Source organism: Mustelus asterias, chromosome 20 (genome assembly GCF_964213995.1).
Source record: "Mustelus asterias chromosome 20, sMusAst1.hap1.1, whole genome shotgun sequence".
In the NCBI taxonomy this organism is placed as follows: Eukaryota; Metazoa; Chordata; class Chondrichthyes; order Carcharhiniformes; family Triakidae; genus Mustelus; species Mustelus asterias.
In genome coordinates, this window is record NC_135820.1 from 58,969,070 (window position 1) to 59,523,765 (window position 554,696).

The 554,696-nt window shown below is 43.0% G+C and overlaps 5 protein-coding genes across 9 annotated transcripts; 3 read left to right on the plus strand and 2 right to left on the minus strand.

Annotated features, from left to right (window-relative positions):
• Positions 1 to 1,201: 1,201 nt before the first annotated feature.
• On the minus strand, positions 1,202 to 19,108 carry commd7 (COMM domain containing 7). The gene is made up of 9 exons (XM_078236628.1): positions 18,953 to 19,108; positions 15,909 to 15,962; positions 14,717 to 14,819; positions 13,454 to 13,510; positions 13,328 to 13,365; positions 11,397 to 11,487; positions 8,378 to 8,427; positions 1,571 to 1,619; positions 1,202 to 1,476 (listed from the first exon to the last, which is right to left on the minus strand). Exons 1-9 carry the CDS (start codon positions 19,034 to 19,036, stop codon positions 1,400 to 1,402), a joined length of 603 nt encoding a protein of 200 aa, XP_078092754.1. The 5' UTR covers positions 19,037 to 19,108; the 3' UTR covers positions 1,202 to 1,399.
• Positions 19,109 to 19,445: 337 nt separating this feature from the next.
• dnmt3bb.1 (DNA (cytosine-5-)-methyltransferase 3 beta, duplicate b.1) lies at positions 19,446 to 252,872 on the plus strand. The gene is made up of 22 exons (XM_078236641.1): positions 19,446 to 19,457; positions 49,661 to 49,742; positions 79,104 to 79,218; positions 87,381 to 87,448; positions 97,967 to 98,116; positions 130,831 to 130,998; positions 140,763 to 140,921; positions 146,112 to 146,219; positions 151,175 to 151,316; positions 156,917 to 157,042; positions 157,130 to 157,174; positions 170,586 to 170,665; positions 177,706 to 177,818; positions 184,744 to 184,927; positions 191,082 to 191,166; positions 196,556 to 196,701; positions 197,005 to 197,095; positions 213,711 to 213,859; positions 217,208 to 217,293; positions 229,124 to 229,193; positions 237,615 to 237,733; positions 250,708 to 252,872. The coding sequence occupies exons 2-22, from the start codon at positions 49,689 to 49,691 to the stop codon at positions 250,847 to 250,849; spliced, it is 2,400 nt and encodes a 799-aa protein (XP_078092767.1). The 5' UTR covers positions 19,446 to 19,457; positions 49,661 to 49,688; the 3' UTR covers positions 250,850 to 252,872.
• A 21,077-nt stretch (positions 252,873 to 273,949) lies between these two features.
• On the plus strand, positions 273,950 to 334,879 carry LOC144508565 (microtubule-associated protein RP/EB family member 1-like). Of its 2 annotated transcripts, XM_078236629.1 has the most exons (8): positions 273,955 to 274,082; positions 308,907 to 309,039; positions 310,028 to 310,173; positions 311,362 to 311,569; positions 316,617 to 316,700; positions 317,896 to 318,014; positions 322,402 to 322,554; positions 333,688 to 334,879. In XM_078236629.1, the coding sequence occupies exons 2-8, from the start codon at positions 308,919 to 308,921 to the stop codon at positions 333,745 to 333,747; spliced, it is 891 nt and encodes a 296-aa protein (XP_078092755.1). In that variant the 5' UTR covers positions 273,955 to 274,082; positions 308,907 to 308,918; the 3' UTR covers positions 333,748 to 334,879. The 2 variants fall into 2 exon arrangements, with proteins under 2 accessions (XP_078092756.1, XP_078092755.1); XM_078236630.1 differs by lacking the exon at positions 316,617 to 316,700 and having other exon boundaries at positions 273,950 to 274,082.
• Positions 334,880 to 354,810: 19,931 nt separating this feature from the next.
• acss2 (acyl-CoA synthetase short chain family member 2) lies at positions 354,811 to 433,120 on the plus strand. Of its 2 annotated transcripts, XM_078236642.1 has the most exons (19): positions 354,811 to 355,145; positions 355,888 to 356,083; positions 384,318 to 384,409; positions 387,284 to 387,387; positions 389,412 to 389,484; positions 392,205 to 392,280; positions 392,481 to 392,622; positions 393,108 to 393,152; positions 397,490 to 397,627; positions 401,969 to 402,139; positions 402,595 to 402,728; positions 403,869 to 404,001; positions 404,546 to 404,602; positions 406,163 to 406,243; positions 414,602 to 414,710; positions 418,655 to 418,723; positions 423,950 to 424,126; positions 431,914 to 431,988; positions 432,073 to 433,120. In XM_078236642.1, exons 1-19 carry the CDS (start codon positions 355,016 to 355,018, stop codon positions 432,195 to 432,197), a joined length of 2,127 nt encoding a protein of 708 aa, XP_078092768.1. In that variant the 5' UTR covers positions 354,811 to 355,015; the 3' UTR covers positions 432,198 to 433,120. The 2 variants fall into 2 exon arrangements, with proteins under 2 accessions (XP_078092768.1, XP_078092769.1); XM_078236643.1 differs by lacking the exon at positions 393,108 to 393,152 and having other exon boundaries at positions 354,833 to 355,145.
• On the minus strand, positions 390,412 to 443,940 carry LOC144508572 (uncharacterized). 3 transcript variants are annotated; one of them, XM_078236645.1, is made up of 4 exons: positions 443,656 to 443,940; positions 438,815 to 439,083; positions 436,977 to 437,061; positions 390,412 to 390,578 (listed from the first exon to the last, which is right to left on the minus strand). In XM_078236645.1, the coding sequence occupies exons 1-4, from the start codon at positions 443,820 to 443,822 to the stop codon at positions 390,449 to 390,451; spliced, it is 651 nt and encodes a 216-aa protein (XP_078092771.1). In that variant the 5' UTR covers positions 443,823 to 443,940; the 3' UTR covers positions 390,412 to 390,448. The 3 variants fall into 3 exon arrangements, with proteins under 3 accessions (XP_078092771.1, XP_078092773.1, XP_078092770.1); XM_078236647.1 differs by lacking the exon at positions 390,412 to 390,578 and adding an exon at positions 424,336 to 424,853 and having other exon boundaries at positions 443,656 to 443,937; XM_078236644.1 differs by lacking the exons at positions 390,412 to 390,578; positions 436,977 to 437,061 and having other exon boundaries at positions 437,091 to 439,083.
• Positions 443,941 to 554,696: the final 110,756 nt, after the last annotated feature.

Sequence of the window (554,696 nt, forward strand, 5' to 3'; positions counted from 1 at the left end):
TCTTTATTAAGTTCATGTGACATTGTTTTGTCCATTGATTCTGTAATTTGAGCTCTGATTCCACTGCTTCTTCATTTGTTTATCATTTGCAAATTTAACCACTTTACATTGAGTTCAATTTCAGTCATGTATTTAAATGAGAAACATCAGTGATCCCAACAGTGAGTTCTGGGGAACCTCATGTGATACTCCCCTGGTAGAGATAGTCTCACTCCACTTCCCTTACTACTCATTTTGGGCTACGTTGCCCAACACAAACTTCAAATTTAGTTTCAATGAGATGTATTTTCAGTTTCAATTGCAAAGGATAATGGTGTAAAACAGCCTCTCGATTCTCCGGCAGACTTTTTTTTACTCAACGGCATTGAAAATACTACAAACTTGTCAGCTTGGCTAAATCAATCGCATTCTCAACTCTTAAGTCAGAGATTGTGGGTTCAAGCCCTACTTTAGGATTTGAACACATAATCTAGATGGTCATCGGGCAGCACAGTAACACAGTGGTTAGCACAGCTGCCTCACAGCGCCAGGAACCCGGGTTCGATTCCCGACTTGGGTCACTGTCTGTGTGGAGTTTGCACATTCTCCCTGTGTCTGCGTGGGTTTCCTCCTGGTGCTCCGGTTTCCTCCCACCTTCTGAAAGACGTGCTGGTTAGGCGCATTGACCCAAAACAGGTCCCGGACTGTGGCGACTAGCGGAATTTCACAGTAACTTCATAGCAGTGTAAGCCTTACTTGTGAATAATAAATAAACTTTATTTTAACTTTACATTTTAACGTAAAAGACCCCAAAATACTAAAGGCCTTAGCTAACCTTCAATTAAAAGCAAACAAGTTGCTTATTCATTTCATTTGCTGTATGGTAACTGACTACTACTCTGCCTACACAGCAGCGATCACACTTGATGAAGTTAATACAGCTATTCAGTATGTGTCAGAGGACAGCAGGATGCAGACTTATGTTGAGGATCGCTCTCATCGGAGATTCTAATCTCAGCTCAACCATCAAATAGAGGTGCTGAGTAGAGGCAAGCTGCTTCTTCACAGGGAGGTAAAGCTGCTAAGTTAGCTTTTCGAAGCGTTTTGCTGGCAGAGGGTATAAAGCAGCACCATATCCTTTACTCACACAGTTGGCGAATTATGTGTTACGTGGGAAGATCTAGAAAGGAAGGTAACTTTTACAAAGCAGGAAAGGAATGACTTAGTATATGTAATAGATACAGCATGATTTTATTTACACTTATAACTGATGGGAACAACAGAAGTTTCCCTGGATACCAACTAGAAGTTTGAGAGATAGTAAATAATAAAGTTTGTTTTAGTTCAATGTACAGGTGCACTTTCTGGACAAGTAGAAGTGATTTTGGTGAAACAATTTGATGAAAAATGATGCAGCAATTTAACTAAAACATTCGAGGCTAGTCTTGGCTTGTTCCATTTCATGCAAGAAGTTATAGAATTGTGGCAACGTCAACTCTAAACAAATACAAATAAAATATATTAGTGAATATCATGTACGAATTTAAGGAATAAAAATAACTGAGAAATCAATTAGAATGCATATACTAACCCATGTAAATATTTTCACTTTTGTTCCCTTTCTTTATAACTAATATTAACTGAAATAAAAATAAAATTTGTTAGAAACAAGGCTATAAGCTACACAACAAAGCCAAAGAAAATACTGAGTAATTCTAGTTCAATTCAGGGTTGATTAAGTTCATATGGTAAATAATACAGCAGGCTGATTAATGAGCATTTATGAAATGTGAATCACAAGATAAAGAAGCTTACTTGATTTGCAGCAGTGAAGCAACAGTTTATTTATGGCCTTAAAATGATGAAATGCTAACCGGTGTCTACAAACGAAGTAGTTTTTGTTGTGTTTTAATTGTCTTCAGGTAATGTTTTAAGAAAATATTCTACTCTTTTTTTCCAAATCTCTCCTTGCAGGCTACCCAACTTGCAGTGGAGAGCAAGATATTTACTTTCAACTCTTTGCAAATCTTCCAGTGACCTGCAGGAAATTCTGGAGATTAATATCCTCAATTTTTCCCTTCCTACAGAGAAGCACCCGTTCCTAACATCTAGGTTGAGGCTGAAATCTGAACATGCTGAGAATTAAACACTACCATGCCCTTTCATTGTGCATTAGAACTCCCTCTGCTATCATCTGATATGCATGTTTGTGTTTTTGGTATTTATTTTCTATCCTAATAGGGTCCTTATACCAAGCACCATCCTCTTGCTTGAGTGTAATTATTTTCACTGAATAATCTACTGTTGATTGTCCGATTTACAAATATTTCTTCATATACATCAAAAAAAAGTGGAACTAATTACTTATGATAGATGTTCTCATCTATAACAATTCAGTATAAAGAAACGGGGGTGAACTTCTAAACACTGTTCCCTACCAATTCCATCCCTCTTGCTAGCAATAACCTGAGATTAAACCAGTCTGTTTGCATCCGTGTTGTCATGTTTGATCTTGAGATGAGGTTCCGACTGTATATTCATACCATAACTAATATAGTTTATTTCCACCTCTGTAATATTGCCCAATCTCATTGCTGTCTTAGCTCATGATGTTGAAACCCTCATTCATTCATTTCTACCTCTAGAATTGACTGTTCCAATGCATTCCTGGCTGGTTTCCCACATTCTAACCTCTGTTGCTCGTGTTTAAATCTCAGCAGGTCCCAATTCCTTATAATCCTGTACTTACTAACAAAGCAACATCTTGATTGTAAAATTCCCAACCTTGGTTTCAAATCCCTCCATGATCCCACCCTTCCTATTTCTGTAATCTCCTCCAGCCCCACAACCCTTCGAGAATCTGCTCTCCATTCTAGCCTTGTGCGCTACCCTGATTTCACTCGCTCCACTGTTGGTAGCTGTGCTTTCAGTTGTCTAGGCCATAAGCTCTGGAGTACCCTCCCAACACCCGATTTCCTCTCTAGCTCAATTTCCTCCTTTAAGACATTTCTTAAAACATACCTCTTTGGCCAAGTTATTGCCCACCTGATTAAATATCTTCTCATGTGGCTTGATCTCAAATTTTGTTTCACAATGTTCTTGTGAAGCACACTTGCACACGATTATTTAAAGGAGCTATATAAATCTAAGTTTATGTTGTGGTGTCCCTCTGTCCTTGTAAACTACCACCCAATCTCATCCTCCCGTTCCTCTCCAAGTTTCTTAAACATGCCGTTGCCTCCCAAATCCATGCCTGTCTTTCCCTGGACTTGATGAATTTCCCAATCGGCTTTGCACCTCTACCACTGTATAAAAACACCTCTATCAAAGCCACAATTATGTTGAATGTGACTGGCCTGGATAAGCTAGACCTCCTCAGCCTTCTCAACTTGCTTGCTGCCTTTGACACTGTTGAATACTCTCAATGCCTCATCTTCTTTGTCCAGTTGGGTGGGACAACACTTACCTGGTTCCATTTTTATCTATTCAGTCATAGCCAGAGAATCACTTTTCTATTCCCACACTTTTAACTTCTGGTGGCCCCGATGGATCTGTCTTTCTTCTCCCCATTTCCCAGTGATATGTCATCCTTTCATAGCATTATTCAAAAACAAATAAACTGACGACACCAAGCTCTATCACACCACCACCTCTCTCGAACCTTCCATTGTCTCTAAATTGCCACACAGCTTGTCTGACATCCAGTAATGACTGAGCAGAAATTTCCTCCAATTGAATATTGGGAAGACCAAAATCCTTGCCATCAGTCCCCTAACTACTGACTCCAGTGCTCTCAGGCAACTATCTGAACCAGACTAGTTGCAATCCTGGTGTCGCACTCAGCTCCGAGATGACCTCTGATCGTTTGTCTGTGACTTCATTAAGGCCGCCTACTTCCACCTCTGCAACACCGCCCAATTCCATGGTTCAGTTCAAGTGCTGCTGAAACCCTCATTCATGCCCAAGTTACCTGTAGATTTGATTATTCCAATATACACCTGGCTGGCCTCCCATCTTCCATTAACTTGTCATCCAAAGCCCTGCTGCCTATATCCCAGTTTGCATCAAGTACCATTGATCTACCTCCCCTATGCTGAGCTACATTGTCTCCCAGTTAAGCAATGCCTCAAGACTAAAATTCTCATCCTTTTTTTTCCAAATCCCTCCATATTTCTGTAACTTCCTCCAGCCTATAACCTTAAATTGAAGGCAACAACTTCGGAATATTCAATATTCCATTGGAAGAAATTTCTGCTCATCTAGCTGTTAGGAAATAGAGACCGTTTTAAGTAAGTTATAATGGATGTATGTGTGGGTCTTAGGAATAAGGTTATGGCTTTATGATTTAAATTTAATTTATATTTCTGTAGTTGTGTGTTAAGGAAACTGGAGTTTCAGTTTCACTTTAAAGATTGCCTGTGAGTCTACGGTTGTTTGTATATATACATTTTTAATGAGGCTTTACGGCTCTTAAAGTAGGAAAAACACTATGTTGTTCCCTAGGAACAAGGTGCCCAAGGAAAAGCAGTTTGGTCAGTTGGTCAGGTGACCTACATATCAGTTCACTGCTGTAGCAGGCAAAACATACAAAAGGGACAGAACAAAACCAGGGAACGTGAGAGGAAATAAGTTCCATGATGACAGTGAAGTCAGGGAACAAGGACTGGGATTGAAAACAGGTCCTGTTCAGTTAAAAGTACAGAGCAGACAATGAGACTCTGAATTAAGGAGACAAAACTGCAGGAAGCAGACTTAAAGCAAAGGGGAGGCATTGGTCCAGTGGTATTATTGTTAGACTATTAATACAGAAACTCAGCTAATGTTCTGGGGAGCTGAGTTCGATTCCCACCCGGCAGTTGGTGGAATTTGAATTCAATTAAAAAAATCTGGAATTAAGAATCTGCTAATAGCCATGAAACCATTGTCAATTGTCGGAAAAACCCATCTGGTTCACTATTGTCTGTTAGGGGAGGAAATCTGCCGTCCTTGCCTAGTCTGATCTACATGTGACTTCAGAGCCACAGCAATGTGGTTGACTCTCAACTGCCCTCCAAGGGCAACTAGGAACGGGCAATAAATGTTGGTCAGGCAGCGACATCCCTGTCCCACAAATTAATTTTTTTAAAATGTTTTTGAGAAGCCAGAAGATCTGAGGGGAGACCCAAAGATTGGTGACTCCTTACTACGGGCCCATGAAGCAGTGGTGTTCTGTTGGCACAGCTGAGTATCCGAGAGATTAAGTGGAAGGTGGAGCTTGCATGCTGATGGTGCTCCAGGGCAAAGGAACATCGGAAGGAAAGTTTGAAACCCTGGAGGTTGATCTTTGGTGAAGATCAAAGAGAAAGCATCGTTTGGGAGAAGATTCCAAAGCATCTTCTTTGAGAATGGAGTTTGGAAAACCTTGTGTGAAAGGCAGAGTTCAGTGAGACCAGTTAGCTCACGATGTGACAAGCACCTGGGAGGAGATGATGGGAGATCCATAGCATCTTTGATGGCATTTGTCACTCAGGGCCCGATTTTACCATTTTGATTCTAAGTGCCGGATCCGGGCGTAATACAGATCTGAGCCCGGAATCCTCTTTGCAACGTGCCCATACACTTTTTGCCGGCTCTGGTCCGATCCATGCAGTGGGCGGGGCTTAGCACTGCCGGAACGATCGGAGCTCTGAACTGCGCGTGCGCAGTTCGAAATAAAATCTGAAGCAGCGCGCCCGGGCGGGAAAGAAAAAAAAGCAGAGAGAGCGGCTCTCTGACACATGGAAGAGTTGGCAATAATTATACCTGCTCTTGTTAGAGAAAATATTGTTCTAACAATCTGATAACGCTATTAAACTCAAAGCTTTTGTCGAAAGATTACACTTGCATCTATTTCAACTGTCTCAGTAATGAATGTGAGCTGCTTGGGTTATTTTGGGCTGATTGTGTCTACTTGCAGGGCTCAAGTGAAAAATAAAATGTGCATTTCTGAGAATCTTCGACCACACAGAACAAAGTACATTCGTATTATTTTGAGTGTCTGTTCATTCCTGTTGTCACAGAGACGTCTCCCCATCAACATATTGTAAAATAAATATATAACAAACCCAGTACTTGTTGCATATATCCTGAAGCAACAGTTCTTTAGAAGAAATTTCCAGTCCCAGGAACATTAGGATATACTTAAACAGTGTCAGAAGTTTAATATTTGAGATCAAATGAATGTAATGGTAGTTTATGCAGAAAAATTAGTTTATTAACTTTCTAAAGTGTAACAATATTTTGAAAAGAGATGCTTTTAACTATTAAAGGATAGGAATTAAAACATTCAAATGTTTCAATTCCTATCCTTTAACAGTAAAGATAATGAATGGTTTACGTGCCTGGAATGGTTTACGTACTCGCCCCCCTCAACCAGAGATCCATCCTCCCCCCCTGCCACAATCAGAGATCCATCCTCCCCCCCTCCCCCCCCAACCAGAGATCCATCCTCTCCCCCTCCTTCCCCCCCCAACCAGAGATCCATCCTCCCCCCCTCCCCCCCCCAACCAGAGATCCATCCTCTCCCCCTCCAACCAGAGATCCATCCTCCCCCTCCTCCCTCCCCAACCAGAGATCCATCCTCCCCCCTTCCTCCCCCCAACCAGAGATCCATCCTTCCCCCTTCCTCCCCCCAACCAGAGATCCATCCTCCCCCCCTCCCCCGACACACTCGCAGAGCTGCCACCGACCTGGGACGGCGGAATGGCTGCGACTACAAGACACCCGTAAGTACCGGAGAGCTTTCGGACACCATGCACCTACCTCCTTGCCAACCCTCACCGAGGAAGCGCCGGCTTTCGACTTTTATTTAGCAGGTCGCTAAAAGTGCGGATCCGGATCGGGCCGCGTGGTGGTAAAATGGGATTTGGCGGTAGAGTTGGGCAGGCAGTTCATTAAATCGATTTAAATGCATGCTAATGCGATTTCGCGCCCGTTTCTGAGTATGTGTGTGTGACCACAATTCACCTATTGGTTTAAATGACTGTGTACTTATTGTGAACATTAGAAACAGGATAGAACCTCACATAGTTGGGGCGGCACGGTAGCACAGTGGTTAGCACTGCTGCTTCACAGCTCCAGGGTCCCGGGTTCGATTCCCGGCTCGGGTCACTGTCTGTGTGGAGTTTGCACATTCTCCTCGTGTCTGCGTGGGTTTCCTCCGGGTGCTCCGGTTTCCTCCCACAGTCCAAAGATGTGCGGGTTAGGTTGATTGGCCAGGTTAAAAATTGCCCCTTAGAGTACTGTGATGCGTGGGTTAGTGGGATTAGCGGGTAAATATGTGGGGGTGGGGCCTGGGTGGGATTGTGGTCAGTGCAGACTCGATGGGCCGAATGGCCTCCTTCTGCACTGTAGGGTTTCTATGACTTTCTATGACTTCTAGTTACCTGCTAATTTCCCTAACCTATAAATCTTGGGCTACTGAGGGACAAATTTAGCACGGCCATCCACCAAACCTGCACATCTTTGGACAAGATAGATTTTCTAATTTATGTTGTCCTTATGAATCTGTATGTCTGTAAAGGTATAGTTGTGCGTGAAGGAGTAGTGTATTATAGGTCATAGTTTCTTGTTTAATGAATGTTTTATTCTTTCGTTAAAAGTACACCAGCGGTCTCTGTGACTCTGTTCAGTAGCTGCCCTCCAAGCTTCTAAACCAAAAATAAAAATGAGGATCTATCAAGCTGAGTTATACCCTAGGATCTGACTTGTCCAGTAGTAACATCAGCTGGGATCGAAACAAAGCACTGGATGTTGGACATGCAGGCCGACAAATAAGGGGCATTGGAGGGGTCCAGAGAGGTGGTGACGAGTTCAAGATTGGTGTTGTCAGCCTACACTAGAAACAGACAATGCAATTTCAGATGATGTTGCCGAGGGGGAGACATGTTGATCAGAAATAGGAGGAGCAAAGGATGGATCCTTGTGGGACACCAACGTTTAAGCATGATCAGGAGTCAGTGTTTCTCTGGCTATGACTGTACAGATCAGAATGGAACCAAGCAATGCAGTTCCACCCAGCTAAACTATGATAAAGAAACTGATGCTGAAGCAACACCCTCTAAGCTACATTATCCAAAGCCAAGAGAAGCAGTATGGTGATCAAAGATGATATTGATTTTATTTTTAAAAAATCACAAGGTTAAGTAAGCTTTTCAAATTAAAATAAAATACACTGCCTAGACTTGCTTAAAATAAATATGCTATTCTTCCACCTGGTGTTCATTCTCAGTTTCAACAGAAGTGATAAAGAGTGGGAAGTATTCAAAACTTGGTGTTTAATAATAACGCAGAAAGGGGTGGAGGTACTTCTATTTAATATAAAATGTACATTATGTTGATATAAGATTATTCATCAGTGCAAAAATAACAGAAGGATTACCTGCAAAAATATGCTGCCAACCTTTTGTAACTCACTGCTCCCTGCCGTTACTGCAAATAACAAAGAGAGTGTACATGAAGCAACACTTTTCTTTTTTTTCCTTTGACCTTTAGATTCCTGCCTTAGGAAAAACTCACAATGAAACTTTGAATATTTCTGTATTAAATTAAAATGGCAGCAATGTTTTTTTTAATTCCCAGAATACAGACTTCTCAATGAACACAAAGACAAGCATAAATGGAGCCCTGGAGTGGTTCCAGAATCTCTATCCCATTCATCCTTCTTTTGTCCGCAAGCATAGACATCAAAAGGTACTCACTGCAGAACACCATATTTACAGTAAAATTAAACCCATCCCACACCTTTCTGTCACAGAAAGATGCATTTCTTAAATGAAGCAGATTGGAGGATAATCAGAGTAAGTTGCTGAATCCAGAACTTGTCCCAATACAAGAGACATACACTTAATTTCAAAAGCGTACTATCATACCTTACTTTACGTATCAACGGTGCTATAATTAATTACTGGGGAGCAAAGTTACTTCAGTATGAGGGTTCTGTTACATATGCCAATGTTGGAACAATGGATACTGTGTACACTCATGTAAAAGTTGCATTTTTGGTATCAATATTTTAGACAAAAGGCGTCGACTTTAGCCCAGTTTAGCTCAACTGAAACACATTTGCTTGGCACACTTAACATGGCTCTCAAAATAATCCACAAGGTGACTGGGGAAGCAGTGTCCCTACCAGCTGTTTATTTTCTCTCTGTGTTTCTATGAAGGAGCCTCCCCTGACACATCAGGAGTGGAAACGGTAGATTGCTGGGCCTGCGGTTTCATGCAAAACCAAGAGAAACTATACTCAGCAGTCACAGTTTCCATATTTCTGCTGAGGAAAGCCAGACATACTGTTGACCCCATTATAAAATCTATGCCAACAAACTGCCTCCTTGATATCAGGACATAAATGGACCAAAATGTCTTTTAGATAAACATTGGGAAGAACGATGCCTTGATTTTAGGCCCCTTCCATAAACAACTCCCATGCCACTGATGACATCCTCTTCCTGCCCACACACAGACTGAATCAGAATGAAGAAAGTTTATTCCCCTAATCAACCTAAACCTGTGATTCCAATCTCAGTTTATAAGACTATTTCCTTTCACCTCTACACCTGTGCTACAGTTATAGCATAAATCCCAGAATCAGGTCTCAATGTGACAGCAGAGCATAGAATCCCTGAAGGCAGAAAGTGTCACTCCACTTCACCCTGGAGTCAGATTGGGTCACAATTTCGAAATTACCATACATGTATGAAATGATATGCCTGTAGTTTAAGTGGACCCTAACTGCACTGGTTAAGTGTTTTTCTTCAATAATGATATTATGGAATTGCATACACCAGTAAATACAAAGTGAAGGAAGAAAATTACAGCACAGGAACAGGCCCTTCGGCCCTCCAAGTCTGCACCAACCATGCTGCCCGACTGAACTAAAACCCCCTACTCTTCCAGGGATCATATCCCTCTATTCCCATCCTATTTACGTATTTGTCAGGACCCCCCCTTAAAAGTCACTATCGTATCGGCTTCCATTACCTCCCCCGGCAGCGGGTTCCAGGCACCCACCACTCTCTGTGTAAAAAACTTGCCTCGTACATCTCCTTTAAACCTTGCCCCTCGCACCTTAAACCTATGCCCCCTGGTAATTGACTCTTCCACCCAAGGAAAAAGCTTCTGACTATCCGCTCTGCTCATGCTCCTCATAATCTTGTAGACTTCTATCAGTTTGCCCTTCAACCTCCTTCAACCGGGCGGCACGGTAGCACAGTGGTTAGCACTGCTGCTTCACAGCTCCAGGGACCTGGGTTCGATTCCCGGCTTGGGTCACTGTCTGTGTGGCGTTTGCACATTCTCCTCGTGTCTGCGTGGGTTTCCTCCGGTGCTCCGGTTTCCTCCCACAGTCCAAAGATGTGCGGGTTAGGTTGATTGGCCATGCTAAAATTGCCCCTTAGTGTCCAGAGATGCGTAGGTTAGAGGGATTAGTGGGTAAAATATGTAGGGATATGGGGGTAGGGCCTGGGTGGGATTGTGGTCGGTGCAGACTCGATGGGCTGAATGGCCTCTTTCTGTACTGTAGGGATTCTATGATTCTCTGTCATTCCAGTGTGAACAAACCAAGTTTCTCCAACCTCTCTTCATAGCCAATGCCCTCTATACCAGACAACATCCTGGTAAATCTTTTCCGTCCCCTCTCCAAAGCCTCCACATCCTTCTGGTAGTGTGGCGACTAGAATTGAACACTGTATTCCAAGTGCGGCCTAACTAAGATTCTATAAAGCTGCAACATGACTTGCCAATTTTTAAACTCAATGCCCCGGCCGATGAAGACAAGCATGCCGTATGCCTTCTTAACTACCTTCTCCACCTGTGTTGCCACTTGCAGTGACCTGTGTACCTGTACACCCAGATCCCTCTGCCTAGCAAATAGATTTTGTGGAAATGACTGGCTGAAACTTTGCAGCCAATCACACTGGCAGGACCCTCTGGTCCTGCTGATGGTAACCATCCCCACCCCCCTTTCCCTGGCGGTGAAGGGTACGAGCCACAGAAAAAAATGTTGAAATTGGCGGGTCCAAAGATACTGCCGCTGGCCAATGGTGGGTCACCTTTGCCATTGCAAAACATGCCGCAGATTATGTGGAAAATGTCATCCACTATGTCAGTTTGTGGGCTAGAGCTGAGGAAATTACATCATGAGTCTATTAACAGCGCACTATATATCACTTAGTTTTTAAATTCTTTCAAGCGATGTGGGCGTCAGTGGCTCGGCTAGTATTTATTTCCCATCTCTAATTGCCCCTGAGAAAGTGGTGGAGAGCTGCCTCTTGAACCACTGCAGTCCATCTGATGTGGGTACACCCACATCATGTTGTTGGGGAGAGAGTTAGTTTTGGTGATATGTGTATTTTTTACATCAACAGATCCAAAATCTACAGAATGAATTTGAAAATTACCTCCAAATTTCCACTCCATATCGACCAACTGATTGACAGTCAATGTTTGTTCTACTGCCAGTCTTAACAGCACTGCAGAATTCAATTTCCACTGAAAATACAACTCAAGATTAAACAATGCTCATAAAGACTATTGTCCACCACATCCCTTTGTGCTTATCGTCAAGTGCTCTGGTGCATCTTTTTACATATGAAAAGCACCAAATAAATGCACATTTTAGTTGTAGCAATTGTATTGAACAGAACAACTTATTTTTGATACATTGGTGGTTAAATAAGTACTTTTAGCTTATACTTCAATGTTAGTTTAATATATTTAAAAATTTAGCTAATAAATGAGGATTTAATGCAGACCTAAAGTATAATGTTTAGTTAGAAACAACATTTTGTTGACAGTGCCTTTCTCAACACCACCCATTATGCTCCAATATATTGCCCCATGGAGTGAAAGTAAGTAATAGGAGCAGGAGTAGGCTATATGGTACTTCAAGTCTCCTCTGTCATTCAATAAGATCACGGCTGAACTCCTTCAAAGATTTCACTCTCTTGCCCTATCCTTGCACCTCTTGATTTCTTATTGGCCAAAAATCTATCAATCTCAGTCTAGAATATACTAAGATGGAACAACAATCTATGCCTACAATTCTGCAAAACGTGAGCTCCTGATCTGCTAAGTTGTTCCAAGATTTGCTCAGTGAATGCTGGGGTATTTTGTTTTGTTACGACTTTCTTTTGCTCTCCTCCCACTGAAGGAAAAGGGGCAAAGGGATGGAAATATTTTAAAGTACGAATGTGAACCACATGAAGCCACAGGCCACAAGCAATGGCCTTTGATCCAAGAATTCATCCTCATACCATCCTAAGCATTGGATTGGTACTGTTTCAGCAGATAGTCTGACAAGATTTCAGACGGCAGACTTGTGCAGGTCCACTTCTGTGGACACCAAATGTTTAGAAAGTGTAACTGTGTTCCTTTAGAGTGTGTCCACACAACAGTATTAAGCACAATCCTTTTTTAAGATTCCTTCCATGTTTCTTTCTTACTGAGTATTTGATAGGCTTTTGGTAGGGCTGCTTTCTTAAACCATTGTGTTTCCTGTGCCTTGGTTAACTGTCTATCCATTAATGGTTCACATTTCTTCCCAATACTCTTGACACTGCTACAAATAGAATTTAATGACCCTGTACGAATAGTACCTCTTTTACTTGCTTTATAGAGGCTGGGAGAACTCCAGCACCTGATAACATTTCCTTGCTTTCAAGCATTGCAAAAGGGAGTTGTAGCTATGCTGAATCCCAGCACCAAAATCTCACAACCAGGGAGTCCATGAAATAGATAAATATGTAGATAGTTAATGTGATAATAGAAACACACAATGTCAGGCAAGTGTTTTGAATATCCAATGTTCTTCCAAACACTACGTGGGGTCAAAAATGTGTAGGTACTAGTAATAATGAGCCCTGGCATTGGGTCACACTACCATTGCATTGAACTACGATCAAGCTGACACACATTAGTTTCAATTATCAAAACAATTTTTTGTTTTGAATATTGCAGAAGACTTTCATTTCAATCCATGATAATTGTATCTACCCTAACTAGCATTGAAAAGAAGCAGATTAAGAAACAGATAGATGGAAATGTCCTGAAAGAAACGCATGGCCTACTCTAGTTCTAATGAGGTGCAAATATCAAAATAAATCCCTAAATTTGATTATTAAAACGATACTGTATTCCGACATATTTGTGTGTCCACTTGCTATTGGATCTGAACTTTTCCCATGACCGATGATAAAGTATAAAATAAATGCACAAGTGAAGTCTTTTGGAGTTGCATGCTTTGAGGATTCATATTCTCATTTTAGGTTAAATCTAAGGCAGTCCTGGTTAGATTTTTAAAAACATTGTGTGGTAGAATAAAATAAGTTACCTGCTCTGCGAAGCATCCAGCTTTCTCCTCACTTAGTCCTTTATAATTAAGCAAAAAAAAAACATTTTTAACATTTAAGGGGAAAATTTTCTTGGAGGCGTTTAATGACATTAGAATGCTACCTACCCAGAGTGACGAAATCAGTCTTGACATGGTCAGCTGTCAAATTCCGCTTCAAGGCACCTGTAGGAAAAATGAATGTATCTGAATTATGATTATAAAAGCATATCCCTGTTAAAATTTTAAAACAAAGTTTTCTATAATTATAGAATTTCTTCTTGCGATAAACTACTCAAAATATTTTGCACACTGCTTCCTCTGCTGTTAGCCAGTTTAGCTAATTGGCTAAGGCAAGTTATTTGTCACTGTGCCAATAAATGCATACCACTGCGCTTCATGGACCAGACTAGATTTAAATGCACATCCCAAATTTAGGCTTTGATGTTGCAATTAGATTTATCCACCAACGAGTTAAAAATGTTAAGAACATGCCTTTCTACATCTCCAGCACATAACACTCAAGTAGGGCAGAGCAGCAAAAAGAAATATGAACAAATTCAAGCACATGAGTGTTGTGGCTGAAATGCCACAGCCTGGATTCTAAAACAATAGTTTTCTAGTTAAGGGATTTATGGAGACATGCTCGAAGAATATCATATCATTTGTAAACCTGATTGCAGCTGTCTTGAGGTGAAACTTAAAAAAAATATATAATTTTCTCCCCTCTCCTTTCTGTTGTCTTTACTTATTCAAAGGTGTCAAAAATATTACATGGATCAGGCATTTTGCTCTAATGATTTTCAATTGGCCACATCTCGTCAAATTGTTAATCAGTAGTTCAAAAGATTAAAAAAGCACAGGTGGTCACAAAGGTGAGTTTATGGTATCTGATGATGACAGCACCCATCCATCTTAGGAGAGGATGGACTGCGCCCGGGGTGTCTTGTCACTTTTGTACTGAACAAAGTCCTTTGTGGCTGTTGAGGCCGATTAGTGAGTGGCAGTCCTTCCACAGTTGGCACAGATGAATTGGTTCCTCTGGCAGGCTCTCTTTTTGGCCATCTGGTCATTTATTTTGCCCTCTGCTTTTTCCTATGCCCTTTCTGACTGCTTGGTCTAGTTCATGCAATACAGACGTTCATTTTTATGGTTCCAGATCATGCTGTTGTATGACCAGACATTAAGAGAGTAAGGTTAACTCTTAATCATGAGGGACATGGGATAAATTTGTGGGCGAGAACCCAACAGAATATTGAGGGCAGAAACAACATTTTTAATACACTGTGATGTGTCTTATTTTATATCAGTGACACATAAATCTTCTCCTGGCACCAGAAAGGATTAGAAAGCTCACAACACGTGCTCAATATAAATCAAATCACCCCTCACCATTAGGAACCAACAGGACACTTTTCACAATGTTTTTCAATGGGCCAGGGCTCATTCCATTCTGTGAGGCAAACTCACCGAGTTGGCTTAACAATCGTTCTGACTGAAAATAAGGAAAAATACAAAGTATGTTTAGTTCGACATCGCAATTTAGAAACAGAAGCTTTAAACAACATTGTGTCAGAGAAACAAACTTAGCAACTTTCAGAAGCTGGTTGCAATGACAAATTAGACAACACAATGATCTTGTTGCATTACAGTTTCAGATGAAGCTGGCAAACTTAAAAGTGTGCTGCTTTACTGAAGCCAAGAACAGAGGGTTGCACTTGGCAGCAGGGGGAAATAAAACTTATTTAGAAAGATAATCCTGGGCTGTTCTTTCACACACCTTAGTGCTGGATTCTTAGCAAAGTGACAACGGGCCTGGAGTGGGCTCCTGTGGATATCCATTTGGCTGAGGATGGTCTATACCACAGGGTTACAGGTTGGATAGCTGGAAGCAGCTTTAACTTAAAAAACAAAGCAGTATTGTGAAAAGCATTTGGATTGTACAGGATGAGGATGTCAACTCTTGCCTACAGTCCACCTCAAAGCAAGGTTAAATTGCCAATTTCAGACATTTTGCGAAGGAGAACCACTAAATGGGTTTCCTGGCAGAAACGGGGGAGTAACCGATAGGCTGTGCTTGCACACATTCCAGCTGCTGTCTCGTAAGCAACACAAGCAAAGGCCTGGGAACCAACCGCCTAACTATTAATTTGATTGTCCTTGATGCGTGGCCTTGGGGGGCCTCAAAAAAGGTGCGGGAGAAAATGTGAATGAATAGGGACATACAAACCTTCAGTGACAATGAAAGAACTGCAGTGCAAACGTTCATAGTGCAGAAGATATGGTGCTAAAAATCATTCTTGTTGGTACTAGCAAAAGAATGTTTCAACACTTTGTTTTATCTGGGCTATTAAATTAACAAATACAAGAATTCCATATAAACACAAGTGTCCAACTGCCAACATCACATCTATGCTGTTTTTAACTGCACTTTTTCAGGTAACAAACACGGTAACACTCCAGTTCAGTTTGTGAGATTAACCTTGCCTGGAACTGTGCCAGCTAGAAATTTCTAAGACAAAATACCAACTCTTAAATAAAATGTACACTTAATAAAACCGCTACATTTCACAACATTTCTTACCTCTGTGGGTTCTGTAATAAAGCGGAAGATTATCTCCGTCAATGCTGAGAATTGCTGCAAACAAGATACATGAAATGTAAAGAATATAAACTAAATCACAAATAAAATACAACATAGCCATATAAATTCTAAAAGTGATGACAGATCTAAACTTATTTTTATTTTTAATTACGCTTAAATCAGACCAGCTCAAAAACATAGTTGTCTCTACCCCAAGTGCCTTCAATCTTTCAACGAAAGCTTGTATTTTTCCCCTTTACTCCATCTTTTTCATTGCTCCTACAACTGCAGTTTAGTTTAAAATAAAACTAAATAGGAAGAGGACATACACACACCCAAGGACAAATATCAACTTCTTCCCACGTAGGGTCATCCAGACTCGAAAGGTTGGCTCTATTCTCTCTCCACAGATGCTGTCAGACCTCCAGAGATTTTCCAGCATTTTCTGTTTTTGTTCCAGCCTAACCAACCTCTCTTCATAGATGAAATACTCCAGTCCAGGCAACACCCTGATGAATCTCCTTTGCACCCTTTCTAGTGCAATCACATCCTCCCTTTAGTGTGGCGACCAGAACAGTACACGTACTCTAGTTGTGGCTCAACGAGCATTTTTATGCAGATCCATCGAAACCTCCCTTCTCTTATTTTCTATGCCTCAGCTAATAAAGGCAAGTATCCCATATATCTTCTTAACTGTCTTATCTACCTGTCCTGCTGCCTTTGGGGATCTTTGGGCATGCACTTCAAGATCCCTCTGGTCCTCTGTACTTTCTTTCATCCTATCATTCATTTTATATTCCTTTGCCTTGTTAGTCATCCCAAAATGTATCACCTCACATTTTTCAGAGTTAAATTCCATTCGCCACTGTTCTGCCCATCTATATCGTCTGTATCCTAAGGCTCCTCACTATTTATCACTGCACCAATTTTCGTGTAAGTTGTGAACTTACTGATCATACCCCTCACATTCACATCTAGGTCATTAATGTACACTACAAACAGCCAGGGACGCAGCACTGATCCCTGTGGTACACCATTGGACACAGGCTTTGAATCACATAAACAATTTTTGACCATCACCTGGTCTCCTGCCACAATGCCAATTTTCCAAACTGCCCTGGATCCCATGGACTCTTACCTTCCTGATCAGTCTCCCACATGGGACCTTGTCAAAAGTCTTGCTAAAGTCTATGCAGACTACATCAACCACACTGCCCTCATCTACACACCTAGTCAACTCCTCGAAAAATTCAATCAAATTTGTTACACATGATCTCTCCCCGACAGAGCTATGCTAACTACCTTGATTAATCCTTGCATCTCCCAAGTGGAGATTAATTCTTCCCCTCAGAATTTTTTTCCCAATAATTTCCCTACCACTGATGTTTCTTGCTTTTTCCCCCTACTTCTCCTTCTTGTATATTGCTACATTAGCTATCCTCCAGCACCTCTCCTGTGACCAGAGAGCATTTGAAAATTAGCATCATACAATGCCTCATACATTCCCTAAATCAATGACTAAACTATAAGATTAGTAAAAAGAGTTAGATCACTTATGTCCTTAAAACAGGTTAGTAACAGCTACAAAGATATGCCTCTTGTATCATTAGTGTGCCAGAACAGATTTGAGAGAATTTTATTGTTCTAATAGGTGTTTGCAAATGCACCGTCATCTTAAATACGAATGCTTATATATACACATCAGACATTTGATAGCTTTCTAAGTGAAACTCCTGTGCCAGGCTAGCTGGACTTGCTTGTTTTACATTGTAACAATGGGGAAAAGATCCAAATGCCCCCATTATGGATTTCCCCTTACAGAATAAATTTTCAAATCCAGTTGCCTGCATCCTAGATTTGCAAGAATCCCCAAGATCATCAGACAAAGACATCCTACAAAAAATGTTATCTCAGTCGCAGTTTCCAAACATTTTCTACAATTCTAAAATTGTTTTCCTGTCAGATTTTCACAGTAACTTCATTGCAGTGTTAATGTAAGCCCACTTGTGACACTAATAAATAAACCTTACTTTAAAACTTTAGATGACACTGATTTTTGCAAGTTAGGATGTGTGTGTGTTTGGAGAGGGGGCTGGGGGCAGTCACCCAATATTTGCAGGAATCCCCATAAAGAAAGTCACTTACTGTAATATCTAGGACTGAAAATGTTGTCAAACTCAAAAATTGATGAGAAAGCATCTCACAAGTTAAACATTTGTTTTTTTAAAGAAAGGCTTGGATTGGTCCTAGAAATTTTCAAACTGATGACAATTGTTAGGATAATTACGGTACAAGCAACTTATTTGATGGAACTATATTGATTTTGGTTCTACCGATGTGATTTTTATCAGCTCCTATGAATTGTCACTGTACAGATGATGTCTGGCCTACTGTATTTTTTCCAGTATTTTAAGTTTCAGATTTCCAGTTTCATCTCCGACTATTTCCATGTGTTTAAATGAATTGATAATATGTATCGCTGTGGCTGATCATCATCATAGAAATCATAGAAACCCTACAGTGCAGAAGGAGGCCATTCGGCCCATCGAGTCTGCACCGACCACAATCCCACCCAGGCCCTACCCCCACATGTTTACCTACTAATCCCTCTAACCTACGCATCTCAGGACTCTAAGGGGCAATTTTTAACCTGGCCCGCACATCTTTGGACTGTGGGAGGAAACCGGAGCACCCGGAGGAAACCCACACAGACACGAGGAGAATGTGCAAACTCCACACAGACAGTGACCCGAGCTGGGAATCGAACCCGGGACCCTGGAGCTGTGAAGCAGCAGTGCTAACCACTGTGCTACCATATATATCAGTCCTGTTGTTTTCCTAATGTTTACTGTCCTATGTGTGTTGTGATGTGGAGATGCCGGCGTTGGACTGGGGTAAGCACAGGAAGAAGTCTCACAACTTTGATGGACTTTAACCTGGTGTTGTGAGACTTCCTATGTATGTTCCCAGGAAGATCCGAAGCCTGTTCCCCTGTCCGTTCATTAAACAACGTTAACAAATGACCTCCCATTCACAGCAATTACCTGGCTGGAGAGCTTATTAAGGGTCTGGATGTCGGTGGACACAAAGTCAGGCACGGGCTCCCCGCTGAAGTGCAATTTGTGCATCTTCTTGTCCAAGGCTGCTTTCTCTGTCCTCTTCCTCCCAGCAAAGGGGGCGGGGAGAGAGGGGGAATCGGACAACCTGCCCAGCCCGCACATTCGACACAACCAGTGGAGGGGGGGAAGATCTGCACAGAAAGAGAAAGCAAAAGCGGAACTGGCGACTGGCCCGAATTAATTCACAGCTATTTTTTTGTTAAGGACGGAGCTGGGTTTCCCCTCTTATCTTGCTCGGTGGGGGCCGTTGCATTGGGCTGGCTGGTAAATGCAGCCGCAGTTTCGGTGGGAGGGTTTCGAGTCCCGCGAAAAGTCACGCCTGGCGTGTGGAGCGGCGAATGATCAGAATCCGAGTCCCTTCAGGCGGATCGACAGCGGACAGCGGGCTGGGAGCAGCGGGCAGCCACTCACACACACACAGCCGCAGCCAGTAAGTCTAAATACCACACAAATCCTCGCATTATTAGTTGTTTGTGTGTACTGCATTTTGATTTCTGCTGACTCGGATTTTTTTTAAATGCCAGGGGCGTGATTGTTTTTTTTAAAACAAAAAACTTTTTTTTTCATGCATTTTCCCTGATCGTTCCTTCTGAAATGCAACAAAATATCCCGCTTTTAAACAACCCCCACGCTTTCAATGGCGAGTGACACTTTATAGCAAGGCTTCATTCTATAGTTTTTGACACTTCAGTTTGCCAGCAGTTAAGTCCTTTGTTACAAAACCATTTCCGTGCTGCTACTTGGATGAGTTTGAATTGTATCGCAGAGAATTGGTTACAGTCAGACGGTCACTGTCGGTGTGTGTGTGTGACACATTGTACAACAATAAAGCCAGTTTGCCTGGGTGTGCAGTTACAGAGTATTATTCCCCCTTTGTCTACAACTGATTTCTTTCTCTCCGGTGAGTACCATTCAGGAGCTGAACCGCTGGCTTGCTTCGTTTTGTTTGATTTTTCTGAATGATCTTACTTTATTTTCGTTTTGGTACTTGCATTTGGAACAACACAAGCTAAATGATCATAAATTGACCTGATCTTTCTTTTGCTTGTGTGTAGCCTTTAGAGGATTTTTGCGCTCTGGGATGGTGCTGGTTGTAGCGTTCAAGCATGGATTAGTCAAAGGCTCAGTTAGGTGGCAGTAGCATATTGTGGCATAAATAATAGCTCCAGTAGGAGGGTCTCGGAGGGAAGTCAGAAGACCAGGCAATCCATACTAATTACAATATATTTCGTGTTTAAAAACTGAGATTTGAATCTAGCTCATCGTGGACGTTTGGACTCTCCTATTTCATTGAGTTGCAAAGTAGTAGCCACTTTGTGAAGAATCTTTGCTAGGTTTCCATACATCCGTCCAAGGCAGCAAAATGACGTTTCGGAGGAGATCTTACCAGATGAATGAATGCAAAATGAAATTTGACTTCCATCAACTTTTAAAACGTTCGTTTTACAGCAGCCGATTAATGTATTCTTGGCATTTTAAAATGCCATCGTCCTGAAGCGTTCAAGCCTTCCCTGTCATCATTTAATCCTCTAGCTTGAAAACTACGATTTAAAACTTTGATTTAATCCATTGTTCCAACCAAAATGTACTTTCGGGATTCGACAGAGAATAGGCGACTGAACTTTTTGACGCAGCAGAATTGTTCGTGATTAATAAGAGAAGCCAGAATAATGGCAAAATCCTTCTTTTGGACTAAGCAATTGTATTTTTTATGTGGGATGTTGAATATTGTGAGATTGAGGAGGCAAACAGTTATCATAAAGCTAATTGTTTAGGCATTATTATTTTGTACATATTTAAAGATTGGATAATTAATTCCTTGTGCAAGCCAATAAGAGTTTTTAGCCTGATACAGTTAACTTGGGAGAAACATTTGGCTGAGGTATTACATCACCAATCTGGTGTATCCATTCCAAACAACTCTGCAAAACAATCTTGAAGAGTCAGGAAACATATAAATTTGATTTAAATCTGAATTAATTGTGCAGTCAATTGTTTGTTCTGATCTGTAAAATATTGACAGTTAGCCTTAATGTTGCAGTTTTTATTTTGTGCACCAAACATTGTGCCTGGTTGATTCCATTTTCTAAGTTTCTGACCTTTTCTCCCTTTTGAAAACTGACTGATCCTTTTTAAATACAGCTTGTGGTTAATTATCCTTTGCCAACAGTAAATGAAACTACTGTATCTCTTATATAGCTTCAAAAGAAAAGAATAGCTGTAAAAAGAGAGATCCCTTTTTTGAGAAAGAAACACCCTCAACTTTGTTTCATCTATTTAGTATTTAACATATTTATTCTGTTGAATATAATTTTGTAATATTAGCTGAACATGAGAATTCTTAAGTGACCTAGTACAAAACATGAGAGAAACCAGGGCAACTGCAAAAACAGTATAAAATATTACATGGGATCATACAGCGCAGAAGAGACCCTTTGGCCCTCAAGTCCACACCAACACATTAGAAACCCCTGAACTCCCACCTAATCCCATCTGCCAGCACTTGGCCCTGAATGTTATGATGTGCCAAGTGCTCATCCAGCTACTTTTTGAAGGATGTGAGGCAACCCGTCTCTACCACTCTCCCAGGCAGCACATTCCAGACCGTCACCACCCTCTGGGTAAAAAGGGTTTTCCTCACATCCCCCTGCCCCTCATCTTGAACCTATGTCTCCTCGTGACTGACCCTTCAACTAAGGGGAACAGCGGCTCCTTATCCACTCTGTCCATGTCTCCCATAATCTTATACACCTCGATCAGGTCACCCCCTCAGTCTTCTCTGCTCCAACGAAAACAAACCAAGCTTACGTGACCTCTCTTCATAACTTAAATGTTCCATCCCAGGCAACATCCTGGTGAATCTCCTCTGCAGCCCCTCCAGTGCAATCACATCCTTCCAATAATGTGGTGACCAGAACTGCACACAGTACTCCAGCTGTGGCCTCACCAAAGTTCTATACAACTCCAACATGACTTCCCTGCTTTTGTAATCTATGCCTTGATTGATAAAGGCAAGTGTCCCATATGCCCTTTTCACCACCCTACTGACATGCCCTTCCACTTTCATAGATCTGTGGACAAACACTCCAAGATCCCTTTGTTCCACAGAACTTCCCAGTGTCCAACCATTCATGGAGTACTTCCTTGTCAAATTACTCCTTCCAAAGTGTCTCACCTCACACTTTTCAGGATTAAATTCCATCTGCTGTTCCGTCTATATCTTCTTGTAGCACAAGACTCCGCCTCACTGTTAACAACCCATCCAATCTTTGTGTCATCCGCAAACTTAATCCCCCACATAGTCATCAGTAACGAATAATAGGGGGTCCAACACAGATCTCTGTGGTACGCCACTGGATGCTGGCTTCCAGCCACTAAAGAAGCCTTCTGTCATCACCCTCTGTCTCCTACAACTGAGCCAATTTTGAATCCACTTTATCAAATTGCCCTGTATCCCATGTGAATTTACCTTCTTTACAAGTCTTCCATGTGGGACTTTGTCAAAGGATTTGCTGAAATCCACATAAACTACATTGACTGCACTACCTTCATCTACACACCTGGTCACCTCCTCAAAAAAATCAAATTTGCTAGGCATGACCTCCCTCTGATGAGGCCATGGTGACTACCCCTGATCAAGCTTTGCCTCTCCAAGTGGAGATAGATGTTCTGATTCAAAACTTTATCTCATAATTTCCCTACCACTGATGTGAGACTCCCTGGTCTGCAGTTTCCTCGTTTATCTCTACAACCCTTCTTAAATAGCGGAACCACATTAGCTGTTCTCCAGTCATCTGGCACCTTCCCGTGGCTGGAGGGGAATTGAAAATTTGGGTCAGAGCCCATGCTATCTCCTCCCTTGCCTCCCACAGCAGCTTAGGGCACAATTCATCTGGACCTGGAAATTTATCCACTTTTAAGTTTGCCAGCACCTCCAATAGCTTGTCCTTCCCTATGCCAATTTCCTCAAGAACCTCATAATCTCTCCCTGAATTCCATACCATTGTTCTCATTCTTTTGGGTGAAGATGGATGTGAAGTATTCATGCAGCACTCTACCAATGTCCTCTGGCTTCACCCACAGATTGTGCCCTTGGTCTATAATGGGCCCTATTCTTTCCTTAGTTAACTTCTTCTCATTGATATACTTGTAGAATATCTTGGTATTTTCCCTATTTTTACCAGCTAGAGCTTTCTCATATCCCCTATTTGCATTCCTAATTACTTTCCTAAGCTCCACCCTGCACTTTCTATACCTCACTAAGATCTCCACTGATTTGCTCCCCTTGTAGTTTTTAAAAGCCTTTCTTTTCCTTCTCATTGTATCCTGAATATCTCTGGTTATCCATGATCCTCTGGGCTTGTTATTCCTACCTATCACCATAGAGAGAACATACTGGGCTTGCAATCTCCTCATTTCCTTTTTGAATGCCCCCCACTGCTCTTCTGTAGATTTTCCCATTAGCAGCTGTTCCTAGTCTACTTTGGCCAGATCCTGTCTTAGTTTATTAAAATACATTCTCCCCCAATCCAAAAATTGTTTTTGCAGTCTGTCTATTTCCTTGTCCATAACAAGCTTAAATTGTACCATGTTGTGATCGCTATCACTAAAATGCTCCCCCACCACCACCTCAACCACCTGTCCAGCTTCATTCCCCAGAATCAGGTCCAGCACAACTCCCTCTCTGTTGGATCCTCCACATATTGATTTAAAAAGTTCTCCTGTACATATTTCAAGAAATATACTTCTTCCAAGCCCTTAACACCCTTTTTCCCAGTTAATGTTGGGAAAGTTGAAATCACCTAATATAATAAACCTATTGTTATTGTTTTTACACACCTCCACAAACTGAGCACATATTTGCTCCTCAATATCCCTCTGACTATCTGGGGGTCTATAATAAACATCTAACAATGTGACTTTTTTATTCCTAAATTCTAATCACAAAGCTCCATTTGATGCCCACTCCAAGATATCATCTCTCCTTACTGCAGTAACTGACTCCTGGACTAATTATTTATAATATTTGAGGGATTATTTAAATCCACTTTAAATATTCTGAGATTGACATAAAAGCATTTTAGAGTCACAATGCTAATAATTTGGATGCTTTTATTTATGATACATATTGAGTGAAAATAATGGAGTATTATTAATTGGGATATTGGTGGAGAGGATACATGCTGTAGCGAAGACTGATGTACACAAAAAATAAATTCAGAGTCAATGTGGTTGGAAATAAAAGATTTAAAGAGTCTTTTAAATTATTGAAGTTGTACCATAGTCTCTTCAATTGTGGGAGAAATGGAAGATCGGAGTAGGAATAACAGTTGAGAAAATGTTGGAAAATCTCAGCAGGTCTGGCAGCATCTGTAAGGAGAGAAAAGAGCTGACGTTTCGAGTCCAGATGACCCTTTGTCAAAGCTTTGTGCTTTGACAAAGGGTCATCTGGACTCGAAACGTCAGCTTTTTTCTCTCCTTACAGATGCTGCCACACCTGCTGAGATTTTCCAACATTTTCTCTTTTGGTTTCAGATGCCAGCATCCGCAATAATTTGCTTTTATTAGGAATAACAGTTATTATTCTAGAATTTTAATTACCCTGTCATTGATTGGGGAGAAATCATAGATCATAGAAATCCTACAGTGCAGAAGGAGGCCATTCAGCCCATCGCGTCTGCACCGACCACAATCCCACCCAGGCCCTACCCCCACATATTTACCCGCTAAACCCTCTAACCTGCGCATCTCAGGATTCTAAGGGGCAATTTTTAACCTGGCCAATCAACCTAACCCGCACATCTTTGGACTGTGGGAGGAAACCGGAGCACCCGGAGGAAACCCACGCAGACACGAGGAGAATGTGCAAACTCCACACAGACAGTGACCCGAGCCGGGAATCGATCCCGGGACCCTGGAGCTGTGAAGCAGCAGTGCTAACCACTGCGCTACCGTGCCGTGAAATAGAGGGACTAAACAGAGAAAAATGAATTAAATTCCTAAAATGTGTCCAGGATTCCTTCCTCAAATAGCACGCTTTTATACTGGAACGTAACATGTTAATAAAAGTGAATTGTTACCTGAGGTTAGACTCCTGAAAAGAATGGTTGATGAGCTGCAGGGAATAAAAATAAATTGCTAGGAAGTCACAAAAGGTACTTTGCACTGGTGTTTACAAAAGAGATGTATGTTGGGGAGTGGATATATTGCAAAACAGTTAAAAGCAAGGTGAGTGATGTTATAATAAAAGGAAAAGTGTTGGAAAAGTTAGTTAGGCTTAAGGATGCAGATTCCTTGAACTTATTGAACTACATCTTGAGGAAAAGATGGTGGATTCTCTGGGAAAGTTCTATTAAGAGTGAATGTGTGGTGAACCACTGGAGAACTGGACTGGGCAATGTAAAACTATTTTCAAAAAGGGAAATGGAGCCAATCCAGATAATTACATGCCTTTTAGTTTACCAATTGTGGAAAAATTGGAATCTTTAATTAAAACCAAAGTTGCTAAATCGTTAAGTGAATAGGTAGAATCAACCAAAATAGATTTCCGAAGGAAAAATCCTGCTTGACAACTCTGTTGAGGAGGTGATACATGTTTGCATGAAGAACACATGGTTTTTAACAAGATCACATGGGAGACAATTAGGAAATACTAAGTGCCATGGAATTAAAGGGAGGATCGAACATCGGATTAAAAACTGCTTAGAAGACATGAAACCTAAAGTTCCAGTTAAGGCATTTCGCCGAGAAGTTGGAAGTGGATAATGGGTGTGTTCCACAGAGATGTGTTTTGGGAATGCTCGAAGACTGGAAAGAGTGATTTACAGCTTCTTTCTCTCTTCCCCCCCCCCCTCCCCCCTCCGATAAATATTCAAAATTTAGAATACTTAGTTCACAGTTTTGTACAAGTTAACATTTTGGGAGTGATTTTTCTGACGATGAAATGTTATTATTGGGCTTTTGCTTGTGCGAAAGAGCAGCTTAACTGAGATTTGGAATTGGAACACCTGCTCTGTCTGCTTGATCATAGAGCTATGAGATTATACAGAACAATAAAGTACCTGCATAAAAGAACGATTAAAGCAAAACATTAAAACATCAATCCTGATCTGAACATCTGTTTGTAATGTCCAGCGTGTGAGTTGTAATCTGTTTAAATATAACTTGTACTTAAGAATATGCAACACAAAGAAAGAAGAAGAAAACTGCAAATGCTTAAGTTCTGTCGGAAAAAACGCTATAAATACGCAGTATTTTCTGGTAGGGATCTCTCCATTTTCTACTAAAATTAGAATAATTGCCTGGAGCTTCACTTACCAGAGGATGTTTCAGTTATTGAGGGGGGGAAAAAAATTGTGTTTTCAAACAAAACCTTTGTTCTTGTAACCAGGTGGAAGGGACCATCTATTGTAGCAAAAGGACACATTCGGTTAGATAAAAAGACAATTGTGGTTTCAAACTAAAAATATTGTTGACAAAGCCTGTTTACACATAACGTTTTACTGCCGTTATGGTAACCTGTTTATTGATAGTAAAACAAGTGCACTGCGCTTTTACAATTAAGATAATTTTGACCGCTCTCTGTAGTAGCCATGTATTTAGAAGAAAAAGCTGTGACTTCATTAAAAACACACAGTTTCATTGTAAAATTGCCACAGACTTCAGGCAGCTGCATACTTTGCAGGCTCAGAAATCCCTTACAGCAAAATGTTTGTAGGAAAACCAACAGATTGAGGACCGAGTGAGATGAATTAACTTTTAGTTTTTAAAGTAAACCAGTTACACTTTGTCATTGAACGCAAGTAGAACATGGCTGTGTTTGTGAGCACCATCATCTTTATAACTGCAAAACATGCTGCTATGTTATGAGTATTGTGATATTTTTTTTGCTGAAATCTTGAAAGAAAATGAATGACATTAGGGTTAATTTAAGGCACTGACCCTGCTGCCCAAGGGGACTGCTTTGCCTTGACTAGACTTGAAAGAATTTTGATGTATGTTCGTCATGTAATGAAGTTTGACATATTCAGAAGAAAGTAACTCGCTTTGTTTTAAACTGTGGGATTGAGGTTAGGAAAGCATTAGCTTGGAACTTGTAGTCAGGTTCTTGCAAAATGCATAATGAAATTGTTCTGTGATCGTCATCTGCCTTGTGCTTATATTTATCAGTACCCATTCGATTTTTTTTTTCCCCAAATAAGATGGGGAGGAGGGGATGGCAGGGGGAGCTACATGGAAGAGGGCCTGGGTGGGATGGAATGGGGGATAGGAATGCAGTGGCATAGGAGGGATGGAATGGGAGATTGGGATGACATAGGAAGAAGGGATGGGAGGGGGATGATCTGAGAGAGATGAATGAAATAGGATGAGTATGAAATGGGAAGGATGAACTCGCATGGCATGGGGATATAAAAAAAGTACTGTTATCCTAATTTAACTGCATGTGTTTTGTGGCTAGTTTTCCCAATATAGACCGCATTTTCTGAACACATTAAATATTTCCAATATTTAGATTGCAGGCTTATTTCACAAAATGAAATGGATGACCTTAGCTGTTATGAGAAGTTAAAAATTAGTTTCACATTTACCTGCAATTAAAAGCAATAGTACTGCAGATGGTGAAAATCTGAAATAAAAACTGAAAATGCAGCATTTATAAAGAGAAAAACAGAGTTAATGCTCCAGTTTGACCTTTCATCAGAATTGTCAGATTACCCTGCTTTTAAACAGGTGTGAAGTCAGGGAAAAGGTGGGGGAAGAGTGTGATGGGTGTGGGAGGCAGGGTAGGAGCAGAAAAATGACTAAACTTTAAAAGAATAACATGGGCAACCTTCAAGAATATGAAAGCTTAATAATAAGAAAAATAGTGTTGAATTATTTCCAATGCTGATGACGGAAAGATAGGTAGGAAAGGAAGTTGTGAAGAGGACATAAGGAGGCTACAGAAGGATATAGATAGGTTAAGTGAGTGGGCAAAGATCTGGCAGATGGAGTATAATGTGGGAAATTGTCCATTTTGGCTGGAAGAATAAAAAGGCATCTTATCTAAATGGCGAGAGATTGCAGAGTTCTGAGGTGTAGAGGGATCTGGGTGTCCCAGTGCATGAATCACAAAAGGCTAGTATGCAGGTACAACAAGTAATTAGCAAATGCTGATAGAATGTTATCGTTTATTATGAGGGAATTGAATTAAAAATCAGGGAGGTTATGCTTCAGTTAAACAGAGCATTAGTGACACCACATCTGGAGTACTGATTTGATTTGATTTATTATTGTCACATGTATTAGCATACAGTGAAAAGTATTGTTTCTTGCACGCTATGCAGACAAAGCATACTGTTCATAAAGAAGGAAACTAGACAGTGCAGAATATAGTGTTACTACCATAGCTAGGGTGTAGAGAAAGATCAACCTAATACAAGGTAAGTCCATTCAAAAATCTGACAGCAGCAGGGAAGAAGCTGTTCTTGAGTCGGTTGGTTCGTGACCTCAGACTTCTGTATCTTTTTCCCAAAGGAAGAAGATGGAAGAGAGAATGTCCGGGGTGTGTGGGGTCCTCAATTATGCTGGCTGCTTTGCCGAGGCAGCGGGAAGTGTATACAGAGTCAATGGATGGGAGGCTGGTTTGCGTGATGGATTGGGCTACATTCGCGACCTTTTGTAGTTCCCTGCAGAGCAGGAGCCATACTAAGCTGTGATACAACCAGAAAGAATGCTTTCTATGGTGCATCTATAAAAGTTGGTGAGAGTCGTAGCTGACAAGCCAAATTTTCTTCGTTTTCTGAGAAAGTAGAGGCATTGGTGGGCTTTCTTAACTATAGTGTCGGCATGGTGGGACCAGGACAGTGTACCTTTATTTAAGGAAAGATGTCAATGTGTTGGAAGCGGCTCAGAGAAGGTTTGCCAGACTAATACCTGAAATGGGCTGGTTGTCTTACGAGGAAAGGTTGGACAGGCTAGACTTGTATCTGAATAGAGTTTAGAAGAGTAACAGGTGATTTGATTGAAAAGTGTAAGATCTTGAGGCATTGTTACAGGGCAGATGCGGAGAGGTTGTTTCCTCTTGTTGGAGAATCTAAAACTAGGAATCACTGTTTTAAAAATGAGTCACCCATTTAAAACAGAGATGAGGTGAAATTCTTTCTTTTGGAGGGTCGCGAGTCTTTGGAACTCTCTTACTGCAAAGGTGATGGAAACAGTGTCTTTGGGTGGAATTTTCTCAAAAATAGACAGAGTACCACAGCGTGTGGGAACAGTGGTGAGGAAGCTGCCATCCTCAAAGGCTCCCCCCACCGTATCATTCAGCTCATTGCTGAAATAAAACGTAGGGGCGGGTCCCACAACATCACGCTGGTGGCGCTCCACCACCCACTTTAGTTTTTCAAGATTGGGGTCGGGGGTGGGGGGGGGGGGGGGCGGGAATTGAGGGGGAGGGAAAGTTGCTCCTATACAAGAAATTAAAAATAAAAACCTTCATGCCATTGTGAAAGTATGAATGAACAATCTAACCTGGGGGAGAGGGGGGTGGGGGGGGGGGGGGGGGTGGGTAGAGGCCTGATAATTATATTTAAACTTATTCAAATTGGCAACCTGACATTCATTGTCAATGGCCAATGCACCTAACCAGAACGTCTTTAGGACTGTGGGAAGAAACCGGAGCACCCGGAGGAAACCCACACTGACTCGGAGAGAACGTGCAGACTCCACACAGATAGTGACCCAAGCCAGGAATCGAACCCAGGTCCCTGGCACAGTGAGGCTAACCACTGTTCCACCGTGCCGCCTGTTCGTGAGTTTTGTGGAAATAGAGACTGGAAGATGTGCCTAGCTTGGAGCTAGGGGAAGAAATCTACAGTAATGTGCAGTGAAAACAAACAGCTAGTTTGGAGAATGCACTGAAGTTTATGTTGAGAAGTCTGTAGTCATGAAGTTTTGAAGAAAATTGAAAGATTCGCTTAGCCAAACGCTACTGAAATTATCGCCATGAAATTTCATATCTCAGAACATGCAGTAGCTGGAACACTGAAAAATCAAAATGAATTCCAGAGGGCTGGGCCCAAGAAAAGTGACTGAACCTTCAAGATTTTTATAAAATAAGTGAACTGTTGGGGATGAGGGGGAGGGGGGGGTGGTTAGTGGAAGTGAATAACATAATTTCTTTCAGTTAATCATGAGGTGTTTGAATTTCTCTTTAAGCATTAACGGTCTCTACAGGAATCATAGGTTCAATCACTTGACTCCTCCACCTTTCTCCTGCGTCTGCTTATGTATCACAGTGTCCTGCCAGTGAGAGGGAAGCGTGTTAGTGGGTGTGTTGCAATCTGTTTGGCTGATGTAGCTGCCATGGTTGAATAGCTGGCAGTGTGTACAAGCTGCAAGATGTGGGTATGAGGCTTGCAGCAGTGTTAAACTTGGGAGTTGGCGGTGAACCAAATGAATGACAGGTATGAGTCCTGATTAATGGAGGTTGGGTGAGTGATGGGGATGTAATGATTTCAGCAGTGTGTATGAGGCTAATGATGCAGTTGGTAGGATATGGTATCAGAAGATGCATTTGTTGAACTTGACCACGTGAGTTAGGCCATTGAACTTTTTATGGCACTGCATCCAAGTCCTTGGGCATGACTCCTGGTATTGATCTCCCATTGCCTTTTGAGCGTGTGTCTGTAGGGTCCTCTACGGTTACAAGACATTTCTCCTACTTTTGCTTCTCTACCAAGGCTTCCAATGTAGCAGCTGAATACTTTGGAGCCTACTCACACTCATATTCTTCTTTGCTTCCCAGACTGATTCACTTCTGTGTTTACCTGCTTTAGCCACAATGCACCGCCCCTTTAAATGGTTTTACAATATTGGGTTCCCTGCTGTGCAATCAATGAACAGTGCCATTAGCACTGTCTGCAATAGTTCATTGAGGTAGGCAGCATAAAGTTGGGGTGTTGCCTGCAAAATTGGGCTGGCAGGTTAACTGCAATCCAATCTTTGTATTTGGAAGCTATCCAATTTAGCCCCTGGGTTGTGCAAAGGTGAACTCTGATCCCCTCAGGTAGAATGATGTATAATGATTAATGGATTGTAAATGTTGCCTCCATTCTATTTTCAGTTAGTCAAGTTGAGCAATGTACCATGTGCAATTCATATCATAGAATCCTACAGGGCAGAAGGAGACCATTCAGCCCATCGAGTCTGCATCGGCCACAATCCCACCCAGGCCCTATTCCCATAACCCCCCCATGCATTTACACTAGCTTGTTCCCCTGACACTGAGGGGCAATTTAACATGGCCAATCCACCTAACTTGCACATCTTTGGACTGTGGGAGGAAACCCACGCAGACACGGGGGGAATGTGCAAACTCCACACAGACAGTGACCCAAGCCAGGAATTGAACCCGGGTCCCTGGTGCTGTGAGGCAGCAGTGCTGACCACTGCCATCCAAATCTGTGCTGAACTTATAAATGATTTAAGATTATGATAGAAATTCTAATATTTCCTGCTGATGCAGAACTTTAAGGTGGTGAATGTATTCTTTTTTTCTTCATGATATAAAAGAAGAAAGTCTAACTCTATTGTCTTGACATTCAATGGGATTAGCATTGCCGGAGCCCACACCATCAGTATCCTGGGAGCTGCCAGAGACCAGAAACGTAACTGGACCAGTCAAATAAATACAAGGGCATGTCAGAGGCTGGGTATTTTGCCGTGAGCAATTCATCGTCTGACTCCCCCCAAGCCTATCCATCATCTAAAGTCAGCAGTGTAATGGAATATCTAATCTTGCCTAGATGACTGCTGCTGCAATAACAATCAAGAGGTTTGACATCACCCAGGACAAAGCAGCCCACTTGATTGGCATCCCATCCACCACCTCAAGTATTTCTCGCATTAGCAGGGCCCACTGCCAGTTGGGGTGACTGCTGGGTGAACCTTGATTTATATCCGAGCTAGTTTCTGGTTAGGGATCAGGGGTTCCCCTTCATGGCTGATTCCTTGGCTAAGGAAATGCCGTTGGAAACCCCCAGACCTTAGCCTGCCCAGCAAATCTTTCTTGTCTTTGATGGCATCTTGGTTTTGAGGTCCCCACTGCTTCAAACTGCAGCCTCACCATTCATTATGACCATTGCTGATACTTGATCTCAATGCCATATTCCTGCTTTCTCTCCATACCCCTTGATGCCACTTAAACCTATAAAGTCATCTATCTCTTTCCTGAATACATTCAGTGACTTGGCCTCCACAGCCTTCTGTGGTAGAGAATTCTACAGGTTCACTCCCTTTAAGTGAAGAATCTTTCCCTCATCTCAGTCCTAAATGGTCTACACCATATTCTGAGACCCTGTCCCCTCGTTCAAGATTTCCCAATCGGGGAAAACATTCTCGCTACATCTAGTCTGTCCAGCCCTATTAGAATTTTATGTGTTTCCATCAGATCTCCTCTCACCTTTCTACCTAATGAATAGAGGCCCAGATGAACCAATCTCTCCTCATAGGACAGTCCCAGTATCAGCCTAGTAACCTCTGCTGTACTTCCTCTATGGCAAATATATCCTTTCTTAGGTAGAAAAAAGTATTAAAGGAAAAACAAATGAACAAAAACTGTTTAGAAATGCAATACTAAGCTCCACAAATTGAGCTTGTTAAAATAAATTACACTATTTAAATTCTTAAGTGTAACATAGAGCCTGGAGGCATAAAATAGTGACATTTGGAATTTTATGGAACATCAGAATCAAAACATAACAGAAGGAGGCCAATTGGCTCATCGAGACTGCACCGGCTCTCCCAATGAGCAATTCACTTAGAACCATTACCCTGCCTTCTCCCTGTAAACACAGTAAGAGTTTTAACAACAAACAGAGCATATAAAGACACAGACTCAATAGTAGCTGTTGGAATGGATAGACCATTGCACTATAGATAAGATTTCATTCTGGCTTTATTTTTCCCCAAAGTTTGTTGGAATGCGAAAGGGGGGTAATTTTACAAATAGTTAAAATTTTAGATCCTAATTAGAAATATATTTCTTCCTGGGGTAGAAATGTCAATTACTAGGTGACGTAGGTGTCTTTATATGCTCTGTTTGTGAACAGAATTGCCACTCACCTGAAGAAGGGGCCTAGAGCTCCGAAAGCTTGTGTGGCTTTTGCTACCAAATAAACCTGTTGGACTTTAACCTGGTGTTGTTAAACTTCTTACTGTGTTCACCCCAGTCCAACGCCGGCATCTCCACATCATAATGTCACTCAGCCAAATTCATACCCATGTTATTAATGTCTCTGTTATGAGATGAACTGTAGCTTTGCTCACAAGCTGTTGTGTGGCACTATATCAAATGTCTTTTGGAAATCCATGTATACCACATCAACAGCATTTCCCTCATCAACCCTCTCTGTTACCTCTTCCAAAAACCTCAGCAAATTAGCTGAACACAGTTTTCCCTTTAAAAATCCTGATGTTCCTTCACTAACCTGCATTTGTCTGTGTTACTATTTTGTCCCATGTTGGTAGCTGTTGGAATGGATAGACCATTGCACTATAGATAAGATTTCATTCTGACTTTATTTTTCCCCAAAGTTTGTTGGAATGTGAAAGGGGGGTAATTTTACAAATAGTTTAAATTTTTAGATCCTAATTAGAAATATATTTCTTCCTGGGGTAGAAATGTCAATTACTAGGTGACGTAGGTTTAAGGTAAAAAGGGGAAAGTTTAAAGGCAATTTGAGAGGCACGTGTTTTACACAGAGGGTGGTAAGTGCCTGGAGTGCGCTGCCAGAGGAGGTGGTAGAAGCAGATACAATAGCAATATTTAGGAGGCATCTTGACGGATACATGAATGGGCAGGGAATAGAGGGATACTGACTGCATAGAGGCAAAAGGTCTTTAGTTTAGAAAGGCATCATATGTCGGCACAGGTTTGGAGGGCTGAAGGGCTTGTTCCTGTGCTGTACTGTTCTTTGTTTCTTTGTTCTGTCCGCAGCACATGCGTAAATTCTGTTAGGTGTTTTGAGTAACCCAATTTTACTGGTTATTCATTTTGTTAAACATTTTACTGGAATTGCTCTAATAAACCTCTGAACCAGTGGATCTAACCTGCTGCCAAAACAGCTGGAGTGACAGATTGCAGTTGCCCCAAGAGCAGCCTGTGCATCACCAGCATACTGCAGGTGGACAGGAGCATGTAGTTGTGCTCTGCTTAACTCGCCCACATTGCAGCATTGTCAGGTTTCTATTATTGGCATTCTTGTTAGTGATGACATTGAATGATGAACATCATGCCACTTAAATTTACTTTGCAAACATCTGGATGAAGGTGTGAATCTGCCCCTCTGGATTGTAGAGTAACTTGTGCTCTAAATGACACTTCTCCACACTATGACCTGTGCAGGTATTTCCTCTCAGCTACAGAAAGCAATTTACAAATACAATTCAGATTGAAGTCTTGTAAGCATAAGATGTAAGAAATAGGAAAAGACTTGTAAAAGTCTTTTTTTTTGAAGGATCAAAATCCAAAAGTTTCAGAAGCAAAGTACAATCTCTACAATCACATCAAAAACCACTTAACTTTTTGTCTGAAAAATTAGTCTCAGAATTTTGACTTTTACACAAATATATACAATATTTTGTTTTAACTTCCCTTTTTCATTACTTTTAAATCTCCCTAGATTTAACACACAGCCACATGATTTGCCTATTCAACCCTTTGCACCCCCCCGCCCACCCCCATGAAAGAATTTGCTCATGTTTTGTACATTAAGACATGTTTCCTGCAGACAGCCACAGTTCTTCCCTCCTGCTATATACATAAACAACCCTTTTATGTATAGCCCTTTACATTGATTTTGGGGCAGTGTACTTAACGCAGGTTGCGCACTGTGTTCCTAAATAGGTCATCTGCCAGAAGATCCACAATTTAACTGAAAACTCCCTGTAGTTCTCCTGTGTCAACATTAGAAAGTTGCGGTTTTGTAAATGCTCGAATGCAGGGAACCTGCGCATTTTTAGCTGGACGTACTCTGGTACAGGTTCACACTTGCAAAAAAAAAAAATCAGCTGTATTGATGTGGATACCTGGCAAGCAGAGACCGGCTGCTTTTCTTGACAGGAAGTGAGAATTAACGAGAGAGGGGATAAATCTGGGTCACACTTACACTGGATCTACATGATGGTTTCATAGCAAAGTTAACAAAAGTCTCCTAACAGGTCATATGCCCTCCATTTCAGCTCAAAATGCCTTAAAGTGCAAAGCTAATCCATATCCGACAAAAAAGATTGCAGGCTAGTTTCCATAAATAAAAATCTTAAATTATGTTGCCTTTAAGTGTTGCCTTTATGATATTATTCCGTCGCCCATGTACTAACCAAGTCCTGTTCAACCATTACTCTGACCAGTATTGCCTCAAAATTAGATTTTTAATTCCTATCTTTATTTTCAAATCCTTCCATGGTTTTGCCCCTCTGTATCTCTCTCTGTGACTTCCTCCTGTCCCACAACCTCAAATCTCTGTACTCCTCCAGTTCTGGTTTCTTATGCATCCCCCATTTAATTAATTACACTATTGATGAGCATGCCTTCAGCTGCCAGAGCCTTAAGCTCCGTAACCCCTGAACCCTCCATCCCTCTACCTAATTTTTCTCATTAAGATGCTCCGTAAAGCAAGTATTTTGCTGAGTCCAGAGGCAGCCCCAGCACCGTTCAGGTGAGTCTTGACATTGGCAAGCCACATTGTTCTGAATGTGTTACATACTGGTATGTTTCCCTGCCAGTGGAGAATCTGAGTCAGGTCTTCGTGGGCATGCCCGAAACGGGATGCAAATGAAGTTCATGCTGGCCTCTGGCATGTTTGCCGGCCCCCTATTGTGGGCACCAGTGGAAGATTCCACTGTAAATAAACAGTGGGGTTAAACCAATTCCTGGGCCTCCTGCCACATTCTCCTCCCATGCCCCCCATCGAATCAGCAGGCAGGGAGGATTCCACCCAGAGTCTGCAGATTTTTTAACACTAAGTCAACCAATTTCAGTGAAGCTTTGGCTCCCTCACAATGGGTTCCCATCTTCAGCATGGTGGCACAGTGGTTAGCACCGCTGCCTCACAGCGCCAGGGACTCGGGCTCGACTCCCGGCTTGGGTTACTGTCTGTGTGGAGTCTGCACGTTCTCCCTGTGTCTGCGTGGGTTTCCTCCGGCTGCTCCGGTTTCCTCCCATAGTCCAAAGATGTGCGGGTTAGGTGGATTGGCCATGCTAAGTTACCCCTTAGTGTCAGGGGGGACTAGCAGGGTAAATACATGGGGTTATGGGGATAGGGTCTGGGTGGGATTGTGGTCAGTGCAGACCCGATGGGCCGAATGGCCTCCTTCTGCACTGTAGGATTCTATAATCTTCACTTTCGAAGTCTTCAAATTCTCTGGACATGTTGCGCTAACTCGGACAGCCCACCTTGCAGAGTTTCAGTCTCATCTCCTGAGATTCCTTTCCCTGGACTACTAAATCTGCACTCAAACACCAACTCACAAGCCCAGCTTCAGCTCTTCAGCCACACCGAGCAGAACCTTAGCCCCAGCAGTCCACAGCACAGAGTCACCAACCTTTTGCTGCCCTCTTCGATTGCCAGGGCTTCTCCTGAGCTCTGTCACTTAAAGTTTGCTAACTGCAGTTCTTTTCCTGTTTTTTTAACTTAACTGGGATCTATTCTTGTCCCATGTCTGGGAATTTTCTTCTTTTGGGATCTTACCATTTTGGGATTTCTCCCTGTTCCCTGCCTGGTACTTTTCTCTTCAATGACGCTCAGCTGCTAGTCACATGGACCAGGAGATGAACACCTTTCTGTACAGGTGTGCTGGGCCTGTCCTCAGTCCCGGTTTGCGCATGTGTGGCATCTCTGAGCTCTGTTGGGATTCGAGCTTCTCGACCTCAGCTCTCAACTAGAAGGTAAGTCTTGCTTCCACAATAGAAGCTCACAACAACTGAAGACCACTAGCCACGGCCATGTGAGAGGTTAGTGCTCACAGCAATTCATCTGAGAATGTGCTTTCATTGATTGCCAGGCGATTGCCTAATTCTTTGAAGTCAGTTCACCTGTCTTGTACTTTACTCATCTTCAGCTATATTTCCTGCTGTTAACCTTCACCACAACATGGGAGCAATTTCTGTAGCTCAAACCTTGTACCTCTAATGAGGAACAAGAGGAGCAACACTAGTAGCAGCTTGTCGTCTCTTTAGCGACATGTAGGTAACCGCAGATATCCCATTCAAAGGAGGTAGAATACCAAACGTCTGCTGCAATTTTCTGCCTGCATTTTCCGCAAGCCTTCCAAAGTCTCCTCCTTTTCCTGTGGTTGCTGCAGCCTCCGCTGTGCCTTTCTGACCCGTGCCGGGGTCCCTTTTAAGCAGAATTTGTCACCCCGCCTGCCCTTCCTGATTGCTTGGGAAAAGCAGGGAAACAGGATGCTAATGCTTTAGCTCAGTTAAAGAGCCAGGGGAAAACCTGCTCGAGAAGCAATTGGGTTCCTGACTCACTACAGGTCCTGCTTCCCCACCAGGGAGACTGAGACTTGAAAGTTTTGTCCCATCTTTCAGCTGTTTTAATCCATATAAAAGTAATGAGGTTATTCCTCTGCTGAAATAACAAACTAAGAGTTTTAACAACGCCAGGTTAAAGTCCAACAGGTTTATTTGGTAGCAAATGCCATTAGCTTTCGGAGCGCTGCTCCTTCGCCAGGTGGAGTGGATATCTGCAGATATCCACTCCACCTGGCGAAGGAGCAGCGCTCCGAAAGCTAATGGCATTTGCTACCAAATAAACCTGTTGGACTTTAACCTGGCGTTGTTAAAACTCTTACTGTGTTTACCCCAGTCCAACGCCGGCAACTCCACATCAGAAATAACAAACATCATAGATGTCAGTGTATAATTCGATCTTTGAAGCCTTGAAGAATCCCTCCAAAAGCAGGGGTCGACTAACAGGCCGGGTATAAAAGTGAACTACTGGTTTGGGGAGGTTTCCTCTTTTTGAAATGTTATCAGCATCCAACTCACAGTATGGGCATGTCATAAACTACCATGCATCTTCACAACATAACCTGTACCGCCTGCTTGATCCCTTGCTCCCAGTTATGAGGCACTGGTGAGTAAAACAGCCGCTTGGGAGGTAAAAATTTGAGACTAACTCCTAATGTGAGCATAGCATGTTGAGGCTGAAAATGGGGGTTGCCAAGTATGTGCCAAAGCATGATTTCTGAGGCTGATAAAAGGGGGCTGTCTTCTATGCTGTGATGACTTATGCTGCAAATTATAGTAGATAAATTTCAACCTTAAGCTAGAAGACAGTGATTGATTAAAATTACTAGACTGGTCTTGTTGTTTTCTGGAACAATCTTGATTCTTATATTTGGTCGACAAAGCTAGAAGGAAGCATCAGGACCAAATGTACCAAAATAGAGTTTTTGGGGCAGCACAGTGGTTAGCACTGTTGCCTCACAGTGCCAGGGACCTGGATTCAATTCCGGTCTTGGGTCACTGTCTGTGTGGCGTTTGCACATTCTCCCCATGTCTGCGTGGGTTTCCTCCAGGTGCTTCGGTTTCCTCCCACAGTCCAAAGATGTGCAGGTTAGGTTGATTTGGCCATGCTACATTGACCCTTAGTGTCAGGGGAATTAGCAGGCTAAATATGTGGGGTTACGGGGATAGGGCCTAGGTGGGATTGTGGTCGGCGCAGACTTGATTGGCCGAATGGCTTCCTTCTGCACTGTATGAAAAGATGCCACCAGCAAAACCTGAAACAAAAAATGAACAAAACCAGAAGAACATGCAGAAAAGAAAGATAAGGGAATAAAATGGCATAATCCATGGGTGTCTGAATTGTGACCTACGGGTAAGTGTGATCCCTGAGCCCTAGGTATCAGCACTCAAGACAATTCCACTTTGGTTATCCACTTTGGAAGGAATAATAGTAAAATGGACTATTATTTAAACAGTGAAAAATTACAACATGCTACTGTGCAGAGGGACCTGGGGGTCCTTGTGCATGAATCACAAAAACTCAGTTTGCAGGTGCAGCAGGTAATCAAGAAGGCAAATGGAATGTTGGCCTTTATCGCGAGAGGGATGGAGTATAAAAGCAGGGAGGTCATGCTGCAACTGTACAGGGTACTGGTGAGGCCGCACCTAGAGTACTGTGTACAATTTTGGTCCCCTTATTTAAGAAAGGATATATTAGCTTTGGAGGGGGTACAGAGAAGGTTCACCAGGTTGATTCTGGAGATGAGGGGGTTAGCTTATGAGGAGAGATTGAGTAGACTGGGCCTGTACTCATTGGAGTTTAGAAGGTTGAGGGGAGATCTTATAGAGACATATAAGATAATGAAGGGGCTAGACAGGGTAGAAGCAGCGAGGTTATTTCCACTTACAATGGAAACAAGAACTAGGGGGCATAGCCTCAAAATACGGGGGAGTCAATTTAGAACAGAGTTGAGGAGGAAATTCTTCTCCCAGAGGGTAGTGAATCTTTGGAATTCTCTGCCCAATGAAGCAGTAGAGGCTACCTCGTTAAATGTGTTTAAGTCACAGATAGATAGATTTTTAACCATTAAGGGTTATGGGGAGCGGGCGGGTAAGTGGAACTGAACTGAACCCACTATCAGATCAGCCATGATCTTATTGAATGGTGGAGCAGGCTTGAGGGGCTAGATGGCCTACTCCTGCTCCTATTTCTTATGTTCTTATGTTCATTCCTATCTGTTTAAGCTTGTGTTACACAATTAATTGGCCTGTTTGAACTGTGCAAGCCTTGACGTTTGAAAAAGGTTTGGCACTGTTGTTTCAGTGGGAGATAAATCTTGAATCTGAACATCCACAGGTTAAGATTTATGGTGATTGATGGGATAATGCATTTACATTCTGAGGTTCAATGGTGCACATCTCTGTGGGCTACAAAGGTCAAACCTTCCTAAGGAAGAAAGTGGAGAAATAAAACGACAATGAAAAAAAGGCAAATTAAATCATATTATCTAAAGAGATCCCTGATCATGATATTGTCTCCTTCCTAGATATCAGGGAAGGTGATGGCCTAGTGGTATTATTGCTAGACTATTAATCCAGAAACTCAGCTAATGATCTGGGGACCCAGGTTCGAATCCCAACCACAGCAGATGGTGGAATTTGAATTCAATAAAAATAAATCGGGAATTAAGAATCTACTGACGACCATGAAACTGTTGTCGATTGTTGGAAACACCCACCTGGTTCACTAATGTCCTTTAGGGAGGGAAATCTGCTGCCCTTACCCGGTGTGGCCTACATGTGACTCCAGACTCACAGCAATATAGAGTCATAGAGGTTTACAGCATGGAATCAGGCCTTTCAGCCCAACTTGTCCATGCCGCCCTTTTTTTTAAACCCCTAAGCTAATCATTAACCAGTTAACCATTGTGCCACCAGGCAGCATTGTGGCAGAGTGGTTAGCACTGCTGCCTCAGTGCCAGGGACCTAGTTCCGATTCCAGCCTTGGGTTACTGCCTATGTGGAGTTTGCAAGTTCTGCCAGTGTCTGCTCTGGTTTCCTTTCACAATCCAAAGATTTGCAAGTTAGGGGAATTGCCCATGCTAAGTTGCCCCTTAGTGTCCAAAAGATGTGTAAGTTAGGTGGATTAGCCATGGTAAATGTGCAGGGTATGGAGCTAAGACAACACTAAAATAGGTGGGAAAGCAGTTGCAATGAGGAAATAAGAAATTTACAAATGGGTATCCATGTCTAAGTGTGAGATCATCCCTTATCTAAATGAAGAGAAACTTCAAAATGCTTTGGTGCAGAGGAATTTGGGTGTCCTTGTCCACGAATCGAAGAGAGCTAGTATGCGGTGCAGCAAGTAATAAGGAAGGCAAATAAAATTTTGGCTTCATTGCTGATGGAATAGAATATTGAAGTAGGGAGGTGCTGTTGCAACTGTGTACACAGTAAGATGTTTAACAACACCAGGTTAAAGTCCAACAGGTTTATTTGGTAGCAAAAGCCACAAGCTTTCGGATCCTTAAGCCCCTTCTTCAGGTGAGTGGGAATTCTGTTCACAAACTGAGCATATAAAGACACAAACTCAATTTACAGAATAATGGTTGGAATGTGAATACTTACAGCTAATCAAGTCTTTAAGATACAAACAATGTGAGTGGAGAGAGCATTAAGACAGGTTAAAGAGATGTGTATTGTCTCCAGACAGGACAGCCAGTGAGACTCTGCAGGTCCAGGCAACCTGTGGGGATTACAGATAGTGTGACATGAACCCAATATCCCAGTTGAGGCCGTCCTCATGTGTGCGGAACTTGGCTATCAGTTTCTGCTCAGCGACTCTGCGCCGTCGTGTGTCGCGAAGGCCGCCTTGGAGAACGCTTACCCGAATATCAGAGGCCGAATGCCCGTGACCGCTGAAGTGCTCCCCAACAGGAAGAGAACAGCCTTGCCTGGTGATTGTCGAGCGGTGTTCATTCATCCGTTGTCGCAGCGGCTGCATGGTTTCCCCAATGTACCATGCCTCGGGACATCCTTTCCTGTAGCGTATCAGGTAGACAACGTTGGCCGAGTTGCAAGAGTATGTACCGTGCACCTGGTGGATGGTGTTCTCACGTGAGATGATGGCATCTGTGTCGATGATCCGGCACGTCTTGCAGAGGTTCTGTGGCAGGGTTGTGTGGTGTCGTGGTCACTGTTCTCCTGGAGGCTGAGTAGTTTGCTGTGCAAACTGTGTAGGCCATTGGTGAGATCACATTCAGAGTACTGTACAGTTTTGGTCCCCTTACTTGAGGAAGGATGCAAATGCATTAGAGACAGTTCAGAGAAGGCTCACTAGATTGATTCCAGGATGAAGGACTTGGAGAGGTTGAGCTGTTGAGGCCTATACTTGCTGGAGTTTAGAAGAATGAAAGGAAAGTATATAAGATCCTAAAAGGGATTGACAGGATAGATATAGAGCAGATGTATCCCCTTGTTGGACATTCTAGAACGAGACGTCATAAGAGGAGGCAGATTTAAAACAGAAATGAGGAGGAATTACTAATCTGTGGAATTCTCTACCTCAAAGTGCAGTGGACACCAGAACACTAAACAAATTTGAGGAGCTAGATAGGTTTTTAATTAGTAGAGGGATGAAGGGTTATGGGGAGCTGGCAGGAAGGTGGAGATGAGGCTAAGACGAGATCAGCCATGATCGTACTGAATGGTGAAGCAGGTTTGAAGGACTGAATTGCCTACTCTGGCTTCTTGTTCTTATGTTATGTAACTCTGGCCACAGCCAAGCAGCAAGACCAACTATAGTCATAGTAAGAGGTCTCACAACACCAGGTTAGAATCCAACAGGTTTATTTGGAATCACAAGCTTTCGGAGCGCTGCTCCTTCATCAGGTGAGCTGGTCTTGAGAGTCTTCTTACTGTGCCCACTCCAGTCCACATCATAACTATAGTATGGTTGACTCTCAACTGCCCTCTGAAATGGCCACTCAATTTTAAGGGCAACTAGGGATGGGCAATAAATGCTGGCCCATCCAGCGATGCCCATGTCCCACGAATGAATTAAAAAAATCAGTGCTGCTTTTAAAATAAGAAGGAGATGCGGAGGAGCTGATTTTGATTGCTTTTGCAGTACATTAAAGGAGCAGCAACCTTGCCACACCATGAGCACTGGTGATGTGCCCAGCTGCATTTTGGAAGCGGTCTATGGCTGACTGTCCAAAGCAGCTGTTTCAGGTGACTGGACCTTTTTTAATATGAAAATTGGACTCGAATGATGTTAGAAGAACCCTAATTAACATTAGAACCTGCACAGATCCACTGCTGAAGAGTCCTGCGAAAATTTAAGTGGTTAAATTGTTTTGCTGGCCTATGAGTATTCTTCAGGACCTACAAAACATGAATCCATGTCACTGTGCCTTGAGACACAATCTTCGTGATCACGAGCCCTTGTCCTTCCCCACCTTACAATTTACCTTTTGGCCACCCATTTTTGGAGGACTCAATCTGATGGCTTCCACACAGACATCTGTTTGATATTCTGTAGCTCAGCTACCAGATTTAAATGAAACTGATTCTTAAAAGAATGGGGGCAACTTTGGTGCTGGAATGAGTGGTTGAACAGCCTGCTCTGTGATTTGGTCACAGTGAAAATATACCCCAGAGACTGACAGATGATGTACAGTATGTTAATGTACAAATGGGTCCTTGGTATCTTATCGTATTGAAAAGAGAGAAACTTTGCATGGAAGGTCAAATTCAGATGATTGAAGGAACTTTTGAACTCTTTACATGTCACCCCAACCCATTCAGCACCGGGTAATTTCCTTCATCGAACTAGATTTGAGGCATAGCGATATATCTGGAAGTTGATAACACAGGAAAATGGGTGGGGCCCTATGTCTGGGTTAGGTCAGCCACTGGAAGGCCCTTCATGGGCTTCTTAAGGAAAATCGTCCAAGAGGTTTAATTTGAGGAAAAAGAAGCAATGCATGGCGAGGCACATGTCGCAGGTCATGTTATGGCACTGTTGCTGGTGGTTGGTGGGCAATCCAGACTGTCACTGGGCCCAGCAGAGCCAATTTCTGTTGCGGCCTTTTGGAATCTTCTTGCAATTTGTGTATTATGTACTATCTTGTGCAAGAATCAATTGTTCATATGGGCAGTAGATTGTAAATAGTTCAGGTTAGCGAGTAGGTGTCCAACATCTGCTTTGCGTCTGCTGTAACAGAGTAAGGCTACGCAATGAATTTTGCCATTGACACAAGGTGATGGCCTGAATTTTCATGCTGACGCTTTCTATCTGTGCGGAGATCTGAGTCTGGAAGTTCTGTTCTCCGAACCTGGCCTCTGGAATTTTTCCATGGAGGAATGGGGTGAGTTCTAAATTGCAGGTTCCTGAAGGCAGCTGCCCACTGGGTTTCTGACATCTACCCCACCAAAAATCATACCAAAGTGTGCAGAATAGACCTGGTAAGAGCTTGTCTAAATCTTGTGGATTCATTTAGATAGTCAGAGTACCCTTTTGGAGAGGTAATGCTTTCCTTTAGATATAGTCCTGGGACACCTTTGGGAGAGGTCAGGTGTCTTTTGGGATTGTTAAAAGTGGAGATGAATGTATGCAAAAAGTGCATAAACTCATTGGAGCTGTTAAAGACCTGTCAAAACTCATTGGAGCTGTCAGAATTCCATTGGAACTGTCAAAGGATATAACTTTGCTGCACTTTAAATAAATAACAAGTGTGTGGGCTTAAAAAATATTTCACTCTATCTGTTGACATAAGCTAGTATTTGTTCTGCATGACTATTTTACAACCTATCATTATCACAATGGGGTGCCTGTTAAGTGAGTACTTTGACAGCTTCAAGTGGCTATAGAATAGAGGTATTTGTTTTCTTGAGAGATTGGTGAAGGGAATTTCAATGTATTGAATGTTCTTTTAACATTGAGTGTTTTTTGAAATACCTTGTTATTTCAGTGTCGCTCCTGGGGGTCTGCCATGGTGGATATTAGGTGAGTTAAGAGGGCATGAGCAAGGGGTGTGGGTGAGGGGCATGAGTTGGCACTAAATTGGCATAGGGGCTATAAAGGGCCATGGGGATGAGTGGAGGGCATTGGCATGGGGGTATGAGGTACTATGTGGGTGGGTACAAAGGCATAGGTTGGTATGGAGGGTACGAGGGGCCATGGGAGGTGGGTGGGCAGTGTTGAATTATGACATGCTAACGCCCTAAGCTTTGTCAGACTTAAGAGGCCCCATACAATATAAATAATTCTTTATTATTCTCACAGAAAGGACACTGAATGTATAGATATGAAACCTTTATATTTGTCTGTATACAAAGGCGAAGGCACAAAGAAAAAATATAATCAAACTAAAACACTTTTTACAAAATGCATGTTTGAATTATATGACACTTTGAAATTTAAGTATGTTCACAATTTCTTAATTATTAAAGATGAAAATGCTTTATCAACATTGACAGAAGCTGTTACACAAATTAGTAGCATATGAAATGGAAACCGTAATAAAACCTTTGCTGTTCCTGTTTGCACGTCATCTGAAGTTAAAAATTTAAAATGTTTTCTTCTGTGATTTTTGAAGACTAAAGTTATCGATGATGTCATCAAATGATAAGCTACCGTGTTTATTGCTTGTGATGCACATGATGCTTAGTGTAGATAGCTTTCCTTGCAGCAAGCTTTAGATTCTTTGGGCCCAGTCCTGTAGAACTGAGCAGAATTCCTCACATAGGGTTTTTACACACCTGTGGCACTCTTTTACAAAGATTTATTCCTTTTAAAGCTCTAAACACATATGAAGTGCTGGATTCGCACATACGTGTGTTCAATAATGTCGATATTTACCATGTGTCGAAGAGAGATGAGATCCTTGTGCGACTCGGACAGAGGAACAACTGTTGCTGCCTTGCAGCAGGAGCCAGCAGGCTGCCGGGGATTATACACATACGATTGGCGGCACAGTGGTTAGCACTGCTGCCTCACAGCGCCAGGGACCTGGGTTCGATTCCCGGCTTGGGTCACCGTCTGTGTGGAGTTTGCACGTTCTCCCCATGTCTGCGTGGGCTTCCTCCGGATGCTCCGGTTTCCTTCCACAGTCCAAAGATGTGCGGGTTAGGTGGATTGGTCATGCAAAATTGCCCCTTAGTGTCAGGGAGACGAGCTAGGGTAAATGCATGGGGTTATGGGAATAGAGCCTGGGTGGGATTGTGGTTGTTGCAGACTCGATGGGCCAAATGGCCTCCTTCTGCACTGTAGGATTCTATCAATGATACAAGTTAAAACTTCAACGTGGGACACGTTTAACATAGAAGGTGGGAATATCCGGCCCACCCGGGGCGTGTTTTCCAGTGGCGGAGGCGGCTTGCCTTTGCGCGCTGTCTGAATCTTTTGGTCCTGCCGATTGTTTACAGCATTTTGCGTGGCTTGCCTGTCCCGCGACCTGGCATCCTGCCATGGTCCCACCTTGCAGCGCACCCCCATCCGTATTTACCCCTTCTTTATTTAACAACTGATTATGATAAAATTAGATATCAAGTCAATTTTTTTTCTTATTCAGAGGCCCCTCATTTTGTGAGGCCGGAAGCTGTATAAGCCTAAATCCGGCACTGTGGGTGGGGTGGGGGGTGGGGGTGTGGGCATGAGTTGGCATGGATGGGGCATGGGGAGTGCGGAGGGGGTTGTGAGGGATGGATGTCTTTGATCTTAACATTTTTAAAAAACCTCTCACGTAGGCAGGCCTTCCAGCCAGCATGTCTCTGCAGCCAGCAGCCTTCGCTGTTGTTCCGGGACCGGTAGAACTGGCTTCTGATCCAGCCTGCACTGCACCCCCCAGGCCTGCCAAGCAGCAGAGTTACCTACTTCATTGTGGGACCATCAGATTGAAGTAGTGTCCAGACAGAATAGATGAGAGAAACTATTCCCATTGGTAGAAGGCTGGAAAACCAGAAGAGACCAATTTAAGGTGATTGGCAAAAAAAATCAAAGGCAATACATACGTTCATAAGATATAGGAACAGAATTAGGCCATTGAGTCCATTCCGCCATTCGATCATGGCTGATATGCTCCTGATCCCCATTTTCCTGTCTTCTCCCCATAACCTTTCAACGAGGAAAAAGATTTCACACAGCAAGTGGAATGAACTGCCTGAGAGGATGGTGGAGGCAAGTTCAGTCGTGACTTTCAGGAAAAACAATTTGGCTGACACCGGATAGAAAATGATTTACCAAGCCACGGAGAAAGGCAGGGCAGTGTGATTAACTAAATTGCTTTTGCAGAAAGCTGACAAGGACTTGCCCAGCCAAATGGCCTCCTCCTGTGCTGTTGCCATTCTGTATTTGTATATGGTCCCCGGAAGGGTAGGGGGTTTTAGTTCAGTCGGGCAGCATGGTCTGTGCAGGCTTGAAGGGCCTGTTCCTGTGCTGTAATTTTCTTTGTTTGTTGTTCTTTGACCATGTGACATTGGTGGATTTATCGATTGGCAGTAAGATGCCACTTTGTCCTGCCACCTTGAAAGATTTATGTTGTGTGAACTCCCGGGTCTGTCTGTTTCTCTCCCTCCATTTGAAATGGTACAATTTAATTTATATTGACACTTACCTTTCTGACCAAAATATAAAACAGAAAATTGGGGATAAACAAAAACAGAAAAAGCTGGAAAATCCCAGCAGTTCTAACAGCATCTGTGGAGAGTGAATAGAGCCAACATTTTGAGTCTAGATGACCCTTCGTCAGAGCTGTTAGAACTGCTGAGATTTTCCAGCATTTTCTGTTTTTGTTTCAGATTCCAGCATCCGCAGTATTTAGCTTTTATACAAAACTGGAAGTATTCCATAGTCTTAATGGAGGGTTTGCTGAAATATCCCAAAGTTAAATTACAATAACTATGTCTTTCTACTGGCTTTGATTAACCAAATGATAATATTGCACATACCCCTTCATTCGTGGGAGATTGTTCTTTTTTGTCTTCATTGAATAACAAAACTAATGGTTTTCGTTGCTTCAAAATTCTGGGATGGTGCAATGTTGAGGGCAGAAGATGATATGTATTGTGCTAGTATGTTGGACAAACACCTGAGACTCCCCATCCCTCCTCCTTTTTGTACTGGTTGTTATATCCATAGAGGATGTTCCAGAGAGTCTGAAGTAAAATTGACCATTATATTGCCAATCAGGGAGTATTTAACGATATGACAAGCTGGATTTCCAATTGCTTTGGGGGATAATGCTTTGAAAATAGTGCTCTTGGATGTTGGGTTGTCTTCCAACACCTCGGTGACGTGCTGCAATTTTCAAAGGGTGGACAGGAAGGATGGGGGAAAGCTGGTAACCTGCTCACCTTTGGAGAGGGACAGAATGAAATTCTCAAAGATCAAATTCAGAAGAGTAAATGGCCTGGGGCACTTTGATGCACAGCTGTCAGGAGGACAGGAGGGAACCACTATTTATTGTTGTTTTTGTTGATTTAAAGTCTTGAAACAAAAATGAAAGTCAAACTGAAGTGTTCAAGCAGCAGCACAAAGTTGCTGTCATTTGAACAGAGCAGATTGAGTATCTGATGAGTGAGTGTTTGGTCACTTGTTTGGACTGAGGTTACTGACCCTCTGCTCTCCTGCCTGCCCCATTGCACAAGGCAACAGCAATCCCAATCATGGCTACAGTCTGCCTTTTGAGAACTGTGCCCCCTACCAGAGGTCAGTTTCCTCCCCCAGGCAGGACCGGCACCACTAATAATCTATCAGATTCATCTCTGGCCCAATTAGGGCCTTTGTATATCAGAATATCGTTGTGTCAGTCTGGCTGAAGTGATCAGAGTCTGGACTCGGAAATGATCCATGCACCAGGTTCCCCATCCCAGACTGAAAATCCAGCCCGACAGATTCGAATGTCATGAATTCAAACCCCATTCTAGAGACGTAAATACATAATCCAAACTGACACTTCAATGTAGGAATTGGCAAAAAATCCTGTCCTAGCCAGCGATGACCACATTCCGTGAAAGAATAAAAATAGCTGAGAAAGTGCTGCATGTTGGAGGTGACATGTTCTAAATAGGATTTTAAACCAAGGCCCCATCTATTTGTTCAAGCTGGATGTAAAGGATTCCACAACACTATCTGAATGAGTGCAATGGAATTCTCCTGGTCTCTTATTACTGAAATAAATATATTTATATTTACCCCATTGCTGTATGTGGGAATTTGCTTTGCATAAATTGGCTGCTGCGTTTGCCTCCATTACAACAGTGGTTACTCTTCAGAAAAGTACATGATCAATTATGAATCGCTTTTTGACATCCTGAGGAAGTGAAAGACACTGTATTGATGTAAGTTCTGCCTTTCGTTCTGATTGATGGCAAGAATTTCTTTACATGAATAATGATTAAAAATTCTGGATATCTCCGTTGAAGTAACAACCTTTATGTAATTTGAGAGAGAGCTGGATGTTGAGATAAGGTAGACTGTAGATTTCCCTAAATGGTATGGAATCATCCTTGCATTTTTAGAATATTCTTTTTGGGAATATGAGCATTGCTCGCATGGGTGATGTTTATTGCCTGTCCTTAGTTACCGTCAACCTGCCGGTGAGTCTTTCTGAACCTTTGCAGTCCATGTGGTGAAGATACTGTAATTGAACCATGAGGTGTAGGGAGTTCCAGGAATTTGGTCCAGTGTTCATGAGTAAATGTTAATATTTGTCTGAGGGAAGGGAACTTGGAGGCGATGGTGTTCACCTGCTCTTCTTGCCCATTTAGATTGTGGAGGTTTCGGAAGTTCTTATTTATTTGGTGTTATATGAATGGATTAAATTCAGCATCATGGATAAGACCATCTCTTAATTGGTATCACTTCCACTGTCGATGAGAAAAACACAGGTTGGAAGCTCTGCAGTCCTGTCCTCCATTGAGCAAGTTTTGCCCCTTCTCAGAGCTCTGGCAGTCATCCCTAATGTGGCCAAAATGTTTGAAAATTGGTAGCTTGCTGCTTCTGCTGGTGTTAAAAGCTGTCTTGGTTTTTACTCAGCAATAAATTCCAACTGTAGACATATCAATTTATTTATGTTATATTAATTATCCTATACATAAACTGTGCTAGCTAATTTTAATCTTTGTGGTTTAAGTACAGATTCTGAACAAGAGAGGCTGACAATGAAATCAAATGACTGCAACTCAGAAACTATTGGTAACATCAGCAAGCTACAGGTAATGGCAATCTTTTATCTATCAATGAGTTGTCACTGAAAATGTTCAACAAAAAGGTTAAAGTTTTAACTTGCTGTTGTTGGAGAGCTGGTGAAAGCAAATCTAGCCATGATTGTGAAGAATAAAATACTTCCTGTGCTATCTGCAAGTTGCAAATGTTTTTAGGGGAAGCAAAATCAAGCAGATAATTTTAAAGCAAATTTAGCAAGACTGCACTCTCAGCACAGAGATTAACTGGATAGAAGAATGTGTTAGAGATAGTTTACAACAGCAGTTCTGATGCTCCAACTTTGCACTCTCATCTAGCAAGGTATGCACTAGGAGCACAGGCTTGGTAAATGTTATTTTTAATTTTGTTCTCAGTAAACTATACTCCTTTCAGTAAAAACCTGAATTGAATTGCTGCTGTGGAGTCGGAACTGAAGTACATCCAGTCCCATAGATGCCAGTGGATGGTGATTTGAGTTGATAGTTATTGTATTTAGCATACACAGCAGGTTCTGACCTGCCATGGTTAGCCTTGAAAGTTGCGGAATGTGCACAAGTTTCAGTCGCCAAAATGTGTGACGATGTATTTCACTGAAAGCAGTGGCCTTGCATGTAAGGACGTGTTTAATGTAATACAATAATTGAGTCAGACAGCTGCAGTGACAGGACAGTTGCATATTAAACAGAAGGCTCTCTGTCTTCATCACCTGTACTTGTGGTGTAGTGTCTCCCCTTGCAATTTATTTTAGATATCTTTCTTTACTAAAACACCAAAGTATGTTCTGTCTGTATTTTCTTTGGATGTGCATACTGTTCCATACTTCCGCTTTGTGCTTACCTTTATTTTTGAATGTGTAAGGGAAAAAAGAGGTCAAGAGGGAATGAGGAGGGAGACGTTGAGCAAGGTGAAGAGTGTGGAATAATTACATATAAACCAATTATAAAATGGAATACTGAATTGGGTACTGGGTTAGAAAATGAACCATGTCACACACACAGCTGGAAGAATTATAGACATTATTAAAGATAGAAATATAGTGGAAATGCAACATTACAGGATTGAAACTAATTGCACTGCATGACAAGGTGCCAAGACCTTTAATTTTATCTCTTGATAATGTTGCTAAAAGGGCAAATCCTGCGCATGAGAACTAAAAAATGCCCACCTTTCCATTTCTAATGTGCTCAATTCATTGACTGCCAACACATTTCTGTTCCCCTCCATTTTCATAATTACATTTGATGACTCTTCTCTGTGTCCTAATTCTCTAAAGGTTCCTACCAAGTAGGTTTAGCGGTGAGATCTAATTTTTTAAAAAATCCTTGAGAAAGAAAGCACCTACATCTCTTTTTCACATTCTCAGGAGCATTTTGGTCCAATGAATTATAACCGAAATGCTGTGTAGGAAATTCAGCAATCAGTTTCACACAGTTTCCTCAAACAGCAATTCATCTGATGATGAAGGTGGTGTCCCCGAAGATGTTAGTGAGAGGCCAAAGCTAAATTCAGCATGAGGCCTCATTGTATGTAATGCTGAATTGTGTTGGCTGGTCAGGTGGCATGATGCAGCTTGTTGGTCAAGACTTTAGGCTTTTCATCTGGTTTCAGCATTGGACTTGCTGAGGGGGTGGGCAGGGCTTGGAGGTGAGCCCAGACTGATAGTGGTCCGCAGTAGTTTTGTGGAGCCAGATGAACTATTAAAACATTTTCTGGTCGTTTTCAGGAGCCTTGTGGAGTCCCACTTAAGATTCAGAACTGGACAGAGCATGTATGGTGTATGGTCAACCTATTTGAAGACTAATTTTGGTATTCTACAACTAGCATTAGGATACTGATTTGCATAAGGAGCCCACTGTCTATTTGCCTTTATTCCTAAAAGCCAAGTGCAATGACAAATTTCTTGTATAATATCTCCAACAATACAGCACTATATTGAAGTCTCACCCTATATGTGGTCCAAGTGCTGGGAAATGGGATTAGTATAGATTGGTATTTGATGGTTGGCATAGACATGGTGGGCTGAAGGGCCTGTTTCTGTGCTTTAGGACTCTATGATTCTATGTTATTTTCTCAGGTATTGATGCAGCGCTTGAATCCATAACCTTCTAACTTCAAGTGCTATCACTGAAGCAAGCTAGCACATGGAAAGAAAAATGAGGCAAAAAAATAAAACTAATTGCATCATGGTAAAGAAATTGTAATAAAATAATTTTAAACCTTTACCAGTGCTCTTTGGATTCCCACGAGGTTGCTATTGAACAGTATTAGTCTTTGAGCTCAGACATTTGTATCTTTTAACATACCTTTTCTATCCCAGATTATCGATGCATCAATTTTTTTGAGATATATGTCAAACTAGATGGTGTAAAAGATCCCATTGGCAGTATTCTAAGAGGAGCAGGTAGTTCTCCTGATGTCCTGGTAGACATATCGTCCTTGGTCAACACTTAGCAAAAACAAGTCATTAGGTGCTTCACTTATTTGTTGTTGTTGGGATCTTGTTTGCACCAACTGGTTATAATTTGCAAACATTACATGAGAGGCTCCATTTTAAAAGATAATCCATTCAAAGTGTTTGTAACGTCTTGAGGACATAATAATTGCTGGTTGACATTAAAAATGGAAAGTGTGAAATGGACAGGTTGCTACCTGCATAGCCCATGCAGCTAGAACTACGCAAATCAACTTATCATTCAAAATTTGCTAATTTGTTTCATGTTAAGTACGGGCACCAACTGACTGACTAAATCGGGGCTTTCAAACAACTTAAGATGGCTCCATGTCACAAAATGTCAACGCTTTTTTGAATTAGTAAGCTTTTGAAAAAAACACAATGTGGTGAAGCAAGTGGTATAAATTGTTTTTTTAAAAAATGATATCCCTAGTGCACGGTTTTTTTCTTTTGTCTTTAACCTTGTATCTGCTGATGAAGGTGTGGTTTGATCTCAGTCACTCGTGAAAGGAATAAAAGTCTATTCTGACTTTGAAGAATTTGGCTAGAAAGTAGAACATCTGTCCCTTTATGATATTTGACAATGGCATTTCAAAGAAAGTTAATTCTTAAAAATACTTTTGAATGTATTAAAACTTGAAAGCTTGCATCAAAAAGAAGCTGTCATGATACAGGGGAGTTGATGGCGTAGCAGTATTGTTGCTGGATTAGTAATTCAGAGACCCAGGTAATGCCCTGGGGACTGGGGTTCGAATCCCACCTAGGCAGACGGTGAAATTTGAATTCGATAATTCAACAATGCTCACATCCAATATATAAATAAAAAGAGGCACCACACTGTAACAAATAAACTAAAGAACTCACTTAGTTTCTGGGTGGTGTATTGGTGCCAGGCAATTAGTGGTAGGTTGACAGTAATAGTTGAGTCAGGCTCACAGAACAAGTCGATGCAGGATTATCTTGATGTGAAAAACTGAATTTAATCAGACTAGATCCAAATTGGAGTTGGAAATGAGATAATCTTTCTAAGATGTTCAAACACAAATGGCCCAATTTTGACCCTGCCTATCTGGCACAGCTGGGGCAGGTGGTTGATTAAAATGATGTTCAGACACTTAGTCAACCTGTTGCTATTTTAAAAATGTTTTTGGCATCCCACCATGAGTAGGCAGAGACATCATTAATATTTACATGTTGCAATCTCATTACATCATTCGTACCCCAACTCAATCAGCCAAATGATAGAATGGGCACTTTCCGTCTAACCCAGTCCTTGCAGGCCACCTTCACAATCGGAGTTAAAATGAGTCTTCCACATTGCATAGTTGAACAATTTATCACAATTTATCATTTTGCTACGTTAATAGTAACAGGTAAAGTATTAGAGGCAAGTTCTGATCGACTCAGTTCAGACTCAACACAAGTGGATTGGAAAAATATTATGTATGTAGAAAATGGCACATTTACACCATCCTTCTGCTAAAAATATGGGATGCATGGGCCATTTAATTCATCTTTGCATAAAGATGAATGTCTGAGAGTGTATGGAATTTTCAACTCTAGGACATGATTATTGTTTTTGATTGGAATCTCTTCCAGTGCTACACCATCAAAATATTAAATTTCTTTGGTATGCTACATGACTGACAAGTTTTTCAAACTATGCAGAGGTTTCATTTTTCAGTAGCTAAAATATATGTCCTTAGGGTGCAGATGTCAGGATTCAGCAGTTAACTTGCTTAAATGCATTCGCTGTGTTAAGTATCGAATAATCTATAGCCTCTGCTGCGAGTACAATATGGACTTCTGTTAAGTAACCAAATATATTTAATAGTTTGATAATCTTTGAGGAAAAGCTATTTATATCCTATGTTCCAGTTTCTAAATATGACTTTCAATTTTTTGGAGGGGGAAATGTAAGGTTGTAAACTGTTTAATTTATCAGTGTATTTATTCACTGATGTCAGGTAGCGAAGGATAGGACTAGTGCCTAATATTTACCCACTTTTGTATCGCCTTTCATTTCAGAGATGCACAATACAAACGTGCACCTCCTAATCTCACAGCTTCAGCCTATTTATAAGAGCACAAATGAATCCCCAGTTAATGTATACGACCACAATTAAAACACACAATTAGCAGGCCAGCACCCATCCCCCAACTCCCATCTCGTGCTCTGGCATTGCTCCATTCATCCCCCTGAAAAAAAATCTATTTGAGTGGCTTTTTAAAAATTTATTCTTCGGAGATTCAGACCGATTGCCTGTACTGAATTCTCTTTGAATGATGGAACCTACCTGTGACCATAGTGCATTTACTTCATTAGTTGAGCGAGCTGTCCCATTACCTCTAATATTGACTATTCTAACACTCTCCTGACCGGCCTCCCATCTTTCCCCACCGACGTGAATTTAGCTCTTCCAAAAATCAAAAACAATAATCATGTCCTAGAGTTGGAAATTCCATACACTGCTTCTATCCTGATTTGCATGTGGTCCAAATCATCGATCACGTTAGTGTTTGCTGACCTAAGTAGCTAATGATCTGTCAAGATTTTAAAATTCTCATCCTTGTTTCGAAATCCCTCCGTGGTCACACCGTCCCTATCTGTCACTGCCTGCAGCCCCACAACCCTCTTCCCATTCTGGCTTTTTGCATCTTCATGATTGTAATCATTTCATCATTATTGGCTGTGTCTTCATCTACGCAGAGCCTAAGCTTTGAATTCCTTCCTCAAGCTCTCTCCTTCTCTTTTTTAAGGTGTTCTGCAAAACCTATCTCTTTAATCATACCTTTAGTTATCTGTCCTATTGTCTCCTTATGTGGCTCTGGGTGGAATTTCAGACGATGGATCAGGATCCTGGCATCGTGAACAGAGTAAGAAGTCTCACAACACCAGGTTAAAGTCGGTGGTGTTGTGAGACTTCTTACTGTGTTCACCCCAGTCCAACGCCGGCATCTCCACATCGTGAACAGAGGCAGATTTACATTGAAACACACAGTGCCTGGGCACAGGGCACGTACCAATGGGGGCAGGGGTGGGTGGGTGGGTCGGGAGGCTGGTGTCTGTGGGCACCAGTCAGAGCCTGATGGACTCAAAAATGAACCTATCACTAGGCAATGCAGAACAACATCAGACTCCGATTGGTGGTGTCTCCTTAGAGCGGGAAAACACTGGTCTGAATGTTGTTTGAGGTGACTAGGAGGGAGAGAGGCAGCAGAGGTGAAGATCCTGTGTTTTACTTAACTTAGTTTTGAGAAAAACACAGCCAACGGGTTTCTCAATCTCGACCCAGGGCTGAGGAGGGCAGACCAGCCAGTGAGCCAGACAGCCAGCAAGGTGAAGTGAGGTGCTGCCAGGGCCGGGCGAGGTGGTGAACCTGTTGGTCGGGACTCGGTAGCCATCAAGTAACGAGGGGAGCTTCATTGACTCAACCCCCAGGGCTCAGGAGGGCAAAAGCCTGCTGTTTCAGAGAATTAATTTCAATCAGTATCAGTTAATGTGAAGTGACACTACAAATCTGGCAGTCAAAAATGCAGAAAATTGAAGGTGAGGCAAGAGAATAAAGCTAGGCAAGAAGACAGTTTGTCATTTTACTTTAAATACTTTGAAAGTATTGAACAGTGCACAAACTGCACATTTATCCTCATCCATCAAAAGTGTGGGTGAATTATCTCATAGAATCCACAGTGCAGAAGGAGGCCATTTGGCCCATCGAGCCTGCACCGACAACAATCCCACCCAGGTCCTCTCCTATCCCCGTAACCCCACATATTTACCCTCCTAATCCCCTTGACATTAAGGGACAATTTATCATGGCCAATCCTCCCGCACACCTTTGGACTGTGGGGGAAAACCGGAGCACCCGGAGGAAACTCGCGCAGAAACAGGGAGAACATGCAGACATGCAGGCCGGAATTGAACCTGGGTCCCTGGCACTGAGGCAGCAGTGCTAACCACTGTGCCACCGTACCGCTCCGGCGATTTCCAGAGAAACCACATCACCTGCAAAAGTTGAACAAGAAATAGAATCTGAAATAGCAATAGAACTACAAGATATTTCTTCTGTTGAAATGAGGGAAGAAACCTACCCTGAAGACATTGCCTTATGGCCAAAATCTGTTCTATGGGGTATGATAGAATATTTCATACTAAATAGGAAATATGGAACATTTGTGAAAAAGCATTTGAGCTTGGAAGCCGAAAGCAAGTTAGAAGACTTCACAAGTCCCCATTTTCTCAAGGTGAAGAGAAATGGGATGACAAAAATTAGAAATTGGTTGGATTTTTTTCGGCAGCCTCTAGGGCAGTCTGCTGTTTTATTTGCAATTATTCCCTAACCTGAGTCAAGAGAAACAAGGATTTGTCAAAGGTACTCTTTCTTACGTGGAGAAATGTTGGATGAAATATTGGCGATCATGAAACTTTCAAAGTTTATATTAAAGCTATGTGTGCATTCTTTCTAAGATGTAAATTATCTGGAAGAGTTGATTTTGTGTTATTGGCTCAATTTGAAAAGGAATGTTCTTATTGGAGGGAAGTACTGGGATGTGTTGTTTCCACAGTCAAACTGCTGTTTGGGACGATCACTCCGAGGACATGATGAGTCATCATTGTTAACTCAAAGAAGTAATTCTTTAAATCATAGAAATCATAGAAACCCTACAGTGCAGAAGGAGGCCATTCGACCCATCGAGTCTGCACCGACCACACTCCCACCCAGGCCCTACCTCCACATATTTTACCCGCTAATCCCTCTAACCTACGCATCCCAGGTCTCTAAGGGGCAATTTTTTTAACCTGGCCAATCAACCTAACCCGCACATCTTTGGATTGTGGGAGGAAACCGGAGCACCCGGAGGAAACCCACGCAGACACGAGGAGAATGTGCAAACTCCACACAGACAGTGACCCGAGCCGGGAATCGAACCCGGGACCCTGGAGCTGTGAAGCAGCAGTGCTAACCACTGTGCTACCGTGCCGCCCCCACTGTGCTAACCTGCCTTAAATATCTCAGTGAATTTGATGAGCTTCTCAAAGAGCATTTTAAAAGTTATCAATGTTATGGCTCAAGGAAGACCAACATTTTAACACACAAAACCTACGATGACTTCATCAATGTACTGGCAAAGCGGCTCAGAAACAAATTCACGAATGAAGTAAAAGATGTAAATACTATTCCATAATAGTTGATTCAACACCAGATGTGAGTCACGTGGACCAATTAACATTAATTGTAAGATATGTGACCGGCGATGGTCAAGTTGTAGAGCAGTTTCTTTGTTTTGTCCAGCTACAATCCCATACTTCTTAGTGCCTGGAGACAACTGTTTTGGAAATCATTGGAAATTTAGGTTTGGGCATCAAAAATTGTTGTGGGCAGAGCTTTGATAAAGCTGCCAATATGACAGAAAATATTCAGCTCTACAAGCAAGACTGGACAATGCATGCCCCTGTACATTATTCATCCCATGTTCCAGTCACTCCTTCAACTTAATTTGCAGTGCTGCAGCTGTACATTTTTCTGACTTTGTTCAAAACGTGTATGCCTTTTTGCTTTGTTTCCACACATTGGTGGAATATGTTGCAATCACATGTGGAGAAAACATATGGAAAATATTTGGCGGTCAGAAAAATTTGTGACACCAGGTGATCCACTCATGTAAATGCTGTTTTGACATTGAAAATTAACTTTGTTGATATAAAGGAAACTCTGTTAGACGTAGCTGCAACAAATTCAGAAAAACCACATATGAAAGCTGAAACAAAATCCATAGCAGAGAAGTTTGAAAATTACAACATTGCTGCTTTTACTTTTTTTGTGGAGCAGTTTACTTCAAAGAATTAATGACATCAGCAAATCACTGCAAAATATTGGTGCAACTTTATTGAATGCTGCATGATTGTTAGCTTCAATTAAAAGTTTTGTCATGGAGGTTTGAAATAACTATATCTTGGTGGAAGCAGAAGCCCTAATATTAACAAAAAATACACATCCCTCTGACGATGAGAAGAGAACAAGGTGCCGAAAGTTATTTTTTTCAATGAAAGTAGAGACAATTAAAGCATTTTAAAAAGGAAAGAGAAGGTCATCATTGAGACTGTCAGTGCTACATGTGACACAATAATTGTGCAATTGCAGAGTAGAAGTGCATCTCTGAAGAAAGCGGCTGTGCTTTTCGATAGAAATTTGGATGAAGATACTTAAAAGCTCTGCAATAAGAAATTAAGTAAATTCTACCAAGAGGACATAGACATAAATCTTTTTGAAATAAAGTGAAACAATTCATTCATTTCATCAATAATGATGAGCTCTGTGCTTCAAGATCACCAGCTGATTTGTACAGAATTCTACGTGATGGTTTGTAGGCAACTTTTCCAAATGTGGAAACCATTCTGAAAATATTTTTAACAATATCTGTCACAAATGCTTCCAGTGAATGTTCTGTTTCCATATTGAAAAGAGTTAAACATTATTTGTGAAGTATGATGAGACAAGAACTGGGATTCGCGTCCCCATTCATAAAGACCATAAGATACAGGAGCAGAATTAGGCCATTTGGCTCATCAAGTCTGTTCCATCATTTGATCCTGGCTGATACGTTATATAAAAGAGAGCCCTCGGGGATTGCTCAGCAGCCAGGGGGAATGCGCTGTACACCAGCCAGCCTCGAGCTCTGCAACCTCCACCTCTAAGCTCTGCACCCCACACCCCCATCACCGTGCTCTGTGCCCCCCAGACTGCAGCTCCTCCCTCCCCACCCCTCCTTCCACTGCTGGCTCCAGCCAGTGCCAAACCGCAAGGAACACATCCCTGGTCTGCTGCTGCTTCCTCCCCCCACCTGCCTTGCGCTGGGCCCCAAGCTCGGCAGTCTCATGACGGGCACCCCGTGCAACATGGCCACTTCTGTGACTACTTGTTTGAATACTTTGGCAGATTATTATTGAGTGACAGTCTAGTCGCAAAAGTTTTCTTTCCAGAGGTTATTGGTAAGCTGTTGTCTTATTTAAATTTTAATCCTGTAGACACCACATTTAATGCGAGACAAAATGATATGGTAGGAATGCACTCCCCAGGGGTTTACTCTGAGGAGCTTCCTTAATTGATTAATGTTCTTGGAGGTATTGAATGACCTGTCAGAGACATGCACTGAATGATTTACAGCTGAACTCCAGAGGAGACTTGTACTGGGCATTTATACCAAGCTAATGAATTATTCTGCTTTACAGCCCCAGACAAAACCGATAGAGCAGAAAGTGTGTCTTTGCTATCGGTCTTTATAAGAGTTGTTTTCTAAAGACTCTGTTTTTATAAGAACCATCTCTAACTCTCAAACCTACAATGTGCTTTTATTCAAAATTCTACCATTGAAATGGGTTTTTTACAAGCACAGATAAAGGGGAAGCCAGATATTGAAACACAATTTTATACTTAAGTTAAGGTTGAAAATTAGTCATGACCTTTAATCCTACACCTCCATTTTAAAAAGCATCTTTCAAATAGGAGGATTTTTCACAAAACAAGTCTTCTGCTGAAAACAAAGCTTCTAACTAATTGTTTTGGTCTTCAGAGATAGCCCTCAATGCTGATTTTCTTTCCTTAATCATTCAGAATTTTGAACAATTATTTTGTGATGGTGAGCATTAAATAGAAGCACAATTTGATCTTGTATTTAATCTTTAAACCATGGGTCAGTTGAAGCTGGAAACACAATGGGGGCGATCTTACTGGCTCGTCACTCCGGTTGACTGGCGTGGTGAGCCGGTAAGATTGCGAGAGAGGCGGAAAACCGGGTTCGTGCCTGGTTTCTTGCCTCTCGGGATCTTGCCGACCTCGATCTGCCACCGTAATCAGCCTCGTGCCCGGGCTGCTTTTAATATTTAAATTCTGATTTTAATATTATTAGTGAAACCCTGACGCAATCGTCCCGGGCTCTGTTGTCTTAACGGCCTTGCCGGTGGAGGGCCTCACCAACGAGGATCACTTATGGTCCCCAGCAACGGTGAGCAGATGCGGTGGCCTCACTGATAGAATCCTAGGCCTATGAGGCCCCCCCCCACCTCCCTCCAGGCAGTCAGGGGAGGGGGTGGCGGTGCCAGCCTGGCACTGGCCACCGGGCATCCTGGCACTTCCCACTGGGCACCGGGAAGTGTCAAGGGGCAGGGTCAAAGGGGTGGGGGCGGGGCCTAAGGGGAGGCAGCATGTGGGAATGGGAGATCGCTGGGACGTTGGTCATGGTGGGAGTGTGCTGTGGGGGTGGAATGAGATATCTCCCAGTGCAGTATTGGGAGATCAGATGTATGCACAATAGCGCCCTCTAGCATTCAGCAGCTGGCTTCCCTGCATAGAATCATGAATAGACTCCGTCCACTTCCGTCTACTGGTGAGAATCACACTTTGCCTCATTTATTTCCCGAAGTGGCATAAGATTTGAATTTTTCTCTCACCGAAAAAATAGGTCTAAATCTCTCCCGTTTTCACGCACGGTCGGCACCAGACCAGATTTTGTTGTCGGCTGCCACTTCAACCCCCACTCTTCCCGCTTTGACCTTTCCACTTTTGGCCATATACAACCAAGATTAAGACAAATTTCAGAACGTGGGATAAGTTTTACAATATGGAACTTGTGCTGCAAAGTTCAGCACAATGACATTTTAAGGTATGAGAAATCTTGCAGGCATACTGACCATTGCACCCTCTCCTGATATACATATACACAGGTATTCCTGATATACACAGTTATTGCAACATTTATCTCTTCCTCTGGATAATGTTGCAACTCTCTTGTTTTCTGAAGAAAAGGGATTAAAGAAGCGTGGGAATAGAGTGGGTTAGAATTATTTTCTTGAAAATAGTTTTCTTTGTATTTCTATGTTCTGAGCATTGAATTTGGACTTCATCCTTTCTTCTCAACCACTTCATTCTCTGATCTTGAGTTTTCATTTTGTTTGTGCAGTCTTTTTATTAAGTGCCTTTCCTTAACTCATTTAGGTGATCTTCATACATCAGTAATTGGCTCCCACTCTTTACAGCTTTCAAAGTCATAGAAGATGCTGAAAATAAACAGCAGGTGTGGCATGATTAGAGAAAGACAGGTGAACACTTTGACGTAGGGCCAACAACGTAAAGCATCTGTCCAGAGACCAATATACCAAACGCAAGTCTCTCAATATCACAGGCTAGCACAATTAACTCAATTCTACCTGTGTTTTCTTCTCTACCTGTTCAGTCCTAAAAGAGTCTAAACTCTTTTCCCAGGCTGGCTTTAACAGGGCACCAGAATCTCTCCTCGGCTGAAAAATCAGGAGAGAGCCCATTCAGTAGAGGATTGATTGGTCGTTGATAGACTGGAGGTAGGACTTCCTCCCCACAGGAACAGGAAGTCCCGCTTCATTGAGCTGTTGTCAATTTAGAGGTGGGCAGCTCTCCTTTACCGGCAAAGGGCATCGGGAGTGGTGGCCACTGCCAGAATTGCACTCGGGCCTTCACCGGGAATCATTGCTGGATCTCTGGAGAGAGTAAGAAGTCTCACAACACCAGGTTAAAGTCCAACAGGTTTATTTGGTAGCAAAAGCCACTAGTTTTTGGAGCGCGCGCTCCGAAAGCTAGTGGCTTTTGTTACCAAATAAACCCGCTGGACTTTAGCCTGGTGTTGTGAGAAGTCTTACTGTGTTTACCCCAGTCCAACGCCGGCATCTCCACATCTCTGGAGAGAGCCAGATATAGGCAGGATGGGATAATAGAGAAAGAGGTGCCGGTGAGATTTGGGCCTTGATGACCGGGGACTCGGAAGGTATATCTGGAGAGGAGAGGGTGGTGGTGGGGGGAGGTGAGGCTGTTACACCTTGGGAGGGCCCACCAATTGGATTAAGGGACAAACCCCTTTCAGCACATGCATGGAAGCTCGCTGGGCTGGGCAATTGGCATGGGCTTCTCCTGCTGCTGGTTAAATCCCAGCAGTATTGGGATGAGGCCCTTAATTGGGAATTAATTGCTCAAGGGCTTCATGTAGGCCACTGGGGGTGGGCCATCTACCCCGCCTACCTCCCTGCCCCCAATCCCTGCCTGATCGTCACTTGTTATAATTCAGGGTAGGTAGCGGTGGCAAGCTACCGGATTTAATGCTTTCTGCCTTTCAAATCTGCTGGAAGTGGTGGCACATTTAAATAGACAAAGTAGCCCAGTTTGCTAATTATTACAGAAGATAATGGACTAAAGCTATGGGTGGCACAGTGGTTAGCACTGTTGCCGCACAGCGCCAGGGATCCGGGTTCGATTCCTGACTCGGATCACTGTCTCTGTGGAGTCCGCACATTCTCCCTGTGTCTGTGTGGGTTTCCTCCGGGTGCTTCAGTTTCCAACCACAGTCTGAAAGACGTGCTGGTTTGGTGCATTGGCCATGCTATTCTCCCTCCGTGTACCCGAACAGGCGCCCGAGTGTGGCGACTAGGGGATTTTCACAGTAACTTCATTGCAATGTTAATGTAAGCTTACTTGTGACACTAATTAAAAGAAAACATAAAATAGATAAAAACCTGTTCTGTAGTTCCAGCATTTCCTACTTTTTTTTCAGATTTCCAGCATTTGAAGTTGATTGGATTAGCAGTCTGGCCTGCCACCACCGGAGCCAGTGTGGAGGCTGCCGGGTGTGGAGGTGGGCTGGGCAGAAAGTCTACCTCTACTCCAGCTCTTTGGTGAATTCAGTATCAAAATGATTTAAACAAAAAAAAAACAGCCCTCACTCTTCACACCCACACATTCCCCCAGGCCCTATCCAAACCAACCTATGTCATTTCACACTCCCACCCCCCATGGCTCCTCATACTCCCTAGGCCAACGTATGACCTTTTACCCACCCACCATGGTCCCTCACATTCCCTGTGCCAATCCATGTTCACCTACTATCAAACCCCCTATTCCAACTCATGACCCTGTACCCATCCTCATGGCCCCTCATATGACTTATTCCCCCACATCCCCATGGCTCTTTATTGCCCCAATCCAATTCATGCCAACTCATGCGTCTCGCCTGCCACCTTTTGCCCTTGCTAACTCACCTAATATGCACCACAGGCAAACCTAGTGGCGGAACTTTACCAGAATGATTCTAAGTGTCCAGCTAGCATGAAAATGGGAGAGTTGAAGATCCATTTGTTGGGTGAGTTTTTATACCTAATCTTCATAGAATAGAATAGAATAGAATAGAATCGTCGAATCTCTACAGTGCAGGAGGAGGCCATGTGGCCCATCGAGCTTGCACTGACGATAATCCCACCCAGACCCTATCCCTGTATCCCCACACATTTACCCTGCCAATCCCCTCGACACTAATGGACAATTTAGCATGGCCAATCCACCTAACACGCACATCTTTGGACTGTGGGAGGAAACCGGAGCACTCGGAGGAAACCCACGTAGACGCAGGGGAGAATGTGCAAACTCCACACAGACAGTGACCCAAGCCAGGAATTGAACCCAGGTCCTTAGCGCTGTGAGGCAGCAGTGCTAACCACTGTGCCGCCATGCCAGACAAATTCAAATTGAATCATAGAATCCCTACAGTGTAGAAGAAGACCACTTAGCCCATCGAGTCTGCACTGAGTCTCTGACAGAGTGTTTTTCCCAGGCCATCCTCCTGCCCTATCCCCGTAACCCTGCACATTCACTATAGCTAATCTATTCAACCTACACATCTTTGGACACTAAGGGACAATTTTAGCATATCCAATCCACCTAACCTGCACGTTTGGACTGTGGCAGGAAACCGGAGCACCCGGAGGAAAATGGGGAGAATGTCGCCTAAGGCTGAATTCAACCTGTCTCTGGTACTGTGAGGCAGCAGTGCTAACCATTGTCTCACCGCACTGCCCTTGTGCAGATAGTGCATGAAAAACTGAGCTTGACCATTTCTAGCTGCTACAGGCAGTGGGCGGGGCTTAATTCACCAGCCAGCAGCAGAGGGAGCTATTGCGCATGCACAGACCTCTATGTCTGCATATGTGCAATAGTAACAGCAGAGGCCTGAGAGAGCAGTCAGGCCTCTGCTGTTGCAGCCAGCCTCAACCGCCCTCAATTCTGTCCCAGGAGTCTTGTTGACATAAAGTTGTGTCTATTAATGACATCGCTATTTTAAACGAGAAACACTTTCATCGACAAACAAGCTATTCAATCCATAAACATTCTTTCAACTAATCTCTTATGAAAACAAACCTGTCTATTCTCTAACCACTTGGAGCTGTCAATCATACTGCTCACTTAACAGACATCCCACTATGATAATGTTACTTTGTAAATTCAGTCATTGCAACACATCCGAAAATTATAGCCTATAATTTAAAGCCAAGTGTAGCATGGTGAAATCCAATATCACCTTTGACAAGTCCAAATAGTTTTGTCAGTTCTTTGACAGTTTTGGCAGTTCTTCATTAGGTTGACAGTTCCAAACAATTGCAATGTGTAAATGCACTTTTTACACGCAACCGTGATTACTTTGAACGTTCGCAAAGGGTACCTTACCTCTCTCAAAGGGTGTGTCTTACCTACCACAAAGGGTGCACTTCCACTTCCAAAGGTGGCCTGGGACTATATCCAAAGAAGAATCCTGGCTATCCAAACAAAAGTACAAAAGTTCAGGCTGGCTCTTGCTTGGCCTAATCTTCACATGCTGTGTTTCACACTTCTGGACTATCAAAATCCCATTTTAGTGGAGGCAGCTGGTGATTTAAATGGCTAGCTGCTTCTGTAAAGTGCACATGCATGTCTCTAGCCCCACTCCTGCAAAAATAGGAAATGCTTTTCCGTCGTGGTGAAAACCTGGGCCTAGGTAGATTCTCTTGTGCAGTACTGAAGGAATATTGTATCGTCAGAAGTATTGTTCTTCAATTAGGGCATTAAACTGCCTGTTTGTATAAACGTTAAAATATTTATGAATCTTTCCAGAGAAGAGCCTTAAATTCTACCAGTGTCTTGCTCAATCAATTCTCCCCAAAAAAAGATTAACTGGTCATTTACTTTCATCTCATTGCTATTCATGGGACATTGCAGACATAGGATAAAGCATTTTTATATTGGTGCTGTTTTATTTGGAGCAGGGGAGATCTTCCGTATCCTGGTACCATAATAGCACGCGCATATAAATATTTTTACGAATGTAAAATTTTTGCTGTTTGGTTAAGGGAGATGGTTTTAGTTATATAAAGTGCCTAAAGGCAAGTATGTGCAATGACTCTAATCACTGTACAACACTCTGAATAAAGTAAGGTAATATTTGGAATTCCCAGATATCTAAAAGTATAAGGTTTTAGCAGCACGGGTGAAAGCCATATGTTACATCTTGGGCAACTATGATTGAGCTTTTACAACCTCTTTGTCACCTTTGACACTGTTGATCAAAGCATTGTAGACCACTTCACTCTCCAGCAATTCACCTTGAGAGCACCGCCCTCTCAAGGTTGCACTCAAACCTGTTTCACTAGTGGGACTGAATTGCCTCCAATGGGTTTCTTCACTTAGTCAGCACCAATGTACCCAGATCCTTGGTCTTATCTCTTCACCAATTATCTGCTTCCTCTTGGTGATATCAACCAGGGAACTGGATAAATGCCTGAAGAGAAGAAAATCTACAGGACAAAGGAGGAAAATTGGCGGAGTGGGATTAGATGAGTTCTTACAGCCAGCCAAATGGCTTCTTTCTGTGCTGTACTGAATCTATGATTGGAATAATAGGGCCACATGCATGCTGGTGATGCTTAGCCTCTTGCCTCTTTCATCAAACCACGTCATACACTCCAACAACCTGTTTGACATCAAGAAGAGGGTGAGCCAGATTTTCTCCAGTTTATTGTCAACAATACTGAAGCTAACCTCTGCAGGTTGGACTAGAAAGCTTCCCTCATCTGTGTCTCTTTAAATTTTTTCTCTGAAACTTAAATTAGGTGGCACAGTGGTTAGCACTTCTGCCCTGCAGCGCCAGGCACCCGGGTTTGATTCGCGGCTTGGGTGACTGTCTGTGTGGAGTCTGCACATTCTCCCCGTGTCTGCGTGGGTTTCCTCCAGGTACTCCGGTTTCCTCCCACAGCCCGAAAGACGTGCTGGTTAGGTGCAGTGGCCATGCCAAATTCTCCCTCCGTGTACCCGAACAGGCGCCGGAGTGTGGCAACTACGGGATTTTTCACAGTAATTTCATTGCAGTGTTAATGTAAGCCTACTTGTGACACTAATAAAATAAATAAAATAGTGGGAAAAGAGAAATACTTTTAATCCTAGCACAGATGTAATGCTTCTCTGTTTCCTTTGTGCTGGGTTTCCATTAGGTATTTCAGCAGAAACGTTTGTTCAGTGTGATGTTAAAAACATAAGGGAGGCAAGACCTGATACTTACTTTGTGGGAAGAATTGATTTTTGTAAATGACTGGTGCATCAGAACCCATAATTTCATCAGACAAGGGGTCAGACAAGTGCATGCAATAAATAGATGAAGAATTACAGCATGTAATGAGCTGTAAATGAGGATTAAGAAACATCAATGTCTGTGATTATGCTTCACTGTTGTGAGTAGGAGGAGGGATTTGAGTAATCAGATCTGCATGAAGGTGCACAAAGTCGAGGGAATGTCTTAAAAATAGCTATGATGTGGAGATGCCTAGTGTTCTGAGACTACTTAAAATTAGCTGTATAACACTGATTGCAATTATCCCAACAAGAGTATACAATGCACTGAAGGATCTGTATGTTTGGATATTTGCCACCAAAGACAATAATCCAGGTGTTCAATGTAGTGAATAGATTTCCTGGGATCACTTGGCGTTAGATGAGGTATGTGTACTTTTATGTTTGAGCTAGAGATTCTGAGAAATCAACATGGAGACATGCAATTTCTTTGCTCCATTATCCTCCACCTCAAATCTAGAAGGAAATGAAACCCAATTATCATCATTTTGAATATCATTATAATTTTTGTTTTAAGTTCATAGGACATTAAACATCTGTTTGTTCTAATTGAAGAACAACACTTCTGACAATAATACACTCTTTCAGTATGATTTATGGATAGAAGATCCTAAGATCTATCTCCACATATTTCATAGAAGAATCATAGATTCATCACAGCACAGAAAGATGTCGTTTGGGTTCGTCGTGTCTGTGTTGGCTATCTGTAAGAACAACTCAGCTAATCCTACTGCTCCCCCGTTGTCCTGCTACTTTTTTTTTCCAGATATTTATCCATTTCGTTTTTGAAAGCATGATCGAATCTGCCCCCACCAGACTTGGGCAATATATTCCTGATCCTAACCTCTCGCTGTGTAAAAACTTACTTCATCGCGTTGCCTCTGGTTCTCTTGTCTTTTGGCTTAAATAGGTGTTCTCTGGTTCTCAACACAGTGAGAACAGTTTCACCCTACCTACTCTGTCCCAATCCCTTATGGTTTTGAACATCTCTATCATGCCCCAGCTTCATCAATCTACCCATGTAACTGAGTTCCCTCATTCCTGGAACCATGCTCAGAAATCTTTTCTGCATCCTCTCCAATGCCTTTGCATTCTTTCAAGATGTCCAGAATTGGACAGGATACTCTCACTGAGGATGAGCCAGTATTGTATCAAGATTCAGTATAACTTCCTTGCTTTTGTCTTCTATGACTCTGAAGCCCATGACCCCATATGCTTTTTGAAGCACTTTCTCAACCTGCCCAACCGCCTTCAACGATTTGTGCACATGCTACGAGAGGACACAGGTTTAAGGTGCTGGGGGGTAGGTACAGGGGGGATGTCAGGGGTAAGTTTTTCACTCAGAGGGTGGTGGGTGAGTGGAATCGGCTGACGTCGGTGGTGGTGGAGGCAAACTCGTTGGGGTCTTTTAAGAGACTTCTGGATGAGTACATGGGATTTAATGGGATTGAGGGCTATAGATAGGCCTAGAGGTGGGAATGTGATCGGCGCAACTTGTGGGCCGAAGGGCCTGTTTGTGCTGTGGCTTTCTATGTTCTATGTTCTATGTATCCCCCGCCCCCTAGGTTGTACTGTTCCTGCACTCACTTAGAATTGTATCCTTTACTTCATATTGTCCTTCCTCATACTTCCTTCAAAAATGTAGCACTCACACTTCCTCGCATTAAATTTCATCTGTCACATGTCCACCCACTCCAGCATGGAATTCCCCTCTGCGATGGCTCCCTCCCCTCACACCCCATCACGATCACGGGACATGCCCCCCCCCCCCCCCCCCCCCCCCCCCCCATTCTCAAAAACCTGTTGTGAACCATCACATCATCGGACCAGGGTGGTGTTATCTAGGTGGGGGGGATGTTATAGCAGGGAGGCCTGGTAATTATATTCAAATGTGTAAATTGGGTTCCTGTCATTGCATGGTGGGAACCTCGTTATGTCACTGATGGGAGAAGTGGGGACATTTGGGCAGGGAAATCCCACCGGCATAAAAGTTATTTTGGGACTCCCGCTCAATTCTCTGCCATTCCTGCCTGCCAAAAATAGGGGTGGAAAGCCACCCTTCCTTATTACATTCCTTCTTACTCTGACCCCACCTTAGTTTTTCCTACTCTGATGTGATCTATTTGCCCTAATTCTGCGTACACCCTGCTTTTCCTTTCAAATGTTGCCCTCTGATTCCCATACCTATATCAAGTTGTTCAAAACCTCTCCAATAGCACTAGCAAACTGCCCACAAGGTAGTTGGTCTTGGATCTATTCAGGTTCAACTCGCCTGACCTGTTCAGTTCCCTTCTCCCCCAGAACCAGTCCCAATGTCCCATGAATCTGAAGTCCTCCTCCGGCACCATCTCTTAGCCACACATTTACCTGCTGTATTCTCTCCCTTCCTCCTCAACAGAGCATGGTATTCGAAATAATTAGGATATAACTACCATTGTGGCCCTGCTTACTAGTTTTTCTCCTAGATCCACCAGCAGGACCTTAGGAGTCTTTCTATCTATGTGTTCGTGGCTACCAATATAAACCAGGACTGTTGGCTGTTGAGTCTCCTCCCTCAAAGTGCTCTGTAGTTGCTCAATGATGTCCTTATCTCTGGCACCAGGGAGACAGGTGGCACGGTGTCAGCAGGAGCACTTGTTGGGAGGGCATGGTGGCACAGTCATTAGCACTGCTGCCTCACAGCGCCAGGGACCCGGGTTCGATTCCCAGCTTGGGTCACTGTCTGTGCGGAGTCTGTACGTTCTCCCCATGTCTGCATGGGTTTCCTCCGGGTGCTCCAGTTTCCTCCCACAGTCCGAAAGATGTTCTGGTTAGGTGCATTGGCCGTGCTAAATTCTCCCTCAGTGTACCCGAACAAGCGCCGGAATGTGGTGACTAGGGGATTTTCACAGCGACTTCATTGCAGTGTTAATGTAAGCCTACTTGTGATGCTAATAAATAAATTTTAAAACAACAAACTCATCTGGATTTATGTCTGCAACCACTGAAATGTTTCTCTGTTTTCCTAACTATAGAATCCTTTATCTCTATTGCCTGTCCCCGCTGTACTGCTGAGCTTGCCAGGATTCTATGGACTTTGTTCTGGCTACATTCTCACCAGTATTCAGAACCAGTTGGGCAGCGAGATGAACTCAGAGACTCCTGCACTAGCTGCTTGGTTTTCCTTGACTGCCTGGCACTCACCCATTTGCTCTCTGCCTGCAAACCCTTAAGCTATGAGGTGACCATACCTAGAAAAATGCTCTCTAATAACCAATCAACCTTGTGTATATATTGCAGTGATGCCAGCTTTGGCACAAGCTTTGAAATCCACAGCTCGAGCTGTTCCAGCAAACAGCACTTTCTGCACATGTAGTTGTCCAGGACACAATCAAGTGTCTTGATGTTCACTCATCAAACAGGATGTGCACTCCAGGGGAGCGAGATGGCCTGCTATGCCTCTTTTAATCGGACATTCAACTAACAACAGAAATAAACTTGAAACTTAAATAAATAAAGTCTCTAATTATCCAATTTGGGCGGCATGGTGGCACAGTGGTTAGCACTGCTGCCTCACAGCGCCAGGGACCCGGGTTCGATTCCCGGCTTGGGTCACTGTCTGTGTGGAGTTTGCACATTCTCCCCGTGTCTGTGTGGGTTTCCTCCGGGTGCTCTGGATTCCTCCCACAGTCCAAAAATGTGTGGGTTAGGTTGATTGACTGTGCTAAATTGACCGTTCGTGTCAGGGGAACCAGCTAGGGTAAATACATGGGGTTATGGGGTAGGGCCTGGGTGGGATTGTGGTCGGTGCAGACTCGATGGGCCGAATGGCCTCCTTCTGCACTGTAGGATTCTATGATTCTATAAACCAATCAGCTACTCCCCTTGCGCTGACAATACTACATAACGAGTTATCTTAAATCCTTTACTTAAAATCTGAGGTACCTAGATAATAAGAGTTAATTTATTTGGGGATTTTATGATGGAACATCATTCGCTTTGTTTAAAATCAAAGTGCCATTAATTGTACACCTGCCTTTGACTTTTCCAACTTAAAAATGTATTTTATTAGGCTAAATATGCTTCTGAATTGTCAGAATTAAAGTTAGTTTAGAACATCACTTCACAGTACCTTGAAATCCTACAGAAATGTAAGAGGCCCCCAATAGAAGATTTTTCATATACATTTATACTACAGTTAAATTCAAAGTCAGTCTGGTTAATTGTAACGTATGGAAGATTTTCTAGTCTTGTGGTTTGTCCGCTTTTACTCTCCACATAGTTTTCATTAATGATTGGAATTGGATTGCATACTTTATATTTGCATGACTGGAGACTATTGGCTGCATAATTAGTTTGTTTGAATATTTTGCTGAACAAGACAAAGGAAATTCGTCTGGTTGAGCACATTTTCGGAACAAAATAGCAATAGATGAAGAAAGCAATTCCATGGTACAGCAGTAATTGATCTTTTCAGAATATAAATGATAGAATATGATTATTAATAGAGAATAAATTATAGCAATATCAGTAGCTCTTGTGTGGTGTTGCTTGTGGTGGCTCAGAAGATATGCAAGCTCATTAGGACAAAAGTATTATATTACGTAATATTGCAATGCATTATTCTGCTACTGAGTGAAATTGTCTGTAAACTCGTATGGCCCTTTAAGTACATCTCTGTAATCTTTGAGACTGCTGCATAAAGTGAGAAGAAACTCACATGAAATGAGTTGCTTTCTTTCTCTTAAGGTTTGAAATGTGACAGATTTTAAGTGTGACATTTAAAGTATAATGTGAAGTGTGGCAGGTTAATCTCAAAAGGGTTATATAGGAATAAGTGAATCATACAGGTTTATTCCTCCTAAGTGATTTTATAGCTCAGTAATTAGGGTCGTTCTCTTGCATCTTGTGAGAAACTGTGATTGTTTAGTGACGAGAGAATTGTTCCTTTAACCACCTGCGTCAAATGCAGCAGCAAAAATAATTATTTCAGCTCTTAGAAACGCCATTCACTGGTTGTGTTGGGGAAGTTTTTAATGTCGGTTTCATACCTAGATGAAGCTCTAGGAATGTAATGTAGGAGTTATTTTGACTAAGATAACCTTGCTCTGGTTTAGACAGGGATCTCAAGGTAAGATAGGGTGCAATTTTGTTAGTCGGCAGCAAGAGCAGGAGGCTGGTTCTCAGCAGGCCCCTCCCTTCCCGATGCCAGGTTTCTCAATCACTGAGTGCCTTTGAATGAGGGATGCCCCCCCCCCCCCCAACCCAAATCCTCCTATGCCCCCAAGAAGCCCACAAGTAATCCCATCTTGGTTTGCTATTCAGGCTCCTCACATGATGAGTGAGCGCCTATCGCTGGGTAGTGGCAGGATGAGGGCATTAAGTTGACAGATGGCAAGAAGGCTATCTGCCGCAGACATAATTGGGGGAAAAGGTGGGAGCATAGCAGGAACCCCACCTGCCAACCCTCCTGCTCAATTAATTGGCCCCCTCCACCATCAAATCCCTCATGGGCAAGGGCATTAAATCCTGCTGATTGTTCCTGTCATGGCTCAACAGGCTGTTCCACGTAAAACGGCTGCGAAGCGCATCATCGTTAATTGTCACTAAAGCAGATAGCAACATGGTAGAGAGAGATTGTGGGGGAACAATATCAGAATCATCTTTGCCCCACAATGCTGCTGCACCATACAGTAGACATGAGTCAGCACAGGGTTAAATCATTGGATACTAGCCTAAAATGGAAGAGTATGGATTTATAATTTTGAAGTATTAGTGCGGTTGGCAATGAGTCTGTAGGCTGACGACAGCATACAACCTGCCCTTTCAAATCAACCATTTATCTGAAAATAACCAGACAAAAATTCAGCAACAAGTCTTACGTCAGAATCAGAAATAATGTCACTAAAACTGAGATTAGAGGTGGACACAATTGGAATGGTCTGCTTAGAATTGTGATTTGGGATGATGAAAGACACGGGACCAGCTACATAATTAATATTATGTAATATTACTAGGTATTTCAATATATTCCTTTAACTTGCGATTTGGAAAGAAAATCTATTGAAAATACCAAATCAGCTGCCTCGACATATAAGATCACTGTGTACAATATTTTCTTGAGAGATTGTTGGTAGCTGAGAGAAGGGTGTGTAATGCACTGAGCCATCTATGAGGCCAGTGGTGCAATTGGTGGGATTTGAAGATGGATTCCCTAAAGTTGGTCAGTCGTGTAAGGTCATTGAACTTTTCTTGGCACTACATCCAGGTCCTTGGGTCTACATCAGTGGCATACAGCTGTATCTTCTTAGTTTATCTGAGGGCTTCCTGGTGCCCTCTGGATAAAGGACCTCTCACTTCCTGGTGTATAGTGTACTAATTAATTAGAATACAGACAAACACAGTTTTATTGCGTTTTGGGTAAACTTGGTTTGGTGGCTGTTAGCTGATAGCAGGCTCGTACTCGAATGATAATTCAACATGGATTGATTTAACTGGATGATGCAGACAAATATTATTTCTGTATGATTTGTATTGATAAAAAAAATGATATAAATGCTAACAGCTGCTGCTAGTTGATGATTTACCTCAAAACAAACTAGAACTACTAAAAGCTAGAAAGATAATACAAAAATTATTTTGTTTTATTACCGTTCATTTGCATTACATACTGTACTGGCAGTTGAGTTTTGCTACAGTGAAACAGCAGCTGTTGGCATTTATACAAGTTTTATCAATAAGGAACAATGTGAAGTAATGATATTTGTCTTTCAACTGAGCACCTTTTTACCCTCTCGGGTAGATATAAAAGATCCTAGAACATAGAACTGTACAGCACAGAACAGGCCCTTCGGCCCACGATGTTGTGCCGAGCTTTATCTGAAACCAAGATCAAGCTATCCCACTCCCTATCATCCTGGTGTGCTCCATGTGCCTATCCAATACCCGCTTAAATGTTCCTAAAGTGTCTTGACTCCACTATCACTGCAGGCAGTCCATTCCACACCCCAACCACTCTCTGCGTAAAGAACCTACCTCTGATATCCTTCCTGTATCTCCCACCACGAACCCTATAGTTATGCCCCCTTGTAATAGCTCCATCCACCCGAGGAAATAGTCTTTGAACGTTCACTCTATCTATCCCCTTCATCATTTTATAAACCTCTATTAAGTCTCCCCTCAGCCTCCTCCGCTCCAGAGAGAACAGCCCTAACTCCCTCAACCTTTCCTCATAAGACCTACCCTCCAAACTAGGCAGCATCCTGGTAAATCTCCTCTGCACTCTTTCCAGCGCTTCCACATCCTTCTTATAGTGAGGTGACCAGAACTGCACACAATATTCCAAATGTGGTCTTACCAAGGTCCTGTACAGTTGCAGCATAACCCCACAGCTCTTGAACTCCAACCCCCTGTTAATAAAGGCTAACACACTATAGGCCTTCTTCACAGCTCTATCCACTTGAGTGGCAACCTTTAGAGATCTGTGGATATGGACCCCAAGATCTCTCTGTTCCTCCACAGTCTTCAGAACCCTGCCTTTGACCCTGTAATCCACATTTAAATTAGTCCTACCAAAATGAATCACCTCACATTATCCTGCTGCACTATTTCAAAGAAAAACAGGAGAGTTATCTCTGGTGTCCTGGTCAATGTTACCCTCAATCAACATCGCAAAAACAGATTGTGTGATCATTATTGCAGTATTGTTCGTTGGAGCTTGCTGTGTACAAATTCACCATCACACATCCTACATTGCAACAAGACCATGTAGGGAATTCTCCAGCCGTTCGCGCCCCGTCGCCACTGCCAGCAAGAATGGGGAATTTGGCTCACAGCCAAATTTCCGTTCACTGCAGCGGGACTGGAGAATCCCAGCTGCTGGTGAGGTCAAGGAATCTGGTCCTACATTCCAAAAAAAGTACTTGATTGCCCGTAAAGCATTTTGGGACATCCTGTGGTTGTGTACATTTTAAAAATCAAGGCTTTCTTGTTCCCGGTTTGCTTTCCTGGCATAGAAACATAGAAGATAAGAGCAGGAGGAGGCCATTTGGCCCTTCGAGCACAGTCCATCTTTACCAATAATGGCACATTTTTCAGCTATTACAACCTTTCCCTCTGGAATGCTTTTCCAAAACCCCTTAATCTCTCTCTCAATCTTCAGGTGCATAGCAACCTACTTCAACCACATTCCTTTTATCCCTACCTGGCATGCAATCTTTCTTAAATCTAAGATGTTATTTTATTAAAGGAACAATATTTTTGATTTGATTTATTATTGTCACATGTATTAGTATACAATGAAAAGTATTTTTTCTTGTGCGCTATACAGACAAAGCATACCGTACATAGAGAAGGAAAGGAGAGAGTGCAGAATGTGGTGTTAGTCATAGCTAGGGTGTAGAGAAAAATCAACGAGGTAAGTCTATTCAAAAGTCTGATGGCAGCAGGAAAGAAGCTATTCTTGAGTCGGTTGGTTTGGGTCCTCAGACTTTTGTATCTGGAAGAGAGTATATCCAGGGTGCGTGGGGTCCTTAATTATGCTGGCTGCTTTTCCGAGACCACTATAACGTTGGCATGGAGGGACCAGGACAGGTTGTTTGTTGGTTATTTGGACACCTAAAAACTTGAAGCTCTTGACCATTTCTATTTCATCCCCATTGATATAGACAGGGGCGTGTTTCTGATGTTGATGACTATCTCCTTCATTTTGTTGACATCGAAGGAGAGATTATTGGCGTTGCACCAGTTCACCAGATTCTCTATCTTTTTCCTATACTCCATCTCGTCATTGTTTGAGATCCGACCCACTATGGTGGTGTCATCAGCAAACTTGAAAATTGAGTTGGTGGGGAATTTGGCCAGAGGTGTATGGTAAGGGGCTGAGGACACAGCCTTGTGGGACACTGGTGTTGAGGATGGTCGTTGAGGATCGTGTTGTTGCCTATCCTCACTGATTGCAGTCTGTGGGTTAGGAAGTTCAGGATCCAGTCACAGAGGGAGGAGCCGAGCTGCAGGCCATGGAGTTTGGAGATGAATTTCGTAGGAATAATGGTCACCTAAACATGAGGGCTGGGATTCTTCCAAAACAATTCAAATTGCCGAATCCGCATAAAAACTGGAGAAACTCCCGCTGGTTTTTTTTTTAAGCAGGATTTTCAAAATGAATCTCCCACACTCTGCACTGTAGAGTGCCTCAGGAAGATTCACTCTGAAAATCCGGGGCTGGGGCTTATTCCTGCTAGAGAGGCTGGTAGCTTAGCGCTGAGTGGGCCACTGCGCATGCGCCACTCTGTCATAGCAGAGATCAGCACATGCACTGCCGGCCTCTCGATCGCTGGCCAGCCCCGTGACCCCGCAATGCTGGCCGTGCGACTCCTCCCCGCAATCGCTGGCCTCCTAATGTATCCCCCCCACCCCACCCCAATGGCCAAGCCTGATCAGCCTCTTCCCTCCCTCTTGCCACAGATCCCTATGCAGAGTGGCAGCGGGACACCCCCACTGATCTCCCCAGAGTGCACCCCTCCTTTTCCCTGACCTCCTTGGGGGGGGCCTCCACGGCCTCCCTTCACTCCAGCAGGGTCGGGCTGCCAGCTCCCTGTTAGTGGGGGGGTTAGTGGCTAGCGGGCCTGGAGATTTAAGTCCCGGGCCCACTAATACAGATTTAAATATTTAAATCAGCTCCGCACCGATTTCTGGCGTGGAGCTGATGACGCTGGAAATCCGGGTCCTGGAAACATGCCGAAGTTGTGGCGCTCAGCAGGGAGCCTGCTAAACGGCCTCCGTTGATGTCTCCAGGCCCACTCCACTGGCTGGGGGAATCGCCTCCAACATTGTTATACTACTGAATTGCACACTCGACACTTTGAAATGTCACACTTTGTCACAGATGTACAGTTATTATTTTAAAGCAGATATCTCATGTTGTCTCTATGCCCTTTATCTTGAGCCCTCAAATTGACCTAATTTGTCCAGTTACAATGGCTTAAGTTTATTATTTAGACCATTTTCTCTTGATATGTAATACAGGGGTTTTCAGTAGAATGAGGGTTAATGTGGGACTGGGGAAACAGTGGGTAAAGTTGCCATAGTCCCTGATGACCATAGGCTGCTCTCCCTTTTGAGGGGGAGTATTGACAGGTGGTGATTTAACCTGAGGATCACCACACTTCAGGCAAGCGGCAAGTTTGAGAAGGCGGGGCCTTTATGAATAACTTTCATGAATAACCACCTGCATAGTGATATAGAGAGTCATGTGATAGTACTGTGCGTAGTGGAGTCTGGAAGAGGCCACCAAGGACAGTAACCTTGCAGGGTTGCACCTTTTGAGATATACATAATTATGGGTTACCAATAAACAATTTAGGTTCAACCGTACAAGCCTCCAGATCTCTTTGTGAGAAACCAAACAACCTTACGACAGAACAGGCTTTAAAGGGAGAATCTGGTTAAACATATCTCCATTTTAGCAGCTGCAGGTTACAACTGTGCTGCGGACTCTGGACTTGGACTATCAGTGAGAAATGGCACAAGAAATCTTCTCTTTATATTTAAAAGCATTGTGGAAACTAAAAGATTGCCTCCCCTTTCAATACTTCATTTTCAATCACAAGCGATGGTGGAAATTCAGTGCTAAAACCAGTAATACCTTTTGCAGGTGAATATATAGATAAAATATATTTTAATTTAAATATTTATGTAGGGTATATTTTTCAGACCTTGCTTCCCTGTGGCCACTTGTTTTGTCACAGGCTCTTTCCCATTATAGATTCTTATAACCACAAATCTCCAGGAACCAATTACCAAACATAATTTTTTACAAAGTTTGTTCGATGACATGCATTAGTGCTGTCAGATATGGAATCTCCCACCTCCCTACCCATTGATGTCAGGCCCAACATGTGTGCTGCTGCCTTGCCTTTATCAATGAAGACACCAAGGGCTGGATCGTGACAGGAGTAGGCTGCATTGACGGGACCATGGAGTTTCTGTTGGGAAGCCTGGAATTTCAGATTTCTCCACATGATGTTTGGGTGTGACGGATTCCATGCTTGGAAGTCAACTTGATTGACAGTCTTGGCTTCCACTTGGGACATGGCCAGAGTAGACTGCAGGTGTAGGTATGTCATCTACTTCTGCTAGTGTGGGGGGTATTGAGGGGGATGAGGATGGGGGCGGGGGGAGAGGGGCTGGGGTGGTCATGGTCAGATCTTCGATCCTGGAGTTGAGGGGGGGGGGGGGGGGGGGGGGGGTGGCGGGGGGTGTGGATTCAATCCCTTATCTGGCAGGGGAGGTTGGGTTAAGTACTTAATCTCTCCCCAAAGCTGGCCACTGTTTACTTAGCGATCACTGGCCTCGTTAAAATATTTTAAGTAGTCAACCCCCCTTCTGGGACTAGATTGGCTGCCCACCCCTTGTCCCACCCTCATTAAACCTGGATATGGGTGATTTGGGGGGAGGGGGGGGGGTTGAGTCAGATTAGAGATTTCTGAAGTTTTCACATCTCACCCGGCTTCAACCCACTCGTTTTTGGAAGTTAAGATTCAGCCCTGAGGATGCAGTGTTGAGCCAACCCCTAAATGTATTGTACCTTATGTTTGCCTTGCACTGCCCTCACAAACCGCAGATTCCCCTTTTCCAGTACCCCTGAAGAAGGGACCCTCTTTTCTGCCAAACTCCTGTCTTTCCACTGCAGTGCGATTAAACTGCAAGACCCCCCACACTAATTCAGACAAATCCTGGGACCATTTTCCGGTGTAAAGTGCAGAACTGCCTGAAAAGCAAGCTAATCTCCAGTCTCTTTAATCAGTGTTATTTTAACTCTTACTGGTACACATTTCAGACCACGTTGCTGTGTATTTTCAGTTTTAAAACCCTAAAGGCTTATAAATTAAATACACTGCCAAAAGAATATAGATATAATGTCTGGAATCAAGTCCACATGTTTGTAGTTTTCATAGAATGACAGAGTTGTGGAATTCAATCCCTAAAACAACAAGACAAACCCTGCGCCACCATTTCTAGAAACTTTGGACTGTTTATTGATTGCCTAAACTGGCTGAAGAGGAATTTCCCGGATAATATTTCTCAAATTGGACTGGATCTTTGCCTTTGTTTTGGAACTCCCCTGCGATTACATGGTTCTGGGTGGGTGAGAGAGTGAGTAATGTATAATTATGCATCATAATTGTATGGGACAGGCTGGACAGACCCGGGGAGGTTCTTTTCCTGTGTGTCATTGTTCACATTCAATCAAAATGCAATTTGACTGATTCAGTCAATGCAAATTAGTGGCCCCCAGTGTTCCCTCCGACATGAACCAAGAGTTCATTGCTTGAATTATACCACAAATGGGAGGTAATTATTTGTACCCAGCTTTGAATTCTCGAGTTTCCTAAACTGGTCCCATGTGTCAAATAACAGAGGTAATTAAGAAAATGCACACATTAAATGAGAAATTATCTCATTTTCCTTACCTGATTTTATCTTTACAGCCTGTAGTGAATGGAGAAAAAACCTACCAACTGGATCAATGGGAACAAGCGACGCCACCCACTTCACAAAGTCCCAGCCCAAGTCCAAATCAGAGCGGAACAGACAGTACTGCAGGTAAGAATTGTAGAAATACATCGATGTTATATTCCAGCATTTTCACACTGCATTGATTGCAGTAACATTCCTCTGTGATGAAATGCTAATTGATGATGCATAACCTTTGCATCCAGTTTCACTGAGCATTGTTACAGGCTATTGGCCTGAGATTTACCGGTTGATGGTTTAAAGCTTTGTCTGAATTCATGTTCATTGTTACTCATTCCAAAGTAGTGCTGGTGCAAAACAAAAACAGAAATTCCTGGAAATGCTCAAATCGGCCAACATCTGTGGGGAGAAAAACAGATTTAATAGCTGGATTTATTCATCACAGGTGGATTCCTGCCAGCAGGCCCGTGAGCCACTTTGATGGTCTTCAGGACCCAAGGCCGCAACTTGCCATTGGGGAACTGTCCCTATTGAGAAGTGATAGGGCTGCTGGCCAACTGGAGGGTGGCAGTTCTGCAATGCACCCAGGAGCATTGGGGTAGTCAGGCAGACCAATGGCAAGGGGAGAGGCGGGCAAGCGATGATGAGGGGAAAGCAGCGGCATTGCTGTGGGGCGGCCATTGAGTTGGGAGTCCCCTCCATAGGCCAAAGAACATTCAAATAGGAGGTGTCACCAAGCCTCCTGGGAGACATACAGGGTTCACTCGAGGTTTCCCCACGTGGCCAGCCCCCCCCCCCCCCCCCCCCCCCCCCCCATTGAAACTGGTAAATGCCAGTGGCATTTGCAGAAGCACTTAAATGCTCCCATTGGCCTCTGGGAGGGCCATGCACCACTTACCCCACCACTGGCAAGGAGACGTGGTGACATGAAGAAGACAGGCATGCCATCACTCCCTTTTCCATGCCATCTTATAGGCTCCTCCTGGTCCATTCCCAGAGGGCTGATAAAATCCAACCCAATGTTTCAGGCCTGTGATTTTCATCAAAACTGAGAAAAGTAACGTTGACGCATCTCCCATTGAGGAATACTTTGGATTAATGCAGTTGGCTGTTTTTTGTGACTAATGTGCGAAGGGTGATGCTTTGTTTCCTTCAATTATTTTTTCATCTTATTTACATAAAATAAATTCTCTTTTTTCCTCAGCAAACTTTCATTTGGTTCTTTTTTGATATTTTAATGCTGTGAGGTGTGGTGATCTTTATGTTTGAAGTCTGTCTGTGACATGGGCGGCACGGTGGCACAGTGGTTAGCACTGCTGCCTCACCATGCGAGGGACACTGGTTCGATTCCTAGCTTGGGTCACTGTCTGTGTGGAGTTTGCACGTTCTCCCCGTGGCAGCGTGGGTTTCCTCCAGGTGCTTCAGTTTCCTCCCATAGTCTGAAAGACATGCTAGTTAGGTGCAATAACCATGCTAAATTCTCCCTCCAGTGTACCTGAACAGGTGCCGGAGTGTGGCGACTAGGGGATTTTCACAGTGACTTCATTGCAGTGTTGATGTAAGCCTACTTGTGACGCTAATAAATAAATTTAATCTTAAATTTAATATACTTCCATTCTCTGAGACACACCATTTCTTTTCCTTCTATTTGTTCCATTTCAAATATAGATTGTATTCAATTGTTTTTTTTGCTGTTATTTTTCCTTTGTTCCAAATTTCCCTACACTCTGTTGGCACAATGTTGTTAGTTTTGTTTGTGGATTTCTGATATTGTAAGTGTAAAACATGCCTATCATCTGTCAAATCTCCTCCCTTGGAGTTACTTTTGTTGAGGTGGTATTTATTGTGTGTTCCGAGCAGGGATCTTTCAATGTATCCTTGATTCAAGCATTTTATTGGTTCATTCACCAGATCACATAGAACAGTAAAGATTCCTACTGTATATTAGATGAAAAATGTCAAGCTGTATTTCACTAATTCAGAACAGATCAGCAATTTAACATCTTGGTAAATTTGTTGACAAACTGGCAATGTTTTCAGAGCTAGAATTTCCATTTCTGAATTTTGAACTTCATGTTTCTAAATGTTGCAAGACAAAGATATCAGGTGGAATTTTCCATTTTTTTGCACAGTGCTGGCTGAGCTGAGAACACTGCTGTGCAGCTCACTGGCAGCACTGCCGGCATTTCTCATCACATTATTCGGCACTCTGTGCAAAAGAAAATCACCACCAAGCTGGCAGGGATAGGGCTAGAATAAGTCAGCAACGGCGGGAATCATGAGATAGGGCCTTCCTTTTCAATGGGTGTCCTGATTTCTCTGCTAAGAAATGACAAACCACATGAAATCCCAACCCCCACATAGACAAGGGAACCCTCCACTGACACAGGGAATCTCTCTCCCCCCCGCCCCCACCCCATGAATCAGGGAACCCTTATTCCCAATGAGGGTTCCCCCACCAATGGAGCTCCCCAGAGGGGTCCATCTTGGCACTGCCCCTTGAAGGGTAGTGTCAGGGACAATGCCAGTCTATTACCCAGTCTATTACCCAGCTAGGGTATTGCCCTCAGAGCTATAATTACCTGTGCGTCCCTGGCAGGTTGCTTTCGCCTGCTTTGCATTTTGCAAAATCTGTCGTAAACCTCGTTGGCATGACATCATGAGGGCGAAAGTGGGTGGTATTTCCTAATAGTGGGGGGGATGATATGGTGGGAAAGCCTGCAATGAGATGTTAATTTATTGAAATTAGATTCCTGATCTTTCTGTGTGGGAACCTCATGTCACCCGTGCGGGACAGGGAAAATCAGACAGTGAGATCTTGCCAGCGAGATTCTCACCCGCACAATATTTTGCGCCCAAGTCATCTTTTGCACTCTCAGAAAATGCAGGCACGAAATCATGGCCATTGAATTTGAGGAGATGTGAGGTTGAACGATGAATGAAATTTTGAAGTCTCCCTTACATAATAGGCTATTGTTCCACTATTATGGATTAACTATGGAGACAGTAAAAAATATTTCATCAAATAGTAATAACGGCAAAATAAACCCATGAGCTCTAACTTCGCTCATTTCTGAATGAAGAATGGTTGGCAGTAGAAATAGGTGGACCCTTCCCTTGTAAACTGAAAGCAAGTAATGTAGTCTAGAATTGCTATTGAAAACAATCATGAGGTTAAGCAGCATTTGTGGAGAGATCTGGTGAGTTAACATTTCGGCTTTGTGAGTTTCCTGGAATTTACGACATAATAGATCTATATGATTCAGCTTTGGGTGTTGAAAAGTCTTGGGTGCAGTTTCATTAAGGTTATAAATCCTAAGGAATTTAGCTATCACAGAACAATAAAATCAAGGATAAAGCTCTTCAACAAACCCCTTACAGAGATATTGCATTAGATTAGAACTGTTTCTAAGGTGAGGATTTAATTGAGTAATTTTATCTCTTCCATCATTGTAATTCATGGGATTGAAACTGAAATAATCTGAGAAAAGACATCCCTTGGGCGCACATTTCCACAGGATCAAAATCCTGTACCGCCCATCAAAATCAAAAATATTCTGAAATCCACATCAATGGCAACATACAAAATTGTGCAGCCAAACATGCATGAAAAGTAAACGTACAGAAATATTGGGTTGTACACAGGGGAAGAAAAGGCACAAAATAACAAAGATAATAAAAATACAGGCCATTTAATATACCATAAGACATAGGAGCAGAATTAGGCCACTCGGCCCATCGAGTCTGCTCCGCCATTCAATCATGACTGATATTTTTCTCATCCCCATTCTTCTGCCTTTTTCCCCCTGATCCCCTTATTAGTCAAAAACCTATCTATCTCTGTCTTAAAGACACTCAATGAGCTGGCCTCCACAGCCTTCTGCGGCAAAGAGTTCCACAGATTCTCCACTCTCTGGCTGAAGAAATTCCTCCTCATCTCTGTTTTAAAGGATCGTCCCTTTAGCCTGAGGTTGCGCCCTCTGGTTCTAGTTTTTCCTACTAGTGGAAACATCCTCTCCACGTCCACTCTATCCAGGCCTCACAGTATCCTGTAAGTTTCAATAAGATCCCCCCTCATCCTTCTAAACTCCAACGAGTACAGTCCCAGTGTCCTCAACCATCTTCATCCATTTGACACATTAATCTGTGTAGGTGTTTAAATACACACACATCTCTTCCAATTCTATCTACCTTATTGCACAGCTTCAGTATATGTTTCTAATCCTTTTACTCTTTTATACTTTTGCAAGTATCTGAATTATTTTTGCCTTATCACTTCTTATGGAAGTTTCACATTCTAATCACTCTTTGAGTAAAGAAATTCATCCATATTTCTTATATTTGGGATTTATTATGATGACCCAAGTTTTGGAATGTAACATAGACCTGGTTTAACAGCTACCTCTGATTGGCAAAGAAGATCAACAAAGTTTCTTCCCAAAGCTACATTATATATTCTACCCCTTGTCCTCTAACACTACATTCTCTGACCTTATTCATCAGTATGGGAACCTTATTGTAAGCCTGGTGTTACCTCTTCTCTGTTAGCTCCCCAAAAACACACAAGGTTTGGTCAATCAAGTATTTCCCTTTTGAATTTCTGTGCTGTCTCGTCATTATTATATTTTTCTAGATGTTGTTCTGTTTTTTTCCTTGAATAGGGATTCCATTATTTTTTTTCCTGGTTTATAATTTCCCGATAAACCTTTATCACATGCAAGGATATTATCTGCAGAAACTAAATGAAATAGATTTCTACTCTAGCTTGTAAAGTGTCCATCCTCTGGAGAACCATACTGGTTCTATCACATAATTGTCACTAAGTTATGGGGACATCAAAATGCTGTTGTGAGGCAACAAAAATCATGAGCCCACGAAAAATGGGGAGGAAACTTACCAGTTAGAAATCAGGAGTATTGGGGGAGTTGAATCCAACACGTTTGTGTTGGGAAAATTCATGCTGTGCCATTGAACAAGCTGAGAATGTTGGGTTTCATTTTTCACCAAGTCAATTTTGTTGCATGCTTGGAAACCTGCAATGATCTCAGCAATACAGACTAATAAAGATATAAAAGGACACAGTGAACTGAATTCATGGGAGAAGATACACCAGTATCAAAAAGCAAACAATATTTGCTCCTTACACTGAGGATGATGCGAGGCTTTGTAAGTCAGGGAGAGAGTGGGGCAGTGGAAATGGTTTTGGACTGCTCAAGTCAAAGGCCTAGCACAGACCTATGACCAACTGGATGGCTTTATGCTGTAAGCATCTATGCTTTTCAAATTGCGACTAGGGTACTTATTGTAAGATCCTGGTATAAAAGGGTGGCACTGCTGCCTCATGGCGCCAGGGACCCGAGTTCAATTCCGGCCTCGGGTCACTGACTGTGTGGAGTTTGCACATTCTCCCTGTATCTGCGTGGGTTTCCTCCGGGTGCTCCGCTTTTCTCCTACAATCCAAAGATGTGTGGGTTAGGTTGACTTGACCATGTGAAACTAACCCTAGTGTTAGAAGGATTAGCAGGGTAAATATGAGGGGTTTACGGAATAGAGCCTGGGTGGGATTTTGGTTGGAGCAGACTCGATGGGCTGAATGGCCGCCTCCTGCACTGCAGGGATTTTATGATTCTGGGATTCTAAATACATCCTGTTCCCTAGTGGAAATAAGATAAAAACAAAAGTACTGTTGTTTCGATAATATAACTAGTAGTGATTAGATTTCAAGGTCCATTTTTCACAAAGGGCCTTAAGACCAAAATTATCTTTTAGATAAAGTAGCCAGGTGATTTTACATTTTTACCACTACAATTTTCAGGGACTTGGTGCTGTATTACATGTTGTTCAATGAAGAAAAAATAGGTGATAGATTAAAAGTGAAAAATGTCATTTCAGCAATGGAAAAGAACAGTATCCCAAGTGGTGAAATTCAAACCTGGGCTGTAAATACATTGATTTTTAAAAGATGGGAATGCAAGTAGAAAATACCATCTTTTTTTTTAAAAAGCCAATGGTGATTTGATTTTTACACATTGGTACACTGAGCATAAAAACAAAGAAATTATTCTTGAATTTATACAAGATATTGGTTCGGTCACATTGGAGTATTGTGTGCAATTGGCAGCCCTTTGTGAGAAGGATATTAAAGCTGTGGAAAGTATATAGTGGCCATTTACTAGAATGATACCAAGAATAAAAGGCTCTAATTATAGGCAAAGGCTTGATTAATTGAGACCTTTTTGCTGGAATAGGTTAAAGGGGGGTGGGGTATCTGAGATTTCCTGAATTGTGGAAGGTTTTGAATAGGTTCATAGTGAGAGAGTGTTGGTGAATTGGTAATGAGGGAGCTTACCCTGGGGATTTCCATTAGAATAATGAAAAGGAGTGTTTGGAGAACGTTTATTTTTTGCACATGGAGTTATTAGGATTTTCAGGGCTTTCATAGAAGCAGCTGTTCTGGCAATGTCTTGCGGGCAGGATTTTGCTGACCCTAGGGTGGTGGGCTGAGAAGAGGGATGGTCAGCAAAATAGCAGCAAGCCTTTCATGATGGTTCTCCGATGTCAAAGGGTAGTCTATTTAAATAATTAAATGCCCAATAAGGGCAATTTCCCCAGGCCAGCAGTAGTTTGTCAGCAATGGAGTGATTCACTGTCACATTGGTGGGGGGATCATCAGTGCTTGAAGATCCAGGGCTCAAAGGGGGGCTGCGGTCAAGGATGGCAAGACCATAGCTCCATTAGGCCATCTGGTGGGGCTTACCTGCTTAACTTCTTGAAATTTTAAATTAAAACTTACCACTCCAACCTTTCGAGCTCTGGGATAAAGTCAGCAGCACCCAACTCTCCATGGACTGCTGAAGCTCTAATCCTGCTGGCCTTCTAATTGGGTCTCCATCATCTGCATCCCGCCTGCTATCCTTAATTGGATACTGAGCCAGGAAGCAGCTAATTAGGAAGCCACCCATGGGAAAATAGCCAAGCTGACACTTGTGCCGGCATTTGCATGACCCCCATTTCGTCCCGACCCAGGATCCTAACGTCCCTGGTGAAAGCCTGGCCTATAGCATAATTTCTATAGAGAGTTGGTAAGGCTTTAAAAATAGAAAAGGGTACATGGAAAAGGGAAAGGAATTAGAGTTGTAGACCATTCCAGTTGAAACACCTACTTGGTCAGTCACAATGCACTTACAGGCCTCCCTCAGTGATGTAATTCCTATGAGTCTGTGTCACATTAAATCGTGTACTCATTACAAGAAATCAATATAAAGCTTTGGATGAAGTTTGTACCTACCATTTCCAAACAGCACATAAATGTGATTGCAGCTGTGGTGCCACGGTTTACATTTTAGAGATAAGTTTAAACTAGATCAACAAAATATTCAGCAGCTGGAACGAAAAAGAATATACAAAGATACCACTTTAGAATGATGAAGGGCTTCAGTACTTGTTTTTTCTTACTTATCTGTGCATTGTAATAGAATAAATAGGTGTTCACGAAATTCATCATTTATGAGTAAGGCTGTAATTAATGGATCTGTGGTGGCACTGGAGAGACAAAGAATTATTCCTGAATGCTTTAATTAGCTTGAGGCCCCTTTTTCACTAAAGGACCTACTAGATCATTCATTATGTCCATTAGAAGGTTGAACCTGCAACAGAGCACCATGCTAGAAATTTAACAGAATTAAATAAGCAACACTCACAAATCTCATTGTGTCTGCTGATTAATTGATGTACTCATTTATTTTTTAATGCCTGTTATCTTAGCATTGAACAAAATGATAGTTTGTTAGTTTAAAGCAGTGTTCGGGGAGCAAGGATTGTTTTAGCTTATTTCAATTCAGACTTGAAGGAAAGAAATACGCTTATTAAGAGAGGCTGAAGCATGTTTTAAAGCTAATTAGTCCATTTTCATTTATTAATTTGTGAATTTCTCAACTGATGTCAGTGAGTGAATTTCCTGCACCCCAGCTGTTTTTGAGGTGAAAAGATCATTATTTAAATTCTGGAGCCTGTCTCGGGGGACTCTCTTAATGCTGAATTTATATTGCAGTGCCACAGTAGAGAGCACGGGGGTAATTCTTGCCACAACTACCTCACTTATACTGCAGTGAAGCCGTACTGAAATGGAGGAAGGTATGGAGGTAACGGCAAAAAAGAAATGACTTGCAGCAGTCCAGTTTCTCTCCTGACGCAATTCAGGAAGCTGCGGGAAGATTATGCCTTGTTACTCAAGTTTTAACTCGCTTCATTTTTTTTTCCCCTTTTTTAAGAAGGCTGTTTATCTTTCACAGATTCTGACATGGAGATTGCAGATGGAAGACCAAAGGGAAAACTCAGGTGTCAAGCTGGCTGTGAAGAGGTGAGATTCCTTTGAGCATTACATCGACCCCAAATATTTCCAGTAATAGCTGTACGTGTTCGACAGAGTCTGAATGAATACAGCAAAGTACACTGGACTTTATTTATATCTTAAACTTTTCAGATTATCCTTCAAAAGATGTATCATTCAACATATTTTTTAGGAAGAAAATAATTTTCTGCTTACAACTGTGGAAGAAAAATACAGAGTGCTCAGCAGTGTGTCTACCGATAATATGTTTTGAATAGTTTTGGAGTTGTGAACTAGATTGCAGAATTAAAGTTATCGGGGTAGGGGTGGATTTTCGGCCCCCATTTTTGATAGGCGGGGGTAGAGAATTGAGGGTGAGTCCCAAAACGGCTTTCACACCGTTGGGATTTCCCTGCCCGATTCTCCCCACCAGCGGTGATGTGTTCAATGAGGGTGGGCCAGATGTTCCGTGGTATGGGGGAGGATGGGCACCCTGATCTTTTGAGGGCTGCTGTTGCTGTGTGTAGTTGTGGGACCCTCTCCCTGATTATTCTTTGGCAAAGTGTTTGAAAATATGGCGGGAAAAGCCAGCAGTGCTGCCGGCAGGCTACACATCGCTTTTCTTGCCTGAGTTCACACTTTGCCAAAAAAAAGACAAGATTCCACCCATCGTCTTTAATCTGGAATTTATGCCGTGAGCATTTTGCATCTGTACTAGTAGGATAGCTTGCATCTCAACAAACCTGGGACTGTATCCTTGCAAGGGGTTGACTAGAGCTATTGGAAGAGCATTTAAACCAATATTGCACAAGAGATTAAAGAAAGTGAGTCGACTAGTTTAAAAGCAAAATACTGCAGATGCTGGAATCTGAAATAAAAACAGAAAATGCTGGAGAAACTCAGCAGGCCTGACAGTGTTCCCAAATGATTATGATCAACTCCAAGTTAGTCAAAGCTCAGAATCCAGAAATGCTACATCACATCAATTTTGTCATATATTAGCAAGTGCTGCCTAGTTATGGTTTCTGAGGTGAATAATTAATATATCTTGGACAAGTCACACTGTCAATGAAGAGGTGCTCGTTAAATCCACGACCAAAAGAACTCAGCTGACCAGGATCAGGAAGAAACAGTTGGAACTTCTTGGGCATATAATAAGAAGCAATGATTTAGAAAGTCTGATGGGGAAGATCGTTGGTAAAATAGATCGAAGTACATAAAGAACAATCATCTTACAGAACCTGGTAAACGGAATAAATGTACCATCAATGAAGATGCTCCACACCTTTGGAGCAAGATTAACAGAGAGGGCCATGATTGCCAATGCCTTCTGAGGGCATGGTACCTGAAGAGAGAGAGAGTGAGTGCTCCTATGCAGCAGTGACTGTAGCATGGTTGGTAGCAGGCTGCTGACTTTCAGTGAGGAAGGCTGCAGATGGTCAGGCAAGACAACCATGAGCAACTTTGGCCATAGAAAGCTCGACTGAGGACAGTACCATCTCTACATGGGCAGCAAAGTAAGGGCCGGTTGGCTGACGGGGAAAAACACTGGTAGAGTGGTAGGGCGAACTCTGAGTGAGGACATCAAGTTTATGTACCACGGAGCCACAGCCAATCCCCCGAGGTAGCATCTCAGTTATGTGTTGGAGGACAGATTGCTGACCGGCTATAAGAGCCTGCAAACCCCTTTTCACACTGTTATCTGAAGCCGTGATGCCCACAGTCTGATCCTCCACGGCGGCAACCTGAGTTTGTGTGACTTCAGTCTGCAGCCTTGAGAAGTAGGATGGCTTCTGCTTGTGCTGCAATGGAACCTGAGACATTGGCCAACAGATGCTACATCACAATTGGGCCCACAAGTGTAGTCATAGAGTTGACCACCATTTCCATGCTGGAAAGGACTGGCTCCAAGCTCTGTGCCAAGATGCTGGACTCCTCCATTTTTGTTGGCAGGTCTCCCAATGGAATTATTTCAGTGAGTATATTCATCAGCCTTTTTCTGTAGGCCGCTCCATCAAAGTCTTCACCTGAGTCCTCCGCAGTGGGGCTCTTGTATGACTTTGCTCTCCAGGGAGCTGACACCTGTGTTATCCTGGTCCTCTGCCCTGGCTGCAGGCCAGACTGGCCTGGTGTTTCCAGCCTCTAAGCCACTATTTAAAATACATGCAATATTAGTACCAGAACTGGTGGCTGCAAGCTTGAGTGTGTGGTGGCATTTCTACATTGTTAGGGACCAGACCAGAAACGCCAAGGTATTCTATGAAGTTAGCCGAGACTCTAACTTTTACATTTGATTTTGGCATTAGGGTGAACATAAGGTGTTTCACTTCAGGATATGATTCAAGTGATGCACTAGGAAGCTTTTATCAAAACAAACTTTACCTAAGAATACAGTTAGAATATAACAAAAACAATTAACATAACTTTTACCAATTAAAAGATTTAAATATGACAAAACATTCTTAACATCTAGCTATCTCTATTGTTCCAGTTCAGCAGTATCCGCCCATAGACAGAAATCCCTTCTGTAGAACCAGTTAGCCACAGAAAGCAAAGATGTTTATATGATGCTAGATTTCCAGCTTTTTAACACTTCTGAATAGAGATCCAGACAGCAGTTTTCAGAGAGGGCTATATCCTCAAAACAGTAAACCTTCAGTGAAGTAAACCTAGCCTCTGGCAGGACCCAGTCACTGGCCTTCACAGACAGAAAAGAAAGACACACACATACAGTCTCTCTCTCTCAACTCAAAAAGCAGCATCTAAGCTTGAATATTCTGTGTGAACCTATCTTCACCCTGTCACATGACCCACACCTGTCACTCATTCCAATCAAGCCCCACTCTGTAAAATCCCTGGGGAATACCAAGTGCAGTAGAACAGCATTAGTTCAGATTAAGCAATTACGTTGCTGCAGCAACAATACAGGATGGCGGTTGTAGATAGAACAGCATCAATAAAATGGAAGGGTCTGCTAGAAACATCCTTCACAGAACATGATTGAAATACATTTCTTTAAGGTCCAACATCACTTTCTTCCTGTTCTCCCACCTTTTGTTCTCCACAATGGTCTAGCACATGATAGTTTTTGAGTATGTGAGATGAAAAAGGCACAAGGGTTGGATTATGATGGAGAGTGGGAGGGAAACAAGAGGTGCATACGTACACCATGTGGAACTTGTAAATTAGATGAGGTGGGAAGTGGATGTGGGAAAGAGGATTTGATATGAGCATGCTGTCATCTTGGATAGCTTCTGCCCCTCCACTGGCCAGATCCTCAGTCATGGTTGCTCCAGTGATAGAGAGCACCATATGCTTTATGGCAGTTACAATGGCAGCATGCTTGTCCCCCACTGGCTAAATGCCGTTACCTTGTTGTTGGGCTGGGATAGTTTCAGTTACTCTGGAACACTCTTAGCTGCAAACACCAAGTTTATTGTAATCTATTTGAAGTTATGAGAACACTCCCATACACCAGCTTCTTTCCATGTTGCTTTCTCCTGGACTCTGATCAGATGAGCATATGTCATTTCCTTCAATGACATCACAGCTAACCGTTTAGGGGACTTAGTCTGACAGACGCCATTATATTACATCTAGTTTTTGCACCATCTTGTTCTGCAAGAGAGGGAAGTATGTCTGTGAGTGTGGTGCAATCATTTTGACTAATGTGACTTTCATGGTTGAATTGTTGGCCTTGTGTGCAAACTACGAGATGTAGGTGGGAGCCTTGCAACACTGCTGAGTGTGTGAGGCTGAGTTACTGGTTCAGTTGTAAGGAGGTGCAATTTGAGGACAAATTCACGAACCTTGACCATTGGTGAGTGGTCATTGAATCTCTTACACTGCTGAATCCAGGTCTTCAGAGATGCACTGCTTTCATTGAGCGCAACAACTATCTGGTCCCATTGCCTTCTCAGACTGTGTGTGGGGGATGCCACAGGTCTCCTGTGGACAGAGGCCAGGCAGGATTTTACGGCCTCACTCAACTCGAGACTGGAAAATCCCGCTCAACCTCAATGAACATTTCCACTGTCCACCTCTTGCCCACTCCGATTCCATGGCGGGTGGAGCGGTAGAATTCCAGCAGACATCTCTTCCCTTCTGCACTGTGGCCTCCAGTGCCGTGCCTGAGAACCTTGGACATGCTTTCTACCCTGTTGCACCATCAGTCAGCCTTTCTCCAGTTGAGACTCTCTTCCTAGCCACTTCCAGCATCTGCTCCGTTCAGAATGCACCTCCCCTTAAAGGGGTGCAAGACTGGCTTTAAGTAATGCTGGTCTTGCATGATAATGGACCCCCTGCTGAGGCGCCCAGCCACTCAACAGCATACTTAAAGCTGGGCAGCACACTACAATGATGTAAATTATTAGGCAGCAAGAAGTTTGCAGGTTGCTTGCATCAGGACGAATTTTCATAGATCCATTGCGAAGCCCGCACATGTTTGCGAATTTTGCTTCCTGGATTTTTAGTTGTACTCTAGAATCAGTTACATGTTTTAGAAAATTAATAGTTCATATTTTTAGTTGCTGTATCTAATCTACCATGCTTCTTTGTGGTCAAAGCTCAGTATTTCCTGTTGTAAAATACTGTAACTTACCGTATTCAGAGGTTTTCTAATAGTCTTAAGAGCACATGCTAAATTAAATTAGAGGTGAATTGCTCTGGGCCATTTCTGTAGACTGGTGTTGGTATCTGTTCCTAGATCCCCGCCAGAGACCAGCTTCTAAAAGTTTGGAAAGCTAGCAGGAAATCATTAGTTTTATCTCAAATTTTATACTTTTTTAAGATTGTTCAGCTGAACTGTGAGGCTTGAGGTGTGGCAGACAGAAACCCTTTTAGTTGTTTCGATGAACTGTAATAGACATTTAATAGAAGGTGAGATTGTGATTTTCTGTCAAGGGTCCAAAATGTAGCTAAGATGGAATAGCTTAATGCAAAAGTGCTTTTCAGTTGCAACCAAATAGTCTATCATCTGATTGTATTTCTCCATACATTGCCAACAAGACCAAGCAAATGAACTGAGCATGTAACAGTTACCTTGTTTAAAAAACAAGTTTTTCAAGATGCTATCCCAAGGCTTGTACTGGTTTATTGTATTACTGATTGACGCTTATGTACTACTTTGGCACTGACTATTTTTGGTATGATAAAATAAAAATCTAGCAAACCACGTTATTATAAGCTTTTGCAGACGAGCAAAACATCTCTTATCAATTATTTATATCAAGGGTTGAGCTTTTCTATTGAACAATTAGGGAAAAGGAGCCTAATTTACATAAAATATAATTATGCAGTCTTGGGACGGCACGGAACCAGGAACCCAGGTTCGATTCCCGGCTTGGGTCACGGAGCCTGCACACTCTCCCCATGTCTGCATGGGTTTCCTCCGGATGCTCCGGTTTCTTCCCACAGTCGGAAAGATGTGCTGGTTAGGTGCATTGGCCATGCTAAATTCTCCCTCGGTGTACCCAAACAGGCGCCGGAGTGTTCTGACTGGGGGATTCTCACAGTAACTTCATTGCAGTATTAATGCAAGCCTACCTGTGACAACAATAAATAAACTGATAAATAAATAAACTCCAACCTTTGTATAGGGCATGTCTTTATCATAATTTCAGTTTTGCCATGGACTGGATTTTCAATCCAGGGTTGGGAACAGGATGCTTGGATCATTTCTGGGTCCTGACCCCAGATTAAAAATGTTTGGCCTGGATGCCAGCTACGTCCTAGACAATGGCCTCATCCAGCATGTGAAAGGGCTGAGACAGTTGAAAAGACTGATCAAGGGTCCACCCGGCAGAGGGCATTGGTGTTACCCTCGCTTCTTTGGCCCCTCCGACTATGGAAACATCCATGCTGGCAGGACAGTGGTTAGCACTGCTGCTTCACAGTGTCAGGGACCTAGGTTCGATTTCCGGCTTGGGTCACTGTGCGGAGTTTGCACGTTCTCCCCGTGTCTGTGTGCGTTTCTTCCGGGTGCTCCGATTTCCTCCCACAGTCCGAAAGACATGCTGACTAGGTGCCATGCTAAATTCTCCTTCAGTGTACCCGAACAGGCGCTGGAGTGTGGCGACTAGGGGATTTTCACGGTAACTTCATTGCTGTGTTAATGTAAGCCTACTTGTGACACTAACAAATGAAAATGTTGCAAGGACCTGCAGCGACCTAGGTGCAGCAGTCTCAAAGTCTCCATGCCAAGAAAGGAAGCCATGATGTGGAGATGCCGGCATTGGACTGGGGTAAACACAGTAAAAAGTCTCACAACACCAGGTTAAAGTCCAACAGGTTTATTTGGTAGCAAAAGCCACTAGCTTTCGGAGCGCTGCCCCTTCATCAGGTAAGTGGGAGTTCTGTTCACAAACAGGGTATATAAAGACTCAAACTCAATTTACAAAATAATGGTTGGAATGCGAGTCTTTACAGGTAATCAAGTCTTAAAGGTACAGACAATGTGAGTGGAGAGAGGGTTAAGCACAGGTTAAAGAGGTGTGTATTGTCTCCAGCCAGGACAGTTGGTGAGATTTTGCAAGCCCAGGCAAGTTGTGGGGGTTACCGATAGTAACCACACTAATGGGTCACCTTGTTTGTTTTCTCTTTGTTCCTTTAATAATAATTCCTTATGCCTAGAATGAAACTTGTGCCATTTTTCTTGATGTCAAAAGGGACATTGAGTCTTATTCAATACAGGGATGAGGAGGAATTTCTTCCTAGAGGGTAGTGAATCTGTGGAATTCTTTACCGCAGGGGGCTGAAGAAGCTGGGTCACTAAGTACGTTCAAGGTTGAGATAGACAGATTTTTTAATCGTAAAGGAATCCAGGGCTATGGGGGATAAGGCGGGAAAGTGGAGTTGAATATTATCATGTCAGATCAGTCATGATCTCATTGAATGGCGGAGAAGACTTGATGGAACAAATAGCCTACTTCTGCTCCTATATCTTATGGGCAGGTGGGGTGGTTGGCTGGGTTTTCCACGATGCCATGGTGTGTGTTGTGGGATATCCCATTTTCAACCTTCTTCCTCCCTGCCCTCCTCCGAGGAAGAGCTGATTCCGGGGATGGCGGGACTGATGTATGAGGGGAGATTGACTAGGTTAGGATTGTTTTCGCTGGAGTTCAGACAAATGAGGGGAGGATCTCGTAGAGACTTATTTAGTTCTAACAGGATAGATGCAGAGAGGATGTTTCTGATGATGGGGGAGTCCAGAACCGAATCTGAGGATTTGGGGTAGACCATTTAGGATGGAGATGAGGGGACATTTCTTCACCACCCAAAGAGTGGTGAGCCTGTGGAATTCATTGCCGCAGGAAGTAGTTGGTGCCAAAACATTGAACGTCTTCAAGTAGCGGCCAGATATAGCACTTGGGGCGAATGGGATTAAAGGTTATGGGGAGAAAACAGAATTAGGATATTAAGTTGGATAATCAGCCATGATCCTGATGAAGGGCGGAGCAGGCTCGAAGGGCCAAATGGCCTCCTCCTGCTCCTATCTTTTTTCTATGTTCCAGCACCTCCCTTTGATCCAGCCCCAAGTGCAGTTAATGACCACAACATGTGACTCTCCGGTTCAAACTGAAGGGAACCACATGAAGTGGTGAAGGCAATGGATGTGTATCTTCAATATGCCAATGGTCTGTTCAGTGCAGGTTCTTGTTAGTAGATGGTTTAGATTGTAGTGCCTCTCAACATTGTGTCTGCATCTTGGAAGGGCATTAGGAACCACATCTACAGAGGATATAACTAATCCCCCAGCAGCCACCCACGGAGTCCAGATGATTGCTTGATGAAGTGTAGCACCTGGGACCCTCGAGGGATGAAAGCATCATGACAGCTGCTTGGCAACTAAGCGCAGTCCTTCAAAATGAGCAGACCAGCTGAAAATTCATTGGTAGTCTTTTCTGTTCTGGAATCTGACTGATTAATTCATTGGTGACTTGACAGTGTTATGTGGTGCAGTCGAAGACCCTGAACATGTGGGAATCCATTGATAGTGGCAAATGCCAATTCCCTCTGTGCCCGTCTCAAAATGGATGTAGTTCTCTGCCCTTTGGAACAGGACATCCATGACTTGCCAGATTGTGTGATGAGCTCCAACTATGAGATGCCACCCAGGTCTTTGGCTGATCACTGAAAATAGCTGGATGCATAAAAACGCAAGCAGACAGTGACCTTGACGGCTGTACGTGGGGGTTATTGGGGGCCATGCAGCTTTGGGACATAATGGACAGGAGTATAAATGTCCGAAACTTGGACAAGCACAGCCTCTTACAGCACTACCGCTCTGTCATTTGCAGCTCACTGATTCTTGGACTGTACAGCTGATGTCTTGGGTAACACCTTCACCCCCTTGCAGCCCTTTACTGTACTCATCTAGTTTCGTCCTGACTGGGAAGATGCATCTACTGAAGTTCCTTTTTGCTACTTTGTCCAGTGTGGATGTAACCTGCTCTCAGCTCACCAGGACTTCCTGCACCCACTTCTGATACTCAAGTGATGTCAACAGCTTCACAGTCCTCCCAACAACTCGCTGTTCCCAAATGCTAGCGTCCCTTCAGCAGTGAAGGCAACTCTGTGCAACTGACTGAGCAGCTGTTTGCTAAATTTGTTGACCAGTGCATCCATTAGCACCCATGACTCCCTGCCATGTACATGGCAGTTGCACCCTGATGTGTCCCAGAGCCTCTGTTTGTTCTGATTGAAAATCTAAACTTGCTGCTCCTAAGCTTGTTAATGAGCTTCACAACGAACCAACAACCAGTTAGTTGGAGACATGCAGGTTGTTGACTATCTACCCCTCCCTTCCAACCCTCCTTTTGAAAATTACGTCACGTTCCAGAGACTTTGGGACCCAGTGACACTGTCGGAGAATGCTAGTTTCCATGCATGTCCGCATCACAAAAATTCCAAACACTATCTAGCCCTCCACATCGAAACAGATAAATATTTTGTCACAAACTTTATGCATATCCAACAGTATAAGCAAACACTATTTGAGTTATTGCTTTGCATCTCTCACACTGAACATTGATTCAAGATTAGTTACTCAGTTTCAGAGACAATTGAAGCAAAAATGAAATAGGTTGGAAATAGTCTGTAGGTCAGGAAGACTATGTGGAGAGAACTGGCCAGTAAGCATGTGAGACATAGACCTTTCTTCACTGCAAGAGGAGGTTACACTTCACTGCAAGCCTCTGCAGCTTCCTGCAAGAGGATTTGCTGTCTAATGGCCAAGCAAAAAGGTGAATATTTTAAATTGGAGATGGTGAGGGACCAAAAGCCAGTGTAGGGGACACAGGGTTGTTGGATGAAGAGGGCTTAGTGTGGTTTAAGAAACAGGTCACTGAATTTTGAAGGAGTTGAAATATATGGAAGGAAAAAGATAGGAAGCTGTTGGATTAGTTGTGTTTGGAAGTGACAAAGGTATTTGGCAGCAGATAATACAATACAGGGCTGGAAATGGGTGATGCTACAAAGATGAAAGTAGGTGGTCTTTATGATCGGGTGGATATTCTTACTATAAAAGGTCCAGCTTATTGAACATCATTCAAATATTTTCATTTTGGGTAACAAATGATTAATTAAGACATAACATTATAGTAGAAATAACACTGGTTCATTTAAAATGCTGCCTTAAAGGAAAACAGATTTCATATTATGGTATACTAACTGGATTTGACTTCACATATCAGATATATTAATGCTTCTTGTAAATCTAACCAGCATCTACTTCCTCTTACAATTGATGGCTTTGCCCATGGTCCTTCTGTGCCTGTTGACATTCTTAGCCTCAATATCTCTTTTGGCTTCAAAGGGAACTCCCATCTTTTCCTTTGCTGCAATTGTCTACAGGAATCTTGGTTTTCTTTTACGTGAGTTTTTCCTCTCAACCACTCTTAACTTTCTGTAAAGCCTAAATCCATCCAGGACTTGAATATTGCTCCTATATTTTGGGAGGCTCTTCTAACATCTCTCTAACATGCTTACGTGTGATGCCAGGAAAACCTAAATGTCTATTAGGTAATCCTTCTCTCAGCTGTGGCTCTAACCTGTCTCTCATTGCGATCTTGTTTTTATTTTGTCGATATTACTTGGCCTGTGCTTCTCTGAAGTTCTCTTTCAGATTCTTGCAAATATGCCATTTTGCAGGCTCTGTCGCTCCTCTTCAAACTTAATGTTGATATCAAGACTTATTGCACAGTTTCCAACTCTACCATATTCTCTCCCAGGACATCCTAACTGTGGAACTCCTGTCTTCCCTGGGTCTTTACTTCTTTCTGCAATTTTAGGCTTTTAAAGCAAAACTTTATCATCTGCTCTCTATTCAAAATTACCTTGTCTTCTCTTTTGATGTCCTGCACAACACACCTTGGCCCTTCATCTTGGTTACCAATAAAAAAGAGAAACAGATCTGTTATAGTCCTGTTGCTGTGTCTTTTGTTTTTTCCATTTTGGGCACTAGAATACATGGTTGTCCTTGTTTAGCGCAAAGAAGCTAACCAGAGTCAACTTGAAACCTGTATTTTAATAGCTGTGTGTTGCCCATAGGCAAAACGACGAGGAGTATCAGGTTGGGAAAGCAGTCTCAGACAAAGGCCAGCACCACGTATAATTTTCCAGGCAGGAATTTCCTTTCGCCACAAAAAAAAGAAAGAAGATAATAATATGAAACCCAAAAAGGACATGAACAGTTCATTGGTATGTACATAAACTGTATGTAAGGTATGTCCATTGAAAAAATATGTTTTTATTAAATTATTTCTATTATTAGTTGTGACAGTGGATTTTGTCCTCAAAATAGGGATGATATTTATTATCAGTTATAAGCAGACCAGCTGTTATTAGGTTCTGTCCAAGCAAAGCAAAACCTGCAATTAGAAGTGAACTATTAAAACTGAAACTATTTCTATATACTGTAGATAAGTTTGGACGGTGCATATTTGGCACTAGAGATAGTAGTCTGGTGTTGCATAAAATGCACATTATTATCACAATATGTAATTCTGCTGTTAAAGGTTTTAGCACCTTAGCTTTCTTAGTTAGTGTTATTGCCTGCTGATATCAGTTTTCTTATTTACCCTAGAGTTCCTGGGTTGAAAGAAAACATAAGTTACCAGTCGAACTAGGCTACCAATAATCATTTGCAAGGCTAGGAGCATCTGATGGGGTTCCATAGAAGAAACTCCCCATTTTCTCCTATGGAACCCCATCAGATGCTCCTAGTCTTGTTTGTTTCATGTGAAGCAACAGTTGCCTTGACTATGATGGCAACGTACAAATGACATTTAACACACAGGAAGGAATCGTTCTCTGTAAAATCTTGTGATTTCCACTTTCCTACCCAACCTTGAGAATGTGCACCACTATTTAAAAGGTGGAGTTTACCAGGACATGTTCCTCAAGATGTAAGTGCTTGATTAAAGAGACACTGTTTAATTATGATTGCTTGTGGAAACGTGTGGCAATATCTTATTCACTGCATGTATTGCAAAAGATATCTACTGTCCTACTCAGGGAGCCTTTATCTATATTTTCCATTACCTTTGGGGAGTATTCCAATTCAAGAAAATTACTAAGCTTGAAACTGAAGTCTACACCTTGTGTTTTCTACTGGGAATCTCACTCTACAGGACTTACTTAAAGGCTGGAGGAAGAGGGGCTCCAAAAGAAGTTATAATTTGCAGGTTGCACCAGAGGAGAGTCAACTCATCTCATCGCTGACCTTCCAGAAGGATGGATAGATCCTTTATAACAATTTCCAAAATTTTCCCAGGAAAGAAAGAATTTGCATTTATGGCAGGATGTCACAAAGAAACATTTTTTGATGACTAGTCGCTGTTATAATGAGGAGGAAAAAAATGGCAGAAATGTAGAAAAACGCAGAACTGAGATAAATGACCAGATGTTCTGTTTTAATGATGCTTGTGATGGATAATTATTGACCAGGACATCCAGTGAACTATTCTGTTATTCTTGGAATTGTGACATGTGATATTTTATGTCCATCTGAAAGGACGGTTAGGACCTTAGTTCAACGCGTTATTTGAAAGGCAGAAACTCAGACAGTGCGGCACTTTCTCGATTATGCAGAATTGTCAGCTTAGATTTTGTGACACAGTGGCACAGTGGTTAGCACTGCTGCCTCACTGCGTCAGGGACCCGTGTTCGATTCCGGCCTTGGGTCATTATCTGTGTGGAGTTTGCATGTTCTCCCCGTGTCTCTGAGGGTTTCCTCCCACAGTCCAAAGGTGTGCAGGTTAGGTGCATTGGCCATGCTAAATTGCTCCTTAGCATCCAAATATGTTGTAGGTTAGGTGGGTTAGCCAGCCATGGGGCCTTGGTTGATGCTCTTTCAAAGCGCCGGCACAGACTCAATGGGTCGAATGGCCTCCTTCTTGCACTGTAGGAATTCTATGGTACATAGGTCTCTGAAGTTTGTACTCGTGACCATCTGTCTCAGAAGTGAGAGTGCTACCATTGAGGTAAACCTGCTACCTAAGAAACTCTGTGGCAGGAGGTTGCACTTTAGTCGTGAAACTTTGAAGAGCTAGATTTCTTGCTGTAGATAGAGTTGTATTCAAGGTGCCATGTGCGGAACCCAGATAGTGGCAGAAAAAAGTCTCACGTTGTATGCCATGTTCTTATTTCAGGGATCCTAAGGGAAATTTTGTTAGGTTAGCCAATTGTCAGCCAATATAGCCAATTCTATATGGCAAGTCATCAATAACAACATTACTAGGGAAGCTCAGATTATACAATTTGACCATGCTCCCACACAAGGGACTGAGAGGTTCAACAATTTATCATAATTGCTGAATGTCCTGGGTTGTCAGGTCTACTGATTGCATTGTGTGCCTCAAATGTAATTCCCCATATTTAGGAGAACTGCAAAGGCTACCATTCCCTGAAGGTGCAGGTAATTTACAATGACAGGCATAGCCTCTTGCATGTGAATTCCGAACTTACTGGGAGCTGTCATGATGCTTTAATATTTAATCAATCTAAGATTATAGCTGCATTTTAACTAGGGGGTTAAGAGGCTGCTTAACATCTGTATCCTCTGGCTTCCTCAAGCTCTGTCTGTCACCATGTGTCATTTCCTGATTTAACATTATCCGCATCCCCTCAAGTGAATTATCTCTATGCTGCTGAGTGCAAGACAGACAGTGAGTGATGAGGTGCACAAGTGGCTGCCAGTGTAGCCAGAGGAAAAGGAGATTGTGAGTTCTAGTTCCTCAGGAATTATCTTTGCTATCTCCTGGCTTGTAGCTTCTGGAGGAAAAGACAATGGACCATAACTTCCCCTCTTTTCCACTTATGCAGCAGCACTTTTCTTGCCCAACCTTTCGACTCAAGCTGGTGAGCAAAGTGCAGTGCCGCGTGTTCCTGAGGCCTTAGGTTGAATATAGGAGAACTGGAGAGAACGGAAGATGCACTCCCCCTTTTTTTCACAGCACTAGCTGCCATAAATCAGCTGCGTTTAAAGTTCTAGTTACTTTGAGAAGCCAGGCAAAAGGTAAGTGACTAGGAGGGAAATGGGAGAGGGAGGAAGTGTAGATGGGTTGGGTGACGCAATCGCCTGGGCTCGCTTGCCTTAACGGCCTTGCCGGTGGAGGTGTCCACTGGTGAGGTTGGCTCCCCCACCAACAGGGAGCAAACGTGATGGCCTCACTGGTGGGACTAGAGGTCATTGAGGCCCCCCAGGTAGTTGGGGAAAGTGGGGGGAGTGCCCTTTGGGCAGTCCCAGCCTGCCACTGCCAGCCTGGCACCCTGACAGTGCCCATTAGGCACAGAGTGGTGTCAAAGGGGAGGGTCGGAACCTAAAGGGGAGGCAGAGTACGGGGGCTGTGCACTCTGTAATCAGAGATCGCCAACCGACCAGTCGAGGAGGGGGGGGGGGGGGGGTGCGGTGAACAGGGGCAGTGATTGACTGCGGCGGGGAGGGGGGTGGGGGGATGGATGGGGGCAGTGATCAATCAGGGGCAGCGGCGATCTGGACGGAGGGAGTACGACCAGTGGGTGAGGGAGGCAATGTCCGGGGAAATAACAATCTCCCAGTGTACTATGTACTCTTGTTCCTAGTGCAGTGGAAGATCACGGCACATGTGCAATGGTGCCCTCTAGCAGTCAGCAGCTGGCTTCCTGGTGTGAACTCCTCCAGTGGCAAGCGTCACACTTTGTCTTTCTTTTCTCTGTGATAAGATTACCTTCAGATGGTCATCCAGGCTCAAAACGTTGGCTCTATTCTCTTTCCACAGATGCTGTCAGACCTGCTGAGATTTTCCAGCATTTTCTGTTTTTGTTTCAGGTTCTACCATCCACAGTATTTTGCTTTTATCTTTGACATACTCAACAAATCCTCTAACAGGAGCTACCCTGGAGAAGAGTATGAATCAAGAAATAATGCAGGCTTGAAAGAAAGTTACTGCAACAATCATGAGTGACTTTAATCTTCAGATAGATTGGGCAAATTGAATTGGTAAAAATAGCTGTGTAGAATGGTTGAAAATGTCAGAATGGTGCATTGTGGAACCAGCTGTGGAACAGGCTCTTTTAGACTTGGTAATATGTAATGAGATGGGATGAATTAATGAGCTCACAATAAAGGATCCTCAGAGGGAAAATAATCACAACATGATGGAACTTCACATTCAGCTTGAGGGTGGGAAACTTGGGTTTGAAACTAGTGTCTTAAACTTCAATAAAGGCTGATGGTAGATAAGCATTGACTGACATTTAAGGAAATTCCATTGAGAAAGAAAGACCCTATGAGCAGGATGAATCATTTGTGGCTAACTGCTGTTAAGGATGGTGTTATGTTGAAAGAAAAGGCGTACAATTTTTGAATATTAGTAGTGGTCGGCCATAAGAGTGGGAAATTTTCGAATTCAAAGAGAGGAGGCCAGGTGGTCGCAGGCATCACCTCAGAGCAGAGGCGCAAGTACCAGGGTGCCAGCAGGAGGGCAAGGCAGACATCCCCATTGAAGTCGCCACTACCCAGCTGCCAAGGTTTATAGATAACGATCCAATTACCTTGACATGATCGAGGTCTAGTGCCGCAGAAGGCTTTCAAAATCATCTATCAGATGATTGGGTTGGAGGTAGCTTCCAGTTCTGTGGGTGGACACCCAATGTCCATTGCTCTCAAGGCCACTGTGGCACTTAACCTCTGGACCCTTCCAGGGTGCTATGGGTGATCTTTGCAGAGTCTCCCGGTCAGCTGCAAACAGCTGTGCCAAGCTGGTGACTGATACTACGTTCTGGTGGGTGAGAACATTCATACATCCTATCAATTAATAAAAAATTATCCTGCGCATGATGTATAAGATTTGGCTGAATCCACTGACGTAGGAACCCGAATAAACTTGTTGATGATGCAGTTGAGAATCATCAGTTTGTCTCGTTCTAGAGTTTATTTCAAAATTATTCCACGTAGTCCAAACTATCTGCCCCAACAACTAACAGCAGAAGGTGTCAGAGATTCAGCCTTTTCTTGGATCCCTATGCCATCTTCCAAATAATGCTAGCTTCAATTCTTATTTTATCAGGTCTTATAATGCACTGGGTAAAAATGGTATTAGAAATATTTGCTATCCAAAATGATAGCCCTTGTTAATTTTTCTGGATGCTACATTCAGGAAGTTATGGATGAATTCCCTGCCACTCCCATTCAAGTCATCCTTGAATAAAGAACAAAGAAAATTACAGTGCAGGAACAGGCTCTTCGGCCCTCCAAACCTGCACCGACCATGCTGCCCGACCGAACTAAAACCCCCTACCCTTCCAGGGGCCATATCCCTCTATCCCATCCTATTCATGTATTTGTCCAGATGCCCCTTAAAAGTCACTATCGTATCTGCTTCCACTACCTCCACCGGCAGCGAGTTCCAGGTACCCACTACCCTCTGTGTAAAAAAAAAAACTTGCCTCATACATCTCCTTTAAACCTTGCCCCTCGGACTTTAAACTTATGCCCCCTAGTAATTGACTCTTCCAACCTGGGAAAAAGCTTCTGACTATCCACTCTGTCCAGTCCCTCATAATCTTGCAGACTTCTATCAGGTCGCCCCTCAACCTCCATCGATCCAGTGAGAACAAATTAAGTTTCTCAATGTTCATAGTGCAGAACTAAGACTTGAGCAATTGTACAAAATCATGTTTTTGATTTTAAAGAAGGAAAATATATTTGAGCTTCTAAGAAAATATTCATCAAACTATATAAACTTAATTGCATTTTGATCAATTTTGATTCTGAAACGACTATTCCATGGACTGTAGGTGACATTTGGGTGACTTGGGTTAAATAGACTACTTTGTACCTAATTTTCCAAAATATTTATTTTGAAGCAAATTTAGAAATTGTTTCATGTAAAACTGCTCAAATTTCCCCCAATCTTGTATTTTGCTTCATGGATCTGCCAAATTCACTGCAAATGAAAGAGAAGCTACAAAACTGTTCTCTCGCGTTACAGGAAAGACTGGTGAAGATCGAACCACATAGCCTTGTAGGAGGCAACTGAGAGTTATTCTTATAATGGTATATTAGATAGTAAAAGTATCAAATCATAGAATGGTTACAGCACAGAAGGAGGCCATTTGGCTGTCATGTCCCTGCCAGCTCTGTGGGAGTTACTCAGATAGATCCCCACTGCACTGCTCTTTCCAAGTAGTGATGTGGAGATGCCGGCGTTGGACTGGGGTAAACACAATAAGAGTTTTAACAACACCAGGTTAAAGTCCAACAGGTTTATTTGGTAGCAAATGCCATTAGCTTTCGGAGCCCTGCTCCTTCGTCAGATGGAGTGGATATCTGTTCCCAAACAAGGCACAGAGACACAAAATCAATTTACAGAATACTGATTAGAATGCGACCAAGGCGGCCTTCGCGACACACGAGAGCGCAGAAACTGATAGCCAAGTTCCGCACACATGAGGACGGCCTAAACCAGGATCTTGGGCTCATGTCACACTATCGGTAACCCCCACAGCTTGCCTCCTGGACTTGCAGAATCTCACTGGCTGTCCTGTCTGGAGACAATACACATTTCTTTAACCTGTGCCTAATGCTCCCTCTGCTCACATTGTCTGTATCTTTAAGACTTGATTAACTGTAAAGATTCACATTCTAATCAGTATTCTGTAAATTGATTTTGTGTCTCTGTGTGCCTTGTTTGGGAGCAGATATCCACTCCATCTGACGAAGGAGCAGGGCTCCGAAAGCTAATGGCATTTGCTACCAAATAAACCTGTTGGACTTTAACCTGGTGTTGTTAAAACTCTTACTGTCTTTCCAAGTAGCCCAGCAATTTTCTTTTGTTCAAGTGCTTATTCAATTCCCTTTTGAAAGTCATAGTTGTATCTGCTTCTACTGGACTCTCAGGCAGTGCACTCCATATCCTAAGCACTCGCTGAATAAAAATATTTTTTCCTCATGTCACTGTTAGCTCTTGTGGAGACATGATCCCACAATGGCATTATTAGGTGGAAAATTCTAGGATTTTGCACGAACAGTGATAAAGGTAGTACATGTTCTAACCAGAATGGTCTATGACTTGGGGGAAAAACTGGAGATGGCGATGTCCTTTGTTGCTCTATCCATTCTGGAGATATCACAGGTGAATGTTCCATCGCAAAATGCACACTCACCCCAACCAAGGTCAGGTTCCCATTTTAAATGGGGTTGTAAATTGCCTTTTCTCCTGCACATAATTTTCACCTGGAGGTGTGAGGTTTTGGAAACCCATTAAAAGCATATCAGGTTTGAGAGTTTGTGAAGAATTGGGAAATCTGTTGAGGAGTTGGGAACATTCTGAAAGGCAACTGTAAAATGTTTCACACCTTCAAATGTCCCTATTAGGTGCTGTATTGTAATGTAGATATGCTTTTAATGCAGTAATTCATAATAGGATCTGTCCTATAAAAGTAAGTTCCAAAGTAATTGATACCTTATGTATTTGTTCACATGCATTACAGTGCTTTTTCAATAGAGAAACCACCATAATGCAGTGAAATATATTACAAAATGGCCCATCAGTCTGTGCTCTCATCATTATTATTGTGATTTAGATGGTTGTTTTATTTTTTTAAATCTTTTTGACATGTTGGGGGGAAAAATCTACACTTGAAAAATTCCCTTATATTGATTGACAGGCTCTCTGCTTTAAAATTGAAATGATCACTTGCTGTCTTTCCTTTTCAGCAATTAGTCTATTGTTTGGACAGCTGTGGCCATTAAGAATGCTTGGCTGGGTTTCAAATGCTTATGGGTTTCAGCATAGTCAGTGTTCCATTCATCTGAGAATGACTGGCAGTTGCAAGAAGTTGCAAAACAGATAGTCCCTTTGATGTGGCTCTTGGTTTGCTGACACAAGTTAATAGGATTACCAAGTATTGCAAGCATTTTTTCATCTGACATGAGGAATTTTCCTCAAAATCAATGGTATGGGAGGATTTTATTAGATGGTGAGGTCTTTTTTGCAAGGAATATAAAATATTTTCCATTGAATTTGCATGGAATCTGAGGACTGCACACATTGCATGCCAGATGAGTAACTATAGAGGATATTTGGGGGAATATAGAGGTGACATGGGGGGGTAGAGATGACATGGAAGATACATGGGGGCATTGAGATGGCATGGGCAATCTGTGCAGCATGGGCTGGCATTAGGTGAATGGGGTATAAGGGGGGTGAGGTTTTAAGGGGCCTTTAAACAAAATTGGGAGCTGGGATACTGTGTTTGAGAAGCAGGGTAGATGTTCTAACTGGCCCGACTCCACGCCCACAGTCTTCACACACTGGGGTGCAGCTCACTGCAAACTCGACCCCAATGTGAACAGACAGAAATACTGTGCATGATCACACTATTGGTTTGGTGTGCAGTTTGTGAGCCATGAAAGTGCGCAGGTCAGGTTTTCCTGAGCCAGAGAAAGATTTGCCCCTGTTATCGTGGGATAAAGTTTAAAGACTCCGTCAAAGTGCCCAAACCCCTCAATTCCACCAAGGTGAGTTGACAAAGGGAGATTACATGTTTTCTCCTTTGGCTCTAAGTTAGCCAGACTACATTAAAGACACAAAACCAGAAAAGTTGAGGGCGATTCTCCCAAAAAAAATCCTAAGTGTTGAATTTGGGTAAAAACTGGAGTAAATCCTGCTGTTTTTTCCAGCGGGTGTTTCCAGATGAATCTCCCACACTCAGTGCACTGCAGAGTGCAGTAGCGTGATTCACGTGAAGAAGCTGGGGGCGGGGCCTATTCCCGCTGGAGAGGCCGCAGCACAGCGCTGAGCGGCCACTGCGCACGCGCCCATCTGTCAACGCTGAGATTGGCGCATGCACAGTAAATCCGGACGTGTCCGGGCCTACCTCCCCTCTCCCCACCCCCACCAATGCCCTGTGGGCAGTCCAATGTGTCCCCGGGCATTGCCACTTTGCCCCTTGGGCAGTGCCAGGGGCTGCTGGAAATGCCCACGGGGCACATTCCCCTTATCCCCGACCTCCTGGCCCCCCCTTCACTCCAGCGGGGTCGCTCTGCCAGCATGAAAATTATATTTAAATAAGCATTTACCTAATTTATACAGCTCTGCGTGGAGCTGACGGCGGAGACTTGCGGAAACCGTGGCATCCAGTGGGGAGCCCGCTAAATGGCCTCCGCTCGAGTCTCCTGGCCTAATCGTCCCTGTTGTCTTCATAGAGTCACTGATTGAAAGACACTGCTCTTGCAAATGAGCCTAGCAGGGTCTAGGTGGGCAGATACCAAGAAAGGCCAAATTATTGAAGAAATTTGGTAGAAGTGAATTCAAGGTGCACTGATGGGAGAAATCGTTTCATTTGAGTTTCTTAATTCTAGGCATCTCCAGCAGCATAGATATACCAGAAAACTCAAGGAATTCATCCTCTTGGTTTCTTTGTTTAATTGAAACCTTAACCTTGAATTTAACTTTTTTCAGTAGCACAGCATTACATTTGACATTGTGTATTTTGAATGGAAAAGGTAAAAGATTTAACTTTGACTGAAAGTTGTCTTACGTTCACATTGATGACGCATTTCCTGCCCTGTGGTATACCACTGTGGTTATTGTGACCTATTCTCACTAAAATTAGATCTCACCTCTGAGTTTCAGTCGGAGTGGTGATAGGTGAGAGATTTAATCAACAGCTTCATATACTTTCTCACATAGTACTGCTAATTTACATAAAGCAGAGTGACTCTTTCATTATTTACAGTAAGACTTTATAATTAGGCACGGAGGTAATAAAATCCAATTAAGTTATCATCATCAGTAAGTTATTTCTGACTATAAAATACTGATTCTAAAATCCTGCATCTCGAGCACTTGACTAGAGTGTGAATTGGAGAATCAGGGTTACACTATTATCATTTGTGTCCTTTCAAATGCAGCTCCTCACTGCATGAAAACCCCTTGAGTTCCATGCTGCATTGTTGCACTGATGCACTGTTCCTAATCCACAAACTGAGAAAGTCAACCTTTTAGATTGCATGCCAGATATAACACACAACCATTGGAGAAATCTAATGAAATAAAGTGGAAGTGCTTGATGGGTGGCACAGTAGCACAATGGTTAGCATTGCTGCTTCACCGCTCCAGGGACCTGGGTTCGATTCCCGTCTTGGGTCACTGTCTGTGTGGAGTTTGCACATTCTCCTCATGTCTGTGTGGGTTTCCTCCCACAGTCCAAAGATGTGTGGGTTAGGTTGATTGGCCATGCTAAAATTGCCCATTAGTGTCCTGGGATGTGTAGATTAGAGGGATTAGCGGGTAAAATATGTGGGGATATCGGGGTAGGGCCTGGGTGGGATTGTGGTCGGTGCAGACTCGATGGGCTGAATGGCCTATTTCTGTACTGTAGGGTTTCTATGATTCTAATTTTGAAATTTAAAATTTGGTGGCACAGTGGTTAGCACTGCTGTCTTACAATTCCAGGGACCCGGGTTCGATTCCCGGCTTGGGCCACCGTCTGTGCAGAGTCTGCACATTCTCCCCATGTCTGCGTGGGTTTCCTCTGTAAGAAGTCTGTCAACACCAGGTTAAAGTCCAACAGGTTTATTTTGGTAGCAAAAGCCACTAGCTTTCGGAGCGCTGCTCCTTCATCAGTGAGTGGGATTTCAGTTCACAGCAGGGCATATAAAGACACAAACTCAACTTACAAAATAATGGTTGGAATGCAAGTCTTTACAGGTAATCAAGTCTTAAAGGTACAGACAATGTGAGTGGAGAGAGGGTTAAGCACAGGTTAAAGAGTTGTGTATTGTCTCCAGCCAGGACAGTTAGTAGTCTTGAAACTTGATGTCTGTGTCGATATGCGTGATCTTCTTGGAGATCCTCTCCACTTGGAGCTGGCAGTTTGCGGTGTCGATGGTAGCCATTATGTGGAGATGCCGGCATTGGACTGGGGTAAACACAGTAAGAAGTCTCGCAACACCAGGTTAAAGTCCAACAGAGGAGCAACGAGGAACACTACAGACAGTTACCCGCAGATCTGACCAAAGAACACACCCGTCAACTCAACAGACTGATCAAGACATTTGATCTGGACTTTCAGAGCACCCTCCGTGCTTTCATCCCACGTACTCCCCGCGTTGGAGATCTCTACTGTCTCCCAAAGATACACAAGGCAAACACACCCGGCCGTCCCATCGTATCGGGCAATGGGACCCTGTGCGAGAACCTCTCCGGCTACGTCGAGGGCATCCTGAAACCCATTGTACAAAGAACCCCCAGCTTTTGTCATGACACTACGGACTTCCTACAGAAACTCAGCACACATGGAGCAGTTGAACCAGGAGCACTCCTCATCACAATGGATGTCTCAGCACTCTACACCAGCATCCCCCACGATGATGGCATTGCTGCAATTGCCTCAGTACACAATGCCGACAACTGCCAATCTCCAGATGCAATTTTACAACTCATCTGCTTTATTCTGGACCACAATGTCTTCACCTTCAACAACCAGTTCTTCATCCAGTCACACGGAACAGCCATGGGGACCAAATTCGCACCTCAATATGTCAACATTTTCATGCACAGGTTCGAACAAGACCTCTTCACCGTACAAGACCTTCAACCGATGCTATACACTAGATGCATCGATGACATTTTCTTCCTTTGGACTCATGGTGAAGAATCACTGAAATAACTGTATGATGACATCAAGTTCCATCCCACTATCAGACACACCATGGACTACTCTCCGGAATCAGTTGCATTCTTGGACACACGCATCTCTATCAAGGACGGTCACTTCAGCACTTCACTGTATTGCAAGCCCACGGATAACCTCATGATGCTCCACTTCTCCAGCTTCCACCCTAAACACATTATAGAAGCCATCCCCTACGGACAAGCCCTCCGTATACACAGGATCTGCTCGGATGAGGAGGATCACAACAGACACCTCCAAATGCTGAAAGCTGCCCTCATAAGAACAGGATATGGCGCTCGACTCATCGATTGACAGTTCCGACGCGCCACAGCAAAAATCCGCACCGACCTCCACAGAAGACAAACACGGGACACGGCGGACGGAGTGGAGAAGCTACAACATCTTCTCCGGAGCCTTCAACATGTCATTGATGAAGACGAACATCTCGCCAAGGCCATCCCCACACCCCCACTTCTTGTCTTCAAACAACCGCACAACCTCAAGCAGACCATTGTCTACAGCAAACTACCCAGCCTTCAGGAGAAGGGTGACCATGACACCACAGCAACCTCTGCAAGACGTGCCGGATCATCGACACGGATGCCATCATCTCATGTGCGAACACCATCCACCAGGTACACAGTACATACACTTGCAACCTGACCAACGTTGTCTACCTGATATGCTGCAGGAAAGGATGTCCCGAGACATGGTACATTGGGGAGACCATGCAGATGCTACGACAACGGATGAATGAACACCGCTCGACAATCACGAGGCAAGAGTGTTCTCTTCCTGTTGGGGAGCACTTCAACGGTCACGGGCATTCGGCCTCTGATCTTCAGATAAGCGTACTCCAAGGCGGCCTTCGCAACACACGACAGCACAGAGTCGCTGAGCAGAGACTGATAGCCAAGTTCCGCACACATGAGGACGGCCTGAACCGGGATCTTGGGTTCATGTCACACTAGCTGTAACCCCCCACGACTTGCCTGGGCTTGCAAAATCTCACTAACTGTCCTGGCTGGAGACAATACACATCGGGCTGCACGGTAGAACAGTGGTTAGCACTGCTGCTTCACAGCTCCAGGGTCCCGGGTTCGATTCCCGGCTCGGGTCACTGTCTGTGTGGAGTTTGCACATTCTCCTCGTGTCTGCGTGGGTTTCCTCCGGGTGCTCCGGTTTCCTCCCACAATCCAAAGATGTGCGGGTTAGGTTGATTGGCCAGGTTAAAAATTGCCCCTTAGAGTCCTGAGATGTGTAGGTTAGAGGGATTAGTGGGTAAATATGTGGGGGTAGGGCCTGGGTGGGATTGTGGTCGGTGCAGACTCGATGGGCCGAATGGCCTCCTTCTGCACTGTAGGGTTTCTATGATTCTATGATCTCTTTAACCTGTGCTTAACCCTCTCTCCACTCACATTGTCTGTACCTTTAAGACTTGATTAGCTGTAAAGACTCGCATTCCAACCATTATTTTGTAAATTGAGTTTGTGTCTTTATATGCCCTGTTTATAAACTGAAATCCCACTCACCTGATAAAGGAGCAGCGCTCCGAAAGCTAGTGGCTTTTGCTACCAAATAAACCTGTTGGACTTTAACCTGGTGTTGTGAGACTCCTTACTGTGTTTACCCCAGTCCAACGCCGGCACCCCTATATCATGGGTTTCCTCCCACAGTCCAAAGATGTGCTGGTTAGGTGCTAAATTCTCCCTCAGTGTACCCGAGTGTGGTGACTAGGAGATTTTCAAAGTAACTCAATTGTAGTGTTAGTGTAAGCCTACTTGTGACACTAATAAATAAATAAACTTTAACTTTAAAAGGGGCTGTTCATGCTAACATTTTGTTCTGGATTCTGCACTGGATGCTAGTGCTGGTGATATACAACGTACCTTGCGTATGGCACCTTTACTATAGAGAAACATCCTGATAAATGTAATCAGATTTTTTTTAAAAGACATCAAGCCAAAGAAGGAGATATTACATGGAGATGTGACTGAAAGCTTTGTCAAAGAGGGTCTTGAAAGGTGGGCCATTTATAAATAAATACATAATGATTCGGTGAAAACAGATGAAATAGTCCTCTTTTCCCAGTTCAGGTTTGACTGCTATAAGGGTTTTTGTTAAAGGGTATGCCCATTAATTATTTATGTGCTGTGACTGTAAAAGACCCACACAGACAAGTTTTCTTGTAAGTTTTTAAAGAAAGCAGAGTATTTTCAAACAATCTAAATAAACATAATAAAAATGCTTAGGCTCTCTCACACACATGCATTCAAGTGTTCACACATGCACTCACAAGAAAATTACAAAGTGGGGCGGGTTAAACAATTTAAAAGTCAGTGGTTTATGGATTGATGACTTGGATGGTTTCAGACTAGGCGCGATGGTCTTTCCGGATCCTGCATCGAGACAATATCAATATATTGATGGAGGATTTATCTTTTTTCTTCTGGAGCCAGCAGCCGCTGGGTTGACTCTTAAAATACTGCCTATAGTGTGTGAGTAGTTAAATGACAAACAGGTGCAAGCTTGCAGGATAGATGGAAAGAGGAAAAGTACCCACGCACAATGGCACTGAAATTCATTTACCGCAATGCTCATTTATGTGATGGTAGAGCAGCTTTTTGCTTGACGGTAGCATCCTGTCAGTGGTGAATACCACTTATTGCTACTGCATAGTAGCGACGTGAAACTCCTAGCTTCACCTGTTGCTCCTCAAATTTTTGAGATACATTGCCACACTTTTGAGGGTTTAAGGTGAAGGTCTTTGACCAGTGCATGAGTTTGTGCGATATACAGCATGAAATGATCTGATCAAGATAGCCAATTTCCTGCACTAACAAGGTGCTACTGTCAAGCCATTATATGTTCTGCCGATATGTCTCAAAGACTGGCAGATCGCAGAACATATTTTGTCCCAGCCGCAGTTTGCAATGGGCAAAATACAGATCGTATCCAACCAACCTGCGCATGCAAACACAAAACACAGTGTCCAAGTTCAGATGTGATTCACTAAATAAACTTCAGTGTGCTAAGAATTATATTGACAACCAATTTAAGATTGTCAATCAGTCTCACAGTGTGGTGTATTTGCGTGTACTAGAAGCTGCATATATTAATACACAGGACTCTGTTTTTTGCAGACAGAAAGAATATACTCACATTGCGCTTGTTTCAGCTGAACAAAATAAGTGACAGCCATCGCTGACACATTTCTCCGGGTAATGCCTTGACCAATCAGATTCATGCTGCCTAGTTTAAATTTCAAACAATAGTTGGCAATTAACTGTCAGTCACCTAGTGCAGTCTCCATGGCAACAACTCTACCAATCAGAGTCCACTTGCTAACCAATCAGCATTCTCTTCTCATACAGCCTAAATTGTTGTTTCCCCTTATATCAGTTTACTTGCAAATGTTCTGATGAGTGCAAGATGAGAAGCTTTGACGTGTCTCTTTTTTCAGCAACACTCAAGTTCTATACAACCAAATTACTCTAATCAATAAATGAAGTTATTTTCGATGTAAAGAAAAACTTTGCAACAGTATCACAATGTCATTATTGGTCGTAGTTGCATAAAAATGAAAATAATACAAAAAAATACTGTACTTACAAGGGACAAAATCAAACTCAAAGTAAGAAGACTTTTGTAGAGGAAGAAGGCCACTAGCCGCACCCCGAACATTCTCTATTCCACCTTCTTCCCATGGAAAAAGATACGAAAGTCTGACAAACGCGTACCAACCAATTCAAGAACAGTTTCTTCCCTGCTGCCATCAGACTTTTGAATGTACCTAGCTTTATATTAAGCTGATCTTTCTCTACACCTTATCTGTAGCTGCAACACTGCATTCTGCACCTTCTCTATGTACTCTATGAACGGTACGTTTTGTATAGCATGCAAGAAACAATACTTGTCACTGTATCCCAATGCATGTAACAATAATAAATCAAATCTAATATAAAAACAGCTGATCTTAGAGCTAGCAGGCTCCATTGTAGGCTGAAAACTCCATGATTTTTGGGAGTCAACAATATGGTAATTCTGGCACGGAAGGTAGGAATTTCAGGCTATGCCTGTTTTAACCTAAAATAGATATTGGAAATGTTTGTTAGCAGAAGTTGCAACCATCCTCAAAATGGTGCATGGTAGGAATTCTTGTGCAGCGGCCTCTGGGCCAGAAGCTCCAGATTCAAGTTTCACTCCAGGACTTGATGGCCATGCATGGTGCATTCATAACATGGCCAAACAGGTAATCATCATCCTGCAAATCCTTCCAATACACTTGATGGCAATCGGTAAGGGTGGCCAGCCATACCTCAGAAGGCAACAGCAAGCCACTGCACCAGTCTAAGGAGGTCCTGGTCGCCAATGCCCTCTTAGAGAATGGTATCTGAAAGAGTGCACCCCGTCACCTCCCTTTTTCTTGCAGGTACCAGCTCAGAAACTTCGATGCACATGGTGTAGTGGGTCACCTAGAAGTTAGACGGATCTGAACAGTGAGACTTACTAAACAGAAGCATGCAGGAGCAAAAGCAAGGGGAATGGTGTGGCATAGGGGCAGCTTCTTCCAAATCTGTCCAGGCTGCATAACTTGTGTATTAGAATGCCATTGGTTTGCTCTGAGAGCTCCGATTGAGGCACCATTTTGATTCTATTGTTTCTCAGCTTCTGTAGTTGGTTGTTGTGAGCTCTTATTCCCAAACAGTCGGCCTGACATCCAGTGGTCTGGGTGGAGATGAAGGGGATTAGAACTGACACAGGACAAAGGCTTTATGATTGCTGATAGGAAACCAAGTTGAGACCTGCATGACCTGTTTTCTCTGGACACACAAGCTGCATAAAGTGGTAGCACTTCTCATTCATGGCTACAGAGGCTACAGAAGGATATAGATAGGCTGGAAATTTGGGCAAGGAAATGGCAGATGGAGTTCAATCCTGATAAATGCGAAGTGATGCATTTTGGTGGGAATAATGTAGGGAGGAGCTACACGATAAATGGAAGAACAATAAAGGGTGTAGAGACGCAGAGGGACCTGGGTGTGCAAGTCCACAGATCTTTGAAGGTGACGTCACAGGTGGAGAAGGTGGTGAAGAAGGCATATGGCATGCTTGCCTTTATAGGACGGGGCATAGAGTATAAAAGTTGGGGTCTGATGTTGCAGATGTATAGAACGTTGGTTCGGCCGCATTTGGAATACTGCGTCCAGTTCTGGTCGCCACACTACTAGAAGGTCGTGGAGGCTTTGGAGAGAGTACAGAAGAGGTTTACTAGGATGTTGCCTGGTATGGAGGGGCTTGGTTATAAGGAGAGATTGGGGAAACTGGGGTTGTTCTCCTTGGAAAGACGGAGGATGAGGGGAGACTTAATAGAGGTGTATAAAATTATGAAAGGCATAGATAGGGTGAACAGTGGGAAGCTTTTCCCCGGGTCGGTGGTGACGTTCACGAGGGGTCATAGGTTCAAGGTGAAGGGGGGGAGGTTTAACACAGATATCAGAAGGACATATTTTACACAGAGGGTGGTGGGGGCCTGGAATGTGTTGCCGGGCAAGGTGGTGGAGGCGGACACACTGGGAACGTTTAAGACTTATCTAGACAGCTATATGAACGGAGTGGGAATGGAGGGATACAAAAGAGTGGTCTAGTTTGGACCAGGGAGCGGCGCGGGCTAATTGTTCTTTGTTTCAAGGCTTCATTCTATGATCATCTTGCTGGTGCCAGTACAGAGCGAGACTGCGGATAGTTGGGAACCTGTCTCGGGGGCAGGGAATTCAGATGGTGTTCGTAAAGCAGAAGTGGAAATGAATAGGGTTGGGAAGCATTTTCTGATCAGGGCCAGTGTGATCTCCTGGACTCGTTTCGATCACCTCAGGGGGTCGGAGAGGAATTTCCCAGATTTTTTTTCCCCATATTGGCCCTGGGGTTTTCACTCTGGGTTTTCGCCTCTCCCTGGAGATCACATGGTCTGGAATGGGGGGGTGGGGGTGAGTTAATAGGTTGTGATGAACAAAGCATCGTAGCTGTGAGGGACAGCTCGGTGGATAGGATATTGGTATGTAGATAGGCTGGAAAATTGGGCGGGGATCCTGGATTCAGGATTCAATCCTGGACCGGGGAGCGGCGCGGGCTTGGAGGGCCGAAGGGCCCATTCCTGTGCTGTATTGTTCTTTGTTCTTGTTCTTGTTATGAATACTTCAGTGTCTTCATACAAATCACACAGGCAAAATTTGTGTACAATCAGTGATTCTCTGGACCTGTGGGAAACCAGAAGCTTGGTTGAAGCCCAGAGCTCTCTTCCACCAAAGGAAAAATGGGGAAATGATTCTGGAACCAGTAGATGTAATATTCTTGGATTTCCAAAAAACATTTTAATTAAGGCACCGTGCATAACATAAGAACCCATGGTGTTGGTGTAGTGTATTAGCAATTTTTAGAGGACTGGCTAACTAATAGAATAAGAGTTTTAACAAAAACTCGGGTTTTTGTCGGGTTAAAGTCCAACAGGTTTATTTGGTAGCAAATACCATTAGCTTTCGGAGCACTGCTCCTTCGTCAGATGGAGTGGAAATTGCTACCAAATAAACCTGTTGGACTTTAACCTGGTGTTGTTAAAACTCTTACTGTGTTCACCCCAGTCCAACGCCGGCATCTCCACATCATAACTAATAGAAGGCAGGGAGTTGGGATAAGAGGAGCATTTTCAGGATGACAACCTGCAGCTAGTGCATTGCCACAGGGATCAGTGCTGGGTCCACAATTATTTACAATATATATTAATGACTTGGACGAAGGGAGTGAATGTACTATTGCCAGCTTTGCAGATGATGCCATGAAGTGGGAAGTCAAGTGGTGAGGATGACACAGTGGCCGGAATTTTACCGCCACGTCCTGGGTGGGTGCGGCTTGCAGAACAGAATTCTCCAGGCCTTGGGTGGGATTTTACAAGCCTCGCCCGAATGAGGTTGTAAAATACTGGCCAAAGAGTCTACAGAGGGATATAGATAGGTTAAGTGAGTGGGCAAAAACTTGGCAGATGGAATATAATGGAGGGGAATGTGAAATTATACACATTGATAGAAAGAATAAAGGAGCTGAATATTATCTAAATGGAGAAAGACTGCAGGAAACTGCTGCACAGAAGAATTTGGGAGTCCTCGTGCATAAATCACAAAAAGCTTGCATGCAAGTTCAACAGGTAATAGGGAAGGCAAATGGAATCTTGGCCTTTATTTCAAAGACAATGGAGTTTAAAAACTGGGAAGACTTGCTAAAACTATACAAGGCACTAGTTAGACCACACCTGGAATACTGTGAACAGTTTTGGTCCCCTTATCTAAGGAAATACATCCTGGCATTGGAGGCAGTCCAGAGAAGATTCACTGGATTGATCCCAGGTATGGAGGGATTTTCTTAGGTTGGGCCTGTCCTCATTGGAGTTTGAAAGAATGAGATGCAATCATATTGAGACATATAGGATTCTTAGGGGACTTGACAGAGTAGATGCTGAGAGGATGTTTCTCCTTGTGGGAAAGGTTAGGACCAGAGGCCAAAATCTCAGAGTAAGGGGTCGCCCATTTAAAACAGATATAAGGAGGAATTTCTTCTCTTTACCACAGAGGACTGTAGAAATTAGGTTGTTAAATATGTTCAAAGCTGAGATAGACATTTTTAATCAGTAAGGAAATCAAGGGTTATGGGGATAAAGCAGGAAAGTGGAATTGAGGATTATCGTATCAGATCAATCGGGATCCCAATGAATGGCGGAGCAAACTCAATGGGCCGAATGGCTTACTCCTGCTCCTATATCTTATGGTATTTGTGGGAAGAGTGCATTTGTGCCCTTCTTTCTGAAACAGTGCACTGCAGATGGCGCTAAGGTCACCTGTTGCAGCCTGGAATCATTTTGAGGCCTTGAAATTAAGGACCACAGTGACCTTCTCAGCAATAGGTAGTAAATGCATTTGATGCTGTTGAGTGGGCTGCAGTTATTGATACAGCAAGTGACATAGCTCAAACGCAGCCTTCCTGGTGAAGTGGAGCTGTTAAATACAATGCGCCTCACCAAAGTTGTGATGCAACATATTGTTTCAGAAGATCTACAGGGTCTAAGTAACTGGCTTTTTTTTTCACCTTTATGTGCCAGTAGGCCTGCTACTATTCTTTCTCCCTCCAGCCCCAGTGGCAGATCTAGGAACAGTTCAATTCCTCAACAATAAATAACTCAATTCTTTGACACACAAAGCTGCTGTTGAAAATCACACCCATAATTCGTACAAGCTGCTATTTCAGCCAAAACATCTAGAAGGCCCACCAGGAGCTACATTAGGTAAACTCATCAGAAATATACCAAAATGTAGCTGAGGATTCTATCAGATATTCCTAATACAAGCCAATTGCCAACTGTTGGCGCCAAGAATCACTGGTCACAGTTAAGCATCAAGGGATCTAACGTTCCAACAGATTAATTTGGGAAAGGAGTCTATCAACTGTTAAAGAACTTTTTTTGGAATATTCTACTCGGTATAGCAGCCTTACAACTGACCGCCTAGGAACAGTAACAGTTTCCCAAACAAGTATGGTTGCCGGTGAACTTTCAGAGATGATCAGGCACAGAATATCATAACGCACACCTTGTATCTCAAAGAATTGACATGTCTGCGCCCAATTTCTCCCCCCATGTGTCCTGAATGGAAAAATATCCCATTCTCTTTTTGTTGCTCATCTTAGCAAGATCAAAACAACGTTAAAAATGGTTGGTTTAAAAGGAATGTAACAACTCTATTTCCGAGCACGTTTTAGATCTTTAACAGCTAAAGGGGTACACTTGCACTGCGTGGTAAAGTTACGAGTCCATACTTTTCAGCAGGCACCTTGTTCACTGGGAGCGCATATCAGAAGCATGGTGTCTATGATTTACCAACATGTATTGTAAATTTGTGTAGTGTAAATCCAGAATTGGTACCTGATATTTTCCTGCAAGGAATCTCATTCCATGTTACCATGGTGTCAGATTGCACCCTGCCTCGAGGTTGCATTTACATTAGGAACAGAAGTACCTCAATGTCACTTTCCTGCACTATTTCTGTAGGCCTCAATGTCATTGGTCTCCAGAAACTTATTGATTTCTGTCTTGAACATACTCAATGATTAAGCTTCCACAGCCTTCTGGGATAGAAAAATTCCACAGATTCACCACTTCCTGAGTGAAGAAATTCTTCCTAATCTCAGTTTTAAATGGCCTACTCCTTAACCTAAGATTACGTTTCCTGGTTTTAGACTCACCAGCTAAGGAAAACAGCTTATTTCCATCCACCCTATCACACCCTGCAAAAAATGTTATAAGTTTCAATGAGATCACCCGTTGTTCTTCAAAACTCTCGGGAATGCAGACCCAGTCTCCTCAATCTCTCCTCATCAAACAATCCTGCCATCTCAGGGATTAATCTGAGGAACCTCCATTGCAATTCCTCTATGCAGGTATATCCTTCCTTAGATAAGGGGACAAAAACTATGCACAACACTTCAGGGTAGGTCTCACTCAGGCTGCATATAACTGCAGCAAGACACCATTACGTCTGTGCTCAAATCCCCTTGCGATGAAAGCCAACATGCACTTGCCTTTCTAATTGCTTGATGGCTTTTAGTGACTCATTAGCAAGAACACCCAGGTCCCCATGGACACCTGCACTTCCCAACTTCTCACCATTTAAGAAAGGCTCTGCCTTCTTATTTTTTCTACCAAAGTGAACAACTTCACATTTATTTACATTATTCTCCTGCCATGTTCTAACCCATTCACTTAGCCTGTCCAAGTCCTCACGAAGCCTCCTTGCATTCTCATCACAACTCATATCCCATCCAGTTGGTGCCATCAGTAAATTTGGAAATATTGCGATAGGTCCCCATATCCAAATCATTATATAAGTTGTGAACAGTTGTGGACCTAGCATAGATCCTTGCGGTACCCCACTAGTAACAGCCTGTCACCCTGAGAATAATCCATTTATTCCCACTCTCTGCTTTCTAACACTTGCAGTGCAGAGTTTTATTTGTTTGGACTATGTTAGAAATTTATTCATGTGCTCAATTAGCAATCATTTAATTTTCAGTCCTTGTGAAGGCCATAAATCAGGCACATCCATTCATTTTAACGAATGGGAAATCATGGAGCTGTGAATTGGGCATGTGGCCAAATTCTTGTTTTGTTTCCAGTGTGAAGCCCTATGTACTGAATCCAGAGATTTATCCTGATAACTACAGCATCAGTATGAAATAAAGCTGTTTCACGCTGATATCACAGTTGTAGTGTTAATGTACTGTAAAGTGTTTATTATAACACTTTCAACTTGCAGTGAGCATTCCTGCTTGAAATTAACAGGAAAAAAAACACATTATTAGGTGGCAGCCAGTTGTATCAGGAGGCCATACGAGAGAGGAAATTAACCCATAGCTACTGTAGCGAAGCAGTGCGAAAATTGTGTGATCTGGAAGGAAGACTATATAGTGAGCTGTCTGAGACGGAAGTAAGAAAAGATTGAGCAATGCAGTAAACCATCACATCAATAGCCCCGGCGTCATTATGATTAAACTAACAGATTTTATATTGATTGAAAACATGTACACGCCAAGAATTCATAGCAAGAAGGCATGTGAAAGGACCTGTTGCATTTGGAGTTGCTTTTCCACAGTAAAGTACTTACTTTCGCCCATTAAGTACAACTGTGGCACCACCTTCACCGTTGAACCCAAAGGTTGCAGGTTCCGGTTCCATTCCAGAAACCTGAGTACAAAGAAAAAGCTCGGCTGACAGTCCAGTACAGTATTAAGAAAATACTTTAAAGCTATGTCACATCAGCTCTGTAAGGTGGATATGAAGAGTGACTACATTTCAAAAGTACTTAATTGTGCTTTTTATACTTTCACAGGATGTGGGTATTACCAGCTTGGACAGCATTTTTATTGCCCATTCCTAACTGACCTTGAGAATGTGGTGGTGAGCTGTCTTAAGACCTTAAGAACATAAGAGATAGGAGGAGGAGTAGACCATTATGCCCCTTAAGCCTGCTCCACTATTCAGTAGGATCATCGCCAATCCGACATTCCTCACGTCCACTTTCTCGCACTTGCCCCGTAACTCTACTGATCAAAAATCTATCTCAACCGTAAACATACACAAGGAATCTGCTCCCACAGCTCTCTGTGGCCTCTCTCCCCCACTGATCGCAATCAGAGTGGCAGTAGGCCCCCTCCACCCATTGGCCCGCCTCTCCCATTGGCCTGTCCCCATTGGGCCCACCCATTGGCCCCGCTCCTGGCCAGTCCCCATTGGCCCTTCCCCGGCCCTGCTCCTATGTGCACTGCCCCTGGCACTGCCTGTTGGGCTTTGCCCAGGTGTCAGTCTGGCACTATCCAAGGGGCACCCCCGCCTGGCACTCGGCTTCCCCGGGATGGCCTCAATTGCCTCCGGTTCCACTGGCGAGGCCAACACGACTGCTCCCCATTCGTGGGGAGCACGTTTATTCTTCGCCGGCGAGAACCTCTCCCGGCGAGGCCATAAAGGCAAGCGAGCCCGGATGATTGAGCGCCGGGCTCGCGAAGCACATGTAAAGCACCATTTAAATAAATTAACCAGCCTGTCACCCATTTCCGGCGAGAGGCTGACCACGCTGGCAATCCAAATCTTGTAAAATCGCGAGAGCCGAGAAATCGGGAATGATCCTGGTTTCCTGGCTCTTGCTCGATTCTACCGGCTCGTTCCACACATCAAATGGGCGGGATGAGCCGGTAGAATTCTGCCCAACGTCTCTGTTCCTCAGTTCTATTCTGTTTGCCAATGAGCTTTGAGGTGCTGTGGTAGCCATTTTCACCACGTCACACATTTTTTTCTGTACAGGCCATTATCCACCGCTCCAAATGAATCTGTGGAATTCATTACTACAGAAGGCTGTGGAGGTCAGGTCATTGAGTGTATTTAAGACCAAGATAGACAGGTTCTTGATTGGTAAGGCGATCAAAGGTTATGGGCAAAAGGCAGGAGAATGGGTTGAGAAACATATCAGGCGTAATTGAACGCCGAAGCAGACTTGATGGGCCGAATGGCCTAATTCTGCTCCTAAATCCTATGGTCTTATGTAGGTCTGTGCTTGGGTCTCAATCTTTTCCAATTATTATCAATGGCCCAGGTGAGGGGAGAAAAGGCATGGGAGCTAAATTTGCAGATGACAGAATGATAGTTGGGAAAGTATATTGTGAAAAGGACATAAGGAACTTGCAGATGGATAGAGATAGGTTGATTGAATGGTCAACAATCTGGCAGATGGGAAAAAGTGAAGTTGTTCGCTTTGACAGAAAGAACAAAAAGACAGAGGATTTCTTCAGTGGAGAACGGCTGCAGAATTCCAAGGTGCAAGGGGATCCAGGGATTCCAGTGCATGAGACACAAAAAGTTAGTATGCAAGTGCAGTAAGTAATTAAGAAGGCTAAAGGAATGTTATTATGAGAGGAATTGAACATAAAAGTAGGGATGTTATGCTTCAGTTATACAGGACATTATTGAGACCATAGCTGGGATTTTCCACTCCGATTCTATGGCCTTGCCGGGAGAGGTTCTCTCTGGCGAGGAAAGTAGCTGCTCCCCATGAACGGGGAACAGTCATAATGGCCTCGCCGGTGGAACCAGAGGCCACTGAGGCCCCCCTGGGGAAGCCGAGTGCAAGGCGGAGGTGCAGCTGGCAGTGCCACCCAGGTTCAGTGACAGGAATTGAAAATATCATGAAAAGTGCAAAGTTGCGTTTTACATCAGCATAAACGCCTGATGCGATTGTCCCCTTCCCCCTTCAGTGACGGAAGGCTTTTACTGAGGTTCAACATCGAGAACCTTATTTGAATACGTTAGCATGTGATTATCAGGCCACTAACAGGAATCTTGCAACCACCCCCCACCCCCGACCTTGTGAGAAGAGGTTGGCCAGATTAGGCTTGTTTCCACTGGAGTTTAGAAGAGGGAGGGGTGCATGTTCCCTGTGTAAACCATCATTCTCAATTGCTAGGTGAATATTCATAGCTTGTTTGTCTGATACAAACACTCCTGAATGAAGAAACCATAGTTCTGTATGCTGTTTAAAGGTTTTGAATTTGGATAGCAGGTCAGCTGCACCCCAGTTCACACTGGAGAATTTTGTGGACATTTGGACAATATTCCTTTGACTTTTCTTCTATAGGTTTACCAATCACCTTGCCTATCGCATGTCCAGTTCTTCCTCTTGAGTTAAAATCAGGACTGTTGTATTGTGAGCCCATTTGAAAGTGAACATGGGTAGATTTTGTCTTCATTCCCTGTGATGAGTGTCACTGTAGCCACTTTTGTGTGCTTTTCTGAAGCTCGGCCTGTTATAATCACAGCCTCCTCAGGCCTGAATTTTTAAATAACATTTTGGGTTTATTTTGTTTGACACGCCCTTTGCTCACATCCTGGTTACTTGCCTTTCCCCACTGAGCTAACCCAGTGTTGTTCCTCTTGACTCACTGTCCTACTCATGGAACTAACCAGGCTATGTGCTGCAATCTCACCACAAAAGATCCATCTGCTTGCCAACTCTTTATTTGAGCACTTCCCTAACTTGTGAGATAGTGTGCGGCATGGTGACTTAGTGATTAGCACTGTTGCTTCACAGTCCCAGGGACCTGGGGTTTGATTCCGGCCTTGGGTCACTGCCTGTGTCGAGTTTGCATGTTCTCCCCATGTTTGAGTGGGTTTCCTCCAGATGCTCTGGTTTCCTCCCACAGTCCAAAGATCATAGAATCCCTGCAGTGCAGAAGGAGGCCATCCAGCCCATCGAGCTTGCACCAACCACAATCCCACCCAGGCCCTATTCCCGTAACCCCTCACATTTACCCTACCAATCCCCCGACACCAGTGTTAATTTATCATGGCCAATCAACTTAACCCACACATCTTTGGACTGTGGGAGGAAACTGGAGCACCCGGAGGAAACCCACTCAGACATGGGGAGAATGTGCAAACTCCATACAGTGACCCAAGGCCGGAATTGAACCTGGGACCCTGGTGTCGTGAGACAGCAGTGCTAACCACTGTGCCACCGCACCGCCCTATATGCAGGTTAGGTGGACTGGCCATGTTAAATTGCTCCTTGGTGTCCCAGATGTCTGGCTTAGTTGGATTAGCCATGGTAAATGCAGGGGGTTATGGGGATAGGGCAGGGGAGTGGGCCTAGGTAGAGTATTCTTTCTGAGGGTGGGTGCAGACTCGATGGACCAAATGGCTTCCTTCTGCACTGTAGGAATTCTATGTAGAAACTCTATGAAAAGCTATCTATGTAGTCAGCAAGCTATATTCTCAACGCTCTCCGATACTTCAAATTTGTTTCCGTCTGACCAAAATATTGAGGGTTGTCGCAAGCCATGTAGCATAATCTAAGGTTATTTACCATGTCATTCATGCCTGTACTTAATCCTGCTGCCAGTTTGACCACTGCTGAACGTCTATTTTTTATAATTATATGAAGGCACCAATAACTCACAACAGATGGTGTAAATACATTGTGGATTCATTTATTAAGACTAGGCACATATATACATGGATAGGAATCTTGTAGATCTCGCAGCAGAATTGTGTATACTATGTTCTGCTTTCAGGCCAAAGTGAAACTGAGGCTGGATATCATAACACACTTCCCTTCTAGTGATGCCATGCTGCTCTCCCTTAAAGACACATGATGACCAAAATATTCCCCTTACAATTGAATCCCCTATAAGTATTGCATTCCCACATTCCTCCCCTCAGCAGCAGAACCAACCGAGGTGCAACGGATTTGGCAGTTGCTGTTTTCCCCTGAAAGGCCATTCCCCTCAACGGTATCCAAAATGGTATACCTGCTCCAGCTCCAGCTCTGAAACATCTCCTATAACTCTTCTTTATCCCCCACAGAAATGTTTATTCATTCATATAGAGCAGCTTAATGACTGGGTGAACATACAGAACGACACTTATAGTCAGATTTATTTAGTTCAAACAGTACAGTTTGTCCCTGGCAGGAATGCTGCAATCTTTTTGATTTAAGGTAGTCTTGTCAACCACTCCCCCCTCCAGCACTGTCCTTTGAATAATCTCTGGTAGCCAGAGTCCAGCTCTTATGTCCCACATTCTTTGGTGTTTGCTTGTAACTTGAAACTTCTTGGATAATGAATCATTGTTCGCTGTCTCCCCAGACATAGCATGATATTATTCAATAAATGAAACAGCTGACACATCAACATAATATTTTGAACCAATACTTGTAACTAAGCTCAAGATCCAAGGGTCAGCCTTGCTTACTCAGTTAAGCTTCATATATATGAAAACTAAATGTATTACATTCATTTTCTATAAACTATAATAGCTGATAAACAACTCCATACTTGTGTATCCTTTAAACCACATCCACTCCTGTCAATATCATTTAAAACTGTATGAATTGGTTTCTCCACTTTAGAACGAACAAGGTATGAGCTTGTGAGCAGGTAATCCAATTCTCAGCTGTAGTTAATCATAGAAATCATAGAAACCCTACAGTGCAGAAGGAGGCCATTCGGCCCATCGAGTCTGCACCGACCACAATCCCACCCAGGCCCTACCCGCTAATCCCTTTTTTTTATCATAGAAATCATAATAAAATATTAAACCAGCTAAGCATTCAGATGATGTGCTTGTACCTCTTCATTAGCGATTTATGGGATCTTGATGATATTGCTGTCTCACACAAATTTCTGTCATCAGTTTATCAAAATGTTATTGTTGTTTTGATCTTGTAAGAAATTAAGAGATAAAATTTGAGGCACGTTCTTTGGTTAATAAAAGCATATGGCATTTCTGGAACTTTTTCAATATGAAGGACGTAAATTCATTGCCACCTTGCAATCTGTGATCACCAAGACCATTGCCGTTGTAGTTTCTTTATTTATAGAGTTCCACCTTCGGTCCATGTGGTAGCAGTTCTTCTGCAAAATAGTCATTCTTGAGATGAGTTTCTGTATAGAGAAACAAAACTGCACAGCAATGTATAAAATCACTAAACGTAGTAAAATTAAATATTAATAGTGAGTAATTGTGTTTAATCAGTTCTACTTATGCATTAAAATAGTTAATAAATTGCCTTTTTAGCTGCGTTAAGGATATGGCTGATGATAAATGCTGAGTTGTTCAAATTCCAGAAGGGAAACTTTGAAACAACTACCTTCAACCGTGTTTGCAATTTGTATAATATGAGGAGAGGTTTGAAAATCCAAAAGATTATGTCCCCAACTCTTTTGTGATGATTTCAATGAAGTAAATGTTTATTAAGAAATGGAAGAAAAAACAATAAAGTGAACTGGAAGTACACTTAACTAACGCAATGGCTTTACACAGTATCACTAGTTTCAAACAATTTTATCTTAACCTTCACAGCTAACTCCCCAAATCTGATCCACAACACCTTATAGATATTAAGATCAATAAAAATCCAGTAACCTTTACTGGTGTGTTTAAGTCTCTTCATGTTACTTCCGAGGTAACCCAGCAGCTTGCTTTTCAAATCAGGCTTCCTTCACACACTGATGGCTGGGTTCTTAAAAAAAGCTCCTCTGCATAGGTTTCAGTTTCTCCTTAAATATGTTTTCTCCACTGAAATCCCCATTTCCTGACTTAATTTTGATAGAACTGCACTCTCACAGCCTTAATTACCTTCATCTCTTTATTTTAGCTTTTAGAGTTTAAAAGAAAAGTAAATTCCTTTCATCTATCTTCCCCATGACACCTTTCTTTTTCACCTTGCATCTCTTTCTTTGAATCCTTGACAACCTATTCAAATCTGTTCATGTTCTGTACCCATTGTTATAAAATTGCCATAGGTAAACATTTATTTGCAGTGTTGATTAGCTCATTAATGTATCAAATGCAATAGTTAAATTCACACTGTTCCTGCGTTAATTATCTTAATCACATATTCTCACAACTTAAAATATATAACCAGAACATTACCAGCTGAAAATATTCCAATTTCTTGGATTTTGCTGAGATGTTTTCATGACAGCTGACAATTGGCATACCCTCACTTTGTAGCCTATTGTAATACTTTTGACATATTGTATCGTACTTGATTAAAACTTACTGGATAAATTTGTGTCAACAGTAATTATCTGTAAAGTTGTTCGTGCAAACCTTTTCTACTAATTTAATTGCAACCAATTGCAGACATGTAAAGCAATTAAGTCAGGTCCATACATAGTTCGATAATGGTTTTCAATGTGCATACCCTGACACTTTTTCAATTATAGACGCCATCTTTCATCATTTTTTCCAGGTGCAGCAAATTGTGGATAGGATACACTTACTGGACCAACAGTTTAATAGTAGTCTACCATTTGATATGTAGCATATATTTTGCAGTTTTTTCGTATGATCTGCAATGATACACAGGGCTTCATCTATTTCACATTTCTTTTTTAGATCTGCTTTTTCACTCCACTTCACAGCTGAAATCATGTGCTAATTGTTCTTAATAAAGTTAAAGTTTATTTATTAGTCACAAGTAGGCTTACATTCATATTGTAATGAAGTTATTGTGAAAATCCCCTAGTCGCCACACTCCAGTGCCTGCTTGGGTACACTGAGGGAAAATTTAGCATGGCCAATGCACCTAACCAGCACGTCTTTCGGACTGTGGGAGGAAACCGGAGCACCCAGAGGAAACCTACATAAACACGGGGAGACCGTGCAAACTCCACACAGACAGTGACCCAAGTCAGGAATCGAACCTAGGTCCCTGGCGCTGTGAGGCAGCGGTGCTAACCACTGTGCCACCGTGCCACCCATACCATGTGCATGCTCATTAAAAGAACAAACAGCAGCATTACTGTGAGCACATTCTTATAGCTGCTCAGTTGTGTGTTACTTATTACATACCTGAAGTCCAAGAAAGTATACTGAGTGAACGTCCTCTCAATGTGTGACAAAGTGGGTAATACTGACTTAGGTTGATTTTTCTGTCACCTTTTTACACGATCACAGTAGTGAATCAGCCACCTGTTTTACATCCCTCTTGACTTTCATTTCTAATGATTTCCATCGGAAGAGATGCCCATTTTGCACTATTACCCAAAGTCAAAATTTTGATTTGATTTATTATTGTCACATGTATTAACATATAGTGAAAAGTATTGTTTCTTTGAGCATCCTGTTCCTAGAGACGGAAACAAGAGAGTGCAGAATGTAGTGTTACAGTCATAGCCAGGGTGCAGAGAAAGATCAACTTAGTTCGAGGCAGGTCCATTCAAAAGTCTGATGGCAGCAGGGAAGAAGCTGTTCTTGAGTGGGTTGGTACGTGACCTCAGACTTTCGTATCTTTTTCCCGATGGAAGAATGTGGAAGAGAGACTGTCCGGGGTGTGCGGGTTCTTTAATTATGCTGGCTGCTTTGCTGGGGCAGCTGGAAATGTAGACGGAGTCAGTGGATGGGAGGCTTGTTTGCATGATGGATTGGGCTACATTCACGACCTTTTGTAGTTTCTTGCGGTCTTGGGCAGAGCAGGGGCCATACCAAGCTGCGATACAACCAGAAAGAATGCTTTCTATGGTGCATCTGTAAAAGTTGGTGAGAATCGTAGCTGACATGTCAAATTTCCTTAGTCTTCTGTGAAAGTAGAGGTGTTGGTGGGCTTTCTTAACCATAGTGTCGGCTTGGGGGACACACCTAAAAACGTGAAGCTCTCGACCCTTTCTACTTTGTCCCTGTTGATGTAGACAGGGGCATGTTCTCCTTTCCGCTTCCTGAAGTCGATGACAGTCTCTTTCATTTTGTTGACATTGAGGGAGAAATTATTGTCACCGCACCAGTTCACCAGATTCTCTATCTCATTCCTGTACTCTATCTCGTCAGTGTTTGAGATCCAACGGTGGTGTTGTCAGCAAACTTGAAAATCGAATTGGAGGGGAATTTGGCCACACAGTCATAGGTGTATAAGGAGTTATAGTAGGAGGCTGAGAACACAGCCTCGTGGGGCACCGGTGTTGAGGATGATCATGGAGGAGCTGTTGTTGCCTGTCCTTACTGATTATGGTCTGTGAGTTGGGAAGTTCAGGATCCAGTTGGAGAGGGAGGAGCCGAGGCCCAAGCCGTGGAGTTTGGAGATGAGTTTTGTGGGAATAATGGTGTTGAAGGCTGAGCTGTAGTCAATAGATAGGAGTCTGACATAGGTGTCTTTGTTATCTAGGTGTTCCAGGGTTGAGTGCAATGCCAGGGAGATGGCATCTGCTGTGGACCTGTTGTGGCAAACTGTAGTGGATCCAGGTAGTCCGGGAGGCTGGAATTGATTCGTGCCATGACTAGCCTTTCGAAACACTTCATAATGATAGATGTCAGAGCCACGGCCGATAGTCATTAAGGCACGCTGCTTGGTTTTTCTTAGGTACCAGGATGATGGTCGTCTTCTGAAAGCAGATAGGGACCTCAGATTGTTGCAAAGAGAGGTTGAAGATGTCTGCGAATACCCCCGCCAGCTGATCCGTGCAGGATCTGAGGGCTCGTCCGGGTACCCCATCCGGGCCAGTCACTTTCCGTGGGTTGACCTTCGAGAAAGCTGCTCTAATATCTGCAATGGTTGCTCCAATTAGTTAATCTGAATCTAATAATTAATTAGTTTGGCAAAAATCTGTTATCCAGACTAAAGTATCTTGCAGTTTTTATTGTTCAGCTTCACTTGAATATCCACAATAACTTTCCCATGTTATTGTGGTTTCCTGACCTTACACAAAAATGCAAAAATACTGCATTGCTCTTAAAGACGTTAAAGGTGAGACGGTAAAGATAAGGTTTTAGGTAAATATTTTTGTGGCTGAGCAGATGTTTGTACTCAAGTGCTCGTTCATGCCAGGTATTTTGTGATTTGGTCTAAGAATGCTCGGTGACTGGACAATCCTTCTATGAGATGTGAATATATGTGAGCTTTGTAGACTGGTGGAAGGGGTGGGAGAATTAGATGAAATTTAATATCTGTAATGGAGGGATCATTTGGTACCAAGGAGTCAGATTTAAAAGTATTGATAAGCACGTGAGAACTGGAGAAGGTGTGATTTTAATTTTTGTCATGTGCCAAAGGCAAACAGATCGTCAGATGACCAGATCGATGCTGTTGACACCTTATTTATGTAAATGCTCAATATTGTTAAATAATTCCACCACCATTGACAAAAATTTGTTTGAACATCAAATGAGGCCACTCATGCCCTGCCTCCCTTGAAAGCGAGGTTGGAGAATTTGGCGTGCAGCTAAATCTCCATTCACTGCAGCGGGACCAGAAAATCCTGCCGGCGTGAACTGCCACAGAATTCCGGCCCAGATTTCCTGAAGATCAAAGGAAATGAACGTAACATTAAATCGAGCAACAGTCCCACATTCCTCAGTTCCTTGCCTCATGTGCTATGGATTTATCTAACATTCCATCAGAAGATATGCAAAGGATTTGACTCTTTTTCTTCTTAAATCTATTATGCCTGGCAGTCGAGCAGTGTGATTTTTGCTGCCTTTCAGAGTAGACTGGGGTATGTGGTGGGCATCCTATGTTGTGTGTATTGTGACGTAGCATACATAATGAGTATTGGCTAGTCCCATGGCATGCTATCCATTTCATACTGTGTATGAAGCCTTTCTTATTGCCGACTTGGGGCTCAAATTTAGCTCTGTGCAATAGCATGCATTTTGAAAGGCTTAAAAATCTTGTCCTTGGTCTACTTAGGTAAAGTGCCTTTTTTGCTGTGGACACATTTTCAAAGCACTGAAGAAAACCCAAACAGTTAAAACATTAACCTGTTTTCCTTTTTTAGATGCAGTGTAACCTAATGTGCATTTCTAATATTCAAATTTTATGAAACACAAGGCTAGAAATTCTTGGTTACATTCTCAAAACTTTCCACTTTAAGTTAATATAAAACCAAGAATAGGAGAATTTTTTTACAGGCTCTTGAAACTGATCTAAGTTGTTTGATATGGTCAACCTCCAATTCCATTAAAAAAGTACAATTTATTTTTAAAACACTGATTTTTTTTCATAAACAGAAGCAAGCTGATACATGATTTGAAATACTGATAGGGAGCTAAAAACATTATGGTTGACAGACATGATTTTTCATTGACGCGTAACATCAAACATTTTGTACAAGAATGTTGTTATACTATGTGATTGTTAGTTGTTTCTTGATATTTTTCTTTCCAGCTTCAGAAGACCAGGAGAACCCCTTCTGAGGATTTTGTAACAGAAAGTCCTGTCATTGACCTCACTACGGAGCCTCTGGAGAGTAATAAGATACCTTCAAATCAGGCAGAGGAATTTGTTTGTGAAAATAGTATTGTGAAGGCTACAGAAGAAACCCCTCAGTACCAGGTAAAATTCTGTTTGAATACTCAGATATGTATTCTGGTCACCACACTACCAATAGGATTTGGAAGCTTTGGAGAGAGTACAAAGAAGGTTCACCAGGATGTTCTCTGGTCTCGAGGACATTGGCTATGAGGAGAGGTTGAATAAACTAGGATTGTTTTCACTGGAAAGATGGAGGCTGTGGGGAGACCTGATAGAGGTCTACAAAATTATAAGAGGCATAGACAGGGTTGATAGTCAGAGGCTTTTTCCCAGGGTGGAAGTGTCAATTACAAGGAGGCCCAGGTAATTTGCCCCCTTGTAATGAGAGGGGGAAAGTTTAAGGGAGATGGGCGGGGGACGTTTTTCATGCAGAGAGTGGTGAATGCCTGGAACGCGCTGCCAGAGGAAGTGGTGGAAGTAAGCACATTGGCAACATTTATGAAACGTCTAGATGGGTACATGAATATAGAGGGATACGGACTGTGTAAGGGTAGAAGGTTCTTTTTTAGTTTAGTTAGGGTATCATGATCAGTACCGGCTTGGAGGGCCAAAGGGCCTGTTCCAGTGCTCTCCTTTTATTTGTTTCTTTGTTCTATAAAGATTACATGAATTTGGCTGGGCAATCAAGGTTGACCAATCAGAATCTGCCTGGTTTGAATTGAAACAAAAGTTTGGCAGTTAACTGGTGCATTCTCCAAGGGAACATCTCAACCTCTTAGAGTCCACTTCCCAACCAATCAGCACTTTCTTCTCGTGTATTGTAAATGGTTTTTCCCTTTATAATTGGCATTCTTGCAAATCTGTCCTAGTGAGTGCAAGGGAAAAAGCATCACCAGCTTTTTTTCAGCAATACTCAAGTTCTGTATTACCACATGAATTAAAAGAGAACTTCATTTGAATGACCTATGTAAAGATCATACAGTACAGGTTTTATGTTTTAAGACTTGTACTATCGCAAACCAATTAAAATCAACATTGACTTAGCAATTTTAGTCGGCAACTAATACATCAAACTAACTTCTTAACACAATAGAAAATCCCACACTACATTTGTGCATTGTCCACCACTCTTTTTAGACATGTGGGGGTGATTCTCCCAAAATAATTCTAAGTGTCAAATTTGCTAATCTGGTTTTTTCAGCGGAATTTTCAAAATGAATCTCTCACATTCCGTATGCTGCAGAGTGCTCACGCGTGATTCATGGAAAACATCAGGGGGCAGGGCCTATTCCCGCTGGAGAGACCAGCAGCAAAGCGCTGAGCGAGCCACTGCGCATATGCTGATCTGTCAGCGCCGAGATCAGCACATGTGCAGTAGTTCCGCACTGCCAGTCTCCCGATTGTTGGCCAGTCCAGTGGACCCCCATCACTGGCCATGCGACCCACCCTCCCACCACAGCCCCACCGCTGGACCCCGGATGTGTCTGACCTCCCCCGCCCCCCCGCCCCTCCCCGCCTCGATCCTGCACCTCCCCGCCCCCAGCAGTCCTGATCTCCCAATTTCCTCACCACCCTTAACCACTGGCAGTCCCGATTCTTCCCCCCCAACCCCCTGCAGCCCTGGTCCCCTTGCGGCAGGCTAAACACCCCCCCCCCCCCCCGCCCCCACCACCACCACCATCCCGATGCCCAGCCTGATCGCTGGCCTCCCTCCCTCTGTCACCAACCCGAGTGCAGAGTAGCAATGGGATCCCCCCCACCAATCTTCCTCTCCGAGGCCCTGCCCACCATTAGGGCCCACCCCTTTGGCACCACCCGATGCCCCTTGGAAAGTGCCAGGTGGCCTGGCTGGCACTGCCAAGCTGGCAATGCACGGGGCAACCCCCTTATCCCCGAACCTCTGGGGGGCCTCGATGGCCCCACTTAACTCCAGTGGGATCGGGCGCCGTTCCTCAGAAGTGGGGAGCTATTGTAAACCCTGCTGGAGTGAAACGCTCCTGGCAGTGGGGGGAGAGAGTTAGCGGACTTCAGTCCCGGGCCCACTAATGAAATGCAACTTGTATTATAATGCTGATTTAAATAAATTATACAGCTCTGCGCCGATTTCTGACGAGGAGCTGACAGCGCCGGAAATCCGGCGGCTGGAGACTCACGGAGGCCGTGGCACCCAGCAAAAGCAGTGCAGTGGGCTAAGAGAATCACTCCCGTCGTCTTAAGTTTAAAATTCACCTCCACCTGTGTTAACAGGATTCTTTTTCCCTGCTTCACCAGGGTGAATCTTTCAGTGTTCTTTTATACACAATCCTCATCACTCAACCCTTTGAGAATAATTGAATGGACTCACCAGTTGTAAATCTCCCTCTGATTATTCACAGTAGCACAGTGGTTAGCACTGCTGCTTCACAGCGCCAGGGACCCGGGTTCGATTCCCGGCTTGGGTCACTGTCTGTGTGGAGTCTGCACATTCTCCCCATGTCTGTATGGGTTTCCTCTGGGTGCTCCGGTTTCCTCCCACATTCTGAAAGACGTGCTGGTTAGGTGCATTGACCCGAACAAGCGCCGGCCGGACTGTGGAGACTAGCGGAATTTCACAGTAACTTCATTGCAGTGTTAATGAAAGCCTTACTTGTGACTAATAAATAAACTTTAAAAAAACTTTATAGTCTCTAACTATTCACAGTCCTCCTTTCCTCGACCATGGATTCGCTTCTCACCAGCCCTTCACTTGATGATTAGCACAAAAGCAGGTTTTCTCTTCTATGTGGCGGGTTTACTTTCCCTAACAGTATTTTTTGTTAGGCAAGATCATCAAGAGTTATGGATCAATGTGATATGGAGTTGGGATATGCAGCAACCATGATCTAATTGAATGCAATCAAATTATCATGCACTTTCTCCTTGAGTCCATCCCTTCCCACCGGCAGAATCTTCTGGTCTCGCCGAAGGTGGACACTATGGCAGATTTCCCGGCGGTGGGATGGGAGTGCAACGCAGAACACCCTGGACGTTGGCCGGAGGGACCAGAAGACCATGGTGGCCAGTGGCGAGCTGCCTCGGCCGACGGAAACATGGGGGTGGGTTAGGGCAGAAAACCCGCTCTCAGAGTCTGCGAGCTGGATTCTCTGAATTCGCCTGCGGCTGGAATTCTCCAGTCCCGCTGCAGTGGATGGAGATTTGGCTGAGTGCCAGATTCTCTATTCTCGCTGGCAGCAGCTGCAGAATTCCAGCCTGTAAGTTTACAGCAGCAAGACCGCTGTCTTTTCCTTTATGCCCTTGGAATATGTTTTGACCTGCCCCCCACCCGCCACATCCCCATGGCTACCAGATCACATGGGCTTATCACTGGGCAGAGTACAGCACAAGTTCACTTATCTTCCCCCCTCACATGGGCTTATCACTGGGCAGAGTACAGCACAAGTTCACTTATCATCCCCCCACACCCCACCCCCCTCCCCAATTCCAGGGCATTCTGTTTTACCTTAAAGAAAAAGAGACAGTTTAAAATATAACCATCTTATAAAGTCCAGCGGTCATATCACCAGTAATTCCAGAACAACACAATGCGCTAATGCTGAAGATTTGCTGGTGAACATCCTTAAATGTTTATATCCATTAGATATTATCAAGGTCAATACTGAAAATATTTCTATACCAAGTATCCTTACCTTGCACCACTCTGAGGTTTTGATGAAGGAGAAAGTTGTGACATAAGCCTTGAAATAACACTGCATTTTAACAAATTTAACTTGTGAAATTCCTTCCTATTTGCAGAGCAACGAAACCATTTATTTTAAAAGGGGTATTACCTCAGTTGAAATAGAATAAAAATGACACACAATGTTGCTGGGTAGGCCAGCGTTTATTGCCTATCCTTAATTGCCCTTGAGAAAGTGCTGCCTTCTTGAACTGCTGCGGTCTCTGTTCAAATGGAATGTTTATATCGGTAAGTTTTGACAGATTAACTTCAAGGCTGGGGTTTCTTGAATCCAGCACAATTTGGCCAAGCATACAACTGGACCTAGTGTCCACTGAAAACAAGCACATCTCTTCTACCATCAACAATTTTACAGTATTATTGACACATATTTCAGTATTAAAGTGTATTATGAGCACTATTCAGAAGATAAATGTTTGGACCCATAATAGGGAAAAAATGATGGAGCTGAAAAACCTTTCTTAAAAGTTTGGTATTGATCCATTGTGTGATAAGGTGCCATATTGGGGGTGGGGGGGGCGGGGTTTAGGGCAGAACATTGGTGGGTTATATTTATGTATCTCTTAGATGCTGGCTCACAGCAACATAAAAGTTAGAAATTTTCAACAATTCTTTTTATTAAGCAGTGTCAACAGGGGTTATGGATCAATGGCGTTAAAACACAGAGCAACCATGATCTAATTGAAGGTGTAAGGACTGAATAGGAAGTAATGAAAGGTTTGCAGTTACATCGGAATAAATCAGTGACAAAGGATGTTGTGGGCTGTACAATAAGCTATGCACAGACAATATACTGTAATGTTTTCACTTCATCTGATTTCCTGGTAATTGTATTGGAAACAATGTGTCACCTTTTTACAATATGGCATAAGTGATTAAATTGGCATCTATATTTGCATTTGATTATGAAAATCCTATGTTGTTTAAATGCTACATTTAGTAATGTTAATTTTACAGTGATATGCAATATTATATCACCTATTAATTTCCTTCTGATAGGAACAGACAGGCTTTTCTGCAGCTGCAGGCATGACTCTAGGATGGTATGTTACCACCATTGTGAGGCTCAAGGATGTCACTCAGTGGCTGAGCTAGGAAAGAAGTTAAAGAGTAGGACCTCAAAGGTAGTAGTAATCTCTGTTTCACTCCTGTTCCCTTGCACTGGTGAGTACAGAAATAGGTGATTAGTGTAGATGAATGCATGGTTGGAGAGATGTTGAAGGAAGGAGAGCTTTGTTTCACAGGACATTGGAATCACTTCTGGGGGGGATGAGCCTGCACAAGCCCAACAGGCTACACCTCAACAAAGCCAGGAACAATATTGTGGCAGGGAGGTTTGCTAATACAGTAAGGGAGTGTTTAAACTAGCTTGTCAAGGGGCTGAGAACCTGAGCATAGGTTCAGAAGAGAGAGAAGCAACGCTGGAAATGGAAGGGAAATCAATAAGGGAACCGCCTGGCACGGTCTCCGGATGCCGTTGGGCAGCACAGTGGTTAGCACTGCTGCCTCACAGTGCCAGGGACCTGGGTTCGATTCCCGGCTTGGGTCACTGTCTGTGCAGAGTCTGCACATTCTCTCTCTGTCCATACGGGCTTCCTCCGGGTGCTCCGGTTTCCTCCCACAGTCTTAAAGACGTGCTGGTTAGATGCATTGGCTGTGTTAAATTCTATCTCTGTGTACCCGAACAAGCACCGGAGTGTGGCAACTAGGGGATTTTCACAGTAACTTCATTGTAGTGTTAATGTAAGCCTACTTGTGACACTAATAAATAAATAAATTTTAAACTTAAACGTTAGATGATATATTGCAGACATGATGGAGAGCACAAGAACTAAGAAAGGTAATCTGATGTTTGGAAAATCAAAGCAGCTCCCTGAGGCTGTTGAACTACAATCGTCAGCCAACAGGGAGCTCCACTTAAACCCCATGTCCTGGGGTCCATTCGGTTCCTGTCCCCACTGGCAGTGCTGAGCTTGTCTCAGCGCCTGTTTCATGCTGACCAGCAGTTAATTGGCCAGCCAGTGTGGAATTGCTGTCTGGAGCCGATTGCAGGCGGGAGTCGATTTCTCATCCACTTCCGGTCCTGCTGCTTGCACACACACTCACACATACATACACACACACACACACACACACCCCACCACCACCACCACTGCCAAGCCATAAAATTCAGGCAACTGAACAGAAAATGCTGGAAAATCTCAGCAGGTCTGACAGCATCTGTGGGGAGAGAATAGAGCCAACATTTCAAGTCTGGATGACCCTTTGTCAGAAGTTCAGGCCTGGTCTACTTGAAAAAGGATATAATGGCTTTAGGAGCACTTCAGAGAAGTTTCACATTCACATAACTCATTCCTGGGATGAAGGACTTAATCTATAAACAAAGATTGAACAGGCTAAGCCTATACCCTTTGGAGTTCAGAATAATGAGAGGTAAGCTTACTGAAACATATAAGATTCTGAGGGGACTTGATAGGGTGGACACTGGGAGGATGTTTCCTCTTGACGGGAAAACTAGAACTCAGGACAAAGTTTAAAAACAAGAGATCTTTTTAATACAGAGGTGAGGAGAATTTTTTTTCTCTCAGAGGATCATTAAGAGTTTAGAATTCTCTTTCCTGAAAGTAGTGAAGACTGAGAAAGGCAAACCTGAGAAGGGTGCTTAGGAAATGTAATGTTTACCTGTTCAAAGTAGAGGTGGCACATTGAAATGTTTTTGGCAGCCTATTTATTTACGTGTACAAACCTTTAAATCTTTTGAGCAGTTGCACACACATGGTAACTTCAGAGGGGCCAACTGATGCTTGACTTGTGTGGGAACCTCTAAGTTGATGCATGGACACACAGGTTAGGGGAACATTGATTGTGTGCCTTTGGACTGGCTCCACTATTTGTTCCTTCAAAGCTGTTGCAAAATCTTACAGTCTTCCGAGTGCTTAGCATGACAAATATATGGGATACGAGTGAATCGTAGAACAGTTGTCTCAGTGAAATCTTAGTAATGCTTCATAGCAAATCCTGCCAACACAGCCAAATTGAAAGCATGGAAGGTAGGATGGCCATATGGACCCATCAGTTATCCCTGTGTGAAATACAGTAGTGTAGTGAATTCCCTTCAGCAGCTGTTCATGTCGCTGAAAGTAGATAAAAATGCTGGTCAGATTCAATTATCATCGGTCACATGTTTGGCCATCTTGAACCTGGTAATTTTGCATAAGATCTTTTTGTTCAGTTTGAAGGGGGCAAAGACAGAAGAATTGAGGGTAGAGTCAGCCTGGACTGCCTCTGGCAATAGTAGTTTTATGGTGGAAGCTGGCTGCGGATGTTCTTCCAGCTGGCAGCACATGCCTTTCAATTGCTTCCATGCACATACACATCTTTCCCACCAATGTTCACTTGAAGCTGTGCGGTCCCACACCACCCCAAAAATCCTTGCGTAGGTCGCCCACAAGTTGGTCGCTTTAAATCACCGCACATTCGCAACCATGCAAAAGAATCGAAAGGGTCTGCGCATTTAAAGAATTTGTCTGTGCTTCGGGGGAATAAAAAAGCTAGATGTAACATTGTTCTCCATCCAGCTTTTCTGAATTTCCAAGTGACCATTCCCTCCACACGCCCTGGTCCACTTCTCAGTTGTCACCAACTCCTTTTTCCTTTCTAGTGGCTCTTTCTTATACATGTGGGAGTTGCAACTCCTGCCATTTAACCTCTTTCCCATTGTTCAGGATATCAAACATTCCTTCCAAATGAAGCTGTGATTTTCTTGGTATTTCTTTGTATTTGTTGGTGATGGGGCCTCCACTACATTGGGGAGACAAAATACAGATTGGCTGACTGCCCTGCAGAACCTCCCATTCAGTATGTAAATGTGATCTCGAGATTTTGGTCACATGTTATTTAATTTCTTGTATCACTCTCGTCCTAACTTCTCTCTTAGCATCTGACACTTCCAGTGAATCTCAAATTAAGATCCAGAAACAGCAACTCATCTTTCAATTGGGCACCTTTACAATTTTCTGAACTCAATACTGAGTTCAACAATTTGAGATCATGATGGCTACCCCCATTTTTCTGAAGGAAACTATTGGTAATGATTCTGCCACTCCTGTTTATACCTCCTCTAGACCCATCATTTGTTTCTTTACTTGCCCCATTATCATCTCCTTTGCCTTGCAGCATCAGTCTTTTAGTTATTTAATCTCCTCTGCCTTCCACTCCATCACAGATCTTCTCATGGAATAGAATCATAGAATTCCTACAGTGCAGGAAGAGGCCATTCGGCTCATCGAGGCGGCACCGACAACAATCCCACCCAGGCCCTATCCCCGTAACCCCTAGTATTTTACTCACTAATGCCCTGACACTAAGGGGCAATTTAGCATGGCCAATCAAGCTAACCTGCACATCTTTGGACTGTGGGAGGAAATCGGAACGCGCGGAGGAAAGCCACGCAGACACAGGGAGAACATGCAAACTCTACACAGACAGTCGCCCTAGGTCAGAATTGAACCCGGGACCCTGGCGCTGTGAGGCAGCTGTGCTAACCATTGTGCCTTTCTCTCTTCCCATTTTCTTTGTATCTGTACTTGTTTAAAGCCTGTTATATATCTAACTTTTCCAAGTTCCAATGAAATACCCTCGACCTGAAGGGTGACTCTTTCTTCCTTTACAAATGCTGTCTGACCTGCTCTGAGCCTGTGGAGGCAGTTCCTTTCTTCATTGCCAATTAAGTATGCTGCTGCCTGTTGGCACAGTTAATGGCATAATGACATGTGAAACTCGTCTGGCTCTGGTGATAGTTGAACTCCCTTGCTTAATGTATTTGATCTTCAGCTAGACAAGAGGTTAGAAATCTGTGTTTGGGAGCATTTTAAAAGGAAACCCAATATATGCCAAAAATTGCCAATTGAATCGGCTATCTTCTGCCTTACAGGTTGTGATTTACCTGTATGTAATGCCTTCATTGTGTATGAGAGTGAAGAATTTAATTACTCTTCCGTTGTCGGGTTTGGTGGCAGGAGGCATTTCATCGATGTGGTGGGTGGTAGATGGGGACTCTGCCATCTTCCTGCCTCTTCTTCGATTAAGTCCATGGTGAGAATGCTTGTGGACATGCGCAAGGGCTTCATCCCGCCACCCCTAGTGATGAGGAGGGAGCACGCTATGTGGGAAGCCCAAAAAACATACCCTGTATGGGTTGCTTGCGAGCTTCTAGATACTCCCTCATTCAAAGGCACTAAGTGCCTGCTTGAGGGACTTGCATTGGGAAGGGTGAAAACCTGCTGAGAACGAGCCCACTACCCATGCTTCCAACGTGCTTTCTTGTGACCCCCATCCCTCTCCAGCCATTATTCAGCTGTGGCTCAAGTCCCTCAGTGTGCATTACCAGCAGCATCCTCCCGAGTGACGCTCTGCTGAGCAATAAAGAGCTACTGCTCTCTTATTAGCTGACAGCTCTCAGCAGTCCTTAATCCAGGGGCAGCACTGTTGCTGCCTAATTGGCACTTAATGAGGCATGCCTTCCTGAAAAGAGGTGATGTAGAGCTTTTACCAGCTCCCTAGCTGGCAGCGAGACCCGGGACTCCTACATTAGATTCCAATCTGTGGGCAATGCAAAGTAGAATCCAGTGCAATAATCATTAAAGTAAAGTAAAAGTAAAGTTTATTTATTAGTCACAAGTAAGGCTTACATTAACACTGCAATGAAGTTACTGTGAAATTCCCCTAGCCGCCACACTCCGGCACCTATTTGGGTCAATGCACCTAACCAGCATGTCTTTCAGACTGTGGGAGGAAACCGGAGCACCCGGAGGAAACCCACGCAGACATGGGGAGAACGTGCAAACTCCACACACACAGTGACCCAAGCCTGGAATCAAACCCAGGTCTCTGGCGCTGTGAGGCAGCAGTGCTAATCACTGTGCCACCGTGCCTCCCCCATTACAAGTGGGAGATCCAGCAAAATCTTTTAATTCTCAGTTTTATGGACAGCCTCTCCTCCTTATCAAACATGTGAAAGCAACCTGTTTATTGTTTCAAATGCTTCTATGTAATTGGTTAATTCTAGAAAATTATTGGAATATCTAGTGGGCTAATAATTAAATAAAAAATAAAAAAATTCTGTCTTCAGGATGGCAAAGGTTATGGCATTGGAGAGCTTGTCTGGGGGAAGATCAAAGGATTCTCGTGGTGGCCAGCAATAGTAGTTTCCTGGCGTACACCTGGCAGAAGGCAAGCTGCATCAGGAATGAGATGGCTTCAGTGGTTTGGAGATGGCAAGTTTTCAGAGGTAAGTGCAAAATAAGAGATAAAGATGAAGGAAAATTTCAGAATAAGTTAACATGTTTACATCATTTTCCCAAACATCATACAGTAGAATTTCTGGGTTTGGTGAAGTTCACATACAAATAGTTGAAACAATTGTAATAGTTCTTGTGTGCGGTATTTTTATGCAAATGTTAACATGCTAAAGAAAAATAAGTTAATGCCTGCATGAAATGATAAATGTGGGAATATTACATGTGCATATGTGAATTTTGCCAAGTGAATGGTCTACCTGAATGTCCTTGATTTATTTGAACTTGGTTGCGTTTTCATCTTCTGCCTTGGGACAGTTCATCACACTTTCAAATGATTTTGGCCATTATAAATTAAATTTTATTCATGTTGCTTTCGATTGCTTTTTGAATCAAGCATACAGTACATTTTTGAAGAATTAGTCCCATTTTATGAGCAATGCAGTGACTGAAAATTATTAATTGCTAATACAGAACATGGAATATATTTAACATATTAACTATTCCAATTTTGAATATAAATTCCTCACCAAATTCACACATGACTGACTATATGGTTGAGCTCAACAAGTGAAAACTAGGCTTCTCAGGAGTAAAATTTGTAGGTGATAAGAATTGTTTTAGTAGCTGGTTAGGGAAATATGTATTTATCTCTTGCATCTGTCATATTCTATACATCATGTCGAAATGTCAAAGCTATTTTAAAAAGGACTTATCAACTCTTGCCTTTATTTTACTAATCTTGGGAACTGCCTAATTACCTTCTGATTGATCTTACGATATGTTTAACCTCCAGTTGACCTCAGCTTTGCCATTTTACTGCAAATAAATCTCGTGGTCTTTGAGGGATATTGTACAAAGCTCAATTTTAGCCAGCTATGTATATCATATTCTGATCTTTAAAAAGTAGTATATCTTTTTTCTTCATTCATTCATGTAATGTGGGTGTCATTGGCGAGCCTAGTATTTATTGCCCTTCCCTAATTGCCCTTGAGAAGGTGATGATGTACTGCCTCCTTAACCACTGCAGTCTGTGTTAAAAATACTTCCATTGTGCTGTTATGTAAGGAGTTCCAGGATTTTGATCCAATGACAATGAAGGAACAGTGATATATTTTCAAGTTGCAATCATGTATTATCTGATGGGTACGTTGGTCTTTCCATTTGAGCTACCATGGCAAATCAGAGACCGAAAAAGAAAATGCTGGAAAATCTCAGCAGGTCTGGCAGCATCTGTATGAGAGAAAAGAGCTGACGTTTCGAGTCCAGATTGCCCTTTGTCAAAGCTCCAAAGCAGGTCTGGCAGCACGTTACAGATGCTGCCAGACCTGCTGAGATTTTCCAGCATTTTCTCTTTTGGTTTCAGATTCCAGCATCTGCAGTGATTTGCTTTTATTATGGCAAATCAGAGAATGGGGACCGGTTGGAAGGGTTGATTAAATGGCTTGCAATCAAAGCAGATGTGTGCAACATGCATACGATGAAAGCTGTGTGGTCATACAGAAAGTGATGATGGAGCTAGCTACTGATTCTATGTTGGAAATAATGAGCTTCAAGCTCTGTTCAAAGCCTTTTCTAAGTTGATGCTGGACGCCGCCACCTTCTTGACATTGATTGCAGACTTTCTGATGCACCAAGACCTTAGTTGTGCACATAAATAGGAGGGGGTAATTCTCCCAAAAAAATTCCAAGTGTCAAATTTGCCTGAAAACTGGAGTAAATCCCACTGGTTTTTTCAGTGGGAGTTCAGACTGGCATTGGGCACCCCCTCCACCCCCGCTGTCTGACCCTCTGGGGGGCCCCTGATGGTTCCCTTTCACTCCAATGGGGTCAGGCTGGACACCCAGCGCAGATTGTGTTAATCAGGCCCCGCTTAAATCTCCCGGCCCACTGCGCTAAAAAATAAGTGCAGTGGGATGGGAGAATGAAGGCAACTCCATCAAAGTGCATGGTGGCATGGGAGGCATGGTCCTACAGGAGGCATGGTTAGTAAGTTTGCAGATGACACCAAGGTTGGTGGCATAGTGGACAGTGAAGAAGGTTATCTCGGATTGCAACGGGATCTTGATGAATTCTGCCAGTGGGCTGATGAATGGCAGATGGAGTTTAATTTAGATAAATGCGAGGTGATGCATTTGGTCGATCGAACCAGGACAGGATTTACTCAGTTAATGGTAGGGCGTTGGGGAGAGTTACAAAACAAAGAGATCTAGAGGTACAGGTTCATAGCTCCTTGAAAGTGGAGTCGCAGGTGGACAGAGTGGTGAAGAAGGCATTCAGCATGTTTGGTTTCAATGACCAGCACATGAACATTGAATACAGGAGTTGGGACATTTTGTTGAAGTTGTACAAGACATTGGTAAGGCCACACTTGGAATACTGTGTACAGTTCTATTATAGAAAGGATATTATTAAACTAGAAAGAGTGCAGAAAAGATTTACTAGGATGCTACCGGGACTTGATGGTTTGAGTTATAAGGAGAGGCTGGATAGACTGGGACTTTTTTCTCTGAAGCGTAGAAGGCTGAGGGGTGATCTTATAGAAGTCTATAAAATATTGAGGGGCATAGATCAGCTAGATAGTCAATATATTTTCCCAAAGGTAGGGGAGTCTAAAACTAGAGGGCATAGGTTTAAGGTGAGAGGGGAGAGATACAAAAGGGTCCAGAGGGGCAATTTTTTCACACAAAGGGTGGTGAGTGTCTGGAACAAGCTGCCTGGGGTAGTAGTAGAGGCAGGTACAATTTTGCCTTTTAAGAAGAGTTTGGACAGTTACATGGGTAAGATGGGTATAGAGGGATATGAGCCAAATGCGAGCAATTGGGACTAGCTTAGGGGTTTAAGAAAAAAAGGGCGGCATGGACAAGTTGGGCCAAAGGGCTTGTTTCCATGCCGTAAACCTCTATGACTCTATAAGTCCTCACCTGAGTCTCTGTAGTAGAACCTGTAGGTGACCTAGCCTCCTGGTGGGCTTGTGTTTGCACTCGCATTATTATCCTTGCCCCCCGCCCCTGTCTTGATTAGTCCTGTCTATAGGCAATTTGTCTCATTCCACCTCTATTCTATCCTCTATGTGGGTATGAGTATCTGAGCTGGTGGCTGAAAGTGTGAAATTGACTAATGGTGCTTCATTATCACCACTGCCTTTTTGTTGTTCCTCCAGTGCAACCTGGCCTGGTTGCACTTTGAGTGTCTGAGAGAGGGAAAGCACATGCGTACGGTTGCGGTGTGGACTGAGGATGAGTAACAGGTGCATTCTTATACTATCTGCAGTTCGTAACTCAGAAATGTATGCAAGATGAGAGAGAGCTGATATAAAGGAACATTAAGAATGGGGATAGCATCACCTTTGATGGCTTTAGACACTTCATTGACTAAAGTCTCAGCAATGGGTGTCCCAATAATTAATGGTCACCATTGTTCCTCCAAGGAGGTCAGGATTTGCAGGTGAGCCGATTGTTAGGTTCTGCTGTCTCGAGTTGTGTTTCACTTCCAACTGCAAGAGAGAGAAGTGTGTCAATGAGTTATCTGTTTGGCTGATGTAGGCAGCTGTGGTTGAATAGTTGACAGTATGTGCAAGTTGGTATGAGGCTTGCAGCAGTGCTAATGTGTAAGGGTACAATGCAGAACATGGATTTTAAGTATGAAACCTGATATAAATAGTTGGGAAGTGAGTGATGGTGGTGTGATCAATTGAGCAGTGTGTGAAACTCCTATGTAGATGATAACATAAGGCATTTGGAGATGCATTCCCTGACCTTGACAACTTGTGTGAGGTTATTGAAATTCTTGTGGGATTACATCCAAGTCCTTGGGGCTTGCCTCCTGGCATTTGCATACATGGCTATCTGCTCCCATTGCCTTCTATGCATCTATCTGAAGGGCCTTCTGGTCCCACGAGTCCATCTCCTCCGCCAAGCCTCCAGTACAGCATTTGAAAACTTTGAAGCCCGCGCTTTCCCACATTATGCCATTGTTCAGTGTTTCCAAAGTCAGATTCACTTCTTTGCATCAGATTCTTGTCTCTAATAGACTGGAAACATATCTGTTTTTCTCTCCACAGATGCTGCCAGACATGCTGAGTTTTTCCAGAATTATCTGTTTTTATTTCAGATTTCTAGCATCCACAGTATTGTGCTTTTATTAATTTTTTTGCATAACTGCCAGCAGATGCTGCAGCCAGAATGTGCCCATACCCTCTTCTCCCCACCCCCAGCCCACCACTTCAAAGGCTAAATTTAAGCATTGCCAGCTAGCTTTTAATGTGTTAGCCAGTTGCAATACTTGCCCCTACTTAGTGGTCCAGCCTCCCAACAGCATGGATAGTCGTAGCTGGATGTGAAATCATTTAAAATAGTTGGTAGCAGGAAGCTGGTATTCTGTTTGTATTGCAGTTAACTGGAACAGGTTAATTGTGTATTGCAATCCAGGTACCTATTCTTAAGGGCTACTAAATTTAGTGCTCATGGATTCATAGAACAGTGGAACACCGAAGCTGGCCTTTCAACAGGTTGAGTCAGCGCGGTTCTTTCGAAGAGCAATCTAATTAGTCCAACTCTTAGCCCTGCTCTTTGTCTATAACCCTGAAATTTATTTCTCCTTCAATGATTTATCCAATTCAATGTTGAAGGTTGCCATTGAATTGGTGTCCACTGTCTTACCAGGCAGTGTATTTTGAACACTAACTATCATTGCTTGAAAAACATTTTTCACATAGTGCCTCTGATTCTTTTGCCAAACACCTTGAATCTGTGCCGTCCAGTTATTGATTGACCCTTTGGCCATTGGAAATGGTTTCTCTTTAGTTGCTCTATCTGAACCTTTCAAGATTTTAAATACCCCTATCAAATCCTCTGCTCCATCACAATATTTCAGCTGGCAGTTTGGGTTAGGTGATGCTGATGCACCTTTACTGCCATAATGCACTCTGCTATTAACTCCCTCTTCAGTTTGTCATCATTCACACCTAACTCTAGCTCACCAGAGTCAGTGGAATGTCAACCCCTATTTGGCAGTATTTGGTGGATGCAAGACCTTATTTTGGAAGGCACTATTCCAAAATGGATGCCATTTTGCACTTGGATTATGGGCTAAAAATGTAGGACTGTCCTAAAAACCTGCAGGTATAGACTTTTTCTGAATGGTTTGAGTTATTAACATTTTCATATTTTCTTGTTTTCAAGGTTTCTGCCGACAAACTTGTGCCTTTAACTGCTATTGGTCAGTATTTCCACAGTTCGGCGTTTAACAAGCTGATCTCTTACAAAAGGGCTGTGTTCCAGGCTTTGGAGGTAATTGATTTGATTTGATTTATTATTGTCACTTGTATTGGTATACAGTGAAAAGTATTGTTTCTTGCGCACTATACAAACAAAACATACCGTTCATAGAGAAAGAAAGGAGAGAGTGCAGAATGTAGTGCTACAGTCAAAGCTAGGGTATAGAGAAAGATCACCTTAATGCAGGGTAGGTCCATTCCAAAGTCTGATGGCAGCAGGGAAGAAGCTGTTCTTGAGTCGGTTGGTACGTGTCCTCAGACTTTTGTATCTTTTTCCTGACGGAAGAGAGAATGTCCGGGGTGCGTGGGGTCCGTCATTATGCTGGCTGCTTTTCTGAGGCAGCAGGAAGTATAGACAGTGTCAATGGGTGGGAGGCTGGTTTGAGTGATGGACTGGGCTTCGTTCACGACCCTTTGTAGTTTCTTGTGGTCTTGGATAGTTAAAATGAGGACAACAGTTTTTGTATTTGAAGTCACTGGGCTAATTCTGAAATCCTTTTCTTCCCTAAATAGTTGGTTTGATCCCCCAGTTGACTGACCCTAGTGTGGAGCAGAACCTTCAGACGATGCTGATTGGAAAATCACTGGTCCCTACCCCATTCTTCCCCATACATTTCAGTTAGAAATTCAGGAACTGTGGGCACAATTTCTTGTTGTTGGTGCTCAATTGGGAATAAGCTCTGGTAAAAAAGATTAAGGGTTGATTCAGAGGCTCTGCATCCCTAATTTCTAAAGAGTTTTTTTTTACAAAATAGTCGTATTGAAATGATTTATTTAAATGGCTGTTAATTTTCACTTCCTCCTTTTAAAGAGACACTTTGCCTCTGTCATCCTCTCCGACAGTCTGGCAAAGATCAGAACTTGTCGTGTGCAAATGCACTTCCCAACATAAAAGCCTGCTTATCAGTTTTTGTTCAAATGAAATAGTGACTGCTTGTCAATAGGCTAACCTCAATTCTCTGCAGAAGAGACCAATTATAAATGTGTATGTCACATCATCATGGTCCCCTTTCTCCACAAGATCAATAGATCATTTGAATGCTCTGGAAGTCTTTTGAGAGTTGGAACATTAAGGAGACATAGTGAAGAGAAGAACCTGTCTTTATATTCTACCCTTCACATCTCTAAGCCTTTCACTGCTAAAGAATTATTTTGAAGTGTAGTGTAGATTCCCGTGTAGGAAAATGCAGCATCCAATTTAAGCACAGCAAAATCACACAAACTCCAATAGGCTAATGTCCAACTAACTGTTATAAAAACAAGAATTTACATTTATACTGTATCTTTAATATAATTAAACATCTCAATGTGCTTCACAGGCATATTATGGAACACAATTTGACACCAAGCCACCCAAAGATATAGTGGGCCATATGGACCAAAGATTTGATCAAAAAAGTAGGATTTAAGAAGTGATTTCATGGAAGAGAGATGTAGAGCTGAGGGCTAGGCAGCTGAGGCATGGCTGTCAATAGAAGAGCAATTAAAATCAGAGTGAGCTCTCCAGAGATTAAAGTTTCAAGTTTATTTATTAGTGTCACAAGTAGGCTTACATTAACACTGTAATGAAGTTACTGTGAAAACCCCCTAGTCGCCACACTCCAGTGCCTGTTCGGGTACACTGAGGGAGAATTTAGCATGGCCAATGCACCTAACCACCACTTTCGGATTGTGGGAGGAAACCGGAGCAGACAGGGGGAGAACATGCAGACTCCACACAGACAGTGACCCAAGCCGGGTCCCTGGCGCTATGAGGCTGCAGTGCTAATCGTGTCACTGTGCCACCATGCCGCCCCAAGGAATGAAGGAGATGACTGACAAAGGGAGGTTCAAAGTTACAAAACAGTTTGAAAACAAGGCTGAGAATTTTTAAATCAAGGTTTTTCCTGACCGGGAGTCCCTGCAGATCAGTGAGTATGAGGGTATTTGGTGAGTGGGGCTTGGTACAGGTTAGGACAGAGGCAGCAGAGATTTAAATGATCTCAATATGCAGAAAGTAGCACATGACTGACCACCAGTAGTGCACTGGAATAATTTAGACTAGATGTGACGAAGATATGGATGAGGGTTTCAGCAGCATGTGAACAAAGGCAAGGTAGAGTCCAGGCAATGTTACAGAGGTGAAAATAGGCATTCTTAGTAATGGTGTAAATGTGTGGTTGGGCTGATCTTTGGGTCAAAACAAAACATCAAGATTAGGAGCAGTCAATAGTCAACCTCAGAAGGTTGCAAAGAAGGGGAATAGTGAAGGAATGAAGTTTGTGATGGGAGCATGAACAGTGGCACTGTTTTGCCAATATGTAATCGACGGAAATTTCTCCATATCCAATACTGGATGTCAGACAACCAGTCACACAATCAAGAGATTATGGAGGGGGCAAGAGAGATGGAGGAGAGATAGAACTGGTACTGTCATTGTACATATGGAAACTTTCATCATGGGCAATGTAGTATTAAGGTGTTCAAGACTGTAAGGGTTAATGTGGGACTGGGGAAACAGTGCCACCCACATTATAATATACTGTCAAATGGGAACAGTAGAGTGTAGTGATGAGTCTGGTAGAAATCAGCTGATTATAGCACCTAATCAGGATTGTATCTGCTTATATGTATTTAGTTATGTGTCATTGATAAACACAGTAGCTATATACTAGTCTGCCGGCCTCCCAATTGCTGGCCAGCGCTGCGACTCCCGCATCGCTGGCTCTCCGATCTTGCCCCGCCCGATCACTGCCCCCAGGACGTGCCTGGGCCCAACCCAACCACCCCGCCACCCCTCACTCACCGTGTCACTCAGCCCAAAGTGTAGAGTGGCAGCGGGACCCCCCTTCCCCACCCCCACAGATGTTCCCCCCCCCCCCCAAGAAACCCTGCCCCATCAGGCCCTGCTCCCTTGGCACAGCCTATGCCCAGTGGGCAGAGCCAAGGTGCCTCCTGGGCATTGGCTTTTGGGACCCAGGCTGGCACTGCCAAGGTGGCAATGCCCAGGCCCCCCCCCCCCCCCCCCCCCCCCCCCCCCAGTGCCCGACCCTCTGGGGACCTCGATTGCAGCCCCCACCACCCCCCCCCCACCCCCCTGGCCCTTTCACTCCAGCAGCATTAGGCCGCCAGCTCCCCACAAATAGTGAGCTATACTGAACCCCGCTGGAGTGAACCACTCCTGGTTGGTGGGCAGAGGGGAGGCAAGAGAGGCTAGAAGGCCCAGAGACTTCAGTCCCGGGCCTGTTAATGGCATTTAAATTGTATGCAAATTAGATTGTGAATAGAATAGGCAGCTCTGCGCCGATTTTTGGCGCAGAGCTGACGGTGCAGGAAATCCGGTGCTGGGAGACGCGCGGAGGCCGTGGCGCCCAGTGGGGAGCCCGTGAAGCGGCCTTCGCTCGAGTCTTCCGGCCCATTGGGCTACAAAAGCAGCGCAGAGGGATAGGAGAATTGCCTCCATAGACTGTTGGTTCTTTCCCCCGATGTCTACTGACCTGCTGTAAACTTAAGGCTGTTTTCTGTTTTTGTTTCAGAGTACATTTGATAGTTTTCACCGTAGTTCATATTATATACAAAGTTTCTGCTAGTGTAGCTCAAATGAAAATCTCATTATAGGAAAATTTATAGCAAGAGCCTGCTAGCATTCTTTTAAAGTTCCACATGTGGCTTTGATTTTCCTTTTGGAGAGACAGTAGTGAGAGTTTACAGCTGAAGTGGAAATTTGACTATCCAGAGTTTCCACATAAATCAATTTCTTGCTCGAAATATGTGAGTTTATGTTTATTTTGCAGTTTGTATTCGGCGGCAATAGTTTGGCTGCCAAAAATACCATAATATAGAACAACTGTGCAAGCTTAGAGTGTGCCTCGTAAAGATTTTAACATTTGTTATTTTCTATTGCTGCCTAAATTGAAATTAAACTTGCACAAGAAATGGGAGGAATAAAATGGAAGGTTGTCTTTCAGATTTTTCTCAATATTTAAGAATTGATTGTGTCAGATTAAAGAAAATTACAGTGGTCTACTGCTAATCTTGCAGTTACACCTTACAAGCAAGCAGGGGAAGAGTGACATTGCTGAATTTCTGAGAAAAGGTGGTCATTGTGCTATCCAGACCCCGGTGGTAATTGTTTAGGAAAATCTGGAAAAGAAAAAGGAGTATGTTTAGATTTTACACCTTATGGAATGACCTATATGTACATTCCATAGAATTGACTCCCTACAGTGCAGAGGGAGGCCATTTGGCCCATCGAGCCTGCACTGACAACAATCCCACCCAGGCCCTAACCCCGCAGCCCCACGCATTTAGCCTTCTAATCCGCCTGACACTAAGGGGGCAATTTACCACGGTCAATCCACCTAACCCGCACATCTTTGGACTGTGGGAGGAAACTGGAGCACCCGGAGGAAACCCACGGGGGCATGAGAAGAACATGCAAACTCCACACAGACGGAATTGAACCCGGGCCCCTGGCACTGTGAGGCAGCAGTGCTAACCACTGTGCCACCATGCCGCCCAGTTGAAGGCTGTTAGGAAGATATATTACTAGTCTTGCTTTGTTCTTGTGCAACAAACAGGAATATTACAGATAAGAGATGGCCAGAGTTTTGAGTAGAGGTATTTAATTGGCCTGATGATGAGGTTCAGACTAATAGCACCCCAGGACGGTAGCAATAAGCAATAATGTAGTGATGTAGTCAACAAATGCAAGGATTGACAGTCGTCCTTGTAAACTAGCTAAATCAACATTGAAAACTCACAAATGTTGCCGAAGAAAGTAAGGGTATGAGAAATGCATCCATATCCCATTGTTATTGCATTGCAGGTCAGTTTTGTAATGTGGCTTCTGTCTTGGTTGGGATTTATTAGTGACAGCAGAAAATAGAATAGGTATTCATAGTTTTGCAATACTCTTAAGATAAATCTAAACAGCTCCAAAGTATGATGACTTATTCCATATCTAATACAAAATACCAACTCTTACAGATTGCTAGTAGCAGATCTGGAATACCATTCCCCTCCAATGACCGGGGCACCTTGGAGGAACAAATTAAGCCAATGCTTGACTGGGCATTTGGTGGTTTTCAACCAAAAGGTTACGAAGGAATTAAGCCCAAACAAAACACAGGTAATCGACAACAAAAAGAGAGGTTTGCTGGTTCATTATGATTTTAGCAGTAGTCAATACAGGTACAAGAACAGAAAATGCTGGAAAATCTCAGCAGGTCTGACAGCCTCTGTGGGGAGAGAATAGAGCCAACGTTTCAAGCCTAGATGACTCTCCGTCAGAGTGTTTTTTCAGATTCCACCATCCGCAGCATTTTGCTTTTATGTCAATACAGGGAGCCCACTTTATACTTAAAATGGGATACATTTTTCTTATTTAATTAAATTTTTCAGTGAAAAAAAAGAGATGAATACATATTAAATTGTCCTTATTGTTTTTGACTCTGAGCTGCTTTAAAAACCAAAGCACACAATTTATTCAAAATAATTGAACCAAGATGAAAATGTAAAATTTAAAAAGTAGCCATAATCAAAAGTGCAATTATGAAACTTGAGGTGAATGATTTAGTTCGAGTCAGTGAACAATTCAAGCCATCTCAAGCGACTCAAGTATGGAATTTTAATTATCCGAATCCCTTGGAGCAATAAAGAGCTACATGAACCAAATAGCCTTTCATTTCATAAGTGTGCAGCTGACTAACAACATCAGATCATTTAGGTCAATGCTCCCTTCACACACAGCAGCCAGAATACTTTATTTTTAAGACGGTCCATTGGGCTGTATTTTGGCAGGGTGGTGGTGGCCCTGAAAGCTGGAGGCAACCGTGCTTCAGTTTGTCTCATGGAGTCATGACTGAATTCTGTGGCAATCAGGCAGCAAATGAACTGCTGTCGGGTTCCTGTCCCAGCAGTGCCACTAGAAGCTGTGGCTACTGTTGAGACGGTATCTAGCTGAGAGAAGCAAAGTGGACATCACCTCGGAAGTAATAGAACATAGAACATAGAACATTACAGCGCAGAACAGGCCCTTCGGCCCACGATGTTGCACTGACCAGTTAAAAAAAAAAACTGTGACCCTCCAACCTAAACCAATTTCTTTTCGTCCATGAACCTATCTACGGATCTCTTAAACGCCCCCAAACTAGGCGCATTTACTACTGATGCTGGCAGGGCATTCCAATCCCTCACCACCCTCTGGGTAAAGAACCTACCCCTGACATCGGTTCTATAACTACCCCCCCTCAATTTAAAGCCATGCCCCCTCGTGCTGGATTTCTCCATCAGAGGAAAAAGGCTATCACTATCCACCCTATCTAAACCTCTAATCATCTTATATGTTTCAATAAGATCCCCTCTTAGCCGCCGCCTTTCCAGCGAAAACAATCCCAAATCCCTCAGCCTCTCCTCATAGGATCTCCCCTCCATACCAGGCAACATCCTGGTAAACCTCCTCTGCACCCTCTCCAAAGCCTCCACATCCTTCCTGTAATGTGGGGACCAGAACTGCACACAGTACTCCAAGTGCGGCCGCACCAGAGTTGTGTACAGTTGCAACATAACGCTACGACTCCTAAATTCAATCCCCCTACCAATAAACGCCAAGACACCATATGCCTTCTTAACAACCTTATCTACTTGATTCCCAACTTTCAGGGATCTATGCACACATACACCTAGATCCCTCTGCTCCTCCACACTATTCAAAGTCCTCCCGTTAGCCCTATACTCAACACATCTGTTATTCCTACCAAAGTGAATTACCTCACACTTCTCCGCATTAAACTCCATCCGCCACCTCTCGGCCCAACTTTGCAACCTGTCTAAGTCTTCCTGCAAACTACGACACCCTTCCTCACTGTCTACCACACCACCGACTTTGGTGTCATCAGCAAATTTGCTAATCCACCCAACTATACCCTCATCCAGATCATTAATAAATATTACAAACAGCAGTGGCCCCAAAACAGATCCCTGAGGTACACCACTTGTAACCGCACTCCATGATGAATATTTACTATCAACCACCACCCTCTGTTTCCTATCCGCTAGCCAATTCCTGATCCAATTTCCTAGATCACCCCCAATCCCATACATCTGCATTTTCTGCAGAAGCCTACCATGGTGAACCTTATCAAACGCCTTACTAAAATCCATATATACCACGTCCACTGCCTTGCCCCCATCCACCTCCTTGGTCACTTTCTCAAAAAACTCAATAAGGTTAGTAAGGCACGACCTACCTGCCACAAAACCATGCTGACTATCACCTATCAATTCATTACTCTCCAAATAACTATAAATCCTATCCCTTATAATTTTTTCCAACATCTTGCCGACAACAGAAGTGAGACTCACCGGTCTATAATTCCCGGGGAAGTCTCTGTTCCCCTTCTTAAACAATGGGACAACATTCGCTAACCTCCAATCTTCTGGTACTATACCAGAGGCCAACGACGACCTGAAGATCAGAGCCAGAGGCTCTGCAATCACTTCTCTTGCCTCCCAGAGAATCCTTGGATAAATCCCATCCGGACCAGGGGATTTATCTATTTTCAGACCCTCCAGAATATCCTGCACATCCTCCTTATCAACTGTAATACTGTCTATTCTACTCCCTTGCAACCCAGTGTCCTCCTCAGCTATATTCATGTCCCCTTGCGTGAACACCGAAGAGAAATATTGGTTCAATGCTTCACCAATCTCCTCCGGTTCCACACATAACTTCCCTCTGCCATCTATAACTGGCCCTAAACTTGCCCTAACCAACCTTCTGTTCTTGACATACCTATAGAACGCCTTAGGATTCTCTTTAACCCTATCCGCCAAAGTCTTCTCATGTCCCCTTTTAGCCCTTCTAAGCTCGCTCTTCAACTCCCTCTTAGCCAATCTAAAGCTTTCTAGTGCACTACCCGAGTGCTCACGTCTCATCCGAACATAAGCCTCCTTTTTCTTTTTAACCAACAAAGAAACTTTTTTGGTGCACCACGGTTCCCTAGCCCTACCAATTCCTCCTTGCCTGACAGGGACATACCTATCACAGACTCGCAGTAGCTGCTCCTTGAAAAAACTCCACATGTCGGACGTTCCCAGTCCCTGTAATCTCCTAGTCCAACCTATGTTTCCTAATTCTCTCCTAATAGCCTCATAATTACCCTTCCCCCAGCTAAAACCACTGGCCCGAGGTTCATGCCTATCCCTTTCCATCACTAAGGTGAACGTAACCGAATTGTGGTCACTATCACCAAAATGCACACCAACTTCCAAGTCTAGCACCTGGTCTGGCTCATTTCCCAGCACCAGATCCAATATAGCCTCACCTCTAGTTGGCCTGTCTACATACTGAGTCAAAAAACCTTCCTGCACGCTTTGAACAAAAACTGACCCCTCTAACGAGCTAGAGCTATAACAATTCCAGTCAATATTAGTCAAGTTAAAATCCCCCATAACAATTGCCCTATTACTTTCACTCCTAAGCAGGATTGACTCCGCAATCCTTTCCTCAACCTCTCTAGAACTTTTAGGAGGTCTATAAAAGACTCCCAACAGGGTGACCTCTCCTCTCCTATTTCTAATCTCCGCCCATACTACCTCAACAGATAAGTCCTCATCAAACCTCCTCTCTGACACTGTGATACAATCTCTGACCAATAATGCTACCCCTCCCCCTCTTCTACCTCCTTCCCTACTTCGACTAAAACATTTGAACCCCGGGACCTGCAGCATCCATTCCTGCCCCTGCTCTATCCATGTCTCTGAAATAGCCACAACATCGAAGTCCCAGGTACTGATCCACGCTGCAAGTTCACCCACTTTATTGCGAATACTCCTGGCATTGAAGTATACACATTTCAAACCCTGCTCCACCCCACCTCTGCAATGCTGTGCATTGCAGTCCCCATCCATGCATCCCTCACTTTCAGCCCCACTACTCAGGATCCCTCCCCCCCCCCGAATCAGTTTAAACCTCCCTGCATGGCCTTAGCAAATTTACCCCCCAGGATATTGGTCCCCTTCTGATTAAGGTGTAGACCATCCTTCTCATAGAGGTCACACCTTCCCCAGTACGAGCCCCAATTGCTTAAGTACCTGAACCCCTCCCTCCTGCACCATCCCCTCAGCCATGAATTCAAACCTTCCCTCTCCCTATTCCTCTCTAAACTATCCCGTGGTACAGGCAAGAGTCCAGAGATAACCACTCTGTCAGTCTTGGCCTTTAGTTTCCACCCCAACTCCATAAATCCCTGCCTAATATCCCCTTCCCCTATCCTCCCTATGTCGTGTGTCCCCACATGTACAATAACTTGTGGTTTATCTCCCTCCCCCCTAAGAGTCCTGAATACCCTGTCAGACACATCCCGGACCCCAGCCCCTGGTAGGCAACACACCAACCCTGAGTCCCTACCTTTAGTTCCGACCCTCCTATCTGTCTCCTTAATTGTGGAGTCCCCAATCACAAGGCCCAGTCTTTTACAGCCCCTAACCACCTGAGCTTTCTCACTCGGCTCACCCCCAGAGATCTGCTCTCTATGCTCAGTTGATTCCTCCTCAACTGTAGCCTCCAGCACCGAAAACCTATTATGGAGGGGAACCGCCCCAGGGGATTGTCTTCCCGATTGCTTCTTACCCCTCCTCCTGGCATTGACCCAAGCCTCATTTCTAGGAGTTACTATTTCTCTATAACTCCTATCAACTTCCACCTCCGCCTCCCGAATTATGCGGAGTTCCTCTACCTCCCCCTCCAGCTCCTTTACACGCTCCTCCAGAAGCTGCAATCTAATGCACTTCTTACAACTAAAATCTCCTGAAACACTACTGGATTTCCTCACCACATACATCCCACAGGAGATGCAGCATACTGCCTGAACTGCCATCCCTGAAGCCATTACCAGCAAGAAAAAAAGAAAACAAAAAACTTCCCCACACTTCCCCAACTGTCACTCTCCACTGCAGCCCGAGCAACACTCCCTCAGTGAGACACCAACTGTCACTCTCCACTGCAGCCCGAGCAACACTCCCTCACTGAGACACCAACTGTCACACTCTCTAATGATATGGGGTCATGATTTCTGGGACCTGTGTGATTGGCCCCAATGAAGTAGTCGGGAGGGTGAGTCTCCTGATGAAGGAGCAGCACTCCGAAAGCTCGTGATTCCAAATAAACCTGTTGGACTTTAACCTGGTGTTGTGAGACTTATCACCATCTAGGATCTGGAGCAAAGCAACAACACCTGAAAGCTGACAAAACTGACCACAAAATTACACCCTCCTGAATAATTCCCCAGATTTAAAAAAATACATTGTATCTACCCTGTGTAGGTGCAAGAAGACAGATTGGACTTCTGAACAATTAGGTGTGCAACTTGGTTGTGGTCCTCCTGATTTTCTGAATCATTAAGAAACTGGGAGTTGCAGCCGAGTAACGACTTCTGCAGTCAACTATTTGATCCGCTCAGCGAACTCTTGTGAATGCTAACTCACAAAATACATTCCACTATATCACAAATTGCAATCAGTACCAGGGAGTGGTTCAAATTATGAATTAGGATTCAGATGATGAATGTAATATAGATTTTTACAATGTAATTTATTTTAGTTACTCATTGTTTTCCGTGTAACAGATCTATGTAACAGAAAGCAGCAACCGGTTATTCATTGAGCTTGGTTTTGTACAATGTATGTTTGCATATACTTTTCACATCAATTCTTCCATCTGTTGGATAGAAAATGACACTGCAGGTGAAAACCCCGTAGAAGTCTATGTGCCTGAGTACTATCCTCCCACAAAAAAGCAGAAAACAAGCTTATATAAAAGCAAAGAAGGAACAGAAGAGGAACACCGGGGGAGAGGTAAGTAACGTTTTCAATGAAGGTAGACTGCTGAGTGTATTATTAGTGGGTCAAAAAACTCATAGTTTTTTTTCATTTTTTCTGCAGAAAAAATTTTCTTTCAAGTTACCAGCAGCAATAAAAGTATTGAAGGTAACATTTTTCTTACTTTTATTACATTTGACTGCTCTTAAATGCAATGCCTTCCAGTTTGTTCAAATGACAGCTTGGGTACCACACTGGTAGATTGACAATTTCGCAAATAGTATTGTAAAGCGAATGTGCTATCCTTTAAACATTTGCAGTTGATTGCAATGGTAAATATAGTACAGACATATTCCTGCATTAAAGCTCACAAGAGTAACTCAAGTAATATGATAAAACTGCTAAATTGGTATGTTTCTGTGTTGTTCTATTTGAAGGTGCGCTACTAGTTTTGAGTTTAAATTCAGTAAAGTACTTGCGTAGTATCCAAATTGCTTCATTAAAACTTTGTGGAACTCAATTGGGGGCACAGATTTTGTAGTCTTAGCATAGAAATGCCATATCTGTAGAGTACCAGGTGTAGCTCTTGCACTGGGGTCACCCCATAACACAACTATATAACCACAGGATCTCTACAGTGCAAAAGGAAGTTATTCAGCCCTTCGGGTCTGCAGTGACTCTGCAAAAGAGCATCTTACCCAGGCCCACCCTATCCCCCTAACCCTGTGTATATACGATGGCTAATCCACGTAACCTACACATTTTGGGACACTAAGGGGCAATTTAGCATGGGCAATCCACCTAACCTGCACATCTTTGGACTTGGGAGGAAAACAGAGCACACAGGGGAAACCTACACAGACATGGGCAGAATGTACAAACACTACATTGACAGTCATGCAAGGCTGGAATCAAACCCAGCTCCCTGGTGCTGTGAGGCAGCAGTGCTAACCACTGTGCCGCTGTGCCGACAAGGGGTGGAAAATTTTCCAATTGTTTTGCTAAATGTCAACTTGGGCAGGAAAAGTGAGTGTAGCAGGCTGGCTGCACTGCCACATTTCCTGCCATATCTGTTCACACTTAGTCAAAAAAAGAAAGGGGTGGGTCCCACGATATCATGTTGGCAGAGCCAGCAACGTAAGCTCCTGAAAGATCAGGGGCACCCTACAACAATCTTGCTTAAATCATGGAGAGCATGGCTCAGCTGAGTGTCGGACTTGAAGGTCTCATGCACGCTGAATGAACTTGGCTCATTTTCTAATGGTTCACTTTCAGCTGACAATCCATTAAGTTTATGTGTTGCACTGCATATGTTCTTACTCTTCATCGTATCCTTAAAGAGGCATGTAAGAATGGATGCAGGCTCCAAGAGGGGGACCATGGGCTCTGCAAGCCTCCATCTTCCTAATAAGTTTGCTGTGGCATTCAAGGTATCATCTTTGCAGGCAAGAAATAAGTGCAAGGAGTGGGTATCCATAGTTATTGTAAAGGCCACTGGAGGACAACCAACAGAAGACTGACTGTGGCTACTAGGACTTGGGTCTTTTGATCCTAATGAACACCCTCGTTGTGATTGATGAGAAAGATCAGACATCTGTTGTCCTCCAGGATGATATCACCCTGCAAGGGGTGGCCTTGGTATGTGAGGTGAAAGTCAAGGGCTGGAGAGTACATAGCTGTGTTGTATATAGAGGAAGACAAATCAATGGGAACTAACATTGATTACTCAATTTTATCAGTTCAGGCTGTTTTCTTGATAGCTGCGATGCAAATGAGGAAAAGAGCCTCTTGCCATTTGGCGCAGCTCAGAGAGGACCGCTACCCTGAGGAACAAGAGCCTTTGAGGCCTCAGGAAGACATCGATGCTGACGGGGAGGGACCAAATCCACAAAGATGTTTGGTGCAGACAAATGTTTACAGTAGACACAGTTCATATATGGAGATGTAGTAGCTCATATTTTTCATTTACCGTGCGCAAACTTGGAGGGCATTGGTCATAAGGTAGCTCTCAACTCTTTTGCCAACAGATCCTTCCAGGGCTCCACGGGGGACCTCTGTGGAATCTCGCAATCAACAACACATAAATGCATCAGGAAGGTGACTGATGCCCTTTTCAATAAAGCTCCCGTTACATGCAGTTCAGCATGGGTAAAGCTAGCTAGGCTGCCAGGGCTGTGGGCTTTGCTGTGATCTCAGGCTTTCTGCAAGTGCAGAGTGCTATCAGCTGCACACAAGTTGAGAGCTTCTAGGCAGCATCTTCTGAGATTCATTAATGGGAAATGATTGCACGCTCTAAATGTACAGCTAATCTGTGTTCAGAGAAAACAGATCAAGCATATTTGTGCCACGGACCCAGAGAACTCTCAAGACTCTTAATCTTGAGTCACTCACAGTGCCATAGATCTTTGATGGCCCCAGGAACTTAGACGATTGGCTCCTCGGTGATATGGGGTACCCGCTGAAGACATGGTTAAAGATACCCAACACGTCCAAAGAGTGCATCTGAGAAGAGATACAATGCTGCTGCACATTCAGCCAGAAGGTCTTTTAAAGATGCATTTCAGATGTTTGGATCAATCAGGCGGTGCTCTCCACTGCTCATCACCGAGGGTATCCTGCACCATCATTGTTTGCTCCTCAATCGAGGAGGACATTGAAGGGGATGAATTTGAAGAGAGCGAGGATTCATACAAGCAATATAAGGATGTCATTGCCTAAGCACAATGCAGATGACACGCCTGTGACAACCTCATAGCTGCAAGATTAAGGAATAAGGTGAAGACAAGTTGATATGAGCGCAGTCCTCTTCACAACTCAATGCAGGGAAGACAACAACACCTTCAATACCATCACTAAAGTCTGATGAAAGGTTATCGATCTCAAAATGAGAACAGAGGAAGCAGAAGCCACAATTAAGTCTAATGACGAGGTCATCCTTGGAAGGCACAGTAGCTTAGTGAACTCGTGGCTGCTGTGTAATCCACTAGCGCACTTTCTGAAGCAACTACGCATAGTACAATCCTTTCAACTGTGGCACAATTAAGTCAGTGGGCATGGCAGCCTTCAAGAAGTAGAAACGCAATTGCACACATAGATACAGTCAAGCCATTCTTAACAAAGTGGTTCAAAGACCAAAAGCATCTGTCAATGTTTATCGCTTGACCATCTAAAGACGATGCTACATCCGGACAGTACCATCTCTCCAAATGCCAACTTTCATGCATGATTAATACAGAGGCCGCATCTTGATACTGAGCCCCAATATGCCCTCAGGATGCAGTGATCTATCACATGACAGCATGGACGCAAAGCTGCGAGTTATGTTAGCATTATACTCAGGACTCAGCAGGACCATTGTGTGATTATTGACAAACACACGTTACCCTACATTCACCGGAAGCTTGCCAAATTTATGCTCACTTTGGTATCTGGGAGAGATGTAGTCCCGTAATTGACACAGCAGTCAGTGATAACTTTGTGCCTTCATATATACTGATGAGTACTTAGGAGGTGTGCTGGAGCATTGCTTTCATACCATTACAGTTCTCGTTATTATCCATTTTGCATAGGGCTAGCCATGGTGTGAACCCTCAGGTTGAGGTTTTCTTGCTTCACCCACCACTGGATTTTCTGGTCTTGCCGAAAGTCAGTGGATGGTTGGCTAATCTGCTGTATTCCCCCACAGTGGATACCACCACCGCAGCGCTGGAAAATCCTGCCCTAAGCACTGAGTGCACAGTCATGCAATGAATTCCATATCGATTGGCGTTCTGTGACCTCACAGAGAGATTCCATCAAGCAACACTAAACAACCATTCAGGAGCTAAAACAACATCCTCACAGGTAATTGGAGGGCTTTATCAGGGTGACTGTACACCTCTGACAGCTCACACTGCCGTCTAGTAGACATTTCAAATATCGCCATGTGGAAGCAACTTCATCGTTTAGCATCATGCATAGGGAGAATGGGAACTAATAAAGGATTACTTTTTAGCCTTAAAAGCAGAGACAAAATAACACTGCAGGATGGCCTGAAAGGTTATGGCATTGGAGGTGATGGTGCTGACTAACCCTCAGCTAGAGAGTGGTGTATCTGTGGAACTCATTGCAACAGAGGGCTATGGAGGCCAGGTTATTGAGTGTCTTTAAGACAGAGCTAGATAGGTTCTTGATCAATAAGGGGATCAAGAGTTATGGAGAGAAGGCAGGAGAATGGGGAAGAAAATCATATCAACCATGATTGAATGGCGGAGCAGACTCGATTGGCCGAATGGCCTAATTCTGCTCCTATATCTTATGGTCTTATGGAAGATGAATAAGACTTCTAACAAAACAAAATCCATTGCAAAATGCACTTTGGTTAAAAGACTCCAATGTGGATTATGATAAATACTTGTAACATCCACATCATGTCACACATAACCAGCAGATGGACAGTGTCTGCGAGCCACTTTAACATCCCCTCTCATGTTAGATCCTCCACAAACTGCGCCCTCATCTCTGACTAGGGAGAGAAAGCTTAGCACACACAGCAGGTATGCATGCTTCTCTCCCTTGCCGATAATGGGTGAACGGATGAAAGAGCAGTTCAGAAGCATGCGTGCCTGTTGTGTGTGCTGGGCTCTCCCCAGTAAGGGAAGAAGATGCTGTTTGTGGAGGATCTAACATGTGAGGGGGCATTAAAGTGGCTGGTAGCCATTCAGTGCTGTTGTCCATCTGGTCCTGTGTGACATCCCTGTGAACTCTAACCCTTAGCCTGATGCCCTAAAGAGAGAATGAGGACACACAGCAGGCATGTATGCTTCCGAACTGCTCTTTCACCCGTACTGCTCACAGTCAATTGGCAAGGGAGAGAAGCATGCATACATGCTGTGTGTGCTGAGATGATTCGTCCTTTTCTTAACCTGCAGGTTGGTCCCTTTTTAGTGGCCACTGGCACTGATCTCCGTGGTGACCTCCCAGACTGGTGGGTGGACCTGCTGCTCCCGTCCCTTCGAAAGAGGACCTCCTATCTATCCTGTATGCCCGGAGGAGAATTACAAGGGAGATCTCGCTGAACTGTGGTGCAAAGGATTTGTTTCATTTGGGTGTCATTGACAACCTGAATTACACAATCCACCTGGCCTGCAGTGAGAATCCATTGCTGAAAAAAATGTCACAATTCTGCATATTTCACGTTAAAGTCTGTTTTAGAGATGAATTTACTGATAAAACTATAGTAAAAAGAAGTCAAAAAACACAATAATTCAGAGATACGTCTTTTAATTTTGGTTTGATTCTCTGTTGATACATAAATTCAAAACGTTTTATTTATTATACCAGAGAAACTTGGCAATTTGCCAAAGATTTGGTTTAGAAATGCTGAATTTTTATTTTGTGGTTCCAAATAGTTTTTATTTTAGGCATTATTTTTTAAAAAAGCTCTTCAAGCAAAAACTATTGCCAACCCTAGCTCTAGAAGTGCGCAAGAATGATTCCCCTCTGTGGGGAAGTACTTTGCTGCCACCTGGCATCTCCCAGAATTCTACAACTGAGATCATAAACTCGGCAGTTTAGAATCTTTGGAATATCGTGCAATTTCATTACAAGATGCCTTGTGTTGATGCTGTGTGCTCAAACATGCCATACCACAATGTTGCATTTGAATACTTTGGTTTCAAGTTCATCATTAAGGCTAGGATCTGGAGTCACTGGACCGACAGGTACAAAATCTTAACAGACACTATGCACTGTTTTTCAGCAAGACATTCCCTCTTCCTTTTGGTACCATGTCCTGACAGGGCATTGGTGACCATGGACCTCGATATTAATCTTGCTCTGGAAGTGTGGATTATCTTTGTTGGTAGCACATTCATCCAGTTTGCGAGGCTCTGTAAGATGATTGTTCTTTGTCCGCCTTGATCTCTTTTACCATCGATCTTTCCCGTCAGCATCAAACTTTCTAAATCATGGTTAGTGCCTGCAGGACAACAATCATCAGAAGAATGCACTACAAGCACACTAAGTGTCCCGATCTTCAAATTTCTGTAGCGGGCTTTGGAAAATTTCACCTGTTGTGTGGTAGCAGAATATTTGTGACTGATACAGAAATCACACTCCTATTTGGATTTAAAACCTACACTTCCCTATTTCTCTACTGAATTTCATTATCTCATTCTGAATGATCTGTGAAATTCCCTTTGGTGTGAATTTCTTATATACTATATAAAAAATCAAATTACGTCCCAAGCCAGATCTACAGGGTGAAAGCTGTATTTTTTTCTCTGTTTATGCTGAGTGGTGTCATTTTGTGATGGATCAGAATGGTGTCTCAAGCAGTGTTGCATGAAAATGTCTCAGAAGTGACAGCCGAGGCCCTCTTTATATGGAAGGCTTTGTGTGAAAATTCGCTCTTATCTCACTACAGACTACTGCTTATGTAGGTGTTATAAATCCTGGCCTCGTTCTACAATTTCAGAGCACTGCTGTGATCCAGAGTTTGAAATACTGAAAGCTGTTTGGATTAGAATGCCAGTTCAATTTGCAAAGCAAGCATTGTGTGGGAGCAGGGCTGAGTGATCAGCTTTTTAGAATGCAACCTTTCATTGTCCGATGAGAGGCTGTCTCGATGTAAGTCTGCATTATGACAGCCTAAGAATAATTTGTGATATATTTTAATGGCATGGATCAGAAGAATACTATTGCCCACCTTCACAAGATGAAGAGCAATTGTAATACACTTCTCAAAAGAAGTAATATGTTTTTTTAAAAAACTATTAATGTTTGTTTTGTTTAATATAATCTTTCAAAAACCTAGTTTGATGTGCTTTCCAAAAGTCTGTTACTTTCCATGTAGAGGGGGGTCAGTGAACCATGAATGACCACTCAGGGATAGGGAATATCCTAATCAACCAATTTTAAGCTAACACAGTTGGTATGTGGGTAGGATAACCCCTTACCCACTCTTAGCGTCTTACTTGGACTTATTTTGTCTGCGAGGTTTTCTGAGTTCTCCTATGCAATGTAATCTGTGATTCAATGGTCCCTTTCTTGTTTGAAGAGCTCTTCTTTGTTGGTCTGCAGGGCTGATCGTCACCTTTAGAGCTGTATTAACTGCTGGGCTTGGAGCTGCTTTGTTGAAATATGTATATCCTTTCCATGGGTAGCTTTAGTTCTCAAGAAGCTTCCAGTAGGTTTCATGTTGGATTTAGCATAATGTTTTAACATCAGAATTAATTATTTTTTTATAGCACATCAAATGATTAAAGGCTTTCATGACACCAGTTATGAAGAGTGCCATGTTAAAAATGGAAGAGATCCCTATTCTTCAGCTGTTGGATGCAGTAGAGGAATAATCTGTGAGGCAATTTTTTTTCAGAATTGTTGTGGTTTTAATGTCATGAGAATTAATAGACTGACAAACCAACATAGTTTCCATCTTTTGCCTCAAAACTCGATTTGATTTGCAGTTTTCCCATCAGAACATGACCAGGTTTAATGGTGTGCTTCTGCGGACTCGTAATGGTGTGTAAAAATCAACAAAATAATTTGTAGGTAACAGAAAATGAAAATTTTATACAAAACAATATTGGACTAAGTTGATATCTGTTATTGCAGGATCATCGTAGTGCACAAATGTACACCTAAAAATAGCCTTCATTTAAACTACACTGTACATTAGCGAGCTAATGTTCATACTGAAGTGTGATGAATGTTTAGTTTGGCCACAGTTGTTACCATGAAAAGAATGTGCACTGAAAGTGGGTTAATGTTTTTATTAAGTACAGATCAAAAGGACAAAAGAAAACCTTGTCAATTAAGGTCCCATTGTTTCAATGGCCACACTCCTGTCTTGATAGACACAGTATCCCCTAATTTATGGGCGGCATGGTGGCACAGTGATTAGCACTGCTGCCTCACAGCCCCAGGGACACAGGTTTGATTCCCGGCTTGGGTCACTGTCTGTGCGGACTTTGCACGTTCTCCCTGTGTCTGCGTGGGTTTCCTCCACTAGAACAAGTGCTCTAGTTTCCTCCTACAGTCAGAAAGACATGCTGGTTTGGTGCATTGGCCATGTCAAATTCTCCCTCAGTGTACCCGAACAGGTACTTGAGTGTGGTGACTTGGGGATTTTCACAGTAACTTCATTGCAGTGTTAATGTAAGCCTACTTGCAACACTAATAAATAAATTTTAAACCTGTTCCTTTTCAAAAAATCTCACCTTGTTTCCAGTGCATACAATTTGAACCTGAATTCTCCCAGATCTGCACTGCATTTATTGGATGATCATATGTAATAGAGAAGATGAATGTAGAGTGCAGAAGAACTGTAAATTAATTAAATACATATTCACATTCCTTATGGATTGTTTCTAAATGGCTCAGAAATCCTGGCTGTACATAGAAGTTGATTGCAAAAGAATATAGTAAATATTATCCAGGACTCTATCAAATGAAATTCTCTACAAATCGGAACTCCTGATGTTCTCATATGATTCATCACTTTACTTTACCAACCGGAAGCACCCTGGAAACTTTACCTGTACACTATATTGTTTTATACTTTAACCTGTGTTTTAATGTACTGTTGATGATCAGAAGTAAAAAGAATACTGTTCTTTACTTCCTAAGTACTTGCAAATTAGTTCATGCTGGAAGTATTGTGCTGTATTCCATTTGTAAATGGAACTCTCAGTTAACTGGCACCACCCATTCCTAGCTCATGCTGGATAATAAAGATATTACTGGAGACGGAAATGCAGGTGCCTATGGGAAAATTGTGGTTTTGCAAATGGCCATTTTTATGCAGAGTCAAATGGTTCTCAATTCAAGCTATTGTTTTAAGTCGTTCATGAAAAAGGAAACAATAGAAAAGACATGAAAGAGTTTTGCCTTAATCCTACCTGGAAAACCAAAAGGTAATTTATGGGCAATTAGTGAGTCACTAGATCTTGACAGTGTGGTTTGGCTGCAGATCACATTACCACTTAACCCCTTCCAATTGTCCAAAGAAAAAACTCACAATTTGCTGAATCTTTTTTTTCTAATAGATAGATAACAAATTTGAAGAACTAATAGATGGATAACAAATTTGAACAAAGATCTTTAGTGCAGAGACCTTAGGATTATATATACTACTTCCTATTAGATGTAATTTTCTAAAATATAGGTATACCTATGTAGTTTAGCTGCTGTTTTCTACCAAACTGACGTGACAATCTGAGCTGTCAAACAGCATCCTTTCCAGTGAAAAATAATCATAGAATCATAGAATCATAATCATAGAATCCCTACAGTGCAGAAGGAGGCCATTCGGCCCATCGAGTCTGCACCGACCACAATCCCACCCAGACCCTATTCCCATATCCCTACATATTTACCCTGCTAATCCCCTGACACTAGAGGCAATAATAATTATTATAAATAATAATAATCCAATAATAATGAAGTATTGCAGAGCAACAGATCCCACATCAGAAAATTTTTGAAAAGTAGAAAGTTTTATATTAGTTATGAAACAAAATAGTATTAAATCTAATAAAAGCGAAATGCGGATGCTGGAAATGTAAAATAAAACCAGATAAACTCAGCAGATCTGGCAGGATCTGTGGAGAGAGAAACACAGTTAACATTTCGAGCCCATGTGACCCTTTCACAGAACCGAAGAGGAATAGAAGTGTGGTGAATTATGTACTTGGAGAGGAGCCTGGGGCAGAATGGAAAGTTAGTAATAGGTCAGAGTTAAGGAGAGGTTGACAAATTTGTCACGGGCATGAGACAAAGGGATTATTGATGGTGCCATTGGGGACTGAAGAGAGTTAATAGTTGCAAAGGTAGAATAACAGAATGTGTTAGTAGGAGAAGAGGTCAGTGCTCAATGGGAACAAAACTGAACAACAACAGACAGTGGTCACATGTAGGAAAGGGATGGGGTAGTATTGGAACAAGCCAGTGGAACTGAATAACAGAAAAAAAAGTCAAGATGGAGGGGAAAATTCAGAGTCTAAATTTGTTGAACTCAGTGTTGAGTCCAAGAAGGCTGTAATCTGACAATTTGGAAAATGAGGGGGAGGGGTTTTCCGGCCGCCCCCTCCCTGAAACCGGAAAATCCGGCCTGAGGTCAACCGACCTTTCCATGGCCCGCCCTAACCCATTATGATTCCCATGGTGGGTGCAATGGGAAAATTCACCCTGAGATGTTGTTCTTCCAGCTTGCGTTGGGCTTCACTGGAGCATTCCAACAGGCCGAGGATAAACCTGCCGGCATGAAATCCAGGTGCTGAGTTGAAATGGCATGCGACCAGAGATTGTTGCCATGCATGCAGACAGAGCGAAGGTATTCTGCAAAACAGTCATCCAGTCTGCATTTAGTCTCCCCAGTGTAGAGGAGAACGCATTGGGAGCATCGAATACAGTAGAATAAATTGGAGGAGGTACAAGGGAAATGTTGCATCACCTGAAAAGAGTGTTTGGGTCCTTCAGTATTGAGGAGGGAGGAGCTAAAGGGGCAGATGTTCTGCGATCGCATGGACAGATGTCGTGGGAAGTATGATGTCTATTTGTTCAGTTTAATTGGGGTTTGATTCAGTCAGATGCTTTTTAAGAATATATTCATGCTGCAGATACTAGTCTAAGATTGGTAGTTGCATTTCTGGTTACAGTCCACTAAATACATTCACATGGCCTGTCTCCTACTTGGAGGCGAGAATCACAGAATTGTTATGGCACAGAAGTAGGCTATTTGGCCCATCATATCTGCATCGGCTCTCCAAACAAGCATTGTGACTTGGTGCCATTCTCCTGCCTTTTTTCTGTATCTTTGCATATTGTTTCTATTCAAGTATTCATCTAATACCCTCTTGAATGCCTCAAATGAACCTGCCTCCACCACACTTCCAAGCAGTGCATTCCAGACCCGAACCACTCGCTGTGTGAAAATGTTTCTTCTCACATTGCATTTACCTCTTTTGCAAATTACTTTAAATCTGTGAATAAGCACTTTTGAAACCAATTTGACACTGAAATGAAAGTTCATTGCTGTTGTTAGTTGGTGATATCAGTACATTTCAAGTCATGAAGTTCTGCATCCTGTTTATCTTAGCGACACACAGCTGTTACTGGAATATTAGTCATTTAATTTGCTGTTGATAAGCCTGTTCATAAAGTTCAATGGCTGTAGTGTGTTTTTGCAGATTGCCTTGCAATAAGTACAATGAAAGGTTAAGTCAAAGTGTAATTTTAACCTTCAATGGAAAGTCAGTTTGGGTGAGGTTAAAATGGCATCCACTCAAATCCCATTAGTTTCCCACTAGTGGTTAGCACTGCTGCCTCTCAGCGCCAGGGACCCTGATTCGATTCCCGGCTTGGGTCACTGTGCGGAGTCTGCATGTTCTCCCCATGTCTGCATGGGTTTTCTCTGGGTGCTCCGGTTTCCTTCCACAGTCTGAAAGATACGCTGGTAAGGTTAATTGGCCATGCTAAATTCTCCTTCAGTGTACCCGAACAGGCGCCAGATTGTGGTGACAAGGGGATTTTCACAGTAACTTCATTGCAGTGTTACTGTAAGCCTACATGTCACTAATAAATAAACTTTTAAGTGAAACAGTTTAAAATGACTTCCCCTGTGTTTTGATTGAATGTTGATATCACCAGAATGGTGCGGTTATCCTGGAGACAGTGAGAATTGTTGTCTTTTGTATTACGGGATCTTTATTAGCCTTTAGCAATGTTTAAGAGGTATCTTGACAGATACATAAATCGGCAGGGAACTGAGGGATACAGATCGCGTAGAGCCAAAAGGTCTTTAGGTTAGAAAGGCATCATGGGCCCGATTTTACCATTTGGAGTCTAAGGGCATAATACAGATCCGAGCCCGGAATCCTCTTTGCAGCGCGCCCATACGCTTTTTGCCGGCTCCGGTCCGATCCGCAGTGGGCGGGGCTTAGCGCTGCCAGAACGATCGGAGCTCTGAACTGCGCATGCGCAATTCGAAAAGAAATCTGAAGCAGTGCGCCCGGGTGGGGAAGAAACAAAAGCAGAGAGAGCGGCTCTCTGACATATGGAAGAGTTGGCAATAATTATACCTGCTCTTGTTCGAGAAAATATTGTTCTAACAATCTGATAACGCTATTAAACTCAAAGCTTTTGTCGAAAGATTACACTTGCATCTATTTCAACTGTCTACTTTTGTCTCAGTAATGAATGTGAGCTGCTTGGGTTATTTTGGGCTGATTGTGTCTACTTACAGGGCTCAAGTCAAAAATAAAATGTGCATTTCTGAGAATCTTCGACCACACAGAACAAAGTACATTCATATTATTTTCAGTGTCTGTTCATTCCTGTTGTCACAGAGACGTCTCCCCATCAACATATTGTAAAATAAATATATAACAAACCCAGTACTTGTAGCATACATCCTGAAGCAACAGTTCTTTAGAAGAAATTTCCAGTCCCAGGAACATTTAGGATATACTTTAACAGTGTCAGAAGTTTACTATTTGAGATCAAATGAATGTAATGATAGTTTATGCAGAAAAATTAGTTTATTAACTTTCTAAAGTGTAACAATATTTTGAAAAGAGATGTTTTTTACTGTTAAAAAGGATAGGAATTAAAACATTCAAATGTTTCAATGCCTATCCTTTAACAGTAAAGACAATGAAAGGTTTACGTGCCTGGAATGGTTTACGTCCTCCCACCCCCCCCCCACCAGAGAGCCATCCTCCCCCCTCCCCCCCCCCCAACCAGAGATCCATCCTCCCCCCTCCTCCACCCCCAACCAGAGATCCATCCTCCCCCCTCCTCCCCCCCCCCCCAACCAGAGATCCATCCTCCCCCCTTCCTCCCCCGCAACCAGAGATCCATCCTCCCCCTCCTCCCCCCCAACCAGAGATCCATCCTCCCCCCCCTCCAACCAGGGATCCATCCTCCCCCCTCCTCCCCCCCCAACCAGAGATCCATCCTCTCCCCTTCCTCCCCCCAAACCAGAGATCCATCCTCCCCCCTCCTTCCCCCCAACCAGAGATCCATCCTCCCCCCTCCTCCCCCCCCCCCCCCCCTCAACCAGAGATCCATCCTTCCCCCCCACACACTCGCAGAGCCGCCACCGACCCGGGACGGCGGAATGGCTGCGACTACAAGACACCTGTAAGTACCGGAGAGCTTTCAGACGCTACCTCCTCGCTAACCCTCACTGAGGAAGCGCTGGCTTCTGACTTTTATTTAGCAGGTCGCTAAAAGCGCGGGTCCGGATCGTGCCGCGCGGTTGTAAAGTGGGATTTGGCAGTAGAGTTGGGTGGGCAGTTCATTAAATCGATTTAAATGCATTGGATTCGCGCCCGAATTGGGTGTCGGTAAAGCCGCGATCTGCTCGGATTTAGGTGCAGATCGCATTAAAGGCCCGACGCCCGAATTTACCGCGATTTCGCGCCCGAAAACGGTCGTGAATCTTTGGTAAAATCGGGCCCCATGTGTCAGCGCAGGCTTGGTGGGCCTAAGGCCTATTGCTGTGCTGTACTGTTCTTCGTTCTTTAGTTAAAACTTATTATGACACTATCATTGATGCATTGTTCTAATGCACAACCTTTCTTTTTCACATTAGAATTTTGTCTTGCCTGTGGCAGCACAAGAGTCAGCACTTTCCATCCACTGTTTGAAGGCGGTCTATGCCCGATCTGTAAGGTGAGTATGTGTAACCTCGGTAATCTCATGAACAGTGATCACTACATTCGTTCATCTAAAGCTTTATGCGTGAACATTGTCAGGCATATGGCAGATAGTTCGAAAGCATTCTCAATATGTTTTTCCTTTAACTGTTCTCTTAGTATCCCTGCTGAAAGTATTCCTACACGTGTAAGGGCCAAGGACTGTTTTTTGTGTGAGCTGTACTATGTGATATATAGTAGTTAAGCTCAATTCTTTCATTTTCATTGAATATTCACAACATGCACATCTCCAGCAGGATCTTCTTCCCATTAACCCCAGGATTCTGAGATGAGGTGTGACAATCTCCCCTCTTGTACTGCTGCCTGGGTTGAAATCCACCAATAGCACTGACATATCTAGAACACTACTACTTTGTATAACTCATTCAAGACTCAATGGGGTCAATTTTGGCCTTCACCACCTGAGCAGCAATCCAGCAGTATGGATCAGCCACTGTTTATTGAACTCGTGATTTGAAATCAAAGGAATGAATTCAGGTCCTTTAGATAGCCAAGTTCAATAGATTACAGCTCAGCCAGTCAAGCCAAATAGTCAACCCCAATTCACCCATTGAATTATTATTGAAACCATACTGAAATAATACTTTGGCAAAACAAATTGCTGGAAAGAAGCAGCTTCATGTTTAAAGAAATTATCTGATATAAATAACTTCAGATGCTTACAAGTACATGTTTTATCTGAAGCTGTTGGTGAGGAATTCATCCCCACTAGCAACTCTGTAGTCCTTTGGCTGGAGATGGGACTTCCACCCCTCAGTCAGGTAGAACATAGGAATTAGGAGCTGGTGTATGCATTCAGACATTTGAACCTGCTCCACTATTCAATAAGACCATGGATGAACTTGTTGTGGTCTCAATCCACTTTACCAACTGAATTCCATAACCCTTGACTCCCTTATCCATCAAAAATCTGTCTTGAACAAATTCAATGATCCAGCCTCCACTGCTTCCTGGGAAGAGATGTTCATATTTTAATGACACATTGAGAGAAAAAAATTCTCCTCATCTTCATCATTAGACCTCTTATTCTTAAACTATCTCCCCTGGTTCTAGTCTCTCCCACAGTGGAAATATCCTGTTGGCATCTATCCTATTAAATCCCCTTAGGGTCTTGTAGGTGGAATTTTATGGCCTCGCTCGTCCGGAAAGTGTAAAATCCCACCCGAGGTCAGTGGACCTTCCCATGCTTCGCCCCTCACGCACTCTGATTCTCCTCATGGCGGGCAGGCTGGTAAAATTCCAGTCTATATGTTTCAATAAGATCACCTTACATTCTTTTGAACTACATTGGGTATAGGGCACACCTTTTCAATCTTCACCCCTTCATCCCAGGAATGAGCCAACTGAACATTCTCTGTACAGCTTTTAACACATTTATATCATTTTTTTAAATAAAGAGACCAAAATTCTACCTAGTATTCCAGATGTGGTCTCACCAAAGCCTTGTACAGCAGCAGTAAAACTTCCTAGTTTTATATTCCATCCACCTTGCAATAAATGCCAACATTCAATTTGCCATCCTAATCACTTGCTGTACCTGCATACTAACTTTTTGTGATCTGTGCTCTAGGACACCCAGATCCCTCTCTACCAATGAGTTCAGCAATCTTTTTCCATTTAAATAGTATACTGCTTTTCCATTCTTCCTACCAAAGTGGACAAGTTTACATTTTTCCATGTTGTACTCTATCTGCCAAATGTTTGCCCACTCACTTAATCTATCTATATCCCTTTGCAGATTCTCTAACACCTTTTGACAACTTAATTTCCTATCTCTCTTGGTGTCATCAGCAAATTTAGCTATCATATATTCGGCCCTATCATCCAAATCATTGATACAGATTGTAAATAGTTGATGCACCTTATCAAATGCCTTCTGGCAATCCAAGTGCACCACATTACAGGTTCCTCTTTAGCTACCTTGTTGTTAGTTCTTCAAACAAAACTCTAACAAATTAATTAAACATGATTTCCCTTTCACAAACCCATGTTGACTCTGCGTGATCAAGTTATGATTTTCTAAGTATCCTGCCATAACCTGTTTGATAATGCAATTCAGCAATGATGTTAGATGCAGAATCATAGAATCCCTACAGTACAGAAGGAGGCCATTCGGCCCAATGAGTCCACACTGACTTTCTGATAGAGCATCTCACCCAGGCCCTCCTCATATAGACATGAGGAGAACAAGCAAACTCCTCACAGACAGTCATCCAAGGCTGGAATCAAACCTGGGTATGAGTTCACTTGCTAACCATGGTGCCATCGTGCTGCCCCTCAAGTCCCACCTCAAAGGGCTGCCAGCTAATCTGATTGACTGACAGTTCCGTATTCCCAGCAGGGGCAACAGTGCCCAGGACTGGGACTACAAGCAATCCTCAGATTTTAAGTCCTGGATTCCTGCATCAGGTGAACACAGGGGGTGGGTTGTGGGGCACGGTGGGGTGTGTGTGCCCATGGGGGGGGAGAGAATGTGAGGCCTGGGGATTGGGGAGTCGAGGTCTTGATGGAGAAACCAGGGGAGGGGTGTGGATCTGGGGGTAGAGGAGAATGGGTGAGGTGGGAGATGGCATATCCAAAGTAGAAAGGAAGCCCATGAGGGACCTCAATACCCTACCAGAGGACTAAGCAGGGTGACCTGCTGGGCATGCCCCTGAACTCCTCCCGCCAGCCTCAAAATTGAGGCCAGAAACAACAATTGGGCACTTAAGGGCCTCAACTATGGGCAGGCCAAGGGCAAATGGGCAGACAATGGGAGACCTGGGGAATTTTACAGCCCTCCACCCACCTGTAAATCCACTGCTGAAAGAGCATAAAATTCTGCTCAATATTTTTTAATCTTTACTGTGGTAATAGTGAAAGAACCTTTGGTTTCTAAGACTACATTTAGAAATCTACCCATAACTAATAGTACTTGCCAATGCTAGCTGCATTTCTTTTTACTTTGGATACTATCAGTGCTCATTATGCAACTCCCCAGCATCATACTGCAATGATCAAAGTGACAGTGATAATCACAGTGTTGTATAGCAAACCTGATCTTGCTATTGGGTTTTTCTGCAGGGAAAACAATGGTGCAACACAAATCCCTCTTCAGGTTATGAAATGGGACAAATAATGGCTGAAGTTTTGAGCCATAATTTCCTCGTGTTGCAAAGCAAGCCATGTGACATATATAAGCCATTAAAATGGATCGACTCGCAACAAAATTCTAGGTAATTGTGTCGCAAGACCTGGTCCCCGACTGGCAGACCATGCATTGTGGCGGGCACAAAAGCACAATGGTGCAGGATTTGAGGCTTATGGTTAAACCACCTGAGATGATTGCTAAATGTGTGAAGTTGCCAGAAGGGATTTCTGAAACAAAATATCATTTTTCATCTTCCTCCTTTTGTCACAAGCTTTCTCACCACTTCTCTTTCTGCTGAAACTTCTGTGGGCACTAAGCACGCACTAATACTTCATTCAAGCAGCAATTTGTCATTGTGAGCTAGGTTGTGAGTGTAGCAAACTATTCATCTGTTTGGGGCAGTAGTAGGATGTCAAGGGTGCACCACAACTGCACCTAACATTGACGTGTAATTTCAGCAGGGCTTGCTGCATAGCAATCAGGACAAGATACTCTGATCAGTTTCCTCCTCAACACAAGGGCACTGAGACCAACCATAGCCCTTTTAACACCGTCTGCTCAAAATGACGGTTAGAGATTTAATCTGAAACTTTTGATCTGTAAAGGATTCAATATAATTAAGAGTTGTGGTGAGCGGGCAGGTAAGTGGAGCTGAATCCACGAAAAGACCAGCCATGATCTTATTGATTGGCGGAGCAGGCTCGAGGGTCAGATGGCCTACTCCTGCTCCTAGTTCTTATGTGCTTATTGTGTTCTTATGTTCCCTCTCATAACCTTCTGAATAATCTGAAAAAAAACTAAACTTGAAAATAATACATTGCAGGGAGGAAGTGGGAACAAAAATTAATGTATTTCTTTTTCTCGGCTGTTAGAGATGCGGTGATGGTGTGTTATAGTTCACTCAAGGAATCAAATAATAACATGTACTTTTACATGCAAGTGTCATCTGGACCTGTTCATAGTGTTGGTGGAGGTTAAAATAGTACTCATTTAAAAATAAGCCTCAAGAGCTTTGTGTTAAAATCAGAAAATACAATGACAGAAATTAGGCCCTTTGTTCTTAGTTATCAAAAACAGATTGTTTTGTTAACATGTATATTTTCATGTCTAATTTGCTTATCAGAATTTATTCTAAAGTAGGTAAGTACTGTCAAATATTTTAGAAAATATAATGGTCTACTCACTGTCTGCAGGCAGTTAATGTTAATGTTGAACTTAAAGTTTATAATTAACTTGTTAAAAGAGTTGAATCATTATTAATGAGTAACTAGCTCAACTCAAACACTCTGAGCATAGACGAAGATTATACTTGGATCTACAAGGAAGAAGCAAAATACTGCAGATGCTGGAAATCTGAAACAAAAAGCACAAAATGCTAGAAATACATTAATGTTAGTCAGCATTAGTGCAGAAAACCGATAATTTACATTTCAAGTTCTTTCTGGAATGCGTTAACTTGTCTGTTCTATCCACAGATGTGCGTTGTTCGAATTTTATGCATATAAGTTATTTTTTGGCCCCAATTTGAACTATGGGGTAGACAGGCAAATCTTAACATTAGGTGAAAACTCATCCACTTTGGGATAGAAGAGACTGGCAGTGTTTTAACATTTGAGCCCTACTTAAATGCCCCCCACCAGATTCGCATCCATTCCAAGGGGTAGGTCAGCTGGAAGTTGCGTAAATTCACACAGCCTGGGGGCCAGCTGCAAAGCAAGTAAATCGGTGAGGTCAGCTGCCAGGCCAATGGGGATTAGGGGGATGGTGTCATATGCTCCACAGAGATCTAATATATGTGAGGCCCAGAGGAACATGCCTGCTACTCCTGGTCTCACAAGCAAGTTTTTAAAATATTTGGAAGTTAAACTTTTGGACCTATTCTGTCCTCATCCAGTTTTGGGCTGGACAGCCTGGTAAGAAGCTGACTGAGGTTTCCCACTTGGACCTCCCAGCAAAAATTGCAGTTGGGTCCCAACGTCGTCACTGCATATGTTAAAAGGGGACCCATTGGCTTGGGGCAGGTGTCATTTCCAACTATGCAGTAGAGCAGATAAGTGAGCTAGGGATGTTGACTTCCCACCTGCCAGGTTTCCACTGAGTTAAAATTATCCCGTTGTTTATAAATTATTTAATTAAATTACTTGTAATGCATTTGAGTTCTTGCAAGCATTACAGATGGTGATGAGCCAAGAATGCAAGTAAACTTGGAAAGTAAGAGTCAGAATTATGTGCTATGTATGTTTCACTTAATTAGTGTACTGGAGGACAACAGCACAATATCAGATTTTTAAAATACGTTTTACTGGGGTTTTCCCCAACAGCGACAAATGTTGCCAATATTGTGATCTTTCTGTGAACGTGATTGCAATTTCCAATTAGTTTGTCAATACAAAATGCTAAAAAGTTCTTCAGTTTCTTCCAAAAGTACTACATTTTCTCTTAAATTTCGTCTCTTGACCTCATTTTCATCTTTGATGTCGTCAATCACACCATCTCCACCAATGCCTTTCTTCTGTTAACCCGTTTAGTAGATTGCTCTTACATGGCTGTACTCCTAACTATCCAATGCTTTACTACCTTTTTTGTTGGAAAGCTCAAAGAGACAAGATTGTTTTGAGCATGTGCCATTTGTTGCTTTGGTAAAATCTCAAGTTTACTTAACATCACCATTTAAGCTCAACATACATAATCCGGGACAAAGCAGCATGCTTGATTGCTACCCCTTCCACAAACATTCAGTCCCTCCACCAATGACAATCAGTGTCTATGCACTGCAAGCTCTTGGGCAGCACTTTCCAAACCACAAGCTCTATTATCTAAAAGAACAAGAGCAGCAGATGCCTGGGAGCACCACCATGTGGGGGTTCCTCTCCAAGCCACTCATCATCCTGACTTGGAAATATATCACCGTTCCTTCACTGTCGCTGAGTCAAATACAGGATTCTCTCCCCAACAGCACTGTGCATGTACCTACTCCTCAGGGACTGTAGCTATTTAAGAAGGCAATTCCTCACCTTCTGAAGAGCAACTAAGGATGGGCAATAAATGCTGGTCTAGCCAACGATGCCCACATCCTATAAAATGATTTTAAAAAATTATGGCCCATCCTTTAAGGGACAAAAACATCTGATGTATCTGTTGTAACAAATGTTCCACAATATAGAATGATGAATTCAGATTCAAAATGCTTTATAGATGATTTGATAAAGTTCCTAAGCTCTCCTATCGAGCTTTTGTCTCTACCACAGCACTGAAACAGAGCTAACCAAAGTCACAGGTGACATCCTGTGTGACTGTGGTACATTACCTTTTTTCATCCTATTCAACACTTCAGTAGTCTTTTAGTTGATCGATCACACCATTTTCCACCAATATCTTTCCTCTGATACCCAGCTCAGTGGGATTAACCTAGCTTGACTATCCTCTTAGCTATCTAACTGTAGCCAGGGCATCTAAAGAAATTGTTTCCTTTCATGCATCCTCACACCTACATCGAGAGTTTCTCAAGGATCTGACCGTCTGGTCTCCTTCCTTTTCCTCTTGACAACATCATCTGCATGCATGGGATAAGTTTACACATGTATGTCGACAACACCCAGCTCTAGCTTTGTCGATCTATCCACTGCAGGTATTGTCTGACTGCTTGTCCAATATCTCAGGTAACACCGCTTCTCCGACGTACAGGCAATATCATTGGTTCCTATGGGCATTAGTTAAATGTTATAAATGTTCCTTACAATAGTTAAATATGTTTTTGAGTACAGATGATTACAGTTGGCAACTTAAACTCTACATTCACCATGAAAGTAGTTGCCATTTTATCTGTGTAGTTCTTTGTGAGATAATCATTTGTTGGTATGTTACAGGACATATACCTCGAGACGTCATACATGTACGATGATGATGGATACCAGTCATACTGTACTGTGTGCTGTGGTGGGCGAGAGGTGCTGCTATGTGGGAATGCAAACTGCTGCAGGTACGGTGACTGTATGAACTCTGGAATTGTGGTTTATAAAATATTGGCAGCATCACAATACTTGAGTTTTTACACTAGATCTTATCTTAGGGTCAGTATCACTGGTCTCTTTGGTTACACGCTGGAATGCACTTTTTTCAGCCCAATTAAAATGATAGTGCAACCCAGAAATCATGACAAAAACTCCTTTAGCCAGCACAATGGCTACTGAAATATATTCCATGCAGCCACATAAATTCTGCTCTTCTTACAGAAGCAGAGTCAGTATCTACTCTAACAAGGTGTTATGTAGGTTTCATACTAATAACAGGATTATTTACATAAAACACATGAATGAATGGTATCCAATTTGTTATGATCTCAGTTGGTGTAATAACTGGATGGAAAGATCCCAGAATGGAACCCTGGCTCAAAAGACCTTAACATTTACTTTACTTTTAGAAAATGTGGAGGAACAGAATCACAGGACATCTGCTTCTCCCAGCAATGCTGGAAAGACACTTAACTGCTGAATCTAGCAATTCTTGTCTCCCTTTAGTGGACAGCTTTTTGGGAAACCAAGTCAGCGAGAGTTTAACCTAAAATGGAGAACAAATGTGAGGCACTAAAATATTTAAATGAGCCACCTGACTCCTGGCAACCAGTTGGTCGTCCATTCTCATCCTACTTTTGTTAAAACTGGATATGGGCACCAGGGCAGGTTAGGTTTAGACTTGAAAGTTCTAACATTTTAGCATTCCATCCATCCTAAATTGACCTTCTTTTACTAGTTAAAATTCTCTTCAGTGTCTTTGTGAACCACCACTCCATAAATTTGTGAAATGAAGGGATACATTTTTTCCACCATATGGTCTGAAATTCGTAGGATAGCAATAGAAAGTGAGGAAAAATTGTGGACGACCAACTCAAACTGAGTTTTCCACTCCTACCAGAATTTCTGACAAATCCTCCCCACGCTCTGCCGACAAATGCCTATGTGGGGCTGGGATAGGGTAAGCAAGTTCTCAGCTGTTTCCCACCAGTCCAGCTCTGTTCCTGCTGCACCCTGGGATCATCAGATGAATCATAGTGGTGGATTTTAATCTAAAAAAACAAATGGGTTAGGGTTGGGTTAATGTGTTAAAAGTTTGAATGCTGGCTCTAACCCGCCACCAAGCTGCCTACTTCAGTTTTTAATGGACACGGAATGGGCAAGCAACCAACCCAATACATGGAGGTGGGCTGATGCTTTAACTAGTCTGAACCCATAAGCATCAATGCTATTCAAATTTTGAATTAATAGTGGATGGCTGCATTTCCCAAACCTCAATCTCTGTTGTCAAGCCCGAATGTTCCAATGAATCAGGTGTGAAAATCCTGCTCAGTGTTTGACATGGAATAGCCTAAGGCCTTTCTCACAGTCAGTTCGCTGACATTTAGCCAAGATGAGCTAAATGTCCTCTTTCATCTCTCTCTCTGTATTGCCAAATGCTCAAAGTTCATTCCACACTTTCTTTTTTGCCAGTGTTTTTGGATTAATTTTCTAGCTTCCAGTGTTCACCAGATACTGGCAGCAATTCTCCCAAAAACTTTCTAAGTGTGGCCTTTGGAAGGAAAGGCGGTGCGATTCCCATCAGGTAGGTTGGCGCGATCCTGATCACAATCCACCCACAATTAGACATTTGTTTGGCACTTGGGGTGATTTGTGCCATGAATGAAATGTGCAGGACCTAAAGACACCGGCAAGGCGAACTCCTCAGAGATTAGGGCGCCTTTTTAAAGATCACCTGGATCACAGAATAACACTACAGAACCCCCACACCCTTCTCATCAGCAAAGAACCCCCTCAATCCCTGGAAAGAGGATGGTCCGAATCTTCTGTGGAATGGCAATCACAATCGAATTGCCATTCCACTTTCTTTCCGTAGGCTGGAGCTCCACATTTCTCGCTCAGACTTCTGACTTGGGCCTGATGAGAAATGTGAAGCACACTGATCCTGGGGCCCTTCCCTCAGCGTGTAGGTGCACTGGGGGAAGCAAAGCCATGTTGCCTTTTTATGACTAGTTACCGTATTCTGAAAAATATAGATTTCCCAGCCATTTTGACAACAATGGAGAGAAGGCAAGTGTGTAACGTGAGTGGGTAGGGTGGATTAGCTCGTTTGGGGGGTGGGTCGGGTGGTTGGGGGGTTAGTTGGGTGGCCATGGGGGTTCAGGGCTTAGTCAGGTAGGTGGAAGTAGTCAGGTGAGGGATGGTTGGTTAGTAGTCAGGGGAGGGAGGTTTAGATTTATGGTCAGTTGTATAGTTACCTGGGAGTTAGAACTGGTTTTAATTCTTCTAACCTTTCCCGGGTAACTGTTCTGGCAAGTAAGTCAGAACAATCCAAAGTCTCCAACTTTAATTCAGAGTTTTGGAGTGTTTCAGATGCAGGATGATTGCCCAACAGAAGTTGATACTTCCCTGGCATTCCCATGTATTTAGTGTGGATTTCTGAGAGGTCTCCCATTGAACCTCCTGAGGTACCTCTGGGTATGACCATCCAGAGATCTGGACCAACATCTTTGCCATGGGGCTCTTTTAGGATGTATCATTATCTACCTTTTTTATTTTGTGCGTTTTTAACAGTTCTCCTCTAATAATTTTAAGAAATAGATATATTACATCAGCACAACTGGAAGGATTTATTTAACTAAGAAGAATAAATATATTGTAAGAAATTTACCATCTGATGTTCTACCTGGTTCTCCACGACATGGAATGTAGTTGAATTGACATCAATGAGCTTATCTTTGTGTTTGCAATTAATGAAGTAAAGGTGTGGTTAGTTTGTGATCTCTCATGATCTAAGCTAATTAAATAAAAACACCTTTGATTTTATTTAGCTGTCAGCATTTATTCTGTAAGAAGTTTAACAACACCAGGTTAAAGTCCAACAGGTTTATTTGGTAGCAAAAGCCACACAAGCTTTCGAGGCTCTGAGCCCCTTCTTCAGGTGAGAGTACTCACCTGAAGAAGGGGCTCAGAGCCTCGAAAGCTTGTGTGGCTTTTGCTACCAAATAAACCTGTTGGACTTTAACCTGGTGTTGTTAAACTTCTTACTGTGTTTACCCCAGTCCAACGCCGGCATCTCCACAGCATTTATTCTGTCAGCTCAACCATTCCACCCTCTCAATTCCACTCTTTGCACACTCCATAGAGGAAATTAACCTTTTTTGTCCTGTTTCTTATAATTCAGGCTTTTAAAAAAACCTCAGACTTAGTGCATGATTGTTATGTTTTGTGTCAAATGTGTGAAGTTACTCAAAATTCCAATTTGCATACCAGCACATACAATATAGTAGACACTTTAAATTATTATATTAAACTTGAAATCGTAACTTACACTAAATTCCATTCACCCAGCACCCCTGTGCTTGCTGACTTGTGTTGGCTTCTGGTCTGGCAACACTTTGATAGTAAAATTCTAAACTTTGTTTTGAAATTGCTCCATGGCCTTTCCCCTTCCTAATTCTGTAACATCCTACAGCTCTACAACTCTGAGTTCCTTGCACTCCTCCAATTCTGGGTTATTGCACACCCTAATTTTATTTGCTTCACCATTGGCAGTTCTGCCTTCAGTTATCTAGGTCCTAAACTCTGGAATTCCCTCCCTAGACTTCTCCACCTCTCTAACTCTTTCTCCTCCTAAAGATGCTCTTTAAAACAGTCCTACTTTTGGTCATCTGTCTTTATATTATCCAGCTCTCTAGTTGGCAAGACCCCCGCATCACCTCTTTTTGAGAAGGTCTGCCACATCTTGTGCCACTCAGGCACTTGAAAGACCCTGCACGTTGAGAGCTGGTTGCCAGTCAGAGGCTGACAGTTCTGTATTCGGCAGTGTCACCAGGGAGGCAGCAGCATCTCAGCAGGTCTGGCAGCATCTGTAAGGAGAGAAAAGAGTTCTTTCTCTCCTTACAGATGCTGCCAGACCAGCTGAGATTTTCCAGCATTGTCTGTTTTGGTGTATTTAGAATTCCTGTCTTTTTGACATGTATGAAGAACATTCTTAACTCTTTATGACTCTGTCACTCACTGACATATTTTCTTGCAGCCCTGTATATTCCCACAAACCTTCAAAACCTCACCCAGTTTGGATAGAAATACACACAGTAACATTATGTGACTCATCCTTTAGTTCTCACTCCCTACACAGGAGAGTGACTCACCTTCACTTGCCCAGCCTTGACTAATTTATTGTGTGCATAATTACTCAGCTTAATACTTTTACTTTACTACTGATGTCAATGGAATGGATTTGCTGAAAGACCAGTACTCTTGAAGTACACATATTAAATTGACTGACTTTCTTTGTCATGACTGATGAGGAAAAGGTTCAATACAGGAGGATTGCTTCGTCCTACATCGTTCATTGTTAAGTACTTACCATTTCTAGAGCAGCGATCTCTTGTAGCAAATAGTTGTGAATTACATGCAAATGAAAATAATGTATATTTTCATTAAAAGAGTAATCAAAAACTCGAAACTAGAATGTCCCAGGTAAACAAAGTCCCCAGCAAAAATCTGGTATTGAGTTTTGTCCTAGTATGGATACTGTGTCTTTAAGAAATGTATTTATATTATGTTTCTTGTGAGGTGTATGTTTAAAATTCAGCTCTGGTTTTCCTGGTACCAATCTGTCTGCAAACCAGGCAGCTCCATGCTGGGAATGCAGGTGAATAATTGATCCTGGATATTAGAGTGTTTATTTTAAATTGAGATGCTACATTCCTGTTTATTTTAGGGTTTTCCCCTTGGGGTTTCAGAGTAACATTTGATTCGGTTAATTGACAAGAGGTAGAGTTGTGTGAAGGGGAGGAGCTAAACTTACTGGGAAAAATGGGGGGGTGTAATTCTCCTGGCCTACTGCGCTGCTTTTGTAATACAGTGGGCCGGGAGACTCAAGCAGAGGCCATTTAGCGGGCTTCCCACTGGGCGTCACGGCCTCCACAAGACTCCGGCAGTCAGATTTCTGGCGCCATCAGCTCCGCTGCATAAATAGGAGTGAAGTTGCATACTTCATGCTAATAGGCATTTACATCTACTTTACATTTGATTAGCGAGCCCAGGACTGAAATTTCCAGGCCCGCAAGTGTTTCCCCCCCCAGGAGTGGTTCACTCCAGTGGGGTTTACTAAGGCTCCCTACTTGCAGGAAGCTGGTGGCCCGACCCCACTGGAGTGAAGGGGGGGGAAATCGAGGCCTCCCCCAGAGGATCGAGCGCTGGGGGTATCCCCTGGGTATCGGCAACCTGGCAATGTGAGCTGGGGCCGCCTGGCACTGCCCAAGGAGGCGGGGCCTAATGGGTGGCAGGACCTATTGGAGGGTGGGGCCTCTGGGGAATGATCGGTGGGGGTAGAGGGTCCCACTGCCATTCTATACTCAGGATGAGTGACAGAGGAAGGGAGACCAGCAATCGGGGCTGGGCATGGGGTGGGGGGGCGGTGTGGGCCGGTCAGCCTGCAGGGGAGGTCAGGACTGGGTGGGGGAGTGGGGTTGGGGCTGCCGGCGGAGGGGGGATCAGGGATGGGGGAAGATTAAGACAGGCCCGGGGGGGGGGGGGGGAGGGGGGAGGCTGGCCTGGAAACATCTGGGGAGGGGGGGTCACAATCGCGCCTCGGGGGGGTCGCATGGCGATGCGGGGATTGCAGGGCTGGTCAGTGATCGGGAGATCGGCAGTGCGGGCTACTGCGCATGCACTGATCCCGGCCCTGATAGATCCGCTCAATTGCCTGCTCATCACTATGCTGTGGTCTCTCCAGCCTCACCACTGATTTTCAACAGGATTCGCTGAGGCATTCTGTAGTCCACAGAGTGTGGGAGATTCATTTTGAAACTCCTGCTGAAAAAACCAGCCTGATTTACTCCAGTCTTTATGCAAATTCGACAGTTAAAATTTTTTGGGGAGGATCGCCACCGGGGTGTTTATGCCTGATTCTGAAAGAAGCCAGAGGTGTCTTTCTCTCTCTCTCTGTAGGCTGCTATTTGGGGCTATCAGAAAACAAGTATCTCTCTCTCTCTCTCTCTTTCCCCTCAGGGGTGTTTAAAGGCTCTCGGACTGTTAACAAGTAAAAAAACACATAAGCCTGTGTTGTTTGCTAACTGGCGTGGAAGAGGAGTTTAAGTCTATGTGGGATATTGGTTAAATTGGAACTAATAGAGATAGATTAGCAGTTAAAAATTGTATCTTGTCATGTTTAAGTATTTTAATTGGTAAAAGTTAAGCTAATTCATTCATTGTTAAACCGTATTGTTAAAATAAAGTTTGTTTTGATAAAAGTTCCCTAATGTGCCAAAAGAATCACACCTGGAGTAAAACACCTTATTCTCACACTAATGCCAAAATCAAAAAATAGATGGAATCTAGTCTAACTTCATAATATACCTTGGGGTTTCTGATCTGGTCCCTAACACTAGTCACCAGAAACTACCAAGTATTGGTTTTTAAAAATTGGAGTCAAGTTACATGCCTATGTCATCATAACTTATCTTTTCAGTGGAATAAAGTGGGTACAAAGACTATTTTAATAGAGGTTTCTAACAGGGTTCAGTACTTGCCAGGGTTTTTCTTGCCAGAACTTTTTTCTTTCCTAGCTCTTCACACCTACATGGCTCACTTGTTCAGGAGTTTGCAATGGGAGAGCTTGATGGAAGGTGTTGGTTGCCCTTTAGTCAATGTGCTAGGAGATGTTCTTGAGCAACTCAGGAAAGGTCCCAAGTCACTAAACTCCAGGTCAAAAATCATACATTGGGAAAGTTTGAGTTAAATTCAGTTTTCTTCACTGAGCATTCAGTGATGTACATTTTCACATATCAGGTAATCTCAGGTATGGTACCAGGATTTTAAAAAAAATAATATTGTCAAAATATCATTGTAACATTGCTTAAAAAAATGCTGCTCTGTTTGCAGATGTTTTTGTGTGGACTGCATAGATATTCTAGTGGGCCCAGGTGCATCTGAAGAAGCCAAGGTACAAGACCCTTGGAGATGTTATATGTGCCTTCCATACGAAAGCTATGGAGTGCTGCGAAGGCGCAAAGACTGGACCATGAAACTCCAAGAGTTTTTTGCCAGTGACAATGGTCAGGAATATGTAAGTATTACATTTTTAAAATTCATTTATGGAATGTAGGTATCACTGGCAAGACTAGCAATATTGCTCATTCCTTATTATCCTTGAGAAGATGGTGATGGGCTGCCTTCTTGAACCACTGTAGTAATGTGGTGAAGGTATTCACACTATGCTGTTGGTTAAAGGTTCCTGGACTTAGACCCAATGACAATAAAGGAAAGACCCAAGGGTGGTATTTTTCATGCAACTCGCCGCGTGTTTCGTGGAGGCAGCCCAACATTGGCCTGTGGTGGGATCTTCTGGTCCCGCCATTGTCAGTGGGATTTACCGTTGGAGGCACCCCTCGCCATCCAGAAACCCGTGATGGAAGTGTGTCGTCGGTGGGACCAGAAGATCCCATTAGTGTGAATGGCTGAAAAGTCTTGCCAATGTGTCTCCAAGTCAGGATGGTTTGCAACTTGGAGGAATGTCTGGAGATAGTGGATTTCCCATGCGCCTGTTGCCCTTCTAGGTGTTAGAGGTTGCATGTTGTGGAGGTCCTGTTGAAGAAATCTTGGAGAATTTCTCCAATGCACTTGTAGATGGTACTCACTGCAGCCAGTGTACTGGTGGTGGGGGAATTAATGTTTAGGGTGATGGATGAGAGCCAATCAAGAAGGCTATTTTGTTCTAGATGGTGTAGAACTTCTTACATTTTGCTGGAGTGTATTCATTCAAGCAAACAGAGAGTATTTCATCCTGATCTGTGCTTTGTAGATGGTGGAAAGGCTTTGAGAAGTCAGGATGCGAGTCACACTGCAAGACACCAGTCTCTGACCTGCACTTGTATCCACAATCTTTATGTGGTTGGTCCAGTTAATTTTCTGGTCAATGTTAACCCCTCAGAATTTTAATAAGTTGGGGACTCAGCAATGTTGTTGAATGTCAAGGGGAGATGGTTAGGCTCTCTTGTTTGAGATGAGCCATTCTCTAACACTTGTGTGGTGTGAACGTTACTTGCCATTTATCAGCCCAAGCCTGAACGTGTCCACTTGTTGCTGCATGTGTCCATGGACTGATTCATTAGCTAAGGAGTTGAGAATGGAACCGGACACTGCATTCATCCGTAAAAATCCCCATCCTTCTGATGCAGGGTAGATCATTGATGAAGCAGATGAAGATGATTGGGCCTGGGACAATACACTGAGGAACTCCTGCAGTGATGTCCTGGGTTGGAGATGATTGGCTTCCAACATTAATGTTCGATATGAGTCCAACCTTCCACCCCTTCCCGAATCCCATTGACATCAGTTTAGTTTTGTAAGGCAGTAGTTTTCCACAGCATGCGCTTAATTTACATTGGGCAAATGGTTGCCTTCTTTAATGGGTAATAATTGACATTAACTGATGAACAGTTTTTGTTTGAACTAATCCAGTAGCTAGCCATGTGGCACTGGGACCGAAGTGGTCTAGACAAATTGTGTCAAAGCCTAAGAATAACATTTTTCACCAACAAAGGACTGTCCTAACATTAAGCAGATAAGTGTCTCTTCGAGGTGGCTTTATGGATAAAAGGATACAAAAAACAAAAACAGGCCATTCAGCCTTTACAGTCTATGTTGTACTCCATTCAAGTTTCCTCCCATCTTTTCTCAATAGAATCTACAATTGTAACAATCTATTTGCATCTCCCTCAAATGCTTGTCCAAGTTTCCATTTGAATGCATCTGCATCAACCAGTCCCTGTGGTAGCAAGTTCCGTGTTCTACCACTCTGAATAAAGTTGTTTCTTCTGAATTCTGTGTTGCATTTCTAAGTGACTATCTTATATTGATTGTCTCTATTCTGTTTTTCCTCAGAAGAGGCAACCCGCTCTCTGTATCCACCCTACCAAAATCTTTCCTGATGTATATATTCACACATTTCTGATATCACTCTTGTAAATGTTCTGTGCTTTTGAGCAGAGTTTTCCATTCCGGAGACGTGTGGTGGCAAGTGGGTTTCATGGGCGTTTCCCACTTGGCAGCATAGTGGGAAATTGAGCCTGATTTAATGCTCAAAGCTCATCAATTATGCATCGGCAAGTAATTCTCCATATCACATTGGGTCGAAGGTCCAGGTGTCATATTTAAATGCCATACAGAAAGGCACATTACTCTCAGCAGACCAGCTGGGTGCAGGAAACTTCTTATCATGGTGCTGCACCAAAGAAAAAGGTGACTCCCAGGTTCAGTAATGGCTCTTTGAAGCCCTCATCTGTGGAATCACATTCTGGGGAACACCTCACTGACATGTCACTGCAACAGTCGGAGGCAGTGATAGCCCAGGTCTCTGGCATTCTGCTGGAGAATAGACATCTATTGAGTCTGAGTCTGACAGTGAGCCTCTGGAAGTGACCGTCTCTACATGCTGGAAGTCCAAATACAGGCGGCAGTGAAAAATTAGATAGAGTTACAAGAGGCAGTCAACAGACTGAAGCGAATGATGGAGGATTCTGTCTGCATTCTGACTGATTTCATGGCTCCATATCCAAACATCTTGAGGTCTCCATGGGAAGAGTGGCAGCCAGCTTGAATATCTTGGTCCATCAGATCCTTCTGATTTGCACTCGGACCTGTGCTTTATCCTTAATAGTCATTGGTAGGATCAATCAGTGGCTAAACAAGAGGGGTTTGGGGACCTTGACCCCTCTAAGAGCATCTTTTCCTCAGGGAGTCAGGCAGGTGCCCTCGGGGACCAGCAGCTGGAGACCTCAGTGCCATTCACCCATGTAATTCTGAGAGTGCCAAGCCAATCCCAGTCCCTTCTGCCTGTAATACCATCACCTCTAGCTGCACAGGCCAAGCAGGACACCCACAGCAGGTTTTCCAGGTCTTGGCCCTCAAGAGGACGCCTGCCAAAGCCATCAAAGGAAACGGGGTGTAGCAATTAACAGGCTGCCTCCACCTCTGCTGCCGATGTCAGGGATGTCACTTCTGGGTCACGGGTGTTCAGTCACTGTATATATTATGCACCTTTGTAAATACATTTGCTGTTCATGAGACTGGTTTTGTTATTTGAAAACCTCGAACAGACGCATCAATTTGCTCACTTATTGTAAGGGTGAGCCACGCTCCCACTCAGTCATCGCCTCCTTTTATGAGTCTCACATTCATGTGATGTGTAGCTGAGTCATGATAGTTACTCAACCCTTGTGCTATGTCAGGGAGATGTGTCAAACTCTTTACTGCAAGTGTTTGCAAAATGCGTAAACTCTACTCTTTACAAGACAACATGGAGTTAGGCATGCTCACTGGTGTTGGATAGTTAGCTGCAATTGCTTCCCAAATGAGATGACTGTCTTCATTGGTAATCCCAAGCACAAGACCTCAGCCATGATGGTCTCTCCAAACATGTGGGCATTTCATTATCTGCTAAAGGTTTGTGATTAGGGTGGCAGTGACTGTATCAAGTCCTTTGATGCAGGAGTTGCACTGTTGTGCTGACTTTCACTTCCCAGCTTACATGGATACAGGGTTTGCTGCCGAACTTGGTGGATCATGAGAGTTGAAGGTGCAAGGTCAAATCCTGAACTTATTCTTGATGTTACTGGTTGTAAAGACCTTTCAGTGCACTGGCATGGCACTAAGGGACAGAAGGAATGTGCTGTGTCCTGTTGCCTGCACCTCACTCCCCCTGGAATCTTGTGGCTATCAATGTAACATGACACATCTTCCACATTGTACTTTTTTGGTGGCATCCTTATATGGCTGCTGACCCTTTTACTCTTTTCAGCTTCCCACTGTTGCAGGTAGGCTCTAAATGCTGCACTCACCTCAAAGTCACAAGTGAAGTGAGGGCAGATAGTTGCACACCACTTATATCTGACTGATTTAGACTGGTCTAATTTCCCCGCTGGGAAATTACATAATTGGGAGGGGAATGTGAGTCCACCGAGTAGCATCTTTAATGAGTGTTCGTGACATGGGAATGCATGAAAATGGAGTTCCTGACATGAATCAGCTGAAATCTCAACCTGCCATGAGTCCTCCATGAAAGTGGTAAGGAGAAAACTTTGAATTGATTTCTCACCTGTGAGATTCAAATTTTTCACCTCAGAATTTTCTGCTTCCAGCCAGCACGAATTCTGCCTAAGGCGGGACTGGAAAATGCTGCCCTCTATATTCTTTTAATAATATGGTAACAATAACTGGGCACTGTATAGTATTCCAAGTTTGGTCTAAGTATTCAGTACATGTTTGGCAAGACTTCACTACTTTTCAATTCTAACCCGCCAGAAATCTATCCTCAAGTCTAGTGCATGGTTTGCTTTTTTATGGCCTTATTATGGAAGGCAGCTAGCAATCTAGTTTGCAACTTGCCCCTGAGTCCACATTCTCTGACCTTACTTATTACTCAATTATAGGTCACTTTATTGAAGGCCCTTTGAAAATCCAGATAATTTACATCTACTGCATTACCATTGTCTACTCTCTATATTACCTGCTCAAAAGATTGGTCAAGCAAGATTTTCCATTATGAAATCCATGCTGACTAGTCATTTCTCATATCTAGGTGTTTTTTTTAATTCTCTCCTTTCGTGAGGATTCCATTATTTTTCCTACCACTGACATTAAGCTGACTGGTCTATAATTCTCTGGACATGTTAGCTATCTGCCAGTCATCTGGCACTACACCTTTCTCTAATGAAATATTAAATACAAGTAGTATTGCCTCTGCTATCTCTTCCATAGATTATTTTAAAATCCATCTGGTTCAGGGGCTTTGTTCTCATGGGTTTGTTAATTTTGCTCAAAATATCCCTTTTTTTATTTTAAATGCACTGATCCCATTACTCATATCATTCAATATCCTATCCACTCGTCCTATCTCCCTGGTAAGTACTGAAGTGAAAATAATAATTAATATTTCTGTTACCTCTCTAACATTACCTGTGGTTTTATCCTGTCTGTTCTTTAATAGTTCCATTCCCATTTAAGTCTTTCTTTTTTATTGATGTGCCTGTAAAATATTTTATTTTTCTTGATGTTCTTTGATAATTTAATTTCATAGCTCTTCCTAGCCATCATAATCTTTTAGACTTATTTCCTAATCTTTTTGTATTTTCTCTTATCATACACTCTTCTGCTGTCTATGTGCTTAATGAATGCCTCTTCTTAACACTCAGTTAATCCAGCTAGTCTCGTTAGTGTTTAGTTTGTTCTTTCCTTTTAGTCAAATATATTTCACCTGCACTCTGTTGAATACCATTTTAAATGTTTCCCATTGTTGTTCTACATTGATGTTTGCCAATATAGTTGCCCATTTTATTTTCCCAAGTTCTATTCTCAGCCCCTCAAAATGAGCTTTTCTCCAATCTGCTAACTTTGTTTTTGTCATACTTACGTTCATCTCTATCATCAATTTAACAAGTGTGTTATAATACGATGACTATTGCCCTGACGTTCCCGTACTTTTACTTTTTTTAATCTGCTCCAGTTCATTCCCCACTACAAGATCCAATATTGAATTTTCCCTTGTTGGGCTTTTTACGGCCGGAATTCTCCGATGCCATCGCTGCCAATGAGAACAGAGAGTTTGACACTCAGTGAAATCTGTACAGCGGCACAGTAGGGCAGCACGATGGCACAGCGGTTAGCACTGCTACCTCACAGCACCAGGGACACGGGTTCGATTCCCAGCTTGGGTCACTGTCTGTGTGGAGTCTGCATATTCTCCCTGTGTCTGCGTGGGTTTCCTCCGGGTGCTCCAGTTTCCTCCCACAGTCTGAAAGATGTGCTGGTTAGGTGCATTGGCCATGCTAAATTCTCCCTCACTGCACCTGAACAGGTGCCAGAGTGTGGTGACTAGGGGATTTTCACAGTAACTTTTAAAAAGGTTTGAAAGGAGTCCTGTACACATTGTAGAAACTCAATTCCCTTATCCTCTTTACCCACTCTTCTATCCAATAAATATCAGTGCTGTTGAAATTCCCCGTGATTATTATTCCATGTTTTTTCCTCAACTCCCTAATCTGTCAGCATCCATCTTCCTTCACCTTAATTTCACTATAAGGTGGTCTGGTGCCTAAACCTAATAGTGTAACTAATGTTTAGATTTGCATTTCTAACAGATTAAGTTTATTTATTATTAGTCTATGGCATCCACACAACCATAAATTACTGTTTTCAACTGTTCATTTTTTTTTAAATTCCAGGATCCACCTAAAATTTACCCAGCAGTACCTGCAGAGCACAGAAGACCCATCAAAGTTCTGTCACTCTTTGATGGGATAGCGACAGGTAAACCTCTGAAAATATTGCTTTGTAATAACGAGAATCATACCAAGCTTCTGTAATTGTATGTATATATTGAATTTTACAATTATCAACTCTTATTTATTAATGAACATGTGTTAGGAATTTTCTCAGGACTTTTCCCAATTGACTGCCATAGCTGTAATAGAAGATTAACAGAAACCTTGGAGAGATGTATAAACAGGATTTCCATGCAATATGCATCAAGCTTTGATGATAGTCTCATGAGTGAGGTTTTAAAATTTTAACCTATAAAGTTAGAGCCACGGTCAGCCTCCATATTGACAACTACTGTAAACATGGAGGGACCAAAGTTGAACAGCACAGTCCTTCATATATCCTAAACTTTAACAGGATTCAGGAAAATAACTTAAAACCTGCAAAATAAGCTTGAGGTTCAGTTGATAGTTGAAAACCAATTGAATCTTGTGTTCTACAATATGACCTCGACTCATGATTAGGTTATGGAAAGAATTTCCAATATCCAATATTCTTTAGATTAACTAACTGGTGGTGGATTTTTACATTTATTTCAAATTCATCCACTTGAGTTTTAGAATGTTTGGTTATGGCCCTGACAATATTCCGACAATAGTCCTGAAGACGTATGCTCCAGAGCTTGCCGCACCCCTAGCCAAGTTGTTCTAGTACAGTTACAACACTGGCATCTACCCGGCAATTTGGAAAATTGCCCAGGTTTGTCCTGCACACAAGAAACAGCACAGATCCAACACAGCCAATTACAACCCCATCAATCTACTCTTGATCATCAGCAAAGTGACAGAAAGAGTTATCAACAGTGCTAGCAAGTGTCACTTACTCAGGGACCTGCTCACGGACGCTCAGTTGTGTTCCACCAGGGTCACTCAGCTCCTCACCTCATTACAGCCTTGGTTCAAACATGGACAAAAGACCTAATTGCCAGAGGTGAGGTGAAAGTGACTGCCCTTGACATCATGGCAGCATTTGACTGAGCATGGCATCAAGGAGCCCTGGCAAAACTGGAGTTAATGGAGCATCCTAAATCAATTTTATCTTGGCTGTCCACCTTTAAAAATACACTACTAAATTAACGTTGCTAAAAAGAAGTGTTCTTTTCTAGTGCCTCAAGCAGATGCTCCTCGAGTTCCCGTCAAACTGTTCTCTCATAATTTCCCATAATACTCCTTTCTACCCTTCTTCTAGTCTAGTTGTTAGCCCTGCTAAAGAAATACACCTGTCATGGTTGACTTTTCTTCTTTGGGGCAGGACAGTGGCTCAGTGGTTAGCACTGCTACCTCACAGCTCCAGGGACCCCCAGGTTCGATTCCTGGCTTGGCTCACTGTCTGTACGGAGTCTGCACGTTCTCCCCGTGTCTGCGTGGGTTTCCTCCAGGTGCTCGGGTTTCCTCCCACAGTCCTCAGTGTACCCAAAAAGGCACCGAAGTGTGGCGACTAGGGGATTTTCACAGTAACTTCATTGCAGTGTTAATGTAAGCCTACTTGTAACCTTTAATGCCAATCTCAGTGTTCTCCATCTATTCTACCGTTGTGAGCAACTTCACATTTTGTCCCAGCCTGGTCTCATGAATCCTTTTATTCCACTCGTCTGGTTCTCTGATCAAATTCCTTCACTCATCCTTCATTATAATTCCTTCATTCCCATTATACTCTGTACAGTGATTATTTTGAATTTCTCTTTCTCCCATATGTTACTTCACATCCTTCTTCACCCAAGAGAATGAGGATGAAGGTATGGAACTCAGGGAAGAGACTGCAAGCTTCTTGGTCAAATTGACAAAGGGAGTGACAAGGCATTGGAGGTGTTGGCAGGCTTAGAAGTGGACAAATCTCCAGGCCTGGATGAATTGTGTCCCAGGCTGGGAGACAAGAGAGGAAACTGCAGGGGCTCTGATCCAAATTTTTAATTCCACTCTGGCCACGGGAGAGGTGTCAGAGGACTGGCAAACAACTAATGTGGTTCCGCTATTTAAGAAGGGTTGTAGAGATAAGCCAGGAACTGCAGACCAGTGAGTCTCATGTCAATGGTAGGGAAATTATTGGAGAAAATTCTGAGGAAAGAATCTATCTCCACTTGGAGAGGCAAATTTTGATCAGGGATAGTCAGCATGGCTTTGTCAGAGGGAGGTCATGCCTAACAAATTTGATTGAATGTTTTGAGGAGGTGGCCAGGTGTGTAGATGAGTGTAGTACAGTTGATGTAGTTTATAAGGATTTCAGCAAAGCCTTTGACAAGGTCACTCGTGGGAGACTTATAAAGAAGGCAAATGTACTTGGGATACAGGGTAATTTGATAAGGTGGATTCAAAATTGGTTCAGTTGTAGGAGACAGTGGGTGATGGCAGAAGGCGCTTTAGTGACTGGAAGCCAATGTCCAGTGGCGTCCAGTACCACAGGGATCTGTACTGGGTCCCCTATTATTCATCATTTATATAAACAACATAGATAACTATGAGGAGGGTAGGACTAGTAAGTTTGCGGATGACACAAAAATTGGACAGGTTGTTAACAGTGAGATTGAATGATTGGGGCTACAGAAAGTTATAGGCAGGATGGTCAAATGGGCAGGTAAGTGGCAGATAGAATTTAACCCTGAAAAGTGGAAGGAGTAATTTTGAAAAGGAAGTATTCAATGAACGGCATGACACTAGGAAGTCTGAGAAACAAAGGGACCTTGGTATGTTTGTCCATAGATCTCTGAAGGTGGAAGGGAGTATTAATGGGATGGTGAAAAAGGCATATGGGACACTTGTCTTTATCAATCGAGGCATAGATTACAAAAGTAGGGAGGTCATGTTGGACTTGCATAGAACTTTGGTGAGACCACAGCTGGTCACCACATTATAGGAAGGGTGTGCTTGCACTGGAGGGGGTGCAGAGTAGATTCACCAGGATGTTAGCTGGGATGGAGCATTTAAGTTATGAAGAGAGATTAGATAAAATTGGGTTGTTTTTGTTGGAACAGAGAAGACTGAGGGGTGACCTGATCGAGGTGTACAAGATTATGAGGGGCATGGGCAGGGTGGATAGGGAGCAGCTGTTCCCCTTAGTTGAAGGGTCAGTCATAAGGGGACACAAGTTCAAGGTGAGGGGCAGCAGGATTAGGGAGGATGTGAGGAAAATCTTTTTTACCCAGAGGGTGGTGATGGTCTGGAATGCGCTGCCTGGGAGGGTGGTGGAGGCGGGTTCCCTCACATCCTTTAAAAAGTACCTGGATGAGCACTTGGCCAGCCATAACATTCAAGGCTATGGGCCAAATGTTGGTAAATGGGATTAGATAGGTAGGTCAGATAGTCTCACATGTCAGTACAGACTCGATGGACCGAAGTGCTTCTTCTGCACTCTGCAATTCCATCATTCAGTCCAAATTGTTTTCTCGTTGGAAATGTTCTCTTGTTCCCCATGTCCCTTATCCTTCCAACTACAACCGTTAGTCTTTATTCATTTGTTAGCGTTCTTAGCCTTGCTATCTCATCTGATGTCACGAGCTCTCACATCTCCTTCATTGTTAAGGCTGTCCACAAGATGTTTGGAAGGAAATTTTCACTTTCAGCACGGGCAGTAAACTGGCAGTTGACCTCAATACAGTGAATATAATAACAGCTGATCTACAGTCAACAGTGTACTTGCATTGAGAATGAAAACTGAGCTTTTGGTTCCCAGCTTAATGACCAGGTTTTCCTTCCCCTTCAATACTCTCATCTCCCTGAAGCACTGGTCTGTCTTTGGCTTGGATGATGCTCCCAAATTGTGGACGTCTCTTAATTAACAGCTCTGTCATAAAAGTCCTGAGTAAGATACAAAGAGAATCTTGCATGAAGGATGAAAATGTTCCATTCATCTCATTTCCACTTTCTCTCTCTATTAGATTATTTCTCCAGTATTTATAAACTACCAATACCACTGTGGTCATTGCCCATCTGAATTTTCTTCCCTTCATGAGTACCAAATTCTATCCCTAACTTCCCCCCTCCCCCTTTTATTGAAAATAAGACTTACTGCTCTGTTTTCTACTAATATTCACTTGTTTCCATCACTTCAAAACTTTTAAATTCCTCACCTTCCTCAATTCTTAACTCAATGGCCACTGTTTAACTTATTGAAAATTTTTACTCTTTGCAGCGATCACAATGTCCTGCATAATCTAGATCCATATGTTGATTTTCATCTTATTTTAAATTCTGAAACATATGTTCCTATGTTGGGAGAGAGGGATAATACCTTTAGAATGCCATGCACGTTTTTGCCCAATCCTTTAATACTTCATAGAGTCATAGAATCCCTGCAGTGCAGAAGGAGACCACTCAGCTCATCAAGTCTGCACCAACTCATACGCTGGCTTACCCCGTAACCCGACATATTTACTTCGATAATCCCTCTAACCCATATATCTTGGGACACTACGGGGCAATTTAGCATGGCCAATCAACCTAACTTGCATGTCTTTGGAATGTGGGAAGATACTGGAGCACCCAGAGGAAACCCACGCAGACATGGTGAGAATGTGCAAACTCCACGCAGTCACCCAAGGCCAAAATTGAACCTGGGTCCCTGGCGCTGTGAGGCAGCAGTGTTAACCACTGTGCCACCGTGCCATCCTCATCTGCCAGAAAGTGAGAGTAGACAAGGGAAAATAGTTTCTAATTTTCCTTCTTTCCAGAAATGCCAGTCTGACCCCTTATTAATTGAGCGAAAGCTGGGAAACTGAGGGCTTGATCCGCCTCCCTAAAAATCCACTCTGCACCAACAAAGTGCCAGAGCTGCAGTACAATTTATCTACAGGATGGACTGCAGCGACTCATCAAACCTCTTCGACAGCACCTCCCAAACCTGCACATAGAAAGACAAGTGCAGCATGCACATAGGAATATCAGCACTTCCGACATCCCACCAAGTCACCTGCCATCCTGCCTCTGGTAGTTACTGTCAATACTTCCACATTGTTGGGTCAAAGCCCTTGAACTCCATTTCCATCAGCATTGTGAGTATACCTGGACCTGCATGGACTGCAGCAGTTCAGAAAAGGTGACCTATCACTTTTTCAGGCAGCTAAGGATGGGCAGTGAATACAGATTTTACCAACATATCTCAAGAATGAATTTTTTAAAAGATCGAGGCTGAAATTTTCCAGTCCTTCCTGCCGGAGGACAGGAAATTCCCACTCAAAGTCAACGGACCTTTGGCTGATTTGTCAAATTTTCCGTCCCACCCACGACAATTGCTGCCATGGGCAGGACAGGAAAATCTCAGCCCTAATATCTTATCCTGCTGTTTAATTTATGAATTATGGTAGCCAATAACTTCACCCTTCTTAGTGGTATCCTAAATTGCTGGCCCTAAAATAAGCTAATAGGTGTTTCTCTTTTTTCTACAGGGTACTTGGTTTTAAGGGACCTGGGATTTAAAGTAGAAAGATATGTTGCATCAGAAATATGTGAAGACTCAATTGCAGTAGGAACTGTCCGGCATGAAGGAAAAATCACATATGTGCATGACGTCAGGAACATCAGCAGGCAAAACGTAAGAGAATTAAATGGCATTGTTGGGAGACCAGGAGATGGAATAGCAGAGCTGATAATGCAGTTGCAAAGTCAGAAACTTTTATCTGCCTCTGTTGGGGTATCATTTTATAGTTGTACATAAATGTCATGTGTAATTGTGGAGGGGTGGAGGAGGGGTGCGGTCACAGCACAAACTATAACTGCATACAGTAATGGTAGATAATGAATGATGCTGAATTTACCATTTCCATATTTTAAGGAGAAAGTTAAAGTTAATTTGACAGGTATCTTATATGGAATCGACTGTGCCTTTTCATTTCAGATTCATGAGTGGGGTCCGTTTGATATGGTGATTGGAGGAAGCCCATGCAATGATCTTTCTATTGTAAACCCTGCAAGAAAGGGTTTATATGGTAGGAATTATTTATTTGTCTTCAAGTAAGGCCAAACCATAAAATTTATAATTCTGAAAGTCCTACCGATCAAAGATTTGATGACATTTATTTTGTGTTTATCCCTTTTTCCTTTCTTCCCTTCCCACGAATGTTAATTCCATTTATTCACACAATCCTCCATTGTCCCAAGAATTGGGATTGTCTACTCCATGTCACAAACCCTTCACTGGTCCCATCAGTACCACTGATGGCCAGACAGCACAGTTGACCAAACAAGATTGAAAATTAATCTCAGTCAAGAAAGGAGCTTGTTTCAGATCTCCAAGTTGAGGTCTAAAGTTCCTGAATTTGTAGCTTTTTGTAGATGATTTTCATTTTATTTTTCACGTTATTTCTGCACATAAACCGCTGTTGAATGACTGCTGACAGGGTCACTGCATCATTAACCACCAGCATGTGTATTTATAATGTGCTGACCATTTCCCACCTCCATCCAATGGATTATTTCATTATGCTGAAACATATCATCAAGAAACCTGTCTGTGTATTGATACAAAGAAAAGCAGAAATACAATAGACTTAGAACTATAAGAAGCAACAAAGGGCTACAAAAAAGTAATGAAGTGTAAGAAAACATCAAAATAAAAAGTGAAAGTTTTTATAAATATACTAAGAGAGAGAGATGCAGCAGGATGTGAATCAAACAAAGGAGATATAGGTGATATATTGATGGATAATCAGAAAATGGCAGATTTGTAAAACTTTGGGCCAGGTTTTTGCAGGATTGGGTTAACTCTGGAGGCCTTTAAAAATGGTGAGTGGAACCCATATACGGAAGTCCTGCCCCCAGGTAACATTTTGCCGGCAGGGGGATGAGGGAAGGACATGAATCACACTGTCTGAAAATCCAAGATCAGCAGGGCCTTTTGAAATTAGTACTGAATTAAAATAGATCCATTTATGCTATCCAAGATGCCTAAAGCCCACAGCACGGGAGTCATAGATTTATGGAGAAGTTCTAAATGTTTGTGAAGGGCAGATAAAGTATGCTTAAGTGTCATGATTTGAAGTTATTTAAATTCCAAGCCCCATAATAATGGGGTAAAAACTGGCTGCAGATGCCAATTAGAGTAAACAAAAGCTGGAATATATCGATTAACAGGCCATCTGGTGTTGCTTAGAAAACTTCATTAGACTGCAGTTGTTCTGCAATTTCAATAGGCTTTACTGTTGATGTTTCCCAAGGACTGTTGTTATAGCAGAGCCTGTTGTGAATGCTTGCTCACGTATCAAAGCTCAACAACCATTATGGGATGGTGTAGGTGCGTGGATTGTTGGGGGTGAGTTCGCATTTTATTAAGAGTTTTAGGAGACTATTAAAGGGATAGCTGTCTTTGATATGGTTAGTGAATAGAAATGTGTTTGTTTTTGCACCAGATTGACCACTTGAGATGGATTTAAAAATTTGAATGCTTTCATGAATGAGAGTTATTTCAGTATCAAGTGACTGTGAGTAAGAACTCTCTTAGATTGTTAAATGTTCATTTCTATCCCTCTCCACATGGCTCCTGAGGTCTGCCCATGATAGACACTAGGAGAGTGGTTATGGAGATGGAATGGGGGTTTGAGGGGGCATATAGTGGCATGGGGATATGAGGGGGCATGGAGGTGATATGGTGGTATGAGGTGGAATGGAGGAGGCATGGAGGTATGAGAGAGCAAGGAGGTGGCGTGGGTGTTGAGTACCAGAGGGCCTTAACAGTATTTTATACATTGGGTTGAAGTCACAGAGTACTGAAGCTTCAAACCAGCCCACTTCTGTATTTGCCTGCCTAATTGGCCACTTCTGGAGGTAATAGCCCCAACTTGATCAGTTACCAGCCCTCCCACCCACCTCCCCACTCCCTGCTTCCAGAAGCAAACATTTTGCATGCTTAGAATTACCAAGGAGACTGGTCTGCTGAGTCAGGAAATATCCTGACTAGAGCACCACCCCCCCCGCCCCCCCGGCCAATGATGAAAATTCGACCTTCGACCTTACATATCTGTAGAGGAAGAGGACAAATTACCATCATTACAAGGGAACTTAAAAATAATTCAAAGGGAGAAACTTACTGGATTCAATATTAGTAATAAAATGGGAGTGGTGAAATAATTTAGGATCGACATACTCCAGGGCATAATAGTTTCTATCTAGGGTATTAAACAGGTGAGGAAATTGAAGATCATTTTCAAAGTTAACGTTTCAGATCTAAATGATTCCTCTATTGTTCTGTAGAAGGATCATTTAGATCTGAAATGTTAACTCTGTTTCTCTCCATGGATGCTGCCAGACCTGTTGAATTTGTCCATCATTTTCTGTTTTTAATTTTAGGATTCCAGCGTTCACAGTATTTTACATTTATCATTTTCAGAGCTCCGTAGGTTCAAGAATTGAGCCTTTGACTTGGAAAATAGAAAATGCCTTTCCACTTTTTAAGAAGATCAGGAAGGTGAAACTAGTAAACTACGCCATGTCAGTTTCACTTCAGCTGTGGAAAGATTTTCCCTTCTGGAGACTAAGTGTGGGGGTGGACAAATTTTGCGGCATGTTTCCCGCTGGGCGGCCAGGTGGGAAATCACACCCGATTTCACTCTCAGAAAATCATTAACAATTCATTGGCGAGTAGCTCTCCAGATCATATGGTGCGGTGGGAAGTGATTTGTCCATCCTGTCGTTACCCTAATGGAGTTAAAGATCTGGGCATCATATTTAAACACCATGCGAACATACACATTACTCTTAGCAGGCCAGTTGTATGCAGGAAATTTCTTGTTATGGCGCCACTGTAGACAAAGGCTGTTCCCAGGTTCAGCAATGACTCCTTGAAGCCCTCATCCGCCAGCATCGTGGTGTCCTGAGGGATGGCTCCAGGCCGCCCACCACCTCATCTTGCCAGCCAGGGAGACAGTTGCAACGGAGGCCAGCCAGTGCAGGGAGAGGATGAATTATCTCACCTGCTCCGTAGGGTAAGTCAGTCTTCACTTCACGCCAATCTTACACCCTAATAATGCCATCATGCATTCACAGGGTTACACTGCTCAGGGATCTCATACAATATTAGCGGGGAAGGCATCAGCACTGAATGTCTCTCGGACAGTTTAATATCATCAGCATCTCATCTGTCATGCTGCATAAACTCTAATCTCAGTTCATACCGGGGAGGCTCAGCATCCATGGTTCCCAATCTCTCCTCCATCTCTATTTACCACATTCCATTCCATTTATCTTCAGACAGCCCAAGCTTGCCCACAATCAAAGGGTGATATCATAGAATCATAGAAACCCTACAGTGCAGAAGGAGGCCATTCGGCCCATCGAGTCTGCACCGACCACAATCCCACCCAGGCCCTACCCGCTAATCCCTTTTTTTTACCCGCTAATTTACCCGCTAATCCCTCTAACCTACGCATCCCAGGACTCTAAGGGGCAATTTTTTAACCTGGCAAATCAACCTAACCTGCACATCTTTGGACTGTGGGAGGAAACCGGAGCACCCGGAGGAAACCCACGCAGACACGAGGAGAATGCGCGAACTCCACACAGACAGTGACCCGAGCCGGGAATCGAACCCGGGACCCTGGAGCTGTGAAGCAGCAGTGCTAACCACTGTGCTACCGTGCCGCCCAGATATCCCAGATGGCGGAGGGATGGCAGATATCCAAGAGCTGTCTCCACTTTGAGATGGATTTCGCCATGCTGGTAAGTGAAGATAAAGATCAGTCCATGGGGAAGATGAGATTAGCCTCTCCCAGGAAGGGGGTACAGATGAGCCCTCCATGAGCTCTCATATCCTGATAATCACAGTGAATGAAAAGCAATGTTTTATTTTGCTTGCTAATGACCTAAATCTATCTTCTCTCTCTTACAGCCACCAGTAGACCCACACAGATACCCAGAACTACCATAAACCCCAGTCCCCAGGCCACCTCATTGGAGAATACTGAGGATGCATCAGATGAAGATCCATTACTGCATTCACCTGCACCCTGCACCGGTACAGAGATACGCACCCCACAGGGTCATGGATCTAGATTAAGCTCACGGTCACTGACATGTCTTCATAGCAGTTGGAGGCACTGGCAGCTCGGGTCTCTGGCACTTAGAGGACTGCTGGAGAACAGGCACCTACTGAATCCAAGTCAAATGATAAGTCTCTGGAAACAGCTACCTCTAACATGCTGGAAATGCAACAATGGACAGCAGAAAATCAGGTAGAATTGCAAGAGGCAGTCAACAGGCCAGAGTGAAGGTTGGAGGAGTTCATCCCGCTCCGACTAATGTTGTGACTCTGACATGTGAGTGTCTTGAGGTCTCCATGGGAAAGGTGGCAGTTACCTTAAAGACCTTGCTCCATCAGATCCTGCCAGATTTGTGCTCGGCTCTGCACTCTATTGCTATAGGCATTGCTGGGATCCAACAGTAGCTAGGCGAGATGGGAGGGATAGGGCTCCTTGACCTCCGTTCTGGAACAAATTTTTCTCAGGGAGTCAGGCAGGGGCACTCAGGCACTCATACGGCAGAGAGCTAGCAGCTGGAGACCTCAGAGCCATCCACCAAAGCTAGATTGGCCACAAACATTGGGGAGCACCAGTTACACATGAGCAACAGATAATCCAACTCCCCCTAATAGTGGTGCAAGGACCTGGGCCCAGCCTTTTGGGAAGGGACTGGCTACAGAAAATCCACCTGGATTGGCAACAGACCTTTCAAATGGGTACTGGCAATTTATAAAAAATCATTGGGAAGTAACTCGAAGGGTTCCGAAAAGGGCCCAGGAAGATGAGAAGTGCTAGGGCCAAGATTTACATGGACACAGAGACCTAAATACTTCAAGGCACGACTGGTTCCCTATTCCCTATGTGCCAAAGTAGAGGCCAAATTGGAACATCCAGAGGAACTTACAACCAGTATAATTTGCTGAATGGGCCATGCCAGTAGTCCCAGTTTTAAAACCTGACGATTCTATTCATCTCTGTGGGGATTATAAGTTATGATGTGGAGATGTCGGAGTGGGGTAAACACAGTAAGAAGTCTCACAACACCAGGTTAAAGTCCAGCAGGTTTATTTGGTGGCTTCTGCTACCAAATAAACCTGTTGGACTTTAACCTTGTGTTGTGAGACTTCTTACTGGGATTATAAATTGACAGTCAACTCGCTGAGACAGATACCCTAAAAGAGTGGTATGTGAAGCTGGCTTGGGGGGAGGGGGGGTCACATATTTTCCAAATTAGACATGAGCCACACCTACCTCCAACTGGAGCTTGAGATGTCATCTAAGAAACACACCACTATAAATACTCACAAAGGATTATATGAGTATACTCGCTTGCCTTTTGGAGTGACTTTGGCTTGCGCTATTTTTCAAAAGAAATGAAGAAAATCCTTCAAGGGCTGCCCGAAGTGGCAGTCTATCTGGATGACGTTTTAACCTCAGGAGCTACTGGAGAGTTTAGAGGCGGTCTTATGGCTTTTTCCTGATGCTGGCGATTGATTTATAACGGGAAAATGTGTGTTCCGGGCCAGCGAGGTAATGTACCTCGGGTACAGAGTTGACAAGGATGGGTTATACCCTGTTGAAAAGAAGATGAAAGCCATAAAAGGGGCTCCGACTCCAAGGAACAGAACAGAGTTGAAGCTTTTTCTAGATCTCAATTACTTTAGAAATTGTGGAAATTTTCTGACTTGAGCTGCATGTTTTGGCAGCCAAAATCCAACTCAACATTTAAGATGTCTCATCATTTTATCAGAGCAAATATTGAACTATATAAATAAAACAATAGGGGACAAGTTTAAACTTGTGCATGCTCTGTTCAGTTCATTCTTTGAGTACTCTGTCAAGGAAGAAGGATTAAAGAGCTAGGAAACTGATTTTGAGTATCAGAAGATTGAATTATGGCTTCTAACCTTGAAAGGAGATCGTGGAATCATAGAATCTACGGCACGGAGACAGGTCCTTCAGCCCAAACTGGTCCATGCCGACCAAAATGCCCATCCAAGCTAACACCATTTGCCTGCATTTTGCCCATATCCCTCTAAACCTTTCCTATCCATGTATCTGTCCAAATAGCTTTTAAATGTTGTCAATGTCCCTGCCTCAACCACCTCCTCTGGCAGCTTATTCCACATACGTATTACCCTCTGTGTAAAAAAGGGGTTCCTCAGGTTCCCATTAATTATTTACCCTCTTAATTTAAACCTATGCCCTCTAGTTCTTGATTCCCCAACCCTGGGAAAAAGACTGAGTGCATTCATCCGTCAGTCTCCTGTGCTCCAAAGAAAAAAGTCCCAGCCTGTCCAATCTCCCCCTATAACTCAGTCCCTTGAGTCCTGGCAACATCTTTGTAAATCTCTTCTGCACTCTCTCTAGTTTAATAACATCTTTCCTATAGCAAGGTGACTAAAACTGAACACAATACTCCAGGTGCAGCCTCACCACCATCCTGTACAACTGCAGCATAACTTCCCAACTTCTATACTCAATGCCTTAACTGATGAAGGCCAGCATGTCAGAAGCCTTCTTCACTGCCCTATCTACCTGTAACTCCACCTTTAGAGAATCATGCACCTGAACTCCAAGGTCCCTCTGTTCCACGATACTCCCTAAAGTCCTACCATTCACCGTGAAAATTCTACCTTGATTTGACTTTCCAAAATGCAATAACTCACACTTATCTGTATTGAACTCCATTTGCCACTTCTCGGCCCACTTCCCCAGCTGATCAAGATCCTGTTGCAATTTTTGATCATCTTTCTCACTGTTAACAATACCACCTATTGTAGTGTCATCTGCAAACTTACTGATCATGCCTTGTACATTCTCATCCAAATCGTTGATATAGATAACAAACAGCAATGGGCCCAGCACTAAAAGAAAGTGCAAGGACATAAAGCAGTAAATGTTATATTAATTGTTAATATACAAGGTTATTACAAATTAATCTGTGACACTAGGACGGGGAGAAGTTGAAGTTGGTTGAATATGCAAGATGATGTTTGTGAAGTTTAGAAGTGACAGTTCAAAGAAGTCAAAGTTCAGGGGAATACTGCCCATAGTAGTAATGCAGAGACAAAATGTAAAACCGTGAATCTTAGAAAGTTGAATTTAAATAAGCTGATACGCTGGATAAAAGCAGTTCTTCTGTCAGCACCTAAAAAGAGACAATGATCCTTCAACAGAACTGATAGCAGTAAAGGGCATTATTTCATAAAGGTGGAACTAATTGTTTAGTTGTCTATTCAGCTACTAGATTTCGAATTTATACTGTACTAATTCAAATGTGAATAACATACAAGTTTGCCAGTATAGTTTTCTTGTGCAGTATTGTGGACTGATGAAATTAATGTCCTGATGATGATGCTGCTGTGAGCAGTAACTAAGTAGGTCACCAGCTCAAAGGTAATGTAATTTAATTCTATTTTTTTTTTTAAAAATGAAATTTAATAGCTTCACAAATTAGGACAGGGATTTAAAACCTCTGAACATTCTGTATGAATAAGGTGTTCATATTCAATTTTAAGAACACCAGTGATGTGCATTTTTATGGCATATTTCAAATAAAAAGGATGATCCCTAGACACTTATAGATTAGTACATATTAAAAGGATGTTAAGACTGAAAAGGTGAGATGAAGAGGGTGGTCAAAAGCTTTCTCAAAGGGGTGGATTCTGAAAAGATTTAAAGGTAGAGAAAATGGTGGAGACATGGAAGGGGTTAAAGAGAACATCCAAGAGAGGATGACTCAGGCAGCTGAAATTTCTGTTTTCAGTATAATTTATCAAAGAGAAGGTACAATACACAAAGTCAACAGAATGAGAAGTAGGAAATGGGCTGAAGGTGATTGCAGAGATAGGGTTGGAGAGATTGAAAGATAAAGATTTGGATTTTAAATGCAAGGTATTGAGAAATGGAGACCTATTGTAGACTAGCAAGACTAGAATGATTAGTGTATGTGATTTAGTGTGAGACAGGATAAATGCACCAGAGCTTTAAGCAAGGAGTTCTGGGAAATTGTGGATAGGAAGAGCTTGGCTACATCAAAGTACATATAGATGTTGACCCCATGATTCTGGGTTGTGTTAATGAAAAACAACATATTTATGAAGAAGAGGAGCAGGCCAAGAATAGTTCCTTGGAGGATTCTGGAACCGATGGTACGGTGTTGGGATGAGAAGCCATTGCTGGAGATAACTGCAAAGATGCAAGGGCAATCCCAAGGAGCTGAACTACAAAATACGGATGTTGGAAATGATAGATTCATCAACTGTGAAGAGGCTAAGAAGGAATAAAGTAACACTGTCATTGTAATGGATGATGTTGACTATGAGTTCTGTTAGGCCCATTTTGGTGCTTTGAGAAGAGTGGAAGCTGGACTGCTATGATTCAAGCAATTAGTTATTGAAGAAATTAACATTGATCTTGGTGGTGATAACCTGTTCAATTTGGGTTTAACTTAAAAATAGGAGTAGGCCATTCAGTGTCTTAGATTGTTCTGTCTTTAAATTAGAATATGGCTGACCATGGTTGATATGTCAGCAGATTATGGTAAGATGTAAAAACAACAGGGTTGTTGTGATAGGCGATTTTAACTTCCCCGATATAGACTGGGATTTCTTTATTGCTAGGGGCTTGGACAGGGCATAGTTTGTTCAGTGTGTCCAAGAGTGCTTCTTGAGGCAATATGTAAATAGTCCAAGTTGGGAAGGGGCTACCTTAGACCTGGTTCTGGGAAACGAGGCCGGACAGGTGATTGATGTCTCAGTGGGGGACCATTTTGGGAACAGTGATCACAATTCTATAAGTTTCAAGATACTTGTAGAAAAGGATAGAAGTAGGCCCAGAGTGAAAGTACTAAACTGGGGGAAGACTAGCTATGACAGCAGTAGGCAGGAGCTAGGGAATGTAAACTTGGAGTGGCTATTTGAGGATAAATCCACATCCAATATCTGCGAGTCTTTTAAAAGTCAGTTGTTACCATTTCAGGACAAGTATGTCCCTGTAAAAATGAAGCATAAAGATAGCAGGTTTCAGGAACCCTGGATGACAAGAGAGATTGTGAGCATTGTGAAAAAAAGGAGGCATACATAAATTTCAGGAAATTGAAAACAGACAAGGCTCTTGAGGAATACAAGACAGCAGGAAAGAGTTTAAACAGGGAGTTAGGAGGGCTAAAAAGGACCATGAAATGTCTTTGGCAGGCAGGATTAAGGAGAATCCCAAGGCTTTTTATGTGTATATAAGGAGGAAGAGGGTAGCTAAGGAAAGGATGGGTCCACTCAATGACAGTGGAGGGAATTTGTGTGTGGAGCCAGATGAGGTGGGTGAGGTTCTTAATGAGTACTTTGCATCAGTATTCACAAAGGAGAAGGATGTGGTGGATGGTGAGTGTAGAAAGGAGGATGTTGACATTTTAGGACATGTTGAGATAAAAAGGGAGGAGGTATTGAAGGTTTTGAAAAACATTAAGGTGGACAAGTCCCCAGGGTCAGATAGGACCTATCCCAGAATACTGAGAGAGGAGAGAAAAAATTGCTGAAGCCTTGGCCAAAATCCTTGTATCCTCTTTAGCCATGGGCAAGGGACCAGAGGATTGGAGAATAGCTAACATCCGTTAAAGTTCTGTTTAAGAAGGGCAGAAGAGACAGTCCGGGAAATTACAGGCCTGTGAGCCTTGCACCAGTGGTGGGGAAATTATTGGAGAAGATTCTTAGGGACAGGATGTACTCACATCTGGAAGAGAATAGGCTTATTAGCGATAGGCAGTATGGTTTTGTGAAAGGGAGATCGTGTCTCACAACTGGATTGAGTTCTTTGAGGAAGTGACAAAAAAAATTGACCAGGGCAGGGCAGTGGATATTGTATACATGGACTTTACTAAAGCCTTCGATAAGGTTCCTCATGGCAGGCTGATACAGAAGGTGAAGTCATATGGGATCTGAGGTGGGCTCGTAAGATGGATAAAAAACTGGCTTGGGCATAGAAAGCGGAGAGTAGTAGTGGAAGGGTACTTTTCTAACTGGAGGTCTATGACAAGTAGTGTTCCACAAGGTTCAGTGCTGGGGCCTCTGTTGTTTGTAACATATATAAATGATTTGGAGGAAAATGTAGGTGTCTGATTAGTAAGTTTGCAGATGATACAAAAATTGGAGGAGTAATGGATGGTGAGGAGGATTGTCAGAGGATACAGCAGGATATAAATCGGCTGGAGACCTGGGCCGAAATACGGCAGATTGGAATGTGAGGTGCTGAGATTTGAAAGTCTACTGCAGAAGGAAATGGTAGAGCCCTTAGAAATATTAGCATACAGAGGGATCTATGTGTGCAGATCCACAGTTCCTGAAGTGGCAACTCAGATGAACAAGGTGGTCAAGAAGGCGTAATGCATGCTGACCTTCACTGGTTGGGGCATTGAGTATAGGAATTGGAAAATCATGTTGCAGCTGTATAAGACTTTAGTTAGGCTGCATTTGGAGTATTGTGTATAATACTCAGGGAGTATTATACTAGCAGAAGAGTACTCACTACCAATACTCACACTACTGAAAGAATATTGATGCATTGGAAAGGGTACAGAAGAGATATACCAGGATGTTGCCTGGTTTGGAGGATATGGACTATGAAGAAATGTTGAACAAACTTGGATTGTTTCCTTTGGAGTGTCAGAGGATGAGGGGGGACCTGATGGAGGTTTACAAGATTACGACAGGCTTGGACAGAGCGGATGGTCAGAGTCTTTTTCCCAGGGTCGAAGGATCAATTACTCGGAGGCATAGGTTGAAAGTGAGAGGGGGAAGTTTAAAAGAGATGTAAGGGACAGGTTTTTCCATACAGAGGGTGGTGAATGCTTGGAACGCGCTGCCAGAGGAGGTGGTGAAAACAGATTCTATAACAACATTCAAGAGGCATCTGGATAGATACATGAATAGGCAGGGAATAGATGGATATGGGCCATGTACAGGCAAGAAAATATTAGATAGCAAGGCATCTGTGTCGGCAGAGACTTGGTGGGTCGAAGGGCTTGTTCCTGTGCTCTACTGTTCTTTGCTCTTTTGGTAGTTGCGCACTCCTGTGGCCACCTAGGATTTACTTCTGGAGTCAACAGCCAGAACTAACCTGCATCTGTCCCCCCAGAACAAAAACTGTCTGTGACCAAGTACTTTAAATTAAGGCAAGTCTGCTGAGTTGGAAAATTTCCCGAACCACCCGCCTTGGTAGCGAAAAACCAGCCCTTAGTCTTTTGGGGTCATATATTGGTTTTGTATCGTACCAAATACATATTTACATACTTTAGATAGTTTTTCTGTAGATTTCCCCATTTAGAGTTTAGTGAAAGATGCACAGTCTGCTTTCCATCACTAAATGCGGGTGGTTCATTTCAAAAATGGCATCTATTGAACGTTTAAAGTGTGGAAGGAGATCCCCCGAGTAATGAAGGGCAATGCACTGAAAATAGGGTTTGGATAGCTTGACATTAGACTGCTATTTTTGATAGTTTCATTGTTCACCTTAAGTGTTATGCAGCATAAAATTTGCTGATTATGAGAACATATTTTTCTTATGATCTCTATGTGGAGACTGCCTTGTTCTAAAAGAACTCCCAGCCAACTCCACCTCATGCATAGTATCATTATCTTTTAAAGACATGTGCAACTGCAGAAAGCTTGTTCATTCAATCATTTGACTAATGTAGTTCTATAATAGTAGAGAAAGGATCATGAGAATTTGACATTTAGTGGACAAGGATTTAGTCTAAGGCTTTTGCTATAAAATAAGAATTTTTCAAATGCTCCTGTATAGCTCTGCTTGACTCCTGTGATGAATGTAAATGGGTTTTGCCCCCATTTAAATGTATCTGCAGTGGGTTCCACATCATTATTTGTTTCTCTGCTTTGTGCATGGAATGTATGTCTGTAGCACATCCATGACTTTTTTTACGCATCAGTTTCCCTTCCATTGGTAGGAGGGCATTTCTGTGCTGACTAGAATTGTGAGTGTTAAGTGTGTGAAGGTGTCGTCCAAAATTGACAACATTTCACAGAGAATAACAAGTACTTTATCTTTTACCCTCTCCCCTTCTAAGAGTGATCTTTCTTGTAAAAGAAAATAATATAAAAGTGAATTCCAAGTAGAATACAATAAAGTTGTATATTGAATGTGTTATAGAATGCTTGTAGTTGCTGATGATTCCTTGCTCTCTCCTTTATTTGCGAGCTGAATCTTAGTTCTTTTGAGTTCTAATTTATCTTATTCAATTTTCTCTATGATGCCTGCACCTGCTGTTTTGTGTCTCTCTTTGGCCTGCAATCCTTCAATCTTCATGCTCAAAAGATCTCTGCTTCAGATAATATTTGACCTATCTCGACTCATCCTTGAAGCCTGCCTTTATTATTCTCTCCCTTTATCTCTTTTTCTAGATGGCTCTCTTTCTTTGTGTCTGTTTATCTCCATTTTCTGATGTCTCCCTTTCTTTCTCACTCGTATGTATTGGAAGACTTAACTTCCTCAGCTACACCATACTGTATCACCAGAGAGATGGTACTGAGAGCCTGCACTTCTTCCAAGGTTTTCAGCAATCAGTACTATTTCAGTATCTCCCAAGACTTTACTGCCTGTTTTGCAGATTCTGGATCAGTCGGGTAAGTACCAATTCACATTTCGTCTTCCAAGCTATTTTCTATAATTTCCTTTCCTCTCTTTCTGTCACTTTTCAGTCAAAAGTGCCCATAAACATCAGGCATTAACCAATGCTGCTTGAAGGAGCTGCATGAGAACTTCTCAGTGATGATTCTCCTAGTAGCTTTCTGTTTGCTCTGTAGGTAGCTTCTGCCTGTATTTTGGTAGTGTGGATACAATAAACAATTTGGTATACAAGATATAATATCCTGTGTCACGATGTCAGCACAGCCCCTGTTCATGCTCCAGTGCAATGTTCATCATACTATTCTTCATTAATTAATTTTGTATATAAGATCATTCACCAAAGATTCCTCACTAGCTGACAATGTATATACTGCTGAAGTTATTATTTTAAATATTTAATAATACAATGTTAATGTTCTGGAACTAGACATCTCTGAAACACTGGAAAGAATAGGAATTCCTAATGATTCCAGGTTGGAAAGTGTTCATTCAAAATTCTTCCTGTATTGAATGGTTTTTCATGTTCATAGTTTCCTTTTTTTGGTATTAACAATGACTGTATTTTTTAAAGTTTGAAGTTTACTTATTAGTGTCACAAGTAGGTTTACATTAACGCTGCAATGAAGTTACTGTGAAAATCCCCTAGTTGTCACATTCCGGTGCCTGTTCGGGGACACTGAGGGAGAATTTAGCATGGCCAATGCACCTGACCAGCACGTTTTTCCTCCCAATTCTGTGGGAGGAAACCGGAGCATTCGGACATGGCATGCAGACACGGGGAGAATGTAGGTTGTGAGACGCAAGCGTGAGTTCAGTATAAAGTCCAGTGCTCAGTTTTACTATTTACTGTAATGTACAGGCTTGAACCCACAAACTTTTTAATCAGGCAAAAGCACTGTCACCAACATCAAGCTGACAAATCTGTGAACTATGTCAACAGGAATGAACCAGAGCATAGGCCTAGACCAGATAATTAGGATTGTGAAATATTCCAGCTGTCTAAAGCAAGCTACATTGCAGGCAAGTTTGGAAAGTAATTTTGGCTCTTCGACAGACGATTCTGGGTTCATGTACAAGTTCAGAACTTGAGCACACTACGTATGTGACACTTGAGTGGAGCGCACATGAGACTACATCAATGTCTCTGAGCCACACCCTTCCAATTCTTAATCAGCTATCTCTGAGGTAATTGTCCATTACCACAATATTGGTATATATGATAAAATTGGGTTGATTCAATATAAGACCATAAGACATAGGAACAGAAGCGGGCCATTTGGCACATTGAGTCTTCTCCACCAATATGTTTATAATCAGAAAATCTGTTAGTTGAATAGAATTTGACGTCAGTTATTTGTTTAATAAGTCCGTTGGCTCAGCAGACATTCAATCTTCATGCTTACCCAGAATGGGTTGACAGATGTAGCCAGTTTCCAAACATCTCTACCAGCATTCCATTGGAATCCAGTATGGGAACAGGTGTGGCTTGGAGAGTGTATTACAAACTGTGAAGGTTGTCGAATGATCTTATATAGTAGAACACAAAATTCATTGTTCCGTCATTGGTGTGGTCTTCCTCAGATTCTGAACTGAAGTGATGATTTTGTTTTAATTAAAATCTCAGTTCCTAATTGGTCACAAATCACACATTTCCAGCACAATATCACCAAGAACACCACAGGCTGACAGCTAACAAGTACTCCCAATGCCACAGAACCTCAATAAACTCTGTCTGAAATCCTGTTAACTCTATTGAAACACACTCCACACCCTATGAACTGACAACAGCACCACTTCTCAATGATGCACCTCTTGGTTGACTGCAAACATCACCAAACACAACCTGTTAACTAACCCAAGTGCTAAAGTCCCCGTTTCAACCTTCCCAGGAAAATCTCTACAATTCTCAACCGCTTGAGGACGGGCCGGGGACGATGTGGCCACTTGCCTCAAAAGTGGAGCGTGAGGAACAGCTTAAATTGTGACCGTGACCATCTATGTCAGACCGTTACCCATATTCTGGACCTCTGCACTGAGAGGTCCATTCCTGATGGCGTCACAGCCATTCACACTGTTTCAGCTAAAGCCGTTGAATGGATTGTTAACCTCAGCATTGAGCTGTGACTGCATACCCAGCAATATAAAAGAAAATGCACAATACCGGTTTATTTTCCTGTGACATTTTACTTTGCAGCCATGTGACTACAAAGCACTTAATTTTATCTTTCAAAAGGCAACATTGTTTCTTTAAATAGATCACTAAAGATTGTCCCAGCTGCCAGTTTGCAAGTGTGTTCATTGAGAGAAAGAAAGTTAGTCATTTCCTTCTGATGTTTCTGTCCTTCCAATATTCTGGCCTCCATTGTCAATATAGAGCAACATCCCTCAATAACTGACTTATAATTAACGTCAGGATATGTATACCCCTTTCAACAACTTCCTCATGAACAACAGCTGAGCAGTGAAAAAGGCAAGCCTGGTTAGCAGCTAAACATCATGACAAGGGAAACAAGAAACTAAAAGAAAGGGTAATTGTGTGAGCAGATATATTCATTCCATTTTGTTTTTAAAATATATATAGTTCACTTATAATTACCAAAATATTTTTCGCAACATTTTGTTAATGATACATTGAAAGCAGTAATTCTAACCACTTAGTAGGAATATATAATAGCCTTGGGAATGTATTGGAAATGTACAGCAAAACTTAATTCAATTATTTGATTGCAGTTGAATTTTCCCAACCTTTTAAGTGATCGCTTTGGAAATAAACAAGTTTTCTGTTAAAATGTTTCAAAAAAAGTAAACAAATTCCTGAAGATTTTTTAGAATAGGCACTTTTTAACTCCAGGATCTTTGCTTTTGTTGCTCTAATAGTAAAGCATCTGTACACTACATTGAAATGAACAGCACTGTCAAAGTTTACTTTGTTATAGCAGATAGTTGACTTAACCACGCATGTTTGGTTCAAAGTTTTCTTTCACCAGTAACCACTTTCCACTTTAAAAAAAAAAGTGATCTGGCATCATAGTGCAAGTATATAAATTATTTTAGTGATGTTATTATATGAATACAATGCAACAATATCAGTTTTTCTATTTGTGAAGGAGCATAAACACATTTATTTTAAACCAGGAAAGAATAATTTGACATACATATGTCAAGAGATAAATAATTGCCAAATATTTAATCTAATAGGGCAAGAAGTCTCTAATTCATTGAGATTTTGCTCAAAGCCAGCTTTCTGTAATTTGTCTATGGATGTTTGTTTGCAAAATCATTGTTTAAAATCAACAACTTGCAGACAAATGGCAGAAAACAGTATCAGCAAATCTACTGAAGCTTTGGTACTTGGTTTTCAATAGTCATCATTTGAATAAAAGTACCATGACTGATGACTGTAAATGGCTTCAAACAGTGTGGAAGTTAGTCCAATAGTTGGTATTTTTGTACCAAAAACTATATTAAAAATGGCATATTTTCTGTCTCTTCTTCTCCCCCTGCCCCCCTGCCCTACTGAAGGCTCAGGACAGGGTTGCATGGTGTCCTCCATGTGGCCATCATTTATGTGTGAGCTTGACAGGTGTGTCAGCAGGCACATCATCTGTGGAGAGAAGCTAAGCCTGATTGTGTTCACCCAGTATCTACATATAGATACTACTGGCAGGAATTACTGGATAGCAGTCAGCAACTAGAACACTGCTTTGAATTTCTCTTCCTTCACTCATTTTGAACAGCCTGCTGACATGAAGAATGCATGTAACCAGGTTCGTGAAAATCCCAGCCCTTGAACTGCTATGTAAGAATCTCTGCTCAAATCCAAATTGGTGTAAGCATAAATGTTATTGTGGCCATAGATTGGCGCTAATGAAGAGTGGAAAGTTGTAAGCTGATTAAAACAGTCTCGTGAATATGTTATTCATCAGTGTGTCTTTGCTGTGCTTTGTTGCAGAGGGCACAGGAAGACTCTTCTTTGAATTCTACCGACTGCTTCATGATACCAAACCAAAGGAGTGGGAAGACAGGCCTTTCTTCTGGTTATTTGAAAATGTTGTTGCCATGGGTGTCAATGATAAAAGGGACATTTCACGTTTCTTGGAGGTAGTATTCAAAAGCTGTCCAACTATATTGTTTCTCACCTGGTCTCATTTTTAAATTATGTAATTTTGACTATAGCATTGCAGTATGTCATGTTGTTTGTGACTCTTACTAATGAAGAATGTATTTAAAAAGCCCATTGAATGAATTGGCCCATGTGTCCGTTGGCAAAGATAAATGAAAGTGGGTGCAATTGGCTATGATTTGCTTTTATGGGTTCATTTACAATTTTCACTACATGTGTAAAAGGGGAAAGCTGCATTGTTTGAATATACAGCAAAATCCAGTGTTAATGTTCCAATTGCGATACACTGGGCAGCAAAACCCTATGGTCAGACACACTCAGTTATACATTGAATGCTTGGCTTGGGGATAACAAAAGCCTATTTGTGTGATGTAGTCGAGAGTAGGCAAATGGCCTGGAGCCATAAATGGCCATATTTAAGAGAGACGTTACTCTACTAGCTTTACTTTTGAAAGAAAAAACTGACTTGATTATGTATAAAATATATAGATGGAAACAGGAATTTGTTTCTTCTTAAAAAAAATACTACTCTTGCAGTTCATGCATAGGGCTATTGACATGTGTCCTATCAGTGACACTCATACTTTGATGAAATCTGTCAGTGGGAAAAAGCCCTCTGCTCTCACTATTGTTTATTCTTGCCCAAGGGAAAAGTGATGGAATCAGTTTCTCTATTAAACAAGACATTGACCTCCTGTTTTATGCAGCAAAGCACAAGACTGATTGATGCTAATAATGGTCTTACTGGCTTCTGAAAGAGCCTGAGGCAATAAAATTCAAGTGGCTATCATCATCATAGCTATTAGCAGCATTGTACCTTTTGTGCAATTTGACTGCAATTCTTCTTCCTCATCCTTTTTCTCTTTCATAAATAAAACAAATACAGTGGAGGACTGAGAGGAACAATACTGTGCAAAATGGAATGGCAGAAGCTGACAGTGGGCCTTTGAAAAGACTCTTCCAGATCCACTGCTTGGACACTGTGCAGCCCTGCTGCCTAAAATAACATACCTTGGGATTCTCTGATCTCGTTAGCCCCACCACCATTGCCAGCAAGGAGGGAGAATTTGGCACTCAGCCAAAACTCCATTCACTGCAGCGGGCCCAGACAATCCCGCCCGAACGAGGTCAGAAAATTCTGGCCATAGTTACTAATTTTTTTCATTTTCTTTACTAAACATTTGCAACAGAAATGATGGCCAGAATTTAAGGTCCTCCCACTGAGGCGAGTTTGGTGGCAGAGGAGCATTTAATCTGGCAGGAGGGTGGTGGGTGGGGCCCCCTTTGTCTTACCGCCTCTGCACTGATTAAGTCTGGGGCACGAAGGCTTGTGGACAGCCTTCCCTCCTGGTTTCCATTAGAGGTCCTTAAATGAACAATTAATGCCCACTTAAGGGGCTTATCCTGCCATAGCTAATATTCGTTCTTCCTGTCGAGGTTTGTTTAGGTTTCCTTGAGAGTCCTTCATTGTCAAGCACTCATTGCCAGGAAGGGAGGACCATACACTGCTGAGAGCCACCCCTCTGTCCTGATTGCCAACTCCCTTCCTCCACGATCCCATCGTTGCAGCACCTCTGCTGGTATTACTTAACCTGTGTCCCTTGGTAATCCCTTGGCCTTGGGTGGGTGCATTGTCAGCCTCTGGCTTCTGATTGGCTAGCAACTCTTATTGGGTGGCAGTGTTTCCTGGGGAGGGACCCTCTGGTACCCAATTAATTGCTTGATTGGCACTTAATTCAGTGGGCCTTCCGAAAAGTAGGTAACACAGGGCTCTTGCTGGCTTTCTACCTAGTAGGCAAGGCCCCCCACTGCCTACATTAAATTCCACCCTATATTTCTTCCTCACCCATCACTTGGGTTCCATCCCACATGTAGCCTTGTAAATGCTAATACCAAGTTAAGTGGAGCCTTAAACTCGTCATTCCTCTGATCAACATTAATGATGAATGATATGAAAGAAACTGTTTCTGTGTCATTGATCAATGAAAGTTAAAGTGCCTCTTTTAGGTGTGATCTTCCTGCTCCTGATGAGGTTCCATCCCAGAAATGCACAGAGTGTAAAGAACATAAAAGACAGGAGCAGACCATATGACTCCTTGAACCTGCTCCATCATTCAATATGTTGATGGCTGATTTTCTACCTCAACTCCACTTTCACGCCTATTGTCAATATCCATTGATTCCCTAAGTGAGCAGAAATCTGTCTACCTCAGCCTTGAATATGCTGAACAATAAAACGTCCACAACCCACTAGGGTAGGAGATTCACAACCGTAAATGAAGAAATTTCCTCCTACCTTTGTCTCAAATGATTTATTCCTTATCCTGTGACTGTACCCATGTTCTGGATTCTCTAGCCAAGGAAATAACCTCTCAATGTTGACTCTGTCAGGCTCCTTCAAATTCTTGTATGTTTCAATAAGGTCACTCCCCATTCTTCTAACTTCCAGATGTAGAGGTCCAAATTACTCAACCTCTCATCATAGGACAACACTGTCATCATAGGAACCAATCTACTGAACCTTCAGTGTTCCACCACCAAGGCAACTATATCCATCCTTAGAGATTGTGAGACCACAACTGGAATACTGTGCACATTGTAGCATGATTTCCTTATTCTTGTACTCTAATCTCCTCACAATAAAGGACAATGTACCATTTGCTTTCTCAATTGCCTGCTGTAGCTGCATGTTAATTTTCTGTGTTCGCTGTATGAGTGAACCAAGTCTGTCTGAACATCAACATTTAAAAGTTTCATACCTTTTAAAAATATTCTGCTTTTCTATTATTACCAAAGTGAATAATTTCCGATTTCTCCACATTGTACTCTATCTAGCACCTTGTTGCCACACACTTAATCTCTTTGTGTCCTCCTCACAGCAAACTTAGATACATTACACTTGATGTCCTTGTTGAAATCATTAATATAGATTGTAATATATAGATGAATATATATATATATGTTAATATAAATATAGATTGTAAATAACTGAGGTCCCAGCACAGATTCTTGCAACACTCCATTAGTTACAGCCTACCAGTGGCAAAAGCCTCGTTTATCTCTGCTCGCTGCTTTCTGTCCATTAACCACACTAGTATAACTCCATGAGCCCTTAGCTTGTCACATTTTATGTGACATCTTATTGAATGCCTTTTGGAAATCTAAGCATACTACATGAAGTGTAGCATAATTACTCTTCCAACCATTTTTTCTCATCAGACTATCACAGAAAAGAGCTTTATGAGGAAAATTAGTACTTGTAAACCATTTGTTCCTGCATGTAGCTGCTCTAACAAAAACATGTTTCCTCTTTTACTGTATTGCAGTGTAACCCAGTTATGATTGATGCAATAGACGTATCAGCAGCGCACAGAGCTCGCTATTTTTGGGGAAACTTACCAGGAATGAACAGGTTAGACAGGTTTCTATTCTTGTAAAGTATTTTGAAATTTGTATTGAAATTAATTCAGTTACTTACTATCAAATACTTTGCATATATAGTAAAAAGTAAAATAGTATACTCATAACTTTGTACTATATTGGTTGTATTAAGCTGTAATATTATTATGGTTTCCTGTAGGTGGAACTGTTGTTCAAACTAAAGGCTAGAAAATACAATTTGTAGTATTCCTAGTAGATGAATGCTTAATGTGATATTCTCTGACTACTATTTTAATGGAAGGGTTAACTTTCTTAAAATATGTGGCTTGTGCCTACATTGAGGTATTGGCGAGAAGAATTCCATACAAACGAGTGAACTATCAAATAATATTGTTAACAGAATGCTTTAGCCTTAAATGTATGCTGATTACTTTTTCCAAAAAAATTGTTACCCTATGATATATAGTCAACAGTATTCTTTCACCTCTGGGACCTGAGTTTGAATTCAGTTCTAATTTGTGAGAGGAATGTCGCTTAATATCTGTGACCTATAAAGATCATTATATGAGATGGCAGAGAAGTCATAAAGTGATGGGTCTGTGTGGGAAATTAAACTGCTCAATGCAATGCTGTACTGTTTCTCTCAGAGGGTAGTGAATCTGTGGAATTCTTAACATAACATAGAGGACTGTAGAGGCTGGGTCATTAAGTATGTTCAAGGCTGAGATACACAGATCTTTGATCAATAAGGAAATCAAGGGTTATGGAAATATGACAGGAAAGTGGAATTAAGGATTATCATTATCAAATCAATCATGATCTAATTGAGCAGCGGAGCAGACGCGATGGGCTGAATGACCTACTTCTGCTCCTATAATTTATGGTCTTATTAACTTTATTACTGAGGCCAGGATTAAGGTACGTTGTTCAGGTAGAGTACAGGGAGCTTTTGTTTGCATCTTGTTCATGTAGACCCTGAGCTGGAGGTGCTTGATCCAACCAGGGTGTGCAAAGTTGCAATCTTTTTCACATCCTATCATTGGCCCCCATCAAACAAAAAATTCTGACTATGGAATTTACTAATAAGCAACTTCAAATTATATCTTAAATGTGCAATATTAATATCTCAATCAATAACCCTCCAATGTGAACATCATTAAGATCAGTGACTGGAGCAGACTGGCTGTCCAGGGCATGGATTGCAAACAATGTTGACAAGAAAGCAGCCTTAAATCTCAATTACCCTCACCAAACTTCAAAATATACATATGAGCATACAGATCAGGTATAATTGATTAGGACATTGTTAACACATAGCTATGTCAATCACAGGAAATCCTAAAATAACACAAGAGGCTAATGTCATATCATAAAACCGCACTCCTGTCTGAAGAACCTGTACGTGTCCTGGTATAATCAGCTTTTCTGATAATTACGATTTGCCTTAATTTGTGAAAGATTTTTTAATACTTGTAATTCACATAGGAAATTGAAACAGACTGTATGTGATATTTTTGAATTTTATCTTGTTAGGATAGCGTATATATATCTTTAAGAAATGTTTATCCTGGCTCTAGGCGAATTTTACTTGCCTTATTAAAAAGTGAAATAATTTAGAGATTATTGCCCTATCTCATAAGCAGGAATTCTTTGATTCAGAATTAATTAAGATAATGGTCAGCTTTGATGTCTAAAATGGCTGTATTAAAACCAGCAGGTTCTTCAGACAGGAGTGCGGTTTTTTGATATGACATTAGCCTCTTGTATTAATTTAGGATTTCCTGTGATCGACATAGCTATGTGTTAACTCAGTAAACAACGTCCTAATCAATTATACCTGATCTGTATGCTCATCGGAGTTGGCTGTTAAGACCAAATGTTTATATTTCAAATTAGTTACCGGCATAAGACACAAAATAATCTTTCAGTGTTCCACTGTTCCAATATAGTGCAGTATTAACAGATTCATTAAAGTATAACTTAGAGGCTTGTTTAATGCAAGAGAGTGTGCCATTCTAAGAGCTTGTCAGAAAGAGTTGTGAGAACATGGACTATTTTATGTTTGCAATATATAATTTACAACACATGCCCTATATAATATCCATTTATAACATTTGTTTCTTTAAATCAGCTAATTGTAAATACAACTGATAGTTTTAACTTGCATCAAAATGATGAAAATCCTGCATAAGTTCCTGTATATTACTCAATAAGACAATTGTTAGCTCGTGGTAATATTGACTCAGTGACTTCATGAAGGGAAACTCTTGTCAGTCCTTTAAAGGAGAATGATGTTGGAATAGTCCAGCCATAACTATATTCTTAAATCTCCCATGTGAATCATGAGCACTTGGGGGGGGGTGTGTAGCAAATTACTTGTATTGCAAAACTGGATCATTTCAAGGTTATTTTAAACTCAGGCTGAGATAATCAGGGTATCTACCACATTTTGTGCTGCCCCTATTTAATATGATATATTTCCAAGAGCCCAATTTATGAAGCCTTTTCTCCATTGAGCTGTCTAGGGACCCTACGGTACCTGCAGCTGCCTTTTTAAGTGATACTGAGGCCAGAGGCCCAGGATTAGGTGTGCCTTGGCCCTATTTGTTCATGATGTGGAGATGCCGGTGTTGTACTTGGGTAAGCACAGTAAGAAGTCTCACAACATCAGGTTAAAGTCCAACAGGATTATTTGGTAGCACAAGCTTTCGGAGTGTTGCTCCTTCTTCAGGTTCTTCACCTGAAGAAGGAGCGGCGCTCCGAAGGCTTGAGCGACCAAATAAACCTGTTGGACTTTAACCTGATGTTGTGAGACTTCCTATTCGTTCAAGCAGAGATATTGTTCCCTGTATTCCAGGTGTGCCTGTTTTTGAATTTTCCCCACAGAGTCTTCCAGAAGGTTGCTGTTGAACTCCAAGTTTACTGATCAAAAAAAGACAGTAAAATTTTCTAATGCCTGGTACTTTCATTGGCTTCCTTTCTTTATCAAGTAAAAGTAGTGTTAATCCTAAAGAGATGATCAATTGTTATGCTGATTAGTTAAGACTTTTTTGAACATTTCATGGAATTGGCCTTGGTTTTGATTTCAATTATCATGGTACAATGCTAAAAACATCTCAGCTAATTCATACAGATCACATACAGCAATTTGGGCTGTTCCCTCATTACTTGCTATAGCACTGTTTGCAGTGTGTCATTTACAGCACAGTCCAGCAAGTGAGAAGCCTATATGTAAATAATTTATATTTCTCATATTATTCCAGTAACAAAACTCTGAAGTGGGAATATGGAAAACTGAAAGGTTTATTTGCTTGTTTTGATCTACGAGGGGTGAATATATTTGGGAACAGGGAATCAAATTAGTCTCACTGCATCTGGTCTAATCCAGTAAACAACAACAGGAAGAAACAAGAGTGATTCTAAATGAAAATTTAATTTATTAGAAAAGACTGAGGAGATTGAATTTGTTAACTTTGAAGAACTGGAGAATTTGTGAAAGGAATTGACAAAACTACCAGGGATCATGGGGTGAAAATTGATCTAAGCCAGGAGCCCGAAATAGGCTTGCAGCGAATAAACAGCCAATTCTGTGCTGTGCCTTTGACTTGGAAAATATTGCCAAGACTTTTAATTTCAAAGCAAAAAAAGTAACAGTGAGACTAGAAAACATGTCTCAAAGGGAGATGAAACCATTCTTCTTTGAACATCAATGGAACTAAAAGCAGGCGTGGTGAAAAATCAACTGCCGATTCATTATGAACCATCTAGCAATGCTGGTATAGATCAATTTCATCCCGCATAAATTTAAGAATGAAGAAATTGAAGGGAAGTCAGGCAATAATTTCATCCCAAGGTTGTGGAATAAATTCTCAGATAAAACCACTGGAGTGAACAATATAATTGCATTCAAGAAGCAATTCTAGAGCTGCTGGAGTAAGGTCTGAGAAATGTACCATTGAAGGAGCTGAGGTTAATTAAAATGCCCTGGCCTCCTTTAAGCTCAATAGCCTCTTTTGATCTGAAACTTCTGTATTTTGTACAGAGTGAAAAGAATATAACTGACTAATAGACTTTTGAGTTTGATTGGTATGCAATACATGTTTTCAAAATTTTAATTATCTATTAAATGTATTGGCAGCATTGTGACAGGGCACAATTAAATACAGTAGGTTATAACTTCAGCCAGTTTAGGCAAGTTTTAGCAGTGCCAGTCAGGTGAAATTTACTGACTGTGTAAATTGAGGTTGTACAATTTTATACACTGGTTTAAAAATAAATTTGACCAAAACTGGCTCTGCACACAAACTTGACCATATCTTAAATTGAAGTTATGGTGATGGCCAATGGTGACTTTTTGAGATTGGTCTTCAAATTGACTTTTCTTGGACACACAAGCACTCATAAACACAATTTTAAAGTTTTTACATTCATAAAGTATTTAATTTTCAAAGAAACTGCCCAGTATACATCTATGAAACTTGCAAATAGTTTGATATAACTTGTTACATCATTTTCAGTAAAATAAGGCACACTTAGTATATTTCTTAATGTTTATTGATAAACAAACTTTCAGATATTTTAATAAAACTGTACCAGGTTTCCATTACATATACATTGAATATCAAAAGATATGGCCGGAATGTTACTACCATTCATGCCAGCAGGATTTTCCCATCCCACTGTAGTGAACGGAGATTTGACTGGGCTCCAAACTCTCTGACTTCACTGCAGCAGGAGTGTGGTGTGAGCGGCCAGTAAGATCACGCCCCAAGTCTGTGATTATACAAATCAATTTTAGCACATATTTTAACTGTTACCTAATAAGCACGATTTACAATTTTCCAAGTCGAAACTCTAAATCCATTGTTTTCGTGACCACCATCATCATTCAGGAAAAAAGTATAAATGTAAAGGTATTTGCCGAAAATTTCTTAGGTTATTTCTCCAATTGGCTGCCATAACTACAACAGAAACCTCAAGTAGATGCATGAACTGAGTTTAAACTGATCTACTGCTAAAGTTACAGCAGCACACCAGGAGAACCCCAGAGGAAATTGCCAACTATTGTTATCTTCTTGTAAACTCAAGTCGGATGAATGTATTCACAGTTCCCTTGAGTCGGATGTTACTAAATCTCTAGTAGGGTTCACATTGTCACTCATTTCAGATGAGATCAATTTGAAGAATACTATTAATACTCATTTCAAAGATACGGCAAAAGAAGTGTCTTCATTTAGTTTGTCACTTGCTAAATAGTGATGTGCACAATGTATACATAGGGAAATTTGCTTATTGTAACTTTCATTGTCACACTTCATGCTTCACAGCTCTGTTTGGTAGAGTCATAATCAATAAGGGCCTTATCGTTGTAATTTTGCACTCACTGTCATCATTTTACTACAAAATGACCATCTATTTAAAGACCTTCAAATTACTTTATTGTAAATGCTAAACAGATGAATATGCTCACACCTCTCTACACAGATGTGGTGTGAAAATCTCTGCCAGTACCACTGAAATAAATAGTAATACTGCCTTTATGTTTGTGTTACAAAATGGATCTCATTGTTATATTGAAAAATGGGCTTGGACATATTTTCCTGAAGAAAGTACCTGCATCTTGGAATGAGGCTTTGTTATCACTTTTTGTTCATTCTCCCATCTCTGACTAAAAGTGACAAGATTGGAATTCATTGTATGATTATATCGTTGTAAATAGATATGTGACTTTGATTACTATTGCATTTAATTTCTCAGATAAAGCCACAGGAGTAACAATATAATTGGGTTCAAGAAGCAACTCTTTAGCTGCTGGAGTAAGATCTAAGAGGTATACCATGAAGGAGCTGAGGTTAAAGTTAAAAGTTTATTTATTAGTCGCAAGTAAGGCTTACATTAACACTGCAATGAAGTCACTGTGAAATTCCCCCAGCCGCCACACTCTGGCGCCTGTTTGGGTCAATGCACCTAACTAGCACATCTTTCAAACTGTGGGAGGAAACCAGAGCACCCAGAGGAAACCCACGCGGACACAGGGAGAACGTGCACACAGACATTGACCCAAGCTGGGAATTGAACTCGGGTCCCTGGCGCTGTGAGGCAGCAGTGCTTGCCACTGTGCCACCCCACCAGCAATGCTAACCATTGTGCCACCGTGCCGCCCCATCAATTAAAATATTTTGACTTTTAATCTTAATAGCCTCTTTTGATTCTGAAAGTTCTGTATTTTGTATGGAAAAGAATATAATTGGCTAATAGCTCTGTGACTTTTGAGTCTGATTGGTATGCAATCTCTACCGTGAGCTTGCGAATTAAATTCCTTCTGGCTACATGCATGAACTGTCTATGGCATGCAGATACGTTTTAAGATGTTTGGCAGATGCATGAATTTAGAGATTGTCTGTTGGTTGATGTATGAATGTAAATTACTTAAGGCCATGTGGACAGTGAATGCAGTCAGATAGGACAAATATAATTCAATTAAATAATGTTAAGGATAGATTGGATAGAGAGACAGGATTCTTCCATTCATAAAAAGTCACTTGTAGAAAATATGAATCCAATGGATTCAGAGAACTTAATGAATTTTAGTGTTATTGTATAAATGCTTAAATGCTCATATCAAAGGTAAATGCAGTGAAACTGAGAAACTAAGAGCCCTATTTTACCAACGGGCGCGAAATCGCGGTAAATTTGGGCGTCGGGTCTTTAACCCGAATCTGAGCAGATCGTGGCTTTACCAACACCCAATTCGGGCGTGGATCCGGTCCACGCCCGAATTGGGCGGCCCGACGATTTAAATGCATTAGCATGCATTTAAATCGACTTAATGAACCGCGCGCCCAACTCTACTGCCAAATCCCACTTTACCGTCTTCTGGTCCGTTCCGGATCTGCGCTGTAAGTGACCTGCAGAATAAAAATCCGAAGCAGATTTCTATTCTGCAGGTGAACCTCCGAAGCCCATCCTCCTCGACCATCCTTCGCAGACCCCCCACCGGATCAGACCCCCCCTCGGAGGCAGGCCCCCCCACCCCGGGATCAGACCCCCCTGGGAGGCAGGCCCCCCTCGGCAGTGCACACCCCCAACCTACCTCGATCGCTGGTCTCCCTCCACCATCCTTCCAACCTGCAGTCCTTCGAGAGCCTGCAGCACCTTCCTGGCCTTCCGCTGGCATCTGCTGGAGGAGGGGGACGGCCTCAGATGGATCTCTGGTTGGGGGGGACGGGGGGAGATGGACTTGGGAGAATCTTGCAAACTGAAAATAATGTAGCATCTTCTTTGTGCTGCCTAATTATCTATGGGAAAGGTAATTAAATTACAGTGTCCTAGTGAGCAATTACTGACCTGTATAATACGTTTGTGATCTGTAACTGGATTGTTGATGTCCCTGTAGCCATGAGCCAGGTGCTCAAATGTTCAGAGTCATGTGGTGAACTTGGAAGAATTGTCCCCGTGGTGGAACTTGGTTGAAAATAAGATTCAATGAGATTACTAAATCTGGGAAATCAACCATAGTGAAAAGAAGTTTGTATTGGCAACTCTTCTCTCACATTCCATGGCAGATGTGCCCCTACTTATGAATGTGATTTGCATGGGCAATGTCGGGTGCAGCTAATCTGCCTCTGGAGCAGCCTTGGATCCTTTCTTTCATCTTGTTTTCATCTGAACATTGTCAGAATTAGAGGAATTCCTTTAGAAGATAATGTCAAAATTATAATCGCAGGAACTAAAAACCTGACAGTCAAAAATTTGGGAAAATATTTCAAAATATATATCTCCCCATCCATATTTTGAAATATTTTCCCAAATTTTTGACTGTCAGGTTTTTAGTTCCTGCGATTATAATTTTGACATTATCTTCCAAAGGGAATTCCTCTAATTCTGTGCAATGTTCAGATGAAAACAAGATGAAAGAAAGGATCCAAGGCTGCTCCAGAGGCAGATTAGCTGCACCCAACGTTGCCCATGCAAATCACATTCATAAGTAGGGGCACATCTGCCATGGAATGTGAGAGAAGAGTTGCCAATACAAACTTCTTTTCACTATGGTTGATTTCCCAGATTTAGTAATCTCCTTGAATCTTATTTCCAACCAAGTTCCACCACGGGGACAATTCTTCCAAGTTCACCACATGACACTGAACATTTGAGCACCTGGCTCATGGCTACAGGGACATCAACAATCCAGTTACAGATCATAAACATATTATACAGGTCAGTAATTGCTCACGAGGACACTAGTTTAATTACCTTTCCCATAGATAATTAGGCAGCACAAAGGAGATGCTACATTATTTTCAGTTTGCAAGATTCTCCCAAGTCCATCCTCTCTCTCTCTCTGCTGTTTTTTTTTCTTTCACGCCCGGGCACGCTGGTTCAGATTTTTTTCGAACTGCGCATGCGCAGTTCAGAGCTCCGATCGTTCTGGCAGCACTAAGCCCCGCCCACTGCGCGGATCAGACTGGAGCCGGCAAAAAGTGTATGGGCACGTTGCAAAGAGGATTCCGGGCTCGGATCTGCATTACGCCCGGATCCGCCCCTTAGACTCCAAATGGTAAAATAGGGCCCTAAGTGTATGGTGGCTGAGGGAGTTGAAAGTGTTAATCTTGTTCATATAAAATCTAGTTTGGCCTGTAATCAACAATAACTGGAAAGTACTGTTCTTTCTTTCTTGAAGCCTTAGACACGCAGACACAGGTTAACTGGTTGAATTTGGTTTCTCTAGCCTCCATTCAATTTTACTTTAAATTCATGGTTCTTTAGTGCAGCTAAGGCAAACAGAGTGCAGCTGAGGAATGGAGCTGAGTGTTTGCCTGAGAGTTTGGTGAGTGGGGGAGTTCAGTGAGGAGGGGAAGGAGATGTTTATTTTCCTTTGCTTTTTTGAAATTTCTCACCATGTTAGGAATTAGTTATTACTCTACTACAGGGAGAGGAGTTGGCTGTTCAGTGACAATCTGGTAAGTGGTTAAGATCTGTTCCATTCCAATGGTTTAATATAGAATACAAACTGTTGGTAAAAGTTAATAAGTTATATTAAAAAGTAAAATAAATAAGTGAATAATAGAATTAAGTAATTAATTAAAACACATTAATGATGGTAGGGCAGGTGATATGCCAAGGCTGCGGCATGTGAGAGCTCCTGGATGCCAGTGTGATCCAGGGCAAACATGTCTACAGTAAGTGTTTGTGGCTTGTGCAGCTTTGGCGCAGAACCATTGAGCTAGAGGTTGAGCTGCAGACACTGCGGCACATAAGGGAGGGGAAAGTTACCTGGATGTTTTGTACCAGGAGGCAGTTATACCACTTATGATAGGGTCTTCTGGTTTGGTCAGGGACAGGAAGGTGTGGCTGCAAGTGAAGCAGGTAAGGGGACCCAAAGGGCAAGAGTGTCAACATCTGCAACATTTGCAATTGTCTAATAGGTTTGAGGTTTTCCCAGCTTGTTTGGATGAGAGTGGAGGCTGCAAGGTGGATGAACAAACTGATCATAACAATGTGGTACAGGGAACCATTCAAAAGATGTTTGAAACAGTCTTTAAATATCTTGAAGGCAGAATTGGATAGACTCTTGTTAAGCAAGGGGGTGAACAATTATCAAGGCTAGGCAGGAATGTGAAGTTGAGGCTAAAATTAGATCTGCCCTGATCTTATTGAATGGCGGAGCAGGCTCAAGTGGGCAAGTGGCCTTGCCACTAGCAAAACCACTACTCTTGATGCTATTTTTTACATTTGTATTCCCCTCCCTGCTAAATTACTGAGGGTATTAACGTGTTTATTATAATTTGGTTAACGCCATTATTAAATAACAGGGAGTAAGTAATTTGATATGAGTGCATTGAAATCATTCCACGATTAGATTAAAATATAGTGGGGCCAATTCTCCCAAAAAATTTCAAAACTGGAGTAACTCCCACTGGTTTTTTTAGCAGGATTTTCAAAATGAATCTCCCACACTCTGAGCACTGCAGAGTACCCTAGCGAGATTCACATTGAAAAGTTAGGGGGCCGGCTTATTCTTGCTGGAGAGGCCAGCAGCATAGTGCTGAGCGGGTCACTGCCCATGCACCCATCTGTCAGCGCCAGGATCTGCGCATACACACTGGCTCTGCACTGTGAGTCTCCTAATCGCTGGCCAGCTCTGGACCCTGTATCGCTGTCCCTCTGCCTCTTCCCCCAATTTCCCCCCTTCCCCTCCACCCCTGGCAGTCCCGATCTCCCCTCCCCCCTCCCTCTCCCACCCAGATGGCCAACCCCATCCCTCCCTCAGCTACTGATTCCAACTGCGGAATGGCAGCAGGAACCCCCAGACCCACCAATCGGCCTCCCCCCCCCATTAGGCCTGCCACCTGCAATACGCCCACCCTCGACCTTGCCCCCTTGGCACTGCCAAGGTGCCCCTTGGGCATTGCCACTTTCACCCTTGGGCAGTGCCAGGGGCCAGGCTGGCAATGCCCAGGGGGCATCCCCTTACCTCCAACCTCCCTTGTGGGGGGGGCTCCATGGCCTCCCTTCACTCCAGTGGGTTTGGGCCGCCATCTCCCCATTAGTAGGAAGCTGTTGTAAACCCCGCTGGAATGAACCACACCTAGCTGGGGGGAGAGGCTAGCGGGCCCAGAGACTTCAGTCCCGGGCCTGCTAATAGGATTCAAATCAGCATTTAAATATTGAAATCAGCTCCGTGCCGAGCTGATGACTCCAGAAAACCTGGAGTCAGAGACATGCGGAGGCTGTGGTGCCCAGCGGGGAGCCCGCTAAACGGCCTCCGCTGATGATTCCCGGCCCAATGCGCTTCTGGAGCATCGCAGTGGGCAGGGAGAATTGCCCCCATGCCTTTTGTTCTAAAAAATATTTTCGGCTTAGTATTGTAAGCTGGCAAACAAATAGTAATATTTTTAATAAACCTGAATTACTGCCCAACAATAACAAACACTTGGCAAGAAACTTGCAAGGCTGTGGAAAAGAACAGGGTGGTATGACTAATTGAATAGTTCTTTCAAAAAGCTGGAACAGGCACTATGGGCTCGACCCGAGACTGGAAAATCCTGCCCGAGGTCAATGGACATTTCCATTGTCTGCTCCAATTCCAGCTGCCACCAGACTTTTGAATGGACCTACCTTGCATTAAGTTGATCTTTCTCCACACCCTAGCTATAACCGTAACACTACACTCTGCACTGTCTTGTTTCATTCTCTGTGAACGGTATGCTTTGTCTGTATAGCGCGTAAGAAACAATACTTTTCACTGTATACCAATACGTGTGACAATAATAAATCAAATCAAAATTCCATGGCAGTTGGGGCAGTAGAATTCCAGCGAATTAGTTGAAATATAATGGGCCGAGTGGCCTCCATCTGTGCTGTTTGATCCTATTTTGTTTTGATCAAGGAAACATGCTTAACCGTAGTTCATACTGAGCACTAAAATTTCAGTTCAGAGCATTTGAAATGTACTGCTTCAGTAACATGTTCCTAAAATAAATGCAGTGGAATCTTGTTGAGCACAAATTTATCATTAAAATCATATTTTTCTAGCAAAGGCTCCATTATAGATACTAAGTACTTAGGAATTCCTCACATATTTATATTAGACATTGTATCGATCACTGTATGTTTACACGTTTGCCTTCCATTTGTTGACATGATGTTGGTAAAAACTGTTCTGAAAACTTTGGTTACATTTCTTCATAGTGAATAGTGTTGTTCCTGATTGGCCAGCATCAATAAATATTTCAGCTATTGCTGTTACTGTGGTTAGTCTTCTTATTACATGAAGAAATGCCTCTGCAATACTTGAAAATGCATGATACAGAAAATACATGGAATATTTGGCACTGAAGTCAGATTTTCCACATTCTCAGGCCCCTGGTTGCTTCTTCAGCAGATAAACTGGAACTCCAGGACTGCCTTGAGCATGGTAGGATAGCAAAGGTAAGCTTTACATGACATGGATCTAATAAATGTTATCATTTTTAGGTGAATGTCTACTTAACATTTCCCATATTTTAGAACTTCCTATATATTTCAGACTAAAGAAATGTGTAAGCATGAAAAATATTACGGGCTGTTTTTAAGGACCACTGTGTTAAAGTCTCTTCTCTCTGACAGCTGCAAAAATTCTACAGAAATGTTTGGGATTCTCAACATAAATACTAATTAGCACAAGTCTACTGCAATGCTCCTCTTACCCTCGCCACTGAAGGTAGAGTATTATTGGGGTAACTCACTAGTCACAACATTTCACAATTAAGTTCCAGAGAGGTTCCGGAAGCTCTGTAAATAAATCTATAAAGCACCCAGTCTTGCTATTCTAACACACATGCAATCCTTCTAGGATCAAGATTATCACACTCCTTATAATGGTTGCAAAAAGGATTCGACAATAGTATTATTATTGTCTCAAAAAAAGGAAATGAAAATGTCAGAGTTTTGTTTTCATTCATATTGGTAAAAAGTTTGACAAGACAAACATTGAAGCACTTTGTCGCTGATGGAGAGAAATCTTTTGAACATAAAACTTGCAACTGTGGAAGGGTTATGAAATTATATTTTCAGCTTCTTGGGTTGCAGTCTACCTAATCTCTGACAATGGCAAGAATTCTACTGAAACCAGTTGGCACAAGGCTAATGTTTTGCCCATTTTACCCTTTTGAGAAAGTATTGGCTATTGCTAGAGTCTGGTTCCATGGCTCATTTTTTCAAGGACTTATGAGCATGCAGCTAAAGTTCACTTGAATTATGATATGTTTTTACGAAAACATAGAGCATAAAAAACTGGCAATGCTCCTGACCAATGCCAAAGCAGCCATTTTCATGAGAACTTTGGCGGTCAGTGGGCTATTTGGAGCCAAGTGTCTTCACTCAAAGGGTTATAGATCTTTGGAATTCTCTACTCCAGAAGGCTGTGGATGCTCAGTTGCTGAACCTGTTCAAGACAGTGATCAATAAGTATTTGGAAACTAGTTTTTTATTGGAAAAAGGGACAATGCCGACACTATAGTTAAGAAAGCCCACCAACGCCTTTACTTTCTCATAAGACTAAGGAAATTTGGCATGTCAGCTACGACTCTCACCAACTTTTATACCATAGAAAGCATTCTGTCTGGTTGTATCACAGCTTGGTATGTCTCTCTGCCCAAGACTGCAAGGAACTACAAAAGGTCGTGAATGTAGCCCAATCCATCACGCAAACCAGCCTCCCATCCATTGACTCTGTTTACACTTCCCGCTACCTTGGCAAAGCAGCCAGCATAATTAAGGACCCCACGCACCCCGGACATTCCCTCTTCCACCTTCTTCCATTGGGAAAAAGATCTAAAAGTCTGAGGTCACGGACCAACCGACTCAAGAACAGCTTCTTCCCTGCTGCCATCAGATTTTTGAATGGACCTACCTTGCATTAAGTTGATCTTTCTCTACACCCTAGCTATGACTGTAACACTACATTCTGCATTCTCCCGTTTCCTTCTGTATGGACGGAATGCTTTGTCTGTTTAGAGCGCAAGAAACAATACTTTTCACTGTATGCTAATACATGTGACAATAATAAATCAAATCAAACCAAACCAAAAATCAAAATCAATGTGCATAGGTGGAATTAAGGTAGACCAGCAGCCATAATGATATGATTGCAATGCAGGCACTTGGCAGAAAGGTCTACTCTTGCTTCTACTTCTGATGTTCTTAAACAAATTGTAGGCATGCCTGACTATGTCCCCGTTCATCTTCCAATAGAGAGTTTTACTTGATACCAATCTGGAATAAAAAGCCTAGATGGCAAGGGTTACTTGATACCAATCTGGAATAAAAAGCCTAGATGCCTTTTCCCCATATATTGTTCATAGTTGCAGAATCAATTAGAAGGAACACAAGGCTGGCTTTAGTGAAAAACTGAAATGTAATTGGGGCACAGTAGAGAATTATCTTCTCAGGTTAGAGATAGAGATATCTCTATGTAATGTAAAAGGAATATCAGCTTGACTCAGGATAACACTCTTGCTACTGAATCAGAAAGTTGTGCTTTCAAGCTGCACTCCATGATTTGAACACATAACATAAGCTGTCACTTCAGTTTTTTGCTGAGACCATATTGTGTTGTTGGTGGATGTCATCTTTTACATGGAAGGTTGAACTGAAGTCTTTTCTGCCTGGACAATGGATGAAAGTGAATGCAGAGTTCTCCAATTGATTTGTCTACACTTCCCGCTGCCTCGGAAAGCAGCCAGCATAATCGAGGACCCCACACACCCCGGACATACTGTCTTCCATCTTCTTCCATCGGGAAAAAGGCACAAAAGTCTGAGGTCAAGTACCAACGGACTCAAGAACAGCTTCTTCCTGCTGCCCTCAGAACTACCATATATTAAGCTGATCTTTCTCTACACCCTAGCTGTGACTTTAACACTACATTTTGCACACTTTCCTTTCTTTCTCCCCTATGTACTCTATGAACGGTATGCTTTTTCTGTATAGCGCGCAAGAAACAATACATTTCACTGTATACCAATAATGTGACAATAAATCAAAACAAAAGTGTTTTGGCCAAATACAACCCTCAACCCTAAACAAATTAATTAGACACTTATATTGTTGATATTTGCGGCGTGTTGCTGTTTGCAAGTTTCTGCAATATTTGACATACAACAAAATAATTACACCACAAAAATTAACTACTTTTTGGAGTTCTTTGGGATAGCCTGTCTGAGAAATGAATAAATAAATGCAAGCCTCTATCATTTTAATTAGGGTCCAATCTCAGGTCAGTATGATCTAGGAGAGCTTGATACTGATCTATAAGACTTCAGGAGCAGGGGTTTCCTCAGATACTACTACTCCAAATTTGAAAGTTTGTTAAAAGTGCAGCAGAAACACGATGGCTTGAACTTTTGCTAACGGGTTAGGTGAACAGAATTGGGAGAATTTTGGGACAATTCCCTGCCCTGCAAACCCGACCCTGGAGAAAATGCCTCAAAAGGTTAGATTTTTGATCTGGGGTTGAGTGGAGTTGGGCAGCAGGGTGCAGCTGAAAATGAGAGTCGTGGCGGGCAACCCCAGAAAGAGTGCAAAAGCTGAGCAGTGCAGAGGTGGGCTGCATGGAAGGTCTGCCTCGGTGGACCAGCACTGTGCAGAAGTTTAAAAAAACAATAAATCAAAACAGCCCTCATCATTCACAGCCTCTCATCCATGCCAACCCAGGGCAATGCATGGGCCCACCCTCCCTTAGAGTCCCTCAAACCTTCTATGGCAACCTATGCCCCCATCCAACCCATAGTCCTTCATACTGTCCATGCTAAGCTGTGCCCCATACCCATCTCCCATGGCCCTTCATAGCCCTCATGCCAACCCATTGCCCCCAATCACCCCAGGTTCCTTACACCTACCATGTCAATTCATCTAGTAGCCACCATGAGCAGACCTCAAAATTCATGCTGAGATAAGATAAAGTTCTTGAGTATCTATTGCAAACTTTAGTAAAAACCCTCATTCGTAAAATTTACATTCCTTAAACCAAATAATCCCTTCTAAAAACAAACATATATCAAGTGCTTAATCCCTTTCATTTCATTCAAGTGTTTAGTCCCTTATGAAACAAACATTGGAATTTACAGTCCCACTTTGTTGATAAGCACTTGTAGTTATCAATTAATTTCAAATGGCAGGCACTCCACTGTGATAATGGAACATTCTGTAATCAGTCTTCCAACACTAATCCAGTACATAGAATATAACAGCGCAGTACAGGCCCTTCGGCCCTCGATGTTGCGCCGACCTGTGAAACCAATCTAAAGCCCATCTAACCTACACTATTCCAATATCATCCATATGTTTATCCAATGACCATTTAAATGCCCTTAATGTTGGCGAGTCCACTACTGTTGCAGGCAGGGCATTCCACCTCCTTACTACTCTCTGAGTAAAGAACCTACCTCTGACATCTGTCCTACATCTATCACCCTTCAATTTAACCCTATGTCTCGCTCTCAGGCTTATGTCAACACATATAGTGAAATAGAAAGAAATTATTTTGTTTAACACTCCACCCAGTTTTTTCAAAGATTTAAAGGGCAGGAATTTTAAATGCCTTTAAAGTTGCTTTTGACAGTTCCGTTTGACAGCTCCGGTGAGTTTATACACTTTTAACATGCATTCATGTCCACTTTTAATAACCCAAAGAGTACCTTATCTCCTGCAAAGGGCATTTGACCGACCCAAAAGTGTACCTGACCTCCCCCAAAGGGTGCCCTTGAACAATATCCAAAGGGATACCCTACCTCTTCAGAGTTCTGTGCAAAGTTTAAGCCTGTTCCTCCAAAGTCTAATCTGCACACATCATGGCCAGAATTCTCCAATCGTTCATGCCAGCGGGATTCTCCGATCCCAGCAGCAATGCACCCCTGCCCGCGGATTTCCTGGCAGCGTGGGGTGACATCAGTGAGAATTCCCATCGACAGTGGCGGCACCAGAGAATCCCACCGCTAGCAAACAATGCGCCATCTCCCACCGGCGGCAGACATGCGGCTGGGAGGCCAGATAATCTCACCTGAATGAAATTCAGAAATGACTGGAGGCAGCTGCTGTGACGTATGGGCAGTTGCCTGCACAAAATGTACATGTACAAACCCGTGACCAAATTCCGTCCCCCCCCCAACCCACCCCACTGTCGCCACAAAAATTGTAGGAACTATGTTCCAGAAAATACTTCCACATTTCAGCCTCCTCTGCTATTTTTGCAATGACAGAGAGGCTCTGTGAAAATCCAAACCTACGACTTCACTTACATTGAAGAGATAACAGAAGAGTAGAATTAGCTCTGAAGAAATTCCAGAAATGACAGGTGTGAGCATTTGATTATCTGCAGTCAGAGATTTTTAAAAATTCACTATCAAAGAATTGCACTTTAGTTTTTTACTTGGAGCCTGATGTAAGCATCCATCATAATTTCTGCCAGCTGTAAAATTTTATAGTTTAAATAAATGGGTTATTTCACCCAGCACAAAACAATACCGATAAAGAGGCAGACCTATTTTCAGGATAGCAATGTTATCAATCTGTTAATTGGACTCTTCAGTTTTCATATTTTTTCATCTATTCCTAATTTGCCAGGAATGATAAAAAAAATCTTTTGAATAATATTACCAGAGTACCGTCAATGCTTCTGTTATTATGAAAATGATTATTTCTACAAATTATTGCGGTTAAATGAGGCAGCAGATAATGATGTGCCATAAATGGAAATATGCTAAACAACATTTTCTAATTTTACGTTGGCTAGATATTTTCAATTATGTAAAATAGTGGAATCCAAGCAAAAGACTTGAAACTAAGCTTTGACTAATTCAGGTTTTGTAACTAAATATAAATAGTTTAAATGGAATTAAAATACCAAATTAACTGACATTTTATTTTTTAATTTTCCATCTAACATGAGATGAAGGGCCGGATGATCTGACCTCACTCGCAGCTGGAATTCTCCCATTCACTGCAGTGAACAGAGATTTGGCTGAGTGCCAAATTCTCCGACCTCGCTGGCAGCAGCGGTGGGGAGTGAATGGCTGGAGAATTCCGGCTAAAAAGTCTAATTTTAACACTGCCCACCAGCAGGAATGGAGCAGACAGCTGCTTAAATTATTAGCCGCACATTTAGTGCTATCATTCCCAATGCTGCCATCTATCGCCACACAATTCTTTGATCCAGGACAGACAAGACCCAAATAAATATATTAAAATCAGGGCCCCAAGATGCAATTAGGAGACCAGTGCCATTTTAGCTAAAAATTGAAGATGCTTGCGCACTACCTGAGCCATCAATACAGCATGACAGAATTGGTGTCTCGTGGCCACTGAAGTTTTATTGCTGTCTGGATTTCTAAGAGCTTCCAGCTTTCAGATCATTTATTTCGCACTGTTTTGCCTCATCACTTTCTGTCTATTATGTGTGTGGATAATTGCTGTTTAATTTCAATGGGGGAACATTTGGAGCAGGAGGAGGAGATGCAGCAATCTTAGCAACCAACATCAGACTTGAAAGATAGGTATGAGGAGCTGCTCTTAGAAGGCTATAGCCAGCACATAGAGTGTAGTGGGCAAGTCACTTTTGTGAATCTATTTGAAGAACAGTGCCTCAAGAAACCGCTGTTCTCCAGTCGGACCTCTGCAGCCTCCTGCTGTAGGATGTGTTACTGATTGGATCATGTGGCATCTCTTTAAATGCCCACAAACTTTAATGGATTCCTTTCAGTCTACTACCGATGACATCATTCACATTTCCCAGGCTACAGTATAGCTCCAGATCATCAATGTCCTTTTCACAGTAGCTCAGATGTGCGTCATCTTTCCTGTTGATCTCAACAGAAGAGAGCCTGAGGATTTGAAGTAGTGTCTGGCTCTCCTTGCGCCCAGGGAGTCACTGACTACGTGCACATTGCGATCAGTGCACAAGGACACCAGTCAGCAACAGCCAACAATAGAAAAGGCAACCACTCCATTAATGTCCATTCAGTGTCCTATCACAGAAATAGGATCACACATGTCTCTGCAAGCTACCCAGTCAATTACCTCAATGCATTTATTCTGTGGCATCCCTCCATCGGTCAGCCCTCTGAGTAGTTCAACAGGATGACTACTAGGGGAGCAAGAGTTTCAGAGGTGGCTTTTTGTATCATCCCACAACCTTGCCATACCAAAGCAATGATTGAATAATTAAAGCCAGAGACCATTAGGATCATTATTGAGCACCTGAAGCATTCCAGGTGCTGACTAATCAGGGGATGTTCTACAATATGAGCTTCCCACATTAGAAAGGTACACTGCATATTGCATAACCCCGACGTAAAGAAATGTCTGCATTTAGAAAAAGTGCAGTAGCGATATACATCAGACAAGGAAGAACATAGGGAAGGTGTCGAAACAACCGAAGAAGGCGGTTCTTCTTAACAATTTACATCAAGATTGACAAAGAATTAGCTGCTTATTCAGTGAATTTGGCGTCTTCACCCTTTCTGTAGTCTATCAGAGCTTGTTGTATCCTTCACCATTCTCTTTATAATACATTAAATGACATTCAACCCATTCAGACAACTCAATATCAATGGCATACCCACAATAGGGACTTAAAGCAGGAATAGGCCATTCAACCTCTCATGCCTGTTTTACCATTTAATTAGATTGCGGTTGATCTGTATCTCAACTCCATTTGCCTGTCTCGGTTCCATATTCCTTAATATCCTTAATAAAAAATCTTGTCACTTTCAGTTTTAACATTTTCAACTGACCCAACCCTGAGTTGCTTTTTGAGAAACTTTGGTGACATAGAATTTGCTGTTAAATTACAATGCAAATTAAAGAGCTGAATGTGACCAAAGTGACTGGCCTGGTGGTGAGACAAGTGCTCTGGGCTCTCAAAGCCATAAAAAAAAATCCAGTTTAACCATCATGATCAGGCAATTAATAGGATAGTGGCTGGAGTTGTAGAGGGCCTGGGAAAACTCACTCACCTGCACAAACAGACACTAGAGTTTCTATCACACATTAAGAAGTGGGCACTGGAAATGCACCTGAAGTGGTTGTTTGCAACTACCTGACCCCGTGTAAATTAAACCTGACCCATGTAAATTAAATTCCCTCCCTCTGATCCTGCAGGCCTCAGCAGGGACATTGTTTGAGGGTACCATTGGACATGATCTCAGTAACTGGAATTAAGGGTTATGGTGAGCGGGCGGGTAAGTGGAGCTGAGTCCACGAAAAGATCAGCCACGATCTTATTGAATGGCGGAGCAAAATCGAGGGGCCAGATGGCCTACTCCTGCTCCTAATTCTTATGTTCTTATTTAACTGCCAAATTGCGATCTAGTAACTTCAAATTTGGTCAAAGAAGTGGTCTGAGGATGAAATTGGCTGATGGTTTTTCTTGTTCCAAACTACTTAAATATATTTAACTTTTTGCACTTTGAGTTGAACTTTTAGTTTTGGCAGGATGGAGCAGTAAAGGGAGGGCGAACTTCAATTTGGCAGTTTTACATTTATATTTTATTTTGGTTCATCATAATTAATTCATAACAAAAAAACAAATTTCACTATATTCAGCTAAAAGTTGATCTCACAGCGAGTCAGAGAATTGAGACTACAGTGTTAGCCCTATCTCAGTTCCATGTTCCCATCAAGTCCACTTTCCCACTGAAAGCACGCAGATTATTCTGATAACTAAAAAAAATTCAGAATTGTGGAGATATATAACTAATATTACTCTGTTGTGAAATAAAGTTAATTCATTTATATTGTGTTGAAATTGAGTTTTTAGTTGTATATCTCATGAAATGGATGGACTCTGACCTTTTGTATTACAATGTTCTACAGTTTAGCAAAGTTAGGACCATAACGACCAGGTCGAACTCCATCAAGCAGGGCAAGGATCAGCATTTCCCAGTTATCATGAATGGGAAGGAGGATATTCTGTGGTGCACAGAACTGGAGAGGTGAGCCTTGCCAGCATTTCTTTCAAATGCGTCTTTCACCCCCCATTTTTAAATTTATTTTTCCTCCCCCATTTCAGATTTGCTAAACCTATTTCTAACCCTCCTTGTGGCCAGGTATTTGGCCTCCACCCAGTGTCCGACAGTATAACTTAAGTCATGGACGTGCTGTGGATGAACCCAGATTCGATTATTATCTGACACAGAGTGCCATTTTTGATATGGATCTCTGTGAAACAATTCACAACAAAGTAAAGTCAGATACAATGGAATGCTGTAATGAACATCAGCTATCTGCAAGTCTTCTGTATCTAGGCTGTCTTTGAAATTTGAAACCAGAAACGTGTATAAACTTTGTTCTAAAAATAAATGTGTTCACGGCAATGCAAAAGTTCTTTTCAGTCACAGTAGGTACACTTAACTGGTTTAAAACTGCCTGTGAAAAAATAGTATGGTTGCACAAAATTTATTTAATTCAATACAATAATGATAGGATATAGTCTAATCCCAGAATATCACTACGGGAGTTCTTCGGGGTTGAGTTCAAGGCCCAGCCATCTTCAGCTGCTTCATCAATGACTTTTCCTCCATCTTAAAGTCAGAAGTGGAGATGTTTGCTGATGATTGCACAATGTTCAGCATCATTTGCAACTCCTCAAGTACTGAAGTCATCTTTGTCCATATGCAGCAAGACCTGGACAACATTCCGCCTTGGGCTGATAAGTGGCAGTGGTTTGCATCACACAAGTGCCAGGCGATGGCCATCTCCGCCGAGAGAGAATCTAATTCTCTCCCCATTACATTCAAGGACATTATCATTCCTGAATCCTCCACCATCAGCATATTGGGAGTTACCACTGACTAAAAACTGAACTGGACCAGCCATACAAATACTGTGGCTAAAACAGCAGGTCAGTGGCTGGGAATTCTGGGGAGAGTAACTCACCTGCTGACTCCCCAAAGCCTGTCACCATCTACAAGGCACAAGTCAACAGTGTGATGGAATACACTCTACTTACCTGAATGAGAGCACCTCCAACAACACTCAAGAAGGTTGATACCATACAGGACAAAGCAGCCCGCTTGACCAGCACACAACCCATCATCTTAAACATTCACACCCTCCATCATCAATGCACAGTGGCAGCAGTGTGTATGATCGACAAGATGCACTGCAGCAACTCAGCAAGGCTCCTTCGAAAGCACCTTCCATACCCCCTACTACCTAGGAAGACAAGGGCAGCAGACAAATGGGAACACCACCACCTCCAAGTTCCCCCTCAAGCCACTCACCATCTTGTCTTGGAACTATATAGCTGTTCCTTCACTGTCACTGGATCAAAATTCTGGAGCTCCCTTCCTAACAGTGCTCGAGGTGTATCTGCACCAGATAGACTACAATAGTTAAAGCAAAGGGCTTACCACTTCCTTTTCAAGGGCAATTAGGGATGAGCAACAAATGCTGGCCTAGTGAGTGATGCTGCCAGCCCATGAAAGAATTTTTAAAATCAATTCCTTCAATGGAAATGTTTTCTTTGTTGACGGATCTGTTACCTTTTTGATTCCATCATACATGCCCCCAGCATTCTCTGTGTCACAGGACATCTGGATATTCTGGCAAAGTAGTCAATGATGCAGACCCTAGCAGTCTATTGGAATTTACTCTAAGCAGCTCTTAGTGCATTCAGAGTCTTCTCACCGATCTCTCCTATAATTAATAAGAGCAGATCGTTGACTTCAATTTTGAATTCCATTACAGTAATGCTAGCCTCAAAACAATCAAATTTTTCTGCTATTGCTTCCCATATGTTGACAGTGTGGTATTGGAAATGGTTCCTCAAAGTATGTTTCATTTTGCTTCTGCACTCTGCTAATACTGATGAGCACATGTTCAATTGAGTTGGGAAACTGTTGGTTCTTATCTGGGTAGGCAAAATAACTGACATTGATTAAAGGATAGTTTTTCTACTTTGAATGAAAAATCTTCAAGGGTTGCATCCTAACCCTGGTACACCAGCGTGGAGTGGTCTGTACCACAGTTAATATTGTGTGTGTTGAGAATGTTGTTGAGAGAGTCATGTCTGATTATGATCAAGTCCAGTTGGTGTCAATGTCCTGATCTTAGATGTCTTAAGGACAACTTGTGGCAAGATTTGTTCTGAAAGAAAGTGTTAGTTACGCAACATTTATGGTCACAGCAAAGCTCAGGTATTCTCTGTTCTCAGTTCTCTTTCCTTAGCCATGATGCCCGAGACAGGAGGTCCACGTCAACTCTTGCATTGAAATCTCCCAGTAAGTAAAGATGTTCCGACTCAAGGATTCCACTGGTGGCAATGCCAAGCAGTTAGAACTGCTGCCTCACAGCCTCAGGGACCTGGGTTCGATTCCCGGCTTACTTCACTGTCTGTGCGGAGTCTGTACGTCCTCCCCATGTCTGCGTGGGTTTCCTCTGGGTGCTCCGGTTTCCTCCCACAGTCCAAAATATGTGCTGGTTAGGTGGATTGGCCATGCTAAATTCTTCCTCAGTGTACCCAAACAGGCACCGGAGTGTGGCGACTAGGGGATTTTCAGTGACTTCATTGCACTGTTAATGTAAGCCTACTTGTGATACTAGTAAATAAACTTTAAAAACTCTAAACAAGCTCCTCGTTTAACTCATCTTTTGCCCCTGTAGTGGGGCACAGCGTTTGACCGTGGACGCAAATGAAGTTAACTGACCACGTTGAAGTTGAGAGTTGCTTGGAAAGAACACATTCTTAACCACTTCTGGGGATTCTCTGATCGAGAAAAAAATAGCAAAAGTTAAGTTGCAGATACTGGGATCTGAGACAAAAAACAAAAAGTTGGAAAAACTCAGCAGATCCGGCAGCATCTATAGGGAGAGAAACAGAGTTAACATTTTGAGCCCATATAAAGAAGGGCTGAGTTTTTCTATCTTTCTCTGACCTTTCGGGTACCTAAGTGCACAGATGGAGTGGCAGGGGTGCAAGGATGAATGCTGCCATCCTGAAAGAGAACAGCAGGTTAATGCTCCACAGTGCCACTGCCATTCCCCCGGGAAAGTGACTAAATTAATCTGAATAACCTCTGAAGAAGAGTCCTATAATCTCTCTTAACTCTATTCCTCTCTCCACAGATGCTGCCAGACCTGCTGAGTTTTTCCAGCATTACCTGTTTTTATTTCAGATTTCCTGCATCCACAGTATTTTGTTTTTATCCTAGTAACCTGATGGAGGAAAGATTGCTGTACCCTCTTCCTAGTCCCTTTGAACACTTATCCACAACCATGATTGCAGCAAGCTGAGCTTGCATGGCAAATGGCTGAACTTCTACTGCAGCACCCAGACGTTGCTTATGCTGAAATGGAGGCTGAGACATTGGTCATCAGACTCTGCATTATGGTTGGTTTGACAGGTGTACTAATGGATTTGGCCACCATCTGATTTGGAATGTTTATTTGTGGTGGCCAAGTGGGCAATGTCATGGCCAGCAACAGAGGGAAACAGTAAAGTGGTGGAAAGGAGGAGCTCCAAGCTCTGCACAAAGCCCGATGTAAAGTTGATGCCAGACTTCTCCATGTTGACTTTGAATGTAAGTGCCGATGCACTTATGATTTCTGTGTATGTACCATTCAGCCTTTATCTGTAGCCTGCCCTAGCAAATTGCTTATCTGAGTCCACGGTAACAGAATTCATGTGCAATCTCACACTGTGGGGACTATGCTACCCTTGCTTCCTGCTGGTCACTTGTTCCTGGTGTCTCAGCATGTACACATTGTACCTCTAAATTGTTCTTGTAAGTTGCGCAGTGTCAGCATCTCTGAATGGCTGCAAGTGTCATATTGAGTGATTGTGTTCTGAGTGATCGTATTTCTTCATCATCGTCTTCTTGCTTTTCCACCATTGCTTGGCCAGGTGGCAGTTTTATCTGAAAGGAGAAAGACACAACATAGTAGAGCAAAGTAAGAGTTGCAGGCTCAGACACCTGCAGTTTCTAAATCAGAATAGATTGTAGAATGACGGAAAAGTGGGATGTGAGGAGGATTAGGTGTGGGGATGCAATTAGCTTCAGTTCAGGATTCCAATTTTCTTGTTGGCCTCAGCAATGGGCACTCCAATGATGGTAAAGTGCCATCTCCTTCATGAGGGTAAGGACATGCAGCCACGCCATTTCCCTGCTGGTTAGCTCCTGTTGTTTCTGGCTGTGTGCTATCATGTATGACAAGAGAGGGAAATGTGTTAGTACATGTGGTGCATGGTTATGCATTTTGGATGATGAGGCTGTCATGATTGAATAGCTGGCAATGTGTGCAAACCCCAAAAATTATTTATGTGAGTCTTGCACTACTGAAGCAATTAATATGAGGCATAGTTTAAAGTTTATTTATTAGTGTCACAAGTAGGCTTACATTAACAGTACAATGAAGTTACTGTGAAAATCCCCTAGTCGCCACACTCTGGCACCTGTTTGGGTACACTGAGGAAGAATTTAGCATGGCCAATGCACCTAGCCAGCACATTTTTCGGACTGTGTGAGGAAACCGGAGCACCAGGAGGAAACTCACACAGACACAGGGAAAACGTGCAGACTCTGCACAGACCGTGACCCAAGCCGGGCCCCAGGCATTGTTGATTCTTAGAGACCGGTGGTAAGTAAGTGATAAGCGACTGCTGCATTGAGCAATGAATCTGCCTATTGTACAGTTGGTGGGATACGGCAATTGAAGATGCATTCACTGACCTTGACCACTCATATGAGGTCATTGAACTTTTTGCAGCACTGCACCATGTTCACGAGTCCTGACTCCTGGCATTGAGTGCCACAACTATCTGGGCCCACTGGCTTTTGAAAGTTTTTTTGAAGGGTCTCTTGGCTAACTTAAGGCCTTAACAGGGGCAATGGTGGGCTTCCCATCCGAGACTCTGCCCGCCTAGCGTGAAGTTGCTTCTGGGTTGGGGCAGGTGGGAAACAGAGGGAACCCTCCTGTTCATGCAGTTTTATGGACCTTCTCTCTGCACCACAACACCTGTCGGCGGAGCATAAAATTCAGGTCATGGTGATTTTTTGGGGCATCTTTGATCTTTATCTGTGGAAAATGTAGGCAAATTTTATATTTGCTAGGCTTCATTGCTCATTTGTGAAGTAATGTCATGTAGAATTTTATGAGTAAAACTAGCTGACTTTAGTGTTCATGTGCAACGTAATCGGTGTACATTTACATTAATGAGTGTTGGATGGTTGTTGTAAAGGGTGTAAGAATGGCTCGATCAAATGGATAATTTTTCAATTTGTGCATGACTGGCTCTCATGGTCACATTCCATTTCTGTATTAAGTAGAGATTATTTTATGTTTGAGTTGGAATGCTTTGTCGATTTAAGATTTGTAACATAAAGTCTTGTTTTGTGACTTTTGCCGGTCCAACTAAGAAATGTCATTTCAGTTCATTTTGAATTTAACGCACTCAATCCATATTTAAAGATTTAGGCCTAGCGTATATCTTATTACATTGCACTGGTTGAAGAAAGTAGAACACCTGAATGTGTCACACCTGGGTATGTCAGAAGTCGAGGTATTGCAGTTTAGAAACTGGCTAATGCCAACAGAGCACAGGAAACAATCTCAAGGCTGAAACGGATAATCCCAAAGTCCACTTGATATTGGGCTCTGGGACTCATTTACATCAAACCAGCAAGATGTAAATATATTCGTGACTTCCCCAGGTAGCTTACCAGTAAAGACCAGATGAATTTCAGGCCACTGAATCACTGATAGCAACTCTCAGATCCCTGTCAGAACAGCTGGTTAGACTGTATGCAGACTTTTTTTCCCTGAATGCTGCTGCCCCAACACCAACTGCATTCATCGTAAACCAAAATCAAAGTAAAATACTGTGGATGTTGGAGATCTGAAATAAAAACAGAAAGTTTTGGAAAAACTCAGCAGGTCTGGCAGCATCTGTGGAAAGGTGCAGGTGTTGAATGCTTCTTTCAACACCTATAATATATGCCTGGTAGTGTACTTTCAGCCCAAAATGCGGGCTGCACATGCCAGATTGAATGCTTTCACTATCTTGTTACACCTGCAAAGTGGGACACTGCATCATTGAATTCCAAGACCCACTTGTCCATCAACAAAACTTGGAGAATAACTGAATAGATCTCTGATTGACTAAATGTAAATATACCAAAAGCTTTTTGATTCAGTGAGTTACTGAAAGCAAATAAACAGCAATATTAAACTGAGCAGTCAAACCACATCATTTCTTTATGATGCCTATCATTATTGAACTGACAGATAGCATGCACCTTGCATATAATCTTTGGGACACAGATATACCACTCATCCCAACTGGTCTATCCTGGTGTTTATACTTCACGCTAGCCTCCTTCCACTGCAATTGTCTCTTCCCACCCTGCCCTCATATCTCTATGGCCTGCTCTCCAAGTATGCATCAGGCTTTCTCTAAAGTTGTCAGTGCTATTTGCTTCAACCACTCCATGTGGCAGCAAATTCCCCCTTCCATCTATACTTCGAGTAAATAAATTTATTCTAAATTCTTTGTGATCTGTAAGTTGCTATCTTATATTGGTCACTCTTTTTCAGGATTCTCCCATGAGTATGCTTTTTCCATGTCAAACCAATATAATTGTAAAGACAACTGTAAAGTCTGCTCTTCATTGTCCCTTTTCCAAAGAAACGAGCCTTAGTCTGCGCAGTCTTCCCTGTTGGGTTCGCATGCTGCTAATTCTGGTGTCTTAATTGTAAATCTTTTATGTATCATTCATTATTCTAATGCTCTGGGTGAGCTTAGGAAAGAAGTATAAAAGACAGTTCGGAAGGTAAAGTGAAGATAAAATAAATAATGAAAATATCCAATAGGCCCGTAAGTAACAAAAGGAGAATTAAGATAGCGATAGGATTATTAAGGGATGGCCAAGATAAACTCACGGGAGATATCACTAAAGTAAGAAGCAAGAAAGACATTAAGACTTTCATTTATATAGCATATTTCATGACTTCAGGATATCCCAAAACACTTTGCAACCAATGAATACTTTTGAAGTATAGTCACAGTTGTGCTGTAGTGATGTTGATTGAGAGATGAATATTGGCCAAGTCATCAGGGATAACTCCTCTGCTCTTCTTCAAGGAAGTGCCCTTGAATCTTTCATATCTAACTAAGAGGACAGACCAAATCTTTGATGGCTCATCTTCAAGGCAGCACCTATTAGTAGCACAGTACTGACACTGGAATGTTACTCTAGATTTTTGTGCCAGGGCACTAAAGTGGGACTCAAACCAACAACATTCTGATTCCCAAGTGAAAGTTTGACTCATTCAGCCACCGTTGACACTAAATGGCACAGATACAGAATAGCAGGAGGTAACCAGTCAAATCACTCAGGTAATTTTGGGAAGTTTCTTTCAGCCGTGATCTTTAATTTTTCATCTACTTGAAATTTCACTGGTCAAAGTAATAGTTTTATTTTCAGGAACCCAGAGACATTAAACTAAACAATAAAATGTTTTTCTTACTTAGATTTGCATATACAATGTAATAAATCTCACGGAAAATGTTTCTCTTCTGTTTTTGAGGGTTTCAATTACTGGGTTGGCATTGTTGCCCATTTCTTCTGTAAATACCTTTGTTCCTCCAAATTGGCTGCTATCCATGCCAGTCATGATAAATCTCCTCAATTTGCTAATTGCAAGTAAACATGCTAAAGTTACAACAGTGCAATCAGTTCCACTCTGCAGGAGCCCAACCCGAGTAAGAGTCATTCCAAATGTGTCTTAAATCATCTGCCAATTCCTCATTGTCTGGCCTATTTTAACCCCATCCAGAGTTATTCCTGGTCTATTCTGAAAGGTTGCTAGTCTGCACTGATCTGCCTCAAGTTATTTCTGGCCTGTTCAATATCATTTTGTCTTTCATGGAGGCCTCTGCAGGTCTGCCCGCAGTCAATCTGCCTGGAGCTGTAACCAAATCCTCCCCCTTACATTCCCGACCCACTCCTGCAAACCTAACTTCTTCATGCAGTTTTCTCACCATCTATTGCTCTTTTCAATTCCATATTGTTATTGCCAACTATACTATCATAGCTACTGTTGGCATGTGCAGTGGGAAATGTCAAAATAGCTGATGAGAAAGACACAGGTGAAGAAAATGCAGGTGAAAATGGTTTACAGCCAACCTGTTGAAACAGGCTAGAATTAACTCCACAGAGTGTGGACAGCATTGTAAAATGTTAATCCACTCAGCTGAAGTGGTTTACTTGCAACTTCAGGTGCTTCCGTTCCAAGTCTCTGATGACCTATCTGTTTGCTTCAACAGTCCACAGCTAAAAGCCTGCCTATCTCTAGTACCTCCCGCCTGTCCTTCTGCTCTGCCCATTCAGCCTAAGTGATTCCCAGCTCACCTGTCCAACCATCCATTCAAGGCACTTTTCAGCATACTAGTTTGTCTTAAGTGATCAGCATTCCACCTATTTATTCATTCCTGTGCCGTGAAAGATTCCGTACCTGTTTTCCTTAACTCATCATGAAAATCCTACATGAAATTTACTTGCATAGCCTATTCAAAATACAGTTATAAAACTTTTTACTCTTTTTACTCAGTGTTTGAATTCTAACAAAGTTATTTTATATTCTATTAATAAAGCCTGTAAGTCATCATATGTCTGTCCTCAAGAAAATCTAAAATTATGATTGAACGATGCACGAGTTGCACCAATTACCGAGAGCTATACTATAACATTTATAGAATGGATACACTGCAATCAAAGTATTGATTATCGCAGTAATACTTAATTTGTATAAAACAGTGGTTAGCATTGCTGCCTCAAAGTGCCAGGGACCCGGGTTCAATTCCAACCTTGGGTGACTGTGTGGGGTTTGCACGTTCTCCCTGTGTCTGCATGGGTTTCCTCCAGGTGCTCTGGTTTCATCCCATATTCCGAAAGGCGTGCTGGTTAGGCACATTGACCATGCTAAATTCGGTGTACCTAAACAAGTGCCGGAGTGTGGCAACTAGGGGATTTTCACACTAACTTAATTGCAATGTTAATGTAAGCCTACTTGTGACAATAATAAATAAACAAAAAAGTAACTGGAATTACGGGGATGGGGTGGGTGTGGAGTAAGATGCTCTTACGGAGAGTCGGTGCAGACTTGATGGGTCAGATGGCCCCCTTCTGCACTGTAGGGATTCTATTCTATGATAAAAAGAAAAAATATTTCACAAGTATAAGTCCTGTTGATACAAAGGAAGTTTAGGCCTGAATTTTCTGGGTCCTTTAGGAGCGGACTAGGAGGAGGGAAGCTATTGGTTTGGGGGGGCAGTGCCTGATGTTCCCTGTTGCCATGTTACTTTGCCATCGGCAGGAAAGGTAACAGATCAGTCACTTGCCAGGAGCCTAACTGAACTACTTAAGTGGTACCACCTCCATGGGCATTTAACCTGAGTCAGGGGAGCTGGCCACCAGGTAGCGAGATAGCCTTCTGGCTAATCCTCCTTTATGGGCACTCCATGCCCAATGACCTTAACTCCCCAACCCTTCCCTGATTGGCCCTGCACCCTCCAACCCAACTCATCTGTCTTCAAGGGCATGCTGTCATTGAGGGGCCCTCTCCCTGAACTGCTGGCTCAGCACTGGCCTTCTGAGCTTCAGGCCCTCTGAGTCAGCAGCCCTTGGCAGCAGGATTGTACAGCGACCCAGCAGTGACTTGTTAATTGCCCCCCCCCCCCCCCCCCACCCCCAATATGCCACCCCTGGTCCTGCCACCAGCAGAAGCAAGATCAACTCCTACTTTCGGTCCTGGGATATTTCAAAATCAGCCACAAAATTCAGCCCTAAATGTCCAAACTACAGAATGCTAGCATACGTTTTGAATAAATTTAATCTTATTTTCAAAATAATAAAACAGTTCTATTAACTTTTAAGTTCCATGTCAAAGAGTTATAAATTGAGACTACAAGTAAATTATTTTATTTGCAATCTACACCACCTAATAATTCCTCATCATAATGTGTTCTGTGAGTAGGCTATCATTGTATAGACAGTTATTCTTCTGAAAGATTTAGAGCCAGAATTTCTTTATTACTTTTTAATTGAACCTTTCCCCTTGAATACTAAATATCCCTTGAAATCTTCCACCAGGATTACAAACAAGTGGGTCTAGATCTAGAATCCCCATGTAACTGTGATCAGTTACTTATGGTTCAGACAGGAAACTGTTTTATTTCCTAACAGCCTTGCCTTTGACCAGCAATCCAGGCAACAGAGAAGAATGAAACTGTCACAATTAAGGAAAGCTCTGGCAAATGGCGGTTTTGAAGCTCAGTCACTTTCGTAACTAAGGCACTAGGGGTGGGAACCTGAGTATAGATTCAGAAGGAAGAGAAGGTAATAGAAGACAGAAAATTAATAAGAGAGTACAGAAAGTTGAGAAAGAAAGCCTAGAAATTAGATAAAAGAGCTGTTCCCTGGTCAGTGGTAAGTATTCAATGTAAGGAGTCTAGTGAATAAGGCAGATGAGCTGAGGGCATAGAAAGACATAGCTATTACTGAAACATGGTTTAAGAAGGAGCAGGAATGGGAGCTCAACACTCCTGGTTATATAGTTTTCAGATGGGATTAAGAGGGGGTTAAATGGAGGGGGGAGGGTTGTAATATCGGCTAATGAAACAATCACAGCTGTGAGAAGGGATGATATACTGGAAGGAGCATCATATTAAGCCATGTTGATTGAACTGAGGAACAAAAGAGGGACAATCACACTGCTTGGACTAAATTATAGATTCCAGCCAGTTAAGAAGGAGATAGCAGAGCAGAGCAGGAACAAAGGGGCAGTAATAATTGGGGACTTTATTATCTGGGATAATGAAGCCCCCAAGATTACCTGGGATAATTCAGTGTAAAAGGCACAGAATTATCAAAAGATGATCAAGAGAACCTTTTTAGCCGGTTTGTACCATGCCCAGCAAGACAGTTCTGGATTCTGTGTGTAGGGGGAAGAGGTGCCAGGAGAAGAACATTTTACTGTTAGTGATCATAATTCTGTTTGATTTAACATTGTAATGGAAAAGGATAAAGACAGACCATGAGTAAAAATTTGAAACTGGGAGAAGGCCAATTTGCCTCAGCTGAGATGTGATTTGGCAAAAGTGGACCTGACGGCATCAGAGCAGTGTGAGGCATTCAAGACGGAGCTAAATGTTCAGAACAAACATTTTCTCACAAAGAGAAAAGGTAGAACTCATAAATTTAGTCCCTCCACCACCATCCTTCTTTCCATGCAACTATGCTTTATCAACACTTAAAAATCAAGAGAGTAACTCAGGAAAGAGTAAGACCAGTTAGAGACCACAAAAATAACTTGTGTGGAGGTGGAAGATGTAGGCGTGGTTTTAATAAATATCTTGCAATATCTAACCTCACAAAAGAAAGGGACAAGATGGTTAAGGAGCAGGAATGTGAAATATTGGATGACCTAAACATAGTAAGAAAGGGAATATTAAGGGATTTAGCAACTTTGAAAAAAGTGGATAAATAACAAAGCCCAAATGAAATATATTCCAGGCAGCTGTAAGAAAGGGAACAAATAGTGGAGGTTCTCACCATGATTTTCCAATAATCTCTGCAAACGGACGTGGTGCCGGGGGACTGAAGAGATGCTGATGTTCTACCATTGTTTAAAAAGGGAGGAAGGAATATCCTGATATGACTCCAGGACTGTCAGCTGAACTGAGGTTGTAGGCAAATTATTGGAAAAAATTCTGAGACAGTATAAATTATAATTTAGAGATTAATCAAGGGCAGTCAGTTTATATAGTTTAAGGGGTGTTCATGCCTTACTAATTAGCCTGATTTTTTTGAGGGCATAACAAGAAGGGTCAATGAGTGTAGTGCATTTGATGTCGTCTGCATCAATTTTAACATGGCTATTGAGAAGATTCCACATGGCAGACTGACCAGAGAATTAAACACTCATGGGATAGAAGATAATGTGGCATGCTGGATAGAAATCTTTTAATTTGTTCATGAAATGTGGGCATTGCTGGCTAGGCCAACATTTATTGTCCATCCCTCATTGCCCTTGAGAGGGCTGCCTTTTTGAACCATTGCAGTCCAGGTGTTGAAGGTACACTCAGTTCTGTGAGGAAGTGGGTTTCCAGAATTTTGACCCAGCAACAGGGAACGAGTGCCAATATAGTTCCAAGTCAGGAAAGTGACTTGGAGGGGAACTTGCAAGTGATGGTGTTCCCATGCATCCTCTGCCCTTGTCTTTCTAGGTGGTAGAGGTCACGGGTTTGGAACATGATGTCGAAGGAGCCTTAATGAGTTGCTATAGTACATCTTGTAGATTGTACACATTGCTGCCAATTAGCATAAGTGGTGGAGGGAGTGAATGTTTAAAGTGATGTCAATCAAACAGGCTGCTTTGTCTTGGATGGTGTCAAACGTCTTGAGTGTTTCTGGAGCTGCATTCAGCCAGGCAAGTGAAGAGTATTCCATCATACTCCTGACTTGTGCCTTGTAGATGGTGGACAGGCTTTGGGGAGTCAGGAGGTGAGTTACTCCCCACAGAATTCCCAGCTTCTGATGCTACACAATGCCTCATGGATGCTCAGTTTTGAATTGTTGGTGCTGTTTGAAATCTCTTTCATTTAGCATGGTGGTCATGCAACTTAAATGTGAAGGTGGGACTTTGTCTCCACAAGGACTGTGCAGTGGTCACCCCTACCAATATTGTCATGGACAGATGCATCGGTGATAGGCAGATTTGTGAGGACACGGTTAAGTAGTTTGTTGAACTAATGGAGCAGTTTTGATAAACTGAGTAATCTTTTTATTCCATATTTATTTCTGTAAAATAAATATGTCCTGGAAAAAAATGCAAATAAAATTTTAGTTGTAATGAATGATGTGCTTTCGACAGAATTTTTTAATGCTGTTTGATTCTCTCCCTGCAGGATTTTTGGCTTTCCGGTGCATTACACAGATGTGTCAAATATGGGACGAGGAGCCCGACAAAAACTTCTTGGAAGGTCATGGAGTGTGCCTGTCATTCGCCACCTGTTTGCACCACTGAAAGATTACTTTGCCTGTGAATAACACAGTACAATCTGTGCCTTTCAGGAATATAAAGGTGCTTTCTTAGAGGATGATCAGTGGGAAAACAAATTCAGACTAGTTTTAACATATTAGTATACTGTGATACAAGAAATTTGAATGGCATTATTGTGAAGGTTGCATGCTGTACATTTATAATACTGTGGCCATTATTCACAGTCACAACTCAGGACAGGGTAGGTAGCAAACAAACCTACCATAGTTGTTTTAGCTTTTGTAATCTCATCTTTTATATGAAAGAAAAACAAAATTCCTACTTTTAGCTGTAGTTTTATTACTGTAGTGTGAAGTTTATACTTCACAGTTTTCTAGTGTACTTTTTAGACACTCATTTTATGGGATTTTAAGGGCTTTTAACTCTTAATGGTGCTATTGTCCACCTTTTAGATTTTCAACTTTCTAAAACCTAAAATAGTATTTTATTGTTATATGTATCTGTAGCTGGATTTTGGTAGATGAATAGTAAATCATAAAACTATTGATAGAAAAATAAACATAGTGCAGTTTAAAACCTATTGTTCAAAAATGTTGAAGTTGATGTTCTGTTTAAACAGTATTCCCGTATATAGTTACTTATAATGTGTATTTTCTTTCTGTAACCTGTTTATAAGTGTAGTCAGTAAATGATCATGACATGTTTTATTTGTTTATGTTTTGTACTTTAGCAAGGAGTGCAAATGTGTAAATGAGCAAAAAATATAAGATGGAAAACTGTATAAGTTTAAATCAAGGCAGTTTCTACTGGCAGCATATGCAGGACGCCTGCCGAAGCTAGGCGATCATTTTTCATCACAACTATTCTTACTCAGTCAAATTTACAATTGGAGAGATAGTTCATGTTTTATTGATAAAGTGATATTCTTGTTGCTGCTCCAAGTGCATCTTTAAAAATGTTTGTGCTGAAAAAGCACTGTGATTATACTAAGGTTGTAGCAAGCTAGTGCTTAGGAATTGTTTTAAAGATTCAATGAGAGAAAGTAAAATACAACTTTACTGTTAAAATGTAGATTTTATATTTTAGCACCATTCCTATAAGATTTTCCTACCTATTCTTTTACTGTGTTCAGAGTTGTTCAAGAGATTTGCTCCCTAGCCTCAAACATAGCTGCTGTTGAGCTATTTGCAAAGGGATATTTTCATTCTCCGGTTTCTTTTCTCCTCTGGTTGAGAAGCACTAGGGCTTTGCTCCACACCTACATGCACGGTAAACAACTCACAATGTGAAGTATCACAGCTGATAATGTGAATCTTGTCACTCTAGTTCAGTACATTAGTACATCAATTGACTGCAAAGGTATGCCAGTTTAGTATTTTCTTTAGCAATATATTGTATTGATCTTGTACATGACTACACTAGGAACTTTGTTCTATACAATTTCTTTCCCGTTTTATGTATTTCTAGTGAAATACATTGGGGTCAATATTGTATCAGTGTGGGGACTGGAGTGGATATTTTTATCAACTTAGAAACCCAGGATCAATTTGGAGCATTTCCAGGATTGGTTACAGATTTGAGGCACTCCCAGGTTAAGTAAAGGATGATATTCAGGAAAAAGATCCTTTCACTCTGATCCCACAATCTTTATTGACCCCAATATTAAAAACAAACTCCTGGCAGCACCAGTGTAAATTTTTCACTTCCCAACCTCTGTGTGTAAGGCTTGAAGTTTAATACCAATTTGTGTTTAATTGTGGGCAACTTTGTGCTGTGGGTTCTACTATAGTCACCATAGAATCCATACAGTGCAGAAGAGGCCATTTGCTCCAAGTCTGCACTGGCTCTCCAAATGAGCATCCCACCCATGCAATTTAATTCAGATTGCAAAATAATTACATTACTTTTTATTCTGTCAAACATCTGACAAGTGCCGTAACATTTAGTAAATGAAAATCCAGCATATTAGAAGAGAATTCAATCCAAATAATTATTTTACCGTAAATTCTCCCTCCTAAATTTGTAACTAATTGAGGAGTAGAGAAATAACCAATTCCTCTCAAGCATTACAAAAAATAGAAAACTGTACTCTCTATGGTCACTTACAGGAACCACAAATAGGCACTGGAAGAACTCTAAAGCTCCCTGACCTTTTCAGTGAATTTATCCAGGTAGTACCTTAGCCATGCAGTCCTGGAAGGTCTCAAATTAAATCTTTGGTACTGAATTAGTTTGTGTGAATTATACTAAGCAACTGGACCGCTGGTTTAGTGGTGGAAAAATTGGCCAGCATTCCTATTCTTGATTACAGTGAACCAATTCCTCCATGTCTGCACAAGTTGAGTGAGGACAGGATCAGGTTCTGCTGTGATTCCCACCTCTATTCATAGCCAAATAGCCTGCCAACACTCGTTGCTAAGCCTCACTTAGACAAGGTACTACGGAACCATACCTCAGAAAGGAGTCAACCATACATATAAATCAGGGAGAAAATTGCCAAGGCAAAAAAGCTACCAAAAAAAATTACTGGCCACAATTCTCCGGTCTCGCATGCCCCTCCGCTGCCAGTGAAAACAGAGAATTTGCTGTTTAGCCAAAACTCCATTCACAGCAATGGGACCGGAGAATTCCAGCTACAAGTGAGGTCAGAGAATTCTGGCCACTTTGTGTCCAGATGCTTATGTTTACCCTTTGAGTACTGGATTCTAACCTTTGAAAACAATTACAAGATATTATTATTGCTCTTGTGGAAAATGATTACATTTGTGTAGGTGAGAGGTACACATTGGGATTTTTGCCTCCAATTACATCCATTGAAATTTTCTCTCCTACCATCAGCAGATTCTTTGAAGCACTAAAGTTGGGTTGAACCAAAACAAAGTGGTGCAATGAGCAGCTAAATTATGGTACCAGTGATAATTGCAAATAAGACCATTGTCTTGCCTGAACAGTGTTCAAACAACAGTATTGAGTTAGTTTATCTTAGCTTGGATGCCTGCAAGACATTACAATTAGTCACAAGATCCCAGGGTTACAGAGATGAAAATCAGCCAGAGTTTCTGTCCCTGACTCATTTTAAAAAGTACGTGAGGACAGGACTGGGCTCAGATGTGTTGCAAAAGAGCTCCCTGGCCACTTGAGCAAAATTTTAAACATCACATTCCTAACTCCATTGGGATGATGAATGTGCTTCTTTAAATTAAAGGATTTTTTAACAATGTAATAAATGCAGCACCTGTTTTTACAGCATTCATGCATCATAAGATTCAGAGAAACTCAAAATTGAATATATTATATTTTAAAAATATATTATTGGTAAGGATCTGCATTTTACCTTTTTTAAATCCAATTTGAAAAGTATTAATATATTGCTCAAACAACTGCTCAGATGGTGGAAAACTTTCTAGTCTTGTATTTATCCTGTGACAATTTGGATTACGTTGTTCCACTGAGTTAAAAGGCCATGAGCAGTATTCATAATGTGCAAGCCATACATTGCAAAATCTCCATAAAAATTCACAGAAATAACTTTGTTACATGAATAGAATACTAGCTGAAACTTGCAATAAAAGCCTGTGGGACAAGCTATGTTTACGATCAAACAGCATCAAACTGGACATTTTGGAACTTTATCAGCAAGGCATTTATATCTCAGTCAGAAGGCAGAATTTCAAGGCTTTGTTTTTTTCTTTATATGTGGTTAACAAAAATTCTTTTCTTTATATGTGGTTAACAAAAATCAATCACAAAATTGGTAAGCAGGTTAAGCAAGAATGAACACACAACATTGGCCTGTGATGAGCTGTCATCACTAATTTTTTCCCCAATTCTGAAAACTCTTTTGAGTTATCCCTTCATGGAACTCAGAGCACTTTTCCATTGTTACAAACAGTTTATTGTTACCATGACATTTTTAAGTCATTAACATTAGCATCTACAAAAATCAGATTTTTAAAATGTAAACACATACAGATTTAGAGTATGTTCTGTTTAGAGATATTGCAGAATGTGACTATATTAAAACAGCACACCATAGTTTTCTTAGTAGATGAAACTAAGAATCACCTATTGTTGCAACTCCTAAAATGGTGACATTAGTGTGTGCATTTTAATGCATAAGCTACACAAAAAGATAAATGGAACTGATTCCACAGTACTTGAACTTATCTCTCCACACTTTGTTGATTTCAAGTCAACACTGTTTACAATATATAGCATTTATAATATGGTGCAGCTACTGTACATGGAATCATTTCTATCTCATGGTTTCTTTCAAATGAGCCATCCTACAAAAATATAGTGATGACCCACAAGAAAACACTTCAAAATTGTGATTACTTTATACAAATATCTCCATGGGTTTTTGTTTTAAACATATACAAAAAAATTCCATTGTGAAATGTGTGAGTATGAAAATGTTGTTTTGGCATGTATCACTATCATTTCAATGTATGGCAAAGGGGATTTAACTGTATCTCTTGTATGTGAGCTTAAAGAGGTACAATTGTAGCACTGCTTGTTTACAATAAATGATTTTCCCCTTTTGTTATGTCTGCTTTTAACATCCACTAAGTTGTTTGCAATAGTTCACATCAAGATTTGAGAAAATCAAAGAGCGCACAAACTGCAGCATCACATTCAGTGAGTTAGTTATGTTAAAACAAAAATTTAACTTTTTTTGCACCATGTGAACAAATAGAACCAAACTGAAGCTCAGAGTTGACATTTTCACAGCGATCTGGAACATCTGATTTGAGCAAGGAAAGTGTTGAATGATAGTTTGCAAGCACAACATGCTGCCATTAAATCCTTCTTTTTGCTAGGGCTGCTAACCTTTTCAGAATAAATCGATCCATATTATAGCACCTTAATTCAAATTTGGAAAAGAAAATGTATGGACAACTTTGTTCATAGTAATATCTGGCTATAATTTTCTTTGAGTCAGAGCCATTTATGGCACAGAGGGAGGCCATTCGGCCCATTGAGTCCATGCTGTTCCCTGAACAATTCAGCCAGTCCCACTCTCGATCCTCGTAGTCCTACAAGTTTATTTCCTTCAGATGCCCATCCAACTTCTTTTTCATCTCATTGATTACTTCTGCTTCAACCACAATGAGTTCTAGGTCACCATTCACTGCATAAAATAATTCTTCCTCACATTCCCTCTTAATTCCAAAATCCTAAATTTGTGTCCTTGTACCAACAGAGTTTTTCCTTGTCTACCTTCTCGAAGCCTATGTACATCTCTAACAAATCTTCCCTGAATCTCCATTGTTTGGAGAAGAATCCCTGCCTTTGCAACCTCTCCGTGTAACTAAAACCTCTTCATCTCCAAAACTATTCTGGTAAACCTACTCTGCACCCTCTCAATGACCTTCACATCTTTCCTAAAGTGTCGTGACCAGAACAGTATGTATATCTCTAGTTGGGGTCTAACCAAAGCTTTTTAAATGCTCAGCATAATTTGCCTGCTTTTGTACTCAAAACTTCTCTTTATGAACCCTAGGATCCCATATGCTTTGCTAACCACTTTCGTATCTGTACTTGCACCCACAAAGATTTAGGCATCTACATTCCCAGCTCCCTATGTCCCTCAACACTCTTTAGAATTGTGCCACTAAGGTTTTATTGCCTGTCCCTATCCCTTCTGCTAAAATGCATCACCTGCACACCTTTGTATTGAAATCCAACTATCACGCACCTGCCCATTCTACAAGCCCATCTATGTCCTGTTGCAAGTGACTCATATCATCCTCACTGTAGAAGTACTGGGTTGCAATGATGGGCCATTCTTTCTCATATTTTGTTCAGTTGTCCACGATGTTTTCGATGAACACGAATGGATCAATGCAATAAAGTCCCTGTGCTATTCTGCTATCTCCTGACACTATGTAGAAGTACTGGGTTGCAATGACTGGCGACCAAGGAATAGAACAATAAAGGATTATTGAGTACTCTGAGCATGCTGTGTCAGCCTGTGCTCCAGGGAGTGCTCCTGACATGTAACTCCTTTTATACCTGTGTCATCCCAGGATCCACATCGTCCGCATTTAAGTTGGGAAAACTGGTAATACTAAGGTGTAACAGTCTATGAGAACAATCATTGGATGCAAATTATTTACAAGATATACAAAATTTAACAGGTAACAACACATAATTGTTTACACTGTGCAAAACTCTGATTGGGCTGTTGCAGCTGATGCATAGCCTATCGCGTCTCCTCATCCCCCTTGTCCCTTTTATTTAAAAAAATGGAGGTCAGTTGTATACAAGTTCATGACATAGTCCTGGAACCTTGTATTTGGCTTACTCATGTACCCTGAGTATATTATTGTGCCAGTTGGCTGTGCTGGAAATGCTCCCGGGTAGGTGCCCTCAGTGTGGATGGCATCAGGTGTCCCTGCAGTGTGCCCAGTGGCTGCAGGGTACATCCTCCCAACATTTACCCTGTTTCAATCATTTCACCTCTCATTCTTCTGGACTCCAAGAAATACAAACCCAACCTGTTTAATCTTTCCTTGTATAGCAGCACCTCTGTACCTGGGCTCATTCTAGTAAACCTCCTTTGTACTGCCTCCAATCATAACATATCTTTCCTTAAATAAGAGGACTAAAACTGTACACTATTTTAAATGTGGCCTCACTAGTACCTTGTACAGTTGCAGCAACACCTTCTATATCCCAGCCACTTTGAAATAAAAACCAACATTCAATTTGCCTTCCCTATTTGCTTCTGCACCTGTATGCTAGCTTTCTAGGTTTCATGAATTAGGACCCCCAAGTCCCTTTTTTTCCAGTTTTCTGTTGCCTTTCTCTATTTAAATAATAATTCCCTTTCTCACTCTTTCTTCTAAAGTCAACAATCTCATATTTCTCACATTGAATTCCATTTGCCAATTTTCTGCCCACTCAATTAATCTGTTCTCCTTACAACCTGCAGAACAGGGGGTGTGCGGGGGAAGATGTGCTTGGTGGTGGCATCATGCTGGAGTTGGCAGAAATTGCAGAGGATGATCCTTTCAATGAAGAAGAAGGTGGGATGAAAACTGAGAACAAGAGGGTCTCTGTCATTGTTCTTGGAGGGGCAGGGTGAGTGTAGAGGTGCAGGAGCTGGGTCAGACATGGTTTAGTCAACCGCAATGGAAATCTCAGGACCACATACTCAGTGCAATCTCTCGCAATCTTCTTGGTGAGGGTGCCAAACGCACATTTTTTTTGCTAGGATTTTTAGAGTCATGTTTTGGGGAGCTCAGTTGGTTGGACAGCTGGTTTGTGATTCAGAGCGATGCTAGTAGCTCAGGTTCAATTCCCCTACTGGCTGAGGTTATTCATGAAGGCCTTGCCTTCGCAACCTTGTCCCTTGCCTGACACGTGGTGATCCTCAGGTTAAATTACCACCAGTCAGCTCTTTGAGGGCAGCCTATGGTCATCTGAGACTATGGTGACTTTACCTTTAGGACTGAGTAGATTCACCAAAATATTTTTGTCCGTAGTATTAAATGCGTGTCTATCCAATATGATGTTCTTTACTGATATGCATATATGCTTGAACATTTTTCGCAATATCCCGGGTCCTCCTCCTCTTCCTCCGATTGAAAAAAATTTCAAATTTCTCACTGGCCTCAGAGCCTGCTAAGTTTAATGAAGTGTACATCTGTACCATCTTGAATTTGTCTGATAGACTAGCACTGCTGTAGATATTTTTGGAGGCACGGTGGCACAGTGATTAGCACTGCTGCCTTACAGTGCCAGGGACCCAGGTTCGATTCTCGGCTAGGGTCACTTGTGTAGAGTTTGCACATTCTCCCTTGTCTGTGTGGATTTCCTTCAGGTGCTCCGGTTTCCTCCCACAGTCCAAAGATGTGCGGGTTAGGTGGATTGACAATGCTAAATTGCCCCTTAGTGTCAGGGGGACTAGCTAAGATAAATGCATGGGATTATGAGGATAGGGCTTGGGTGGGATTGTGATCGGTGTAGACTCAATGGACTGAATGGCCTCCTTCTAAATGTAGAATTCTATGATTCTTGCGCAAATTTTGTCCAACTGCACACGATGTTTTCATCGAACATAAGTGGGTTGATGCAGCAAGGTCCCTGTCCATTCTGCCAACTCCTGAGACAATCTAGAAGAACTGGGTTGCAATTAAGGTTTATTGAATATTCTGAGCAGCTCTTGTATGCTATGTGACTGCCGGGAAGAACTCCCATGCTCCAGCCAGATGATCCCTTTTGTACCCATGTTATCTCAGTGTCCACATGACCACCCAATCTGCACTCACTGTTTGCCATTCCTCCAAGGTTGGCATCATCAGAAAATTTTGAAATTCTACTCCATACTCCAAGATCCAAGCCATTTATGTACAGCAAAAAAAAACAATGCTCATAGCACCGACCCTTGGGGAACATCACTGTCTGCCACCCTCTCATCCAAAAACAACTATCTACCAAAACTTGCCACTTTCTTTCTTTAAACCAATTTTCAAATCCAGTTGCATACTGACCATCCTACTCCAAGTAGCCTAAATCCTGTTAACCTTATGTGGTTTTTAAGCTCAGGGACAATAGATATTAGAAGTTTGCAAACATATTATTTAACACCACAATACTATTGAGGTTTAGGAATGTTACTTTTTTAAATAATGTATAGTATTTTTCTGTAGTTACAATCCAAACATTTGTTTTTTTCATCACATGGCTGATCAGCAATCTCTCCCACTTTTATTGCCTGCCATTGTTAGGATTTACAAGTTGATATTCAATCTTTGTGGCTATGTTATGAACACACCTTCCTTGGCCATCAAGTCCTGGAGTAGGACTTGAACCTGGAGCTTCTGGCTCAAAGGCAGGGACACTACTCACTGCATCACAAGACCTCCCAAATGCAGTTAGGAATTAATAATAAATGCTGGCTGTCAGTGATGCCTACATCATGTAAATAAATAAAAGGAACTGATTCTTGTTTCTCTCTTTCTGAACCTTCCAATCACCTCTACCCGCAACTTCCCCCTCCCCCAATTAATTTAACTTCCTCTGGCCTTTTGCATATCCCTGTTTTATTTGCTTTCAGATGCTGAAGTCCTATGTTCCAGGATCCCTAAACTCTTCTATCTTCCCACCTCACTCGCCTCTTTGTTAAGAATCTCTTTAAAATTCACCTTTTTAACCATGTTTTGGTTACCCCTCTTATTATTTCCTTCTTTACTTTGTATGTATTTTTGATTACACCTCTGAAATATTTTGGGGAGTTTTACCGCTTTAATTGGTCTACATAAATACAAATTGTTGCTGTTATAGGTTGCAAAAGTTTGAGCAGGGACCAAAACAGGGTGGCTTCAATCTTGGCTGCAGGAGCACAGTTTCAGCTACAGGGTATAAATCAAGCCTTTTTGGCCACAATTCAATTCTGTGGCTACCAAACTCAGATTGATAGCACAGTATATTTACAGCTATACAAGTCGATAAAACATTACTTTTAAAAATGTGTTCAGCTAGGAATTCATCTGTAAGTGGTACTAATGTTTTGTTGAATGGATTTATCGAGCAACATATGCTGCAAAAGGATAAGATTGGCATATGTCTTTAATATCAAATACTGTTCAAATAATATATTTGAAAAATATTTTCATCCTATTTATTACTGTTTTTGTCTCTTTCAAAGGAAAAACATTTTAGCTTCTGGCAATCGACAACACAATGAGATTTGACACCATTGTCTAGTGTTATTGGATGTTTGCTGATAACTAGGGATGCCAATGCTGCCAGAGCTGTGGAATTATTTATTCCAGGTCATTGCAACTCAGTAGCTTGAGTATTATAAAGGACAAATTCCCTTAACAGAGTAATTAAAATAAATGCAAACCACTCACAAACTACTATGGTGTTGTTTCTCTATGTTAGGTTTAGACCTGAAAAGTTGGCATCCACAATTTTGACTGAAGTTAAAAGCGCTGAATAATTCAGATGTGTCACCATTTATCAGAAGTCTACAAAGCTTGTTTCTCAGTTCTTCCTAAATTAATCTGGAACTTACCATGGTGACTCTGTACTGCCTGAAACAGATCTCAGTAAGCTACATACAAATTAGGAACAGGATTTGGTCAATCAGCCCTTTGAGCCCGCTCCGCCATTTAACAGGATCAAGATTGATCAGACTGTAACCTCCCACCTACTTCCGAACCTTTCAGTCCCTTATTTTATCGTGAACCCTCCCATTTCTGCATGGAACACATTCAAGACCCTGCTTCGACTGCCTTTTCAGGAAGAGAGTTCTAACAAATTACTACCCTCTCAGAGAACAAACTTTCTTCTCATCTGTTTTAAATAGAAAATCTCTTATATTTAAACAGTGACCCCTATTTCTCGATTGTCCCAAAACAGGAAGCATCCTCCTCACATTCACCCTGTCAAGCTCTCTCAGAATCTTGGTCAAAAGATTGCAGCACTCTGAAAGCTCGTGCTACCAAATAAACCTGTTGGACTTTAACCTGGTGTTGTGAGATTTCTTACTGTGCCTATCCCAGTCCAATAACGGCATCTCCACATCAGATTTATTCTGAGGCTGCTAGCTTTTTACCTCTGGATTGCTGGCATCCTGCATGGTCTGGAGACTGTGATATGAGTGTGCTGGACTGGTGTTTAAGACATTTGAACCTAACAACTGACGGCAGGTGGACAAATCTGTTGCCAGGTGACTTGAAAGAGAACCCATTTGTGCATAATGAGGATGCATTAATTCTGCAATAATTGGATGTAATAATTTTGCACAACTATTCATTGATTGTTTGCTGCTATGAGCTCTGGAAGCTGGCTCTTGCTCGTTCTGTTTCTCCTTGGCTTCTTAACATCCCCTTTGACTTGCTTCTCTATTTCTTCCTTCTAATATTGTTCCCTTTGCAGGACAATGTTGTGGAAAATTCACAATATCATGATAAATCTGGTTGGTCCTCTTAGAGATATACTAAAGGAATCCTCTGGATCTATCCAGGCAGCAAGATCTCTGCTTTCAAAGGACATTAATGTGTTCCCCAAACTATTTCCCATTGCGATGGCATTTTAATACCTGAAAATGCCCCATCAATCTACTCTTGATTATTAACAGAATGATGGAAGGGGTTGTTGACAGTGCTATCAAGTTGCACTCACTGATGAAACACTCTATACTTTCTTGGATGAATGTAGTTCCAACAACACTCAAAAAGCTCAACACCATCCTGGACAAAGCAGCCCATTTGATTGGCACTCCATACACCACCTTAAATATTCACTCCCTCAACCACCGATGCATAGTGGCAGCAGTGTGTAACATGTACAAGATGCACTACACAACTCACCAAGCCGCCTTCCAAACCTGCAAACTTCACCACCTAGAAGGACTAGAGCAACAGAGGTATGGGAACACCACCAGCGACAAGCCACACACCATCCTGATTTGGACAAAATCACATCCCTTTAATATCACTAGATCAAAATCCTGGAACTCCCTTCCTAACACTAATACCAACATTGTACCTAAAGCACATGGGCTGCAGTGGCTCAAGAAGGCAACTCACCACCCCCCTTCTCTAAGGCAATTAAGGATGGGCTATACTTATCTAATCAGTGATGCCACATCCCATGAAAGAATAAAAAAATGAAAACCTGTGTTTTAAAGCACTGTGTAAAAGTTTTATTATTTTATGAGCTCATGTAGGTTTTAGCTAAGCTTGCATATTCCCCGATGACAGAAGACTCCCATTGACACATTGTAATAGTTCCTCTCCACACACACACATCTTCCAAACACCTCCACCCTCCACACATGCCCTCTTCCCAACAGCCCTCATCCCAACCCCCATTCCCTCAGTCATAGCATCCCCTCTCCCTAAACACCCCACCCCCGACTCGCTCATTCTCCCCTTCACCCCCTTAATTCTAATTGCCAGTGTTTGTGAACCAGGGTCGCCACAGGCAGACAGAAAGGGAGACATAATAAAGCTTGAAGCCACAATTTACCTTCCCAGTTCAGACACTAGACTATCCATTTTTCCTGCAGGCAAGGAGTGATTGCGTTACTCATGCTGTCTCTGTCTGCGCCAAGTCACATACAAACATCCTGTGCCCATTTAAACTCACCACCGAAAATGTTTTTTGATGTTAGAAGATGCTTGGGTCCACGGACCTCCCTATGCTGCTTGACAACATAACCCACTAGGTCCAAGGCTGTCCTGCCAGAGTTTCTAGACTGGACAGTCTCCTCGCCATTGCTACCTTGGAGGAGGGTAAAATGATGCATCATGACGAATGTTGAGAAACCCGACACAGACATGTACATGACATATGGTCACACATCAGCTACACATTCAAGGAGCAGAATCCCTTCCTGTTGAGTGTGTGCAATCAATGATGTCCTGGATAAGTGAAAAGCCTGAAATTCGAGCAAATCCCACAGTTATTTTCTCTTGTTTTGCTGCATCTATTGGAAATGTGATAAATTGGTTGCACTTTTTGAAGAGGGCATCTGTGACCTTTCCATGTGATATTGCAGAGTAAATTACCTGTTGGAATCTGGACTGTCCTGGAGATGAAGAAATTGAGGGCTCCAGCTATAGACAGTGATGTACATGACCTGCTTCCCTGCAGTTGGTATTGCAGCAGATGATGTGGTTCCATGACAGTTTCCTTGGACTTACTTAAGCTGAGGTAGGAAAATATATTGCAGATCCTATCCTGCTCTGTCCTCTTCTCCCAATGTGTACGCATCTTTGCTTTCTTCTTTCTTGCTTCTGTCTTTTCTTCATCCTAAAGCTCAGGAGGTAGCCTATTTTTCATCAGCAGTGGGCTATAGCCCCTGCACAGTCTAAAGTCAGTTGTCCTCATGTTTTGCAAGCAGTAATAAGGCCACAATCGTCAGAATGGCCTACAAACTCATTAGAACATAGAACATAGAACAGTACAGCACAGAACAGGCCCTTCGGCCCACGATGTTGTGCCGACCTTCATCTGAAACCAAGATCAAGCTATCCCACTCCCTACCATCCTGGTGTGCTCCATGTGCCTATCCAATAACCGCTTAAATGTTCCTAAAATGTCTGACTCCACTATCACTGCAGGCAGTCCATTCCACACCCCAACCACTCTCTGCGTGAAGAACCTACCTCTGATATCCTTCCTATATCTCCCACCATGAACCCTATAGTTATGCCCCCTCGTAATAGCTCCATCCACCCGAGGAAATAGTCTTTGAACGTTCACTCGATCTATACCCCCTTCATCATTTTATAAACCTCTATTAAGTCTCCCCTCAATCTCCTCCGCTCCAGAGAGAACAGCCCCAGCTCCCTCAACCTTTCCTCATAAGACCGACACTCCAAACCAGGCAGCATCCTGGTATATCTCCTCTGCACTCTTTCCAGCGCTTCCACATCCTTCTTATAGTGAGGTGACCAGAACTGCACGCAATATTCCAAATGCGGTCTCACCAAGGTCCTGTACAGTTGCAGCATAACCCCACGGCTCTTAAACTCCAACCCCCTGTTAATAAAAGCGAACACACTATATGCCTTCTTCACAGCTCTATCCACTTGAGTGGCAACCTTTAGAGATCTGTGGATATGGACCCCAAGATCTCTCTGTTCCTCCACAGTCTTCAGAACCCTACCTTTGACCCTGTAATCCACATTTAAATTAGTCCTACCAAAATGAATCACCTCACATTTATCAGGGTTAAACTCCATTTGCCATTTTTCAGCCCAGCTTTGCATCCTATCTATGTCTCTTTGCAGCCTACAACACCCCTCCACCTCATCCACTACTCCACCAATCTTGGTGTCATCAGCAAATTTACTGATCCACCCTTCAGCCCCCTCCTCTAAGTCATTAATAAAAATCACAAAGAGCAGAGGACCAAGCACCGATCCCTGCGGCACTCCGCTAGCAACCTGCCTCCAGTCCGAAAATTTTCCATCCACCACCACCCTCTGTCTTCGATCAGACAGCCAGTTACCTATCCAATCGGCCAACTTTCCCTCTATCCCACACCTCTTTACTTTCATCATAAGCCGACCATGGGGGACCTTATCAAACGCCTTACTAAAATCCATGTATATGACATCAACCGCCCTACCTTCATCAACACACCTAGTTACCTCCTCAAAAAATTCTATCAAATTTGTGAGGCACGATTTGCCCTTCACAAATCCGTGCTGACTATCCCGGATTAATCCGCATCTTTCTAAATGGTCGTAAATCCCATCCCTAAGGACCTTTTCCATCAATTTACCAACCACCGAAGTCAGACTAACCGGTCTATAATTACCAGGGTCATTTCTATTCCCTTTCTTAAACAGAGGAACAACATTTGCCACTCTCCAGTCCTCTGGCACCATCCCCGTGGACAGCGAGGACCCAAAGATCAAAGCCAAAGGCTCTGCAATCTCATCCCTCGCCTCCCAAAGAATCCTAGGATACATTTCATCAGGCCCAGGGGACTTATCGACCTTCAGTTTATTCAAAACTGCCAATACATCCTCCCTCCGAACATCTATTTCCTCCAGCCTATTAGCCTGTAACACCTTCTCTTCCTGAAAAACATGGCCCCTCTCCTTGGTGAACACTGAAGAAAAGTATTCATTCATCACCTCGCCTATCTCTACTGATTCCATACACAAGTTCCCACCACTGTCCTTGACCGGCCCTAACCTCACCCTGGTCATTCTTTTATTCCTCACATAAGAGTAAAAAGCCTTGGGGTTTTCCTTGATCCGACCCGCCAAGGACTTCTCATGTCCCCTCCTAGCTCTCCTCAGCCCCTTTTTCAGCTCGTTCCTTGCTAACTTGTAACCCTCAGTCGAGCCATCTGAACCTTGTTTCCTCATCCCTACATAAGCTTCCCTCTTCCTTTTCACAAGACATTCCACCTCTTTTGTGAACCACGGTTCCCTCACTCGGCCATTTCCTCCCTGCCTGACAGGGACATACCTATCAAGGACACCCAGTATTTGTTCCTTGAAAAAGTTCCACTTTTCATCAGTGCCTTTCCCTGACAGTTTCTGTTCCCATCTTATGCCCCCTAATTCTTGCCTAATCGCATCATAATTACCTCTCCCCCAATTGTAAGCCTTGCCCTGCCGTCCGGCCCTATCCCTCTCCATTGCAATAACAAAAGACACCGAATTGTGGTCACTATCTTCAAAGTTCTCTCCCACAACCAAATCTAACACTTGGCCCGGTTCATTTCCCAGTACCAAATCCAATGTGGCCTCACCTCTTGTCGGCCTATCCACATATTGTGTCAGGAAACCCTCCTGCACACACTGCACAAAAAGTGCCCCATCCAAACTATTTGACCTACAAAGGTTCCAATCAATATTTGGAAAGTTAAAGTCCCCCATGACAACTACCCTGTGACCCCCACACGTATCCATAATCTGCTTAGCAATTTCTTCCTCCACATCTCTATTACTATTTGGGGGCCTATAGTAAACTCCTAGCAACGTGACCGCTCCTTTCCTGTTTCTAACTGCAGCCCATATTACCTCAGTGTGCATATCCCCCTCAAAGTGCTTTTCCGCAGCCGTTAAACTATCCTTGATTAACAATGCTACTCCTCCACCTCTTTTACCAGCTTCCCTACACTTACTGAAACATCTATACCCCGGAACGTCCAACAACCATTCCTGTCCTTGTTCTACCCACGTCTCCGTAATGGCCACAACATCGTAGTCCCAAGTAGCAATCCACGCCCCAAGTTCATCCACCTTGTTCCGGATGCTCATTGCATTGAAGTAGACACACTTCAACCCATCTTCCTGTCTACCGGTACCCACCCTTGACCTTGATACCTTCCCCAATACCTCACCACCCTCAACACTGACTTCTGGACTACAACTCCTTTTCCCACTCCCCTGACAAATTAGTTTAAATCCCCCTGAAGAGCCGTAGCAAATTTCCCTCCCAGGATATTGGTGCCCCTCTGGTTCGGGTGCACCCCGTCCTGTTTGTAGAGGTCCCACCTTCCCCAGAACGTGTTCCAATTATCCACGTATCAGAAACCCTCCCTCCTGCACCATCCCTGCAACCACATGTTTAAGTGCACTCTCTCCCTGTTCCTCAACTCGCTATCACGTGGCACCGGTAGCGTACCAGAGATGACCACATGTTTTGTCTTTGCTCTCAGCTTCCAGCCGAGCTCCCGAAATTCCTGTTTTAAATCCCCGTCCCTTCTCTTACCTATGTCGTTGGTACCAATGTGTACCACGACTTGTGACTGTTTCCCCTCCCCCTTAAGAATCTGGAAAACACGGTCCGAGACGTCACGGACCCTGGCATCCGGTAGGCAACAAACCATCCTCGAGTCTCTTTTGCTGCCACAGAACCTCCTATCTATCCCTCTAACTAACGAGTCCCCAATAACTATTGCCCTCCCGCTCTCCTCCTTACCCTCCTGAGCCACAGGGACGGACTCAGTGCCGGAGATCCTCTCACTGCGGCTCACCACTGGTATGTCGTCCCCCTCAACCGTATCCAAAGCGGAATACTTATTGCTAAGGGGAACGACCACAGGGGATCCCTGCACCGACTGCTTCTTCCCAGCCCCTCTCACCGTCACCCATCTATTTTCATTCCGCGGAGTAACTGTATCCCTGAAGCTTCTGTCTATGGCCATCTCTGCATCCCTAATGATCCTAAGTTCCTCCAACTCCAGCTCCAGTTCCCTTACACGGTTTTGGAGGAGCTGCAGATGGATGCACTTCTCACAGGTATAATCAGCAGGGACACTGACGTCGTCCCTCACCTCGAACATAGTGCAAGAGGAACATTGCACTGCCTTCACACCCATCCCCTCTAGATACCTTGCCAGTACCAGGTAGAAACAGCAAAAAATGAATTAACTCACCCCTGCTCGCCCAAGCCCTGTGAGCCAAAGCCCTACAGCTTTCACTCTGCCTCCTGCTCACTCTGCTGCCCGCTAACGACGCTTAATAGCTTAAGAAGATTAACCAGGAACTTTTCTCAGTACAACTGGGGATCTTTTTGAATATTGCTGACAAAACTTGCTTACTGAATTTTGCTATCAACAATTACTGGGAGAGATGAAGATTCTGCAAATTTGCTGCTCTCACAGTTCAGTTTAGGAAAACAGGTGAAGAAGGATCCCTATTTTAAAATTTTGTTGAGACTCACCCATTAATAGTCACCTGACGTAACATGGTGGCTGGCAAACTTTACAACACAGGTTAAGCAAGGGAGAAATTTTGGTCTTCCAGTGTTCATTTAGGGTCAAGAAACAGATACAATTATTTAAATTTCTCCTCCATATTTTACCCATAACTGTGACTGAGTTTCTATTTGGTTGCATTGGTTTTTCTGTTGCAATTTTCCCAACTTCAGTGTAAACTCTGCAAATGATTGTGGAATTTTAATTTTAAGCACAAATTGCAGCACCATTTGAAAAGTACTTATCAAAGTTTGCATCAATTGTTCTATGGGTGAATGGCGGGGGGGGGGGTGAATTCCTTGGGGCAAATTGGGCAGTACACTGGGGGTGGGTGGTGTGGAGGGGTGTTGTGGGTTCAATTTTTATTCTTCTACATTCCCAAGGGAACACTAAAACAACAGAACGCTGCATTCAGGTTAAAACAAGCATGGTATCAATAGAGGATACCGGTTGTAGGCAAAAGGGCTCCGTTAAAATGCCAGGACTGTTAGAAACATCCTGCAGAGAAACATGAATAAAATACATTTTCTTAAAAGGCCCAATATCTTCACACCTCCCCCCTTAAGAAAAAATGAACCATCAATATTCAAAGATGGCTTCATTTTTCAAAATCTTTCCATTTCACACTACTAGTACTCTACAATAGATATATATACATTTTATAAAATCAAAACATGCAAACATGACAGTAGTATAGTCCATTTCAATTCTTGTCTTCCACCATCGGACATTCCTTCCTCTTTCCTCGACACGCTGCTGTTGTTCAGCTGCTTCCTCGTTCCTCTCTAAAATTCTCCTTCAGTCTTTAATCCTGCTTTGATTCCAAATCCGAGTTCAGTTTTGTAGTTATGATTATGAATTAGCTCTGGCAATGTCCTCAGAGAGCTAGGCAGAATCAGGAGTATAAAACTTTACCTGTGTTTAGTCAGGGCCATTCGGAAAGGTCACTTTAGCTCAGTCCCCTTTTTTTGTCAATTGGTCTTAGCTCCTCTGTCAGGCAGTCCAACTTCTTTATTTGCTCTGGATCTTCACCATCACTTTCTGCACACTCCTTGGCAAAACACATAGTAGATTGTCTCCCATGAAAACCAGCGTAATTTACTTGAACACCAGCTGTGTACAGTACTGTTTCACTGGGTATCCACATAAGTGCAAACTGTACAGATTAATTATTCCAGTAGTTCATTTTGAATGATAGTAGTTTTGGCAGTCTTATTTCATGTCTGCAGTAGTATGATACTTCTGCTCCTCAATCTACTTTTTGAGATCACCCGTAACTATTGACTGATCTACATTTTTACTTTGCATAAATGGTGAGCTGCTTTTGACAATCTTGCAATTTATGTTCATGTAATTGAACAACTCAGGAACAAGTTCCAAAACAATCAACTTGTCTTGTATCTGTCTCCGCACCTGCTCTATTCACTCTTTCCCTAAAATCTGACACATAGCCCAATAATGCGATCTCAGAACACTGACTCACCCACCCATTTTCCTTTAATCAATTTAAGTGGTCCTCATATCTCACTCTGTTTCCTGTCAATTAGCCAATTCTCTATGCATGCCACTAACACCATTGGCTCTTATCTTATGACTTAATATTTTATGAGGTACCTTGTCTAACACCTTCTGGAAGTCCAAATACAACACATCTACTAACCCTCTAACCACTCTGGTTCAGACTTTCTCTCTTTATTATCTTTTTAGTCCTCCTTTGCTGGATTCTGAATTTATCCCAGTCTTCGGGCTATCACTGGCTTTTGCCTCTTTATATACATTTTCTTCCAAATTAATACTCCCCTTAACTTCATTGGCTAACCATTGTTGGTTTATCCCTCTCTTAGAATCTTTCCTCCTTACGAGGATATATTTTTGCTGAGTCAATAATTACCTCCTTAAATGCCTGCTTCTGCTTGTTTACTGTTGTTTCTGCTAATCTATCCACCCAATCTACTTTAGCTAACTCAATCCTCATTTCATTGTAATTTCCTTTATTTAAGTAAAACACAGTTGTTTCTGACCCAAGTTTCTCACTCTCAAACTGAATATTAAATTCTATCATGTTATAATCACCAATTCCTAGGGGATCTTTTATTCTATTAATTCTGCCTCATTATCAGATCCAAGATAGCCTGTTCCTTGGCTGGCTCCATGACATATTGCTCAAGGAAAATATCCCTAATACACTCTATGAATTTGTTGTCGTACCTATCCTTTCCAACTTGATTAACCCAATCAATGGAAAGATGAAAGTCACGCATAATTATTGGTCTATTCCTTTTACATGCTCCTATTATTTGTTGATTTATACCCTTTCCTCTAGTGTAGCTACTGTTTGGAGGTCTATACACTACTCCTACCCAATGTCTTTTTTCACTTGTTGTTTATTACCTCCATCCAAATGCATTCTGCATCATTCGAGCCTAGATCATCGCTCACATCTTATTTCATTTCATTTCTTATTACCCCACCACTTTTTCCTTCCTTCCTGTATTTCTGAAAGTTCAAATCACTCCGTACATTAAGTTCTCAGTTTTGTTCTCCTTTTACATATGTCTCAGGAATGGTTATGAGATCATATCCATTTACCTCAATTTGTGCCTTCAGTTCGTTTACATTAGTCCTAATGCTTTGTGCATTAAGATACAAAGCCTTCAGGCTTGCCTTTTTTGCCATTCTTAATAATCCTAACTTTTCTTTGTACTATTCTCCCTATTTGCCTCATTCTTGATTACCCTGCCTACAGTTTTTGAATTTTACTGTTCTTTTATTACTGTCCTTCAGGTTCCCATCCCCCTGCTATTCTAGTTTAAACCCTCTCCAACCACACTAGCAAATACTCAGTCCCAGAAGTGCCCAGGTGTAACCTATCCAGTTTGTACTGGTCCTACCTCCCCAGAATTGGTCGCAATGTCCCAGGAAACTGAAACCCTCCCCTTTGTACCATCTTTCCAGCCACATATTCATTGGATATATACTGGTATATTTAACTCTGAGAAGCACATTGCACTGGTAGTTATCCTGAAATCACTACCTTTGAGGTCCTACTTTTCAACTTCCTTCCTAATTCCCTATATTCGGCTTTTAAGACCCATCTTTTTTTCCCCTATGCCGTTGGTACAGATGTGTACCATGATTTGATTTGATTTATTATTGTCACATGTATTAGTATACAGTGGAAAGCATTGTTTCTTGCATGCTATACAGAGAAAGCATACCGTTCATAAAGAAGGAAAGAAGAGAGTGCAGAATGTAGTGTTACAGTCATTGCTAGGGTGTAAAAAAAGATCAACTTAGTGCGAGGTAGGTCCTTTCAAAAGTCTGATGGCAGCAGGGAAGAAGCTGTTCTTGAGTTGGTTGGTACGTGACCTCAAACTTTTGTATCTTTTTCCTGACGGAATAAGGTTGAAGAGAATATGTCCAGGCTGCGTGGGGTCCTTAACTATGCTGGGTGCTTTGCCGAGGCAGCAGGAAGTGTCGACAGAGTCAATGGATGAGAGGATGGTTTGCATGATGGACTGGGCTTCATTCACGACCCTTTGTAGTTTCTTGTGGTCTTGGACTGAACAGGAGCCATACCACGCTGTGATATAACCAGAATGAATGGTTTCTATGGTGCATCTGTAAAAGTTGGTGAGTCGTAGCTGACATGCCAAATTTCCTTAGTCTTCTGAGAAAGTAGAGGTATTGGTTGGCTTTCTTAACTATAGTGTCAGCATGGGTGAACCAGGACAGGTTGTTGGTGATCTGGACACATAAAAACATGAAGCTCTCAACCATTTCGACTTCATCCCCATTGATGTAGACAGGGGTACGTACTCTGCCACGTTTCCTGAAGTCGATGACTATCTCCTTCGTTTTGTAGACATTGAGGGAGAGATTATTGTCGTCACACCAATTCACCAGATTCTCTATTGCTTTTGTGTACTCTGTCTCATCAATGTTTGAGATCCGAACCACTACGGTAGTGTCATCAGCAAACCTGAAAATCAAGTTGGAGGGGAATTTGGCCACAGTCAGAGGTGTATAAGGAGTATAGAAAGGGGCTGAAGACACAGCCTATGGGGCACCAGTGTTTAGGATGTTTAGTACTGCATACAATCTGATTACTGCATTATGGAAGGGTGTAATCACACCAAAGAAGGTACAGAGGAATCTTATGAAGATATTTCCAGGAATGGAGAGTTTTAGCTATGAGCAAAGATTGGATAGCCTTCTGTCACCTGGAAGGTCATTGACCTGAAAAGTTAACACTTTCTCTCTCCACAGATGCTTCAAGACCAGCTGAGCATTTCCAACATTTTGTATTTTTAGTTTAGATAGGTGGAGTTCTTTCTTTGCTGAGGGGAGACTTAATTGAGATGCATAAAATTGTGAGGGGCTGAGATATGTCCTTCCTACCCATTCTATTTCCATTATAGTAGAAAGACAAATAACCAAGCGGCATTGATTTAAAGTAAATGGATGAACGATTAGCGGGGAGGCGAGGATAATTTTTTCATCCGGAGAAGGTGATGAGGAAACTCACAGCCTGAAAGTGGAGTAGAAGCAGAATTTTAAAAAGAACTTGAATTTAAAAATGGGAAATAATCTTGAAAGGGCACAGGGTCTATCCAGATCAAATGCTGGTAAATATGATTAGGCTGAATCCAAAGAGTCATATTGGAATGGAAACGTTGACGCTGTTTCTCTCTCCACAGGTGCTACCAGACCTGTTGTGTCTCTTCTTTTTAAATTTAGGCTAGCTGGTTCTACTTCTAGCTAGCCACAGACAAAACAGTTGGTAATGGCCTAGTGGTGTTATCACTAGACTATTAGTCCAGAAACTAGGGGATTTTCACAGTAACTTCATTGCAGTGTTAATGTAAACCTACAACAACTACAGAAAAATGCTGGAAAATCTCAGCAAGTCTGACAGCATCTGTGGATAGAGAGTAGACATGATGTGGAGATGCCGGCGTTGGACTGGGGTGAACACAGTAAGAGTTTTAACAACACCAGGTTAAAGTCCAACAGGTTTATAAGCTAATGGTATTTGCTACCAAATAAACCTGTTGGACTTTAACCTGGTGTTGTTAAAACTCTTACGATAGAGAGTAGAGCCAACGTTTCGAGTCTAGATGACCCTTTGTCAGAGCCGATGCTGTCAGACCTGCTGAGATTTTCCAACATTTTTCTGTTTCAGATTCCAGCATACACACTATTTTGCATTTATCTTAATGTAAGCCTACTTGTGACACTAAAAAAAAACTTAAACTTAATGTTCTGGGGGTCCCGGATTCGAATCCCACAATGGCAGTTGGTGGAATTTGAATTCAATAAAAAATATCTGGAATTAAGAATCTACTGATGACCATGAAACCATTGTCCGAAAAACCCATCCAGTTCATGAATGTTCTTTCGGGAAGGAAACCTGCCGTCCCTTACCTGGTCTGGCCTACATATGACTCCAGAGCCACAACAATGCGGCTGACTCTCGAACTGCTCTCTGAATAAGGGCAACTAGAGATGGGTAATAAATGCTGGCCAGCCAGCCAACGTCCATGTCCCACGAATAAATAAACAAGTCAGACCAAACGGCCTTTTTCGCTGCTGCCGTACGATGTCTGTGTGTTGCCCTATTGGTAAGGCAGGGGGATGGAGGGGGTTTGGTGAAAGAAAAGAGGCTCCTTCCCCGCCAGGCGCCGCGATGGGAGCGAGCAACCACCTTAGCAACGGGCAGCTCACCCGGCGTCTGACGTCGTGAGGAATGCGCGTGATGTCACGCGGGGGACGCGTACGGAATGCGTGTGACGTCACGCGGGGGCCGCGTACGGAATGCGTGTGACGTCACGCGGGGGGACGTGTACGGAATGCGTCCGACGTGGTGACGGATCTCGTACGGAATGAGGAGGAGGAGGTCTTTTGACCAATCCGTACGGCGTGCCGTACGTCGGGCGGTCCGCCGCTGCGCGGCTTTGAATTAGCGGCTTTCACGTTCGAAGGAGTCTGAGCGTCGGATCCGGTCGGTGCGAAAAGGAAGGAAGAGAGAGAGAGGGAGGAGGGAGAGAGAGCGCGGTGCGAACGATCTCGAGGAGGAGCGGCCGGCAAGTGAACATTTTTTTTTTGGTGTCCCCTTTCTTCAATATTTGTTGACTGGCCGGTTAATAAGATGTTATTTAGGGTGAGATGGGGGGGGGGGGGGGAAGAAAAATGCTTTTGGCCGCCACTCGGCTGGGAAGGGGAGGAGGAGGGGGAAGGCGATCTGCCTCCTCTGTGAACGGCGGAGCGCATTGGCGATGGACTGAAATTTTTTCTTGATGGGTTGGGTTTGTCCGGCGTCGGGTGTGAGCGTTTATCTTGGCACTGACTGAGGTGGTCGGGCCCTTCTTTCTTTTGTCTTTTAGTCTGATTTTCAGTGTTGGGGAGATAAAAGCTTGTCGGGTCTTTTTTCTCTTTTTGGAAAAAAAAGAAACAACTCCTTTAAAACTAATTTCTTCAGTAAATGTACTCCTTTTTTTGTCAGAATTTTATTCACCTTTATTGCTTCAGGGTTTTTTTTTAAGATGGAAATCTTGTCGCAAAATCAAGCTTCACATCTTTCCCCAGGTGTTAACTCCTTGCTGTTTAAGGTTAAATAGTTTGGGGACTCGACGGCATTTTAGGGTCAAGCGATTTTTTAAAAATCTAATGTCTTCGCGTACTTTCCTTCCCTTTTTGTGTGTGTGTGTGTGGTGACCTGTCAGATAGGGCGCCGCTTGTGTTACCAGACGGCTGGATCCGTCTGCTCAATACTGTCCCCGCTGTGCCCTTCCCCGCCTGCGCCCCGGGCGCCGCGGCTCCCATTGGCCGCCCGGGACGTCAATCACCGCCCCTGGTTTGGTTCCCGCCCCCCCTCCTCCTCCCCTTTCCCCCTGGAGCTGCGAATGTTGCAATGTCCTGATGCACATGGCTAACATGGCGCTCCCTTAAACCCTCTCTGCTCTGGCCATCCTAGGTTTCTTTGTACTTTTTTTTTAAAAAACACCTTTTTTATTAAGCAAATTTTCCCAGCCTTTTATTTGATTCGTGCGAACGACTTGTAAGCAATGTGCTGGCCCTTATTGCTCATGGTAACCTGTGGCCGAAGCCGGATTTAAATTTCGATCTTGCTCTATGTCAAAATACAAATCTAGAAATTGAGAACCAAATAAAGTATGTTTGAAATACTGAAAGTGGCAACAAATTTAGAAATTCAGCCCCAAATAAAATACGTTTGAAATGCTGACAGACTGCATTAAAATGTATTGTATTTTTGTACCATCAATGTTGTGGAGTAAGGGCTAGTTAGGTAAAACCCGGTGGCACAGTGGTTAGCACGAGACTGCCTCACAGCGCCAGGGACCCGGGTTCGATCCCCGGCTTGGGTTGTCAGGAATGGGTTAACAGACCTTCCAATTAAGTCCTAATTTGATGTCAATTATTCAAAATAGTGAAAAATTACAGGCTGCATGTATGCAGAGATGTTAGATAGCATGCTAAGATTTTTATTTCCCATGTATCAAAATTGTGTGACTTGAGAGATAGGAGTATAAAATATGTATTTGGCTTGACATTTTATTGGATTAAAGACTATACAAATGCCAAGTTGTCGCATCAAAAGGATGTTAAGATGCTTGATTTATTTCAACTTGAAGATACATTTCCTCATGCATTTTGGGATGTAATTTATTGTAACATGAAAGTTGCCATTTAATTTGAGACTAATTTTACAAAATGGTATTATAGGATACAGGGCGGCACAGTGGGTAGCACTGCTGCCTCATAGCATCAGTGACCTGGGTTCAATTCCTGACTTGGGTCACTGTCTGCAAGTTTTCCCCGTGTCTGCTTGGGTTCCCTCCGGTTTCCTCCCACGGTTCAAAGATGTGAGGTTAGGTGCATTGGCCATGCTAAATTGCCCCTTAATGTCCTGGGATGCATAGATTAGGGGGATTAATAGGGTAAATATGTGGAGTTATGGGGCTTGGTTGCAGGCTCTGGGCTGAATGGCCTTCTTCTGCACTGTAGGGATTCTATGATAAATTTTCATTAAAAACTGCCTTTTAATGAAAAAATTCTGAGGTTATAATTTTCAGTGTCAGGTGTTTTTGCTTTCAGATCATTATGCCAGAATATCATGTGCATGCCCTTAAACTATTTATTTCACTGATGGTCGATACTGCATAGCTGCCTGCTCCATCCCTTATCAAACAATGCCAGTATTTCTGCTAGTGACAGTGCCAGGCTTTGAGCACCCTTCAGCTAGTTGAATGCCACCTAGCCCAGTTATATTGTTCATATAGATGATATTCAAGTTATTTACTGTTTCCAGCAACTCCAGAGTAATTCTAGTTTTATTTCCCTGATTAGGACTATCGTGGAGAATAACTTTGCCACAAATCCTACAGTCAACGACATCTTGTTATTGTGGCCAATTTTTTTCCTTTGTAAGAGAGAGTTATTTTATACTCTATCTAAAAGTTGGTAGGAGCAGATTCAGTAACTTCCAAAGTGAATTGCTTATATAATTCAGCAGGAAAATATTTGTAGGACTTGGCGGAATATGGAGGGATATGTGACCGATCACCTCCTTCGGTGCTGTGTGTTTGACATTCCTCCAACTGTTCCGCAGCCGTGACTCAGTTGTCTATACAATCCTCCATTGCTAGTTGTGACGGAATAGCCTTGCTAGGTTTCATTGTTACTAATTCAGTTACGGTTAGAACATCTCTAGCAATGAGTTTCTACATCTTTTGGAATCCTAAAGGATCCATCCTGGATTCCCGTCCCCATTCTGTTCATGTCCATGTCTACGTGGATGATGCACAGCTCTACCTCTTCACTACCTCCCTTTTGTTTTTAGCTGTTTGTCTTAACATCTAGTCTAGTAGGGGAATTAAGCTTGGTCTAGAAAGAGAAAATCAATGCATGGACTGGGTGATCTGAGTGGCCTTTTTTTCTAATCTGTTTGCATTACAAGGAACTTCTGGTAACAGTTCCCCAGTCTTCTGGAGTGGCAGGTTTTTTTTTATTCGTTCAAGGGATGTGCGCTTTGCCGGCAAAGTCAAACTCATTGCCCATCCCTAATTGGCCTTGAGAATGTGGTAGTGAGCTGCCTTCTTGAACCACTGCAGTTCTTGTGGTGTAGGTACATCCGTGGTGCTGTTAGGGAGGGAGTTCTGGAATTTTGACCCAGCGGCAATGAAGGAATGGTGATATAGTTTCAAGTCACGACGGTGAATGACTTGGAGGGAAACGTGCAGGTGATGGTGTTCCCATGCATCTGCTGCACTTGTCCTTCTAATGGTAGTGGTTGTGTATTTGGAAGGTGCTGTTTAAGGAGCTTTGGTATGTCCTTACAATGCATCTTGTAAATCTGCAACTGTGCATTGGTGATGGAGGGAGTAAATGTTTATGGAAGGAGTGCCTATCCTGGATGGTGTCAAGCTTTGTTAGTTTAGTTGGTGCGGCACTCATCCAGGAAAGTGGAGAGTATTCCATCACATTTCTGACTTGTGCCTTGTAAAATGTGGACAGGCTTTGTGGAGTCAGGAGGTGAGTTATTCGCAGCAGAATTCCTACCCTCTGACCTGCTCTTGTAACTACGGTATATTTAGCTAGTTCAACTGAGTTGCTAATCAGTGGTAACACGCAGTATGTTGATAGTGGGGGAATTTCGTGACAGTAATGCCATGTGAATTACATGGTAAACATAGAAAATAGGAGTGGGCTATTCGGCCTTTGAGCCTGCTCTGCCATTTATTATGATCATGGCTGATCATCAAGTTTAATACTCTGATCCAGCCTTCCCTCCTATATCCCTTTAGTCCCAAGAGCTATATCTAATACTTTCTTGAAATCACACAATGTTTTGTCCTCAACTACTTTGTGGTCATGAATTCCACAGATTCACCACTCTGGGTGAAGAAATGTCTTCTCACCTCAGCCCTAAAAGGTTTACCCCTTATCCTCAAACTGTGCCCCCTACTTGTGTACTCCTCCACCATCGGTTACATACTTTCTGAATCTAACCTAGCTAATCCTGTTAGAATTTTATAAGTTTCTTTGAGATCCCCTCTTATTCTTCTAAACTCCAATGAATCCTAACTGACTTAGTCTCTCTTCAGATGACAGCCCTGCCATTTCAGGAATCAGTGTGGTAAACCTTTGCACTCCCTCTATAGCAAGAACATCCTTCCTCAGATGAGGACCACAAAACTGCACACAATAATCTAGGTGTTGCCTCACCGACACCCTGTACAATTGCAATAAGAAGTTTAACAATACCAGGTTAAAGTCCAACAGGTTTATTTGGTAGCAAAAGCCACACAAGCTTAAACATCCCTATTCCTAAACTCGTCTCTCACTATGAAGACCAACATACCATTTACCTCCTTTACTGTCTACTGTACCTGCATGCTCAGATGTAAAGTTGGGTTCCTAACAGATCTCTGGGGTACTCCACTAGTCCCTGCCTGCCAATTGGAAAAAGACCCATTTATTGCAGTTCTTTGTTTCCTGTCTCCTAACTAGCTTTCTATATAACTCAAGACACTACCCGCAATTTCATGCGCTTTAACTTAGTAATCTGCAATGTGGGACCTTGTTGAAAGCCTTCTGAAAGTCTAAATAAACCACATCCAGTTCTCCCTGGTCAACTTTATTAGCTGCACCCTCAATGAATTCCAGTAGATTTGTAAAGCATGATTCCCTTTCGTAAGTCCATTTGACTTTGTCTGATTATACCACAGCTTTCCAACTGCTGTGCAATGAAATCTTTGATAATAGATGCTAGCAACTTCCCTACTACTGACAGGCTCAATGGTCCATAGTTCCCCTGTTTTCTCTCTACCTCCCTTTTTGTATAGCAGGCATAAATTAGTTACCGTCCAATCTGTAGGAACTATTCCAGAATCCAAAGAATTTTAGAAAATGACCACCAATGGATCTATTATTTCTAGGGCCACTTCCTTAAGTGATCTGGGATGAAGATTATCAGGCCCTGGAGATTTATCGCCTTGAATCCCATTAATTTCCCAGAACCATTTCTCTACTACTGATTTCCTTCAGCTCCTCACTAAAACTTGTGTTTCTCAGAACTCCCAGTACATTATTCATGTCGTCTTTTGTGAAGACAAGCAAAATACAAATTTAGTTCCTCAACTATTTCTTTGTTCCCCATTAAGAATTCTCCAGTTTCTGACTGAAAGGGGCCTACATTTGTCTTTGTCAATCTCTTTTACATACTTGTAAAAACTTTTAACAGTCAGTTTTAATGTTCCCCACTAGCTTATCATGCTCTATTTCCCCTTTTTAATTCGTCCCTTGGTCCATCTTTGCTGAATTTTAAACTACTCCCAATCCCCAGATCTATTGCTTCTTCATGCCGTTTGTATGCTTCTTGGCAGCACGCTGGCACAGTGGTCAGCACTGCTGCCACACAGCACGAGGGACCTTGGTTCAATTCCAGCCTTGGGTGACAGTGTGGAGTTTGCATGTTCTCCTTGAGTCTGCACAGGTTTCCTCCAGGTGCTCCCATTTCCTCCCAAAATGTGCAGGTTAGGTGGATTGGCTGTGCTGAGTTGCCCCTTAAGTGTCTTAAGATGCTCGGTTGGAGGGTCGATGCAGACTTGATGGGCCGAATGGCCTCCTTCTGCACTGTAGGGATTTTATGATTCTTCTTTTACTATCTCTAATTTCCCTTGGAAGCTATGGTTTGGCTACAGTTCCCTTTCCACTCTTGTGCCAAAGAGGAATAAACAACTTTTGATCACCCATTCATTTCTTGAATGCCTGCCATTGCCAATCAGTCCCATTCCTGCCCAGGTGTCACCTGTCTAGTTTGTACAGGTCCCACCTCCCACAGAACTGGTCCCGATGCTCCAGAAATCTGAAACCCAGCGCCTCGCACCATATTTTCAATCACGTATCCATCCTAGATAATTTGCTGTTTCTACTCTGACGTGGCACTGGTAGTAATCCTGAGATAACTACCTTTGAGGTCCTACTTTTCGAACATGCTTCCTAGCTCCCCATATTCTGATTTTAGGACCTCATACTTTTTTTTAAACCTGTGCCATTTGTACCAATGTGTACTGTAACAACTGGCTATTCACCCTCCCCCTTTAGAATGTTCTGCAACCGCTCTAAGATATCCGAACCTAGCACCAAGGAGGCAACATACCATCCTGGAGTCTCTTTTGCAGACATAAAAACTTCTATCTGTTCCCCTCACAATTTTCAATTCCCCTCTGCCATGGAGGAGGTGCGAGACGACTGGAGAACAGCTAATGTGGTTCTGCTATTTAAGGGTTTAGTTTATATGGATTTCAGCAAAGCCTTTGACAAGGTCCCACATAGGAGACTTGTAAAGAAGGTAAATTCACATGGGATACAGGGTAATTTGGTAAAGTGGATTCAAACTTGGTTCAGTTGTAGGAGAGTGATGACAGGAGGCTGCTTTAGCGACTGGAAGCCAGTGTCCAGTGGCATACCACAGGGATCTGTGTTGGGCCCCCTATTATTCGTCAATTACATCAATGACATTGATGACTATGTAGGGGGTAAGATTAATAAGTTTGCGGATGACAGTTAACAGTGAGGCGGAGTGTCTTGGACTACAAGAAGATATAGATGGAATGGGCAGATAAGTGGCAGATGGAATTTAACCCTGAAAAGTGTGAGGTGATGCACTTTGGAAGGAATGATTTGACAAGAAAGTAGTACTCAATGAATGGCAGGACACTAGGGGGACCTTAGCGTGTTTGTCCACAGATCTCTGAAAGTGGAAGGGCATGTCAGTAGGGTGGTGAAAAGGGCATATGGGACACTTGCCTTTATCAATCAAGGCATAGAGTACAAAAGCAGGGGATTCATGTTGGAGTTGTATAGAACTTTGGTGAGGCCACAGATAAAGTACTGTGTGCAGTTCTGGTCACCACATTATCAGAAGGATGTGATTGCACTGGAGGGGGTGCAGAGGATATTCATCAGGATGTTGCCTTGTGTGGAACATTAAATTTACGAAGAGTGGTGTAGGCTTGGGTTGTTTTCGTTGGAGCAGAGAAGGCTGAGGGGCAACCTGATCGAGGTGGACAAGATTGAGGGACTTGGACAGACTGGATAGCGAACAGTTGTTCCCCTTAGTTGAAGGATCAGTCACGAGGTAACATAGATTCAAGGTGGGGGGATGGGAGGGAAAAACATTTTTACCCAGAGGGTGGCGATGGTCTGGAATGTGCTGCCTGGGAGAGTCGTAGAGGCAGGTTGCCTCACGTCCTTTAAAAAGTACCTGGATGAGCACTTGGCACATCATATTCAGTACTATGGGTCAAGTGCTGGCAGATGGGCGTAAGTGGGAGTTCAGGTGTTTAGAACATAGAACAGTACAGCACAGAACAGGCCCTTCGGCCCACGATGTTGTGCCGAGCTTTATCTGAAACCAAGATCAAGCTATCCCACTCCCTATCATCCTGGTGTGCTCCATGTGCCTATCCAATAACCGCTTAAATGTTCCTAAAGTGTCTGACTCCACTATCACTGCAGGCAGTCCATTCCACACCCCAACCACTCTCTGCGTAAAGAACCTACCTCTGATATCCTTCCTATATCTCCCACCATGAACCCTATAGTTATGCCCCCTTGCAATAGCTCCATCCACCCGAGGAAATAGTCTTTGAACGTTCACTCTATCTATCCCCTTCATCATTTTATAAACCTCTATTCAGTCTCCCCTCAGCCTCCTCCGCTCCAGAGAGAACAGCCCTAGCACCCTCAACCTTTCCTCATAAGACCTACCCTCCAAACCAGGCAGCATCCTGGTAAATCTCCTCTGCATTCTTTCCAGCGCTTCCACATCCTCCTTATAGTGAGGTGACCAGAACTGCACACAATATTCCAAATGTGGTCTCACCAAGGTCCTGTACAGTTGCAGCATAACCCCACGGCTCTTGAACTCCAACCCCCTGTTAATAAAAGCTAACATACTATAGGCCTTCTTCACAGCTCTATCCACTTGAGTGGCAACCTTTAGAGATCTGTGGATATGGACCCCAAGATCTCTCTGTTCCTCTGCAGTCTTCAGAACCCTACCTTTGACCGTGTAATCCACATTTAAATTAGACCTACCAAAATGAATCACCTCACATTTATCAGGGTTAAACTCCATTTGCCATTTTTCAGCCCAGCTTTGCATCCTATCTCTGTCTCTTTGCAGCCTACAACAGCCCTCCACCTCATCCACTACTCCACCAATCTTGGTGTCATCAGCAAATTTTGCTGATTCAACCTTCAGCCCCCTCCTCTAAGTCATTAATAAAAATCACAAAGAGCAGAGGACCAAGCACTGATCCCTGTGGCACTCTGCTAGTAACCTGCCTCCAGTCCGAAAATTTTCCATCCACCACCACCCTCTGTCTTCGATCAGATAGCCAGTTACCTATCCAATCGGCCAACTTTCCCTCTATCCCACACCTCCTTACTTTCATCATAAGTTTCTAATGTGTCGGTGCGAACTCGATGGGCCGAAGGGTCTCTTCGCTGTTTGATTCTATGACAATTGAACCCCCTGTGCCTTTCTACTCCTTTTGCTCCTTTCCTGTGCAGCAGAGCCAACCATGGTAATACAAATTTGGCTGTTGCTGTTATCTCCTAAGAGGCCATTCCCCTCAACAGTATCCAAAAAGATGTATCTGTTTTGCAAGGGAATAGCCACAGGAGATTCCTGCGCTGCCTGCCTAATCCTAGACCTAGGGCGATGGTTAGATACTCTCTTGCTAGGGATGGTCATTGTCTGGCACAGTCACCCAAAGCTGGAATCAATCCACGGCCTTCTTCAATATCTGAGGTGTTGTGAATGGTGTTGGACGTTCTTCAATTTTCGGCAAACATCCCCACTCCTGACCGTACGATGGAAGCAAGGTCATTCATGAAGCAATTGAAGATGGATGGGCCTAGGACACTCCCCGAGGGACTCCTGCACGGATGTTCTGAAGCGATTGAAAAAACTGCAGTTGGATGCCTGTATGCAAAGTGTTTGTTCACTTTGGTCTGTTCACATTTTCTCTTCACCCAGATCTCCTATTTATTACATGTCAAATTGTTCTCGCCTCTCGCTAGAAGCACGGCTTATTCTTGACAGTAAACTGCCTGATCCTGCCAATTGTTGCCTGTCACCACCAATTATCCAATCATTGCTCAATCTCTGCTTTCATTGCATTCAGTGGTATTAACAATTGTCTCAATATTTTATTTTTTCATTTTTTGTCACTGCCAAGAAAGAGTTTTATTGTATTCTGTACTTGTTTCCAACTGATTGGATAAATATCTCAAATCTACATACCTTGAACTTAAGTTCAGGACATTTAACAGCTAAATTAATCTGTCTAAATACTAAACATAAACTTTAAATGCACATATTTTATGATTTCCATTAACATCTGTAACAACCCTCAAAAGGGCTGAGAATCCACCTCCGATTAAGCATTCTGCAGTTTGTAACGAGCATTTCACTGTTGACTTCTCCAAGTGAGTCTCGATACCTACGCTGAAAGTAATCCCATGTGAATAAATTTTAAGGTTTTTGTGCCATATGTAAATTATAAAGGATGTGATCTCAAAGGAAAATGACAATTTGTTAGTCCTTATTCTGGAACTGATTCTGTGGCAGTTAATGGTAATGTACAAGGGATACAGTTTTGATTGCTGCAATGTTCCATGCAGGGTGAGTTGATTACTCATTTGTTCACTGAGCTCTATGGCTCATTCTTGTGTTGTTGAAGTCATTAAGCCTTGAAGATGATACACTTGTAGATATTTCCTGAGAGAAAGTTTGTAATTGGAACAAGGGATTCAAATGATTTTGAAAAATGCATAAATTATTGCGTATTATAGGGTGCCTCAGGGATCAGTTGCTGCAAATCAGCAATGCCTTAGAGTTGACATCTATTTTTGGAATAGTTTGTTGAATTGCATGTGGCTCTCAAGATAACACTTGACCACAGCTAGTTTATATGGTGTTACAAGCATGAAGGTTATACAATTCCCATGTAGCTTTCAATGAAAGAACATTTCAAATCATAATGGTCATGCCTCAACTGCTTTTTGACTGTGGCATCTATTTATTAAATGGTCCTGAGCTTCATCTGTATGTAATATTGAGACTAACTGCTCCATGATTAGGAGTTTTACAACCCTTTCTAATATTGCAGTATCTTTAGAATCTCATCATTTTTGGTGGTCATTTTTGAGATCAAAAGGAAAATGTATTGAATTGCTGTAACACTAAATTGTTTCATAGTCCTAAATGTTATTGGGAGATGACCATTCTTGCCAGTGTCTTGTCATCATTCATTACCATATAGCAATCTACCGTATAACTTGCTTCAAACCACATATATCCATTACCCACTTACTCGCCCATCTACGTTGGTTCCTGGTCCACAAAGCCTCAAAATTTAAAATTCTCACCGTTGTATTCACCTGTGGTCTATTTCTGAAAGCTCCTCCAACCTAACAATTGTGAGAATGTGTGTTCCAATTCCGACCTTGTATGCCTCCTACTTGTTTTGTTTCACCGTTTGGTGGCTGTGCCTTAAACTGTGCTGCCGCCACTTTTTAAAATCATTGTATGATGCTCCTTAAAATTTAAATACAACTGTAACATAGATTTTGGCCATTCCTTCGGCTCAATTCAGTTTTTGTTTGATTGAAATTCCCATGATGTTCTACTATAAAGTACTATATTAATACAATTTGTTGTGAACACACATCGAACTCTGTATAAATACAATTAAATAAGTTCCTCCTCCTTCTGTTCCTTAATTTGAGATTAGAAACGAGCTGGGGCAGATTCACTTTAAATGGAAATTCTGACCAGATGGCAATTAAGGTGCAGAGTTGTAAATTTGTGATAATTGTGTATTTTAGCATTCTATTACTCCAAATGGGCTCTGCAAGTGTTAATGAATTAGTTTTATTCTGACATCTGTTACAACCAGGTGAAACTGCCTCGGTTGTTCACAACAAAGGTTTAAGTTTCTTTTATTTTTACAAAGACGTGCCTTTTCCAAATCAAACTGTATTGAATTATTTAAGCTGTGAGCAATAAGGAGCCAATCAATCAAGATTTTTGAGTCAAAGAGCAAATTTATTAACAACTAAATCAGAGGGGAGTAAAATAATAAAAATGCAACACCAAGCATTTGGCCCTCATGCACTAGGGCACATAGGAAAAAAGGGAGTTAAAGTTCGATTGAAAAAAGGGTATATGATTAAGTGTCCTTTGATTGTCCTTAAGGTGTAGGGATAGCTTTTTTTGGATGCGGTGTTGCAATTAAAGTGAAATCTCGGTTCGTTGGTAGGTTCCTGATAGATCTGGCTTCCTGGACCAAAAGAGCAAGGGGGCGAGAGAGCCCTTTTTCCTCTGCTGAAGACTTTTGGATACTACCTGTGCCACTTGCAATCTCGTGGCTGGGCGGCCTTTCTTTGAAATACTTCACCTGTGTTGTATTATGTCTGTCAGTGGCAATCATTGTTTCAATCATAGAAATCATAGAAACCCTACAGTGCAGAAAGAGGCCATTCGGCCCATCGAGTCTGCACCGACCACAATCCCACCCAGGCCCTACCCCCATATCCCCACATTTTTACCCGCTAATCCCTCTAACCTACGCATCCTGGGACACTAAGGGGCAATTTAGCATGGCCAATTAACCTAACCCGCACATCTTTGGACTGTGGGAGGAAACCGGAGCACCCGGGGGGAAACCCACGCAGACACAGGAAGAATGTGCAAACTCCACACAGACAGTGACCCAAGCCGGGAATCGAACCCAGGTCCCTAGAACTGTGAAGCAGCAATGCTAACCACTGTGCTACTGTGCCACCTCCAAATGTCCAGAATTTCCATTCCTTAGATAGTTATGAATTTTGATGGGTGATTTAGATTAAAGGGAATGTCTCTCTACGCTCCCTAGAGGGTGATGCGTCTGTTTCTCCCCTTCACCTTGGAATGTGACCGTGCTTTTTAAGAGAAGTTCGCTCTGTCCTCATTCAAATTGCAAAAGCTCCAGTTAGTTGAAAGTTGAAAAAAATAATAGTTGAAAAAATAAAGGGGCATAGCCTTGTAACACCTCATCACGTTAAATGAAATGAGATTCACTCACATTTCATTGCAAGTTATAAAAACACATTCACTTTCATTTATGCCTTATCCTTGGTCTGCATTGTCCTTTCAATTCTAACTGAGTCTCTCAGTTCTAGGCAGGGTGTTCGTAATCACATTTAACTTGCCTGCATTTGTGTGATTTTTTAGATGGTATGTTTGGAAAAGCAAACTTCAATGACATAACCTTGCATTCTGATTTCTGAATTTCTCCACAAAGATTTAAAGGTTGTGGTCAGTATAGACTGTGGTCTCTCTGTATTCATTTCAGCCTTGTATCTCCCACCAAAAGTTTTTGAGAGCCACTATAAACCTAGAGTCTTTTTTTACTGTGGAATACCATTTTGATCTTTGTTCAAAGTTTTGGAGAAGTACCTGATTGGTGTGTCTATTCCTGATTTGTCCTCTGGAGGAGGACAGCTCCTAGCCTGAGGTCACTAGCATCGGTGGCCACTTTAAATGTTTGGCAGAAGTCTGGAGCTGCTAGCACTGGTCATTTGTTAAAAGGGCTTGCAACTTCTCAAAAGTTGATTGGCATTTCTTGGTCCATATTAATTTTGCTGCTTTTCTGTAGCAGAACTGTCAGTGGGGCAGTCACATAGAAAAATAGGAGCTGGGGTAGGCTCTTCGAGCCTGCTCCACCATTCATTATGATCATGGCTGATCATCCAGCCTGTCCCACCTTCCCCTTCATGTCCTTGACTCCCTTCGCCCCAAGAGCTATATTTAACTCCTCCTTGAAAGCCTACATTGTTTTGGCCTCAACTGCTTTCTGTGATAGCAAATTCCATAAGCTTACCACTCTCTTGATGAAGAAATTTCTCCTCATCTAATCCTAAAAGGTTTACCCTCTAACCTTAGACTATGACTCCTCGTGCTGAAATTTGGGACAAGCTTGTGGGAAGGGCCTGTACTGCGCTGTAATGTTCTATGTTAACCCACACATCCCAAAAAGATCTCCTGCTTTCCTTTCTTTGTGAGAATGAGAAGCTGTGTAATGGCTTGTACCTTGCAACTCTGAGCAGTATTTTTCCCTGGCTACTACTTGTCCTAGGTAGGTCACCTGAGCCTTGGATTGAACACTAAGTCAGCTGAGTGTAATTTCTGGAAGAAGGCTTCTAGTTGCTCTGAGTGTTTTCCAGGTGTTACTGTAAACTAGGAAGTTGTCTAGGCATACTAAATTGGATAAGTCCGCCACTACCCGGTTCATCAGTCTTTAAAAGATGACTGGTGTGTTTCTGGGTCCAAATGGCATGACTCAACACCGGTATAACTCATTCGCAGTCATGAATGTGAAAATTTCCTTTGCAGAGATGGTTTAGGTAACCTGCCAGTATCTTTTGTGTAAATCGTATCTTTGTAATGTAGGCTGTATTATTTACCCTGTCTACATAGTCTTTCAGGTGGGGGATTGGCTAGAGGTTAGCTGTAGTCATTGCATTAACCTTTTGGTTGTCAGTGCAGAACCTTGTGGAGCCATCAAGCTTGCGTGCAAGCGCAACTGGGGGCTCCAGCTGCTGCTGCCAGATTCTATTAGTTGGTGCTCCAGCATGTAATTAGCTTCCTCCTGAACCTGGGCCAGCTTTTATGGACGTACACGGTTGAGAGGTGGGGCGCCTCCCACATCCTTATCATGTAGAGCTAAAGTGGTGCAGCCTGGCTTGTCTCTACAAATGCTTTTAAATGCAGTGAGCAGCCTTTTCTAGTCTCCTCACTGTTTTGCATTTAAGCGGATGAATGTGGTGTCTAATTTTGCCAGTAGGGAGTTCAGTGTGGGTCTAACTCGCATTTCCCTCCAGTTCATCCTCACTGTTTTGTTCTCAGGTCTTTTGTTATTGGTGGGATCATTACCACCGTGTCCCCTTCTTGACTGTGATATTGTTTTGTTGTGTTGACATGACATAACCTTTTTTTCTGTGATCTGGTATGTCAACTAGACAGTTTACCTCCGCAAGCTGTTTTGCTACTTAGTACAGGCCACTGAACCTGTCTTTTAGGGGTTCATCTGGTATTGGTAGGAACACTAATATGTAATCTTTTGGTTGAAAGATTGGGACCCTTGTACGTTCATCTGTCTAAGTGTTCTCAACCACATCAAGGGCTCTCACGAGTCACTCACAGAACATGGTCTAACATGGGGCCTTCCTCCTTGATTAGTTTCAGAGGAGCTCTCACTTCTGTAAACCAATTCAGATGGAGCGAAACCAGTGGACTCATTGGGCAAGTCTCTGGTAGCAAATGGAGGAAAATCTAGTCCTTTATCCCAGTCATGGGGCACTCATGGCAGTATGCCTGATTTGTTTCTAGGGTCTGGTGTACCATTCTACTGTCCCCTGTGACTGCAGATGATACACCGAGGACTTCATGTGGGTCATGCCCAGGACTTCCTGAAATATTCAGGACATGAATTTTGAGCTCTGATAAAGAATTGTATTAATGTTCCTGTAACTATTTGGACAGATATGGTTCTCGGGTGGGAGCAAATCATAGGTTTTATTGCAGGTTGGGGTTTTCACTCAACACCTTACTGCATCCTTGTGGAGGTGTTGCCAGCAAAATATCCAGCTCGAGTTATTCATATAGCAACATGCCCAGCCATCTAGGCTTAATATTTCCCCACAGTACCTTGTCAGCAACACTACCTGCTGGATCACTATCCACTCCTCGTTTCCAGGTCCACTTACTCGTCAGCACCTCAATTTTAATGTATTAGCATTCAGCAATTACTTTTGCCTCGACTTTAGTTGGGGTGGCCTAAGGTAACTTTTTTTAACAACCTGCAACTAGAAAAGACCTACGTCCTTGGAGTCCTCTGGACTCTTGAAAAAGTTTTCGGGTAACCAGTAGGGTCAGCTGTCTAGAGTGCCATTTGGTTTTCTGGAGTTTGTCTGGTCATAGATCAGGTTACCATGCAGTCAGGGAAAATGATAGTTACTTTCTCTTGCAGCTGTTCTGTATCCCTGACCTTGAATGGCTTCTCTAAGACTACTGAGGATGCTATCACTTTTGATACTGCCAAGGAGCAGGTCGACCCCATTCACAGGCAAACTTGGAGTGACTCCCGCAATCACTGGTTCTATAATAGAATCCCGACAGTGCAGAAGGAGGTCATTCAGCCCATCGAGCCTGCAATGACAACAGTCCTAACCCGGCCTCATCCCCATAACCCCATGTATTTACCCTGCTAGTCCCCCTGACACGAAGGGGCAATTTAGCACGGCCAATCAACCTAACCCGCACATCTTTGGACTGTGGGAGGGAACCAGAGCATCCGGAGGAAACCCACGCAGATACAAAGAGAACGTGCAAACTCCACACAGACAGTGACCCGAGGCCGGAATCGAACCCGTGTCCCTGGTGCTGTGAAGCCATAGTGTTACCATGCCACTCTGATGTAAGTTACACTCCAGGTGCATCTGGCATTAAGGGATGGGCATGTACCCTCCTTCAATACACCTTACTTTGGCATTGACTGCACTCTTTGGTGGGAAGGTCATGCTTTTTCCCAGTAGTAGAATTTGGTTGGCCCCTGTATCTCTGTGTAACCATAGGCTTGCACTCCTTGTTCTGGGAAAATGTGACCTCAAGAAAACTATGGAATTTATGAATTGCTCAAGGAGAATTATTTCACAAATGTTTTCATAGGAGCCCTCAATTTTAAATGCCCATACTCACCAATCAAAAGTGAACTCCTTAAGCTGTTCAAATTCAAGGTATTACTGATTGTTCCCTGGGGGTATGGAATTTCTGACGGTATCCCTTTGGCATGAACTGGTATGCGTGAGCTCTTTTTGCTGCCTCATAGCTTGTTGAACATTCCTTAGGTTGGGGCCAGTGTTGGGCTGACCACTTTAACTGCTATACTAGCCTTTCAAAAGAGATCCAAGCCCTCCTCGTTATACTTGGAGATTAAATGAGGAAACTTGAATACCTTGGTCCTCAAGACTGAGTTAGGAGTGGTGCCCTCACTAGGGATGTCTTCAGTGGGCACAGTGGGAAACTCCTCTCTCAGCTTGAGCTGTTTTAATTTTTTAAAAAATTTCCCCTGTCTCTTTCCTGGAATTCTCTTTCCTTCTCCTGTTCCTGACCCGACCCACCCCTCTCGCCATCCGGCTGCACCCCACCCACTCTCCTGCTAAAAGAAATAAAATAAAAATTCAACGTAAAGTATTCTGCCCTCATGCAGTCATTAGGGCACGTGCACACATACAAACACACACACCCACACACGTCTTGAAGTGTAACTTGTGATCATTGTGGCTGTTGTAGGTTAACTGGTTTCTTGAATGTGGTCATTTTTCCTTTATTTTTGGATTGTGAGCATCACCAACACTTACTGCCCAACTGCAACCCTTGTAGTGTCGATACAAACAGCTCCTGGATTTTGATCCCTCGAGAGGGAAGAAACGGCGATATGTTTTCCAGTCAGAATGGCGAGTGACTTGGAAGGGAACTTCCAGGTGGTAGTGTTCCCATGTGTCTGCTGCCCTTATCCTTCTGGATGGTAGTGGTTATGGGTTTTTGGAAGGTGATGTCTAAGGAACTTTTGAGTTTTGCAGTGCATCTTGTAGATGGTGCACACTGCTGCTACTGTGTCGATGGTGGAGGGAATGAATGTTTGTGGATGGGTGCCAATCAAGCGGCTGCTTTATTCTGGATGGTGTCGAGCTTCTTGAGAGCTGCACTCCTCATCCAGGCTGGTGGAGAGTATTCCATCACACTCCTGATGATGATGACCAGGCTTTGGGAAGTCAGGAGATGAGTTACTCACTGTAAAATCCCTAGTCTCTGACCTGCTTTTGTAGCCAAAGTATTTATATGGCTAGTCCAGTTCAGTTTCTGGTCAACAGTAAACCCCAGGATGTTGATAGTTGGGAATAAAGCGATGGTAATGCTGTTGAATGTCAAGGGGTGATGATTAGATTTTCTCTTCTTGGGGATTAACATTGCCTGGTATTTGTGTGGTATGAATGTTACTTGCTACTTGTTGCCCAAATCTGGATATTGTCCATGTTTTGCTGTACTTGGACATGGATAGCTTCAGATGAAGATTTTGCAATTATTAAGAGATCTTGGTTTGCGGGTAGGTTCTTGTTTGAGTTGGCATCCCAAACCAGGCAGTGTGCTTATTCCAAAAGAAAAGGGGGAGAGAGAGAACTCAACTCATTTCCTTTACTGAAGACTTTTTGGACACCGTCTGTGTCACCTTCAATCTCTCTCTAGTGGCTGGGCAGCCGTGTCTTGAAATACTTCACCCATTGTGTATTTCCAAGAGGTTTTGGATGTGCCTGCTGATAGCACTCTTGTGTTTCAATATCCAGTACTTTGCATTTTTAATCATAGAAATCATAGAATCATAGAAACCCTACAGTGCAGAAGGGGGCCATTCGGCCCATCGAGTCTGCACCGACCACAATCCCACCCAGGCCCTACCCCCACATATTTACCCACTAATCCCTCTAACCTACGCATCCCAGGACTCTAAGGGGCAATTTTTAACCTGGCCAATCAACCTAACCCGCACATCTTTGGACTGTGGGAGGAAACCAGAGCACCCGGAGGAAACCCACGCAGACACGAGGAGAATGTGCAAACTCCACACAGACAGTGACCCGAGCCGGGAATCGAACCCAGGACCCTGGAGCTGTGAAGCAGCAGTGCTAACCACTGTGCTACCGTGCCGCCCTATTGTCTCTTCCTTCAGTAGTAATGAATTTTGGTGGGTGGCTGGATTATAGGAAATGTCTCTCTCTACGCTCCCCAGAGAGTAATTTGTCTGTTTCTCACCTTCACCTTGGAATGTGACCTTGCATGTTTGCTCTGTCTCTGTTCAAATTATAAAGATTCCAGTCAGTTGAAATTGAAACATCACATTTTGAAAAAAATATGGAGCATTGCCTTACGACACATCAAAGATTTATTGAGTATAAAGTATAAAATTTGAACTTTAAAGCAAAGAATCCAAAATTACTTGGTGAAAAGTTGCTAGTTTTGCCTGCTGTGATCTCTACCAGCTAACACAGCAGTCACCATTTCTCAAAGATTTTGGTATATTAGATCCAACCTGAGAGCAAGCTAGAAGTGGTTGTGATCCAGACACGATTCAATTACGATGAGTAAGGAAAAGAGCTTCTTTGTGTGCAACTTTTAATGATGCACAAGCCTGTTTTTTCTTATTTTTCCATTGTGCTATATGTTTAAAGCTGGGAATCATGCCTGAGTAGTCTGTAAGCTCTGAAGCTAGCTGTAGGATGAGTGTTTAACAAAGGGATGAAGGATCAAGAAAACTATATCAATCCTTCTTGTAACAGTGAAAATGTGGGTTATGTAATATGGGATGAGTATTCAGCATGACTCTTCTTGAAAGTTCAAATTATTCCTTCATACCTATTTATAAATTTATTTGCATTTAATGGAATTACAAAATAATTACAAACATTCAGAAGGAATGCTTCTCTACAGTAATGGAAGACCACATTCCAGTCTGAATGGCCTTAGTATAATCACGCTACTTTTGAAATGTACTGATGTAATCCGAATCCAAGTCATGCCGACCATTCTTTGTGGACAATTTTGGCAGCTCATAATTGGTTGTGATAGAATCCTTGAATATGTGTCAGAATTATTATTTTAAATTTGTTAAATTGCAGCTAAACACCAAAACTGTAGTCTTCAGTTTTGTTGAAACTGGCACTGAACTTCCTAATTCACTTGACTTTCAATAACAGTTGAGTGATGCACAGGTGCTTAACTGTACACATTGTTCTTTTGTGGCAGTTTTAGGTGCACTGCAGTGTAGGCAATGGTTTAAGTGTGATTGCGGTTGATAAGCATTCAGTCATGTGCCTTTTGAACTAGCTTCATTGCCACTGGTCATTGTTTTGCTGTGTAAGCTCCAGAAGTCCTCCAGTGTGGAGATTTTGCTCATGGATGTATAGAGAATCAGCGATCAAAAAGTGAGAAATAGACCATTAAGTCATGTATGTAGGAAGGGGATAGTGACTGTGAGAAATCAAACAGCTAGGTTTGAAGCACAAATTCATCTTAAAGGACCATTATAGTGACCTGGGTATAATTGGGAGTTAAATATTCCGGGTTGTAGGGAATTCACAGAGGGAAAGCAGGAAAGGAATAACAATGTTGACCAGACCGAATCACGATGTGGAGATGCCAGCATTGGACTGGGATGGGCACAGTAAGAAGTCTCACAACACCTGAGGACTAGATAGGGTACACTCACCTGAGGAAGGAGCAGCGCTCCGAAAGCTCGTGATTCCAAATAAATCTGTTGAACTGAATCACGATGTGGAGATGCCAGCGTTGGACTGGGCTAAGCACAGTAAGAAGTCTCACAACACCAGGTTAAAGTCCAACAAGTTTATTTGGTAGCACAAGCCACGTTTTTGGAGCACTACTACTCCATCAGGTGACTGGGAGTTCTGTTCACAAACAGGGCATATAAAGACACAAACTCAATTTACAAAATAATGGTTGGAATGCGAGTCTTTACAGCTAATCAAGTCTTAAAGATACAGACAATGTGAGGTGGAGAGAGGGTTAAGCACAGGTTAAAGAGATGTGTATTGTCTCCAGCCAGGACAGTTGGTGAGATTTTACAAGTCCAGGCAAGTCGTGGGGGTTACAGATAGTGTGACATGAACCCAAGATCCCGGTTGAGGCCGTCCTCGTGTGCAGAACTTGGCTATCAGTTGCTGCTCAGCAACTCTGCGTTGTCGTGAAGGCCGCCTTGGAGAACGCTTACCCGAAGATCAGAGGCCGAATGGCCATGATCGCTGAAGTGTTCCCCAACAGGAAGAGAACACTCTTGCCTGGTGATTATCGAGCGGTGTTCATTCATCCGTTGTCATAGCGTCTGCATGGTCTCCCCAATGTACCATGCCTTGGGACATCCTTTCCTGCAGCGTATCAGGAAGACAACATTGGCCGAGTTGCAAGTGTATGTACCATGTACCTGGTGGATGGTGTTCTCACGTGAGATGATGGCATCCGTGTCGATGATCCGGCACGTCTTGCAGAGGTTGCAGTGGCATGGTTGTGTGGTGTCGTGGTCACTGTTCTCCTGGAGGCTGGGTAGTTTGCTGCGGACAATGGTCTGTTTGAGGTTGTGCGGTTGTTTGAAGGCAAGAAGTGGGGGTGTGGGGATGGCCTTGGCGAGATGTTCGTCTTCATCAATGACATGTTGAAGGCTCCAGAGAAGATGTTGTAGCTTCTCTGCTCCAGGGAAGTATTGGATGACGAAAGGTACTCTGTCCGTCATGTCCCGTGTTTGTCTTCTGACGATGAAAAATGCCCTCATAAGAATAGGATATGGCGCTCGACTCTTCGATCGACATTTCCGACGCGCCACAGCGAAAAACCGCACCACCTCAAGACAAACACAGGACACGGCGGACAGAGTACCCTTCGTTGTCCAGTACTTCCCCGGAGCGGAGAAGCTACGACATCTTCTCCGGAGCCTTTAATGTGTCATTGATGAAGACGAACATCTCACCAAGGCCATCCCCACACCCCCACTTCTTGCCTTCAAACAACCGCACAACCTCAAACAGACCATTGTCCGCAGCAAACTACCCAGCCTCCAGGAGAACAGTGACCACGACACCACACAACCCTGCCACAGCACCTCTGCAAGACGTGCCAGATCATCGACACGGATGCCATCATCTCACGTGAGAACACCATCCACCAGGTACACGGTACATCCTCTTGCAACTCGGTCAACGTTGTAGACATAGACATAGAACAGTACAGCACAGAACAGGCCCTTCGGCCCACGATATTGTGCCGAGCTTTATCTGAAACCAAGATCAAACTATCCCACTCCCTATCATCCTGGTGTGCTCCATGTGCCTATCCAATAACCGCTTAAATGTTCCTAAAGTGTCTGACTCCACTATCACTGCAGGCAGTCCATTCCACACCCCAACCACTCTCTGCTTAAAGAACCTACCTCTGATATCCTTCCTGTATCTCCCACCACGAACCCTATAGTTATGCCCCCTTGCAATAGCTCCATCCACCCGAGGAAATAGTCTTTGAATGTTCACTCGTATCTATCCCCTTCATCATTTTATAAACCTCTATTAAGTCTCCCCTCAGCCTCCTCCGCTCCAGAGAGAACAGCCCTAGCTCCCGCAACCTTTCCTCATAAGACCTACCCTCCAAACCAGGCAGCATCCTGGTAAATCTGCTCTGCACTCTTTTCAGCGCTTCCACATCCTTCTTATAGTGAGGTGACCAGAACTGCACACAATATTCCAAATGTGGTCTCACCAAGGTCCTGTACAGTTGCAGCATAACCCCACGGCTCTTAAACTCCAACCCCCTGTTAATAAAAGCGAACACACTATAGGCCTTCTTCACAGCTCTATCCACTTGAGTGGCAACCTTTAGAGATCTGTGGATATGGACCCCAAGATCTCTCTGTTCCTCCACAGTCTTCAGAACCCTACCTTTGACCCTGTAATCCACATTTAAATTAGTCCTACCAAAATGAATCAACTCACATTTATCAGGGTTAAACTCCATTTGCCATTTTTCAGCCCAGCTTTGCATCCTATCTATGTCTCTTTGCAGCCTACAACAGCCCTCCACATCATCCACTACTCCACCAATCTTGGTGTCATCAGCAAATGTACTGATCCACCATTCAGCCCCCTCCTCTAAGTCGTTAATAAAAATCACAAAGAGCAGAGGACCAAGCACTGATCCCTGCGGCACTCCGCTAGCAACCTGCCTCCAATCCGAAAATTTTCCCATCGACCACCACCCTCTGTCTTCGATCAGACAGCCAGTTACCTATCCAATCGGCCAACTTTCCCTCTGTCCCACACCTCCTCACTTTCATCATAAGCCGACCATGAGGGACCTTATCAAACGCCTTACTAAAATCCATGTATATGACATCAACTGCCCTACCTTCATCAACACACTTAGTTACCTCCAAAAAATTCTATCAAATTTGTGAGGCACGACTTGCCCTTCACGAATCCGTGCTGGCTATCCCGGATTAATCAGCATCTTTCTAAATGGTCGTAAATCCCATCTCTAAGGACCTTTTCCATCAATTTACCAACCACCGAAGTAAGATTAACCGGTCTATAATTACCAGGGTCATTTCTATTCCCTTTCTTAAACAGAGGAACAACATTCGCCATTCTCCAGTCCTCTGGCACCATCCCCGTGGACAGCGAGGACCCAAAGATCAAAGCCAAAGGCTCTGCAATCTCATCCCTTGCCTCCCAAAGAATCCTAGGATACATTTCATCAGGCCCAGGGGACTTATCGACCTTCAGTTTATTCAAAACTGCCAGGACATCCTCCCTCCGAACATCTATTTCCTCCAGCTATTAGCCTGTAACCCCTTCTCTTCCTCAAAAACATGGCCCTCTCCTTGGTGAACACTGAAGAAAAGTATTCATTCATCACCTCGCCTATCTCTACTGACTCCATACACAAGTTCCCACTACTGTCCTTGACCGGCCCTAACCTCACCCTGGTCATTCTTTTATTCCTCACATAAGAGTAAAAAGCCTTGGGGTTTTCCTTGATCCGACCCGCCAAGGACTTCTCGTGTCCCCACCTAGCTCTCCTAAGCCCCTTTTTCAGCTCATTCCTTGCTAACTTGTAACCCTCAATCGAGCCATCTGAACCTTGTTTCCTCATCCCTACATAAGCTTCCCTCTTCCTTTTCATAAGACATTCCACCTCTTTCGTGAACCATGGTTCCCTCACTCGGCCATTTCCTCCCTGCCTGACAGGGACATACCTATCAAGGACATCCAGTATTTGTTCCTTGAAAAAGTTCCACTTTTCATTAGTTCCTTTCCCTGACAGTTTCTGTTCCCAACTTATGCCCCCTAATTCTTGCCTAATCGCATCATAATTACCTCTCCCCCAATTGTAAACCTTGCCCTGCCATACGGCCCTATCCCTCTCCATTGCAATAACAAAAGACACCGAATTGTGGTCACTATCTCCAAAGTGCTCTCCCACAACCAAATCTAACACTTGGCCCGGTTCATTTCCCAGTACCAAATCCAATGTGGCCTCACCTCTTGTCGGCCTATCCACATATTGTGTCAGGAAACCCTCCTGCACACACTGCACAAAAACTGCCCCATCCGAACTATTTGACCTACAAAGGTTCCAATCAATATTTGGAAAGTTAAAGTCCCCCATGACAACTACCCTGTGACCCCTACACATATCCATAATCTGCTTAGCAATTTCTTCCTCCACATCTCTATTACTATTTGGGGGCCTATAGTAAACTCCTAACAACGTGACCGCTCCTTTCCTATTTCTAACCTCAGCCCATATTACCTCAGTGTGCAGATCCCCCTCGAAGTGCCTTTCCGCAGCCGTTAAACTATCCTTGACTAACAATGCCACTCCTCCACCTCTTTTACCAGCTTCCCTACACTTAGTGAAACATCTATACCCCGGAATGTCCAACAACCATTCCTGTCCTTATTCTACCCATGTCTCCGTAATGGCCACAACATCGTAGTCCCATCGTTGTCTACCTGATACGCTGCAGGAAAGGATGTCCCGAGGCATGGTACATTGGGGAGGCCGTGCAGACGCTACGACAACGGATGAATGAACACCGCTCAACAATCACCAGGCAAGAGTGTTCTCTTCCTGTTGGGGAACACTTCAGCAGTCACGGGCATTCGGCCTCTGATCTTCAGGTAAGCGTTCTCCAAGGCGGCCTTCACGACACACGGCAACGCAGAGTTGCTGAGCAGAGACTGATAGCCAAGTTCCGCACACATGAGGACGGCCTCAACCGGGATCTTGGGTTCATGTCACACTATCTGTAACCCCCACAACTTGCCTGGGCTTGCAAAATCTCACTAACTTTCCTGACTGGAGACAATAGACATCTCTTTAACCTGTGCTTAATGCTCTCTCCACTCATATTGTCTGTACCTTTAAGACTTGGTTAGCTGTAAAGCCTCGCATTCCAACCATTATTTTGTAAATTGAGTTTGTGTCTTTATATGCCCTGTTTGTGAACAGAACTCCCACTCACCTGGTGAAGGGGCAGTGCTCCGAAAGCTTGTGGCTTGTGCTACCAAATAAACCCGTTGGACTTTAACCATGTGTTGTGAGAATTCTGACTGAATTGCAGCAATGGGAAGGATTAACATCAATAAGGGGAAATCAGGCAGTGGAAACAGTATAGGGAGAACTCAAACAGTAAAGAATGCAGGAATTCAGTGATAATGCATTGTGCAATTGTGTTACTATGGAGAGCAGGAAAGCATGTATTTAAAATTCTTTCATGGGATATGGGCATCTCTGGTTAGGCCAGCATTTGTTGCTCATTCTTAATAGAGAGAGGAATAAGCATCTTGCAGAACCAGGATTTTCAAGGGATGAGCAATAAATAAATGAGTGAACTGGGGTGAGCTGATCCATATTACTACATCATATCCTTACGATGAATTTATGCTTCAAATTTATTTGTTTAATTTCTCAATCAGGCATTTGAGAGGTGAGTACAAACTGAGGTATTTAAAATAGTGTTTGATTTTAAATACAAAACTGGTACACTCCATGGGTCCACAAACAAGGTAAGAGATAGTATTAAGTTAAGAAAGGCGTGTGTGAATTTTTTAAAATGGAAATCTAACAGACTAAGATAACTAAAGAGAATAAATGATACAAAGACAGTATTAAGATGAATAATTGAACATGAGCAAAAACTTGAGGTATTTTAAAACCAGCTGTAAATGTTTTATTAAATTGAAGAGGTGTGCGGTCGGACGGAGGTAATGTAGAACTGTTGAAGTATTTTGGAAACTGCAGACTTGTTAAATTAATACTCGGTTTTGTTTTCAAAGGAATTTTTAAAAAATGGTATTGGAGAAAATAATATCTTAGGATTGATAAATTCCAAGCTCCTGAAAATTTACACACTATTGTATTGAAAGAAACATGGGAAAATTGCAGGTGTATTTCTGATAACCTTTTTCTCTAGATTCAGGGATAGTGGTTATTGGATTGGAAATTGCAAATGTCATTCCATTGTTTAAAACTGGAGGGAGAAACATGGAAAATAGGCATAGAAAATAGGAGTGGGCCATTCGACCCTTTGAGCCTGCTCCGCCACTCAGTATGGTCGTGGCTGGTCATCCAACTTGATAGCCAGATCCTGCATTCCCCCAAATCTTTGGTCCCTTTTGCCCCAAGAGCTCTATCTAACTCCTTGAAAAACATTCGTACGTCAGCTCAGCCATCTCGGGAATCAATCTGGTTCACCTTTGCTGCACTCCCTCTGTATCAAGAACATCCTTCCTCAGATGAGACACAAACTGCACACAATCCAGGTGTGGCCTCACCAAGGTGCTATATAATTGCACCAAGACATCCCTGTGCCTGTACGTGAATCCTCTCGTTATGAAGGCCAACATACAATTTGCGCCTTTATTGCCTGCTGCACCTGTATGCTTACCTTCTGGCGTACACCCAGGTCTTGTTGAACGTCTCTCTCTCCCCTCCCCCTGTCCCCTCAATTTATAGCCATTCAGATAATCTACCTTCCTGTTTTTGCCACCAAAACGGATAACCTCTTTTTTTTTCCACTACATTAGCCATGCATTTGTCCACTCGCTCAGCTTGTCCAAATTGTACCGATCAGGGACACAGTGAAAACAATTTGAACAAGTATAAGCTGATCAGTGATTTTGCGTAGATTTATGATGTTTGGTCATGCACGACTAATCCAACTAAATTTCTTAGTGCATTAACTGGGGTTGATGCCATGTGTCTGAAAATGTTTTCTATATAAACTTCCAGAAGGTATGGGATAAGTTCTGCATGTGGAGATGGTGGCGTTGGACTGGGGTAAACACAGTAAGAAGCCTCACAACACCAGGTTAAAGTCCAACAGGTTTATTTGTAGCAAACACCACTAGCTTTCGGAACTGGCTGTTCCTTCTTCAGGTGGGTGGGAGTTCTGATCACAAACAGGACATACAAAGACACAAACTCAATTTACATGAATAATTGGAACGAGAGTCTTTACAGCTAATCAAGTCTTAAAGGTACAGACAATGTGAGTGGAGAGAGCGTTAAGCACAGGTTAAAGAGATGTGTATTGTTTCCAGACAAGAAAGTTAGTGAGATTTTGCAAGTCCAGGCAAGTTGTGGGGGTTACAGATAGTGTGACATGAACCCAAGATCCCAGTTGAGGCCGTCCTCGTGTGCGGAACTTGGCTATCAGTCTCTGCTCAGCGACTCTGTGCTGTCGTGTGTCATGAAGGCCGCCTTGGAGAACGTTTACCCGAAGATCAGAGGCCGAATGCCCGTGACCGCTGAAGTGTTCCCCAACAGGAAGAGAATACTCTTGCCTGGTGATTGTTGAGCGGTGTTCATTCATCTGTTGTCGTAGCGTCTGCATGATCTCCCCAATGTACCATGCCTCGGGACATCCTTTCCTGCAGCATATCAGATAGACAACGTTGGCCGAGTTGCAAGAGTATGTACCGTGTACCTGATGGATGGTGTTCTCACGTGTGATGATGGCATCCGTTTCGATGATCCGGCACGTCTTGCAGAGCTTGCTGTGGCAGGGTTGTGTGGTGCCGTGGTCACTGTTCTCCTGAAGGCTGGGTAGTTTGCTGCGGACAACTTCTTGCCTTCAAACAACCGCACAACCTCAAACAGACCATTGTCTGCAGCAAACTACCCAGCCTTCAGGAGAACAGTGACCACAGCACCACACAAGTGGCGTTTGCTACAAATAAACCTGTTGGACTTTAACCTGGTGTTGTGAGGCTTCTTAAGTTCTGCACAAAGTGAGATGGCGTGTTCAGTAAAGTGCCTAATTGGCATATGGGGTGCTGTTCCTCCAGCTTACGTTGGGCTTCACTGGAACGTTGCAAAAGGCCAAGGACAGACGTGAAAAGGAGAGCAGGGTGAAGTGTTTAAATGGCTGTCCTTGGCCTTTTGCAATGTAAGAAGTTTAACAACACCAGGTTAAAGTCCAACAGGTTTATTTGGTAGCAAAAGCCACACAAGCTTTCGGAGCTCCAAGCCCCTTCTTCAGGTGAGTGGGAATTCTGTCACTTTTGCAATGTTTCAGTGAAGCTCAGCGTACACTGGAAGAGCAGCACCTCATCTTCCGATCGAGCACTTTACAGCCTTCCGGATTGAACGTTAAGTTCAACAACTTCAGAACATGAACTCTCTCTTCTATCTCCATCTATTTTATTTAATTTCTTTCTTTAATCTTATTCATCTATCTTTGTTACAGCATATTTTTGTTTTTCCACTACTAAAAGCTCGCTTTCTGTCACATTCCTACACTCTACACCTTTGCTCTGCCATTTACACATTCCGATCTCTTAATGGCTGCTATATATTCAGATCTCTTAATGGACGCTCTTTGCACTATTCTCAGCCTTTATCTTCACTATTTGCATTCCCTTTGTCTGCCTGTCTATGCCATTGCTATCAATTACAGCCCCCCTCATCCTCGCATATAAATATTGTCCAATTTTCCTTGTCTTCAGCTCCGGCAAAGGGTCATCCTGACTCAAAACATTGGCTCTGTTCTCTCTCCAACGATGCTGTCAGCCCTGCTGAGATTTTCCAACATTTTCTGTTTTTGTTTCAGATCCTGGTATCCACAGTATTTTGCTTTTATCTTAAAATCGGAGCTAGGCCATTTATAAGGATTATGAAATATGAAATTTTTCCCCTCTAGTACACTGGATACAGAGTCAGTTGAAATTGTCATACTGTGAGATCAGCAGATTTTTCTTGGGTAAAGTTATCGAGAGATATGGGATGAGGTACAGATGAATTTAAATGGTAGAACAGACTTGAATGGTAGAACTGGTTGAAGGATCCACTCTGTTCAGGTTTCCAAAAATAATTTTTCTTAACATTCTTTAGGCCAAGTTTGTCAGGTTGCACTTGATGGGTGTCTTGTTTGGCTTTCTCTCATTGGTATGAAAGTTTTCTATGTGACTTGTCCACCTTGTTGCCCCTGCGCACTTGCAGCATTACAAAATAATGGCCTATTGCAGGAGCAGAGTATTTATAGAAGTAATTGACTGCCATAGAAAAGTTTATATTTGATTACTATTGGCAGAAGAGTGGTCAGAACTAATTTCAAAGTTCAGAATAGCAATTTGGTAAGAATGATGACATAAGTTATAACTTATGACTTTAATAGATGTTCTGAATTTTTCTATTGAGTATGAAGAAGTAGTTTGCACAAGATGTGCACTTCTCTTTAATTCTTCCAACGTTCCCTTTTTCATAGAATCATAGAATCTACAGTGCAGAAGGAGGCCATTTGGCCCATCGAGTCTGCACTGACAACACTCCCCATAGCCCCACATATTTACACTCCTAATCCCCCTAACACTAAGGGGCAATTTATCATAACCAATCAGTCTAACCCACACTTCTTTGAAGTGTGGGAGGAGACCGGAGCACCCGGAGGAAACCCACACAGACACAGGGAGAACATGCAAACTTCACACACACTGATCCGAGGTCAGAATCTAACCTGGGTCCCTGGCGCTGTGAGGCAGTGGTGCTAACCACTCTGCCACCGTGCCATCCTCTTTGTGCATTGTAAAATGTCTTTCATTAGTGTTGAATTCACTCATGTTGGAGGAATGTGTGACGAGAGTGTTTGTTCAATAATACTCTATGTGCAGCAATATAAGTGGCATCTGTCACTATGTGATGGTTAAATTATATGATAAACCAATTATGTGTAGTCAATATCTGCAGCCAGACCGCTGGAAAATAAGTGAGAATGTTATCCTACGTTTTCTTTTGTATCCTGCTGATCATAACATGAAAATATTGACCCAGAGCTGGATGTCAATTCATTGCATCTGTTCAAATAGTTTGAATTCCATAGTTTAAAATCCTATTCAGTTGAATAGGCTTTAATTTCAATACTAATCATTGTTGGGACAGCTGTATGCACATTTAGGAAGATTTATAATTAATATGTGATACTATTGCGACAATTGCTGGAAATTTTAAAGCTTTTTTTATTCCCTGTAAACTTAAGAGTTAAAGGCCCCTTCCAGTGTACCAATATACATAACTGTCCATTAATAATGACTTATCAACACTGACTCCCCTACCATCAAGATGATCCTGAGGGTCACTATTGATCAGATATGTACCTGGATCAGCTATATGAATACTGTGGCTGGAAGAGCAGGTCAAGTGGTGACTACCTCACCGCCTACCACCATCTACAAACACAGGTCAAAAATATGCAATGCCTCCCCGCGTGTCTGGATGAGTGCGTCAACAAAAATGCCTGAGGCTTGGCCCCATTTGATTAACTCAATAGAAGCACTGTGCACCTTCCAACATCTCCCAAACCCACAGCCGCTACTGGCTAGAAGAAGCAGAGCAGCAGATGCATGGGAGCACCACCACCTGCAATTTCCTCACCAAGCCATATATCATCCTGACTTGAACAACATCATAGTCCCTTTATTCTCACTAGGTTAAAATCCTGAACCCTCTCCCTAACTGCACTGTGGGTGTATTTAGGATTGCAGTGGTTCAAGAAAGTGGCGCACCGCTACATTCTCGAGGGCAATTAGGAACAGCGGCAAATGCTGGTGTTATCATTGACACCCACATACCAGGAAACAATTTAAAAGGTAAACTTTTCTCTTGTATATGCAGTTCTTATCTCTACAGAATGTAGTATACATTTGCGAACCTATGCTATAGAGCTCAATTTACAGTGGCAGCCATCAAAACAACATTGGTCCACTTAAACAACATGGTGACAAATCATGCATTAGCATTGCTGCCTCACAACACAGAAGATCTGGATTTAATTCTGGCCTTGGGTGACAGTGTGGAGTTTGCATGTTCCCCCCTTGCCTGTGTGGGTTTCTACTAGTTGCTCTTGTTGCCTTCCACAGTCCAAAGATGTACAGGTTACAAAAAACAGAAAATGCAGGAAAATCTCAGCAGGTCTGACAGCATCTATGGAGAGAGAATAGAGCCAATGTTTCAAGCCTGGATAACCCTTTGTCAGAACTGGTCATCCAGACTCAATGTTGCCTCTATTCTCTCTCCACAGATGCTGTCAGACCTGCTGAGATTTTCCAGCATTTTCTGTTTCCAGCATCCAGTGTTTTGCCTTTACCTTGATGTACAGGTTAGGTTGGCCATGCTAAATTGTCCCTTAGTGTCCTAAGATGTGTAGGTTAGAGAGATTAGCAAGATAAATACATGGGGTTATGGGATAGGACCTGGGTGGGATGCTCTGTTGGCAAGTCGGTGCAGTGCTTTTGGGCTGAATGGCCTCCTTCTGCACTGTAGGGATTCTCTGAAATCTCAATTTTGAGATTGAGATCTGCAGTTGGCCCGTTCCTCATCTACATACCTTGTATTCAAAATGACAAAACCTTTTGGGACTGATAGTGATTTGTTGTATGCACTGTATGGGCATGGAGTCATTCTTTGGAGCTAGATCTCATTGCCAAAGCCTTAACACAGCATTTCCAAAAGGCGTTTGATAATTTCCAAAAGGCGTTTGATAAGGTGCCCCATAAAAGGCTGCTGAAGAAGATTAGGGCACACGGAGTTGGGGGTAGTGTGTTAAAGTGGATTGGGGACTGGCTATCCGACAGGAAGCAAAGAGTCGGAATAAATGGGTGTTTTTCCGGTTGGAGGAAGGTAACTAGTGGCGTGCCGCAGGGATCGGTACTCGGGCCGCAACTATTTACCATTTATATAGATGATCTGGAGGAGGGGACGGAGTGTAGGGTAACGAAGTTTGCAGACGACACAAAGATAAGTGGAAAAGTGAATCGTGTGGAGGACGGAGAAGATCTGCAGAGAGATTTGGACAGGCTGAGTGAGTGGGCGAGGATATGGCAAATGGAGTATAACGTTGAGAAATGCGAGGTTATACACTTTGGAGGAAATAATAACAAATGGGATTACTATCTCAATGGAAACAAATTAAAACATGCTACCGTGCAAAGGGACCTGGGGGTCCTTGTGCATGAGACGCAAAAGCCCAGTCTGCAGGTACAACAGGTGATCAAGAAGGCAAATGGGATGTTGGCCTATATCGCGAGGGGGATAGAATATAAAAACAGGGATGTCTTGATGCACCTGTACAGGGCATTGGTGAGGCCGCAGCTGGAATACTGTGTGCAGTATTGGTCCCCTTATATGAGGAAGGATATATTGGCATTGGAGGGAGTGCAGAGAAGGTTCACCAGGTTGATACCGGAGATGAGGGGTTTGGATTATGAGGAGAGGCTGAGGAGATTGGGTTTGTACTCGTTGGAGTTTAGAAGGATGAGGGGGGACCTTATGGAGACTTATAAGATAATGCGGGGGCTGGATAGGGTGGAGGCGGAGAGATTCTTTCCACTTAGTAAGGAAGTTAAAACTAGAGAACACAGCCTCAAAATAAAGGGGGGTCGGTTTAAGACAGAGTTGAGGAGGAACTTCTTCTCCCAGAGGGTGGTGAATCTCTGGAATTCTCTGCCCACTGAGGTGGTGGAGGCTACCTCGCTGAATATGTTTAAAGCACGGATGGATGGATTCCTGATCGGTAAGGGAATTAAGGGTTATGGGGATCAGGCGGGTAAGTGGTACTGATCCACGTCAGATCAGCCATGATCTTATTGAATGGCGGGGCAGGCTCGAGGGCCTAGATGGCCTACTCCTGCTCCTATTTCTTATGTTCTTATGTTCTTAACATTTGTCATCACGGTAGACTCCTCGTTGGTGTATGCCCAAGCTGAAAATTATTATTCCTCCTCCTTCTGTGGATCCTATTCTGAGGAATCCGATGATTTGTGAACATCCAGGAGCTGACAGCTCTTAATGTCATTGGTACTTGGTGGAACTTATGTAGCTGCACTATTTCATAGAATCATAGAATCCCTACAGTGCAAAAGGACTCCATTTGGCCCATTGAGTCTGCACCAACAACAATCCCACCTCGGCCCTATCCCTGTAAGCCCACGTATTTACCCCGCTAATCCCTCTAACCTACGCATCCTGGGACATTAAGGGGCAATTTAGCATGGCCAATGCACCTAACCAGCACATCTTTGGACTGTGGGAGGAAACTGGAGCACCCGGAGGAAACCCACGCAGACACGATGATCCATGAAAACAGATTGCTAAAATTTAGTTTATCAGTACAAAAGGTATTCAGTCAATCAGGCTAATAGAATGTAGAGCTAGAATATAAATATAATTTTTTGTTGCAACTATGCAAAGTACTGTTTAGATCATTTTTGGAGGGCCGGACACTATATCCTAAAAAGGCCATTGGCCTTGGCAGGAGTGTTGTGCAGTTTAGCCACAATATTCCTAGGGCTCCATTTATGAGGAGAGTTTATAAATACAACTTGACTTGGTTTAAGGGATGAATTTGTTTTTAATGCCTTTAAATTGATAGGATAAAGAGAGAAAAACATTTTCTGGTGTGGAGTTGTTTTGGCAAGGAAATATATATCTTCAAAATCAGAGTCAGGCCATTCAGGAGAGAAGTTAGGAAACAGTCATATAAAGGTGGTCTCGTACGAAGATGTAGATGCTCACTCAATTAACAATTTAACATCAGAGATTGATAAAATTTTGTCACAAGGGTATAAATGGAAATGGAGCCAAGGTTGGTTGATGGAATTCAATACAGATATTAGCTATGATCTCGAGTGGCGGAACAGGCTCGAGGAGCTGAATGATTTACCGCTACCATCCTGTGTTCTTAATAGAAGTGTTCAAAATTATGATGGGTGTAGATTTAAGAGAGTTCGCATAAGAACCAGGGAGAGATTACGGATGATCTGATATGTACTTCCAGAGAGTGGTGAAAGCAGATTCAATCGCAACATTCAAACAAAAATTGGAGATTTCCATTTGCAGGGCAAAGGAAAGGAGCAGGGGAGTGGGATTAACTGATTAGGTCTTTCAGAGAATTACCACCTTTTGTGTTGTATAATTCTATGAAAATAACTAAAAAGACTTATTATCTTTGGCCTGTTGGCCCTTATTCTAGTGTGTCATTATTCCTAGTTTAGCTCAATTTACTGTGTAACTGTTTATTATTGTTTCTTATTACAAATCATTTATAAAATTTGGAATTAAAAACAGTCAGTAGATCAGGCAGCATTGTGGTTTAGCGTCACTGAACTAAGATCTCCAGGCATAGAGTGCTAACAAAATGTTCTGTGTTAACATTCACATGACTTGTTGATGTTGAAAATTCACTTGCACTAAACTAAAGTCTAAAAGAAAGCAGAACATTTTTCCGTTAGTCCTCCCAGCTGTTGCAACTTTTATATACCAGATTTTTATGTTGGAGAAGTGGGTTCTAGTTCGTGGGGCACTGGTGAAAGTGGGAACTGTACCATTGGGATGTTCTACACACAAACCATGCCATGGCCAATGTTCTTGCAAACAGCAAAACGAGGGAAGTAGGAAAGGTTTGTTGGCAGAAGGGATCAAATGAAGATGTGGTAAATCAAGGAACAGACAAGGTGAAAGAGAAAGGTATTACGGGAAATGAAAAACAGACCATGACAGGAAAGGTTTGAGAGTACAAATCTAACAGTAGATCAGTGGATGAGACTAGAGGTTATAAAAACAGTAAGGATAAAACTAAAAGCTCTAGCGGAGTGCACATAGCATTCAAAACAAAGCAAATGAACTGAGAGCGCACACAGAAATAAGCAAGTACAATTTGGTAGCCATTACGGAGACATGACTGCAGGATTGGGATCTGAATATTGAAGGGTACAGGATACTTAGGGATGAATGTGGAAAGGATGTTTCCTCATGTGGGAGAACCTAGAACTAGAGGTCCCTGTTTAAACATAAGTTTTTAAAAAAGCGATGAGGCAAAATCTTTCCACTGAGGATCATGAGCCTTTGGAACTCTCTTCCTGAAAAGGTTGTGGAAGCAGAACCTCTGAATATTTTGAATGCAGAAGTGGATAGTTTCTTGATCAGCAAGGGGTGATAGGTTATCGGGGGTAGGTGGGAGGTTACTGTCAGATCAACTATGATCTTATTAAATGGCGCAGTGGGCTCGAAGGTCTGAATGGCCGAGTCCTCCTTGTTCTTGTGTATGAGTACTACTGAACACAGGAACCCACACCTCAATGTCCCAAATTTGGATATAAAGGCAATCTGAAAGCTAACCTCGGAGTTTGCAAACTGGGTCCCACCAATATATGGAGGAAAATCTACCAAATGCAGATATCTCTGTCATGAAGTGATTTTTTGACATTTGTAGAAGAGAGTCGAGAACAAGTGTGCACACTGAAAAGTCAATCCTTCTATCCATCCCACACTGATAGTTATGCAAATCTTGTCACGTGAGACAAGATCAACCTAGACTCAAAACCATTTTTTTGACTGAACCCTCATCCATCGAAGCAGTGGGAGAATCCATCAACCATCATCGCAGAATCTTATAATCTGCAGTACTTAAAGTGAGAATCATAGGCTACATGGTGGAAGTTGCAAGTGCTTTTGTTTTTGTTTCATGTTGCCAATTTGAGGAGGAAACATCTTTAATTTCAAACCCTATTAACATGTGGTGTTCAAATATTCGACAGGGCAGCTCTTGTCTCTTTAGTCCACAACACTGATGTATGTTACACTTTTTGTAAGGCTGAATAATGCTTTTTGCCATAGTTTTCCTGTGCATTGTTTAAAACTTCAATTACTTTTCCAGGATTAAAAGAAAATGGCAGTGAACGTTTATTCTACATCTGTGACCAGCGACAATCTAAGTCGGCATGAGATGCTAGCATGGATTAACGATTCTCTTCAATTGAGTTATACAAAAATTGAACAGCTGTGTTCAGGTAACTATAATATGATATTGGAGTAATGGATATATTGTATATTTTATGTGCCATGAAAGGATATACATATATTCATGAAAGGATCCAAATTTGGAGTATGGGTACGAGGAAAACATCCAGCAACAAAATAATTGTCCTCTACAATTGATCTTTCTGCATTTGTTCCCACTCTCCTGCCTCGCTTGCTGGCCAAATTTGAGAACTGCCATGCTTTCACGATTTGAAGGCTGGGTGTTTTGAGTTCAGTGGCTCCTGTATACGAGAGTGTACACTGTCACACCACATCTTGTACCGATGGTGGTATCCTGGTGTTCCCCTTTTTCTGGGGAATCCTTTCACTGCTCTGAGGTCTTGGGTTGCTGCGTTAGGTCCTGATTGGTTGTATTTTACCCCATAAGGGATCCCCTATATTGTGTAACTCTTTGTTACCCTGTGGTGGAGGGCATACACCATGGTGCCATATGCTCAAGCTTTTATCCTGTTATCCTGAGATCCCCCACTGTTTCTGATGCCCTTTCATTATCCATACTTGGTGTTGCTAATTGAGGTAATGAAGCTATTACATCTGAATGGGAAACATGATTCTTGTTCATCAGTGCATATAAATTGAGATTGTTTGGTTATCTTTCATAAAACTTCCACATTAATTGGAATCTTTAATGCAGATAATTGCGAAAGGGAGAAGGGGTAGAAATCACCTCAGTTCGAGGTTACTCATTCCGAGCAAAGAATTAATTGTGTATTTCAGAACATGGTACAGCTGAGCAATTGTGTTTACCCAATTAAAATGTTAAAAGGATGAAAATTCCTCCAAGCTAGTGGTTTCAGGCAGCTTATTTTCCCCCTTCTCTGCAGCCCTGGTAGATGACCAAATGGTAATCGCACCATTAAATGGTTTTTAAAGAAGTATGATAACAGATAATTTAACCCTGGGACACCTAAGGGATGTACCGCAACCTAAATTGTAAAATGAATTTCTGTTTTAAAGGTACAGCATATTGTCAGTTCATGGACATGCTTTTCCCTGGTTGCGTTGGACTGAAGAAGGTGAAATTTCAAGCCAAACTGGAACATGAATATATTCATAATTTCAAGCTTTTACAAGCAGCCTTCAAGAGAATGGGAGTCGACAAAGTAAGTTATCGACTATAAACTGTTTGCTCTCCCAGTTGTGTGGTCATCTTGCAATATGTTATATTGCCATCATAAAGGTAGTGCATGATCTCTGCCCTACTGGATTTCCATAAATGGGTTCAATATTTTGTTGCAATATTTAATAAATTTTCATATGTCTTCCTTGAATAGACTTAATTGAAAATTGGTGTTCCAAAAGTTAGTTGATTTTCCTTACATAGCTAACAAACTGCAAAACAACATTCAAATGCAAATTTAGTATTTTCTTTCCACTTGTTTCTCAACTAAGCTTTACCTCTTTTCCTATCTCAAACCCTTCCACTGTCACTTCACTGCCTGTAAGTCTTTGATTAGCTGTACTTTCACCCAGATAACAATTGGGAAGATTGAAGGCCATCATTTTTTTTGCCCTTCTGTAGCTTTGTTATTGATTTGAAGTCCCACCCTGGCCTTGAACTGAATTAACTTGCGTATAACCTCAGCATACTATTGGATTCGGAGTTGAACTTCCCGTGTCCAGTTCTAACAAACATGAGAACTGGCTACTTCCATCTCTAACATTCCTGCTCTACATCCGCCCCAACCCTTTCTATTTGACTTCTTCACTCAGCTTTAACTCATCCAAAACTCTGCTCCAAGTATCCTTTCCAGCGCTAAGCCCTGCTCACTTAACACTTTTTTGTTTTGGGTTTTTTTTTGGTTTTTCCTGACCCACCAATTTAAAATTGATCTTTTTTGTTTAAATCCCTTTCTTGGTTTGCATCTGTGTAATTTATTCGGTCGCTACAATTTCCTTCTAAATTCTCCGGTCCTCTAACTCGGGCCAATGGTCAATTCCTCTCTCCCTTCATAGCAGCATTGGCAGTTGTGCTTTTCACTGCCTAAGTTCTATGCTCTGAAGTTATCACCCCTAAACTTTTCAAACTCCCTCTTCTTTAAAATCCTTCTCAAATTCACTGTTGTTGGTCACCTCTCCGAATAGCTCCTTCCTGAATGTTTTTGTGTTCAGTGTGTTTATATGAATTCAAGTTGTTTAATTGCTTTGTCTTATAAATGGAAATAGAAGCTAGATTTATTCAAAGACTAGGCATTAGTGAATTTTGCTCATTCCCGTGATTAGCTGATCCCATTCTGTCTAAGGGAAGAAAGTTAGTAAAAAGTCAAAGTCTAATTTTCTTTATTTTTCAGATAATCCCTGTTGATAAACTAGTAAAAGGAAAATTTCAAGACAATTTTGAGTTTGTTCAATGGTTCAAGAAATTCTTTGATGCAAACTACGATGGTAAAGATTATGATCCCATACTTGCCCGGCAAGGACAGGATGCAGGTCCACCACCCAATCATGGTGACCAAAGTTTTAATAAACCTAAGAAAGCACTCGGTACAGGAACCACAGGTATTGCATTTTATTTAGTTAATTCATTTATTCAATATTTTTAATAACTGGCAGTGTATTGCATATTTATTAAAAATTGATTTAGGTATGAAAGTGGTTGATTTTGGTTGACAAAGGTACTAAAAGATGTAATAATGAAGCTTTAGGGGTAATTTGAATGAGTACGTGTTTTATGTTTTCTGTGCCTAACTTCATGTTGTATTAGTAAAAGTGTAAACTGTCTTTCCTTGCAACCAATTGAGTGGGATTGTCCACATCAGGTAATTTCCTTGTTCCATAGCATTTAAATGTTGAGTTCTGATTTTCTAAAGCTAAGGTTTCTTTTGGTTACAATAACTCTTAGAAAGGGAAGACTCAAAATGATATTCATTTGTTGTCTATAACTATTTTTGCCTCTGGTTAGCATGCGTTGTCTTGTTTGCTTATTCAACTTGTGTACAGAGGGGAAAATAGGTGATAATATAATCTCCGTGCCTTCTAGTTCTCCAGTTGCAATGATACCTGGAGGTTGTTCAAATTCACTAATATATCTTTGCATCACCGAAACATTTGTTGCCAATGCACAATATGTGACACAGTGGAATTTAATGCCCCTCGCCACACGATGCCTGGGGCAAGTTTGGAAGTGGGGGGGGGGGGCAGTGCCAGCTGGAGACCCTGCTCACTTCATCCAATTAAGTCCGCAAGGCTCATGGACAGTCTGTCCACCAAGATACTAATCAAGGCCTTTAAGTGGGCAATTAATGCCCACTTAAAGGCCTTGATTAATTAAGGGCCCCCGCCTGCCACCACCTTGTTCAACCAGCGGCATGCGATGGAGTCTCCATCCGAGCCTGAACAGCAAACTCTTGTTGTGCTATTGGAGAGAAACAGGGTGATGACGTTGGCCCTCTGTTCAAAGGCATTCCATGCCTCATTGAGGTACCTGGCATCAGAAAGAGAGAGGACCAATGAAAACCACCACTGCGCCCATGCCTCTGATCCCATCCCTGCGATCCCATCCGTGCCCTGCCCTCACTCACCTTTGGCCTGAGTATCCTCATCCATGCTGGGCCTCTGGTGTGTGTATTATTGGCAGCTACCACTGCTCTCAATGGTGCTGCCTGCACCAGCATCTCTTTGGTGTGGGGGTAGGATTTCTGACCCCTGGGTTCCTTAATCTCGGGGAAGGCCTGAAAGTGACCACTCGCGTGCCTGAATTGAACTTAATATATGTACCTTGCCCAGTGGAGGCAATGAAGATGTGTCTCCAGTTGGTACGAGACCTGCATTGTCTTCATTAAATTCCCTCAGTGTTTATCTGCGGCACAAAGTATGAGATTGTGTGCAGCCTGAATTAGGTGGATTTCATTTTGCTGCAGCTCAAGTATGTCAGACCCCTTGAAGCAACATATGCCCTTTTTTTGTGAAGTTTAAGATCTTGATAAAATATTAGGCCATTGGTTCACTTCCTCGATATTCCAGTGTTTAGGCTTAACCATGCCATCTAGGTGGTGCTGAACAGACTATAAATGCTTTCCCAATAAAAATTATGTTAGCAGATGGATACCTTTTAAGCCATGCATATGTATTGCCAATCAGCAATATTTTTAAATTAACCTACTTCCCTCTGATTCTGACGTTGTGCTTCGAGTATTTAAGAAGATAGTTGAGAGTACTGAACAGACTTTCTTTATAAAGCATAGGTGATCAATTCATACAGTGCAGAAGGTAACAATTCGGATTTCTCTCTCTCCTGCTACCTGGTTTAGCTTAATCTTCATTATATTTATAAACAGGGTGTTTATCAGTTGGTCAGATTTTTTTCCCATATTTCATTAGACACTTTGCTGATTTATTTGCCATATTATTCCTATTTCAGTTAAACGCATAGTTATGGTACTCTTTTCCTTGAGATAATTAAGTGATTTTTTTAGAAGTTGGAACAGTGAGAATTGATACATTCAAGAGGTGTGTTGCACAAAGAACCAGAGAAGAATAAGAGGTGATCCTGTTGAAACATATAGATTCTCAAGGGGCTTAACAGGGTAAATGCTGAGAGGATGTTTCTCCTTATGGTAGAGTCTAGGAATAAAAGGCATAGTCTCAGAATGAAGGGGTGCCAATTTAAGACTGATGAGATAAAAGATGTGCGGGTTAGGTTGATTGGCCAGGTTAAAAATTGCCCCTTAGAATCCTAAGATGCGTAGGTTAGAGGGATTAGCGGGTAAATATGTGGGGGTAGGTCCTGGGTGGGATTCTGGTCGGTGCAGACTCGATGGGCCGAATGGCCTCCTGCACTGTAGGGTTTCTATGATTTCTATGATAAGGAGGAAATTCTTCTGAGGGTTGAGTATTTTGGGAATTCCTTGCCACAGAGAGCTGTGGGGGCAGAATCCTTGTGTATGTTTAAGGCTGAGATGGGTAGATTTTTGATCAGTAAGGGAATCGAGGGTTACGGGGAAAGGCAGGAAGGTGGATGTGAGGAACGTTGGACCAGCTATGATCCTATTGAATGGTGGAGCAGGCTCGAGAGACCGAATGGCCTACTTGTGGTCCTATTTCTGGTCTCATGGTCTTATTTCTGTGAGGTTCTTGTCATTTTTTTTAAAAAGCCTCACATTTATATAGTACCTTTCATAGCCCCAGGATGTCCTAAAATGCTTTGCAGCCAAATAAATACTTTTCAAGTGTTAATCACTGGTGACATTGGAAATGTGGCAGCCAATTAACATGCAGCAATATGACAATGACTAGAAAGTCTGTTGTAGTGATGTTGGTGGAGGGATTAAATTTTAACCAGAACATGAGGGAAGAAACTACCATTCTCTTCGCAATAATATCATGGGATCCACCCAAAAGGCAGCTAGGACAGGACTTTCAGCACTACACTGGAGCATCAGCCTAAACTTCTAGAGTGGGAAAGAGGGATTTATGTAACGCTTTTCATGACCACCTCTGATGTCTCAAAGCACTTTATAATGAACAAAATACTTTTGAAGTGCAGTCACTTTTGTAAAGCAGAAAACGCACAAACAAATGACACACAGCAAACTCCCCAAACAGCAATATGATGATAACCAGACCATCTGTTTTTATGATGTTGATTGAAGGATAAATATTGACCAGGCTCCTCAAAATAGTGCAATGAGATCTTTGACATTCATCCGTCCAAGCAGGAAGATGGAAGCTCAGTTTAACATTTCATCCAAAAGATGACTCCTTCAACAGTGCAGCACTTTCTTACAATTGCACGGAGTGACAGTCTTGATATTCATGCTCAAACGCTGGCATTGTGCTACAGTATATAAAATAGTTTATATTTAGTGTTATCACTGCTAACTAGATGTCTAGCCTAGGATTACTGACTGTTCCGCAAGTAAAAGTTGGAAAGAAAGAAAATAAATTGCAGAATTTTATTTTACACTGGTGGTTATATTGAACTACTAAGCATTAGAAGTCAATGACTTGGTGTTAGGACAAATAATTTAAACTTGAACAACACATCCACGTAAATGGTTGAAACTTTTAAAGGCGTGACTGATATTTCTATTCTACAGTCTTGATCACATGCATGATTTAACTGGTATCCAATTTATCCCTCAACCAAAGTCGCTAACATTAAAAAGAATTAATTCATCCAAACCTCTTGCTACCTGTATCCTAGCTCACACTAAGTTCTGTCCACCCACCACCCCTATGCTTGCTGACCTACTTGGTGCAGAACCATCTCAATTTTTAAAATTCTCATCTTTTTCATTTTTCTCAGTGGTCTGGCACCCCCTCTGTCACCTCCTCCAGTCCTGGCCACTCTGCTTCAATTCTGGAATGTTGAACATGCCCAACTTTCATTGCTCTATATTGGCCATGTTCTTGAATTTCCTTTTTTTTCAACCTTTCTACCTCTCTCTCTCTCGCTCTTTTTTAAAGACATTTCTCAAGTCTAGTTCGTTGACCAAGTTTGTCACCTATCCAGAACCTCTATAATGTAGTTAAGTGTTTAGTTTTGTAGGTGACGCACCTGTGAAGTGTCCTGGGATATCTTGACTTTGTTAATGGTGCAAGTTGTAAGTTGCACTCTGAGCCTGTCATCTTGAACTCTACAAACTTTCAAATGTTAGTATATTTAAAACTCGTAGTTCAACTTAAATTGCAAGTTGCCATGATCTTTAAAATGTATAGAATACATCAGTGTTGATTACAATTTGTTGAAGGTTCTATTCTTTTAGTTCAGTTAATTTAGTCTATAATTGTCGTCTTAACTTGCTGAAAGTTGTGTGCATTGCCACTAGGTGTCACATGACCTCTACATGCGAATAGAATTTATCCTTGTGCTTTTATGAGTTGATTTTGTTGCTGGTTCCAAAATCTTAATCGGAGTGAAAACCATTTACGATCGAAAATATCTGTTTATGACATTTATGGCATGAAATAATAGATTTTAAATGTATATTAAATCATAATTATAATTTCTCATGCTCTTGTATGAGATCTCTGCTTATATTGTTAGGAGGTATAAGTTGCATAATAAGGGAAAAAGAGGTGTATAGGAGTAATTTCAAATATAAATGACGATGTACCTCCCTCTGAAGTTAAATATTTCAGTTGTCTGAGGATTTCTGATTCTTTAAAGAAAAACATTGAGTATTGAGATGAACTTTCCTTTAAACATCCTGTTCAAATCCATTGTATTTCTAGCCTTTTTATTAATGTAATTCCTGTAAAAATTATAAATTTTAACCCATGTCTGTTTTCACATATTGCAATTTTCATGCACACCATTTAGATTTTTCAAGATTTAAAAATGAGTAACTCTTAAATGCGATTAAACTTAAATGAGTCTTATTGCAAAGTATTCATCTTGAAAATGTTTCATTGCATGGGAGCAAACTCCTATTGTTTGTGCTTAGTGCCAGCTTTTGGCCGGCATATTTCAAAACTGGATTCCCATTCTCTTGTGCCAATAAATTGAGAAGCTTGACATTTGCTGGCATATTTTAAATGTGCCGCAGATTTGTGGGCCTCTTTGTTATTCGTATTGGATAATTATCTGCTCTATAAATTACAGATGACAGTCTAAATACTGCAGCGCCAGAGAGGAAGAATCTGAAATCACCATTCTCTGTAGCAAATGTAACAAGATCAAATATTGGTACAATCTTTTAGTACTTATAGAAAAAAAAATTGCATTATGTATGTATGCCCTGTGGTGTTGAAAGTAAGCATGGAATTCAGCACATGTCTTGTGTTTAGGGAAATGTTCCTGGCAAGTTATTTAATGCAGCAGGTGGAAGTTTATTTGCACTATTTTCTTTGGGGAGGGGGGGGGGCGGAGGAGTTCAGGACAAAATCAAAACACTGCACCAATTATCCAGGCTCAACACTAAAGCAGAATTATAGTGGAACCCCAATTAACCATCGAATCAAGGGAATTTCCCCCCCCCCCCCCCCCCAAACTTACAATGAAAATTGGTAGACCCCAAATTGTCAACAATTTGAGGAATTTAAAAATTATGATTGGACTCGTTTTAATTGGAAAGGACTGTTGGGACAAGTATTTCACTGTGTAGTGATGATATAATAGGGAAGTGAATTTATTTAACTGAGAATAATTATTGACATAAATGAGGAGAGAAGGCAGACTGGCCAAGAAAAGGCTGGCTACTACAGAGCCTGAATTGCAGGTGTATCTTGTTGCTATCTAAACTCAACTCCTATTCACCGGTTGCACATTTTTTGGTTTATTAGTTGGAGGTAAGGTTATTTTTGTGCACTGTTTCTCCACTTATTAACACTTAATATTTGCCTTTTATTATGTTCACCACTCCTCACCAAAATTGTTTTGTCAATAAAAAGTGGGGTTTCTTGTCTGTTTCTATTAACTGCAGAAGTGGGTTGTCCAGGTTCTAGTCTTTAAATGATGGCCACTAAAATGAGGAACTAAATCTTACAGCTCAGCTAAAATGACTTCTCCTAGGTCTAGACCATGAAGCAATTGATGGACTAGTGATGGTGGAGAGGAAATCTCACAACTTCGTGGACATTCAATGTGTGAGATCTATCTGAGACGTGTACTTTGCAGAAAAAGTCTCTAGAAATAACACCATTTCACATGCATTTTATGTCCATATAAGCACCAACGCAAGAACAAGTAATCTAAGCTGCAAACTTCTAAAGAAAAAAATGATAGTGGCACTTCATTTATTAACCTGACTAAGACCAAACATAACCCACTATTTGGTAACTGGGCTTAAACTTCTCAGGTACTAGGAAGCAAGAAATTTTGTGTATTGTCTGCAGTTTTAGTAACAATGTAGTAATTGTAATTGTGGATATTAATATTGCAGTTACTCAAAAAGTTCATCCAACGCAAAAAGTTGCGACTCCAAAACCTGTGTCTGGTGCACCCAAGAGACCTGCATTAGTGGGAAATGGAGATGCACAAGTTGCAGAGCTAGCTCAACAGGTAATTGCACACTGTCTTTCAGTGTACTTAAATGTTTGCTATAGTTTTGGTGTTAAGCTTATTGAATCTACATGTGTTTGACTGCTCCTAAATTTTAAGACTGTATTAAATTTGGTTTAAATAGAAACTGTATTGGATATCCCATTTTTCTTGAATCTAAGCTCATAAACTTCAGGATTATCCTTGGAAGCAGATCTTATTGGAGTTATTAGAATATGGGATGTTTTACCAAAATGGTAAAGGCAGATGCTTAAGTATATTTATTCATTCCCCTTTGTTACGTTAAATAATATAAAAGATGTAGGAATTGGGCAAGGAAAAATGTTAGTGTGGATAGCTCTGGTAAAGATGCACCAACTGACTTGTGAGGTGGAGTTTCTAGATTCCATATGAACTTGTACAATGTCGGTTCTCATTCATTTAGATCTTGAATCCTGTCAAGATATTTGCTTTAGAAAAACTTGCCTCTTTGCTTAGCTGTTTTGAAAAGGTGATATTTTACTGCACGTGTTTTATGCTGCCCGTGGCGTATGCGAAGCTTAGGTCTGAACCTCACCCTGATTTTGTCCTCCCATTTTAGGCAGCAATTTCCAATGTAGCCTTAACATGGGTTTCTATTAGATTTTGAGCACTTTATGTTCTGAACTTTACTGAAACTAACTTTCTCTGGTTTTGCATAGTGATATGTCAGCATTCTTTTTCATGTAGTGAATATCTAACAGTCAGCTAGCTACCTGAGAAGTAAATTCACTGGATGTAATTACTTCCATTAATGTCTCCAGGTGTGATTCCTAGTCCATGTTAAAATCTGATCTTGACATAATTAATGTGGAGTAACTATTATCCCCAGGTATGATAGAGAAATTACTCCTGATCTACCATATTGGGGTCTTTTTTAAATTTTTTAATAGTCTAGGGTTCACTCTGATTTAACTTTTGTTAGGCTAAGGTAATTATACCATGGCTACTTTAATCTTTTCTAGGCCCCTACGGTTTTGTGCTAAGAAAATTTATGGAAATGCACCGATTCCGACAGAAAAGCAGATGTGGTATAAAATTAGGGCAACAGATTTATAGTCTCACTTCTGCTTGTAAAGTCATTGGGCCTGAGAGACCATAGAATAGGCTGGTGTAAACTGTCCAGATTAAAGTACAGTAAGAAGTTTAACAACACCAGGTTAAAGTCCAACAGGTTTATTTGGTAGCAAAAGCCACACAAGCTTTCGGAGCTGCAAGCCCCTTCTTCAGGTGAGTGGGAATTCTGTTCACAAACAGAGCATATAAAGACACAAACTCAATTTACATGAATAATGGTTGGAATGCGAATACTTACAACTAATCAAGTCTTTAAGAAACAAAACAACATGAGTGGAGAGAGCATCAAGACAGGCTAAAAAGATGTGTATTGTCTCCAGACAAGACAGCCAGTGAAACTCTGTGGGAGTTACAAATAGTGGGACATGAACCCAATATCCCGGTTGAGGCCGTCCTCGTGTGTGCGGAACTTGGATGAATGAACACCGCTCGACAATCACCAGGCAAGACTGTTCTCTTCCTGTTGGGGAGCACTTCAGCGGTCACGGGCATTCGGCCTCTGATATTCGGGTAAGCGTTCTCCAAGGCGGCCTTCGCGACACACGACGGCGCAGAGTCGCTGAGCAGAAACTGATAGCCAAGTTCCGCACACACGAGGACGGCCTCAACCGGGATATTGGGTTCATGTCCCACTATTTGTAACCCCCACAGAGTTTCACTGGCTGTCTTGTCTGGAGACAATACACATCTTTTTAGCCTGTCTTGATGCTCTCTCCACTCATGTTGTTTTGTTTCTTAAAGACTTGATTAGTTGTAAGTATTCGCATTCCAACCATTATTCATGTAAATTGAGTTTGTGTCTTTATATGCTCTGTTTGTGAACAGAATTCCCACTCACCTGAAGAAGAGGCTTGCAGCTCCGAAAGCTTGTGTGGCTTTTGCTACCAAATAAACCTGTTGGACTTTAACCTGGTGTTGTTAAACTTCTTACTGTGTTTACCCCAGTCCAACGCCGGCATCTCCACATCAGATTAAAGTAGCCATGGTATAATTACCTTAGCCAAAGATTTCACACAAATTGATGCAGTTAATACTACTACAACATTCTCAGGGCATCTTTAATTTAGAATCAAAGGCAACAGGTCAAAGTGTTCTACTGCAAGTATATATGGCTAAGATTTTAGAAGCTAAGAGCTTCTTGATATGTTTAGTAAGAAAACAATGTCGGTTAAGTAAAAGCCAGTTTGCCTTCTAAACAATGAGCTTTGCTTCCACAACTCTTTCTGTAGCTTGGTGCATATTCTGCCACTACTTTCAGGTTGGAAGAGGCTTTACCCCACAATTCAGACAGTTGAGAAAGGTTAAGTTGCATGGTATTTTAGGTGGAATTTGGAAATTAACTGGCAGACAGATCTTTATTTAATGAATTAAGGTATGCCACAGTGCACCTGAGGTTGGACCTCGAGTGTCCATTATCAGTTCAGCGCACTATATTTTTGCCTGTATTGACATTCATATGCACAAAATTGCCTCCCTATTCCCGCAGTGTTTTAATGCATGGTTAAAGGATCACTTTCTGCCATTCCCACCAGCTCCAGCATGATGCCACCACTAAACCTTCTCCTCATCTCCCCTGTCAGCATTCCAAAGAGATCATTCCCTCTGATACATGGTCCATTCCTCTATCACCCTTAATATCTTAACACCCCACTCCATGCACACTCAGGAGGTGTCACACCTGCCCCTTTATCTCCTTTCCTCACTGTCCAAGGTCTAAATATTCCTTCCAGGTGCAGCAGTGATTTACTTACACTTCTTTCAACTTAGTCTTGTATTCTCTGCTCACAATGAGGTCCCCTTTACATTAGGGAGACAAACGCAGACTGGGGGCTGCTTGGCAGAAAACCCCGACGTTCCAGTCGCTTGCCATTTCAATTCACCAACTTGCTCTCATACTCACATTTCTGATCTCGGCCTGCTACAATATTTCAGTTAAGCACAACCTTACAATTTAGATGAACAGCATCTCATCTTCCAGTTAGGCACTTTGCATCCTTCTGGCCTAAACATTGTGTTCAAGTAATTCAGACTCTATCCTCAATTTTGATTTTTTTTGCCATGTGTTGGGCTGAATTTTGTTTTTGCTTTCAGACAGTGCTGGTCTTTTTCTGCAATTAAAACCTACTCTAGATCAAAGCTTGAACTATCATTACCCTTTGTCTTGTGTTCCATGATGCCTTTTCATTTAATCTCTCTATCCCTGACCTATTTTGCTCCACTAGCATCACCTCCCCCACCCATTTTCAACAGCACAAAACCTATTGCATTTCTACCTCTTTGCAGTTGATCTCCATGTTAACTGTTTCCCTCGGCAGATGCTGCCAAACTTGCTGAGATTTTCCAACAATTTCTGTTTTTATTTTGGATGTATTTCCAGCATCGGTAGTATTTCGCTTTTAACCAATTACACACATTTCTCTCCTCTCTTCCCTCTCCCTCTTTCCCCCCCCCACCCCCAAACCACAAAGTCTATTTCCTGACTTTCTTCAATCAGATAACTTGAAGACCAGACAAGGGAGTGATTATTTTATAATTTATTTTTAAATTCGAACCTTTTGAAGTCGCAGATATTTAAATTGTGAACCATGCTTGGTCTATAGAGCAAACTTTTACTTAGTTGCAAAGTAAAATGAGGGTTGTGTACATGTTCTCTGAATGCAAATTAATACGTGTAGCTTCCAGTACATGTAAATGCACCACACTGCAAACCCAACTGATTTACCTTAAGTTGGTTGGCAGCATAACTTTTAGCGTGTTGGCCAATCATAGAATCACATATAATGGGCATTTTGCAGATTGGGTACAGTCTATACTTTGTCCATTACGAACAGTGGGAGGGACATGTTGTTCCAGTACAGGGCCACGTTCTTTGCAAACAGGAAGAACATGTGCACATACTTTGCCTATTTCAGATCAACAAAATAGTCATTTGCTGGTTCACTCCACAGGGCAATGCCTTGACTCATCACAGTCAAGCTGCCTGGTTTAAATTTCAAACAGTGCTTGGCAGTTAACTGCCAGTCACCATCAACTTGTGCCTTCTCCATGGCAACAATTCTGCTCAGTCCACTTGCCAACCAAACAGCAGCATCATCTCATACAGTAAAGAGTTGTTTTCCCTGAAGTTGATATTCTTGTGATTGTCCTTATGACTGTGAGACGAAACATTTTGACAAAAACTATATATTGGAATGAATCTTTATTTCATCTTTTTAAAGTTCAATTGGTTTGAATTTGAAATGAACTGAAAGTATCGCTGCATTATTACAGTTAATATTCTATGCTTGCACAGATCAATGTACTAAAAATTACAGTTGAAGATCTTGAAAAGGAAAGAGACTTTTATTTTGGGAAACTGAGAAATATTGAATTAATCTGCCAAGAAAATGAACAAGATAACGATCCAGTGATCCAACGGATTGTGGAGATTTTGTATGCAACGGACGTAAGAACCCTTTTGTTTGTATTTGACTTTTCGGTGTATATGTCCAAGAACGTTTATAATGGATTGACCATGTGGTGGGGGGTATTGAATTATCCGTTATCCTGAATTGCTATTTTCCCAAGAAAAACTAACCTCTGTTTTTAAAGTTTACTTTTTTTTAATTGGAAAAGGGATTTCAAGTGAAAATATCTAGATTCTCAAATGCGAGTTGGTGCTGTTTTAGGCTCACCGATGCTGATTTAGATGCAAGACCAATTTGTAATGTGCGCAAACTAGTCTGCATATGTTTATATTAACTGGATTCTATTTTAAAGGTATACCACAAAAATATTTAGTGGGCAATGGAGTTGTGAAGGTTCAAGACATTTGCCCTGAACAAACCCATAGAAATGTATTTATTTGTTACAAATTCAGGCCTGTCGTAGATATCCCTACTTAGGTTTTGCTCCCAAGCGATCTGAGTCTTGGTTTTGTTGGATTCGATTTTCACTGCCTTGAGTGTCTTCTTGCGTGATAGCATTACTCAACAATGCAGCAGTAGCATCTTCATGTGATCTGACCCAGATACATCTATCTTTTTCGAGTACAATTTTTCAATCTCAAAGGGGACTGAATGAGCAGTTAGTGAGACCAGACACATTGTATATTGTTGAACTGTTTTGTTTGGGTGACCATGCAGAACAATTAAGATTGCGTTCATTTATTTTATTTCTACGACTTTTTAAATTCATTCGTGGGACATGGGTGTCGCTGACTGGCCAGCATTTATTGCCCATCCCTAGTTGCCCTTGAGAAGGTGGTTGTGAGCCACCTTCTTGAATCACTGCAGTCCATGTGCTGTGGGCTGACCCACAATGCCGTCAGGGAGGGAATTCCAGGATTTTTGACCCAGCGACTGCGATATATTTCCAAACATGGAGTAGAGATTCCACTTGGGTGCATTCAGTAACCCAGGTGCACATCTTGATTTTGGGGGGTTTTTGCCCCATTTCCACTCCCCAACATATAGAACATAGAACAGCACAGAACAGGCCCTTCGGCCCACGATGTTGTGCCGAGCTTTATCTGAAACCAAGATCAAGCTATCCCACTCCCTATCATCCTGGTGTGCTCCATGTGCCTATCCAATAACCGCTTAAATGTTCCTAAAGTGTCTGACTCCACTATCACTGCAGGCAGTCCATTCCACACCCCAACCACTCTCTGCGTAAAGAACCTACCTCTGATATCCTTCCTGTATCTCCCACCACGAACCCTATAGTTATGCCCCCTTGTAATAGCTCCATCCACCCGAGGAAATAGTCTTTGAACGTTCACTCTATCTATCCCCTTCATCATTTTATAAACCTCTATTAAGTCTCCCCTCAGCCTCCTCCGCTCCAGAGAGAACAGCCCTAGCTCCCGCAACCTTTCCTCATAAGACCTACCCTCCAAACCAGGCAGCATCCTGGTAAATCTGCTCTGCACTCTTTCCAGTGCTTCCACATCCTCCTTATAGTGAGGTGACCAGAACTGCACACAATATTCCAAATGTGGTCTCACCAAGGTCCTGTACAGTTGCAGCATAACCCCACGGCTCTTAAACTCCAACCCCCTGTTAATAAAAGCTAACACACTATAGGCCTTCTTCACAGCTCTATCCACTTGAGTGGCAATCTTTAGAGATCTGTGGATATGAACCCCAAGATCTCTCTGTTCCTCCACAGTCTTCAGAACCCTACCTTTGACCCTGTAATCCACATTTAAATTAGTCCTACCAAAATGAATAACCTCACATTTATCAGGGTTAAACTCCATTTGCCATTTTTCAGCCCAGCTTTGCATCCTATCTATGTCTCTTTGCAGGCTACAACAGCCCTCCACCTCATCCACTACTCCACCAATCTTGGTGTCATCAGCAAATTTTGCTGATCCACCCTTCAGCCCCCTCCTCTAAGTCATTAATAAAAATCTCAAAGAGCAGAGGACCAAGCACTAATCCCTGCGGCACTCCGCTAGCAACCTGCCTCCAATCCGAAAATTTTTCATCGACCACCACCCTCTGTCTTCGGTCAGACAGCCAGTTACCTATCCAATCGGCCAACTTTCCCTCTATCCCACACCTCCTCAGTTTCATCATAAGCCGACCATGGGGGACCTTATCAAACGCCTTACTAAAATCCATGTATATGACATCAACTGCCCTACCTTCATCAACACACTTAGTTACCTCCTCAAAAAATTCTATCAAATTTGTGAGGCACGACTTGCCCTTCACGAATCCGTGCTGACTATCCCGGATTAATCCGCATCTTTCTAAATGGTCGTAAATCCCATCTCGAAGGACCTTTTCCATCAATTTACCAACCACCGAAGTAAGACTAACCGGTCTATAATTACCAGGGTCGTTTCTATTCCCTTTCTTAAACAGAGGAACAACATTCGCCATTCTCCAGTCCTCTGGCACCATCCCCGTGGACAGGGAGGACCCAAAGATCAAAGCCAAAGGCTCTGCAATCTCATCCCTTGCCTCCCAGAGAATCCTAGGATACATTTCATCAGGCCCAGGGGACTTATCAACCTTCAGTTTATTCAAAACTGCCAGGACATCCTCCCTCCGAACATCTATTTCCTCCAGCCTATTAGCCTGTAACCCCTTCTCTTCCTCAAAAACATGGCCCCTCTCCTTGGTGAACACTGAAGAAAAGTATTCATTCATCACCTCGCCTATCTCTACTGACTCCATACACAAGTTCCCACTACTGTCCTTGACCGGCCCTAACCTCACCCTGGTCATTCTTTTATTCCTCACATAAGAGTAAAAAGCCTTGGGGTTTTCCTTGATCCGACCCGCCAAGGACTTCTTGTGTCCCCTCCTAGCTCTCCTAAGCCCCTTTTTCAGCTCATTCCTTGCTAACTTGTAACCCTCAATCGAGCCATCTGAACCTTGTTTCCTCATCCCTACATAAGCTTCCCTCTTCATTTTCACAAGACATTCCACCTCTTTCGTGAATCATGGTTCCCTCACTCGGCCATTTCCTCCCTGCCTGACAGGGACATACCTATCAAGGACATCCAGTATTTGTTCCTTGAAAAAGTTCCACTTTTCATTAGTTCCTTTCTCTGACAGTTTCTGTTCCCAGCTTATGCCCCCTAATTCTTGCCTAATCGCATCATAATTACCTCTCCCCCAATTGTAAACCCTGCCCTGCCGTACGGCCCTATCCTTCTCCATTGCAATAACAAAAGACACCGAATTGTGGTCACTATCTCCAAAGTGCTCTCCCACAACCAAATCTAACACTTGGCCCGGTTCATTTCCCAGTACCAAATCCAATGTGGCCTCACCTCTTGTTGGCCTATCCACATATTGTGTCAGGAAACCATCCTGCACACACTGCACAAAAACTGCCCCATCCGAACTATTTGACCTACAAAGGTTCCAATCAATATTTGGAAAGTTAAAGTCCAAATAATATTGCTGAACATAAAATCTTCCATGAGCCAGGATAATTGGACGGTGCCAAGAGCGTGATTTTTTTTTTCGGCTAAAAAACCTTGATAAGGGGTTGCCTGTTGCAGTTCACAAAAAATGCATTTTTAATGTGTGCTGATCCACTCCTGTGAATAACCTGCTTTAAGTAACAGATAATGACTTAAAATGCAGAACCTTTACTTGAGTCATTGATGTACAGAGCTTCGTTGAGCTCTGGCGAAGGGTTATCTTGACTCCAGGTTGGCTATATTCTCTCTGCACAGAGGCTGTCAGACTTGCTGAGTTTTTCCAGCATTCTCCGTTTTTTGCCTTTACCCAGAGAACTCTCCTCTTTTACATCCACCAAAGAGGGCCCTTGGTTTAACATCTCATCCAAACATAGCACCTCCAACAGTGCAACACTTCCTCAGTACTTGCACTGGACTTCAGCCTATATTTTGTACTCAAGTCCTGTCGTGGGTCTTATCATAGAATCATAGAAACCCTACAGTGCAGAAAGAGGCCATTGGGCCCATCGAGTCTGCACTGACCACAATCCCACCCAGGCCCTACCCCCATATTCCTACATATTTACCCATTAATCCCTCTAACCTATGCATCTCAGGACACTAAGGGGCAATTTTAGCATGGCCAATCAACCTAACCCGCACATCTTTGGACTGTGGGAGGAAACCGGAGCACCCAGAGGAAACCCACGCAGACACGAGGAGAATGTGCAAACTCCACACAGACAGTGACCTAAGCCGGGAATTGCAGGGTCTTGAACCTGCAACCTGGTGATTTGGGGGCAAGAGTGCTACCATCTGAACCAGAGCTAAAACTTTGGCTTTGCAATCAGATATTTTAACATTTTATTTGTTTTCTGGGAGATGGGAAAAAATGTTAAATCTCAAACTGAATTACTTTGTCGCAGTTGGGTACTGTGTGTGCTGGATGATCACTCTGATTTCTGATCCTTCCACACCCTGCATGTTTGCTAGCTGGATGGAAACCTACCCAAGAGAAATGAAGCCCTGTGGCTGGCAGCTCTGACAGCCAGCAATGTTATTGCTCCACATAATTATGCATTGGGTTTGCCTTTGCCCATGCAGGGTCTCAGTTTATCTTTGCACCCCAGTAACTACTTGTTCTCACGTCTCAATGAACTATCCTTGTTCACTGGCTTAATGCATTCCAGTATGCTGTATCACAACCACCTGTGTGCTCCTTGAACCACTGAAACATAAGCCTATTTCCTCTTGCATATGTTACTGACCTGCATCCTGAACACCTGTTCCCTCTTGTGCAACAGCATATACACTTCTAGGTTTTGATATCTTTTTAAATTTCAGTTTTTTGAAATGCAATGTGACCTTGTTTGATTTTTGCCTCGGGTGTGGTAAATAAGTTGCACTTCTGCCACAAGAATATGAGTAGGAGTAAGCCATTTGGCCCCTTCAGCCTCCTCCGTCATTTGGTAAGAACATGACTGATCTGATTGTGGCCTTATCTCCAATCTTCTGTTTATTTCCTGTAACGCTTCATCCTCTTGTAGATTAGAAATCTGCATTAACAGACATCTAACAGCCTTGAATATATTCAATGACTTAGCCTCCACTGCTGTCTGGAGAAGAGGATTCCAAAGTTTAACAATCCTCAGAAGAAATTCCTCTTCATATCTAACTTAAATGAAAGACCCCTTATTTTAAAACTGTCTCCCCCAGATTTCCCCCATGAGGGGAAATATTCTCTCAGCCCTGTCGAGCCCCGTCAAATCAAGGTCACCCCTCGTTCTTCTAAAGTTCCGTAATTATAGGCCCAACATGTTTAACTTTTCTTCCATACCAGCTCCTTCATCTCAGGAATCGACCTGGTATGATTGCTGAAAAAGGAGACATTCTGTTGAAGCTTTTCATCTTGCATTCATCAGGACAGACATCAGAATGCCAACGGTCAAAGGGAGCAACAATTTGGGGGATATTCCAGGGAGCTATTTATCACCCATGCTTTTGTTTATCTAAAAAGGTGCAATGTCTGGATGTATTCCTTTTGCCTGCAAAGGACAGGCTCCGACACATGGATATATGTAGTTTCTGGCAAGCACAGGGGAGCTCCATTGCAAGCCGAACTGGCTATCTTCAATTGCAAATCTCGGAACATAGTGTCAAACGTTAAATGTAATTCTGTGATTGGGCAGCGCTTGCTGAATAATGACCAGCCTGCTAAGAATTTCATTCGCCATAGCATGTCCCCAATCAATCAGGACCTATTTGCCAACTAATCAGATGTTTCATGCAGATGAAACATTTCAACAAACTCTCTTTTTCCAGTGATACTCATGTTCTGTACTACCAAACAACAGGCTAGTGATCTTTCTCCAATGCAAGTGTATCCCTCCTCAAACATGGAGGCCAAGGCAATATGTGGCACTTTAGGTGAGGTCTCACCAATGTATCAAGACTCCCCTGCTTTCGTATTCCCCTTGTTAGAAAGACCAACATTCTATTTGCCTTCCTAATTACTTTACCTTGGGTAACAACCCTGCCACATCCCCACATGCACACTCTCTTTCTCCTCTCCCCCCCCCCCCCCCCCCGCCCCCACACACACACACACACACACACACACACACACCCTATACCACACTGGCCGCTGTGGGCAATGAGATCCCTGGAATCCCATCTGGTGCTACCTTTTTTGACTGCTCCTCAACATCAGTGTTCATTAAGCCAGTCAAACAAGCCCTGTACCTGATATTGTTTTATCTCCTACAGTCTCTTTACATTTGTCAGATTATAGACAGTGCAACTCAGTTTGCGATTTATGCAGCAACATGATTTCTCAAACATGCGCAACTTCTTGTTTGCATCAAAATTTCTAAGTGTCCGGTTGTGGCTCACCTTGTGGTCTACCTTGCTTCACTTAAAGAACATGATCTCATTGTCTTCAGATTAGTGACTGCTGCTTGGTTCCTGTCTTTGCTTGGTCCCAGAGAAGGTTTGCAAGCACATCACATTATCTTTGGGGTAATATAAAATGTCTAGTTATGATCTCAGTAGAGACTTGTAACTTTGAAATGATATTTGAATTTCTAGTGACTGACTGGAAGGGTCATATAACAAGACTTCAAGTTCTTTTACTGTACTAAACTTTTTTAAAAATTGATTGAACATTTTTGTAGGCAACTTGAAACTACAGAAAGATGTTCTCCCTTTTTTAACCTTTTGAAAAGAACTAAAATTCCCTTGTGCCATGGTTATATGTTAGGATGTCCCTTAAGTTGGCACTTTTTTTTCCTCTAAGGATCAGTCCAAAGCTATTTTCCTGCTTCCCTTCTCCCTTCCTGGCTAGGTAACTTCTAATCCCATGATTGATTTTCAGGGTGAGCGCTACCCTAGAGATTTCTCCCTCTAGACAAAGCTCAGTGAATCTTCCAGGTTTGTTTAAACCTTCACAAACTTAGACTCTTCAATCTGAATAAAATTCCCCCCCACCTACTGTGTGGTGAACAATAAAGGCAGCATTTTCTTTGTTTGGTGCAGGACTGGCTGCTGCTCGCCCTCTCTGGCCGACCCTTTCTCCCTCCCTGTAAGGAAGGTATGAATATCCTGCACCACCTTCCCAGTAAATCAACCACCTCCACCCCCACCCCTGCAACCAAGCCACCCAAGCTGTTGCTTGTCAGACTGAATTCCACCATTTCTTCCAACCTTCACCAGGTTGATTCTGGAGATGAGAGGGTTAGCTTATGAGGAGAGATTGAGTAGACTGGGCCTGTACTCATTGGAGTTTAGAAGGTTATGGGGAGATCTTATAGAGACATATAAGATAATGAAGGGGCTAGACAGGGTAGAAGCAGCGAGGTTATTTTCCACTTACAGTGGAAACAAGAACTAGGGGGCATAGCCTCAAAATACGGAGGAGTCAATTTAGAACAGAGTTGAGGAGGAACTTCTTCTCCCGGAGAGTAGTGAATCTTTGGAATTCTCTGCCCAATGAAGCAGTAGAGGCTACCTCGTTAAATGTGTTTACGTCACAGATTTTTAACCATTAAGGGAATTAAGGGTTATGGGGAGCGGGTGGGTAAGTGGAACTGAACCCACTATCAGATCAGCCATGATCTAATTGAATGGCGGAGCAGGTTTGAGGGGCTAGATGGCCTACTCCTGCTCCTATTTCTTATGTTCTTATGTTCTTCCATTTTACCTTTTTAAAAAAATCCAATTATTTATAAAATGCTTATAGACTTTGTCTTTGCTTGGATGAGAAATTAGTGTTACACTGGCTTACCTGTGCTCGAGGGCATAAAATGATATGATCACATACCTAGCTGCGTGAGAGTTTATACTCCGAATCAGATTTTTAAATCATCTGAACAAATTCCAGAAATTTATCCTTTGATTTAAGTGTCAAAAGACATTTGTAGTCTGTCATCATTGCCTTCTGTGCTTTCTTGTGCAACTGAGTAACCACTTTGTTATTACTATTCAGATCCTTTGTTCATTTTTTTGTCTGTATGACTCTGATGTTAAATCAGCTTTGGGTGTAGTTCAGATATCGATAAGATTGATCTGAGGAAAGAACACAAACCTTATTATTTAGCGATGTTATCTTGACTTCCTGTTCATTTTTGTATCACTTGCGATTGGTTAACAATTCAACTGTTGGAGCACAATTATCAACTCCACTTCAAAATTTGGAATTAGATTTGATTGATGTTCAGTTAATGTTGTCTACATGGACTTTAGCAAGGCCTTTGACAAGATACCGCATGGTAGGTTGTTGCATAAGGTTAAATCTCACGGGATCCAGGGTGAGGTAGCTAAATGGATACAAAATTGGCGATGACAGAAGTCAGAGGGTGGCTATAGAGGGTTGTTTTTCAAACTGGAGGCCTGTGACCAGTGGTGTGCCTCAGGGATCAGTGCTGGGTCCACTGTTTGTCATTTCGATGAGAATATAGGAGGCATGGTTAGTAAGTTTGCAGATGACACCAAGATCAGTGACATAGTGGACAGTGAAGAAAGTTATCTCCGATTGCAACAGGATCTTGATCAATTGGGCCAGTGGGCTGACGAATGGCAGATGGAGTTTAATTTAGATAAATGCGAGGTGATGCATTTTGGTAGATTGAACCAGGGCAGGACTTACTCAGTTAATGGTAGGGTGTTGGGGAGAGTTACAGAACGAAGAGATCTAGGGGTACATGTTCATAGCTCCTTGAAAGTGGAATCACAGGTGGACGGAGTGGTGAAGAAGGCATTCAGCATGTTTGGTTTCATTGGTCAGAACGTTGAATACAGGAGTTGGGACATCTTGTTAAGTTGTACAAGACATTGGTAAGGCTACACTTGGAATACTGTGTACAGTTCTGGTCACCCTATTATAGAAAGGATATTATTAAACTAGAAAGAGTGCAGAAAATATTTACTAGGATGCTACCGGGACTTGATGGTTTGAGTTATAAGGAGAGGCTGGATAGACCGGGACTTTTTCTCTGGAGCGTAGAAGGCTGAGGGGTGATCTTACAGAGGTCTATAAAATAATGAGGGGTATAGATCAGCTAGATAGTCAATATCTTTTCCCAAGGGCAGGGGAGTGTAAAGCTAGAGGGCATAGGTTTAAGGTGAGATGGGAGAGATACAAAAGTGTCCAGAGGAGCAATTTTTTTCTCACAGGGTGATGAGTGTCTGGAACAAGCTGCCAGAGGTAGTAGTAGAGGCGGGTACAATTTTGTCTTTTAAAAAGCGTTTAGACAGTTACATGGGTAAGATGGGTATGCAGGGATATGGGCCAAATGTGGGCTGATGAATGGCAGATGGAGTTTAATTTAGATAAATGCAAGGTGATGCATTTTGGTGCATCATCACCAAATGTGAGATCATTTTCAAACAAGTAGATGTAGGAAGAGAGAGAAAAGAGAAAATTAGCAACCCAGTTGGTTCTGGATTATTCATGTCCTGCGCCTTCCACCACACAAGTAAAAAAGGATATACCGAAGGTTGGGGGATATCAGGATACAGCCACAATGGCTCAGCAATGCATAACCAAGCTCACAGGATAACAGTGACAAAGCTGAAGAACTTATGGAAGACCCAGTATCAGATGCAAGGCATCAAACTCTTAAGGCCGTATTGAAGATCCTCTCAAGCCCTTTAAGAACATTGGACCAATGGGCTTTAATCCTGACACGGGACCAAAAACAGTGCAGAGAATCCCCTAAGTCCATCTTTCACTTTGGCACCACAAGGATATGGTGGATTCAAACCTATACTGCAAGCTTGGAATAATATGCAGACATTGCAATATCTTAAGCTAATTTTCTTTTGTTCTCAAACTAAAATTTTATTAGGACATTCCCAAATATCACCCCACAACTTCAAGTCAATATTTACTGCAAGGATTTCGGCTCACAGAATTTTCCCTATCAATGTGATATCACATATCAATTAAGAAATAAAATTACAGGGGCAAGGATGAATGAATGTCCTTGGATTTATCAGGATAACAGATATCAAGCAAAGATTTTGCCTATTAATAGAACAGGATCAATTAAGTGTTGCAAATACAGGGATACATTCTAATATTAACGGTGAACTGCAGAATGTGACTCAACAGGATACTTGGCGAAATTCGCATCGTGACTCAGTCACAGGATTGTCCTGTCATTATGAAAAAGCACAGTATAGGATCAGCACAAGGAAATAATTACAGTCCAGTCCAGGATTAACAAGTATCTACAGGTCGCGACTCCGAATCATTGCTTTTCACGGATTCTAAAAAAGCCAAACCTCTGCAGGATTGTTGCACGTCCTAACGGAGCCTTCAGTTCCCTATGGAAAATGGATCACATGTATACTCTTCCTCCAGCCCCAATTTTTCAAGATCCGTCAGGATATCTGATATTACCATGCAGCTCATTCTCTTAAGGATTGCAGCTGAGCCTCGAACAAAGAAGCAGCACTCTCGACAATGAAGATTCTACATTCCGCCCCACTGAACCTCTTGCCGATATTCTGCAGTTCATCCAAGTGAGCATTAATGTTCTGTGTCAAAACGCAGAGTTTATCTTCTATAACTTTGATGTTTGCAGTCATGTCCTGCAACGCCTTTTGAGAGCGCCGGACCCAGAGACTGTTCTTTCTGATTGAGGATTCTTTTGACATTCTGTCATCAATACTCTCCCAGAAATGTTCCAAGGACGTAGCACAGGGCATACACTCCAGGATAGGGTGACTATGAGCCGTGCATAAAAGCAAGTCGAGCCAGAGCTCGCGGAAATATGATTATTCCTGCACTTGCATCATGTGATTCCATCAAACCATTTTCTAACTCCTTCCTCCTGCATTTCATCCTGCTCACCGCCTTTTCCCGTCTGACAGTCTAGGCTGCAAGTCTCCTGTTTCCAAGAGCGAAACTATCTGCATTGATGCTTGTGATTCTTATTTATTTTTGGCTCTTCATTCCCTGAAGTAACAACATTTCCAATACACGGATTTATGCTGTTTGGTACTGAGACAACAAATTGCTTGTTTGCATTCTGAGAAATATAACCAAAGCTGAGTTATGAACATCTACTATCTATAATTTCAGATCCCCTTCTATTTTACCTACACAAATATGACTTGATCTGCCTAATTTGAACGTTGCTTAATAAATGCTCAATATTTTTGTTTCAGGAGGGATTTGCTGTGCCAGATGTAGCAGATGAACAACCAGAAGAACAAGAAGAGTATTAAACTTATTACTTGGATGCAGCATAACCATGATTGGAATACCTTGTTTAAAAAATCATGTGTGCATGTGCACATCCACAAAGGAAAAGACACTCTTATTTTCTGTAAAATCAAAAGAGCTTTGTTTGTAATTTTGTTAGTGTAAGCAAAATTAAAATGTACCTCCTTTCTAAATAAGTGCACTTTGCAGAAGTTTCAGTCCATATTTAACGATGATTGCTTCTACACGTTTACATCTGAGCAGTATTTGCGGTGTGGGAGTGGAAATTCTCGAAGGTCCTTCAGAGTGCTGTTGTAACACCTTGATGCTTTTGCCACTACTAAAAGCAGACATGCTCTTGGACAGTGTTAAACAGGTTGATGATAGAATGATCACTGCATGATAATGACTGTAAATTGCACTGTAACAGAAAGTGTATAGAATGGTTCAGATCTTTATACATTATCAGTTGTATGTTGATAGTTATAGCGTGTCCCAAACTATGTTGTGTATGTGGCAAGCCAGTTCATTTGATGTGCAAGAAATGAGTTGGCTATAAATACCTTGCATGAATTTTGTATGGTGAAATTGACATTGGATCAACTGCAGGAAATCGCTGTGGTGCCAAAAGTTCCCACAAACCTACAAAAGTGGTTGTAACTGCAGCGGTAAAAAATTTCCTGAATTCTTCTGTGGCCTTTATTCCTTTTACTGCCCTAAGATTTCAGTATGCTGTAAGAAAAATCAAACTTGGTCTTAAAACTACAGGGTGTTTTTCTACTCGAATCAATTTCTACTAACAATAAAGTTTGATATTTCAAAAAATTGTCTTGGAAATGTTGGTACATTTATAATTTTTAAAATATTCTGATCAATTGTAGAACATTGCTAAAGAATAGTTTAATGCTAATTTAATTCGATCAGTTGTAATATTTAAAGCTAATCACTGCATTTGTTCTGATGTTGATAGTTTATTCCGTAAAGATTAGAACCAGAAAGGAGGTTAATTAGGCTACATTATGGAAATATGATTTTTCTCTGCCTCTTATTTCCTTCCTAGTTGGAAATCTGTCCATTATTTTAGTGTTACAAATAAAATGCCCATCTTTTGTATATTGAAAATTATTAAAAACCAATCTGAGATGTAGTTTGTCATTTACTTGCCACCATTTTGTGGTTTTACTTTGTGTAGTAATGATTTTAGACTTGTTTTCAAGCTATTTTCCTCTGTTTTTGGTCAAAGCCACCTCAAAAAATAATAACCATTGTCATGTTTTGGGATTGGTGAATTGATTAACTAAATCAAATAAATATGAATTTGCCATGGATAATTGAGGGAGGAGTGGTCCTACATAGAACTTTAAGAAATTTTCTACCAACTTAGTTGATCCTTCTCCACTTAGTTATATTCATTTATGCTATAGAAGGTGGCCTTCAGCCCAGTTGAGTCCATGCTGACTTCCCGCAGAACAGTTCAGTCAGCCTTATGTTGTCTGTTTTGAATATCCCTCAATTTTTCTGAGACCTTGTTTAATCAAGAATCGTTGTTGCAAAGTATAAAAGTTGCATATTGCTCTGTTGGATAATCTGTATCTTGTTTATCCTAATTCTGAAGGGCTTGACTTTATCCAAGTTTTTATTCGAGTCATAGCTCAAATGGACTTCATTTTGTTGCTAAAATCCAAAATTAAGTTTTGTGTAAAATATCTTGTATACTTCCCAGAACACACTTAGCAAATTTAACAGTATTGTAATATTGTAGAAAAACTAGAATATGAAATGTGTTCCAAACTTGTGAGTAGATCTTAAGGAGATATGTCATTAGCTAAGGTGCTAACTTGGCTTCAGTGATGCTCATCCTCGCCACCTGTGGTTTACGAAAAGTTATTCAATCAATGGAAGAAGTTTTCCTAAGTCCAGTTCAAACAAGGAATCATCTGGAGACATGAAAAACTCAAGTGCACTGATCGAAGGATGGCAAACAATGCTATAACCTTGAAATATGTGACCATGCCCTTGTATCCAGGGAGGGCCATCAGACTACTTCATTTCACCATAAATTGCAGTATGACATTTATAAATAAAAACGCTTCAGTTTATGATTTTACAATGAGGTGGGGTTTACTTTTTCAAACAAAACCTCTGAATAAATTCTAATTGTGAACTTGTGTACATATTTTGACATTTCGGGAAGCTTTGGTTCCAGCAAGAACATCTGTCAGTTCCTCAACTTTAAGAAAAGCAGCTGAAATTAAAAGTTACTTCTGTTGGACATTCTAAAAGTATTTACCTCTTATCAGCTTCAAAACTGATGGATTACTGATGGCGAGTAGATGTGTTGAATGAGTGAAAGAGCAATATGCTGCTTCTGCTGGCTTTATTCTGAGCTGCTGAAATAAATGTATAATATACATGAAAACTTACAAATTGTTTGGTAAATGTTGCAGCAGTTCTTAAAATTATTTCACTAGGAGGAGAGTTCTAAATTTGGTTTATTTCCTTGGAGAATTATGAGACCTGAGGTATGTAACATTTGTCTATGGTACCAGCTGTTCCAGCTATCAAACCATGAGTATCCTGCCTTAATTTGATTTGATTCATAAAACCCAAGATCTAGCAGGAGAAATGCGACACTTCTATGGTGAACCATGCACAAATAAATTTTCTTCCTTCAAGAGTATGGTCTGATATCAATCTTCACTAGATCATTGTTTTTTTAAAATGTGGCTTTTTAATACTTTATTATGGAAGGCTAAAAGTATTTCAACTGCAATTGTTGGGACTATTGGGCTTTGCAATCCTGGGTGAGATAGGGCTCAGATCCAAATCATAGGAAATAAAATGGGAATTCCAGCAGATTGTTAAAGTTAAAAGTTTATTAGTCACATGTAGGCTTACATTACCACTACGATGAAGTTACTGTGAAAATTCCCTAGTCGCCACATTCCGGCGCCTGTTCAGGTATGTTGAGGGAGAATTTAGCATAGCCAATGCACCTAACCAGTATGTCTTTTGGACTGTGGGAGGAAACCCACACAGACGCAGGGAGAACGTGCAGACTCCACACAGTGACCCAAGCCAGGAATTGAACCCGGGTCCCTGGCGCTGAGAGGCAGCAGTACTAACACTGTGCTGCCCCTATTTGGTGATACTATTGCAATTGGATCCTGAAGCTTATTCTTAACGATTGAGGCATGTATTGAAATTCCCTTCAACTCCCATTAGTTTGTGTGACACATCCTGCTGCTGTTTGAAATCAGTCATGTCCTGTGTGCAGCAACATGAGAAATATAGGGGTGTTGAAAATCATGAGGGGCCTAGACCGTAGGTGGAAACTTCCCATCGGTGGAGGGCTTAAGTTCCAGTGGGCATTGATTTAAGGTGATTGGCAACAGCAACTTGAGGAAAAAACTTAGAGTGGTTAGGATCAGCAATGCATTTACTGTGACTATGATGGAAGCAGATTCATTTAGGGCATTCAAATGGGAATTGGATCAGCACTTAGAGAACATTTGCAGGCTACAGGCAAAAGGTGGGGCAGTGCGACCAGCTGGGTTGCTCTTAGAGCAGCATAGGCTCAACAGACTGAATGATCTCTACTAATCATTCAAAACCAAGCTTCCTTCCTGTGATCTTTAGTGCTGATTAAAATAAAAGTCTGCATCTTTTTAAAGTTTATTTATTAGTGTCACAAGTAGGCTTCTATTCACACTGCAATGAAGTTACTGTGAAAATCCCCTAGTCACCACACTCCGGTGCCTGTTCGGGTACACTGAGGGAGAATTTGGCATAGCCGATGCACCTAACCAGCACGTCTTTCAGATCAACTGATAACCATTTACCCATCAGACTGAATAGTATTAACCAGGGGCATCATCTTGTCCTTTCCTTTCTGAATGGAAGTTTTATATCTACAGGCACTGTGTGCACATAATCTTCCACTCAGTTAAGTTTTTGGCTATTTTTTGTCAAAATCATTGTCCTGTGATTGCTCAAGTGGCCACTCCGTTCCCAAAAATTACTCCACTTTGAAATTTATAAATGTATGAAAATGATGGGCAGAACAAGAGCAAACGGATAACAATACAAAGGTAAGAAAGTCAAGTGAAGAGTGCAGATTCAAGTTGAGTGAAGGAAAAAAAATTGCAGGTATTACATAATGTAGGAAAATGTGAAGTCGCCCACCTTGGCAGAACAACAAAGTAAAATATTATTTAAATAGAGATTGCAAAACTTTGGTACAAAGGGATCTAGTGTTCTGAAGCATGAATCAGAAAATGTTAATATGTAGGTACAGCAAATAACTAAGAAGGCAAATGGAATGTTGATTGTAAGGGGAGTGGAATATAAAAATATATTAAAACTACATCTGAAGTACTGTACAGTTTAGGTCTTCCTACTTGAAAAAGGATATAATAGCACATGAAGCAATTCAGATTCTCTCGATTGATTCCTGGGATGAAGGGCTTGTGAACTAAGGTTGGACCTCTATCCATTGGGTTTAGAAAAATGAGAGGTGCTCTTAGTACAGTGGTTCCCAAAGGGTGTGGCGCGCCACACTGGTGTGGCAAGAGAGGATGGCAAGTGTGGCGGGAAGATTCAAGGACAATCAAAGAAACATTTAAACATGGATTAGATATTTTTCCAAAGTGATTGTTTTATACTTTCTGGATGTCCCATGATCATATTATAAAGTAGTTGTGTTCTATGTTATGACTGAAGCACTGCTAGGAGTTGTTTTTTTTTGTTTTTGAATGTATTTCTTATCAATAAAAAATTCGGTGTGGCGCGAGCAAATTTTTATTCCGAAAGTGCGGCCCAGTGAAAAAAGTTTGGGAACCACTGTCTTAGTAAAGCATAAGGTTCTGAGGGAATTTGATGATTTGAGGATGTTTCTCCTTGTGGGAGAGACTTGACTGGGAGTGGGGTACAGTTTAAAAATTGCGGGTTTCCTATTTAAGACTCTGATAAAGAGAATGTTTTTCTGAGGATTGACCATATGTGGAATTTTCTTCCCCAGAACAATGGAAACTGAGTCACTGAATATTTTAAAGTTGAATTAGATTTTCAACTGACAAGGGAATAAAAGAGTATGGGGGTAGATAGGAAAGTAAGTTGGAAATGCAAGTTGGAATGCCTTGAGCATCACAACACCGCATACTATCCACCAATACCATCTGGGAGAGATGAGAAAGTGTTGGTTGTCCATTGAGATTTTTTAAAACTATAAGAATATCTGGTTAGCTCTCTGTAGACTTAATGGACTAGGTTGCATGAACTGGTATGTGTTGTGTTATGTAGCCACATATTAACCTCCTCCCCCGCCCCCCACTTCAGGTGTTGTCCCTCTTCCACCCCCCACCGCCCCCCCCCCCCCCCAAGAAATCTTTGACTCCCGAGCTCTTGCAAACTACCATCTCCAACCTTCCTTTCCTCCCCAGCTCTTTAATGTCTTGTCGCCTCCCAAATCTGTTCCCATCTTTCCCAGAACTCCATGTTCCACCCCTACCACAGTACAGCTCTTAACAAGTGGCTCATATCAAAATCACATGACATGTAACTGTGACAAAGGTAAACTTTTCTCCTTGACCGTTTCCTCCTCCAACACCTCTCCAATTTCTTGCAGCTGGGTGGAACTGTTTTCATTTGGTTTCATATCTAATTGTAGCCAGAGGATCACTTACAATGGCTTCTCTTGCCCCTGCACCGTTATTTCTGGTGTCCCCCAAAGATCTATCCTTGGTGTCCTCCTATTTCTCATTCACATGCTGCCATGGCGTTAGATTTCTGATAATACCCAGCTCTACCTCTTTATTCTGATGTTGCTAAATTATCAGATTGCTTCTTGACAATCCAGTACAGGGTGAGCAGAAATTTCTTCAAATTGAATATTGGGAAGAATGAAACCATTGCTTTTGGACAATGTTTCCCATTTCCTAAATACCTATCCCATCCTTCTCCCTGACAGCAGTCTAATTAATGCAGTCTGCTCACAACGTTGGTGTCACAATCGATCCTGAGATGAGCTTCTGACCTCATTCATGCTATCACTGAGACTACCTATTTCTACCTCTAAAGCATCACTTGACTTCACCCCTGTCTCGGTTCCCTGTGGTTGAAAGCCTCATCCGTGGTTTCATAGCCCCTAGACTTGATTATTCCAAAGCACACCTGGTTAATTTTCCCCATTTTGCCCTCTGTAAACTTGAAATCATCTAAAACTTTATTGCCCTCAAGTTACGTTTCCCTTCGCTCCTATGCTTGCTGACCTACATCGGCTCCAGGTCAAACGATGTCTTGACCTTAAAATACTCATCCGTGTTTTCCAATCTCTTCGTGGCCATGCCCCTCCCCATCTCTGTAATTTCCTTCAACTGCACAACCCATTGAAATATCCATGTTCCTTTAATTCTACCCTCTTGTACATTCCCAATTAGAATTGCTGCATCATTGGTAGCTGTACCTCAGTTACCTTGCCACCTCCACCAAGATCTGGAATTCTCTTGCTATAACACTAGCCCTCTACCTCTCGGTCCTCCTTTAAGACATTTCTTAAACCTTACATCTTTGACCTTTGATCATAACCAAATAGTTCCTTGCATGGCTTGGTGTCATGCCTTGTTTTGTAATATTCCCATGTAGCACCTTGGGATGTTTCATTACATAAAATGTGCTATAGAAATACATTGTTGCTGTCAGTATACTAAATGAGGCCTAACCAAACTTATACTAACTGCATATTTTGGGACTGTGTCTTTAAAGGAACAAATGTGACCCATTCAGAAGTCTGCCTGACAACAGGCATGAACAGGGGGCTGTTAAAGATTAAAGGAAAGTCCAGCTTGTCTTGCTGGAAAGAAGATGCAAGGTGTTCATACTTGGAGAATGCAGCAGCATCTGAGTTTTTGATGATTATGCTGCTACTGTCCAACATCCAGGAAGGTGTTAAGAATATCAGGTGTAAAACGTTATACTTTTAAACTGTCCATATATTTCCAAGATAAAAGTTGGAAGTCTCCGTGATAGTTAATCAGCATTTCTACCAGGATACAAAGCTCTTGTGATTTCATGTTGCCTTGGAAATGGGTTTTGAGAGGGGAAGGGTTTCTAAGTATCCCTGCAACATTCAGACAGTCTGCCAGGATCCAAAAGAGAGAGTAGTTATGGGCTGAATGTTTCTGGTCCACTGCACAGGAACATAGTTGGAAATTCGCATTCTGACTTCAAAGATCAAATTTGTGACGATTTGAGGTGAGGTTGGAATATTTGCATAGTTTGTGCTAAAGGGAAAATCACCAGGCAAAACATTCCCCACAAAAGATGGCCCTGGGATTAAAAGTTGTATGGCTGGGAAAGGAAAATAATGCAAGTAAAACCTTGAGCTAAGAATCACTTCAGAATGGTTCTGGGAGAATTGAATATCCATTTAAGGGAAATGTAATTACTCGTGAAGTGGATTTTCAGTTGTGCTAAAAGTAAAAGGAGTATGTTTTGTTCTGTCATTTATTGTCCTAAGCCACTTATGCTTTAGAATTTACTGAATAGCGACTTTAGTCTGTCACAGTAAAAGTCTTAAAACGTGTAATCTTGTCTTCCTTTTAGCTATCTACTGGAAGTTCCAATTACTTTTTAAGAGTTACTTGTCTCTATGGGGACCATAACAAATAGAGAACTTATCTGGGATCTCAAATCCACAGGCTGAGACGGGTACACTGGATTTGGTCAGAGTTTGAATAAACAAGATTGAACAGTGACTTTAGCTGTATTTATTGAAAGCTTAAAATTGTTACGTCTATTGACGACACACATTCCTCGAAAGAGAGGATTTATCTTTGAGTGTCTTGCAACAGTCAACAAAGCTTAATTAAAAAGCCATAGCAGACAAAAATAGAATAGGTTTATAAGTTGGCACTAGGAAGTCAAAATAGTTGAAGTATTAGCTCAACATCAGAGTCTTGTAGAAGAAGACTAATCTGGGTAAAATGCAGATGGAATTTGTGAGGATTCAGTTGCGCATAAAACAACTTGAAATGGAAAAAAAATAATAAAAATAACTTTTAAGGGGAGGATAAAAGAAAAAAAGTAGAAAGAGGAAAAAGAAAATGTGAAAACTTGAATTTCAGACAGTAAAGGGAAAGAAAAGCCTTGAATTGTAAAGATAAAGGGGAAGCCAGAAAATCTAAACTGGATAGGGAGACATTAATAATGTGAACAGAGGGTAGCGGGTAGATTTGACAATGGGTCAGATTTAACTCCAGGTTTGGATTTGCCATGGAATATTCACCTAGTGCCTAAATTCACTGAGGAAGAAGTTGAAATGTACTTGTCTTGTTTGAAAATATTGCTGTCAAGTTACAGTAGCCAAGAGAAATTTGGATAATTTGTTTCTCTTTAAGATTTTACAGAAACTTTTATCTGTTAATATTTCTGGCTAGCTCGCTCTAGTACTCTAATTTTGACTCTTTATTAACCTTTTAGTTTCCTCTGCTGTTCTTATATTTTGTCCATTCATCTCACCTCCCACCTATCTTTGCACAATTATATGCTTTTTCTTTAAGTTTGATACTATTGTTAATCTTTCTAGTTAACCAAGGGTGGTGGGTCAGCCTCTTGGATTTTTCTCAGCCACTGGAATGCATCTATTCTGTGTATTCTGAAATATCCCCTTAAATGATTACTACTCCATTTCTGTTAAGCTATCCCTTAATTCACTTTAGCCAGCTCTGCTTTTATGCCCTCATAATTGCCCATATTTAAGTTTAAAATCAGTTTTGGACCCACTTCTCTCTCCATCAAATTGAATGTAAAATTCGTCCATATTATAGTCGCTGCTACCTAGGGGCATGTTCACAAGAGATAATTAATTAATCCTATCTCATTGCACAATACCAGCACCAGTATAGCCTGCTCTCTGGTTGGCTCCAGAAAATGATTTTCTAAGAACCTATCCCAAAAATCTCTATGAACTCCTTGTCTAGACAACCTTTGCCCATCTGACTTTTCAGTCTATATGTAAATTTAAAATCGCCTATGAATATTGCCATGCCTTTCTGACAAGCTCCCATTATTTCTTCCTTTATGCTCCACGCTACCATGTGGATATTATTAGGAAGCCTGTACACAACTGCCATAAGTCTTGTCTTTACCATTTCTCATTTTTACCCAAGTCATTTCCACATCCAGGTTTTCTGAACTTGGGTTACCCTCTCTATTGCACTAATACCTGTATCCTTCAATATTCAGATCCAAATCTATGTCTTCTTGCAGCCACGTCTCTGTGATGACTGTCAAATCATACTTATTTATTTCTACATGCACTTTCAGTCATCTGCTTTATTTGGAATGCTTTGTGCATTCAGATACAGAGCCTTTTGTTTTATCCTTTTATAACCTTGAGTCTCACCTGTTTGATTTACTGTTTGTACTCTCTATCCTTTTCTGTCATGGTTTTTCATTTCCCGTAATAATACCTTTCTTTTTTGCCTTGTCTCCACTCTTTGAATTGTCACATCTTCCAAAATTTGATCCTTGCCCCATTATTTAGTTTAAAACTCTCTCTACTTCTCTCATTATGCAGCTCACAAGGACACTTGTTCCAGCAGGTTCAAGAGTAGACCATCCCAACAGCGTGCATCCTATTTTCCCCAGGACTTGGGCCAGTTCCTCACTATCTGGAACCAATTCTCCTACACCAGTCTTTGAGTCACACATTCACTCCCCTAATCTGATTTGTTGTATGTCAATTTGCACGTGGCTCAGGTAATAGTCCAGAGATTATGACTTTTGAAGTTCTGCTTAATTTGGTGTCTAGCTCGTCATACTGACAATGCTGAACCTCCACCGCTGAGCACATTTTATTTCTTGCAGTAAACCTCACCTAAAGCACTTCTTTCCCCCAAATGCACCAAATTCCAATATATCAGTCTCTGTCTCACTCAGGCCAAAGTCTCTCCCCTCACTGACCATGTGCCTTATTTGTTTTGCTTATTGCTTTAAGGCTTTAGTCATAAACTTTAAGAGAATTCTGCCTTAACATGGAAATCTGTTTCTTTCAACGAACCTCAAGTTTTGTACTCTTATAGATATTAGTCCTGTCCATGTGCATTATATATTACATTTATCCAAGCAATATATCATTTGCAAAATGTGGGTCTATTTCCTTTATTGCATCAAGATTCACTTGCAGTAGTTTGTTTTTATTTACAGTCCTGTTATGGCATTTGTTGAGACTGATAACTTGGAGAAATCCAAATCTCCAGTTATTAGCTGAACTGAGTGAGAAGTCAAGGTTTGACCAATGTTTTAATAAACTCACTGTATCAAATGACTAATGACAAAATATAGGCTAAATACCATTTTCTTGTGGAGGCAACTTTTCCTACAGCTGGGTAATTTCTATTTCCAGAACTATCTCTCTGTGAGCATTTCACTGCCGATTTCTTTGTCTCATTCAAAGATAGGCAAATATTTCAAGTTTCTCTTAAATCCTCATATAACTTGGTCTTCAAACTGAGTGCAAGCTCCCACCCATGTTCTGTGTGGTGAATGATATAGTCAGCATTTTCTGCTTAAGGTGCAGACTTGGATAATTCGATCTCTTCTTGTTTTCCATCACTCAGTGGGCTGCAGACCACACAACCATAAAACTGCAATCCAGCCAGTCTGTGAAATTCATGAATTTATAGGGAAGTCTGTAACTTAATCTCAAAAGGCTTCCTCAACCCTCTTGCTTATGGCAATGGGGAACACATTAGCATTGTTACCCAGGAGTTAGAAGTGGTTCCTTCTAACTTTTCCATTGGAAGTTTGAACTTCCTGGGCAATTCTCATGCAGTCCTTACATGGTGACCTCTTGGGGTATCCCCAGCACATTTTCATGGATATGTCCCCAGTGTGACCACCTGGAGATTGTAGGTTCTAGGCTAATGTCTACCATGCTACTCTTCACTGTGCAAGAAACAAAATAGTCTGACTAATTTGATTTTTTTTAAAATCCAGAAGTTGAGCATCTGCCCAAATGATTTATAGAGAGAATCTCCTATTATCCCTTCTGACACCTTAGAATCATGCCTACAGTGCAGAAGGAGGCCATTGGGCCCATTGAGCCTGCACTGACAACAATCCCATCCAGGCCCTGTCCCCAGAACCCCACGTATTTACCCAGCTAATTCCCCTAACACTAAGGGGCAATTTACCATGGCCAATCAACCTAACCAGCACATCTTTGGACTGTGGGAGGAAACCCACGCAGATACTGGATGCACTGAATATATTTTTGCACTGAATATATTTTAAAACATGTTCAAACTCAATAAAACCATGTACGTTTCAAAAGGGCAAATGGTAAGACAGTCAAAATCTGCTGACTAGTCACATACAAGGCCAAATTAGATTTAAAGCCAATGTTGTTTTTTTAAACAGACTTGAGGAAAATAATTCAAACTGTGACAAGTATCTTGCATAAAAGCAGAAGTCAGAGAACCACTACATATTACATTGGCAAATTCCACACAGTGACCGGAGACTGGAATTTAACCCAGGTACCTGGCACTGTGAGGCAGCAGTGCTTGTCAATGATTCAATAAAACTAATAGGCCTGGTTCTGAGTTCTTGTCGTTTGAAAATCAGAACAACATGGGTTCCTCTTTAAGAGGATAATGTCCAACACTTGTGAGATTGTTTAATACTGGAAGTGGTTCAAAAGGCAAATGTCTGGTCTCGGTGCATCCTTGGATGGCTGTAATCTGACCCAGCAAACTAATTTGTTTTGGCTCCTTTTTTTAATCCCAGATGATAAATTCAATTTTTTAAATGTTAGTATCAACAATGGTACTCTTTGTTGTTAATTGAACAATATCCACAAGAGTTGAGAGTGATGTCATAAAATCAGTTAAAATGTCTGCCCTATCTTGTGAGTTAATTTTAATCTCTCCATGCGCATCCTTCACTGGCCAATGCAATATGTAATGGCTCTCCGACTTCTGCTTTTATGCAAGATATTTGTCACAGTTTGAATTATTTTCAACTCTATTTAAAACACATTAGCTTTAAATCTAATTTGGCCTTGTATGTGACCAGTCAGCAGATTTTAACTCTGTCTTACCATCTGCCCTTTTGGAATGTGCATGGCTTTCTTGAGGTTGAACGGGTTTTAAAATATATTGGGGGGCATTTTATCATGTTGAGCCTAAGTGCCGGATCTGGGTGTCAAGTAGATCCACGCCTGGAATCCTCTTTGCAGCGTACCCACATGCGTTTTGCCGGCTCCAGCCCGATCCGCGCCATGGCTGGGGCTTAGCGCTGCCGGACCGATTGGAGCTCTGAACTGCGCATGCGCACTTTGAAAAAAATCTGACAGAGTGCGCCTGGGCTCGAAAAGAAAAAGGCAGAACGCGGAGAGAGCGGCTCTCTGACGTTCATCCTCTGGTCGGCGGGGGGTGGGGGTGTGTGACCGATCATCTCCTGGGGGGGGAAGAGGGGGTGTGATATATCATCCACGGGGGGGGGGGGGAGGAGAGGGAGTGTGACGTATCATCCTCTTGTCGGGGGGGGGGTCGGCTGCCAGTCTGCGGCCGATGCCTCCTGCCGGAGTGGACGTGCGGCCATGCCATCCCACGAAACCTTAGGATGAAGCGATTCCTCACTAAGAAGATGAAGCAGAACCGGCCGATTCCACAGTGGCCGATTCCACAGTGTAAAGGGATACACCATCACTGGTACACTACCAGCCACAGCCATCTCTCCCGCTCTCTTGCCCCTGCAGGGAAGAGTAATCTATGGCTGGTAGTGTACCAGTGATGGTGCCAGGAGGGATCAGCCGCAGACAGGCAGCGGAACCCCCCCCCCGACCAGAGAATGAGACGTCACACCCACTCTCCTCCCGCCCCCCCCCCCCCCCCCCCCCCAGAGGATGAGACGTCACCCCCTCCCCCACCCCCAGGGGATGAGATGTCACACCCCCTCCCCCTCCCCCCCCAGGGGATGAGACGTCACACCCCCTCTCCTCCTCCCACCCCCCTCCCGCACCGACCAGAGGATGACCTGGGTCAGAGAGCCGTTGCAGTCTCTGACCCCGCTCTTCGGAGGCTGCAGCGGCAACTTCAGACTTTTATTTTGCAGGTCAGTAACAGCGCGGCCGCGGATCGGGCCAGAAGACGGTAAAGTGGGATTTGGCGGTAGAGTTGGGCGCGCGGTTCATTAAGTCAATTTAAATGCATGCCCATTTTGGTAAAATCAGGCCCACTGAGTTTTTCTACAGGCCTGAATTTTTAGGATTTTTTTTATTCATTCGTGGGACATTGGCGTCGCTGGCTGGCCAGCATTTATTGCCCATCCCTAATTGCCCTTGAGAAGGTGGTGGTGCCTTCTTGAATCCCTGCAGTTCATGTGCTGTGGGTTGACCCACAATGCCATTAGGAAGGGAATTGAAGGATTTTGGCCCAGTGACTGCGAAGGAACGACGATATATTTCCAAGTTAGGATGGTGAGTGGCTTGGAGAGGAACTTGCAGGTGTGGTGTTCCCATGTACCTGCTGCCCTTGTCCTTTTAAATGTTGGTGGTCATGGGTTTGGAAGCTGCTGTCTAAGGATCTTTGGTGAATTTCTACAGTGCATCTTGTAGATAGCACACACTACTGCTACTGAGCGTTGGTGGTTAAGGGAGTGGATGTTTGTAGATGTGATGCCAATCAAGTGGGCTGCTTTGTCCTGAATGGTGTCAAGCTTCTTAAGTGTTGTTGGAGTTGCACCCATCCAGGCAAATGGGGAGTATTCCATCACACTCCTGATATGTGCCTTGTAGATGGTGGATAAGCTTTGGGAAGTCAGGAGGTGAGCTGCTCTTGTAGCCACTGTGTTTATGCAGTTGAGTTTCTGGTCAATAGTAACCCCAAGGATGTTGACAGTGGGGGATTCAGTGATGGTAACATCATTGAATGTCAATGGGCGGTGGTTAGAGTGTCTCATCTCCACCAACCCCTACAGCCCCATTGTCATATTACACTCAACCGGGTGTTGATTGGCAGAATCATAGAATCCCTACAGTGCAGAAGAAGGCCATAAAGCAGGACTTTTACCCCTCACTCGTTAGGAAGTGCCATCTTGGAGAGCTGCTAGCCAACTCCGATCCCTTCAGGAACACCATTGCAGTGACCAGAACTGGCACTGCACAAAGCTTCATGAGCCTAAGTCCCAGGAATCGGAGAAAAAGGTAAGTGCAAGAGGTCCAGATGGGAACGATAGGGAAGGCCTGGAGGATTAAAAGGAGGAGTAATTGGGGTTTTGGGATAGGATGGGGGGTGGGAAGGAGGTCCAGACTGGGCCTTAAGGGGAGGGCGCACCATCAACAGTGTATTATGCCAAGCACACAGATACAGGGTAAAAAACGGGAGGGAAGTTTATGATGGAGATAGGATTGGACATACTTCCACAGCTGAAACATTTAAGAGATGAAAGCAGGCATAGGAGACATCTCAATATCCAGAACTTAAATGTGCCACCATCTATTATGATGACCACGAAGGACACAGGGGATCATCAAATGATCTATCTGTGGGCGTTGTGGAGTACGAGCTGCCTTTTTGAGCGAGCGAAGGCTTGCCCAGTGAAAAGCAGCCAGCAGGAGTATTTATGCCTGTAACTTTACTCGGACCAGAGTTGTAGGTCCAGAGATGAAGACTACCTGACTGTAAGCCGCGGGAGCGGCATTTTCCTTTGTTTCACATAGAGGTTGGTGACAGGAACCTGGTGTTTGGTTGAATTACTAGATTGGCGATGAGGAGAAAAAAATCATTTTTTCCTCCATCTTTCCTTCTGAACAACCTTTGAACGTGAAGAATTGCTCTGGTAGTAAAAAGCCATTCTGCCTCTTCTTGGGAAACTCAAGCCCTATGACACTAGTGGGGAAGACTGGGCCCAATACACTGAACGCATGCCCTACATTCTTCCGTGCTAACAACATTGAAGGAGAGGAAAAGCAAAATGTGATACTGCGAACAACAGGGTGGAGCCCCAACTTTTAGTGTGATGAGAAATCTGGCCTATCTGGATGCCCCTGACTCAATGAACCCTTTCAATGAACTGGTGGACCCTGATTTTAAAAAACCCTATGGCCCAAAGCCCCTGGTAATTCCCCAGTGATATTGCTTCAACATAGCTGGAAGAACACCTGAGGAACCTGTCACTGAATTCTTGGCTAGTTTGCTGAAACTAGCTGAACACTGCAAATTTGGACCACCTCTTCATGAAATGTTATGGGACAAATTGGTATGTGGCATACATGATCTAACCATCCAAAAGAAGCTGTTGGCAGAACCCAATTTAAACTTTAAAATAACCATGAAGATGGCGTTGTCACTTGAGAATGTGGAAAAAGAGGCTCAGGAGCTGCAAGGGGCATTAGGCAGCAATGTCTTCCAACTAAGGGGAGGGATCTCATGCAACCAATCCTCAATGGAGAGCGCTTGTATCAATCAGGGATTAAAGGTCTTCATTTGATATAGGAACACTAACATCGCCACCTAGCGGAACGGCAGTGCCGACTCCAAGATTATTAAAGAACATACTCCAGAAAGGTGTAGTTGCCAGATGATGGATTACAGCAAGTACTTTCAAATGATACAGCCATAGCGATGCTTCAGGAACAGATAAAACACATGTTGCCTCATAAGAAAGCCGAGACTTTCTTGAGCATACCATGCAGGTATCCCCTCTTCCAGAGACAGACTGAGTCGTACCATAACAACAAAAGTTGCTTGATAATGGTGGAATTACTATTAAATGGTCATCCCTTAAAGTGGAGGTGGATATGGGAGCTGCAGTCTCCAGTATAGGGGAACAGACAATTAAGCACCTCCAATCGGGCATCCAACTCCTGAACTTGGAAGATAAAAAAGCCAAACTAGCCACCTACAAATAAAAGGCAACACGGTGGCCCTGGTGACTTAAAGACAGCAATCAGCTTGTCTCCCACTCCTTGGTGTATGGCTGCACGGACCAAGCCTTATAGAACCATAGAAAATTACAGCTCAGAAACAGGCCTTTTGGCCCTTCTTGTCTGTGCCGAACCATTTTATGCCTAGTCCCACTGACCTGCACTTGGACCATATCCCTCCACACCCCTCTCATCCATGAACCCGTCCAAGTTTTTCTTAAATATAGAACTGTGGACAGTTAGGCTCCAGCAGATTCGGCTCAACTAGTTAGAATTGTTTTGTCCTCTTTGAAGAGGCCAAGTAAGGGATTATGTTGGATAATTATTTAAAAAGTTGACAAACCTTTCCTTTCCTTCTCAATGAACATATTTTCGCTCCACATCTGAAAAGGTCCTGGAGGCATACTTCTCCGTCCTGTCTTTCCAGCAATGTGATAGCACTACACCAACCCCGCATGGGGAAGCGTCACATATTAAAATAAGTTCTTTCTCAGGGTTGAAGTGGGCCAGTAAGTTGGATGACAGTAACTGATTTACAACTTAGAATCCTACAGTGCAGAAGGAGACCAGTCAGCCCATCGAGTCTGCACCGAGCACAATCCCACCCAGGCCCTATCCCCATAACCCCATGCATTTACTCTGCTGATCCCCCTGACGCTAAGGGTCAATTTAGCACGGCCAATCCACCTAACCCACAGATCTTTGGACTGGGAGGAAACCCACGCAGACTCGAGGAAAATGTGCAAACTCTACACAGTGTCCCAAACTGGGAATCAAACCTGGGTCTCTGGCGCTGTGAGGCAGCAGTGCTAACCATTGACTTTAGGAAAAGCCTCTTTCTGCAGAGCATCCCAGGACCAACTGTGGTATTTTTGTAGTAGACATGATGTGGAGATGGCAGCATTGGACTGGGGTAGGCACAGAAAGACGTTTCACAACACCAGGTTAAAGTCCAACAGGTTTATTTGGTACCACGAGCTTTCAGAGCGCTGCCCCTTCATCAGGTGTGTGGAGGATTTGGTTCAAAGCTGGTTTGGTTCAAATTTGAAGGGACAGCACTCCGAAAGCTGTTGGACTTTAACCTGGTGTTGTGAGACTTCTTACTTTTGGTAAGAGGGCATGCAAGAAGGCTAATATTGAAGCCAAATTTGGGATTTTTTTTTGTTGCAATTGACTAAACACAAGAAGGATCCTCTCCCTGCTGTGGACCCCCGTGGCGCTGAAGACCTTCTTCCCGCTGTGGACCCTCTCCCCGCAGAGGACCCGCTCTCTCCCCGCAGGGAGCCCCCTCTCTCCCAGCAGAGGACTATCCCTCTCCCCGCAGAGGACACCCTCTCCCCCTCTCACCCCGCAGGGTGCCCTCTCTTTCCCCGCAGGGTGCCCACTCTCTCCCCCTGCAGAGTGCCCCTCTCCCCCGGCAGGGTACCCCCTTTTTCCCCCCATAGTATACCAGCACTGGGTACCCCTCTCTAACCCCGCAGCGTACAACCACAGGGTCCCCCTCTCTCCCACCCCCGCAGGGTATCCCCTCTCTCCCCCCAGCAGGGTATCCCCCCCTCCCCCCAGCAGGGTATCCCCTCCCCGCAGGGTATCCCCCTCTCTTCCCCCCACAGGGTATCCCTCCCCTCTTTTCCCCGCAGGATATCCCCCCTTTTCCCCACAGGGTATCCCCCCTCTCTTCCCCCCCCCCCCCCGCAGGGTATCCCCACTTTCCCCCCCACAGGGTATCCCCCCCCTTCCCCCCTGCAGGGTATCCCCCCTTCCCACATGCAGGGTATCCCCCCTTCCCACATGCAGGGTATCCCCCCCTCTTCCCCCCACAGGGTATCCACCCCCTCTTCCCCCCGGAGAGTATCCCTCCCCTCTTTTCCCCGCAGGGTATCCCCCCTTTTCCCCGCAGGGTATCCCCCCTCTCTTCCCCCCCCCCCCCCCCCGCAGGGTATCCCCACTTTCCCCCCCACAGGGTATCCCCCCCTTCCGGGTATCCCCCCTTCCCACATGCAGGGTATCCCCCCTTCCCACATGCAGGGTATCCCCCCCTCTTCCCCCCACAGGGTGTCCACCCCCTCTTCCCCCCGCAGGGTATCCACTCCCGCTTCCCCCTGCAAGGTATCCCCCCTCTTCCCCCGGCAGGGTATCCCCCCCTCTTCCCCATGCAGGGTATCCCCCCTCTTCCCCACGCAGGGTATCCCCCCTCCTCCCCACGCAGGGTATCCCTCCGCTTCCCCCCGCAGGGTATCCCCCCTCTCTTCCCCTCACAGGGTATCCCCCCCTCCTTCAGCGCAGGGTATCATCCCCTCTTCCCCCGCAGGGTATCCCCCCACTTCCCCCCAAAGGATATCCCCCCACTTCCTCCCCCTCTTCCCCCCTGCAGGGTACACCCCCCTCTTTCCCCCCTGCAGGGTATACCACCCTCTTCCCCGCGCAGGGTTTCCCCCTTCTTCCTCCTGCAGGATATCCCCCCTCTTCCCCTGCAGGGTATCCCCCCTCTTCTCCGGGCAGGGTTTCCCCCTTCTTCCCCCCGCAGGATATCCTCCCCCTCTTTCCCCCACAGGATATCCCCTCATGCAGGGTATTTCCCCCTTCTTCCCCCCCGCAGGATATCCTCCCCCTCTTTCCCCCACAGGATATCCCCTCACGCAGGGTATTTCCCCCCACTTCCCCCGCAGGGTATAACCTCTTTTCCCCTGCAGGATATCCCCCCTCTTACCCCCATAGGGTATCCCCCCTTACCCCCCTCTCTTCCCCCCGCAGTGTATCCCCCCTCCTCTTCCCCCTGCAACATATCCCCCCTCCTCTTCCCCCCACAGCGTATCCCCCCATAGCTTCCCCCTGCATCATATCCCTCCTTGTCTTCCCCCCGCAGCTTATCCCCCCTCCTCTTCCCCTCCGCAGCATATCCCCCCTGCTCTTCCGCCCGCAGCGTATCCCCCCTCCTCGTCTCCCTGCAGCGTATCCCCCCTCCTCTTCCCCCCGCAGTGTATCCCCCCTCCTCTTCCCCCGCAGCGTATCCCCCCTCCTCTTCCCCCGCAGCAAATCCCCCCTCCTCTTCCCCCGCAGTGTATCCCCCCTCCTCTTCCCCCCGCAGCGTATCCCCACTCCTCTTCCCCCCGCAGTGTATCCCCTCTCCTCTTCCCCCGCAGCGTATCCCCCCTCCTCTTCCCCCCGCAGCGTATCCCCCCTCCTCTTCCCCCCGCAGCGTATCCCCACTCCTCTTCCCCCCGCAGTGTATCCCCCCTCCTCTTCCCCCCTCCTCTTCCCCCCGCAGCATATCCCCACTCCTCTTCCCCCCGCAGTGTATCCCTTCTCCTCTTCCCCCGCAGCGTATCCCCTCCTCTTCCCCCGCAGCGTATTCCCCCTTCTCTTCCCCCGCAGTGTATCCCCCCTCCTCTTCCCCCCGCAGTGTATCCCCCCTCCTCTTCCCCCCGCAGCGTATCCCCACTCCTCTTCCCCCCGCAGTGTATCCCCCCTCCTCTCCCCCCGCAGCGTATCCCCCCCTTCCTCTTCCCCCCGCAGCGTATCCCCACTCCTCTTCCCCCCGCAGTGTATCCCCCCTCCTCTCCCCCCGCAGCGTATCCCCCCCTCCTCTTCCCCCGCAGTGTATCCCCCCTCCTCTTCCCCCGCAGTGTATCCCCCCTCCTCTTCCCCCCTCCTCTTCCCCCCTCCTCTTCCCCCGCAGCGTATCCCCCCTCCTCTTCCCCCCCGCAGTGTATCCCCCCTCCTCTTCCCCCGTCCTCTTCCCCCCGCAGCGTTTCCCCCCCTCCTCTTCCCCCGCAGCGTATCCCCCTCCTCTTCCCCCCACAGCCTATCCCCCCTCCTCTTCTCTCCGCAGCGTATGCCCCCTCCTCTTCCCCCCGCAGCGTATCCCCCCTCCCCTTCCCCCCGCAGAGTATCTGTCCCCCTCTTCCCCCCGCAGGGTATCCGTCCCCCTCTTCCCCCCCCGCAGGGTATCTATCCCCCTCTTCCCCCCGCAGGGTACACGCCCCTCTTCCCCCCACAGGGCATACCCCCCCTTTCCCCCGCAGGGTATCGCCCCCTCTTCCCCCCACAGGGTATTCCCTCTTCCCCCGCAAGGTTTCCCCCCCTCTGGATATTTCCCCCCCTCTTCCCCCCCGCAGGGTATTCCCCCCTCTTTCTCCCTTTGCAGGCTATACCCCCCTCTTTGCAGGCTATACCCCACCCCCTTTGCAGGCTATACCATCCTCCCACTTTGCAGGCTATACACCCCCCCCCCCCTCCCACCGGGGCTATACACCCCACCCCTGGGCTACAGCCCCCCGCCTGGGCAATACCACCCCCGGGCTATACCCCACCTGGCCATGCCCCCCCCAACCCCGGGCTATACCCCTCTCTCTACCCCCGTGCTATACCCCCCTGGGTTATACCCCCCACCTGGGTTATACGCCCCCACCTGGGTTATACTCCCAGGTTATACCCCCCACCTGGGTTATACCCCCCACCTGGGTTATACCCCCCGGGTTATACCTCCCACCTGGGTTAGACCCCCGGGTTATACCCCCCACCTGGGTTATACCCCCGGGTTATACCCCCACCTGGGTTATACCCCCCACCTGGGTTATACCCCCCACCTGGGTTATACCCCCGGGTTATACCCCCCACCTGGGTCATACCCCCCGGGTTATACCCCCCACCTGGGTTATACCCCTGGGTTATACCCCCCACCTGGGTTATACCCCCCACCTGGGTTATACCCCCCGGGTTATACCCCCCACCTGGGTTATACCCCCCACCCGGGTTATACCCCCCACCCGGGTTATACCCCCCACCCGGGTTATACCCCCCACCCGGGTTATACCCTCCACCCGGGCTCTACCCCTCTCCTCTCTCTCGCGCGCTCAGCTGATCACTCTTCCGCCCGCCGGCGCGTGCGACGCGCTGAGCTCTGATTGGCTCGGCGCTCGGATTCCCGGTGCGCCATTGGTGAGAGCGGAAGAAAGGAAAGGAGCGGTGATTGGCGGGGCGGCAGCCAATGGGAGAGGATGGAGGGAAAAGTGGCTCCTGGGCCCCCGGGGCGGAGGGGGCAGGGAGGCTGGGGCCTGATAGTAGGTTGGGTGGGGTGGGGCGGGGCGGGGCGGGGCCGGATAGTGGGCGGGACGGGGCCGGATAATGGGCGGGGCCGGCCCGGATAGTGGGCGGGGCCGGCCCGGATAGTGGGCTGGGCTGGGCGGGGCGGGGGAAGGGTAGACCGCACGGTCTCCGCTGCCCTTCCCCCTGTCTGTCAGTCACTCGGTCTGTCCTCTCAGCGTCGGGGACGCTGCGGCGCTGCTTCTCCCTCAGCTCTAGCGGCGGTCGCTTCAGCTCAGCTCGGAGTGTCTCTCTCTTTCTAAGTGACAGCCACCATGATTCCCGACAAAACACTTGTTGAAAAAGATGTCTACCACGCCGCTCCTGAAGTTGTCCAGGGAGCTCATGTCCCCAATTTCCAGAAGTACAAGGAGCTTTACTCACAGTCCATAGAGAAACCAGAAGGTAAGCGGCTGCTGCGCCTCATTGATCCTCCTGTGCAACCTGTAACCTTGTCTTGTGTTTGAAGACTGTTGAATGTCTCATCTCCAGGAGGCCTCTTTGAAGTAAACAAGGCCTTCGAGCACTTTCTTCCCCCTTCTCCTCACACACACTCTGAGGGCCCAGCCTGAATTACTTGACTACAAATTTATTATTTATTTAATTTCCGTGTGTGAATCAATGGTACCAGTTGCTTGCGGACCTTCCAGTCGATAACGTGGAGTCAGGCTGCAAAGAAAGCATATCTGGAAAGAATAAATATTTACACATTGCACCAGAAATGGAACTTTTTAAAATCTTCGATAAGAAGTTAATTACAGTGTTATAAAACAGGCATCTGTTCCAAGTAAAGTTTATTTACTCGTCACAAGGCTTACATTAACACTGCAATGAAGTTTCTGTGAAAATCCCCTAGTCGCCACAGTCGGTGCCTGTTTGGGTCAATGCACCTAACCCGCACATCTTTCAGACTGTTGGAGGAAACCGGAGGAAACCCACGCAGACACGGGGAGAACATGCAGACCCCGCACAGACAGTGACCCAAGCCGGGAATTGAACCCGGCCGGGTCCCTGGCGCTGTGAGGCAGCAATGCTAACCACTGTGCTACCCTATGTTTTTTTCTCTTTTTGCAAACACTTGTCAAAATACCTTGTGCTGTATATACATTTTTAAGAGATCTTGGTTTAATTCTTTTTGTCTGTGCAGAGTTCTGGGGGAAACTTGCAAAAGAATTCTACTGGAAGACCCCCAAGACGGACAAATTCTTGGATTATAACTTTGATCACACAAAGGGAAAAATTTTCATCAGATGGATGGAAGGTGCCACCACCAACATATGCTACAATCTCTTGGACAGAAATGTTCATGAGAAAAAACTGGGGGATAAAGTTGCATATTACTGGTAAGTGGTAAGTTTGCACCAAATGGAGAAATCAGAATTGTGAAATCAACACGTTTTGTGATCTTGATGTTAGAATTCTGTTGAGTTTACATACTTAACATTAACTCTTTGCATTGGATGGTGATCTTAATATTGCTCTATAGTCATAGAAGCTTACGGTGCAGAAGGAGACAATTTGGTTCATTTTGTTTTGCGGTGGCTCTGAGCAACAATTGTCCTGCTCCATCCTTATAACCTATATTTTCCCCTCCACTAAATATTAGTTCCTTAAGATGCAATGGTGTCAGCATCACCCTCTGGCAAATTGTTCCATATTCCATCAACTGTGTACAAACATTTCTCAAGCTCCTCTTCACTCTTGGCGACAATTTTAAATTGATCCTTTGTCACTATTATACTAAAGGTAATAGTTTTATTTAATTTGCCTTATAAATTCAAAACACTGCTTTGACCCATTACTTATTAATTTCCTTATTAATGTAGCTTCTTGTAGCTGGTATATTTTAACTACAAATTACTGAACGATATCACCATTTTTAATTTCACCATTATTCACAAACACCAAAGATGTTCAAGTGAATGAAGAAGCAGTAAAACCAATGTATAAAAGGTGATTCCATTTTTATAATGTCGGTGCTGTTGTGCTGTTATTTGGCTTTTTACTCTGGCTGGCAAGATGAATTGGATACAGGATTATTATTGAGATTTTTGGTTGATGCCACAATCTGCGTAGTTGTAATCTGAATTAGCCCTTGTTCAATCTCTATTGACTTTTTTTATGGGAAAAGTTTATGCTGTTTAAAGGTAGTTAGTGTTGGTCAGGTGTTATTAGAATTGTGTGTGTGTGTGTGTGTGCGCGAATGTTAACAGGGTAGCAACACTCATTTTTCACTAGTGCATTTATATACTGAATACCAATTGTAGGATGTAACTGGAGTATTAGTGAGCATTTGATAACTCAATCCTGGGATTCTAAAAAAGAAAACCAATGTAGCGGGATCTTTCTCTTTACTCCACTTACAGGCCGGTATTTGGGGGTCTGCCGATAGCTGCGAGTGTCTCTCTCTTACAGGCCTTGAAATTTCAACGGCCGGGGAATGCTGCACTGGGGCAACTCTGCAGGAGAGAGCGCTGAACCAGGCTCACCGTTTATACCTGACCGGTAACCTGATACTTATATCACGCAGCCATCCCAAAACCGCCACCAAGGCCTGAGTGATTCTTTCCCTTGTCGGTGGGACGACGGCCACCCTGCACCCACTCCACTCGAGTAGGTCTCCAAGAGAGAGAACAGAGAGACTCTGTCCTTTTTATCGTGTGTTAGCTTTTATTAACAGGGGGTTGGAGTTTAAGAGCCGTGGGGTTATGCTGCAACTGTACAGGACCTTGGTGAGACCGCATTTGGAATATTGCGTGCAGTTCTGGTCACCTCACTATAAGAAGGATGTGGAAGCGCTGGAAAGAGTGCAGAGGAGATTTACCAGGATGCTGCCTGGTTTGGAGTGTCGGTCTTATGAGGAAAGGTTGAGGGAGCTGGGGCTGTTCTCTCTGGAGCGGAGGAGATTGAGGGGAGACTTAATAGAGGTTTATAAAATGATGAAGGGGATAGATCGAGTGAACGTTCAAAGACTATTTCCTCGGGTGGATGGAGCTATTACAAGGGGGCATAACTATAGGGTTCATGGTGGGAGATATAGGAAGGATATCAGAGGTAGGTTCTTCACGCAGAGAGTGGTTGGGGTGTGGAATGGACTGCCTGCAGTGATAGTGGAGTCAGACACTTTAGGAACATTTAAGCGGTTATTGGATAGGCACATGGAGCACACCAGGATGGTAGGGAGTGGGATAGCTTGATCTTGGTTTCAGATGAAGGTCGGCACAACATCGTGGGCCGAAGGGCCTGTTCTGTGCTGTAATGTTCTATGTTCTATCTCCTGACCAGCAGTCTCCCTTGAGTGAGCGGGTTCGAATCGCTCAGATCACCCTCGGTTCTAGACTCCGGATTTATGGTAAGGGATATCGAAACTGTGACCTCGTTAGAGTGCGCTGATGAGAGAACGAGAGGCAAGACGGACTCCAAACGAGTTTCAAAACTTAGTGATTTATTTAACAATAGAATCAACCTTTCCAATACCCCACCACACATGAATAAAACTTATACTTTATACTATCACTGGGAGAAATGCTAACGGGTACAACGTAAAATCTTACTTTACACAGTTCAAAACAAGATTACTGAACTTTAAAACTACAATACATCACCCCTCCCCTTGCCTCAACCTCTATCCTATCCTCGGGAGCTTCACAAGGTTGGCTGGGATACTCACAATTCTAAAAAGGGTTCCTTTGTGGTGGGCTCGAATGTCTTAGTGCAGGGTCGAAACTGGGCTGCTGTTGGTCTTCACCTCTGCACATCAGCTTGCGATTCTGGAAGAGAGCTTGGTCCTGCTTGTCTGACTCCCTTGCTTGTCTGCCTCTCAGCTTGCGATTCTGGAAGAGAGCTTGGTCTTGCTTGTCTGCCCAATTTAACAACCAACTTCCCTGCCCCCGTAGGTGATTTTCAAGGACAGTGGGCTTCTGATCACTGGCAGTCTCTGTTTCAATTGAGTCAAGCCCAAACACAAAAGGCTGGAACTGCCTTGACCCCCATGGGTCGTTATCTTAATGTCTTCTTAATGCTCCTCCGGAGCTTCCTGAACGGTATCCCATTAATGGGATGGGTCTTCTTGTCTTCTGTGGATGGGCCGATTTCCGTGGCCATTGTCTCCCTGTTGGTCTGTTTACTGTTTGTCTGCTGGCCTCCATCTCCCTTTGTCCTTCTGATGATTAGATCACTGGTGTGTCTGCCTTTCTGGCCACTTGCATATTCAGGGGGCTCACACCTTTTCCTTAGCACAGTCCACAGGCAGGTTATGTTTGTCCTGCCGAGCCTTCTGGGAGGTTTTTATCAGCCAGCAGCCAGAGGTGGCCACTTTTAAACTGTCAGGTTTCCCCTGAGTCCTTTTAAAATATGGAGGATTGCCCTGAAACTTACACCAACCAATGAACTATTTTGAAATGGGGGAGAGGAAGGAATTAATAGCACTTGCCTTTGGGGGGAGAAGTGGAAAGGAGCGGGAGAAATACTGACTGGGGAGTGGATACATAAAGCCAAAGGAAGGAGGCCTACACTACTTTCCTTCAGGAGAGAAGTGGCATGGAGTGGATTTGTGGGAGAAACACATTTATTAGTGTCACGAGTAGGCTTACATTAATAGTGCAATGAAGTTACTGTGAAAATCCCCTAGTTGCAACACTCCAGCGCCTGTTTGGGTACACTGGGGGAGAATTTAGCATGGCCACTGCACTTAGCCAGCATGTCTTTCGGACTGTGTGAGGAAACCAGAGCACTTGGAGGAAACCCATGCTGACACGGGGAGAATGTGCAAACTGCACACAAACAGGGATCCAAGCCGAGAAGCGAACCCGGGTCCCTGGCACTGTGAGGCAGCGATGCTAACCGCTATGCCATGGCGGCATATCATGAAGCGAATAAATTAAACCTGAAAAATGAGGCATACAGCATTTATCTTTTGGGAGAGAGGCCCAGGAGGGTCCTGAATTTCATCACATGAAAGTTGTAACTTGATTTGATGATTTCTGCTGCTTAGGGTCTGAATTTAAACAGCCAGAAGTTTAACAAACATTAACAATATTAATTAATAACCAGTAACAAGTGGGTCGCTGGTGAGTGTTAGTTTTTATCTTTAAGTAAGGTCTATTACCATTAGTAATCTGTATTAAGTATCAGTATGGCTTATCAGTATCAGTAAGATTTATTAGTTTTGTAAAGGTTTGTTAGAATTAGTAAGGTTTATTGCCAGTAGTAAGGCTAATTGGCAGTAACAAAGTTATTAATTAATAAATAGAGATATGGCAGGGCTGCTCCAATCTTGAGTGCACACCCTGTGTTATGTGGGAACTCCAGGATGCTTCCCATGTCCTGGAGAACCATTTGAGCAGGAAGTGTTGTCAGTTGCAGCTGCTTGAGCTTCAGGTTTCGGAACTTGAGCCGCAGCTGGCACCATTGCAGTGCATCCGTGAAGTTGAGGGCATAGCAGATGTCAGGTAGAAAATACAATTGAGAACAAGACTGAATATGGAAGGTTCAGAAGAGAGGTGAACAAGAAAATAAAAGAATCAAAAAGGGAGTCTGAAAAGAAAGTGGCAGCTAACATAAAAGGGAATCACAAGTTCTTATATAGGCATATAAATAGTAAATGGTGGTGAAAAGAGGAATAGGGCTGATTCAGAGATCAAAAAAAGAACTTGCACATGGAGGAAGGGGCATAATTGAGATATTAAATTAACACTTTACGTCTGTCTTTAGCAAGGAAGAAGATGCTAACCAGGCCATGGTGAAAGTGGAGGTAATTTGGACACTAGAGTGATTTAAAATTGATAAAGAAGAGTTATTGGATAAGTTGTCTGTATTCAAAAGCTGATGAGGCATCAGGATGGAATGTGATGTGTCCAAGGATACTGAGGGGAGTAAGAGTGGAAATTGCAAGCTCTGGCCAAAGTTTTTCAATATTCCTTGGACAACAATATTCAATTTCAATATTCCAAGGGCCTGTTTGTGCTGTATTTTTTCTATGTTCTAACAGGTAGTGTCAAAGGTCTTCATGTCCTTGTTGAAAAAAGGATATAAAGATGAGCCCAGCAACTATAGGCTAGTCAGTTTAACTTTGGTGGTAGTGAAACTTCTAGAGGCAGTAAGTTGGGACAAAATCAGTCATCACATGGACAATGCCGGTTAATTAAGGAAAGCCAGTGTGGATTTCTTAAGGGAAAAATCATGTTTCATTAACTAACTTGCTGTAGGGGGTTGATGAGGGCAATGCTGTTGATACGTGGTCTTCCAAAAGGCGTTTGATGCTGTGCCACATGAGATGTGTGAGCAAAGTTATAGCCCATGAAATAAAAGGGATAGCAGCAACATGGATAAGAATTTGATTGACTGACATGAAACAGAGTGGTGGTTAATGGATGTTTTTCACACTGAAGCAAGTTTTTTAGGGGAGTTCCCCAGGAGTCAATGTTGGGACCTTTGCTCTTCCTGGTGTGCGTTAATGATCTAGACCTTGGTGTACAGAGCACAATTTCCAAATTTGCAGATGATATGAAGCTTGAAAGCATGGTGAACTGTGAGGAGGATAGTGTAGAACTTCAAAATGACATGGACAAGTTGGTGGAATAGGCTGGCAAGTGACAGTACAGAGAAATCTGAAGTGATTAATTTTGTAGGAAGGACATGGAGTGGTAATATGAAGGGCACAGCTCTAAAGGAGGTGCAGGAGCAGAGGGACCTGGGTGTCAATGTGCACAAGTCATTTTAAATGTTAGGACAGGTTTCCAGAATGGTTAGTAAAGCATACAGTATCCTGGGCTTTAGTAATGGGGCAAGGAGGTTATGTTGAACCTGTAGTCCACCATTCTATCTGGCCGCCATATTGAAAAGGCGCCCCAACGTCACTGATCCACTAATGCAGAAAGAAGATGGATCTCCTGAAAATTAAGATAAATCTCTGGGCGCATTCTTGAGGCCAGAAGATGGCCCTCATGAGAAGGAAGATGGATCTGCAGGAATGTTCTGAGGCTGGAAGATGGACTTTCTCCAAGACACCAAATCTGAGATGTTTCCCACACCCACTGCTGTGGTGTTTCGGGATCCAGGGTTGCTGGTGACCTCCCATCCTGAAATCTGAAGGCAGCCCCAGATATTGTTTGGTTGAGTCCTGATATCTGCACGCTACATTTTTCATTCATCTTTCGCACCGCCTTGTTTTCTCTCTGGCGCGGTAGAGAATTGGGCATGGGTGGGCCTTCATCTGCATCCCATTAGCGGGGTGGCAAATGAGTTTCACGCTGGCCTCCAGCAGGTTTCCTGATCTGCTATGGCAAGCACCAGCAGAAGATCCCACCAGAAAGTCATGTCGACATAAAATTGACTTTTGGCCTTCCCATAAAGTTCCTGGCCTGCCATTGAACCCAGTGGTGAGGGCATTCGCCAACTGTGTGTGTACTTTTGAAGGGAACAGTTTGCTTTGTTTCAACTCATTCTTCACGTAGGAATGAAATGAACCAAACGAGGGATAATTGTACAACAAGATGTCAAGACACTCAAGTCTGGGATTTTCCAGCCCCGCCCACCACCAGGATCTCTCAGTCCGAAAGTGATTGTGTGGCCGGTCCCACCACAGCTGTACCAGAAAATCCTGACCCAAGTCTGTGCATGCATGTGTTGTTCTTTACACCCATCCACTTTGAGGCATCTGTTTTCATTTCAAATCTTCATAATTTGATTTGAGTGATTCCAGTTCACCCCGGGCTTTAATTCTGATTGGGAGATGATTGATTTTATATAGTTCAGGAATATTGATTGCAGGTACAGTGGCTGGGATTCTGTGGGCTCCACTGTGGCAGGTTCCCCCTGCGGTGGATGCGATGAGCTATTCAAATCTCTGTTAACTTTGGGAGATCCTGCTGGTGAAAGGGGCTGAAAAATCCTGCCCAGTGCCACAAAAGCAGCAACCTCAGGACCGAGTCCATGCGGGATTTTGGATCTTGCCTGTTTTTAGGTCAGGTGGTGTGGTTTGGGAGGCGAATCAAAACAACATTATTATTTTCTTAGCATTGACATGTACCCTGTTTTTGGAAGCCAGCTGACAATGGAATGGCTGCAATAGCTTGTGTAGATGAAAAGCCCTCGAGCTGAAATCTCTGATTGCTATAGCAGTGTTCTGTCAGCAGACTAAGTTAAGGTTATTCTTTTGGGGGGGAAAAGCAGTTCAAGATGTACTTAAAAAAAAATAAAACGTCTGGTTTTTTGCTGTTGCTAGTTTTTGGACAGTTGGATTTGCCTGTACCTGTATAAAGGAGGCCTTATCAAGTATGCAGCTCGTGTTGTAACCATCCTAAAAATGAGTCCAGGTGAGTCCTGACAAAAGAGCAGCACTCCGAAAGCTCGTGTTACCAAATAAACCTGTTGGACTTTAACCTGCGGTTGTGAGACTTCTTACTGGAAAAAATGAGTGCAGTGGTTATAATCTGAAATTGCTGAACTGCATGTTGTGTCTAAAAGGCTGTAATTGGCCTAATTGGAAGATGAAATGCTGTTCCTTGAGCTGCATTGGGACAGTATAGAAGGTTGAGGTCAGATTAGGAGAGAATTAAAATGACAAGCAGCAGGAAGGTCGTGGTCACATTTGCAGAATAGAGGTGCTCAACAAAGAGGTAACTTGAACCTGCGTTTGGTCTCCCAGATGTAGAGGCAACTGCGCAGGCAACAGCAACTACATTCCAGGGTCTTCAATTCCGTAGGCATCTCTACTGGGTTTGATCGTTCATCCAGATTTCTCCGGTTCAATAAAAACCCTGCTTATTTCTGATTGTTTAATGCATTATCTTATTGGAACACGAAACTGAGCTGTGTATTCAAATGCTCCACTTACGATGCAAGTATGAAAGCAGACATTTATTTTGCTTGTATAGGACCTGGATTGCTGAAGGCAGGGATGCTAATGATGGAGCAAAGCCAGGGTGGGGAGGGTAGTGCACAAGTGCTGCAATGGGTAAGGAGTTGCAGTTGCGGGATTGAGAAAGGGTTTCCTGTGTCTGCAGAAAATTCATGTTAATGCTTCTAATTTCTATTTGAGATTTCATGGATAATCACACTGACACAAAATTAGCAAGAATAATAAAACAAAGAGCAGTATTAATATAGTGTTTCTTGTCTGCTTACTGTTGTAAATGATAAACAGTCCACTTTTAAAAGAATCAGTGTACACATTTCATCCAACTTCATTTAGCACTTTAATAAACAGGTATTGTGTATTTACCAGAGATTTAAATAAATGGTGAGGTCTAGCTTTTTTTTGAATGGCTGGTTGTCTGGTGCATCTTTGCATAATATCAAGTCATCTGCAATTTGGTAATACTGATATTTGTAGACAGTGAAAGATCTATGAGCAAAAGCAATTAAGCTGATGTTGGGCAGAGTACTCCAATTCTTTTCCAGTAAGTTCAATGGGTGGAAGGAAAAGCGGCCTGATTAATGACTGGTCATTGTGAAGGGTACTTAGAGAGATTAAGTTTAACGCGTGATTGTGACCTGTCCATCATATTTCATACCCTTTCTTTACAGATTGGGTCAAATGACATGTTTGAAAAATATATGGATTTGTTTGTGGGATGTGGACGTCATCAGCAAGGTCAGCATTTAATGCCAATCCCTTACTGCCCCAGAGAAGGTGATGGTGAGCCGCCGCCTTGAAATGCTGGAGTCCATGGGATGTAGGTACACCCATAGTGCTGTTAGGGAGGGAGTTCCAGGATTTTGACCCAGCGGCAGTGAAGGAGTGGTAATATAGCTCCAAGTCAGATGGTATGTAACTTGAAGATGATGTTGTTTCCATACATCTGCTGACCTTGTCCTTCTAGACAGAGAGATTTAGAAGGTGCTGACAATGAAATCTTGGTAAATTGATGCTGTGCAGATGATGCACACTGCAGCCATAGTTCGCTGATGGTGGAGGTTGCCCAGTCAAGTAGGCTGCTTTGTCTGAGATCTCAGTCAAGCTTGTTAAGTGTCATTGCAGCCCTGATGCAGGCACATGTAGAATGCTTTATCACATTGTTGATTTGTGCCTTGTAAAAGGTGAAGAATCAGGAGACAGTTAGTTGCTGCACATACTTGTGGCCATATCTTCATGTGGCTGGCCCAGTTAACCTGTGGTCAATGGTGACTCCTCTGGATCTTGATGGTGAAGGATTCAGAGATGATATGTCAAGGGGAAGTGGTTAAATTCTCTCTTGTTGGAGGTGGTCATTGTCTGCAACTTGTGTTGTGTGAATGCTACTTGCCACTAATCAGCTCATGCCTGAATGTTGTCCAAGTCTCGGCTGGATGGGGGCGCAGACTGCTTCATTATCTGAGGAACTGCAAATGGAACTGAGCATAGTGCAATCATCAGTTAACTTCCCTACTTCTGATTTTATAATGGAGGGAAATCCATTGATGAAGCAGCTGAAGATGTTTGGACTGAGGACACTGCCCTATGAACAGCGACAGTGATGTCCTGGAACTGAGATTATTGCGCTCCCACACAACCATCTTTTTTTGCGCTAGGCATGACTCCAGCCAGTGAGGGGTTTTCCTTATGGTTCCCATTGACTTCAGTTTTACTAGGGCTCCTTGATACCACTTGGTAATGTGCATAGTGCCTGGAGAGCGTAACACATGGTTGCCAATTGTGAAGCAGTTGTAGTGCAAGATATCAGAATTGGATGATTGCAGAGTTCTCAGACGTTTGTGGGACTGGAGGAGATTGTCGAGATATTGGGTGGAATTTTCCAGGCCCAATCACAGTGGGTGGGAGAGGGTACAATGCAGCGGAAGTTTAAAAAGTCAGTTTCCCATCAGCGTAAAATGACAGCAGTGTCTTCCGCGCCTAACCCACCACAGTGGGTTGCAATTCTTGCCAGAGGCTGGCAGAAAATGCATTTGCATCCTGTTAATAGGATGCAGATGAAGGCCTGACTGATTTTGTGCACTCCCCCACCACACCTGATCGTCATCAGCAGGAAATCACTCCAGGCCAGAACATGTATGGACCAACATGGCGTGTACATATCGGGGCTTACATGGTGAAGGCCTGCGCATGCCACCGGAATTCAATGGACCATGGACCCTGGAACATGCAGCAATGTGTAGGGGGAGCATCCATCAGGTGAATCTTCTGGCTTCAGTGCCTTCGAGGTGGTTCATCTTCCAAGCTCAGTGTTCCTGGAGATTCGTCTTCTTTCTTCAGGAGGTCCATCGTCTTCCTTCAATGGTGGGTTGGTGATGTCCGGATGCCTTTTAAAAATGGTGCCCAGATATGGCGGGGTGTGAGCCATCCAGCCTACTCCACAATAGAAAATATCGCTACCCTGCCCCCCCCACTCCCCCCCACCCCCGTGCATATTTAATTAAGCTTGGGCCATGTGATATTTTGTTTGCTGTGGGAAGAGCTCCCTGTTCCTCCCCGTGTCACGGGACTTGGCCCTGACTGGAAAATTCCACCGACTGAAACAATTGGAATTGACACCTCAGCCTCTTCGTTTTTTCAGGCACCGTGATCACGAATTACTTAAATTCTGCTGGTGACGAGTTATCGACATTTGCAAAACGAACCATCATCCCGACTAGATTAGATTTTGATTCTGACATCTTATTTGATGTTCCGTATGTTACCGAATACTCGCTCTCCATTTTTCGGAAGCACCTAATATTGTAGAAAGACCATGCTGATGAAGTTGGTTCCTGATGCTTGGATCTCTCTCACTTGAAACCTTCCCTCGATACTCCATACTGAATGAATACTGGTGATACTCCGTTACTGGCATCTAATTTTGGCACACATAACTTGGCATATGACTACAAGGTCAATTTGCACACATTTGTTCATATTGCACCAATAGTGTGGCAGGGGTTATCACCGATTATGGATTTGTTACAGGACTTGCTGACTCAACAAATAGTTTAAAAGTTGGCTTTCGGCTATTACTAACTGAAATAATGAGTTGGTTTTAAATTTGACAACGCAATCAATTATCAAAGGTCACAACAGTAAGCTTGAATAAATTCCTTATCTCTCAAACACAGGGTGCAGAATGGTCATGCTGCCTGGATTAATGATAGCCGGGTTACCATCACTCGCAATCCATTGCCAATTGGTTTACCTCGTGCTATCGTAGATCATCTCATGCCTTCCCACTAAATTGCTGCAATTTTATATCAGAGTTCACCAATTCCAATCTTTCTTTACTCAGAAATGACCAATAATGAGCTGGATTAATGCTAACTGTGGCTCAGTCCAAGGAATGCCCCAGATCTTTAATGACAATGGGAGGAATTTTACCCCGGTGGGATTTTCCAGCCCTGTCAAAGCTAATAGACTTTTGAATAACCTGCTGCGTTTTATAGCCACGCCAGGGCCACAAAATTCGCCCCAATATTAAAGCTAAACTGAGCAGACATCGTATGAACTGACAGTTCTATTCTTGGCCTTGTGGTTTGTTGAAGTATATTGAACCTACTCCCAATTGGAAGTCTTTGAACTTCTCATTTTCACATTCTTCATGATATATAAATCTCCCCTTGCTGCCATCCTTGTGCTGTGCTCTCTTTTTTTGCTACTCCTTTACGTTACTCCTGTCCACTTCCATTTTCATTTTATCTTCCTGTTATGTCCTCATGCAAGGTTATGAGCTGTGTGTGCTGAGTGAATATTTGTTTATTTTTCCCCTCTTCCTGTGCAGTTCTTTTCTCTCTCTCCCTCTTTTAACCACTTAGATTAGCAATAAGCAGTAATTCACAAAATCTCAAAGGTAGCAGGCTCTTGTCCTGACTAAATTAATCTGCAGATTTAATCAAATGGCAATGTTTGCTTAGGGAGGAATTAATTTGAATCCATGAATTTTCTTAGTGAGGATTTAACATTAATCCTCTGCTTTCATTTAGCATGAACAGTTTGGCAAAGAAACAAAAGTCTACAGTTTTTCACATTGTTGGTTAAATTGAATGATAATGGGGCAGCCTGATGCCTATGAATTTGTGTGTGTCACTCAAAAGGGGGAAGACCACTAAATTTGGAGAAATAGCAATTGTATTTCAATCTCAGCCTAACGTTTTGCCTGTTGTGCCTGTTTTTTGCTCTGAGTGGTGGACAAAAAAGATGACTTGCACTTTTTAAAAAACTTTCTTTGGACCTTTTACACCGGAAGTTCCTGTTAGTCAACCCTAACACGAACACAGAAGGTTAAGTCCTGTAATTAACAGGCTAATATAAAGTGTATTGTAACACTTTTACCTGCCATTTCTTTTAAGAAGATGCCACAATGTGCTGCTGCTCCACGGGCCAGACTCGTTTAATCTATTCGTACAAGTAGAACCGTAGGGACTGAATTAAATTGGTGTAAGTGCATAGAACAGTTTCATTTGGTATTATTTAATAGCATCCGTTGGTTTTAATATGCATTGAGTTATCTTCAACTGTTGTACTGGAGCTGGCATCAAATTGTGTTTAGATGTGCTTGGACACAGGATTTCAGATTGGGTGGTGTTAATTTTATAAACTTGGTACCACTGTTGGTTTACCTTTGGCACCAAATTTATAATGCACCAGTCGAGAAATACTTGCACTGAATCCACATTGTAGAATGTGGTATCTTAACAGAAAATTGAGCACGTCACGTAGTGACATTTCTGTTTTACTTTCTTCAAGATCATGTCACCTGCTGGTCACAAAAATATCTTAAACTTTAATATAGCCTTTCATGTATTCAGGACTGCCTTGAAGCACTTTACAGCTATTGAAGTGTGAAGTTATATTCATAAGCAACTTGATGGACTCCCACTTTTATTTTCTCTATTTAACTTTAATCAGTTAATTTCCTAAAATTAGTGACTTCAACCCCCTGTGAAGATTACAAATAAAGAATGGTGAATAGCACGGTTTTTGAAGTCACATATCTGGGTATAGAGTTTCTGAATTCCTACAGAATATATTTGTATTGTTTCTAAGTGATGGAGCTTAGTCGTCATGAGTCATCATGAGAAAGGAGATGAGCAGGAAATAGACCATGAGCCAGGTGTAATTTCCTTGAGATTCACCAAAGATCCTTAGAAAGCACCTTCCAAACCCACGGTCATTCCACCTAGAAGGACAAGGGCAGCAGATACACGGGAACACCATCACCACCTGCAAGTTCTCCTGCAAGCCACTCGCCCTGGAAATATATTGCCGTTCCTTTGCAATTGCTAGATCAAAATCCTGGAATTCCCTCCCTAACGGCATTGTGGGTCAAACCCACAGCATATGGACTGCGGCGATTCAAGAAGGCAGCTCACCATCACCTTCTCGAGACCAACTAGGGATGGGCAATAAATGCCGGCCAGCCAGCGATGCCTGTGTCCCATGAATGAATTAATTGAAAATGTGAAGTTTTCAGATTGTTTCAAAGTTTGTTGAGTGCCTGTAATTAACAGTTGTCATTTGAAATAGTTGACATGTTTTGATCAAAAAGTGACCAACAGAAAACACAATTAGGAGAAAATATTATTGGCCTGTAAAGAAGTGACTAACCCTGTTGGTGATTGACAAGTGGGGTTCAGACAACCTAGAGTGAGCCTAGATCTTGATCATATGTCTCAGGAAATTTATTTTGCACTGAAAACTGAAGGAGAAAGTAATGTCTGAGCTACCTAGTTATCAAAGTTGGTGACAGATTCCCCAGCACAACTGGCAACGTATTCAGAAATTAAATCAGATACAGTAATCATTGCAGGCGTCTGTGTGTATTAGCCTGGAAAAATCTTTGCAGTAATTCGCAATCATTGCCAATGCAGCCATGCACTGCATGGTAGCAAGGTTGTATACGTTTATTTTTAGAAAGGAATTGTTGGTCATGTTTCTCCTAACACTGTTATTTGTTCGCAATATCAGAGCAGTTGCCATGTGCAGACCTACACCTCTTATGATCGAAAACTGATAAATCTTATGCATAAAGTGAATTTCTGTTCTGGAGTTGCATTCGGGAAAGATGTGCAGGGTGCCCACTTCATTCTCCTGATCATCCTAATAAACAGATAGCTGATACCTCTCTGCTTAAAGTGAAATTACTATTTATAAGACAGATTTGTACAGAAATAAAGTAAGCAATATTGATACTTTTGATACTTGAAAATTGTTTTCCAAAAATAATAAGGAGCCTGTGTCTGCCAAAGAAATGTCTGCCTATTTTCTTGTAAAAAAAAAATTAAAGTACAGAAGCTGAGATCTGAAGAGACAATTGTGAGCCATTAATATGGCGAGGGGAAAGAAGAACATAGAACATTACAGCGCAGTACAGGCCCTTCGGCCCTCGATGTTGCGCCGACCAGTGAAACCAATCTAAAGCCCCTCTAATCTACACTATTCCAATATCGTCCATTCAGAGACGCAAGGACTGATTAGGGACAGTCAGCATGGCTGATTGAGTTTTTTGAAGGGGTAACCAAGAAGGTAGATGAGGGCAGTGCAGTTGATATTGTCTATATGGACTTTAGCAAGACCTTTGACAAGGTTCCGCATGGTAGGTTGTTGCATAAGGTTAAATCTCATGGGATCCAGGGTGAGGTAGCTAAATGGATACAAAATTGGCTGGATGATAGGAGCCAGAGGATGGTTGAAGAGGGTTGTTTTTCAAACTGGAGACCTGTGACCAGCGGTGTGCCTCAGGGATCGGTGTTGGGTCCACTGTTATTTGTCATTTATATTAATGATTTGGATGAGAATATAGGAAGCATGGTTAGTAAGTTTGCAGATGACACCAAGATTGGTGGCATAGTGGACAGTGAAAAAGGTTATCTCGGATTGCAACAGTATCTTGATCAATTGGGCCAGTGGGCTGACGAATGGCAGATAGAGTTTAATTTAGATAAACGCGAGGTGATGCATTTTGGTAGATTGAACCCGGGCAGGACTTACTCAGTTAATGGCAGGGCGTTGGGGCGAGTTACAGAGCAAAGAAATCTAGGGGTACAGGCTCATAGCTCCTTGAAAGTGGAGTCACAGGTGGACAGAGTGGTGAAGAAGGCATTCAGCGTATTTCGTTTCATTGGTCAGAACATTGAATTCAGGAGTTGGGACATCTTGTTGAAGTTGTACAAGACATTGGTACGGCCACACTTGGAATACTGTATACAGTTCTGGTCACCCTGTTATAGAAAGGATATTATTAAACTAGAAAGAGTGCAGACAAGATTTTTATTAGGATGCTACCGGGACTTGATGGTTTGAGTTATAAGGAGAGGCTGGATAGACTGGGACTTTTTTCTCTGGAGCGTAGAAGGTGAGGGGTGATCTTATAGAGGTCTATAAAATAATGAGGGGCACAGATCAGCTAGATAGTCAATATCTTTTCCCAAAGTCTAAAACTAGAGGGCATTGGTTTAAGGTGAGAGGGGAGAGATACAAAAGTGTCCAGAAGGGCAATTTTTTCACAGAGGGTGGTGAGTGCCTGGAACAAGCTGCCAGAGGTAGTAGTAGAAGCGGGTGCAGTTTTGTCTTTTAAAAAGCATTTAGACAGTTACATGGGTAAGATGGGTATAGAGGGATATGGGCCAAATGCGGGCAATAGGGACTAGCTTAGGGGTTTTAAAAAAAGGGCAGCGCGGGCAAGTTGGGCCAAAGGGCCTGTTTCCATGCTGTAAACTCTGAGTCTAAGTGGACGTTAAGGGGATGGGGATGGGGGGGGGGGATGGATCCACAGAGCTACCAAAAGGCAAATTTATTTTATTTTTTTCTCAAAGATCAAAGGCACTTAGAGATTAGCCTGTTTTGAATTTGTACATTTAAAGGCTCAAAGTAAAGAATTAAATGTGGTGCTTGCTTTCGTGTTGCCTAGTTCCATCATATTAAATATTGAATTACTGCTTGAGCAACATTGGCAGAGTATCATGTCCCACGAATGATCCCAGTGCCTGGAATGGCCATATTAGCTCATGTTACAGGCTGTTGAATCATTGTTGTAATGTTGACAATCATGCTGTCCTGAAGTTGTTGGTCAATTTTCTGAACCTACAGGTTCTTTGCTTCTGGATAGATTTGTGTCACAGATATGTGATTGGGTGAATAAAAAGACCATTTTCAGAAACATCACTTGTTTTTTGTTTTGATACTGTGAAGGGGGATTCATTGTACAATATAATATATACTTGCAAGTTCTTAAAATGTTCTGTGCTGGGATATGGACGTCACTGGCAAGGTCAGCATTTTTTTTTGCTGTCCTTGAAGGTGGTGCTGAGACACCACCTTGAACTGTCTGTGTGGTGTACCATAGTGCTGCTTGGTAAGGAATTCCAGGATTTTGATCCATTGATAAAGAAGGAACGGTAGTATATTTCCAAGTCAGGGTAGTGGTTTGCTTGGAGGATGGTATTCTCATGTGTCAGCTGCCCTTGTCCTTCTGGGTAGTAGAAGTTGCAAATTTGGAAGGTGCTTTTGAAGAAGCTTTGGAGAGTTGGTCAAGCATCTTGCAAATGGTAAACGCTGCAGCCACAGTGTGCCGTCGGTTTATAAAGTGAATGTTTGAGGTGGTAGATGGGGTATCAATCAAGAGGCCTGCTTTGTCCTGGTTTGGCTTGTGTTATTGTAGCTGCGATCATTCAGGCAAGTGGAGCATATACCATCATACTCCTGACTTATGCCTTGTGGGTGGCCGACAGTCTTTGGGGAGTCGCGATATGAGCTACCCACCACAGAATGCACAGTTTTGACATGCTCTTATAGTCACCATAGTGACATGGTTGCTCTTGTTAAGTTTCTGATCTGTGCTGATCCCCTGGAAGCTAATGGTGCAGATCTGGTAATTGAGTATCAAGAAATTTGGTTTGATTCTGCCTTGTTGGAGATTGTCATTGATCGGCACTTGGGTGCTGTGAAGGCTACTTGGCACAATTTTTTAAAAATCCATACGTAGGAACTTGTTTCTGCTTTTTTCACTTTTACCTCATCATGCAAGGCTACTTGGCACAATTTTTTTTTAAATCCATACGTAGGAACTTGTTTCTGCTTCTTTCACTTTTACCTCATCCTTTTTTTGCCATATGTTTTTTCTCTCGGGTAGTCACCCTGGTGGAATCAGCTATCTGCTTAGAAGCCTTTGCCAATCCTGCCCATGACCCATCTGTTAGGACACAGCAAAATAAGGTTGTGTTGATTCTCTCGGGGTTTTTTTTACTACCTCTGGGGCAGTGACTAATGCCAACTCAGTGTTCCTATTTGAAAATGTTGATAAAAGAGCATATCAAGCTGTTCCTAATTAAATTCAACAAGGATGTTAAAATCACTACACTCCCAGATGAAAGTACGGTGATTTATGATGGTACTGCATCAATCTCTGTGTGCATTTTATGAAGTATGTGCTTTGATGTTTGCTTCCCTTGGGAAATGTCATCTGAGGTGAAGAAAATTCGACAGACATTGCAAAAACATTGCCACCAACTTACCTCTGGCCGGAATTCTCTGGCCGTTCACGTTGGTGGGATCTTCTGGTCCTACTGACAGCGCCACCCACCGTGGGTTTCATAGTGATGTGGGGTGCAGCCAATGGGAAATTGCATTGACAGCGGCGGGACCAGAAGATCCAACCGCTGGCGAACGGTGCAATAAACAACGCTGCAGGGAGACCAGAGAATCCCATTCGGATCAATAATTCAATCTATATTGTTCCTGAGCTGCTGGTACATGTCTGATTGACAAATTTATTGTAAAAGGGGCAGGTGCCATTGATGGTATATTATGGTTTGGTGCCAGAGAATTCAGAATGGTACAGTTGTATTAGCTACAGAGTTGAATTGTTTTGTAAATGTAGTCATTTATTTGTAACCACTTTCCTAATGTCAATTGATTGCTCTGTGATTAATTATCCTGGGAGAATCAGCAACGTGCCTCCAATTTCATTATTACGAGTCACTGCCTACTTTGTGCAGGTTGTCACGACAATGTGAGGATAGGTGAAATGACTCCCCTATTCTCCCACTCCAGGTTTGATCAGAACAGGGTTTTAAAAATTTAGGCCCACTATTTATGCTTTGATGTTGTAAATAATTATTCAGACAGGTTTTCTTAGTTTAAACCAAGAACAAGAAAAGTTTATTGAAACTATTACTTGAGTTTAAAACAAACTTGGTAAAACACAACCATCATTCATACAGTTATATACGTTTGTCTAGCCCCCCCTCCCCAACCACTGCAGGCCCTGTGGTGTAGGAACACCGTAAGAAGTCTCACAACACCAGGTTAAAGTCCAACAGGTTTATTTGGTAGCAAATACCATAAGCTTTCGGAGCGCTGCTCCTTCAACAGCAGTGCTCCGAAAGCTTATGGTATTTGCTACCAAATAAACCTGTTGGACTTTAACCTGGTGTTGTGAGACTTCTTACTGTGTTCACCCCAGTCCAATGCCGGCATCTCCACATCATGTGTAGGAACACCCACAGTGGTGTCAGGGAGGGTGGTGTAGGAACACCCACAGTGCTGTTAGGGAGGGTGTTCCAGGATTTTAGCAGTGAAGGAATAGTGATAGGACAGTGAGTGACTTGGAGGGGAACTTCCAGGTGGTGCTGTTCCCATGTGTCTGCTGTCCTTGTAGCAGTCATGGGTTTGCAAAGTGTTGCCTTAAGGAGCCTTTGTGAGTTCCTGTAGTGCAATAGATTTCTCTGCTCAGGATGGTTACTTACAAACTAAGCACTGTGCTTCTGAGAGTGAGGGGGCACGCAGCTTCAAACAGTATGTGTTGAGTACAGTATTGTCTTTTGTGTTCTCCTCTGCTTGGCAGGGAGTCCTTAAAGTACTTCACTGGGTGTGTATTCCACAAAATTTCAATTGGTTCATATGTGCTGCAGTTATTACTGCAGAACATTTTGCATGTTGATGTCTCAGCAACTTTTGAAAAGTTCTAGGATGCTGTACGGTAGATGGGGTCTTTCATGGTGGCACAGTGCTAGGGACCTGGGTTCAATTCTGGCCTTGGGTGACTGGAATTCTCCCTGTGTCTGTGTGGGTTTCCTCCAGATGCTCCAGTTTCCTCCCACAGTCCAAAGATGTGCAGGTTAGATGGATTGGCCATGCTAAATTGTCCCTTCGTGTCACAAGATTTATAGGTTTGGTGGCTGGTAACCATGGTAAATGTGTGGGGTTACGGGAACAGGATGGGGGGGGGGGGTTCTTTTGGAGAGTCAGTGCAGGGTCGATGGGCTGAGTGGCCTCCTTCTGCATTGTAAGGATTCTATGGATTTGATGTTCCCTGGGGGCTTAGTGTCTTTTTTCATCCTATCAGTGGAATGTGAAAGTTTGTGTCATGCAGCCGTCATTGTCTCCAGAGTCCCAGTTTTTAAAAAAATCCTGCCAGATAAAGAAAAATTAGAAGCTATGTATTCAAAAAGTAACAAGGTGTAATGAAGGAAAGGCAAAGCCCACATTTATGCAGCACCTTTCATGATGTCCCAAATTGCTTTGCAGCCTAAATACTTTTGGTTTGTGGTCACAGGTATATGTAGGCAGTGTTACCAAAAGGCAGAGCAGGCCCAAGGGATGGAATGGCCTACTCCTGCTCCCAACACCCATGTTCATTTGTCATTCTAGATGGATGAGATGAACTGGGGTTTATCTTGCAGAGGGTGCAATCATGGCTCGAGTCCTGTTTATTTTGTTGCTGATAGTTTACCGAGTTGTGAACTATTCAGTCTGTCATCTGGCCTCTTAAAAGTTGTGTGGCACTGAGACATCCGAGGGCTCCAATGCTTCCCACAAACAGTGAAGGTTTGTGTTATTCAATCATTCCACTCTTGGTCAGGAGTTATTTGATTTTCTACTGTATGAGATTACTGAAAAAAATAGAATTTAATTATATCCCTTATATGAAATAATTGCATTACATGTGCCCAGGCAGGAAAAAGTCTTCCAATTATACAGAATGGAAAATATATTATGCAGTTCATTCTGGTCTGCATGTATTGTATTTTTTCCCCAAATATAAATTTATTGTCACCATGTTCACGTGGGCAATGTGCAGAACATGTTAATGCGGGTTGAGGCAGTCACCGAGTTCAGTGCTATTGTTGGCACAGTGTTGTAAATAAATACTGGGATATTTCCCTGTGAAATTAACAAAATTGCACAATGCTGTTAAAGTAAAATTTATATTCTCTGGTTTATTTAATAGTCACGGTGCAAACACCTATAGCGCATACAAATAACACTGAATTATATTGTTGCTGCTGTTAATGTTAATTGCCCATGCTGCATATATATCGGACGATATTTGTGATCAAGTGCTAAGAATGGGTGTTATCATATTTGGTCTGTAATGTAGAGCGATGCCAACAGCATGGAGTCAATTCCTGTACCAGCTGAGGTTATTCACAACCTTGTCCCTTGGCTGAGATGTGGTGATCCTCAGATTAAATCACCACCAGTCAGCTCTCAGGGGAGGGCAGTCTATGGTCATTTCGGGCTATGGCGACTTTGCCTTTTAGGACCTTTCTGAGATTGTAAGGTGAATTCATTGGTAAATGATAAAGGGGAATAAATATCATGCATGATTGAGGGGGAAGCATTCAGGCTGGCCAGGGAAGTGGGGAATAAGGGGCCCAGAAACAGGAGGAGCACCGGGGCCCATGATTTCTCACTCTGGCAATGATGGGAAGACCATTTTCTGAGATTGGTTGCGGGGATGAGGAATTAGTCATGTAGAATGATTGGAGAAGTTAGGACTGTCTTCCTTGGAGAGAATGTTGAGAGGTGACTTTTTAAAAATTTATTATTAGTGTCATAAGTAGGCAGACACTGCACAGACAGTGACCCAAGCCGGGAATCTGTGAGGCAGCAGTGCTAACCACTGTGCCACCATGCCGCCCTTTGATAGAGGGACTCAAAATCATGAGGGGTCTGGACAGGATAGACAGAGAAAAACTGTTCTCATTTGTTGGTGGAAGGATCAGGAACCAGAGGGCACAAATTTGAGGTAATTGGCAAAAGAGGAAATGGCGGCATAAGGGAAAGTATTTCCACACAGCAAGTGATTAGGACCTGGAATGCACTGCCTGAGAGTCAGGGTTGATTGAGTCTGTCAAAAAGGAAATTAGATCATTATGCAGAGGAAAAATTTGCAGGGCTTTGGGGAAAAGGTAGGGGAGTAGCACTAGGTGAACTGCTTCAGAGGGCCAGTACAAACACAATGTGCTGAATGGCCTCTGCCTATGGTGGAACCATTCAAGAATTCTGTAATCATTGGGTCTGTATCACATCTTTGTATTTGCGCACTCACTTCCTGCAGCTGGTACTCTCCAATTGTCTTTGTTTTGAATCACTATAAATAGCATTGCGATTACACTGACATCTGTGATCTTAGCAGTAAAACTCAAACCCACACATTTTTAAATTTTACTTTGAAAGGCCCAATTTAAAATAAAGTCAATATTAACCTTTCCTCTCTTGTAAAAACCTTTGTGTTCGTAATATAATTTACAAAGACAACAGCACTGTAACAGTTAAACTTCTGAGAAATGCATTAAGAACTAATTAACTGGTGGTGTTTGTTCTTTTATGGTTATGTGCTTAGTTTCTGGGCCTTTTGTGTAATGAGTTCATCCTCAGTACTTTGTTGTTTGATGCATTTTTGTTAAGCAATAGATATTTATGATATAGAAAAACTTCCCAGGGCTTCACTGAGGTGTCATCTGGGCTGATTGGCTAACAATTTTAGGACTGCATTTTTGGATTTTGGTAGTTCATTTGTGTTCTACATCTGAAAATTTGTTTTATATTTCAAAAGTACTGTAAACGCAAAGCCCTGGAAATTATAAACTTAATGTGAGCTGTATCTTGCATGTTGTGGGTTTGTCAAGGGTGTACGAACTCCCCCATAAGGCCCAGGATTCTCTGTGATTCTCGAGGTAATGGAAGGATGGGGAAATGGGGGGGTGCAGATTGGTGTTGAGTGCTATGGAACTATTTATGTGCACACTTGAGAAGCACTCAGTTTCCCACATGGAAAGTCCTCCCCATGGACAGCCAGTGGAAAGGAAGAAGGAACAATCTTCATATTCAGTTGGGCAACATCATGTGTGTGCGTGTTATTAGATGCGATTTGCCCCATATGTGGGGGGAGAGGGGGCATTGGAGAACACAAGTGTTCAGTTAAGTGCTGAGGACACTGGAATCATAGATGAAAAGTAAAATGGCTATCTCAGGAGAGATATTGAGAGCTTAGGGATTGGTTGAGTGAGGAAGATCTGTTGCAAATAATGCTGGACTGGGAGAAGGTGTAATTTGAATCCGCCATCCAGTCAAGCCAGTAAAGTCCTGAGGCTGCAGAAAGCGGTCAAGTCCAGAATTCTTGGATTTCCACAGCAGAGTGGAAGTGAGAGGTGGTGTGGAATACCTTATTAAAGTGACAGCAGCTTTGCCTTGGAATAATATTGCGGGATTGTTATAGTTAAACATCTGTAAGGGAATGTTTCCTGGAGGGTGTTTACTTGTGGGCCTTACCAAGTAGAGAGTCTTTTTGGGCGAATGTTTTATAAAACCAGTTTAAACTGTTATTAGAATACAAGAAAAGGATATGGCCAGTAAGTCAAGTTTCCTTTTGGGAGTTGGTTTGCTCTAATTAACATCTGCTGTGGTTTTAACAAAGCAAAAGAAAAAATGTTTTTGAGAAAACCAGGATTGCTCCACAAGCACTAGAAACCTTATAGTATGAGTTGTGGAGAAGAGTGATAAACTTTACAGGACTGATAGAAAACTGTTTGGATTTGTCTGGTTTAGCATATATGGAAGCATAGGACAGAGTAGATACATTACAGTATTTAGGAGTTGGCAAGTTGAGAAAAATAAATCTTTTAAGGTACATCAACAGTATTGCATTAGTTGACTAGTGCCTCCCTCTACGTATACATATGAGAGAACATTCCCTGCTATAATCATTTGATTCTTTATTACTGGAAGATGCTGAGCAGTAAGAATAGGTCAGGCAATGTTATCATAATAGAACCAGGTCAAGAAATACACTGTTTAAATAAAGATACTTGGGATTATGTTACTGTTATAACTAGGAAATGCACAGAAGCCTGGATGCACAATAACTTTTCTTAAAGGAGCACCACAGGAAGGATAAATGTCTTCAACTTGCTTCAACCTGCATCATCATTGTAACTTTTGAATGGACCTGCCTTTCATTTAAGTTGATCTTTCTCTACACCCTAGCTATGACTGTAACACTACATTCTGCACTCTCATTTCCTTCCCTATGAACGGTATGCTTTGTCTGCATAGTGCGCAAGAAACAATACTTTTCACATGTATACATGTGACAATAAATCAAATCAAAAAACATCCAACTGTTTCATGGTCTATTATGGCTTTTTTTTATTCATCCATGGGACATGGGTGTCGCTGGCTGGCCAGCATTTATTGCCCATCCCTAGTTGCCTGAGGGCAATTGATAGTCAACCACATTGCTGTGGCTCTGGAATCACATGTGGGCCAGACCAGGGTAAGGATGACAGATTCCTTCCGTAGAACATAGAACAGTACAGCACAGTACAGGCCCTTCGGCCCTCGATGTTGTGCCGAGCTTTGACTGAAACCAAGATCAAGCTATCCCACTCCCTATCATTCTGGTGTGCTCCATGTGCCTATCCAATAACAGCTTGAAAGTTCCTAAAGTGTCTGACTCCACTATCACAGCAGGCAGTCCATTCCACACCCCAATCACTCTGAGTAAAGAACCTACCTCGGACATCCCTCCTATTTCTCCCACCATGAACCTTATAGTTATGCCCCCTAGTAACAGTTACATCCACCCGAGGAAATGGTCTCTGAACGTCCCCTCTGTTTATCCCCCTCATCATCTTATAAACCTCTATTAAGTCGCCTCTCATCCTCCTCCGCTCTAAAGAGAAAAGCCCTAGCTCCTTCAACTTTTCCTCATAAGACCTACCCTCCAAACCAGGCAGCATCCTGGTAAATTTCCTTTGCACTCTCTCCAATGCTTCCACATCCTCCTTCTAGTGAGGTGACCAGAACTGCACACAATGTTCCAAATGTGTTTTCATTGAAAGCATTGCTGGTGGAGTTAGATGAAAGATTTGTGCATTAAAATAGTGTATTCATGCAAGTTTATTTTTTAAAAAGCAGATGTGGAGTGTGATTAAAATGCAAATATGCTAATCCTTGCTCTTTGGTCAAAGACTATTAACTATAAACAATTAATTAGCCTAGGTCATTGATCAATAAATGATTCATATTCATTGTGTTGGCAACTCTCTGATCCTGAGCAGTCAGCAGTGGTTATCTGGCATAGGTCCTATTTTTGGGTTGTGGACAAGAAGGTTAAAATGTCAGAGATAAAGGTAGTTAGATATTTATACATTTAGATATTTAAAGGACATTAGTGAACCAGATGGGTTTTTTTGACAATCGCTAATGGTTTCATGGTTATCAGTAGATTCTTAATTCAGATTTTTTAAAAATTGAATTCAAATTCCACCATCAGTTGTGGAGGGATTTGAACCTGGGTCCCCAGAACATTTGCTGAGTTTTTGGATTAGTAGCCTAGCAATAATACCACCAGGCCATCGCCTCCTCAGGAGTTTGTACTTGTTGCACCATTATTGAACCTCTTTGCAAGGTTTAGTTATGCACATTTCAATAGTTGACTCTTTGTGAGATACTGGGGGAAGAAACAATGTACTCTTGATTTGTTGAGCCATTTAAAATATTGGTTCAAATTATTAATAATCGCACTTTATCTTGGCAGTGTTGCTTAGAGGACATTAAACAAATTAAATGAACGTGTTTCCATTGAAAGCATTGCTGGTGGAGTTAGATTAAAGATTTGTGCATTAAAATAGTGTATTCATGCAAGTTTATTTTTAAAAAAGCAATGTGGAGTGTGATTAAAATGCAAATGTGCTAATCCTTGCTCTTTGGTCAAAAACTATTAACTATAAACAATTAATTAGCCTAGGTCATTGATCAATAAATGATTTATATTCATTGTGTTGGCAACTCTCTGATCCTGAGCAGTCAGCAGTGGTTATCTGGCATAGGTCCTATTTTTGGGTTGTGGACAAGAAGATTAAAATGTCAGAGATAAAGGTAGTTAGATATTTATACAGCTGCAGAAGTATTGGAGTAAAATCAAAATTAAAGGACACAAAATGGTTACCTGACACAAAATGGTTACTTGGCACAAAATGGACTCTGGGAAAGACATTACGATGTGCTGACTTGGGCACAGACATTACACAAAGAGTTAAAACCTGGTGGTGTTTAAATTGCTGCAGGAAACAGATCAAACCTGGAGGCACCTTAGCTTTAGATAAAAGCAGGACCCAAAACAAAGTTTTGATAATGACATCAGTCCTTGATGGGGGACATAAATGCATAAATGTATCTACTCTATGTACAACAATGTGTTAACTGCCAATGTCCTTGTCTACTCTGTGTAATGATGTGCTAACTGTCGATTTGTATAATGATGTGCTAACGGCTAATGTCCATACTTGTCTATTATTTGAAAAGGTATAAAGATGCTCAACTGCCATTGTAAAGTTGAGAAGGTGACTGCTGGCACTGCGGAGAGCCCAGCGCTTCTCCCAAAGCTTTGTCCGATAAAACTGTGTGTTGAATCTTTGAGTCTGACTCCGAGTGGTACTTTTCCCACAACAGGAAGTAAGCTTTGTCAGGCTCAGAAGGCTGATGCAGGAGCACAGTAGGGAATTAATTTATTCCAGTTAAGCAAGGTAACCAACTGATGTGGAGATAACTTGAAAGCAAGTTGTACTAGGGGAACTAACAGATGGATTTAAAACTGGTGTATGTGTATTCAATTACTGTGAAAGAAAGTTTATTTATTGTTGTCACAAGTAGGCTTACATTAACACTGTAATGAAGTTACTGTGAAAATCCCATAGTCGCCACACTCCAGTGCCTGTTCGGGTAGACTGAGGGAGAATTTAGCATGACCAGTGTACCTAACCAGCACGTCTTTCGGACTGTGGAAGGAAACCCATGCAGACATGGGGAGAACGTGCAGACTCCGTACAGACAGTGACCCAAGCCGGGAATCGAACACAGGTCCCTGGCGCTGTGAGGCAGCAGTGCTAACCACTGTGCCACCGTGCCATTTGTGCCAAGTGGTGTGGTGGTTCATATCTGACCTTGTCTGACCTGACATTTTCTCAATCCACTGTTCAAAGGATTGTGAAAAACATGAATATATGGTTCAGGTCACAAGGACATTGTTATATATGAGGAGATATTGGGTGGTGACAGTGGAATTTTATGACCCCTCCCACCAGCGGGATTTTCAGATCCCGCCAAAGTCAATGGACCTTTGGCTCACAGCATATTATGGCCCTGCCTGATGGGGGTCATAAAATACTATCCTGAGAATCTACTTTATCTTGTCCGGGAGCGATAAACACTGATTAGATCTAAGGAGGCATTTACCTCAGATCTCAACAGTAATTTTGTGATTGTATTCCATCATTTTCATTATTTTCTGCAGCAAGAATGAATTCAATTTGATGAGTCTTTGTTATGCATTCTGCCAACCTTTTCTTTGAATAACATCTCCATTACACCTTTTTAGAGGCGGTTTGTCCCATGTTCCTAATGAATTGAAATTTGTCTCAAAATGTAACCGTGCTTTTGAAATGCAACCAGTACTTGGCAAGCCCTTGTTGGTTATTCAGTTCTTGAGCATGATTCCAAAGGCAGTTAGAGCTGAGGTTTGTTTATTCATTCATTCATGGGATGTGGGCTAGCATTTATTGTCCATCCCTGACAGCCCTTGAACTGAGGGCATTTAAGAGTTAACCACATTGCTGTGGATTTGGAGTCACATGTAGGTCTGACTGGGTAAGGATGACTAAAGGACAGTAGTGAACCAGATGGGTTTTAACAACAATTGTTTTGTGGTCAATATTAGACTTTTAATTTTTATTGAACTCAAATTTCACCATCTGCCATGGTGGGATTTGAACCTGGATCCCCAATACCCAAGGTCTGTGAACTACTAGTCCAATGACAGTACCAGTGTACCACCACCTCACCATTTGGTTGTTGGGCATTCAACTGTGGGATCTACAGTTAACTGGGGCTGTGAGTTGCTTGATGCTAGCACTGGGAGTACAGCTGAATACATGTCTCCAACTTTAAAACACAAGCTCTTTAAAAAGACAGGAGTTATCCATACTTCATTAAAATTGGACTGCTTTTGTTGATGGAAGCTACTCTATATCTATCTTTACCTATCTCTACCCTTCCTCAATCTCAAGATGCCCAACAGCACACTCTAACTAGTTAAGTACTTTTAAAGTTTGTTTGGGAAGCAAAATATATATTTAAGTGATTAAGCTATTTGATTTCTGAAATTTTCAGTAACACAGCCATGTCCTGAATTGCTATGCTGTGGCTGAAGTTCCTCCTTGACTGTTCTCCTATATTTGTGCACTCAAAGCTGACTTCCTTTTTGAGTGCCAAATTGGAAATTGAAGTTATTAACATTTGAGATATTCAGAGAAAGTGTAAAGTGGGAGAAACTCTCCATAAAGATAGTCCTGTGGTTAGACGGAAGTTTCAATGTAAAATGGCTATACTTGTCTAATGAATGTACAATTAACGTAGTATGTAAGTGCACAATAACTATCATTATGGTTGCATTGTGACATTAGGAGCCATACAAATTAATAGCACAAAAGAGGCAACACATTTCCTTGTATCTGTGCTAGTGATTGCTCTTCATCATGAGTGGTCTAATTTAATCCCATGTCCCTGCTTTTTTCCCATCATCTTGAATATTTATTTTCAAATATCTATGAACTTTTGGTAAAGCATTTTCTGGAATTGCTGACAGTAGCATCTGGGAAATCGTGCCTCATTTCAGAGGACTGGGGCAGAATTCTTGTAGGTACATAGTGCATTTTTTTCCCATAAAGCAAAAAAATTTCCCCATTTGAATATTCTGCAACCGGTAAAGTGGGTACCATATTTGTTCACTGGCCATTAACCTTCCCATCCACCCAATCTTGTTAGAATGTAACCGGTGACAACTTTGTATTGGATGAAATGTGACCAATGGGAACAAGATGTAAGGGTCAGCTGACCCAGTGAACCATGGGTGAAGTAATAGTCAGCTGACCAGCTGATTCACTATAAATAAGGAACTATGTAGAATTGTGGGGAGCTTGGAGTGGCCCAGGGTGAGGCCCCAAGTTTGGAGTAGTGATGTTTCTTTATTAAACCCTTTCTTTGATTTATAAGTTGGAGTAAGTTTTGTTGTATTTTCATTCGCTGCATTTTGGAGAGTTCCTTCTGAAGAAACAACCTTTCTATTTGAAAGTGCCTGGCTTCTCTACTACAACACAGGCAAAACCAATAATCCATTGGAAATGGTAGTAAATGCACTCTATACAACACTAATGATCATGTATACCTCAATATGTTTTTCCTTTCAATTCTATTGAACAATAAGTGCTACTTCCCCTATTGTAAATGCAAATGACCAATAATTCTGTTTGCCTTAATTTGCATGATGCGCAAGTGCTAGTTTCCGCAAAGTTTAAAGAAATATATCTGTTTCTGTTATTTGATTGCAGGGAAGGGAATGATCCTGAAGATTGTATGCAAGTAACTTACAAAGAACTCTTGCAACAGGTTTGCAAATTCGCAAACGTCCTGCGAGCTCAAGGTAAGCTCCTCAACTTATTAAACTCCTGACTTATTTTGAGTTAAGTGAAAACTAAAACTGTTATCAAACTCTGTAAAAACACTTGGCTCAGCTCTAAGTAACATCTTGCAATGCAGCTAAATGTATCATTATATTTGTGGCTGATTTGCTTGAGTCCTCCATATTGGCTATCCCCTCATATTTTGGGTCATCTGCAAATTTAGAAATTGTGACTTTGATTCTAAAGATTAAATCGTTAATATAGTTTTGAACAACAATTGCCCCAGCACTGATCCTTATGGAACACCAACAATATGGAACACCATATCCCACCACCTGACACTATCAACCTTTACCCCCTACTCTCTGGTTTCCATTCTGCCACATTCTCTGACCTTATTCATTAATCTACAGTGTGGTATAATGTGAGACTCTATATTGAAAGCCTTGTATTGAAAGCCTTTTGAAAATTCACATAAAATGCACATGCTGCACCCTTATCTCCTCTCTCTCTTTTCTCTTCAGAACATTTAATGATATTGGTCGAGCAAGTCTTTCCCTTTTTAAATCCATATTGAATATTCATTATTATATTCGTGGTCCCTATATGTTTGACTATTCACTCCTTCCGTGAGGTTTCAATTATTTTTCCTACTCACAATGTAAAACCTTGTCTACAATTAACTCTACGTTCTATTTCCCTTTTGAAATATCGGTGTGACTATCGATATAGGTTCAGATCTGTGCACTGTAACATCTCAAATATTAATAACTTCAATTTCCAATAAAGAAGTTGATCAGTGCGATACATAATTGATTCTGGAGCGGTGTTATCTCAGCGCTTGCACTGAGGGTTGCGGCTGTCAAATTTGTTTGGACACACGCCAGGAAGTATCATCACAGAACCTTCCATTTCCAAACACCTTGCTTAGTCAACCTGCCTTTGTTCCATCACTAATCCGGTATTTTTTTTATCGCTAATAAACATAAGTGTTCCAAGGAGAAGAAAAACATTTTTTTGAATGGTTCTTTGATTTTTTTTTTCATGGTTTGCTCACAGCAAAAACCCAGGAGATTAATCTTTAATTTATGGCAACATTGTCCCAAACAATCCCAGAGGATTCACAACCCTACTGATGCTGAGATAGTGACCAGGGTTTTCCATCCACTCACTTTAATTGGCAGAAAGATCGCAGACTGGTCAGCACAGAAGTGTCCATTACAACTTGACCGGCCAACAGCTTGGGTGAATATCAGTAGATGGAGTGTAATTAATAGCTCTATTCTTAGACTGTGTCACTATGGACGTAAGTTTGCTAAAAAAAAAGAAATGCGATAAGTGCACAGAATGTTTACTTTCAGAAAACAATAATAATATTGACAATATTTGGATTGCAGATAGAATATTCTGCTTCTCACTGAAACCTGGTGAACCCAAGCAGTGTTGGTTGTTCTTCCAAACTGCTTCCAGAGTAACTCAAACTATTTGTGTGGGAATGGTAATGCAAGAGTGAACTATAACACGTGTGTTCATACGGGAAAACATTGGTCAGAAAATATATATCTACAATTCTAACATGGGGTGCATCGGTCTTTTGTGAGTGGGATAATCCAGCCATCCCAGGTTCAAACTGCAAAAGCTTTGGGTACGTTTTTGCAGCTACTGTCACTCACCCCCGCCCCCCTCCCTTGGTAGGGGGGTGTGGTAAGTCTGCTACAAGCCTGTCCGTTCAAAATTAGCATGATATATTTTTCAACCGAATACGTCATGTGCTCATATTAAAGTCCATTTTTTTTCAAAAAAATAAATCACTTAATGGGTACACCATGGTATTTTGTACAAATGTGTTAAGTCTGCGTAAGGGAATAGCACTGGTGGTGACAGTCCATTCTCAACCTCCCATGTGTGACATAATCTAGCTTTATCTAAATACCTTCCTACAGGTGTAGTTTGAGCTTGGATAATCTGCATGATAGAGGATCGCAGGTATGAACCACAGTCCTAAAGAGTGTATGTATTGGTGCATCCTATTCTTGAATATATGAACCCATGCTGTAAACCTCTATGACTCTACGACTCTATCTGAATAAGCAATTCAAGAGGAATCATTGGAACATGGGTCAGCCTCAGTAGCTTAATTTTCTGTAAATATCTGACTCCATGACTAAGCTGCTTTCTTCCAATAATATTTAACATACGTTCTGTTAAACCTAAGTGCTGCCTTTACTTATTTAACCACCATTGTTTCGCATGATCATGAGAAGTTTTTCCAAACACGGTTATCCAGATTTTTTTAAAGTCCTGTAGTATTGTTTTGCAAATCATCTACTAAATTTGGCTTGAGTTAGGAATTGTGGATGGCAAAATGTTTTAAGCAGACAAATATTAGATCCAAAATTGGAAAGCGTCTTGTGTCATTCTTCAACAACTTTTCTCCGTATTGTTCAAGTTTTCAGTTCATAATTTCCATAAAAGGAGAATATTTGTGCTTTGCAAATGGACAGGGAGGAAATATTGTGGTGAGTTGAGTACAAATCTAGTTTCGGATGACTACGGATTGGAAGTAACATTGATGATGACTAGAAATGAGTCTATTTGTCTACACTTTGGTTTTTAACCTTGGCAGAAGATAAATCACTCAAGACTTTGGAACTGTTACTACCTATTTTTTGTAAGGTGTCCTGCAATAAAAGACTTGAGTGTGATGTTTTTTAGTAGACAGATTGACTCATGTAGGTGAAGACTGCGTTAAGGTACAACAATGTGAAACAGAGTACAGCATGAATTTCAATAGATGTTTCAGATAGATGTTTGTGGCTAACCAAAACCTCAAAATGTTTTTTTCCTGTCATATGCGCAACTATTTATGTATTTTTTTTATTTAAAATCCACAGGAGTGAAGAAGGGAGACAGAATTTCAATCTACATGCCAATGATTATAGAATTGGTTGTTGTCATGTTAGCTTGTGCCAGAATAGGGGCAATACATTCCATTGTGGTAAGAAATGAAATTACATGCTTACTTAGCCCTCCGTAATCAGGGTGAATGTTATTATATAGGCATTTAAATGTTAAGATCTGTGTAATTGTTTAATGAATGTCTTCATTGACTAGGCTAATTGGGCTAGCGTTATCCAGAGGTATGCTTACAGCCCTACAAACCACCTTCTCGCCTATTAAAGATACAGTAGGACTCCCTTTAAGGACATATGGAATCTTCGGCCTAAATTTCCCAGTCCAGTTCCTTACTGGAATTGTAGCAGCCGGGACGGATATTTTGATGGACCAGCAAAAAGATCCATTGACTTTGGGTGGGAAAGTTTGGACCCGAAAATCCTACCCAATGGGCCCGATTTTACCAAAACTTCACGCCCGTTTTTCGGGCGCAAAATCGCGGTAAAGTTGGGCGTCGGGCCTAAAATGCGATCTGCACTTGATTCTGAGCAGATCGTGCCTTTCCCAACGGCTGATCCGGGCGTGGCTCTGGTGCGCGCCCGAATCGGCCGGCACGATGATTTAAATGCATTTGCATGCATTTAAATCGACTTAATGAACCTCCCGCCCAACTTTACCAGACATTTCCACTTTACCACCATTCGGCCCAATTCGCATCTGCGCTTTAAGCGACCTGCTGGATAAAAGTCCGAAATGGACTTGTATTCAGCAGGGGAACCGGTGAAGCCAATCGCCCCCGACCATCCTTCGCGGACACCCCCCCCCCCCCCCCCCGCGCGAACCACCCTGGCAGCCCACACCGCCCCCGCCCCCCCCCCCCCCCCCCCGCGATCGGACCCCCCTGGGAGGCACACCCCCGACCTACCTTGATCGCTGGTCTCCCTCTACCATCCTTTCGATCTGCAGTCCATCCATAGCCTCCTGCATGTTCCAGCCTTGCTCTGCCTTTCCCGGGGGGGGGAGAGGGGGGGGGGGGGGGTGGCGCTGCCAGTCTGCGGCCGATCCCTCCTCCCCACTGGAGGAGGGATCTGAAGAGGGCTTCCCCCCCCACCCACCCACCCACAACCAAGGGCAGACACGTCACTCCCCTTCTCCATCTCTCACCCCCCCCCCCCCCTCCCCCAGGGAAAGGCAGGGCAAGATTCGGGCACCCCTGCCTCTGGAGCAGCCTTGCACCGTTTGTCATCATTTTAAAATCTGAACATTGCACAGAATGTGCTGCTTTGCCTTTTGCGCCCGGGCGCCCTGCCTACGGTCTGTTCTGAACTGCGCATGCCCAGTTCGGAACTCCGGTCGCTCCAGCAGAGCTAAGCCCTGCCCACTAGACCAGCGCCGAAATAAGGCGTATGGGCGCACTGGAGCGCAGCTGCCGGGTTTGGATCCGTTTGACGACCGGACCCGGCACTTAGTCCCGATTTGGTAAAATCGGCCCCAATGAGTCTGAAACATAGAGTGGCAGCAAAAATGGCTTGGAGGAGGGTCGTGAGGAGAACTGAAGGATGATTGGGACGTCTTTGGTAAAAGCATTGTCTCAATTTATAAAAAACCAATAGAAGGACAAATTAAAATGAATCTTAGGAAATGTCATATCCCACCTATCGATGCAAGTAGAACTTCTCAATGCCAAGATAGAGTGATGGAGAAGCTGTGGTGTTGAGGGCACAATCTTCCATGCTTGCTGGCTAAGCCCAAATATCCAGCCCTCTTAGCAGAAGTTGCTGCGTGACTTGCATAAAATCATGATGCATACCACAGATTCCAGATTGATAGTTTTTTTTGCATGATGGGTAGTTCCTCTCCCTTGCCCTCCACCACCACCAAAACATAAGATACCAACAATGGAAAAATTCTGTGTTTTCTTTTAGTTGCAGTCCATTGATAGCCAACATACCAGGCATTAACACCAGCTTCACCATGACCATTGAAGATGTGTTGAACTTTGCACAAAGAAATTCACTCTACCACCAATATGCCATATTTACAATTTGAGTAATGAAATCCAGATGCTGTATGTAAATCCAATTTACTGTCATTGGATTGTCAAATAATTATAATTTTAATATCCAGTTTGCAGGATTTTCCGCAGATTCTGTGTGTGAACGAATTTTGGATTCTCACTGTTCTCTCCTAATTACAACAGGTAAATCAACAGCCATTTACCCAAGGTTGTACTTTGTACAAACTTTGCCTGTAACAATGCTTCCAGGCTTCCTGCTGTATCACTTTCAGCAGTTCATCTGTTGTTGAATTGTAAATACATTTTAAACTGCAGAGAAATTGGGAATTTTAATGCGAGTGTGTAGGTCAGATTGGGTGCGGGTGGGGTTAAAAGAACAAAAGTTCTAAGTGCATCAGAAAATTGGCTTCAACCTGATATCCTCTCGGGTTGAGTGAGGCAGGACAAGGGGAGAGCAGATTTGGATTTTAAATAAGTTAATGAGGCTGGAATGGACTAATTTAACCTCCTTTGCAATTTGAACTGTGGCCGGCCAGGGTAAACCCAGCAACAGCAGTGAAGTAAGACAGCCTTGAAGAGTATCATCATTGCACACTGTGTGGGCCAGGACTGCTTCCTCCCGGCCAGCCATGCCCCATACCTTTGGACAACCCCCCCACCCCCCGTCCCAGGGGTTGGTGATCAGATCAGACCTCGCTTCAGGTTTACACTCCCACCCCCCACTTGTGGGATCAGACCTACCTGGTCCTCCTTCAGAACACTGGAAACCAAGCTGATCGAGTTGACTTCCTAGCGGTGAATGCAAAATTTGCATGCTGTGGAATTAAAGCACCATAGCATGTGCGGCAACTCCACCTGGAATGCCCACATGCTACTTGACACCCACATCTACCTAACCCAAGCTGTTGACAAGTAAAAATTCCCCCATGATATTCCTGTTGATTGTATTGATTTCCATTTTTAAAAGTAAAGTGATTTAAATGATAAAAATACATTTTGTCAATAGCATGATGTTCATAGTTTCCCAGCAACAAATCTCTGCTGGCACATTCCCACTCCCACCTTTCGGCCAGATGATAAATCTGGTTGGGTGTCAAGCAGAACTCCCCGATTGTTTTAACAAAATTGGACCCTGCTATTAAGATCATCAGGGTCTCCACATCTCCAAACTCTCCAACTGTGCTGCGCACTGTGCCCACTGTTCCCATCCCTGCCCATTGCGCATGGCAGTCCTCTCCCCAGTACCATGAGCATGGAGTGATGATCTTAGCTGCCGTCTGTAAAAATAAAAGATGAGTTAATATTTTGTATATAGATCTTTATCGGAAATGGTTAGATTTTAATTTGTGAAAGGTGCATTGTATAAATTGACAATTTAATTACAGCGTATTTAGTTTTTGCAGTGTTCACAATGCCATATAACTATACCTTGTTATTTGCACAAATGCATATGTATTACAGATATTTCACAATTCTGCATTAATAGAGGCAATTAAGCAATTTGGAACCAGAAAGGTGGATCACCGAGGTTCTTGCATGAGATAGATATAATGGCAACAAGCTGAGACCAGTAGTGTCACAGGGATCTGTGTTTGTATCTCACCCACTCAATGTATTTAATAATGACTTAGGTGATGGGATAGAGAGACACATAGCCAAGTTTGCCGGTGACGCACAGGCGGGCGGCATCATAAGCAATGTAGTGGAAGCATACATTAAATGAAACATGTGGCAAATAGATTTCATTACAGACAAGTGTGAGGTCATCTGGTTTGGAAATGAGGATAAACCAGAGTTCTTTCTAAATGGTGATAAGCTAGAAACAGTAGAGGTCCAAACAGACTGAAGTGTCATGCAACAGGTACAAAAAGTAATTAAACATGCTAATGAAATGTTGATCTTTATGTCCTGAGGGCTAGAAACTAAAAGGGCAGAAGATTTTCTACAGCTACACCAAACCAAGCTTTGACAACACCTAGAGTGCGGTGTTCAGTTCTGGACACTGCATTTCAGAAAGGATATATTGGCCTTGGATGGAGTCCAGCCTAAATTTATTAGAATGACACCGAGGCTCCAAGAGTTAAATTATGAGGAGAGATTACACTAAATGGGGTTGTATTCCTTGGAATTTAGAAAGTTAAGAGGTTATTTGATCAAATGATTAGATGGACTGCAGCAGTTCAAGAAGGTGGCTCACCACCACCTTTCCTCAGAATGGGCATCAAATGCTGGCCTTGCCAGTGATGCTCATGTCTCATGAACAAATGAAAAACACAATCATGCAATTAAGAGGAATAGGTAGGGTAGATAAACTGTTTCCACTGGGAAAACCAGGAGACAAATGAAAAATTAGAGCCAGGCCATAAAGGAATGAAGTTAGAAAACACTCCTGCATAAAAGGGTGGTGGAAATTTGAAACTCCGTTCCGTTTTTAAACAAGAAAACAGATGACGCTGGGTAAATTTGTTCATTTTAAATCTGAAATTGAGTTAAGGAATATCAGGAAAAGCTGAGTCATATGGAATTTGGTCACAGTCAGGCATGTTCTCATTGATTGGCAGAACAGGCTGGAGGGTTTAATTGGTTTAGTCCTGTGCCTATTTTCAGACAGGCTGAGCTCATGTTGGCTTGTTAGCCTTTGGAAGGAAAGGAACTATGCAGTGTGGAGTACCTAGCCTTATTCTGCTGCCTTTCCCGGGTAGACTTTTTAAGCTGCTTTTGGTAGGGCATCAGGAAGTTTGTGACTGATCGTGCGAGATGAAGTGAAAGGTCTGATGTTTTTTTGGGCATCTTAAGTGGTTTGTAACCGTCCCTTCTGGCTGATCTACACTAGGTTAAGAATCCAGTAAAAATTATACATTCAATTGTAAATATTTAACATTTTAACTCTCATGTTTTCTTAGATGGATTTTACAGAGGGGATAAACCCATAAACTTGAAGCAAATAGCGGATGAAGCACTCAGGAAGTGCAGAGAGAGGTGTGTATGGTGCAATCCAGTAATTTAAGTGACCTTAAATCTTGTCTTTTTTTTTTTAAGGGCATGTGAATCATAAAAGATGATGAGATTTTCTGATGTCTGTAATTCTTTTTTGTTCCTTACCTTTAAAATTTATATCTGTTATTTTTTTAAAAAAGTTCTGAAAGTTGCTCTGGCCTCTAAAGTAATTTTCTTTGAAGGAACTTCTCTGTTGGAAAGTGCATTGTTGTAAAGCACCTTGGAGTTACAGAAGCTACAGGAGCTACAGACGAAACTTGTACAGACAGAGCTTCAAGTAACACACAGTCGCCACCTGCAAAACGATCCTGCTACAACCTCCAGGCAAGGGGAAAAGCAGAAATATTTTAACAGATGCTTCAAAATAGGATAAAATCTATCGTGCTGAGAAGATTTATTTCGCCTTTTTTTTGGAGTTGTTCAGTTCAGTTTGCCTTTGCACATATCTGAATGCAGCTTTACATTGCTCGTTTCTCACCTCAACCTTCATTTTAATTGGAATAGCATTGTGTGTGTGACCTGATTCATTTTGATTTCTGCAAGTGTGATCAGCAAACCTTGATTTTTTTATTTTTATTTTCAATATTGGTTGTGCCCTTCTCAATTCTTAAAAACTGCATTGACATCACTAATATACATTAAAAAAAGCAAACTAGTCAATTTTCTGCTTGGAATTACTTTGGAAATTGTGTAGTAATGTTGTATGGGAGAGGTCTCAAATCTGTCGTAGTTGCAAAAGTATACATTTTTAAAAAGGAAAGCCTGCATTTGCCAAAATGTTGCTTCTTTCATCTATGAACTTTCTACAGGATAAGGACAATGAGAAAGCAAAGAATGTTCATCATAAAATGCAGGTATTTTAGTCTTAATGAAGCTGCCAACTTTGAAACCTGCACATTAACTTTGCTATATGTTTCTCTTCCCTCCCACCCTGCCCCAGTTTATTAACATTATTTGTGGAGCTGTCTGGCCATATGATAACTGGTGTGCACTCTTCTCCTGACTACCCTTGTAGTTGCTGGTGTTCTTTTAACACTCGCTGTTCTGCACAGCTTGAACCAACTTACTGATGCTATAACAAGCTTTCTTTTTCAAACGACTCTAAATTAGAGAGTCAGTGGCGTCCCAATATTTGTGGATTCCATCTAGGTTCACCATATTCACTAAACAAATCGAGGATTAGACGAGAATTGATTATGAACTGTTCATATCCTTCTTTCCCATTTTTATTAACTGATGTGGTGTAAGTGGATTAGTTGTTATTGTGACACTGAGAAACAGCTTGTAACCTAACCATGTTTGATATGGTGGTTATGAAGAAAAGTGAAGAGTGTTGAACCATTTTTATTATGAGACTGACCAGTTTCTATGTTGCTTCAGAAGTGTCCTCAAGTTAAAGTATTCACTGTTTTCAGAGATTTAAAGAGCAGAACTTTTGAATGTCTTGACAGCTTGATACCGTCCTTTGCTAGACAGGTCCTCTTGACATTTTTGACAGATTCACGTGACAGGCTTTCCTGACTGTTTTGACAGTTGATTTGGTTCTTTATGTAAAAATTTGGAAATAGTGTTAGAGCACAGTGTTAGACCATCTGCTCAGCCAGCATCCGCAACCAGCAACTTGCCAATATAGCTGACACACACACCTGCCCATGCACATGTACACACCCCCATGCACCCCTGCACGCACACACACACACACACACACACACACACACACACCCCTGCATGTGCGCGCGCAGCCCTGCATGCACAGACGCACAGCCCTGCATGCACATACAAACAGCTCCCCCCCCCAACATGTGCACACACCCCTGCATGCATGCACACATACACCCCCCCTGCATGCACGCACCTCCGCATACACACAGATAAGCCATGATTGCATCAGATAGCCTGCGCAGGCCCCCCCCCCCCCCCAGCCGCGCGCAGGCACAGATCAGCCATGATCACATCGGATGGAAGAACGACATATGTGTAGTTCTATGGTCCTATCCTCGCACTTCTCTCACACAAATAGATGTTATTGGTTAGCGAAACATTGCCCCCAGTATTTACAGGTGGAGCAGGTTGTACAGTTTTAACATTCACAAATCCAGGAGATTTGGTTTCCCTCAGCTCCTGCCTAATTAAGTGACAAGACAAGATTAACATTTTTTTGTCTTCATTTCCTGTCCAGAACCATCTAGATTGGGCAATTTGCTGGCTGTCAGTCGAATAGGCTTTTTTTTTTTTGCTTCAATCTGCAGCTAGTGAATGAGGAATTGGAAAGGTTGGAAGGGATGGGGGTGGTGGAGGAAGAGATTGGAGACTGGAGGTAAGCGGAGAGGGGCAGATCAGTGGCAGGAGGCTTGTGGGGATAGGTAGGGAGAGATCGAACGTTGGAGGCAGCATTAGGGCAGTGGGTGGATGAGGGGCAGTGTGATTTAGCTGGTGGTGGAGGAGGAAAGGGATTGGAGCCAGGAGATTAGAAGCTGAAGGTGGCTGGGGATCCGAGGAGTGTGGTGAGTAGAAATTGGAAAGGGGAGGGGGGAGATTGGAAATGTTGGAATCAGTGGTGGTTAAGGACCAGAAATCTAGGTTGGTGGGAGATTGCGGCTCTCAGAATGTGGAGACAGATTCTGAGGTCCTATCTTGGTAGTGATTTACAGGTAATACAAATACTATAGATGAAAATCTTAGAAAACAGAAACTACTTGAAATAGCCACCCGGTTAGGCAGCACCTGTAGAGAGAGAAAAACAGTTTTCATGTCAGAATGCTTACTTTGCATCAGGTGGTCTTGCTGGACTAGAGTGAAAAGACCCCTGTTCCACCTGGTTCCCAAGCAGTGCTAGAAAGACACTTACCTATTGTATTCACCATTCCCCTCTTCCCTTTAGCTGCTGCCTTTCCCAGATTGGAAACCTGTGCATCCAATTTAAAATTAAAAATGGAGGCAAGATCTGAGGCTGTCAGCCTTATTAAAATATACAAATGCGCACACCTCCAAAGACTAGTTTGGCTGCCTGTCTCCAGTATCATTTTTGGGGAAAACTAGAAATGGACAGATTTGAGCTGGGTTGATTTTGAGATTGAAAAACATTTGTATGTTCCCCAACCCAAACCCTACTGTTTCCCACTAATGTAAACTGGTTATCACGTGTCTGAAGTATTTAACTTGCACAGAAAAAGAACAATAAAGAACCATTTGGTTCCTACAAGTCTTTAGAGTGCATAACATAAATATCAAAGAATGAGGGAGGCCTTGCTAGAATTCCATGTATGCTGGATTTTGGATGTTATCGAAGCAGCCTTGGCTTCTTATAAACTGTATAAGTTTGAGATTTGTAATGAGTACAAAAGCTAAAAATTGTGTGATGGAATAGTATAGCCATTTTACCTCTCCCACAACATGAACATGCATGTTTATTCAGGCTTTACATAATTACACTGGCGTTTGAAAAATGTCTTTCTTCAATTTTGAGGCTGTTTAAGTTTTAGGGCTTCACTCCATTCTATAAATTAATGGGGATTTTTTAGAGTCAGTGATTCATCTTGATCAAATACTATAGTTGTTGGTGTGGTACAAAAAATTAATCATCGCTTAACCATTAGTGGTGCTGCGCCGCAAGAACCTTTTTTTTTTAAAGTAATCATGTTGAACTGCTAAAACATTGACTGCATGGCTTTAACCTGTAACAAAAAGAATGCCAAATAACTCATGGTATAATTCTTTGTATACTAATAATGTTGCATAATTCTTGATCTTCAGAGCTGCATGCCTTTGATTAATGCAAATTCTGCAAGCTTCTGCTCTGACTTTGCTGCAATGCTTATAAGTAGAATGGGTGGGATTCGCCGGCCGCGCTCGTCCCAAAACCGGAGAATCCCACCTGACATCAACGGATCTTTGCGTGGTCCACCCCCCCGCCCACTACGATTCCCGTGGTGGGCAGGACGGGAGAATTCCCCCCAATAAGTTTATAATATATAGCATTCATCGGGCGATTTATTGTGTCCAAGTCATTGTTGTAATTTTAAAATCTGAATCTTAAAACTAGTCCCTTTCTGTTCAGTTAATTAACGTGCCGAAAGATTTTTTTTTTTTGCAAAGCCCCTCTTGTTTTTCCACCCTCAAGCTGGCTCAGCTGAAGCACTCTTGCCTCAGGCGATTGTGTATTTGATTATTGGGCTGAGAGTCCCTAATGTAGGCTGCCAAGTCATCGGATGAAATATTAATGTGAGATCCTGTTCGGATAGTTCAGATGGGTCTTGTTGATCTCATGTACTATTGTGAAATAGAGCAGGATGTGCTCCCCGTCAACCAGTGATTCAGCAAAATTAGTAATTGACCACACTGTTTGTAAAATGTTACAGACACAGGTTAAACATATTTGCCCACGTAAGTCACGGTATTTTTAAAAAATGAAGCACTTGGATCCATTTTGTGACAAGGAGGTATATAAATACAAATATTACCTGGGTAAGCCCTCTTCAGCCACAATTAAATCTGCCTTCACCACACACTCCATTGGTGCTTTTCAGATCCTAATCAACAAAGAGTGGAATGCACAGCTGGAGAGTCTGATCCAGGCTGATTCCATTGTGCCTTTCAAAAGAGAATTAGGTAACTGCCTGAAGAGACAGAATTTGCAAGGTGATGGGGGGAGAGGCAAGGGAATGGAATTCGACGAGTTGCTCTTGCAAAGAGCCAGCATGGACAAGTCAGGCCAAATGACTGCCTCCTATAATTAAATGATTCTTCTATTTGCTTTTAACAAAAGCAGGAACATGCAGATCAGTCAGCTTCTTCAAAGGGCAATATTAACATTTTCAATGTAACCCTTTATCAGAATACCTGAAACTGCAATCCTCTTTTAGATGCTGATTGATCGGTATTTTATTCAGCATTATTTTGTCCCAGATATCAAGCATTTATTTACTATTCATACTGCTTTTTTACTTTGGTTGCCATCATTTGTCCCAAGATTGGGGAATTAGAAGTTGTACATATGATCATGAGTATTTTATGCTTGTTTTTGTCGAACTTGAGTGCTTCAGTATCAAAGCACATTATGAATTGATGGAGGAGTAAAGTTCCATGATATTAATATACGCTATGATTAATGTATCTTCAATTGCTGCAGCTGGTTAGTTTTATAATTGTTTACAATTTTAATATCACGTTGACCGAACTTTGTACATTTCAGATTACATGGAATGCAGATGTTGACATCTGGTGGCATGATTTAATGAAGGAAGCTAGTGATAAATGTGAACCTGAATGGTGTGACTCTGAAGATCCCCTTTTTATCCTCTACACCAGTGGATCAACTGGAAAACCAAAGGTAATGACATCCCTCTTAAGACAGCAGAACATGTGAACATGATTCTTTGGGAAAGATCAAATGGTCCACAAAGCCTGCCTCACCTTCATAGTGCCTGGAGCGCCATGGCTGGAAACATCCTACCACTCCCTCCATAGTCATGAAATCTCCTAGGAGAGACAAAAAATGCAGAGTAAAATAGGGCAGTCAAAGTCAGTCCAGGAGACTACACTGACCATTACAAACTACATCCTTTTTTTATAAAATACAATCTTAGCCCCAATCAAGACCAGTCCAACTCGCTTTTGAAGGCATGCAGAGAGTCAGCACATACCAGACAAGCTAGCAACTTTATTGCAAAGGTGCACTCACTACTTTCTTGGAAAAGAAGAACTGTATGACATCCGACTGTTCTGACTTTGGCATAGTTTAAATCATCCTCCCCAATCTGTCAAATGGAAATAATCTAGCAGTAGGTATGTTGCCTAGCTCTTTGATTATTTTATACAACTCCAACAGCTTGCTTCCAGATCCACGCTGTTCTAAAGTAAATACATCCAGCTCTTTAACCCATCTGGGGTGGCACAGTGGTTAGCGCTGCTGCTTCACAGTGCCAGAGACCCGGGTTCAATTCCTGGCTTGAGCCACTGTCGGTGCGGAGTTTGCACGTTCTCCCCGTGTCTGCGTGGGATTCCTCCGAGTGCTCCGGTTTCCTCCCACAGTCTAAAAATGTGCGGGTTAGGTTGATTGGCCATGATAAATTGCCACTTAGTGGCGGGGGACTAGCAGGGTAAATACAGGATAAGGGCTGGGTGGGATTGTGATTGGTGCAGATTCGATGGGCTGAATGGCCTCCTTCTGCACTGTAGGGATTCTATGATTCTAAAAGCTAGGAATCATTTTTGTGGCACCTTTTCCAAGGCCACTGTGTGAAGGTTGTAGCCTTAATTTGGCCAATAAAATTTCAGTAAATTCTCATTTAAAAGTTGTGGTTGTATTTATGAAAATCATAACTTCAGTTGAAATGACTTTAAATGAAACAAAGGTTCCCACAAGAATCAATGTTAAAAACTGTAGTTAGACTTTGCAGGACCTGTCTGATCAGGAGAAAAAACCAGATACTGAAACATTGTACCCTCTAACATGAAATATTTTGCATTGCTAAATTCCTGCATTGGAAATGGAATAACGTTTTAAAATAAATTTTGAAAATATGAAACAAAAATGTAACTTTCTGCTTACAAGTCTGGATGTCCCTTCGTGACCGAGAGTCATTCAGACTTGAAACATTGGCTCTATTCTCTCTTCGCAGATGTTGTCAGACCTGCTGAGATTTTCCAGCATTTTCTGTTTTTGTGACATTAATGAGGACTTATTGTAAATCTAATTACATTCTTATCCAAGCTGATGAGGCACTTCCCTACAGGACTAGTCATTGCTAAAAAGGAGTTCTGTAATTTCATTACACCTAGTTACTTGACCAACATGTGTAAGGAACATTCGTTAATAGCATCCACAAAAATTTCGACTACTTTTCCTACTGCACTAAGGATGGGATTTTCCGGCCGTGCTTGTCCCAAGACCAGAAAATCCCGCTTGAGGTCAACGGACCGTTGCATGGTCCTATCCTGCCCTGTCTACAATTCCTGTGGCGGGTGGGACGGGAAAATTCCACCCTAAATGTTTCACCTTTAGACCATTTAGTGCTAGTAAAATTTGATTTGATTTATAATTGTCATGTCTATTGGGACACAGTGAAAAGTATTGTTTCTTGCACGCTATACAGACAAAGCATACCGTTCATAGAGTAGATAGGGGAGAAGGAAAGGAGAGGGTGCAGAATATAGTGTTGCAGTCACGGTGTAGAGAAAGATCAGTATAATATGTGGTAGGTGCATTCAGAAGTCTGGCAGCAGGGAAGAAGCTGTTCTTGAGTCAAACCCACCACGATACAGATTATGCCCCCCCCCCTCCCCCCAGATTATATGGAATAGTAATTTGTGAACAAAACTCCATGACACTAAGGGAAACTTCCTCTGAAGGTCTAATAGCTGATTAGAACTGTGTCTTAGGGACTGTATTCTCCCTGTGTACTGTAGAAATGCTTTTAAATATTTATTGGAATGACAGATTGTTGCACTATTTTAAACACATTGCTTCAAAGACACTTGTGTCTTGGGAAGGATGTATCAACAATGAAATTGCAAGAAATCTGTATGAACCCTTTTGTATCATTAATTAGTTTTTACATGGATCAGTGTATTTGCACCCAACCATGTGCGCAGTCTGTTCAATTTACTGTCCATTAAGGTTTTGTGCCACAATACATTATCATCTCCATAACCAACTTCAATTCTTCAAACAATTTTTCCTCCATTTGTCACCAATTAGTAGATGCAACACTTCAAATATATAGCTCGGTATGGAAATCCCCATCAGAGGGAACAAATTATTAAAATCAAGTTCACCCTGCTCGTTAAATCCAATCATTTTAATGTAGAAATTCTCAGATTCTCTATGGAAGCATCTCTCTCGATTGAGTGAGTGTGGTGGATTGTGGATGCAATTTCACTAGGCATTTATTTTATTGCTGTTTGTAGAACCTTGTTGAATGCAAAACTGGCTGTTCAGATTGCCTGTGTTCAACTGAATAGACCTACATGCGAAGGGAAGTCAGTAGTGGGTCAGGGACATGTTTGTTCTGTCAATGCGCTTTGCAGTGGCTCTTTAACTGACCCTCCAGGTTTCTGGCCAATCAGAGGGAGCTCGTGGGATGATCTGCTGAATCTCTAAAAGGAAGAATTTTTAGCGACAGGGTCAGAACTGAAACAATTGAAAAAGACTTTATCCTCATGTCTAATCTTCCTCCTCACCCATATTCTCTTTTACAAGTTGGTGATGGTATAAGAATGCTCCTCTTGTTTTCTTTCTCTCCTCCCCGCCTCTCCCCACAAAGAACAGCCTTACCCTTGTACCTTGTTCCTTTAGATACCGAATCTAGCCAGTAGTGTGGGAACGGTAAGAAGAGAATAATGATGGAGACACAGCATCGTCACTTGATTTCACCAGTAACCAGCCCACTCTGTGTATCTTAGGTTGGAGATGGGATCTGTATGTGGTAGGACACCAGGCATGAGAGGCCTGCAGTCAGGGCAGGGAGCAAAGGTAGCACAGATGCCATTCCATGTCAGCCTGCCAGAAGGCAATGTTGCACATGGGCTCCACCGCTGTGGACTCAGACATATATTGTGGCAACGTACAGCATAATACTAATGGGTATGCCCAATAAAATACTTGGTTCGTTGACCGCAGATCTTTTGGCCGGCTTCCCAATGTCGAGGAACATGGAGTGTCAACTTGGCAAAAGGCTTTGCTCAAAGTTCAAAGCCTATCCTTTCCACTGTGGAAGTGATGCCCAATTCCATTCGCACGTGTGGATACACCTCTGCTAGCGTGCCTGATGGTTGTCAATGCAGCTTCCATTGCAGCTCAAGTAGCAGCAACCCATCATCCAACTGCTGCAGTGAAAGCTCTGACTGGGCTGTTGAGGCTGACACCTTGAATGTGGATTACAGGCTGCAAAGGGGCTTGCAGAGTCCAAAAGGCAAAGCACTTGACAGTGTAGCACTCCATCAATACGTCAGTGGATCATAGGCCAACGCTCTGTGTGAAGAAATGCATCCCGCCATAAAACTCTGATGAACCAATCTCCTTCCCAATCCAAACCCCAATTGTAACTTTTAAGCCCTTGCCAATGTTATGGACAATCCCCCACCAAAGAAAGTAGTTTCTCTCTATCTACATTATCAATTCCTTTAATCACCTCAGGTCGTTCACTCATTGTTTTCTATACTGAAGTGAAGGGAAATACAAACATTGTATATAATGCCCATCTTCATCATTTAACTCTTTAGCCCTCTGCACCCCATTGAAGGCTGATCTATCCTTCCTGAACTGCAGTGCTCAAAACTGAACACATTGCTCTATATGAAGTCTAATCAGTTTCACAACCAACATGACCTTCACTTCCATGTATTCCAGACCTCTTGATAAAAAGGCCAATGTTCCATTAGCCTTTTAATTTTTTTTTTGCAGCTGTCTGGCTTTTGTTGATTTCTGTCATTGGACCACCAAATCTCTTTCTTTCTCTATATTCACAGTTCCTAGCTTCTTGTCATTTTGAAAACAGGTCTTAGCCTTCACCTGGCCTGTCACCAATTTCTGACATTTACAAGAATTCACCGATTAATGCTTTTGTGCCTGCAATAATTAGTATTAAATTTAGGATTCTACAATTTCTATTAATTTGATTTCTTTGATAATAGCTCTGAAGTTTGTAATCAAATGTTTGTTCTCTTAAAGGGTGTGCAGCACACAGTTGGAGGATATCTTCTTTATACTGCTACAACTTTTAAATATGTGTTTGACTACAAACCTGATGATGTGTATTGGTGTACAGCTGATATAGGGTGGATTACAGGCCACTCCTATCTTGCTTATGGACCTCTGGCCAATGGTGCCACAAGTGTTATGGTTAGTATTGAGGTATTGATATTATCTACCGATCAGTTGAGCAGAGACATTCTTAAAGAAGAATTCATGTGTTCATGTGTTATATTCTATGTACTCTAGCTAATGGGTAAAATCGGAAAGAAAATGGTGACAACCACTCACCTTACGCACTTTATAATAGGATGTATTTATGCTTCCAGTCATCTTTGCTTACTTTCCATTACCAGCACACATTTTACTGAATCTGAGGGAGAAGTAATTAACACCTTAAATTTTTGATTGGTCTCAATCTGGTTCAGTGCTGTTGCATTCAAGATCAGTAGTGCCAACCCTTTGAATGGAAAAGGATGTAACTGAACAGATATAAGCAGCTGTCTGAGCAACAGTAAAACTGTACATATATTTTATAACCCATATTGAACTGAGATTTTGTTTAAGCCTTTTCATAGTTAATATTTTGAAAAATTAATTTCCAGTTTGAAGGTATACCAACTTACCCAAATGTAAGTCGTCTCTGGGAGATTATTGACAAATACAAAGTGACAACATTTTACACCGCACCCACGGCTATTCGATTGCTTATGAAATATGGAGAAGATCCGGTTAAAAAGTGAGATTTTTTAAAAAATTGAATTACTATGTCACTATCAGTTTTAATAGAATGTATTTCCATTTCTTGCAAGTTAGACAAATGGGTAATCATTTCCACCTTTTCAGGAATTGGAATGTAAAGGGCTTAGGGGTTTGAAATGATCAAATGATGCACCGGAACATGAGGTTCCTGTGCTGGATAAGGCTGGAGATGACAATATGTGGGATGGAAGTTATCTGTGAATGATATCAGTTGAGGTTTGAAGAGTGGGGATGTGATGAAGTTTAATATTCTGGAGTCTTTCTTGATTATCTTTGGGAATTTGGAAGTAATACACAAAACATCCTCTCAGGAAATTAAATAGATGGAAAGAAAAGATGGGACGATGATGGTGACATAGTGGTAATGTCACCACTTGACTCGTAATTCAGAGGCCCAGACTAATGTTCTACGGACATGGGCTCAAATCCCACCACAGCAGCTGATGGAATTTAAATTCAGTTAATAAATTTGGAAGCTACTTGCAGTAATGGTGATCATGAAACTATCATTGAAGGTTGTAAAATCCTTTCTGGTTCACTAACATCCTTGAGGGAAGGAAATCTCCCATCCTTACCGGGTCTGGCCTACATGTGACTCCTTATCCATTGCAATGTGGTTAACTCTTAATTGCAATGGCCACTCAAGCCATTCGGACCAAGGGCAATTAGAAATGGGCAACAAATGCTGGACTGAGCAGTGACGCAGTATCCCATGAAAAAATAAAAGTCTGTGGAATCGATTGTATATGGGCTGTAGAAAGTGCAGGTTTGATAGACAGTGATAGTTTCTTCATTTAATCTATGTATATAGTAACTGATAGTATTACTATAAACAACATTGACTAATAGATATACTTAACTCCCCAAGTTGTGCAGTTATATAATGTCCACACTATAGTAAGCCTGCATGTTTCTATGTGGTTGAAGATGATGAAGTATTTTCATTACTACTTTCAGGTTTATACTCCACTCACTCCACCATTGGTATGACATTTATTTGTGGGCAAAATATTGCTCTGTGATAATCGGACGTGTTGTGCAGGAAGTGCAGTGAACTTCAATTTTTGTGTTTATTTTAAAGTTGTGAAGTTTGATTTTTGGATTTTGTCCCATATAGGTTTAGTAGGGCGTCTTTGAAAATCCTTGGTACAGTGGGAGAACCGATAAACCCAGAGGCCTGGCTTTGGTACTATAATGTAGTGGGTAACAGGAAATGTCCTATTATGGATACCTTTTGGCAGACTGAGACTGTAAGTTATTCTTAAAACTTGTAAACGTGCTACTTTATATATAGATATATACATAACACTATTATTGTGCATTAAGGAGTCTATTGAATAATTTGCCAATTACGACGCTTGTCTTTCATGTTGAATGCTGGCCCATTCCTTATCCTTGTGCTGCTTTTGTGCTGTTACATTGGACAAAATTCAAACTTTTAAGTCACTTTTTAAATTTCCTGGTGAATATTGACATGTTTGCCATTGACCAACTGCATATTGAATTTCCTCATAGTGGTGGTGCTTTATTGCTAGCCTCGAGAATAATATTTTGTTTGTTTCAAGTTTTATTTGTTCATGATTTATGACCATGGATTTATGCCAATTTGGATTGAATTGTGCAGTTCTTCTGTTTGAAACCTCAGATTGAAGGAAAACTGCACTAAACCAGTTAAGCTGGTACTTTATATAGTTTTCCATTATCAAGGTGGCATGTTACAACTTCCACAGTGTGTTCACTTTAGCCTTATTAGTTATCTATTTGTCTGTAATGTAGACTCTCTGTTGTTTTCAGGGTGGTCATATGATGACTCCTCTTCCAGCTGCCATTCCACTGAAGCCAGGGTCAGCTGTGAGTAAAATGTCATTAATCAGCCTAGACTTAAAATTTGCTGAATGCGAATTGATAGTACAGAAATATAACAACCTCTAGAATTGTATCACTTCAAATGGACAACAAAATTGAATTGAAGTTAGCGATTCTGTCCTTTCTGTGCCATTTCCTGTTTGAAACATGAAGCATTATTGAGACAGTGCTGGTAAACACCAACTTATGACGTCAAGACTCAAAAATATTTCCCAAGATTTTAACTAAACCTTACTGTTTCCCTCATCAGATTCGGAACTCAGTAACAGCTTTCTACTGCTCAACATGTTTTCAAATTTTTTAACAAAGATATCACCTTGAACTTTTTTTGTCATTCCTTTCACCTCTGTTTCTTTCTCTCCCATTTCCTCCTTATCTCTCTCAAACACATTGGCCAGAATTATACGCTCCTCCCTGGCGGCGGGGGATTGGAGCGGACCAGACTGGATTACCTCTGGGGGACAACCTCCACCCCAGTCCAACCCTAACTAGATACCCATGCCCCTGTTAAGGCTATTAAGTAAGAAGTCTCACAACACCAGGTTAAAGTCCAACAGGTTTATTTGGTAGCAAAAGCCACTAGCTTTCGGAGCGCTGCCCCTTCGTCAGGTGAGTGGGAGTTCTATGAGTGAGTGGGAGTCAGGAACACCTGACGAAGGGGCAGCGCTCCGAAAGCTAGTGGCATTTGCTACCAAATAAACCTGTTGGACTTTAACCTGGTGTTGTGAGACTTCTTACTGTGTTTACCCCAGTCCAACGCCGGCATCTCCACATCAAGGTTATTAAGTGCAGGACTCCAAACTGAAAAACTTTTAAAATCTCCATCTCTGACGAGAAGGGGATGGTGGTGGTGCCTCAATCTGAAGGCCCTTTCAGATTTTGGGTGCTCTCTGCAAGCCCCCCCCCCCCCCAAGGCCTACCCACTGACAACAAGATTCCCCCCCCACTCTTCCCCCCCCCCCCCCCCCCCTCCCCGAACCCCTTAGGCATCGCCTACTTTGGGACTTGGGCTTAGGCACAGCATGGCAGTATCTCATCTGGACATTGCAGTTCTGTGCCCAAACGGCCTGGAGAGCTGTTGGCCAAGGGTGGACAGAAGTCCCACCTGTTGCAAGTCAATACACAATTGAGTGTAAAATGGCAGCGGGCCTGTCAGTCTTGGTAGGGATGTGTTACGTGCCAACTCTCGGGATCCAACCTGAAAATTTAGGTTCCTGACTTCTTGCTTGGGATTTGAGTACAAAGGAATTTGATGCCTGCCATCACTTTATTCAAATAACGTTTTTATGTGCGTGAGCTTGAAGAAATCCTGGCAGTTAATTTTCCTTTCCAGCTCGGGGATGCTGAGGACAATTATAATGGTCCTACCATTGTCCCAGCTGATGTTTGGCCAGGAATGCAAAACTAAAAGTCTGATTTTTATTTATTATACATGGCCTGTAACTACTTTAATGTTTGTAGATGTTTCATTGTAATATTCATTACAATTTTAGATCTTATAAATTAAGTGTAAACTCTAATAATGCAGATATTCATTAATTTCAGACTTTTCCCTTTTTTGGTGTTCTTCCTGCCATTCTCAATGAATCTGGAGAAGAACTAGAAGGAGAGGCTGAAGGTTACTTGGTATGGATTGTTGTCTTTTTTTCATATTTAGAAAAAATCTTGTATTGCAGTGGATGTTAGGAAGTACAAATACAAAAGGCTACTACTTATGGAGTGATGGCTTGCCCATTTATACCCTGTTGTACTTTCAAATCAATGCACATTGGTACTTAATAAGATAGGAGTCAGTTTAATTCCCAAGTGTACAGAAGCCAAGCAAAGTGAGACCATCTTTAATCAATGCCACATCACTTGGTGTTCACACTAGCTATAGGTTATCTCTCCCCTGGAGATGGCCATTGTCGTACAACAATTTAGTTACAAAAAATTCAATGAGGACGGACATCTTGCACCTGCCCACTTTTGCCCGATATTAAAGATTGGCTTGTCAGCAGAAGTCTGGCAGCCTTCTACTGAGGTTCTTTGTTGTCGGGCAGAACATGATACACAGCCAGCAGTATCATCCAGATCTGCCAGCTGCATGTTGCATTCTGTGGGTACCAATCTGAGATGTGTAATATAATGATGCACTTGTCTACATGCATTGCTGTTTTGTGATTTCATAGAACCAATGCAATTTTATTCCACAAATGAAATGCAGCACTTCAAAATTGCTATATACATACAATACAAATTACATAAATGGCAATGCAGCAGAGACCTCAAATTCCGTTTAAATTGATCGAAACGTGAACTGATTTTCGAGAAAAGTTACTTGGGTTACTTATCTCTTTTGGCCTTGCGTATGTGTGTAACACTAAAGCACCTTTGACTCATAGAAATCATAGAAACCCTACAGTACAGAAAGAGGCCATTCAGCCCATCGAGTCTGCACCAACCACAATCCCACCCAGGCCCTACCCCCGTATATTTTACCCACTAATCCCTCTAACCTACACATCTCAGGACACTAAGGGGCAATTTTAGCATCGCCAATCTACCTAACCCGCACATCTTTGGACTGTGCGAGGAAACCCACGCAGACTCGAGGAGAATGTGCAAACTCCACACAGACAGTGACCCAAGCCGGGAATCGAACCCAGGTCCCTGGAGCTGTGAAGCAGCAGTGCTAACCACTGTGCTACCATGCCGACTCAATCATAGTACTTTTGTCTCTAAGTTAGAAAGTTGTAGGATAAATCCTCACTCCAGAGACTTGGAAACATATCTGAGAGCGTTCTGCCCTAATGGGAGCACTTTTTTTGGATGATGCAGTCAATCTCTCATGTTATCATAAGTGATAGCCCAGCACCACAGCACAGGGGAGTCTGCTCAGTATACTGATCGACATTTATCTCTTGACCAATATAAGTAAAACAGATGATCTATTTATCTAATTTCTGTGTGTAATTTGGCTGCCACGTTTCGCTACATTACATTAGTAACTACACCTGAAAGTCTCATTGTTTGCGAGATGCATAGGGATGATCTGACATTGTGTGGAGTGTTACGTGAATTGTGGTTTGTTCTATTTTTCTTCACGAAGCTCAATTCTCCATTTGTGTTCTTAATTGACATCAACCGGGGCAACAATTGGAGTGCTGCAATTAGTCCCAGTTTCGCGAGCTGGGAGGGAGAAAAATCCCGTCATTGCTGCTATCGAGTGACACCTGAGGGGAGAGAGGTCAAGTTGGAGAAAAGATAGATAATTATGTGGCAATATCTGTGGGAATTTGTTCCTCCTTCACTTTGCCGCTAAACCTGCACTGTAGATTTGAAGGAGGAGTTTAACCTAACTCCTGATTGAAGCAGGGTGAAACTGTATGGGAGATAAATTTAATGCAATTTTAAGCCAGCTGTAATTATTAATGTCCTGAAATCCTGGACACTTCCTAAACCTACCAGGAGTGCAGGAATTCTGCCTTCACTATCCACGGGAAGTGGAGGATAGGATATGTCAGGAGATTCTGGATAGGTGCAGAAAAAATAGGGTTGTTGTCGTGGAGGACTTTAATTTCCCTGGTATAGACTGGAAAGTGCTTAGAGCTGGGGGTCCGGACGGGGAGGAATTTGTAAAATGTATACTGGAAGGTTCTTTGGAACAGTATGTAGATAGCCCGACTAGAGAGGGGGCTATACTGGACCTAGTTCTGGGAAATGAGCCCGGTCAGGTTGTCAAAGTTTCGGTAGGGGAACATGTGGCAAATAGTGACCATAACTCTGTTAACTTTAGGATAGTAATGGACAAGGATGAGTGCTGTCCTACGGGCAGGGTGCTAAATTGGGGGAAGGCTAACTATAGCCAGATTAGGCAGGAATTGGTGGATGTTGATTGGGAGAGGATGTTCGAGGGTAAGTCCACGTCTGGCATGTGGGAGTCTTTTAAGGAACAATTGATAAGGCTGCAGGATAGGCATGTGCCTGTAAAAAGGAAGGATAGGAAAGGTAGGATTCGAGAGCCGTGGATAACCAGGGAAATTGAGGATCTGATTAAAATGAAAAGGGAGGCGTAAGTTAGGTCCAGGCAACTAAAAACGAGATGGAGCTCTGGAGGAATACAGAGAGAGTAGGAAAGAACTCAAACGGGGAGTTAGAAGGGCAAAAAGAGGTCACGAGATGTTCTTGGCAGGCAGGATTAAGGAGAATCCTAAGGCATTCTATTCATACGTTAGGAACAAAAGAGTTGTCAGGGAGAAAATCGGACCTCTCAGGGACAAAGGAGGGGAATTATGCTTAGAACCCAAGGGCATAGGGGAGATCCTAAATGAATACTTTGCATCGGTATTCACGAAGGAGAGGGACGTGTTAACCGGGAGTGTCTCGGAGGGAGGTGTTGACCTGTTAGAGAAAATTTCCATGACAAAGGAGGAAGTGTTAGGTTTTTTAAGGAACATTAAAACTGACAAAGCCCCAGGGCCTGATGGCATCTATCCTAGACTGCTCAGGGAGACGAGAGATGAAATTGCTGGGCCTCTGACAGAAATCTTTGCCACTTCTTTGGATACAGGTGAGGTCCCTGAGGATTGGAGGATAGCGAATGTGGTCCCGTTGTTTAAGAAGGGTAGCAGGGATAACCTGGGAAATTATAGGCTGGTGAGCTTGACATCCGTGGTAGGGAAGTTGTTGGAGAGGATTCTTAGAGACAGGATGTACGTGCATTTAGAACGGAACAATCTCATTAGTGACAGACAGCATGGTTTTGTAAGAGGGAGGTCGTGCCTTACAAATTTGGTGGAGTTTTTTGAGGAAGTGACAAAAACGGTTGACGAAGGAAGGGCCGTGGATGTCGTCTATATGGATTTCAGTAAGGCATTTGACAAAGTCCCGCATGGCAGGTGGTTAAGAAGGTTAAGGCTCGTGGGATACAAGGAGAACTGGCTTGGCCAGAGGAGACAGAGGGTAGCAGTCGAAGGGTCTTTTTCCGGCTGGAGGTCTGTGACCAGTGGTGATCTGCAGGGCTCTGTACTGGGACCTCTGCTACTTGTGATATATATAAATGATTTGGAAGAAGGTGTAACTGGTGTAATCAGCAAGTTTGCGGATGACACGAAGATGGCTGGACTTGCGGATAGTGATGAGCATTGTCGGGCAATACAGCAGGATATAGATAGGCTGGAAAATTGGGCGGAGAAATGGCAGATGGAATTTAATCCAGATAAATGCGAAGTGATGCATTTTGGAAGAAATAATGTAGGGAGGAGTTATACAATAAATGGCAGAGTCGTCAAGAGTATAGAAACACAGAGGGACCAAGTCCACAAAACCTTGAAGGTGGCAACACAGGTGGAGAAGGTGGTGAAGAAGGCATATGGTATGCTTGCCTTTATAGGACGGGGTATAGAGTATAAAAGTTGGAGTCTGATGATGCAGCTGTATAGAACGCTGGTTAGGCCACATTTGGAGTACTGCATCCAGTTCTGGTCGCCGCACCACCAGAAGGACGTGGAGGCGTTGGAGAGAGAGCAGAGAAGGTTTACCAGGATGTTGCCTAGTATGGAGGTTCTTAGCTATGAGGAGAGATTGGGTAAACTGGAGTTGTTCTCCCTGGAAAGATGGAGAATGAGGGGCGATCTAATAGAGGTGTACAAGATTATGAAGGGGATAGATAGGGTGAACGGTGGGAAGCTTTTTCCCAGATCAGAAGTGACGATCACGAGGGGTCACGGGCTCAAGGTGAGAGGGGCGAAGTATAACTCAGATATTAGAGGGATGTTTTTTTACAGAGGGTGGTGGGGGCCTGGAATGTGCTGCCAAGTAAGGTGGTGGAGGCAGACACGCTGACATCGTTTAAGACTTAGCTGGATAGTCACATGAGCAGCCTGGGAATGGAGAGATTCAAACGATTGGTCTAGTTGGACCAAGGAGCGGCACAAGCTTAGAGGGCCGAAGGGCCTGTTTTCCTGTGCTGTACTGTTCTTTGTTCTTTGTTCATTCACTATTGGGAGATGAGCTCTGCATAGGGAAGTATGATGACTCATACACAAAGTTACTTTCCTGTGGAGCAGAGTTAGCTTTCGTCAGTGTGAGCATTAAGCACTCTGAGCTGAAGTGCAGTTGTGAGCAGAGCAGAAATCAGGAACTGCCAGGCTGAACCAGGAACTGTAACTCCTGGTAATTTCTCAATGTACGAATAGAAACCAAGTTTTTGTATTGTTTGAAGCAAAGGATTCCAATTACGTAATACACAAGAACATTAGAATTACAAGCAGGAATAGGCAATTCGATCCTTCGAGCCTGCTCTGCCATTTTATAAGATCATGTCTGATCTGATTGTGGCCTCTAGTTTCCGGTCTCCCCCCTATACCCATTGACTCCCTTGTCAGTGAAGAATCTATCTAGCTTGATCTCAAATATTCAAAGCCTACGCTCATTTCAAGTTGGATTTCAAAGAATTATGACCATGTGAGAAAGAAAAAGTGATAGATGCAATCAAAATCTGTCACTGATACGTTGATTATGTCCAGCTGATGTTGAAGATTTGCATCACATCATTTCCATTAGGAGACACCACATCATATGTATGCATTTTGGAACATTTGCCCACCAGCAAATTTCTTTCATTTTGTCTTGCTTTTCCTGATCTGTGATCCAGCTCTCAGTTCAATTCTAAATTATTTAGTCAGTGGCCACAAGCCCCTGAGCCTGAAGGAAATCGCATGTGATTCAATTTTCCACTTTTGCTTCAAGTATAATGTAGAACATGGTTCATGCCTGAAGAGCTTACCATTGACATCAAAGGGAACCATTACCTATAGGAACAGTGGGTAAAATTAAAGGGACGGTGCTGTGAGTTGATTGTGCTTAGCCGCTGGTAGCCAATTGAAGCAGTATGGATCAGCAGCATATGTACTCGTGGGGTGGGGGGGTTGTGTGGGCTGGACAGAAAAGAAGCAAAATTTTAAAAGGGAGAAATGTAACCATTAAACAGAAGAGCCACTGCAATTTGCAGCCAATCTGTGAAATTGGTCAGGTTTCCATTCCTGTGGCAGTATCCGTCACACTTGTACTTCAGTGCATTTCTTTCTCTCTGCCTCTCCCCACCAAACAAGCAACCTATCCGAACAACATGATGAGTGCAGCTTATTTATGTTACTGAGAGAAAGTATTTTACAAAACCTTCTTGTTATCATTACATTGCACAACATAATTAATAATGTTAAATAGCAATCATAATAAATAAGGTTATTACTGCAACTCTGATTGAACCTTGAACAATGCAGGATCATTTTATTGTGCAGTTTGAGCTGTAAGTTCTTAATGTGATTAACTTATCAATGTGTAGCTTGTATTTTTTATGATGTGGAGATGCCGGTGTTGGACTGGGGTAAACACAGTAAGAAGTCACCCAACACCAGGTTAAAATCCAACAGGTTTATTTGGTAGCAAAAGCCACTAGCTTTCGGAGCGCTGCCCCTTCGTCAGGTGAGTGGGAGTTCTGTTCACAAATAGGGCATACAGAGACACAAACTCAATTTACAAAATAATGATTGGAATGCAAGTCTTTACAGGTAATCAAGTCTTAGAGGTACAGACAATGTGAGTGGAGAGAGCGTTAAGCACAGGTTAAAGAGATGTGTATTGTCTCCAGACAGGACAGTTAGTGAGATTTTGCAAGCCCAGGCAAGTCGTGGGGGTTACAGATAGTGTGACATGAACCCAAGATCCCGGTTGAGACTGTCCTCATGTGTGCGGAACTTGGCTATCAGTCTCTGCGCAGCGACTCTGCGCTGTCGTGTGTCGTGAAGGCTGCCTTGGAGAACGCTTACCCGAAGATCAGAGGCCGAATGGCCATGACCGCTGAAGTGTTCCCCAACAGGAAGAGAACACTCTTGCCTGGTGATTGTCGAGCGGTGTTCATTCGTCCATTGTCGTAGCGTCGGCATGGTCTCCCCAATGTACCATGCCTCGGGGCATCCTTTCCTGCAGCGTATCAGGTAGACAACGTTGGCCGAGTTGCAAGAGTATGTACCGTGTACCTGGTGGATGGTGTTCTCACGTGAGATGATGGCATCCGTGTCGATGATCCGGCATGTCTTACAGAGGTTGCTGTGGCAGGGTTGTGTGGTGTCGTGGTCACTGTTCTGCTGAAGGCTGGGTAGTTTGCTGCGGACAATGGTCTGTTTGAGGTTGTGCGGTTGTCTGAAGGCAAGAAGTGGGGGTATGGGGATGGCCTTAGCGAGATGTTCGTCTTCATCAATGATATGTTGAAGGCTCCAGAGAAGATGTTGTAGCTTCTCCGCTTCGGGGAAGTACTGGACGACAAAGGGCATTCTGCCCACCGTGTCCCATGTTTGTCTTCTGAGGAGGTCGGTGCGGTTTTTCGCTGTGGCGCGTCGGAACTGTCGATCGATGAGTCGAGCGCCATATCCTGTTCTTATGAGGGCAGCTTTCAGCATCTGGAGGTATCTGTTGCGATCCTCCTCATCTGAGCAGATCCTGTGTATACGGAAGGCTTGTCCATAGGGGATGGCTTCTTTAATGTGTTTAGGGTGGAAGCTGGAGAAGTGGAGTATCGTGAGGTTATCTGTGGGCTTGCAGTACAGTGAAGTGCTGAGGTGACCGTCCTTAATGGAGATGCGTGTGTCCAAGAATGCAACCGATTCCGGAGAGTAGTCCATGGTGTCTGATAGTGGGATGGAACTTGTTGATGTCATCATATAGTTGTTTCAGTGATTTGTTCACCATGAGTCCAAAGGAAGAACATGTCATCGATGTATCTAGTGTATAGCATCAGTTGAAGGTCCCTGTGCGGTGAAGAGGTCTTGTTTGAACCTGTGCATGAAGGTGTTGGCATATTGAGGTGCGAATTTGGTCCCCATGGCTGTTCCGTGTGTCTGGATGAAGAACTGGTTGTTGAAGGTGAAGACATTGTGGTCCAGGATGAAGCGGATGAGTTGTAAAATGGCATCTGGAAACTGGCAGTTGTCGGCGTTGAGTACTGAGGCAGTTGCAGCAATGCCATTGTTGTGGAGGATGCTGGTGTAGAGTGCCGAGACATCCATTGTGACGAGGAATGCTCGTGGTTCAACTGCTCCATGTGTGCTGAGTTTCTGTAGGAAGTCCGTAGTGTCACGACAAAAGCTGGGCGTTCTTTGTACAATGGGTTTCAGGATGCCCTCGACGTAGCCGGAGAGGTTCTCGCACAGGGTCCCATTGCCCGATACGATGGGACGGCCGGGTGTGTTTGCCTTGTGTATCTTCGGGAGACACCACCAGGTACACGGTACATACTCTTGCAACTCAGCCAACGTAGTCTACCTGATACGCTGCAGGATGTCCCGAGGCATGGTACATTGGGGAGACCATGCAGACGCTACGACAACGGATGAATGAACACCGCTTGACAATCACCAGGCAAGAGTGTTCTCTTCCTGATGGGGAACACTTCAGCGGTCACGGGCATTCGGCCTCTGATCTTCGGGTAAGCGTTCTCCAAGGCGGCTTTCACAACACACGACAATGCAGAGTAGCTGAGCAGAGACTGATAGCCAAGTTCCGCACACATGAGGACGGCCTCAACCGGGATCTTGGGTTCATGTCACACTATCTGTAACCCCCACGACTTGCCTGGACTTGCAAAATCTCACTAACTGTCCTGTCTGGAGACAATACATATCTCTTTAACCTGTGCTTAACGCTCTCTCCACTCACATTGTCTGTACCTTTGAGACTTGATTACCTGTAAAGACTCGCATTCCAATCATTATTTTGTAAATTGAGTTTGTGTCTTTATATGCCCTGTTTGTGAACAGAACTCCCACTCACCTGATGAAGGGGCAGCGCTCCGAAAGCTAGTGGCTTTTGCTACCAAATAAACCTGTTGGACTTTAACCTAATGTTGTGAGACTTCTTATCGTATTTTTTATGCCAGAGTACATTGTTATATATTATATTACTTCAATTCAATTACTTCTATTCTTTTCTCCTCTTTACATATAGGTATTCAAGAAGCCTTGGCCATCCATAATGCGTACAATTTATGGCAACCATCAACGGTTTGAATCCACCTATTTTAAGAAGTTTCCTGGATATTTTGTCACAGGAGATGGTGAGTTGCTTAAACGAGACTTGTAATGAATATTTTAAGAGTATTTTTTTTAAAATGCCTTTTTCAGAGACGTGCAAGTTATTTCTAAATCCACAATCCTATTTAGTACAAAGGTCTTGTGGCACAGTGGGCATTCTCCTGCCTTCGAGTCAGTGTCATAGAGGTTTACAGCTTGGAAACAGGCCCTTTGGCCCAACCTGGCAATGCCACCCTTTTTTTTTAAACCACTAAGTTAGTCCCAATTGCCCGCATTTGGCCCATATCCCTCTATACCCATCTTACCCATGTAACTGTCTAAATGCCTTTTTAAAAGACAAAATTGTACCCGCCTCTATTACTACCTCTGGCAGCTTGTTCCAGACACTCATCACCCTCTGTGTGAAAAAACTGCCTCTCTGGACCCTTTTGTATCTCTTCCCTCTCACCTTAAACCTATGCCCTCTAGTTTTAGACTCCCCTACTTTTGGGAAAAGATGTTGATTATCTACCTTATCTCTGCCCCTCATTATTTATAGTCCTCTAAAAGATTACCCCTCAGCCTTCTACACTCCAGAGAAAAAAAGTCCCAGTCTATCCAGCCTCTCCTTATAACTCAAACCATCAAGTCCTGGTAGCATTCTAGTAAATCTTTTCTGCACTCTTTCTAGTTTAATAATATCCTTTCTATAATAGGGTGACCAGAACTAGACACAGTATTCCAAGTGTGGCCTTACCAATGTCTTGTACAACTTCAACAAGACATCCCAACCCCTGTATTCAATGTTCTGACCAATAAAACCAAGCATGCCAAATGCCGCCTTCACCATCCTGTCCACCTGTAACTCCACTTTCAAGGAGCTATGAATCTGTACCTCTAGATCTCTTAGTTCTATAACTCTCCCCATTGCCTGACCATTAACTGAGTAATTCCTGCGCTGTTTCGATATACCAAAATGCGCCACCTTGCATTTATCTAAATTAAATTTCATCTGCCATTCATCAGCCCACTGGTCCAATTGATCAAGATCCCGTTGCAATCCTAGATAACCTTCTTCACTATCCACTATGCCACCAATCTTGGTGTCATCTGCAAACTTACTAACCATGCCTCCAAAATTCTCATCCAAATCATTAATATAAATGACAAATAACAGTGGACCCAGCACTGATCCCTGCGGCACAGCACTGGTCACAGGTCTCCGGTTTGAAAAACAATCCTCTACAACCTCTCTCTGTCTTCTGTCATCAAGCTAATTTTGTATCCCTCGCCCTGGATCCCATGAGATTTAACCTCGTGCAACAACCTACCATGCAGGACTTTGTCAAAGGCCTTCCTAAAATCCATGTAGACAACATCAACTGCACTGCCCTCATCTCCCTTCTTGGTTACCCCTTCAAAAAATTCAATCAAATTTGCGAGACATGATTTTCCTCAAAGCCATGCTGACTGTCCCTAATCAGTCCTTGCTAAATGCCTGTAGATCCTGTCTCTCAAAATACCTTCTAACCACTTTCCCGCTACAGACGTGAGGCTCATCAGCCTATAGTTCCTAGGCTTTTCCCTGCAGCCATTCTTAAACAAAGGCACAACATTTGCCACTCTCCAATCTTTAGACACCTCACCCGAAGACCTCTGGGTTCAAGTTCCATTCTATGATGGCCATGGAAGATGCGCTCATAATATGTCTGAAAAGGTTGAGTATCAACTGTACATCCTTCCAATATGCCTAATGGCAGGCAGTGAAAGTAGGACAGCCTCCTGATCTGCCATGGTTGATGTGAAGTGGTGCCTTTCAAGCTATAGCCTCTGGCAACAAGCTAGCGACCTATTCTAGGGCAAACTAGCTACGGAAACAGATACAAGCATGTGCTTCATCTGCCTCGTGCATCTCTAGGTATGGTAAGAAAATCGAGAAGAATTATATTTAGTATATAACCTGAAGATAATTTAAGATACTTTGGTAAAAATTCCATCTATGCAGTGCAAGTTCTGCAGAGACTTGTGATTTAAGGCATGCTGTTAGACTAGAAACTCGACTCTTCGGACTTGGGATTTCCTATGTAATGACTCTTGAACTGCAGGATATGCTGGGTTGATATCTCAATACATCATTCACATTGTAATTTGCAATTGTTTTCCACATAATCCTTGCAAAATGGCATATTGTACTCCACATCACTGTCCATCTTGACAATTATTCTTTGTGCTCTTTGTATATATGTTAGAATCCCTACATAAAGTTTTGAGTAAACTTAAGTATCAGGTGCAGATGTGAACTTTGCAAAGGAAAGTTTATTTGCAAATCTCCACTTCTAGCATTGAAGAATACCCATGCAGGCAGCAGCTCATAGTGCTAACTGCCCTGGACATACATTTCTCCCCCTACATCTAATACCAAATCAGTTCATTTATAAAAAGTCTAAAATTATTCAAAATACCCCTCCTCAAATTCTCAATTTCTCTGATTCTGATCTCTTGAATATTTCTTCCTCCTCTCATCAGAACTGGCAACTGTACCTTCCCCCATTACAACAGTGCCCCTGTTTCAAAATGGAAATGCCTCACATTTCCAATCACCTGATGAAGGAGCAGCGCTCCAAAAGCTCATGATACCAAATAAACCTGTTGGACTTTAACCTGGTGTTGTGAGACTTCTTACTGTGCCCACCACCCCAGTCCAATGCCGACATCTCCACATCATTTCCACTCCATTTCAAGTTCTTCATTGGAACACTAACATTTTAAAAATTTAATTCAACCTTGTTACAGCTTCTAAATGATTACTTCATCTCAATTTGTTCATATTTTACAATTTTAATGTGGGAATTATGTTTGTTTCAGTAAGTAAATGTTAAAGGTGATTGGTGCATACTGACCCCTGACAGTCATATGTGTTTATTAGCACAGACAAATTAGACAGTCTCACAATATTATATTTCTTTATAAATGTGTCATATATCAACTGTGCCACAAACAAATTCTGAATAACGATACTCATTTTATCAGTTGAAATGTTTATGCACCATTATGGTTTCATACCATTGCTGAAACACTCTTTTTCCCCAAAGACTTGAGAGTTGTAACAGACCCTTGTAGGCTACTGATTTGCTTACACAGATGGGGACGTGGTGAGTGCCAGTAAGTGTAATTTGGAAAGCTAATTTATGTGAAATCTCTAATACACAAGAATCAAATTGGGTTTAGAATGCACTTTTTTGTCTTTATATATAATTGCCTTGAATTTTGTTTTATTAGAAAACAATTTTCGCATGTTCTAGACAGCAATATATGTATAACTAGGTTTATAAATTAAATAAATTCACTGGAGGAGCTTCTGAAAGTGGCTTTGGCATTTTGCCCAAAGGGTCAGTATTGATTGAGTGATGATACTCCTGCTTCTCAGTTAGAAGGTCCTCACTACTGCACATAATCCAGGCTGACACTTCAGTGCGGCACTGAGGGAATGCTGTGATATATTAGGTGCCGTCTTTTAGGTGAGACTTAAAACCAAGAGCCCACCAGCCCTCAGGTGGATGTAAAGGTCTGCATGGCAAAATTCAAAGAAAACACTCTAGGAGTGTTCCTGGTGCACATCCAATAATTAATCTTCAACCTGCATATCTAAGAAAATAAGTATCTTTGACTCATTGCTGTTTGCAAGATCTGTCTGTGAGAAAACTGCCTGCCATGTTTGCCTACAATATAATAATGACAGTTTTTCAAAGTACTTCATGTTCTTTGAAGCACTTTAGTACGTTGAGGGTCATGAAAGTGCTATCTGGAGGCAAGTTCTTTTTTTTCCTTTGTCTGTGAATCAAACAGTTCCTGATGCATGATTTTTTTTTAGTCAGAAAAGCTAGCAGTATTTTGATGCTGTCTGTATTCTGCTTCACGTTTTTGCTGGACAATATAAATTGAATTTAAACACAACTTGAATTTAAAGTTGCTGAATTTTGGTTGACAGGTTGCAAAAGAGATAAAGATGGCTATTACTGGATCACTGGAAGGATTGACGACATGCTGAATGTATCTGGTAAGATTTCTAATTCATATTCCAAAGAGAACTGAGGGATTGCTGTGTGCTCTGTTTCAGAGACATGGCTCACTCCTGCTTCACCGGACTGTGCCCTACAATCAGAGAACTTCTCAATCCACTGAATGGACCGCACAGTGGCCTCAGGCAAGACTGGAGGAGGTGGGGTTTGCCTTCTAATCAACACATCGTGGTGCCTAGACATAGTTACACTGGCGAGATCCCGGACCTAGAATACCTGATGCCAAAATGGCATCCCTACTACCTTCCGCGGGAGATCACCTCTGTTATCCTGACAGCAGTTTACATCCCACTCCATGCAAATGTGAAGACCGTGCTGGACAAAATATACACCACCACAAATAGCCTTGAGACAAAACATTCTGAGGAGATGGTCATCAACTTCAGGGAGCGTATTGGAGGGCATGTCCCTGTCTACATTAATGAGGGCGAGGTAGAAATGGTCTAGAGTTTCAAGTTTTTAGATATCCAGATCACCAATGCCTCTATTTCCTTAGGAGACTAAGGAAATCATGTCTGCTACAACTCTCACCAACCTCTACAGATGCACCGTAGAAAGCATTCTTTCCGGTTGCATCACAGCTTGGTATGGCTCCTGCTCTGTCCAAGACCGCAATAAACTATAAAGGGTTGTGAACAAAGCCCAGTCTATCACTCAAACCAGCCTCCCATCCATTGACACTGTCTATACTTCCCTCTGCCTTGGTAAAGCAGCCAGCATAATCAAGGACCCCACGCACCCGGACATTCTCTCTTCCACCTTGTTCCATCGGGAAAAAGATACAAAAGTCTGAGGTCTTGTACCAACCGACTCAAGAACAGCTTCTTCCCTGCTGCCATCAGACCTTTGAATGGACCTACCTCACATTAAGTTGAGCTTTCTCTATACCCTCGCTTTGACTGTAACACTACATTCTGCACTCACTCCTTTCCCTCCCCGTGTATGGTATACTTTGTCTGTAGAGCAAACAAGAAACAATATATTTCACCGTATACTAATACATGTGACAATAAATCAAATATTGTTTGTGTTATGAATCAAAAATACTCCTGAAGGTGCAGTCAAACAAGGTTATAATGGAAACAAAGACGTAACCATTTCTTAAGAATTCTAAATCTGGAATGTAAATTAAATGTGAGGACTGAGCCAGCTCTTAAGTGAAGTTGAGTGAAATTATTGCCCAAGGGCAGGGTTTCTGAACCTTTTTGCTTCTAATGCCTCCTCCTCCCATGTTACAAAAATTCCCCTTGTAACAAAACACAATTACATTTTCTGCATAAAAAGTAGGTTTACAATTTGAAAATGTTATTTTTATTAAAGTCATAGTCATACTGAGTCCCTTCGGCCCATCGAGTCTGCACTCATCAAAGGCTTTGCTGAAATCCATATAAACTACATCAACTGCACTACTCTCATCTACACACCCAATCACCTCGTTGAAAATCTCAATCAAACTTGTTAGGCATGACCTCCCTCTGACAAAGTTGCTGACTGTCCATGATCAAACCTTGCTTCTCCAAGTAGAGATTAATTCTCTCTTTCAGGATTTTCTCCAATAGTTTCCCTACCACTGATGTGAGACCCTGAGCTGTAATTTCCTGGTTTATCTCTCTCACCTTTCTGGAAAAGTGGAATAATCTTAGTTGTCCTCTAATCCTCTTGCACCTCCCCTGTGGTCAGGGAGGAATTAAAAATTAGGGTCAGAGTAATTTCCTCCTTTGCCTCCCACAGCAGCCTGGGATACAACTCCTATGGACTCGGGGATTTGTCCGTTTTTAAACCCGCCAAAATCTCCAATGCCTCCTCACTCCCTATGTCAAACTATGGAAGAACCTCACAGTCCTAAATTCTGTACCTACATCCTCCACCTCCTGAGTGAAGACAGATGTGAAGTACTCGTTTAACAGCCTACCAATGTCCTCCACTCGACACACAGATTGCCCCCTTGGTTATCGTTCCCTGGTTATCCTCTTCCCCTTAATATACTTGCAGAATATCTTGGGATTCTCCCTAATCTTACCCTCCAGTGCTGTTTCATGCCCCTTCTTTGCTCTTGTAATTACTTTCTTAAGTTCCCCCCCTGCACTTTCTATTCCCCACTAAGGCCTCCGCTGATTTGCTCACTTTGTCTCTGCTAAAAAACCACACTCTTTCTTATCCAGTCCTGAATATTCCTCGACACCCAGAGTTCTCTGACCTTGTTGCTCCTACATTTCACCCTAAAGGGAACATGTTGGGCTTGTACTCTCCCCATTTCCTTTTTGAATGCACCACCCCCCCCCCCCCCCCCCCATTTTTCCACAAGACATCTACTTTGGCCAGAATCTCCCTTATTCTGATTAAAATCTGCTCCCCTCCCCCCAATCCAAAACCCTTTATTTCATAGAACATAGAATAGTACAGCACAGAACAGGCCCTTCGGCCCACGATGTTGTGCTGAGCTTTATCTGAAACCAAGATCAAGCTATCGAACTCCCTATCATCCTGGTGTGCTCCATGTGCCTATCCAATAACCGCTTAAATGTTCCTAAAGTGTCTGACTCCACTATCACTGCAGGCAGTCCATTCCACACCCCAACCACTCTCTGCGTAAAGAACCTACCTCTGATATCCTTCCTATATCTCCCACCATGAACCCTATAGTTATGCCCCCTTGTGATAGTTCCATCCACCCGAGGAAATAGTCTTTGAACGTTCACTCTATCTATCCCCTTCATCATTTTATAAACCTCTATTAAGTCTCCCCCTCCCCTCAGCCTCCTCCGCTCCAGAGAGAACAGCCCTAGCTCCCTCAACCTTTCCTCATAAGACCTACCCTCCAAACCAGGCAGCATCCTGGTAAATCTCCTCTGCACTCTTTCCAGCGCTTCCACATCCTTCTTATAGTGAGGTGACCAGAACTGCACACAATATTCCAAATGTGGTCTCACCAAGGTCCTGTACAGTTGCAGCATAACCCCACGGCTCTTAAACTCCAACCCCCTGTTAATAAAAGCTAACACACTATAGGCCTTCTTCACAGCTCTATCCACTTGAGTGGCAACCTTTAGAGATCTGTGGATATGAACCCCAAGATCTCTCTGTTCCTCCACAGTCTTCAGAACCCTACCTTTGACCCTGTAATCCACATTTAAATTAGTCCTACCAAAATGAATCACCTCACATTTATCAGGGTTAAACTCCATTTGCCATTTTTCAGCCTAGCTTTGCATCCTATCTATGTCTCTTTGCAGGCTACAACAGCCCTCCACCTCATCCACTACTCCACCAATCTTGGTGTCATCAGCAAATTTACTGATCCACCCTTCAGCCCCCTCCTCTAAGTCATTAATAAAAATCACAAAGAGCAGAGGACCAAGCACTGATCCCTGTGGCACTCCGCTAGCAACCTGCCTCCAGTCCGAAAATTTTCCATCCACCACCACACTGTCTTCGATCAGATAGCCAGTTACCTATCCAATCGGCCAACTTTCCCTCTATCCCACACCTCCTTACTTTCATCATAAGCCGACCATGGGGGACCTTATCAAACGCCTTACTAAAATCCATGTATATGACATCAACTGCCCTACCTTCATCAACACAGACCATCATTTCAGACCATCTTTTTCCTTTTCCATAGTAATTTTAAATTATACTGTATTGTGGTCATTATCACTAAAATACAGTCCCACTGCCCCCTCGGCTACCTGTCCAGCTTTGTTCCCAGAATTAGATCCAGCACTGAGCTGTCCTTTGTTGGACCTTCTGCGTATTGACATAAACTCTCTTGAATACATTTCAAGAAATCCTCCCCCTCTAAACACACTACACTGTCCCAATTAATGTCAAAGAAGTTGAAATCCCCTAATATAATTACCCCTACTATTATTTTTACACACCTCAGTGTCCCTTATTGCCCGCTGACCGTTTGAGGGCCTATAATACACTCTCAGCAATGTGACTGCCCCCTTTTTATTCCTAAGATCTACTCACAAAGCCTCATTTAAAGCCCTTTCCAAGATATCGTCCCTCAACAATATCATAGAAATCATAGAAACCCTACAGTGCAGAAGGAGGCCATTCGGCCCATCGAGTCTGCACCGACCACAATCCCACCCAGGCCATCCATTTGCCAGTCCACACCTTTAACTCTTCAGTTTTACCAATAATACTCCTAGCATTAAAGTAGAGGCCATTCAGCCTTGCCTTGCTCCCTTGGAACTCAACATGGTTGAACTCCCTTGGTCTTGGTTCCTCTACTGTAGTATGCTGTGTCCCTATTGTACTAATGTTCTGCGTCCCCTCCCACTGCTGAACTAGTTTAGACTCCTCCCAACAGCACTGGCAAACCCACCCACTAGGATGATGGTCCCATTCAGGTGCAGACCATCTCGCTTGTACATGTCTCACCTTCTCCAGAAATGGTCCAAGTGATATCGGAATCTAAAACCCTCCCTCCTGCACCAACTCTTGAGCCATGCATTCATCTGCCTACTCTCCTATTTCTGTACTTGCTAGCCTGTGGCACCAGGAGTAATCCAGAGTTTACAACCTTTGAGGTCCTGTTTTTTAATCTGCTGACTAGTTCCCTGAATTTTTGATGCAAGACTTCATTCTTCATTCTACCTATATTGTTGGTACCAACATGTACCACAACCTCTGACTGATCACCCTCCCCCCTTTAGGCCTTGCAGCCATTCAGTGACATCCCTGACTCTGACAGTCAGGTCTGCAGCCGCAGAAATGCCAGTCTGGTCCCCTTACTAATGAATATCCTATCACACTTCCTTCTGTCTTCCTCTCTTCCTGTACAGTCAGACCGCTTGTGGTGCCAGAAGCTTGGCTCTGACTGCACTCCTTTGAGGAACCAGCGCCCTCATCTGCTTCAAAAATGGAAAGCTGATTTGACAGCAGGACCCCAGGGGACTCCTGCACTACTCCTTGTTTCTCTCGGACTGCCTGATGATCATTCTTCTTTCCTCCAGTGCCTTGAGCTACAATGTGACCACATCTTTGAACGTGCTATCCACATAACTCTCAGCTTCGTGGATGTGCCATGGTTTCTCCAGCCGCCGCTTGAGCTCTGAAACAGAGTTTCTGCAGTTGGGAGCACTTCCTGCACATGTGGTCATCTGGATGTTTAAATGTGTGTACGAAATATGATTCATTGATTTATTGGATTGTGCCACTATCTAAGGTTAGAAAATGTTATTTGTTTACAGGGCATCTTTTGAGTACAGCTGAAGTGGAGTCTGCATTAATAGAGCATGCTGCTGTAGTTGAAGCTGCTACTGTTAGTCACCCCCACCCCATAAAAGGAGAATGCCTCTATTGCTTTGTCACTCTGAGGGATGGACATGAATTTAACGAAACGCTGATTGCTGAACTCAAAGATCAAGGTAATTGTTTCTAGAGTACTGCAGGTTTGGACTCGACAGCTAATTTAAGAAATGATGGTAAAGTATGTGGAATATACAGTGCGGCCCCGTTATAACGCGACGGTTGGGGTCCATAAAATGTTATCGCGAAAAAAGCGTGGTTGCGCTAAATCGGGGTTCAAGAAAATCCGTGTTCAAACAGTAGAAATTAAAACACAAATTTAATTTTTAGTAAAGCTTTTTAATAAACAAAACACAAGTTTATTTCTTAAAGTGATCGAGTGTTCCTTGCTTGAACGTAGCATTTCGCTGGCTGCGAGCAAAATCTAGAATGCGTCTGAGTTGGAGGATTTTTATGTGGTCCACCTCCTGGGTCTCCAGAACCGGTACACTTGCCTCCGCCGGCGTCCGTCAGATGCTCATATGTTGGGCATTCGTCGTCGTCGGCAGAGTGCCACTGGTGTAGCTCTTCTTTGCTGCATTCAGACAGCTTCTCTGCCTCACGCTCATCTTCCTCTGTGAAGCCGTACAAATCTGGCTCGTCATCATCTTCCATGGTGGATTGGCGTGATGAAAAGGTTGGCCCCAGACCCTTTTCCCAGCAATTCTCTATACATGCCGAGCTGACTGGTGGAAACAGCGGGGCGAGCGAGATTTGCCAATCGTGAGCGGGAAAAAAAGGGTCCAATGATTCATCGCATTATATCCGAATTTGCGCTAAATCGGGGTGCGTAAAATCGGGGTTCCGCTGTATTTGAAAAATGTACATCCAAGATGATTTATTGCTTCCTGATGTATTTAGTTACAGGTTTAAAGAAAGTTGTTTTCTCTCATTTCCTTCATTCCCAAATAAATTCTTTAAAGTCTATGGGATCTAAATTGGCTAATCTCACAAACAGACACGGGGATTGTGAAGCTCAATTAACCCGTTCAATGTAATGCAGGCAACTTGCTAACTTCGTGATGTTTGCTCATTTGAAGGATCTCCACATGCAGTCATCACTAACTGTGCTGATCGTTGGCTGCACTCAGCAGGGTGGGGCTGATGAATGGGGGCTAACACTAGTTACAGCTAACTTGCACCTCTTAGAGGGGAGATGCATTATGGCTGCATCAGCTGCCAGATGTCATTCTGCAGCCTATTTTGACCTGGGTAGCACTCGATAATGGCACAACATGAACAAAGGCAGTTTCCATGTTGCTTTAAAGGCCTTGGTCGAGGAGGAGAGATGTACTCTATTCACAAGTTGCCGGAGGATGTCAAAACTCTCAAAAGATAGAGGGATAACTGTGGCAGTTAATGTTCTGAGGACCAGGTTGTAATGCTGCAAAAGGTTCAGTGACCTCACGGAGCTGTCGAAGTCAGTGGAACGCCATATCCAAGCAACTACACCACCAGCCTCGGACACTGCGAATCGTAGAATTCTTACAGAACAGGAGGAGGCCACTCGGTCCATTGAGTCTGCGTCGACTCTCTGACAGAGCATCTTACCCATGCCCTATCCCTATAACCCCACGTATTTACCCTGCTAATCCACCTAACCCACACATCTTAGAAACCCTACAGCACAGAAAGAGGCCATTCGGCCCATCGAGTCTGCACCAACCACAATCCCACCCAGGCCCTACCCCCATATCCCTACATATTTACCCACTAATCCCTCTAACCTACGCATCCCAGGACACTAAGGGCAATTTTAGCATAGCCAATCAACCTTTGGGCCATCAACATCTTTGGGACACTAAGGGGCAATTTAGCATAGCCAATTAATCTAACTGGCACATCTTTGGACTGTGGAAGGAAACAGGAGAACCCAGAAGAAACCCACGCAGACACTGGGAGAATGTGCAAACTCCACATAGACAGTCACCCAAAGCCAGAATCGAGTGGCTGTGAGGCAACAGTGCTAACCACTGTGCCACCGTGTACCACATCTCTATCATAATCAAAACTTCTACCTCACTTTCATGGCTTCAGCACATCCTCTCAGTTGTATAGTTTCCCAGAGAAGCTGCAAGGTTCTTAGCCACGTTTTACTGTCTGCACATGATAACCATAATAACCAACAGATTGCAATACACTCACTGAAATACATGCCTCTCCTGCGGGAAACAGTGCTACATGGACCTGTGGTTCAAGAAGGCAGCTCACCACTGCTTTCGCAAACACCATTAAGGATGAGCAATAAATGCTGGCCTCGCCAGTAATGCTTACATACCATGAATGAATAAAAAATAAGATCATGACTCTGATGAACTTATCGATGGGGCAGCCCCACAAAAGAATGCTGAAGATTATACACAATGTTCCAAAACTTCCGATCAGAGTCGGAACTTTTGTGTCTGACACTGATCAGACAGAAATCTACCCACTTAGCTGGATACATTGAAAAGGCTCTGGCGTTTGATCCACAATGCAAAAAAACTCTCAGCACAGTAATCCTTTCAGACAGCAGTGAAGGGAATCAGCGCAGAAGCCACCTCCACGTTTTATGGCACTAGCAGTAGTAAGGTCAGTTTAAATGTCCACTGTGAATGTCAGTGAATGGAGCAAAGTCGGGTCGGGGGATAGTCGGGAGCTCAAGGTGGGAATTGGTGTTTTAGGAAGGGAGGGGTGGGGCAGGTAGTCAGTTGTATAATTACCCAAGATTTAGACAAGGATTTTTCTAACATTTCCTGGATAACTATCCAGTTAAATTGAATTGTCAGGGTCGGAGACTTTTCAGAGGGTCCCAGGAAATGTGAGAATTGTCCGTCGGAAGTTCCCGGGCAATTCCCACGGCGTCAGTCTATTGGGACTTGGGCAAAATCCCAAAGTGCACCTTGTAGGGTGCATCTGGTCTCCGACAACCTGGAGGCTGGAAGATCTGGGCCATTGAAATGTTTGTTGTATTTGGGAGCCTGTTAGAAATCTTGCGATCCATGTCAAAGATTATGGAGGAGTCCAGCATCCTTTGTACAAGACTACACAGTTTGAGGCCATCCTTTCCAGCGTAGAAATGGTGGGCAACTCCATTAGTACACTTGTGGACCCAAAGATGACATCCGATAGCCAATGTCTCAACTACCATTGCAGCACAAGCAACAGCCCCCTTCTCCCACCTACCCCGCCCCCCCCCCCCCACTCCCCCACGAACTCTGCCTCCAATGGAAGCTCTGATTGTTGCCATCAAGGCTGTTAATTGTGCAGGGTGGTCACGGTAGTCCAGCAATCTGCCCTTTTGAGGATTTCTGAGGTGTCACCGCGGAAGAGTGGAAACAATTTCATGGAGTCATAATTACTGTCCTCTCTCAAGAAAGACATTAGTCCTCCCATTCCTGCCACTCCACCAAGTGCTGTCCCTGTTGCCTTGCAGCCAACCAACCCAGACTACTGTCACCCATGCTGATGTAGTGCAGTCCTCAGCCAGGGCTGCTTGGGATTGACCTCCAAGGCCATCTGAAGCCTCCTCCACTGAAAGACAGCAGCCTTTCAACAACCATGCTGAAACTATTGGGATAACATTGGGATAGGCAAGACAGGTGCTAAAGGAATCTACAAGAGTGATCAGCAGACTTTTATTTGCAACTTAATATGATTTCACTTATAAATTTGGTTTGGAATTTTTGGTGGTGATTTATATTGTTGCATTGTAGTCCAGTAGCACTGTAATGGTCAGAGACAGAGTAAGTGAGGTATAGGAGTGTTGGTGAATGGCAAATTGATATTTTAATTAGCAATATAACACTTGAATAAGTTTTTAAGGCAGCCCAGATAGAAACAGGTTGCCAAGTTTAACTCCTTCCTTTTATTTCTGTTCCTCCTTATGCTTCTCAGCTACACGCTCTATAGTGGGTGGCAAGATCCATCATCTCAGGATGATGAGGTTGTGTAGCAAGAAACAGGCTACCATTAATCGGGACACCCACTCTGCTGAGTATTGCTGGGGTCCTCCACAGCGGCTCAAACAGCTAAAGCTCACGTTAAAGTGGCCCAGCAAGCATTCAGTTGCATTAAATTGTCAGGGAAACAAGGGATGGGACATAACTGCTGGACTTATCAGCCAGACTCTCTTTCTGATGGTCTGCTTTGTCACATTTTGTGTGGCAGCATGGCTTTCATTGTATTCATGCTGGGCGTTTATTGGTGGATTGTACACCAGAACCATCGGTCATGTTTGTCAACAGATAACCCTTGTCACCTAGGAACCAACCTTTGGTTTTGCTGTGGTGGCTCAAATGCAGGAGACTGACACAGGAAAGAGACATCCTGACTGCAGCCAGAATACATTGAACATCACAATTTAGTGTCTATGGTCACACATTAGCTGAATATTGAGGGAATTCCTTTCAGTCCAGTATTGGGCAGAGTTGATAAGTGATGCAGCCAATGGTGAACGTCACTATGGGAAAGCCTGTAATCCTAGCAAAGCCTCACGCGTGATCTGCCTGCTTATCTCTGGATAGAGGAAATGATATGTAGTTATCTCTCATTGAATGGTGAGCCTCTGTGGCCTCCCTTAAGCAAAAGTGGATGGCAAACTGAGATGTTGCGATCTCCAACTCCAGCCGGGAAAGATCCAGGCACATAAACGTTCATCGACATGGTCACTTTTACAGCCACTGACAATGCAGTCCTCTCCCTGCTCTGAAGTTGCAATTGTGGCTGGAGAAGATACAAATAAGGAATTTGGTGGAAGTCCTACAGTATCATCTTTCATTATTTAGTTGCTAGTGTTATCAAAGACACCTCTTCATTCAATCACTGGCTTATTGAAAGGACCCAAAGTACCATAATCCTATCACATCACCAAACTCTGCGTGAAAATGTTTGTTTGCAGGACCATTCTGGTGCATGTCAAAATATTGATAAACTGAAAAGATAAATTAACAGCGGGGGAATAGATTTAAATGAATGATGGAACGATGATGGTGTGACTAACATGCACTGGCAGTCAGAGGCTGGGTAGCAGAATTGTGTCTGTGCGATCCTAAGAACTTGCACTTGTGGAACCTTGCAGTTTTAACTTGGTAGTAACTCCGATGTTACAAGTAGTGCAGGGTCAGGGCGTTTGAGAATAGTGTGGGTGGCCACGTCTATTTTATCTGCCTGCATCATGCTTGAATTTAGAAAAGCAGGAAGCTGCATATGTAAACTTAAATTTAAGCGGACTCTGTCCACCAATCTTCCCCCAGCAGTTAAATTTCTAAAGTTGGAAAGTAGCACTGATTTATTAACCTGTGCCCTGTTGTATAGAAACGTACAGTTCCTCAATTAATGTAGAACTTAAAAGTTGACTTCACACTGGCTGCAGCTGTAATACAATATTAATGGTAAATATTCACTTCCCTTTCAAAGTCAGTGGTTTTCACTCTTTTTTTTTCATTTGCGAGTATTAACAGTTTTGTAAACAGCCACAGTCCAAAAAAGCCTCCCAGTTGCCCAGAGGAAAGTGCTACTGACATTGCAGCAAGGCAGAAAAAAAAGCAAACCTCTGCCTTTGCGAACCTCTGGAATCCTCTTGTAAACTCCAGAACCCCAGCATAAAATTCTATGTTCAAAGTTCTCAGTATCAGTAATGAATTTAAGCAGCATTATACTGCAAGTTAAGTATCAGCAGTGCAGGTGGACAGTGTAATTACCCTACTTTTTAAACTGATGCCACATATAAAGTAACTCATGATTTCAATCAGTTGTCATCTTCCCATGGGTTTCTCCTGAATCTGTGCATTGTTGTTTAGAATTAGCAATCTGATCTATTTTGACCATTTTTTAACCCGTGGAGAAGAGTATTTATGACAACACACCAGCAAAAGATTGGAGCAAGATATCAGCGAGAGCACGCCCTCCACCCCGGAAGCCTTGGATGAACTTGTATCTGAGGTCAGCATTGCAGACGTCAGAGTAGCCTTCTCGAAGGTCAACTGATGGAATGCGACTGGCCCAGATGGGGTATCCGGATGAGCAGGATCCTGCGCAGACCAGCTGATGGACCAGTCCCTCTGTGACTAGGTCCTGAACTTCCTAACCCATAGACAGTAAGGACAGGCAACACCATCTCCCCCCACGATCATCCTCAACACTGGTGCCCACAAGGCTGTGTTCTCAGCCTCCTACTATACTCCTTATACACCTATGACTGTGCGGCCAAATTCCCCTCCAACTCTATTTTCAGGTTTGCTGATGATGCCACCATTGTGGGTTGGATCTCAAACAGTGCCGAGATAGAGAATCTGGTGAACTGATGCGATGACAATAATCTCTCCCTCAATGTTAACAAAATGAAGGAGATAGTCATCGACTTCAGGAAGCGTAGTAGAGAACATGCTCCTGTCTACATCAATGGGGATGAAGTAGAAATGGTCGAGAGCTTCAAGTTTTCAGGTGTCCAGATCACCAACAACCTGTCCTGGTCCCTCCATGCGGATGCTATAGTTAAGAAAATCCACCAACGCCTCTACTTTCTCAGAAGACTAAGGAAATTTGGCACGTCCGTGACGACTCTCACCAACTTTTACAGATGCACCATGGAAAACATTCTTTCTGGTTGTATCACAACTATGTATGGTTCCTACTCTGTCCAAGACCGCAATAAACTACAAAAGGCCGTGAACGAAACCCAATCAATCAAAGAAACCAGCCTCCCACCCATTGACACTGTCTACACTTCCCGCTGCCTCGGAAAAGCAGCCAGCATAATCAAGGACTCCACGCACCCCAGACATACTCTCTTCCACCTTCTTATATCGGGAAAAAGACATAAAAGTCTGAGGACACATGTCAACAGACTCGAACAGCTTCTTTCCTGCTTTTGAATGGATCTACCTCGCATTAAGTTGATATTTCTCTACACCCTAGCTATCACTGTAACACAACATTCTGCATTCTCTCCTTTTTTCTATGTACAGTATGCTTTGTATAGCAGCAAGAAACAATACTTTTCACTGTACACTAATACGTGTGACAATAAATCAAATCAAATCCATGTCCCCCCACGTCAGTTCTATCAGTTTCCCTGTTCATATTCCAAACTTAAGTTCTCACTTAGAAATTAATGTGTGACAAAAGATGCAGATATACAATTAAGTGAACATGTTCCGAGAACATCCTGCAACCTAAGGTGGCAGAACATTCTATAGTGTTTTGTGACAAAAGGGCCCCACCAGTGAAATACCTCCCCACCCACTTTGTGGTTGTCCATCTGCTAGCTTGGTTATTGAAATAATCTATGATTTAGGACCTCTGTGTTCATGCATATGAAATATAAATATCCAGAGTTCCACATCACTCCCTACTCCAGTCCAGTCTGGGTATCAAACAATGCATCAGTCTACATGGCATGGTGTGATGTGAGAAACATTCGATGAAGCTCCACCATTTGAATTTATAAGAATATTTTCAAAATTTTGGGAGCCCCAAGACACAATACCTTACATGCAAATGTAAATAGAATTGCAGGGGACAAGCAGAATGGGGTGTTAGGACATGGCTCTTGGAACTCACATTTGTGTGGAAAATGGAACCTGCCTCCTTTAGCTACCAGGATTGCTTTTGTGATTTCAACATATCAAATGGATTTGTGTATATTTTTCTCCATTCTGTATATGTCTTTTTTTTTAAAATTAGGCATTACCAAATTCTTAAGGAAAACATCTTACTCAAATGCTGGTTTTCTAGTTGAAGGCTACATTTAACTATATATCACACTATGATATCATACAATATCGTATGCGTTTATGCAATGAGTCTACCTTGAGGGAATTTTCTAATTTTAACTATATTTTGAAAAGTCAATTTTCATTAACAATTTTATCTTTAAATATTACAGTTCGAGAAAAAATAGGACCTATTGCCACTCCTGATTATATACAGAATGCTCCTGGATTGCCCAAAACCCGCTCTGGTATGGTATATAGTGTAAATACAAGTATCCACTATTGTGTGTTTAAATCTGTGGTATTAACTTTTTGATTTTCTGCCTTAAAAGGTAAAATTATGAGACGCATTCTGAGGCAGATTGCCCGGAATGAGAAGGATCTTGGAGATACATCAACGCTTGCAGATGGGACAGTTATAGAAGAACTCTTCAACAACAGGTGTAGAACAGCTTAAAACAGGGATTCTGTTTCTCAGTTTAAATTGCAATCTAAAACTTGTAATTTAATACATATATGTGCATGCTTATGGAAGAACATACCAGATCTATGGGTTGTCTGAGTCTAAAGGACCAGAAGAAGCACTAATTACGTAGATTATGGTGATAAATGATTGACTTGTGGGTGATTGTCTAGTTGCTTTATCTTTTTTAAATTCATATCTTTTAATGGGGAAATAATGAATAAGCCATCCATTAGCAATAAGTTTGATTACGTTGTTGTAACTTTTTTTTAAAAAGCACTGCTTTGAATATTTTTGTTTTAATTGCAATGTATTATCTGTATTTTTATACTTTTTCTCTTTGCTTTGGGGTCAGTGTAACAATCAAACATTCCACGGTCATTTTAAACACAAATTTAAACAAATTATTTAACAAATATAACACTTATAAAAACAAATGAGAATTAGTTGATAAATATTTTCATAGTCAATAGCAGAAAAATGAGGTTGTATTGTGTGTATTTTGCTTTCTCTGTCCCATACTATTTCAAAATGCAGTTGTCCCTTTCTGTCTGGGCTCCCCACTTTTAATACATTTTTCGTTTTACAATGAAATTAGAGAATTTTTTATTTTTTTTTGGGGGGGGGGTGCATTATCTTTTTAATCTTTGAAGCATTAGTCCCAGCATTTCTTCAGGTAACTATGGAGATCCTGTTTATTTACAAGACGAGAATTTTAAACCAGGCGAGCAACCTTTGTTTATGTGAAACAATTGGAATTGTACAAAGCCATATTTTTTATTGAAGAAAAATGAAGCTATTTATGTTTGCAACTGCTGTACCGTGCACACTGACAATGCATTAACTGTTAAAATGTGATGGTGATATGTATGCTCCAATTAAAGCTTTTCATATAAATCAAGTCCAGATCAACCGTTGATGAATTGTTTGCAGTCAAGTAATTTTTGGCTCCCAAATTCATATGCTTACACATGCCCCAAAACATCATTCACAATTTTACGCCCAGTTAGAACCAATTATTATCGACTCCAATCTCCATTTTGTCCATCATTGTGATGGCTGAAACACAAAAGCTACAATGCCTAAAGTCTCATGCAATTACCTCAGAGCAAGCAGAGCAGGGCGGCACGGTAGCACAGTGGTTAGCACTGCTGCCTCACAGCGCCAGGGACCCGGGTTCAATTCCTGGCTTGGGTCACTGTCTGTGTGGATTTTGCACGTTCTCCCCGTGTCTGCATGGGTTTCCTCTGGGTACTCCGGTTTCCTCCCACATTCTGAAAGACGTGCTGGTTAGGTGCATTGACTTGAACAGGTGCCAGACTGTGGCGACTAGGGGAATTTCACAGTAACTTCATTGCAATGTTAATATAAACCTTACCTGTGACTAATAAATTTTTACTTTTCCCCTGTTGAAGGACCCTGAGGAACAGGAATCATTATTTTATCTATATTTAACCTCTTGCATCGCGTACATCATTTCTGTTTGTCACACTTCCTATGCAGCAATTTTGCAACATCAGGGTGTGACTTCGTATTGTGTATTTAGCATGCAGCACTCCCAACACCAGATGGTATTGCTGCTTCTATGAGATCCAACTCCAATGTCTCATTCTCTGTGGTGCCGTCCATAAGTTTTTTTTATTTAAATGTTATTAAACAGATCAATGACAGGTTAAGGTATGTTGATCATGCCCTAATTTAAAATGCTATTTTGCCCACCAATCTACAAGAAGCTTGTCTTCTTTTCTCTTGGAATTCTGGTCGTCTTGTCTATTCTATGAAGAGCTCATTCATAACACCTAGTTACAATATTGAGGTGAAGAGTGGGATTGTAACAAATGGTGGGGATGGGGAGATGAGACAGGAAACGAGGCTGAAATCACAACACAAAACTTGGCTGGTGACTTTGGTTACATCCAACTGTAGTCAGCAAATCACTTTGCACTCTTGTAATTCATCACCTCAGAGGTAGTCCAAAGCTTTTGCAGGATTCCTCTTTTGACCAGTACCCAGCAACTAAAAATATGACCTGCAGCTCCCCTTCCTACCACAACTCATTTTCACCCAAAAAGAATGAGAATCGGAAGAGTGCAAAGAGAGAGAAGGAGATGAGAGACTGGTAAGAGAGTATGTTCAGATTTACTGTGAGCAATGCTATGGGAATAGCAAACCTGGTGTTATGAAAATGTTTCTTGAACAAACTAAGGTATCAATTCCTCACTCCAGCATCCCAGTATGTAATCCATAAATCCCAGTTGCTTGACTCTGTTAATTAATGCATTCTGTTAACATATTTTAATTAAATATGTTCCTTTATATATTTCAAGTTGACTTGGCAAAACCCAATGTTAAGTGAAATATTGTCAATGAATTTCAGTTTGACATTAAGGCAGTTCTAGTAATTTTAATTTTGTTTCCAGGAACTAAACAACATAATCATTTGTGCTGTGTGCCCTTTAATTTGTGAACTACTTGAGAACTGAAACATTAAAGCAGTGGTTCTCAGACTTTTATAAAGGCAAACTACTGAGATGGGGCAGAATACCCTATGGATCACCTACCAGTCCCATCCCCTCCACTTTCATTTGCCATTGGAAATTAAAATCTCATCAGAATTAATGGGACGAATGGAGCTGCTTTCAATGAAACACCAATGAGGTGATGTCTGGTTCCAGGTCGGAGAGCTTCAGTCTCATGTCGGGCTCTACATTCAGCCAGTTCCTCTTTGTTTTCAGTCACGGGTGTTGAAAATCCAATCTTGCTTTCAAAACTACATTGGTGTTACTTGTGTTTATGACTATGTGCTGTGGTGTTGCGCATCAGTGATTTATATCTTGGACCAGCCTGCAGACCGCACACACTGAGAACCACTGCACTAGAGCATTAACTTCCAAAAAAAGCAACCAGATCTCCAAAGGGCAAGGTTCAACAGAGCAACTCTACACCGATGGCGAGATGGGGTTTAGCTGAATGTGGGAGCAGAAGAAAAAAATCCCAGCTGTGTTCAATGCATTTATGCATACATTCATGAGGGGGAAATGATGGTATATGGAGCAACTCTTGCATCATTCTTGGTTGTACTGTACACACTATACCTATATACAACCAGGAGTTTATCGGAAAGTTATTGTCCTACAGTAGCAGCACCAATGACGTCTGTTAGACTGCAACTTTGCTGCACAAAGCACCTTTTCTTTCAACTATTATGCTTCATTAAATTTTATCTCAACACAAAAACACTGCCAATTCTATGTTAAAAATTCTGCATTTTAAATAAAGGTACACCTCTTGGATTTCAAACCATGGCTTTTTGTTTCATAATTCCAAGGGAGGCACGGTGGCACAGTGGCACAATGGTTAGCACTGTTGCCTCACAGCAGTATAGTGAAAACTTATTTTCCCTATACTGCTGCCTCACAGCAGTATAGTGAAAACTTATTTTCACTATTTACTGTGAGCAATGTTATGGGAGTTCAATTCCTGGCTCGGGTCACGGTGTGGAGTTTGCACATTCTCCCCTTGTCTGCGTGGGTTTCCTCCAGGTGCTCCGGTTTCCTCCCACAGTCCAAAAATGTGCAGATTAGGTAGATTGGCCATGCTAAATTGCCCTTTAGTGTCAGGGAGACTAGCTAGGGTAAATACATGGGGTTATGGGGATAGGGCCTGGGTGGAATTGTGGTCGGTGCAGACTTGATGGGCCGAATGGCCTCCTTCTACACTGTCGGATTCTATGATTCTAAGGTAGTGAGGTTGATACAGGGTAAATAAAGTAAAAAAACAACAGTTGAAGTTTGCACTTACTACACATCTGTTGGATTCTTCAGATGGAAACGGTTCCTGCATTGCCAAGGTCATTAAGATGATTGAGTAATATTGTTTATAACATTAGACTGATAACCTGCAGTTTTGCTGGATCATCAAGTTTTATTTATGGTTAATTTATGCCTGATACACATTAAATAAATTGCATCTGGTCTAACATAAGAAGTAAACCAGAATAGTCTTGTATTAGTCTGTGGTTCCTTGAGATTTTCTACTAAATCTGAGTCTTTTTAGAGAGTTAAGGATCAAAGAAAAAAGGCATTTATACAGTGCCTTTTCCTGACTGCTGAATGTCTCAAAGTGCTTTACAGCCAATGACGTACTTTTGAAGTGTAGTCACTGTTACAGGAAATGTGCTAGCCAATTTGTGCATAGCAAGCTCCCATAAACAGCAATGTGAAAATGACCATTTAGTCAAATTTTGATCGGATAAAATTGGCCAGGAAACTAGGAATAGTTGCCCAGTTCTCCTTCAAAATAATGTATTTTACATCACTTGAGAAAGCAAAAGGGGCCTTGATTTAATGTCCCATCCGAAAGGCGACACTTCCAAAACTACAGCGCTCATCAATACTGCACTGAGTGTCAACCTTGAATTTTCTGGAGTAAATTTGAACCCACGACCTTCTGACTCAAGAAGCCAGGGTGTGATTAATTGAGCCTGGCTGCCACTTGATGTGGACAGAATTGATGGCTGAAGCCGTTTTCTTTCAGAACTGAGATACTTTCCCCTTAAAATAAGTTTTCACTATACAGCATCTACACAGCTAGCACGTTGGTACTTAAAAGTTATTCTGGACGGACTTTGAAAAACCGAGGGATTTTGGCATGTAAACTCCAATATTAAATTCTAGTAGAAAAATATTTGGCGCCAATCGCATTTAAATTTAAAGCATTTGGCAATTCATTCCATGTTCACAGGCAGCCCAGCCCAAAGAAGGTATTTCTCACCTTATCTTCAAAGGGAGCAAAGGGTAGACAACTAATCCTGTAATTTCTGTGAAATGCAGAAATAGCTTATGATTCAATAAATGATCTAAAACAAATGAAACAAACAGCAGTGATCAATCAGCATGTACCATCTATGTTACAAAAATGAAGAAAAAGTTAGTCACAGCATCCAAAGTTATAACTGAATTTTCAATTATACATGCTGGAGATGCATTATCTGCTTTCCTCTTCTCTCCCACATCTCCACCCCACCCCAAGCTTAGAATAGTTGTGATTATTCTTCAAGCAGGAAGATAAATTATTCTAGATCAGCAGCATCACTTACGATCATGAAGATTATGGATAGGCAACAACACCACCTCCACGATCATCCTCAACATCAGTGCCCCACAAGGTTGTGTCCTCAGACTCTTACTACACTCCTCATACATCTATGACTGTGTGGCCAAATTCCCCCTCCAACTCGATTGGCAAGTTTGCTGATGAAACCACCGTAGTGGGTCGGATCTTAAGCAATGCCGAGATGGAGTACAGTAAAGAGATAGAGAATCTAGTGAACTGGTGAGACAGCAACAATCTTTCCCTCAATGTCAACAAAATGAAGGAGATAGTCATTGACTGAAGGAAACGTAGTGGAGCACATGTTCCTGTCTACATCAATGGGGATGAAGTAGAAATGGTCAAGAGCTTCAAGTTTTTAGGTGTCCAGATCACCAACAACCTGTCCTGGTCCCTCCATGCCGACACTATAGTTAAGAAAGCCCAGCAACGCCTCTCAGAAGACTAAAGAAATTTGGCATGTCCGCTACAACTGTCACCAGCTTTTACAGATGCAGCATAGAAAACATTCTTATGGTTGTATCACAGCTTGGTGTGGCTCCTGCTCTGTCCAAGTCCGCAATAAACTACAAAGGGTCATGAACAAAGCGCAGTCCATCACACAAACTAGCCTCCCATCCATTGACTATGCTTCCCATTGCCTCAGAAAAGCAGCCAGCATAATCAAGGACCCCACGCACTCCGGACATCCTCTCTTCCATCTTCTTCCGTCGGGAAAAAGATGCAAAATTCTGAGGACATGTGCCAACCGACTCAACAACAGCTTTATCTCTGCTGCCATCAGACTTTTGAATGGACCTATGTCACATTAAATTGATCTTTTTCTACACCCTAGTTATGACTGTAATATTACATTCTGCACTCTCTCCTTTCCTTTTCTATGTACGGTATGCTTTGTATAGTGCGCAAGAAACAAAACTTCTCACTGTATACATGTGACAATAATAAATCAAATTAAATAAGCTCTATAGATGATTGACTGGACATTTGTTTCCTCACAATGGAACCCATTATGAGCGAAGCCTTGCGTCTAGCAGAACTGGGGAAATCTGGTAGCCAACTTCAAACTCCTGCCGTGGCAAGCATTCAAATCCCAGCTGGAGACCCCCAATTCTGCCTTTAAATCAGCTGAAACTACTTATGCCTGTATTTTAATTACAATAAACTACATTGATTGATATAAATTAAGATAATTTCCTAATTTTGATTAATTAGTGAATAAAAATATTAGAGACTTTCCCAAGGTTTGGGCTTCCTTGCCATCTGTGAAACAGTAGGCATACTATTAGTTGACATAATGTTCCGTTTTTGAGTGCCAGGAATTTCTTGTCCACTTTGCACAAGGTGAAGCACTTGAGAGAAAGATAAGGTGCAACTTTCTTCATTCATTTCCATGGTCACAGGGGAAAGATTTGCAATGTCACTAACTGCTCTATTTTCATGGCATTCCTGTCTTTGACTGTTCTCTGTTAGTTCATAAGGAGCATTGTGAGTTTTACCTTCTATTCCTTTACTAATCTGAAAGTACACACTTGCATCTTCCATTTTCTCTTCCTGTTGATCTATGGGTGGCATGTGACTGACCATTGTGGTCTCCATTGTAGCTGATTGGTCATTTTGTCCTGGATCGCTTGGAGTCTGTCTGAGTAGCTTCTCAAATGCCTTTGTCATATCTTCCTCTGCAGCTAAGATATTCTGATTGTTGGCATCAGTGATTTGTGAGGAAAGCCATTCTTTGTAGCTTTCAAGGTCAATGGGTCCAATAAACCTGAAAAAGTGGGGATTTATTATGTACAAATATATACTGTCAAAATAAATACAAATGCTATTAAGCAGGAACTGTGTGCCAAAAAGTGACGTAAACTTGAAAAAATGCTGCATATCTACTATATATAACTTTTTTCTAAAGTATGTCTCAAGGCAGTACACTTTGGCATTTAGATGACACTGATAAATTCAACCCCTACATCTCAGACACAAGGGGCAGAGTTTTCCTGTCCCGCCCGCAACGGGAATCGTAGCGGGCGGGACAGAACCGTTATTCATTTATTAGTCACAAGTATGCTTACATTAATACTGCAATGAAGTCACCGTGAAAATCCCCTAGTCGCCACACTCCGGCACCTGTTCGGTACACTGAGGGAGAATTTAGCACGGCCAATGCACCTAACCTGCACATCTTTGGACTGTGGGAGGAAACCGGAGCACTCAGAGGAAACCCATGCATTAGTCCATTGATCTCGGGCGGGATTTTCCAGTCTTGGGGCGAGCGTGGCCGGAAAATCAGATATCAACCTTAGTTTTGTCACCACATTATTATTAAAAGGAATTACGTTATAATTCATAATTAAAAGGAAAAAAATTGTATGTATTTTGCACAAGAGGGTTCCTTGATTTTGAGTCGAGAAATACTGATCCTAGGATACAGGTGCAATGTGTCAGCTAGCCTCTTTCTGTGCTGTATTATTCTATGATTCTCTGACATTCCACGTCAGTCAAGCTGGAGAGTTTTTCCAGGTTTTCATCTGTACAGCCATCGTTGGAAATACTGGAAATCTCCAGCCTTCCACTAATTTTGCAGGCTAAGCAGATGGAGAAAAACACGGACACAATAATTTCGGTAACTATGGTAATAATTTGACAGTAATTTTTAATTAGTTGTATGAAGCACCAGACACATCAGCTACAGTGCAGTAATTGTCACATTATGCAACATCAGACGTGGTTAGTACGGGACTTGCACTGGTTCAGTTGGCACACGAATGGAAGCATTTTATTATGTTCTCCACCTGTTTCTTCCTACCGAACCAATGATCAAACGGTGTCACTGTCATACTAAAAAGTGCAAGTATTAGCTCTGAACATTGCAGCGTGATTTATTTTACAAACAAAAGTTATCTGCTACTGCACCACAAATATGTAAACTCACCTGGGTGTGGTCATCTTTGCATCGCAAGGAAGGAAAAGAGGAAAAGGAGGAGGGAAATGGTGCCGTGTTTCTTTTTGATGCTAAAAGTTTACGCCCCAAATTCTTGGCCCACTTTCAGACAACCTGATCATTGTTTTCCAGTATCACGCCAACTCTCAAAATGCAGTAGGATGCAATTTACAGGAGAAAACTGTTATACTGTATTGCCAATTATTCAAATTAAATTAATAAATTAATAATCTTCACTTACTTGGTGCCTCTTGTTTCAAAACATTTCATACAATGGCTAACTTTTGAAGTGTATTAACCTTGTGAAGAATTACAGCAGCTTTCTGTGACAGCGAAGATCCATAAGCAATCATGAGATGAGGACTAATACATTCTATTTTGGTGGTTTTTTTTTAAAGAGTTGACTGCTTTCTCTTCATATGCCATCCTTACCTGGTCTGGCTTACATATGACTCAAAGATCCAGTGCCATTGGATCTTTTAATGTCTATCTGACTTACTAGAACTGATGGACAGGGCCTCAGTTTAACTTCCTATATTGCAAATATCTGGTTCATGATTCGTGTGTTTTGGTATATGATTTTTAGTTTTAGGAATTAAAGTTTCGCTGCAGAAAATGGGATAAATACAATTAAAGCAGCTTGGAATCGGTTGTTCTTAAAAGGTTGGGGCCGTGTTGCATTAAGAGGTTAAGGGCTCAAAAGGTAAGATCTTTTAACATAAGGTGGGCTTGCTTAGCTGGAGGACTGAAGATGTGATGTCTACAGTGCTTGCAAAGAAGTACAGTCCAGAGAGATGTTTATGTTTTGGGAGTTATAGCTAAAGTAGTTTTAAAACATTCAATGAATCCTAAAAGGTTCTAAAATCCATTTATGCCATCAGGTATATAAAAGAAATTGCTAACGAGGGATGTTGAACTTGAAGATCAGTTTGACAATAGCCCAGAGCAGGCTATGCCATTATGGAGGTGGATGGAGCTCAGAAAGGTTATCTGGTTTCAATTTATTTGGGTATTTGATGGGATAGAGTTTTAGTTGCAGTTTGGACCTTGTGTGGTTTGCAGCTCTCTGAGAGAAGTCAATCAAAATAAATGACAGACAGACCTGCACGGTAAGCAGAGTAAAACTCTAACTTCATTGTTGGGTGCATGAAAGGTGGGTGAGGCTTAATCTCATTTTGAATCTTGTGAGGGACAGAAGCTTGCAGACTGTGGGAGAATCTACAGTAGGCCACAGTGCCTTATTACAAAAGGAAGTAACCAGCAGATAAGCGTGGAAGTTTGTTAAATTTGGCAAAATGATAAGGCCAGCATTTGTTGCTCATCCTGAATTGCCCTGATTAATTAACTAAATTAATAAAAAATAAATTGCATAATCTTCACTAATTCAGTGCCTCTTGTTTCAAAGCATTTCATACAATGGCTAACCTTTGAAATGTAGTAACCTCATAAACAAATACTGCAGAATTCTATAGCAGCGAAGACTCATAAGCGATCGTGAGATCAAGGACTAATACATTTTATTTTGGCAATGAAATGAGTGGCTTGCTAGGCCATTTCAGAGGGCAGTTAAGAGTTAACCACATTGCTGTGGGCCTTGAGTCACATGTAAGCCAGACCAGATAAGGACGGCAGATTTCCTTCCCTAAAGGACATCAGTAAACCAGATAATTTTTTATAACAATGACAATCTCATGGTTAGTTTTTGACTTTAGATTAAAATTAAATTCCAATTGGATTTAAATTCCACCAGCCGCCCTGGTAGGATTTCAACCCATCTCCCAGGGCATTAGCCAGACTTCTAGATTACTGGTCCAGTAATATCACCACTGCACCATCTTCCCCTAAAATATTGAAAAATTAACCAGAACAAGGGACTGAAGCCTCCACAATCAAGAGAGAGTAAATTAAAATTTTAGCTTTGAGAATAGCTGGAGCTCAGAAGAACTATCCAGAGGACTATGGTATACTTTTGGGTAGTCCTTACATAAATAAATACCCTTAAAATTGATGTATCTTATAAGAGAATTCTTGGGGGAAGAAAGAAGCAAACCTGAGTGCATACAAATACAGTTATAAACCATGTTATTAAGATAATAGTACTGGTTTTATTTAATCACAGTTGCTGCCCCACAGTGTCAGGGGCCCAGGTTCAATTCGGCCTCTGGTAACTCCTCTGTGTGGAGTTTGCACATTCTCCCCGTGTCTGTGTGGGTTTTTTCCGGGTGCTCTGGTTTCCTCCCACAGTCCAAAGATGTGCAGGTTAGGTTGATTGGCCATGATCAATTGCTTCTTAATGTCAGGGAGATTAGCAGGTTAAATACTTAGGGTTACGGTGATAAATCTGGGTGGGATTGTTGTCGGTGTAGGCTCGATGGGCCGAATGGCCTCTTTCTGCACTGTAGGGATTCTATGATTCTACTATATACAATAAAGTATGTGCGGTTTTTTTAAAAAAACACTTGTAATGTAGCTCTCTCAGTTAAAGCGAGTTATTTGAATTTATTTTTAAATGTTAAAGAATGGTGCTAAAGGTTCTCAACTGGTGGAATCACCAAAGGGGTAAGCTGTTGTGCCTGTGCCATAATCAAAAGGGTGGCAACGCACAGCAATTTTATGAGTTGCATGCTCACTTATTGTGCTACATGCGAGGAGCTCCTCCTACCCTCTAGTAAGCAAAAAAGGGGGTGAAAGCTGAGCTTGTCAGTTGCTTAACCGGCAACTAATGACCATCTTCCTTTGTGGGAGGGTTGCTTAGGCAACAAGGTGACTCAATATTATGTGCTTGCAAATAAAAATCTGGAAGCCATGCCTCTGCAATTATTTGGGGCTCTCTCGGCTTTAGCTTTGCCAATCCATAACTTTGTCCCTTGGAGTCGAGTATTTGGGATATATCCTAACAGGAAAATGTGCACATTCCATCCTGGACAAGACAAGTAAAGCAGGAGAGAAACACAAAGGGAAGAGATAAAAGGGGAGGAGCTGTTAAGAATAAAGTTGATGATTAACAAGAATGGCAAATGCACTCAAGCATCTGGAGTTTGGCCCCAGGACTGCTGGAGCTGGTTAAAGCAGTGGTGAAATTAAATTCAAACTCTGCCATGTTAAAGAGACTGGGACAAACTTGTTAATAAAATGTTAAAGGCAAAAAAAAAGACTGGGACACAATGCAACCAGCTGGTAGAGGGGCGCATGCGCGGCTGGTAGGATGTGAAGTGCCGCGCATGCGCGGATGGTAGGATGTGGAGTGCCGCGCATGCGCGGCTGGCTGAACGTAGGGTTTGCCGCATGCGCAACGGGTAGAATGTGAGCACATGCGCAGGAGGGCAAGGCCCAACCTCAAGCTGTCGACGGTCAGGCAGTGGCGTTGGGTGAGGCAGGTCACCGGACGCACTAACCCTTTACCTGGAGTAATAGTAGATCTTCGCCTCGAGGAGCCGCTCCTCCGATCCGCGCACGGCCTCTCCAAGCTGGGTCAGGCCCCGTTGGAACACCTCATCGGCTGCGAACTGATAGCCGTGGAACTGCCTGCAGCGGGTGTCCATCTCTCGGAGGCCCGCGACGCTCTCCATTCACACTGTTTTTGGCCGGGATTCCCCCACCCCGGAGCTCGGACAGGAAACCGCAGCCCTGCGCCCCCTGCCGTCTGGAGGAGTGGACGGCTCTCCCGGAGCGTCCGAAAGCGGGCAGCGAACCGCAGCACTGCGCCCCCTGCTGTCTGGAGGATTAGCCCAATTTCCAACACCCTGGGGTGAACCTTTGGAATATGCACAGCTTCCCATTGTCTGGAGCTTGGAGACTGCATTATCCTGCCCCTCCAGTAGCCACATACCTATCTATACCTGCGCCACTTACAGCATATTTATAGTATAATATACTAGTCATAATAGCATTGAGTTACTGCGTCCAGAAATAATAATCCCAACACATTGAGTTCAAACCATTTCAATTTAGAATTTGAATTTAGTTTAAAAATGTAAATCTAATAGCAGTAAAAGTGATCAGAAAGCTATCAGGCTATTGTGATTTAAAGGAAGTATCCTTTACTGCTTAGTCCATATTTGATCCCTCTGTCTTCGCCCCATTTCTCAGTCTTCCCCACCACACTGCACCTGGGCTCCCACTGTCTTCCCCAGAGAGACTCACAGCTCAGACCCTCGATCTCTCACCTCCCTGCAGTCGGTTCCTTTGGGATTGTGTGTTGTTGATGACATCAAGCTGATGTCATGGAAGAGAGGAGGGTCTGCTCCAATGAGAGGTAGAAAGGACGGTGCTGCTTGTAGCAATGCCCTGGGGTTGCATGCCCTATTCGGAGCAACCAGGATGTGTGTTGGTAACCCTACAACCAAATGAACCCTACAACCTGATGAAGGAGCAGCTCATGCTACCAAATAAACCTGTTGGACTTTAACCTGGTGTTGTGAGACTTCTTACTGTGCCCACCCCAGTCCAACGCCGGCATCTCCACATCACTACAACCAAATGTTAGGATCTTAACTGCCCTGTGACGTGACCTAGGAAGCCACATCTGTATGAAACCATTGTCAGCAGTTCATCTGGAAGCCCCAACACCAAGAGACTCTCGGGGACAATAAATATTTGTTTTGTCAGCAATATTCATACCTTGAGATTGGCTAAATTAAAAACACCCACCAGATGGATCTGAGTGTAGAATAGACAGCCTGAGTTTCAGTTTAATGTTACTGATAGGGAGAGACAGGTTTACTGTTCCTCTTACCACATGTTTGTAGGCAGAAGATTTTTTGAATTTTTTTAAATGTGCGGTGTCGTGTTAACCTAATCCTGCATTTTTCATGATCTGATTTACTAATAATCCATAGCTAACTCGAGTTCGGATGAACTCAGTTAATTTATTTTCCATGTTCAAAACCTGTGAAAGGCATGTTTGCAATGTCCCACTCCAAACACACACTCACAGACACTGTAAAAAGGGGGGGGGGGGGGGGGGGTGGGTGGTTCAAGAAAAGTAGTTTTACAGTACAAGAACCACTGGAATTAATATTAGTTCATGTGATTCCAGAGTCAGGGCTGATAATGTCCTAGTTTTTAGTGGTTGAAAGAGCTTTATATGTTGAGGGTCTGTTTTTTGGAAATCCATTGTCTCGGCAGACCTACTGACTCCACTAGAAAAATGAGCTTATCAGATGCAAATGACATCCCCTTTGAACTGGCCTTGGTCAGTCCCAGGTGTGGTATGATTCTCTTAGCAGCTCTGTGGGCACAATGAGTTCTGACCTTTCGTGATTACAAATAGTCTGCTAGGATACTACCGGGACTTGATGGATTGAGTTATAAGGAGAGGCGGAATAGACTGGGACTTTTTTCTCTGGAGCGTAGGAGGCCGAGGGGTGACCTTATAGAGGTCTATAAAATAATGAGGGGCATAGACAAGGTAGATAGTCAATATATTTTCCCAAAGGTAGGGGAGTCTAAAACTAGAGGGCATATGTTTAAGGTGAGAGGGGAGAGATACAAAAGTGTCCAGAGGGGCAATTTTTTCACACAGAGGGTGGTGTGTGTCTGGAACAAGCTGCCAGAGGTAGTAGTAGAAGCGGGTACAATTTTATCTTTTAAAAAGCATTTAGATAGTTACATGGATACGATGGGTATAGAGGGATATGGGCCAAATGCGGGCAATTGGGATTAGTTTAGGGGTTTTAAAAATAAAAGGACAGCATGGACAAGTTGGGCCGAAGGGCCTGTTTCCATGCTGTAAACCTCTATGACTCTGTAAAATGAGGTGTAAGATTTCAGACACTGAGCAAAGAATTATTTTGTTCTTGAAACTCCGCGTAGTGGTTCTCATACAAAGGGCTCATCCTGTGGACATGTGACTTGTAGCAACCATCTTTTTGTTCAGCATAAAATCAATTTTTCATTAATAGCAATAAAGATAAAGGTTTGAACACATGGTGCTGGAGTTCTTCTGATGTCATAGGAACCCAACAGCACCATTGAAGACAGTGCAGCGCTGAAGCATTAAGAAATTATTCTTATTTATATAGCACTTTTCACAACCTTAGTATATACCAAAATCCTTTGCTTTGTAACTAAAAAAACATACATTTACAAGTTTATTTACTGTTGTAAGGAAATAAACCTAGATTGTGTAGCTAACGCTTCAAGTGAGGCTCCAATGTGGGAAGCTTCTTTTGCAGCCAATTCCATGGACACCACAAACTCAACAGCAAGTTTTAGTGTTAAAGAGCTTTTGTTGAGCAATCTGCTTTGAATTGCATCATTTTGAAGTCAACAAACAGGTCTCCCTCGCAGACTGTCTTTGAGGGTTGAGCCAAACTCGCGGTTCTTTGCTAACCTCAGCAGTGCAATGAATTGCAATATATTTTTGCCCTCTTCTTGGCCCCTTTGATGAAATCAGAATGTCTCAGTAATTATTAGTGATTTAGGTGAAAAGTGACTCTTGAGAATCTTGATCAGTTTCTTGTAGATTTTTTCACTAGGCTTCTCAGGATGAACAAGGCTCTGTAGAAATGTAAAGGTTTTATGTCCGACTGCGCTTAGGAAAGTGACTACTTTAAGTTCATTCAGTATCTTGTTCACAGCCAGATAACATTGAAATTCCTCTTCATAAGTATTCCATGTTTCCACATGTTCTTCAAATGCCTCTATGGCGCCGCCTTTGCCCATTATTGCAATCATTGGTTATTAATTCATAGTACTCTCTTTAACATTTCCTCACCCTTATTTCTTTTTCTTTTCCTTATTTGTGTTATTGTTTTAGTTGGGTCTGTAGTTTGGAAACTACTTCTTGGTCGACAATCACACTTCTATTCCCTAAATAAAAAGACTTGTAATTCCTCTTTGGCTTTCATTTTTTTTTCATTTAGAGCAATAGCTTCCCTTTTTAGAGAGAACAGGATCTCTCTGTCTCTGTTCAATGAATGCAAGGATCCCGTTGCTATAGCCTCCACATGCGAGGCCCCATTGTTCAGAAGTCTACCCTGTCTCCAAATAGGAAGCAAACTCTTCTTTCTCAAGGCTACTCAGGGTTTTTTCTTGCAGTTTTCTCTACTCTTGAGAGATTTTTTTTTGATTGAGGCTTTTTCAGCCTGTTTCAGAGTCAGGATACTAAATTTTTAAAACTTCCCTCTTCCCGACGGCGATACTCCATTTTGTGCTGAAGTTGGCAGCATGGTGGCACAGTGTTTAGCATTGCTGCCTCACAGTGCCAGGGACCGTGGTTTGATTCCCAGCTTGGGTCACTGTCTGTGTGGAGTTTGCACGTTCTCCCCGTGTCTGCGTGGGTTTCTTCCGTGTCCTCTGGTTTCCTCCCACAGTCCAAAGATGTGTGAGTAGGTTGATTGGCCATGCTAAATTGACTAGTTTGGGGGATTAGCAGGGTAAACATGTGTTACGGGGATAGGGTGGGATTGTTGTCGGTGCAGGCTCGATGGGCCGAATGGCTTCCTTCTGTATTGTCGGGATTCTATTCTATAATTCTATGAATTGAAGTCCAACACGGAAGAAAGATAAAAGCCTCTGAATGACAATGGTGATGTCACAGCATGTCATTTGACTAATCACACACAGATGTATCGCTTTACAATGCATGACACTTGTCTATTCTTTAGTCAGCCTCATTTCTAGTTTAAAGTTCCATTAGACAGAATGGGTACCAGTGTTATGGCAATCAACCTGGAGCAGTTTAAAATCGACAACAGCTAATGTACACAACACCCTGTCAAACAGCAGGGGTGCTGCTTGGATAGACTTTGGCTCCTCCAAATTTGCAAAGCCGTTCCTTTTTAATTACGCAAGAAAACCTAGAATTCTCCTGGTTACTCTTCCTGCCTTTGAAAAATAAACAATGACATTACTTTCAAGCAGTTTAATTTTAATGTTGTCGTTTAAATGCGGAAAATCTGGAAGAACATACAGTAATGAACGGAGAGCGTTTTGCAAATAACAGCCTTCAGTTCTGATCACTAACTTCTGATCCAGCCATATGGTGACAATAGTATTTGCTTAACACCAATGTGAATTTGGGCTTGTCAGTTTGGGTATAAACTTTGTCACTTTTCACCAAGTCTGTTAACTGAAAGAAAGGAGATAAATAAGATAATTTCCTGACAAGATAATGGAATGAAGTCTTTTCATCCGAATAGCAAACAACTACCCGCAAGTTAACAATACAGAAGTAGCCATTTAAAGAAGCCTTATCATCTCATTATCTCTTCCAGGGAAAGCAGACTCCATTTCAGAATTCCCATCAATCTGGTCAGCTTCCAGTTGGGAACGGATTAACAAAATGTTAATGATTTCCCGCGGTTGAATTTGGCTAGACCTCTGTGATTTTGGAATGTTTGGATATCCCATCCCCAAACCCTACAACTGCACTCCCCATTCCTTCTCAGTCTACCAACAAATGGGGGCTATGTATTGCATTCTTCCTTCACTGTTATTATGTAGGACACATTTTGCACACAACAGCAAGAAGTTAATCTACTTTAATGATCAGTATGCTTTTGTGTCTGCTGAAGAAGTAATATAGCCAGAACTCCAGGAGATCATGGAACTATAGAAAAGTTACAGCACAGAAGGAAGTCATTCTGCCCATCTTGTCCATGCCAGTAAGGGGACACAGTAAGAGTTTTAACAACACCAGGTTAAAGTCCAACAGGTTTATTTGGTAGCAAATACCATTAGCTTTCGGAGTGCTGCTCCTTCGTCAGATGCTGACGAAGGAGCAGCACTCCGAAAGCTAATGGTATTTGCTACCAAATAAACCTGTTGGACTTTAACCTGGTGTTGTTAAAACTCTTACTGCATTCACCCCAGTCCAACGCTGGCATCTCCACAGTAAGAGGACACCCAGGTGCCCTTTCTAATCCCACTTTCCTGTACACCATCCATAGCCCTGTAGCTTGCAGCACTTAAGATGCAGATCCAGATACTTTTCCAAAGAGTTTAGGGTCTCTGCCTCCCTCACCAACTCAGGAAGTGAATTCCAGACACCCACTATCTTCTGCGTAAAAAAGTTTTTCCTCATGTCCCCTCTACACCTTCTGCCACCTACCTTGAATCTGTGTCCCCGGTTCTGGAATTCTCCAAGGAAAACAATATTATTCCGTCCATTCTCTCTTCCCCTCAGAATTTTGTACACCTCAATCAAGTCACCCCTCAGCCTTCTTTATTCCAAGGAAAATAACCTCAAATTCTCCAACCTCTCCTCGTAGCTACATTTTTCTAGCTCTGGCCACATTCTTGTAAACCTCCTCTGCACTCTCTCCAGAACACTTACATCCTTCCTGTAATGTGATGACCAGAACAGCACACAATACTCCAGTTGCGGCCTAACCAGTGTCTTATACAATTCCAACATCATATCCTTATTTTTATATCTTATACCTCTACCAATGAAGAAGAGCATTCCATATGCCTTCTTTACAACCTTGTCTACTTGAATTGCTGCCTTTAGGGATCAGTGTTGAATTGTGGGGGAAACTGGGATCTTCCCAGCTGTAATGGATTGGAAACACACTGAATAACTGACTGAGCCATAGAGAATTCAAGGATTTTCCTGTTGTCAGAAGTGTTTCATAGAAATCATAGAAACCCTACAGTGCAGGAAGAGGCCATTCAGCCCATCGAGTCTGCACCGACCACAATCCCACCCAGGTCCTACCCCCATATCCCTACATATTTTACCCGCTAATCCCTCTAACCTAAACATCTCAGGACACTAAGGGGCAATTTTAGCATGGCCAACCAACCTAACCCGCACATCTTTGGACTGTGGGAGGAAACTGGAGCACCTGGAGGAAACCCACGCAGACACGAGGAGAACGTGCAAACTCCACACAGACAGTGAACCCGAGCCGGGAATCGAACCCAGGTCCCTGGAGCTGTGAAGCAGCAGTGCTAACCACTGTGCTACCGTGCCGCCCTATGATGTTGAAATGTTTATGATGTTGAAATATTTATTGTGGGGCATATCATTCTAATGATCTGCTATGATATAACTTTAAATTCATAGATGATTCTAGATAACTATTAATACATATAGTTGTATGTTAGGATCTACCTGTTAAAGGTGCTTAAAGGTGCAAGTTTTTTTACACAGAGGGTGGTAAGTGCCTGCAATGGCACTGCCAGAGGAGGTTTAGAAGCAGATACAATAGCAACGTTTAAGAGGCATCTTGACAGAAACATAGACAGACAGGGAATAGAGGGATATGGACTGAGTAGAGGCAAAAGGTCTTTAGTTTAGAAAGGCGCCATGTATTGGCGCAGGCTTGGTGGACCGAAGGGCCTGTTCCTGTGCTGCACTGTTCTTTGTTCAGTTGCTTTACAAAACCCCTAGCTATCAGCCTCGCTTTATCTTAACAGGGACATCTGGCTCACCAGTGATCCATCTGAAATTTAGGGCGCTTGCTCTTTTCCTGAATTTTCAGAATTCAGGAGAATCGACAAATTGTTGAGCTGTGAGTGATTGTATTCACCTTCTGTTACCCATTCCATGTTTGAACCACAAGGTGGCACCATTAGGTTAATTCAGGATAATTCAGACCTCGGCATATTGGTCATGATTGTAACTCAGTCTTCTGGGCGGGAAACCCCCATGGGATCAATTAAAATGCTGGTTTCTACATCTCACCCCAAATTATTCTCTATCGACTTTAATAGAGAGTAAAATCGGACAGACTGCAAAACCCATGTGTTACCCCAAGGACTCATTAAGATAAAGTTGCCTCGTTACAGGAGTAAACCATTCAGTCCCTGAAGCCTGTTCTGATATATTCTTAGGTTATTACTGATCTGTACCACTGCTCCGTTTGCCCACCTCCCCAGCTACACTTACCTAACAAAATCTGCTGATTGTCATTTACAGTTATCCCAGATCCTGTCTGCTTGTGAGCGGCACAGTGGGTTAGCACTGCTGCCTTGCAGCGCCAGGGACCCAGGTTCGATTCCTGGCTCGGGTCACTGTCTGTGTGGAGTTTGTACGTTCTCCCCGTGTCTGCGTGGGTTTCCTCCGGGTGCTCCAGTTTCCTCCCACAGTCTGAAAGAGCTGCTGGTTAGGTGCATTGACACGAACAGGCGCCCGAGTGTGGCGACGAGGGGAATTTCACAGTAACTTCATTGCAGTGTTAATGTAAGCCTTACTTGTGACACTGATAAATAAACTTTTTTTTTGATAGCTCAGGGCCCCACAAACCGGTTCCCAATTTTAAAATCATGCTCTAATCTTATTTACACAGTTCTCAAATTCCGCAGTACTGCTCCCATCATCAATCAACATGCATCAGGAGAGTGTCCGAAAGTTTTCCTTTGTGACACCAATAAAACATTGGGGGATCTGTCTTTAGTTGAACTCAGCCTATTCTCAGCAAAACGGAGCTCACAGATAAATGCCACAAGTCGGAAGCGTCAGTCAGGTCACGAATGCATTTGTTTAGTTTCCATCGTTTTCCTTCTGCATCTTGTGCCTCTGAATGGTTTTGTTTCTGAAAAATCTGAAGTACCATCCTGCAGAATGATGGCTTTTGTAATAACTGATCGTGGATATGAAAAGAGTCAAGAAGATTTTCCAGATTACTTTTCCCGCTGCGGGAGAGTCAATTCTATAACATCTGTGCATCCAGTTAATTATGAGAGGCATGGATAGTCGGACATAGGTTTAAGGTAAAAGGGGGAAAGTTTAAAGGAGATGTGAGAGGCTAGTTTTTTACACAGAGGGTGGTAAGCGCCTGGAATGCACTGCCAGAGGAGGTGGTAGAAGCAGATATAATAGCAATGTTTAAGAGACATCTTGACGGATACAAGAATGGGCAGGGAATAAAGGGCTATGGACTGCGTAGAGGCAGAGAGTCTTAGTTTAAATAGGAGTCATGTGTTGGCACAGGCTTGGTGGGCCGAAGGGCCTGTTCCAGTGCTGTACTGTTCTTTGTTTTTTGTTCAGTAAGTAGTCCCACAACATCAGGTTAAAGTCCAACAGGTTTATTTGGTAGCACAAGCTTTCGGAGTGCCGCTCCTTCACCAGGTGAGTGCAGGATTTGACAAATTGCTGCTGCGGGAGCTTGCTGTGTGCGAATTGGCTGTTGCATTCCCTTTGCATTACTAATCTTCAAAAGTACTCCAGACTATAAAGTGCTCTGGGATATCCTGTGGTTATGAAAGACACTACAGAAACGTCAGTCTTTATTTTCTCTTATTAGCAACCTTTGGTAAAGCATTTCATTCACTAATCACTTTCTTCAAAAACATTCTAACTTTCCTTTCATTCTTGAAGAATTACCAAGTATTTACACACAGAAATAAGCATTTCAGCCTTGCTACCAATGAGAACAATCTTTCATTTTTCTTCCCTTTCGAAATCTTTCAGAATTTTAGGAAGCGCTATCAGGATTCCAATTGTAGCTTCCCTATTTTCAGAGACTGGGAAGTTGGCCAGTGATGGTGATAGGTGGGAATGGAGGGGGGGAGGGAAGCGGGTGGAGTGTCTGTATGCAGTGGAGGTTGTGGTAGCTCAGCACCAGCTGACAATGATCCCTAGAGCTGGGGACCCAACTCTATTGACTTCAATGAGGCCCATGTGATGTGCCTCTTGTGGAGTATGAGCTCCCTGATTGAGGCCATAATTGCCTGTCCAATCAGGGAGCCTCACCTGTATATAAACATGGGAGTGTCAGGTCTACTGGCACTCTGGATTCTGTCCTTGTACCTGAAGCACTCAAAGGAATGGAATTGGTTTTGTAAATAAAGGGAGTCGGTTGAATGCGAAGTGATGCATTTTGGTAGAACTAACGTAGGGGGGAGCTATACGATAAATGGCAGAACCATAAAGGGTGTAGATACACAGAGGGACCTGGGTGTGCAAGTCCACAGATCCTTGAAGGTGTCGTCACAGGTGGAGAAGGTAGTGAATAAGGCATATGGCATGCTTGCCTTTATAGGACGGGGCATAGAGTATAAAAGTTGGGGTCTGATGATGCAGTTGTATAGAACGTTGGTTCGGCTGCAATTGGAATACTGCGCCCAGTTCTGGTCGCCACACTACCAGAAGGATGTGGAGGCTTTAGAGAGAGTACAGAGGAGGTTTACCAGGATGTTGCCTGGTATGGAAGGGCTTAGTTATGAGGAGAGATTGGGTAAACTGGGGTTGTTCTCACTGGAAAGACGGAGGATGAGGGGTGACCTAATAGAGGTGTATAAAATTATGAAAGGCATAGATAGGGTGAACGGTGGGAAGCTTTTTCCCAGGTCGGTGGTGTCATAGGTTCAAGGCGAGGTGGGGGAGGTTTAACACGGATATCAGAAGGACGTATTTTACGCAGAGGGTGGTGGGGGCCTGGAATGCGCTGCCGGGCAAGGTGGTGGAGGCGGACACACTGGGAACGTTTAAGACTTATCTAGATAGCCACATGAACGGAGTGGGAATGGAGGGATACAAAAGAATGGTGTAGTTTGGACCAGGGAGCGGCACGGGCTTGGAGGACCGAAGGGCCTGTTCCTGTGCTGTATTGTTCTTTGTTCTTTGAAGGCACACCGGCCTCTGAGGAATTATTTCACCCACATACATCGCATGCATTCGCGGTGTCCTTGGGACACAGGACATAATCCTTCAAAGATGTTATATTTCTACCCATTCCTTCTTTATCATTAGATGCAATCCTCGATCAGTTTCTCATGCAAATTCAACGTCAATTCCTTACTGTTAAATAAAAAACAAAATCCTGTTTTCCCCATTATAAATTTTACAACCTGCACTACTGCCCTTGTAGTTCTGTTTTTTTCAATTCTAGAACTCTGTCTTTCACTGCACTGTTAATAATCTTCCTTTTTTTTAGCATCTATCTCCTCAAAATCATAGACTCATAGAACCCCTACAGTGCAGAAGATGGCCATTCAGCCCATCGAGCCTGCACCGACAACGATCTCATGTATTTACCCTGCTAACCTCCCAGACACTAAGGGGCAATGTAGCATGGTCAATCAACCTAACTCGCATATCTTTGGACTGTGGGAGGAAACCAAAGCACCTGGAGAAAACCCATGCAGACACGGGGAGAATGTGCAAACTCAACACGGACAGTGACCTGAGGCCAGAATTGAACCCGGGTTCCTGGCGCTGTGAGGCAGCAGCGCTAACCACTGTGCCACCATGCCACTGTTAACGTGCTATCTCACATTTCCCTGCATAATGTTTATTTATTAGTCACAAGTAGGCTTAGATTCACGCTGCAAGTTATTGTGAAAGTCCCCTAGTCACCACACTCCGGCGCCTGGTCGGGTACATTGAGGGAGAATTTAGCATAGCCAATCCACCTAACCTGCACATCTTTTGGACTGTGGGGGGAAACCGGGGCGCCTGGAGGAAACCTACGCAGACACGGGGAGAATGTGCAGACTCCGCACAGACAGTGACTCAAGCCGGGAATCGAACCTGGGTCCCTGGTGCTGTGAGGCAGCAGCGCTAACCACACTGTGCCTACCGTGCATCGAACTTCATCTGCAACCTGCTTATCTTCTTCACTGGCATTGATGTTTTCCTGCAATGTTTTGCATTCTTTGCATGTCACGTGATTCAATTACTGTTTCCTTTCGGTGTTTCCCTGTTTTTCTCTCCAACAACTTTTTCATTGGTTGAGAAAACAGCTGATTGACCAAGATTCCTCTGTGACTGTGATCAGCAGGTCGGCCACCACAAGAGGGAGTGAGACAGACGGTGAGTCACTTCACACTCACGACAGGCTGCCACAATGGCCTGACTCAAAAGCTAATGAATCCCATTGTCCCACAGATGCTGACGTGTCAGCCAGTGCTGTCAGCTGCATTATTCAACCCCCCTCTGATTGTTCTGGCAAACCGTAATTCAGGTTTATTGTCTTCAGTAGGTAGTGGTTCAATTTCCATCTTTGATATTTGTCGAAGTTGGCTGACTGGTATCTTCCATACAAATTGTATAGGTTCACAAGCAATCGCAAATTCACGGGCGTGTCACATCCCTACAGTGCAGAAGGAGGCCATTTGGCCCATCGAGTCTGCACTGACCACAATCCCACCCAGGCCCTATCCCCTGTAACCCCACGTAATACCCTGCCAGTCCCCCCTAACATTAAGGAGCAATTTACAACGGCCAATCCACCTAACCTGCACATCTTTGGACTCTGGGAGGAAACTAGAACACCTGGACTAAACCCACGCAGACACGGGAGAACTCCACACAGTCACCCCAGGCTGGAATTGAACCCGGGTCCCTGGCTATGTGAGGCAGCAGTGCTTACCACTGTACCGCCCATACTCTTTTCGGAAATAAAATTATAAGAAGAGTAAAGTTAAATGCCTTTAATATAAGGCCATTATCATTAACACCTTGAAGTGGCATAGATATAAGATCAGTATGATAAAATCTACAATTGGGCACAATTCCAGGGCAAATTAGTAACTTCAAGATGCAAAATGTCTGGTAAACGAACGGAGAGTGAACTTAAAACATGAGAGAGAAATAATTAGTGACAATTAACAGACATGAAAGTAGAAATTTGTCTTGTGCTTGCACTACTCCAAAAATAAGGAGAGAATACAAATAAATAGCAGCACTAAGGGAAATACAATGAGCTTAAATTATTCTGCAAGAATGGATTGGATGATGTTTGGTGACTGGTTTCCTAGGAGTAACTATATGGTCAATAGTTGGCAGGATTGAATTAATCTGATCTCAACTCCATCAGGACTTGAGTTGCGTTATTAATAAATAACCGGTGGTGGTTTATGTTTAAGTTCAAGTTTATTCATGAGTGTCACAAGTAGGCTTATGTTAACACTGCAATGAAGTTACTGTGAAAATCCCCAAGTTGCCACACTCTGACGCCTTTTCGGGTACACTGGGGGAGAATTTAGCATGGCCAATGGGTCCAGTTATACTTAGTTGTTAAGTGATTCAATTTAACTTCCCACAGCGGGTACAAGTTTGTATTTTAAAAAGCATTTAGACAGTTACATGGGTAAGATGGGTATAGAGGGATATGGGCCAAACGCAGGCAATTGAGACAAGCGTGGTGATTTAAAAAAAGTTTAACCTGTGCTTAATGCTCCCTCCACTCACATTGTCTGTATCTTTAAGACCTGGTTGGCTGTAGAGATTCACATTCTAATCAGTATTCTGTAACTTGATTTTGTATCTCTGTGCCCTGTTTGAGAGCAGATTTCCACTCCATCTGACGAAGGAGCAGCACTCCAAAAGCGAATGGTATTTGCTACCAAATAAACCTGTTGGACTTTAACCTGGTGTTGTTAAAATTCTTACTGCGATTAAAAAAAAGGGCAGCATGGACAAGTTGGGCCGAAGGGCTTGCTTCCATGCTGTAAACTTCTATGACTCTATGACTCTAAATATACTGGACAGAAATGTTTTTGTAGGTTATTACAGTGTGTTAAAGAGGGATCTTCCCAAATTGTTTATGGAAATTCTGTAATAGAATTGATTTGAATGCTTTGAAGAAGTGACGCAGCAAATCATTGGCGTTGGAACTCAGGACTGATTCATTTTCATCAGAATCTTACACAGCGTTAGATTACTTTATCTAAGTGCTGAAAGGCATCTGCAACTGTTGCCTTAATCAACAAATTCTTTGCTATTAACAGCAACATTATATAGTGGCGCGCATTCTTAAAGAGATTGGACTGTGCATAACTGGAATCGTTGGAAAAAGGCAATTGGCACATAGTTGTGCACTTCTTCCATGTATTTTCACTGGGGATTCAAAGCTGTAGTACCATGGCTCTGAGGGAATGGGCTAACACATCTGGAAAAACGCCTCTGCCTAGAAAATTGAGCACAGTATGTCTGTGAAAAAATAATGGTTATTATTAACAAAAAGGATCTGCAGGACTATTTTGCATATTTCAAAGTGACGAAAAATAAATTTTGGAAACTTTCAGTCAGGATATTAAAATGAAACGTTGCTTCATTTGTACTAAATTAGCTGCTCTCGGTACGATCAGCAAGTTAAGTCTCAGCACCACTGTTCAAATCAGAGAGATCCCACTGTGTGTACTTCCGAGTGACTCCCGAGAGAGTGTGTCATATGCCGACAGCAAATAAGGGCAACAAGTCGAGCACACCAACTTTCTGTGAGAAAATCTGGTTGAATATGTTAACTAGGCTAGAAATATCCACAGTACAAGAGGTTGGATGACATCCTGGAAACTTTGCTGTGGTCAACTTCCAATTAGCATTGAGCACCACTCCTATCTTTCATATGGTGAACTAATTTCTGGTTCTGATTCGTTAGGGTCTGAATGTATTCAAGTGTGAAACCTATTGGGATGGTGGGCGGGATTTCCGCTCCCATCCCGTGGTGTGTTTTGGGTGGGGGGCCGAGGCACCCAGCAATGGCTGGGAGTAGGATCTTCCAGTCCTGCCGCTCTCAATGCGTTTTCACATTCTTCGCACCATCTGCCGCTGGGGAAACCGAGCCGGGGTGGGGGAGGGGGTTGGTGGTCATTGGTGGGACTGGAAGATCTTGTCAGTGGGAATAGCTGGAAAACTTCAGCCCACCTGTTTATTTCACAGTTTCTGATTAACCTCAAGAGCCCGTAGATACTTTGGTAAGGTTTCCCTTGGGAGTGTTCAAGTTAATAAATCCTAAACTATAAATGCGATTTTGATAAAGGGTAATCCAAAGTCATATATCTCTGTAAATGGTAAATCGGAATTTCGCCATGGAGTACATTCCTGTTCACTCGGGTAGAATTCTCCCATGGCCCCACCAGCAGGTTCAATGGCAGGAGAAGTTGGTGGGAGTGAAAATATTGGTTTTACACCGGCGTGAATTTCCTACAGTATCACCTGCTGGTGCCTGACATGGCGGCTTGGGAAACCCGCTGGAGGTCAGCGCGAAACTGGTTTGCATCCTGCTAATGGGGTGTAACTGAATGCCCAACCAGAACCTTCCACCCACGCCCAATTGGAAAGCATGCCGGCCCAAAACACATCTGGAACAATATGGCGTGCAGATGTCAGAACTGACCTGGATAATGCCTGGGTTTGCCGCTGGAGTTCAGATTGGAGGCTGTCAGCAATCCTTGACCCTGAAACACTACAGCAGTGGGTGGGGGAGCAGTTACAGAACATTTCATTCACATTTTAACCAGCCTACGTATTGTCATGATTATTTAACTTCAGACCAACAAGAGTAGTGGATGATCTTCTCACGTTGGGTAACAACTGAAATTCAAAACATATTTCAAGTACTCTCCCTGAGGAGAATAAATCTGACTTTTTGGTGGTTATTCTTCCCTATTCACTCAAACAACGGAACTTGGTTTACTAGTTGTTGCCCTTCAGTTTATACATTAATGTCCCTTCAAACTCTGCCCATTATTCTGTGCGAGAATTTAACTCACATTTACCATAAGGACAGAAAAAGGAAGGTGAAACAATAGTTTAATAAGCTATCAGTGGACAGAAGGAATGTGGTGGTTTTAATAGGAAAAAAAGAGGAGGAGGGGGTAGCAAAGGATTCAGGTGAAGCTCCGTTTTTATGAACCACATCAGAGTAAGTATGGAATCCCCTGCATTCAGCTCCACATAGATTTTGCACATGGAGATGTTTGGTAGAGATGGGAGTGTTAAGATAAGATGTGCTGTCACAACGCACTCTTGCTAAATTGCACCTTCAATTCAAACTGTAATTTTTTATTCATCTCCTGTAGAATCCAAATAAGATCCAACCTGCACAGTGTCTCCTGCAAATGACATCACTGGTTCTCTGCACATGCGTGAACAAGTGTGCATGTGGGTATCGGTAGCCATCTTTCATTGGCTGGCACAGTGGTTAGCACTGCTGCCTCACAGCGCCAGGGACCCGAGTTCGATTCCCGGCTTGGGTCACTGCCTGTGCAGAGTCTGCACGTTCTCCCAGTGTTTGCGTGGGTTTTCTCCGGTTCTCCAGTTTCCCCCCACAGTCGGAAAGATGTGCTGGTTAGGTGCATTGGCCATGCTCAATTCTCCCTCAGTGTACCCGAACAGACGTCAGAGTTTGTTGACAAGGGGATTTTCACAGTAACTTCGTTATAGTGTTAATGTAAGCCTACTTGTGACACTAATAAATAAACTTTAACCTTAAGGAGACATTGGGCGTGATCTTACCAGCCGTTCACGCCACGATCCCGCTGCAGCGAGGTTGGAGAATTTGGTACCCAGCCAAATCTCCGTTCACTGCAGCGGGGTGGGAAAATCCCGCCAGAGTGAATGGTAGTAACATTCTGGCCACAGCGTAAGTATGTAATGCTTTGACACCAGGTGAATATGGAGTCACAGAGCGCCCTTTAATTGACTGTTTCCAGATCCTGAGGAACTACCCTCTTTCCTGTGGGGGCGGGGGGGGGGGGGGGGGGGGGGGGGGGCGGGGGGGAGGTGGCAAGGGGGAGCATGGAATTTCCTGGAAAATGTAAATTGACCACGATTACTGTGAATTCTGGAATACAATTAAAAGAATCTCATAGCGCAGAAGAAAGCCATTTGATCCATCACGCCTGTTCTGGCTCTTTGTACGATCATTAATCTCCCTCCCTTGCGATTTCCCAATATTTTCCATTTCAAGTGTAGCCCTCATGAAAGATACTATTAAATCTGCTTTAATTGTCCTTTCTTTTAGTACATTCCACATAACTAAATGTGTTTTTTCTATAATCCTTTTCTCTCCTCCGGTTTAATTACCAGGGAGCTTAAATCTGTGCCCTCTTTGAAGAGGGATTTCCTTGCCTCTGATTTTCTGTAAATGTAGAATGATTACCTTCACTTGACTTGAGGCAATTGCGGATATTTTAAAATACCACCGTTGCTCACTGAGATAGGTAGACTTGCAGCCTAATAACATGACCTTTGACTGAGATTTGAGCAATGCTAGTGATATAACTCCACAAACAAGGAAGATTCTTCCTGGGGATTTGCAATAAGACAAAAATATCACACTGAGACAATACATCAATGTTTTGCTCTCCAGGAAGACTGTTGTTCAAAAAAAGTTCACCAAATGGCAACAGCATTTGCTGGAGTTTTTGCATGTTAATAATTCACTTCAGCTTAAGCATCTCGCCCTCTGCTAAATCAGGACAGCCAAACAGTTTCCTGATATTTCTATGATTCGATGATATTTCTTTATGAGCGTGTTGAAATGTCTTTAGGGTATAAGGTTACAAATCTGTTCTCTATAAATCGGTGACATAACCTTCCCTCTTGAACCTTGCCATTTCATCCATTCTACTTTGTTTACCTATGAAGTATTTTGAAATGCATCTGTTAGAAATGTCAAGTTAACTGATGGGTTCCTTTGTTACAGGTTACTTTCTTTTTCTCTGCGGCAACTGCGGAATGACCTTTACCACAATATCACCTGCTGCCGTCTGTTGATAAAAAGGGATCTTAGTCCATAGATTGGAGTGTCGAACCTCTTGCAATAGCAGGACTACAGAAGACCGAAGAAGTAAAGGTTTAAAGTTTATTTATTAGTGTCACAAGTAGGCTTACATTAACACTGCAATTAAGTTACTATGAAAATCCCCAAGTTGCCGCACTCTGGCACCTGTCCGGGTACACTGAGGGAGAATTTATCGTGGCCAATCCACCTTACTAACATGTCGTTCGGGCTGTGGGAGGAAACCGGAGCACCTGGAGGAAACCCATGGAGACACGGGGAGAACGTGCAGACTCCGCACAGACAGTGACCCAAGCCAGGAATTGAACCCGGTTCTCTGGCATTATGAGGGAGCAGTGCTAACCACTGTGCCACTGTAAAGTAGCGTTCATTATCAATGGTCAGAATTTTCTAACTGTTGTAGAATCTATTTTATATGTGCTGCCAGGAACAACTTCATGCTATTTTTATTAGACAGGTATGTGACAACTGAACAATGATAAACAGGACATGCATATAAACATGAATTTAAAAAAATAATATATACAGAAAAGATATTTTGACTTGGCTCTGCTCATCTTACTGAATATACAGCTTTGTATTTAACATACCAAAATATTTTAAAGCTCCTAGGAGGAAAAGATTTCGTGGTCCTCATCTCAGTCATTCCAAACGGGAAGAATCACATTTCATCCTATGACAGATATTAAGTTGGAATTATTAGCTTATTTGCATCGTATTGCTGAAGGGGGAGAACACTGATGCTAAAAACAATCCTACGTACTGTTCTATACTGAAGAAAGTAATGTTTTTTCTTCCTTCTACTGCTCCGAACTCAACTAACTACACAATCTTGAAAGAAGAACCTCTTGTTAGAATCATAGAATCCTACAGTACAGAGGGAGGGAGGCCATTCGGCCCATCAGTCTGCACCGACCACAATCCCACCCAGGCCCTATCCCCATAACCCCATACATTTACCCTGCTAATCCCCCTAAGCGTGGCCAATCAACCTAACTCGCACATCTTTGGACTGTGGGAGGAAACTGGAACACACGGAGGAAACACACGCAGATACGGGGGAGAATGTGCAAACTCCACACAGATGGTGATCTAAGCTGGGAATTGAACTCGGGTCCCTGGCCACTGTGCCGCACTAATGAATGTTACTTTACGGTGGCACAGTGACTAGCACTGCTGCCTCACAACGCCAGGGACAGAGGTTCAATTCCTGGCTTGGGTCACTGACTGCTTGGAGTCTGCACGTTCTCCCTGTATCTGCGTGCGTTTTCTTCGGGTGCTCCGGTTTCCTCCTACAGTCTGAAAGACGTGTCACTGGAACAAATCAGAAACCCGCAATGTGTGTTCTGAACTGGAAACAATTCCCTCTGTGTTCCTAGTTCTCAAGATGCTGTCTGGTTGTTTCCTCTGACAGAAAGATAACTAGTCCTAAAATCTCGAATATTGAGCCATATCTAGGTGAGAAAATAATTAAAAAAAACAAAGCGGGAGACGAGGAGACCCCAACAGAGGAGGAAGGGACAGAGGTGAATTTTTAGGAGGCTTTTGAAGGCAATGCAAAGTGCTTTAGGGAGACTATTTCTAAGGACAAAGTTATGATGACTGAATCATACAAAAGGTTAAATCACAAGGGATCAAGGGTGAACCAGCTAGATGGATTCAGAACTGGCTTGGCCATGGAAGAGAGGGTAGCGGTGGAAGGGTGTTTTTCTGAATGGAGGTCTGTAACTGTGCCGCAGGGATCAGTGCTGGGACCTTTGTTATTTGTAATATATATGAATGACTTGGAAGAAAACATAACTGGTCTGATCATCAAGTTTGCGGATGATACTAAGATTGCTGGAGTTGCAGATGATGATGAAGATTGTCAGGGAATACAGCAGGATATAGATAGGCTGGAAAATTGGGTGGAGAAATGGCAGATGGAATTTAATCCGGACAAATGCAACGTGATACATTTTGGTAAATCCAATTCAGGCGGGAGCTATAAAATAAATGGCAGACCACCAGGAGCATGGATACACAGAGAGATCTGGGAGTACAGGTCCACAGATCCTTAAAAGTGGCAGCACAGGTGGAAAAGGTGGTGAAGAAAGCATGCTTGCCTTCATCGGATAGGGCATTGAGTATAAAAGTTGGCAAATTATGTTACAGTTATGAAATGAATGATTACGCCCTCCATCCCTGAATCCTGGGATGGAGGGAGTAATGAACAAACAGTAATCTGGGGTCACAGAAGCAGACACTCTGGCCTGGAGTTTATTTACAAATAGTGAGGAGAAACCATGGAGGAATTTGATAATGAAAACAAGAATCTTGAAATTGGCTCATTGGGACCCAGAGAACCAATGGAGCTAGGAAAGATGGTGACGGAAACATCCATATTATTAGATTATCGGCTAACATAACTGAAATAGATGAAAATTAAGACTACAAAACAACAATTGCCAGATACTTACCAATCAGCTTCTTCCCTAGTGGATCTTATCAAACAGCATATCCGTTTCACTGTTCACAACCATAGAATCCATAGAACCTTAGAATCCCTACAGTGCAGAAGGAGGCCTTTTGGCCCATTAAGTCTGCACCAACTCTCCAAAAAAGCATTTTACCCAAGATTAAAAAAACATCTCACCCAGGAATGTGCCCCCAGCCCTGTCTCTGTAACCCTGCGCATTTACCATGGCTAATCCACCTTACCTGCACATCTTTGGACTGTGGGAGGAAACTGGAGCACCCAGAGGAAACCCACGCAGACACAGGGAGAATGTGCAAACTCCACACAGACAGTGACCCAAGGCAGGTATTGAACGCGGGTCCCTGGTTCTGTGGGGCAGGAGTGCTAACCACTGTGTCACTGTGCTGCCCAACAGCAAGGTACAGACTGTACCCAACCAACCCGTGCTTGCAAAACCCAAATCACAGTGTCAAACATTAGATGTGATTCCGCCATTGGACAACATTTGCGAAATAATCCTCAGTGTGCTAAGAATTATGTTGACACCCAATTTAAGATTGTCAGTTGGGCTCGCAGTGTAGCGTATTTGCGTATAATAGAAGCTACATATACTAATACAGAGAGCCCTGTTCTTTGCAGACAGAAAGAACATGTATACACATTGTGCTTGTTTCAGCCAAAGAAAATAAGTGACAGCTGGTTCATTCATCAGAGCAACGCCTTGACCAATCAGAGTCAAGCTGCCTGGTTTAAATTTCAAACAATGTTTGGCAGTTATCTGTCCGTCACCATCAACTGCTGCATTCTCCATGGCAACACCTCTACCGATTAGAGTCCACTTTCTGAACAATCAGCATTGCCTTGTCATACAGCATAACATTGTCGTTTCCCTTCCATTGGCATCCTTGCAAATTGACCTGATGAATTTAAGATAAAGGGGTGAATTTTACCATTTTGAGTCTAAGTGCCGAATCTGGGCGTCAAATAGATCCGCGCCTGGAATCCTGTAAAGGGATACACCATCACTGGTACACTACCAGCCACAGATTACTCTTCCCTGCAGGGGCAAGAGAGCGGGAGAGATGGCTGTGGCTGGTAGCGTACCAGTGATGGTGTATCCCTTTACAGGCCCAGCTTGGTCCTTCTCCAGTGTCTCCTCTTGGACTTGTACTGATCTTGTTGCCTGTTTTCATGCGGACCCACTGTGGAATCGGCCGCTTCTACTTCATCTTCTTAGTGAGGAATCGCTTCATCCTGAAGGTTTTGTGGGATGGCACGGCCGCATGTCCACCCTGGCAGGAGGTATCGGCCGCAGACTGGCAGCTGACACCCCCCCCCCCCCCCCCCCCGCCCCGACCAGAGGATGAGACGTCACACCCCCTCTCCTCCCCCAGGTGGATGATCGGTCACACCCCCTCTCCTCCACCTCCCCCCCTCCCCCCCCCCCCCCAAGGGGATGAGACGTCACACCCCCCCCGCCCCTCCCCAGGGGATGAGACGTCACACCTCCTCCTCTCCCACCTCCCCAGGGGATGAGACGCACACCCCCTCTCCTCCTCCCACCCCCCTTCCCGCCCCAACCAGAGGATGACCTGTGTCAGAGAGCCGTTGCAGTCTCTGACCCCGCTCTTCGGAGGCTGCAGCGGCGACTTCAGACTTTTATTTTGCAGGTCAGTAACAGCGCGGCCGCGGATCGGGCCAGAAGACGGTAAAGTGGGATTTGGCGGTAGAGTTGGGCGCGCGGTTCATTAAGTCGATTTAAATGCATGCAAATGCATTTAAATCGTCGGGCCGCCCGATTCGGGCGTGGGCCGGACCCGCGCCCGAATCGGGTGTCGGTAAAGGCGTGATCTGCTCGGATTCGGGTGCAGATCGCGTTAAAGGCCCGACGCCCAACTTCACCGCGATTTCGCGCCCGTTTGGTAAAATCAGGCCCAAAAAGTTTTGAACAAAAAGTGTCTCTTTTTTTCAGCAAAACTCAAGAAATGAAAGTAGGAGCATATTAAATTAGAATAAAAAGTAAAGTTTATTTATCAGTCACAAGTAGGCTTACATTAACACTGCAATGAAGTTACTGTGAAAATCCCCTGGTTGCCACATTCCAGCGCCTGTTCGGGCACACTGAGGGAGAATTTAGCACGGCCAATGCACCTAGCCAGCAACAAAGTGGTGAAATTGGATGCAGTTTTTAAAAGCGAAGAAATCAATGCAATAGTAATAATTGAAACATGGCAACAGACGGCATGGGGTTGGCAGCTCAATATTGCAGCCTACAGCATAGTTAGAAATAAGAGTGAAAGGGAAGGAGCAGAGCAGAGCAGCTGTATTAATCACAAATAACTATGTTAAGACCAAGAAGGAAAAGTTAAAGTTAAAAAATTAAGTTAAAGTTTATTTATTAGTGTCACAAGTAAGGCTTACATTAACATTGCAATGAAGTTACCGTGAAATTCCCCTAGTCACCACACACCGGCGCTTGTTCCGGTCAATGCATCTAACCAGCATGTCTTTCAGACTGTGGGAGGAAACCGGAGCACCCGGAGGAAACCCACGCAGACACGGGGAGAACGTGCAGACTCCGCACAGACAGTGGCCCAAGCCGGGAATTGAACCTGGGTCCCTGGCGCTGTGAGGCAGCAGTGCTAACCACTGTGCCACCGTGCAAAATGATACCTAGGGATTGAAATAAAGGAGAGGAAAGTTTCAGTCGCACAATTAGACATTCCACAGACAACTAAATAGTGAAGAGAAAATGGCAGGAGAAATAAGTAGACAAATATATGAAATTAGTCAAAAAATACACAGAAAATAATCAGGAGGTAGCGGCACGGTAGCACAGTGGTTAGCACTGCTGCTTCACAGCTCCAGGGACCTGGGTTCGATTCCCGGCTTGGGTCACTGTCTGTGTGGAGTTTGCACATTCTCCTCGTGTCTGCGTGGGTTTCCTCCGGGTGCTCCGGTTTCCTCCCACAGTCCAAAGATGTGCGTGTTAGGTTGATTGGCCATGCTAAAAATTGCCCCTTAGTGTCCTGGGATGCGTAGATTAGAGGGATTAGCGGGTAAAATATGTAGGGATATGGGGGTAGGGCCTGGGTGGGATTGTGGTCGGTGCAGACTCGATGGGCCGAATGGCCTCTTTCTGTACTGTAGGGCTTCTATGATTTCTATGATTTCTATGATTATGAGGTGGGGGTGAGGCGGTCAAGGGAGCAACTTAAATGGTTGAGTGTTTTTATTTAAGTTTGTTATCCGTGATTTAGTTTTTTCACAAGTGGCACACTGGACATGTTTATTAAAAATGGTTACTTTTTGTAATAAACCCATTTTCGGGTGTATAAATAACATTATTTCTGGTTAATGCGAACGCATCGCTGAATATCTTTAACGCAGAAAAGCATTTGCTCTATTATTTCACCTGATTATGTTGGTTCATCATAATTTTTAATATTGTGATTATGCAAATGGGAAAGTGGTCAAGTGCAACACAGTGGATGGGGAATGGGTGGACTTTCAACTGATCTCCATTAAGATACTACGTAAGACTCGTGGCAACAGACACCGCATGTGAAGTCAGGGTGTAAAGAAGCAGAATGGATCCAAACACTGCGATGGAGCAGAAAACAGGAGTCAAGGGGAGTTTTTTTGAAGACAGGAAATAGAAAGTGCTATCTTGTAGTTATCTTTACAGGGACCACTATTGTTGACCACGTACGTAAATGACTTGGGCTTAGATGTTCTGTTAAAAATTGGAGATTGTATGAGATTGAGGCTACTTCCAATCATAACAGAGAAACATAAGGAATAGGACAGGAGTAAGTAGGTCACATTCGACCCTTTAAACTCACCTTGTCATCCAGTAAAACCATGGCTGATGTTCTATCGCAACTCTGATACGCCTATTCTTTAATCTCCCTTAATATCCAAAAATATATTTCGAATATACTCAACAACTGAGCATCCCATGCTCTCTGAGGCAGGGAATTCCCACCCTCTGACTGAAGAAATTTCTCTTCATCTCAGTCCTAAATGACTGACCACTTGTTCGGAGACCGTGGTCCCTAATTCTAGACTACCCAACCAGGGTCATTCCAAATAACCTGGTTTTATTTATTTAACTGGTTTAATTTATTTAATTAAAATTAAGGCCTCCCTTTTTAAAGTGCTCCAGGTAGTTCTCTTCGTTCTCTGGTTCTCTGTTTTATATATTAGCTTCTATATTTTATTATTTACTTAAAATCTGACATGTAAATAAATTAAGTTGGTCTTTCTCTACACCCTAGCTATGATCGTAACACTACATTCTGCACTCTCTCATTTCCTTCTCTATGAACGGTATGTTCTGTCGGTATAGCACGCAAGAAACAATACTTTTTACTGTATGTTAATACATGTGATATTAATAAATCGAATCAAATCGGAGTTAATTTAGTGGAAGTTTGGAATGTTTCAATGTTAATTTCTTCTATTTAGTTAATTTTAATTTATCCCCCAGGATCTGATTAATTAATTAAACATGAAATCTAATTATATGATAAATTATCCCCTCGATTTAGTTACAAAATAATTTAATTACTTAGCTGTAGTTCCTTGTCTCCACTATGCTTCTGAAGTCACTTTTAAAATGTTTTTTCAGTATTTCCCCGGTGTCCTCTCTCATTTTACAGTTACTCTTCTCAACCGCACCTTTCATGTTTTACAGCCTCACTGGGCGGACTGCACCAAACTACTGGTTGGCGAGCAGGCGTAGAGAGTGGATGGACAAATGAGACGTGAAATTCAATATGCAATGAGGCACATATAGCAAAGTTTATTTAGATAGGAGGAATAAAGGAACCGCTTATTGCTTGGAAGATAAGAAGCTAAATCGGGCAGCAGAGAAAAGAATCCTGGAATTCAGATTTGGTTTTGATTTGATTTATTATTGTCACCTGTATTGGTATACAGTGAAAAGTATTGTTTCTTCCGCGCTATACAGACAAAACATACCGTACAATAAGGAGGGAAAGGAGAGGGTGCAGAATGTAGTGTTACAGTCATAGCTAGATGTAGAGAAAGATTAACTTAATGTGAGGTAGGTCCATTCAAAAGTCTGATGGAAGCAGGGAAGAAGCTGTTCTTTAGTCGATTGGTACATGTCCTCAGACTTTTATCATAGAAACCATAGAAATCATAGAAACCCTACAGTGCAGAAAGAGGCCATTTGGCCCATCGAGTCTGCACCGACCACAATCCCACCCAGGCCCTACCCCCATATCCCTACATATTTACCCGCTAACCCCTCTAACTTACGCATTTCATGACACTAAGGGGCAATTTTAGCGTGGCCAATCAACCCAACGGAAGAATGTGGAAGAGAGTATGTCCGGGGTACGTGGGGTCCTTAATTATGCTGGCTGCTTTTCTGAGGCAGCAGAAAGTGTAGAGTCAATGGATGGGAGGCTGGTTTGAGTGTTGGAATTATGGACATTAATCTCTAAAAGCAGCATCACAATTTGAGGCCATACAGAGTACAGAGTGCTGGGCCTTGTTTCTAGGGGAACAGAATACAAAGGAGAGGGAGGTAATGTTAAATTCCCATAGAAACATGGTTAGATCACATTTGGAGCACTGCGTATTAATCTGATTCCTATATTACATAAGTGACATTGAAGTGCCAGAGAAGGCGCAGAAAGGATTTACAACAGTGTTACTAGATTTGAGAAGATCCAACTAATGGGAAACACTGAACAGGCTGCACTCAGTTTTCCTGAAAAAGGGAGATTAAGAGCAGACCAGAGGGAAGTCTTAAAAATTGTGAAGGAGCTTGAGCAGGTGAATGGGCAAGAACTGTTTCCTCTTGGACCTGAGTCAAGAACATACGGGCATAAATATGATAGCGCTATTAGATCACAATTTAAGTACCTGGGAAACATCTTGTCATGAGATGGTTACTGCCATAAAGAAATTGGAACGAGAATAACAACTCTCCAAAGAATTGCTCAACACTGGCATGTGTACGGATCTGAAGAATGCAATTATCAAGAGTGTAATTTGGAGTCTCTTGTTATATGGTTCTGAAACATGGAGCCTGTGGGCATCGGAAGGCTAGAAAGTTATGAAATGTGGTTCTCGAGCCGGATGGAGCAGGGCAATTGGAAAGAACACAGGAGAAATGAAGAAGCCCTCAGGCTGGGGGAGGAGGAAGCATCAAGAAAAAGCAACAAGGTTGGATTGGCCGTGCCCTAAGGGATGGCAACCTGCTGAAGGAGATGATTGAAGAATGATGAGAGGGATGCAAGCCGAGGGGAAGAAAGAGAATGATGATATTAGACAACTTGAAAATTGAAAATGGGAGGATCCTGCAGCAACTGGAGAGGAAAGCACAAGACCGTGAGGCATGGGGTAATAAGCAGAGGACCTTCCCATTTAGACGATCACTACTAATAGATCAAGTGGATAACATAGATGGAACTTCTTTGCACAGAGAGTGATGAGCACATGGAGCAGGTGGGCATTTATGATGAGGGGAAAGAGGTACTTGGGTCCAGAGGAGGATGAGTTAGTTTGATCAGAGACAGCTCATTTAGAGTGTAAACACTGAAGGGACTACCTGGTTGAATGGCCTGTTTCTGCATTGTAAATTATATACGATATAATAGTATACAGGGGGGTATTCACTGAGTGCCACTTCTACACTACTCATACTGGTGGTGCTACTTGTCCCAGGGGTCAATGCATGGTTGCGTAATACTCCAAAATGCAAACACCTATACAGGTAAACTTGATGACCTTAAAGGCCAGGTTACATACGGCTGAACCTCAGCTCCAGAATAATTCTTTGTGCATTAGGAGGACAATACCATGTTCTTATAAAACCACATATCCTCTGACTAATGTAAGCAACTCTAATATTTATTAAAGATTCTACTATCCTGCATACAGTTTCAATAATGAAAATTAATAATGAAGAACCTCACCACCTCAAACAGAACCAATTCTAGTTCTGAGATTGTGGATCACAAAGTTTAAAGTTTATTTATTAGTGTCACAAGTAGGTTTACATTAACACTGCAATGAAGTTACTGTGAAAATCCCCCAGTTGCCACACTCCGGCACCTGTTCGGGCACACTGAGGGAGAATTTAGCATGGCCAATGCACCCAACCAACGTATCTTTTGGACAAATAAAATACTGTGGATGCAAGAAATCTGGAAATAATTGCTGGAAATAATGTAAATTTCAGATGGCGGGCGTGGGTTTCCTCTTCCTCCCTCCCCCAGCTGAAGAGTTGGTGGACAACACCTCCCCGCTGACTCTGCCTGCCTCGCAGCCGTTTCACCCTACCCTCCAACGAGTGTTATGTGGCTGCAGGCAGGATTTCTGCCCCTCACTCTGGAGGAAGTCCTGCTTTAGAAAATGCTGGCTCAACTACATGGCTGAAGCCACGGGTGAGCTTCTGCAGCGGCTATGTGAATGCAAAATGGGGACAGGGCACCTCGATCTCTCTCCAGGTTCACCTTCCCATCAAGAAGTCAGGCAGGGGCCCTTGGGCACTCAAAGGGAGGAGGAGCAGCAGTTGGGCACCAAGGCACCTCCACTCAGGGCTCTCAGATGGTGTCCCAGCCCTTCCAAATTCCCTTTTCCTGAGACCCCTTAAAACTCGCCCTCTGTCACTGCCGAGGGAGCAGCTGTCCCACTTCAGGACAACCAAAGTTACTGGGGCCCTCCAGGCCCCGGGCCTCCAGACAACGGCCGCCAAGGTCGTCCAAGACAATAGGGGCATTGGGTCAGCAGGCTGCCTCCACTCCTGCTGCAGATGTCAGGGGAGCATTTAGAAGAAGTGTTAGAGAAGGAAAAGTGAAGAAGCTCTGAATTCACAAGTGGTTGTACAGCTGAAGTGTGATTGGCACACTTTTGGAAATATAGTTCACTGTCTGATGTGGTTTATTTGTGACAGGCCTTAAGCCTTTGCACAGCCCCCTCCCCTCAACCCCCATCATCTTCCAAGGTCACCCCCATGTCCCCCTGCATCTGCAGGGAAACAAAATTCCTTCCCAGGGTTTTGTGAGCCATGTGCAAGAATTCTCCCGTGTGCACTGAGCTTCACACTCTCGTCTGCCACAAAGCCTCCGCCTTGTAAAGTTCCCCTTCAGCATCTTGAGATCTCCACCTTCAGGCTCTGCATAGTGGTGACCAGTCATGATGATAGTAACATCAGAGGTTCACTCTAGCACCTCTTGTCCTCCTCCCGCCACCTACACCATCCCCCTCACCCATAATCAACAAACTACCCCCCGACCCCTGGAATCACTTCTGACCTCCCCACAATCACCCTTCAACCATCCCCCATCACCTTCCACCCTGTGTGGGTAAATCTAGAAGTCCCTTTCCGTCCTGGAAATCCCACCCTCAAAATGATGGACATGCCCCACCATCCTTATGAACCCACCTACCCCACACTCGAATCTGAGTCATTTTCCACTTCCCCTCCAACAACTCTTGGCATGTCTTCACCCGCCATTGTTGCAGTCTCCCCCTCTCATCTTACGGGTTTCCCCCTTTAACTCTCACCATACCCTTTTACCACTGGTAGCCTCAATATGGATCCAGGAATGCACGACTGACTCCAATGTCTCCTTCCTCTGCTCCCCTCTCTTTGTGGTAGACCTTCCCATACCCCTTCACACCCGCACAAACCCCCACACTCCCCCAGCCCATAACTCAACACCCTCCATCCCACCCTCCTGCTCCATATACCATCTCACCCATTCCTAGACCGCCCCCCCAACTGAATCTCTCACTTTCCCCTACCACCTCCAATTCCTCCCACCCCTTTGCTGTGCAAAGATCCATGTGCTTGATGCTCCACCCACCCAATGCTGCATGTGGTGCCAGGGTCCAGTTGCTGGAGGCCTCCATCTTTTCCTCATCTCAGGCCTTCATGGGGTAAGTGCCAACTTTTACATGCTGTGTTGGTTCAGACATGTTCTGGACCATTTTGACTTCCTGCTGGTGACGTGTTAGGTCAGGTGGGGGGGGAGCGGGAGGGGGGCTGGGGTGGGTTGATTACGGTCAAGTCCTCATCTGCATCTCATTAGCAGGATGCAAATGGGTTTCACAGTAGCCTCTGGCGGGAGTTACGATCCAGCGGAATATCCCGCTACCAAAACCGACTTTTCCGCTTCTGCCACATTATTTCACCCCCACCCTCACCCGCCCACCATTAAACCCACCGGGGGTGGGAGGGGACTGGAAAATTCCACCAAATGTTTCCGGTTAATGTCCTTTCATCAGGACTCCTTGTACCAGAGAATGGCTCGTCCATATTTTAAATAATGCTCATGAGAACCTGAGCATTTAGGATTTGCACGCAGAAACACACTCTCACTAATATTATCATAGAATCCCTACAGTGCAGAAGGAGGCCATTCGGCCCGTCAGGTTGCACTGACTCTCTGACAGAACATCCCACCCATGCCATATCCCCATAACCCCACATAATCCCCCTAACCTACACATCTTGGGACACTAAGGGGCAATCTAGCATGGCCAATCCACCTAACCCGCACATCTTTGGACTGCGAGAAGAAACTGGAAGCTGTTTGATTCAGAGTGGGACTACTATGCGAGCAAATGGCACTGTGCATAATAATATGTAGCTTCCATATCAGCCTTTATTACTTGACTTCACTACCAGGCAAAAAAAAAGGTTGTAGCATTTTTTTTACATTATGATTTTAAAACTGTCTGCAGACTGTAGTACTTTTAGCATCACACACATATCTGACCCAGTTTGCTTTGAAGGGAATCCATGTTTCTGGGATAGTGGCAGCCTTGTGGCTATATCTGTGACCTATTTTTGTTCAAATCAACGTCAGACTTCAAAAACATTACAGAAAACTGCCACTCTGCTGGGCAACAGTCCTGTTGTTTAGTCCGACTATATGTAAAAAGGATCTGATAATATGGGCCTCATGAGTGATAAAAACCTTTCAATAATTCTTAAATTGGAACAAAAATCTATTTCAGACTCCTAGATTTTCGGTTAGCTTAATTTTGGATATTTTTTGCTGCGCTCTGTGTTGCATAATCTCAGAAGGGTTTTATTTTGTGCTCTCGATGACCGTTAGTCATTTATTCTGCAACTCTGCCAACGCACATTCTGTGAATTCCCCAACTGTTGCATCGTTCACAGCAGAGATTGGCTGCCTCCGCTTCATGTGATGTTATTTAAAAAGTTAAAACCGAAATGCTGACAACGGCGGGGCAAAAGGATGCACAGCAGATTGCGTTTGCAAATCACAAACCAGACTATCGGGCCAAACACTTTGCTGCATGCTTCTCTTTTAAATAACTCACAAAAAAGTCACTTAACTCAAATTCATGGCTAGGTTCGTGCTGCTTCGATCTTTCAGATATTAAAAAAATCCTGTCAAACTTAAGTCACTGCTTTTGTTACAAGGATGTTACGCACAGAGTCCTATTATACATTTTGCTAATTTGCAATTTTAGGCTTAAATTGTGCTGACACATTAATCTTGCCTTGCATATTAATTGGAGCGCTCCATTTTCATTTTTTAAAACTCATCTATGTCTGTAGTTCTCGTGTCTGTGCAAATAATCTGAAGTGGCAAATTCGGCACCACTCTTGCATATTTATCGAGCAATTTTCAGCAAGTTGTCCATGACATTATGAGGATTATTAACACTATGGGTGGGATCTTAAACCCAGACTCTCAGGGCGGGATTTTCCGGCCACGCTTGCCCCAATGCCGGAAAATCCCGCCCGAGGTCAACAGACCTTTGCATGATCCGTATCCCACCCGCCGACAGGAAAATCTAATTACCTGGCCTTCTCGTCACGTGATTCGCCCCCTCCTCCCCCTCACTAAATACTCATACCTCGCAGACATGCGTCGGAAATCTACCACCTCGCCCGCCATGGAATCGGAGCGGGCGAAGGTCTGACAACGGGAAGCTCCGTTGACCTCGGGCGGGAATTTCCGGTCTTGCCAGAGCAAGGCTGCAAAATCCCACCCATGATGTTACGTCGTGGGCAGGGTTTAAAACAGGTTTGGCCAGGTGTAAACCTGTCGTGAGGATCCCTCCAGGGGTGCAATAGCTCCCGGGGGGCGGGGGGGAGGACATGACCAGGCAGTGCCCTGGCAATGCCCCCTGGCACTGCCATGTTGGCAGTGCCAGCTTTTGCTGGGGGCAGTATCAGGGTGGGTCCTAGTGGGAGCCCCATACAGGGGGTGGGGTCATTTATGTGTGGTGGGGGGGGGGGAGCGCGGTCACTGAGGGGTTGAATTAACAATGATGATTGTATGATTGTCAGGGAGAGCCGGGTTGGGGAAATGTCAGCGATGATTGTGCATGGGGCAGAGGGAGGGAGTCCGGGGGGGGGCATCAGCTCCCGATACCTCTGTGGTGGGTGCGGTTTATTTTATTTTTGATCAAGATGTCCTTTAAAGATGGTGCCCCAATCTCTAGCGGTTCCTGTTGCTGGATTTAAGAGTCCCTGTGCCACTAGGGTGATGGTGTAAACCACATCCACTCATTTATTTCCTTTAAATAGACTCAAAATGTGGAGAGAAAACTGGTCTGTGCAGCTGGAGAGTTACACGCCAGTATTCTGACTGAGCCTAACACTTTGACAAATTCTGGTAAGATCACCCCCCTATGCTTTTATTGATATAAACCTCCAGTTGTGCTGGAGATGTTACATAACCTTTCCTTTTATCCAGCATCGAGTGGAGTTACACAAAATGAACAAAGCAATTTAAATGACCAATTCAACGTGTTCTGATCTGGTGAGTGAATGGAGGGTTTATTGTTGACACCCAATTGCAAAGGCACCATGTGTTACTGGTAACCCCTAAAGACCTTGATGCAGATGTTATAACCTCTGGTAAAGTACCAGGATCAAAAATAAATCTTTTGAATCACTGCAGTAATATGCTGTTCATGAGCAGACTCTTGAAGTTACTGACTGATCCATGGGCCACACAATTTCATTGATTTAAGCAGCTTTTCGCAGCATAAAGTTCTACATCCAAAAGGAAAAAGCAGTAAATTTAATTGGTACATTTATACTTGTCAACATCACCATTGACAGTTTCTCCTGTTTGATTCCTGCAGTGTTTTTTCTCTTTTCCTCATCCTTTTCCTTGTGCAGTTTATGTGAGAATGAAACATTATCCTGCTTGTTGATGTCCTTTCTGGCTTCTGGGTGAGTTGATAGAACTTCAGAGAACACTGTGGAATTTCTGACCCTGAATTATAACAATTGCAATGAAGTTACTGTGAGTTCACAATGTTCGAGGTGACCAAAGTTTTGTGTCACGTCAAATGAGCGCAGTCTAATACTGTAATAAAAGCTTCAATAAGAATATGAATGCACTGAAGCATAAAACCTTCAACACTTCTATGTGAATACAAAGAACATTATAAAATATGTCTCATGGATCGGCTTTAGAGAAACTTAGTTTTGGACAGAAAAAGGATAAGAGATGTAACAATGACGGAATGAATATTTTGCAAAGAAGAATCTATTAAACTAGATGGATGAGCAATGTAATTCACAGACAATATAGCAGAAATAGAATAATGGATATGATGGCAGAAGAAATATAGATACAAAATATCTAACGGTAAGTGCAAGTTATGTCTGTCACCTGTTATTTTGCAAGCTACTCGCTTGGTGACTGAGTTCATTTTTTATTTTGTTAAAAGGCAATTTTTGTTGCTCAAAGAGAGGGAACGGGTTAAGTTGATTGGTCATGCTAAATTGTCCATTAGTGTCAGGGGGATAGCAGGGTAAATACGTGGGGTTATAGAGATAGGGCCTGGGTAAGAGTTGGTGCAGGCTTGATGGCCCGAATGGCCTCCTTCCGCACTGTGGGAATTCTATGATTCTATGAAACCAAATGGTGGGAAATGATCCAATGAATGCAGAATTTAATCAGGGAAAAATGTGTGCAAGGGTTTTGGCTTAGCCTATTGAACTAGGCCTCTCCATCTTGACTTTTCTTTCTGTACATGTATAGAAATCATAGAAATCATAGAATCCTGACAGTGCAGAAGAAGGCCATTCAACCCATCGAGTCTGCACCAACAACAATCCCACCCAGGCCCTATTCCCGTAACCCCACATATTCACCCCGTTAATCCCTCTAACCTACGCACCCTGGGACACTAAGGGGCAATTTAGCATGGCCAATCAAGCTAACCCGCAGATCTTTGGAGTGTGGGGGGAAACCGGAGCACTCGGAGGAAACCCACGCAGACACGGGGAGAATGTGCAGGCTCCGCACAGTGACCCAAGCCGGGAATTGAACCTGGGTCCCTGGCGCTGTGAGGCAGCAGTGCTAACCACTGTGCTGTACTGTGTGTATGTATAGAAAGAAACTGTATGCTTAAATAAACTTTGCTTGATAAAAGCTCCTTAGTGGGTCATTGAATCGTACCTGAAGTGAAACATCTCATGCTCACCCCAGCTAACTTCAACGTGCAAAACGTATGATCCAGGCGGACTTCATAGAACACTGTGGAATTTCTGACCCTGAATTATAACAATTGCAATGAAGTTACTGTGAAAATCCCACACTCTGGTGCCTTCCACTTAGACGTGCTGAAGAAAGAAAATTATCTGGCGTCTTTCATGACCCGAGGGCAGCCCACAGCATTCTGAAGACAATAAAATACATGAGGGAGAATTTAGCATGGTCAATGCACCTAACCAGCACGTCTTTCGGACTGTGGGAGAAAACCGGAGAACCTGGAGGAAACCCACACAGACACGAGGAGAACGTGCAGACTCCGCACAGACATCGACCCAAGCCGGGAATCGAACCCGGGTCCCTGGAGCTGTGAGACAGCAGTGCTAAGCACTGTGTCACCGTGCCGCCGATATGCTACTGTTATGGGACAATGATTAAAGGATTGACACACAATAAAGAAATGTAAATTTATATTTCTGACTGCAACAACTCACTGATATTTCACCTTACAATTGTTGGATTGCGCTGAGCCAGAGCTCAGCTGGTCGTTTGCTGTACAATTTGAGAGAAAGATTGTGGAGTTAAGTAGAAACATAGCTAAATTAGTTGCTCTCCAGAAGACAATGAATGTTTTCTTCTGTGCTAACATTATTCGAGAAGTGAAATACACCTATTATTTTTGCACAGGAGCAAACCAGCCTTTTGTCTCCAAGAAATATTATATTTTTTTCCATCAGCATTAATAATTCACTGCTTCATCAAATGGAAAATGATCTACAAATACTTAGGGAACAATTTAATTTCCAATAAAATATTGACCAATCCAACGATTTTTAAAGGTCATTTTTAAACAACCTGTAAAATTGTAAGTTAATTTTGAAGAATTCTGATCTAATGGGGAATTTTCTGGCTCCCCACTCTTGATGCATTTGAATTTTCTCCATTAACAATGAGTGGGTCAGGCTTCTTGCTGGGAGTGCTAACTTGTAATATACCACAATAAGTAGAATATTCACTCCCAATGGCTTTCATGTTTCCTGTGAAGGCTTAGACAATGGACATTGGTAGGCCATCCTGCCATGAGATAGGTACATCAAAATGAAACCCCACAGACACATTACTCTTTACCCCTGGGCACAGTTTTCATTGGCAGAAAACCCGAACTGGATATTTTTTTCTCTTTTTCCTCCTGCTGGAAATATCGAGGCTAACTGCAATACTCTTCAGCTAATTCAATATAGACTAGAGAATGCATGCTAACTCGCCATCCTGGCTCAGCTCCACATCAAGGAATTCATTTAATTGTGTTTGGGAGGATGAGGAGTGATCTCATTGAAACATACAAGATTCTGAAGGGGCTTGACATATAGACTCTGAGAGGTTGCGTCTGCTGATTGGGGAGTCAAAAATACAGGGGCACAGTGTTAGAGCCCTGGACCTGAACCCCAAGGTATATTATGAAGCCAGACTAGACCTGAACATTTTTTTCTATTTTGTCATAAATGTGAGGATAGAGTGCTTCACTCCAGGACTATTTCTACTGACAAATTAGGGATCTTTTATCAAAACAAGCTTTATTCATAACACAGTTGAAATATAACTCTAATAAAATGAAGCAGCTTAACTTTTAACAGTTGATCAATAGTTGGGCAATGAAGGGAAGCAACTCTAAGTTCTATCTTATCACTATTTCAGTTCCAAGCAATCAACATTCCTCTTAGACTCAAATGCCACTTTAAATACAGTTAGCAAGCCCAGGCATACTTGCTATAAATTGTGTCACGAGCCTTGAAGCTTTCAGAGAGGTTTTGATTTACAGACCAACTTTATTTTTGAACAACACCAGCCAGAAACTGAAATCTTCTGCTACAAACTTAGATTCCCCCATTAATCACATTATCACATGACTCTGTCAATCAAACTAATCATAGACTCACATTCCATTATTTTAATCAAAAACCCCAGGGGACCTTTTTTTGTAAACAAAAGTCCATCTTAGTAAACACTACATGGATAAAATGAATAATTATCCTGCTGTCCCAGCATCTGAGCTGAATGTTTTCCAGACACACCAATTACCTGTAGAATAAAGCTGAATTTTAAACATTCTACAGAAACATAAAATATGTCAACAGAACAGCATCATCACAGCAGTCACAGGTTAAGGTAACAATCATATATGAATGAGATAAGGAGAAATGTTTTTCACTCAAAAGGTAAATCTTTGAAATTCTCTTTCCAGAGAATTGTGGAAGCTCCATCATTGAATATATTTAAAGTTCAGATGGACAGATTTTTGGCCTCTTGGGGAAACAAGGAATATGGGCAGGAAAGTGAAATTGAAGCCAAAGATCAACCATGATCATATTGAATTGCAGCACAGGCTCTACAGGCCATATGGTCTGTTCCTACTCCTATTTCCTGTGTTCCTGTATTGAGAGAAACTACGCTTGTGAAAAACTAAATGATTGAATTAAGTCCTGGCTATTGTATCCTTGATGTGGAGATGCCGGCGTTGGACTGGGGTAAGCACAGTAAGAAGTCTCACAACACCAGGTTAAAGTCCAACAGGTTTATTTGGTAGCAAATACCATAAGCTTTCAGAGCACTGCTCCTTCGTCAGATGGAGTGGATATCCACTCCATCTGACGAAGGAGCAGTGCTCCGAAAGCTTATGGTATTTGCTACCAAATAAACCTGTTGGACTTTAACCTGGTGTTGTGAGACTTCTTACTATGTATTGTATCCTTAGCCAGTCCCCCTCCCCTTCCCTCATTGACTTTTGCTGGCCTCAATCCCAGGTCTCGTGGGATTGTTGTAAAGTTCAGGATTGGAAGTTACTCTACTATTCATCGGACTGATTATATTTAAACTGATTTTGATTTGATTTATTATTGGGATATAGTGAAAAGTATTGTTTCTTGCGTGCTATACAGACAAAGCATATCGTTCATAGAGTACATAGGGGAGAAGGAAAGGAGAGGGTGCAGAGTGTATTGAGTAAAGTTTTAAAAGCATAAAAGATGGCATCGGAGAGCATGCTGGGGACAACTCGCAAGAAGTCGTCACGCGAAACCGGGCATGTTCCAAGGAAACCATTGCTGGTATTTTACGACCTCGCCTGCCCAAGAATCGTAACATCCCGCCCGAGGCCAACGGGGAATGTCGTTCTACAAGCCTCGACCATCCTGATTCTGGAGTGGGCTAGGTAGTAAAATTGTGGCCCATATCTCCTGGTTCTAACTTTGTGGTTACATTGATTATATTATTGAGATTCAATTGAACTATTTCCTCCAGATCCACCCTGAATCTCACCCAAAGCGATGGATACATGTATGAACCTTGACAATGACCATTGCGATTAAAGTATAATTTATTTTGGAACTCTTGGCACAGCGTTACCATTTTGGCTTTGCGTCCTGTGCTCAGATGCTCCCCACTGCGAGTTTGAAGGTTAAAAAACCCACTTTTTAAAAAATATTAAGTTTAAAGTGGTTTCATTACAGCTGCCTGAAGAATTCTGTGATTGGAAATGTGTACAGAGAATGATGTGTGACAAGGTCATAAGGGGCAGCACGGTGGCACAGTGGTTAGCACTGCTGCCTCACAGAGCCAGGGACCCGGGTTTGATTCCCGGCTCGGGTCACTGTCTGTGTGGAGTTTGCACATTCTCCCCGTGTATGCGGGGTTTCCTCCGGGTGCTCCGGTTTCCTCCCACAGTCCAAAGATGTGCGGGTTAGGTGGATTGGCCATGCTAAATTGCACCTTAGTGTTAGAGGGACTCGCTAGGTAAATGCATGGGGTTATGGGGATAGGGCTTGGATGAGATTGTGGTAGGTGCAGACTCAATGGACTGAATGGCCTCCTTCTGCACGGTAGGATTCTATGAAGGTCACCAGACATGGAACCAGACATCAGGATGTGTCACTAGATTCAGGAGAGAGGGATTTACTGAAGCAACTAACCCCTTGCATTTTGTGTTCTACTCTGATGTACTAGTTTCAACATCTTTCTTCCATTTGTATTTTAAACTACAGAATTTTTGAGACAGATATACCTGAACCACTCTGAACTAATGATATGAGGTATTATAATTTCCTGGTTCTGAGAAGTGAACTGCTGTTTTGAACTTTACCATTCAGGATCTTTCTACCTAGCCTGCAATGTTCTGCTATTTAATTTAAAAACTGTGGTGCTCTTAATAAACATGCATCCCTGTTTCCATGGTTGATAATTCATTGAACATGTGTAGATACTTGGCACAGCTCTATACTCATGAGGATATCTGACCTTTTCAAAATGACGTTTTGTGTGAAGTGTTCAAGTTATTTTGGGAAGATTTCTGTGAAAATCGGCATACGATTGAACAAAGATTATAGCAGACAATGTAGGGAAGCATGGAGAAATGGGAAATATGTCTGGAATAATTGGAACATTTTGTTTTGGGGGAGTGATTGGGGAGGGGATGGTTTATGGAGGGAGGGATGTGGGCAGGATGGGGTCATGTGGTTGATGTGGGAAGTGGTCGTTAGGGGAGCTGGTTTGTCGGTGGAGTGTGGTCGGTTGGTTAGTTGGGGGGGTTCGAGTGGTCGTTAGGGGAGCTGGTTGATCGGTGGAGCATGGTCGGTTGGTTAGTTGGGAGGATTCGGGAGGTCGTTGGGGGAGCTGGTTGGTCGGTGGAGTGTGGTCGGTTGGTTAGTTGGGGGGGTTCGGGTGGTCACTGGGGGAGCTAGTTGGTTGGTGGAGCATGGTCGGTTGGTTAGTTGGGGGGATTTGGGAGGCCGTTGGGGGAGCTGATTGGTCGGTGGAGTGTGGTCGGTTGGTCAGTTGAGGGGGTTCGGGTGGTCAATGGGGGAGCTAGTTGGTCGGTGGAGTGTGGTTGGTTGGTTAGTTGGGGGGATTCGGGAGGTTGGTGTAGGGGGAGGTGGGAGGAGCGACCAGTGATGTGGGGGGAGGGTGGTGGTGCGTGGGGGACGGGGGGTGGTCAGGAAGTGAGTGAGAAGGGTGAGGACAGGTGGTCAGTGGGAGGTTCAGGAAGATGGTGGGGAGAGGTGTTCAGTGGGAGAGATTGAGTGATACGCAGGGCAAGGATGGGTCAGGTTGTTGGGAGGGGGGAAATCGGGTGATCTGTGGGGGGTGGATCAGGCGATACGTGGGAGAAGTGGTCAGTGCAGTGGGGTTGGTGGTTAGTGGGAGGGGATCAGGAAGGTAGCTGAGTGGTTGATGAGAGTTAGTGGGGGGGTTACTTGGGGGAGGAGGGGTTAGGGAGGGTATTGGGTGAGTCAGGAGGATAGTCAGGTGGGTGGGTAATCAGGTGTTGGGAGGATAGTCAGGGGATCAGAAGGATGGAAAGAAGCCAGGGGTATGGGGGTGGATGGGTGGTTGGATGTCAGGAGGGGTGGTTGGGGATTCAGAGGGTAGTCAGACGGGTGGGTGAGTTGGGAGGTCCAGTGGGGAGTAGTAAGGGGAATGTGGGTCACTATAATTGTTACACAGGAGTTAGAAGCTATTTTAATTCTTCTAACATTTCCTGATAATTATTCTTTAAGACAGTTGGAACAATCTGAAATCTTTGCTTTAATTCGGGGGAATTTGCCCAACAGCAGTTTGAACTTTCCCAGCAATTGCTCTACAATCCTTCCAGAGGGATCTCAGAGCATTGTACCCACCCCCCCTCCCCACTCACCCACCCCCCCTCCCCACTCACCCACCCCCCCTCCCCACTCACCCACCCCCCCTCCCCACTCACCCACCCCCCTCCCCACTCACCCACCCACCCTCCCCACTCACACACCCACCCTCCCCACTCACACACCCACCCTCCCCACTCACACACCCACCCTCCCCACTCACCCACCCCCCCTCCACACTCACCCACCCCTCTCCCCACTCACCCACCCCCCCCTCCCCACTTACCCACCCCCCCCTCCCCACTCACCCACCCCCCCTCCCCACTCACCCACCCCCCCTCCCCACTCACCCATCCACCCTCCCCACTCACCCACCCTCCTCCCCACTCGCCCACCCATCCCTCCCCACTCACCCACCCCCCCTCCCCCATCCCCCTCCCCACTCACCCACCCCCCTCCCCACTCACCCACGCACCCTCCCCACTCACCCACCCTCCTCCCCACTCACCCACCCACCCCTCCGCACTCACCCACCCCCCTCCGCACTCACCCACCCCCCCTCCCCACTCACCCACCCCCCCCTCCACTCACCAACACCCCCCTCCCCATTCACCCACCCACCCTCCCCACTCACCCACCCACCCTCCCCACTCACCCACCCCCCTCCCCACTCACCCACCCCTCTCCCCACTCACCCACCCCCCCTCCCCACTCACCCACCCCCCCTCCCCACTCACCCACCCCCCCCCACTCACCTAACCCCCCCTCCCCACTCACCCACCCCACCCTCCCCACTCACCCACCCCCCCTCCCCACTCACCCACCCCTCTCCCCACTCACCCACCCCCCCTCCCCACTCACCCACCCCCCCCACTCACCCACCCCCCCTCCCCACTCACCCACCCCACCCTCCCCACTCACCCACCCACCTCTCCCCACTCACCCACCCACCCCTCCCCACTCACCCACCCCCCCCCTCCACTCACCCACACCCCCCTCCCCATTCACCCACCCACCCTACCCACCCACCCACCCACCCCATCTCCCCCCACATCTTCCCCATCAGACAGCCTGAGCCTGAATTTTTCAGGGGCCTGAATATTTTGGAAGACCGTGTTTCCCTTCCTGCAATTTGAAGAGTTGGTGGGGGACACAACCCCACTTACCCTGAGAGCCTCGCAGCTATTTCACACTCAAATGTGCGCGAATTCCTGCCTTAGGGAGCTGCTGGCCTCTCTGGTTGGCTGGCAGCTCTCCAGTTCTTGGAGTGATAAGAGCTGAGGTGGACTGAAGAGGGAATCCAGGAAGAAGCCTGAGTCTAACTCCTGGATCTGGAGAGCAAGGCAAGGCTAATGGGTCCCAGGGCAGGGTGGGTAAGGAAGGACTGTTGGGGGGCAAAGGAGGCAATCAAGATGTCGGGGCAAAGATCGATGTAGAAAGAGGGATGTCCAGGGAATGGAGCAACACCAGGCACACCTAAAAATAAGGTGCCAACCTGGTGAAGCAACTTACAGAGCTACTTACAAGCCAATCAGCATAAGCTAACACCTGACAGGCCTTATTCATGCAGAGATTTTAACCCAAGGATCATGAGATATGGCTGCTTTGCATTGGCCACCTTGGATTAACATTGGATAAAGACTACAGCGTTCTTCAGCCACTGCGGACTGTACATTTCCAACACTTACTTCCAAGGCATTCCACACCAGGAGATTTCATGGAGACATTCCAGATCTGGATGCTGGCACCAACTACATCTAGTTATCGTTCATATAACGTACCTACAGGATGTGCTTCATACTCAGACGTTATTATGGCGCAGATTGAATGATGCAAAATAAGGTTTTCGCTAAGACAGGCTGCTGCCCTTGTACTACTATCACCAACACATCTGATTTATTGAGAAGAAGCTGTAATTGAAACCACTTTCCCAAAACGCTGATGCAGCAGGGGATACGCTCTGAACTTGTTCATCTGTTCAGCTGCGATCTTACATTAAAAAAGATTGTAGAAGATTAGAGACTAGCCTATGGAAAACCCTGAATTGATCAGACTGTTTGTCCATCCAATCTCAGAACAATTCCTTCTAGTTAAACATTTGGAGGACCAAAGTCTTCAACTCTGACCTCTGCCATAACTTCTGTTCCATAGCCATAAATTCCATCTCTCTGCCTGGCCGCTGCCTCAGTTTGAAGCAGACTACCTCCTTCCACCTCCATTAGATCACTCACCCCTGCTCCTGCTGCAGCCCCTCTGCTGTGGAAATGCCGATTCACGCCCCTTTCACCTCAGCATAGGCTATTAGAATGCTTTCCTGGCTGGCCTTCCATTCTCCTCTCTCTGTAACCTTCAGCTCGTCAAACTCTGACTCCCGTATCTCATCCAAAATCAGGTCCTTCTCCCCATCATCTTGGTCCTTCCTGATTGATATATGCTCCTGGTACCCCATTACCTCCAAATTAAACTTGCTGTCCTCATATTTAAAACTAGGCAGGGCAGCTGAATGTAAAGGGTCTGCAGCAGTATCTGAAAGGGAATGGATAGAAGTGAAGAAAGCTACATTTCAGGGCAGCAGCCAACATTCTTGCAAAACCCCACGGCATTAAGTGTTTTAGAATTGAAAGCCTTTAAGCCTCAGAGCCCACAAGTGACTGCTGCAAAGACCTACCCCAATCCAGTTGACTGACTTTTTTAATACATGTAATTGATAAGAGACTAATTTTAAAACCCTATTCGTCTGAAGACTTCATTAACTTGGACAGGTTTCAGTTGAGCTTGCCAGGAAAAAGCCAAAGTAGGGAATTGATGTGGAGATAAAATATATAAGGGAAACATACCCGGCCAAAGACATGAACATTGTGGAGAATAGAACAATGCATCTGCTTAATTACCCTGGTTCTTTATAATCAAGAAAGTACTTAGGATAACTGATCATCTGATCATCTGATAGGTGGCACGCTGGCACAGTGGTTAGCACTGCTATCTCACAGCGCCAGGGTCCTGGGTTCGATTCCTGGCTTGGGTCACTGTCTGTGTGGAGTTTGCACGTTCTCCCCATGTCTGCGTGGGTTTCCTCCGGGTGCTCCAGTTTCCTCCCACAGTCCAAAGATGTGAGGGTTAGGTGGATTGGCCATGCTAAATTGCCCCTTAGTGTCAGGGGGACTAGATAGAGTAAATGCATGGGGTTATGGAGATAGGACCTGTGGTCAGTGCCGATTTGATGGGCTGAATGGCCTCCTTCTGCACTGTCGGATTCTCTCTTTGACATTGCATGTTGTTCTTTTGAAAATAGCAACAGGTGATTATGCCATAATAGAAATAAATTACTTTAAGTGAGTAATTAAAATCAGATGTGCAGCATTTGAACTTTCAGAATGGTGCCTTTCAAGTAAAACTAATTGCTAAAAGTCCTACCAGTTGTGTTGGCAGAAATACTTTACCACCTAGATGCACAGAATGCTGCTTGCGAAAGCCATATTGGACCCGTCAGTCACATGTCCCATTCTGGAAAAGTTTGCTAATTAAATATTTAGATTTTGATGCATAATAAAATCCACCCAGATCTCCAAAGAAATTGTTTTATTTGTACTCTGAGCTGTAGATTCAATGATAAAGTTTAAATTGTGATTGTGTAAGTACATACTTTCTCTAGAACTTTCCTCCTTTTGTGCATCGCTGAAAGACAGGTTCCACGATCAAACCAAAATTCCTGCAAACTGAAATGTGCAGCTCTGAACATGACATGTGTGTGGGAGGTTGGGCCCAAATTCAATAAATAACTGTTATTTGCAGCATTTGCTGCCCTGGAGAATACCATGTCTTCCCACTACTTTCAGAAGGCATCAAAGAATATGCTGACATACTAATATATATATATATATAAACAGAAGGGCAAGAGTAGCAGAGACATGGGAACACCACTACCTGAAGGTTCCCCTCCAAGTCACCTATATTGCCATTCCTTCATCGTCACTGGGTCCAATCCTGGAATTCCTTCCCCAACAGGATTGACAGTGTGCCCACACCTCAGGGACTGCAGTTGTTCAAGAAAGTAGCTCACCACCACCTTCTAAAGGGCGACTAGGGATGGGCAACAAATGCTGGTCTAGCCAGCGAAGCCAACATCCCATAAATTAAATAAAAAAGGCACATATCTGACCTCAACCACAACTTACTGTCTGCTTTGAAGTCATAAAACCATATAGTGCTGAGGTAATAATGAATGACAGCAGTTTACGATATGATTTCTTAAAGGTCTATGCATGTCATATCACAACAGTAGACAAGGTGTGAACTGTAGTTTCCTGGCTATCTAGTAGGATTATTTTGTGATGAGAGTAATTGAAACCATTGGCGGAATTTTCCCGTCACGGTCACTTCGAGGCTGGAAATTCCCACCCAAGGTCAACAGAACTTTAAACGGTCCATCAAATTGTCCATCCTGCCCGCAACAATTCCCGCGGAGGACAGGACCGAAAAATCTACCCACATGACTTCAGTTGGGACGAGCGAATTGTCCTCAATGAATTTAAATAGTGCAGCAAATGATGTGTTCAAGCCAAAGTTCCAATAGTCTTTGAACTGAAAAGTAATCAAATCGCTGGGCCTTTATAAGATAGGTTATATTATTTGATAACTCAATCGTCTGCTGGGTGGATCTCCCAGCTTCACTGTCTTCGAGAATGTCCATCCTCTTCCTTCAGTGGTGGGTTGGTGATGTCAGGCGCCTTTTCAATATGGCGTCCGGGTATGATGATGGGACACGAATCATTAAGCCTGCCCCGCCATGGAAGATGGCTCAAAACCACTGGGTGCATAATTAATTACACCAGGAATGGAAGATATGGTGTGGTTGCCCATTGGCCTCCGCAGTGGGGAACACTCTCCGCCCCCACCACTGGACTTAGTTCCAGATGGGAGAATTCCACCCTATGTTTTTTTAAATTTAGAAATATATCCCACAGGATACCTCTTTTGTCTAACATTTAATCTGAAATCAGATGGCTTCTATGACAATTTTGTGTGGTGATTAAATGCTAATTGATGAAGGTCACGATGCAAAACAAGCCCATGAGAAATTTGGAATCCAACTTAATGGAAACGGTGGATGGTATTTAATGCCCTCCCTCTATTTAGTGACAGAAGCATTCATTCAGGCAGGAGGGTAGCAGATAGGGACCCTCCCCCACCTTCCCGCCTCTATGTTGATTAACTGGAAAAACCCAGAGGGGCCTCCCTGCCCCACCACCAGCTGAAGCCCTTAAATGAACAATTAATGCCCATTTTAGGGCCTCATCCTGCAGGTGTTGAGCATTAGGGAGCACATCATGTGGTGAACATGGTGCAGGGGGGTGGGCGGGGGGGGGGGGGGGGGGGGGGGTTGGTCCCAAGTTCAAAGACACTCAGTGCATGATCAAGCTATCTGGCATCAGGAAATGGGGGCTCACTGAGACTCATCCAAATGTCCTTGCTGCTGACTCCCTTCTCTCCTTCCTACAACACCCACCCTATGATTCCCCTCCTGCCATGATTCACCTCTGACCTGGGATCCAGCAATGACACTAGGCCTTGGGTGGGTGGCTACCAGTTACCGCCTTCCTGGTGGCACTGTCGTTCAATAGAGTTGTTGGTCTCTGACTAGTTAACAGCTTCTGGCCAATGGGACTTCTGCCCCCCCCCGGGTCCTTGATCCCAGGAAGGGCCTAAGTGCCTGAGTAGCTTTGCAGCCCATGGGCATAACACCCTCCATCCCCATTGGCTCCCTTTAAAACTGCCCTGCATGTCCATTTAACCAGATTTAATATAATCTGATTTAATAGAAAAATATCCCACGGCAAAGATCAAGGGTAAGCGAATGTGAAGCCTTCACCAGAGAACAAAAAGAGATGAATGGAGACTTGAGAGGGCATTTAATGAGACTTTAAGAACTTTGAAGGTGTGGCTGTGGGTGGGAAAAACATTTTTGAAGGTGTTGGCCTCAAAGGTGGCTTTATTTGCTATATTGTTAGGGAGATAGAAAACAAATAGGAAGGGGTAGGTCCCATAATGTCACACTGGTGGGGCGGGCTCTGATCATCGAATCTCTACAGTTCAGAAGAGGCCATTTGGCCCACTGAGTCTGCAGCAACTCTCTGACAGAGCACCTTACCCAGGCCGTCTCCCTCACCCTTAACCCCATACATTTCCCATTGTCTAATCCACCTAACCTGCAAATCCTGGGACACTAACGGGCAATTTAGCATGGCCAATCCACCTATCTATCCGCACATCTTCAGACTGTGGGAGGAAACCGGAGCACCCGGAGGAAACCCACGCAGACATGGGAAGAATGTGCAAACTCCACACAGGCAGTCACCCAAGGCTGGAATTGAACCTGGGTCCCTGGAGCTGTGAGTCAGCGATGCTAACCACTGTGCCACCGTGCTGCCCATCAAGCCAGCCCTGCCAGCAATTTCATTTCTTAAAGACTGGGGTACCATTTTTTAAAGGCTGCCCTGATGCACAAAAGTTAAAATAGAATATCCCCCCTCCCCCATTTTGCAACCTCCACCACCTCACCATCACCACCATTCCATTCCCCCCTCTTCCCTCCCCGACACTACCCCTGGTGTATTCACCTGAGATCCTCTGGACCAATCGTAATACATGTTGAGATGTCATCAGGCTGTGGTGAATGGATAATCTAACGGAAGGGATTATCACGCATCGAGGCCCGATAATTACATTCAAATTTCTGATAATGGCGTTCTCGACATTGGACGCTTGGGTTCCCATCACTGGTGGGCGGGGGTTGTGGAGACTTGTGGTGAGCGCTGACTCCTAGCAGAGACAAACGCTGTTTGTCCTAGTTCATCGACAAGGTACTGGTGACACACCTCCAGGCAGCCATGACGGGTGAGAGGCCCTTTACCCACGTGGTGGGAGCTAAAGGGTCAGCCACCTCACCACCAAGGCTCAGGAGAAGGTTGCCAGGATGGTCAGTGCTCCTCACAAGATGGCTGCTGTCCAGTGCAGAAAAAGAATGAATGATGTGATCTGCTCTACCAGGGTAAATCAACCTCTGCTTAATCTCAACTCACACTCTCACAAGGCCATCCGGCACGCATAGCATTACAGCCCACAGGGTTCTCACACATTACCGGCACAAGGACATCACCACTGATTCTCTCTCACACACTTTTACATCTTCGGCTCTTGTCGCACACATGTCGCATCTTCAGCCCTTACATTGTCCCAGTCAGCGCACACAGAAGGCAGGCAAACTTACCAGCTGCCTTGGCATCTGTCCTGCTCACAGTCTGATCATCTGTCTTTGTGCAGGAACAGATTGCTCACAACTACAGGGAGCGATCCGAGACCAGAGTCGGGGGGCGGGGGGAGGTGGTGGGTGCCGGAGATCAGGCCACTTACCTGCTTTGAAGAGTCCAGGTGACAGAGCTGGCTGATAAGGAATGGGACCATGCCTGCACCAACAGCGAGATTGGCATCCCTCTAAAAGCCAGTGTGGACCCTTCCTCTTCACCCACCTGCCAAATCTGTGGCTGTTATTTGAATGTAGGTGACTGTCCAGCCATCGCATGGCAAGTACCTGGCTACACGAGACCGAAACAAACTAATCTTGATCTGGAATCCTGCCACGTGCCAACACCTTTACACATTCAGAGGACATAAAGATGCAGTACCGGCCTGTCCTTTCTGAAAGGCACACATCAGTTAGGCTCCCAGTTAGATGGTGCCTCGATTTTAAAAGTCTCAACCTTGTATTCAAATCCCTCCATGACCTTACCTCTCCGTGTATCTGTAATTCCCTCCAGCATTACAATTCTCCAGATATCTGAGCCCAGCTTCAATTCGGACACTTGAGCATTCCTGATTTTAATCGCCCCAACATTGACAGCTGTGCCCTCAGCTGCAAAGGCTCTCATTCTGGAATGTTCTCTCCGCCTCGCCAGCTCTCTCTCCTCTTTTCAGATGCTTCTTAAAACCAACCTTTCTGATGAAGTTTTGATCATCTGCCTCAACATCTCCTTATGTGACTCCTTGTCAAATTTTGTTTGATAATTCTCCTGTGAAACACCTCGGACCATTTGGCTTTGTTAAAGGTGCTGGATAAATAAATAAAAGTTGTTGTTGTTACATATTGAATATAAATAATTAGAGGAAAAGAACAAGTTAGCTACAAGGCAACAAATAAATTGCTTCAGGAGTGTGTCTCTCAATGCATTATAACTCAGTGCTGCTATTTAATTTTTTCATGCTATGTGGGCTTCCCTTGCAAGAATAACATGTATTGCACATCCCTAATTGCCCTGGAGAAGGTGGTGGTGAGCTTTTGTTTTGAACTGATATGGTCTACGTGGTTACCAATCTCCTGCAGTGTTGCCAGAGAGGAAGTTCCAGGATTTTGGCCAATTGATGATGAAAAGAAGGGATATATTTCTAAGTCTGCTTCCTTCGGCCCTACTTGTCCATGCTGTCTTTTTTTAAAAAATCACTAAGCTAGTCCCAATTGCCCGCGTTTGGCCCATATCCCTCTATACCCATCTTATCCATGTAACTGTCTAAATGTTTTTTAAAAGACAAAATTGTACCCGCCTCTACTACTACCTCTGGCAGCTTGTTCCAGACACTCGCCACCCTGTGTGTGAAAAAGTTGTGCCTCTGGACCCTTTTGTATCTCTCCCCTCTCACCTTAAACCTATGCCCTCTAGTTTTAGACTCCCCTACCTTTGGGAAAAGATGTTGACTATCTAGCTGGCCTATGCCCCTCATTATTTCATAGATCTCTGTAAGATCACCCCTCAGCCTTCTACAACTCCAGAGAAAAAAGTCCCAGTCTATCCAGCCTCTCCTTATAACTCAAACCATCAAGTCCCAATAGCATCCTAGTGAATCTTTTCTGCACTCTTTCTTCCCTTCAGGTACCTGCCCACTCTTTCCCATTCCCCTGTGTTTTTACAGATGTTTTCATGTGTTTTAATTTTCTCGTATAAAGTTAATGCATGTCAAACAATGATTATGATTCACTTACTCTTCTTCTCTCAACCTTTGTTCATGTTTTCACCGTCCCCCTCACCTCTCCTCTCATCTCTTCTCATCCACCTAAAGCGACATGGTGGCACAGTGGTTAGCACTGCTGCCTCACAGCATTAGGAGCGCAGATTGATTTCAGCCTCGGGTGACTGTGTGGAGTTTGCACGTTCTCCCTGTATCTGTGTGGGTTTCCTCAGGGTGCTCCGGTTTCCTCCCACACTCAAAAGATGTGGGCCGGTGTGGGATGCTTTTTTAAAGAGTCTAAGTTTTTAGTTTATTTATTAGTGTCACAAGTAGGCTTACATTAACACTGCAATGAAATTACTGTGAAAATCTCCAAGTCGCCACCTGTTCGGGTACCCTGAGGGAGAATTTAGCATGGCCAATCCATCTAACCAGTATGTTTTTCAGACTGTGGGAGGAAACCAGAGCGCCCGGAGGAAACCCACACGGACACAGGGAGAATGTGCAGTATCCACACAGACAGTGACCCAAGTCGGGAATCGAACCCAGGTCACTGGCGCTGTGAGGCAGCAGTGCTAAACACTGTGCCATCAGGTGGAGACCTGATGGGCCAAATGGCCTCTTCCTGCACTCTAGGGGTTCTATGGTATCTTCATCTTTTCCTTCAACTCTTCCTCCTTTTTCTCACCTCCAGCTTCACTTTGCCTGACCTGCAAAACTCCCAGTCTTGCAGCAACATTCCATTTTCTTTTCCCCTTCTGTCCAGGCCTCTGATTATCTTCTAGCTGCTCTGTACATCTCAACATTTCCCCCTCTGTCCTTCCTGGTCTCTAATCCTGCTGCATTTTATACCTCATCCTGTCAGTCTATAACCTTACCCTACTTTCTGCTGCCCCAGCACCAAGCCTCTATCTGGCACCTTTAACCCTGTATTAATTTTCCATATGCCTTGCAGCCCTCTCTTCCTACCATTCTCCCTAACTTACCAACCATGCAATCTTCCTGCAGCCTTGGTCCAACAACTGTAACCTCCACCCTCTAACCTTGGATATCCTGGGGGGTACAATTTTTCTTGGTTTTCTTCATACGTATTAGGTGAATGGTGGATATCACTGCTTTCCTCTTGTTACTGCCCTGAAGCTGAGTCATGCTGTGGCTTGGGTGTCAACTATGTTAGGCTGGTGATCTGTGGGCACCAAATCTGTGCTCCGAGCCAGCTCCATGGTTGGGGATCATGTGTAAGCTGCTGACTCCTATGCAAGGTTGGTTGACAGTTGAGGTCTTTGGCAGGGATTTTCCGTCCCCGCCAATGTGGCACCCACCGCTGGGGATGCGACAAGCCAGCCAAAATCCATTGACTTTCAGCGGGACTGGACGATCATGGCAGCAGGCAGGGCTGGAAAATCTTGCCCGTTAGATGGGGTGGGGGCAGGTGGTAGCAGAGACAGGGAAGGCATCTGGAGGTGACACTCAGAGTTCTACAGCACAGAAAGAGACCCTTCAGCCCATCGTGTCTGCACCGGCCATCAAACATCTATCTGCTATAATTCCATTTTCCAGCAATGGTCCGTAGCCTTGTATGCATTTCAAATGCTTACCTAAATGCTTCTTAAGTGTTCTGAGGGTTCCCGCCTCTACCACCTTTTCAGGCAGCGGGTTCCAGATTCCCACCACCATCTGGATGAAAAAGATTTTCCTCAGATCTTTGGCTGATTACTTTAAATCTATGCCTCCTGATTATTGAGCTCCCTGCTCTCTGTTCTTATCCATGTCCCTCAAGATTTGGTACACCTTGATCACGTCCCCTTTCAGCTTTCTCTGCTCTAAGCCTAACCAGCGTCTCTTCATAGCTGAAACACTTCAGCTGCGTAGCGTCGTGGTGAATCTCCTCTGCACCCTCTTAAGTGCAATCACATCCTTCCTATAGTGTGGCAAAATTGAATACAGTAATCTGGCTGTGGCCTAATCATAGAATCCCTATAGGGCAGAAGGAGGCCATTTGGCCCATCGAGCCTACACTGACAACAATCCCCCCCGGGCCCTATTCCCACAACCCCACATATTTACCTTGCTTATCTCCCTGACACTAAGGGGCAATTTTACATGGCCAATCCACCTAACCTACACAACTTTGGACAGTGGGAGGAAACCAGAGCACCTGGAGGAAGCACACGCAGAACACGGGAAGAATGTGCAAACTCCACACAGGCAGTCACCCGAGGCCGGAATTGAACCAGGGTCCCTGGCGCTGTGAGGCAGCAGTGCTAACCACTGTGCCGCCTTGCTGCCCGCTAAAATTGCAATAGAAATCTGGTTCAGAGCTGTCTCTGGTGATCATGGGTGGAGCATGTGAGGTGACATCTTGTCCATTTTTTATGACAAATTTGCCCATACATTGTTGGACACTGATTTGTATAAGTGGCCCTACCTGAAACAAGAGAGAATTCTAGCTATCCATTTCAGGGACACTATCCAAGATAATGGCAAAGAAACAGAGGCAGCAGATGTCCCAGCACCATGTTTGGGCTACCAACATTGACGTACCGGTGTGCCCCATGTGCGGGCCCTTTTGATGGACTCCCTCCCTCCACACGCAAAGTCAATTGAGATTGCCTAGTCTCTCAAAACCTCCACACCAAGAAGATTTGAAATGAACAACTTTATCTGATTTATTTTAATGGTCGTCATAGAAATTTAATCCAGCAAACATTTGACACCCAGAATAAAGTAATTGCTTTAATTTTGTTTTCTATAAACATGTAAAGATAATTTGTGTTTCATTTGCGAGCAGCTGTTGAGCTGAAGAACAGCATTCTCAAAACTATAAAATGCAGCAAAATATTAGAACAAAATGAAATTGTCAACTGAATTAGTAAAAGTACTATTCTGTGAATTATTAAAAAAAACATTAAATGTGTCCTGTGAGGCTGCGACTTCATTACGCACATCAGTTGCAGACCACTGGGAAACACTCACTTCCCAATTAGCAGTGTGCTCATCAGACAGTTAATTCCAATCTTTATTGAAATTTGCGGTAAGAATTACTTCAGTCTTTAGGATTTTAAGGTGTGCAACAGCAAGCTTTCTGTACAAAATCCCCGATTCTAGTAAGTTTGCTGATGGCTGAATATGTTGCAGGATGCTTTAGAATACATATTCCATATATTAGGCGGCACGATGGCACAGTGGTTAGCACTGCTGCCTCACAACGCCAGGGACCCGGGTTCAATTCCGACCTCGGGTCACTGTGTGTGTGGAGTCTGCACTTTCTCCCCGTGTCTGCATGGGTTTCCTCTGGGTGCTTACAGTCCAAAAGATGTGTGGATAGGTTGATTGGCCATGCTAAATTGCCCCTTATTGTCAGGCAGATTAGTAGGGTAAATACATAGAGTCACTGGGATAGGGTAAGGGTGGGATTGTTGTCAGTGCAGGCTTGATGGGCTGAATGGTCTCCTTCTGCACTGTAGGTATTCTATGATTCTATTCCAAATGTGAGGTCAACACCAAAATGTCCGAGGATTGCTTTGAAGTTTCAATCGTGCACATTTTGTATTAAATGAGGCCTCTTTCTAGACTGTCGGGATTCTATGATTTTATTCTATGATTTAAAATTATAGTTTTTCCCCTTGCTCCTGTAGTAAGCCCATAAGCCTGTATTTTGTTAACACGAGTAATGAAATTGTGAAAATGCACAGTTTTGAAATATGTGGCTCCTGGGTGGATTTTCAATCGTGGAACAAATAGAAAGGCACAACACACCTGCTGTAATGATCCTCTAATGCTTCTCAAGCCAGTGAAGATCTCACATTTATAGCACCTTTGCATTTGAGCACCTTCCATGACCTCAGAATCATAGAATCCCTATACGGTACAGAAGGAGGCCATTTGGCCCATCAAGCCGGCACCGACCACAATCCCACCCAGTCCCTATCCCCGTAAACCCACTTATTTAACTTACTAATCCCCCTGACACTCAGGGACCAATTTAGCATGGTCAATCAACCTAACCTGCACATCTTTGGACTGTGGGAGGAAACCAGAGCACCCGAAGGAAACCCACGCAGACACAGGGAGAACGAGCAAATTCCACACAGAGAGTGACCTGAGGCCGGAATTGAACCTGGGTCCTGGCACGGTGTGGCAGCAGTGCTAACCACTGTCCCACCATGCCGCCCAAGATGTCCTTAAGTATGCCACGGCCGATGGGCTATTGTTGATGTGTAGTCATTGCTGTAACGTAGGAAACAGTTATCCATATAAGTGCCAGAACATTCATTAGCCCAGCCGTGGATAACAAAAGTAGTACAAAATATTTAAGATCCAAACAATGAAAACCACATTTCATCCAACAGGCCTGGCAAATTCTAATGAACTTTATTGAAACATTTGATCAAATCAGCCTTGTAGATGTGTTATGGACATCCCCAGAGTTTGTTAATCCATTACCGTTACAGTATCATTGACAAATATGTTCCTGAAAATAATTGTTTCTTCAGAAAGTGAGAATCATTTGAACTCTATGATGCTCTGCAAAGCTCTGAGTGATGATTCACTGTTGCCATCAGGCAGCACACCTTTCAGTCTGATGCTTCAAGTGAAAGCTAACGGGCAGCCCACCGATCGAACAGAACCCTCAAGAGTCCAATTGTCAGACCCTTGACTTCAACTGAGAAGCGCCAGATTTTGACATCCAGCCTGTCACTGTCACGATACTGTTTACTGACCTTCAGCAGCCACACACAGGTTATCTCATAATTTCTCTATGAAGGTCACAGTTACTACTGTATATTTCAGAAGGCAGTGACCACTGCGTTCTGTCCCTCTGCTGTTTTGTAGGCTGCTTCCTGGATTTGCTTTGTCCTCCTGCCTTTCTCATTTTCATCCCACTTGTTTTATTCATTTACATTCTCCAGGAACCACCATCGCCGTACAGCACCCCCTTCCCCCCCCCACCCCCAATGACCTATCCACCACTCACAGCTTACTTCCTGCATGGGCCCCAGAGTTCTTGCCTGATCCAAACTGGGCACCTTCTGTCATATCCATTGCAATCACAGATATCTCCCAGAGCAGTATTCTGTTCTTATTCCAATTTTTCATTACATATCACTTCCACCAAGCCTCCTAAGGCCAAATCTTCCTTTCGCTCCCAAATCACAGGGGATCAACGGCTTCCTGCCATTGTTTAGTCTGTTGTGTCTTTTGATTGCCTTGTGAATAAGATTTTTCCCATCCATGGCTTCATGGGTGACTGAATCTGGCTAACTGATGTTGATGCTGATTATGTTCAGGCACCCAGGATGATATGAATAACTGAGCTTATTTACTCATAGTGTAACATATGTTCTCTTTATAATTGCCCTCTGGGCAAACTCAAAGAACTCCACTCTCTGTTGCATCAATAGTAAGTCCTGTCACTCACAATATTAGACTGGTTTAGAGTATTAAATTTTGAGGAAAGCTGTATTTTAATTTAAAGAGACCTGCAGAGCCTCAGTAACTCATAGGATCCCGACAGTGCAGAAGGAGGCAATTTGGCCCATCAAGCCTGCACTGACAACAATCCCACCCAGGCCCTATCCCTGTAACCCCACCTATTTACCCTGCTAATCCCCCTGACACTAAGGGACAATTTTTAGCATGACCGATCAACCTACCCACACATCTTTTGGATCACCCAGAGGAAACCCCCATGCAGACGTGGGGAGAACGTGCAAACTCCACACAGACAGTCACCCGAGGCTGGAATTGAACCCGGGTCCTTGGCGCTGTGAGGCAGCAGTGCTAACCACTGTGCCACCGGATAGATCAATTACAAATGCATGTAAATATGAAGTAATGCATACTGTTTAGCAATTGTAATTATAAAGTTAAGGCCTTGTCCCTCAAATAATGGTGAATCAGAAGAAAAGATTTAGACATAATAGTTAATAAAATGTTGAAAGTACTTTGGGACAGCAATTGCAAAGGGAAATAATGTTGGACTTGTATCTTTTTCTCCTAAGTAGGTAGCAGAAAAATTTCTCAAGTGATGAGTTGTGTCAGTCATGGGAGTATTTGCACCAGAAATTCTGGGACCGTTCATTCTCTTATTCATTGGAGCATTGCTCATGCGGGAAGTATAATAATGAATATTCAACATGGATTTTGAAAGGGAAAATTTTGCTTGCCCATCATTATTGAATTTCTTGAGTGAAATGTAGAGAGTGTAGACAATGGTAATATAGTGAATGTAATTTATTCGGGATTTTCCCAGGATCTTCAATAAGCTGCCCCGTAATAGACTAATGAATAAGATCAAGGAATATGGAATCAGGAGACAAGTGGCAGAATGGATTTCAAGAGAGAAAGCAAAGGGTAGGAATAAAAGGTTCAGAGTAATTCAGAGGTGCAGAAGGTGGGTAGTGATGTTCAACAAGGAGCACTCACAATTTACATCAGCGATTGGGACTTCACAATGAAAAGCATAATTTCTAAATTTGCAATCACAACAAATTGGAGGGAGAGTCAATAAATTACAAGGGGACAGTAATAAACTTGCAAATGGGCAAATAAGTGGGAAATAAAATTCAACACAGATAATTGAGGTAGTACATCTTGGTAGGAAGAATAAGGGGGTCATCTATTACTTGGAAGTTGCAAGTCTAGGTGGAGTAGAGGAACTAAGGGATCTCAGAGTACAAATAAACCAGTCACTAAAGGTGGGGCCCGAGGTTAGCAAGGCCATAAGAACAACAAACCAAACATTAGCTTTTATTTCTAGATGGATAGAGTTGAAAATTTAAAAAAATGTTAAATTCACACCTATACTAGACCTGACTTAGAGTAGTATACTAGTCTTCATGTTATAAAAGCAATATAGAGGCACTGGAGAGGATGCAGAGAAGATCTACAAGGATGGTACCAATGATATGTATATCAGGAAAGGATTGACTGCCTGGGTCTCTTCTTTCTTGAGTAATGAAGATTGAGGGGTACCCTAAAATCCTAAAATAGAATACAGAGAGAATCTTTGATCTTTTGGGGAAGAGCATAAATGGAGGCTATCAATATAAGATAATCGTCTAGAAATCCAATAGGGAATTCAGAAAAAATATCCGCACCCGAAGAATAGTAAGAGTGTGGAATGTGCTACCACAAGGAGTGGTTATGTATCTTAATAAGGTCACCTCTCAATCTTCTAAACTCCAATGACTACAGGTCTAACCTACTCAACCTTTCCTCATAAGAAAATCCCTCCATTCCCAGGATCAACCCAGTAAACCTTCTCTGGACTGCTTCCAATGCCAGCATATCTTGCCTTAGATAAAGATAGAACACAGATAATGGGGATTAAAGTCTGAAATTATAAGAACAAATTTCAAAACAGAAATATTTCTCCCAAATTACACTAACCTCAGGAGACACAGACTACTGGGTGGCAGTAGCAGTAAACTTGTCAAAATGTTGCACATTCCACATGGAGTGAGTGGCACTGGCACCAAATGCTTTTGCCATGACTGCAGAGCAGTGCCACAAAGAAGTTCAATGACCTGGCAAGGGCAGGTAAGATAACACAGGAGCCACTCTGGACACCAGTACATTGTTCACCTCTGATAGGTAATAGGTATGTACCTAACCCTTCTCAATTCACTCTGCTTAAATGGGTACTAACTTGGGAAATTACAATGCAGCTACTAATCTTCGCCAACAGCAATTACTTGAAGGAGGAGTGCATTGTGACAAGTGCATGGATGTGTAGCATTGATGTGCAGGATTCTTTACTGCCATTGGTAAAACTCCAATAATTTCCAGGAATCCAATTATCAACTCACACGTTAAAAGTACAATGGGCTGAATGGCCTCTTCCTGAGTCATAGCTTTTCTATGGTTCTAGTTCATGGTGTGTTAAGAATTAATTTGCTGAGGTTAAAATGCTTACCAAAATTTATTTTTCATATCGCCAAGTAATTCACGTAAGTGGGGAGGCGATGGCCTATTGGTATTATCGCTGGACTATTAATCCAGAAACTCAGCTCATTTTTTGGGGACCCAGTTTCGAATCCTGCCACAGCAGCTGACGGAATTTGAATTCAATAAAAAATATCTGGAATTAAGAATCTACAGATGACCCATGAAACCATTGTTGATTGTCGGAAAAACCCATCTGGTTCACTAATGTCCTTTAGGGAAGGAAATCTGCTGTCCTTACCTGGTCTGGTCTACATGTGACTCCAGAGCCACAGCAATGTGGTTGACTCTTAACTGCCCTCCAAAGGTAACTTGGGATGGGCAATAAATACTGGCCAGTCAGCAATGCCCATGTGCCACGAATGAATAAAAAAAAATCTTATTTAGACCATGAAGCCTTTTTTATCCTGATGTGCTATTTTTGTTTCTACTGTTGACCAAGGGCAAACTTCTGTTAGAATTTTCATGGCTTTTTGATGACATTTAGATCGGATGATTCTTTGTTCAAATCAAGACATGGTATAATACTATAATTGGTCAGGGGAAATTGCATAGCTGGTGCGTCTTACATTATAGCACCTCATTATTGCAGACTCAAGTGACTCTCAGACTGACTTGGCACATGAAACTAATAGTTACATATTTATAGCACAGAGGATTCATGTTCATCAAGCAGACATGACAGGGGTTTTCAAGCACGAAAATAAACTACCTCCAGCAGAGTTCTGACCAGCATGCTCATATCGAATGTGAAATCTATCCCATTACACCTCAGCTGGCTGTGGAGCGATTTTACAAGCCCCAAGTTTTCTGTCACTGTGGTTACAGATAAAAATAAGTTCAATTTTAATACAAGTGGAAATGGATTCTGTTGAGGTGCAAGGTTAAGTTGTTATTTTCTCGCCACTCTGAGGAAGTTAAACTGCCACGTAAGTTTGACTCAAAATTTGCATGCCACCTCATCACAAGCTGTTCTCTTTCATTTGACAATGTTGGAGCTGTTGGCCAGAATTCTCCAACCTCGCCTGTATTTTCCGGTCCCACTGCGGTGAATGGAGATTTGGCTGAGTGCCAAATTCTCCATTCTTGCTGTGGCAGCAGGGCATGTGAAACCAGAGAATTTCACCTCTTGTCCTTCAGATCAGATATTAACCGAAAGCATATCCGACCTCCCAGATTGGTGGAAGAGAATCCATGGCATGATGTTGAAGAACATCAGGGGGAGTTACCTTAGTAGCCTTTCTACTAGTTATCGCTTAATTAACATAACAAAATATTATCTGGTTATTATAACATTGCTTTTTAAGTGGAAGGTTGCTATGCACAAGTTGGCTGCCAAATTTCCTACATTATAACAATGACCAATGATCCCCTTTAAATGTTGTTGAGTGTGGCCTGTTTTTTCAGTGTATGGTCCCTTTAAACTTCTCCCACACCAGCACACATTCTGTTTATCACAGATTAAGGTGCGTCGACAAGCACACTTGGAGCTGGGAAGATTGCAGACGAGGCAGGAGGGGGCCCTTAAGTGGCATTCATTGCGACTTAAGGAACTCAAGTGAAGGCAGGGAAGGAAGGTCTACTTCTGATGGAGGTGGGAAGGTGCCGGGCATCAGTTTCGACGCCAACATACCTAATTTTCAGGCCCTTCTATCTTCACCTCGTGGGGGGATATAAGGTTCAGGTCATAATGACAACTCAATCTCTGCATGCATGTAGCAGTAAAACCCAGGTGGTGTCAGCCGTAGCTCAGCTGAAAGCACTCTTGAGTGAGAAGATTGTGTGTTCAAGTACCATTCCAGGAATTGAGCGCAAACGTCCTGAACTCCTGAGGGAGTTATGCACTGTACTATCTCTTGGATGAGACGTTAAACCGAGGTCCCAGTTGCCTTCTCAAGCGATCGTAAATTTTGACAATCTCGAAGAAGAGCATGGGAGTTATCCCTGGTATTCTGGCTAACATCTATCTCTCAATCAACATCACAAAGTAGATTTCCATTACTGTTCTTGTGTGAAGTTTGACGTGTGAAATTTAGCTGTCACATTTCCATTACATACTTCAAAAGTGCTTCATTGACTATTAAAGATGAACAATGGTCATGAAAGGTGGGTATATGATGCAAATCATTCTTTCAAGCAACAGAGACACATTACTGCTTCGCAGTCATCTCTTCAATCGATGCATATTTAAAGAAAACATTAAAAAGTAAAGATAATTTCACATGATGAATAAAGGCTGCATTGAGACAGTTTTCATTTCGAAACGAAAGCTGGATAATTCAACATTTTCAGCTGAATTTTTGACTGTCAAAATTTTCATTGTATTTTCAACTGAGCAATGAGATTAAAGTAAGAATTCTCTTTGTCAGGTAAATAGACAAGTTAAAGCAATTTAAGTACTATTCAAAAATAGCATTTACACAAAAGATTAGTTGATTTACTAAAAGATCTCAAACTATTGTGTTAAATGAATGCCAGTTAGAATTTATAGAGTCCCTACAGTGCAGAAGGAGGCCATTTGGCCCATCCAGTCTGCACCTACTCTCCGACAGAGCATTTTACCCAGCTCCTATCCCCATAACCCCACGTATTTAGCCCGCTAATCCCCCTAACCTACACATCTTGGGCCACTCAGGGGCAATTTAGCATGGCCAGTCAACCTAACCTGTACATCTTTGGACTGTGGGAGGAAACTGGAGCAGCTGGAGGAAACCCACGCAGACACGGGGAGAAAGTGCCAACTCTACACAGACAGCCAGCCAAGGCCAGAATCGGACACGGGTCCCTAGCGCTGTGAGGCAGCAATGCTAACCACTGCGTCACCATGCCACCTACTCTTCCTACTCTGCACATGCCTGGTGCACATTTCCAGCACTCGTGCTCATAGAATCATAGAAACCCTACAGTACAGAAAGAGGCCATTCGGCCCATCGAGTCTGCATGACCACAATCCCTCCCAGGCCCTACCCCCATATCCCTACATATTTTACCCGCTAATCCACGCATCCCAGGACACTAAGGGGCAATCTTAGCATGGCCAATCAACCTAACCCGCACATCTTTGGACTGTGGGAGGAAACCAGAGCACCTGGAGGAAACCCACGCAGACACGAGGAGAATGTGCAAACTCCACACAGACAGTGACCCAAGCCGGGAATTGAACCCAGGTCCCTGGAGCTGTGAAGCAGCAGTGCTAACCACTGTGCTACCGTGCTGCCCTTTCTACCTATAGGTGCTAATGACCTACCCAAAATGGAATCCATATGACCTGCACAAGAAGAACCATTTTGGAACTGAAATGGCATGCATAGCGATTAAAATGCACAGGCAATGCAAACGGAATTTGCAGCCAAAATCTGCTGATCTTACTAATAGTCAATTACAGACTTTGACCCTTTTATCCTTCATGCATTAGATTAAGGAATGAACTGTTGTAAACTGGGACTCCTAGCTCAGAGCGTCATTTGATGGAAGGCTAAAGTAGACAATCTGGGCACGTCTGATTAGTGACCCTCTCAATTTTCCAGTTATTAACTTTAAAGAATGTAAATCTGCAGCACTGTGAAACAGATATGCTGACCGACCTGCTCTCTCTGCTGACCAAGACTCTGCTGGAAGTGCTAACATGCAAAATGATCCCGTATATTCTGCACCTTTTGCAAGATTTTCTCCTGATATAGAGATCTGCAGAACTTCGCCAGCAATAGATATGGATGACTATTAGAAGTGATTAACAGGTTCTGAGGGAGAGTTTAAATTTCAGGTGGCTGGCTGGTGTCCCACCAGACTCAGGCTTCATTTAAACACAATTGTTAGGCCGAACGGGCTCCTGAGACAACTCACTGCACCTGCTACAGTTCAGCTGACTTTGCCACATTAAAATCAGCCCCACTTTCTGTTTTTGGATACAGTATTTTTCCTTGGAATGTGGGCACCGCTGGGAAAGTTACACTTATTGTCTATCCCTATTTGCCCCGAGGAAAGCAATAACGGGCCTTCTGCTTGAACTACAGTCCTTTTGGTCATCACACTCCCAAAGTGCTGTTAGGTCAGGAATGACAATATTTTGACCAAGGTGATGAAAGAGCAAAACTCTTGGGCTGAATTTTCTTCCCCACATGCGGGTGAGTGAAGAGGTGGGTGGTTGAGAAAATTTGCATTGGCAGCTGGTCTGCCAGTATGTCAGCACCATCTACCTTCTGGGCTAATTTCCCAGAGGTGGGGTGGAGGTTGGAAAGATCACCAGCCCGCAAGCAGCGGGCACCGAATTAAATGAACAAAAGGCTTCTTATTGCCTATTGTCAGAGGCTGACAGAAATTTTCCACGCGAGGCTTTGGGGATGTGGTCAGCTGCCAGCAGGTGGTCTCCCAGGTGGGCAATGCTCCAAGCAAGGCTTGGGCCCTCTCTGCCTCCCTGACCATAGCTGTGACCACAAATTGCCTGTGGAGGGGCTGATAGGTGGGTAGTTGGCTTGGTTAACTATTTCTTGCAGGACACACATGGGCTATCTTTTGATTATTGGATTGATGCCAGTATTTGCTTTACTGTAACAGCTGGGTTAGGAGAGTAGTATAGTACAAATGTTCCAGTGATAAAGCCAAGGTGTTGTCCAGTACCATACACTGTGCTGTTTCCAGTGCACCTCAACATATCTTAATGCCAAATAGACTGAATCAAATTGGCTGAACACTGATATCTATGATGAAGGGGACCACAGGAGGAGACAGAGTGGGATCATTGACTTGGTACTTTGATAAAAAAACATTTTCAAACATTTGAAACTTGTCTCTTGCATTCAAATGGTGGGCTCCACCATAACAAAAGGATATTCATGGAATTCTTTCTATTTAGTTGCTTAGACTCTTGAATGACTCTCCCCGTGTCTGCAAGGCTTTGCTCTGATGCATTGATTGTAGGAACTGTCGCAAAGTTCCTGTTTTTGGTGTTTAACATGTTTCACTATTTTCATGTCTCACTCTCAGGTCTGGCTGATACTGCGTTTTATTAAAACCTTAAATATAGAGTATCCAGGATATTAAAGTTAGGCAGGATGTGTGTAAAGATGATCGTTCACCAGCTTAGGGAAAACACAACTTGTTAATTTACAGGTCATAACGACACAGAAGCTTGCAGCCTCTTGGCTGCAACCAACTCCCAAGGTGATTCTGAGCACAGAAGCCCGCAATTATCAGAACGACCCCACACCCTGCTCCTCGATTGGTTCCCTAGGTCATGTGACCCTTACTCTGTGGCTTGATCCTTAAAGGGACAGTAGATGTGCACCAGAGAGCGGATATGGGGAGGAAGGTACCAGGCCATTGCATTGGAAAAGATAGTATCATATGATAGAACTTTATTAAACAAATGCATTGCAACAACTAATCTTAAATGAGTACCCATAAACAAGTACAGTTTAGATTTATTGGTAAATAGGCTAATGTATGGTGTCCACAATGACATCACAACTTATTTTTATTCCAACTTATATTTCATAGCCTACTCTGCAATCATTCTAATTATAACATAAAACTCCTCTGGCTAGGTGTTTGAATTAAACTTGATAAAAGGCTTTCTTTGATTTGAGCTACCTTGTGATTAATCAATAGGAATAAAGAACAAAGAACAGTACAGCACAGGAACAGGCCTTTCGGCCCACCAAGCCTGCGCTGACACATGACGCCTTTCTAAACTAAAGACCTTTTGACTCTACGCAGCCAGTATCCCTCTATTCCCGGCCTATTCATGTATCTGCCAAGATGCACCTTAAATGTTGCTATTGTATCTGCTTCTAACACCTCCTCTGGCAGCGCATTCCAAGCACTTACCACCCTCTGTGTAAAAAACTTGCCTCTCACACCTCCTTTAAACTTTCCCCTCTTTACCTTAAAATGAAGTGTAATACAGGAAGGGGCATTGAGCTGTGTCAACTCTTTTCTTATCGAACTTTCCTATGCAGTCCTAAGTGAGGGATTGCCTAATCAAGCTAAGGGAGTGCCAGTGAAATTGAACCTTTTGTTCATTTGTGAGTTGCCCTTGAGAAAGTGGTAGTAAGTCACGTTCTTGAACCTTTGAAACCTGTGTGGTGAAGGTACACCCACAGCACTAAGGAGATGTATTTAAGTTTAAGTATATTGTCACAAGTAGGCTTACATTAACACTGCAATTAAGTTACTGTGAAAATCCCCTAGTCGCCACACTCCGGTGCCTGTTCGGGCGCACTGAGGGAGAATTTAGCACGGCCAATACACCGAACCAGCCATGTCTTTTGGGCTGTGGGAGGAAACTGGAGCACCCGAAGGAAACCCATGCAGACACGGCGCGAATGTGCAGACTCCACACAGAGAGTGACCTAAGCCAAGAATCGAACCCGGGTCCCTGGTGCTGTGAGGCAGCAGTGCTCACCACTGTGCCACCGTGCTGCCAGATCTAGGGATTTGACCCAGTGACAATGAAGGAACAGTAATATATTTGCAAGTGAGTATGGTGCACGATTTCAACAGGGAACTTGAACTTGCTAATAATGTTAAGCAGTCCCTCATATAGAGCTCCCACACTACCTTTTTGCATTTCTTTGAAGTGCTATTCATAATGAAAAGATAAGAATGACCGATTTTTATTTATTACAATAGCAATTTAATTTTCGCATTTTCTCTCCAGTTCGACTATATTATTGTTCAGCCGTTTCAGTTATATACTCAAATCCTAGTGATCTAGGTAACATTTGATGCCTTCCTCAAAGAAATCAAGCAGTGACTATGGGCCAACATTTCTAGGTGTGTGTATCTACAACCCTATTTTGAGCATTGTTCCCTTTTCAGTGCATGTTCTTCCACATCTGCCACCAATGATTCATCACTATTAGTTGAAGGAAGGAACTCTGTAATCACAGTGGAACAGTATAAAGAAGATTTCAGTTGCTCTGCCAACTAGATAGAAAATGAGTATGTGTTTAAATTTAGACCGAGAAAATTATTTTCTGAAACTGACACCGAGGATAACAAAACTTGTGGGTGGGACAAACCTGCCTGTTCAGGGTGCTTCCATGTAATGTATGCAAAGAGAAAGCTCTGCCCAGTCTCCGAGGACACCAATTAGTACTTATTTATTAGTCATAAGTAGGCTTACATTAACACTGCAATGACATTACTGTGAAAATCCCCTAGTTGCCACACTCCGATGCCTATTCAAGTACATTGAGGGAGAATTGAGCTTGGTCAATGCACGTAACCAGCACATTTTTCAGACTGTGGGAGGAAACCAGAGCACCTGGAGGAAACCCACACAGACACGGGAAGAACATGCAAACTCCACACAGACAGTGACCCAAGCCAGGAACCGAACCCAGGATCCTAGCACTGTGAGGCAGCAGCGCTAACCACTATGCCACAAGACCCTGTTACAGTCAATTCACAGCTGAGAGTAAGAAATGCATGAAATGATTGATAACTAGTGATTAATTGGAGTCCGTATTGGAAAAAGTGTGAGCTTTTAACACAAATGCAAGGGTTAAACTTTTCAAGGCATGTGACTACTTGAAAAATGATATGTCACTTTCATTTACCTTTGCAATATGATTGCTGAAGGTTCAGTAGGTCAAATCAGTCAATACGTGCTCTGAAAATTAGTCCTGCTTTTTTCAATCACTTTCTTATTACCGAGTAATGAGTGTTATTGATGTTCCTTCAAAGAAATTTGAAGCTCAAGGATTGTAAGAATATTCGGAGCTCATCTGTTGTATTTTTAAAATGAGGCTAATTAGATGCCAGAATCTTCTATCCAGAGCTTTCCTGATGTTAGCTAATTGGTTATCGAGGAAATGCAGGTAGTGTTCCACCTCAGAGTCAGAACTTTCTGAGTTAATTGCTTTCTTCAGAAATTGAGCTGCTAACATCTACTACCAATTGGGCGCAATGCCAAGGGAGTGCCAGTTTGTTGGATGGGCTGTGGATGAGACATTGGGCTGAATTGTAATAAGTGCTAGGGCATCCTGCCATTGGGACTGAAAAAGGGTCTTGAGTCCGCACGGGCAGACGCAGGACCCTGGGCGGGACTGGCAACAGCCAGTTAAGAAGCTACCTCTGGGAACATTGTTCATTTAAGGACACCCAGTCAGAGGGCTGGCATCTCAACTGGTTCAGCAGTGCCACTGATGGAAGGGGGCAGCTGCTGAGGATGCAGAGAGAAGAAAGGGTGTCTCCATGTTGAGGCACCTTCAAGGGCGAGACAGAATTTCTTTTTACTGTGCCGTGGCCAGGCTGGCAGGCCCTGGTTATCTGAGGGGTGAATCTTCCAGTTATTTGATCAAAAGACACTCACCTAAAAACCTGTTTTTTTTCCCCCCAAAGTCGCTGCCTCCAGCATTTTCTGTTTTTTTTATTTCAGATTTCCAACATCTGCATTATTTTGCTTTTTTTAAAAACTGGACGTTATCCTGTGATGTCCCCCAAATTTCTTCTCTCAATCAACAACATTGAAATCCATTGTTGCATTTGTAAGCTCGTACTAAGTGAAAAATGGCTGTCCTATTTACATACATAACAACAGTCAAAGTAACTAAACATACCTGTGTAACTGCAGAACATTCCTGAGAGATATGATTAGGGACTTACCTTCTCAGGAGTGGAGACAGCCAGAACTGCGAGGGGCACACTCTACTGAGGAGAAGATAAAGAGAGAGCCAGGCTCAGGGATGGGAGACAACTAGACCTGCAAGGGACACACTGTACTGAGGAGAGGATAAATAGAGAGCCAGGCTTGGGGCCTTCACTTACCTTCTCAGAAGCAGAGACTGCCGGATCTGCGAGGAACACCTGTATAGAGGCAGACGTCACAGGAAAATGGGTAATTTCATTGGTTGGTAAGTAACTACTAATTTGAATCACCTATTCTAAGTTGCTTTCAGATTAAAGGTAAGAAGGAGAAATATTTTGCAGATCAAGAAGTTCAAAGCTAGTTGAAAATTGAAAAACCAAATTTAAAAACAAATTAAATAAAATTTAAATACATGATGATAAAAGGTATTGACAAAGTGGATGCTTCCTCTTGTGGGGCAATCTAGAATAAGAGGTTGTCGTTTTAGGATAAAGGGTAGGGTAGCAGATTTAAAACAGACATGAAGAGAACTACTTCTTTCAAAGGATCATGAAGCTGTGGAATTCACTACCCCAGAGTACGGTGGGTGCCGGCACACTGAGTAAATTTAAGGAGGAGATGGATAGATTTTTGATTAATAGTGGGTGAAAGGGTTATGGAGAATGGGCAGGGAAATGGAGTTGAGGCTGGGGGATGAGATCCTACTGAATGGTGGAGCGGGCTCAAAGGGCTGAATTGCCAACTCCTGCTCCTAGTTCTTTTAATGCATGCCCTTCTTGAAAGGGACTTTTAAGAACCAAATTAATCAGTGTTGTGCCTGCCGCACAGTTTTAACCCTTATATGGTGGACAAAGAATTGTGAGTAGACTTCTTGTTAGTACAACAATATTTATTTACACACACAATTAATAATCACCCACCCAATTAACAATAAGTTATCTTACAGAAATAAAAAAGTTCAAGTCCAATACTAGACCTTGACTTAACTTTTGCGTGACTGGCAAGTACCCAGGCAGATATTGGCCTTTATCCAGGTATTGGTCTCTGTAGTCCTCTGCGTAGTCTGGTCCTTTGGTCTAGTCTGACACTCTGGCTCTGGTCTTCCTTCTTTCTTGGGTGTGGTGGCTCTCCTCATGCTAGTCTTGCTGGCGATGGTCATCTTTGTTGTTGCTCGTTTGTGGGGTCAGAGAGAGAGAGAGATTCCTCTGTTGCGCAGTACCCTTTATACCCCGTTGGTTTTCACGTCTTTTTTGGCCATTGCCAATCAACCGATCAGGACTTGATTACCCTGATCGATAAAGCCCAATTGGGTGTTGCCACACCAATCTCTGGGTGTGTCCCCAACAGTCTGTAGGTGCTGGCGCACGTAGATCACATACCTCCCTACTGAATAAGGGGTTAAGGCATCTCTATGTCAGGCAAACAATCCAGTTTGACCAAAAAGTTTCCTTTGTCCTGTGTATCCTAGCTCCTGCAGCTGCAGCCTGTCTTTTTTTGACCAATTTCTTTTGAGGCTGCAGCCTGTCTGTTCTAGCGCTTGTCCAATTATCCCAGCATGCTCTTGGAAACCACCCTCTTACGTGGCCTGTTTGGCCACATCAGGCAAGAATCAATCCATTTCTGCAAAATTATTGATCGCAGGCTGCATTTGACATACATTTTGTAAGAAGCACCATAATGGGCTCTTTATAGACAGCAGGCGCACAAGTATTGACAAAACAACCTCGGATTTTGGCTCATTAAACTGTGAACTTCATTTTCTCTTTGTTTTCTAACACATTTGTAACGCTGGATTAATTTTACACTGTGTCAATTTTAAAATGACTAACACGTAAATTGATGTGGAGGGTAGACAAAGATGATTTTAAATGGGATTTATTTGGGGGAAATGAATCAACTAGCTAAAAAAAACACTCTGGAAATGATTTTCATGCTGCACATACATCGGGTGCCCAGTGCCTGCAGGAGTTTGCCTACAACTCATGCAACTTTTATAGTTGCGATCAATGAGCTGCCAACGTGAAACACATCAGGAACTTGGTGATTAAGAGGTGAGAAATAAGGCAGTATGGGTACATCTCTCTAATCTTTGGCAGCATTTTAAAAGAGGGTGCTTTTTTTTAGCAACTATAGAGACAAACAAAGTTGTACAACAGCAGCACAAATTACAGAGATGCCCCAAATTTCTCTGCTGTCTATCATTATGTCACCTGATGAAGGGGCAACGCTCCGAAAGCTCATGCTACCAAACAAACCTGTTGGACTTTAATCTGGTGTTGTGGGACTACTTACTGTATCATTATGAAGGATCTCTGCTTCACACGTAATCGACTGGCACCAAGGTTGATTGGGCACGAAGCGAGGTAGCACAAAATATGAATGCCCATCAACAATGTCCCCAAGTATTGGCTGTGGTGCATAAAGAGCTTTAAAGATCTGACCAGATGTGTCGAGGTAAGATTCCTCTTTGCAACTCTCTTAAGTTCTGTATAGTCTTGAAGGACCCGAGCTTTGCCTCAGGGATAAGTGACCATAGTATGATAGAATTCTTCATCAAGATGGAGAGTGGCGTCGTTGATTCTGAGACTACGGTCCTGAATCTTCATAAAGGAAACTATGATCGTATGAGGTGCGAGTTGGCTGAACAACTAAATACATACTTTGGTTCTGTCTTCACAAAGGAGGACACAAATAACGTATCAAAATGTTGGAGAACACAAGCTTTAGTGAGAGGGAGGAACTGAAGGAATTCAGTATTAGCAGAGACATGGTATTAGGGAAATTGATGGGATTGAAGACCGATAAATCCCCAGGGCCTGATAATCAACATCCCAGAGTACTTAAGGAAGTGGGCTGAGGAATATTGAATGCTTTGTGGTCATCTTCCAAGATTCTATAGATTCTGGAACAGTTCTTAATGACTGGAGGGTAGCTAATATAACCCCACTAATTAAAAAGAGAGGTAGAGAGAAAACAAGGAATTCTAGACCAGTTAGCCTAACATCGGTAGTGGGGAAAATTCTAGAGCCTATTATCAAAGATTTTATAGCAGAGAACTTGGAAAACAGTGGTAGAATCACACAGAGTGAGCAGGTATTTAAGAAAGGGAAATCATGCTTGTTAAATGTTTTGGAATTCTTTGAGGATATAACTAGTAGACTCGATGAGGGGGAGCCAGTGGATGTGGCTTATTTGGACTTTCAGGAGGCTTTTGAATAGCATATAAAATTAAAGCGCATGGGATTAGGGGTAGTGTATTGAGATGGATAGAAAATTGGTTGGCAGACAGGAAACAAAGAGTAGGAATAAATGGGTCTTTTTCCAAATGGCAGGCAGTGACCAGTGGGGTGCCTCAGGGATCAGTGCTGGGACCCCAGCTATTCCCAATATATGTTAGTGATTTAGGTGAGGGAACTGAACATAATGGGCCCGATTTTACCATTGCGTCGTGCCCAAAAACGGGTGCGAAAACTTGTTAAAGTCGGGTGTGAGGCAATTAGCACAATTCATGCCCGTATCCATGCCAGTTACCCACTTTACCAAGGCCTGAAAATGGCTGCGATCCGAACCATGCCCGAAATGGGTGCAACAGTGATTTAAATGCATTTGCATGCATTTAAATTGAATTAATGGGCTGCCCACTCAACTTAACCTGCATTTCTCCCTTTACCATCATGTTCACGCTTCCAGATTCGGCGCGAAACAGGCCTGCTCGGCAAAAGTCTGATTCGGGCGCTCCAACTTCTGAAGAGGTAAGTTCAGAGCTTCCAGCGAATCTCTAACTCAGATCGGTGTTGGGGGGCGGTGAGGGAGGTGGATCAGATCATTCTCCTGTGGGGGGGGAGGGAGGCCAGATTGTTCTCTGGTGGGGAGGAGGGAGACCCGATCATTCTCTGGTGGGGGGTGGGGGGGCGGAGGAGGAGGGAGGCCAGATGGATCTCTGGTGGGGGCGGGGGGGGGAGGCAGGGAGGGGACTGCTGACACTCTGCGGGCGATCGGTGGTAGGGAAGAGGGGCAGAGGTTCGCGATCGGTCTGGGTAGTGGGGGGAGGGGTGGGTGGATCAGGGGGACAGTTATGTTGTGGGGGTGGGGCGATATCTGTGGCGGCCATCATTCCCCCTTTTTGCCCCTGGACTGATTTGTCTGCTTTTTGCGACCCGGGAGCGATGTGACAGGGGCGCGTTTTTCAAATTCTTTTCTCACTGCACATGCGCAGTTCAAAGTTCCAAGCATTTCGAGCGCGATAAGCATCGCCCACAGCACGATTCAGACTCGCAATTTTTTTTTCAGGTTGAGTGCGTATGGGGGTGCCTGAGAGCAATTTTCCAAGTCGGATCTGAATTGCGCCCAGATTCACCATTTAGAATCAAAATGGTAAAAACGGGCCCAATATCTCCAAATTTTCAGATGACACAAAGTTGGGTGGGAGGGTGAGCTGTGAGGAGATGCAGAGGTGCTTTAGTGTGATGTGGGCAAGTTGAGTGAGTGGGCAAATGCATGGCAGACACAGAATAATATGGATAAACGTGACATTATCCACTTTGGTAGCCAGAACAGGAAAGCAGTTTATTATCTGAATGGCTATAAATTGAGAGAAGGGAATTTGCAATGAGACCTAGGTGTCCTTGTACACCAGTCGCTGAAGGTAAGCATGCAGGTACAACAAGCAGTAAAGAAGACAAATGGTATGTTGCAAGAAGATTCGAGTACAGGAACAGTGATGCCTTGCTGCAATTATACAGGGCCTTGGTGAGCCCACACATGGAATACTGTGTGCAATTTTGGTCTCTTTATCTGAAGAAGGATGCTCTTGCTGCAGAGGGAGAGCAGTGAATGTTTACCGGACTGATTTTTGGGATGGCGGGACTGGTGTATGAGGAGAGATTGAGTCAGTTAGGATTATATTCACTGAAGTTCAGGAGAAGAAGGGGGGATCTCATAGAAACCTAAAATTCTAATAGGACTAGACAGGGTAAATGCATAAAGGATGTTCCTAATGGTGAGAGAGTCCAGAATCAGGGATCATGGTATAAGGATTTGGGATAAACTTTTTAAGACTGAGATGAGGAGAAATTTCTTCACCCAGAGAGTGGTAAGCCTGTGGAACTTGCTACCACAGAAAACAGTTGAGGACAAAACTGTTTTCAAGAAGGAGTTAGATATAGCTCTTGGTGCAAAGGGGATCAAGGGATCTGGCAGGAAGGTTGGATTGGGTTATTGAGTTGGATGATCAGCCATGAGCATAATGAATGGCAGAGCAGTTTTGAAGGACTGAATGGCCTCCTCCTGTTCCGATTTTCTATGTTTGTATGTTTCTCAGTGCTTTCAATTCTACCATTCCCAAAATCTAACCTCATAGGAGTGGGAACCAAACACTGCATTTCCTTTCTGCTTGCACTCACACCATCCACACCTGCTACTGCCCTCACACAGCTTCGTTCCATTGGTCCCACCTGATGTGAACACTATGCTAAGCTGACTTATACACAATGGAAGTATTCTCTCAGGGCACAAGAGGGGGGGGGGGGCTTGAAAATCCCACTGTAATGACTTCAACAAGGCCATTGAGGTTGCCCTCTTGGAATATGAACTCCCTGATTGAGCTCACACCTTGGCGGGCCCTGTTGCTGCCGGGCGGCGGAGGTCCCCAGTGGAGGTCCCTCCACGGGGAGGTCCTCCCCCACTCTCTTGGGAACCTGGGGTGGAGGGTGGTGCACACAGCAGTCCCGTATGATCGTTGGTTCCTCCGGTTCACGGGCTTCCAAGTGTGCCCTTTTCGCAACCTTGTGGAGTCCATGGACCATGTCTATGTTCTATGTTATAGGCTGCACAACCTTTCTGTTTCCTCAGAAACCTTTTGTTGATATTTTGTTTGCACTTCAGTCCCACGCTCCTGATCTACGGGCACCCGGTGCAGATGGGGCGGGTCAGGAGCAGGACATCCTCGTGAACCTGCTCCTGGGCCTGGCAAGGCATGCCATCTACAGTTCCAGGCAGCGGGTGACCGGGGGGGGGAGTCGTCCAACCTGACTGTCTACCCCTCTACCGCGGCTACATTCGCGGCCGGGTGTCCCTGGAGAGGGAGCATGCAGTGTCCGAAGGCACTGTTAATGCCTTTTATGCCCGCTGGGCACCGCAGGGACGAGGGTGCATTATTGACCCCTTTAATCACATTTTAATTTGATGTTTTAAGTTTCCTTTATGCTTTGTCTTTTGTTTTGAGCGGCTCCTCTCCATTTGGGAGCTGCCCCTTTTAATTTGTCCCTGAGTTAATTTGAGTTAGTTTAATTGGTTGGACCATAAAAGAGGTCCCTGATTGAGCTATTATTGCTTGTCCAAACAGGGAGTATTTTCTGTATATACAACTGCGAGTGTCAGGGCTCCTGGCACTCCGGATGCTGACACAGAACCTGTAGCACTCTGCGAACTATAATAGGGCTCATAAATAAAAAGGGAACCTGGCGAAGGGACGCTGGCCTCTGTTGCCTTATTTAACCCTCGCTAGACTTGTGGGAATCCTGCAATCTGTGCAAATTCCAGAAGCTTTATTCTGCTGCTTGTGGATACCCACAATAAAAGTGAGGCAAGTCTTGACTGCAGCCTGACTGATGTCGTTATCCCCTGAGGTAAATGGGGTAAGGAGATTCAGTGACCTTGATTGAAGGAGCAAGCAATTCTGTGTTATCTCTGACAACTGGTCATTGGTTTTGTTGGAAGATGTGACACAACTCTGTTAAACCTTGCCTGGAGAAATGTAGCCTTCATATGCACTATTGCAGAGAGTGTGGCAGATATCTTATTGTAGGCCTATAATGTCCATTGGGAGGGCAGGCATTCTTGCAAGCACACCTCTTCAATTTTAGTTACCTGGAGCTCTGACAGCTTCTTTCTCCTCCTTTTCCTCTTGCCAGAGTGGGATTTCTAGAAGCATCTCCTTGATGAAAAAGGTGGGGATTCTGGAGCCTTTCAGCAGTCCAAAATATTTTCGTCCCAAAAACAATCATCTTGGGTGAGATTATTAAGCTTAATATGAAAATGCTTCCGATTGGCGGTAATTCGTTTTAGCTGAGAGTGTGGAGGATCTGTTTAAATATTATGGGAAATGGCTGGCTTCCCATTGGTATGTAGGATTAGAAGGCATGATGGCAACGGGTTCTTACCTGTGTCACTTGATCCAGACTTTCATACAGGTATGAACCCCCTGTCCATTTCTGCTAGAAGCCCTGACCATCCGAATAACAATCAGGGCAAACGTCATATGCAGCAACCTACTGCTTGATTCTGGGCTTGCTCCTGCCTCCTTTAATAAGCACAATCCTGGTGGTAGCTACATTGAAATCCTAAATGAAATACAGTTCAGTTTAATTGCTCCTGCAATAATTTATTAGCATTACTCCAGGAAACCAGTATTAAAAGATCTCAGCTCACAGACGAGGAAGTCAGTGAAATCACTTGTAAAATGTTACCTGGTCCTTTGGAATGGGTTAAATTGTGGCCTTTAGATTTTGCAATCCTAAGCAAATCGTCATTGCAAGAACTAACAAAATAAATGCTGGAGACACACAACCTCTGTTAATAGGAGAAGGGCAGAGTGGTGCTTCAAATGTGGGCCTTTTAAGTTTACTGAGTCATCATTTTTAGCCTTGTATATGATTTTGCTTGCTGTAAAATGACCATGAAGAGAAGAGGTGGCACAGTGATTAGCACTGTGCCTCACAGCACCAGAGACCCGGGTTTGATTCCTGGCTTGGGTCACTGTCTGTGTGGAATTTGCACTTTCTCCCCGTGTCTGCGTGGGTTTCCTTCGGGTGCTCCGGTTTCTTCCCACATTCGGAAAGACGTGCTGGTTAGGTGCGTTGACCCGAATAAACGCCGGAATGTGGCAACTAGGGGAATTTCACAGTAACTTCATTGCAGTGTTAATGTAAGCCTTACTTGTGACTAATAAATAAACTTTAAAACTTTAGCTCGATACGAGTTTGATCCTTTGGAAAGCTTTCATATTAAAAACTACCACAGGGTTCATTGGCAAGTCGCACGTTAAATGCGAGCTCTGTGTCAGCGAGTAAAATGAAAGCTCCCAGGAATTGTGATTTGCTTGTCAGTACTTTGTCCTGATTTTTGTGGTATCACCCAATATTCTGATATTATGTCGAAGTTAAAATTTGAGAATCTATTTATTCTAGTTAGTCACGGTGTGCATGAACCTGGTGAACAGAAATGCTAAAATCAGTCTTGGAAAAACTGTTGCTCAGAGAAATGGACTTAAGCCTGGATGAAAGGAATCAACCTCCTTCATCTGAAGGATGCAAGTTAAATTGCCTGTGTCGGTTCAATAAACAATTTATGCCAAGAGTCTTGTTTTCATTGAACTCCTTCATAGTTAATCAGCATTACGGACAAACAAGGAAAAAGAGAAAAAAAAGTGCAACATGCAGGATAGTCGACTGCTCCTTATTTAAATGAATAATATTAGATAAAAGAAAATTTCTCTCGTTGCTTTTCTAATGTATTCAGCTAGCAATGGAGACAAAAGTGATAGACGCTGATAAGCAGAAGGCGTTCTTACATTATCATTTTTCACTGATTATTTTATGATGGGAACTGAACTCCAATTTCACTACTTATCAATATATTTTATTACTTTGAAGAAATGAATTCCTTCTATTGTGATACAATTGTCGAGCCACTTCAATCCATCATCACAGACTGATAGTATTGTGGAGAGACAGTGTAGCAGCGAGACACAGCGGTGATCAGAGCCAGTATATTAATCAATTATGCTGTCTTAAGATACCTTGTTTAGAGCCATATTGCCACCAAAGGCAACCAGCCAGAAGAAAAACATATCTCTGCTGACAAATTCTATTCTTTTGATGCTGCTGGAATGGGAATAATTCCTGACCTCTCCTGGTAGGACATCAACCGATTCCAGGCCACCCCCCCCCCAGTGGATTTTATCCCATCTGATTCATGACCTGTCATGGTCAGACAGGAACATTTTCTCAGTTTCTCTTGGTGGGCTGGGATCTTTCTATTCCTGTCTCCCTGCTCAGTTTGTTTGCCCGTGGCTCTCCCAGCATAGCTCCGGCTGGAGCTGGGCTTGAGGCCGTCTGCAAACAGTTGGTAAAGGTGCCGGGTTTCCGGGCCCAGCGGCGATCCCAAATTCCAGGCTCGGTGCTCACACCCCACAATGTCTGCAGCAAGTTGCTGGGCTGAGACAGAGGCCAAGACCCGATAAACTCTCTGTCAAAGCCAAGTGAACTGACAACGGACCTCTGTTTCTCACAGAGCTAGCATCAAGAGTCAATAAGCTCACATCTGCAGACAATGGTGACTCCGAAGCTGTGGCCATTTATTTTGGGACTTTTTAAAGCTGATGAAAAGATGCCTTAAGTTTATTAGTTTATTTATTAATGTCACGAGTAGGCTTACATTAACGCTGCAATGAAGTTGGCGAGGCGATGGTCTAGTGGTATTATCGCTCGACTATTAATCCATAAACTCAGCTAATGTTCTGGGGACCTGGGTTCGAATCCCACCACGGCAGATGGTGGAATTTGAATTCAATTTTAAAAAGTCTGGATTAAGAATCTACCGATGACCATGAAACTGCTGCCTTGGCAACGCAGCCAGTATAATTAAGGACCCCACGCACCCAGGACATATCTCTTCCGCCTTCTTCTTTCGGGAAAAAGATACAAAAGTCTGAGGTCACGTACCAACCGACTCAAGAACAGCTTCTTCCCTGCTGCTGTCAGACTTTTGAATGGACTTACCTTGCATTAAGTTGATCTTTCTCTACACCCTAGCTATGACTGTAACACTACATCCTGCATTCTCTCATTTCCTTCTCTATGAATGGTATATTTTGTCTGTATAGCGCGCAAGAAACAATACTTTTCACTGTACGTTAATACATGTGACAATAATAAATCAAATCAAATCATTGTCGATTGTCGTAAAAACCCATCTGGTTCACTAATGTCCTTGAGGGAAGGAAATCTGCTGTCCTTACCTGATCTGGCCTACATGTGAGTCCAGAGCCACAGCAATGTGGTTGATTCTTAACTGCCCTCTGAACAAGGGCAACTAGGGGTGGGCGACAAATGATGGCCACAGCGACGCCCATGGCCCATGAATGAATAAAAAAAAATATTTTTAAAGTTTCCTTGAAACTCCCCTTGTCACCACACTCTGGCGCCTATTCAGGTACACTGAGGGAGAATTTAGCATGGTTAATGCATCTAACCAGCACATATTTCGGACAAAGGGAGGAAACCAGAGCACCCGGAGGAAACCCACACACGAATGGGGAGAAAGTGCAGATTCCACACAGACAGTGACCCAAGCCGGGAATCAAACCCGGGTCCCTGGCGCTGTGAGGCAGCAATGCTAACCTTAAGGTGGCACCTCAACAACAGCATGAAACTCCTTCCATGTTGGAGGGCTCCCTATTGGCCCTTCAGTTTCGACAGGCCGTCCACCATCCTTAATTAATGAGGGACCCCTCTGGCCACTAATTGGCCAATCAAATCACTGCTCGGTGACACAGTGCGGGATTGGGATGGAAACCCAACATCGGGATTATGAGGCAAAGAACAAGCACCTGTCCCAATATTGTAGAGTTTTATAAGCATTAAATAAGCTTTAAGAGGTTTTATATTGATCAGTTTCATTCTTTTATGAGCTATGATACCTTTGTATCATAGCTTGGAGGGCCAAAGAGCCTGTTCCTGTGCTGTTATTTTCTTTGTTCTTTGTATTTCGTAGCCCATCTGTCTCTCTCAGTGTGTGTTGGGCTTTATTAACTAGGTATCTAGTGAGTTTTCAACAGTGCATAAATTAATAATAATTCACACAATGTCAGGATTTTTTGTGTTTTTGCCCATCTAATTAAATAGGTGAGAGGTTCATGTCAAACCATAAAAAGATTTGGAAAAAGTAATCATTTATCAAACCCAAAATATAGGAAGTTGATTGGAAATCATTGTTAATACATCACAGAGTCATAAAATACAATACAGAAAATGCTCATGATTTTGGACACTTCTATCACATTTCCTCTTAACCTTCTCTGTTCAACCCCCAACCTCTCCAGTCTCTTCAATAACTGAAGTCTCTCAAACCTGATACCAAACTTAGGCTGCCCCTTTCAAAGGCTTTTGTATGTACACCGGCACGGTGGCACAGTTAGGTTGGTTAGGTGTTATTGCACGTGGTCCATGCACCTAACTAGGCACATTGACCCGAACAGGTGCCAGAGTGTGGCGACTAGGGGAATTTCACAGTAACTTCGTTGCAGAATAAATAAACTTCAAACTTAAACAGTGGTTAGCACTGCTGCCTCACAGCGTCAGGGACCGGAGTTCGATTCCGGCCTCTGGCCACTGTCCGTGTGGAGTCTGCATGTTCTCCCCGTGTCTGTGTGTTTCCTCCGGGTGCTCCAGTTTCCTCCCACAGTCCAAAGATGTATAGCTTAGATGGATTGGCCATGCTAAATTGCCCCTTATTGTTAGGGGGAATAGCAGGGTAAATACATAGGGTTGAGGGGATAGGGCGTGGGTGGGATTGTTGTCGGTGCAGACTCGATGGGCCAAACGGCCTCCTTCTGCACTGTAGAAATCTATGACACACCGCCAGGTCTCTGTTCCTGCAGCTCCTTTAACATTGCACGATTTAATTCATATTGCACCTCTTCATTTTTCCTATCAAAATGTATCACTTCACACTTCTCTGCATTTAAATTTAAATCTGTTGTGTGTTTGTCCATTTTACTAGTCTGTTTGCATCCTCCTGATATCTGTTACTACCCCCATCATTGATTGCTGCATTTCAAGGTTCATACAATCTGTAAACTTTGAAATTATGCCTTTTATGCCCAATCCGAGTCATTAATATATGTCAAAAAGGGAGATGTCCGAATACTAACCCCTGGGAAACAGCATTGTAAACTTCCCTCCTGTTTGAAAAACAATCATTCACCTCCACTGTCTCCTTGCAGTCCCTTAGCCAGTTTTGTCTCCATTAATCCCATGAGCTTTAATTTTTGCTGACAGCTCATCTGTCTTAACGTCTCATTATGTGGCTTGGCGTCAAATGCTTTTGATAACAATCCTGAGAGGCATCTTGGGACTTCTTACTACATTAATTGTGCTATATAAATGCAAGTTGTTGTTGTTGATGTAGTGGCCTCAACCTTAGTTGTCACTTGTGGGAAGCTATCCCATGTTCTATTCATCATGTGTACGGAGAAAATGTTAGATTCTCCCTGGTGGTAAAATGGAAATAATTTTTCACTGTTTTCCATAATTTTAAAAGCGGCACGGTAGCACAGTGGTTAGCACTGCTGCTTCACAGCTCCAGGGACCTGGGTTCGATTCCCGGCTTGGGTCACTGTCTGTGTGGAGTTTGCACATTCTCCTCGTGTCTGCGTGGGTTTCCTCCGGATGCTCCGGTTTCCTCCCACAGTCCAAAGATGTGCGGGTTAGGTTGATTGGCCATGCTAAAATTGCCCCTTAGTGTCCTGGGATGCGTAGATTAGAGGGATTAGTGGGTAAAATATGTAGGGATATGGGGGGAGGGCCTGGGTGGGATTGTGGTCGGTGCAGACTCGATGGGCCGAATGGCCTCTTTCTGTACTGTAGGGTTTCTATGATTTCTATGATTTATTAGAGGCCGGCTGCCCCTTAATCTTCTTGATTGCGGTGGAACCAAATTTTCAAGCCTTGCTTCATAATTATATCCTCCTTTTCCTGGAATCGTTTTACTGATTCTTCACTGTACAACTACCATTGTTCAAATATTCTTTGTATAACAAGGTGCCCAGAACTGTAATATTCCAACGATGGCCAAACCGGAATCTTAATAAAAAATCTATATGGTTTCCTCACTTGTACATTTAATTCCCCAATCTGTAGAACCTAGAATTTCATTTTTAAGGCCATGAAAGCTCTACTACAGTGGTTTCAACTTGAGGTAAGAATCAAGCAGGAGAGGTCAAAACCTCCACCCCCACACCCCAAACATGTCGTCAGTATTCAGTTCAGAGGCTCATCGAAGTCAATACCAAAAGCAGGAATGCAGCTGCCAAATTGAGGTTCCATTACATTTGTGCTGTAGACAACAATTCTGTAGGCAGTAATGAGTCTAAAGCTTTCCCCTTGATAATCTGATACCTCTCTAGGTTCTGCTGGGGGTGGTCTGGATAGTGAGAGAAGGAATGTTCCTCAGCACTATCCGGAATATCTGACAAGGCTGGCCAGCAGCATTATCTCCAGTATATGCACTCATTGTAGGGAAAGACTCAATGGGTCAGTGCAGTTCTTCATCTCTCTCTCTTTCTACAGCCTCTGTGAACACTCCTATCCTTCTCAACAATTCTGAAAGATGTGCTGTTTAGATGCATCGGCCATGCTAAATTCTCCCTCAGTGTACCCGGACAGGCGCCAGAGTGTGGCAACTAGGGGATTCTCACAGTAACTTCAATGCAGTGTTAATGTAAGCCTACCTGTGACACGAATAAATAAACTTAAACTTTCCTCCCTTTCATAACATCCTTTAGTGTATCATAATAAGGACATACTTTAATACCTCACTTTTTAATTTCACATACACCTCTCCCTTTGCTATTTTATCCTCTTATATCTGAGCATTTAGAAGACAGAAACTCCGCCCAGAGCTGCCTCTTTGTTTCACATTCCACACACATGGCTTCCCACTGATTATCTCCCACCCTGACTTCAGCACTCAACTCATGCACTACACCCACTAGCTCTGCATATATTCACCTTCTTGTTCAAGGACCATTCACTAATCCTATCCAGACTTTCCTTGGAACAAAGCAGCACACAATTCCAGGGAGAGAGCCAAGGCAGAAAGTGTATCTCACAACACGGCTCACCTCCAAATGGAGCAAGAAGCCCTGGAGATTAATAGAACCATAGAATCCTTACAGTGCAGAAAGAGGCCATCCGGCCCATCGAACCTGCACCGACTCTCCGAAAGAGCATCCCACCTAGGCCATCCTGTCTGCCCAATCCCTGTAAACCCATGCATTTACCATGGCTAATCCATCTAATCTACACATCTTTGGATACTGAGGGGAAATTTTGCATGGCCAATCCATCTAAGCTGCACGACTTTGGATTGTGGGAGAAAACAGGAGGAGCCGGAGGAAACCCACGCAGACACGGGGAGGACATACAAACTCCACATAGACAAGTCACCCAAGGCCGGAATCGAACCCGGGTCCCTGGCACTGTGAGACAGCAGTGCTAGCCACTCTGTCACCGTAATAAACCAGGTAAAGCCACAGGTATTGGAGTAAATAATGTTAGTGGCTTATCCAAGCAAGAAGTCTGTAAGTTACTCGTAAGCCTTCATTCGTTTCAGCAAGTTTTTGGCCAGATTCATGGCTTCAAGCCACAATCTGAAGACTGTCACTTGCTAACATCCTGAGCTCCGTGGTTCTTCTCAGCAGCTGGACCCTGCAGAAGAAGATGCCTCAGAGGACAATCCTCTGATATCCTGAGACTGATATTGCTTGTGAGTGAGACTGGAAACTAGAAGGGTCTACATTTGATGAAGCAGCCAACACCAGTGAAGAGGCAGCTGACTGGAGGTTGAAGTCTGCTCCTTTTGCCAGCTGCCCAACCAGTACATATCAGGAGGTCAGCTGGGCTGATGCACCCTGGCGGAAGTTGATGTGTACCAGTCAGCAGCCAAGCTTTCTCAGACTGAAGCATTAGTCAGAAGCATCTCTTGGGTCCCACATGAACAACAGTAGCCTTTCAACAGCTTTGCTGAGGGATAGGAAAACACCTCGTGGGAGTAGCATACTTAATAAATCTTCTTACATGAAAGGTACCATGGGTTGACACTAGGGTGCAAATATAATTCAAATCAATTATTGTGTTTGGATTTGAGTTTGACATCTTTATCACATGTGTTCTGGAAATAGCTTATAGAAGATTTGCTGTCGACATGTTTGCTGAATATTTGCCTGCTGTCTTCAGGAATTCCAACCTGCGCACAAAAGAAGTAATTATTCCAGGTGCGAAGTACAATAATGCACAGCTACTGCTGTCCAATGAAGATAGCCCAGTTTAATATACAAAATATGGCCGCCTCAGGTTGGAGGAACGACCGCATAATACGACAACAGTTTCATGAAAGCAGACAAAGCTAGTTTGATGTTTTGCTGTTACTGCTTCTCCTTCCATTCCTACTGGGCTGCAAAGAAATCACGTTGCTTCCAATTTCCATGGAAAAATAGCCTCACTGCCTGTATTCATGTTCTCAAAGTGGTTACCAAGAAACCACCCTTGCAGTTCAGTGTTTTAAAATATATTTCTGGGGTTGTTTGTGCTTTCTGGTGTTGCTGTAAGTCAAACACTGCTTGCAGTGGCTGGCTACACTTTGTATATCCACAACAAGACTGAATGCTATTGATTTTCATTTCTCTCTTGAAGCACTTGCAGACTGTGTCTTATTTGCAGTAAATTAGCAGAGAGCTTCTGAACTGCATTGTGAGTCTATTCTGGGAAATATTCTCTCCAGTTGATCTGTTACTTAGGAAGTCAGCCTGTTTAATTTAAGTAGAAATGTAAGATTATATTTATGCGTAGCCAAAATGCCCAGGGATTTTCCATGACTGACATTTCCAGGTGATAATTATCCTGATTTCCAGTATTGGCAATGGCACTGGCTTTATCTTCACCACAAACCCGTCAAAGACTTCAATAATAAAATATTAACAATGAACCATGATGCTACCATTGAACTTTACTCATAACACTTCAGCCTGAATATAATTAATTATTCTCAAGTAGACCTCCTGTGGAATTGCTCATCAGTAGTCCAGAAGATGAGATGCAGATTGAAATACGCACTGTGGTCTCACTGCAAACTAAGGACTCCAGCGGTTTCCTATTGTTGTAGTGCAGCAAACTGACAAGCAATTTATCACATGACTGATATAATCACTCAGCTTGTTTCCCACCATTAATGATTCAGCAAAGCCTGGTGTCAAGAATACTATCGCGTTGTGAATGGATTGGAATTAATATTGTGGTTGGATGGCAATTAAGCTTTAACAGCCAGCATAGCCTAGCAACATCACGCTGGGGGAAGCCTTTTGATTTGATTTGATTTATTATTGTCACATGTATTAGCATACAGTGAAAAGTATTGTTTCTTGCGTGCGATACATACAAAGCATACCATACATAGAGAAGGAAATGAGAGAGTGCAGAATGCAGTGTTACAGTCTTAGCTAGGGTGTAGAGAAAGTTCAACTTAATGCAAGGTAGGTCCATTCAAAAGGCTGATGGCAGCTGGGAAGAAGCTGTTCTTGAGTCGGTTGGTATGTGTCCTCAGACTTTTGTATCTTTTTCCCGACGGACGAAGGTGGAAGAGAGAATGTCCAGGGTGCGTGGCATCCTTAATTATGCTGGCTGCTTTGCAGATTCAGCGGGAAGTGTAGACAGAATCAATGGTGGGAGGCTGGTTTGCATGATGAATTGGGCTACATTCATGACCTTTGGTAGCTTATTGCGATCTTGGGCAGAGCAGGAGCCATACCGAGCTGTGATGCAACCAGAAAGAGTGCTTTCTATGGTGCATCTCTGCAGGCTGAAGGTTGGACTTCTGCCCCTCAGTCGAAGGAGGTTCCACCCTTGAAAACTACCAACTAATCTAATGGTCCCACAGCACTTTCCATCCCAGCAACACTGGAATGGAATAGTGGGTGCTAGTGGGACTGCAAGGAGGCCATGGGATGAAGAGGACATTGGCACCAGAAAGAGGCAGGCCCTGGCTTTGGAATTGGGGACTCTAGGATGGGGTGCAAGAAGGGTGGGGGTAGTTAGTTTTGAAGGCCAGGCGGGGAGACACAAAGTGGAGGAGTAATATCTTGGGAGGGTGAATGCTTCTGAGGTGCTCGGGGTGGACCACAAAGAAGGTAACTCCTTTCCTTCCTGCCCTTTCACAAGGTCACTCTAGACCACCTTCCATCAGCTGGCATATTATGGGTGTTTCCATGCATCTGCCTGGATGAGTGTAGCTCAAAGACCACTCAAGTGACTCAACAGCATCCAGGACAAAGCAACCGACTTGATTGGCACCCCAACCACCACCTTAAGTATTCGTTCTTTCCATTACCAACGCAGAGTGGCAAAATGTGTGTACTATCTGCACTATGGCAACCCAAAAAAACCCTTAAGGCAACACCTTCCAAACTTATGACCTTTACCTACTAGAAGGACAATGGCAACAAACGCTTGGGAACACCACCACCTGGAAGTTTATCTCCTACTACATGGTAGGTTGTTGTATAAGATTAAATCTCACAGGATCCAGGGTGAGGTAGCCAAATGGATACAAAATTGGCTTGATGACAGAAGACAGAGGGTGGCTGTGGAGGGGTTGTTTTTCAAACTGAAGGCCTGTGACCAGCGGTGTGCCCCGGGGATTGGCGTTGGGTCCACTGTTATTTGTCATTTATAGTAATGATCTGGATGAGAATTTAGGAGGCATGGTTATTAAGTTTGCAGATGACACCAAGATTGGTAGCATAGTGGACAGTGATGAAAGTTATCTTGGATTGCAACGGGATTTTGATCAATTGGACCAGTGGGCTGACAAATGGCAGATGGAGTTTAATTTCGATAAAGGCAAAGTGATCCATTTTGGTAGATCCAGGGCAGGACTTTTTCAGTTAATGGTAGGGCGTTGGGGAGAGTTATAGAACAAAGAGATTGAGGTGTACATGTTCATAGCTCATTGAAAGTGGAGTCACACACGGACAGGGTGGTGAAGAAGGCATTCGGCATGCTTGGTTTCATTGGTCAGAATATTGAATACAGGAGTTGGGATGTCTTGTTGAACAAAGAACAAAGAAAATTACAGCACAGGAACAGGCACTTCGGCCCTCCAAGCCTGCACCGGCCATGCTGCTCGACTGAACTAAAACCCCCTACCCTTCCAGGGACCATATCCCTCTATTCCCATACTATTCATGTATTTGTCAAGACGCCGCTTAAAAGTCACTACCATATCCACTTCCACTACCTCCCCCGGCAACGAGTTCCAGGCACCCACTACTCTCTGTGTAAAAAATCTGCCTCGTACATCTCTTTTAAACTTTGCCCCTCGCACCTTAAATCTGTGCCCCCTAGTAATTGACTCTTCCACCCTGGGAAAAAGCTTTTGACTATCCACTTTGTCCATGCCTCTCATAATCTTGTAGACTTCTATCAGGTCACCCCTCAACCTCCGTCGTTCCAGTGAGAACAAACCAAGTTTCTCCAACCTCTCCTCATAGCTAATGCCCTCCATACCAGGCAACATCCTGATAAATCTTTTCTGTACCCTCTCCAAAGCCTCCACATCCTTCTGGCAGTGTGGCGACTAGAATTGAACACTATATTCCAAGTGCGGCCCAACTAATGTTCTATTAAGCTGCAACATGACTTGCTAATTTTTAAACTCAATGCCCCGGCCGATGAAGGCAAGCATGCTATATACCTTCTTGGCTACCTTCTCCACCTGCATTGCCACGTTCAGTGACCTGTATACCTGTACACCCTTTGCCTATCAATACTCTTAAGGGTTCTACCATTTACTGTATATTTCCTATCTGTATTAGACCTTCCAAAATGCATTACCTCACATTTGTCCGGAGTAAACTCCATCTGCCATCTCTCCGCCCAAGTCTCCAACTGATCTATATCCTCTGATGGTCCTCATCGCTATCCGCAAATCCACCAACCTTTGTGTCATCCGCAAATTTACTAATCAAACCAGTTGCATTTTCCTCCAAATCATTTATGTGTATTACAAACAGCAAAAGTCCCAGCACTGATCCCTGAGGACCGCCACTTGTCACAGCCCTCCATTCAGAAACGCACCCTTCCACTGCTACCCTCTGTCTTCTTTGACCGAGCCAGTTTTGTATCCACCTTGCCAGCTCACCTCTGATCCCATGCGACTTCACTTTCAGCACTAGACTGCCATGAGAGACCTTGTCAAAAGCCTTACTGAAGTCCATGTAGACAACATCCACTGCCCTACCCTCATCAATCATCTTCGTCACTTCCTCGTTGTGCAAGACATTGGTAAGGCCCCACTTGGAAAAATACCATGTACAGTTCTGGTCACCCTATTATAGAAAGGATATTATTAAACTAGAAAGAGTGCAGAAAAGATTTCCGAGGATGCTACCAGGACTTGATGGTTCGAGTTATAAGGAAAGGCTGGATAGACTGGGACTTTTTCTCTGAAGCGTAGGAGGTTTAGGGGTGATCTTATAGAGGTCTATAAAATAATGAGGGGTGTTGATCAGCTAGATAGTCAATATCTTTTCCCAAAGGTACGGGAGTTTAAAACTAGAGGGCATAGGTTTAAGATGAGAGAGGAGAGATACAAAAGGGTCCAGAGGGGCAATTTTTCACACAGAGGGTGATGAGTGTCTGGAACAAGCTGTCAGAGGTAGTAGTAGAGGTGGGTCTTTTAAAAAGTGTTTAGATAGTTACATAAGTAAGATGGCTATCGAGGGATATGGGCCAAATGTGGGTAATTGGGACTAGCTTAGTCGTTTAAAAAAAGGGCGGCATAGATAAGTTGGGCTGAAGGGCCTGTTTCCATGCTGTAAACCTCTATGATTCTAATTCGGAATTATGTCACCATTCCTTCACTATTGCTGGATCAAAATCCTGGAATTCCCTTCCTAACAGCACTGTCAGAGCTGGCGAAGGGTCACCCAGGCTCAAAACGTTGGCTCTATTCTCTCTCCACAGATGCTGTCAGACCTGCTGAGATCTTCCATGAAAAATAAAACTCCCAAATGGTAACCTACGTGATGAAAAGTCTAATTTTTACTGAGCCACTGAAGTAGCTTTTAAATCATTGCTTGGGTCATCGCGGAGTGAGTTAACTGCACCACCCTTCCCATTGCACAGCTAATCTTTCTGTTAATCAGTTAATCAATGTGTAGGTCTGCCATTTTACATACATGTGGACTGGCAATGACATTCGGATCAGTGCGAATACAGAAAGACCACAACGTTATGTTATGATGTTACAGAGAACATGGCAATAGGGGTACACTGTAAGGTCATGCATGATCTCATCACGTATACACACTGCTGCCAGGACAGCACAGTTACCGGCCCCGTGAAGACCAGTGGCAGTCACAATGGTCCAGCAGGAAATTAGACTTTTTGTCCGTGCTCTTAAATGAAATGGCGATTTTAAATCCATACGACTGTCGGGTAGCAGGAGATCTGTGCTACGGGAGGCAATGGTTAAAGATCAGCAGAAAAACGGTTTGATTATTTCTGTATATCTTGTTGATGCAGAATATTGAGGGAAACCATGAAAAATACATTTGCTGCACAAACATATTGCTCATTGTCGGCTGAACTAACATCAAAGAAAACTGCTGGGCTGTGGTCACATGACAGTTGGTACTTGCATGTGTTGTTATGGTGATGGAGAGCAAGAGATTTGTTCAGCTGGTGCGGGGGGGAGGGAGCGTTAAGAGGTTGAAAGGCAATGTTGGCTCTTAAAGCTGCCGTATACGTCTCAGGTGATGCCTTGTGAGACTGTCGTTGCTGGAAAATTGCATCAGTTCAAGGGTAAACGACCTGGCAAGAGTCTACCGAGGGAGCACAAATTGTCTTCAAAATGCACAGCATTCTGCATTCAAATATCTCAATAATTTTATTTCCAAATTCTGATAAAGCTTTGTGCCGAATTGCTCCTGTTTTGGTACCTCAGGTTATCACTGAAGATGTGCGACAGAAGCCCCGTTTTATTAACAGCAACGTTCCTCCGGCTCACCCTCAATCTGTATTTCACCATGGCAACGGATAACTGATGTTGTAAACGTGTTAAGTCGGGAGAAAATGTATGAACCTTCTCAGCAATAGATATACCCACCAGTGTGAGGAGGTTACCATGGCAATGGAACTAGAATGAACCATATTCTGGCACATTCTCAGTTAACACACTAATCAGCACATCCTTTCAGTCCAAATTTTTCTCGGTGCAAATACAATTAATTACAAATATGTTGCATACTTCCTCTCTCGTGTTCCTGGTTGAGAGGTCAATTTGTTTGGATCCCAAAATAATGGTACGTTATGCTTCAAACCCATTGCTCTGCAAAATTTCTATTAAAATATTTTTTAGAATCGCTAAACTGGGACATACTAAACTGAGTACAGAATACAGAACCAATTATAATCACAAAAATGGTTAAAAGTACATCCAATTATAGCAATAAATATGTGTAACCGTAGCTTTAATAATTCATCTTTTATCTTTAACATGTTTGGTCACCCTAAGCAGAACTTCCCCATTTCAGGAAATTGTGTATTTTAGTTAGTAAAACTCCGACTCAAGGAAATGCATTGAAGAATTCAGGGATAACTTTTACAATATAAACAAGTGTTCCCTCTGTAAAATGCATATTGGGATCTTGGGCTTAAAGGTCAATGTAGCTGCTTTGTGTCTACAAATATCTGCAAATTTAACGGATATAAAAAATCTTGTGGAATACAAACTGGATGAACTGACCTTTGCACCTGCATTTCTGTACGTACACCTTTGGCACCGAGTTTCGCAATGGGAATGCTATTTGCAAAAATGAACCCTTTGGTGCTTAACTGGACCACAAGCTAAAAGTTAACTGTCGCAGTGTTGGTTTCCAATGGCTGCCAACCAAGGACCAAGGACAATAACAGTTCATTGTACACTCTGAGCAGCCCTTACATACTGTGTATCTGCTCGAGAACTTGTGCGGAACCAACACATGACCCCCCTTATGTACCCGCATCATTGCAGCATCCACATGCCCACCTGTTAAGTTGGGGCATTTGGGAGGTGTAACAGTGTGCAAGAACAGTCACTGGGTGCAAACTATTTACAACCTACAAATGGAACAGGCTAACAACACGTAACTATTTACATTGTGTGAAACACAAGATCAGGCTGCCACAGCTGATGCATAGCCCATTGCATCGCCTTCCCCTTCCCCCCCACTTTCTTTATAAAAACAAGGCCAGTTATGTACCAGCTATAATTATGACATAGTACTGGAACCTTGTATTTGGTTTTGTCATATACTCTGAGTGCGTGACTCTGCCAGCTGGCTGTGTTGGCCATGCCCTTGGGTTGGTGTCCTCAGTGTGGGTGGCTTCAAGCGTCCTTTCGGTGCACCCAGTGAATACAGGATTTGCTTTGTTGACCTCTGTAAGAGCCTCCATTTCCACTGGTGTTGGGGGGCAGGCAGCTAGATTGTAGGCTGTATGCCTGGGGTACTGTACTTGCAGCTCAGCAGAATTAAAATGTAGCATGGCCTATTCTGCCACGAAGGGTCTATTAGAATACGCATTGGAATGTTAAACACTTCCGATGCCCCAGTAAGTCTGATGACGGATGGGAATACCATCTAGCTTGGTAACAACAGTGACCATTTGCTACAAGTGACACTGCTTTGGAAAGAGGGTTCCTCAAAATCTAGGCTGAATCTCTATAATGCAGTACTGAGGAAGTGCTGCACTGTCGGAGATGCCATCTTTCAATGTCATCTGCCTGTTCAGGTGGATGTAAAAGATTCCATGGCACCATTTTGAAGAAGAGCGGGCCAGTGTCCTGGCCAGCATTTATTCCTGAATCAACATGACAAAAACCGATTATCTGGTCATCATCATAGAATCCTACATGCGGAAGGAGGCCATTTGACCCATCGAGTCTGCACCGACCACAATCCCACCCAGGCTCTAACCCCATAACCCCATGCATTTACCCTAGCTAGTCCCCCTGTCACTAAGGGGCAATTTAGCATGGCCAATCCACCTAACCCACACGCACATCTTTGGACTGTGGGAGGAAACCGGAGCACGTGGAGGAAACCCACGCAGACACGGGGAGAATGTGCAAACTCCACACAGACGGTGACCCAAAGCTGGAATTGAACCCGGGTCCCTGGCGCTGTGAGGCAGCAGCGCTAACCACTGTGCCACCGTGGCGTCATCGCATTGCTGTTTGTGGGAGATGGTGTGTGCAGATTAGCTGCCACACTTACCACATTTCAAGTGACTACACTTCAATAACATTTCATTGGCTGTAAAGCATTTTCAGCTATCTGGTGGTCATGAGAAGTGTTGTATAAATGCAAATCTGTCTGCCTTTCTCAAGTGAGTTACAGAAAAGGAAGGAAAAGTGTCACTTGTGGGAAATGGTGCAATGGAGGCATTCATATTCAATTCATTCAGGACCCCTTCTGAGAATGTACTTAATCTGTTCAACAAACATATTCCCTACCTGTTTCTGAGAATTTCACATGCCCACAACCTTACGCGTTCCCATCAAAGCACACATCTTCTGTTCATCCAGGAAGATGAAGAATAATATAGGAGTGCCAAGCCTGAAATACAGGTGACCAGGTTAATCTTCTCCCTTGGTGGTGAAGGAATGATTTCTCTTTTCATTGAAGTTAAATATAAAATAGCATGAGGATATTTGCAAGGAAGCCGATTGTGCTGTGTAATGTAAAGTAAAAGGCTTGTGTTTGGTGACACCAAAACAAGTACATAAAGGTGATGACAGATAATCCTACCAGATCAATAAATGCCCAGATGTGCCTTTCAAGCGGAAGTAAACAGGTAAGGTTGAAGGAAAAAGATTTGGATTGACATGCAAGGAATGGCTATGGACATCTTCTGCAGGACAATCTCCAGTTCACTGTCAAGAGAATCTAGAGCTGAACCCCCAGTGCTCTGGATGCTTGTCTTTTTGTGCTAGCTCAGAACTTCAGAAGGGATTTAAATTCACCAGAAGCATGAGATTTTCTTCACCCCAGCGCACCACGATTGGAAAGCCTAGTCCTGGAGGTACTGATGAAAGTAAGCACCTCCAACATTATTTAAGTTCATCTGGGTAACTTGGCTGGCGTCTATAGTGTAAAGTTGGGATGATGGAAGTCCAACTTGTCGTATTCTGCCAATATTCTGACTGAGCAGAGTGGCTGGGTTCGGGATACAACGGGCATCAGGAGCTAATTCTTCCTGGATCTGGAAACTCATTGCTCTGTGGGGCTGAAGGAGGATCTGCGGCTTAAGTTAAAGCAGGGACCATTTTTTAAATTCATTTGTGGGATATTGGTGTCGCTGGCTGACCAGCATTTATTGCCCATCCCTAGTTGCCCTTGAGAAGGTGGTGGTGAGCTGCCTTCTTAAATCGCTGCAGTCCATGTGTGTGGGTTGACCCACAATGCCGTCAGGGAGGGATTTCCAGGGTTTTGACCCAGCAACTGCGAAGAAACGGTGACATATTTCCAAGTCAGGATGGTGATTGGCTTGGAGGGGAACTTGCAGGTTACGGTGTTCCCGTATATTTGCTGCCCTTGCCCTTCTAGATTGAAGTGGTTGAGGGTTTGGAAGGTGCTGTCTAAGGATCTTTGGTGAATTTCCACAGTGCATCTTGTGGATAGTACACACTGCTGCTATGGAGCGTTGGTGGTAGATGGAGCGGATGATGTGCCAATCAAGCGGATTTTTTTCCCCCATATTGGCCCTGGGGGTTTTAACTCTGGGTTTTCGCCTCTCCCTGGAGATCACATGGTCTGGAATGGGGGGGTAGGGGTGAGTTAATAGGTTGTGATGAACAAAGCATCGTAGCTGTGAGGGACAGCTCGGTGGATAGGATATTAGGATGTAGATAGGCTGGAAAATTGGGCGGGGATCCTGGATTCAGGATTCAATCCTGGACCGGGGAGCGGCGCGGGCTTGGAGGGCCGAAGGGCCTGTTCCTGTGCTGTATTGTTCTTTGTTCTTTGTTCTTGCTTTTTCCTGGATGGTGTTGAGCTTCTTGAGTGTTGTTGGAGCTGCACCCATCCAGGCAAGTGAGGAATATTCCATCACACTCCTGACTTGTGCCTTGTAGATGGTGGATAGGCTTTGGGGAGTCAGGAGATGAGTTAATCGCTGCAAAATTCCTAGCCTCTGATCTTCTCTTGTAGCGACTGTGTTTATGTGGCGAATCCCCTTGAGTTTCTGGTCAATGGTAACCCCAATGACTGAACAATTGGTAAGGAAGCAATGGGGAAATGTTCACCAATGACGGATGCATCCAGTTATGACTACATGGTTCTTCTAAATGCTGTTTGGCATTCTGCACCGTCTGGATAAACCGGATGCCTGCCGAATCTCTGAATTATTTGCCTGTATGACCATGGTTAATGTAATGTGTGGCACCACTATGTCACCATCATTTAAATCCCTATCCACCACTGATTTTGCCTTCCACTTTTAGCAGAAAATACAAAGTGCTGAAAAACGGCCTGTGTCCTCTTGTCATGGGCCCCCCGTAATTCACCACCACTGTGCCACAACTGGTGTAAAAACAGTTTCTGGGCAGTAGGAAATCCTTCCCCTATTCCTGTAGTTCATTTAGGCAATTTAAAATCTTTGCTTTGTAGTGCAGTTCAGGATTGCTATTCCAATGCACATCCATCGCTTCACTTGCTAATCAATCATAGTAATAACCAGCTAGAATAAAATCCCTACGTGAAGAATGTATTCTGCCTCTTAGGAAATTCTTGTATTGTGTTCTCTGTAGTGCACGCATGCAAACACATTGAATCTTTTTGTTTGTTGATGCATAAACTCCTGAGGTTTAACTTGGAATTTCTGCACTGCTTCACTGCAGGATGCGAAGAATACTTACTAGTTTTACTGATGGATTTCTGTTAAAGTAGTTAACCTTGAGTCTCGGCGTCTTGATAATGAGGCTAGGTTGCCACCCACCACCAAACAAAAATGCAAATAAATTGGTGACCTCGTATAGAAAACAGCCATTTGTTTGACATATTGAAAAGTTACTTTTCCTGTTCTACTGGAGTTATATGGACTCCCAGCAATGTGACAAATTACACTTGGCATTTGGTTCAAATCTTCCCCACCCCTTTCAATTCATGATTGCAGATTATATAATAGACACTGACAGCAATACAATGATCAATCTCCACAGAAACCTGCTGTGGGTGATAAAGAGGCAAACCTCATCCATCAGTCCACGTGAATGGGTTTTTTGCAGCTGTTTTGCTACTTTTGTTTTATTCCCCCTGTCCCAACTGGCATTTAATTGCATCTGCCTTTTGTTCTGCTCCTGAGTAATACCGAACAGGTTCTGGTCGTTGGGTCAGATGTTTAGAACAAAGCAAAACTGTTCATTAGCTTTTTTATTGAGGGTCAACATTCCAAACTGTGTTTTGTTTGAAAGTTAATCTGCAGGATGGTCCAACATGCCGAGCTCCACATGATGAGCTTTGGGTTTCAAATGTGGCAGCTTGGGTAGTTGCCAAGTGATTGTCGAAAGGAATAATACAGCTACTAAAGTGTTTTAAATATTGAAGTTTATTTATTAATCACAAGTAGGCTTACATTAACATCGCAATGAAGTTACTGTGAAAATCCCCTAGTCACCATACTCCGGCGCCTGTTCGGGTACACCGAGGGAAAATTTAGCATGGCCAGTGCACCTAACCAGCACGTTTTTCGGACTGTGGGAGGAAACCGGAGCACCCGAAGGAAACCCATGCTGATACGGGGAGAACGTACAGACTCCGCACTCACAGTGACCCAAGCTAGGAATCGAACCCGGGTCTCTGGTGCTGTGAGGCAGCAGTGCTAACCACTGTGCCACCGTGCCCACCCACATGAAATCTCTACTTGCTGTGGAGACATGGGGGGGTAGGCCACTCCTTCGAAGCTGTTCCTTTACTTCTCTCTCCTGGATAGTAAAAAAAAGTGAACAACTTGATTCTTGGCTCTTGAAAAATTCCACAGATTACTGGACAGTAAATAAAGAACAGATATACTGGGGGCTGGAAGTGGAGGGGAAACAAGGCATCAACGTCTCTCGGCCTATAAAAACCATTATTTCCTGTACTATGAACTGTTGATCCTGTTTGGTAAGCAGATTGTACAAACGTTTGATTTATGGTGAATACTTGGGGGTGATTTTCTGACTTCACCGCTCCTGAGGTAGATCGCGCCAATCCCAAACATAGCATGCGGGGCTAAAATTGGCTGTGCCCAGCGTCAAACGGTTTCCAATCTCTCGGCCTCTTTCTACTGGTGCAAGCCAGATCCCGCCTGGAAAGGGCTCGAGGCTGATTAACATGAGAGTGACTTGATTCCAATCTCATTAGCGAGTTCGGCACACAATCCTTGCCCTTCTCCCGGAATGTTCCCACCTCTCCCACAGGATGTCACATGGGTGCGAATCAGTTACTGGTTTCCACTAGCAGGAACCAGGCCATGCCAGGGAGCTCGGAGGCCCTTGAGGCCCCCGGGTGGCCAGGGGCATTGTTGGGCGGTACCCACTAGACATCCTGACAGTGCCAATTGAGCACTGCCAGTGTGCCAGGAGCAGTGCCAAGGGGGTGTGGCCTGAGTGGAGGTAGAGCCTGAGCGGGGATGGGGCCTGAGTGGAGTTGGGGCCTGAGTGGGGGTTATGATGGGGGTAGGGTGGGGGGGGCGCTATGCAGGCTTACCGGCATGTTTAGGTGCCCCCTCCCTTCCCCCAGTATTGGTGGGCCTCTCACCACTCTCCAAAAAGGTGACCGAATGTGGGACAATTGTGGTCCGGGGCCTGCCTGACTGACCGGATCACTCCGGTATTCCCGCCGTTATGACACTCAGGCCAGAATTCTCCAGCCGTTCACAGCCCGCCGCCGCCGCAAGCAAGGAGAATTTGATGCTCAACCAACTCTCCGATCACTGCAGCGGGACTGGAGAATCCTGACAGCGTGAACAGCCGGAGAATTCTGGCCTCATTTTATTTGGGGGAAGTTCGGCGGGGGGGATGGTGGCGGAGCCTAAGTTCACTGGCTGCTGAGCGCCACAATCTCCCAATGGAAGATTCCAGGGGGCCGGAAGGTGCCGTGCAGGGAGCAGGTGAGCTCATTTAACTCTTGCAAATTGGCTTTGCACCCTTTATGGACAGAGGTCCTGCCGGAGGGAATGGCCAGAAAACTTTGACCTGCATCTCCAATTCCCTTTTGAATGTTACCATTGGACCTGTTTCCATCAGTCTTTCAGGCAGTGTATTCTACAACCCACTGCACAAAACAAATGATCCTAATCTCCCCGCTGGTTAAGGGTATGAAATGCACACATGTACAACGTGTAGTTAATTAGCAAGCCCCATTAGCTTATCCACTCAGTTACTTAGCTGATTGTGTAAAGTAAGTTGAAATAAAATCCTTTGATCTGCGTGATCTAATTTAAAGTCAACTCATACAATCTCTTCCAAAAGCTTTCGAATGTCCGAAATAAAATTGATTTAAACACTTTAAACTTAGTTCGTAATCGATGGGTGAAAAAAACTGTCCCAGAATCTTTATCTCAGGAATGTTATTTTGTTAGGGAACAACAAAGTATCAATAAAATATTATGCTTACACAGTGAGGCAAGTTGTCAATGGTTGCAATGGGACCTTATATTGAATCTGCTTTTTACTCTATTAACCTGAATGGAAGTGACACATTCTGGAGTTTTTTTTACAGGAGGATGTGGAAAAGATTTGAGTTATTTCATTATTGTTGTCCCTGTTGCTGCTGTCACCATCAGAATCAGCACTGGCAACAATATTTACATAAGACCATAAGATATAGGAGCAGAATTAGGCCATTCGGCCCATCAAGTCTGCTCTGTCATTCAAGCTTGGCTGGGTTGGCACAGTCGCACATGGTTAGCACTCACAGTGCCAGGGACCCGGGTTTGATTCCGGCTTCAGATGACTGTGTGGAGTTTGCATATTCTCCCTGTGTCTGCGTGGGTTTCCTCCGGGTGCTCCAGTTTCCTTCCACAGTCCAAAGATGTGCGGGTTAGGTTGATTGGCCATGATAAATTGTCCCTTAGTGTCAGGGGATTAGCAGGGTAAGTATGTGGGATTATGTGAATAGGGTCTGGGTGGGATTGCGGTCGGTGCAGACTCGATGGGCCGAATGGCTTCCTTCTGCACTGTAAGGATTCTATGATTCTATGATAAGTTTCTCAACCCTATTCTCCCGCCTTTTCCCCATAACCCTCAATCCCCTTACCAATCAAGAGCCTATCTATCTCTGTCTTAAATATCCTCAATGACCTGGCCTCCACAGCCTTCGGTGGCAATGAATTCCACAGATTCTCCACCCTCTGGTTGAAGAAATGCTTCCTCATCTCAGTTCTAAAGGGTCGTCCCTTTATTCTGAGGCCGTGCCCTCAGGTCCTCATCTCTCCTACTAATGGAATTATCTTCCCCACGTCCACTCTATCCAGGCCTTTCAGCATTCAACATGGAAAGCTACCTAAAATGAACTTGTTTCTTTTGAATGATTCATAGAAGATATGTCACTGTGAATCCTCCTGAATGTCTGCACTTCTGAAAATGCAAAGGTTTGTGAACAAACCTGCCAATTTGTAGTTCCCCAAAATACTCCTGATGAATGAGATGCGTGCAATCCTCTTGCTGGTGGCATTCCTTTTACACACTGGTATGGATTTGCATTCCAGCCATCCTAATATTTCTTTTCATGGTTGATAGCCATCTGCTGATAATTAGGAATCAGTAAGGCTATAATTAGAATCTGTCAGGCGTGAAATGAACCATGTCTATTTTTAATAAAGTTTTCATTAAATTTCTATTGCATTTAAAAATATTTCTGAAACTCTCAAACTCTGTTGAATCCTATCCTGAATTATTTAAACAGTGCATCAAAGGTTCCATTTGGGAGATTACGAGCCAAATGTACATATTCATTTCATATATTGGTGAAAAATGAACATTTTAACGTTGTAATTGCTTTAGGATTCAGTGTAGCAATGCACCGCACTGCACATTACATACTGATGGTAACTGAATGAAATAATAGCTGGAATGACATCCCACGCCAGAGCAGTTAGTTTGAAAATCAAACATTTGAACAGGACTTTGTTTTAATGATTCCTTAATTAGTGAGGTGAATATTTCGTACCATCACAATTCTGGCCAACCACCATTTATTATTCTTATAATTTGTTTAATTTGAAGTTTTAAACAAAGATAATGCGCAAAGTAATTGGGAATAAATCAGTTAAAAATTCAGGACTTGGACAATTGGGAAGATCAAGAGAACAGGATTTCTAAAATGTTAAAATCAATCAATTGAAGTTGACTATGTTAACTGATGGATATTTATTTTTGTAACTGGGGCGGCATGTTGGCACAATGGTTAGCACTGCTGCCTTACAGCGCCAGGGACCTGGGTTCAATTCTGGCCTTGAGTCACTGTCTGTGTGGAGTCTGCACGTTCTCCCCGCGTCTGCGTGGGTTTCCTCCGGGTGCTCCGGTTTCCTCCCACAGTCTGAAAGACGTGCTGGTTAGGTTGATTGGCCAGTCTAAATTGCCCGTTTGTGTCAGGTGGACTAGCAGGGTAAATAGGTGGGGTTGAGGGGATGTGGCCTGGCTGGGATGTTGGTCAATGCAGACTTGATGGGCCAAATGGCCTCCTCTGCACTGTAGCGATTCTATGAACTTATTTCCCAGTTTGCTATCTAAATAGGTGTTAACCTATTTGTTATCAGATGTTGATAAAAGATAGTGAACAGAGTCATAAAAAACACTTCATCCGCTAACATTTTGATTTGGTTTGATTTGATTTATTATTTTCACATGTATTAGTATACAGTGAAAAGTATTGTTTCTTGCACACTACACAGATAGACATTGTTAAAAGCAATCTGTAAGCTTTCCAATTCTTAACCGTAACAGGTAAACAAATGGACTGTAAATGGGACTGAGATGATATTCCATTTCAATTAATATGAAATAAATTTTAAAGTTAATAATCATGCAGCAAATCTCAGTTTTGATAAAAATAGGGAAAGTCTTTGGGATGTCAAAAGTTGTACTTGGTCATCACTGGCTTTGGAACAAAGTTAATCTGCTGCTTTTATCGTTGTTATAGTGTCTGAGTGTGGCTGAGTATTTGCTGCCAAGGCAATCCCGGTATGAAGCAGAAGTAGCTTACGCGTTTACTTATTTACAGCTGTGCTGTAGAGGTTGTCTATGGAATGGAAAACATGTATGGTATCTATTCAACTGTAATGCCATTGAGTCAGCAATAAGGACCTTGGGAAGAGCTTCACATTTATCTTTAAATGTAATGGGTGGAATTCTCCCAAGCTCCCATGCCGGTGAGTTTGATGGCAGGCGTGGGGAGAGAATATGGCGCAATTCCCGGAAATCGGTTTACAGCGGGATCTTCCACTGGTGCCTGCCATGGCGACTTCGAAAATCTGCCAGAGGCTGGTGTGAACCTCATTTGCATCCCCTTAATGGGATGTAGATGAAGGCCCAACACCCAACGCCTGAGTATCCGTGATGCCAGCAGGCATGAAACTTGTTTGGAACAGCGTGGCCTGGAGATGTCCGGATTCGCCTACGCAATGCCTGGGGCTGCCTCCAGAGTTCACAATAGAGGCTACTGGCAACTCTGAACCTTGCAACACCACAGCAGTGGGTCAGAGCTCCATCTGCAGATGGACCTTCCGGATTCAGAGTCCATCTTCCAATCTGAGTTTTCCTGGAGATCCATCTTCATCCTCAGGAGGTCCCTCTTCCGTTCTCAGAGTGCTCCCAGAAACCAGGGACTGTCTTTGCATTCCAGAATGATCCTGGAATAGTCAGCAGTTTTGGCAGCTAAAAGCAGGGACCGATAATGCTTTATCTGCTCCAACCATACCTGGTGGTGAATGGCTAAACCATTCACTTAAGTCTCTATCTCTTGGACTTAAGAGAGTGGAAATGAGGGCCTTACTGGAAGGAATGTATTTATTGGAGACTAGACCATCAAATGTGGAGGTGAGGGTGTGGGTGAGTAAATCAGTAACTGAGAAATATTATGGTGAATGGAGAGCCAAAGGCTAAAAAACCAATATTTTGAAAGTGCAGTTGGAAGTACATTAGGAGTGAACTTTTCCAGGGACAGATGCAGAAGGGGGTAGTTTTGGGAGGGGAAAAGTGGATGAATTGGAGAATGATACAAGGAAGTGATCAGAGATGACCTCATCTGTGATTCATACAATGGGAGTAGTTAGGCCATGTGAGATGGCAAGGTGGTGATTCTGAATAGGGATTGGGGAGTTTAAATGGGGGGAGAGATTTAGAAGGATAAGAGGGCAGTGAACTTAGGGAGAGAGAGACAGACAGAGAGAGAGAGAATGAGCATGATGAATTGAAATGGAAGTTGAAATCACTGAGGAAGAAAAATTGCATGGTGCAGAGAATGAGAGAGGAAAGCAGTAAAGTTCTCTTGGTGAAACATTATTAGGGTACTTGGGTGGGTAGTAGAAAACGATGAGAGGTGAGGGGTGTGGAACAAGTGGGATGCTCAAAGGAAGAGTGAGTGTCACGGCAGGAATGGGGCAGACCAAGATGTGCTTTGGTGATAGGAGCCATCCTGCCATTGTGATGACCTTGGCAGGGCAAGTGATGGAGGGTAATAGCAGATAGAGAAATTTCATTTAGGGGGAAAGGTGTCATTACCCCTCAGCCAGGCTTAGCACAATATTTGAAATATATTTTGTTATGTCTTGAAGATGATTGTAGCAAATTAGATACAGTACATCATTGCTATTGAGAATAGTTTGAATTTTACAATAGGTTGTACCGTGCAGAATTGTAGGAGAGTTTTTAAATGTAAGTTGGTACAGGATGATTGAGCAGTGCAAGATATGGCTCAAGGTTGTTAATGCTTGTGTGAAAGAGGGTTGAAACCCACCGATACCAGATGGTCTAAGAATTCACAAAACCCTGGTTCAAAATAAAAAGAAACATAGCAATCCTTTGATAGTCAAGAATAAATGTAACCAAATTAGTGTTGAATATCCAAAAGGTAATGTGACTGACGCAGGAAGCAGCATCCTTTCTGTAACGCAGGAGTCAGCACGGGGACTGCACAAACTGCTCTTATATTAGCTGCTGTTGCTCACTGGCAAAGAGCAGGAACAGCTGGTGGGAGCACAATGCCTTTGCTTGAGCTGGATTAGCAGGCAGTGAATTGTCCCACATTGCTTGAATTTGACCCCAAGCACTAAAGAGGAGATTGTTTTCAGAGTGCTTACTGGTGAATTCTATTCTGCTAAGGCTGTAAAAATTACGCTTTTTAAAAAAAATACTGCTCTGTTCTCCAAATAAATTCACTGACAGATGTCAAACTGCAGCCTAGACCTGGTGATTCAGATAGATTTAAAAGCTATTTGAAGAAGATCAGGGAGCAATGATCCTTTTGTAAGCGCTGCCATCAGAACGGTTAAATGGAGTCCTTCATTCCAGTGACGCTTGTCGAATGTTGATAGTGCGGAACGGCAGCCACATTGAAAGTTTATTTATTAGTGTCACAAGTAGGCTTACATGAACACTGCAATGAAGTTACTGTGAAAATTCCCTAGTCGCCACATTCCGGCGCCTGTTCGGGTACACTGAGGGAGAATTTTAGCTTGGCCAATGCACCTAACCAGCACATCTTTTGGACTGTGGAAGGAAACCGAAGCACCTGCAGGAAACCCACGCAGACACAGGGAAAGCGTGCAGACTCCGCACAGATGGTGACCCAAGCTGGAAATCGAACCCGCGTCCCTGGAGCCATGAGGCAGCAGTGCTAACCACTTTGCCGCCGTGCACCGTGTTAGTGATGTAACAATTATCACCGCTTCATGTGAAACCCATTGAGATAGTTTGACATGATGTAGTGCTTTTGAAATGCAAGCATTAGAGGATTATTCAGAAGAATGTAGTGAAGGGGACTTTGCTCTATCCCACTTTGCTATCTGCAGTAACTTATGACAGGAACTAGTCTTCGAATCCTCTAATCAACAGCATTACAAATGGGGAATCGTAAACCTATCGCCAGTACAAAATGATGCTCGCTATAAAAGAAAAAAACGTATTCATTTTTAGATTATTGGTACATCACCTTTCCTCAGATTTTGACCATTCTTGTTGCACCTTGCTGAATTAACCGAGGTGTGGGTGGTTCATTAAACACATCACATGCTGCTTCTAGTCAATGGAGAACGGTAGATTGGAAAAGGAATGTGGACTTGATTTTTTGAGGGTAGTAAAATCCACATATTTACATTCTTCATTATCTCAAGTTGGAAAATGAACGTACGTTTTCATTCTGCAGCCTGTCAATAAAACACCAATGTTGCTATAAATAGGTTTGAAATGTCAGTGAAAAAGTTTATATTCATTTGGTTCAAACTGGAAGGGAAACAAAAATGTGTTTGCCAGTTGAGTTGAATAGTGGAATTGTCAGCAAACAAACACTTTCATACAATCATATGACATCCCTGCTGTTCTAACAACATAGCTTAATCCATCCAGTAGATAATGGCAACCAAACTTTTTAAGCAATCTCCATTATCATCACCAAGCGTAATTTCTAGCTCATAACTTTTTGGGAGTGTAATTTTTTTAGTGCGTTTTTGGTCAAATTTTTCTCTTGATAGAAGTTTATGAGCTTATATTCAGAAACAAAATTTGCCCATTAACAGTTTAAAACGTGCTTTAAAACACTTCCTTATATATCACTCAAATAACAGCAAAATACTACAGATGCTGGAAATCTGAAATAAGTTAAGTAGTCATAAGATAAATAGCTTAACATCTGTGTCCAAATAGTGGTTAGTGAAATGGGACAGCACAATAGCCTGTAATGGAAAAAAATCTAGTCCATCTGGCTGGTCTCAACATAATACCCTTAAAGATTCCCTCCCTGAGATATCCATCTAATTCTTCCCTAGCATATAAATACCCTCAGCCTTCACTACCTCTCTGAGCAGCCTGTTCCACAAATTCAGCATCCTCTGTATAAACTTGCAGAAACTATTGTGCCAATACACCTTCAAACTTTTAAGCTCGAGTCTGTGTCTTCTGGTTCTAGAGTTTGTGGCGAGAAGAATTTAAGAGATAGAAGCAAGCAGAATCATAGAATCCCCGCAGTGCAGGAGACCATTCGGCCCACTGAGCCTGCACCGACCACAATCCCACCCAGGCCCTATTCTTGTAACCACTCATATTTACCCTGCTAATCCCCCCGACACGATGGTTAATTTAGCCTGGCCAATCAACCTAACCCACACACCTTTGGACTGTGGGAGGAAACCGGAGCACCCGGAGGAAATGGTGGAGCAGTGACTTTTGACAAATACATGAATGGGATGGGAATGGAGGGATATGGTCTGCTGAAGGGTAGGGGGTTTTAGTTCAGTCGGGCAGCATGGTCGGTGCAGGCTTGGAGGGCCGAAGGGCCTGTTCATGTGCTGTAATTTTCTTTGTTCTTTTGAAACGCACACAGACACGGGGAGAATGTGCAAACTCCACACAGACAGTGACCTGAGGCCGGAATTGAACCTGGGTCCCTGGCACTGTGAGGCAGCAGTGCTAACCACTGTGCCACCATGCCGCCCGTCATTCAGCCTCTTGAACCTGCTCCACCATTCAATGAGATCATGGCTGATCTGATGTGGCCTTCATTCCACTTTCCTGCCTATTCCCCATATCCTTGACTCCCTTTGTCAATCAAAAATCTATGTAGCTCAGCTTTGAATATACCCAGTAGCCAAGCATCCACTGCTTCCTGGAGAGAATTCCAAAGTCTAACGATTCTCAGAGCGAAGATATCCCTCATCTCTGCCTTAATTTTGAAACAGTGATCTCAAATATACTTTCCTCGGCTCAACCTATCTCCTTAAGAATCTTGATTGTTTAGGTAATACTTCCCCTTAGCTTCCTCTGCTCCAGAGTAATATTAAGTGAATGGGTTAAGCATTTGTTCATTAATATTGCCAATAGTAAGTCTAAGCTTTGAATGTCAGGACCATAGCAAATCAGAGGAAGAGAGCAGGGATGTTTCCCAGAGAAAATAGCCTCTGAGTAAGCATGCTGTTGGAAAAGGCTATTAATTCTATCAACAACTTGCATTCATATGGCATCTTTAGTGTAATAGAACAAGGTAGGAAATGCAGCTATAAACAAATCTGTCTGTGTCCCATTGATCACTTCCTTGTATCATTCTCCAATACATCCCCTTTTCCCCTCCCAAAGCTACCCCCTTCTGCATCTGTCTCTGGGAAAGTTCACTCCTAATTCACTTCCAACTTCAAAATATTGGCTTTCCAGCCTTTGGCTCTCCATTCATTTCTCAGTTACTGATTTACTCAGCTACACCCTCACCTCCACATTTGATGGTCTAGATACATTCTTTTCTCTCACTGTCTGTGTGGAGTTTGCACATTCTCCCCGTGTCTGCGTGGGTTTCCTCCGGGTGCTCTGGTTTCCTCCCATAGTCCAAAGATGTGCGGGTTAGGTTGATTGGCTATGCTAAATTGACCCTTAGTGTCAGGGGATTAGCAGGGTAAATATGTGGGGTTGCGGGAATAGGACTGCGTTCAGTGCAGACTCAATGGGCCGAATGGCCTCCTTCTGCACTGTAGGGATTCTATTCTATGAAATGCTCTGAAATGCTGAGAATCACTGACCATTGTTTACAAACCACATCACATTTACTGCTGATTATTTCCTTTCACTGTACGCAGGTGTTTCACTGTTAATGAAATGCGCCGACCATGAAACAGAACAGAAATTTCAAATGAAAACTGCTCCATAAATTTATGCGTGACAATGTGATCCCTTAACCACCTTGAACCCTCATTTCTGCCTAATAAAGAAACCACTCTCAGAATGGCAGCTATTTTGCGGCAGGTGAACATGCGGACAATCTTACTGGTGGCTTGTGTGTTGCCTTTCCTTCAAATGATCCCATTGGCACTCGGGTGGGCAGCTGTAGGATATCAATGTTTTTTGAGATGGTAAAATAAGAATATAAATTTCAGATCTGCAGAGTTTTGTCACCAGCGATCTTTCCCAGCCAAAGGCAACAGTTGACAGAATGCACAAAGCCAAAAAAAAGATTAAAAATTATAGTTAGATCACAACCAACAGTGATTCATGTGCATAGGGTTGAGGCTGTATGACTTATTTCAGGGTAAGTAGATTTCCTATATATATTGCTTGTCCAAGTGTTCTTTTTCCTCCCATCGCTGCTCCTCTCTAAAAAGCAGAGCTCATTAATGGGAGCTGATTCCACAGAGGCTGCTGTCTCCCCCTCCAGAGCATTACACAACTCATGCGTGACAAAGTTACAAGTGAGCATTGTCAGTTTCCTTCACAGTCTGCCAAACGTTGTCAGTTCAATTTTGTCACAAAAGTGAATAGATTTTGTTCTGGTTTTCCTTTGGCCACGAGCAGTTCTGTGACATGCAACGCAGATTGGTATGGCTCCTGTTCTGCCCAAGACCGCAAAAAAACTACAGAGGGTCATGAACAAAACCTAGTCCATCGCGCAAACCAGCCTCCCATCCATTGACATTGCCTACACTTCCCGCTGCCTCGGAAAAGCAGCCAGCATAATCAAGGATCCCACACACCCTGGACATATTCTCTTCCACCTTCAACCATCCGGAAAAAGATACAGGAGTCTGAGGACATGTACCAACCAACTCAAGAACAGCTTCTTCCCTGCTGCCATCAGTCTTTTGAATGGACGTATCTCGCATTAAGTTGATCTTTCTCTACACCCTATCTATGACTGTATTACATTCGGCACTCACTCCTCTCTTTCTCTATGTACAATATGTTTCATTTGTATAGCACGCAAGAAACAATACTTTTCACTACACATTTTCACTACACACAACATGTGACAATAATACATCAAGTCACATCCAATCAGCAAAATTTATACGTAAACATTTTAATATGCCTGTATTATATTCTTGGGCATGCTATTTTAAGTTTAAAGTTTATTGATTAGCGTCACAGGTACGTTTACAGTAACACTGCAATGAAGTTACTGTGAATATCCCTCAGTCGCCACACTCCAGCATCTGTTCGGGCACACCGAGGGAGAATTGAACATGGCCAACGCACCTAATCAGCATGTCTTTCGGATTGTGGGAGGAAATCGGAGCACCTGGAGGAAACCCAAGCAGACACGGGGAGAATGTGCAGACTCTGCACAGACAGTGACCCAAGCCGAGAATCGAACCCGGGTCCCTGGAGCTGTGAGGCAACAGTGCTAATCACTGTGCCATCGTGCCGCCAGGTGTTAAGAGGAATGCAGTATAACCACAATGAAAAGTTATACATGAAATTTGTCAGTTGGAATTGTGACTCCGATACCAATTATGATGCAATAAGTTAATCATGGATTATCGCAATCTTTATTCAACATCAGATTTTTTTGAACATGTATACAAAACGTAAAAGGAGTCAAATTGTTTTTCTTTCAAGCTCAAGTATATAAACATCATTACAGGAAATTTGCACTCCCGTGTACAACTTTGACTGCTGGGCCCACACATTCAGGCACATGAACATTACAATCTTCCATCAATTAAAATAAATGGTCAAAGAAGCTTGTGAACTCATGTGTATGAGGAAGTGGGTGGCTACACACATAATTACAAACATGCAATCTCAGCATTATTGCACTGAAGTGTCAGACTAGATTTTATGTTGGTACAAGTCTCTGGAGTGGGATGTGAACCCACAACCTTCTGGCTCCAAGGCAAGAGTGAGCCGAGGACCTTCTTTCAGCAATTCATTTCACAAAGTGATTTTCTTAATTTGCTGCAAGTCCCCATTTCCTTTCCTGATTTTTGTTTCCTTTTTTTTTACCATAAAGGTTATTACGCTCATGTGAATCTTGCCAGTGCGTGTGAAGAGGCTATTTGCCACAGGGGCAACACTGCCAAGCCTGACTCAGTTCTCAATCTCACAACCACATTTCATGTGATCTGCAGCAGAAAATGCTGCCTCATTTTTACCTTTTTGAGCTAAGGGCCGTTGAGGTCAATTGCACTGCTATCGACGCATTGATGGAAAAGGAAAAAACTAGATTACACGCAGTATCTCAAACACATGTTGAGACAGCCATATGGTGCCTTTAGCTTCATAACTAAGTGAGACTCAAATTTTGTCAGTGAATCATAGAATCCCTACAGTGCAGAAGGATGCCATTCGGCCCATCGAGCCTGCACCGACAACAATTTCACCCAGGCCTTATCCCCACAACTCTACAGATTTACCCTGTTAATTCCCTGACACGAAGGGTCAATTTACCATGGCCAATCAACCTAACGTGCACATCTTCAGAGTGTGGGAGGAAACTGGAGCACTTGGAGGAAACCCACGCAGACTCGAGGAGAACGCACACACTCCACACATTGGAATTGAACTTGCGTCCCTGGCACTGTGAGGCAGCTGTGCTAACCATTGTGCCACCCAGATCTGTTACTGCTCATGTTATTGTATTCGAAATAATAAGCATTTGTCAGAAGATAAATTATCATTCAGAAACTAGGAGTACTTGAGTTAACACTTCGGTCTTTCATTTCTGGAACCCAGTTTGAAACAAGGCCAGAAAGAGTTGACAGAAGTGCTCTCTCTTGGATGGCTGCAAGTGCTCTGTGCTAAATCAGCAAACTGCACGACTCTGAAGTCTCAAATCAAAGAATGCACAAGGATCTCTGGCACAGAGAGAGAAAAAAAAAATCACACATCTGAGGTTCAGCAAGTTAAAACATGTTTGATCAAGGAAGAAGCTTTATTTTGCACTCAAGCAGGGAATGCTTGATTCTGACACCAAGTGTCTCAAGTGTAAAAATAATTCCTTTCCCAAGGAAAGACAAGCACCAAAAACTACTTCAAATAAAATGGAGAATGCTGCAGACTACAGAGTTGATTTTATGACCATGGCGTGACCTTTGATTCTTTTGATGTGGATTGCTGGGGATCTGTTGGCCTGAAAATTTTGTGCAGTGCCCATTTATAAGGCGGGCAGGAAGCGGGTGCACAGGTTTGGTTTGAATACATCACCGCCATATTGGGAAGGATTTGAAAAATATTTTCACGCCTGAAATTTTGCATAGACAGAGGGACTTGGGCTTTTTTTGCATTCTTTCGTGGGGAGTTGGCATCATTGACAAGGCCAACGTTTGTTGTCCATCCCTAATTGCCCCCCCCTCCTCCACTGAATACTTGCTCGGCCATTTCAGAAGGCAGTTAAGAGTCAACCACATTGCTGTGGGTCTGGAATCACATGTAGGCCAGACCAGGTAAGGATGGCAGATTTCTTTCCCTAAAAGACATTAGTGAACCAGATGGGTTTTTACAATGTTTAACAATGGTATCATCATCACCACTAGACTTGGTTGTGTTTATTGAATTCAATTTCAGCATCTGCTATGGTGAGATTAGAACTTGAATCCCCAGAGCAGTAGCCTGGTCTTCTGGATTACTCATCCAGTGACAAAACCACTACGCCACCACTTGTTTGAGGCACCCCTCTTAAAGATTGCTCATGGAAATCGGGCTGAGGAGTAGTGCCTGCTGGAATCAACCATTGTAGTTTCCCATGACCGCACAGTAGAACTGTTCACACTCACTCCCTTCCTCAATCATAACTGCTGTGATCCCCACAATTTTTCGAACCTTGGTCCTGAATTCAACTCTATTTACTTGAAGGCCACAGTGACAGCAGCATCAGCTCCACCTTGGGCATGATGGGCTCCCATTGCTGCACTTGCTCCATTATTATGAGGTGCAAGTCCACTGTCTGTGTCGCTGCAGGTCTCCTACTCATGTATGCCCAAACCTCTGGACTCATGAAGAATTAAAGCACTAAATAAAGGCAAGTTCTCTTATTTTTGTTGGACTATCCTCAACTTTAACTTTAGTAATAAAACTATCTTCCATCAGTCTTAGAGAGAATCTTTGCTTTCAATTTCTAACTTTTGCATTTGGTACGATTGAGACACCTTCAGATTCTTGTCAGGTTCAGAATCAAGCCTGGTCAGATTCATGAGGCTTTAAAAGATCCTGCCAGTTTAATTTGGATTTGATCTCTGGGTGCATAAGTCTCATGCTCCGGGAACCAGTGCTAGAAAACCATGAAATGCACCTTAACTAGTAAGATATAGAATCTTACAGTGCAGGAGGAGGCAATTCAGCCCATCAAGTCTGCGCTGACCACAATCCCACCCAGGCCCTATCCCCATAACCCCATGTATTTACCCTAGCTAGTCCCCCTGCCCAATCCACCTAACCCGCACATCTTTGGACTGTGGGAGGAAACCGGAGCACCTGGGGGAAACCCATGCAGACACGAGGAGAGCATGCAGACTCTGCACGGACAGTGACCCAAGCTGGGAATTGAACCTGGGTCCCTGGGTGCTGTGAGGCAGCAGTGCTAACCACTGTGTCACCGTGCCGCCCCTAATGACTTTTCTTATCAGATGCACATCACATCTCACCCCTCTTTAGCATGAAAACAAAATACCACAAATTCTGGAAATCTGATGTAAAAACAGAAAATACTGGAAATATTCAATGGGCTTGACAGCCCTTGTGTGGGGAGACTGGCATTGTGGTAATGTCACTACACTAGCAATCCACAGGCCCAGGCTGGGATATGGGTCCAAATCCCACCATGGCAGCTGGTGGAATTTCAATTCAATTAGCAAATCCGCAGTTGGAAGCTAGTCTCAGCGATGGTAACTATTTGTCACCCAGCATTGGGAAAATCGGCTTTCCGATCTGTTCTGGCCTACATGTGGCTCCAGACCCACATCAATGTGGACGATCCTGAACTGTTTTCCGAAATGGCCTAGCTCAGGATAGGCCTGACCAGTGACACACACACATCCAATGGAAGAATAGAAGAAAGCAGAGCTCAGGTTGAGGATCTCTGATCATAGGGAATCCCCCTAAAGGGTTAATTCTATTTCTCTCTCCACAGATGCAGCCAGAGCAATATCATGCCTCCCCAGTTTGTGCAGCAACATTATTGGATTATAGATGGTGCAAATAATTTCAGTATCTTGTTTTATATCAAAGGCAAACTTACTATTTAACTAGAATGAACTAATTCGCCATCCTGCTATACTTATAATTACACTACTTGGCAGATTTTGATTAACAATAAACTGCAACTTATAATAAATGATAAGTAGATTATATACAAAGAAAATTGGAATTCTTTCTATATACATCCTGTCCTAGCTCTAATTTAGTGTTTGAACTACTGAAACTACAGCGTACTTCAAATGGGTATCTTTACAGCCGACCCTTGTTAAAAATACAGAAGTCGTCAGCAAAATAAAATGTATTTTGGAAATTTGCTAATCGCCTGCTGACTAACAGAGTTGTATGCCAGACACAGGGCTTCCTTACACAAGCGATTTATTTTAAATCTTTGAAATGGTTATACACTGTTCAGGGGTTAATGTATTTTTAAAAAATGCGACTTGGGAATCTCAAACATATTACCAAAATAACAGGAAGCAACGCCAAACCATTTAGAAAAGGCAGATTGTGGTTGCTATGGTGACGTAACCTGGTGAGTTCACTTCCTAAGGAAAGGCTCAGCTGCATCTTTCCCTTTATTTCCATTTTTTTCAGTTGAAAACACTCTGGATTGTGTTCAGAAATGTGCTGAAGCCCTGTCCTTGCTGATTGAGGCACATTAAATAATCCCTTTGTTGTCAAGTTCCACTTGCCAGGGCTGCAGCTATTGCGTCAGACACAACACACAAGCATCCTTCATTAAACGCTTTACTCTGAGATTTCTCTGAGCATTTCAGTTCCACGGCACTTACTATTTCAAATCACAACATCCATTTCCAGAGCCACAGAGTGAAACCAGAGTCAAGTTCTGTTTTTCGTTGGTTTGCAAAGCGAATGCTGTTTGAATCCAGGCCCATCGGCTGACCCTGACAAAATAGGTCACCACAATTTTCATTACACAGGATTATGAGGTTCTCCAGGATTGTTTTTATTAGTGCTTTGACCAACTGATAATAAAAATAGGGATCAAATAAAAAGTATTGTGTGAGGAGTAATGGGTTAGCTGTAAACTAAAATTGTCCAAAAGGGTAGTTTTGTCCTGCTGCATTTATATTATTTGGAATCAAAGATTCCCTTCGGTGCACAAGGCCATTTGGCCCATCGAGTCTGCACAGACTCTATGACAGAGCATCTTACCCAGGCCCTAGCCCGTAGCCCCACTTATTTACCCCAAAATCCCCCTGGCTTACACATCTTGGGACATAAGGGGCAGTTTAGCATGGCCAATCTACCTAACCCGCACATCTTTGGACTTGGGAGTTGATTAAAAATGCAGTGAAGATTCTACACAAATAAATTGGATCACGGGTGAAAACTTGTGTTAGATGTTCTATCAGATTTGGTGTGAAATTGTAAAAGAGCAAGCTCGTGTGTTAAGACAAGCCTGCACTTAAATCTATTAAATTAACAGGCTCTGCTCTTGGCCTACTTAATAATTAAACTGTGGTGACTGGACAAAATGTTTGTATTTAGTGTCAAATGGGGCATTGCTTAAACCCCACTTGGGTTTTGACTCCCACGATCCATGTACATCAGAAATAAAATGGTGATTAAAAAAAAAAATCAGCCTGCCACTGCACTGAAAAATATCCATATATGGCAAATTGCCCCTTAATGGAAGGGGCATTAGCAGAGTGAAGATATGAGGTTATGGGGATAGGAAATGGGCAAGATTGTTGTTGGTGCAGGCTCAATGAGCCGAATGGTATCCTTCTGTATCGTAGAGATTCTATGATACATATCTAAGCAAGGGAATGGAGAATGATGCAATAGTTACTTAAATTATGAGTTTGGCAAACTTAACAGAATTCAAGAGTTCAGTAGGATAGCTATTTCTAAAGGGTGAGCAAAATGCTTGTGTTTTGGAAAACGCCCTTTTAGAAGGGGGATTACCTACTTATAGATTTACTGAGACTAAACATTTCTTAAAGAAAAACTGCAGCAATAAACATTCAAACCCTGCTGACTGAAGTCATGCTTGTTAATTATGTGCAGCAAAGATTCCAGCATTTTAAAAATAGAAGCAGTTCACAAAAAACAAAAATACCTGATTTTCAACAGAAATATTTTATTAAGAAAACACATTACATCAGTATAAGTTCTTGTACTGTGAACTCCTTGAATGTAGCGACCTTTTCTTTACATGAGCAGAAATATCTATGGCTCTAAAGCAGCTGCCATCAAATTCTACTCCAAAATACCCGGATTCAAAGGTTTATTTCCTTTTTTTAAAAAAAGAATGCTTCTTTGATTTTTTTCCCAAGACATCAAAATATCAATCACAAATTTCACAAAGAGAACACAACAATTAATACATATTAAACAAATTGTAAACACTTCAATGTTATGTTGCACTGTGTTCCTGAAAATACAGCAAAATGTTAAGTTAGCTCTAACTTGTTTGTGCAAACAAGCCTCACTCTGTTTAAAATTTACAGGCATGTTTAAATAATTTACCACAAATTGACGTGTCTTGGAAGTCACTTTTAACAACAGTTTTGAAATTAATCGTATTGTTCAGTTCAGTGTCATTTCAAGGAGGTGACAGGGTACTGAGGACACGTGTGCAAGCAAAAACATGCAGGTGAAGTATTAGGCCACCATACAAAGACCGTTAAACTCTGGCATGGTCATGAATGACCTTTGGGCTTGTCTTTCATTCATTCATTTTCAGGTGTAATTTATTGGATTTTAAAAAATCAATTACAGGAATGACTTCTCCACAATTATCTGTCCTTTTGGGGGTAAACACTATACTACAAACAAGAGGTCCGTACACAACCTCTCACTTTTTTTTTCAAAAAAAACCCAGATAGTAAGCTCTTAAAACAGTCCCTGCTGCAAATAAAAAGTCACAGCTTCTACTAAACAGCTTAAAAAATACTGAAGTTTGTGCATAGATTGTAAACTCAAAAATGTATAGAAAACAGCATTTTATAATATCTCATATTCCCCAGTAAATGCTGCATTAAATTAATTGGTACATATTTCAATAATAATTTAGAGTTTGAAAGCAGTTCACCCAAAAGCCACTGGTGTCTACGCCAGGATCCTTTATCTCTCCTGCATTCTCTAAATGTATAAACTAAGTACAAATGCCTAGATATATGTCTTCTTCCGTTATTATACACAATTTATTTTCTATGAACAGTATAAATAATTAAAAGGCATCTTTACAAACATATGCTGAACTTTCATATTAAAAGGTTACCTAAAAACAAACAGTTTAAAATCTAGTCTTACATTACAAAAATTAAAAAATACTGATGTTAAAAAAACTTAAATATATCAAGAATTGAGAATGACCATCAGATATTTTGGAGTTTAAATAGTTTTCATATATATATGTACACATGACGAAGACGTAGAAAACAATGAAGCTTATAAAACTGATATACATTAATAACTTTTTAAATCACATAATAGATGTATGGAAAGAGCAGGTAAGTCGATATTGTCCCACTGCTTTAAGAGCGTGTGTACTACACCCTTTCTCACCTCATTCACTTAAATCACAGCTCTATAATCCAACAATATTCTTGACCACGTGCAGTCACTTGTCAATTAAAAGTGTCATCTAAAAACAGATCGAGTCAGAATGACTGTGAAAGGCAGTTGGATTATTAACCCTGATTTAACCAGCTGAAACTAGCAGTGGTTGTCTAAACAAACTGCCCCTTTTTTTTCCCTAAACATTGAACCCATGCGTCTTAAAAGTTATCCAAAACGCTTAAAACAAAGTTTGGGCATAATGGGATCCTTCCCTGTGTGAGCGCAGAAATACAACTTTAAATAGATGCAGCAATATCCAACTGAAACAATGGCCTTTGATTTATTACCAAAGATCTGGTGAACAATTGACGAAGTGGTTAAAACAGCGGGTTAAAACCATTGTGGGATGTCAAGGCGGCAAATTTCATGAGCAAATTTAATTGCCTACGTGGGTAAGGGTAAAATCACTCCTTGACCAATGGTAAACATCTAAAAGGAAAAGCTAGTTTGGGAATGTTAAGGGGAAAGGGAGAAGACAAATTGGGAGAGGAAAGGTGAAAGGGACCCCTCCGGAAAAGAGGCAATGAGTCAGATTGGGAGCTGTAATGGGAAAGTGGTTGGGTGGGGAGTGACATGGGAATAAACATTTGCATTTGTATAGTGTCATTTATGGGACACCAAGAGGTTCCAAAGAGCTTCACAGAGTGAAACACCATTGAAGTATAGCTGCAGCTGTAATGTATGGAAGCCATTGCAGCAAGGTCCCCCAAACATCAAGCAAATGGTGATTTGGGTTGAGAGGGACATGTTGCTGAGAAAACCAGGTGAAAACTTTGGAGTGTTTCAAAAGAAAGTTCGAGATCACTTAAATGCGAGGGTGAGTTGCACTCTTAGCTTATCAGAAAGATGGAATGTCTGATAATGAAGTGCTCCTTTAATCCTGCACTAAACTGTCAGCCAAGCTTTTATGTTGAAGTCTCCAGAATGGAGATTCAGAACATAATCTTCTGACTCCAAGGAGTCAGTGCTCCCACTGTGTCAAGGGTGATACCTGAAGGAAACAGAGGGGGAAGGGAAATTAAAAAGAAACAGAGCAAGGTAGACTGGGAGAAGTAAACACCATGGAGAGCAAGGAAAAGTCAGATTGGGAAGAAAACTGGCTAAATACAACTGGAGGAGAAACCAGAATGTAACAGTTTGGAATGGGAAACTAGATTGAGTTGCCACAGTAAGACTGAAGTGGGGGGGGTGAATAATGAAAAAATTGGGGTGGGGGAGGGGGAATTATCATAGCGAAAAGTTAATAAGAGGGATAATAGCAAGGGAAGGCATCTTTAGAGAGATAATGCAAAAGGAAGCCAGAGGAAGATGGACTGGTGGAAAGTATGCATCATGTGAAGAATAGGCTGGTGG

Coding starts and splice junctions, on each gene's coding strand:
- LOC144508565 (XM_078236629.1), top strand. CDS start 308,919: ATGGCAGTGAACGTTTATTCTACATCTGTGACCAGCGACAATCTAAGT. Junction 309,040..310,027: donor AATTGAACAGCTGTGTTCAG/GTAACTATAATA, acceptor TCTGTTTTAAAG/GTACAGCATATTGTCAGTTC. Junction 316,701..317,895: donor TGTAACAAGATCAAATATTG/GTACAATCTTTT, acceptor TTAATATTGCAG/TTACTCAAAAAGTTCATCCA.
- acss2 (XM_078236642.1), top strand. CDS start 355,016: ATGATTCCCGACAAAACACTTGTTGAAAAAGATGTCTACCACGCCGCT. Junction 393,153..397,489: donor ATGTTCATCATAAAATGCAG/GTATTTTAGTCT, acceptor TGTACATTTCAG/ATTACATGGAATGCAGATGT. Junction 404,002..404,545: donor CCTTTTGGCAGACTGAGACT/GTAAGTTATTCT, acceptor TGTTGTTTTCAG/GGTGGTCATATGATGACTCC.
- commd7 (XM_078236628.1), bottom strand. CDS start 19,036: ATGCACAAATTGCACTTCAGCGGGGAGCCCGTGCCTGACTTTGTGTCC. Junction 14,820..15,908: donor TTATTACAGAACCCACAGAG/GTAAGAAATGTT, acceptor CCTTATTTTCAG/TCAGAACGATTGTTAAGCCA. Junction 8,428..11,396: donor TATGGAGTGGAAATTTGGAG/GTAATTTTCAAA, acceptor TGTTATTTGCAG/TAACGGCAGGGAGCAGTGAG.
- dnmt3bb.1 (XM_078236641.1), top strand. CDS start 49,689: ATGAAATCAAATGACTGCAACTCAGAAACTATTGGTAACATCAGCAAG. Junction 146,220..151,174: donor CTGTGTTCCAGGCTTTGGAG/GTAATTGATTTG, acceptor CAACTCTTACAG/ATTGCTAGTAGCAGATCTGG. Junction 197,096..213,710: donor TGCAAGAAAGGGTTTATATG/GTAGGAATTATT, acceptor GCTTTGTTGCAG/AGGGCACAGGAAGACTCTTC.
- LOC144508572 (XM_078236644.1), bottom strand. CDS start 443,822: ATGGAGAGCGTCGCGGGCCTCCGAGAGATGGACACCCGCTGCAGGCAG. Junction 439,084..443,655: donor AAGATCTACTATTACTCCAG/GTAAAGGGTTAG, acceptor CCACTTTTTCAG/GTTTATTGGACCCATTGACC.